This window comes from Hordeum vulgare, chromosome 7H, assembly GCF_904849725.1.
Source record: "Hordeum vulgare subsp. vulgare chromosome 7H, MorexV3_pseudomolecules_assembly, whole genome shotgun sequence".
NCBI lineage: Eukaryota > Viridiplantae > Streptophyta > Magnoliopsida > Poales > Poaceae > Hordeum > Hordeum vulgare.
The window spans coordinates 438,224,161-438,800,876 of NC_058524.1; the positions used below are offsets into that span (position 1 = coordinate 438,224,161).

The window sequence follows — 576,716 nt, forward strand, 5'->3', positions numbered from 1 at the left end:
TTGGCGCCGTTTCTGAGGCTTGGTAAGCGGTACTAACATCCCGTCAACCAAGCCTTTTCTCTGGCACCGTTGCTATCATACTACCTTGCTACTGATACTTTGCTTGCATACACTAATCTTTCAGGTGTGGTTGAATTGACAACTCAACTGCTAATACTTGAGAATATTCTTTAGCTTCCTCTTGTGAGTGAATCAATAAATTTGGGTTGAAGACTCTACCCTCGAAAACTGCTGCGATCCCATACGCTTGTGGGTCATCAAGGAACTAACATATTGTCAACCCGGCTTGTTGATATGACAAACAAACTCAAACTTTTCAGGAGCGAGTTCATTGAATAAAATTGTCATCTGAGCGAGACGGTCCCTTAAAGTACTAATTATTTTTATTTTAGAAGCTTCCCATGAATGCATGCGAAGCATGTATTCAAGCTAACCTAGGGGCTAATGTCGGGGGAGATACGAGTGGCTAAACCCGACTCTGAGGGAAAGTCAGCTCTAGAGTTAAGTCATTTCCGGAATTAAGTCATGTCTCGAGTCAAGTCAGTTATGGAGTTAAGTCGACCAGTTACAATCATGACCCGACTAAAATCATGACCCACTACAATCTTGACCCCGTCTACAATCTTGACCTTGCTACAATCTTGACCCTGTCTGCTACAAATCGCGGCCTGCTACAGGACCTGGACTTAGACAAAATTCCACCAAAAAAGTCCAAATACAAGATGGAGACCCCTAATTTGGAAGAGGGAGAGGATTTAGAGGAATGAGAGTAGGACTCTGACTTTGGATATAACCTGAAATCTCTTGTAACCCCAGGGACTCATCTATTATATGAAGCGAGTCCATGGGTCATGAGAAGGACGGGTTTTGGACACACAAGTCTCAAGATAAATGTTTTGATGACTCTCGAGACAAATGTATTGGTAGGTCTCGAGATAGATGTTTTGATAGATCTCGAGACAAAGGCCGGGAAATAGCACCCTTGTAATCGAGACAAGCACAATCAATAGCAATCAAGAAGGATGTAAGGTTTTACCTCCATCACGAGGGGCCAAACCTTGGTCAACTTACGTTTCGCATTTCCGATCAACCCATCCAAGCTTGCACCTAGCAACAATGGCCTCATAACTTAGTATTCTCACGGAAGTGGGGGCGGAGACACGTGATTCGAGGGTGGTCATTTTCGGTGTTCCAGAGGGTCCTGGCGATGGCGGAGGGTAGAAAGAAGCATGGGATGTCAAGAGGGTCTCCTGGCGGACTCGGGCACGACACGAATGGCCGGAGCGAGGTCGGCGGAGTACTTTGGCATGGTTGAGCTTTACGGGTGGTCCAACTGCTCAAAACAGAGGATAGTTGTAAGCACGATACATCTCCGTTATATCTATATTTGTTATTGTTTCATGCAAATATTCTACAACTTTCATATACTTTTCGCAACATTTTATATTATTTTTGGGACTAACATATTGATCCAGTGCCTAGTGTCAGTTCTTGTTTTCTGTGTTTTTGTCTCGCAGAAAATCCATATCAAACAAAGTCAAAATGCGATAAAAATTTACACAGATTTATATTGGTATATAGGTGATTTCTAGGAGTCAGAATCAACAAAAAACGAGACCCGAGGTGGTCCCATGCCAATAAGGTGCGACTAGGGGGTGGTCTCGCCTTCATAGCTTGGAACTACCTCGTAAGTCGGTTCGGGCCCATCTTTCTCCGCAAGAAAGATAATTTCTCGATAGAAATCCCCACAAACTTTCATCCCAATCAGAGTTAAGGATCTATGGATTTTTAAGAAACGCTGAAGGGACAAAAAACAGATGCAAAAACAGGAGAGAAACAGAGGGAGAGAGAGATATCCAATCTCGGAGGGGCTCCTGCCTTCCGGTAGTATTGGTGGACATGGACGAGAGTTGAAACTCTCCTCACATCTAGGGGGAGACCATGGAAGAAGAAGGAGGGTAGCTCTCTCCCCCTATCTATAGGTGGCGCCGGAGCGCCGTCGGGGCAACCATTATAATGACGATCTGCACCAACAACTTTGCCGCCATCGCCACCAATTCTCTCTTGCTCTATGCAGCGGTGTAAATCCTCTTTTCCCCACTATAATCTCTACTTAAAGATGGTGGTTAATGATATATATTATTACCACTAGTAGAAAAAAGGTTGTTAGTGGCGCACCTATTTTGCCTATTAATGGCACACTATATTTGCGCCACTATTATCACGCCATTAGTAATTGTTAGTAATGGTGCACATTTGGTGCGCCAATCACAGATAGTAATGGCGCACCCATAATGCGCCATTACTATGTACAACAATGCGCCATTAGTATCTGACTTAGTAATGGCGCACCACATAGAAGTGCACCATTACTAACATTTTTTTCTTCAGAAAATTACTATGTCCAACAATGCTCCATTACTATTTGACTTAGTAATGGCGCACTTTGTAAAGGTGCGTCATTACTATGACAACTTAGTAATCGCGCACCTATACAAAGTGCGCCATTACTATGTGTATGACTGGGTCAAACCTTGGTAAAACTTAGTAATGGCGCACTTTTCACCTGGTGCGCCGTTACTATTTTGGTTACTAATGGCGCACCTACACATGGTGCGCCATTACTATTTAGTAATGGCGCACCACATGTATAGTGCGCCATTAGTGTCCATATTAGCTATAGCTGTTTTTCTAGTAGTGTACCCAATTATGTGTGGCTATCCTATGATGTTTTACTAGATTTTTTTGTCCTATGGGTTGATTGATGATCATCATTGGTTTGAGTTGTATGTTTTATTCTGGTGATGTCCTTTGGTGCCCATCATATTATAGCATGCATGGATCACAGCATAGGTTTAGTTGTACGTTTGCAGGACTATGCATTGGAGGGCAAGAATGACAGAAGCTTCTTCCGAACATAGAAATTGATTCATACGAGATTGAAGGGGGGCAATATATCTTAATGCTATGGTTGGGTTTTACCTTAATGTACGTTATTAGTTGCAGATGCTTGATAATAGTTCCAATCACAAGTTCAATGAATTCCAAGTAATGGGTGGCATGCTAGCAGTGGCCTCTCACTCGTATAAAACTGCAATAATGATTACCGGTCCAGTTATCGATTGACTAGGGACAAATCTTTCTCTTGTATTACAAAAAGATTTCTACTAAAAAACTAACTTATTAATACTTACGTAAAAAAACCCTAATTTTTGTTACTTGTGCTTTATTTTCTTGCAGAACTATCTATCACACCTACTAAGTACTTCTAGTTTTATTCCCACAAATTAGTTTATTTCTTGTACTTGGTAGAGTGAACATTGTTACACGTAGGGTTGTATCGATGGTCGATAGAACTTCATAGAATATTAGTTCTACTGTCGGACCCCTGGAACCGTTGGTACCTAGGACTGTTGGCCTGCGGCCCCAGGTGCAAGTTGCTACAGAGGACTGGTTCGGCCCATCGGCAAGCCCAACAAGGAAGACCCACGCAATGGCCCTCGCCTCGCGAGGCAAGCGCTAGAGGATCATCGCCAAGGACCATGAGAGGTCACCCGTTGCAAGGACACGTCCTGAGGCCGCCCCTGAGGCCCTCACGGGGCATACTTATCACGGGCGACCAGGCAGGGTCGCGTGACTCTACATCTTGACGTGGGTGAGGCAGGCTTAGCAGGTAGTAGACGAGCGGTGCCAGCGGGCACACACGGAGAGGCTTTCCACTTTCGTGCTAAGGGAGCAGGGCCAGATGGGGGGCTCCCATAGAAACCCCCAAACGCTTCCAATTTGGTGCAAGTGGACCAAGGCTGGGGGCTCGGCACGACGGAGGTCATCCCCGAGCCCACCAGTACGTCACGACGAAGTGCTTTGGAAAGTTAAGACCACCTTTGTCATGATGGCCTACAGTCAAGTCTCCTTTCAAAATGGCCATTGTGGCAACCCTTCCCGCTGAGTGTTTTGGGGGGAAGAGGACCATGGCCTGTATAAGAGGGAGTCCCGTCCTCCGTAAAAGGCCATCGAGTCCATTAGGGCAAGAACCCACCTTGTATACGCTCTCTCTCCCACAAGCAATCCAGACAAGCAGGAGTAGGGTTTTCCACTACAAGGTGGCCTGAACCTGGGTAAAGGAGCATGTGTTCTTGTTCGTCGTCCTTTGCTCGAGCCGTCAGAGAGTCGCTGTGAAGTTGAGAGGTAGAACAGGGTAGTAGGGTCAGCTCTCCCCAGTGTTTGAACCTTTTTGGGTCTGCGGAGCCCAGACTCTGACATTTGGCTCGCCAGGCAGGGGTGCACAACCTTCCTACACCTCCAGTTTCGTCTCCAGCTTCACCGACCCCATGGCCCATGCTCGTCGCGCGCGCACTGTGCGCTCGGTACCGGACGACCTTCACCAACCAACCAGCATCGCGGCCACCACCATCATTGCCGCGAGCACCAGGACTCCCCGCAGCTGCCGGTGCGGCAATGTGGCCGCTTCGCTGCATCCCCCGCGACATCTTCCTCAGCTTGTATCCATGTGGGACACCTGAACATGCAAGACGCGCTGCTCATGGAAAGAGAACTGCTTTACCACCGCCCGACGAACGGAGGCTTTGAAGCCTTGGCGGACCACATCGCCGGGCTCGTCACCATCGCCACGAGGCCCCTGGCGCCCTACGTCCCGCTTCGGCCCCCGACGCCAGAAGCGAGGGGCTCGGCCAGTGAGCCACCTCCACCGCTGTATGACGACACGCTTGGTCCACAACCAGAGGGGGCTGAGCAGGCTCCACCTCAGGCTGTACTCTCGCTCCTCTGGGCCTCGGTGAACATCTTTGGGCCGCCACCGGGCCCCTGCAGTGGCGCACTTCAAATAGTCTGCAGGATGTTCTGTGCTCACCACAATGCACACACTAACAACACGGAGGACTGCCAGGCAATCGGATCTTCCCGCAGTGAGCGCGCCATCCGGCGCTGGAAATGCATCGCCTGTGTTGTCGGGTGAGAAGGAAACCAAGACGATAGCGAAGGCAATCTACCTTAAGAAGACGCTTGACACGGGTGGCCTCGCGGGGCACGTCCCCAGGATGGCGCCACCCTGCCGCCACGACCATGGCCCCGAAGGGAACGATGCAGTAGCAGAGGACAGTATCGTAGGGCTCATGCACCTAGCCAGCGCCCGCCTGCCTCCGGCATAGGAGGCTACGCTAGGCGCCCATCTCAATCCGGCCTCGGGGTCTCACTCCTGGAGCCACCCAGCTTGGTCAGTGTGATGAGGGGGTGCTCGAGAACCCCATGGAGGCGCGCCCCCACGAGCTGGGAGTGTGGCGCCAAGCGACAAGGGAACATGAGCTCACCATTCAAGAGATTAGCAAGTGGCAAGAGGTGTGGGCCATGCATGCCTCGCGAAGCGTCGGGACCCCACGGGCCCTTGAAGCCTCAGGAGCCAGCCGCCCCCACCAAAGGGGTAGACCCCCACGACATGTGTCGTCAAGCGGCCTGACACTCCCGCGACAGCCTGGCTGTCAGGTTAATTTCTGGGTTTTTTGAATCTAGCAATTTCTTGTATTTTGCATCGCCCCAAGCGGGTGTTTCCTGGATATGTAACGAACTTGATTAACCTTCACTTGAGATGGTGTTGTTTTTTCTAAATCTTAAGCTCTAGTGTCTTGCCGCTGTCGGGGGCTAACATGCCCCCGCAACCGCCCTGTGATGGTTCCGCAATCGCGTCTGTGTGAGGACTTGTCCTTAGAGCACCGAGAAATCAAAGGGATCGAGATCTGGCTCACGAGCTATCCACCCGTGCTAGTCATCTCACCAAGTTCCTTAGTGTCACGCCCTCCTGGAGAACCGTCGTGGGTAGATGGAGGGGATGCAGCTTGGCTCGTGCTACCACAGGGCAGGTGCCTTGTCGTGTCCCATAACGACTCTCCTAACGATGTGCACTTTTGGATACGCAGGGCATGATGGAGTGTTTGGGCCACAGGAGAGCTACACCAACATGAGCACTAACGCACCAAAACGCACGGGAGCACCTGAAGTGGGCCTAGGGTATCCGCCCAATTATCGTCTCCCGTGACACTCTCATGTAAGAATGAGTGGGCTGTATACGCCTGGAGCCTCCTAAGTGGAAGCCCACGACGAGTCGCGTCGTGGCCTCGGTGGAGGGCTCCTGTCGCCGCCAATTGGAAGTCCCTATGCTCCGCGCTGGCAGAATAACTAACGAACCTTGACTATGCCCATGCCAAAGTGGAAGTCCCTTGCATCGTTCTTGAGGAACGATCAAGAAGACGTCTCATTGGCCGCAACTAACCCTAGGCTGACACGTGCTGGACACGGCAGTCGCACTTCTTTTAGGCTGAACCATCCTGGATACGAAAGCTACATTTCTTTCTAGGTTGACAAGTGCTGGATATGGCAGCGCTTTTCTTCCCTTCTTTTTTTGACTTGTAAACAAGCTCACCAGGCTCACCCGTGTTAGACACGGCAGCCGCACTCCCCCTTTTTGGGCTTGCAAACAAGTTCGTCTTAGATTTTAATGAAGATCTTGGTCTTCTGGTTTTCGCGGAGTTTCACTGGTTTTCTCTTTTCTTACCATGCCCACGCCTAGTGGAAGCCCCATGCGTCGCGCTCGAGAGAAGACAACGAAGAGTGCCCCCGGGGGCCACGCCACCTTGGGGTGGAAAGCCCTCGGTCCGGCAGCCGCAGGTCTCCCCCCCACGGTACACATCCGCTAGCTTTACCTTGGGCCTCACTCTTGCAAGGGCTGGGCACTGTGCCTCTTCCTGGGTCTACCCCGGCGGTGCTGGGAATCCAGAGAACTAGGTTCCGGCTCGCGGGCACACCCACACGCGTGTCACTTCACCAAGGCCCTTGGATCCTACTCTTTTCGTGTAAGGCCCAAATGCAAGCAGGCAAGGGCACACCGTTCTGGGCAAGATGTTTTTGTACGAGACTTCCCTCAAGGGGCCTCGCGAAGCCGGCCTTGCAAGGAGCACCCCCTTGCGCGAGCCGCTCGTGCACTGAGGGCCATCCCCTGAGCGCCATGCCTCATCATCCCTTGTACCCACAACGGTTGCGGGACGCTCGGGGGATGGTCCATTGCAACGGGAAACATTGGGATGACCTCGAAGAGGGTACAAGCTCAATGCTACTTCTTGATCTGGCGTTGGGTTTCCCTCGAAGAGGAAAGGGTGATGAAGCAAAGTAGATAAGTATTTCCCTCAGTTTGTTGAGAACGAAGGTATCAATCCAGTAGGAATAACAAGCAAGGCCCCAATCATAGCACCTACACAAACAATCAAACACTTGCACCCAACGCTAAGAAGGGGTTGTCAATCCCTTCAGAGTTATATGCAATGATGAGATCTGATAGAGATAGATATAGAAGATTGCTAGAACTAAAACTAAAACAAAAGTAAATAAATAGCAACAATATATTTTTGGTATTTCAGGTTTATAGATCTAAAAGTATAATATGGAAAATAGACGTGGGAGCCATAGGTTTCACTAGAGGCTTCTCTCATAAAGGAAAATAATATGGTGGGTGAACAAATTATTCTCGAGCAATTGATAGAAAAGAAAATAATTATGAAGATATCCAAGGCAATGATTATGCATATAGTCTTCACGTCGGTATCAAGTATACCGAAATGATTCTGCATCTATTACTATTAGTCCACACATCGACCAACTCCTGCCTGCATCTAGAGTATTAAGTTCATGAAGCACAAATAACACATTAATTAAGATGACATGATGTAGAGGGATAAACTCAAGCAATATGACGAAAACCCCATCTTTTTATCCTCGATGGCAACAATGCAATACATGCCTCGCTACCCCTACTTTGTCACTGGGTCAGGACACCACAAGATTGAACCCAAAACTAAGAACTTCTCCCATTGCAAGAATTACCAATCTAGTTAGCCAAACCAAACTAATAACTCGAAGAGACTTGCTAAGATATAAAATCATGCATTTAAGATTCACAGAAGATTCAAATAATTTTCATAGATAATCTGAGCATAAACCCACAATTCATGAGATCTCGACAAATACACTGCAAAAGAATATTACATTGGATAGATCTCAATGAAGATCATGAAGAACAAGGAGAGAGAATAAGCCATCTAGCTAGTAGCTATGGACCCATTGATCCGTGGTGAACTACACACGCATCATCGGAGGGGCAATGGACTTGATGTAGATGCCCTCCGTGATCGATTCCCCCTCCGGCAGATTACCGGAAAAGGCTCCCAGATTGAATCTCACGGGAACAGAGGCTCCCGACGGCGGAAAAGTATTTTTTTGGTGTCCTTCTGGTATTGGGGGAATATCTGGGAATTGATAGGATGACGATTAGGGTTAGGAGGCCTGCAGGGGGCCCACAAGCTAGGGGATGCGACCCCCCTAGGGCGCGCCCTGTAGGATTGTCGTCTTCCGGCAGGTCTGCTTCCCCCTTCTCCACGTCTGGCAGGTTTCTTCTGGTCCAAGAAAAATCATTCCGAAGATTTTATTCCATTTGGACTATGTTTAATATTCCTTATCTGCAATACTCAAAAATGTGGAAAAATAGAAACTGCCACTAGGCTCTAGGTTAATAGGTTAGTCCCAAAATTAATATAAAATAGCATATTAATGCATATAAAACATCCAAAACATATAATATAATAGCATGGAACAATCAAAAATTATAGATACGTTGGAGATGTATCACCCCCTTGCATATTCGTAACTCGACCTCCTCAATTGTATGTGACACTGTATTGGTACAATCGTTGCATGGACACATGACGTAATTTTCTTCACCAATCCGGTTTTTTGTCCATTTAGTAAAAGCCATGAACTACTTCATGCCATCCACATACCTTGAGCTTGTATGATTCCCCATACATTCAGATCATTCCATCTGCACACGCATGGGTAATTCAAAAAACATTAATATGTGGGTTAATGGATGCAAAAAGATGCATGAGTAAATCAAATTTTATTTTCAAAATTTATGGAGGGCGCTGCACAATGTTATCCAGCCGTGCGATGACACTAATCAATGAAAAGTCAATTTACATGTATCATCAGTAGTACCCTTACATTAATTTAATACCAATTAGGCTACTCAACAAAAATAATGCTTTAATTAATTAGTCACAACACGACTAGAGAGCAGGATCGAGGAGTAGAGCTTAGCGGGACACCTGCGTGAAGTGTGAGCTCAACTATCCCGCCTACGACTGCAAGGGACGTGCTGCAATCACGCCGACGCCGACCACGAGGATCGCGATCCTCCTATATCTCGCATCACCAACCGATGATTGACCTCCTATCATGCCGCTATTCGCGACCGACCAAGGATCGACTTACTATAAAACTGACACCATCGGTCAATCAGGGATTAACCTCCTATTTGGTAGCCGCCTCAGTAGACGCCCACATCTCTATCAACATAAAAAAATTAGGTTTCCGGAGAGCGGTTGTTTACCGCCCCATATGTCCCGTGTAGCACATCACAAATGGTTTCTTGCATGTTTCCATCTCACACAATTTGGTTTGAGAAACTGTGTGTCGTATAGAATAGAGTGCGATAAATAGTTCGCTGACCATTATCAGATCCCCATAGTTTCCCCCATATTCCTCAAACCCCTAAATAGCCTCCGAATCCCTACCCTCCAAATTCTCTAGCGGGGTGCTGACTTTGGGGGAATGCGGATGGGTGGTGCTGATGGTTTTAGTGCGGCTGCTCAGATTCGTATAGTCGCTCTTGGCAGCACCATTGGCGGCGCCAGCACGACGGCGGTCACCGATGAGCACTTGCCAAAGTTCATGAGGAGGCTGATAACCCACAAGTATAGGGGATCACAACAGTCTTCACGAGTAGTATTTCACCGTAATTTATTGATTTGACACAACGGGAGCCAAATACTATTTATTGGCCTGGGTAGTTGAGTTTTCAATTCAACCACACTTGGGATATCTCTTTGAGGCAAGGATTTAGTAGCATCACAAATTGTAGTAGTGACAGTAACAATGACTGCAACAATTTTGGTAATTGTAGTAACAATAGCAATTGAGTAGCAAGTGTGACAGTAGCAGCAACACTAGTAAATTAGCAAGATTAAGTTTATGTAAAGCGTAGGCACTTGGATCGGTGATGGATAATGATTTAGATGACATTGATCATGTAACAGTTACACACTAGGGCGATGCAGAACTAGCTTCAATTCATCATATAATGTAGGCATTTATTCCATATATGGTCATACATGCTTGCGATAAGAACTTGAATGACATATTTTGGACTAGACTTCCGTGGTAGAGGGATCCTATTGGAAACAAAGGGATATTAAGGCCTCGTTTTAATAGAGAACCGGAACAAAGCATTTAGACAAGTGAATAGATGAACTCGTCAAACTACGGTAATCACCGGAAATAATCCCAATTGTTATCACCTTGGGGTATGCGGATCATGACACATAATAGGTAACTACAACTTGCAAGATAGGATCCAAATCACTCTTATATTCATGAAAATATAATAGGTTCTGATCCAAAATCATGGCACTCAGGCCCTAGTGACAAGCATTAAGCATAGCATGATTAAGCCCTATCAAACTTAACTCGATTACATGATCTATCTCATCCAATCCCACCATCGTGCAACAAGCCTACAATAGAATTACTCACTCCAGGTGGTGAGCATCATGGTGGTGCTGATGAAGAAGGGTTGGTTATGACGACGACGACGAATCGCCCTGTCCGAAGCTCCAAACAAACTGCGGACCAGTCCTCCGGAGGAAGAATAGGAGGTGGTGGTGGCTCCGTCTCGTAAAACATGATGAAAACTTTTCTCTCATTTGTTTTCTTCGAGGATGTGATTTTATAGGAGTAGAATTAGGGTCAGAGGAGCCACGTGGGCCCCACAAGCCATCAGGGCGCGACCTGCGGGCACACTGTGGGCTTGTGGACCCCCGGGGGTGTTTCTCTGGCAGGTCTTTGCTTCATAATTCACCATAAATCCCAAAATAATTCATAAATTTTTTTATTCAAGATAGTTCTACAAAAAAATAGTACCAAGATAGTTCCGCTAAAAACAACGTTAGTCCGGGTTAATTTCATTCAAATCATGCAAATTAGAGGTCACAAAGAGAGCAATTTTTTTGAAAAGTAGATACTTTGGAGATGTATCAACTCCCTAAGCTCAACTCATTTCTTGTCCTCAAGAAATTAAGTTGATAGACTGAAAGTGATAAATATAACTTTTACAAACTCTTTTGTTCTTGTTATAAATATGCTTAGCTAGTGTTCATGTTTTCCGCATAAAACATAAATAAACACATCCATGATAACAATTAAGCATCTTATTCAATTATGGAAATATATAACCAACTAGCAAGCAATAATAAGATATCTCACATGCCAACGACCGCAAAACATAAATGCGGAACTCCTGTGAGATTCAAGCAGTGACTAAATATTATAAATCATAGTAGAAAAAAGACCCTAGTCATACTCATATCCAACATTGACTCAATGCATAAAAATGATAATAGCGCTCTCCAGTGTGGTTTTGTAGGTAAGAAGGTGATGACTCAACATAAAAGTACATAGATAGACCCTTCGCAAAGGGAAGCATTAATCTGGAGAGGTGACGCACATCAAGTTTCAAAGCACAATTGAAAATATAGTTTTTTAGTGGTGTTCTTTACTGTCAACGTTATGGCATAGGTTTTTGGTATCTTCCAGGCTAAACTCACTATTGGTGGTTCTCAAACAGAATTGTAAAGTTTACTCATATCCACCACCCATAGACAACCATGGTGTGGGAACCCCGACTTACGTGTCAATATCGCCGAATGAACGTGCTCAATGATCCCAGAGATCAGTGTTCACCGAGAACACACAAACCGAATAACAAGAGTCTTACATCCATACATACCCTTTGATACAATAAATGACCATTGCGGTCAAGTCTTACATATATAGGGCCTTGAGGGCCAACACAGCAAAGCGGACCAATAGCGGAAATATTGGTCCTAAGAGTGAACCCATGCCATCAGTCTTAACCTATAGGTATTCGGACTCGGACGCATCCTAGCTCGCAGGAATGTCACCATGTTACTCTTCACCATATCCTGTTCTCTCATACCTGGTCAATGAAATAACAAGTGGCAAGCCAATGAGTACTTTGAATGTACTCGCAAACAGCCCATGATATGGATAATGCAATTGGTAGTTTAATAAGTAATATGCAGTATTGGTGGATAGTAGCTCAACTATAAATTAACATGATCATAGATGGAAGTGCAACATAAGCTACATGGTATTTAGAAGAACAGGTTACACATATCAACATATCTGTTGAGGGTTGAACACTTCGGGTTAACCCGATATGCCAAGTCACCAAACTTGGTCATATCAACTCTTTCATATAACTCCTTGAACATACCCACCCACATACTTGGTTTATGCGGAAATGACTGAACGTAGTTTAAGCAGGATTACCAACTGTCCTTGCCGTGGACACGGCTATTCGAATAGTTTTATACTCTGCAGAGGTTGTACGTTGTACCCACGAGATCGGGAAACTTCCGTGTCATCCACGACTCGCGGTATATAACATACCTGAGGTAAGTACCCGATCAATGCCTTTCCCCTGACGGTATTAGACAAAGAGATCCCCTCGATTGGTACCCAACCAACATGATTTACCTCTTACGAGCACCAACTCTGGATAGTATTATCCATGCGGGGACCAACGGTGTGCCCGAAACACGTAAAAACGGCATAGTCTCCCTACCTGGCACGACCCGGTCATGAGAGTGACCACACATCACTCCCGCCACTAGTAATGTGGCTCTTTGCTAGCACCGACCAGAGTAATCAACAAAGCCCCATCCCATAAAGGGGTAACATGGTCACACATGTAAGGTTGGGACGGTTGACACATCACAAATCTATTCCCATTTCCAAAACCACTCACACCCAAATACCCGGCGCACCACTTCTCCAAAAGTGGCCACCTATCTCATCATCGGCCTTGGAAATTAGTGGCACCCGACGAGGTTTACATAAACCTTTGATTTTAACCATCATCATGCTCATGCTTCTACTATGCTTAGCTCTACTTGTAAACATGATATTAGCGTGACCCTCATAGGTCGTAGGATCATGCTCAAAATGCAAGTGATCCGGAGGAGCCATCGGTAACCTCATATCGATGATTTACCGAATAGTCATGATCATATGCAACGGAAATATTTGCCCTACTAGCATGCAATATAATATTTGCTCAAACAGTGTCAAAGGGCTGCTTGCCTTGCTCACGTAAGTCCTCGGGTCTTCGAGGTCTTACGATCCAACTCTGAGTACTCCGTCTGCCCGTCACTATTGTCGAAAAAACCACGGTAAGCCACACAACAAGAAGAAACAAAAGTTCTATAAAAATGGAAGTTATATTTTTCTTGGCCCTCTTTGGTCATAAGAAAAATACGTGAAGCTTTCTAGAAGAGAGTTTGACTATCAGGGATTTTTGAATGGATGAGAGGAGGAATAGGGGATCATTTATGAAGCCTACAGAAAATATTATGATAAAAATGAGTGGAGGCACTCATTGAACAGAGAAATTTTTTAGAAAAATTTATAAAGATGTTTCACTGGATTTGGTGTTGAGGTGAATATTCTAGGGATTTTCCAATACTGGTTAAATAGCAAAAGGAAGCTATTTATTTATTGGAGAAAAAATATGTCAGATAAAAATGTTGGCTATGGCTCCAAAATACGGCATGATATTAGAAGGCTCTGGAATTTGGAATCACTCCATTTGGAGATGATTTGAGCCCTCTAGGGATTTCACAAGGTGGTGCTTGAAATAGCCAGATTTGGATTTAAATAAAAACACCATAGAAATTTGTTCTGGAAAAATGTGCCATGCACATATTTGGATTGATCTTGAATTTGGGAATCTGTAGAAATTTGAATCATCAAATTTGGAGTTGATTTGAATTGTATATGGATTTTCAAAGTTTGTGATAAAAGAAGAAAGTAAAGGAGATATACGAGAGAGGGCCTTAAGGGCGCACCGGGTGTTAGATAAGCCTTGGGTTGGCCCAGAGGCTCGATAGGCCAGGGAGGAGGCCACGCCTGGCAATGTTTCCGCCACCGGCACCCTCGGCATGAGGTGCCGCACCTGCCAGGAGCCTTAGCTCCGCCAGGGAGCCCCTGTGGGAGGAGGGACCTTCGGCTGCAGCGGATGCCGGCGACGCCGGCTACGGGGGCTGGCGCCCAGGCCACCGTTGGATAGCAGGGAGCGCGGGGAGAGTTCCTAGGCACCGGGTGCGCCGGGGAGGCTTCAAGGGAGAGGGGGAGGACCCGGCTATGTGCGGACGTGCGCGGACTCGGCCATTGTCGTGCATGCAAAAAAGAAGAGGGCGCAGGGAAGCTCCGGGGTGCTCCAGGGAGAGAGGGAGAGGTGCAGGAGGCAGCAAAGGCTTGGGGAAGTGGATAAATGGAGGGGGAGCCGAAGGGAGAGCTCGGGAGCTCTCCAAGCTCTGAGGGCACGGGGAAGACACACGTCCCTGGGGAGGCTTGGCTGCTTCTAGGCGTCGGGAAGGACCTGGACCAGTCAAATGGAATCCCGCGGTGCTCTTAGACACTTAGCAACAGCTGGATGAGGTCTGGAAGAAAGAAACAAGGTGTAGAGCACCCATATTGCTGGCCAACGTGGTGGTCACCACGGCCACCTGTGCCTATAGTGTTAATTTGACCAGTCAAATATGTGTTTAGGTCACGACATGCATGGAGGAAGGAGACTGAGGAGTTTGGAATCATCTGGGGCTGGTTAGGTGGGGTTTTGACTTTGATTAAGTTTGCAAAACGAAACTAGAGGTTGGAAAAAGTGGTTTTCCCAGAAGGGGAATTGAGGTGAAACATTGTCTACTAGTCTTATACATGGAAGGACTACAACAATGCCAAGTTTTAGAGCACACAAAGTTGTGTAGTTAGTACTTGCTGTACAAAGCTACATTTATGCCAGAAATCAACTTGTAGATGTGCTGCTCATTTTTCCTACATGAGCATGCCATCCCTTGGTTTGAAATGATGCCTTGGGATGCTAGGGACCCTCTAGAAAGAGGTGGAGGCTTGGGCTTAATCAAAAGTGGGGGCTAGAGGGGTGAAAATGGTGATCCACGGGTAAAAATGAGGAATAGTTACATAGAGTCTCTCTCCAATAATTGACCAGAGGTCATGGCAAAGCTACTGGACGTAAAATGTGACTATTTGGAGCTGTGGTAGAAATTTGAGATTAAGGGTAAAAGTGGAAGGGGCCAAAGTAGCCACTTAGGTGAGTGCACACAAGGTGTTTGATGAGTGCCAGAGCTACCAGATGGACTTCAACTGATATGAAACTTAACATGATCAAATAATAAATGAAAATAAGACTCGACACCAAATTTGGGATTTGGTGGAGAAGGTTTCCAGTGTAGAGTTGGAAAACCCATGAAATGGGCAGAAATGGCTTTCTGCTTACAAAGCAATTAAATCAATTCCCACAAATCCAAGATTTGCTGTGGGGGTATTATTTGAGCATTAAAGCATGCCCAAAAAGTTTGGGATCTATTGGAGAAACTTTATAATGTGAAGTTTGCCAATGTCAGAAATCAACAGAGAGGATTTTGAGGGGCTTGGGACAAGTTCTTCTATTCTCCTTGATGCACCACTTGGTGTGGATGCATTATTCGAGTATCAGAACATGTCTACCAAATTTGAGCACAATTGGAGACACTTGGCAATGTAGAGTTGCTCAAATTTGGATATGGCCAGATAGGGTTTTAAAATAATTAGGAGAGTCAAATCAACTTGGATTGAGATGATACTTGGTAAGATCGTCACATATATCATATGTGACATGCTAAAATTTTAGTGGAATTTATGGAGAATATTTCTTATAGAAATATTCCAAAAGCTTGAAATAGGAAAGAATGGTTGTGAAGGGGTTTGCCAAAATATTTTGAACATGACCATGTGTTGAAACTCATATATATGAAATATATATGTCTACCGAATTTCCCTAAATTTTCTCAAATAATTTGAAAGCAATAAAAATAACTTTCCTTCATAAGAGACCATTTCTGGCCTCACATGAAAACATTTTAATAAAATAGTAAAATAACCTTTAAAAATAATAATATTGTGGTTTTGGGGAGTCATTTTGATAATGGTTTTAAATAAAATAATTGGTGCAAAATAAATTCCCTAATTTGAGGACTTGTAGTACCAATCTCATCTCACAGGTTTTGAAAGCTTAATTCGAGGAAATGCTTTTTCTTGAAAATAATATTTGGTAAAAATAGTTTCTGGTCCTAAACACATGGCATGATCATTAGGCAGGAGTTTTGGGCTAAGGAGGTGAGTGTGGAGAGTAACATGAATTATTGAGAATCAAACACAAGCATACAAGCAAGCAAACAATAGTCACTCCAAGCATCACAAGGATTCACAAAAAAACTTAATTGGTCCTAATTTTTGAAATAAGTTAATTAGTTAGGAAAGCTAAACACAGGGTGTTACAAACCTTACCCCCTTAAGAAAATATCATCCCGGAGATTTCTAGGCTAGGTGCTGGAGAGATACAAAATCTTGAGTAGGAGGTAGTCTTCATGTCCCCATGTTGCTTCTATGGGTCTTGAGGTGCTTGATGATACAGTCTTCGAATTCTCTGCTCGTCTTGATTTGCCATGGGCGGGGTTCTGGAAATAAGTTAGGCTTGACTCAGGGTCAAGGGCTTGGTGTACTATGTCCGTGCAAGGTTCTGACTTGCAAGTGTATTCCAAAGTCGGAATACGTGGCAAGATAATGTGTGTGGGTTCTGGTCCTAGGCTGCTCATGCCGGTTAGTGACATCTAGATGTCTCGTGTTAGAACATATGGTCAAGGTCTTCGCATAGCTTCCTGCTGATGGGGTAGTCCTTGACTCCCTTAAGGGAGGCAAGCTATGGTCGCAGGTGGTCTTCATCCTCGAGGGTGTTGTAGTGGTCTTCGAAGGCTTCTCGTGAAGGGGTCTGGGTTGGGTCTCTCTCATGAGTCTAAGCTCGGAGTCTCACAGTCCCGAACAGGTCCTACTATCTCGGAGGGTTTGCGAGGGGTTCTGGATGAGCTAGCTACCCAAGAATATAGACCAGTCATCCACTCCCAAGGTGTCCGGCTCGGCAAGCGGGCGAATCACCTTTAGGTGTAAGTGCATCTAGTGCCCCTTAGTGATTTTGGTGGTTTGAAGACTTATATGTTAAGTATCTAATGTGTTCATGAGTGTACACATGATCTATAAGTCCCTGAGGAGTTTGAAATATTCGATGAATATTGACCCCTAAAAATGTATATCTTCGGCTGAAGAAATTGGTGTGAAGCTGAAGAATTGAATCACGAAGAAATTGCGATGAAAGTGATATTCCTCATGAAGAAATTGAAGATGAGGAATTCAGTGTGTCTTGAAGAAAATCAATCTGAAGATTTTGAAGCATGAAGATTTATTCTGTCTGTTTTATTTTCTTCACTTTTGAGTCATAGGAACACCGTACTGTTAAAGGGGGTCAAAGTAACACGTCGGAATGAATTTCTTCATGATGCTCAACCCAAGCCTAATCCTACCAAAAGCCTCAAGTGAGGAATATGAGAAAAATGAGGACTCTCACAGTTGAGGGTCCTGATCGTTACCGCAAGTCATGCCAGATCATTGATCTTATCCACACCAATGGTCATAATATTTAAGGGCATTAATGTCAAATCATGTCGGGATTCTCCCAGGCTATAAATAGCCGCCCCCCGTACACTACTCGAATTCCGAAATTTGTCGTCAGCCTGGCCTTTGTCGTGTGCTCACACATGGCAAAGAGCTTCTTTGCCGTGAGCTGGCACAAAGTAGACGGCAAAGACAACACCTAAGGCAAAAGTTTTGTTTGCCGTCGGCCTTCCCTTAGCCGTCGGCCAGTGGACGGCAAAGGAACCACACGCAGACGACAAAGGGTGTGCCACCCTAGCGGCCGGAGCGCACCCCACACCACTCACCCCTTTGCCGTCTACCACCCAGCCTTTGCAGACGGCAAAGGGGGCTCCCTCTCTAACGGCGCATAGCCCCCCACCCCTCCCCTGATGGCTCTCACACCCACCACCTGCCCGCTCTCTCTCTCTCGCCCTTCCCTCTCTCTCTCGCCTGCCCACCTCCCACCGCCGCCGTCGTCGGAGCCGCTCCGGCCCACCTCCCCGCCCCGGCCACCCCAGCACGCTCTGGCCCTCGCGGCGCCCCTGCCGCCCCTGCCGTGCGCCCCCTGCCACCCCCTGCCGCGTGCACCCTGCCGTCGTCCATCGTCGCCGCCGCCCCTGCCATCTCTTTGGGCGAGTTCTTCTTCTTTTTCTTTTTTAATAAGTTAATTACTTTAGTTAGTTTATTAGGTTAGTTTTTTATTATATATATAGGGTAATTTAGTTAGTTTATTTTCTTAGATTATTAGGCTAATTAGGTTAGTTATTTAGGTTAGAATAAAAATGAGGAAAAGAAGATGGAAAAAATGAAAAAGAAAAAATGAAAAGAAGAAAATAATTAGAAGAAGAACGAAAAGAGGAAGGAGAAGAAGAAAAAGAAGAGGAGGAGGAGAAAAGAAGAAGAAGAAGAAGAAGAAGAAGAATAAGAAGAAGAAGAAGAAGAAGAAGAGGAGGAGGAGGAGGAGGAGGAGGAGGAGAAAGAAGAAGAAGAAGAAGAAGAAGAAGAAGAAGAAGAAGAAGAAAAGAAGAAGAAGAAGAAGAAGAAGAAGAAGAAGAAGAAGAAGAAGAAAAATAAGAGGAGGAGAAAAAGAGGAGGGGAGGAGGAGGAGAAAAAAGAGGAGGAAGAAGAAGAAGAAGAAGAAGAAAAGAAGAAAAGAAGAAAAGAAGAAAAAGAAAAAAGAGGAGAGAGGAGAAGAAGAAAGAAGAGGAAAAGGGAACCACGGCACCCCGAAACTGACCCCCGACCCCTAACGCCCGACGCCACTGACCCCCGACCATCGACCCCCGACGCCAGTGACCCCCGACCCCCGACCCCCGACGCCACTGACCCCGACACCACTAACCCTCGACCCCCGACGCCACTAACCCTCGACCCAGACCCTCGGCCCACAACTCCCGACCCCCGACGTTCGACGCCACCAACCCCCGACCCCTGACGCCACTGACACCCGACCCCCGACACCCGATACCTGACTCCACTGACCCCCGATCGCCGACTCTCGACCCCCGACCCCGACTCTCGACCCTCGATGCCACAATCCCCTGACCCCCGACGCCCGATGCCACTGACCCTTGACTCCCGACGCCACTGACCCTCGACCCCCGACCCCGACCCCACTGACCCTCGACCCCCGACCCCCTACCCTCGACCCCCGACCCCCGACCCCCGACGCCCGACGCCACTGACCGTCGACCCCCGACCCCCAACACCTCTTCGGCCTCTTGTTGACCGAAAAGACCCCCGACCCCCGACGTCACTGACCCTCGACCCCCGACGCCACTGACCCCCCACAACCGATGCCACTAACCCCCCGACCCCCGATGCTACCGACACCCGACACCACCGACCCTCGACGGCACTGACTTCCAACGCCACTAAGCCCCGACCCCCGACACCTCTTCTGCCTTCTGTTGAACGAGAAGGTGCTTTTCGGCCTTCCAGAGGCCCACGAGGTCATAGTTTTGTAAATTATGAGTTAGGTCACATATTTTCCGATTATGTTAATTATAAAAACATCGTATTTGTGTTGATCGTGTGAATTTCAATGTGCAGTTTTTCGACGACCTCCACGTGCGTTGGACGAACTCCGGCCTTGCCTTTGTTGGTGAGCACAAATAACTTCTCCTCCTACCCCCTTAATTTGCTCTCTCCCGGTCTTCGTGCCGATGAAACTTGCTAGCTATAGGTTTCTTCAATCATGAGTATGCGTGACCAGTATGCGTCTCCCATTCGAAAGGGCGACATCTATAAATATGCATTTGTTTGCATATTTATAACCGCCATCCTTTCAAATTGTCCAACATTATCCATGGACAGCTCGAGTATGTGTAGATTGTGTTTGTTTTCCCGTATGCTGTGCTCCGGATCCGATGCGGAATTTCGTCAGTGCCTCCCTGTTGTTCTCCGGGTACACATCCTCTCTGCTTATTGCCGAGACGTGTATCAGGAGAACAGCGGGGAGGTGCTGCCAAAATTTTGCATCGCATCTGGAGCACAGCATGGGAAAACGAACCCAATCTACACATACTCGGGTGGGATTAGGACCTATCATTACCTATTAGAGTGTAGGTTGCATGGACGTAATAAAACTGACAAACTTGATTAGCGTATGAATATAGATGATGAATTATATATTTATTTCTTGTGCCCCCATAGGTAGGCAACATGAGTTATCGTGCTTGGATGTACACTGGTCACCCTAGGCAGAAAGACATGACCCATGAATGGTTAACAAAAACCAGGGGGTTTGTGAGAGCCGTATTTGCAAATGGCCAGCAAAAAACATGGTGCCCCTGTCCCAACTGCGACAACTGGAAAAAGCAGACAGAGTTTGAAATGGGTAAACACCTGCAGAAGTGGGGTTTTACGCCTAATTATACGGTGTGTACTTTTCATGGTGAGTCTGACCAACGTGCCAGAGCTGAGGTGATTCGTCGTCGCACCGACGAGCATGGTACCGGGATTGAAGACATGGTGCAAGACTTTGATGATGCTCGTGATTCGGACGATGAGATGGAGGAATTTGCAAAGGCCTTCTATGAAATGTTGGAGTCTTCAAAACGTCCTCTCCATGAGCAGGCTGAGCTTTGTTAGCTGGATGCCATCGCGCAAGTAATGGCTCAGAAGGCTCCATTCGACCTAGGCAGAGAATGCTACGACGCGATGACAATGATATTTGGACGCTTTCTACCCAAAGGCCATGTACTGCCTGCAAACCTGTACCAGTCAGAGAAAATCCTCCGTGTACTTAAGATGCCCTATGAGAAGATACATGCCTGTGAGAATGGATGTGCCTTATTTAGGCTTGAGTGTGCGGCCTTGAACTATTGCCCCATTTGCAATTCTTCCAGGTATATTGTGGTAGACAACGGTATTGGTGAGAAGAATCAGACCAAAATCCCCATTAGTGTTCTTCGGTATCTGCCAATCGTACCAAGACTTCAACGTCTTTTCATGGTCGAAGAGACGGCCAAACAAATGACATGGCATAAATTGGGCAAAAGAACCGAACTAGATGCAGATGGGAACAAGATGCTGGTACACACTTCAGATGGTTTTGCGTGGAGGCACTTCGATGCATTACATAATGATAAATCGGAAGATCCAAGGCAACCTAGAGTTGCCATCAGCACGGATGGGTTCAATGTGTATGGTATGACGGCAGCAGAATACAGTTGTTGGCCTGTATTTGTCATTCCACTAAATTTGCCACCCGGAGAGATAATTCCAAGGCTGACACTGATAATTCCAAGGCCCAACTATCCAGGGAAGAATATGAATGTGTACATGCAACCGCTTAAGGATGAGTTGCAAGAGGCCTGGGATAATGGGATCAAGACCTACGATGCGGCTACCAAAACAAATTTCAAAATGCATGTGTGGTACATGTACTCGATGCATGATTATCCAGCGTTTGCGTTATTCGCTGGCTGGTGTGTGCATGGAAGGTTCCCGTGCACCACATGCAAGGCAACTCTTCAGTTCCGTTGGCTGCAGGCTGGTCGCAAGTATTCTTGCTTCGACACGCATAGACAATTCTTGGATCCTGACCATAAGTTCAGAAAAGACAAGAAGAATTTCGTCAAAGGTAGAGTTGTCAAAAACACTGCACCAGCTGCGTTGACAGGCCAACAGACCCTTGATCAGTTAAATGCTCTCGAGCCTGATCCTTTGCATCCACGATACTTCAAAAGGTATAATACGGAACACGCCCGGACTCACAAGTCATGCTTATGGGATCTGCCTTACTTCAAAGACCTCCTTTGCCCACACAACATCGATGTGATGCACACTGAAAAGAATATTGCGGAGGCCATTTTCGGTACATTGTTCGACATAGAGGGGAAGTCAAAAGATAATCCTAAGGCTAGAATCGATCTGGAGGCTCTATGTGGTAGACCGTTGCAAAACTTGCGACAAAGGAAAGGAAAGGAAAGGAAAGCATAGCGAGGTCAAAGGCATGGTTCAATCTTGAAAGGCCAGCTATGAGGGAAATGCTATTGTGGGTGAAAATGCGGTTGATGTTCCCCGATGGGTATGCTGCAAATCTAAAGAGAGGAGCGAGTCTTGAGAAATTGAAAATATTTGGTGTCAAGAGTCATGATTGGCACATATGGATTGAGCGGGTAATGCCGTTGATGTTGCGTGGCTTTATCCCTAAGGATGAATGGCTAGTACTGGCAGAGCTGAGCTATTTCTTCCATTCTCTTTGTGCGAAAGAACTATCGCCTGGCGTGCTAGATGGAATGGAAGAGTTGGCGCCGGAGTTGATCTGCAAATTAGAAAAGATCTTTCCACCGGGCTTCTTTAATCCAATGCAACATTTGATTTTGCATCTCCCGACCAAGGCAAGAATGGGGGGCCCGTTCAAAATTGATGGTGCTAATCAACTGAGAGGATGCAGAAGACGCTTCGAGCTAAGTGTAAAAATAAACGTAGAATTGAAGCATCGATGGCCGAGGCATTCATTACTGAGGAGGCGACAAACTTCCTGACAGCACACTACGAAGCCAAAAATCATCATTTGCATAGCCCGAAGCCTCGGTACAATGATGGCGATACAAAAACAGTTTGATCCAACCTTAGCCTATTCAAAGGTAAGCTCGCACCATCCGGTGCTTCGAAAGGGAAATCGTTGGATGTCGAAGAATGGCAGACCATTTCATTGTATATCTTCACCAACCTAACAGAAGTGCGGCCGTACATCGAGTAAGTTCTCGGTAATTTATTGTTCTACAATTTCTAATTGCTTTGAACTACTCTTATTCCCGGATATTTGATATAGTCGATAAGTCGCCGAATTCTCGGATGGAGCGGTCATCGAAAAGGATTCTGTCGAAGAGTATGAGCTTCTCGCAAAGCATGGATGCGACTATCCCGGTTTCATCTCTTGGTTCAAACAAAGGGTAGTTAATTACCATTAAGGGTCCATTTGATTTCTTGGTCTATTTTGCGGCTAATGCATCCATTCTTTCGTATTAAACTTGTAGGCTGATGGAGAGTCTATGGACGCCGAGTTGATACAAGTCGCTTATGGTTTTGACTATAAGGTCCATTCATTTGACAAATACAACATCAACGGGTATCACTTTCGTACCTTTGGAAAAGAGCTATCTATGCCCGACCTAAAGACTACAAATTGTTCTGTCTCTGTTATTGGCGAAGGAAACACCGAGTATTATGGAAGAGTTGAAGCAATTTATGAACTTCTATTCTATATTGAAAACCCACCGACCGTCGTAGTCTTCAAATGTTATTGGTTTGAGCCAAGGGAGACTAGAAGGACTCATGAACATATAGGACTAGTCGAAATCAACCAAAACACCCACTTAGATGTTCCCGATGTCTATATTACGGCTCAACAGGCGACACAAGTTTTCTATCTACCGTGGGCCTGCCAAACTGATGCAAATTTCAAAGATTGGGATGTCGTTTATGAAGTGCCACCACATTTTAGACCACCTACCCTCAATGAAGAGGATTACGAACCTCACATTAACCCATACACATATGAAGGAGAATTCTTTCGAGAAACACGTATGTCCAAGAAACGTTTCAAGAACCGCTCTACTTCACCCCAGAACATTGAAATAGACAGCGATAGTGAATCCGTCTTAACTCCTGAGCCCGAATAGGAAGAGCTGGAAGAAGAAGAGGTTACTGCTGCGGATGACCTGTCACTTCTTGACCGATTACATAATGTTGGCCTTCCACATGTTCTTCGTGATAGTGATGATGATGGTGCATTTATTGATGATAGTGATGATCATGATTCATTTATTGACCCCGAAGCATATATAGACGAGCACGATGGTTATTAGTTCATGTCAGGTATTCAACTATTATACTATATATAAATTTTGAGTTCATGTTAGGTATTCAATTTTTATTAGTCATGTTGGTATTTATGAAGATGATACACTTAAATTATATAAATTTTATTACTCTTGTTGGTATTTATGTTGTACTAATTTCATTTACTCTTTGTCATGACAGGTGTTGAAAGATGGTGGGAAAGGGTCGAAAGCACTCCGCGGCTCCTTCTTCGACAGCGGGTGATGGGATGGGTACTTCCATTCTTGCCTCGCCTCTTCGGAGAGCGTTGCTCTCTACTCTGCAAGGAGCGACCCCCGTGAGAATAGCTCGACCCCCCCGTGAAGCCAAGAGGTACTAAAGGTACACGTTGTATTCATGTTGGTATTTATGTTGTACTCATGTTGTATGCATATTGGTATTTATATACATTTTATTACTCATGTTGGTATTTATGTTGTACTAAAGGTACACGTGGCCGCGGGAGAGGTAGGGCGGTGGCTACCATGCCTTCTGAGGTGGAGGCTACACGGTCTCCACCACCACCCCAAGCTGATTCACCTGAGCACATGACTTCTAGGGTGGATTCGTCTGAGGTGGAGGCTAGAAGGTCTCCGGTTTACGAGCCTCAGTTTGACGAGCCTTAGGTCGACGAGCCTTCGACCCACGAGACTCGTGTCCCAGAGGCTTCGTTCCAGGCGACTCCGGAGCAAAGCAGGGATGAGGGTACGTCCCAAGAGACCCAGTGGGATACCTGGGCTGAGCCAAGTGGCCATGCTGGTAGCGACGAGGAGCTGAGTGAGGGGGCTACCGTCTACCAGCGTGGTAGTTCGGGGACCCCGCTCGTGTCGGCGACCCCCGAGCAGAGGTGGTCGATTAGGCCAAATGGGGACAAGTAAGTTAATTTACTCTTATTTAACCTTTTGCATTCGCGTTTTCTCAAATATCTAATGTTTCCGCTTTAATTTGTCATACTGTAGGCGTTGGATTGTTGCCAAGGGTGTCCGCAAACCCAACAGCGTCCTTGGTGTGCTTTGCCGTAAAAACTTCCGAGGGTTTGTTACGTTGCCCGGTCGGGAGCGAGAGGTAGGAATGACCTGGAAGCACTACTTGGCTGCCCCGGCCCCGCCGGAGGTGCAGATCGACGGTGTTTTGTGCCACGCGAGGGCCGACATGGTGATCCGACAGTTCTGGGTAATTTCTCCTTCACACAATTATAAATCAACCATAGCTATTTATTGTACTAATCGGTGTTGTCTCGTTTGCATACCTACTACAGGTGTGAGGAGGGATACGAGGAGGACACGACAAAGGTTATTGAAATCGAATGTCGCCGCCTACTTCAAAACTTTCGGCACGAGGCTCGGGTTCAGGCTGTTCAAGACTACTATGCCACGCGACGTATTAGGATTGACAAGGCGAAGTGCCGTGATGGTAAGATGGAGAAGGAGCATTACATGAAGGTAATTATATATTATTGAGGCTTTGTAGTTAGTTTCCTTGATCTGGTTCTTACGCGCTCAAATTTCTCTTTATTAACATAGGTGCCCCCGAGATGGTGTGTGGATAAGATGGATTGTTGGGAGGCCTTGGTGGATTAGTGGTGCTCCGAAACGTGGGAGGCCAGCCACAACAACGCCAAGGAGAGGCGTGGCAAAATGGTTGGTGTGCCACACCACCAAGGGAGCGTCAACTTAATCCAATTTGCCGAGAACTGGGTATGTGGTTTGCTTCATGCCTCATGCAATTCATTCTTAATGCTATCTTGAGCCCTTTACTAATACAATTTTCCTCTCTCTCTCTTTTAGGCGCGTCACAATAAGACGGAGGTGCCAGAGATGTACGTCCTGTATGCGATGGCCCATACTGTACAAGAAGGTCAAGGCATTCTTTGAGTCTGACCTCGAGCATCTAGAAAACTTCACCAACATCTCCTCCCACCACAAGCTCATGAAGTACAGAGATCACGGGAAGGCGAGGAAAGGGCAGGACTTTAACCCAAGTGAGGCCCCATGGCTCGATCGCCATTGGAGACGACCTTATACGTTGTCCTAGCACTCTCCGGCAGATAAAGGCACGCCAAACGAGCTCCTATCTGGAGATAACACGTCGTCCATGGCCAGTCGAGCTCGCCATCGAGGTTAGTTTAATGGACTCAACTATCTTTCCGCATTATGTTGTGCGTTGGAACCAATATGATTACATTGCTAACAATGAGTTGTGTTGCAGGCTGCTATTCAGAAAGAGAGAGAGGCAATGCAGGCGGCTATGTCAGAGAAGGATAAGGAGATTAGGGAGCTAGAGGAGAGGACGACTGCATTGGTGGAGGCAGAGAGGGCACGGAATGATGCGTCTAACAAGGCCATATACGAGCTCTTCGTGGTAAGTTTATTCTTCATGTTATTTCAAATCTTGCATTTGAATGTCCGTTTCATTAATAAATAAAAATTTGACTTGTCGAAACCAAATGTACAGTCTATGTGCGAGAAGAGCGGCCAAGTCCCTGCGCCGATGCCAGTCATTAACGTGGCAGGGACGGTGAGTTTCATTTCAGTGCAGTGATCTTAAGAGTGTCCTCATGCTAACGACACATTGCAAACGATGTTTGGTGCAGAATATCTCCCGAAACGCATCGCACGACCCTTCTGCAGTGGAGCCTTCTCCAGGGGAGCCTTCTCCAGGTGAAACAAGCCAGAGCCACCGCGTTTCACCGCCGTGATGACGATAATGGTATGTTATTTCTAGTGTTTTAATAAAAACTAGCAGGGTGACCCGCGCATTTGCGCGGCTAGATTTCTTACTGCCCAATTGTTACAGTTTTTTTCTCTCTGCCCAAATGGTTTAAAAATGCCACTATGACATTTGATCGTGGGTATTTAATTATAGAATAAATTGTAGATCTAATACAACATGCCAAAATTTAAATTGCATATCTTGAACTTATATGTGATTCAATATGCTATGATATTGACATTTGATATAATGTTGATGGTACATAGTAAGATTTCCAAGCATGGAAGTCACATGAAAACATGCTTGGAGTTTTGGGTGAGTATCCTATTAAACTACATTTCATATTGTTATTGATTATAATTATCTAATTTTTTGAATCCGTTTTTTCTTTCTAAACCAATTTTTTTTAGTTAGTGTTTTTTTGGAAAACATATATTATTCTGAAATATAACATTTTTTTGTTGATTCAATATTCGTTGATCGAGGTTCAGCATTAACCACTGCATGTGCGCTCGTCTCTCTTTTACTCCTATCAATATATTTTCCTACATAGTTATACATCTAATGACCCATGCACATTACTGCGCCTGAGATATTTAGCGTAAAAGTTATGTTAAATGCTTGTCAGACATTAGAAGTTTATTTTCAATCTGTTCACATGATAAATTCATATAATTATTTTTCCTGGGCTACATTTTTATTTATCTCATTGTTTTAACCTCTGTCCAACTATGTCGATAATACAATTTCGATGCTCCCATTTTGTTAAGTCATGGTTGCACTTCTCATTGGGATTATTGATTATGATAATCACATCTACATACCCCATTTCTGTTTTTGTTATAAAATATTATAAAATAAGCACAACATGATATGACCGAGCATCCAAAAGCCAAGAATAGATATGACAGTCACGCTGATATTTTATATATATTCATTTTCTTGAGCTCTATCTTTCTGTTATTTTTTTACACCTCGTTGCAATTTCTTATACTGTATAAATATATTTTTTACCCACCTTGCTGCGATGTGGTTAGTTACATATGCTGATGGCATGGTGCGTTTATAATCTTCCTACTGTAGCTCTTCAACTGGTCCTGAGCTTGGCGATGAATTATTGCCTTGAATGCTCACATCTAATTTTGAAACATGTACATATTTTGTTAAAAAAAACTTCTGGAGTCCATAAAATGATTTTTTTGCATTCTTTTCCAATTGTTATACAATTTTAAACGTGCCTGGTAAAAAGAATACTTTCAGCTCCAGCGTCAAGATGTGTCTTTCCTTTCATAGAGCTTCTGCACCGTCATGAATCCTGATAGAATATGTTCGTGTCTTATTTGTATATAAGATACATGTATGGGCAGTAGGAATATCTATATATCTATGTGTATATTATGTAACAGACAGTATACGTAACAGCCATGCATGTGTCATAGATATTTACAACTAACTATTGACGTACATTCTTCTAGAAAAAAAAACCGACGTACACTTGTCCGTGTGATATAGACTCCAATGTATGTACGTTCTTTGTTTCAAGTTGAGTCTCATGTATAAAATGAATGACCTTTTTCTTCCACTAAGTCAGTTGTATTTTCAAACATCAACTCATGTCTATTTGACACATGGACTCTCTTACGTGAGTTTCTCCACCACGCCTGGCCGTCCGCATTGGATTTCCATCAGTATGAATCACACATTTGAAAACATGTACTACCAACCTATTTGATGTCAATTTCTATCAGGAAAGATTGATTATGATACGTGTGCGTGTAATTCTTTAAGGTAAATCCTCGGGCAATTCTGTAAAAGACAAATCCCGGTGTTTCAACCTTTTTTAGCGTTAATACATCAGAGACCTTTCTAAATAAGCCTGGATGGAGCGTTACTACATCCGAGACCTTTCTAAATAAGCTTGGGTGGAGAAGCATCGGGAGTGGAGACATGCATACGTGTATGTGCGTCCAATTGTTTATGGCAAATCCCTGTCTTCCAACCTCTTTTTTTCCTACATAGGCGAAAACGTATAGAAGCAAATCCCTGTCTTCCAACCTCTTTTTTCTACTACCTCAGCGGAGACATATAGAATTGGAGACATGCATACATATAGTTCTTCTATAAAACAAATCTGGACCGTTCTTTTAAGCTCTGTTACATCTTAGCTGTTCGTTTTCTATCGTTTTAAGTATATAATAGATAGATTAGCTAGACTTTCATCTAAATGACATAATTAGCTTAGTTAGCTCAAAAATGGCTAAAATGGCTAATTATCCTACAAAATGATATAATTAGCTTAGTTAGCTCCAAAATAACCTATTTAATAAAAAATAACCTATAGTTAGCTAAGTTCTCTCCTAAATGACATAATAAGGCTTACCTAGCTGCAAGATGACCTATTCCCCCTAACTTAGGTATTCAATGGCCTATAATTAGCCTAGCTAGATCCAAAATGGCTTAATAAGCATAGTTTGCTCCGGAATGACCTATTTTACCCAAGTTAGCTCCGAAACGACCTATAGTTAGCTAGGCTTCCACCTAAATGACATAATTAACTTAATTAGCTCCAAAATGACTTATTTAATAAAACAAGACCTATACTTAGGTAATTATCCTCGACACGACATAATTAGCTCCAAAAAGGCATTCTTAGCTAATTTAGCCCGAAGAAGGGGACAAGAGGAGAAGAAAGAGGAAAATTGAAAGAAAGGAAGAAGAAGAAGAAGAGAAGCAGGAGGATAAGAAGAAGGAGAAGAAGGAGGAGAAGACGGAGAAGGAGCTCCTCCTTCTCCTTCTTCCTCCTCCTTCTTCCTCCTCCTCCTTCTTCTTTTCTTCTTATTCTCCTCTTCCTTCTCCTTCTCCTTCTCCTCCTCCTCCTCCTCCTCCTTCTTCTTCTTTTACTTCTTCTTTTACTTCTTCTTCTCTTTCTCTTCTTCTACGTAGCTTAATCTCATCCAAGAAAGACTAAATTGGCTAATTATCCTACAAAATGACATAATTAGCTTAGTTAGCTCCAAAATGACCTATTTAATAAAAAATGACCTATAGTTAGCTAAGTTCTATCCTAAATAACATAATAAGGCTTACGTAGCTACAAGATGACTTATTCCCACTAACTTAGGTATTAAATGGCCTATAATTAGCCTAGCTAGATTCAAAATGGCTTAATAAGCATAGTTTGCTCCGGAATGACCTATTTTACCCAAGTTAGCTCCGAAACGACCTATAGTTAGCTAGGCTTCCACCTAAATGACATAATTAGCTTAGTTAGCTCCAAAATGATCTATTTAATAAAACATGACCTATACTTAGGTAATTATCCTCAAAATGACATTATTAGCTCCAAAAAGGCATTCTTAGCTAATTTAGCCCGAAGAAGGGGACAAGAGGAAAAGAAAGAGGAAAAATGAAAGGAAGGAAGAAGAAGAAGAAGAGAAGAAGAAGAAGAGAAGGAGGAGGATAAGAAGAAGGAGAAGAAGGAGGAGAAGAAGGCGAAGGAGCTCCTCCTTCTCCTTCTTCTTCCTCCTTCTTCCTCCTTCTCCTTCTCCTTCTTCTTTTCTTCTTCTTCTCCTCTTCCTTCTCCTTCTCCTCCTCCTCCTCCTCCTCGTCCTCCTCCTTCTTCTTTTACTTCTTCTTCTCTTTCTCTTCTTCTACGTAGCTTAGACTCATCCAAGAAAGACTAAATTGGCTAATTATCCTACAAAATGACATAATTAGCTAAGTTAGCTCCAAAATGACCTATTTAATAAAAAATTCCCAGTAGTTAGAGAAGTTCTCTCCTAAATCACATAATGAGGCTTACGTAGCTGCAAGATGACTAATTCCCCCTAACTTAGGTATTAAATGGCCTATAATTAGCCTAGCTAGATCCAAAATGGCTTAATAAGCATAGTTTACTCCGGAATGACCTATTTTACCCAAGTTAGCTCCGAAACGACCTATAGTTACCTAGGCTTCCACCTAAATGACATAATTAGCTTAGTTAGATGCAAAATAATCTATTTAATAAAACATGACCTATACTTAGGTAATTATCCTCGAAATGACATAATTAGCTCCAAAAAGGCATTCTTAGCTAATTTAGACCGAAGAAGGGGACAAGAGGAGAAGAAAGAGGAAAAATGAAAGGAAGGAAGAAGAAGAAGAAGAGAAGGAGGAGGATAAGAAGAAGGAGAAGAAGGAGGAGAAGAAGGAGAAGGAGCTCCTCCGTCTCCTTCTTCCTCCTTCTGCTTCTCCTTCTTCTTTTCTTCTTCTTCTCCTCTTCCTTCTCCTCCTCCTCCTCCTCCTTCTTCTTATTTTACTTCTTCTTCTCTTTCTCTTCTTCTACATCGCTTAGACTCATCCAAGAAAGACTAAATTGGTGAATTGTCCTACAAAATGACATAATTAGTTTAGTTAGCTCCAAAATGACCTATTTAATAAAAAATGACCTATAGTTAGCTAAGTTCTCTCCTAAATGACATAATAAGGCGTACATAGCTGCAAGATGACCTATTCCCCCTAACTTAGGTATTCAATGGCCTATAATTAGCCTAGCTAGATCCAAAATGGCTTAATAAGCATAGTTTGCTCCGGAATGACCTATTTTACCCAAGTTAGATCCGAAACGACCTAAGTTAGCTAGGCTTCCACCTAAGTGACATAATTAGCTTAGTTAGCTCCAAAATTGTCGATTTAATAAAACATGACCTATACTTAGCGAATTATCCTCGAAATGACATAATTAGCTCCAAAAAGGCTTTCTTAGCTAATTTAGCCCGAAGAAGGGGACAAGAGGAGAAGAAAGAGGAAAAATGAAAGGAAGGAAGAAGAAGAAGAAGAGAAGAAGAAGAAGAGAAGGAGGAGGATAAGAAGACGGAGAAGAAGGAGTAGAAGAAGCAGAAGGACCTCCTTCTTCTCCTTATTCTTCCTCCTTCTCCTTCGCTTTCTTCTTTTCTTCTTCTTCTCCTCTTCCTTCTCCTTCTTCTCCTCCTCCTCCTCCTTCTTCTTTTACTTATTATTCTCTTTCTCTTCTTCTACACAACTTAGACTCATCCAAGAAAGACTAAATTGGTTAATTATCCTACAAAATAACATAATTAGCTTAGTTAGCTCCAAAATGACCTATTTAATAACAAATGACCTATAGCGAGCTAAGTTCTCCCCTAAATGACGTAATAAGGCTTACGTAGGTGCAAGATGTCCTATTCCCCCTAACTTAGGTATTAAATGGCCTATAATTAGCCTAGCTAGATCCAAAATGGCATAATAAGCATAGTTTGCTCCGGAATGACCTATTTTACCCAAGTTAGCTCCGAAACGACCTATAGTTAGCTAGGCTTCCACCTAAATGACATAATTAGCTTAGTTAGCTCCAAAATGATCTATTTAATAAAACAAGACCTATACTTAGGTAATTATCCTCGAAACGACATAATTAGCTCCAAAAAGGCATTCTTAGCTAATTTAGCCCGAAGAAGGGGACAAGAGGAGAAGAAAGTGGAAAATTGAAAGAAAGGAAGAAGAAGAAGAAGAGAAGCAGGAGGATAAGAAGAAGGAGAAGAAGGAGGAGAAGACGGAGAAGGAGCTCCTCCTTCTCCTTCTTCTTCCTCCTTCTTCCTCCTTCTCCTTCTTCTTTTCTTCTTCTTCTCCTCTTCCTTCTCCTTCTCCTTCTCCTCCTCCTCCTCCTCCTCCTCCTCCTTCTTCTTTTACTTCTTCTTTTACTTCTTCTTCTCTTTCTCTTCTTCTACGTAGCTTAATCTCATCCAAGAAAGACTAAATTGGCTAATTATCCTACAAAATGACATAATTAGCTTAGTTAGCTACAAAATGACCTATTTAATAAAAAATGACCTATAGTTAGCTAAGTTCTATCCTAAATAACATAATAAGGCTTACGTAGCTGCAAGATGACCTATTGCCACTAACATAGGTATTAAATGGCCTATAATTAGCCTAGCTAGATTCAAAATGGCTTAATAAGCATAGTTTGCTCCGGAATGACCTATTTTACCCAAGTTAGCTCCGAAACGACCTATAGTTAGCTAGGCTTCCACCTAAATGATATAGTTAGCTTAGTTAGCTCCAAAATGATCTATTTAATAAAACATGACCTATACTTAGGTAATTATCCTCAAAATGACATTATTAGCTCCAAAAAGGCATTCTTAGCTAATTTAGCCCGAAGAAGGGGACAAGAGGAAAAGAAAGAGGAAAAATGAAAGGAAGGAAGAAGAAGAAGAAGAGAAGAAGAAGAAGAGAAGGAGGAGGATAAGAAGAAGGAGAAGAAGGAGGAGATGAAGGCGAAGGAGCTCCTTCTTCTCCTTCTTCTTCCTCCTTCTTCCTCCTTCTCCTTCTCCTTCTTCTTTTCTTCTTCTTCTCCTCTTCCTTCTCCTTCTCCTCCTCCACCTCCTCCTCCTCGTCCTCCTCCTTCTTCTTTTACATCTTCTTCTCTTTCTCTTCTTCTACGTAGCTTAGACTCATCCAAGAAAGACTAAATTGGCTAATTATCCTACAAAATGACATAATTAGCTAATTAGCTCCAAAATGACCTATTTAATAAAAAATTCCCTGTAGTTAGAGAAGTTCTCTCCTAAATCACATAATGAGGCTTACGTAGCTGCAAGATGACTAATTCCCCCTAACTTAGGTATTAAATGGCCTATAATTAGCCTAGCTAGATCCAAAATGGCTTAATAAGCATAGTTTACTCCGGAATGACCTATTTTACCCAAGTTAGCTCTGAAACGACCTATAGTTAGCTAGGCTTCCACCTAAATGACATAATTAGCTTAGTTAGATCCAAAATAATCTATTTAATAAAACATGACCTATACTTAGGTAATTATCCTCGAAATGACATAATTAGCTCCAAAAAGGCATTCTTAGCTAATTTAGACCGAAGAAGGGGACAAGAGGAGAAGAAAGAGGAAAAATGAAAGGAAGGAAGAAGAAGAAGAAGAGAAGGAGGAGGATAAGAAGAAGGAGAAGAAGGAGGAGAAGAAGGAGAAGGAGCTCCTCCGTCTCCTTCTTCTTCCTCCTTCTGCTTCTCCTTCTTCTTTTCTTCTTCTTCTCCTCTTCCTTCTCCTCCTCCTCCTCCTCCTTCTTCTTATTTTACTTCTTCTTCTCTTTCTCTTCTTCTACATCGCTTAGACTCATCCAAGAAAGACTAAATTGGCGAATTGTCGTACAAAATGACATAATTAGTTTAGTTAGCTCCGAAATGACCTATTTAATAAAAAATGACCTATAGTTAGCTAAGTTCTCTCCTAAATGACATAATAAGGCGTACATAGATGCAAGATGACCTATTCCCCCTAACTTAGGTATTCAATGGCCTATAATTAGCCTAGCTAGATCCAAAATGGCTTAATAAGCATAGTTTGCTCCGGAATGACCTATTTTACCCAAGTTAGATCCGAAACGACCTAAGTTAGCTAGGCTTCCACCTAAGTGACATAATTAGCTTAGTTAGCTCCAAAATTGTCGATTTAATAAAACATGACCTATACTTAGCAAATTATCCTCGAAATGACATAATTAGCTCCAAAAAGGCTTTCTTAGCTAATTTAGCCCAAAGAAGGGGACAAGAGGAGAAGAAAGAGGAAAAATGAAAGGAAGGAAGAAGAAGAAGAAGAGAAGAAGAAGAGAAGGAGGAGGATAAGAAGAAGGAGTAGAAGAAGCAGAAGGACCTCCTCCTTCTCCTTCTTCTTCCTCCTTCTCCTTCGCCTTCTTCTTTTCTTCTTCTTCTCCTCTTCCTTCTCCTTCTTCTCCTCCTCCTCCTCCTCCTCCTTCTTTTACTTATTCTTCTCTTTCTCTTCTTCTACACAACTTAGACTCATCCAAGAAAGACTAAATTGGTTAATTATCCTACAAAATAACATAATTAGCTTAGTTAGCTCCAAAATGACCTATTTAATAACAAATGACCTATAGCGAGCTAAGTTCTCCCCTAAATGACGTAATAAGGCTTACGTAGGTGCAAGATGTCCTATTCCCCCTAACTTAGGTATTAAATGGCCTATAATTAGCCTAGCTAGATCCAAAATGGCATAATAAGCATAGTTTGCTCCGGAATGACCTATTTTACCCAAGTTAGCTCCGAAACGACCTATAGTTAGCTAGGCTTCCACCTAAATGACATAATTAGCTTAGTTAGCTCCAAAATGGTCCATTTAATAAAACATGACCTATACATAGCTAATTATCCTCGAAATTATATAATTAGCTCCAAAAAGGCATTCTTAGCTAATTTAGCCCGAAGAAGGGGACAAGAGGAGAAGAAAGAGGAAAAATGAAAGGAAGGAAGAAAAAGAAGAAGAGAAGAAGAAGAGCAGAAGGAGGAGGATAAGCAGAAGGAGAAGAAGGAGTAGAAGAAGGAGAATGAGCTCCTCCTTCTCCTTCTTCTTCCTCCTTCTCCTTCTCCTTCTCCTTTTCTTCTTCTTCTCCTCTTCCTTCTACTTCTCCTCCTCCTCCTCCTCCTTCTTCTTATTTTACTTCTTCTTCTCTTTCTCTTCTTCTACATCGCTTAGACTCATCCAAGAAAGACTAAATTGGCGAATTGTCCTACAAAATGACATAATTAGTTTAGTTAGCTCCAAAATGACCTATTTAATAAAAAATGACCTATAGTTAGCTAAGTTCTCTCCTAAATGATATAATAAGGCTTACGTAACTGCAAGATGACCTATTCCCCCTAACTTAGGTATTAAATGGCCTATAATTAGCCTAGCTAGATCCAAAATGGCTTAATAAGCATAGTTTGCTCTGGAATGACCTATATTACCCAAGTTAGCTCCGAAATGACCTATAGTTAGCTAGGCTTCCACTTAAATGACATAATTAGCTTAGTTAGCTCCAAAATGGTCTATTTAATAAAACATGACCTATACTTAGCTAATTAGCCTCGAAATGACATAATTAGCTCCAAAGAGGCATTTTTAGCTAATTTAGCCCGAAGAAGGGGACAAGAGGAGAAGAAAGAGGAAAAATGAAAGGAAGGAAGAAGAGGAAGAAGAGAAGAAGAAGAAGGAGAAGGAGGAAGAAGAAAGAGAAGGAGAAGGAGGAGAGAAGCTCCTTCTCCTTCTTCTCCTCCTTCTTATCCTTCTTCTTGTCCTTCTTCTTTTCTTATTCTTCTCCTTCTCCTCTTCCTTCTCCTCCTCCTCCTTCTTCTTCTTCTTCTTTTTCTTCTCCTTCTTCTTCTCTTCTTGATTATTCTCTTTCTTCTTCTACGTAGGTTATTTTCCCCAACAAAGGGATACTTAGCTAATTATCCTCCAAAATGACATAATTAGCATAGTTAGGTAAAAACATCATAAGAACCTTGGTTAGGTCATTAAAATGACTAATTTAGCTCCAAAATGACATAATAAGGTCAAAATGGATTAATAATCATAGTTGGCTACAAAATGACATATTTTTATCCATGTTAGCTCTAGAATGACCTATACTTAGCTAAGTTCTCTCCTAAATGACATAATAAGGCTATGTAGCTACAAGATGACCTATTCCACCTAATTTATCTATTAAATGGCCTATACTTAGCTAATTTCTCTCCGAAATAACCTATATATACTTCTTCATCCAGTATTATTCTTCTAACTTTCTTGTTTGTCATTTTGTAGATTACATTCACTTCACGGGAAGCTTGGATTTTATTGATGGAATGCTTGAAGATGATTTCTTGTACCATGGCTTCACGGAAGCTTGTATTGAAACTATTGTAGTATATGGATATATATGAAACTTTGTATGCATGTGGATGAAACTGGTGTCATATATGGTATGGTACGGATGCAACTTGCATAATATGTATGTACTATGGATGAAAGTTATTTTAATATGGTTATGAGTACGGAATTTTTTTTATTTATGTCAAATATATATATATATATCCTGATTATTGTGAAAAATGCTGGATATAATAAGAAATAAATTTAAAAGGGGCTGGTTCCCCCCTTTGCCGTTTGCCCCGCCATGGCAAAGGGATGATGGCAGACGGCAAAGGGGGAGAGAGGATGGCTGGTTCCCCCCTTTGCCGTCTGCCCCCACATGGCAAAGGGGGGATGGCACACGGCAAAGAGGGGGGAGAGAGGGGGCTGGTTCCCCCTTTGCCGTCTGCCCCCACATGGCAAAGGGGGGAACCAGCCCCCTCTCTCCCTCTTTGCCGTTTGCCTCCGCATGGCAAAGGGGGGATGGCAGACGAGAAAGAGGGGAGAGAGAGGGGGATGGTTCCCCCCTTTGCAGTCTGCCCCCACATGGTAAAGGGGGGATGGCAGATGGCAAAAAGAGGAGGCCTGTCGTTAACACTTAACGGGGCCGTTGGTGTATGTGTCGTCCCATTTATTTTGTCGTCTGCCCCGTCATGGCAAAGATTCTTTGCCGTCCGCTTTAAGAAAGTAGACGGCAAAGAACCTCTTCACTGGATTTTTTTGCTGTCTACTTTGCTGTCTGCTAACCGACGGCAAAGCCTTTGCCCTCAGTGGTTCCCCCCTTTGCCGTCCGCCATGGCAGACGACAAATTTATGAATTTTAGTAGTGATAACCATTAGCTGGTTGGTTGCTCCATTGGAAACTTACACTTGTGAGAAGAGAAACCCAAATTCCTGAGAGTCTTCGAGAGTAATTCATCAGTGAGGAAATACCCCAAACACAAAACCTCAAACCGAAAACCAAGTGATTGAGCATCACTGAAGAAGTTGTTCCTGTGTGGGACTGAAGCCTCTTACCTTTGAGGACAGTGCATCCTCTAGACGGTTAGGCGTCATGGTCTAGAGCAATCCAGCAGTCAATTGTAGATCGCCAGGTGCCAAGTTTGTGAGGGTTTGGAAGTCTGCCTTGAAGACTTACCATGAGTGTTGGGCAAGGACTGTGTGTCCTTAGCCCAACGACAATACGGTAGGGACTGTTTGTCTCGGGACTGTGTGTCTTTTGGTTTCAATACCAAGCCACTCCAAACCAGATGTACAACTGTCACAACAGTTGGAACTGGGTCATCAACCACTGTCTTCAGTGTGAAACGGGTTCTATTTCTTAAACTCTTTAAATTCCTAATATTGTATGTTGAAGATTTTCATTATCACTGTTTGAAGAATTTGCCGAAGACTTCCTCTAAAATTCCTCAACCCCACATTCTTCACGCAAGTTATTCTTCACCTGTGTTCTCTGTGCGTGCATACTGTGCAAACTGCTTTTCGTATTCTTCACCTTAAAAACCGCTGTAGTAATACTTTGCACTCCTGATCCTTTGATGTTTCCGCTGCAAGTTAGTCATCAATGAGGAATTCCCACAAAAGGAATTTCCTCAGTGATGAAATTCTAAAAATCTCCTATTCACCCCCCTTTAGTCGATATAATGCACTTTCATTAGCAGGTTTTCACCATGATCCAATCAGGACTCTCGTCCTTGATTTGGACCAAGAAGAGGCCGTATGACCTCTCTCGCTGCCCAAAGGCTTCATCGCCGAGCCTTCTTGACATTGTTTATGTAGTCGGCGAGGAATCAGTGGTTGACGTCTTCTGCTTCCTTGTCATTGTCATGGTTTCGCAACCATGGCGGTTCTTCGTCTTGTCTTGGGTTGGATAGACTCTTGCTATCTTGAGTTTGCTTCAAGAAGCCCACCTTCTCGAGATAACACTGTACCCTCGGGAGGCATAGCGATCAGCGTTCCTCGGGCTCATCCAAACAGGACTAAGGTGTTCTTCCTTTTATTGGGTGAGTAAGTATGTCATCCTTGAGGATAACAACATATTTTCCCAAGCATCACATGAGCATAGTGCTCATGATATAGGTGAGGAGAGCGGGGAATTGCTATGGGTGGTCGCTGGCCGAGGGGTTTGTGGTCCAACATGATCTAGTCCTTCATGCCCATGTTCGTCGTAGACACGATGGGTGGTGGTCGGGCGGAGTACTGGCCATATTCTAATGACTTAGATTTGTTTTCTATGGTCGTAATCCGACCACCTTATGGCTTGATGAAGCTTCGGGGTTTCAAGGAACTTAGGATGTGTCTGAACATCTATCATCTTATCTCTAAGAATATTCCTTAGATGCCAATAGTCTGACCTCTTACTCTCGACAAAATCACTCTATTCCACCGAAGATACCATCTCACATAAGTGAACTCCACACCACTCATGCTATTCAACTCCGGGCTTGAGGGAAGGACTAAACCCAAACACCACAAGTATCATACAAAATACATTGCACATGAGTCCCTATGCGGGAACCTCGGGGAAGCATACAAGCTGCTAAGCTTGAACTGGGATGCTACAAATCCAGATGCCCAGCTATATCATTCAATGGACAGGGTACTGCATTTCTATATTAAGGAAACACGTAGTATTCCAATCCAAAATCTCGTTTCCTTCCTAAGAATCCGATCAAGTGGTCCATCAATCCGGTTGATCATCACTAGACTCATCACTCCTACAAATCCAATATTGATGGGGTTCTACAGGATCACTTAGAGTCCTCATAATTCACATGTTACTGCAAGGATTACGTCATAGTATATCCACCAACTTCCAATATCAAGGTCAACTAATCTCCAAGGCCATGCTTATAGAAGTTCATAAATCAATCCGACAACTCCAATTAATTCTAATTGTTATCCATCGAGAAACATGGTATCATGATCGAGATCATCGGCTAAATCCAATTTACTCTGATCCATGTGGCCTCATACATCATTAATACTCCATTGGGATTACCTATTTAAATCCAAAAACCAAGTTCAATAATAACTCTTACTCGATATTCCAAGTAATTATGGTAAAAGCATTAAGCGCGTCAACTACTTGTTAAAGTCAATTATACCAACAAGAATTATTTCTCGCAATCATAATCATCCTACTAAATTGAAGCTTACTCCAGGAATATGTAGGTTATGCTACTTATCAATTTGTTCCATCGAGTTCACCTACCTTCTTAAGGGTCTTACGATCCACCAAGATAGTCTAGCTATATCCTCAAGACAACTATCATCATCACAACAACCTTAGTCTAATACTCTTATATCTGAGAATGGCCTTCTTATGGTATGGGGGTTATGGTGCTAGCTTAAGAATGAAGGATACTCGTTCACTGTGATCACTTGTTCCTTAAAGAACCCGGTGCTAAGTGGGGGTTTATCGGGGCTCCACGGGTGTTCTGGCAATTCGTGTATCAGACACGTGACCAGAAATTTGAGCCGGAAGGGCTTGCGAAGGTTAGTCTGGGCTAGGGAGGGTTTCTGATCTTGAGGTAAAGCATAGCTCCTACGGTTGCGTGTGGTTATGCATGGTATAGTCAGTGTCTTCAGTGTCAGCTGTCCGTCGAAGTGGATCCCTAGTGCATCTTGTCTTGCTGGTCTTTAGTTGTCGAGAAGGGTGAGAGAGAGAGTAGTAGCATCACAGAGGAGGGTGCCTAATGGGTGCTATAGTGCAACTGCAATCAAACAAGTGTTGAAAAATTCAACTCAAACATCAAGATGAGGCAGGTGATATAATCGCATGCTTGTTGCCTAGAGCAAAAGTGCGACTTATATCAAATCACAACAACAAAAACAAGCAACACACAACATGGTTCCATGTTAACCATTTCGCGGACTCGACTTCGCACAAGGGATTTACAACCCATCTACCCTAGGGTTCTCAGAATCAACAGTCGTGCTTGCTCCGTGCTCTGGAGAGGAGTCCGCTAAGTGGACCTTCTCATGGTGTTGCCACCTCTCTTGTTGTTGCTCGCCGAACGTCTCTGGTTGAGCTGAAAGAATTCTTGATGACATCTCGTGTGGTGATTCGTCGACAAAGGTGGTTCCTCATGGTTGTCGTTGACAGGGTCTTCTATTGTCTTTATAATCTTCCCTTTGTATTCTTGCCTTCAAGGCGTCGATAGTTCTACGCGGACGACCTTTATGCAATGACGTCAGCAAGGCATGATAGAGTTCCGACCCATTAGTCATGTTGATCGCGATATCGATACCTAGAGCGGGGAATGAAGAGAACCGTTTTCCTGCTCACTAAGGTGAGGTAAACCAAATGGGGAGGTTCTCATCCACCGGTGGTGGGAGACACAACCTTAATGTTTAGAGGGTCGCTCTATTAGCGATGCAGATCATGGTCTTGCACTTATTATGTCCTCATCATCGTAGGTGAAGGTGGCATCACTCCTGAATAGTGTCAAGGATGTCACCATCTTCGGGGTCTCGATATCCTTGTTCCTCATGGATGTACTCTTGTTGGTGTCGTCTGATCGTAGCATTGTCATCCTTGTCCTTCAATACATGGGTGGTCCCTTGGAAAGGTTGATTCCTTCCGAGTTACCCACGATAATTTTTAGTAATCGTGTGGTCAGGCATAAGGGGTGCTAGTGGCTATTTGCAAGTTTCAAAAAAAGTAGACCAGGACTGTGAGAGAAAATAAGATTGGAGTGCTAAGGCAAAAACCTTGCTTCCTTTGAAAATTTAGGAGAGGTGAGAAAGATAAAGGTTTGTAAGTACTTTTGAAGGGTGTAGAAAGCAGTTTTATCCTAACTAACGTCCGTGCTAACTAAGGGCTTCCTACAGCCATGATGGCTGTGATACCAGCTCTGTGGGGACCCCGACTTTCGAGTCGAGATTGCCGAATGAACGTGCTAAGTGATCCCAGAGATCAATGCTCACCGAACACACAGAAAATGAATAACAAGAGTCTTACATCCATATATACCGTTTGATACAATAAATGAACACTTTGGTCAAGTCTTACATATATAGGGCCTTGAGGGCCAACACATCAAAGCTAACCAATAGCGGAAATATTGGTCCTAAGAGTGAACCAATTCCATCAGCCTTAACCTATAGGCATTTTGACTGGGAAGCGTCCTAGATCGCAGGAACGTCACCATGTTACTCTTCAGCATATGCTGTTCTCTCATACCTGGTCAATCAAATAACCAATGGTAAGCCAATGAGTACTTTCAATGTACTCGCAAACAGCCCAGGATATGGATAATGCACTTGGTAGTCTAACAAGTAATATGCAATATTGGTGGCTAGCAGCTTAAATGTAAATTAACATTCTCATAGATGGAAGTGCAACATAAGCGAGATGGTATTTAGAAGAACATGTTACAGATATCAGCATATCCATTGAGGGCTGAACACTTCGGGTTAACCCGATATGCCAAGTCACCAAACTTGGTCATATCAACTCTTTCATATAACTCCTTGAACACACTCACACACACACTTAATTTATGCGGAAACGACTGGACGCAGTTTAAGCAGGATTACCCAACTGTCCTTGACCATGGACACGGCTATTCAAATAGTTTTACACTCCGCAGAGGTTGTACGTTGTACCCACGAGATCTGGGAAACTTCCGTGTCATCCACGACTCGCGGTATATAACATACCCGAGGTAAGTACCCGATCAATGCTTTCCCCTAACGATACTAGACAAAAAGATCCACTCGATTGGTACCCAGCCCAGATGATGTACGTCTTACGAGCACCAACTCTGGACAGTATCATCCATGCGGGGACCAACCGTGTGCCCAGAACACGTTAAAACGGCATAGTCGCTCTACCTGGCACGACCCCGTCTCGAGAGTGACCACACATCACTCCCGCCACTAGTAATGTGGCTCTTTGCTAGCACCGACCAGAGTAATCAACAAAGCCCCGTCCCATAAAGGGGTAACGTGGCCGCACATGTATGGTTGGGAGGATCGACACATCATAAATCTATTCCCATTTCCGAAACCACTTGATACGTCTCCGTCGTATCTACTTTTCCAGACTCTTTTGCCTTTGTTTTGGACTGTAATTTGCATGATTTGAATGGAACTAACCCGGACTGACGCTGTTTTTAGCAGAATTGCCATGGTGTTGTTTTTGTGTAGAAATGAATGTTCTCAGAACGTCCTGAAAATTTACGGAGATTTTTTCTGGAATATAAGAAAAATACCTGCACAAAGATCCACTGGAGGGGGTGCGCCAGTGGGCCACAAGCCCACACGGCGCGGCCACCACCCTATGCCGCGCCATGCAGGCTTGTGGGGCCCATGTGGCACCACCGCCCCCCAATCTCAGTCCTATATCTTCCGTTTCGCTTGGAAAAAAAATCAGAGAAAAGGTTTCATCACGTTTTGCGATACGGAGGTGCCGCCACATCCCGTTCTTCATCTGGAGGGCAGATCTGGAGTCCCTTTTGGGCTCCGGAGAGGGGAATCGTCGCCATCATCATGATCAACCTTTCTCCATCGACAATTCCATGATGCTCTTCATCGTTCGTGAGTAATCTCATCGTAGGCTTGCTGGACGGTGATGAGTTGGATGAGATCTATCATGTAATCGAGTTAGTTCTTGACGGGGATTGATCCCTAGTATCCACTATGTTCTAGATTGATGTTGCTACTACTTGGCTATGCTTAATGCTTCTCAGTAGGGCCCGCGTGCCATGATTTCACATCTGAACCTATTATGTTGTCGCCAATATATGTGTGTTTTAGATCCTATCTTGCAAGTTGTAGTCACCTACTATGTGTTATGACCCGGCAACCCCGGAGTGACAATAGCCGGAACCACTCCCGGAGGTGACCATAGTATGAGGAGTTCATGTATTCATCGCATGTTAATGCGTTGGTCCAGTTCTTTATTAAAAGGAGAACCTTAATATCCCGTAGTTTCCATTAGGACCCCGCTGCCACCGGAGGGATGGAGAATAGATGTCATGCAAGTTCTTTTCCCTAAGTACGTATGACTACATACGGGATACATGCCTACATTAGATTGATGAACGGGAGCTAGCCACATATCTCTCCGTGTTATAGCTGTTGCATGATGAATCACATCCATCACACTGATCCATCACCGATCCACTCCCTATGAGTCTTTTACTACTGGTTCCCGCTACTTTACTTTTCCTAGGCTTGTCCCTTGCTACAAGAGGGATTGGGCCACTTTGCTGCTGCTGCTACTACTGTTCCTTACTACTCCGCTGTTACTTGTTGCAAGGCTCTTTTCTGGTGTCGTTGCCGAAGCTAGGTAAGCGGCACTGACATCGCATCAACAAGGCTTTTTCTGGCGTCGTTGATACAACTGTTAGAATAGTCTGCCTTGTCAGTAGATCGTTTCTGGCACCGTTGCTATCATACTACTTTGCTACTACTACTTTGCTTGTAGATACAAATCTTTCAGGTGTGGTTGAATCTGACATATTCAGCTGCTAATAATTGAGAGTATTCTTTCGCTTCCTGTCGTGCGAACCAACAAATTTGGGTTGCATACTCTACCCTCGAAAACTGCTACGATCCCATGCGCTGGTGGGCCATCAACAATATTTTTCTGGTGCCGTTGCCAGACTGTTGGAAATATGCCCTAGAGGCAATAATAAAATGGTTATTATCATATTTCCTTGTTCATGATAATCGTCTATCGTTCATGCTATAATTGTATTAACAGGAAACAGTAATACATGTGTGAATGAATAGATCACAATGTGTCCCTAGCAAGCCTCTAGTTGACTAGCTCGTTGGTCAATAGATGATCATGGTTTCCTGATCCTGGACATTGGATGTCATTGATAACGGGATCACATCATTGGGAGAATGATGTGGTGGACAAGACCCAATCCTAAGCCTAGCACTAGATCGTATTGTTCGTATGCTAATGCTTTTCTAATGTCAAGTATCTTTTCCTTCGACCGTGAGATTGTGCAACTCCCGGATACCGTAGGAGTGCTTTGGGTGTATCAAACGTCACAACGTAACTGGGTGACTATAAAGGTGCACTACGGGTACCTCCGAAAGTGTCTATTGGGTTGGCACGAATCGAGATCGGGATTTGTCACTCCGTGTGACGGAGAGGTATCTCTGGGCCCACTCGGTAAAACATCATCATGAGCTCAATGTGACTAAGGAGTTAGTCACACGATGACGTGCTACAGAACGAGTAAAGAGACTTACCGGTAACGAGATTGAACAAGGTATAGGTATACCGACGATCGAATCTCGGGCAAGTTCTATACCGACAGACAAAGGGAATCGTATACGGGATTGATTGAATCCTTGACATCGTGGTTCATCCGATGAGATCATCGTGGAACTAGTGGGAGCCACCATGGGTATCCAGACCCCGCTGATGGTTATTGGCCAGAGAGGTGTCTCGGTCATGTCTGCCTGTCTCCCGAACCCGTAGGGTCTACACACTTAAGGTTCGCTGACGCTAGGGTTATAGGGAATTGTTATACGAGATTACCGAAAGTTGTTCGGAGTCCCGGATGAGATCCTGGACGTCACGAGGAGCTCCGGAATGGTCCGGAGGTAAAGATTGATATATAGGACGGATGGTTTCGGACACCGGAAGTGTTTCGGGCATCACCGGTAACGTACCGGGACCACCGGGACCACCGGAGGTGGTCCCGGGGGACCACCGAAGGGGGGCTGCGACCCCAAGAGGTAAGATGGGCTAAGTGGGGGTGGGAACCAGCCCCTAGTTGGGCTGGTGCGCCTCCCCACTTAGCCCATGGCGCAGGGGAAAGAAAAAGAGGGGGGAACCCTAACTTAGGTGGGCCTTAGGCCCACCAGAGGGGTGCGCCACCCCCTCCTCCCCATCTGGCCGCCACAAACCCCATCTGGGAGGGCTGCCGCACCCCCTAGGGTGGGAACCCTAGGGGTGGCACCCCCTCTCCCCTTCCCCTATATATAGTGGGCACTTTTGGCCTTTGGAGGACACAGTTTTCCCTCTCCCTCGGCGCAGCCCTGCACTTCTTCCTCCTCCTCTCTGCCGGCGCTTGGCGAAGCCCTGCCGGGAGACCTCGTCTCTCCACCAACACCACACCGTCGTGTTGCTGGTCTTCTTCCCCAACCTCTCCCTCCTCCTTGCTGGATCAAGGTGCGGGAGACGTCACCGGGCTGCACGTGTGTTGAACGCGGAGGTGCCGTTGTTCGGCACTAGATCGGAATCGCTGCGAGTACGACTCCATCAACCGCGTTCTAGCAACGCTTCCCCTTAGCGATCTTCAAAGGTACGAAGATGCTCTTACCCCTCTCTCGTTGCTGGTCTCTCCATAGGAAGATCTGAACATGCGTAGGAAAATTTTGAATTTATGCTACGTTACCCAACAGTGGCATCCGAGCCAGGTTTTCTATGCGTAGATTCTATGCACGAGTAGAACACAAAAGTTGTGGGGGATGGTTTGTCAATTTGCTTGTCGTTACTAGTCTTATTCTGTTCCGGCGGTATTGTGGGATGAAGCGGCCCGGACCGACCTTACACGTACGCTTACGTGAGACTGGTTCCACCGACAGACATGCACATCGTGCATAAAGGTGGCTAGCGGGTGTCTGTCTCTCCTACTCTAGTCGGATTGGATTTGATGAAAAGGGTCCTTATGAAGGGTAAATAGCTTTGGCATATCATCATTGTGGCTGTCACGTAGGTAAGAAGGCGTTCTTGCTAGAAACCCAAATCAGCCACGTAAAACTTGCAACAACAATTAGAGGACGTCTAACTTGTTTTTGCACGGTTTGACATGTGATGTGATATGGCCAAAGTTGTGATGTTGCATGTATGATGTATGAGATGATCATGTTATTGTAATAGGTTTCACGACTTGCATGTCGATGAGTATGACAACCGGCAGGAGCCATAGGAGTTGTCTTAATTTATTGTATGAGATGCAACGCCATGTGCTTGCTACTTTTACTTCATTGCTAACGGTTAGCCATAGTAGTAGTGATAGTAGTAGTTGGCGTGACGACTTCATGGAGACACGATGATGGAGATCATGATGATGGAGATCATGGTGTCACGCTGGTGACGATGATGATCATGCGATGCCTGAAGATGGAGATCGAATGAGCAAAGATGATAATGGCCATATCATGTCACTATATGATTGCATTGTGATGTTTATCATGTTTTACATCTTATTGCTTAAAACGACGGTAGCATAATAAGATGATCCCTCCTAAAATTTCGAGAACGTATTCCCCTAAGTGTGCACCGTTGCGAAGGTTCGTTGTCTCGAAGCACCACGTGATGATCGGGTGTGATAGATTCTAACATTCGCATACAACGGGTGTAAGCCAGATTTACACACGCAAAACACTTAGGTTGACTCGACGAGCTTAGCATGTACAGACATGACCTCGAATACAAGAGACCGAAAGGTCGAACATGAGTCGTATGGTTGAATACGATCAGCATGAAGTTGCTCACCATGGTGACTAGTCCGTCTCACGTGATGATCGGACACGGGTTAGTCAACATGGATCATGTATCACTTAGATGACTAGAGGGATGTCGATTTAAGTGGGAGTTCATACTTAATTTGATTAAATGAACATAATTGTCATGAACTTAGTCTAAAAGTTGTCTTTATAAATATTGTACATGTCCAACGTCAAGCTCAACTTCAACGCATTCCTAGAGAAAAACAAGCTGAAAGATGATGGTAGCAACTATGCGGACAGGGTTCGCAACCTGAAGCTCATCCTTGAAGCAGCTAAAAAGGCTTATGTCCTTAATGCGCCGCTAGGTGACCCTCCCGCTCCCGCAGCAGCCCAGGACGTTCTAAACGTCTGGCAAGCGCGGAGCGATGACTACTCTCTGGTCAGGTGTGGCATGTTATACAGTTTAGAAACGGGGCTCCAAAGACGTTTTGAGCAACACGGGGCATATGAGATGTTCCAAGAGCTGAAGCTAGTTTTTCAAGCTCATGCCCGTGTCGAGAGATATGAAGTCTCCGACAAGTTCTTCAGCTGTAAGATGGAGGAGAACAGTTCTGTCAGTGAGCACATACTCAAAATGTCTGGGTTACACGGTCGTCTGACTTCACTTGGAGTCGAACTTCCGGATGATGCTATCATTGACAGAATCCTCCAGTCTCTCCCACCAAGCTACAAAGGATTTGTGCTTAACTACAACATGCAAGGGATGGAGAAAACCATTCCCGAGTTGTACTCGATGCTCAAGTCTGCAGAAGTAGAAATCAAGAAGGAGCATCAAGTGTTGATGGTCAACAAGACCACTAGTTTCAAGAAAGGCAGGGGTAAGAAGAACTTCAAGAAAGACGGCAAAGCTGTTGCCGCGCCCGGTAAGCCAGATGCTGGGAAGAAGAAAAAGAACGGACCCAAGCCTGAGACTGAGTGCTTCTACTGCAAGGGAAAAGGTCACTGGAAGCGGAACTGCCCCAAATACTTAGCGAACAAGAAGGCCGGCAACGTTAAAGGTATATATGATATACATGTTATTGATGTGTACCTTACCAGCACTCGTAGTAGCTCCTGGGTATTTGATACCGGTGTTGTTGCTCGCATTTGCAACTCAAAGCAGGAACTGCGGAATAAGCGGAGACTGGCCAAGGACGAGGTGACGATGCGCGTCGGGAATGGTTCAAAGGTCGATGTGATCGCCGTCGGCACGCTACCTCTACATCTACCGTCGGGATTAGTTTTGAACCTCAATAATTGTTATTTAGTACCAGCTTTAAGCATGAACATTGTATCAGGGTCTTGCTTAATGCGAGACGGCTACTCATTTAAGTCAGAGAATAATGGTTGTTCTATTTATATGAGTGATATGTTTTATGGTCATGCTCCGCTGGTGAATGGTTTATTCTTGATGAATCTCGATCGTGATGTTACACATATTCATAGTGTGAGTACCAAAAGATGCAAAGTTGATAATGATAGTCCCACATACTTGTGGCACTGCCGCCTTGGTCATATCGGCGTTAAGCGCATGAAGAAGCTCCATACTGATGGACTGCTAGAGTCTCTTGACTTTGAATCATTTGACACATGCGAACCGTGCCTCATGGGCAAGATGACTAAGACTCCATTCTCAGGAATAATGGAGAGAGCCACCGACTTATTGGAAATAATACATACTGATGTGTGTGGTCCAATGAACGTTGAAGCTCGCGGTGGTTATCGTTATGTTCTCACTCTCACCGATGATTTGAGTAGGTATGGGTATATCTACTTGATGAAGCACAAATCTGAGACGTTTGAAAAGTTCAAAGAATTTCAGAGTGAGGTTGAGAATCAACGTGACAGAAAAATTAAATGTCTACGATCTGATCGTGGAGGAGAATATTTGAGTCACGAGTTTGGCACACACCTAAGGAAGTATGGAATCGTTTCACAACTAACACCGCCTGGCACACCGCAGCGCAACGGAGTGTCTGAACATCGTAATCGCACCTTATTAGATATGGTACGATCTATGATGTCTCTTACCGACTTACCGCTATCATTTTGGGGATACGCATTAGAAACTGCAGCATTCACTTTAAATAGGGCACCGTCTAAATCCGTTGAGACGACACCGTATGAACTATGGTTTGGCAAGAAACCTAAGTTGTTGTTTCTTAAAGTTTGGGGCTGCGATGCTTATGTGAAGAAACTTCAACCAGAAAAGCTCGAACCCAAAGCGGAGAAATGCGTATTCATAGGATACCCTAAGGAAACTATTGGGTATACCTTCTATCTTAGATCCGAAGGTAAAACCTTTGTTGCCAAGAACGGATCCTTTCTAGAGAAAGAGTTTCTCTCGAAAGAAGTAAGTGGGAGGAAGGTAGAACTTGATGAGGTAATTACACCCCCTCTCGAACAGGAAAGTAGCGCAGCGCAAGAAGCTGTTCGTGTGGTGCCTACACCGACTGAAGAGGAAGTTAATGATGATGATCATGAAGCTTCGGATCAAGTCACTACTGAACCACGAAGGTCCACAAGGGTACGCTCCGCACCAGAGTGGTACGGCAACCCAGTGATGGAAATCATGTTGTTAGACAACGGTGAACCTTCGAACTATGAAGAAGCGATGGCGGGCCCGGATTCCAACAAATGGCTTGAGGCCATGAAATCCGAGATAGGATCCATGTATGAGAACAAAGTATGGACTTTGGTGGACTTGCCCGATGAACGGCGAGCCATAGAAAATAAATGGATCTTCAAGAAGAAAACTGATGCAAACGGTAATGTAACTGTTTACAAAGCTCGACTTGTCGCAAAGGGTTTTCGACAAATTCAAGGAGTTGACTACGAAGAGACTTTCTCTCCCGTAGCGAAGCTGAAATCAGTCCGAATCATGTTAGCAATTGCCGCCTTTTATGATTATGAAATTTGGCAAATGGACGTCAAAACAGCGTTCCTTAACGGGAATCTTAAGGAAGAGTTGTATATGATGCAACCAGAAGGTTTTGTCGATCCTAAAGGTGCTAACAAAGTATGCAAGCTCCAGCGCTCCATCTATGGGCTGGTGCAAGCATCTCGGAGTTGGAACATTCGCTTTAATGAGGTGATTAAGGCGTTTGGGTTCATACAGGTTTACGGAGAAGCCTGTCTGTACAAGAAAGTGAGTGGGAGATCTGTAGCTTTCCTCGTACTATATGTGGATGACATATTGTTGATGGGGAATGATATAGAGATGTTGGAGAGCATAAAGGCCTATTTGAACAAGAGTTTTTCAATGAAGGACCTTGGAGAAGCTGCATACATATTAGGCATCAAGATCTATAGAGATAGATCGAGACGCCTCATAGGTCTTTCGCAAAGTACATACCTTGACAAGATACTGAAGAAGTTCAATATGGAAAACTCAAAGAAAGGGTTCTTGCCAGTTTTGCAAGGTATGAGATTGAGTAAGACTCAGTCGCCGACCACGGCAGCAGATAGAGAGAAGATGAGTTATGTCCCCTACGCTTCAGCCGTGGGCTCTCTAATGTATGTCATGCTGTGTACCAGACCTGATATAAACCTTGCGATAAGCTTGGTAGGGAGGTACCAAAGTAATCCCGGTGCAGAACACTGGACAGCGGTCAAGAATATCCTTAAGTACCTGAAAAGGACTAAGGAAATGTTTCTCGTTTATGGAGGTGACGAAGAGCTCGTCGTAAAGGGTTACGTCGACGCTAGCTTCGAAACAGATCCGGATGACTCTAAGTCACAAACCGGATACGTATATGTGTTGCATGGTGGGGCAGTGAGCTGGTGCAGCAGCACGCAAGAAGTCGTGGCAGCATCTACATGTGAAGCGGAGTACATAGCTGCTTCAGAAGCGGCTCATGAAGGAATTTGGATGAAGGAGCTCATCACCGACCTTGGAGTGGTTCCAAGCGCGTCGGGTCCTATGACACTCTTCTGTGACAACACTGGAGCCATTGCCATAGCCAAGGAGCCCAGGTTTCACCGGAAGACGAAGCACATCAAGCGCCGCTACAACTCCATCCAGGACCATGTCCAAACTGGAGTGATAGATATTTGTAAAGTACACACGGATCTGAATATTGCAGACCCGTTGACTAAACCTCTTCCACGAGCAAAACATGATCAACACCATGATGCTATGGGTGTTCGATACATCACAATGTAACTAGATTATTGACTCTAGTGCAAGTGGGAGACTGTTGGAAATATGCCCTAGAGGCAATAATAAATGGTTATTATCATATTTCCTTGTTCATGATAATCGTCTATCGTTCATGCTATAATTGTATTAACAGGAAACAGTAATACATGTGTGAATGAATAGATCACAATGTGTCCCTAGCAAGCCTCTAGTTGACTAGCTCGTTGGTCAATAGATGATCATGGTTTCCTGATCATGGACATTGGATGTCATTGATAACGGGATCACATCATTGGGAGAATGATGTGGTGGACAAGACCCAATCCTAAGCCTAGCACTAGATCGTATTGTTCGTATGCTAATGCTTTTCTAATGTCAAGTATCTTTTCCTTCAACCGTGAGATTGTGCAACTCCCGGATACCGTAGGAGTGCTTTGGGTGTATCAAATGTCACAACGTAACTGGGTGACTATAAAGGTGCACTACGGGTACCTCCGAAAGTGTCTGTTGGGTTGGCACGAATCGAGATCGGGATTTGTCACTCCGTGTGACGGAGAGGTATCTCTGGGCCCACTCGGTAGAACATCATCATGAGCTCAATGTGACTAAGGAGTTAGTCACACGATGACGTGCTACGGAACGAGTAAAGAGACTTACCGGTAACGAGATTGAACAAGGTATAGGTATAACGACGATCGAATCTCGGGCAAGTTCTATACCGACAGACAAAGGGAATCGTATACGGGATTGATTGAATCCTTGACATCGTGGTTCATCCGATGAGATCATCGTGGAACTAGTGGGAGCCACCATGGGTATCCAGACCCCGCTGATGGTTATTGGCCAGAGAGGTGTCTCGGTCATGTCTGCCTGTCTCCCGAACCCGTAGGGTCTACACACTTAAGGTTCGATGACGCTAGGGTTATAGAGAATTGTTATACGAGATTACCGAAAGTTGTTCGGAGTCCCGGATGAGATCCTGGACGTCACGAGGAGCTCCGGAATGGTCCGGAGGTAAAGATTGATATATAGGACGGATGGTTTCGGACACCGGAAGTGTTTCGGGCATCACCGGTAACGTACCGGGACCACCGGAGGTGGTCCCGGGGGACCACCGAAGGGGGGCTGCGACCCCAAGAGGTAATATGGGCTAAGTGGGGGTGGGAACCAGCCCCTAGTTGGTCTGGTGTGCCTCCCCACTCAGCCCATGGCGCAGGGGAAAGAAAAAGAGGGGGGGAACCCTAACTTAGGTGGGCCTTAGGCCCACCAGAGGAGTGCGCCACCCCCTCCTCCCCATCTGGCCGCCACAAACCCCATCTGGGAGGGCTGCCGCACCCCCTAGGGTGGGAACCCTAGGGGTGGCACCCCCTCTCCCCTTCCCCTATATATAGTGAGCACTTTTGGCCTTTGGAGGACACAGTTCTCCCTCTCCCTCGGCGCAGCCCTGCACTTCTTCCTCCTCCTCTCTGCCGGCGCTTGGCGAAGCCCTGCCGGGAGACCTCGTCTCTCCACCAACACCACGCCATCGTGTTGCTGGTCTTCTTCCCCAACCTCTCCCTCCTCCTTGCTGGATCAAGGTGCGGGAGACGTCACCGGGCTGCACGTGTGTTGAACGCGGAGGTGCCGTTGTTCGGCACTAGATCGGAATCGCTGCGAGTACGACTCCATCAACCGCGTTCTAGCAACGCTTCCGCTTAGCGATCTTCAAAGGTACGAAGATGCTCTTACCCCTCTCTCGTTGCTGGTCTCTCCATAGGAAGATCTGAACATGCGTAGGAAAATTTTGAATTTATGCTACGTTACCCAACAGGAAGCACATACATCAAGCATTTTTCTGGTGTCGTTGCAAGGAAAGGTCTGCTGTTACAGAGTCAGCATTTTTCTGGCCTTGTTGCCGGGGAGGTATTGCTATATTCTCTGAGTCACTTGGGATTTATATCTGCTCATCACTATGAAGAATCTGACGGATCCAAAAACCAAAGTCTTGCCCTCAACTACGAGGGGAGGTAAGGAATTTCCATCTAGCTCTCCACTTGATTCACCTTTAGTTATGAGTAAGTTTGCGACATCACCTCCTGCTAGAAATCTTGATATGTCACCTGTGCTTGATGATGCTTATGATGCTACTACTAGAGATGCTACGCTTGATACTATTCCTAATACTGCTTCGCCTGATACTACTAGAGATGCTATGCTTGATACTACTTTGCCTGATGATGCTAGGGATGCTATTTTGCCTGATGATACTATGCTTGATACTATGCTTGATGATGCTATGCTTGATACTACTAGAGTTGCTATGCCTGATGATACTATGCTTGATACTGCTAGAGATACTAATTTGCCGGATGTTCCACTAGGGGTGTTCCTTGATGCTCATATTGCTAGAGTTACCGCCAATGCTCGTGATGCTTCTGATACTGCCGATACTATTGAGATAGAACCTGCTTTTTCTCCTGCTAGATCTAGCTCGCCTAGATATGAATTGCCTGATATACCTGAGGGTTACGTTATGGAGGGAGAGATAGCTGAGGATTTTCTTGCGTGTAAGGATGCCTCTGACGCTGAGAAATTACTTCTCAAGTGGAAGGAAAAATCTCGGGAAGCAAGGATGAAATACGACCCAAAGTTTGCCACTTCACCTATCTTTATCACCGATAAGGATTATGAATTCTCTGTCGATCCTGAGATAATCTCTCTATTCGAATCTGATCCTTTTCACGGTTATGAGTCTGATACGGTCGTAGCCCATCTTGCCAAACTACACGATATAGCCACCCTTTGCACTAATGAGGAGAAGATCCGCCACTACTACATCCTTAAGTTGTTTCCTTTCTCTCTAAAGGATGATGCTAAATCCTGGTTCACCTCTCTTGCTCCTGGATGTGTGAGTAGTCCCCAGGAGATGGTCTATTACTTCTGTGAGAAATATTTCCCTGCCCATAAGAAGCAAGCTTGGGGGAGGCTCGTCCAGCTACAAAATGTGTTGCCTCATCACCCTCTTAAGAAGAACGAGATACTTGATATCCTCTATAACGGACTTACCGATGCCTCTAGAGACCACCTAGATAGTTGTGTCAGTTGTGTTTTTAGGGAACAAGCTGAGACCCTACTGAATAACATCTTTATCAACGATAATGCTTGGACTATTCCTGAACCACCTCCTAAGCCAACTCCTAAGAAAAGAGGTATTCTATTCCTCAGTCCCGAAGATACGCAAGAAGCTAAGAAATCTATGCAAGAGAAAAGCATTAGATCTGAAGATGTCAAAAATCTACCACCTATCGAAGTGATCCATGGTCTCGATAACCCGACACAGGTAGTAGAAGTGAATTCTCTGCATAGGTTTGATGAGAGTGATATTCCTTTTGATAAACCTGCTAGCCTATGCTTTGATGAATTTAACAAGTTTGTTGCCAAACAACAGAGTTTCAATGATTATGTTAGCAGACATTTGGAACAAAGTACTCGTATGCTTAGCCATTTAAGTGCTTGTGTAGACAGAAATGTCAATGACCTGAAGCTTCTGAGTAAACACGCCTCTATGATTACTACTCAGGTAGAACAAGTACTTAAAGCTCAGAATGACTTGCTCAATGAATTAAATGACAACTCTGTCAGAATCATTACTAGAGGAGGCAAAATGACTCAGGAACCTTTGTATCTTGAAGGTCATCCTAAGAGAATTGATCAAGATTCTCAAGGAATCAATGATGATACACCCAGTCATCCTAAGGAGAAGAAGAAGGATGATAGAAACCTACGTGCCAGTTCACCAAATACTATCACACCTGAAGAACCTAATGATATTTCTATGTCTGATGCAGAAACACAATCTGGTGATGAACATGAACCCGGTGACAATATGGACAATGATGTTCATAATAATGCTCAACCTAGCAATGATGAGGATGTGGAGATTGAACCTTCGGTTAATCCTGATAACCCACAACCTAAGAGATATGATAAGAATGACTTCACTGCTAGGAAGCATGGTAAAGAAAGAGAGCCATGGGTTCAGAGATCTATGCCCTTTCCTCCTAAGCCATCCAAGAAAAAAGATGATGAGGATTTTGAGCGCTTCGTTGAGATGATAAGACCCATATTTCTACAGATGCGGTTAACTGATATGCTCAAGATGTCTCCGTATGCCAAGTACATGAAAGATATCGTGACTAATAAACGGAAGATAACAGGTCTTGAGATCTCCACCATGCTTGCCAACTACACTTTCAAGGGTGGAACTCCTAAGAAACTTGGTGATCCCGGAGTGCCCACTATACCTTGCTCTATTAAAGGAAACTATGTAAGAACTGCCTTATGTGACCTTGGAGCCGGTGTTAGTGTTATGCCGCTCTCTCTTTATCGTAGACTTGAATTGGATAAGTTGACACCCACTGAAATTTCTCTACAAATGGCCGACAAATCAACTGCTTTCCCTATCGGCATTTGCGAGGATGTGCATGTTGTGGTTGCTAACACCACTATCGTAACAGACTTTGTTATCTTGGATATTCCCGAGGACGATGCCATGGCTGTCATCCTCGGAAGACCCTTTTTAAACACTGCAGGGGCTGTTATAGATTGCAACAAAGGCAATATCACTATCCACGTCAACGGTAATGAGCACACAATGCACTTTTCGAAGAAACGATATCAAGTACATTGCATCAATGCTATCGAAAAGACTTCATCGATTCTCATTGGGAGCTTTGAATGCCCTATTCCTTGTGTCAAGATGAAGTATGATTTGCTTGTTGGGGAGATACATATCCCCATTGAGGTGACTTAGTGGCTATTAGAAATTCTCCGTTCTCTCTTGCGATTCGAGAAGGTTTTGTCATAAGGACTTGATCAATCCCATTGACGGATTTCTTTCGATGACCATGAAACGGATGAATCAAAGAGTGACATACCTCTGTTTTGAGCTTTCATTTTCTTTTGCTTAGAAGAAAAATGATAGAATTAGTTTAGTTTTTCCTGTTTTCTGTTTTAGCGTCTTGGAGAAAAATACCTCGAAAATAAAAGTTCTCCGATGGTCCTCAAAATTTAGTATGATTTTTTCTGGAATTTCTGAAAATTTCTGGGCATGAGAGCTGGCCTGGGGTCCAGACCAGTAGGCCACAAGCCCTGCCACCACCACCTACCCCCCTGGTGGCGGAGTGCAAGCTTGTGGGGCCCACAGGGACCCCCTCCACTCATTCCAGCTCCCAGCCTCTTCTTCCACCTCCAGAAAAAATAGTTTCGTAGCTCAAACCCGTGTTCTTGCTCATTTGGGTGTGATTTTCGATCTCCTTGCTCAAAGCACCATTCTCCGAACCGTTTTGGGGAAGTTACTCCTTGGTAAGTGACTCCTCCATTGGTCCAATTAGTTTTTGGTCTAATGCTTTATCCTTCGTGTATTCTTGCTACCTTGGTGACCCTGTTCTTGAGCTAGAAATGTTGATTTTAGCTGGTCCCAAGTAGTTTTAGCGCGTGATACGGTCTCTAGGCACTGGTAGGAGTAGTTGCTACAAGGTGTGGTGGGTCTTTATTCACTTTTCTCTTGAACTTCAAAAATTTCAGCAAAAGGAAATTATGTTCAGGAGGAAGTTTCATGGTGGTTCCTCAAGTAAGAAGGGTCCCCGTCTTTATTTTCGGGAGCCTAAACTTTTTCAACTAAGGGACGCACCGGTACAACCATGTGAATGGCCTTCCGATGAGTTCATGATCGATGCAGGTTTCAAGGATGAGTTTGATACACTTGACAGCAATGCCGGCTTAGAAGAATTCTTCTCAGATAAATGTGAACAGTATGCTATGCTCACTGCCTCTTTCGTGCGTATATTTAAATTTTCAGTTGGTCGTGACTCATCCATACTCTTTGATCTGTACGATAAATCATATACCGTGGATTTGGAGGATTTCAATAGCATTTGCAAGATACCCGATGGGGGTAGTATTAATGATCCTTCTAAGTCTTTGGTCAAAGGCTTTGTCTCCAGTATAACTGTTGGAGAAACCAGAGATATCACGCAAGCCACCATAGGAAGCATCCATTTCCCTGCCTTGCACTACCTTGCCCTAATCATAGGTAGGTGCATTAACGGCAAGGGTGCACATTGTCACCTATGCTCTTCCGACCTTAGTATCATTAAGGGCGTAGTAACAGGTGACAGGAGCTTCAATATGGGAGCTATAATAGCAAGGAGGCTGAATAAAAATGCCAGTGAGGGGGATTTCTTTGGTGGGGTTTATGCTACACGCTTAGCAAATTTTCTTGGAGTATCCATCCGTCCAGAAGACCCTCCTCTCCGTACAGCCTACCTTGATCGTGTCGCTCTAACACGCTACCAGTTCCTTGAGAGAGATCATGGATCCCTCCTATACCGCTTGATATTTAACCGGCAGCATGTTTTCCATATTACCCTTCCTGCTCCTGCTTTCTTTGAATTTCTGGTAAAACGAAGGTACTACATAACCATAGGAGAGGTAGAGGAGTATCAGAGGGAGGCGACTGCTGTTCGACTTCGTGAGGCAGCTATTCAGGCAGTGGCTGCAGCACTCCCGTATAACACCCATTATTATTTTGGGTTTCACGAGGACCATCCATGGGAGTAGACCAAGGTAGGCCAAAAGCCTAATCTTGGGGGAGTACGTGTTCTCACCGACTTTACATTCATGCTTATGCTTTCACTTTGTTAGCCGGTGTTTACACTTTGCCACTGTATTATCCATGCTAGTTTATTTTCGTTTAGCCCAAAAAGATTTTTCTTTCTTCTTTTGCTTGTTGGGAGCTTTTCCGTGTAACTAGTTTTCTTTTTCTTTGGGTCAAGGTAGAAGATATTGGTTACATTGCTTATTGGTTCTTACATGCTTACCTGTTTAGCTTTCAAAGAGCCATATTACTTTGTCTTCTCCTTTGTCTTTGCCTGGAAAAGCTGGTATGAACTCGACCTATTTTGTTTTTGTAAATATGACTAGCTCATCATGCCTGATTCAGAGTTGTTGTGAGGGAATCATATTTGCAATGACAACTTAGAGATCATAGTTTCTTATGCCATGCTTACTTAGCTAGGAGCTTATAATGGTTTGTCTTGGATGCCCACATGAATGTTGAGATGACTATGATGTAGTATGATAGGATGGTATCCTCCTTTGAATGTTTCAAGTGGCTTGACTTAGCACATGTTCACGCATGTAGTTGAAACAAAATCATTATGTCCTACTCATGCTTGCACTCAACGATGTTCATGTTCATGGTGATTTATGTCCTACTCATGCTTGCACTCAATGTTAGTTACTCTCAATGCATTTTGATGACTGTTGTCGCTCTCTAGTTGGTCGCTTCCCAGTCTTTTGCTAGCCTTCACTTGTACTAAGCGGGAATACTGCTTGTGCATCCACATCCATAAACCCAAAGTTGTGCCATATGAGTCCACCATACCTACCTATATGCGGTATCTACCTGTCGTTCCAAGTAAATTTGCATGTGCCACACTCTAAATCTTCAAGAAATAATCCGTTTTGCATGCCCGAACAGCTCATGTGGTGAAAGGGGGCTATTGGTATCTTCGATATGTGTTATCCTCGATATGTGTTTATTCACTATCATTCATGAGAAAGGGGCCGCTAATTGGAATTCCTAGTTCCATGCTCAAATCGAAAATATAATTGCAAACAAAACTCCCCCAGGATTGATGTTGGTTCAGACGGTACCCTAGGATTCGGCTAGCCATGGAGTGTGATTGATTGGTGGTGGGGGAGTCAAAACTTTACTTTTCTGTTTGGGAACCGCCTATAGCATGTGTAGCGTGGAAGATGTTGAGAACTCTTAGTCATTGCTTGAGCTCTGGCACCTCTGCAAATCAATGCTTCCCTCTACGAAGGGCCTGTTATGTTCCTATTGAGTCATCCTCCTTTTACAAAAGCACCAATTAGAGAGCACCTCTGTCATTTTGATGCTTTGCTTTTAATTGTGTTGGGTGTGACTATGACTGGATCTTCACTGCCTTGAATTAAAATGTTTAGTCAACCCTAGGTATTTTAAGGTGCTCTACATTTAAGTTTTGCGGTCTCAGAAAGAGCTAGCGAGATACCAACTATTCGTGCTGCTTCATGTTGTTTTGATTGAAGTGTTGACGTTTGAGGCTTATTATTATTTGCTCGCTAGTTGATTATGCCATTGATATGAGTTTACCATGAGACCAAGATGTCATTTGCTTATGTGGTTTGCTTGTGATGTTGCTGAAATTCTGGTTGTGAGTTAGACATAGTTGCAACAACAAGATCAAACAGAGTTCGTCAAAGTTTTTCTTTTGTCTCTCTCAGTTTGTCAGCTGAGTTGCTTGAGGACAAGGAAGGCTTTAAGCTTGGGGGAGTTGATACGTCTCCGTCGTATCTACTTTTCCGAACTCTTTTGCCCTTGTTTTGGACTCTAATTTGCATGATTTGAATGGAACTAACCCGGACTGACGCTGTTTTCAGCAGAATTCCCATGCTGTTGTTTTTGTGCAGAAATGAAAGTTCTCGGAATGTCGTGAAAATTTACGGATATTTTTTCTGGAATAAAAGAAAAATACCTGTGCAAAGATCCACTGGAGGGGGTGTGCCAGTGGGCCACAAGCCCACATGGCGCGGCCAACCCCTGGGCCGCGCCATGCAGGCTTGTGGGGCCCACGTGGCACCACCGCCCCCAATATCAGTCCTATATCTTCCGTTTCGCCTGAAAAAACAGAGAGAAGGTTTCATCGCGATTTGCGATACGGAGGCACCGCCACATCCTGTTCTTCATCCGGAGGGCAGATCTGGAGTCCGTTTCGGGCTCCGGAGAGGGGAATCGTCACCATCGTCATCATCAACCTTTCTCCATCGACAATTCCATGATGCTCTTCATCGTTCGTGAGTAACCTCATTGTAGGCTTGCTGGACGGTGATGAGTTGGATGAGATCTATCATGTAATCGAGTTAGTTCTTGACGGGGATTGATCCCTAGTATCCACTATGTTCTAGATTGATGTTGCTACTACTTGGCTATGCTTAATGCTTGTCACTAGGGCCCGAGTGCCATGATTTCAGATCTGAACCTATTATGTTGTCGCCAATATATGTGTGTTTTAGATTCTATCTTGCAAGTTGTAGTCACCTACTATGTGTTATGACCCGGCAACCCCGGAGTGACAATAGCCGGAACCACTCCTGGAGATGACCATAGTATGAGGAGTTCATGTATTCATCGCGTGTTAATGCGTTGGTCCGGTTCTTTATTAAAAGTAGAACCTTAATATCCCGTAGTTTCTATTAGGACCCCGCTGCCACGGGAGGGATGGACAATAGATGTCATGCAAGTTCTTTTCCCTAAGCATGTATGACAACATACGGAATACATGCCTACATTAGATTGATGAACGGGAGCTAGCCACATATCTCTCCGTGTTATAGCTGTTACATGATGAATCACATCCGTCACACTCATCCATCCCGATCCAGTGCCTACGAGTATTTTACTACTGGTTCTCGCTACGTTACTTTGCCTAGGCTTGTACCTTTCTACAAGAGGGATTGGGCCACTTTGGTGCTGCTGTTGCTACTGCTGTTACTTTGCTGCTGCTGCTACTACTGTGCCTTACTACTCCACTGTTACTTGTTGCAAGGCTCTTTTCTGGAGTCGTTGCCGAGGCTAGGTAAGCGGCACTGACATCCCGTCAACAAGGCTTTTTCTGGCGCCGTTGATACAACTGTTAGGAATAGTCTGCCTTGTCACCAGATCGTTTCTGGCACCGTTGCTATCATACTACTTTGCTACTGATACTTTGCTTGCAGACACTAATCTTTCAGGTGTGGTTGAATCTGACGCATTCAGCTGCCAATACTTGAGAATATTCTTTCGCTTCCCGTCGTGCGAACCAACAAATTTGGGTTGAATACTCTACCCTCGAAAACTGCTGCAATCCCATACGCTTGTGGGAAATCACCACTCACACCCAAAATACCCGGTGCACCACTTCTCTAAAAGTGGCCACCTATCTCATCATCACCCTCGGGCATTAGTGGCACCCGACGGGGTTTTCATAAACCTTTGATTTTAACCATACTATGCTTAGCTCTACTTTTCAACATGATATTAGCGTGACCCTCGTAGGTGGTAGGATCATGCTCAAAATGCAAGTGCTTCGGAGGAGCCGTCGGTAACCTCATATCGATGATTTATCAAATATTTATGATCATATGCAACGGAAATATTTGCTCTACTAGCATGCAATATAATATTTGCTCAAACATGGTCAAAGGGCTGCTTGCCTTGCTCACATAAGTCCTCGGGTGTTCGAGGTATCATTTAACAGAGAACAATTTTATAAACATTTAGAAAGTTGTTTCACTGGATTTGGAGTTGCGGTGAATATTTTAGGGATTTTCCAATACTGGATAAATAGCAAAAGGAAGCTATTTATTTATTGCAGTAGAAATATGTCAGATACAAATGTTGGATATGGCTCCAAAAATAGGGCATGATATTAGAAGGCTCTGCAATTTGGAATCACTCCATTTGGAGATGATTTGAGCCCTCTAGGGATTTCACAAGGTGGTGCTTGAAATATCCAGATTTGGATTTAAATAAAAACACCACAGAAAGTTGTTCTGGAAAAAATTTCCATGCACATATTTGGATAGGTTTTGAATTTAGGAACATATAGAATTTTGAATCATCAAATTTGGAGTTGATTTGAATTGTATATGGATTTTCAAAGTCTCTGATAAAGGAAGAAGGTAAAAGAGATATACCAGGGAGGGCCGTCACGGCGCATCGGTTGTTAGATAAGCCTTCGGCCGGCCCAGAGGCTCGGTCCGGCCAGGGAGGAGGCCATGTCGAAGGCGTACTATGCCCATTACGCCTCCTACGCGAGGAAGCGACCAGAAGGGAACCCGCCTCCACTTACCTCACGCGGGCCTGACCGTTGGGGGGCTAACAGGGCGCCCTGCCTGTCAAGCCCTTCTTCTTCCTCCCATTCGGCCAGGGAAGAGCAGAGGAGACCGACCCGGCTGGCTTCTTGTGTCTCCTCTGGTGGCTCCACCCACGCCTGGCGGTTCTCCGGCCACTAGCGCCCTTGGCGTGAGGTGACGCACCTGCCAGGGGCCTTAGCTCCGTCGGGGAGCCCGTGTGGGAGGAGGGAGCTTCGGCCACAGCGCATGCCGGTGATCCGGCTGCGGGGGCTGGCACCCAGGACATCGTTGGACACCACAGAGCGTGGGGAGAGTTCCTAGGCACTGGGGCGCGCTAGGGATGCTTCAAGGGAGAGGGGGGGGACCCGGCTAGGTGCAGACGTGCGCGGAGATCGGAAACATGGATTCGGCCATTGCCATGCATGCAAAGAAGAAGACGGCGCAAGGGGGTTCCAGGGTGCTCCAGGGAGAGAGGGAGAGGTGCATGAGGCAACAAAGGCTTGGGGAAGAGGATAAATGGAGGGGGAGCCAAAGGGAGAGCTCGGGAGCACTCGGAGCTCTGAGGGCACGGGGAAGACACGCATCCCTAGGGAGGCTTGGCTGCTTCTAGGCGTTGGGAAGGACTTGGACTAGTCAAATAGAATCCCCTGGTGCTCTTAGACACTTAGCAACAGCCGAACGAGGTTTGGAAGAAAGAAACAAGGTGTAGAGCACCCACATTGCAGGCCAGGGTGGCGGTCACCACGGCCACCTGTGCCTAGAGTGTTAATTTGACCAGTCAAATATGTCTTTAGCTCAGGGCATGCATGTAGTAAGGAGACCGAGGAGTTTGGAATCATGTGGGGCTTGTTAGGTGGGGTTTTGACTACGATTAAGTTTGCAAAGGGAAACTAGGGGCTGGCAAAAGTGGTTTTCCCAGAAGGGGAATTGAGGTGAAACCTTGTCTACCAGTCTTATACATGGAAGGACTACAACAATGCCAACTTTGAGATCAGGCAAAGGTGTGTAGCTAGTACTTGCTGTACAAAGCTACATTTTTGCCAGAAATCAAATTGTAGATGTGCTGCTCATTTTTCCTACATGAGCATGCCATTTATTGTTTTAAAATGATGCCTTGGGATGCTAGGGACCCTCTGGAAAGTGGTGGGGGCTTTAGCTTAAGCAGGAGTGGGGCAAGAGGGGTGAGAATGGTGATCCAAGGGTAAAAATGAGGAATAGTTACATGGAGTCTCTCTCCAATAATTGACCAGAGGTCATGGCAAAGCTACTGGAGGTAAAATGTAACTATTTAGACATGTGGTAGAAATTTGAGATCAAGGGTAAAAGTGGAAGGGGCCAATGTAGCCACTTAGGTGAGTGCACACAAGGTGTTTGATGAGTGCCAGAGGTACTAGATGGACTTCAACTGATATGAAACTTAACAGGATCAAATAATAGATGCAAGTAACTTGGACACCAAATTTGGGATTTGGTGGAGAAGGTTTCCAATGTAGACTTGGAAAACCCATGAAAATGGCTGAAATAACTTTCGGCTTACAAAGCTATTTAAATCAGTTCCCACAAATCCAATATTTGGTGTGGGGGCATTATTTGAGCATTATAGCATGCCCAAAAAGTTTGAGGTCTATTGGTGAAACTTTATAATGTGAAGTTTCCCAAAGTTAGAAATCAACACAGAGGGTTTTGAGGGGCTTGGGACAAGTTCTTCTATGCTCCATGATGCACCACTTGGTGTGGATGCATCATTGGAGTATCTAAACATGTCTATCAAATTTGAGCACAATTGGAGACACTTGGTAATGTAGAGTTGCTCAAATTTGGATCTGGCCAGATAGGGTTTTAGAGTAATTAGGAGAGTCAAATCAACTTGGTTTAATATCAGACTTAATAAGATCGTCACATATATCATTTGTGACATGCTAAAATTTTAGTGGAATTTATGGGGAATATTTCTTATATAAATATTCCAAAAGCTTGAAATAGGCACGAATGGTTTTGAAGGGGTTTGCCCAATATTTGGACCATGACCATGTGTTGAAACTCATATATATGTCCACTGAGTTTCCCTAAATTTTCCCAAGTAATTTGAAAGCAATAAAATAACTTTCCTTCGTTAGAGACCATTTCTGGCCTCACAGGAAGGCATTTAAATAAAATAGTAAAATAACCTTTGAAATAATAATATTGTGGTTTTGGGAAGTCATTTTGATAATGGTTTTAAATAAAATAATTGGTGCAAAATAAATTCCCTAATTTGAGGACATGTAGTACGAATCTCATCTTAGGGGTTTTGAAAGCTTAATTTGAGGACTTGTAGTACCAAAATAAATTCCCTAATTTGAGGACTTGTAGTACCAAAATAAATTCCCTAATTTGAGGACTTGTAGTACCAAAATAAATTCCCTAATTTAAATAAAATGATTTTTGGTGAAAATAATATTTGGTAAAAATAGTTTCTGGTCCTAAACACATGGCATGATCATTAGGGAGGAGTTTTGGGCTAAGGAGGTCAGTCTCGAGAGTAATAGGTATTATTGAGAATCAAACAAAAGCATACAAGCAAGTAAGCAAACAATAGTCACTCCAAGCATCACAAGTATTCACAAATTTTTTAATTGGTCCTAATTTTTGAAATAAGTTAATTAGTCAGGAAAGCTAAACACAGGGTGTTACACATGGCTAGCTGAATTTACAAGTGCCCCCAACATATCAACTTTCCCAAGGAGTTTTGTTTTAATTTAATTTTGATTAAGAGGGACTGGTCATCCTTGTTACCAACCTCTCTCGTGCAATGACGGCAAATAAATGCCCGTAGCGAGAGTAACTTACTTATGATGGGAGATACCAATTGCCGCGTCGCTCCATGAGCAATATGAGTGCACAAAATAGAGGTTTTTTGAATATGTGATAATAATAAAAGTGCAAGGCTGTCGTGGACTAAGGTAGAATCTGTAGGGTAGTTTTAAACAAAGGAGAAGACTTGGTAATATTGGCGCTTCGTTAGATTAACAACAAAGCATATGAGAGGCACTCATAAATTTCATCGTGGTCTTCTCCTTTCATGACTTACCAAAAAGGAAAAGAAATTCAGAGAAACACAAAGAAATATTTTTGGAGTTTTTATTTTTCTTAAGAAACAAATAAAGCTAAGGGAAACAAGAGAGATAGAAACTATTTACAAGGGAAAGCTACCAACAAGAAAGAGGAAATCTTTTTGGGTTTTAATTTAATAGTACAAGTAATTAATCCGGAAAGAAAAACCAAACAGAAGGGACACATATTTTTTGGATTTTCTAAGTTTTTTCAAAGACTCAAGAAGTAAGTGAAAAAATAAAGCTAACATGGATACAAAATGCAAGAGGATGAGCACCGACAATCTATATGAAGTGTGTGAACATGAATGTAATGTCAGTGAGAAATATGTACTCCCCCAAGTTTGTAATCCCGCAAGCTTTGTAATCACCACTGGTAGTCTGGGAAGTGGTTGAGATGGTAGCTTGTTGCGGCATTCCTGGCTGCCTCTTCTGCCAAGCGAGCAACCTCTACTTCGAGATTGTAATACCGCACTTCATTCACAAGAATGTAGTATCTCTGTTGAGACTACATTCTTCGTGAAATCATCGCTTAGCCATCGGCCATGACTATCTGATTGGCCCGAGGCTCAATGTAAGCTTGTCGTACGGAGCCCTTACTCGATGATTCACCCAAATATGCTTTCTCGAGGAGCTCCTCCGAAAGAAACTCATCAGCCTAGCACAAAGTTATGAAATTCGTAGACACAAATTTATGTCATTAAATTTTTTTATAATGATAGCAACTACTTATAAGGACACTTAGATTCGATATCAAGCATTCATACTACTTGGAACTCAACGAATTTAACATGCAAGCTCATTTCCTGTGGCACCAAGTGCATCAATTTATGCAAAATAGGAAACACTAAGGAAAAAACTAATTGGAGGAATGGAGGAGTCACATACCAAGGAATAATTTCCTAAAAATAGTTTATGAGGAGTCACATAGCAAAGAGATCGAAAATTTCAGTTTCAAGAGGAAGAACGCGGGAGAGAGAGAGAGCTAGGGAATTTTTTCTGGAGGTAGAGTATGATGTGCGATGAAGGAATAAGGCTGGCGGCCTCTGTGTCCGACAAGCCATCAGGGCGCGGCCTCGGGGTTGACCTATTCGCTTGTGGCTACAGGTGCATCTCCCTGCTATTATTATTATGCCATAAATTATAGTTTATTCAAGAAAAAATCATGTTAAAATTTTGTGGCACTCTGAGACTTTTTAATTTTTAGTGATTTTTCTACGGTACGGAAAACTCGGAAAATAGGGTAATCATGGCATTTCATTTTTCTTTAGCTAAGAGAACAGAGAATAAACTTGCAGTACAAAGAGTTGTGAACACTCAATTCATCAATCACATCTGTTTCGAAAAAGATCCATTAATAAGGTTGATCAAGTCTTATTAATAACCGTTTCCAATTAACATGAAACCAAATAATTTTTGTATATCACTAGGTTACCTCAATGGGGATCTGCACCTCCCCAACGTTAAGATTATAGTATTTCTTTATCTTGGCAGTGAGTAGAGGGATTGTAAAATCTCCAATGATGTCTATGGGAATAGGCTCAATGACATTAATATTTTTAACCAAAGATTTCTTCTTTGGAAAATGCAAAGTATGTTGCTTGCTATTAACATGAAAAGTAACCTTGCTTTTGTTGCAATCAATAACACCCCTTGCAGTTTTTAGAAAGGATCTACCATGGATGATCAACATATTGTTATCCTCGAGCATATCAAGAATAACAAAGTCTGTTAAGATAGTAGCGTTTGCAACCAAAATAGGTACGTCCTCGCAAATTCCAATATGTAAAGTAGTGAATTTATCAACCATTTGCAAAGATATCTCAGTGGGTGTAATCTTATCCAATTCAAGTATTTTATAAAGGGAGAAAGGCATAACACTAACAATTCAAGTATTTTATAAAGGGAAAAATGATATCACGTAAAGTAGTTTTAACATAATTTCTTTTAATAGAGCAAGGTCTTGTGGGTATACCAAGATCTCCCAACTTCTTATATATTCCACCATCAAATGAGTAATTAGTAAGCATAGTAGCAATTTCAGTTTTGGGTATCTTTATTTTGTTGGTAATAATATACTTCATGGACTTATCATACAGTGGCATTTTCAATATATCAGTCAAGCTTGTGCGCAAAAAGACAAGTCTAATCATTTCAACAAACCATTCAAAATTTCATCATCCCTACTTTTAGGAGGATTTTGAGGGAATGGCATGGGTTTTTGAACCCATGGTTCTCTTTCCCTTCCATGTTTTCTAGCAAGAAAGTCTCTTTTATCATAACATTTATTTTTAGGAGGTGGGTTATCAAGACCCTCAGCAGGTTCTATCTCACCATCATTATAAAATTCCTTATTACTACCTAGTGGATGTTCTACATGAACATCATTATTATTTTTATCAGTATCGTTAAGTTCATGTTCACTACCAGATTCTGTCTTTGCATCGGAAATAGAAACATCATTATGATTCTCGACAGGTTTCACGATATCACGTTCACTAGGGGCATGCAAAGTCATATCATTTTTCTTTTTCTTTTTCTTCTTAGTGGGACTAGGTGTATTATCATTAATTCTGTGAGAATCCTGTTCTACTCTTTTAGGGTGACTTGGAGGGTAAAGAGGTTCTTGATTCATTCTACCTCCTCTAGTATTTCCTCTAACATCACTCTCATTAATATTATTCATTTCAGGAATCAAATCATTTTCTGAGCTACTTGATCTAGATGGACATGAACCATAGGAGCATGTTTCCCTAGACCTTTCACATCATTAGAAATTCAAAACATCAAGTCACTTAAGCGATCTATCATCACAACATTATTTTTCCATTGATTCTTAACATAGTTATTGAAGTGCTCTTTCTTAACAATGTAATTATCAAATTCATCCATGCATTCATCCGGAGTCTTAGCATAAGGTATATCATTTTCAGTAAAAAAACAGACATATTTTACCTCTAGTACCTGTGTCAGGGCTTCAAGTCCATGTATTTCTTATATGTGTGGTAATTTCTTGACATTCTCAATTTTAATACCTTTTTATTTCATAGATCTGTTTTTCTTCTTGCATATTTTCAGGGCTGAGGAATAGAATACCTCTCTTCTTTTGAATAGGTTCCGTGGTGGTTCACGGAGTATCCAATCATCGACATTTTGGAATATATTATTTAATAACTCTTCTACTTGTACAATGGCTCTTTCCCTAAAAACACAAGGAGCACAACTATCTTGGAAATCCCTAGAAGCATCTGATAGTCCATTATAAAAGATATCAAGAATTTCATTCTTCTCAAGAGGACTATCAGACAAAGCTCTAAGTAGCTGGAGAAGCATCCCCCAAGCTTGAGGGAGGTTCTCTTCTTTAGTTTGCACAAAGTTAAATGTTTCTTGTAAGGCAGGTTGTTTTTGTGAGAAGGAAAATATTTTTCAGAAAAGTAATAAAGCATATCTCGGGGATTACGCATACAACTAGGAGCAAGATAAAGGTACCATTCCTTAGCCTTGCCCTTGAGCGGGAAAGGAAAAAAGCCTAAGGATATAATAGTAGCATATCTTTTCATCATTGGTAAACAAGGCAACTATATCATTCACTTTCATAAGGTGTTCAACCACAACTTCATTTTCATAGCCATGGAAAGGATTACACTCTACCTTAGGAATTAGTTCAGGCTCTATAGCAAATTCATAGTCCTTATTCGTGAGAAATATAGGAGAAGTTGCAAATTGAGGATCATGTTTCAGTTTTCCATCATAGATTTTTATTTTAGTTTGCATAGTAATTTATTCACATCACCTCTATTTTCACAAGCAAGAAAATCCCTAGCTACATCGCCATCCATAACATAACCTTTAGGTACATAAGACAATTCATATCTATCACGAGGACAAGGTGTAACAGGTGATTCAAAGTTTTCATTAATTTCAGCATTTTCAAGTTCGCTAGCTCTACCAATGTAAGCATGAAGTAATTCACCCAGTGGCATAGTTTCAGTTTCAACATGTGTAGCAATAGTATCATGATTAATTTCAGAAGTAGCATTGATTTCTACTACATAACTTTATTCTTGTAGACTATGCTGGGCCTCCAAGCGCAGAGTTTTGTAGGACAGTAGAAATTTCCCCTCAAGTTGATGAACTAAGGTTTATCTATCCGTGGGGGTGTACGATGAAGATGATCTCTCTCAAACAACCATGCAAGAAAAAAAATTATCTTCTTTCCCCAACACACCCAATACAATGTCAAATTGTATATGTGCACCAGTTCGGTGAAGATATGGTGATACAAGTGTAGTATGGATAAAGATATAGGTTTTTGTAATCTGAAAATATAAAAATAGAAAGGTAGCAAGTGTAAAATAGCAAGCAAAACATTGTATAAATTCTTGGTAATAAGGCCTAGGGTTCATAGTTTCACTAGTGCAAACTGTCAACAATGCTAACATAGTAGAATCATATGATTATCCCTCAACGTGCAATAAAGAATCACTCCAAAGTTCCTATCTAGTGGTGAACAAGAAGATGAAATTGGTGTAGGTAGTAGAACCACCTCAAAGTTATTCTTTCTCATCCATCTTTTGAGCTAATAAGTGTCACAAATAGCCCTAGTGTTCGTAATAGAATAACACCCATGATACATATCAATCAAACCTAATGTCACCTAGATACTCCAATGCCACATCAAGTATCCGTGGGTAAATTATGTGACATGCATTAAACAATTTAAGATCTATCATATTCAATCGAACACAAATAACTTTAAGGAGCGCCCCAAGATTTCTATTACAGAACATAGTATGAAAACATGCAATCAATCGCTATTGATAGATCCCCAAGGTCACCGGAATCCGCAAGTTGATGCCATAAGATATGACGTGAATCAATAGAATACCCCAGTGTCACAATGGGTATCTACATGCAAGACATACATCAAGAGTTCTTGAATCAATATTCAATCCATCATATTAAGATATCAAAGGTAAAGATTCAATTCATCACAATAAGGTAGAAAGGAATAACATCATATGATCCAACTAGATTAACAAGGGCCGTGATAGATGAAAATGGTGCCATCTCAAAAACACGAGAGAGAGAGAGAGAAAGAGAGAGAGAGAGAGAGATTGAACACATAGCTACTGGTACATACACTCAGCCCTGAGGGTGAACTACCCCCTCCTCGTCATGGCCTCTGCCAAGATCATGAAGATGGCCACCAGAGATGATTTATCCTCCTCGACATGGTACTAGAAAGGCTCCAGATTGGTTTTTTGTTGATACACAGAGTTGCGGCAGCGGAGCGGAATATTTCTCTTTATGTCTGGGGTTTCTGGTATATATATATAGGAATTTTCAGTGTTGGAATCACGCCAAACGGAGCCACGTGGTCCCCAAGCCATTAGGGAGTGGCCTGGTGGGGCGCCCTGTTAGCTTGTTGCCCATAGGTGGCGCCCCTCTATTTGTTCTTGCTTCCAGTATTGCTTATTTCCTCGAGAAAAAAAGTAAATAAGTTTCGCGTGATTCCGAGAACTTTAATTTTGTGCACAAAAAGAACACCATGGTAATTCTGTCAAAAACAACGCCAATCGAGGTTAGATCTAAGTAAATCATATAAAGTGCATCAAAACCATATGAACATATTGTAAACATAGGTGAATATGGCATGAATACTTCACAAATTGTCGATACATTGGAGACGTATCAGCATCCCCAAGCTTAATCCCTACTCGTCCTCGAGTATGTAAATAATAAAATAAATAATTTATGAAGTGTGAATGCTTGCATAGTGTACAAGTTTGATCAATGATAATTCCGATCAGTTTTTCTAGCATCATAACCAGCATCTTTAACATAAAAATCATCATGGTTGCGTAGAAATTAATTCACATATCCTGGTTCAAACAATGCATTCTCTTGAAACTCAACATCATATGTTCTTAGTCATCAAACAATTTCAATGCATCATCAAGTCTAAGTAAGAGCTCCACATACTCAATTATCATATAGTCTTCTATGATTGCTAATACTCGAAGCATATGTTTAGAAAAAATAATATCCATCGAACACAAAAAAATATAGGGGCTTAATGTTTCGCCTCCCAACATATTTATCATAAAGATAATTGTCAACAATAATGAATGATGATCAAATATATTTTAGTGGATATATATGTTTGGATATTTCCCAACCACATGGTGCTTGCCAACTAATAGACCGAAGTTGGAACAAGAAGTTTACTCAACATGAAAAGTGAGTAACATGAATGTAAATAGATTGTCCCTTCCAAGAGGGAAGGAGGGATTTGCAGAGGTACTAGAGCTCATTGTTTTAAAATAGAGATGTATATGTAATTTTTGTGATGTGCCTTTCCTGTCAACATCACAAGAGAGCTTTCAATGTCTTCCATGCTAGTCACATTATTGCGGTTCCCAAATAGAATTGAAATTTTACCCCCCCCCCTCCACCATTCAAACACATTCCATGGCTAGCCGTATCCACGGGTGCCTTCCAAAAAATCAAATTTCTAGGGGGAGTTCTTGTTTATTTATTTTCATACTATGCGGGGCTGGGCATACTTTTTATCATCCTGTATCATGCAATGATAGATGAATAAACACTCATCTTGAGAATAACTCACTTAGCATGGCAGATAATGACCGCCCCTTTGCTCCATGAGTGGTACGGGCACACAAAACATATGTTTATTTGAATGTTTAGAGGTGGCACATGCAAATTTAGTTGGAATGGCAATGAAATACAATATATAGGTAGGTATGGTGGACTCTCATGGAAGAAACTTGGATCAAGGGTTTGCAAGCACAAGTAGTATCTCTACTTAGTATGAAGTTTAGGCTAGCAAAAGGTTCGAAACAAGCACCACATGTTGGAGGATCCATAACAATATAACTTCTATGCAAATATACCCAAACATAACCATTAAGTTATCTTCCTTTTCCAACTTAAACTAGGTTATCAAGTTTTAAAATAATTAATGTGTATTGACAATCATAAAATATGTCCAAGATAATATTTTTGTTTGTGAAACTTCTTTTTTTTATACTAGTCATTCATGATTTGCTTGTATGACCAATATTAAATTGTCAAACTTCAATATATTTTAATTTCTAGAACAAAATTTTATACTATTGCTAAGAATATAGAGCATTGATAATTTCATATTTATGATATTTCATTCATACACAATTTACTCTTAGGATCTAAGTGAAGCACAAGAGTAAATATCAAACTACTCTCAAAAGATATAAAAGTGAAGATCAATGAGTAGTCAAACAATCAAGTAGTTATGTGAGGACTCTCTCTCAGTAAAGATTTTTGCATCTGAGTATTTTATTAAAAAATTAAATTAAATAAAAATTAACTCCAAGAATAGCACATATCATGTGGACAAATAAAAATTTAGGCTCAACATAGGCTAAGCGATATTTGTTGACGAAGAGAAGTGGGATGCGTAGCATCCCCAAGCTTAGATGATTTTGACTTCTAGAAATATCTACTTGGGCTACCTTCGGCTTCCTAAATATTGAGCATTTGTATCTCGTTCTATCCTCTCATATCCCGGTTTCACCTAACTCTCAAAAACTTCAACCAGACAAAACATGAAAATAATTCATGAGATAGGTTAGTAGACGTAAGAATAAATTAACACTTCATGTAATGCCAAGACAAGTTTAATAATATTTTTCAAACATTAGGTAATGTATACTATCATTTTCACAATTTATATCTACAAATATAATCCATGAAAACTCTAGGATAAGTAGATAACAAAACTATGACATCAAACTGTCCAAACAGAAGAGTCTATAGCAATGTATTAAACAGTGTACATATGTATCTCCAAAAATTATGAAAAGTTTGGACATGATAAATTATTTGTATGTAATTAGTGTGTAAAATAATTCAGAAACTTTCCACGTGCCAGTAAAATATGATAATTAAAATACTATAGCATCAGTTTCTGTTTTTGTGCAAGACACGTCACACATGCAATTCAAGTATTCTAAAGGCAATTCTTGCAAAGAAATTTATTGAAAAACAAGATTATATATAAAATATAACATATAAAAACAAAATAAAATTACTCTCCATGCAAAACACATATTAGGTAACGAATAACAATATAGCTCGAAGGAAGATATACCGATAGTGTTGGAGACGAAAGAGGGGATGCCTTCCATGGCATCCCCAAGCTTAGAGGCTTGAGTCTTCCTTGGATATTAACTTGGGGTTTTCTTGGTAATACACAAGCTTAGGTTCTTACTGCTACTTATTGTCCTTATATCGATATCTTACCCAAAACTTGAAAACATCAATCACACAAAACTTATCGGAACTTCGTGAGATTGGTTAGTGTAATAAAGATAGATCATTCACTTAGGCACTATCATGAAAAGATTCATAATTGTTCTCACATGATACCTAATGTATTCTATAATTCCCATAATTCACCAAATATAAGCTATGGAAACATTAAAATAAGCAAAGTATGCGTGCAGAACAGAATCTATCCAAAACAGAACAGTTTGTGAAGATCTGAATGGACACCATACTTCCGTGAGTGTCAAAATGATAAACCATAGGAAGACACGTAGAATTTGCATGGAAATTTTGTGTACATATTTCATAATTTTGACTCTCCTGTAAAATAACATAATTCATATACTCGACACAAAAGTTTCTTTTTTTGCACAGAACCAAACAAACATGTATCCACACTATCAAACATGATTACAACAGCTATAAAACATGATAGCTATAAAACATGTATCCAAGGCTTTACTTGGCACTTTATTGGAACAAAAGCTATAAAACATGATTACAACAGTATCTCAATCATGTTAACACACAAAAACATGGAAAGAGCAAATGCTGAAGTACTACGGGGGCTCAAGACAAGAACTTTTGACAAGCTGCGAATACATGGAAAGCACTGGATTGATGAACTGCCGGTCGTTCTTTGGTCGATCAGAACGACGCCAAATCGAGCCACCGGTCAGACACCCTTCTCCCTGGTCTACGGGCCGGAGGCAGTTTTCCCACGGAACTCACTCATGGATCACCTTGGGTGCTCGCTTATGATGAGCTTGAGCAAGAGCAATTGCGGTAAGACGATGCAGTGCTCCTTGAGGAGAACCGGATTCAGGCAGCTGTGCGAGCTACTCGCTATCAGCAAGCCTGGCGTCGCTCTCATAACCGCAAGGTACGAGCCAGAAGTATTGAGGAAGGCGACCATGTTCTTCGTCACGTTCAGTCGGCGAAGAATTAAAACAAGTTGACACCAAAGTGGGAAGGCCCATATCGGGTAGTACAAGTCACCTGGCCCGGCGCTGTCCGCCTGGAGACAGAAGATGGCACACGGGTGAGCAATTCGTGGAACATTAAACATCTTCAAGAGTTCTACCCGTAGGGAGAGGTTGCCGGGTCTACCTTCGACCACCTTTTGTACAAGTCTTGCCGAAGTTGCATGTAATCCTTTGTACAAAGCCAGTCGAAGACCCTGTGCGCAGTTGAATAAAGCATAGCGTTCCGCCTCATCATTTAGATTCCCATGTTAGATCATATGCATGCATAATCTAAGATTTTGTGAAACGCCTAAATTAATAAACCGCCAAGGTCCCAACATCTATCTTATATTCTTTCTTTTTTTCTCAAAAAATAGATACAACCCCGTGCACAAGTTTGCCGGGGGGGTAGTGGGGATGCCCACAGCAACAGCAAGAACAAGCATGATCAGCTCAAGACAGAAAGACGTACCACAGCCTAGAGATAAGTTGCAAAGACAATGAGTAAGTTATTGAGTAGATACATCATTCGCCTTCACATGCCTTTAGTTCTTTTGTATGGAAAATCTGTGTGCGGGAAAACTCGGTCGCAAGGCTCCTAAGAGTTGTCTTGAAGCGTCCTCGGTAACTTAAGAAGCCTATCTCATATGCCCTTTCTGTTTATGAAAGAGCGTGCTCGACAACCTATGGAATGTCCCAGAGGAAAGTAAGGCAGCTTGCCAACAGTGATGAAACCGGCAAGAGCCACTCCTCGAGACACTCGCGGCAAGGCTAGATGGGCCGGCAAATCCCTAGCAAAACAGAAGGACAAGCCATACAAAAAGAGCGACCGAAAGAGGGGTGATACTTATCAAGAATATCAAATACATTACAATACTAACTATTATAATCAAGATACAACATCTCTTAGCTGGAAGTTGCAGCAAGAGGAAAGCACGGGGAATTAATCCCGGTGCGGGCCTTGCACCTTCTTGATCGGGTCCACCTTATCAACGATGGGCATGACCAGCTTCTCGAGCTCCTTGAGGTCCGCCTCCTTCGAAAAATGCCGCATCAATGTCGGGATTCCTATGCACAAATTTGGTGAGGACCTTGACCAGGGCACCCATGCACAACCTGCGGGACTCGTTTGCTAGGCACATCGCCTTGCCAGCTTGGAACTTCTTGAGGGCATTGACCACGCTCTCGAAAAACAGATCAACTTAGCGCTTGGAGATACCTTTGGGCCCAAAGAGTAGTCGAAGCTCTGAAGATCCATAGAAGACAGCTGCGCGGTGATCCCCTCTACGATGTTGACGAGGCGCTCTGCCCACAACTCCAAGCCATGTGTATAATTGTCATGGGCAGTGGAGGCGGTCTCGAGCAGCTTTGTCGCGTGGAGAAGCTTCTGGGTCAAGACCCCTTCATGAGCCTTGCTCTCTTCAAGGGCCTGCTCTAGGGGAGCCAGTTTATCCTCCAGGGCGGCAAGGGAGCAGTTGACGGAGCGAAGTTGAGCACTCTTATCGAAAACGGCACCTTGGATCTCCGTCAAGTTGGAGAGAGTTTTCTCTCTCTCAGCTGTGAGGGTTGAGATCTCCTTGCCAAGGCCTTAAAGGTTCTCTTCCAGCTTCTTCACACTGCCGGCGAACTCGCCCCTTGCAGCCTCGGCGACAGCAGCCTTGTCGGGGACCTCCGGCATCTTGCCGGCATGCTCAAAGGCCTGGGCGGCGAGGGCACCCTTGTGCTGATCCATCAGCTCTTGGGTACGCTGTGTCACGAGCCTCTCGACTGCCTCGTCTTTGGCTTGCAGCTTTTCACTGAGCGCCTCCTCACGATTGGCGAGTTCCTCTCCATGGGAATCGAGGCTAATCCGAACCACGTTGAGACGGACGTCCTCGTCGGAGATACTGCGTCGGGCCTCTTCTTCCTCCTTTCGGACATCATACGACTTCAGACGGAGTGCGTCCCGCTTGGCCCTCAGCTTTTCTCACTCATCCTTCACCGCCCGGTGAGCCTCGGCGAAATGAATTCGCATGTCCTCGAAGCTCTTCTTGAAGGCTTCCTCCGCTGCCTTGACAACCGCTGCCCGGGAGTTTAGTTTCTCTCTCTGGGCCCGGTAGAGAGCTTGGAGCTGGCTGACGTTGTTCTTCATGGACTAGAAGACCTGCCCTTCGTTGAGTTGCCCGCCGCTGGTCCTAGATCCATCCACGATCTCGAGCCCAGCGCGGGCGGAGATTTCAGCGTCGAGGCTCTCCCCCTCCATGACCGTCCCTGTGCGATCCACCCCCAGCGGGTTGATGAATAGACTCTCGCCGGTGCGAATATCCTCGTTGGCTGGCAGGGGCTCAGACGCGGAAGGTTGATCACCGCCGACATCCTCGCCGGCAAGAGCGGGCTCCTCATCCAATACGACCTCATCAACCCCGGAAGCAGAGGAGTCGTCGGTGTGTTCCTCGGGTCCCTCGATGGACTCCTTCATCGGTTCCTGAGTGGCCCGTTCCCGCGCCTCCTCGGTGGCCTCGCTCACGGCGACCTTTTTGGCCTCAGCAGCCGCGTTTCGAGTGGTCTCCTCAATGACGGAGTCGACGTTCATCTCCTGCGCAGGAGAAGGATCTGAAGCACACACTACTAGAAAAAAGGCTATTAGTGGCGCACCTATTTTGTCTATTAATGGCGCACTATAGGTGCGCCACTATTATCATGCCACTACTAATAAATAATAATGGCGCACGCCTGGTGCGCCAATGTTAATGTACATAACAGTGGCGCACCACCTGGTGCGCCATTACTAGGCCCAGAAGTGCGCCACTACTGTGGGTTACTAATGACACACTTTTAGATGGTGCGCCACTACTATGAATATTAGGAATTTGTTTTGATTTTTTGATATTTGCATAGGTTACAAAATACATTACATCACAGAATATAAGTGATGTCTAAGTAAGTGATACATATTCTATACAATAGTTTCATAAAATATCATCACATCATCTCGAAAATAGCGATACATAGTGATGTAGAAGTAATCATCAAAGTCAATGAGACATCATATAACAAAAGTTGGTTACTATTCATAATCACAAATCCTCCTCATCATCATCATCAACTCTAACACATTGTAGCACATCATCACATCATCTCGGAAGTAGGTAATAATCATCATAGTCATTACCACCAATACTATTTAATACATTGTAGCACATCATCACATTAACACATTGTAGCACATTGTCACATTGTAGCACATAATAAGACATTGTACCTAGGACCTACTCCTCTGCTTAGGTAGAATATCATAAAACAAGATAGGCCCTGACTCTCCATTATGGAGAATGGAGATCATCTTATCTCTAATTCTTGGCCTACGCACAATGTTGCTTCCAAGTAGCTCTCTAGGATAGACCATACATTTTTTCCAATCTTTGATTGTCATGACTTCATCGGTTTTAGAAATCCGGTATGGACAGGAGTAAATTAGATACCTAGGCTGACTTGGCCGTGCGGGTCGTATCATCATAACATCAACGCGACCTCTTGGTAACATCAGATGAGGCACACAATCTTCCGGGATTTTCTATTGAAAAACATAGTATTAACTTTGTAGCTAGCAATATAGTTAAGTTTTACAAGAATTTATGCAAAAGATGCATGGATGTCGTAATAGTAGAAAATCTTACCATGCAATCTCCATCCAGGTTACCGTAGTTCACCACGTGCACTAGCGGCACATATTGACCATAATGTTGGGGAGTTTGCTGATAGGTATTGTAATTCTCAAGATCATTGATAAATTGGACAAGATGATGTTTCTCCTTACAAGTTAATTCTGCTTCATCATTGTAGTAATAGGTCATGTCTACCATTTTCCGTACATTTTTTGAAGAATGAAAATTAGCTGTCAATGGAAATAAGTTGTCAACTATTTTTAAATAAACAATATAAATTACTTGATAAATGTGGTTGAGAAACTCACATAATGGTAGAACTGGAGGCGTCTGCACATCGACCCAGATGTCGATATTACCTTCAATTTCATCTTCCAAACGAATATCAAAGGTGATAAGCATATTAGACTCAAATGCATAAGCCTTGCATAGTGCTACCCAAGTTTTGCATTCAAAAAAGGAGTAGGTGTCTCCATTGTACAATTTTACGGCAAAAGTATAACCATGCTCAGTCCTCAAGTGAACTATCTTTACCTCCATATTTATTTCAGTACTGAAACCATTCTTATCCAACACATAATGTCTTGCATGGCACGGGATACGCTAGTAGAATAGTAAAAAATAAAAATTATAAGTTGAAGCAAAAGAAGTCATGCTTAATTACGAAAAAAGACTTGTCTTTGTGACTTACTGTATCCACTTCGAAGTCCTCATCCAGCATGATGCTGAAGTTCCTATCATCAACTAGGAAAGGAGTGTCGCAAAGGCCACGCTTGTCTTGGCAGTATTCGCACATAACGAATTCGTTGTCACATGACATTTCCTAAAACAGAGAAAATTTGGGCATGACATTTACTAAAAAGTGGACATATGGAGCGCCTGAAATTTTCCGGAACGGAAATGAATCAACATTCCGGCAAAACATTAAGTTGACCAAACCTCAGTAATACAAACAAATCTACCAAACATGAAGAGAACTCTTCCGTTGCAAGGGAAGTATCAAAAAGGAAAAGCATGAATGAACAAGAATAAAGAACATCAGCATTCTACTTTCATCTTTGTCAGATAATAATTGGTTCGGATTTTCTTTCAGCACGGCAAGCACCATAGGCAGATAATAATTGTAGTCTGCTGGTAGCTAGCTACTCCAATCAACCACTGAATGTTTATGGAGCTTGGTGTTTCATGCTAGTGACAATGGTTCTATGAATACATCCTAGCGAACGACAATGGTATTACTAACAAGCTAGTGTTGCTAACACGTTCAAAGTAAATGAACACACCGGGGCTGTAATTATGTATTACTAAGCACGCCTTCTAATACAGAATTACCGCCCCAGTGTATTCATTCACGTCAATCAATGTGCATCCATCCCCTAGTGACAATGGTTCTATGAATGTTTTTGTGAAGGGGAACAAAGGAGGCGTGAAGGGAGGGAGGGGGCGAGAGGGGAGAACCTTGCGGCCGAAGGAGGAGAGCACGGCGGAGGCGGAGCGGGAGGCGGCGGCCTTGTCGTTGCCCATCATCGGGTGTCGGTCCGCGCTCGGTGGCCGGCGCGGGTCGGAGGGAGGAGGAGGCCCTCGCTCGTCGGAGGGAGGAGGCGAGGACTAGGCGGCGGGGAGGAACCCTAGCGGCGGCGGCGGGGGGGGAGGAACCCTAACGATGGCGCTCGGTCAATCGGCAGGGGAGGACCGGGCGGCGGCGGGAGGTGGTTGGGGCCGGCCTTCGGGAGAGGAGACAGGGGAGGGAAGAGTCCGTATAGTGGTGGGAGGGTTACCAATGGCGCACCTCCTAAGAATGCGCCATTGGTAACCAGGGTTACTAATGGCGCACCTGGTGTGTCGTGCGGCATTACTAGTTTTGAAAAAAAATGAAAAATAATTGTTAGTAGTGGCGCACCGTGGGTGTGGCGCGCCATTAGTAGTTAAAAATAGTAATGGCGCGCTTTCCCCTGGTGCGCCACTACTATGTCTGGGAAGGGTGTAGGGCCAGGACAAAAACTATTAATGGCGCACCGCACACGAGGTGCGCCATTAGTAATATGGCCAATAATGGCGCACCTGTATCTGGTGCGCCACTCCTATATAGCAGTGGTGCACCACATACATGGTGCACCATTAATGTCCATATTAGCTATAGCCTTTTTTCCAGTAGTGACAAGATAAGGAAAAAATGATCAGAACAAGATGAATATTCAAGGAAACAAAATAAAAGCTCACAAATATTCTTTGCCAGGACACTCACCCTCGTCAAGTTGACGAGGGGTAGCTGTCCCCTTTCCGGTGACATCGGTTGCCGGTGGCTCATCTTCGAGCGTCGCGGGCATCGGCAACTCACTCCGGGGGCTTTGCCGGGGGCTGGGCACTGGAGTGACCGAAGCCGCCAACGGCACCTCTGAGGCACTCGTCGAGGACCCGTCGCATGTCGACGCCTTGTCCCTTTTCTCCATCCTCTAGGCCAGCATTTCCGTGTCTTTGTGGAGAAAATATGGCACCGGATGAGCAAGAGTATGAAGCAAGAGGTTTGAAGGAGGTAAAGGGTCAGGTGCGTACTCTTCCTCCTCCCCTGAGCTGAATGCCGAAAGATCAAAGTCCACATCCGCTTTGGCGTTTGCCGAAGCGGATCCTGCCCTAGGACGCTTGACGGGCGCGACGGACGAAGCTTGCCAGACGGGAAGATTGGAGCCGGCATGTCGAAGCACTCGCTTAGACTTCCGGCGGGCTAGAGTCTCTTCCTCTTCCTCCTCCTCCTCCTCCTCGTCGGGCGTCCGTTCCTCCGAAGGGCCCCCGGCAAGCCCTCCCCCCAGCGACGTCCCTTCCTCAGCCGCTTCCTCGTCGTAATAGCCAACACTTCCGGCCGCTTTAGCAAGGGCTCGTTCCTCGGCCCGGCTGGCGATGTACGTCACCTCTTTGGGGGTGGTGTCGCGAATAAGGCCGGTTCCTTCCCTGATGTGCTTATCCGACAAGTGTCAAAGAAACATAAAACATCCTCCTCCTTGGGCTCGATCCAGGTTGCGACGACGCCATGAGCATTGCACTCCGGCATCATTGTCGTGAGTATGGTTAGGGCCGAGTTCTTGCACAAGGGTTTGACGCCCAGCAGAGGCCGGGCCCTCGAATCGGATTTCACAACTTCTGTCAAACGAGTGCATGCTCCATCGTCATGAGGTTATTGTTCAAACCCGTCCGCAGTCACATGATATCTGCGGCATTCACAAAGTCCGAGGATGGCCTCGGTCCCCTGTTCTAGAGGGGGGCGATGCGCCTGGGGACGAAATCAGCATCCACCACGGATCTACTCACGGCGATGGTCAGCTTCTTATCGTCAGGGGCGAAATCACTTGAATGCTTGTCGTGGGAATCGATCTTGGCAGTCCTCGGCTTGCATAAGGGCAGATACCCCTCCTCACGGATCTAGCACCATTTCCCCTGCCATTCTTCACACTTCTCACGAAGGCCCCATCCGGGTATATCTCCTTACATCCGGGCCTTGGGATCCAGGTAATGGAGGCCAAAAGGGCGTCCCCTCCCTGGATGCGAGGAGTGAAGTAATGGCGGAAGAGGGCCGTGTTGGGAGTGATGTCCACAAAGTTCTCGTAGATATGCGTGTATATGGACATGCATGTCACCGCATTCGGCGTGAAGTCCCGAAGATGGATGCCGTAGGTGTACATGATGTCGACAAAAAATTCAGATAAAGGCAGGGAGAGCCTGCAATAGAAATAGTCGGCGAAGATAGGATACTTGTGTGGGCCACCGCCGGCCTCTCTCGGGGTCACGCGGGAGGCCAGATGCGCCGTCTTCCGAGCCGCCCACATGAACTGGTAGCGCCGCTTCAGAGTGAGCGCATCGGCCCCCGGGAAGAAATAGACGAACTCCTTCCGCTTCTTCGACAGCTCCTTCTCCGCGACAACAGCCTTCCCCTTCTTGCCTTTGGCTCCCTTCGGCGCCATAGCGACGAGGAAGTTGCGGCGGTCCGAAGCACAACTTTGAAGGTGAGGGGGAGGGGGGAACTCTAGCTGAAGGAAGGCGATGGTGACGGATTCGAGATTGAAGGGAGCTAGGGGCAATGGGCTCGTGCACCCTCTTATGGGTGCACAGGCTGACCCTTGCGTGCCCAGCCAACGACTCTGCGCGCACGTGGCCATCTCGGCCACTGTGTGCACGCCTCCCCACTTCATGCGTTCATGCGCGACATGGGGAAAGACAACTACCAACAACTCCAAAAGGCAATATACCCTGTCAGGGAGGCCCGTGCAACACTTTGGGCCTGGCCAAACCATGCCTCGCACGCGTGTATGGACCAGGACCGGGGGCTCCTGTCGGTGCACTGAAGACTGGGGTCTCTTGTGCCCCAGACTTTTGCACGAGCGTCGGCAACCCCTTTGATGGCAAGGCAGGACGGAGGCTGGCAGGAATACTGACCCCAAATTCACCAAGGCCGCACCCCTCCGGGGGTGTGAGGAATAAGTCCAAACTCCAAGGCCCCGACAAGCCACTCTTACCAGGAAGACGTCCAAGGCCCCGGCAAGCCCTTCTTGTCGGGAAGACGTCCAACGCCCCAACAAGCCTTCCTTGCTAGGAAAGCATTTGAGGCCCCGACAAGTACTCCTTGTTGGGAAGATAGACAAGGCCCCGGCAAGCTTTTCTTGCCGGGAAGGTAGACTAGGCCAGTAGAAAGGGCACCAACCCGGCAAGCCCCATTCGCCGCCAGGTGTTCCCTCCTGCCACAGTGCCACCGACTACTATAGCTCGAGCGCATCCCTCGTGCGCCAGCACAACACCCAGGTGTCAAAACACCTGGGTACGTTTCGATGCCATCCTAATGCGAGATAGGAGACTGGTGAAGCATTTACTGCCTCTGACACCACGGTTGATAGATAGCGGTGAACCCTCTTCACTATACAGCTCGTGAACCCACTATTGAGCATTGTTGGTGACCCCTTTGCCTATAAAACAAGGCCCAAAGCTCAGTTCTAAGGGGTTAGACACTTTGGGCATTGGCCGACAGGCAATCACTTTAGCAAGTAATCCTACAGTTAGCACCTAATACAACAAACAAAGCAGGAGTAGGGTAAAAATGTTCCTGGTTCTGATCGCTAGCTCTGCTCTTGGCGCCACCCCTCTCCCCGTGGAACAATCAAGGGATCCTTGGAGGTTCCCACAGGTGTCATTCCCAGACACAAGTTGATCAACACACAAAGCGTGTAGGATGTACCAAGAGGGGTCAAGTGATCCCATGGTATGGTAAGGATTGTCCATTACAATTTGTGTACTAACACATGTATGGGATTTCAGGCTTCGCAAAACCCTAAAGATTCAAACTCACGGGCATGTACGAAGATCTCTCGCGGGCTCGCCTCACCTAACTCGCTACTCGTTGGGGATGGCACAGAACTCACTCAATGGTGAGGAAGACACAGAACATGGCAGTTTACCCAGGTTCAGGCCACTGAGAAGCATAATACCCTACTCCTACTCTGGTGGATTGCCTCTCGTGGAGGTTGGTGGATGAACTGGTATAGTGTTTGATGGCCTTCGCAGGGTGGGTGGCCTTTGTGCGGTGCTAGTCGGCGAATGAAGGAATCGGACCCCCCCCTATGAAGTAACCTACTCCCTCAATATATAGTGGCGGCCCCAGACCTCTTCCCTTATTGTTTCGCGGGAAGGGATCCCACAATGACAAATTTTAAGGGGGACAGGGGAACGTGCTTCCCCTGTCCAAAAGTAGTCTTCGCCTGCAAAGTGGCTGTCAATGCAGCAGGGACGGGTCCATGGATGACGTCCGTCCTGCTGGCGGGCGGTGGTGGCCTTGTTGCACCGGAATGGAAACCTTTGGGAGATGCCTTGGATACTTGCATGCATCCTCGCCCACTTTGCACTAAAGGGGTAACTGCACCGTCCTGCTGTCTGCTGCTTGCCTATCCTTCCCCCGCGAAATCCTAGACACCTGAGTCCGGGTCTCGCCTCGGAATGTGCGCCGCTCCAAAGGGGTCCTGAGGAGGCCCCCTGCGGGTCTTGTTGTTGCTCCTCCTTGCGAGGCTTGGCCCCTCGCGAGGGCCTTGCCTTGAGTGATGCCGGGCCTGTTGGTTTTTGGTCGATGAAGTGGGCCAACCCTGGGCCGCACGCAGGAAGGTGTGTGTACCCCCATTATAAGAACACCGATAGTAGCCCCTGGGCCCAAGGCGTGCCTGGGCTGGCTTCTTGGCGAAGCCTTGAGAGCTGTCTGAAACGTATTGGGCCCTAAAAGTCCGGGGACCAGGCTTCACGTGCGCCGTGCAACCAAGTGGCAACACTCCTAGTTCTCGAGGTGCTCGGAGATGCGGCTGGTCAAAATGACGCGACGCCCGGGAGTTGCGCCAGTCATCATCGCTCCTTGGGGACGTCACCTCTACGCACGCTACGCGGGAGCGCTTCCTCATGAACCGCGTGGGCCCAAGAACACGGAGGGACGCCAGTGTGCCCTCGATCATGTATTTGACCTGACGAGGGCGATAAGGTCCACATTGCCTATGTCTTCGTCATCTTCCACCTCGAGCCCTCCACCCCCTCAGCATTGCATCGGTGAGGAAGTATTCCGCTGCCGAGAATGGGAAAGCTTTCGGGGAAAGTTTCGTCGCCCCGCCACCAAGAGGGGCTGCAACCGCCCTCAGAAGTACGCGGCGGTGTCGACAGCGGTCTCCGGCGAACGCGACCATGGTTCCGCCCGCTCTGGAATCACCATCAGCTGTGTCGGTGGGGCGTCGATTGGTGCGAGCGTCTGTAGTGGCCGAGGTGGGAGGTCAGCCATGCCCACCCGGCCTCCATGCCCACGGCTTCATTCAACTGACACGGCGATGGAGTTTGTGATGTGGGTAGATAGGCCAGAAATTACATGGTTCCAGCTCCCAAACTTCTTCATGGCGGTGCTACCGACCGACAGGCTCTCATGCCTCTGGTTGCAGGCCGACGGCTGCTGTGGTGGGGTGTCCTGGGTGAAGGTCGAGGTCTCCCCCACGGCTACGTGTGCCTGAACAGCAGGTGGCAGACGTTTGCCCGCACTCGAGGCCTGAAGGGGAGGCGCTACCGGCACTTCAAGTATGACGGGGAGGCGAGGCTCTTCGTCAAGATGTTTGGGGTCGAGGGCGAGCGTCTAGGTTGCTGCCCGGAGGACGCCGGCCGTAGTGATCTTGTAGATGAGCCCTCCTCCGGCGGTGGGCGCCTTGCCTCCGGTAGCAGCGACACCCCCTCTGGAGGGAGCCCGAGCGACACCTGCGACAACAGCCACGACGAGCCGCCTTGTCGCCGCGCCCGGACCATGGGGGGAGGCCCCCACGCGCGGTGTTGCTCGTCTGCTTGTGTGGCGCCCATGGAGGAGGAGGGCGCGGACTAAGTGCCGGTGTGCGGGTGTCAGACACCTGCGGAGGCAGTCCCCTTGGGACCTCTGTCGCTAGCTGTCTCCTCCTTACTTCTGACCTTGCGTCCATGGAAACAAGGAAGGGCCATTCGGGCATGTAATGGATTTGGGCGACCACCCCTTTTGTTAGTACTGTTGCGTTTGGTCGGTTTGCATACTTAGCTCGGTGTGCTTGCAATGAACCTCTTTGGTTGTGAGGCATAGTTATGGTGTTCGAGGGGCTTTTTCCTCAGTTGGCTTCTCCTCGTTGTGGGTGAAGTGGGTCGATGCTCTATGTCAGCAGGCCCTAGTCCCGCACATTTCCCTGCCGCCGTGGGGCGCGACCCATTACCAAGGCTATTCCTCACTAGGGTGGGCCCTGACACCCCTGGTACCGACCGACTGTTCCTGGACAGCACCAAGGTGGCCAAGTGGCTTTGCGATCGGTAAGGCTCCTGAGGCACGATGCTCAGGAGCCCCCTTAGACATTCAAGCGGCTCTACGTCGACAGGTCCTAGTCCTGCACATTTCACTGCCGTCGTGAGGGCGACCCATTACCAAGGTCGTTCCTCACGGGGAAAGGCCCTGACCCCCCAGATATCGACCGAATGTGCGTGGATGGCACCAAGGTGGCCAAGTGGCTTTGTGACCGGCAAGGCTCCTGAGGCGCGATGCTCCGGAGCCTCCTTAGACATCCAAAAGGCCCTCGGGGATTCTGCTTTCTGCTTTTGAAGGGTCTAGTTTCTGGAGATCCCTAGTCTGCATTCAGGATGCTCTACATCGGTAGGTCACGGTCCCGCACATCTCCCTGTCGTCGTGAGGCGCGACCTGTTACCAAGGTCGTTCCTCATGGGGCAAGGCCCTGACACCCCCAATGCCAATCAGATGTGCCTGGATGGCACCAGGGTGGCCAAGTGGCTTTGTGACCGGTGAGGCTCTAGAGGCGCTATGCTCAGGAGCCCCCTTAGGCACTCAAGCTCTCCCAAGAGAAACAACTATTGTAAGAAAATACCAAAATTTTCTCCCTCTCTAGGATGGCGCGCCGAGCAGTAAATGGGACTCTTGAGCGAGTATCAGATGGCATGAGTCTGCCGACTCATCTGTGAGTGCCACGCGAGGGTCTGGGCGCCAAGGCCTTGGTGAGGTGTCGGCACCATTTCCCCAGCCCCCACTCACGAGGTATGAGCGAGGGGGGCAGGCGAATGCTCGACTGAGAGGAAGAGAGTGCGCTATGAAGAAAGGCCAAGAAAACAAGTTTTCGTAAAGACTTCATTTGGAAAAGCCCCGAGTTTGATTTTGTAAATATCAGCAAATACAAGCCAGAGAAAAGCAAATGAAAGCCGCCTCCGGTGCCTAATCTATTCTCCGCCTCCGTCTCCCCCCAGCGTGGAGCATAGGGCTTCCATTAGGCGTGGGAGGGACCCTGCCGCGTCCTCGGGGGGGGGGGGGGTTGGGGGTGGGGCACGCGTTTACAGCTGCAGCTCGTTATTATGTGACAGTGTCACGGTGGGGATGTATCTGGGAGGTCGCGAGGATGCTTTGCCCTCACAAGTGTCCCTACTCCCGAGGCATAGGCGCCTGATTCCTTTTGGGTCGAGCATAGTCATTGGTGGACTTCTTGATTTCCTTGCCAGCTGCGGGCATAATCATTGGCGTACTGAGTTGATTACCTATGTCTTCTCCCCAGCATGGATCTAGGGTTGCCACTAGGCGTGGGAGGGACCCCTCCACGTCATTGGGGGGAGGCGTATATAGCTGCAGCTCGTAATTACGTGAGAGTGTCACGGGTGAAGTAGGTTCCGAAAGGATTGAAGAACGATGCAGAGGCGGTACGGGTAGAACTTCCAGAGATGTTGGATATTCCAAGCGTTCTGGATGGGAACTCCGTCTTGAGTCTCCAGGCGCACGACGCTAGGCCTGGAGACATGGATGACCCGGATTGAACCCGCCTCAGGACGAGGTCGCCGACTTCAAGGTCTTGGAGCGGATGTTGTGGCAGTGATAGCGTCGTAAGGTCTGCTGGTACCTCGCAGCTCGGAGTGAGGACCGGCGGCACGCCTCCTCTCCAAGCACGAGGTCCATCCCCCGTGCAGCCTCCTGACGCTCCTCATCGAATGTCATGACACGCAAGGACCGGTGCTTGATCTCGTGGGGAAGGACCGCCTCGGCTCCGTAGACAAGGAAGAACGGGGTTTCACCGGTAGGCTTAGTCGTGGTGGTGCGGATGGACCATAGCACCGATGGGAGCTCATCGACCCAACCTCGGACACAAGCTTCGAGTTTCTTCTTGAAGCTCCTCACCTTGAGTCCCCACAGGACCTCTGTGTTGGCACGCTCCGCCAGACCATTGTTCCACGGGTGGCCACCGATGCGTAGCATACATGCGTTCCTAGGTTAGCACAGTAAGTCTTGACGAGCTGGCTGGTGAACTGCGAACCATTGTTGGTGATGATGCGGTTGGGGACGCCAAAGTGGCTCACGAGGCCCTTGATGAATTTGATGGCTGACCCAGCAGGGATGGTGCGCACGGGCTCCACCTCCGCCCACTTGGTGAATTTGTCGATGGCAACATAGAGGTAGCAAAGCAGCAGGAAAACGGGATGGTCGAGAGGCCCTGCGCGGGCTGGTGGATCTACTTGGCGTGGAATAGGCAGGCCTCGCAAGACCGGACCAACTCGGTGGCGTCGTCCAACATTGTAGGCCAGTAGAAACCTGACCGGAAGGCCTTACCTGCGAGCGTGCGCGAGGAGGAGTGATACTTCTCCAACGTATCTATAATTTTTGATGGTTTCATGCTATTATCTTGTCAAACATTGGATGTTTTGTACGCCTTTTACATCTTTTTTGGGACTAACTGATTAACTCAGTGCCAAGTGCCAGTTCCTGTTTTTCCGTGTTTTTGACCCTTTTCAGAGGAAGATTTGAAATGCAGTGCAAATGGAATAAAATCCCCGAAAAGATTTTTTCCGAAACAGAAGAAGATTGGGAGACTTGAGAACCAAGGTAGGGGGTCCCCAGGGACCCCACAAGCCCTCTAGCCCCGACCAGGGGGGGAGGCTGGGCCTCCCAGGCTTGTGGGCCCCCTGGACCTCCTCTACCCTAGGTTTTGCGCCTATATATTCCCAAACATCCGAGAAAAAATCAAGAGATCATCGAAAATACTTTTCCGCCACCGCAAGCTTCTGTCTCCGCAAGATCCCATCTGGGGCACGTTCTATTTCCCTATCGGAGGTGGTATTCGGATATGGAGGGCTTCTTCATCAACACCATGACCTCTCCGATGATGCGTGAGTAGTTCACCATAGACCTACGGGTCCATAGCTAGTAGCTAGATGGCTTCTTCTCTCTCTTGGATCTTCAATACAAAGTTCTCCATGATCTTCATGGACATCTATACGATGTAATCTTCTTTTGCGGTGTGTTTGTCGAGATCCGACGAATTGTGGATTTATGATCAGATTATCTTTGAATCTTATTTGAGTTTCTTCTGATCTCTTTTATGCATGATTTCATATCCTTGTAATTCTCTACGAGTTGTGGGTTTTGTTTGGCCAACTAGATCTATGATTCTTGCAATGGGAGAAGTGCTTGGTTTTGGGTTCATACCGTGCGGTGACCTCACCCAGTGACAGAAGGGGTAGCGAGGCACGCATCATGTTGTTGCCATCAAGGGTAAAAAGATGGGGTTTTCATCATTGGTTTGAGATTATCCCTCTACATCATGTCATCTTGCTTAAGGCGTTACTCTGTTCGTCATGAACTCAATACACTAGATGCATGCTAGATAGCGGTCGATGTGTGGAGTAATAGTAGTAGATGCAGAAAGTATCGGTCTACTTGCCTCGGACGTGATGCCTATATGTCTGATCATTGCCTTAGATATCGTCATGACTTTGCGCGGTTCTATCAATTGCTCGACAGTAATTTTTTCACCCACCGTAATACTTGCTATTTTGGGAGAAGCCTCTAGTGAACACTATGGCCCCCGGGTCTACTCCACACCATATTTTCAGCCTTACACTTTTACTTCGTTGCACTTTCCGCCTTTAGATCTCACTTTGCAATCAATCTTGAAGGGATTGACAACCCCTTTATAGCGTTGGGTGCAAGCTCTTTTGTGTTTGCGCAGGTTCTCTAGACTTGATGCGATTCTCCTACTGGATTGATACCTTGGTTCTCAAACTGAGGAAAATACTTACTGCTCCTGTGCTGCATCACCCTTTCCTCTTCAAGGGAAAACCAACGCAATCTCAAGAGACGACAGAAGGTTTTATGGGGTCATTGCCAGGGAAGGACTTTTGTTGCCGTAGCAAGGAGTGATGCCCGCAGTCCCCTCTGTGGATGGCGGCCAGTAGTTCACCCCCCAGCTCCCTGGAAATCCGCCACAACGCGATGTCGTTCGTGCGCCTGCGGTACAAGTTGTCGTACCGTAAGCAGTAGGTCGAGGCTTGTCATTCTACACGCTCCGCGTCTTCCTCCCTCTCTGGCAATGTGTCGTGGAGCAAGTACGCCTTGAGTTCCTGCATCCAATCATCAGCATGCGCCACCAGGGCCAGGAGCAGTCGAGCCCCAGAGGCCTGGCTGCAATCCGGAGCCCTCGATGGCGGTGCTCGGGGGAGCTCCTCTCCACGTGGCGTCGAGCCCTCGGGTGACGGCGTCGCGGAAGGCTTGAAGAGTCGCTCCTTGAAGATGCCTGGCTCTTGACCCTCGTGACGCGAAGCTCTTTTAGTGATGTCGTCCGCCTCCTTGTTCTCGCCATGCGGGACGTGATGCAGCTCTCGGCCGTGAAAACGTTTCTCAATCTTACGTACCTCTTGCAGATACACTTCCATGTGCTGATCCTTGGGTGTGTACTCTTTGTTGGAGAAGTTCACGAGAAGCTAGGAGTCGCCCCTCAAGGGAAGGTGCCGGACACCCAGGCCGCCGACGATGAGGCCCTCGTACTCCGCTATGTTGTTGGAGACCTTCTCCCCACGCTGGAAGCAGAGCTGTACGGCGTAGCGGAGCTTGTCTCCCGTCGGGGAAGTGAGCACGACTCCAGCCCCTGCTCCTCTCTGTGTGAAGGCTCCATCGAAGTGCATGGTCCATCCCTTAGGTTCCCCCACACCGGGAGGATGGGATTGGCTCCCTTCCAGCCCCCGGTCTGGTGCGTCCGTTCACTCCGCCACAAAGTCAGTCAAGGTCGCTCCCTTGATGACCCTAGTCATTCTAAATTCGATGTTGAAGGCCGGAAGCTCGATGTTCCATTCGACAACCCTTCCCGCCGCGTTTGGGTTATGCAGGATCTTTTCTAAGGGGTTGGCGGAGATGACCTTGATTGGGTGCCCCTAAAAGTAGTGGCGTAGCTTGCGAGAAGCAACGAGGAGCGCTAGAAGGAGTTTCTGCTACATGGGATAGTGCGAGCGCGCATCCCGCAGCACCGTGCTGACGAAGTACACCGGGTGCTCTATGAGGATATGCCCCCTCGGGCATCATGCTCCTCGATGAGCTCAGGAGGTTCGGGTGTCTCGTGATCCGGAGGAGGGGCCGGGGCCTCAGGAGGGCTGATCGTCTCATGGCCCGACCCTATGGTCTAAGCCTTAGGTCCCTCTGCCTGCGGGGGAATCGGAGCTCGCGACTCATGCGAGCCCCCAGACTCCGCAGGTGAGGGCCCGCCAGGGTTCCCTGAAGTGGCACCCTTCTTGGTTCGCTCCTCCCTTACTGCCACCAATGTGGCGCTCGCGGAGCGGGGGGTGGAAGCAAGGTACAGAAGCAAAGGCTCCCGTAGGCGAGGTGCCACCATGACCGGCGGGCTCATGAGGTATCTCTTGAGTTCATCGAAGGCTGCCTCAGCCTGCGGGGGTCCATTCAAAGGGCCCCTTTCTTTCCATGATCTTGACGAAAGGCAGGCCCCGCTCACCGAGCTTGGAGATGAAATTACCCAAGGAGGTAACATACCATGCCAACTTCTGTATCTCCTTGAGGGTTGTGGGCACGCTCATATTTTTTATGGCATTGACCTTCACCGGGTTTGCCTCATCCCCCGGTGCGACACTAGGAAACCGACCAGTTTGCCTGATGGGACCCTGAAGACGCACTTCTCGGGTTGAGCTTTAGGTTCAGCTCTCTTAGGCTGGCGAAGGTCTCCTCCAGGTCCTCCACCAGGGTTTTTGCTTGCCTTGACTTGACCATGATGTCTTCGACGCAGGCTTCAGCGTTCCTCCCGAGCTGCGGTCCCACAGCGATATGCATCAATCGCTGGAAAGTTGCCCCGACGTTCCGCTGCCCGAAGGGCATGCACTCGTAGCAGTATACCCCACACGGAGAGAGGAAGGCTGTCTTCTCGATGTCCTCCATCGCCATCTTGATTTGGTGGTAGCCCAAGAATGCATCCAGGAATCATAGGAGATCGCACTCCGCGGTGGAATCCACGATCTGGTGGATGCGTGGTAGCGGGAATGGTTCCTGAGAGCAAGCCTTGGTGAGGCTCGTGAAGTCGACGCACATGCGCTCCTTCCCGCACATCTTCGGGACGCTCACCGGGTTGGCCACCCATTCCGGGTAGCGCACCTCTCGAATGACCCTTGCCTCCTTCAGTTTGCGCACCTCCTGAGCGATGAACGCCTGCTTCTCCCGGGCTTGCCTCCTCGCCTTCTGCTTCACCAGGCGCGCGTATGGGCACACCACGAGGTGGTGCTCAATTTCGTCCCTCAGGACCCCCACCAATTCGGAGGCGCTCCAGGTGAACGCGTCCTTGTTTGCCCTGAGGAAACCCACCAATGCCTTCTCCTGGTCTTGGGGGAAGTTTGCGCTGATGGTGAAGGTGGGAGCCGAGCTTCCTTCATCCACCGGTACTTGCTTTGTTTACGCCCGGTCCTGGGAGAACAACTGCTTTTTCTTCGCGGGTGCGACGTCCCCCTGAGGTTGGCTTGTGCCACGGCCGCGGCCTTGTGGGAGAGCACGAGTACCTGAGATGCGTCCCCCACGACGGTGAGCACAACGCCGCTCCCGGGCATCTTAACGACGTTGTAGCCTGGGTGCGTTGCCGCCATGAACTGCGCGAGGGCTGGGTAGCCGAGTATTGCGTTGTACAGAAGGTGGATGAGGGCGACTTCAAAGTCGATCTACTCGGTACGGAAGTTGGAGCGGGTGCCGAAGGTGACGGGGAGGCGAATCCGTCCACCAGGGGTGACTGATCCTTCCACCACCCAGGAGAAGGGCTTTGAAGGCTCAAACCGCTCTCGGTTCAACCACAACGCGTCAAAGGCCTCTACTTAGATTACGTTGAGGCCCGCGCCGCCATCGATGAAAGCTCTTGGGGATGGCCACACTGCACATGGTCGGCGTGCACAACATAGGAAGTGTCCCGGTGGCCCTCGTGGCCTTGGGGTGATCGTCGGGGACGAAGGTGATGTTGACCTCTGGCCATATGCTCTGTTCCGCGGGCTCGGGCCTAGGGTGAACCGCCCCCTCGCGCTGTAGGAAACGCTTGACGTGACGGCAGGAAGGTGGCGCCTCTGATCCGCCGAGAATGCACGGGACTGTAGGGGCGGGCCTTGCTCGCCCTGAATCCATCCACCGCCGGGGACCGGCGATTGTCGGTGGTCGCGCTTGCCATGGAGTCCTGACTCGAGGTCTGGCTCTTGTTGTTGGCGTGGAGGAACCTTGTTGTTCTTGAGTGTCGGGGCCAGTGGCGGCGTTCACCATGGGCAATGGTGACCGGCGCGCGCCGATGGGGCCCACGGGCACCGTCTGAGCAACGCGGGTGGCGCGGCGCTCGGGGCGAACCCGCCGGGCGTTAGCCATTGGAGCGGCAAAGCTTGGTGAAGTCAAAGCTTGGAGGAAACCTTGACACGCCCCCTACTGAGCGCGCGAAATGTCGGATTTCAGGCTCCACAAAACCCTAAAGATTCGAACTCAGGGGCATGTACGAAGATCTCTCGTGGGCTCGCCTCACCTCACTCGCTACTCATTGGGGAGGGCAGAGAACTAACTCGATGGTGAGGAAGACACTAAACACGACAGTTTACCAAGGTTAGGGCCACTGAGAAGCGTAATACCCTACTCATGCTTTGATGGATTGCCTCTCATGGAGGTTGGTGGATGAACTAGTACATTGTTTGAGCGCCTCCGGAGGCTGGGTGGCCTTTGTGTGGTGCTAGTGGGTGAATGAATGAATCGGATCCCCATATGAAGTAACCTACTCTCTCTATATATAGTAGCGACCCCGGTCCTCTTCCCTTATCGTTTTGGTGGGAAGGGATCCCACAATGGCCAATTTTAAAGGGGGACAGGGGAACGTGCTTCCCCTGTCCAAAAGTAGTCTTCGCCTGCAAAGTGGCTGCCAACGCAGCAGGCACGTGTCCATGGATGACGTCCGTCCCGCTGGCGGGCGGTGGTGGCCTTGTTACACCAGAATGGAAACCTTTCGGAGATGCCTTGGAGACTTGTGTGCGTCCTTGCCCCCTTTGCACTAAAGGGGGAACTGCACCGTCCCGCTGTCTGTTTCTCGCATGTCCTTCCCCCGCGTCATCCAAGACTCCTGAGGCCGGGTCTCGCCTCGGAATGTCCGCCGCTCCGGACAGGTTCTGAAGAGGCCCCCTGCGGGTCTTGATGCTCCTCATCCTCGCGAAGCTTGGCCCCTCGCGAGGACCTTGCCTTGAGTGGTGCCGGGCCTGTTGGTTTTTGGTCGATGGAGTGGGCCAACCCTGGGCTGCAGGCAGGCAGGTCTAGGTACCCCCATTCCCAGAACGCCGACAACATGGTCTTCGTGAGAGTTCTATGTGGGGTTAGGTATGTTTCCATGGGCTTGCGTCAAGATGAAGATCTCATAGAACCCATGGAGGTTGACATCAAGTGGTGATCGTCATAAAGATTGAAGTTTGCAATTCAAGTTAAGCATCATGAATAGATCACGCTTGAAGCTTGCCGTCCATTGTGGTGTCAATGGACATGTGACGATGTGCTGAAGAGTGGCTCACCCATGGTGGAGTATGGGGAGAAATCTACTAGTCTTGATCGAGCTAGTGCAATCAAGAAATCTGATCCACCTTGAGGAGGACAACATCATCTTAATTTAGCTAAAGTGGACTATGCACATGCTAAATGTTTGTACTTTATAGGTTTTCTATCTTACCTGTCTCGGTGTGTTAGTTGGGAGACTGGGTTATAGGATATATTGTCGTACTATCAAGGTGGGCTCTCAAGTGAGTAGCTTGGTCGTATCATTCGTTGAGAGCTCAAACCATTGCATTCTTGGCATCATCATCTTTCTTGTTTCTTGGTTGGCTTTTATCTATTTGGGTTATTGATCTTCTGGTCATGTTCATGACAAGCTCGAGTTCATCGAAAACGGAATTCATATGCACCTTCTATGATGCTTTTGATGTTGGAAATATTTGTTGGTTCTTCATTTATAGAGATTTCTCATCTCTATATCATTGGCATTTTAATGCTCCTCTTCTTAAGATAACCACCTCCATTCGGAGCTCATTTGCAGAAGTTATGGTAGTTGTTGAATGGCTCTTGTCGTCCTGCATCCAACAAGCTTGAGTTTGCTCAGTTCAGAGCTCATTTACAGAAGTTATGGAAGTTCTATCTTGAAATGACCCAAGCGGTAGTACCGCTCCCAGGAGCGGTAGTACCTCTTATCCAAGGTAGTACCGCCCTGGTCAGCGGTTCTACCGCTCTCCTCGAGGGTTCAACACTTTTCGTGTCAGACTGAGCGGTTTCTAGAGCGGAAGTTCTCAGTGGTAGTACCACTCAGAGAGCGGTAACACCACTTATTACTATTGGGCGAATTCCACCCATGTTTCTTGGGCTATACTCGTAACGGATCTTGAGCGGATGTAGGAGGCGGTACTACCCATTATGGGTGGTAGTAGTGCTCCTCGCAGCGGTAGTACTGCCCCGATAGTTCTCCCTCCCTGTGTCTCCCTCCCGATCTGCTTGTCCGCAGCCACAGTGAAAGTACCGCTCCCAAGGGGTGATACTACCTCTTATCGGCGGTAGTACCGTATCTAGAGGGTAGTACCGCTGGTTTTTGGGCTGAGAAGGTAACGGTTGGATTTTCCCCTTCCTATAAAAGGGGTTGGTCTTCCCCGTTGAACCCAATCCTTTGAGCTTGTATTTTTCCACCATTGTTGAACCTCTTCGAGCTTCCTAACTCTCAGTCCCTCCAATGATTCTTGATAGTTCTTGAGGGAAAAGAGAGAGGAGATCTAGATCCAAATTTCCACCAATCACTTTCTCCTCTTTGTGAAGGGAACACTTTGGATCTAGATCTTGGAGTTCTTCTTGTTCTTCTTCATTCTTCGTGTCATTTTCCTCCATTACATTAGTTGTTGTGGTGGGATTTCGGAGAGAAGGACTTGGGTACTCCGTGTGCCCTTGCCATGGCATTTGGTTCATAGGTTTGAGTTCTCCATGGTGATACGTGGAAGTGAAGTTTGAGAATTGTTTTACTCTTAGGGTGTTTGGGTATCCTAGAGATTGTGCCTCTTGGGTGCTTTGGCACTCTAGACGGTTGGTGGTGCCTCAGAGCTCAATCATTGTGGTGTAAAGCTCGGGCAAGCGTTGGGGTCTCCAATTAAGTTGTGGAGATTGCCCCGAGCATTTGAGGTCTCCTCGGAGCAACAATCCATTGTGGTGAAGCTTCATGGTGTTCGTGGGAGACTCCAATTAAGTGGTGGAGATTGGCCCAACCTTGTTTCTATGGGTTTTGTGACCTCCCTCAAGGGTCCCTTAGTGTAATCCCGACATCTTGCATTGTGCGAGGGCATGAGGAGATTATAGTGGCCTTAGTGGCTTCTTGGGGAGCATTGTGCCTTCACACCGCTCCAAACAGAGAATAGCATTCACAAGGGTGTGAACTTCGGGATACATCATCATCTCCGCGTGCCTCGGTTATCTCTTACTCGATCCCTTTCTTATGGACTCTACTTTGTGATAGTCATATTGTTTCTTGTTATATATCTTTCTATCACTTAGTTGTTTACCTTGCTTAGCATAAGTTGTTGGTGCACATAGGTGAGCCTAGTTGTTTTAGGTTTTGTGCTTGACTAATTAAAGTTAGGTTAATTCCGCATTTGTTCAAGGCTAAACCAAAATTATTTTAAAGCGACTATTCACCCCCTCTAGGCAACATCATGTACTTTCAACAACTTTATTCCTATAGACTATGTTGGGCTTCCAAGTGAAGAGTTTTGTAGGACAGTAGCAATTTTCCCTCAAGTGGATGACCTAAGATTTATCAATCCATTGGATGTGTAGGATGAACATGGTCTCTTTGAAACAACCCTGCAATCAAATACAAAAAAATTATTGTGTCAATAACACACCCGATACAATGGCAAATTGTATAGGTGCACTAGTTTGGTGAAGAGATGGTGATACAAGTGTAGTATGGATAGTAGATATAGGTTTTTGTAATATGAAAATATAAAAGCAGCAAGGTATCAAGTTTAAAATACAAGTAAATGTTGTATAAATGATTGGTAATAAGGCCTAGGGTTCATACTTTCTCTAGTCCGATATCTCAACAATGCTAACATAGTACAATCATATGATGATCCCTCAAAGTTCAACAAAGAATCAATCCAAAGTTCCTATCTAGTGGATAACAATAAGATGAAATTGGTGTAGGTAGTAGAACCACCTCAAAGTTATTATTTCTAAGCAATCTTTTGAGCAATACCTAGAGTTCGTACTAGAATAACACCCTACATATCAATCAACCCTGATGTCACCTCAATAGTCCAATGTCACCTCAAGTATCCATGGGTACATTATGCGACATGCATCAAACAATTTCAGATCTATCATATTGAATCCAACACAAAGAACTTCAAGGAGAACCTAAAGATTTCTATCAGAGTAGTAGTATGAAAAGGTGCAATCAACCCCTATGCATAGATCCCCAAGGTCAGTGTAATCCGCAAGTTGATGCCATAACATATATCAAGTGAATCAATATAATACCCCATTGTCATTATGGGTATCCGCATGCCGGACATACATAAAGTGTTCTCAAATCAATATTCTATCTAACATAATGAGATCACAAAGGTAAAGATTCAATTCATCACAACAAGGTAGCAAGGGAATAACATCATATGATCCAAGTAGATTAACAAGGCCCATGGTATATCAAGATTGTGCCATTTCAAGAACACGAGAGAGAGAGATATTGAACACATAGCTACTGGTACATACCCTCAGCCCCGAGAGTGAACTACTCCCTCCTCGTGATGGCCTCCATCGGGATGATGAAGATGGCCATCGGAGAAAATTTCTCCTCTCCAACAGGGTACTCGAAAGGCTCCAGATGGTTTTTTCCCAATAAGGATAGTTGCAGCAGCGAAGCGGAAGTTATCTCTTTATTTATGGGGTTTCTAATATATATATAGGATTTTTCAGTGTTGGCATGACGCCAAAAGGAGCCACGTGCACCCAGAAGCTATCAGGTAGCACCCAAGTGCGTGATAGAACACGGATTTCCATGTCGTTGGGTTTAATCTTGATTTCTTCATAGACCGGCGGTTGGTCGCTGGACATTCCCATGGACTGAATTCGGCCGACCAACTCCCTTAGTTCCATGACGTCTATGACGTCCATGTTTTCAGAGTTCAGGGGGTTGACCCGTATCGCCGCTGTTGTCGGGTTATTTGGACCCGCATGAGGGTGGCGTTCATCCGATGATGATCCAAATATGTCATCTCATTCGAGCTTTGGGGCTGCAGCCAGGACGGGAGCTCTCCAGGGCGAGATCCACCCCTCTCGACGTCAAGGCATTAGGAGCCAAAAGCTTCGTCAAAATTATATCCCCCAGGGAGTCGGCAAAAACTATAAGTTCCCGAACCTGATCTCCTTATGAGGGGTAAGGTTTCTCATCCTGTCTAGGCGACCTGTCACATCAGCATGCAGCACGACGCTACCGAACACGAAGATCTATTCGAGAACGAAAACATCCTCATTACATATGTCGTCGTTGATGATTAAGCGGGCCACAGATCCTCCAGTGATCCAACAGTGGAACTCTCAATTAAAGCACCAATTTCGGTGTCAAAACTCCCAGTTCTTACGTAGGGGGTCCCGAACTATGGCACTTGGATCAATGGTAACATGAGACAATGGAGACGATGTTTACCCAGGTTTGGGCCCTCTTGATGGAGATAAAACCCTACGTCCTGCTCTTTTTTATATTGATGGTGGAATATCAAGTACAGAGTTGATCTACCTCCAAATCATATTTTGTGGTCTAAATCTGAGGAATAATGATGTTAACTTGTCCTACAAACTAAATCCATCTTGTTTATATAGATACCAGGGGTACTAGGGTAATACAATGTCGTTCGCACCAAGGAGAAACCTCGCCAATTACCACGTGGCTGTGGGATGCACACTAAGTTTTTGGAAGAGTCCGTCTTGGATACAACATCGGTTGATCTCCCCGGATCCCAATAATATGAAGATGACGGCCCAGGACTCCGACCCATAGAAATAGGGAAGCGGCCCGAGTACCCCTTTAGCCCCGGAGTCCCTTAGTGTCCACTTCAATGATTATAAATGGCGCTTCATAGAAGTGATTTCGTCAAGGTTAACCCACACATGGAAGCCACCGTAACGGATCGATGTTAAGATAACGGGTGTCATTTTGGATCCGATACGTGTTAACAGCCCTCACCAATGTTGATTTTCCATAGGTCATTTTCCAATTCTCCTACTTAACCATGTTGTCTGCTACATGTTGCTACAAATGTCATCCATCCAATGGGCGAGAGGCACCTACCAAAACATCAACATGTGGCACGTGCCAACAAAGACACAATTAGGTTAAAAATGTCGGCCGAGTCAAAGGCCCACAATATTTTCATAGATAGTACTAGGTTGGCCGTTAACAACCTACCATGTGTGAGGTTGTATTATGACTGATATTAGAGTTAGACCATTAACAATCTAGTCAGGTTTTGGCCCCTGCGCGGGTTGTTGGTTGCGATCTTACTCGCATAATTTCAACAAGGACTATCGAGGATCTTGTCCAACTTGGATGGGCCATATCTGTTCCCTTCAAAGTCTTTCTTCTTTGGGCCGCTCCGTTGATTGCGGAATCCATGTTCTATGGTTTCCTCGATGGCGTCATTATCGTTGCCTCTATTGCAACGTTGTTTATTTTTATTGCGTCAAGCTTTCCCGTTAACGTCATGTACTTCCGAGGTACCAGGGTCACTATTGTGGGGTGTTCTATGGGCCAACCAACTATCATCTCCTACACAGAATGGAGTCATGAGGGCGGTGAGAGCGGACATGGTCCATGGTTTGCCATGTCCAAGCTGTGGCGCCAACCATTAATCACGAATGTTGTGCCAAAAGGAGGCAATCACTTCTGCATCAGGACAGTCAATAATTTAGCAAACTCAGCAAGCTATTAAACAATGTAACTGAGCTCGTCGGCATCCGGGGGTCGAACATAGTTGCCTTCAAAGTTAGCTTAGCTTCTTCAAGCTCTTCCCAGCATCCAATGGAGTTATCTGGCAAGCTATTGAGCCAATCCCCGAGATTTAATGGGAAGTACTTGATGGCATGATGGTCATCTCCTTGGGCCATATGTATGTGGAAGAAGAAAGTCCGCGGTCCACACTGTCGAGTCCATCGCTTCATCATAATTTTTTATATTAATGGGTTTAAACCTTTTCGGAAGTTGATGTTGCATGACCTCTTCTATAAAACACATCAGGTGTGCGGCTCCTTGGAACCGAGATACCACTTGCCAGACATCGGTTGTGGTCTAAGCATGATTATCGTCCAAAGATCGGTCATGCGTGTCCACTCAGGCTTGCTTTTCAACTGTCCACCAGGGGCACGGTGTTGAGATTCGTATATTGTTCACGATGGAACTGGTTGTTCTATCAATATTTCCACAAGTCATATGGTGGAACTAACGGGATCAGATCATTGCATTTATGGCGAGGAATTGTGGGAAAATTTTGAGGTCCTCTCCTTGAACTACAAGAAATATGTTAATTTATGACCCTTAGTATTGGTCCCCAAAAGTTCGTTGTGTTTAATTTTTGACCTTTTTGTGACCAAAAATAGTTGGTGAAAAGCTAGTGGTCTTCGATGAAACTTAACAAGCTTGTTTGTGAAATGGTCATAGAAGGTTAGGAACAAAATGAAAGGTCGTAGAGTTTATGACCAATTGTTTTGGTCACTAGCAGCTTGTCCACGCCATGTCGGATCCAATGTGGCAAACTAACGTGGCAAAATTGCGACGAATTGAATTGGTCGTTGATAAAAATAAGCCAGGTCAAGTTTGGCCATTTGTATGGGCCGAGCCCATTAATTCAGCCCATTTATACATATTGTATTTCAGGTAATTCTAGTTAGCTACATGGGAGTGGCCCATGAATTCGGTCTTTTTGTGTCAAATGATGTTTTACTCATCGAGTGAAGCCCAATATTTTCCAAGATTATTCATTCCTAGGCCTTGGCCTTTTCACATTAATTTCTTTCTGTTTTATTTTTTACCTAAAATATATTTCTCCAATATAATTTGGGTCTTGGCCTATTTACGGTCCAACTCCATCCCATTTGGCAAACGTTTTCCAACCACTTTGAATGAAAATATGAATCAACTTACGACCAGGTCACACATTCTACAAATTTCCATCACATCCATATTTTAGTCAGGTCCAAGATACCTATAACAATTTGTATTCAAGCATATAGCTCCTGAAATACTCCAGGATAGTAAAAATTAGAACTAGCCTATCTAGTACTTCCCAGCGACAAAACATGTAATCTGCTTAATGAAAAAGTTGCTTCTCCAAGTACTACTTCTTCCATAGCAATGACAGGCTGATGCAAAACATGTTAGCATTCAAAAGAGAACAAAAAATATGTCACTGATAGAAGAAATGTTACACGAGTACTTTTAAAATAAAAACTAAATATACATTAGTATATTATCATTCTATTTATTATTATTAACAATATGATTCTACTTATCTAGAATTGGGATGGTCATCAAAATTGGGAATTTAATTGGCACATATGATAAACTTAGCAGCAAATAAGCATGAAATGTTTCACATACACGACAAGGTTTAAAACTGAAATTGAAAGTTACAACAGATCAAAGTTCCATTTGAGTTTATGGAATAACATTCATATTTAATCAATAGTGTCACATGATACATGCATCAAGCATAAGTACATGAAGCATTAGGACCTTATCTATTCAGCAAGATGAGTACATACCTAACTTTTTGTCGACGCGATGGATGGGGCTCTAGTTGAAAATCGGGTCCGCATAATTGTTGCCGCTGGGCATCGCAAGTACTTGTCCATTTTGAAGTATGCCATGTGTCATGGGAATGACCCTGACAGTAGTACCTAAGGGTAACAACCCTACGTCTCGAGCCCTGAGGATACACTTGGATGTACAAGTTCAGCCCAATCGGCGTCGGGGATACACTCGGATCTAACTCTAACTGGGCGCCGCGGATACACTCGGATGTACGAGTTCAGGCCCACTCGAAAGTGGTAACATCCCTATGTCTCGAGTCCTCAGGCTGATGTTTTCTTTTGGGGTATGAAAGATTACAAGGTAAAAAACCCTTGAGTTGGAGCCCGGGAATGGCTTATATAGTGTACTCTATGACCGGCCGAGCTTCATTACAAGGTGAGTTAATTCTAATAAATAGGGAAGTTACTAGAAACGGAAGCTATAACTCTTCACGTTACCGGTAACATGGGTCTTCACTACACTTCATGTGTTGGATTAAGTCCTTAGCCATTATAGCCTCTTCGTTGTTCTCGCCTTGATGTAGACCGAGTGTGGGAGGGCGTCCGACTAGCGTAAGGCGATCCGAGTGACCTCATGTAACCGAGTGAGGACATAGTTACCGAGTGAGGTCGAGATTACATCGGTGACTTGTAGGACAATGATGCCTGTCCAGGGCCTTAGGTGGGCCTATGGAAACAGGTTCGTAGGCCTACCCCTAATGTACAACCCCATAAGTAGCCCGCGAATCAGTAGAAGCTTTTCTGGCCGAGTGAAGGACTCCCTTTGGTAACCTTGGCATCTCGGGGACACAGAGGCTGTGGCCAGAGGCTATGTCATTCGGACTCTTAGATAACTACTAAGGATTCAAGAGCATGGAATTCCGAATGCCCGGACATGCCAGTTTGTTTGCATTCGGTAGAGACCGAATATCTTTCTGGAAGATAGATCCGGTGATTCGGATGATTGTGGGACGAGAGCTCCAAATGTCGAATCGGCGAGGTGGGACGGATCTCACTCGTACCGAAGCAGGGGCGATCTGATCGTCCTGGGGGAAACAAGTACCACTCCATCCCCCGAGCCATGGAGCATTTTGAATCCATCGAAGAACATTGTGCAATGCTCGGGGACGTCTGGAGCCGGCTGCTCTTGCCCTACCCACTCAGCAAGGAAGTTTGCGAGGGCGTGAGATTGATTTCAGTCTTGGCTTCAAACTTGATCTCCATCATAGAAGCTTAATCGCCAAATTGGCCACTCAGCCAATTGCATCCCTATTATGCAGGATTTCCATCAGGGGAGCATCACTAATGAGATTGACTGAGTGATCTTGAAAATAGTGGACCACCTTCCCTACTAGGGAAAACACTAGTAGTAGCGCGGGTTAATGACCTATTACTAGCATGGGGGCCTGCTCTACTGCTACAACGCTACAACTAATTTTTAGTAGTAGCGGCAGTCCTACCCGCGCTACTACTACTTCTTCTAGTAGTAGCGTGGTTGCCACCCACGCTACTACTACTTAGCTGTAGCGCGGTTAAGGGTCTCGCGCTACTACTAACTAATTAGGGATTAAAATAAATAAATTCATCCAAGGTTGCTACTGTTGCTGGGTGTCAACATCCTCTCCATCCAGGGCTGATGATGGTCCTGGAGGGGATGAAGTCGTCCATTATGATGGTGCTTCCCCACCCAAGTCATCCTCACAACACTCCTATTCTACTACTACAAAATAAAAGAAAACGATTAGAAGATGAAGAGAAAGAGAGATTGAGAGCAGAAGTAAGAGCAACTAACCGGTGGTTGTGTCCATGGCAGATCTCGCCGCCGCCATGGATAGCGCTCTACTAGATCTCCCTCTCCTCCAACACCGGAGAAGGAGGAGGGAGGAGGGGGAGGGGATGCAGTAGCAGTGGAGGTCACCGGATTTGGGGGAGGCGATGAGTGTGAGGCCAGTAGTGGTAGTGGGTGGGGAAGGGAATCATGGGTTGGAGGGAGACGCGGTGGTAGTGTGGGTTTCGATTTGGGACTCGTTGGGCGCCAAGGAGGAGGAGGAGGTGTTCTTGCGCACGAGCACCATGGGAGAGCCTATGGAGAGAGGGGGAGACTGAGGGAGAGAGGAGGGATTCGGCCGAGCATATGTGGACTTCACCTACCTTCAACTTAGTAGTAGCAAGGGGTATAAACCTGCTCTACTACTATTGCATGTCCTAGGGGGCACGGTAGATACCACTTAGTAGTACCGGGGAGGGCGGTAAAACCCGCGCTACTACTATCAACTTAGTAGTAGCGAGGGGTAAAAACCCGCGCTACTTGTAAGTTCCAGTAGCAAGGGCTAAAAACCCGCGCTACTAGTAAGCATCTGTCTAAAATCTTTTCCCTAGTTGTGTTCTTCACTGTCGGGTAGATCCCATAGACAAGCTTCTGGTAGTTTGGCTACCTTTGTTTTTAAGGGGTCAACACTTTGGAAATCAAGTAGATGGGCCTTTGTACCTTGCGCGCTTTACCCGCTTCCTCACGCTCGACGGTGAGTACAATGCTAACCACTTGGCTAGAGGCAGCGATGTACAAGAGCAAGGGCTCCAGGCTGCTCGGAGTAGCTAACATCGGTTGGGGGGAAAGAAGAGCTTTAAGTTGGTCGAATGCAACCTGCGCCTCGTCGGTCCAATCGAATATGTCGAATTTCTTCAATCGGTAAGGCAGAGCCATCTCACCGAGTCTTGAGATGAAACGTTTCAGGGCTGCAAGGCAGCTCGTAAGCCTCTGCACATCATGGATGTGCTCCGGCCATCTCATATGGACGATGGCTCCGATATTATTGGGACTGGCGTCGATAACTTGTTCGGAAACAAGGAAACCGAGTAGGTTTCCACCTGGTACACCAAAGGTGCATTTGGCCGGATTGAGCTTAATCCCGAAGAATCGAAGGTTTGTGAAGGTTTCAGCGAGGTTGGCCATGAGGTCGGTACCTTTCCTGGACTTCACCATGATGTCGTCCATGTATGCTTCAACATTCCGACTGATCTACTTCTGTAGGCACTTTTGAATGATGCACTCTAAGGTAGATCCAACATTTTTTAGGCCGAAAGGCATCGTGATGTGACAAAAACACCCAAATGGGGTGATGCATGCTGATTTTATTTCGTCAGGTCCATACATTCGGATCTGGTAGTACCCGGAGTACGCATCCAGTAACGACATGCATTCACATCCAGAGTCGAATCCACGATTTAATCTATGCGGGGCCGAGGGAAGTGGTCCTTCGAGCATGCCTGATTGAGGAGCTTGAAGTCCATACACATTCAGAGTGAATTGTTCTTATTTGGCACCATGACCACGCTTGCCAACCACTTGGAGTGGTAGACCTCAGGGATGAACTTGGAAGCTAGGAACCGAGCGACCTCCTTGTCGATTGCCTTACGCTTCTCCACGGAGGAGCAGCACAGGTGTTCCTTCATGGGCTTGATCTTTGGATCCACTCGGAGGAGATGCTCAGCCAGCTCCCTGGGAACGGCCGACATGCCAGAAGGCTTCCATGCGAAGATCCCAGTTCTCACGGAGGAACTGTATGAGCTCGGCTTCCTATTTCTCTCTGAGTCAAGTGGAGATGTTCGTCCCAGAAGCACTCAGATCGGTGGGATGGACACGGACCTTCTTCGTCTCACCGGCCTACTAAAAGGCAAACTCAGTCGCTGACCATTTTGACTTGAGCAGATCTGCGGTGTCCACTGCCTTCTTGTACCCATAAAGCTCGGCTATGAGGGCCTACTCGTTGGCGATCCTAGAGCCTTGCTGGAGGCACTCCTCGGCAACCTTCCGTTTGCCATTCATCGTGATCATGCCTTTCATCCCTAGCATCTTAAGCTTAAGATGCACATAACATGGGCGGGCCATGAAACGTGTGTAGGCGAGCCTACCCAGGATGGCATGATAGGCGTTGCGAAAGTCAACCACTTCAAGGGTCAACCTCTCCTTGCGGAAATTCTCCTCGCTGCCGAATACGACGATCAAAGCGATCTGACCGAGTGATTCGTCCTTTTTCCCGGGGATGACCCTTGGAACTGCATATTACTCTTACTCAATGGAGACAATGGAATGTCCATGGCTTTGAGAGTGTTGCCGTAAATTATGTTGAGGCCGCTGCCACCGTCCATGAGGACTTTGCGTAGTTTGAACCCACTGACAGCTGGATCGACCACCAGTGCGTGCCTCCCGGGGTTGGCTATGTTGGCCGGGTGATGTAACTGGTCGAATGTGATGGGCGTCTTCCCCAGCAAGGTATTTTGTGATAGTCGGGGCTGCCATGTTCACCTCCCGACTGATAACATTCAGTCGGCTCTTGCTCTCAACATCAGCAAAGATCATGTCAGTCCCCTTGATCTTCGGATACCGGGAGGCATCCGTTGGGTCGTCCTCATCCTCCTTGTCCCCGGAGGGCTCTCCGCTCATCTCCTTCTGGAGCAGATAGTAGTCGCAAGCTGTGTGCTTGGGGGGATGGTCTCCCCTTCATCATCCTTGCGAGCATGAATCGGACATGGGTGGTCCAAAAGGCAGCTCTTGGACTCGACCTTATTTTTTCCTACCCAATCCTTCTTCTTTTTCTTTGGCTTATTCTGGCTCTGCCTTGGGACAGCAGGTACTTTGCCTTTGCCCGATGGGTCGCCTTTTCTATTTTGTATCATCCCGACATTGCCGGACTGTGGGGTTTCGCCGACTTGACCTTTGCTACTGCGGAGGCGGTCTTCCTCTTCGCCATTCGCGTATAGATTGTTGATTTCCATGGCCAGACTAAGGGACCGGTCCCCCGATCGACCAAACTTGAGAATCAGCTCCCAATACCGAGTGCCCACTTTGAAAGCGCACAGGGCCTGGTGTTCAGTGAGATTGTCCATAGTGTTGTGCAATGTGGTCCACCACTGGATGTATTCCCTAAGAGTGTCGTTGCTCTTCTGGACACAATACTGCAGCTCAGTTAGGCCACCTACACGCTTGTATGTTCCGTCGGAGGTTTTGACGAACACTCGGGCGAGATCGCCCCAGCTGTGGATGCTGGTGAACTGCAGCCGAATGACCACGCCTCCGCAGACCCCTCTAACATGAGGGGGAGATGCTTCATAATTACCTAATCCCCGTGGCCAATCGGTAGTTGGAGTGGATCCCTGCCTCACGGATATGTCTGCCGAAGCACTCGAGGCAGGATACTCCCCGTCCAACTTGCAATCGATCAACCACGTGTTGCGTGATTATAGACTGACCATTGAACTGGGGGTGGTAGTCGTCGTCCCCATTAGCCTGACGTCGATTGGGGCTTGTCCTGCGGTCATGGGGTCTGCAACCGAGTGAGTCACTCCTCGGGGGAGTTGACCTGCTTTGGTCTCAGTGACCTTACCTGCAGTCCCCGTGCGAGCCTCTCAGAAGAGTAGGAGACCATTGGGGTCTTCCTTGTGCGTGGGGGCTATGAGACGACTGCATGGTGTCCGCCTAGACGGAATTGCTGTAAATGCGATGCTGCGACTGCAACACAGCGGAATTCTGCTGCATGGCAGTTTTCAACAGATCCTGGAATTGTCGAATGCCTTTCCTGGTCGCACTGTTACTCGGCGGAACTGCATCAGCTATCCCAGTGGCCGCGACCAGGTTCAACAAAGGTGTCCGCGTCACCTTGATGTGACGTTGGTGTTGTTCAGGAACTACTGCCAATGACTGTGGCTGGAGCTCGGCTGGTCCCTCGTGGCCCGAGCATCGAGCGACCGCTGGAGTCGCTCACGCTCGGCCAGATTGGCCGGATGCGTGTTCTTCAGCGTGATCTCCTCTAGGGTATTCCCGTTGATGGGGGTGTGGAGATCTGGATCGCTCTTGCGCCGAAGTTCCTCCCGTTGCTGCTCAGTGAGCGGCCTCGAACGTGGTGGCTTCCCTCGCCGTGGCGACACTCTTCGCCATCACGTACGGGGGAGTTTTCTACGGTGAAACATGTGTTGCCTCCCCTGTTCGTGTCGGCCATCAAGACCTTGGTGGCACCCCCACTGCTTTCACAGTCGGAGTCATCGAGTGAGTCCTCGCTTGATGACGGGAAGAGGGTGACGGTGGGCTTATTTGAGCTGAGCATAGCCACCTGCCTGGAAATGGCCTCATTGGCAAAGGATGCTTGATCCACCACTGCACCCGCAAGCGTCCCGAGCGCTTGCGACGAACAGTGGCGGACACTGGGGCGCCGAGTGATACGACACCGACGGCTGCCGGATCAGGACTGATTGCGTGACTGCGCTGAAATGTGATGTACCTTGACCAGGGAGGGCATCGGTGTCCAGTGGCGCATCCTGCAGCCACGTCGAGTCGTCGATGACGAAGCTGGGAGAACCGAAGAGGATCTCTCTACCGAGTGTCATCATGTTGACGAAAAATGCAATAAATATCTAACCACGTTGGACTTGCTAGACGCGGAGCCCCAAGGTGGGCGCCATTTGTCGTGGGAATGACCCTGATAATAGTACCTAGGGGTACGAACGAAGGAGCGAAGTCTAACTAGGCGTAGTGGATACACTCGGATATACGAGTTCAGGCCCCACTCGGAAGTGGTAACAGCCCTACGTCTCGAGCCCTGAGGCTGATGTATTCTTATGGGGTATGAAAGATTACAAGGTGCTGAACCCTTGAGCTGGAGCCCGAGAATGGGTTATATAGTGTACGCTACGACCGGTCGAGCTTCATTACAAAGTGAGTTAATGCTAATAAATGGGGATGTTACTAGAAACGGCAACTACAACTCTTAGCGTTAATCGTAACATGGGTCTTCACTACACTTCATGTGATGGGTTAAGTCCATAGACGTTGCAGCCTCTTCATTGTCCTCGCCTTGCTGTAGACCGAGTGTGGGAGGGTGTCCGACTGGCGTTAGGCGATCCGAGTGACCTCATGTAACCGAGAGAGGACACGGTTACCAAGTGAGGTTGAGACTCCATCGGTGACTTGTAGGACAATGATGTCGCTACTAGGCCTTAGGCGGGCCTATGGAAACAGGTTCGTAGGCCTACCCCTAATGTACAACCCCGTGACCATGAAAAACACACATGCGTGTATTAGCATAAAGTAGAGCTTCTAAATTACATGCAAACTTTCAATATGATGGACCAAGCAAACTATTATGGAAAAGATCTAAAGTTACACAAAAAGCATGTATTAGTCAATTACAGAGCAGGCTTAAGCACGGACACATAGACCTACTACATATGCTCGACGTAAACTATACAACATTGTTGTTTATTGCAGGATGGTGGAGTATCCAGCCAGCAAACTGTGCAAAATATTGAATGCCAAATATATGATAATATGCCAAATTTCAAAGTCTTGAATTCATATTTAAACAAGCAAAGTACATGCTCAGATAGTTCACTGACCTGCCAGGGTTATCCAACCTACTCTTGTTATTTAAATAGGAGTTGCAAGTTGCAGAATAAAGTTAGCACAAAGTAAAAGACTTGCAATTCAATCATCATCCAATTTATTGATAGAATGAAAAGGTACTTACATTGAACACCGGTTGAGTTGTAGCTAATGATATAGTATTGTAGTGTGACCATCAAACTCTTCAACAGAACTCCCATGCTGGAAGCTACATTCCCACCTACTTTTGAGTATCAACATACATATATATCAACATATGGTAAAACGGAAAATAATAGAATACACACGTACTCATATCTTGTTACATCCATAATTATTATCATCCCAAAAATGGATTCACAAGTGCCTTTCACGACACCAACATATCTCATTGATCGGCCACAACTTCTTTCTTGCACATGACATTTGTTTTGTAAATATATCCTCTAGTTAGCAATTAGCTCGGGATTCAGCTCCGCTCCAACATTAAATCTGTTTGAAAGAAAGTACATACAATGTATTTAACCTCCAAAAGTTCTTGAAAGATGTGCAACCCTGCCAATGATAAGAACAAGATACTAAATTTAATTCCATATGAAATAGATATGGTTTCTTACGGATGTTATGGATCTGTGTAAGGAACTAAAAAACTTTCCATTTTGGCATCTAAGAAGCCACTGGTTCTTTCTAGAATTAGATTGGTTGGTGTTGTTCTGATTCGACAGACCAATATTAGGCTCATTGGTCCAGTCTTTTACAGAATCAGGAAAGCATGGAAGAAGAAATGTCATATTTAGAAGTAAAAAATCATTAATATGAAATAATAGATTTTTGCAGAAAATGTGTAACCAAACTTCCTATCCTTCCCTATAGTTGTCCTACGAAGCAGCAAGGGTCGGGGATGTTCGCCTATTTTAGTCCAACATAAATTGGCATTGATTTGTTCTAGGTAATTATCCCGAATTTGCCTTAATACATATTTGTTGGTGCATTGCATACTCCAAAAATTTACCAGTTGACAGTGTTTTGTGGAATCTTAGAAGGAAGAACAATGGAGTGCATTTACAATCTAGCTAACTAAATGGTAGTCACTTGCACACAATGACTAAACAAGTAAATAATAATAATAACGCCCATGATCTCTGATTCTATAATGTTTATACAACAATTTACATATGAAGTTGCAGTTTTTCAGACCTACTACACCTGCTTACCTGATCGATAAGGAGCTCTTTCTTCTTTTTCCACACTAGGGCCTCCTCGATATTACGTGCACCCGTCTTCTTGAAGAATGATAGCAACATGAATGATGTACAGTAATAGAAAAAAGTTGACTATATAGTTATGAGAAAAAAATACTGTACTAAGAAAATTGCCAAAAAAGGAAACCCCCCATGTCAAAATTGTCAAACTTCAGCACATAAAGTGCATAAAATTCACTTCATTACCAAGCATAAGTAATACTTATGCATAACATTCGCTTCATTAGCAAGCAGAAGTAATACTAAGTCCCATTTTGAAATGCTAGAACAAAGGATACACTATTTAATATATAAGCAGGCCCATGTGATGAGGATATTATTTCCTTTGGAGGCTAAAAGAATTATATCATTTCATTTGCATCTACATGATACTCAAGAAAATGGTGCTACTAGAGTGCCTTGCTATTTGAATATTGAGTAAATGTGTAGATGACAGTGCAACATTGGAATTGTGACGCCCGAGATGCGGTCCTATCCTTATTTTTGGCGCGAGGGCATTGACAGGGATGAAACCCATCTCGTCGTTTCGCAAGAATGGATATCGTTACAAGTAAATGTACTGAAAAGATGAGTATAAGGAGTTGGCTTACACTCGCCACAAGCTACATTAGAGTCACATCAATACATCAATATACAATCGACACTACTGGAATCTGCTGGTTTGCCGACAGCCAGAGCTGGCGGCAAAGGACAGCTTAACTGATGGCAAAGGCTTTGCCGTCATTGTGCTGTCGGTAAAGGTACCGACCAAGACTTTATCGGCAATCACCTTCTTTGCCGTCAGCTGAAGGTCGACTAACGGCAAAGACTTTGCCATCAGCTTTGTGGCACGGGCTGACGGCAAAGAGCAGTGGCGGCAATGGCGTAGGCTGAGCTCCATTAGAAGGTTAACGGCAGGCTTTCCCCACAGCCGTAGCAAAGCTGACGGCAAAGCCGAAACCCCTAGGTCCCCTCTTTGCCCACAACCGTAGCAAAGCTGACGGCAAAGTCGAAACCCCTGGGTCCCCTTGGTCGCCTCTTTGCCGACAGCTGGAGCACAACTGACGGCAAAGCCGAAAATCTGGGAAAATTTGGTATTCCCAGAGTTGCCAGGATACACAGGCTGCCGCCACGTGTCTTCTTTGTCGTCAGTCCACCGATGGCAAAGCCTTTGCCTTCAGTAAGTTGTAGGCAAAGACCCTCTCTACTTTTTTTTCATATTTGTTTTCTGTTAATTCCCTGCATTTGCAAAACATAGATACAAACAACAACATATATATATTTGCCCAGCCCCTAAAGAGCACCACAAGTGCATCACAAAGTGCAAACAGCACAACACAAGTGCAAACAGCACAAATATATGTAATTAAAGTGCAAACAAGATCACAAAGTATTACAAAGCATCACAAGTGCATCCACAAATACAATTGCATTACAAAGTTCATCTAAGACTACACAAGTGCATTACAAAGTCCCTCGAGCATCCATCCATATGCCATGTTGTTTTATCAAAATCTGCATAATGAGAAAGAAGTTAGAAGAAGAATACAATAAGAAAGAAGTTATCTAAATTAAGCTAAGCAATTAGAAGAAGAAGTGGAAGAAGAAGAAGAAGAAGAACAAGAAGAAGAAGTGGAAGAAGTGGAAGAATAAGAAGAAGAAGATAGAGAAAAAGAAAGAAGAGAAGTTATCTTTTTCTCCTCTTTCTTCTTCTCTTATTTCTTCATCTCTTGTTTGTTCTTCTCTTCTGGTTTCTTTTAGAACATTCTAAACTAATTATGTCATTTTTGAGCTCTAATATCAACTAGAATTTACTAAGCTAACTAAACCATGGCTAATATCAACTAGAATTTACTAAGCTAACTAAAGCCTGGCATAATCTAAGTTGATCTAAACAATAAGAAGAATAAGAAGGAGAGGAATAACTTACCGAATGCCAAGAAACGGAGGAGAAGCTACATCTCCGTTGGTCGCTGGGTTGCTAGGGCTCTCACCAGGAGAAGTGAAGGGATCGTGGGATTCAACTCTGGAATGATGCTGCAACAAGGCAAGAGTTAAAATATGTGGTTAGCACGGCGACAGACAATGGTATAAGACCGTGAAAGGTTGGTCATTGAAAGGGAACTCACCGTTCCCACCGGAGAAGACATCGGCGGAGGGGGCGGAAAATCTGCTTCTCACACATAGCCTGCAAATTAGTTTTCGAGGAGTCAAAGAAATAGCCTTGTTGCGTCTCACACATAGCCTTGCTTCTCACACAACTGACTTACCGCAACGAAGTCGTGCATGGCCTTCGCATGGGCATTATTGCGTGCCCTCTCCTCGTCAAGCAACCTCTACGTATTCCTGTCCCTCTCCTCCAACAAGAGCCTAGTGGCCTCCCTCTCCTTCATAAGTGCGGCCTGTAACCACTCCTCAAAAGGAATTTTCATCATCCATCCAGGGACAAAAGAACGAAAGAAATAATGAAGAAAACTAACCTCGATGGCAAGATCAACTGGCCTCGCGCGTTGCCGTATTACAGGAGCGGAGCTCGTTTGCCTCGACTTGATCTGAGATAGAGTCTCACTGATAGGGACGAAGCCATCACACATGGCCAGTGTGCCATGACTCTTACCGCCACTAGAGATCATTAACGCCTCTGGATCGATAGGATTCTGGCTCGGATCAAAGTCAGGCCCGCGCAGCTGTTTGACCACCTCAGAATAAGACGTCATCTTGTTGTAGGCGGACAGGCTTGTGTACACTGACATTCAGGATTTGTCTTCGGCTCCCCTTGCTTGGCGTACCAATCTCGAACAGCCTGAACACGCAGCTCGTGCCTCGTGTTATTCAATAAACTCTTGCACTCTTTCACGAGGTTCTTCTTGGCCGCCTCCTCCGTCCCCTCCTCGACCCTAAAGTAACTCTGCAATTATGCCAAATAGATGCACAGATGAATAGTGAAATGATTTGGAAGGAAATAACAATATATAACATTGTATACTTTTTATTGGGTAAAATAATAGTTACCCAAAAATCAGCCAACACCTTGTCGGCCATGCTCACGCAAACAACACCATTGACATGTGTGTTTTCCGGGAGCAGGGTGGCTTGGTAGTGCTCCCACTTGAGTCCTGGCTCGGGAACCATACCCTCACGGGCAACTGCACTATCCCGGGGAAGTGCTCCCTATGTAAAGCACCAAGGAGGAAGTTTGGATTCCGGGTATTCTGCGGGTAATCCCACCCCCTACATAATGATAAGGCAAAGACATTAGCTACTTGGTGAAATATAATGATATAAGGTACAAAATATATATCAACTTACTTCTCGCTATCTGGCTTAATGAACGCCCTGTGCTGCAACTCCAATCGGTCTGGAACTCGTGTCATACCACGTTGGTAGACCGACTTGCTGGCAGCCCCCTCAGCCTCTGCCTCAGCACCCTCCGCCTCAGCCTCCGCCTCAGCACCCTCCGCCTCAGCCCGCTCCGCCTCAGCCTCCGCCTCAGCATGCTCCGCCTCAGCCTCCGCCTCAGCCCCCTGCATCGGTGTCTACTCCTGGACGGGAGGATCCCGCACCAGTGACACCCTCATCTGCAAGGGTGAAGTGGCTGAGATAGAAGTAGCCGAGGGTGGTGGTGACTGGCTCCTATCATGCAGCCTCCGCCTCCCACGACCACGTCCTCTGCCTCTCTTCTTTCCTACGCCTCTCCCACGGGGCTCCTCGGCAAAGCTCTTCAACAAAGTTCTCCGTAGCTGCCCAGGTGCTATCCTCAACTTATCCCCGCCTGCCATGTCTCACCACCTATAACGACAAATAGTTAAATAATTAGTACAAATTCAAGGACAATAATTAAATGAAAAATAATAAATACATGAATAATTCAACTAATAATTGAATAATTAAACAACAATGTTTGGATGCATATAAAGTACTAATAGTCTGGATCATCTGTCTCTTCTCCATGGTCAATTGAAGCAAAATCATCATCAGTATCACACGTGTCATCATGACTGATATCGTCATCAGGATTTTGTCTGACTCATATAGGTTTGAAGGTATAATATGACCTTCTGGTAGAAAGCGCCCAAATAGGGTCATCACTGAGTCAAACAGGTCTCTTCCAATGTTGAACTGGGCTTTGAGAGTCATTACTTGTGCGATGGCATCTAGCTGAGAAATCTTAGTGTGCTCGTGGAGACTCCAACATGGCATAGAAGGCTTTCGCGGATTCCTCCATCTCTTCGTCCTTGTTCCGAGCATCATCAAAGTCATGCACCATGTCTTCAATCCCTGTACCATAATCATCGGTGCGCCGACGCAACACCTCGTCTCTGTTACGTTGGGCCGAGTCACCATGAAATGTTCACAAGGTATAGCCGGGAGTAAAACCACGCATCTGCAGGTGTTTACCCATTACATCCTTTGTCTGTCGCGAATAATTCTTGCACTTAGTGCAGGGGCACCATGTTTTTGGCTGGCCTTTAGAAAACGCCGTTTCCACGAATTCATAGGTTTTCCTCAACCATTCATCGGTCATATCTCTCTGACTATGGTGACCGGTGTACATCCATTCACGATCAGTCATTCTGGCAAGCTAGCTACATAGTATCCACATATAAAACAATATAAATTATCAATTCATCAAGTATGTTAAATTAATTATGGCCATTTTTAATCATGGTTAATACATTGGGATGCACGGCATGCACACCTACCAGCTACTAGGTAAAGATGGGTCCTAATCCCACCCGAGTATGTGTAGATTGTGTCATTTCCCCATGCTCTGCTCCCGACCCAACGCAAAATTTCGACAGCACCTCCCCGTTGTTCTCCTGATACACGTCTCGGCAACTAACCGAGAGGATGTGTACCCGGAGAACAACAAGGAGGAGCTGTCGAAACTCTGCATGGGATCCGGAGCAAGGCGTGGGAAACGACCCAATCTACACATACCCGGGCTGTCCATGGATAACGTTGGACAATTCGAAAGAATCACCGTTATAAATATGCAAATGCATGCATATTTATGACAGGAACCCTTTCGAACGGGAGACGCATATTGGTTACGCAGCACCTTTGCATTTTAATACTAAAAATACCTAGCTAGATAGTGTCATCAGCACGAAGGCCGGAACAGAGAAAAATAAAGGGTGTGGAGGAGGAGTTAACAAATGTTCTCACTTTCGAATGCAGGGGAGGTCGTCGAAAACTAATCCCTGCGGAGAAGCTACTGCACATTTAGATGCACTCAATCAACACAAATATGCACTCGCAGTAATTAAGCTAACTAATACTAACATCTATTATTAATAATTTATTATTCAAGTTTTGTTACTCTTCTCTTCTTCTATTTCTTTTCTTCTAATTATTTTCTTTCTATTGGTAACAACTAGCTAACTAATACTAACAGCTAGCTGACTAATACTAACAGCTAGCTAACTAATACTTACATGAACTAACATCTATTGCTAACTAAATCTAACTAAAAATCTACCACTAAGTAATTGCTAACTAAATTTAACTAAAAATCCACTACTAACAGATCTAACTAAGGCCTCCTTTGATTTGAAGGATTTTTCATAGGAAAAACGCAGGAATGCAAATTCCATAGGATGTAACTAAGGCCTCCATTTCAAGCATTTCATTTGTTTCATATTCATGTACTTTTCCTCTGTTTTTCAATCCTTAGTTTTACATATGCATCTTCTATTCTTAAATAGTTGCAACCCACAAAGTATTTTTCCTAAGCATGCAATGCTTCCACACCAATAAACCATGCATGTATGCCACATAATTAATCTACAATCCCACTAAATATATTTTCTATGCATGCAACCGTTTTATATTCTTAAGTAGTTGCAACCCATAAAGTATTTTCCTAAGCATGCAACGACTTCCACACCAACAAAACATGTATTTTCCTAAGCATGCAACGACTGCCAAATCACTAGTTCCGATAGTTTTCCTACATTTTTCCTATTCCCATGTTTTTGTGATCCTGTAAATCTAAGAGGCCCTAACATAGAAAAAATAAACTAAAAAAAGAAAAAAAAAGGGGGGAGGAGGAGCTCACCGGCGAGTCGGGGCGGCGGCGGGGCGGGGCTGGCGCGAGGCAGAGGCGAGTAGGGGCAACGCGGGGCAGAGGCGGGTAGGGGCGGGCGCGGGGGCAGAGGCGACTAGGGGCGGCGCGGGGCGGCGCCGGCGAGTATGGGCGGGCGCAAGGCGGCGTGGGGGCCGATGCCTCAGGGCGGGGCGATGGCGGGGTTGGCGCGGGGCGGCGCCGACGAGTAGGGGCGGCGTGTGGCAGCGCAGGGCGGGGCGGCGCAGGGCGAGTAGGGTCGACGACGGCGGCGGGTCGGGAGAGCAGGGTGGGAGAGGTACGTGAGAGAGAACAGGGGTTAGGTCGTGGCATGGGGGGGATAAGGCACGTGGCTTTGCCCTCAGCCAGTTGTCGGCAAAGACATGCGTTAGTCTTTGCCCTCAGCCAGCTGTCGGCAAAGACAGCCGTTAGTCTTTGCCCTCAGCTGGCTGTCGGCAAAGACGGCCCCCGTTAAGCACTGGTCGAACGTGCGACCGGGTTAGCCCCCTATGCCGTCAGCCTCCCTATGACGACATTGTTTTTGTCCTTTGCCGTCAGCTGGCTAACGGCTTAGATAAAGCGGACGGCATAGATTTTCTATGCCGTCAGCCTCTCCTATGTCGTCAGCATTTATTTTGGCTGAGGGCAAAGTCTCTTTGCCGTCAGCCCCGTGAAATTGCCGACGGCAAAGCTGAAGGCTGTCGGCAAATTATGTTTTCCAGTAGTGCAACATGAAGAAGAGCAGGGTCCAACTACGGACGAAAATTAATGATAAAAGAACGACGTTCATCCTTGCTATCCCACGCTCCCAGCCTCGAACCGATCCTAGATCGATGAAGAAGAGGAAGAAGAAACTCCAAATAGCACAATGAGCACGCTCACGTGAAAGTAACTCTTTACATGTACCTCCAACTAGTTGTAGTAATCTGTGAGCCACATGGACTCAACAATCTTATTTCGAAAGGTAACAAGACTAGCAAAGCTTAATGGGTGAGGTATGGTTAGGCGGTGAGGGTGCGGCAAGTGACTAAACATTTATTTGAGGTAGCTAACTTACGAGTACAAGACTAAAAGAGGGGGGTTATCTACGCATAGCGAACGTGAACAATTTATGATCAAATGAATGATCCTGAACACCTACTTATGAGAGACATAACCCCACTGTGTCGTTGATCGGAGAATGAGCTCACGAAAGATACGGTCACGATTAGGCACTCAGTTGGCAAGATTTAATTAAGCTTACTTTGAGTTATATAGATCCGGATGTTAAACAAAATTTCCAAGTTGCAACTTAACCGTGGGCATAGCTTTCCGAAAGATTTAACCCTACAGGGGTGCTCCAACTAGTCCATCACAAACTACTACACGCTGCGTCTGAATGATCTCGATCAGGGAAACCCGTGATATCCCCGGGTTCCTATTGGAAAACCTCAACCTCGAGATAACCCAAAGTATCCTCGGAATGCCTCCCACAAGATGCTCGAGAAAGGTAAACCAAGTCCAGCAAGACCACCCGGCGTGTCGACGATCCCGATCAGAGCTGCGTATCTCGTTCTCAGGACACGAGGATGAGCGATGCATACAATGGCCTGATAGGAATCTCCCGAGTTGCCCCGGGTTGGCCCCACACAGTGCCTTGTTTTGAACCAGCACCATCGGCACTAGCCCTCCATGTATAATGTTGAATTACTCCCCGGTTTCATGTCGCCCTATGTTTTTAGTATTAGCAGAATTATTATGTTGTGCAAATATATTACCAATGTTCGGGCTTGCCAGACAAGCTTTATCCCAAAAATAGAATCTAGGGGGTCCGCATAACAACCCCAAGCATGTCAGGAGCGCTCATTTATGGAACATAACACCGGTAGCCGAAACTAAGGCGGAAAAGGTGGAATAAAACACCAGGCTAGAAGGCCAAGCCTTCCACCTTTTACCAAGTATATAGGTGCATTAAATTAATTAGCAATAATATGGTGATCTAACAAGGAACTCATGTTTTCACATGGAAGCAACTACACCTGAAACTAGCAACGCTAACAAAAGGCTGAGCAAGCAGTAACATAGCCAAACAGTGGTTTGCTAGGTTGTTGAAAGGTTAAAGGTTTTCATGGCAATGTTTGGAGCTGACATTTAAAAGGCGGTTGGCAACGAGACATAACAAAAGAAACGAGACAACTAGCATGGCATTGATAGTAATGGTATCTAGGAAAATCATCATCTTGCTTGTAATCCCGCTTGGAAGAAAAACGACTCCGTGAAGTAGACGAATCGACGTACTCGAATGGATCCTCACATTCCGACACGCTTGCGGAACTCTAACTAGACGAAGCAAACTGTAAACAAGTATCAACACACAATATTCACCACAGCACATGCACAACATGATGCAAGCACATATGATGCATGATCAGTTTCAAATATGCAAGGCATTTCATGGAAATTCACACAATCAAACACTACACATTAAGTGAAGTTCAACATGCGACGAGTTGCAGGTTAACGAAACTCCACATTCAAATATTTAGTTCACTCTCGTTTGGTAGACGACCATATTAATTGTTGTTAAACATGCCAAGGGGTGAAGCACAAATTAAACTACCTATCTGGGCATTTTAAATGAGGCCGGAAACGACATATATTATTTCCGAAATAACCCCACGCGTTAACTTTGGAATCTATCCAGTTTTGTCCTAAGCACATTTTATGTTTGTTAAACGGAAAAAACAGGGTGGTTCACGTGATTCTACTCATCATTCTAGCCCATTTACGTATATGGCTCATCTCCAACGGAGCTACGGTTAAATAACTATGCCCTAAATCATTTTAACCCGTTGTCACGCAAACCAATGCAAACAACACGGCTAAAAGTTTTAAATATGCATGAGAGATGGAAAATATTATTCTATGCAAAATTCTAATCACTATACATATATAATTTTTCACGATCCGACGCATTGTTTAAAAACTATGGACGTTTGAAAATATGCATTTTTCCTGAAAAATAAACTAAATTGCAGAACCTAAAAAAATACTAAACGGGCCGAATCTGCTATAGTTGGGCTACAAAGCACGTGCGCAACTAGATTAAACACCGCTCGGGGCGAGGGATAGGCGAGCGGAGGGCTGGAGCTCACCACGGGCCTAGCCCATCTTGGTAGAGAGGCTGAGGAGTCCGACATCGTCTCAGCTCGGCCTGGAGCGCTGATTATGCTCGCTGGCCTAGCATGCGAGTCGGGCCTCTTGCGGGGAACGGGCGGCCCACGCGATGGCGCAGCCTCGCAAGGCGCCGGTCAACGAAGCCGATCGATATCCTCGCGTCGCTCGCTGAGGTTGAGCCCTGGCCTATTGCTCGCGACGAGGAGGCCGGCGAGGGCGAAGCGGAGGTGCGGGGAGGTTTGGGATGGAGCCTGGGGCGGATCCATGGCGGGGAAGCACGAATTCGGCACAAATCTAGGCAAAGGTCTAGCATGGGTTCGGCGGCGAGCTTCGGCCGTAGAGGAGGCGCTCTGGGTTGGCGTGAACTGGCGCCAGCCGGCGGCGGCGGGAGGCGATCGGGGCTGGAGGCGACTGTGGCCGACGGCGACGGCTGAAGGCGGCCGGGCGTGGCGACCTGCGGGATCCGGCACTGCAACAGCTCGGAAGGACCTCGGGCATGGGGGATCTCATGGCTGCTGCACCCAGATGGGCCTGGGGAGGGCCTGGCTCGGGCCGGCTGGCTTGGAGGAGAGAGGAGGAGGTGGGAGAGGAGCAGGGTGGCGGCTAGTGGCTAGTTCAACACGGATTTCCAGGAGGAGAGAGAGGTGGGCCATATTAGGCAGGGGAGGTTTGTTTAAATAGGCATGGGGCCAGGGTTAGTTGTTTTTAGCTCCGGTTTCGACCACGCGATCGCGATCGGACGGCTCCAGTCGCGAGCGGAGGCTAGGTTTGGGCTTAGTGGGATGTGTATAGGGGTTGTGGCCTAAGATGAGAGGGAGGTTTGCGTCTTGGCACAATATTGTAAAACCCGAAAACCGTCCGACGATAAACCGATGACGGTGCCGCTATGATCGACCGTTCGGGTATCAAACAGAGTCTGATTGCGACGAAATTTGGCAGGATGCCTACCAAAATTATATTAAGACCGCGCGCCAGCTTTCAACCCAATCCGAGAAATTTTTATACACACTTCTAAAAACAAATTTTAACGATGTCGCGGGCGCGTGCTTGTGTGGTTGGACTCGAAACGGTCAACGACGATAACAAAAAGAACCAGCAACTACTAACGGACGCGAGTTTTTAAAGCTGGCGGCGACGGAGTGCCGATGCAATGCACATGATGCGATGATGAATGCGACAAGCAATCTAATCACATGGCGACAACGGAATAAGAGGGGAACCTTATGGAGCGTCGCGCTGTCATAACTCTCCTAAACTAAAAAGAGATCTCGCCCGGAGATCTAAGAACGAAAAGGGGAAGAGTAAGAGATGGAGAAAATAACAAATCTTAGTTGCTTCTTGAGAAATGATTGAAACCAACGATCCTTGAAGATTGGAAAGAGATGAAGAATTATACGAGGAACAAGATAGAATTCACAAGAAATTTCGGCACCACTTCGGTAGGACATTGAGGCAATATTTTGATAAGATGAAAAGATCTTGAGAAGATTCACAACAAACTAACTAAATAGATAAGCAAGAAAAGAACATGAACTTGAAAGAACGAAATGATAGATTGAAGAGAGCAACATCACCACAACTCATGAACAAGAGAATAGAAACTAGATCATTGGGAAGAAAGAATGGAGATGAAAATGACAACTTCTACCACAATTGAATTTGAGAAGGATCCACAAGAAGAATTGAATGGAGTTGTTGGAAAACCAACAACGAAAAGAACAAGCTTGCAGTGGACTTATGAAAACCATCCCAAAATAATGAGGTGACAACCAGCCACTAATAGAAACAGAGGTAGATTTGGAGCAACAAGAGAGGCAAACTTCTTACACCAAGAGGAAACATTGAAAACTTGGATTAATGGAAACACCATAATAGCAACAATCCTTAGAAAAAGTTTTAGGTGAAATATTAACCAAGATAGCTCAATGAAAAAACCATCGGTTGGAAAAAAATGTCATGATCCAAGGATTGGTGGGTTTAATTATCTAATTCTTGAAAAAAATTCTCTTCTGGACTCCTCCACTAACAAGAATGCTATAACACCACCACAAAGGATAAAGGAGGAAGAATTGCACTTTGAAATGCAAGAGAAAGAACACTTGAGGTTCTCCAACAACAATTTTGAAGAACACTAGAGAAAGAATAGATCATGATCCACCCGGAAGAAAATTGAACACGACACTGGAATAATTGAGAGACGAACGAAGAGACAACAATTTGAGATTGAAAGGTGAAAGCTGAGAATGAAGAAATCTTCTAAAATGAAGGCCTTCGGAGGATCGAGAAATGAAAACAACAAGGAAACGCATCAGATAGATATAGAGGGAATTTCACATGATTGGGAACAATTGAGACGAAAGAACGAAGCTGAGATGACAATCTTCACAGGAATGGACAAAAATTCAAGAGAAACTCTCCTTCGGTCTTCCAAGCTGAGAATGACGAGAAGGAACACCACCAAACAAAGAACGAAAGGTCGAGCCAATGATGAAATAATTCAGATTGACCTTGAGGACGGAATATGACTGAAGGAATTCCTTCTTACGTCATATTTAAAAAGAATTATAGATCTCCAGAAAATATTACAAGAGTCACATAAGATCCTGGGTAAGAACCTGTGGGTTATGGGGCACTCAAAAGAAACCATCCTTGAAACAATTGCTTAGGAAAAGAGATATTGCACCGGTATAACTGAAAACTTGATGAGGTGAGAGCCTTGAAATAATTGAAAGGATTGAGAACAAAGAACTCTGATATACCTTGAACACTCCGAATAGAATGGAGAGAGATGAAAAAAACAAATAAGACTTGAGTAAGAATGTTCGACATGGGAAAGAATTTAAAAGGTCAAAAGGATATGATGAACACCTATAAATTGAATAGAATCCGCCGGAGAGACAACAAGAATGAAGAAAGATGAACATGAAACTTGTGAGAATCTTCACAATGAATCACCGGATATGACGCGGAAGAGAAGATAGAAGAAGCAACAATGAAATGGAATGCACTTGGATGATAATTGAATCACTGAAGAAAAAGGGTGGGAGGGCGGGAAAAACAAGACAACTTGGAACATATAAGACAAACTCCGGAAAGAAATGAGAGATTGATCTTGCAAAATTGGAGAGGATTGAATTCACGTGAAGAGAAGCACACCGGTTGAAAAAGAATTGACATGACGACTTCGGTTGACAAGAATTGAAAAGACAACTTGATTGAGCAAAAGAATTTGCATTCCCATAAAAATATGACAACACCTCTTGGAAAAGATATGAAATCACCATTTGACATTGAAGCAACTCGAATTACCATATTGTAACAAAACAAAGGATGAGGCTTACAACACAAGCCGGAACAAATTCATGACGGAGATTTCATCTCATATTTTGATGGATAGGATCGCGCGGGCTCTCTCCTACAGTAGCCATCATGTACAAGGCAGTGCACACGACATACGAAGTGTCCCCTTATCGTAGCAAGATACAAGGACTCTTTAAGACACAACGAAAACCGTTGTAAGATGATTGTGAACAAACGAATCCACTAGATGTCGAACCCCAACCTCACATCATGCATGCGTTGGAAGATTGTCCTATAAGTGACTACTTGAATTCCCACCTAAGAACTCTCGAAATTTCTGGTCATGCAATCGGGTCCACGAATACAAGGAGAAATTCACCACTCAACTCCTAGCATCTAACACGTCCAATGTATCACATCCGTTAACACATAACCAGAATCTCGGAAACTCATCTATCCCAGATCCTCGAAAACACAACGATAATAAGTATGGCGGTACCCCCAAACTCTCCGCACCAGTACTGGGGATGCCGGGCTTATCTCGTTGGTACTAGTATTGAAGCAATTTTCGAACATCCTCCGTCCTGAGATACTAAGAAATTTGAATGATAACGATGTGCTCAAGAATTTCCTAGAGCTCAGCTCCCCGGAATAAAATCAACACAGCACGAGGCACCAAGTCTGAACTTCGTCATATCCACATCATATACATTCCAAAATAGCCGCGTGATCCTAATTTTTTTAGTGATAAGAGGAGTCGAATTAAAATTATTATGTCAAGATTCCTCAACATAGAATAGAAGAGGAGAAAAAAGAATCCTACTCTCCGATATATAACTAGACTCAAAGCAATTTTCACTAGACTCGACTCGGCCAAGTTCGATCAATCAAGGGTGCTCCTAGGTCGGTACTGCTCGGATACCAACTTGTGATGCCCAAGATGCGGTCCTATCCTTATCTTTGGCTTGAGGGCCTTGACAGGGATAGAAATGCAACTCGTCATTTCCCAAGAATGGATATCGTTACAAGTACATTTACTAAAAAGATGACTGTAAGGAGTTTGCTTACACTCGCCACAAGCTACATCAGAGTCACATCAATACTTTAACATGCAATCATGATGAGGAAGAGCAAGGTCCAACTACGGACGAAAACAAACAATAAAAGAACGACATCCATCCTTGCTATCCCAGGCTACCGGCCTAGAACCCATTCCTAGATCGATGAACATGAGGAAGAATAAATTCCAAATAGCAAAATCAGTGCGCTCACGTCAATGTAACTGTTTACCTATACCTACACCTGGTGATCTAGTAATATGTGAGATACATGGACTCGGATATCTTATTTCCAAAGGTATCAAGACTGGCAAAGCTTAATGGGTGAGGTATGGTTAAGTGGTGAGCCTGCAGCAAGAGACTAAGCATTTATTTGAGGTGGCTAACTTACGAGTACAAGAATAAAAGAGGGGGGTGATCTACGCATAGAGGACGTGAACTAGTGATGATCAAATGAATGATCCTGAACACCAACATATCACACACATAACCCCACCATGTCCTTGATCAGAGAAGGAGCTCAAGAAAGAGACGGTGGTGGTTACACACTCAGTTGGCAAGTTTTAATTAAGCTTACTTCAAGTTATCTAGAACCGTATGTTAAACAAAGTTTCCAAGTTGCCACATAATTGCGGCACGGCTAAAAGATTTAACCCTGCATGGGTGCTCCAGCTAGTCCATCACAAACTACCACACGCTGCGTCGGAATGACCTCGACACTACTAGAAAAACGGCTATTAGTGGCGCACCTACTTTACCTATCAATGGCGCACTATAGGTGCGCCATTATTATCACGCCACTACTAATAAATAGTAATGGCAGACCCCTGGTGCGCCACTTTTAATATACATAACAGTGGCACACCACCTGGTACGCCATTACTATCCAAGACAATAATGGCGCACCACCGGGTGGGCCATTACTATCCCAGATACTAATGGCGCACCTCCTGGAGGTGCGCCACTACTATGAATATTAGGATTTTTTTTCTTTTCTGATATTTATACAGGCTAAAATGTACATAATAGCACAGAATATAAATAGCACAACATATATATAAACAACAGATTTATCGAATACAATAGAAGATTAGTCTCTGATTACAATTCATCATATTAGTCTCCGAATTCAAAATACCGAACAATGTTAGAACATTACAAGTATAGAGACCGCGAGTAGCGAGTTTGTCTTCACATTACAAGTCGATATCTAAACTACCATCACATAGAAGAGGGTTGCGGTCACGATGAGCATCATCGCGATGAAACTGATCTTCATCCGGTTCCTCCTCCGCTCCCTCCTCTCTCCCGCTAGATAGCGCGCGTATCTAGCTTCGGCCTCAGCCCTAGTGGTGTACCCTTTGTAACTGTTATCGCTGAAACGGTGAACCTGTCTCCGACACTCCTCCCAGTCGTCGTAGACTCCGGGAGCCTCACCCTTGTACACGACATACGACGGCATCTCTATGCACTAGACAAACAAAAGCAATTCACAGATAATATATAAGCAATATATAAGTATGCAACAAAAGGATCGGAAGAGAAAAGCAACACATTAATAGCACGATTCATGGTCCTACTAATAAATAGCATCGACTACACATATAAGTTCAATGACTGCCCAAACTAAAGAGACATACAAGTTCATTAAAGTTTAATTACAACATAGCATCAGTACTTTCGACTAGACTCAGGGACCAGAGCATGGATGAAGCCGTCGTCTTTCGTGATGGTCATGAATGTGCTGACGTTGTCAGCCTGGATTTGTAGCATTGTGTCAATATTACTGTTGGACGGTGGACAGTTTAGGTAGAACTACCCCGATCTAGCAAGGACATCTTGATAGATGATTTCCACCAACTCCGACTGGATGGGAAAGATGATGTCCTCGTCCTGGATTGCCGACAAGCGTGCTGCCCAATCTTTGAGCTCATTTGGTAGCATACGGTGATGCTGGTCACGTACGATCGCCCGCATGTGATGGAGGACGTAGTAGGCATCCTTCTGACTGCCAGGCAGCATCTTGACGCAGGGGAACGTCATTACGTGGGTGAAGACGTGCTTGCCATACCTAAGAATTGGCCTCCTGAAGGTGCCTCCAAATTTGGCATAGACGGGGAGGACATCATCAAGAACTTTCTTGATATTTGTGTAGTCTTTCTTCGACTGATGGTCCGAGTCGAAATACGTGGCCATGGAATATTTTGGGCTTAAGAGGATGATGTGCAATGTGTGTCACTGCACAAAACACAGAATGTTAGAAAAAAAAGAACGATCGAAATCTAAGAAATCATATGTTACGGGGCGATGAGGGGATGACTTACTCAGAAAAGTAAGGCACGAGGAAGTTATCCTTATCTGCGTTCGCCAGAATGACGTCTTCGAGGTATGAAATCACGACTTGCCGGTCCCCAGCGCCGTTCAAGAGCTTGGCACGCATGTAGAAGGGGTCGACTATCATGATGTCCGGGGTCTTGTCTCTAATGATCCGCATCTCCATACTGAGCGAAAATAGCCGAATGAAGGTGTAGTGCGGCGGATAAAGGTTAAGCATAGCGAAGATGTCATGAAACCGCAGGACGATCATACGCCCGATGTTGCTATCGACAAAGCCCTTGCCCTCTGGCACCTTTGCCATGAAAATCTGGTATGCCCCATCATTCTCGGAGAGACGCCGCTTCTCCATATAAAGAACATCGTCATGCAGACTCCACATAGCACTCGTTGTAGCATTCAGCATATTAGTCGGTAGCATCGGCCTACCCGCCACATGCTCCCTCCTCTCAATATCCTTAGATATTGGTGGCCCGTCCTGAGCACAGATCGTACTCGGTGTCGGCTGGCTCGCACCCTTGTTAGTTTTTATTTTTCGTCCCTTCTACTTCTTCTGCTGTAATGGGATCGAGTTCTGCTCAGAGACCACCTTCTTGAATGTGTTGGGGCTGATAATATTTCGCACCTCGGCTATTTGAGTCTCGGTGAAGGCAGAAGCTGGAGGCGTCTCCTGAGAACTGAACAGCCGACGCCTGTTGAAATTGGCTTTCTCCGAGGTACCAGCTAGATCGCCATCCTCTTTTGCAGGGTTGGGTTCTTGAGAAGGAGGCCCGAACAAGTCGTCATCGTCACCGTACCCATGTTCGTTGATGTACTTATCGATGTTGGAAATTGTATCATCGTCGTCATCTGGACCCTGTGCCATATGCATGTCCGGATCAGCTGAGGGCGGTAGCGTTGCGGCGGTCTTGCCATGGCTTGGCGCCGGCACGACTGGCGGTGTTGTCTGTGGGTTGGTGTCCCCCGCCCCCAAACGAATTTGGCTCTTCGGCCAAAGCATGGACTAGTTTAAGCACGCGCTGAGGGTTATCACATCATCTTCGTCGGCCCCAACGGGTCGATACGGAGGTAACAAGTGGTCGCAGCCCCGTAGCACCTAAACCAGTTGAACCTTATACACGATGGGTGGCATCGGATTACGGTGGAACACGCGGTTGCCCGGTTCAACTATTTTGGCCTTGGCGACATCGATCAACTCACCATCCACGAAGTGCAGGAGAGTGCATGGAACGTTGGTGGCGCCCTGTGAAAACATGTAGGGTGTCAGGGATGCCCAGTCAAAAAGGCAAGGAGATGAAGTCATCGGCCGAGGCTTATTGTTACCGTGATGGCGTCGAGCTCGGCTAATGTTGAGGCACCGCCAACAGCGGGCGTGTAAGTGACGGAGGGGCCGCTTGATGCTGAGGTGCCAGCCAGCGTATTCTTCCCACACACAGGTGCATTAACCTCCAGTACCAGCACCGACGCCGGAGGCACCTGCAATGCCGCCTCCGTCGGAGACACCGATGCCGGCGCGTTGTGCGAGTTGCTGCCCATGAACCTGGGAATCGGGGGCGGCCCCTGTTGGCAGCTCGTAATCCACCCCCGCAGCCCCTCAAGCAAGAAAGGCATCATGGCGGTGATTGTCACTCCAAGTAGGTCTCGCACTTGCTCTTGGACTATATGTGGAATCCGCGCCACTTGTGCCTTGAGTTCTTTAACCTCGCGCTCCTGGTTTTCGGAGCTGGTCTTTCTGTCCTTTCGCCCAGCCTTATAGTATTACGACCATTTCGTGGACAAGCCTTCGCCAGCCACACGACGAGATGACGATGGCTTATTGAGCTTATCCTTGTGTTTCATTATGTTCAACGCCCTATTTAAAGTGTTGTCCCAAGTGGCAGACGGGGAGCTCGGAGACCCCGTGCTACTACTTTCAGTTTCCTGCGAAAGGAACGTGAACCATTTAGAAATTTGGCTTCATTAATTAGAATGCAACCATATGGAGCAAATTACGCGGGGGTGTATTCCTTACCAGAACATGCTCAAGCTCCTTCACCTTCGGATCCGCGGTAAGCTCCTTTGTTACCGGGTCCACCTTGTACCTGGCCCTGACATAGTTCTTGGTCTGCTTTTCAGGGTATTTATCGAAGAGGAGCGGTAGGCCTTGCTCGGCACGCTCCGCGTCCTCCTTGTCCCATTTAGGTTACACCAATCTGTAACCGTCGGGACCGAGTTTGTGGACCCCTAAGTTCAAGTCCCGCATATCTTTCCCCCGCTGACTTGATTCTGCGGATGCGTTGCTCTCGCACTTGATCTTGAACTCCTGGTAGTCAGCTTCGCTGATCGAAGGATTTGTCTCCTTGATCTTCTCATAACTATCACCTCCTAGAATCCTTCTCTTCACCGAGGCTCTCCAAGTAGCCAGGGCCATGCTCATCTTCGTGAGGGCGGCACTGTTCACTTTATTCCCTGCGAGGCGTCTATTTGCGACGTCACCGGGGAACTTGTATCATTCGTGCAGCTTCGTGAAGAGGAGGTTGCGCAAATTCCCTCGGCCTTGATGCCTTAGGTTCTCGGTGTTGATCGAGACGGTGCTCCGGAAAATGCACCCGAGTTGTCCCGCGTACCCACCGACTAATTCTTTGGGCGCCGTTGGATGCCCACTGGAGGACACTTCAGTAAATTCCTCCCTGACGGTGCCGAGCACATTCGCGCCCCGGTCCTTCCATTGCTTCTTCGGTTGCCTGCCATGTGTGCGTCCGCTGCCATCATCAGTGGTGGCATCCCCGACGGCACCATCAGTGGTGTCATCCCTAACGCCACTAGGGGTTGTGTAGTCGTAATCGGTGTCTTCCGTGGCGTCCTCATAGCGGTGAGGTTCTTCCTCCAGCTCCTGGGACAGCGCCCAGAATGGCTTGCCCGAACCGCCGGCCTCATCGTTGTTGGCCATGTACGCTCTAAATTGGAAAAAAAGGCTACTATATTTATTGCACGGGGTTGAATCGGGCACCTTCTAGGTCAAGAAAATTGGGCATGACCTTTGCTAATTTTCTTGACCTAGGATTGCCCAATTCTCAACCGAAACAGAAATTAATCTACTTTTCAGGAGAAAGGGGTAACAAATATGAGTCATTACAACCTTACTGCACAAGCAGGATGCCAAAAAATAGTAAGATGGAAGATTTAAATACTTCAGAAATAAATTTAACATAACCACTACAATCAAAAGGCATAAATCAGGGATCAACATAAAAAATTCATTGTCCAAGTAATAAAATTCATTCTCTGTCGTAAGTAAGTAAGTAAGTAAATGACAAATTAGCAGATTTCCAATATATTAGGTCGCAAATATGTTATAAACAAACATAGCATAAAAGCTATAGGCAATCCAAATCCTAATCACACCCAGGCCTCCCAAGTGCATACAAATTTAGCAACCCAATATTTAATCAGTGAGTACAAAACTTGGTTGATTTAATAAATCCTTTTCATCTATTAGTAATCTTTGAACAATCATTTGTTTCTTAGCAACTCATATATCACAATACCGAGTTCATACCACAAAATTTAACAGGACAAAGAATAATTTTCCAGACACACTAAAAGGGGATTAACAAATGTTAGCACATGAGAGTTGGGCTAGTCAATTGGTGGTTGCAGCGATGGCGGGTGGAGGTCATTATGCATGTAAATGTAAACCTCCCTCGTGGTCTCTAACAAGATCATCATCTATGGTGAAAAAAATTAGATAAATTCTCTTTAACTACAATTATTTAAGAACGAAGGAAGTATACATTATGCATGTAAATGTAAACCTCCCTCGTGGTGTCTAACAAGATCACATATATGGTGAAAAAGAAAGGAAAGCTCTAATCAATTGTTGCTGGTGACTCGTGAGCTACAGATCCAACATGTGTTGGAAAGCGACGCGGCTTTGGCTAGCTGCTCTCTCCCTCATGCATCATTGTCACCCGCACCAAACCACCAACGTTCTGCTTTGCTTGTTTATCATACTCCTCCTGTTTCCTAAACATAATTTTATTTAAGGATTTAGTAAAGAACTACATATGGATGTATATAGACATACTGTAGAGCGTGGATAGTCTTCTGTCATAGCACGGTAGCAGTATATGAAAAAAAGCATTTCCTTGTCCTTGTGGAAGCAACAATATAGCAAAGCTTGGAACAGATACTTTGGCACGGTTCATTCATGGAATCGATCCCCTCACTTCAGGGTCAAAGGCACAACCTACAATTTTTTCAAGACATTCATGCATGTCCCTGAATCCCTGAATCATTCATTTATATTTACATTATTCGTTCTCACCTAGTCTGTCAAGGGGTGTTGTGCAAGCTCAACATCCTCAACAAATACAACGTCTCAAAATTCAAATATGGTCTCAACAAACCCTAGATTTCAGACAAACCTGAAGCCCACCTCACAAACAGATAAGCACACTAAAAGGGGAGGACGGTGGGGAGATGGGGAAGAGGGAGTGGCGGGGGTGCTCACCTCCGTAGCGGTGATGGCCGCCTGACCCGTCTGGCGGCGGCGACGTGTGCGGGGGCGTGATCCGGTGGCGGGGACCTGTGGAGCGGCAAATGGGGCTCACGGCAGTGGTCGGGGCCTGGGGGCAGTGACGAGGAGGGCGGCGGTGGCTGACGAGGAGGGCGGCGGCGGCTGACGAGGAGAGCGGCGGTGACTGATGAGGAGGGCGGCGGCGGTGGCTGACGAGGGGAGATGGGAGGGAGGGAGGAAGGGAGGGGTGCGGTTGGCCGGAGTAGAGATGCGGGGGAGAGGCCAGTGAGGGGCGGGAAAGAAGGGGATAGTACGGGGGAGGGTTAGCAATAGCGCACCATTTAGGGGTGCACCATAAGTGGCATATCAGTGACACACCTTTTAGTGGTGCGCCATAAGTGGGGAGGGATAGCAATGGCGCACCTTCTAGTGGTGCGCCATAAGTGGGGAGGGATTGCAATGGCGCACCTTCCCCTGGTGCGCCATTACTAACTCTTTTTTTTATTTTTAGTTGCATGCATGTAATAGTTTCGCCACCTATCTAGTATACTTTGTCTTTAATTCATCTATTTTCTTACTAAGAACTATGAAAAGAGCCAATCACTCATTTTTCCACTTGTTTAGCCAAACGAGCTAATGTGTTTTACGAGTAGCCCGAGAAAAAGCATGTTTTACACCTAACCCATCCATAAAGCTCACGGAGAGAGACACTTACAGAAAATCATGTTATGAGGTGATATCACATTGTGCAAAGATTTAGAATTACATGACATGGTTGAAATCAACTGACGTGAAATAATAGTCATCAAAGATTGAGCTTGCCACTAACACACACACGCGGCCGACACGTCGTGATTCGATCTTAATTAGCTATCTTTTAACAATGATCTTCTTGCCCTTCTTTCTCGCGGTTGAATAATTTAGCCCCGGGACCCCTTTAATTCTTCTCTTGAACGGACGCCCTTTAGGTAGGGTGGTCCTGCTTCTTCTTGTGTTGTGGGCTACTTCATCGTCGTCGTGATCTTCCATCTTCAGGTCGCCGTACTTGCCGAAGTCTTGCTCATTGGCGACTCCATCCATTCCGATGATGTTCCTTTTGCCTCTCCTCACGACAACACGACTGGGCTTTGACGGGTCGGTAATGAAGAAGCATTGGTCCACTTGGCAAGCCAGTACCCATGGCTCATTTTAGTGGTGACGTTTGCGCCCACGGTCTTCGATTTGGCTTCGTGTATAACCATGGTGGTGAAATACCGGTCTTCTTTTAGGACGCTCTTGGCCCATCTGACACGGAACATCGGAACCTTCTCTCCAGCGTAGCTCAGCTCCCAAATCTCCTCGATCCTTCCGTAGTATCTGTCCTTGTCGTTACCGGTGTAGGATTCCATCGTTACCCCGGAGTTCTGATAATCGCTCTTCATGTCCTTTTCCTTGGTGTAGAATGTGTACCCGTTGATATCGTATGCCTCATAGGTCATCAGGTTGTGCTCGGCGCCCTGTGACAAGGCGAATATTAGTTTTTCTTCCGTGGAAGAATCCTCGTGTAAAGGGTACGACAGAAGCTTGTCCTTGAACCAACGCATGAAATATGAGTTGTGCTCTTTGATTATATCTCCGTCCGTCCTCTGTTGGCCTTGGTCATTGTACGTCTTCTCAATAAAGGTTTCGTGCTCTACCACCCAAGGATCGACCACGTCTATGTGTTGTAGCGCGACTAGGTTTGGTCTTCCAAAGTCGGCAAGTCGACCCTTGAAGTCAACATGCATTTCGCGGCAACCCACGCGGTGACCCCACCCAGCGAGCCTGCTGAGGTGCCTGTTGACGGGCAGACCGATGGGGTTCTCAATTCCTAGATAAATCGTGCAAAAGGAGATGCACTCTTCGGTCAGAAAGCCCTGAGCTATGCTTCCATCTAGACATGCCGTGTTGCGAACGTATCCTTTGATGACACCATTCATCCTTTCGAATGGCATCATGCTGTGCAGGAATGTCGGCCCGAGTTGGATGATATCCTCCACGATATGGACCAGCACAAGCACCTTAACATCGAAGAATGCGGGCAGGAAGTACATCTCAAGCTCGCATAGTATCACCATAACATCGAAGAATGCGGGCGGGAAGAATGCACCATAACTGACTTCCGAGAGATGACGTCGAAAAAGTTGTGTCATCCATGCACCTGACGCATGCACAAAATCCGTGGACCACCTGCCCCGCGACATATCCGTAACCGAGATAGTCGTGCACCATCGTGAGCAGTGCGTCTCTCATAGGGAAATATTGTTTCGCTGCGGCGTCCCACGTATTGGCTCGCGTTTTCCATAGCGTGTCTAGCTCCTCTTTCTGCAGCCCCAGGTATAGATTGATGTCGTTCCCTGGTTGTTTCGGCCCTTCAATTAGCATACTCATGTGAATGTACTTCCTCTTCATACACATCCAGGGGGGAAGGTTGTACATCCACACAAACACAGGCTAGGTGCTATGTGTGCTTCTCTGGCTGCCAAACAGGCAGACTCCATCGGTGCTTGCTCCCAACATGATGTTCCTTGGATCGTCCCCAAATTTTGGGTGTTCGAAGTTCAATGCTTGCCACTGGCTCACATACTTAAGGTGACTCAGCATCTTGTCCTTTTTATTTATCTCTGGATCATTTCCGTCATCTTCTCGCTTCTTCTCCTCCCTATCCGCGTGCCAACGCAGGAGCTCTGCTTTCTTAGGGTCCGCAAAATACTGCTGCAGACGAGGAGTGATCGGAAAGTACCACACCACTTTTCGAGGAGCTTTCTTTCTCTTCTTGTATCGAGTAACGCCGCACATCGGACATATGGTAGACTCCGCGTGCTCGTCCCGATAAATGATGCAATCGTTCATGCACACATGGTATTTCACGTGCGGTAAATCCAGAGGACACACGATTTTCTTCACCTCCTCGAAACTGTTCGGGCACTTGTTCCCCATGGGAAGACGTTCGTGCCAGAATGACATGTTCTCGTCGAAGCATGTGTCGGTCATTTTGTGTTTTACCTTCATCTCTAGAGCCATGAGCGTTACTTTCCGGCGGGTATCCTCAGGCCTGCATCCTTCATACAATGGAGTAAGCGCGTCTATCTCTAGTTGATCCATCTTGGCTTTCTCTCGGGCGGCAGCTCTTGTGTTACCTGTCTGCTTGAGAAGCAGCTCTTGAATATGAGGGTCCTGCAGCCATCCCATCGATGGTCCATCGTCGTCTGCTCCGGCATCTTCATCTTCATGATCATGCCCTTTGTCTTGATCTTCCTCATCATCATGTCCGGCATCTTCTACATGATGACTGTGTCCTGCATCTACTTCGTAATGATGTCCTGGAGATTCTTCATCTTCTCGCCCGCTCTCGCCGCTATTGTCTTGCAACCCTTCCTTTTTTCTTGCCCGGCCCTCATGGACGACTTCATAATCATCTTCATCACCTTGCCACCGATAGCCATCCATGAAACCACGCACGAGTAGGTGGTCCCGCATCTGTCTGGAATCCGGGTCCATAAGGCTCTTCAACTTGCATCTTCGACACGGACATCTTATTTCCGTCTCGTTCTTTTGAAGCATCTCGGCCTTCGCGGAGCTCAAAAACCTATTCACGATGCCTTCGGTCATCGTGCGGACAATGGTCGCCTGTGGGGTAGAGCAAAACGATATGTTAGAACCAAAAAAAATTGGCATGACTTTGCCTAAAAATAAGACCAAAAAGAATGCATAGTGCCAAATTCCCGCCGAAACAGAAATGAATCAACATTCTGGCAAAATATTGGTAACTATCGCATTTCAAATACCGGTACCTGCAAACACAAACATATGCAACACCACAAACATACGTAGATCTAGGCCATAAAAAGTGTGTACACGTGTTGGAGGGAGAAAAAAGTAGATCTAGAACATAAAGAAAGGTTTCCCCTTACTTACCTATCAAAAAAGCAAATTTAACCACCTAATTTGGGTGAATATATGGTTCAAATGAGGTGAGGAGGAGGAGGCAACTGAGACTAGTGAGTGTGAAGTGGTGAATAGAATGAAGTGGGGGGAAAGTGATTGTGAAGTGTGCAGTCAAAAATATCTACTCCTCCCAGGTTACCAATGGCGCACCCAGGAAGAATGCGTCATTAGTAACCAGGGTTACTAATGGCGCACCTGGTAAGAATGCGCCATTAGTGGTTTTAAAAAAAACTGAAAAAAATATTAGTAGTGGCGCACCGTGGACGTGGTGCGCCATTACTAGTTAAAACTACTAATGGCGCACTCCCCATGGTGCGCCACTGCTAAGTGTAGGGAAGGGTGTGGGGCGAGGACAAAGATAGTAATGGCGCACCAGACACCTGGTGCGCCATTAGTAATATGGACACTAATGGCGCACCAGTATGTGGTGCGCCACTGCCATATAGCAGTGGCGCACCACATGCATGGTGCGCCATTAATGTCCATATTAGCTATAGGCTTTTTTCTAGTAGTGCGATGAGGGAAACTCGTGATGTCCTCGGGTTCCTATTGGAAAACCTCAACCTAGAAATGGCGCAAAGTATCCTCGGAATCCCTCGCACAAGATGCTCGATAAAGGTAAAACAAGTCCAGCATGATCGCCTGGGGTATCGACGATCCCGATAGGGGCCACATATCTCGTTCTTAGGACACGACGGATGAGCGACGCGTATAGTGTCCTGATAGAAATCTCCCGGGTTGCCCGGGGTTGGACCTGCACAGTGCTCTGTTTTGGACCAGCACCATCAGCACTGGCCCTCCCTGTGATATGTTGAATTACTCCTCGGGTTCATGACGCCCTATGTTTTCAGTATTAGCAGAATTACTATGTTGGGCAATACCGATGTTGGGCCTTGCCAGACGATCTTTATCCCAAAACGGGAATCTAGGGGGTCCCCATAACAACCCCAAGCATGTTAGGACAGCTCATTTATGGAACATAGCACCAGTAGCCGAAACTAAGGCAGAAAAGGTGGAACAAAACACGAGTCTAGAAGGCCAAGCCTTCCACCTTTTACCAAGTATATAGGTGCATTAAATTAATTGACAATAATATGGTGGCATAACAAGGAACCCATGTTTTCACATGGAAGCAACTGCACCTACAACTAGCAACGCTAACAAAAGGCTGAGCAAGCAGTAACATAGCCAAACAGTGGTTTGCTAGGTTGTTGAAATGTTACACGTTTTCATGGCACTCTTGGGAGGTTGACATTTAACAGGTGGTAGGCAACGAGACATAACGAAAGAAACGAGATAACTAGCATGGCATTGATATTCATGGTATCTAGGGAAATGATCATCTTGCGTGTAATCCCTCTTGGAAGAAGAACGACTCCGTGAAGCAGACGAACCTACATAGTCGAACGAATCCTAACATTCTGACATGCTTGCGGAACTCTAATGAGACGAAGCAAATCGAAAACAAGTATCAACACACGGTATTCACCACAACACATGCACGACATGATGCAAGCACATAAGATGCATGGTCAGTTTCAAATATGGAAGGCATGGCATGGCAATTCACACAATCAAACACTACACATTAAGTGAAGCTCAATATGCAATGAGTTGCATACTGAAGAAACTCCACATTCATATATTTAGTTTACTCTCGTTTAGGTACACGACAATATTAAATGTTGTTAAACATGGCAAGGGGTGAAGCACAAATTAAACTACCTATCTAGGCATTTGAAATGTGGCCAAAATGACATATAGCATTTCCGAAACGACCCCATGCGTTAACTTTTTAATCTATCCAGATTTGTCCTAACCACATTTTATGTTTGTTGAACGGCAAAACAAAGTTGTTCACGTGATTCTACTCATCATTCTAGTCCATTTACATATATGGCTCATCTCCAACAGAGCTACGATTAAATAACTATGAACTAAATCATTTTAACCCATTGTCACATAAACCAATGCAAACAGCACGGCTAGTAGTTTAAATCTGCATGAGAATTGGAAAATATTATTCTACGCAATATTCTAATCACTATACATATATAACTTGTCGCGATCTGACGCGCTGTTTAAAAACTACGGGCGTTTGAAAATATGCATTTTTCGTGAAAAATAAATTAAATCGCAGAACCTAAAAAAACTAAACGGACCGAATGTGCTACAGTTGGGCTACAAAGCACGGGCGCAACTAGATGAAACACCGCTCTGGGCGATGGATAGGCGAGGGGAGTGCTGGAGCTCACCACGGGCCTAGCCTGGCTCGGTGAAGAGGCTAAGGAGGCCAACTTTGGCTTGGCTAGGCCAGGAGCATTGAGGATGCTGGCTGGCCCAGCAGGCGAGCTAGGCCTCTTGCGGGAATGGGCGGCTCATGCGATTGGGCGGCCTAGCAGGGCGCGGGTCAATGGCGCCGATTGATCTCCTCGCATCGCTCGCTGAGGACGGGCCCTGACCTAGTGCTCACGACGAGGAGACCAGCCAGGGGCACTGCGGAGGCATGGGGAGGCTCGCGATGGAGCATGGGGCGGATCCATGGGTGGAAGCACCAATCCGGCATAGATCTGGGTAGATCTAGAGCATGGGGCGGCGGGGAGCTTCGACCGCGGAGGAGGTGCTCTGGGCTGGCGGGGACAGGCGGCAGCAGGATGCGCCCGGGGACAGAGGTGACGGTGGCCTATGGCGGCGGCTGAAGGCGGTCGGGCGCATGGGGGAGATCAAGGCTGCTGCGCCTAGATCGGCCTGTGGAGGGTCTGGCTCGAGCCGGCAGGCCTAGAGGAGAGAGTATGAGGTGGGAGAGGAGCTGGGTGGCTGCTAGTGGCTGGTTTGGCATGGATTTTTACCAGGAGAGAGGGGGTAGATTAGGTATGGGGGGTTTGGTTAAATAGGCATGAGGCTAGGGTTAGTGGTTTTTAGCTCCGGTTTCAACCACACGATCGCGAAGGGACGGCTCCGGTCACGAGCGGAGGCTAGGTTAGGGCTCAGTGGGATCTTTAGAGGGGTTGTGGCCTAATACGAGAGGGAGGTTTGCGGCCCGACACCATATTTTCAAACACGAAAAAACGTCCGATGATAATCCGATGACAATGCCGCTATAGTCGACCGTTCGGGTATCAAACAGACTCCGATTGCGACAAAATTTGGCTGGCGGCCTACCTACATTATATTAAGACCGCATGCCAAGTTTCAACCCAATCCGATAAAGTTCTATACACACTTTTTTTTTTTAAATTAACGATGTCATGGGCACGTGCGTGTGTGGTTGGACTCGAAACAGCCAACGGCGAAAACAAAAAGAACCAGCAACTACTAACGGATGCGAGTTTTTAAAACTGGTGGCAACAGAGTGCCGATGCAATGCGGATGATGTGCATGATGCAATGATGAATGCTTCAAACAATTTAATCACATGGCGGCAACGGAATAAGAGGGGAACCTTCTGGGCGTCGGTCTCGGGTTGTCACAGGAATACACATCAAAATTCATGCATATGGTGTAATATGCACATATAGATATTAACCTCACAACAATGTGTGATAATTTGTCTAAGTTGATTGACTCTGCCAAAATAGACACAATATATTACCATTTTAAAATTTTACTGGCACCTTCGTTATCAATCTACATCTATAGAAGATGCAAAATTTCCACCAAATTACGATCTAAGGCCTCCAATGGACACGAAATCCATCGCAATAGCACGCTAAGTTCAAACATCATATCATTTATCCAACTCAAGTTCAAGCAGTCCCCGACAAGATCCCGATTATTAAGTCTGAATGCCCAGTACAAAAGTAAATTGTGACATATCAATCTTAAATGAAAACCATTTGGGTCCTACTTTATAGCTAAATTTCTTTGATAATCACTAAGAGCAAGTCCACACACCATTGTTATGCATATCTCTACTGATCCATGATACACATACCTTAACAGAATGAATAGTTGCATACCAAGACTGTTGTTGTTGTCCCTAATGTTGCTGGTGGTGGATGTCAGTATCTCACACATGCTTACGCTCCTGCTCATGGAAGGAAATTGCAAAGCATCATTCAATGGGTGGGGGAAGTGAAGAAGAAATCGAAGAGGATAGGAGAGGAGAGGGGGCTGGATGGCATCGGCGTAGTGGTGAAGTTGTGTCCTCCATGGGATGACATCGGTGCAGGGGAAGAAGCAGCCTTCCCGTGCATGGAGTCTTCGTGCTCGTGCTTGCTGGATCGGAGAGGGAGAAGGGTCATGCAAACTTTCCTATGCAAACCCCAAAGAATAGGCAAAGATTAGTAGAGCCTAGCTCCACAAGGCCATGAATGATGGTGGCACACTAATACACTTGATCTGTTTTGGGTTTTCCATGGAGAGAAACGGGCTATCGGGGCGCAAAGTTGGTAAGTATTTCCCCCAGTTATGAAACCAAGGTTTATCGAACTAATAGGAATATTAACCACAACCGTTTTCAGCGGAAGCGCACAAAAGAACAAATAACTTGGCGGGCAAGAGGGTTGTCAAACCTCTTGTTTTTTTATTTTCAAGCAAGTGAGATGTGTAGATAATTGTAGATAGCAAGATAAAGTAAAAAACAAGTAAATGGCAGCAAGATAATGAAGTTTTTATCAATATGTTGTGAATAGACAGGGGGCCATGGCTTTCCCTAATGCCATCTCTCGTGGGAATGATCTTGACAATAGTACCACGGGTACGAATGTGGCGTGGAACCTAGCTTGGGTGTAGAGGATACACTCGGATGTACAATTTCGGGCCGCACTCAGGAGTGCTAATGACCCTACGTCTCGAGCCTTGGAGGGTGGTGTTGGATTATAGAATATGAGATAGTACAGAATGGTGAAACCTTTCTTAGGAGCCCGAGGGTGGCTTATATAGAGTGCGCCATGACTGGCCGGCATTCATTGCAAGGGCGTGTAAATGCTAATAACTGTGGAAGTTACTAGAATGGCAACTCTAACTACGGCGTTACTGGTAACACATGTCTTCACTCCACTTCATGTAATAGTTTAAGTCCCTGGTCGTTGTAGTGTTTTCGTTGCCCATGTCCTGCTACAGACCGAGTGTTGTGGGTCATCCGACTCATAAGAAATAGACCAAGTGAAGTCATGTGTGCCGAGTGACACTATGACTGCATAGGTGTCTTTTGGGACGTTGATGTCCATGTAGGGTCTTGGGCAGGCCTAGGGACTCAGGTCTGTAGGATTACCCCCGATGTACAAGCCCATCAGTAGCCCCCGGATTAGTTGATGTTTTACTCCCCGAGTGGAAGGCACTCGATTGTGCCTTCGGCGACTCAGGGGCGCCCGGGGCTACATCCCTTGGGATCTCAATAAACCTCTATGGATTCACGAGTGAAATATTCCGAGTGCAGAAGCATGTCGGTTTGCTTCCAATAGGTAATAAATGAATACCTTTCGGGAAGGGATGCTCAATGATTCGGATGATCGCGAGCTTGGGGCTTTGATCATCCAATCGGTGGAGTCAGACGGGTCCTACTCGCGCAATCGCGAGGGCAATCTGATCACCTTCGTATGCGGTTTGAATGTTTGCGGTCCTGTGGAAGGATGAGCGGCACAATATTCGGCTCCCCTCCTTATGTGCTTAGGATAAGGAATTCATTCGGTCAATGAAGGGGATGTGGATTTTCTACGATATTTTGAATCGATGGAGCACGTTGGGAAAAAGAATGAGCGGCAACATGAGTAATGGAAGTAGTGGAGGGGCGCCTCGGTTTTCATGCCTGAAATGTCGCTTTCGTGCTACAGGAACGTTGTCACCGGGATCGTGTAGATCTTCCTCGTGCTGGTGGAATACTCGATGGGGCATCTTCACTTAGCATATAAATAAGCCGAGGTAGTGGAGGAAAGGAATCATGCCAGCATATCTGTGTCCCCCTTGCCTCCTTCCTTCAGCCTCGCGGTTTCCTCCTCTTGAGTTCTTCCATCTTGTCCTGTGTGGCATGCAGCATGGTGAAAGGTGAGATTGCGAAAGCCGAGCGGGTCAGAAAAGTCTCGCATGACTCCTCTTCGAGTGTCGGGTCGCAACCACCAGAATGGATCCAAGGTGACTCGATGTTGTTCCAGGTCTCCAAGGATCGAATGCTAGACCTAGAGAGCGAGGGCTAGGTGATTCTGGGCAGCTGCCGGCTACCGGATGAAGGCGAGCTGGAACCTTGGCCAAGGGGCGACGAGCGGGTGCTCCTAGTTACCCACATTGAAATAGGTTTCTCCTTGCCCCCGCATCCGTTCTTCCTAGCTTTCCTCCACTTCTTTGGCGTGGAGCTTCACCATCTTCCCCCAATGATGTCTCGTACTTAGCTTCCTTCGTATCTCTATGTGAGAATTTCCTCGGGTGTTACGCGGACTAGGGATTATTGAACCATCTGTCCACGTGTCGAGTGATTACACAGAAAAAATCATCTGAGTCTAGGAGAAAAACGCATGTAGTGCAGCTTTGCGGTGGCTTAGGAATTCAACTGAGGGTAAAAGTATTTTTTCTTAGATGTCCTTCCCCGATTCTCTCAAGGGTGGGCAAGACTCCTGGTTCTACTTCCAGGACGTCCCAATTGGTGAGGGTCACTCGGGCCTCCCGGCTTGTTCGCCCGAGCGAATTCGGTCGGCTCCCTCATTGTTCGTATTGAAGGAAGAGAGAACAGACATAGATATCTTGGTGATAGCACTAGTTGCTTTGTTGCAAAAGATCATCAATGGGGTGGACCTCCTGGAAGCCTTTTTACAGTGAAGGATCCAGCCTGTGCAGGCAAGGGCTCGTCCCATGTGGATGTATAGCGGCCCGGATGATCCGACCCGCGTTCACCCGGAGGAGATTAGTGCAGAGCAGCTGGAGGAAAAGCTCAAGGCCATAACACTTGTGCAAGAGAATCCCAACGGCACCAGGTTGGTGCCACCCTTCTCAGGACAACTGCCTCCGAATGAGGTAAAGCTTCACAAGCTTGAACCGAATGCATTTCTTTGTTGTTTGTTGTTTCCATTTGTTCTGACTTTTCACTCGGCAAGCTTTTACAGGACTGGTGAGCTCTATCCCGACGGTTGATCGCGCACCCATCAACGTGGCCAATGACACCGAGCATCAGGGGACTCGGAAGACGAAGAGGACAACGTGGAGACGGAGGAGAGTGACGACGAACACGGGGATGAGGTGGAGTTCTCCCCGTCTGATTAAGTTCCACTTGAGACTCGCTCGAAAGCGTGCCAGGACCACGGGTCCCGTATTGGGGGCGGTAAGACTCCGAAGGTGGTGAAGTGGACTTTGACGTTTATGCTGACCCGCGGTTCCAAACATGGTCGGAGCGAGCTAGAGGTGTCACCGGAGAAGGTTGCCAAACACCTAAACACCACGAGCTCGAAATCCCGAAGGTTGTCCTACCGAGCATCAAGGTCGACTTGCTAGTTGCTTCAGCGTAAGTACCTCTATCGAATGATTATTTCTTTGCTTGTCAAGGTATTCCGAGTGATGACTGGTCTTCTTGTTGTCTTTGCGGCACGGCTGATACGTCAACCGCTTCTTTGGAGACGAAGACCTCCAATAAAGGGCAAACAGATGCCAACGCCGCTTCTTCTAATGGTTCCCCTTGGGATTATTTATGTGCCATTTGGGCCTTTAGGATCTAGCCACGTGATGACGCATTGAATGTTTGTGGATGTGTGCAGAGCCACGAGTTGTGATTGATCTTGATCCTGTCAGTCCTTTAGCGATTAGAGGAGGATCCAAGCAAGCTGTGAGCCCCAACCTAGTGGTTGAGTCCTCGACTGCTCGGATTCGGGTTACTGAGGCTCGAGAGGTTGCTTTGGCTGGAGTGTCACTCAGACCTGGTCCGTCCGCCACATCGTCGCTTCCTTCTATGGACCACAACCACTTCCAGCTGCACCATATCCTGAAGGATTAGGAGGGAGCACACAAGGCGGCCCTGGCTCAACTTGAAGTAATCTTCAGCGGCTGAAAGAAGCATACGGTGCTAGTGAAACCGTGGAGAAGAACATTCAGGTGAGTCGTTTTCGTGCACACTTGTTTTTGTTTTTGCACTTGATCCGGAGTGGTTTTTCTCTGAGGCACACCCACCGGGTATTGTTTTCCAGTGGGAGCGCCTTGAGCGTACCCACTGGTTGTAGTCCCCGAGGCTACCGTCTACTTAAGTAGTCGGTGGTAGTCGTAGTTCCTGTTTTGATTTGAGGTAGGTAGATAGGGTAGTCTTGGAGTTACTATATTGTTGTGGGGACCCCGACTTACGAGTCGATATCCCGAATGATCGTGCTCAGTGATCCCAGAGATCAATGCTCACCGAACACACAGAAACTTAATAACAAGGGTCTTACATCCGTACATACCATTTGTACAATAAATGACCATTGCTGTCAAGTCTTACATATATAAGACCTTGAGGGCCAACACACCATACTTGACCAATAGAGGAAATATTGGTCGAAAGCGTGAACCCATGCCATGAGCCTTAACCTACACGCATTTTGACTAGGAAGCGTCCTAGCTCGCAGGAAGGTCACCAAGTTACTCTTCACCATAACCTGATCTCTCATACCTGGTCAATGAAATAACCAGTGGCAAGCCAATGAGTACTTTGAATGTACTCGCAAACAGCCCGTGATATGGATAGTGCAGTTGGTACGATAGTAAAGTGATATGTAGCATTTGCGGAAAGCAAGTTTGCTTGTAAATAAACATGATCATATACGGGTATGGACATGCATCATAAGCCAAATGGTATTCATAAATACAGGTTACAGATATCAACATATCAGTTGAGGGCTGAACACTCCTGGTTCATCCGATATGCCAAGTTACCAAACTTGGTCATATCAACTCTTTTAGATAACACCTTGAACACTGATACGTCCCAAACGTATCTATAATTTCTTCTTGTTCCATGATCTTTTGGGTGACATTCTTATATGTTTTTCTACACTTTTATATATATTTTCACATATTTGGAATAACCTACTAACTCAGTGCACCAAGTGCCAGTTTCTGTCAGCTAATGACTTTTTTGTAGGGGCTTTTACCCAATTTTCTGGAGCCCAAAAATCTCGCGAAACATATATAATAATCAGCGTAACAGAAGCTTCCAAATCACCGAAGATGGGCCAGCGGGGCAGGGGCTGCCCAGGCGACCTCCCGATGCGGTCTGGCCCTTGGTCCCGCCCACACGCCGCCTCGGTGGGCCCCACATCTTCTGACGCCCTCCTTTGGCCTATATTTACTCCTCCGAGAGGAAACCCTTACATCACATCCATAATCGCGAATTTCTCCATCGTTGCGTCGCCGCAACGCTTCCGAGATCGGGAGCGTCAGGAGACCTCTTCTCGGCACCCTGTAGGAGGGAGGATTGACCTCCGGGAGCTTCTCCACCGCCATGGACGCTTCCCGGATGTGCTGTGAGTAGTCCTCCTTGGACCATGAGTCCATGACCAGTAGCTATGTTATATCTTCTCTCCAATCTTGTGCTTCAGTTATTAGCCCTTGTGAGATGCCCTACATGATCAAGGCATCTATGTAATTTTCCTTCTATTTCTATGCTCGGTTTGTTGGGATCCGATGGATTATGAGATTATGTCCACATTGTTATGAGTTATATATTTGATTATACTTTTATATTATGTTCCTTAGTGATTCATGCATGTTCTCCATTGCTTTGTATTGCTTTGGCCAAGTAGTAGATTGTAACTCCAAGAGGGAGCGTTATGCATGATTGTGGGTTCATGCCCCCTGATGTCTAGCATGAGTGATAGAAACATGAGACTAGGGGATGTGCTGTTGCCACCAGGGAGAAAACAAAGGTGCTTGTGACCAAGGTTGCAAGGATTATTTACCTTACGCATAGTTCGTTAACGCAGTTGTTCGTTGATTTGAGTTTACACCTTGGGTGAGGCTCGCAGCTTAATACCTGCGAGATGTTCTGGATAGATATCTCAAGGTGGATGATTAGTAAGTAGATGTTGATGAATAAACGGTTCACTTGTCTTGGCGTACTGCCCATTACTATTGAGCCTCTAACTTTGAAGTAGCATAATTAGCATTGTGGTGCGTTCATAATTCTGTCAATTGCCGAGCTGTAATTTGTTTAATTTTTAGTTTGTTTTAGTTTTTCTTTATGTTCATAACAAGTCGGAACCTAGCCTACCTTGTTTTGCAGAGAAACACGCTCCATTCCACTCTGGAACACAAAATAGGTTTTCATGCTTATTATTATTTTTGTGTTCACTATTTTTCATAGCTGTTGTCATGCTTAGCTCTTAGTTTTCATGCTATATCTTTTTAAGAGCTTTTATTTAGGTTGCTTTTGGAACCCTCTTGATTTCTCATGCTTATCTTGTTTAGAGAGTTGGCCAGTTGCACTGAGTTGTGCGTCTTGCATGAGTATGTAATTGAGGTTGCTATTTAAGTATAGTAGTAACTTGTAATAGTTTTGAGGTATTGATTTGAGTAATGTTTGGACTATTGGTGCCAAGAGCTTGAGCCTATTAGTGATATGTGTCGTATTTTGGGAAATCCATGTGTTTTTCAAAAATTAAAAATTAGTTGGGAACTCTAGCTACTAAATTGATCGCTAACCTCTGGAGGGGTTGGAATGTATAGAGTATCCTCACATTACCATGGGTCGAGGATGCGCAAGGATAACCAAACCCCAAACACTCCTCCTCGGGATACTTGTCACTTTTTGAATTTCCTAACTAGATAGAGAGTTACCGGTAATAAGTGTATGAGTTCTTCAGACTAATGTGAGTATTCGTTTGTTGGCACTTCCACCATCCATATTTTTCTAGTTTCTTCGGTACCGTGCATTGCCCTTTCTCATCTTGAGAGTTGCTCCAAAGTTCACCGGTCCATCCAAACCCTTGGCATGATACGCTCTGTCATCATAAGCCTCATTATATCTTTCCTCAAAACAGCCACCATACCTACCTATTAAGGCATTTCCATAGCCTTTCTGAGATACATTTCCATGCTACATCCACCATCTCATGACTTTATCTTCATGTCATACATGCTTTTGATTGACCGAGGAGCCGCATGCTAGTTGGGCATTGCCCATATTATTGCTGCATCACGCGCTAGTATCATTGCATATCCTGCTACATTGGTAGAGGCATACATTTGCATACATCATGATAGTTTTCACTTGTCTTTATATGAGTAGTTCTTATAAAGTGTGATGATCTTCTTTTTATTCTTGTAAAACATAGAGTGTTGCCCCTAAGTGAGGAAAAGATCCTAAAGAGGACAAATTAAAAGATCACAAAGAGGACAAATGAGAGATAAATAGAAAGATCCAAAGAGGCCACAAAAAATAAGAAGAAAAAGAAAAAGAAAAAGGAAAAAAATAAAAAGAGAGGAGGGGGCAACATTACTATTCCTTTTGGAAGATCCACACTCGTACTCCATTGTTATATTTGTAATACATAGAGATTATCATTCATGCATAACTATGTGGGGACCCTTACACTATAGAACTTGGCTTGCATATTCCAATGATGAGCCTCCTCAAATGAGGTCTAGGTCTTCATGAGGAAGCAAGTTGGAAACACCCCCACTAGTTCCATTGGAGAGCTTACCTTAGCTCATATGTGCATCCGTTGCATGGCAATCCCTACTCCTCACATCATATCTACCTGAGCTCATTGATGTGAGCCTTTCACACCCTTTTTGTTTTTCCTTCCCCATCATTATTATATTTGACATCCATTGCATATCTTGCTTGCGCTCATCCATTGCATGAGTGCTCGAAGTCGAAAGGGAGAGGATCATTTTGACTTGTGCCTGACTAGTGGTCTGGGGATGAGTCAAAATATGATTTTGAAGGAGACCAAGTGTGAGGTTTAGTAGATTGAGTTCTCAACTAAAAAAAAAATATTATTCTCTAAACTCATCTCCCACTTCTTGCATGCAAACACCATTTGGAGACATTCGAGTCACGGACAGCGAGATCTCTTGCACCTTTATGTTCTTACTTTGCCAAATTCAATACTAAATATAGAATCTTGCTTGTTATTGTCTTGACTTTAGTTGCATATATTACTTGCTTTACTTTGAACTTCTTATATGTGTATTAGCATGTTACCACAGAAATTATTTGTGTTATCATTTACCTACTCGAGGACGAGCAGGAATTAAGCTTGGGGATGTTTATACGTCCCAAACATATCTATAACTTCTGATTGTTCCATGATATTTTAGGTGACATTGTTATATGTTTTGTTATACTTTTATATTGTTTTACACATATTTAGACTAACCTACTAACTCAGTGCACCAAGTGCCAACTGCTGATGTCTTTTTTGCACGGGATTTTACCCAATTTTCCGGAGCCCCAAAAATCCCGAGAAAAATATATAAAAATCAGTGTAACGAAGCTTCCACATCACCGAAGATCGGCCAATGGAGGGCCAATTGCTGCCCACGCGACCTCCTAGCACGGCCTGGCCCCTGGCCGTGCCCACAGGCCACCTGGGTGGGCCCCACCTCTTGTGACGCCCTCCTTTGGCCTATATTTACTCCTCCGAGAGGAAACCCTTACATCACATCCAGAATCGCGAATTTGTCCATCATTCCGCCATCGCACCACTTCCGAGATCGGGAGCGTCAGGAGACCTCTTCCCGGCACCCTACCGGAGGGAGGATTGACCTCCGGGAGCTTCTCCACTGCCATGGACGCTTCCCGGACGTGCCGTGACTAGTTCTCCTTGGACCATGAGTCCATGACCAGTAGCTATGTGATGTCTTATCTCCAATCTTGTGCTTTAATGATTAGCCCTTATGAGCTGCCCTACATGATTAAGGCATCTATGTAATTTTCCTACTATAGCTATCATCGCTTTGTTGGGATCCGATGTATTATGAGATTATGTTCAGATTGTTATGAGTTATATATTTGATTATCCTTTTATATTATGTTCCTTAGTGATTCATGCATGTTCTCCGTTGCTTTGTATTGCTTTGGCCGAGTAGTAGATTGTAACTACAAGAGGGGAGTTATGCTTGATTATGGGTTCATGCCCCCTGATGTCTAGCTTGAATGACAGAAACATGAGACTAGGGGATGTGTTGTTGCCACTAGGGAGAAAATAATGGTGCTTGTGACCACGGTTGCAAGGATTGTTTACCTTACGCATAGTTCGTTAATGCGGTTGTCCGTTGCTTTGAGTTTACACTTTGGGCGGGGCTCGCAACTTAATACTAGCCAGATGTTCTAGATATATATCTCAAGGTGGATGACTAGTAAGTAGATGTTGATGAATAAACGGTTTACTTGTCTTGGCGTACTGCCCATTACTATTGGGCCTCTACCTTTCAAGTAGCATAATTAGCATTGCGGTGCGTTCATAATTCTGTCAATTGCCCAGCTGTAATTTGTTTACCCAAGCATAGTTGTTTATCGTCTTTTGGGAGAGAGACATCACTAGTGACCATCATGTGACTCAGGTCCATATCACCACCATTGCTTACACCTCCATCATTTACTGCTTTCATTTACCTTTCCGTTTCAATCACTATCACTATTCCCACTTGTGTTTTGATCCTTTGAAAACTACAAGGTCAGAGAGATTGACAACCTATCTGTACTTGTTGGGAGCAAAGTTATTTCTGTGTGTGCAGGTCCACGTCTTCTGCTTGCGCCAAGGCAGGGGACACCTACTTGTTGATCCTGGGAGTCCACCTGGTTCGATAAACCTTATTGTCTCTGTGTAAGGGAAAACTTGTGGCTGACTACATCTCTACCTTCCACTTGGGGTAACCAACGAGGGGCGAGAACTATATTCATCAACTCGTCATCAAACACACACACACTTGGTTTATGCGGAAACGACTGGACATAGTTTAAGAAGCACCACCCAACTATCCCTGACTGTGGACATGGCTATTCGAATATTTTTACACTCTGTAGAGGTTGTACGCTGTACCCACGAGATCCGGGAAACTTCCGTGTCATCCACGACTCGTGGTATATAACATACCCGAGGAAAGTACTCGATGAATGCCTTCCCCCTGACGATACTAGACAAAGAGTTCCACTTGATTGGCACCCAACCCACATGATATACGTCTTACGAGCATCGACTCTGGATAGCATCATGCATGCGGGGACCAACGGTGTGCCCGGAACACGTAAAAACGACATAGTCGACCTACCTAGTATGACCCCGTCACAGGAGTGACCACATATCACTCTCGCCACTAGTAATGTGGCTCTTTGCTAGCACCGACCAGAGTAATCAACAAAGCCCCATCCCATAAAGCGGTAACGTGGTCTCACATGTAAGGTTGGCACGGTCAACACATCATAAATCTAATCCCATTTCCGAAACCACTCACACCAAAATATACCCGGTGCACCACTTCTTCACAAGTGGCCACCTAACTCATCATCACCCTCGGGCATTAGTGGCACCCGACGGGGTTTTCATAAACCTTTGATATTTACCGTCATCATGCTCATGCTTCTACTATGCTTAACTCTACTCATCAACATGATATTACCGTGATCCTCATAAGGGGTAGGATCATGCTCAAATAAAAATGCACCGGAGCAGCCATCGGAAACATCGTATCGATGATTTACCGAATACTCATGATCATATGCAACGGGAATAATTGATCTACTTAGCATGCAAATAATATTTTGCTCAAACATGGTCAAAGGGCTACTTGCCTTTGCTCAAATAAGTCCTCGTGGACTTTGAGGACTTCCATTCCAACTCCGAGTATTCCATCTACTCCATCAACTATCGTTGGAAACAAACCAGTAAGCCAACAGCAGGCAGAAACAAAAGTGCTAAATAAAATGGAAGTTATATATTTCTTGGACCACTCTGGTCATAAGAAAAATACCTAAAGCTTGCTATAGGTGGTTTGGACCATCATGGATTTTTGAATGGATGAAAGGAGGAATAGGTGATCCTTAAATAAGCCTATGGGAAATATTATGATAAAAATGAGTGGAGGCACTCATTTGACAGAGCATAATGTTAGAAATATTTAGGAAGTTGTTTCACTCGATTTGGAGTTGAGGTGAATATTCTAGAGATTTCCTAGTATTGGATAAATAGAAATATGAAGCTATTTCTGTAATGCAACCAAAATATGTCATATAAATGTGTTGACCAAGATTTCAAAAATAGGACATGATATTAGAAGTCTCTGGAATTTGGAATCACTCCATTTGGAGTGGATTTGAATCCTCTAGGATTTTTGGAAGGGGGTTAGAAGGATTCAAATCTGCATTTAAATATAAATACCATATAAAAGTTGTTTGGAAAAATGTGCAAAGCACACCACTGGATATATTTTGATTTTAGGGACCTACAGAATTTTGAATCACCAGATTTGGAGCTCAGATGAATTTATAAAGGATTTTTAAAGTTTCTGCCAAAAGGAAAAATAAAAGGGAAGGGCTACCAGAGGGTTAAACGGTGCCCAAGGCGCTAATTAGGCTTTGGGTCGGCCCCGCTGCTCAGCCACGCGGGCAGGCCAACCACGTCGAAGGCGCATTCAATAGAATGTGTCTTCACGCGGGGGAGGTGGCTCTAGGAGGGGCAGCGAGCCGCGTCGTCCGGGGGGCATTCATGCAGGGGAACCATGGGGCGAGCAGGGTCGTGGCCGCGGCGGAGCTAGCTTCAACTAATGAGGAGGAGGGAGCCCCGGCCACTTGGAGGGAACAGGAAGGAGGGGGAAGGAGTTGCGGGGGTCTGAGGTGCCGTTGGGGTAGCTAGAAGGGGAGGAGAGAGCCGCGTGAGCCGGACGCGAGCATGGGCGAACCTTCCATGGCGGATATGAAAGGAGAGGAGAGGCTCAGGGCAGCCTCGGGCTGGTTGGGGAGGTTTGGGAGGTGCACAGGGGAAGGAGAGAGCTAGCCAGAGTGAGAGAGAGCTCGGGGAAGGGGATAAAATGGAGTGGCAGCCGAAGGAAACTCACGAGCTCTCGGTGCTCTAAGGGCATAGGGAAGACACGCGTCCCTCGGGCACTTTGGAGGCTAGCCAGCGCCAACAAGGGCTTGGACCAGTCAAGGGGGAAGCCATGGTGCTCTGAGACACGCAACAACACCCGGAATCGAACTGCAGCAAGAGCACAAGGAGTAGAGTACCGATATTGCATGCTGCTAGCATGGTCACCATGGCCACTCATGTCTACAGGGCACTCATGAATAGTCAAACATGTCCAACACGTATGAAACGCGTGCAGGAAGGAGACTCTGCAGCTTGGTAGCTAGTGGAGCTGGTTTGAATGGGTTTTGACTGAGTACAAGTTTCCAATAACAAACTTGGAGCTAGGAAAAATGATTTTCATATGGGGAGTCTTGGGGGAAAATATGTGTGGTACTATTCTCTATGCAAGGACTACAACACTGCCAAGTTTGAGCTCAAGCAAAGGAGGGTAGCTAGTACTTGTTGTACAAAGCTACATTTCAGCCACAATTCAACTTGTAGATGTGATGCTCATTTTGTCTACATGAGCATGCCATATGTTGGTTTGAAATGATGCCTTGGGATGCTAGGGACTCTATGGAAAGAGGTGGGGGCTTTGGCTTAAGAAGAAGTGGGACAAGAGGGGTAAAAATGGTGATCCAAGGGTAAAAATGAGAGGTAGCTACATGGAGCCTCTCTCCAATAATTGAATAGTGGCCATGGCAAAGCTACTGGAGTAAAAAGGTAACTAGGGATGGTTGTGGTAAAGATTTAAGATCAAGGGTAAAAGTGGAAGGGGTCAAAGTAGCCAATTTGGTGAGTGCACACAAGGTGTTTGATGAGTGCTAGGGATACCAGATGGACTTCAATTGATACGAAACTTAATAGAATCAAATAATAGATGAAAATAAGCTTGGACACCAAATCTGAGATTTGGTGGAGAAGGTTTCCAATGTAGACTTGGAAAACCCATGAAATGGGCAGAAATGGCCTTCTGCTCACAAAGCTATTCAAATCAATTCCCACAAAACCAATATTTAGTGTGGAGGCATCATTTGAGCATTAGGGCATGCCCAAAAAAGTTTGGGGTCAACTAGAGAAACTTTATATTGTAAAGTTTCCCAAAGTCAGAAATCAACAAAGAGGGTTTTGAGGGGCTTGGGACAAGTTCTTCTATTCTCCTTGATGCGCCACTTGGTGTGGATGCATTATTGATGTATCAGAACATGTGTACCAAATTTGAGCACAATTGGAGAAACTTGACAATGTAGAGTTACTCAAGTTGGACGTGGACAGATAGGGTTCTAGAATAATTAGGCGAATCAAATCAACCTGGATTGAGATGAAACTTGGCAAGATCATGACATATATCATATGTGGCATTCTAGAATTTTACATAAATTTATTGAGAACATTTCTTATGGAAATATTCCAAAAGCTTGAAATGCGTAGGAAGGGTTTTGAAGGGGTTTGCCCAATATTTTGAACATGACCATGAGTTGAAACTCATATATATGGAATATATATGTCCACTAGTTTCCCTAATTTTTCTTACATATATTGAAAGAAATAAAAATAACTTTCCTAGTTTAAGAGAACATTTTTGGCATCACAGGAAGGCATTTAAATAAAATAGTAAAATAAACTTTAAAATAATAATATTGTAGTTTTGGGAAGTAATTTTGATAATGGGTTCTAAATAAAATATTTGGTGCAAAATAACTTCCCTAGTTTGCGGACTTGTAGTACAAATCCCAACTCACGGGGTTTTGAAAGCTTAAATCAAGGAAATGTTTTTGGTGAAAATGATATTTGGTAAAACATAGTTTCTCGTCCTAAACACATGGCATGATCATTACGCAAGGATTCGGGCCAAGGAGCTGAGTTTGGAGAATAGAAGGAGCATTGGATTCAAACACAAGCAATAGGGAACCAAGCAAACATCACATCAAGCATCACAAGCATTCACAAAAAAATTGATTGGTCCTAATTTTTGAGAAAAGTCAAATTAGTCGGGAGAGTTAAGAATAGGGTGTTAACATTATATTCTGCTTGACTTGTGAATGTTGATGACAGACTGCCTGCAGGCCCGAATACAAAGCCTTGATGCTGAAAAGGCCAAGAATAAGCTACTCAAACATGTGAAATGCATAGCTGAATGTAAGCTTTTGCTTTCCCACTAGCTCTTGATTTAATTGTCTTTCATATCCGACTGAGGTTGTCTTGTCAGATGGCCTATCTAAGAGGGTGATGAATTCCATTTCTCTAGTTACCATGAAGGATTCCCTCGAAAAGAGGGATGAAGAACTCGCATCGTCCTAGAAAGAGTGCAAGCACAAAATCCACGCAGCCGAAACCAAGCTCAAGTCGGTCGGGACACTTGAAGAAGAGAATTGGCTTGTGAAAGCTGGTGTGGAGAAATCTCATGCAGAGCTCGCTGGGATGAAGAAGCACTATGCCGAGTGGGAAATCAAATTTGAGAAGGTCGCCGCCAAGAGAGCTGAACTGGATCAGTTCATAGAGGACTTCAACGAGGAACATTCTGAGAAGCTTAAAGGTATGTTATGCATTTGAATGATCTCTCGTTGTCTCCATGCAATTTCGGAGTAATTTTTTCTCATCTTTTTGTTTTCCTACTAAATCCAGCCTTCTCCATTGGCGAGGAAGAGATGGCGCGAATAGAGAAAGAACTTAATCTGAAGGCAGAGCTCCTAAAGGACAGTGTTGCATTAGCTCTTCTCAGGCTGGAAGCCCGCGTCGACTATGTGTTGGGTTGATTTAAGTGGCTTTAGTCGGCCGTCAGCGAGATATATCAAGAGAAGACCCCCTGACAATGCACTCCCAAAGGATGCCTAGACCATCGTGAACCGAGTGAAGCCCATCCCCATAGAACTCTAATCTTGGAAGAAGTCATCAGTGAGGGCCGGATCCGACATCGCCCTCTCACTCGTCCGCATCCATTGTAAAGGAGTGGATGAAGAATCGTTGGCTCGTTAACAGGAAAAGCGCCAAGGTCGAGGACTTCATGGATATGTTCATGGCGGCCGCTACCCGGATTGCGGATGGGATCGACCTCAACACCTTCGTGGAAGAAGTGGAATCTTCGGCCTCTGAGTGACACTCGGAGGAAAAAACATTTCAGTTTCAATTTGCCTCGGGATGCCAAGTGGTTTTATGAAACACCAAACAATGAGCGAGCCTTGAGCTCTCTCTTATGCGCACCTTTTGCTGAACTTGGTTCTGTTTATCCATATTCGAGTTTGGATCTTAGTTGCTTGGCGGTCTATTTTTGGGGCCACTTTTACTCGGTCGAAAGCTGGTTCACATCTGAGTCCCTGAGTGTGGAAGTTGCTCTCACTCGGGATAGTTTTTGACTTAGGAGAAAGGTGGTTTGCAGCTAAGCCCCCAAATGTGGAACTTGTTCTCACCCGGGATGGTTTTTGACTTAGGCGAAAGCTAGTTCGTAGCTAAGCCACCGAATGTGGAAGTTGTTCTCACTCACGATGGTTTTTTGACTTAGGCGAAAGCTAGTCCGTAGCTAAGCCACGGAATGTGGAAGTTGTTCTCACTCGGGATGGTTTTTGACTTAGGCGAAAGCTAGTTTGCAGCTAAGCCCCTGAGTTTGGGAGTTGTCCTCACTCGGGATGGTTTTTGACTCAGGAAAAATCTGGTTCACAACTAAGTCCCTGAGTGTGGAAGTTGTCCTCACTCGGGATAGTTTTGTTCATCTTGGCGGCCGAATGAAGAGCTTGCTACATGTAGAACCGTTTTAAGTTAGGCGAAAGCTGGTTCGCAGCTAACTCACCGAGCATGGAGGTTGTCCTCACTCGTGGACGGTTTTTGTTCCTTATGCCAAAATAGGTTCGCTACCAAGAAATAATTGTTTTGTTCATATTGGTGACCGAATGAAGATCTTGCTACATTCAGAAGCATTTTAACTTAGGGGAAAGCTGATTTGATGCTAAGTCCCCGAGCACGGAGGTTGTCCTCTCTCGGGGACAGTTTTTGTTCCTTAGGCGAAAACAAGTTCGCTACCAACAAATGATTGTCATGTTCATCTTGGCGACCAAACGAATAGCTTGCTACATTAGGAACCATTTTTACTTAGGCGAAAGCTAGTTCGCAGCTAAGTCCCTGAGCGTGGAGGTTGTCCTCACTCGGGGCCGGTTTTAGTTCCTTAGGCGAAAACAGGTTCGCTACCTAGAAATGATTGTCATGTTCATCTTGGTGCCCGAATGAAGAGCTTGCTACATTCGGAACCGTTTAACTTAGGCAAAAGTTGGTTCGCAGCTAAGTCCCCAAGCGTGGAGGTTGTCCTCACTCGGGGGCGGTTTTGTTTCTTAGGCGAAAACATGTTCCCTACCAAGAAATGATTCTGCTATTCATTTTCGTGACCAAATGAAGAGCTTGCTACATTAGGAACTGATTTAACTTAGGCGAATGCTGGTTTGGAGCTAAGTCCCCAAACTTGGAGGTTGTCCTCACTTGGGGCCAGTTTTTGTTCCTTTGGAGACAACAGGTTCGCTACCAAGAAATGATTTACACCCAATGGGGGTGTGTTTCACCGGAGTGAGAGGTTTCACCATAGTTCAAGAAAGGAAATATTTCATTCGTCTAACCATTGGAGTTCATTACATGAATGAAATGATACGTTCTAAGTATAGAACTTGCGGAGCAGGTCTGCGTTCCAGGTTCTCGGCTCTTCCACCCCGTCCTCGAGGTTGTATAATCGATAAGCTCCATTGTGCAGTACTTTGGAGATGGCGTATGGACCTTGCCACATAGGTGCCAACTTCTCGAAACGCCCGACCCCTGACTTGCCACGTAGGTTTTTTTGGTCCAATCGAAGGACCAAGTCCCCTTCTTGAAATTCTCGGCCCCTGACTTGCTTGTCATGCTAGTGTTGCGGGTCTTACTGGTACAGTGTGGACCGAATGAGGGCTAGCTCTCTTTCTTGTTCCAAGAGATCCAAACTATCTTGCCATGGTGCTTCGGCTTCATCTTTGTTGTATTGGTCCAATCGGGGGGAGTTGTGATGTAAGTCACTCGGCAGAACAACTTCTGGCCCATACACCATGAAGAAAGGAGTACACTTGTTTGAACGATTCAGATTGGTTTGCATACCCCACAAGACGGAAGTTGTCGTGGTTTTGTCACGGCAGATGTCCTCGTGAAAGGACTTACTCGTGAAGCCATCACAACTATGTGGTGACTTAAATGGGTTGATCGGGAACAAGAGACGAGTTTACCAAGGTTCCGCCCCTCCGATAGAGATAAAAGCCTACATCCTGCTTTGTGTGTATTGATGAGGAAATCAATTAGAAGGGTGCAGTTTCGCCTGACATAGCTCTCGATTGATTGTCACTTGACCCTACCAGCCCTAGAGACTCGGCATTATATACAAGTCAAGGCGCTTGGTTTACAAAGAGTTCGGGTCACATTATGATTTGTGACCTGATATGTCTCTAAGTCGCCTTGCTACTTAAGCAAGGAAGCTCCTAGCGACCCTTCTCCCACGTGGGCCATGAGTCGCCATTTTCGTGTCTTGGGCCACAACCTACTCTCATTGGTAGCCGCCTTGTGCCTTCTGCTTCATAGGTCAGGGCCCATCTTGAATATGAACATTGATCCGCCATCATCTTGACCTCGCGTCTTGGGGTGGGTCACACGGAGAGAAAATATCCCCAACATTAGGCCTCAAAATGACTTGAATTTGTTCATGTCAATAGACCTTACTTGTAATCTTGGCGGCTCATACGCAACCCAAGTTTTGTCTTCCGATGGCAGAAACGCCGGGTTCAAATGTCCACTTAAGCTCCTGCTATGTTTATCAATGACATCACCCGCCCCAGGATTTTAGGGATCTTAATGACTTCATTCCAACATCTCTTTTGGCTTATCCATTATGCCCAAAAATCAAGGCGCAATCAACTCCGAAATTTATTGCGCCTCCTAGATTCTCGCGCCTGCAGTTTCCATTTTAGCTCCGGCCTTTAAATAACGATGAGGGTACCCTTTTTAATGTTACCTTGTTCCCATCTTCTTCTTCCTAGTCGAACCCAGACCTTCATCGTGTCGCTGCAGTCCGACCCTCATCATCAAGCGTTCAGATCCAAGAGCTCCACGATGTGCGACTTTGCTTCCGAATCGTGGGTCTTCTCCACCACCATCAACACCGCCAGGTAAGTTCCCTTCTTCCCCAGATCTTCTTGTTAGTCCACTGTAGCTTAGTAGGGTTCGTCGGGGTTCACCCTGCGTTCGTCGCCACTGCAGACTTGCTTAGTTTTTCAATAAAGCTTTTCCCATTGTTAGGTTGCAGTTGATATTGGGATTCAGTTTCTTCTAACTCTTCCTAGGCGATTTACGGAATCTTATTCAATAATGAACTTCTACTGCTCTACATTGTACTGTCTTCTAGGCGCCATTGAATTTTTCTTTTTCTTGAACCATTGGTAGATCCATATTTGTATGCCCTTTGGTAGAAATCTGTTTGTCCCACACTTAGCAGAAATTACACTCACCATCCTTCTTTAAGTCGCCCTTATATTCATACTGGCTTGTTTGATAGGATTATAACTCGCCATCTTTAGTAAACCACCTTTACCTTAGGGTGACTTGAACATTGTAGGCTACCTTTTTCCTCAAGCCCCTTTACTATTTCGAGACAAATCTTGTTCATGGAGATAACCCGCCAATATGTTCCTCCGGCTTTTTTCCTTCTCAACCCAGCAATATGTCAAAGCCCTCCAGATGTGACTGGCTGCCGTCAGAAATTTCCAACATCTCCCTTCAGCAATGCATAACTGTAGGGGTTTTGTCTCCTAAGGAAGTAATCGGATGGAGATCCGTCGTTGGAGAAATACGTCCACGACCCGCCCCAGGAGAAGTTGTTGTTATCACCGATCATATTGAACGAGGGTTTTATCGCCCTGAATCAAAATTCTTTTGAGACGCCCTGCACTTCTACAATCTTCACCCTCAATACCTGGGACCCAACTCAATCAACAATTTATGCCAATTTCAAGTTTTCTGCGAAGCATACTTGGAAATAGAACCCACAGTTCCTTTGTTTAGGGAATTCTTTTACTTGAACCGCCATACAGAATGTGTTGATGGTCCTAGCTTAGAACTTGGTGGAGTCACAATCCAAAGGCGGTGAGAATGTGGCTTTCCCGGTGTTACCTTGCCCAGTCATCCCAAAGGCTGGGGGGAAAGTTGGTCTTATTGTCCAAATACTACACCTGCCAGAGAAAATCCCCTGCCAGGATTCAGAGAGGAACGCCTTCCGATGGATTTTAAGCTTCTCGGCTCACCGACTATGCAAGAACAGGCAGCTCTTTATTTTGTGTGGCCAAGACTTAGTGCTTTAAACGCCAATGGTTTAACTAGAATTTACTTAATCCAATGATGGGTGGAGTGGCGGATTTTGCCCCAAAAGCCGCCGGGATGGATTGATGTGCAAATATAATGGCGATTTAAACCATGCACAATGGTTCACCAATGTTATTCTTGACTTCGAGGAAATCACTTGCACTGTGAAGAAGGTGTGTGGTGAGTCTAAAGAAAATTGTGCCAAAACTGGACTCAGGCCATTCTATATCCACAACCCGGCTCCTGAGGTAGACATCTTTAGTCATTACTCGCCTTGCTTATACTTCCCTTTATACCTTTGAGAACTTGATTTTTTATCAATATTGATGTAGAAAAACTCGGCCTTCTGGAAGCAGAGACCAGTGAAACCGACTATCAAAAAGGTCAAAGTCGCCCCGATGAAGAAAAGGAAGAAGAAAGCAGTTGTTTTCAAGTCATAGGTTCTGGGCGAGTCTGAAACTGTGGAAGACCAATCTAAGGTAAATGTTTCATTTATCCCTTTATTTTGATGTGTGCTATACTAAACATTTTGTTCAATCCCAGGAGGATGGAGCTGACAGCGACGCTGAGGATGTCGAGGTAATTTCAATCTCTTCTGACTTGGATATTTCTTTCGCAAGGCTTCCAAGGCGGGTTTGTAGGAAAGTTCCTATGACTCTTTCGGATGCTTATTTGGATCCTCACTTCCTTCTGAAGAAGGCTATTTATACTCCAAAGCACCACACACATAGTTCCTCAGGCGATCTCATGGCGGGTTTACCCGAGAAAACACCTAGTCGTAAACGCCGAAATGCGGTGCCTTCATCCTAACTCTCCTTTCTTATCTACTAATTCTACATGTTGATTGCTCAAATTTTCCGGGTTTCACTTTAATAGGCATCACCAACTTCATCGGGCGACTCAACATCTTCAAAATTTCCACCTCTTGTTCATCTCCCAGGGTAAACCTTTATTTGTATGTCAAATACTTGCTTCACTACTTAAACTTCATTATGTATGTCTCAACTTTTCGTCTTTCAAGGCCCAAGCCAAGAAAAGGAAAACCTACGGGTCAGTGCACAATCGTGACGCACCTGGATGTTACTCTCCCTGGAGCTCCAATTCAACCAGTTGGCACTCATACCGAGCTTCCTGAATCAAATGTTATGGACGATCTTCCTGATATCCAAGTTAACCGGGCGGAGGTTGACAATACATCCATGGAGGTGAGTCAAAAAATGATCTTAATCCGCCAAGACCTTCAAAGATAACAAAAGATGGTGTATCTGATGAGGCAGTTATCATTACTCGGACGGGTCACAACATGCCCGTCTACACCGTGCTGCCTAAGCATACTACCAAAGGTACGACAACCAAAGTGGAGAAAGGGAAATCTAAACTTGAGCTTCCCAATATTGAAAAACTTGATTTTGAAGAACTGCACGTTGGATATCTTAGCCGCCTCTCCATGAGCCGAGATATGGAAGACAGTCTGGTGAATATGATGAAGAAGAGATATGAGGTATGGTGCTCTTCAATAACTCATTCCATATATACTTGTATAGCCCCCTAGGGCCGGGTCATCTTTACTAAGATGAGCCAGGTCTTGTAAGTATTAATATGGAATACTTCAACCTGTAGCCCCCAAGGATCGGGTCATATTCTTGAAGGTGAGTCGGGTATTGTAAGTATTAATATGAAAAACTTCAACCTGTAGCCCCAAAGGGCCGCGTCATCTTCTTGAAGGTGAGCGGGGTCTTGTAAGTATTAATATAAAAAAACTTCAACCTATAGCCCCCAAGGGACGGGTCATGTTATTGAAGGTGAGCCGGGTCTTGTAAGTATTAATATGAAAAACTTCAACATGTATCCTCCAAGGACCGGGTCATTGTCTTGAAGGTGAGTCGGGTCTTGTAAGTATTAATATGAAAATCTTCAACATGTAGCCCCCAAGGGTCGGGTCATCTTCTTGAAGGTGAGCTGAGTCTTATTAGTTTTAATATTTAGGACTTCAACTTGCATTAGCCTCCAAGTGTCAAGTATATGGCCTGTAATCTGGTTGAAACTTGATGCCAATCTTCCATGGAAGTAGAAAAGTCTTTTATAATCTATATTGGCGGCTCACCTTTGAATTAATTACCCATCCTATCTTGATTGTATAGGAATCTGTAGGTCAAGCTGACTCATACGTGAATAGTATGAAGAAAAACCTGTGACAACAACATGACGCCAGAGCTGAAGCTGAGGAAAAACTTTGGATTTCCTTGGCAGAAATTGAAAAAATAAAGTCTGGGCACACATTGTATAAAGCGACGACCGAAGCTGACAAAGCGTCCCCGTTACAACGTGTTGAAGCCGTCGAGGGTCAGCTGAAACTGGCTACTGAATAATTAACTAGTCTAAAACTCCATATCTCCAGGATGACCTGTGATGTGTTTGGTAAGCACTTTTGTATGTAAGATTGTCCATTGCTACCATTGTAAAGAAATAGTTTAACTACGAGGCGACTTATATTCCATATGTTTTGTTGTAGGCCCTCGATCAACCAATCTTCAAGATGACTATGTGCTTAAGCTGAAAGCATTATATACCCTGACATAGCAACTTTATGTTGGCAGCTTATTCACCATCAAAGTTGTGTGGGGTGATAGAGAGCCGGTGAAGTTTATGAGTGACATGCTGAAGAGGCTCTTTACCATGCCCAAGCATATAGAAGAAATGAAGAAATCAGCTGCACGGAAAGGGCTAATAGCTGCTCTCAGCCAGTCTTTGGCTTGTGCACGGGAACTCAAGCCGTAGGAAGTAGCAGGCAGGTTTCCTAAACATAAGGATGATGGCTCAGAATTTACGTAGGAAGACTACGCCCAGTACGAGAGGGCGGTTCGTCCAGCAGCGAGTCAGCTTGCTGAGGGTCTTAACTTGACCAAATATCACGCGGCCTATGATGAAAACCACAAGCATGTGCCACATCCCACTTTGCACCAATGGACCTTACTCCTCAACACCGTAAGCACCTTTTTGCCTCTGATGCTGATCCGTCGACCATCTTGACCGAAGAATCTAAATTCCATGCTTTAATCAATTGCAATTGGGATATGGGCAACTTCCAGATACAAGACCCCGAAGGCTCGCCACTGGGTAGCTCGGAGGCGGCTTAGCCAAGACTTCTTACCAAGAGTAACCCGGAGGATACTAACCTGAAGGAATTGGCCACCAGGTTAATGTAGGAAAAAAAACTTTGGCCCTTGTGAGCCATGTAATAGTTTTTGGGTGTAAAACATGCGATGAGTGCACAAAACCTTTATGGATGAGGAAACTTTTGGCATTGCCTTTTAATATGAGCCGCCTCTTTGAGTTTTTGCTGATTTGCAAATTTGATTTCCCCTGTATGAGAAAAAGGACTTCATAGTCACCATGCTTTTCATGAGCCGGTAAGAATATGGAATTTCTGCGTGAAAAAGATAACACCATAAGGGTATTGAACTGTTATACATAGGCCATCTCAGTGAGTCATGGCAGGTAGATGGGTTTGCATGGCTCTAATAGTACCCTAAGAGGTTTTTGCAAAAACCTTTATGATTTAGACAGGCAGATCAGGCTCAAGTCTAGCTTCAGTGAAGAAGGTTCGATGAACCCATGGTTTGTATGTTTTCCATATGTTGGCTCTCCACAACACCTCAATGTTTTGACATTAGTAAGTTTGGGGTCCAGGATGGATTGACTCGCCAAGAGTACACGGGGCCAATAAGGGGAGTCACTCGAACATACAGTCCAATATAACCATTGTAATGCGTTAATTTTGGGCAAGTCAAGAGGGTATTAAGGATGAACTCAATGATTTGGAAGGCCCCAAGTGACCTATGATCAAGGAAAAGCCAAGCATAGGATTGCAGAAGACGATGCTATTACTGATAAACAACCCGGGGACTAATAGCCCCCAAGTAAGCCGGCTTTATTCTTCAAGATCATAAATTGGTGCCTATGTTTGAACCCTGCATCATGGCAACTGGTCCTCTTTGGCTTATCAGTATCCATGTTTGAACGACCGCAACTGGGCGACTCATCCTCTTTGGTACTAATAGCATCCATGTTTGAATGGCCTCCTTGGCGGCGGCTCATCCTATTGGGTGGATTATGTAAATAATAAAGCCTCATGCTCAATATATAGGCTGAAACGGCAGAGACCCGAATTTCATGGGCGTCCGCTTTATTGTTTTTGATAAAAATAGTACAATATTGCAAACTATGTACAGATATAAGGAGCCAATAGCTCTAAGTGTGGTAAGGCCCAAGTTGGGCAATGTTCCACGGGCGAGTCATCTCTTCCTCCGAGGTTGGCTTATCTGGACGAAGGTCGATCAAATAGTAGGAGCCATTATGAAGACTTTTGCTGATGATGAAATGTCCTTCCCATGGAGGTGATAGCTTGTGCATGCCTATGTGATCTTGAATCAGTCGAAGCACTAAGTCACCTTCCTGGAAAATCCGGCTCTTAACACGTCGACTGTGATAGCGACGCGGGTCTTGCTGATAGATAGTTGATCATGCTGCAGCCAAATCACGCTCTTCATCTAAAGCATCCAAGGAATCTTGATGCGCCTGTTCATTATCTTCTTCCACGTAAGCAGCGGCTCTGGGAGAATCATGCCTTATATCGCTTGGAAGAACTGCATCGGCCCCCATAGATGAGGAAAAATGGAATGTAACTAGTGGATCTATTAGGTGTAGTGTTGATACTCCAAAGTACAGAGGGGACTGCTTCGACCCAACAACCCGGAGTGCACTCCAAAGGAACCATGAGCCGGGGCTTGATCCCACACAAGATCTCCTGGTTAGCTCGCTCAGCTTGACCATTGAACTATGGATGAGCCATCGCAGATAAGTCAAGTCGGATGTGCTCCCGCTGACAAAACTCCTTCATGACGCCTTTAGAAAGATTGGTACCATTATCAATAATGATGTTGCGGGGATAACCAAAACTATAAATCAGCTTCTTGAGGAATTTGACTGTTGTCTCTGCCCCACAATTGCTGACCGGCTCTGCTTCAACCCACTTGGTAAACTTGTCAACCGCCACCAATAAATGAGTCTTTTTTGTCGGAAGACATCTTGAACGGGCCGACCATGTCAAGCACCAAACCACAAAAGGCCATGTGATTAGGATCATGCACAATTCCTAAGCCGGCACGTGGACTTGGCGGCCAAACTTCTGACACCCATCACACCGACGCACTATATCCTCTGCATCGGCATGAGCCGTCGACCAATAGAAACCATGGCAAAAACCCTTTGACACTAAGGATCGTGATCGGGCGTGATGCCGACAGTCGCCAGAATGTATCTCATTGAGAATATCTCGTCCTTCCTCTGGGGAAACACAATGTTGAAAGACCCCAAACGCGCTCCGTTTGTGTAACTCGTCCTTATGGATAACCATGGACTAGCACCGTCGTACGATCTGTCGAGGAAAGATTTCATCAGTTGGCAACTCGCCTCGGGCCAGATAATCCACGTAAGGAACTGTCCAGTCAGGAGTCGCCCGGAGAGCCGCCACCAGTTGTGATTCCGGGTCAGGAACTGCTGTGTCCTCTTCAGAAAGCAACTTCATAGAAGGGTTCACTACTAGAAAAACGGCTATAGCTAATATGGACATTAATGGCGCACCATGTATGTGGTGCGCCACTGCTATATAGCAGTGGCGCGCCAGATATAGGTGCGCCATTAATGGCCATATTACTAATGGCACACCTAGTGTGTGGTGCGCCATTACTAGTTTTGTCCTGGCCCCACACCCTTCCCAGACTTTAGCAGTGGCGCACCAGGGGAAAGTGCACCATTACTAGTTTTAACTAGTAATGGTGCACCACACCCACGGTGCGCCACTACTAACAATTCTTTTCAAAAAAAATTCAAAACTAGTAATGGCGCACCACACACCAGGTGCGCCATTAGTAAACCTGGTTACCAATGGCGCATTCTTAAGAGGTGCACCATTGGTAACCTGAGAGCAGTGCTACTGCGACAACAGACCTTCCCTAACAACGGCGCCAAGAATCCTGCTGCTGCGGGCTACGCCTATAGGGACTTCCTTGGCAAATATGCAAAGGATTTCCTCGCGGCCTTGGAGCCTTGTGTTGGTGTTCCCTTGAAGAGGAAAGGGTGATGTAGCACAGCGGCGGTAAGTATTTCCCTCAGTTTGGGAACCAAGGTATCGATCCAGTGGGAGAATCGCGTCAAGTCACAAGTACCTGCACAAACACAAAGAGCTTGCACCCAACGCTATGAAGGGGTTGTCAATCCCTTATAGATTGTTTGCAAAGTGAGAACTGAAAGCAAAAAGGTAAACAAAGCAAAGTAAAAGTGAAAGTGGAGATGATAGTTGTGAATAGACCCGGGGGTCGTAGTGTTCACTAGTGGCTTCTCTCATGAAAGCAAGTAGACGGTGGGTGAACGAATTACTGTCGAGCAATTGATAGAACCGCGCAAAGTCGTGACGTTATCTATGGCAATGATTATATCTATAGGCATCACGTCCAAAACAAGTAGACTGATACTTTCTGCATCTACTACTATTACTCCACACGTCGACCACTATCCAGCATGCATCTAGTGTATTAAGTTCATAAGAACAGAGTAACGCCTTAAGCAATATGACATGATGTAGATGGACAATCTCATATCTATAATGAAAGCCCATCTTGTTACCCTTGATGGCAACAACACGATGCGTGCCTTGCTGCCCCTTCTGTCACTGGGAAAGGTCACCGCATGGTATGAACCCAAAACCAAGCACTTCTCCCATTGCAAGAATCATAGATCTAGTTGGCCAAACAAAACCCAAGACTCTGAGAGACTTACAAGGATATCAAATCATGCATAAAAGAAATCAGCAAAGACTCAAATATAAATCATAGATAATCTGATCACAAATCCACAATTCATCGGATCTCGACAAACACACCGCCAAAGAAGATTACATCGGATAGATCTCCATGAAGATCATGGAAAACTTTGTATTAAAGATCCAAGAGAGAGAAGAAGCTATCTAGCTACTAACTACGAACCCGTAGGTCTGAAGTGGACTAGTCACGAGTCATTGGAGAGGTGATGATGTTGATGTAGAAGCCCTCCAACTCCAAAGTCCCCTCCAGCAGGGCACCAGGAAGGGTCTCCAGATGAGATCTTGCATAAACGGAAGCTTGCGGCGGTGGAAAAGTGTTTTTGTGGATGCCCTCGTTTTTTCTGGGATTTTAGGGAATTTATAGGCCAAAGAGCTAGGGCAGGGGAGCCCCAGGGAAGGCACAAGCCTGGTAGCCGTCGGCCCCCCTGGTGGTGGCTACAGGGCTTGTGGGGCCCCTGTGGCTCTCCTGGCTTGGCCCTCAAGTCCCCCGATCTTCTTCTGTTCTAGAAAAGTTTATTTCGGGGATTTTATTCCGTTTGGACTCCGTTCCAAAATCTGATCTAAAAAGAGTCAAAAACACAGATAAAACAGGAACTAACACTTGGCACTGAATTAATAAGTTAGTCCCAAAATAAGATATAAAAGGTACATAAAACATCCAAAGTTGACAATATAACAACGTGAAACCATCAAAAATTATAGATACGTTTGAGACGTATCAAGCATCCCCAAGCTTAACTCTTTCTCGTCCTCTAGTAGGAAAGTAATAAAGAATGAATTTTTGATGCTTTCATGCTACCTAGCATAGATGTCCTTTGTAACTCCTCTTATGTGACGTGAATGTTCAGATCCATTAGATTCAAAACAATAGTTTGGTATTGACGTGGAGACAATAATACTTCAAGCAAACTAGCAAGGTAATCATGAACTTTCAAAATAACGAGGCCAAAAGAAAGTTATCCCTACAAAATCATATAGTCTGACTATGCTCTATCATCCTTGCACAACGAATTTAAATCATGCACAACCTCGGTATTGGTCAAGTAATTGTTTTCACACCTTTACTTTCTCAAACTTTTTCAAATCTCACGCAATACATGAGCGTGAGCCATGATTTTAGCACTATAAGTGGAATGGAGTGTGGTGGTGGTTGCAAGACAAACAAGGAGAAGATGGTCACATTAACTAGGCATATCAATGAACTATGGAGATGCTCATCAATAGATATCAATGTGAATGAGTAGGGATTGCCATACAAATGATGCACTAGAGCTAGAGTATGTGAAAGCTCTTAAAGGAAACTAGTGGGTGTGCATCCAACTTGCTTGCTCACGAAGAACCAAGGCAAATTTGAGGAAGCCTATCATTGGAATATACAAGCCAAGTTATAAAATGAAAATTTCCCACTAGCTATATGGTGGTGATAAAACGAGAGACTCTCAATCATGAAGATCATGGTGCTTAATAAGCACAAGTGTGGAAGGATAGTAGCATTGTCCCTTCTCTCCTTTTCTCTCATTTTTTTGGTGGGCTCTTTGGCCTCTTTTTTATTTATTTTTTTAATATTTTTTATTTTTTTATTTTGGTGGGCATCTTTGGCCTCTTTTTGTAAATGGGCTTCGCTGGCCTCTTTTATTTCCTCACATGGGACAATGCTCCATCAATGATGGTCATCACACTTACAACTCAAAAATTAGAGCAATGATGACTCTATATGGAATGCCTTCGGTAGTGTACCGTGACAATGATCTAGCATGGCATAGACATTAATGGAAACATCATGCTAGCTATCTTACGATCATGCAATGGCAATGTAGAAGCTGTGGCACATGTCATGGTGGTAGTTGCATGGCAATATATCTCGGAATAGCTTTGAAGAAACCATAGTAACTAGGTATGGTGGCTGTTTTGAGGGAGGCTATAAGGTGGGTTTTGGGCACCGGCGAAAGTTGCACGACACTAGAGAAGATAGTGATGGTGGAAGGTGAAAGTGCATATAAACCATGGACTCAAAATTAGTCATTGAGAACTCATATACTTGTTGCAAAAGTTTTAGTAGTAATCTAAACAAAGCATTCAACGCATACTCCTAGGGGAAGGGTTGGTAGGTATAAACCATCGCGCGATCCCGACCGCCACACAAAGGATGACAATCAATAGACTAATCATGCTCAGACTTCATGACATAGCGGTTCACCATACGTGCATGCTACGGGAATCACTAACTTCAACACAAGTATTTCTAGATCCACAACACCTTACTAACATAACTTAAATATTACCACAACCAAATCTCAAAACTAATTGAGAGGAATCAAACTTCTCTTACTATTCAATGCACATGAAGGTGGAAGTTTTCATATCCCTTTGGATAACTACCTCTTTTGAGACTACTTTCATAGCATAGATCAACTACCAAGCCACGTGCTTCCGTGCTCTAAAATATATAAGTGAAGCACAAAGAGCAAAATCAACTAGCTCAAAAGATATAAGTGAAGCACATGTGAGCTGAATTGTTTAACCAAAGGATATAAGTGAAGCTCGACAAAATCACGATGAGTGCATGTCTCTCTCTCTCTAGGTGTGCAGCAAGGAAGATTGTGACACAACAAAAATAAAAGACTCCTAGGATACAAGACGCTCCAAGCAAAACACATAACATGTGGTGAATAAAATTATAGCCCCAAGTAACGTTACCGATGGATTGAAGACGAAAGAGGGGATGCCTTCCCGGGGCATCCCCAAGCTTAGGCTTTTACGGCATCCTTCAATCAACTTGGGGTGTTTTGGGCATACCCAAGCTTGAGCTCTTGCCACTCTTCATCTCTTTGTCCATAAGAACTTCACCCAAAACTTGAAAACTTCACAACACGAAACTTAAACAGAAACTCGTGATATCATTAGTATAAGAAAGCAAACCACCACTTCCTTAGGTACTGTAGCAAACTTAAATTCTACTTATGTTGATGTTGGGTTACTGTATTTTCAATCTTCCATGGCTAATACCCCCCGATACTATCCATAGTTTCATCAAAATAAGCAACCAACTCAACAAAAACAGAATTTGTTAACAACAGACCAGTCTGTAGCAATCTGTATACTTCGTATACTACTGGTACTTCAAAAATTCTGACAAATTACGACAGTCTGAAGAATTTGCGTAGCAATCAGCAGAAAAAAACAACTCAAACTCCCTTACAGAAAAAAAATGAAAATTCTTTTCGTGAGCAGAAAGTTTCTGTCTTTTCCAGCATGACCAAACGATCATCCCCAAGACTAGTCACAACGGTTTTACTTTGCACAAACGCAAAAGAAACACAGAAAACACAATCATAACAGAATTATGAAAGTGTGGAAAACACAAAACAGAAAGAAAAAGGATAGATTCGTTGGGTTGCCTCCCAACAAGGGTTGTTGTTTAACGCCCTTAGCTTGGCATTCAATGGTGCTCTCACAAAAGACAAGAATTGAAGCACAACGAGAGCATCATAAAGCATGTGAAAATCACATCTAAGTCTAACATACTTCCTATGCATAGGCATTTTATAGGAAAACAGATTGTCAAGACAACCAATAGTTTCCATATGCAAGGAAGAAGAAAGATACAATAGCAATCTCAACATAACGAGAGGTGATTTAGTGATATGAAAGTTTCTACCACCATATTTTCCTCTCTCATAGCAATTACATGTGGGATCATATTCGAATTCAACAATGTAACTATCACATAGGATATTCTTTTCATGATCCACATGCATGCAAAGTTGACGCTCTTCAAAAGTAGTGGGATTATCATCAACTAAAGTCATGAGTTCTCCAATCCGACTTTCAATATTGTTGCAAATATCATAATCATCATGAGGCTTGAACAAATTTTCAAGATCATATGAAAGATCATCACCCAAATCATGATTATTGCAACAAGTAGGGGACATAGAAAAACCATCATCCCCAAGCTTAGGGTTTTGCATATTTTTAGCATGATTGTCACTAATAGGATTTATAGTGAAACCATTGCAATCATGCTTTTCATTCAAGGAGCCCTCGTGAATCACTTCATAAGTTTCTTCATCACGATTTTCAGATTCACGCATCTCAAGAAAAACTCCATAAATATAGTCAAGTGCACTCAATTCACTAGCAATTGGTTCCACATAAGTGGATCTCTTAAAGAGATTAGCAAGTGGATGAGGATCCATATCACTAGATTTTCAGCAAGCGAAGATGCAAGCATATTGAAGGCACATGGCACACAAGCGAACAGAAAGCAAGCGAGAGAAAAGGGCTAAAGAGAACAACAAAAAGGCAAATGAAAACGGCAAAGGAGAAAGACAAATGAAAACGGAAAATGTGAAGTGGGGGAGAGGAAAACGAGAGGCAACTAGCAAAAAAGGTAATTGCAAGTGATGAGTTTGTGACACCTACTTGGATAGATCTTGACTTGATCTCTCCTCCCCACGCCAGATATAGGCGTGTTGACGGGAGATTATTCTTGTCCTGATCTTCCTCGGCAAGTGATTCTCCTCCCCGGCAATGGCGCCAGAAATCCTTCTGCTACTGCAACAACAGACCTTCCCTGACAACGGCGCCAGGAATCATGCTGTTGCGGGTACGCCTATAGGGACTTCCTTGGCAAATATGCAAAGGATTTCCCCGCGGCCTTGGAGCCTTGCTTTGGTGTTCCCTTGAAGAGGAAAGGGTGATGTAGCACAGCGGCGGTAAGTATTTCCCTCAGTTTGAGAACCAAGGTATCGATCCAGTGGGAGAATCACGTCAAGTCACAAGTACCTGCACAAACACAAAGAGCTTGCACCCAACGCTATGAAGGGGTTGTCAATCCCTTATAGATTGTTTGCAAAGTGAGAGCTGAAAGCAAAAAGTTAAACAAAGCAAAGTAAAAGTGAAAGTGGAGACGATAGTTGTGAATAGACCCGTGGGCCGTAGTGTTCACTAGTGGCTTCTCTCATGAAAGTAAGTAGACGGTGGGTGAACGAATTACCGTCGAGCAATTTATAGAACCGCACAAAGTCGTGACGTTATCTATGGCAATGATTATATCTATAGGCATCACGTCCAAAACAAGTAGACCGATACTTTCTGCATCTACTACTATTACTCCACACGTCGACTGCTATCCAACATGCATCTAGTGTATTGAGTTCATAAAAACAGAGTAACGCCTTAAGCAAGATGACATGATGTAGATGGACAATCTCATATCTATGATGAAATCCCATCTTGTTACCCTTGATGGAAAGAACACGATGCGTGCCTTGCTACCCCTTCTGTCACTGGGAAAGGCCACCGCACGGTATGAACCCAAAACCAAGCACTTCTCCCATTGCAAGAATCATAGATCTAGTTGGCCAAACAAAACCCAAGACTCGGAGAGACTTACAAGGATATCAAATCATGCATAAAAGAAATCAGCAAAGACTCAAATATAAATCATAGATAATCTGATCACAAATCCACAATTCATTGGATCTCGACAAACACACCGCCAAAGAAGATTACCTCGGATAGATCTCCATGAAGATCATGGAGAACTTTGTATTAAGATCCAAGAGAGAGATGAAGCCATCTAGCTACTAACTACGGACCTGTAGGTCTGAAGTGGACTACTCACGAGTCATTGGAGAGGCGATCATGTTGATGTAGAAGCCCTCCAACTCCAAAGTCCCCTCTGGTAGGGCACCGGGAAGGGTCTCCAGATGAGATCTCGCGCAAACGGAAGCTTGCGGCGGCGGAAAAGAGTTTTCTTGGATGCCCTCATTTTTCTGGGATTTTAGGGAATTTATTGGCCAAAGAGCTAGGGCAGGGGAGTGCCAGGGAGGCCACAAGCCTGGTAGCCGCAGGCTCCCCCCTGGTGGCGGCTACAGGGCTTGTGGGCCCCCTGTGGCTCTCCTGCCTTGGCCCTCAAGTCCCCCGATCTTCTTCTGTTGTGGAAAAATTTATTTCGGGGATTTTATTCCGTTTAGACTCCGTTCCAAAATCAGATCTGAAAAGAGTCAAAAACACAGAAAAAACAGGAACTGGCACTTGGCACTGAATTAATAAGTTAGTCCCAAAAAAAGATATAAAATGTACATAAAACTGTTGGGGAACGTCGCATGGGAAACAAAAAATTTCCTACGCGCACGAAGACCTATCATGGTGATGTCCATCTACGAGAGGGGATTCCCGATCTACATACCCTTGTAGATCGCACAGCAGAAGTGTTAAGAAACGCGGTTGATGTAGTGGAACGTCCTCACGTCCCTCGATCCGCCCCGCGAACCGTCCCACGAACCGTCCCGCGATCCGTCCCACGATCCGCCCCGAACTAGTGCCGAACGGACGGCACCTCCGCGTTCAGCACACGTACAGCTCGACGATGATCTCGGCCTTCTTGATCCAGCAAGAGAGACAAAGAGGTAGATGAGTTCTCCGGCAGCGTGGCGGCGCTCCGGAGGTTGGTGGTGATCTAATCTCAGCAGGGCTCCGCCCGAGCTCCGCAGAAACGCGGTCTAGAGGTAAAACCGTGGAGGTATGTGGTCGGCTGCCGTGGCAAAAGTTGTCTCAAATCAGCCCTAAAACCCCACTATATATAGGAGGGAGGGAGGGGAGGAGGCAGCCTCAAACTCTCAAGGTTTGGCCGAAATTTGAGGTGGAGGAGTCCTACTCCAATCCTACTGGGAGTAGGATTCCACCTTCCCACTTGGAAACTCTTTCCACCTTGTGTATTTCCCTTCTCAAACCTTATGGGCCTTAGTGGGAACTTATTCCAGCCCACTAGGGGCCGGTTTATCTCTTCCCATAGCCCATGAGACCCCTTGGGCCGTGACACCCCTCTCGATGGTCCCCATCACCCCTCCCGGCACTCCCGGTACACTACCGATGAGCCCGAAACTTTTCCGGTAATGCCCGAAAACTTTCCGGTAACCGAATGAGGTCACCTATATATCAATCTTCGTCTCCAGACCATTTTGGAAACCCTCGTGACATCCGTGATCCCATCCGGGACTCCGAACAACATTCGGTAACCAACCATATAACTCAAATACGCATAAAACAACGTCGAACCTTAAGTGTGCAGACCCTGCGGGCTCGAGAACTATGTAGACATGACCCGAGTGACTCCTCGGTCAATATCCAATAGCGGGACCTGGATGCCCATATTGGATCCTACATATTCTACGAAGATCTTATCGTTTGAACCTCAGTGCCAAGGATTCATATAATCCCGTATGCCATTCCCTTTGTCCTTCGGTATGTTACTTGCCCGAGATTCGATCGTCAGTATCCGCATACCTATTTCAATCTCGTTTACCGGCAAGTCTCTTTACTCGTTCCGTAATACAAGATCCCGCAACTTACACTCAGTCACATTGCTTGCAAGGCTTGTTTGTGATGTTGTATTACCGAGTGGGCCCCGAGATACCTCTCCGTCATACGGAGTGACAAATCCCAGTCTTGATCCATACTAACTCAACGAACACCTTTGGAGATACCTGTAGAGCATCTTTATAGTCACCCAGTTACGTTGCAACGTTTGATACACACAAAGCATTCCTCCGGTGTCAGTGAGTTATATGATCTCATGGTCATAGGAACAAATACTTGACACGCAGAAAACAGTAGTAACAAAATGACACGATCAACATGCTACGTCTATTAATTTGGGTCTAGTCCTTCACATGATTCTCCTAATGATGTGATCCCGTTATCAAGTGACAACACTTGCCTATGGTCGGAAACCTTGACCTTCTTTGATCAACGAGCTAGTTAACTAGAGGCTTACTAGGAACAGTGTTTTGTCTATGTATCCACACATGCACTGTGTTTCCAATCAATACAATTATAGCATGGATAATAAACGATTATCATGAACAAAGAAATATAATAATAACTAATTTATTATTGCCTCTAGGGCATATTTCCAACAGTCTCCCACTTGCACTAGAGTCAATAATCTAGTTCACATCACCATGTGATTCCAACGAATCCAACACCCATATAGTTATGGGGTCTGATCACGTCTTGCTCGTGAGAGAGGTTTATTCAACGGTTCTGAAACTTTCAGATCCGTGTGTTCTTTACAAATCTTTATGTCATCTTATAGATGTTGCTACTATGTGCTATTCGGAAATACCCCAAATATCTACTCTACTATACGAATCCGTTTCACTACTCATAGTTATTCGGATTAGTGTCAAAGCTTGCATCGACGTAACCATTTACGACGAACTCTTTAACCACCTCCATAATCGAGAAAAATTCCTTAGTCCATCAGTTACTAAGGATAAATTTTGACCGTTGCTAGTGATTCAATCATGGATCACTCTCTGTACCTCTCAACAGACTTTGAGTCAAGGCACACATCAGGTGCGGTACCTAGCATGGCATAATTCAGATTCTACGACCAAGGCATAGAAGACGACCTTCGTCTATTCTCTTTATTCTGCCGTGGTCGGGTTTTCAGTCTTACTCAAATCCACACCTTACAGCACAACCAAGAACTCCTTCTTTGCTGATCTATTTTGAACTCCTTCAAAAACTTGTCAAGGCATGCATCTTGTTGAAACTTCCATTAAGCGCTTTCGATCTATCTCCATAGATCTTTGATGCTCAACGTTCAAGTAGCGCAATCCAGGTACTCCTTTGAAAACTCCTTTCAAACAACCTTGTATGCTTTACAGAAATTCTACATTACTTCTGATCCACAATATGTCAACCACATATACTCATCAGAAATTCTATAGTGCTCCCACTCACTTCTTTGGAAATACAAGTTTCTCATAAACCTTGTACAAACCCAAAATCTTTGATCATCTCATCAAAGTGTATATTCCAACTCCGAGATGCTTGCACCAGTCCATTGAAGGATCGCTGGAGCTTGCATACTTGCTAGTATCCTTAGGATCGACAAAACCTCCTAGTTGTATCACATACAATGTTTGCTCAAGGAAACCTTCGAGGAAACAATGTTTTGACATCCTATGTGCAATATTTCATAAATAATGCAGCAACTACTAACATAATTCTAACAGACTTTTAGCATCGCTACGAGTGAGAAATTCTCATCATAGTCAACTGTTTGATCTTGTCGGAAACATCTTTGCGACAAGTCGAGCTTTTCTTAATAGTGACTTATCACCATCTTTACTCAATAGTCTTATGACCATCAAGTAGTTCTTCCAAAGTCTACACTTTGTTTTCATACATGGATCCTCTCTCGGATTTCATGGCTTCCAGCCATTTGTCGGAATCCGGGCCCACCATTGCTTTCTCCATAACTCGTAGGTTCACTGTTGCTCAACAACATGACCTCCAAGACAGGTTACCGTACCACTCTGCAGTAGTACGCGACCTTGTCAACCTACGAGGCTTATAGTAACTTGATCCGATGCTCGATGATCACCATCATCAGCTTTCTCATCAATTGGTGTAGGCACCACAGGAACAACTTCCTGCGCCCTGCTACACACTGGTTGAAGTGATGGTTCAAATAACCTCATCAAGTTCTACCACCCTCCCACTCAATTCTTTCGAGAGAAACCTTTCCTCGAGAAAGGTTCCGTTTCTAGAAACAAACACTTTTCTTTCAGATCTGAGATAGGAGATGTACCCAACTGTTTTGCATATCCTATGAAGATGCATTTATCCGCTTTTGGTTCGAGCTTATCAGACTGAAACTTTTTCACATAAGTGTCGAAGCCCCAAACTTTTAAGAAACGACAGTTTAGATTTCTCTAAACCTCAGTCTATACTGTGTCATCTCAATGGAAATACGCAGTGCCCTATTTAAAGTGAATGCGGTTGTCTCTAATGCATAACCCATAAACGATAGTGGTAATTCGATAAGAGACATCATAGCATGCACCATACCAAATAGTGCATGGCTATGACGTTCAGACACATCGTCACACTATGATGTTCCAGGTGGCATGAACTGCGAAACAATTTCCACATTGTCTTAACTGCGTACCAAAACTCGTAACTCAGATATTCATTTATATGATCATATCGTAGATTGTTTATCCTCTTGTTACGACGAACTTCACTCTGAAACAGAATTGAACTTTTCAATATTTCAGACTTGTGATTCATTAAGTAAATACTCTTGTATCTACTCAAATCGTCATTGAAGTAAGAACATAATGATATCCACTCCGTGCCTCAGCACCCATTGGACTGCATACATCAAAATGTATCACTTCCAACAAGTTACTATCTTGTTTCATCTCAATGAAAACAAGGCTTTGCTCATGTGGTATGATTTGCATGTCACTAGTGATTCAAAATCAAGTGAGTATAAAGATCCATCAGCATGGAGCCTCTTCATGCAATTTATACCAACATGCCTCAAGCGGCAGTGCCACAAGTAAGTGGTACTACCATCATTACCTCGTATCTTTTGGCACCAATATCATGAACATGTGTAACACTACAATCGAGATTCAGTAAACCATTGAAGGTGATTATTCAAGCAAATAGAGTAACCATTATTCTCTTTAAATGAATAATCGTATTGCAATAAACACGATCCAATCATGTTCATGCTTAACGCAAGCACCAAATAACAATTATTTAGGTTTAACACCAATCCCGATGGTAGAGGGAGCGTGCGACGTTTGATCATATCAACCTTGGAAACACTTCCAACACGTATCGTCACCTCGCTTTTAGCTAGTCTCCGTTTATGCCGTAGCTTTCATTTCGTGTTACTAATCACTTAGCAACCGAACCGGTATCCAATACCCTCGTGCTACTAGGAGTACTAGTAAAGTACACATCAACATCATGTATATCAGATATACTTCTTTCGACTTTTGCCAGCCTTCTTATCTACCAAGTATCTAGAGTTGCTCCGCCTTAGTGACTGTTCCCCTCATTACAGAAGCACTTAGTCTCGGGTTTGGGTTTAATCTTGGGTCTCTTCATTAGTGCAGCAATTGTTTTTCCATTTCACGAAGTATCCCTTCAAGCCCTTTCCCTTCTTGAAACTTAGTGGTTTTACTAACCATCAACTATTGATGCTCCTTCTTGATTTCTAGTTTCGCAGTGTCAAACATCGCGAATTGCTCAAGGATCATTGTATCTATCCTTGATATGTTATAGTTCATCACGAAGCTCTCACAGCTTGGTGGCAGTGACTTTGGAGAACCATCACTATCTCATCTGGAAGATTAACTCCCACTTGATTCAAGCGATTGTCGTACTCAGATAATCTGAGCACAAGCTCAACGATTGAGCTTTTCTCCCTTACTTTGTGGACAAAGAATCTTGTCACAGGTCTCGTACCTCTTAACAAGGGCACAAGCATGAAATCACAATTTCATCTCTTTAGAACATCTCTTATGTTCCGTGACGTTTGAAAACGTCTTCGGCGCCTTGCTTCTAAGCCATTAAGTATTTTGTACTGAACTATCGTGTAGTCATCAGAAACGGGTATGTCGGATGTTCACAGCATCCACAGATGACGCTCGAGGTGCAGCACACCGAGTGGTGCATTAAGGACATAAGCCTTCTGCGCAGCAACGAGGACAATCCTTTGCAAAGTTTGCTACTATCAACATTCAACTAAATTTTCTCTAGGAACATATAAAATTAGTAGAGCTATAGCGCAAGCTACATCGTAATTCAAAAAGACCATTAGACTATGTTCATGACAATTAGTTCAATTAATCATATTACTTAAGAACTCCCACTCAAAAAGTACATCTCTCTAGTCATTTGAGTGGTACATGATCCAAATCCATTATCTCAAGTCCGATCATCACGTGACTCAAGAATAGTTTCAGTGGTAAGCATCTCTATGCTAATCATATCAACTATGTGATTCATGCTCGACCTTTCGGTCTCATGTGTTCCGAGGCCATGTCTGCACATGCTAGGCTCGTCAAGCTTAACCCGAGTGTTCCGCGTGTGCAACTGTTTTGCACCCGTTGTATGTGAACGTTGAGTCTATCACACCCGATCATCACGTGGTGTCTCGAAACGAAGAACTGTCGCAACGGTGCACAGTCGGGGAGAACACAATTTTGTCTTGAAATTTTAGTGAGAGATCACCTCATAATGCTACCATCATTCTAAGCAAGATAAGGTGCATAAAGGATTAACATCACATGCAATTCATAAGTGACATGATATGGCCATCATCATGTGCTTCTTGATCTCCATCACCAAAGCACCGGCACGATCTTCTTGTCACCGGCGTCACACCATGATCTCCATCATCATGATCTCCATCAACGTGTCGCCATCGGGGTTGTCGTGCTACTCATGCTATTACTACTAAAGCTACGTCCTAGCAATATAGTAAACGCATCTGCAAGCACAAATGTTAGTTTAAAGACAACCCTATGGCTCCTGCCGGTCGCCGTACCATCGACGTCCAAGTCGATATTAACTATTACAACATGATCATCTCATACATCCAATATATCACACCACATCGTTGGCCATATCACATCACAAGCATACCCTGCAAAAACAAGTTAGACGTCCTCTAATTGTTGTTGCATGTTTTACGTGGTGACCATGGGTATCTAGTAGGATCGCATCATACTTACGCAAACACCACAACGGAGATGTATGAATTGCTATTTAACCTCATCCAAGGACCTCCTCGGCCAAATCCGATTCAACTAAAGTTGGAGAAACCGACACTCGCCGGTCATCTTTGAGCAACGGAGTTACTCGTAGCGATGAAACCAGTATCTCGTAGGTGTACGAGTAATGTCGGTCCGAGCCGCTTCGATCCAACAATATCGCGGAATCAAGAAAAGACTAAGGAGGGCAGCAAAACGCACATCACCGCCCACAAAAACTTTTGTGTTCTACTCAAGATTACATCTACGCATGAACCTAGCTCATGATGCCACTGTTGGGGAACGTCGCATGGGAAACAAAAAATTTCCTACGCGCACGAAGACCTATCATGGTGATGTCCATCTACGAGAGGGGATTTCCGATCTACATACCCTTGTATATCGCACAGCAGAAGCGTTAAGAAACGCGGTTGATGTAGTGGAACGTCCTCACGTCCCTCGATCCGCCCAGCGAACCGTCCCACGAACCGTCCCGCGATCCGTCCCACGATCCGCTCCGATCTAGTGCCGAACGGACGGCACCTCCGCGTTCAGCACACGTACAGCTCGACGATGATCTCGGCCTTCTTGATCCAGCAAGAGAGACGGAGAGGTAGATGAGTTCTCCGGCAGCGTGACGGTGCTCCGGAGGTTGGTGGTGATCTAATCTCAGCAGGGCTCCGCCCGAGCTCCGCAGAAACGCGATCTAGAGGTAAAACCGTGGAGGTATGTGGTCGGGCTGCCGTGGCAAAAGTTGTCTCAAATCAGCCCTAAAACCCCACTATATATACGAGGGAGGGAGGGGAGGAGGCAGCCTCAAACCCTCAAGGTTTGGCCGAAATTTGAGGTGGAGGAGTCCTACTCCAATTCTACTTGGAGTAGGATTCCACCTTCCCACTTGGAAACTCTTTCCACCTTGTGTTTTTCCCTTCTCAAACCTTATGGGCCTTAGTGGGAACTTATTCCAGCCCACTAGGGGCTGGTTTATCTCTTCCCAAATCCCATGAGACCCCTTGAGCCGTGACACCCCTCTCGATGGTCCCCGTCACCCCTCCCGGCACTCCCGGTACACTACCGATGAGCCCGAAACTTTTCCGGTAATGCCCGAAAACTTTCCGGTAACCAAATGAGGTCATCCTACATATCAATCTTCATCTTCGGACCATTCCGGAAACCCTCGTGACGTCCGTGATCCCATCTGGGACTCCGAACAACATTCGGTAACTAACCATATAACTCAAATACACATAAAACAACGTCGAACCTTAAGTGTGCAGACCCTGCGGGCTTGAGAACTATGTAGACATGACCCGACTGACTCCTTGGTCAATATCCAATAGCGGGACTTGGATGCCCATATTGGATCCTACATATTCTACGAAGATCTTATCGTTTGAACCTCAGTGCCAAGGATTCATATAATCCCGTATGTCATTCCCTTTGTCCTTCGGTATGTTACTTGCCCGAGATTCGATCGTCAGTATCCGCATAACTATTTCAATCTCGTTTACCAGCAAGTCTCTTTACTCGTTCCGTAATACAAGATCCCGCAACTTGCACTAAGTCACATTGCTTGCAAGGCTTGTCTGTGATGTTGTATTACCGAGTGGGCCCCGAGATACCTCTCCGTCATACGGAGTGACAAATCCCAGTCTTGATCCATACTAACTCAACGAACACCTTCGGAGATACCTGTAGAGCATCTTTATAGTCACCCAGTTACGTTGCAACGTTTGATACACACAAAGCATTCCTCCGGCATCAGTGAGTTATATGATCTCATGGTCATAGGAACAAATACTTGACACGTAGAAAACAATAGCAACAAAATGACACGATCAACATGCTACGTCTATTAATTTGGGTCTAGTCCATCACATGATTCTCCTAATGATGTGATCCTGTTATCAAGTGACAACACTTGCCTATGGTCAGGAAACCTTGACCATCTTTGATCAACGAGCTAGTCAACTAGAGGCTTACTAGGGACAGTGTTTTGTCTATGTATCCACACATGCACTATGTTTCCAATCAATACAATTATAGCATGGATAATAAACGATTATCATGAACAAAGAAATATAATAATAACTAATTTATTATTGCCTCTAGGGCATATTTCCAACAAAAACATCCAAAGTTGACAAGATAACAGCGGGAAACCATCAAAAATTGTAGATATGTTTGGGACGTATCAAGCAGCTAGATATTTTTGACAGCCATCTACCACACTCACTTCCCCACTTCATTCTCTCCACCTCTACAAAGCTTGGTCTCGGCTTCCTCCTCCTCCTCACCTCAGTTGCACCATAAATTCACCCAAATTAAGTGGTTAAATTTCCTTTTTTTGATAGGTAAGTAAGGGGAAAGCTTTCGTTATGTTCTAGATCTACTTTTTTCTCCATCCAACGTACACACTTTTATGGCCTAGATCTATGAATGTTTGTGGTGTTGCCTATGTTTGTGTTTGCAGGTACCGGTATTTGAAATATGATAGTTGCCAATATTTTGCCGGAATGTTGATTCATTTCCGTTTCGGCGAGAATTTGGCACTATGCATTCTTTTTGGTCCTATTTTTCGGCAAAGGCATGCCAAATTATTTGTTGGTTCTAAAATATCGTTTTGCTCTACCCCGCAGGCGACCATGGTTCGCACAATGACCGAAGGCATCGTGAATAGGTTTTTGAGCTCCGCGCTGCCGAGATGCTTCAAAAGAACGAGAAGGAGATAAGATGTCCGTGTCAAAGATGCAAGCTGAAGAGCCTTATGGACCCGGATTCCAGACAGGTGCGGGACCACCTGCTCGTGCGTGGTTTCATGGATAGCTAACGGTGGCAAAGTGATGAAGATGATTATGAAGTCGTCCATGGGGGCTGGGCAATAAATAAGGAAGGGCAGCAAGATAATAGCGGCGAGGGCGGGCGAGAAGACGAAGAATCTCCAGGACATGATCACGAAGTAGATGAAGGACACAATCATCATGTAGAAGATGTCGGACATGATGATGAGGAAGATCAAGACGAAGGGCATGATCATGAATATGAAGATGCCGGAGCAGACGACGATGGGCCATCGATGGGCTGGGTGCAGGACCCTCATATTCAAGAGCTGCTTCTCAAGCACACAGGTAATGCAAGAGCTGCCGCCCGAGAGAAAGCCAAGCTGGATCAACTGGAGATAGACGCGGTTAATCCATTGTATGAAGGATGTAGGCCCGAGGATGCCCGCCTGAAAGTAATGCTCATGGCTCTGGAGATGAAGGTAAAACACAAAATGACTGACGCATGCTTCGACGAGAACATGTCATTCTGCCACGAACGTCTTCCCAAGGGGAACAAGTGCCCGACCAGTTTTGAGGAGGCGAAGAAAATCGTGTGTCCTCTAGATTTACCGCACGTGAAATACCATGTGTGCATGAATGATTGCATCATTTATCAGGACGAGCATGCGGAGTCTACCATATGTCCGGTGTGCGGCGTCACTCGATACAAGAAGAGGAAGAAAGCCCCTCAAAAACTGGTGTTGTACTTTCCGATCACTCCTCGTCTGCAGCGGTATTTCACGGACCCTAAGCAAGCAGAGCTCCTGCGTTGGGACACGGATAGGGAGGAGAAGAAGCGAGAAGATGACGGAAATGATCCGGAGATAAATAAAAAAGACAAGATGCCGAGTCACCCTAAGGATGCGAGCCAATGGCCAGCGTTGAACTTTGAACACCCAGAATTTGGGGACGATCCAAGGAACATCATGTTGGGCGCAAGCACCGATGGAGTCAATTCGTTTGGCAGCCAGAGAAGCATACATAGCACCTGGCATGTGTTTGTGTGGATGTACAACATTCCCCCCTGGATGTGCATGAAGAGGAAGTACATTCACATGAGTATGCTAATTGAAGGGCCGAAACAACCAGAGAAGGACATCAATCTGTATCTAGGGCTGCTGAAAGAGGAGCTAGACACGATGTGGAAAACGCCAGCCAATACATGGGACGCCGCAGCGAAACAATATTTCCCTATGAGAGCCGCACTGCTCACGACGGTGCACGACTATCTCGGTTACGGATATGTCGCGGGGCAGGTGGTCCACGGATTTTGTGTATGCGTCAAGTGCATGGATGACACAACGTATCGCTAGCTAGACAGAGATCCCGGGTCTTCAAAAACCGTGTTCATGGGACATCGAAGGTGGCTTCGCGACGATGACGCACGGAGAAAATGCAAGGATTTGTTCGATGGTGAAACCAAACCCCGAAGACCCCCACGTACGAGGAGCGGCGAGGAAATAGATGAGCTGTTGAAAAATTGGAAAGAGCGCCCACCATCGGGAAAGAAGCGAAAGGCGCCAGAGTCGCTGCTGAAGGTATGGAAAACGAGGTCTGTTTTCTAGGACTTGTCGTACTGGAAGATCCTCCGTGTGCCTCACAGCCTTGATGTCATGCATATCATGAAGAACGTTTGCGAGAGTCTGCTTAGTACCCTGCTCAACATGCCAGAAAGACCAAAGATGGGCCGAAAGCAAGGGCAGACTTCCAATCAATGGGCATCAGGGAGGAGCTTCACACAAAACAACCTAATGATGATGATGATGATGATGATGAGGCGAAGGACACGGAAATTCGCTGCAAAGGCAAAAAGGCCAAGAAGATCGAATATGACTACCCTCCCGCATGCTTCACTCTAAGTGACAAGGAGATCGAGTAGTTTTTCACCTGCCTCGTAGGAGTAAAACTTCCTTACGGTTACGCGGGGAAGTAAGCAGATACATAGAGTCAGCGAAGCAGAAGTTCAGCACAATGAAGTCTCACGACTGTCATGTGCTGATTACGCAGATACTTCGAGTTGCAATCCATGGGATCATGGACACGCGCGTCCGTGAAACGCTATTTGGCCTATGCAACTTTTTAGACGTCATCTCTCGAAAGTCGGTTGGCGTGAGGCAACTCACAAGGCTACAGGAAGAGACCGTAGTGATATTATGCGAGCTTGAGATGTACTTCCCGCCCGCATTCTTCGACGTTATGGTGCATCTGTTGGTCCATATCATGGAGGATATCATCCAACTCGGGTCGATGTTCCTGCAAAGCATGATGTCGCTCGAAAGGATGAATGGTGTCATCAAAGGATACGTTCACAACAGGGCACGTCCAGATGGAAGCATAGCCAAGGGATTTCTGACCGAAGACTGCATCTCCTTCTGCATGAATTATCTAGGTATCGAGAACCTCGTTGGTCTGCCCGTCAACAGGCACCTCAACAAGCTCGCTGGATGGGGTCACCACGATGGTCGCTGCGAAATGCATGTCGACTTCAAGGTTTGACTCGCCACTTTGAAAGAGCAAACCTAGTCGCGCTACAACACATAGACGTGGTCGATCCATAGGTGGTAGAGCACAAAACCTTTATTGAGAAGACGTCCAATGACCGAGGCCAACAGAGGACGGACGGAGATATAATCAAAGAGCACAACTCATGTTTCACGCGTTGGTTCAAGGACAAGCTTTTGTCGTACCCTTTACATGAGGATTCTTCCGCGGGAGAACTCATATTCGCCTTGTCACAGGGCGCCGAGCACAACCTGATGACCTATGAGGCATACGATATCAACGGCTACACTTTCTACACCGAGGAGAAGGACATGAAGAGCGATTATCAGAACTCCGGGGTAACGATGGAATCCTACACCGGTAACGACAAGGACAGATACTACGGAAGGATCGAGGAGATCTGGGAGCCGAGCTACGCTGGAGAGAAGGTCCTGATGTTCCGTGTCAGATGGGCCAAGAGCGTCCTATAAGAAGACCGGTATTTCACCACCATGGTTATACCCGAAGCCAAATCCAAGACCACGGGCGCAAACGTCACCGTGAAAAATGAGCCATGGGTACTGGCTTGCCAAGTGGACCAATGCTTCTTCATTACCGACCCGTCAAAGCCCAGTCATGTTGTCGTGAGGAGAGGCAAAAGGAACATCATCAGAATGGATGGATTCCCCAATGAGCAAGACTTTGATAAGTACGGCGACCCGAAGATGGAAGATGACCACGATGATGAAGTACCATACACCACAAGAAGAAGCAGGACCACCCTACCTAAAGGACGTCCGTTCAAGAGAAGAATTCAAGGGGTTCCGGGGCTAAATTATGCAACCGCGAGAAAGAAGGGCAAGAAGATTGTGAAAAGATAGCTAAGATCGAATCACGACTTGTCGGTCGCGTGTGTGTGTCAGTGGCAAGCTCAATCTTTGATGACTATTATTTCATGTCACTTGATTTCAACCATGTCATCTAATTCTAAATCTTTGCACAATGGTTCTATCACTCCATTTGCATTTTCCTTTTCTTTTATCTCAAATCATAAATTATTACATGCAACTAAAAACCCCAAAAAATAAATAAAAAGTTAGGAATTGCGCACCAGGAGAAGGTGCGCCATTGCTATCACGGTGTTTATGGCGCACGCCTAAAAGGTGCGCCATTGATATACCAATTTTTATGGCGCACCCCTAAAAGGTGCGCCATTGCTAACCCTCCCCCACTACGGCATTATCCTACTCCTTCCCCTTCTTTCATTCCCTCCCCTCACTTGTCTCTCCTTTGCCAGTCACCGCTGCCACCCGGCTCGTCCCGCATCGCCGCCACCCACCTCGCCGCCTCCACCTCAACGCCACCCAGATCGAACTCCGCTGACGAGCCCAACCACCTCCGCCTCCGTGTCCGCCTCCAGATTGACTCTGTTGTCCCCATCAGCGCCTTCATCGTGCAGCGAGGCTCACCAACGACCCCGTCATCCTCCGCCTCCAGCGCGTCCCGCCACCCCTGCTCCTCCGGTGGCGTCGGTGGCGCGCCTGGGATCCTGCATCACCCGAGGTAAACCTGCGCATGGCCTCCTTGATACGTCCATTTTGCATCATGTTTTCATGTTGATATTTATCGCTTCTTGGGCTGTTATTTCACTTCACGGTACAATTCTTGTGCCTTTTCTCTCTTATTTTGCAAGGTTTACATGAAGAGGGAGAATGCCGGCAGCTGGAATTCTGGCCTGAAAGTGGAGCAAAGTTGAGATACCTATTCTGCGCAACTCCAAATGCCGTAAAAATCAACGAGGATTTTTTTTTTCTGGATTTATAAAAAATACTGGGCTGAAGAAGCGCCAGAGGGGCGCGTGCAGGTGGCCACAAGCCTGCACGATGCGGCCAGCCCCCTATGTCGCGCCATGAGGGATTGTGGGCAGCCTCGTGGCCCACTTGCCCCCCTCTTTTGCTATATGAAGGGTTTTTTCCAGGAAAAAATCAAGGAGGAGCTTTTTCGTGGTTTCGCCACCGCCACGAGGCGGAACTTGAGCAGAACCAATCTAGAGCTCCGGCAGGACGATCCTGCCGGGGAAACTTCCCTCCCGGAGGGGGAAATCGTCGCCATCGTCATCACCAACACTCCTCTCATCGGAGGGGACTCGTCACCATCAACATCTTCATCAGCACCATCTCATCTCCAAACCCTAGTTCATCACTTGTAACCAATCTCCGTCTTGTGACTCTGAATGGTACTTGTAAGGTTGCTAGTAGTGTTGATTACTCTTAGTAGTTGATGCTAGTTGGATTATTTGGTGGAAGAGTCTATGTTCAGATCCTTGATTCTACTCATTACCTCTCTGGTCATGAATATGATTATGCTCTGTGAGTAGTTACTTTTGTTCCTTAGGACATGGGATAAGTCCTGCTAATACTAGTCATGTGAATTTGGTATTCGTTCGGTAACTTGATATGTTGTATGTTGTTTTTCCTCTAGTGGTGTTATGTGAACGTAGACTACATAACACTTCACCATTATTTGGGCCTATAAGAAGGCATTGGGAAGTGGTAAGTAGATGATGGGTTGCTAGAGTGACAGAAGCTTAAACCCTAGTTTATGCGTTGCTTCTTAAGGGGTTGATTTGGATCCACTAGTTTAATGATATGGTTAGACTTTGTCTTAATTCTTCTTTCGTAGTTGCGGATGCTTGCAAGAGGGGTTAACCCTAAGTGGGATTCTTCTCCAAGTAAGGGAAGTACCCAAACGCCGGTCCACCCACATATCAAACTATCAAAGTAACGTGAATCATATGAACATGATGGAAACTAGCATGGCAGAAATTCCCATGTGTCCTCGGGAGTGTTTTTCCTCCTATAAGACTTTGTCCAGGCTTGTCCCTTGCTACAAAAGGGATTGGGCCACTTTGCTGCACAATTTCTACTTTTGTTACTTGTTGCTTGCTACGAATCATCTCACCACACAATCACTTGTTACCGACAATTTCAGTGCGTGCAGATTTTACCTTGCTGAAAACCACTTGTCAGATCCTTCTGCTCCTCGTTGGGTTCGACACTCTTACTTATCGAAAGGACTACGATTGATCCCCTATACTTTTGGGTCATCACTCCCCCCTCCCGTTCCGCTGGTTGTTTGCTACCATTAGATTGTTTCTTGGCTCTCTGTGTCAACGGATGTGCAGAGTAAAGTTGGCGTGATTGATCTTGCTCTATGAGGCTTCGAGGGACAGTTAGTATGGTATACGAACTGTATCTATCTCTAATGTATTCTCAAATTGATTTCCCTGGCACTACACACTGGATATATGTAGTCCTTTTTGTGCAGGGACAAATAGTTACCCCTTTCTCCTGAAATGTTGATTAATTTCCGTTTCGGTTGAGGCACTCCTAGGTCAAGAAAATTATCAACGGTCATGCCCAATTTTCTTGACCTAGAAGGTGCCCAATTCTCAACCGAAACAAAAATTAATCAACATTTAGAGACAATTTATTTCTACAAAGCAAATATTTCTAAGTGGCTTTCATAGTTTTCCCTTAAGTTGAAATGCAAACTATTTTTTCTTCCATACATATGCCATGCTAACGAAAGCTCAACCATCAGGCTCTAGCAATAACTCATTTTTATTTGTTTATTTGTTTGATATATATATTGGTTGCCTTGGTTGTTTATCATGAAAAATGTTTTGTTTGTATGCTTGGTAATCAGAATGTAGGGATAGCAAGTTTTTCTAAGGACTTGTATGAATCACATGCAAAGTAAAATAATCCAAGAAAAGGAGATCTTACCTATGGGTGTGCATCAATTTGCATGTTTTATTCTCAGTTTTCCTCTAAATCTGAGAAGAATAGATACTACCCTAATCTCATCCAATAACTCTAGTGGCCTTTTTTCTTATTTAGAGCGAACATGGCCAACAACGATCAGGCGGCGGTTCGGGCAAGCCATTCTGGGAGCTGTCCCCTGAGATAGAGGAAGAACCTCACCGCTATGAGGACACCGCGGAAGACACCAATCCTGACTACACAATCCCTGGTGGCGTCGGGGATGACACCACTAATGGTGCCGCCGGGGATGCATGGCCACGTATCCTCATCCTCTTAATCCCAAAATATTCCATGGCCACGTATTTTGACTCGGACCGTCAGTCGAAGAAAGACTACACAAATATCAAGAAAGTTCTTGATGATGCTCTCCCCGGCTACGCCAAATCTGGAGGCACCTTCAGGAGGCCAATTTGCAGGTACGGCAAGCACGTGTTCACCCACGTAACAATGTTCCCCTGCATCAAGCAGCTGCCTGGCAGTCAAAAGGATGCCTACTACGCCCTCCATCACATGCGGGCGATCGTACGGAACCATCATCACATTATGCTACCAAATAATCTCAAAGAATGGGCCGCACGCTTGTCGGCAATCCAGGACGAGGACATCAGACAAGAATCCTTTCGCATCCAGTTGGAGTTTGCGGAAATCATCTATCAAGATATCCTTCATACCTCGGGGCAGTTCTACCTCAACTATAAACCGTCCAAAAGTGAAATAGAAACAATGCTACAAATGCAGGCTGATAATGACCGCACATTCATGACCATCATGAAAGACGACGGCTTCATCCACGCTCCGGTCCCTTAGTCAAGTCAAAAGTATTGATGCTATGTAGTTCTGAAATATCGATTAGCTCATGTTGTAGTTAAACTTTAATGAACTTGTATGTCTCTTTAGTTTGGACAGTCGTTCAACTTATATGTAATCGATGCTATTTATTAGTAGGACCATGAATCGTGCTATTAATGTGTTGCTTTTCTCTTCCGATCCTTTTGTTGCATACTTATATATTGCTTATATATTATCTCTGAATTGCTACTAACGTTTTGTTTGTATAGTGCATAGAGATGTCGTCGTATGTCGTGTACAAGGGTGAGGTTCCCGGAGTCTACGACGACTGGGAGGAGTGTCGGAGACAGGTTCACCGTTTCAGCGGTAACAATTACAAAGGGTAAACCACTAGGTCGGAGGCCGAGGCTAGATACGCGCGCTATCAAGCGCGAGAGAGGAGGGAGCAGAGGAGGAACCGGATGAAGTTCAGTTTCATCGCGATCATGCTCATCGTCACCGCAACCCTCTTCTATGTGATGGTAGTTTAGATATCGACTTGTAATGTGAAGACAAACTCGCTACTCGCGGTCTCGAGAGTTGTAATGTTCTAACTTTGTTCGGTATTTTGAATTCGGAGACTAATATGATGAATTGTATTCGGAGACTAATCTTCCATTGTATTCGATAAATCTGTTGTTTATATGTTGTGATGTTTATATTCTGTGCTGTAATGTATTTTGTAACCTGTGCAAATATCAGAAAATAAAAAAAATAATTCCTAATATTCATAGTAGTGGCGCACATAAATAAACACCCCAGTGGCGCATTATCTAAAAGTGCGCCATTAGTAACCCCGAGCACAAGGTACACATGGCCCCTTGGAGTAACAACAGTGGCGCACTTCTGGGCCTAGTAATGGCGCACTTTAGTTGCGCCATTAGTGTCTGGGAGAGTAATGGCGCACCAGGTGGTGCGCCACTGTTATGTAGATTAACAGTGGCACACCACGCGTGCGACATTACTATTTATTAGTAGTGGCGTGATAATAGTGGCGCACCTATAGTGCGCCATTAATAGCCAAAATAGGTGCGCCACTAACAGCCTTTTTTCTAGTAGTGGTTATGCAAGACATCCAGGAACACATTATGGGGAATAGGCTTGCGTTGGTATAGAAGTCGTGATAAAGCATCAACCACCTCGTTCTATCGAGGATCAATACGACCAACCTGGTAGCCGTTGAAATGACATGTCACCTCGGTTACTGCACGCCTACAAGCCGCCATCAATGGATCTTTGGAGTACCAAGTTCGAGATACTTGTTGAGCCACCAAATCTGAATCGCCCTAAGCATCTGACCCTGCTGAGGTTCATCTCCTTAGAAATCCTTAGCCCATGGTGCAATTCCTCATACTCAGCCGCATTCTTGGTGCAAGGAAACATGAGACGCAAAACATAGCAGAATTTGTCGCCTCGTGGGGAAGAGAACACCACTCCAGCTCCTGAGCCTTCTAACTGCCTAGATCCATCAAAGTGAATAGTCTAGTATGTGATAGCAGGCATGTCTTCCGAAATCTGCAACTCAGTCCAATCATTGATGAAATCCAACTGACCAACAGAGTTGGAGGCTTGATGGCCTTGTGAGGCATATACTTCACATGGTGAGGACCAAGCTCGATTGCCCATTTAGCAATCCGCCTAGTGGCTTCACGGTTCTGTATAATGTCCCCAATTGGCGTCGAACTGACCACAGTGATTGCACGCTCCTGGAAGTAATGCTTCAGCTTCCGGCTTGCCATAAAAATCCCAAACACCAACTTCTGCTAATATGGGTATCACTGTTTAGACAAAGTCAGTACCTCACTAACAAAATACACTGGTCGTTGAACCGGATATTCTTTGCCTTCTTCCTGGTGTTCAACAACCACGGCCACACTTAGTGCTTCAGAGTTAGCAACAATTAAAGGGGCATTGGTTCATATTCAGTCGGGGCGGCTAACATAGGCGGCTCAACAAGTTGCTTCTTGAGGGCTTCAAAAGCTACGTTAGATGCATCAGTCCAAACAAAATGATCCATTTTCTTCAGCAACTCATAAAGGGGGATGGCCTCCTCGCCCAGGTGACTTATGAAATGACTCAACACCGCAATGCGACCGGCCATGGTGACCGAGAAAGCAAAGTAACAAGCAAGACAAGAAAACTCAAGAGCTAATATGCAATCTAGCGACAAGCTAAGCAAGCAAAGGTAAATATTTTTTTATTTTTAATTTTTTTATGAGACAAACAAAATATACCATAAAATAAAAAGAGGAACAAGTTAATGAAATTTGGGGTGGAGTTACTTGGTAGTTGGTCATGATATTCCTCGGCAACGGCGCCAGAAATATTTCGTGATTCTCGTGATGTGCGTTGGGTTTTCCGCGAAGAGGAATGGGTTATCACAACACCAAGTGGGTAAATATTTCTCTCAGTTTTGAGACCAACGTTTATTGAACCAATATGAATATCAACCACATGCGTCTTCAGCGGTTGCACACAAAGGAACAAACAACTTGTAACCAACGCGGGAAAGAGGGTTGGCAATCCTCTTGTCTTGTTATTTGCAAGCAAGTGAGGTATGCAGATAATTGTAGATAGCAAGATAAAATAAAAACAAGTAAATGGAGCAAGGTAATGAAGGTTTTATAAATACGTTGGGAATAGATCCGGGGGTATACTTTTCCTTAATGGCATCTCTCATGTAAAATAACATACGGTGGGTACACAAATTACTGTTGGGCAATTGATAGAAAAGCGGATAGTTATGCGATATTCACGGCAATGATCATGTGTATATTGGAATCACATCCATAAAAAAATAGGCCGACTCCTGCGTGCACCTATTACTATTACTCCACTCATCGACCGCTATCTAACATGCATTTAGAGTACTAAGTAAAGCAGAGTAATTCATGGAGAACAATTACATGATGTAGACAAACTAAACTCAAGCAATATAGAAAAAAACCATCGTTTTATCCTTGGTAGTAGCAACACAAAGACGCATCTTGTCCCCTTTTGTCACTATGACATATAAATTCGCCAGGTTGAACCTACCACAACGCACCTCTCTCACCAAAGAAATATCGATCTAGTTGGCCAAACTATTTCAATAGATCGGAGAGAATTACGAAGCTATCATAATTGTGCACGGAAAAATCACATAAGTATTCAAAGGTGAGTCAAATATTTATCATGAGTAATTTGAACAAAAACCATCAATTCATCGGATCCCAACAAACGCATCGCCTAGAAGGAATTACATCATAAGGATGAAAGCGAAGATACGACGATCATTGTATTGAAGATCAAAGAGAGAGAGAGAGATTGCCATCTAGGTAATAATTATGGACCCGTAGGTGTGTGTTTAACTACGCATACATCATTGTGTGGGTATCAAGGTTGATGAAGAGACCCTCCATAAACAATCTCCCCTCCGGCAGGGTGCCGGAACGGAGCTCCAGATGGCCTTCGATTGGAACACAGACTTGCGGCGGTGTAAAAAGTGTTTCGGGACTCTCTCTGGTGTTTTTAGGGTAGATTAGAATTTATAAGCCAAAGAACGGAGTCGGGACTTCCACGAATGAGGCACAAGCTATCAGGGTGCCCCTAGGTCGCGCCATGTTAGCTTGTGGTCCCTCGTGAGCTCTCGAGCTTTCTTTTGATGCTTGTTGGTATTCTTTCGTTCAAAAAAAACCAGGAAAAAGTTTTAGGGAAATTGGATATCGTTTGCACTACAGGAATCAGACTCTTTGCCGTCTTCTATAACGGACGGCAAAGAGGTGTTCCACGGACGGCAATGTCCTTTGCCGTCTATCTCCTATCGGCAATGTTTCTGCATCAGCTTTTGACGACACAGTACCTTCTTTACCGTCTGCCTCTAGGAAGCGGATAGCAATGTCCTTTGCCGTCAGCCATATGCCCAAGGTCACGGCAAATTAACTTTAGACTACAGCCGAAGGCAACTACTCCTTTAGGTGACTAACGGAGCACTTTGCCATCAGCCTTCTTTCGCAACCTTTGCTATCTGCCTTACATGCCCTTTGTCATCTGCCTCCTGGCTTCTTTGCTGCCTGCCTCACAAGCCCTTTGTCGTCTGCCTCCTGCATCTTTGCCGTCTGCTGGCTTTGGTGGAAGACGGCAAAATGACTAAATGGGCTAGCTGCTGATGCCCCAGGTTGTACAGGTGGTTGCCACCTGGCCTCTTTGTCGTCTGCTCCCTGATGGCAAAGGCCTTTGCCATCAGGTGGCAGACGGCAAAGAGCCCATATAGTCCCTGTTTTATTTGTTTTATTTTAATTCACAACACATATATATATTTGACAGCACATATATGATATATTTTTCACAACACATATATATAGTTCACAACACATATTTGATATACATATAAAGTTCATCAATGTACATCCCATATATCGAACGAACCAACATACAAAGTCTTACACTGTTCATCCGTAGATACAGATACATATAGTTCGACATTGTTCATCAACTCAAATGAAAACTAGAACTAAAGCACTCCATGAATGCCAGCTTCCATGCATGTAGTATATCCAATCTGCAAAAATGTGAATAACAAAGTCAGAAGAAGAAGAACAACAACATATGATGTTTTTGATCTAATCAACAACAAAAACAAAAATGTGAATATGAAAGAGGAGAAGAAAGAGGAGGAGGAGGAGGAGAAGAAGAAATCAACAAGAAGGATAAGGAGAAGGAGAAGAAGGAGGAGGAGGAGAAGGAGGAGAAGCAGGAGAAGGTCTTCTCCTCCTTCTCCTTCTCCTCCTCCTCCTCTCCTCCTCCTTCTCCTTCTCTTCTTCTTCTCTTCTTCTTCCTTCTTTTCATTTTTCCTATTTATTCTACTCTTCTCCTCTTCTTGGAGCTAAATTATCTAATTATGTCTTTTTGGGGCTAAATGGGCTAATTGTGTCATTTTAGAAGAAAACAAGCTAAGTATATAATATTCATGAGCTAACCAAGGTTCTTATGCCATTTTGAGCTTATTATGTCATTTTGGAGCTAAATGGGCTAATTATGTCATTGTTGGGGAAAATAAAGTAAGGAGAATATGAAAGAGGAGAAAAAAGAGGAGAAGGAGAAGAAGAAGAAGAGGAAATCAAGAAGAAGGATAAGGAGAAGGAGAAGGAGGAGGAGGAGGAGAAGGAGGAGAAGAAGGAGAAGGTCTTCTCCTCCTTCTCCTTCTTCTCTTCCTCCTTCTTCTCCTCCTCCTCCTTCTCCTTCTCTTCTTCTTATTCTTCCTTCTTTTCATTTTTCCTATTTATTCTCCTTTTCTCCTCTTCTTGGAGCTAAATTATTTAATTATGTCTTTTTGGAGCCAAATGGGCTAATTATGTCATTTTGGAGCTAAATGGGCTAATTATGTCATTGTTGGGGAAAATAAGGTAAGGAGAATATGAAAGAGGAGAATAAAGAGGAGGAGGAGGAGAAGAAGAAGAAATCAAGAAGAAAGAGAAGAACAAGGAGAAGGAGCACAAGAAGGAAAAGGTCTTCTCCTCCTTCTCCTTCTTGTCCTCCTCCTCTCCTCCTCCTTCTTCTCCTCCTCCTCCTTCTCCTTCTCTTCTTCTTCTCTTCTTCTTCTTCTTCTTCCTTATTTTCATTTTCCTATTTCTTCTCCTCTTCTCCTATTCTTGGAGCCAAATTTTCTAGTTATGTCTTTTTGGAGCTAAATGGGCTAATTATGTCATTTTGGAGCTAAATTAGCTAAGTATATAATATTCATGAGCTAACCAAGGTTTGAATGCCATTTTGAGATTATTTTGTCATTTTGGAGCTAAATGGGCTAATTATGTCATTATTGGGGAAAATAAGGTAAGGAGAATATGAAAGAGGAGAAGAAATAGAAGGAGGAGGAGGAGAATAAGAAGAAATCAAGACGAAGGATAAGAAGAAGGAGAAGGAGGAGGAGGAGGAGAAGGAGAAGGTCTTCTTCTCCTTCTCCTTCTTCTCCTCCTCCTCTCCTCCTCCTTCTCCTTCTTCTCCTCCTCCTCATTCTCCTTCTCATTCTCTTCTTCTTCCTTATTTTCATTTTTCCTATTTCTTCTCCTCTTCTCCTCTTCTCTAATGGCCTGCGGCTGATACGTCCATTTTGCATCATGCTTTCATGTTGATATTTATTGCTTTATGGGCTGTTATATTACTTTGTGGTACCATATTTATGCCTTCTCTCTCTTATTTTGCAAGGTTTATTTGAAGAGGGAGAATTCAGGCAGCTGGAATTCTGGACTAGAAAAGGAGAAAATCTTAGTCCACTATTCTACACATCTCCAAATGCCGTGAAAATTTACGTGGAATTTTTTGTGATTATATAAAAAATACTAGGGCTAAAGAAGTACCAGAGGGGAGCTACCAGGGTGCCACAAGCCCTGCCACCGCCACCCCCTGGTGGCGGTTGGCAAGCTTGTGGGCTCCCAGACGGCCCACTAGCCCCCCTCTTTTGCTATATGAAGGGTTTCGTTCCAGAAAAAAATCAATCGGGAGCTTTTTCGTGGTTTCGCTGCCGCCACGAGGCGAAACTTGAGCAGATCCAATCTAGAGCTCCGGCAGGACGATCCTGCCGGGGAAACTTCCCTTCCGGAGGGGGAAATCATCGCCATCGTCATCACCAACACTCCTCTCGTCGGAGGGGAGGAATCTGCATCAACATCTTCATCAGCACCATCTCCTCTCCAATCCCTAGTTCATTTCTTGTAACCAATGTCCGTCTCACGACTCCGATTGGTACTTGTAAGGTTACTAGTAGTGTTGATTACTCTTTGTAGTTGATGCTAGTTGGATTACTTGGTCGAAGAGTTTATGTTCCGATCCTTGATGCTATTCATTACACCTCTGATCATGATTATTATTATGCTTTGTGAGTAGTTACTTTTGTTCCTGAGGACATGGGATAAGTCATGCTGATAATAGTCATGTGAATTTGATATTCGTTCGATATTTTGATATGGTGTATGTTGTTTTTCCTCTAGTGGTGTTATGTGAACGTCGACTACATAACACTTCACCATACTTGGGCCTAGAGGAAGGCATCAGGGAGTAGTAAGTAGATGATGGGTTGCTGGAGTGACAAAAGCTTAAACCCCAGTCTATGCGTTGCTTCGTGAGGGGCTGATTTGGATTCGCTAGTTTAATGCTATGGTTAGACGTTGTCTTAATTCTTCTTTCGTAGTTGCAGATGCTTGTGAGAGGGGTTAATCATAAGTGGTATGCTTGTCCAAGTAAGGGCAGTACCCAAGCGCCGGTCCACCCACATATCAAACTATCAAAGTAACGAACGCGAATCATATGAACATCATGAAACTGGCATGACAAAAATTCCCATATGTCCTCGGGAGCGTTTTTCCTCCTATAAGAGTTTGTTCAGGCTTGTCCCTTGCTACAAAAGGGATTGGGCCACTTGCTACACCATTGCTACTACTTGTTACTTGTTACTTTTCGCTTGCTACGTTTCACCTCACTACACCATCACTTGTTACCGCTACTTTCAGTGCTTGCAGTTATTACCTTGCTAAAAACCGTTTATCAGAGCTTTCTGCTCCTCGTTGGGTTCGACACTCTTACTTATTGAAAGGACTACGATTGATCCCCTATACTTGTGGGTCATCAAGACTCTTTTCTGGCGCCATTGCCGGGGAGTGGAGTGCCTTTGGTAAGTGGAATTTGGTAAGGAAACATTTATATACTGTGCTGAAATTTATTGTCACTTGTCACTATGGAAACTATTCCTTTGAGGAGTTTGTTAGGGGTATCTTCACCGTGAACTGAAGCACGAGGAGTTGTTCCTCAACCTGAGGTATGTACTGAAAATATCTTTTATAAAATTCCTTCGGGTATGCTTGAGAAACTGCTGGCTAATCCTTTTACAAGAGATGGATCTTCACATCCAGACTTGCATCTGATCTATGTAGATGAAGTTTGTGGTCTATTTAAGCTTGCAGGTTTGCCCGAGGATGAGGTAAAGAAGAAAGTATTTCCTTTATCTTTGAAGGATAAGGCGTTGCCATGGTATAGGCTATGTGATGATACTGGATCATGGGACTACAATCGGTTGAAATTGGAATTTCATCAAAAGTTTTATCCTATGCATTTAGTACATCGTGATCGAAACTTTATTTATAACTTTTGGCCTCGTGGCAGGGAAAGCATAGCTCAAGCTTGGGGGAGGCTTAAATCAATGCTATATTCATGCCCCAATCATGAGCTCTCGAGAGAAATTATCACTCAAAACTTTTATGCTCGGCTTTCTCATGAAGATCGTACCATGCTTGACGCTTCTTGTACCGGTTTTTTTATGAAGAAGGATATCGACCACAAATGGAATTTATTGGAAAGACTCAAACGTAACTATGAAGATTGGGAGTTGGAGGAAGGTAAGGAGTCAGGTATGAATTTCCAGTTTGATTGCGTTAAATCTTTTCTTGAGACAAACACTTCTAGACATTTTAGCGCTAAGTATGGACTTGACTCTGAGATAGTAGCTTCTCTATGTGAATCTTTTGCTGCTCATGTTGATCTTCCCAAAGAGAAGTGGTTTAAGTATCATGCTCCTGTAGAAAGAAACATAGTCAAAACCAATCTAGTTGAGGAGAAAGTCATTGCTTTTAGTGATCCTGTTCTTCCTTGTGCCTACACTGAGAAAACATCATACCCTGCTAGGATAAAGGATTATTCTAAAGCTCCAACTGTGATACGTAGGGGTTACATTAGACCACTTGCACCCCCTGAGGAGATTAGAGTTGAACCTAGTGTTGCTATTATCAAAGATCTCTTAGCCGAAGACGTAGACGGGCATGTTATCAAATTCTGTGAGGACTCCGATAGAATTGCTAAACCTCACGCGAAAGACAAATACGGACCTGTAGTTGGCCTGCCCGTTGTTACTGTCAAGATAGGAGAACACTGTTACCATGGCTTATGTGATATGGGTGCTAGTGTTAGTGCAATACCCCGTTCCTTATATGATGAAATCAAAGATGAGATTGCACCTGCTGAGCTAGAACCCATTGATGTCACTATTACGCTAGCTAATAGAGACACCATCTGCCCTCTGGGAATTGTGAGAGACGAAGAAGTCCTGTGTGGTAAGACGAAGTATCCTACTGATTTCCTCGTCCTTGGTACTGCACAAGATAGCTTTTGTCCCATCATATTTGGTAGACCCTTTCTGAACACTGTCAATGCTCACATTGATTGCATTAAGCAGACCGTCACTGTTAGTTTCGAGGGTGTGTCTCATGAATTTAACTTCTCCAAGTTTGGAAGACAACCCCATGAAAAAGAGTCGTCTGGTAGAGATGAAATCGTTGTTCTTGCCTCTATTGCCGTACCTCCTACGGATCCTTTAGAGCAATATATGCTTGAGCATGAAAATGATATGCATATGGAGGAAAGAGATGAGATAGATAAAATTGTCTTAGAACTATTCTCAAGAATAATCTGCCTGTTGAACTGCTTGGGGATCCTCCCCGACCAAAGGGTGATCCTGTGTTCGAGCTTAAACAGTTGCCTGATACTCTTAAGTATGCCTATCTTGATGAGAAGGAGATATATCATGTTATTATTAGTGCTCTCCTCTTAGAGCACGAAGAGAAGAAGTTACTAAAAACTCTGAGGAAGCACCGTGCTGCTATTTGATATACTCTTGATGATCTTAAGGGTATTAGTCCCACTCTATGTGAGTACAAGATTAAAACCGATCCTGATTCTAAACCAGTTGCTGATCATCAAAGGAGATTAAATCCTAAGATGAAAGAGGTCGTTAGAAAAGAAATATTAAAGCTTCTGGAAGCAGGAATCATTTATCCTGTTGCTCATAGTGATTGGGTAAGTCCAGTACATTGTGTACCTAAGAAGGGAGGTATCACCGTCGTTCCTAATGATAAGGATGAACTAATCCCACAAAGGATTATTACTGGCTATAGGATGGTGATAGACTTCCGGAAACTGAACAAGGCAACCACGAAAGATCGTTATCCTTTGCCGTTTATCGACCAAATGCTAGAAAGGCTATCCAAACACACACACCTCTGTTTTCTAGACGGTTAATCAGGTTTCTCGCAAATACCCGTTGCACAATCTGATCAGGACAAAACCACTTTCACCTGCCCTTCGGTACCTTTGCTTATAGATGTATGCCTTTTGGCTTATGCAATGCACCTGTCACCTTTCAAAGATGTATGATGACTATATTCTATGACTTTTGTGAAAAGATTGTAGAGGTTTTCATGCATGACTTCTCGGTTTACGGATCTTCCTTTGATGATTGCCTCAGCATCCTTGATCGAGTCTTCCAGAGATGCAAAGATAACAACCTCGTCTTGAATTGGGAGAAGTGCCACTTTATGGTTAATGAAGGCGTCGTCTTAGGACACAAAATCTCTGAAAGAGGCATTGAAGTTGATAAGGCTAAGGTTGATGCAATTGAGAAAATGCCTTGCCCCACAAATATCACAGGTATACGAAGTTTCCTACGTCATGCTGGTTTCTATAGACGGTTCATTAAAGACTTCTCTAAGATTTCTAGGCCTCTTACCAACCTCTTGCAGAAGGATGTTCCTTTTGTTTTTGATGAGGATTGTGAGGAAGCTTTCGAAATACTTAAGAAGGCTTTGATAACCGCCCCTATTGTTCAACCACCTGACTGGAACTTGCCCTTTGAAATCATGTGCGACGCTAGTGATTATGGTGTTGGTGCTATTCTAGGACAAAGAGTCGACAAGAAGCTGAATGTTATTCACTACGCTAGTAAAACTCTAGACACTGCCCAAAGAAACTATGCCACTACGGAAAAGGAGTTTTTAGCAGTTGTGTTTGCATGTGAAAAGTTCAGATCTTATATAGTTGATTCCAAAGTCACTATTCACTCTGATCATCCTGCTATTAAGTACCTTATGGAGAAGAAGGACGCTAAGCCTAGGCTGATCAGATGGGTTCTCCTGCTAGAGGAATTTGATTTGCACGTCGTTGATCGAAAGGGTGCTGATAACCGTTTAGCAGATAACTTGTCTAGGCTGGAGAATGTCCTTGATGACCCACGACCTATTGATGACAGCTTTCCTGATGAGCAACTAAATGTCATCCGCACTTCACATAGTGCATCGTGGTACGCTGATTACGCAAATTATATTGTAGCCAAATACATACCACCCAGTTTCACCTATCAGCAAAAGAAGAAATTCTTCTTTGATTTGAGACACTACTTTTGGGATGATCCTCACCTTTATAAGGAAGGAGTAGATGGTGTTATTAGACGTTGTGTGCCTGAACATGAACAGGGACAGATCTTGCAGAAGTGTCATTCCGAAGCCTACGGAGGACACCACGCTGGAGATAGAACTGCCCATAAGATATTGCAATCAGGTTTCTATTGGCCCACTCTCTTCAAGGATGCCCGTAAGTTTGTCTTGTCTTGTGACGAATGCCAAAGAATAGGGAACATAAGTAAGCATCAGGAAATGCCTATGAACTATTCACTTGTCATTGAACCATTCGATGTCTGGGGCTTTGATTATATAGGACCCTTCCCGAGTTCCAATGGGTACACTCACATCTTATTTGTTGTGGATTACGTCACTAAGTGGGTAGAAGCTATCCCCACTAAAAATGCTGATCACCACAACTCTATTAAGATGCTTAAAGAAGTCATTTTCCCAAGATTTGGAGTCCCTAGATATTTGATGACTGATGGTGGTTCACGCTTCATTCATGGTGTTTTCCGCAAGATGCTCGCTAAGTATGATGTCAACCATAGAGTTGCATCTCCTTATCATCCTCAGTCTAGTGGTCAAGTGGAGTTGAGTAATAGGGAGATCAAATTGATCCTACAAAAGACCGTCAATAGATCTCGAAAGAATTGGTCTAGCAAACTTGACGATGCACTATGGGCTTATAGGACTGCTTATAAGAATCCCATGGGCATGCCGTCGTATAAAATGGTTTACGGTAAGACCTGTCATTTACCTCTTGAGCTGGAACACAAAGCTTATTGGGCAATCAAAGAGCTCAACTTTGATTTCAAACTTTCCGGTGAGAAGCGGTTGTTCGATATCAGCTCGTTAGATGAATGAAGGGCCCAGGCATATGAGAATGCCAAGTTGTTCAAGGAAAAGGTTAAGAGATGGCACAATAAACGAATACAGAAATGAGAGTTCAATGTAGGTGATTATGTCCTGCTATACAATTCTCGTTTAAGATTCTTTGCAGGAAAGCTTCTCTCTAAATGGGAAGGTCCTTATGTTATCGAGGAAGTATATCGTTCCGGTGCCATCAAAATCAATAACACGGAAGGAAATTTTCCTAGAGTGGTAAATGGGCAAAGAATCAAGCATTACATATCTGGTACTCCCATAAATGTTGAGACCAATATCATCAATGTCATAACTCCACAGGAGCACATAAGGGATGTTTATCAGCCTCTTTCAGACCCTGAAAACGAAGAGGTATCTGTTTCGGTAAGAAATTGGACTTCGATGCTTTTCCAATAGGAAATTTCCTCCGTTTTGGAATTTTTGGAAAATTAGAAAAATAAAAAGCAGTCCGGAGAGCGCACGAGGCGGCCACAAGCTTGGAAGCCGCCACCTACCCCCCTGGTGGCGGATGGAGGGCTTGTGGGTACCTCGTGTGCCTCCCGGACTCCGTTTTCTTGTGGAGCACTCCTTCTAGTCTAGAAAAAATCAATATATATTCGCCCGAAGGTTTTGATCTCCGTATCGCGCAATCTTCCTCTGTTTTCGTTTCGAGCCTGTTTCTGTGGCAGATCTAGATCATCATGACTTCCCTAAACGCTCCTAAGGACAAGATCTTCGAGAAGGTCATCAATCCCTACCTCACTGAAGTGCTGAAACACCCTCAATCTATCAAGATGAGCGAGGGGATGTTGCACATCCGTGATGTTGAGGGGCCTAAGAAGATCGGAAGCGTGGAGACGAGGCTCGAAGCAATGGAGCAACAAGTCTTCAAGTGTCAAGGGATGTTGGAGCGTGGACTCAACGCCAACCACATGATGATCACGGAGTTCACTAGCAATCACAAGATGGATGCCATTGACATTGGAAAACACCTCTCCAGGCTCTATGACAGGGTTGATCAACTTCAGGGCCAGATCTATGACCTGCAGAACCAAAACTGTGAGTATGAGTACAGATTTAAATCAATAAGGTTGGCTGCAGATTTGAGGATTCCGGCGACTCGTTCATCCTGCCATGATGGAACACCTATGCCTTGGAACACGGAGGATCAGACTACTTCAACAACTCCACCACCATCACCACCAAAGGAAGACAACTAAGTATTGGTATGGGCAATCCCCTTGGCTTCTGCCAAGCTTGGGGGAGTTGCCCTGGTATCGTATCACCTTTATATCTTTTGCTTTTACCTTTGTTTTAGTTCTTTCCTTTTCAGTTTTTATTTCTTCTCTTAGAGGAATAAATCTTTAGTATTTAGTTTTGAATCTTTTGTCTTGTGTCTCCCCCGATGTATTCGAGCTTACGAGCTATATAATAAAGAGTATCTTAGTCAAGGGCTTTGCTTTGTGCCATGATAAAAAGTATGAAAAGAACGATAGCATGAAAGATCATGAGACGATCTTATGCAAAGTGATAACTTCACATATGACACGTATGATGATTGAAACTTGTTGAGAATAAATCAACATAGACCTCAGTCATTGTTGCAATTAATAAGAAGTAATAAGGAAAGAGAGGTTCACATATAAATTTATCATCTTAGACACTTTTTACAATTGTGAGCACTCACCAAACTATTACATGCTTAGGAGTAGATGTTGGACAAGGAAGACAACATAATGAATTGTGTTCGCTTGGTTCCAAACAATGTTATATGATTAGAGATCCCTTAGCATGTGACGATTGCTTCCACCTCAGATTAGCCAAAACTCCCGCACCAAGTAGAGATACTACTTGTGCATCCATAAACCTTCAACCCAGTTTTTCCATGAGAGTCCACCATACCTGCCTATGGATTGAATAAGATCCTTCAAGTAAGTTGTCATCGGTGCAAGCAATAAAAATAGCTCTCTAATATGTATGATCTATTAGTGTGTGGAAAATAAGCTTTGTACGAACCTGTGATGAGGAAGACATAAAAGCGACAGACTGCATAATAAAGTTATTTATCACAGGAGGCAATATAAAGTGACGTTCCTCCGCACTAAGAGGACACACATTCAAACCTCAAAAGCGCATGACAACCTCTGCTTCCCTCTGCGAAGGGCCTATCTTGTACCTTTACTTTTTCCCTTGTAAGAGTCATGGTGATCTTCACCAATTCCCTATTTTTGCCTTTGTCTTGGCTACCGTCACATGCTTGGGAAAGATCTATATTCATTTATCAACTTGGAGTTGAGTACTTATGCTTTATTGTTGTTGACTTTACCCTTGAGGTAAATAGTTAGGAGGCAAAACTATAAGCCCCTATCTTACTCTGTGTCCAGCTGAAACTTTGACACAATGAGTACCACGTGAGTTGTAACAATTGTGGAAAACAAAAGAGATGATTGAGTATGTAGGTTTGCCTTACAATTGAGGGAGAATTCAACCAGCTGGAATTCTGGACTAGAAAAGGAGCAATTCTTAGTCCACTATTCTACACATCTCCAAATGCCCTGAAAATTTACGTGGAATTCTTTGGATTATGTAAAAAATACTCGGCTAAAGAAGTACCAGAGAGGAGCTACCAGGGCGCCACAAGCCCTGCCACCGCCACCCCCTGGTGGCGGTTGCCAAGCTTGTGGGCTCCCTAATGGCCCACTAGCCCCCCTCTTTTTCTATATGAAGGGTTTCATTCTAGAAAAAATCAATCGGGAGCTTTTTCGTGGTTTCGCCGCCGCCACAAGGCGGAACTTGAGCAGATCCAATCTAGAGCTCTGGCAGGACGATGCTGCCGGGAAAACTTACCTCCCGCAGGGGGAAATCATCGCCATCGTCATCACCAACACTCCTCTTGTCGGAGGGGAGGCATCTTCATCAACATCTTCATCAGCACCATCTCCTCTCCAATCCCTAGTTCATCTGTTGTATCCAATCTCCGTCTCACGACTCCGATTGGTACTTGTAAGGTTACTAGTAGTGTTGATTACTCTTTGTAGTTGATGCTAGTTGGATTACTTGGTGGAAGAGTTTATGTTCAGATCCTTGATGCTATTCATTACACCTCTGATCATGATTATGATTATGCTGTGTGAGTAGTTACTTTTGTTCCTGAGGACATGGGATAAGTCATGCTGATAATAGTCATGTGAATTTGATATTCGTTCGGTATTTTGATATGTTGTATGTTGTTTTTCCTCTAGTGGTGTTATGTGAACGTCGACTACATAACACTTCACCATACTTGGGCCTAGAGGAAGGCATTGGGGAGTAGTAAGTAGATGATAGGTTGCTAGAGTGACAGAAGCTTAAACCCTAGTCTATGCGTTGCTTCGTAAGGGGCTGATTTGGATCCACTAGTTTAATGATATGGTTAGACATTGTCTTAATTCTTCTTTCGTAGTTGTGGATGCTTGCAAGAGGGGTTAATCATAAGTGGGATGCTTGTCCAAGTAAGGGCAGTACCCAAGCGCCGGTCCACCCACATATCAAACTATCAAAGTAACGAACGCGAATCATATGAACATGATGAAACTGGCATGATAGAAATTCCCGTGTGTCCTCGGGAGCATTTTTCCTCCTATAAGACTTTGTTCAGGCTTGTCCCTTGCTACAAAAGGGATTGGGCCACTTGTTGCACCATTGCTACTACTTGTTACTTGTTACTTTTCGCTTGCTACGTCTCACCTCACTACACCATCACTTGTTACCGCTACTTTCAGTGCTTGCAGTTATTACCTTGCTGAAAACCGTTTATCAGAGCCTTCTGCTCCTCGTTGGGTTTGACACTCTTACTTATCGAAAGGACTACGATTGATCCCCTATACTTGTGGGTCATCAGCGGCCGAGCCTCATGGCGTAAGTTCTGTAATAACCGCCTACACTCGGCCTCGATAACCTTGGCCGCCTCCTCCTCATATCCCTCCTCACACCTAGAGAAGGTCTGCAATCAAACGAGACAACCGATTAGTACAATAATTATCTACATTGTTAATTTTAGATTGTGTAAAAGGATAATTTACCCAAAAGCTGTTCATCACCATCTCAGCCCTTGTGTGGCAGAAGACACCATCTATAATCTCCTCCGGCGGGGCCTGCGCAGCTTGGTAGTTCTCCCAGGTAAATCCTAGTGTAGGAACCTGACCCTCACCAAGCAACGTGACAAACCCCGGGAAATTTGTCAGGCAAAGCACACAAAGGACGATGTTCGCGTTGCAGACTCCACCAGGGTGTTTCCATCCCCTGCAGTATGATAAGGTCAACACATTAGATATTTGAAGAAACTTGAAGGTAGAAGCTAAAAAAGAGTAAATGTACTTACCTATCCCCTTCAGGCTTAATCACCAGTCTCTACTCGCGGGTAGCCGGCGCGACCGGGAGACGTGTACTACCACGCTTGTACACGGTGGACCCGTCCACGTGCACATCGCCCTCACTATCCGTAGACTCATCCCCGCCGTCAACAAAACAGCCACCCGGACCCTCAGTCCAATCCGGCACCTCGGTCCGATCGGGCCAGGCACCCCATCCGGACCTCTCCACGTCGGCCTAAGCGTGTGTGCCAGGAGTCTCCTGGGACGTAGCCTCAGGAACCGGAGTCTCGTGGGCCGAAGGCACCTCGCCCGAGGCTAATCCTGGACTGGAGTATCATGGGCCGAATGCTTGTCCACCCGAGGCTCCTGGACCAGAGTCCCCATAGCCTCCTCCTCAAACGGCTCCACCGTAGTAGTACTATGCTGGGGTGAATGAACTGGTGGTGGTGGCGAGGACGGCGCAACAGTCCGCCTACCTCTTCCGCGGCCACCACCTCTCCCTGTACCCTTCCCCTTCTTCCCTACCCGACCAGCACCTCTCCTAGTGGGCAATGCCGCCGACGAAGAAGCACCCGTAGGTGGTGACGTCAGACTGTCTTCCAAGGCTCTACGGAGAGATAGGGGTGGAATGGAAGTACCACCCCTCATGCGGGCCGCCGAAGAAGAACCCGTTGAGCGATCTGGATCTGCGCCCACCATCTTTCAACACCTGCTGACCTGCCATGATAAAGATTAAAATAAATTAGTACAACATAAAAAATTAAATAACTGACATGAATAATAATATGTGCATATATAATTTAAGGTGGGAATCTTACAAACTAATCATCATCATCAATAAATGCATCATCATCATCAGTATCACGCATGTCTTCATGAATGACGTGCTCATCGGGTTCAGCGGCATGAAGTTGTGGAAGGCCTTTCCGTAATCGGTCAAGCATTGACAGGTCATCCGCATGAGTAACCTCTTCTAGTTCCAGCTCTGCTGGTTCCGGCTCAGGGGTGAAGTCGGATTCATTATCGCTGTCTACTTCCATGTTCAGGGGTGAAGCACGGTGGTTCTTGAAACGTTTCTTGGAAAGACGTGTTTCTTGGAAATATTCTCCATCATATGTGTCTGGGTTAATGTGAGGTTCATAATCCTGTTCATTTGGGAGAGGTGGTCTAACACGTGGCGGCACTTCATAAACAACATACCAACCTTCGAGACTCTTATCAGTTTTGCATGCCCACGGTAGATAGAAAACTTGGGTCGCCTGTTGAGCCGTAATATAGACATCGGGAACATCTAAATGGGTGTTTGGATTGATTTCCACTAGTCCTATATGTTCATGAGTCCTTCTAGTCTCCTTCGGCTGGAACCAATAACATTAGAAGACTACGACGTTCGGTGGGTTTTCACCATAGAATTGACGTTCATAAATTGCTTCAACTATTCCATAATACTTGATAACACCTTCGTCAATAGCAGAGACACCACAATTTGTAGATTTCCGGTCGGGCATAGATAGCTCTTTTCCAAAGGTACGAAAGAGATACCCGTTGATGTTGTATTTCTCAAATGAACGGACCTTATTGTCAAAACCATTAGCGGCTTGTCTCAATTCGGCGTCCATAGACTCTGAATTAGCCTTCAAGTTTAATACAAAATGAATGTTGCATTAGCTGCAAGTTAGACCAAGAAATGAAATGGTCCATTATTGATAATTACGTTTGTTTGAACCAAGAGATGAAACCGGGATAGCCGCCTCCTGTTTTGGCCAGAAGCTCATACTCTTCGACGGAATCATTTTGGATCACCGCTCCATCCGAGAATTTGGCGACGTATCGGTTGTATGAAATATCCGGGAATAAGAGCAGTTCAAAGGAATTAGAAGTTACGGGAAAATGTGCCGAGAATTACTCGATGTACGGCCGCACTTCTGTTAGCTTGTTGAAGTATACAACGAAATGCTCCGCCATTCTTCGACATCCAACGTTATTGGTTTCGAAGCACCGGCTGGTGCGAGCTTCCATTTGAATAGGCTGAGGTAGGACCCACCTTTTTTAGGGTCTACATCATTTAGCTCGAAGGGTCTTCTGCATCCTCTTAGTTGCATAGCACGAACGATTTTGCACGGGCCCACCCAATCTTGCCTCGGTCGGTAGATGTAAAATCAAATGCTGCATTGGATTAAAGAAGCCCGGCGGAAAGATCTTCTCTAACTTGCACAACAACTCTGGTGCAAACTCCTCCATGTCATCTAGCACGCGAGGTGACAATTCTTTGGCACAAAGAACATGAAAGAAATAGCCCAGCTCCGCCAGTACTAGCCATTCATCCTCAGGAATAAAGCCACGTAACATCACCGGCATTACCTGCTCTAGCCATATGTGCCAATCATGACTCTTGAGACCAAAGATTTTTAATTTTTCAAGACTCGCTCCCCTCTTTAGATTCGCAGCATACCCATCGGGAAACATCAAGTGCATTTTGACCCACAAGATAATTTCCCTCATAGTTGGCCTTCCAAGATTGAACCAGGCCTTTGGCTTCGACCACTTCTGCTTTCCTTTGCCTTCTCACATGTTTTGTAACGGTCTGTGACATAGTGTCTCTTGATCGACTCTAGCCTTAGTATTATCCTTTGTCTTCCCATCTATGTCTAACAATGTACCAAAAATAGCCTCTCTGATATTCTTTTCAGTGTGCATCATGTCGATATTGTGTGGAAGAAGGAGGTCTTTGAAGTAAGGCCGATCCCAGAAGCATGGCTTGTGAGTCCAGGTGTATTTTGAATTATACCCCTTGAAATACCCTCGACGCTCTAGATCAGGCTCGAGGGTGTTTAACTAATCTAGGGTCTGTTGGCCTGTCAACGCAGGTGGTGCCAAGTTTTTGACAACTTTACCTTTGGTAAAGTTCTTCTTGTCTTTTCTGAACTCATGGTCAGGATCCAGGAACTGTCTATGCAAGTCAAAGCAAGAATACTTCCGACCCTCCTGCAACCAATGAAACTGAAGAGATGCCTTGCATTGGGGGCACGGGAACCTTCCATGTACACACCATCCAGAGAATAGCGCATACGCCGACATGTCAGGCATAGAGTACATGTACCACACATGCATTTTGAAGTTTTGTTTTCTAGCGGCATCGTATGTCTTGACCCCATTATCCCAAGCTTCTTCCAATTCATTTTTAAGCGGCTGCAAGTACACATTTATATTCTTCCCCGGATAATTGGGCCCTGGAATTATCAACGTCAGAAATATGTTCTTTCTTTGCATAATCTTCCCGGGGGGGAGATTGAGCGGAATGACAAATACAGGCAAACAACTGTATTGGGTTGCCGTCATGCCGAAGGGATTAAAACCATTCGTGGCGGCGCAGACTCGAGGATTCCTTGGATCTACCACTTTATCCTGATGCAATCCATCGAAATGTTTCCACGCTTCCCCATCCGATGTGTGTACCGCCATCTTATTCCCATCCGCGTCTAGTTTGGTTCTTTTGCCCAATTTGTGCAATGTCATCTGTCTGGCTGTCTCTTCGACAATGAAAAGACGTTGAAGCCTTGGTACGATTGGCATATACCGAAGAACACTAACTACGATTTTGGTCTGTCTATTCTCACCCATACCATTATCTAGCACAAGATACCTGCAAGACTCGCAATTGGGACAATAGTCCAAGTGTGCATACTCCTTCCTAAATAGGACACATCCTTTCTCACATGCATCTATCTTCTCATAGGGCATCTTAAGTACACAAAGTATTTTGTCCGACTGGTACAGGTTTGCAGGCATGACATGGCCTTTGGGTAGGAAGCGTCCAAATAGTGTCATCATCGCGTCGTAGCATTCTCTTCCCAAGTTGAACTCAGCCTTCAGAGCCATTACTTGGGCAATTGCATCCACCTGACAAAGCTCAGTCTACTCATGGAGAGGACGGTTTGAAGACTCCAACATTTCATAAAAGGCCTTTGCAGATTCCTCCATCTCATCTTCCAAATCCCGAGCGTCATCAAAGTCTTGCACCATGTCTTCGATCCCGGTGCCATGCTCATTGGTGCGACGATGGCCCACCTCAGCTCTGGTGCTTTGTATAGACTCACCATGAAATGTCCACACCGTATAATTAGGCTTAAAACCACTCCTCTGCAGGTGTTTAATCATTACATCCTGTGTCGTCTTTTTATAATTGTCGCATCCAGGACATGGGCAATAGTTTCTTTCCTGGCCATTTCCAAATGCGGCTTTCACAAATTCCTTGGTTTAGAAACCATTATTTCGTCATCTCTTTCTGACTAGGGTGACCGATGTACATCCACGCACAATCATTCATCTTGCCTAGCTACTAAACGCACAAGAAATATATTTATATATAATTTAGCATATATATTCATCAGTTAATCAAGTTCGTCATTTTTATTACGTCCATGCAACCTACCCGCTAATAGGTAAAGATAGGTCCTACTCTCACCCGAGTATGTGTAGATTGGGTTCGTTTTCCCATGCTCTGCTCCGGATCCAATGCAAAATTTCGACAACACCTCCCCGCTATTCTCCTGATACACATCTCCGCAATAAACATAGAGGATGTGTATCCGGAGAACAACAGGGAGGCACTGACGAAATTATGCTCGGATCCGAAACAAAGCATAGGGGAAAACGAACCCAATCTACACATACTCGGGCTGTCCATGGATAACGTTGGACAATTCGAAAGAATCACGGTTATAAATATACGCAAATGCATGCATATTTATAACTGGAACCCTTTCGAACGGGAGACGCATACTGGTCATGCATACTGATAAATTAATTTAATTACCAACATCTAGCAAGTTTCATCCGAAAACCGACCCACAGTAAATGAAGGGGCGAGGAGGAGATGACATTAGTACTAACCCACGAATGCAGGGGCGGAGCTCCTAGAATGCACGGGGAGGTCTTCGCACAGCAGACCTCACAGCGACGAGACAACTGTCACATGTAAATCCACCCGATCAACACAAATATTTTGTGTTCATTAATAAAATAGAAAAATATACGACCTAACACAAATAGACGGCGTATTAACAGTTGCGCGGAGTTTCGTGCTGGGGTGTTAGGATTTTGTGTCGGGGCGTCATGTCGGGGTGTCGGGGGATCGTGTCAGGGTGTCAGGGTGTGATTTTCTACTTCGGTCGATTCTTTTTTCCTCTTCTTCATTTTCTTCTTTTGCCATTTCTTCCTTTTCTTCTTCTTCTTCTTCTTCTTCTTCTTCTTCTTCTCTTCTTCTTCTGCCGGCAGGAGGAGAGAAGAAGGAGAAGAAGAAGGAGGGCTCCTTCTCCATCTTCTTCTCTTCTTCTTCTTCTTCCTTCTTTTCATTTTTCCTATTTCTTCTCCTCTTCTCCTCTTCTTCTTCTTCTTCTTCTCCTCCTCCTCCTCCTCCTCCTCTTCTCCTCTTCTTCGTCCTCTTCTTCTTCTTCTTCCTCTTATTTCTATTTCATTTTTTCTTTATCCTCTTCGTCTACTTATTCTTCTTTTCTTCTTTTTTCTCTTCTTCTCCTTCTTATTTTTTTTTCTTCTTCTCTTTTTCTTTTCTTCTTCTTCTCTTCTTCTTATCTTCTTCTTTTCTTCTTCTTTTCTTCTTTTCTTCTTCTCCTTCTTATTTTTTTCTTCTCCTCCTCTTCTTCTTCTTCTTCTCCTCCTCCTCCTCCCCCTCTTCTCCTCTTCTTCTTCTTCTTCCTCTTCTTTCTACTTAAGCTAACTAACAAACCTAACTAACCAAGCTAACTAACTAACCTAACTAATTTAACAAGCTAACTAACTAACCCAAACCTAATAAACTAAAAAACTAACCTAACTAATTTAACATAAATAAAAATAAAGAAAAACTAACCAAACCATAAGAAAGGGGGGCTCACTGACGGGGGCGGCTGGGGCGTCGTAGGCGCATCGGGGCGTTGGGGGCTGTCGGGCGCCGGGGCGGCGCTGGGGGCGGTGGGGCACCGGGGCCGTGCGGGGGGCGGGGGGTCGGCGGCATGACAGGGCCAGTGGGGCGGCGACGGTGGTGGCGGCGATGGGCGTCGGGGAGAGGAGTGGAAGAGAGGGGCCGGTGGAGCGTGTGTGAGTGAGTGAGAGAGAGGGGTCGGGATGGGGGCAAATAGTCGTTACAGACGTTAGCTCTTTGTCGTCCGTTGGCGGCTCTTTGCCATGCACTGGCGGCTCTTTGCCGTCCGCGGCTGACGGCAAAGAAGAGATCCCAGTTCGACCTAACGTCCCCGCAGTCAGGTGGGCCCCATCGGTAGCTTTGCCATTTATTGTGCGGCTCTTTGTCGTCTGTGGCTGACGGCAAAGAAGTGATTCCAGTTTGACCTACCGTCCCCGCAGTCAGGTGGACCCCACTTGTAGCTTTGTCGTCTGCTGTGCGGCTCTTTGCCATCTGCGGCTGACGGCAAAGAAGTGACTGATGGCAAAGAAGTTCTATGCCATCAGCCAGTTCTTTGTCGTCCTCTTTGTGGAAGTTGACGGCAAAGACACTCTTTGCCATCAGCCAGCAGACGGCAAATAACTGAATTCCAGTAGTGTTGATATGGAAAACCTTGAAAGTGAAAAACACGTAGAAAACATCAACTGGCACTTGGCACTTTTTCAATAGGTTAGTGCTCAAAAATAATTTAAAATCGTAATTAAATACCCCAAAAGTATTCTAGAATGATAATATATCAGCATGGAACAATAAAAAAATATAGATACGTTGGAGATGTATCACGCGCTGACCGGATTGATGGGTCGACCATGACGTGGGGACTCCATGATCCACGCCCATGCGCTCCCACCGATGTCATTGCGGTAGCGGGTGTCACGACATTAAGACACGGTAGTGGTCAAGAGGTACACGAAGATGCGGATAGCGGCCGCGCTGTCGCAGTCGTAGGACTACCCGACAGTGTGTTGCGAGTTGGTTAAGCTCCTGCATCACACGTACACGGACTCCTCACGGCCGCACAGGACCTCGCGGCTGCCGACGTGTTCATCACATTCCGTCGCCCACCCGAGTAAGCCCTCCTCCCACGCCGCGCCACCTGATGTGCACAGACTCATCCCCGTGCCCTCGCCCCGTGGATCCGTGTTGTAGGGGTTCGACCTGAGCGGCTGGTGGCTTGGATCTGGCGGGCGCGGGCGGTGGGGTAGCAAGTTGTTGGCGGGACAGGAGATGGTGGTGGAAGGTATTATGTCTGAGGATGGAGGTAGGAGCGGCGGCAAAGAGACGTCACGACGAGATGGGAGAGAGATAGAGAGAGTGAGAGAGAGGCGGTGCGAGGAATAGGGTCAAGCGAGAAGACTGTGCCGTGGGCTTCTAGGGTTTGGGTTGGCTTCCTAAGAGATGAGTGAGATACGGTGGATCTGGCTAGTGTGGACGGCTCACATTGGCTACAGTCGGGTGATCCATGAGAAAAGTTCTTTTTGGTTGGGAACATCTTTAGTTTAAAATACTAGTTTCTAAATGGTAGAAATAAGGTGATTCTGTAAATGAGCTATCTAAAATATTGTGCAAAAGTGCATCACTAAAATTTTACTCAAGTTAGACCGCATTTTATGGATGATCACGGAGTTGTATGCATTTTCGAATTTTCTAGCTAAAGCCAAACGATCAATTTTATGGCCACATTCATGGCATAGTTTTCTCAAATGATCTAACATTGTGCACAAGGGTGCATCTGGAATTACAAACAATGTTGCCTAATGAGTTTTCATTTTCTTTGCACGAAAAATTCATTTTCCACTTTCCGAGTGCTCAGAATGAGATTTTGTGTGAAGGACCTAACATATATTTGTTGCAAAACTGAACCAAATCAATTTTCTAAAATACTAGGTCAAATTTTATGTCCAATTTACCAAATGGTTGGGTTTCAAAAGTTTGATCCACCTCTTGTGAAAAAGACAAATTTCCACCGACTTAGGAGGAAGCGGGTCAAATTTGAACTGCAACTGCCTTATAGTTTGCTCTTTATTTTCTCCAAAAACCATTTTTAGGTACACAAGTATTTATTTCATCATAAAAACAGCAAAAGTTTCACAAGATTCCACCCCTAGATAAGAACGGTCATACCGGCAAACTTGACTGCATTTTGAAACTAACATAACAAATTAAAAAAATTGAGAAATTTCTATTTGTGTCATTATATGTGACCTAGTATCGAGGAAAAATAACAATATTGTACTACATCAAATGTTTTTAAAAAGTGTCCTTAGAAATGAGCTATCATGTATGAAGATCCATGGCTTTCAACCCAAATGACCAGTGTTGTGGCAATATTCATGGCATAGTTTGTTCAAATGGTGTAATATTGTGAACAAGGGTGCATCTTGGAATGTGAAACAATGTTTCCTAAGGAAGTTTACATTTTCTTTGGATGGAAATTTCATTTTCTATTTTTAGAGTGCCCAAAATGAGTTTTTTGTGAAGGACCTACCATATATTTGTTACAAAATTTAACCAAATAAATTTCTAAAATATTAGGACATATTTAATGTACAATTGACCAAATGGTTGGGTGTCAAAATCTTTGATCCACCTCTCCTGAAAAAGATAAATATATATCGATTCAGTAGGAAGAGGGTCAAATTTGAACTGAAGTTGCCTTGTAGTTTGCTCTTTATTTTCTCCAGAAATCATTTTTAGGTAAAGTATCTATTTAATAATAGATACATTGTGTGGTGGAGAGATGTCGAGGTTTTAACGGTGACCGACGGCCCCAACTCTAGAGCGTGTAAACTAGCATGACAACCGCGTGATCACCTCGTGACCGTGGCGTTGCCACGCATTCTGGGCGGCCTGGGCCTGTCAGGTGGGTTTGTCACTCCCCCGGTAGTTGATAGGAAAAAGAATACAACAGAAGAATCCCACAAGAAGACTGAGATAATCTCACATGAATTAGCAACAAAGTATTTGATTGGCGATGGGAAAATGCATATGGCCAATGGTCCTGAGTTTTGGCTGAGGATGATCATCCACTAAGGAGACTGTCGTGCAAATTTACAGCTCAAATGGAGGATCCTAGGTGGCACTTGGTTTACCAAATACCACACTTGACAGAAATATGGATGTTGAAGATGGGCTCAAATGATTTAATGGATTGAGCTGAAATTTGGCGGAGCATGATCATTTGGGCATAGGAAAGAACTATAAGAATTAGATACCATTTCGACATGTCAAAGTGATGCTTTCTTCACAATGCTCTTCTCTAGACAGAAACTTGGGAATATTATTGAGAGAAATTTACTAAATGAAATGAGCTCAAATTTGGTGGAGGGAAGTTATATAGGTAGAAACATGCCCTGTTAAATTTTCAAAAATATTTAAGCAATATAAAATATAGTTTCTTCACAAACTAAAAATATGACGAGAATAAAAGATTGTATGATGATCTCACATGGATTGCTGGCTAAAGCTCAAATTTTGTGTAGAGTGATTATTTGAGCATATGAAAGATTTAGAAAAATCTGAGATCATTTCGACAATCCTATGTAGTACTTCCTTCACAAAGCTTCTCTGTGGGTACAAATTTGGAATTTGTTGAGGAATATTTACTAGGCAAATGGAGCTGAATATTGGCATATGGTAATTATTTGAGTAGGGAAGAGTGCCCAAAAACTTTTAGGGCAATAGGAGGGGGTCTTGATACCACTTGCTTTGCAATGTGCTAATCTGGTCAGAAAATAGAAACTGAAGCTCGTCTCACCTAGATTATTAGACTGATCTATAATTTTGGGGAGGAGGATAATTTGGGCATATGAAAGCACTGTGAAAGTTTCATACCATTTCGATACATAAAAGTGGTACTTCCTTCACAATGCTCTACACAGAACAAAAAACTGGGAAAATATTGAGGGAAATTGGCTAAATTAAATGGGCTAAAATTTGATGGACAGAGGTTTTATAAGCATGTTCATGTCCTCGAAATTGTTCAGAAATTATAAAGCAATATAAAATATAGTTGCTTCATAAACTAAAAATATTACGAGAAACAAAGATTGGACGGTGAGCTCACAAGCATATTTAGATGGGGCTCAAATTTTATGGAGAGTTATGATTTTGACATATAGAATATGTGGAAAAAATTCAACTCATTAGGATATTCCTAGCTAGTACTTCCTTCACAAAGCTTGTAGCTAAACAGAAACTTTGGAAATTTGCTAAGGAAGATTTACTAGGAAAATGGAGCAAAATTTTGTCATGAGGCAATGATCTGGATAGGAAAGAGTGCCCAAATTTTTTGAGGTCAATCAAGAAAATACAAATAGCACATCCTTCACAAAGTGTTGTTCTGAATAGAATAGGAAAATGAATAATCATGAGTTATTTTTTAACTAGGCAAGGAAGGTTTTTGACATATGTGAGGAAGATATGATCCAAAAAAGTTATGAGAATTTTTTGAGAATTTTTCGAATGACAGCAATGCAGGAGGCTTCACAGCCTAGGAATAATTTGACATGTGGACATGACACATAGGGAAAGCTGATGAAGTGGCGCCTAGTCATAGCAATGCACCACAATCTACAAGTCTATGACAAACTATATTGGTTGTGATCAGCTAGAAATAAGGCAGCACACCAGTGTTACCTGCTTTACAACCATTTCGTGTAAGGAAATTATGACCTTTCTGACCAAAGTGGTTGTTATATGGTTTGGGGCTTGGAGCACTCCGAACAGCTTATGACCAATTGGTCTCCAATGGTCGTAGATGTACGACCATTTCTTCGGGGGTCAATGAAACAAGGTCACAAGTTAACATCTTTCTTCTAGTGTTGGTCCGTCTCGTCCCCGAGGTTGGCGGTCAGGTTTGTCATTATTATAGAGCAAATTCTCATTTTGACTCATCCTCAAACGATGGGAGCAAACAATGTCGTGGGTAGGAAATGGTATTTTCCATCAGGTTTAGCTCAAGGCCGTGTTTGGCTGTGAGGACCTCTACCCACCTGTCGTTGAACGCGTTTTGATCAGCCTTAAGATTTTCACGCCTTTTTTTCATACTACGGGCGGAACTAATGAGGCATCGTCGAAAGGTTTCCAGATCAAGGAAGTCCTCGAGGACGTAAACTCATAGGGTCCAAGCTTTACATCTTTTTCTGATTCTAACATGTAGTTGCCATCGTTGGGATCGTCGCTGTCCTTCATACCTGTGATGCCATCGAGTGGAGGAGATACGGTGTTGCCGCCATTATCTTCATCCTTGGTGTCGTCTCGAGTGGCTTTGTTGCTGGAGGTGACGTTTTTGGTCTTATTGTTGGGAGTGCCCTTATCGGCGTTGTTGTTGTTGGCGTTCCCCTTGAAGTTTGTTTGTTGTGATTCCCGCTTCGTCAGTTCTTAGAAGGATCCTTTTTCTCGTCCTTGTCTTGTCTTCGGGGGTATCCACCATGTAGACATCATAGATTGAGGTTGCCGATGAGTTTCCGGTCTTTGATGTGGCAATGGGTAGTAGTGCACTATGTGTACTACCAACATCTTCCTCCAAATCAGTCGCCTCCTTGGATGCTTAGTCAAGTGTGTCAGTTAAATCCTCGAATGTAGCCTCTAAGTGGATGGTGGTGGGATGTAAATTTCCCTATCGTTGGCTTTACATCTGATTTGGTCATGGATCGAAGACTAACCATCCAACATCCCAAGACTCTAAACTTGGTCTAGCATCTCGTTCAAGAGTGAGAGGTCTGCCGGGACCATCTCTTGATGGTAGATGGGACTAACCTACAGTATGTTAAACAAAATGCATGACACGACTTTGGAGTGCGGATCAGCCAGCAGAAGAGGCTGATTAGGTGCTCAAGTGATCAGATCCGACCCGAGGTTAATTCTGATGTGAGATCTGATCCAATTTGTGGACCTGAGGTAGGATGCGAGGTGGAGACCATGGTGCCCGCGGGGTTCTCCAACCGATCAGGTGTCCAGCCAGAGAGGGCGAGATCGCCATGGGAATTAGTTCTATTCCAAGCTCCCAAACTTAATGACTTGGTTTGGAGCGAGACTATCGACACGGTCGAGGCGGTTGGCTTGGTCAGCATGAAGTACAATGCTACCGAACGAGAAAAGTTTATCTGGAGACGAGCCATTGATTCTTTTTACCACATAGCAGGACCTGTATGGGACAATAATTCGGTGCTAAAACCGATGGATCTCGTGTTGGTGGTCCCGAGTTGTAGGTCTAGAAACAATGGTCACAGGGAACCAAGGTAGAGGATGTTTACCCAGGTTTAGGCCCTCTCGAAGAGGTAAAACCTACTTACCAACTTTGTGCTTTGATTGTACTGATATGATGGGGTTACAGAGTACAAGATGATCTACGTCGAGATTGTATGAATGTTTTCTAGGCCCTAAGGCTCATCTTGTCCTAAATACTAGAACATTTTGTCTTATATATGCACCAGGGGTATCTAGGTTACATATATGGTCGGTTGACAATGTGTCGGCTATAGAGCAATCCTTGAAGTGCACGCCTATCTTCAGAGATTTCCATCTTGGTTACGTCGGAGTTCACAGCCTCGACAGCCTTCCTTTTAGTGAATGCCGAACTATAAGCCTAACCCATGGACCGCGGGTCATACATGCTATTAGCCCCTAGTCCAGGATACCATCAAACGCCCCTCGGTCATTCCATGCACTGAGTTTCCCCATCATGAACATCTCCACCCGCCGAGCATTAGAAGATGTGCCTAGGCGTCCATTTGGGCCGAAGGCGTCCTGATGGACCAATGATGGGCCGAAACCGGCCAAGGTACGCCCACAAATAGAAAAATATATATATTCTTTTTCTACTTAACTAGCTCAATTTCTATGCAGAAAAGTCCTCGAGCCCGTGTGATTTTCGGAAGAGAACCCTCCACCTACAAAATAATTGTAGGGGAGCTCTTTGGAGCCGCAAAACTTTACCAAAAGACCACTCGCACTTCTAAAATTTTTAGAAGTACCCTTAATTTAATCGGCATTTTTTCATGATGCTAAAAAATCCTCGAAAAATTCCAAATAAATTAATCCAAGTTCTCTAAAATTCATTGGAATTCACTCGGAACTCCCGTGAAATATTTGGGTGCCAGAAAATTACCACATGATTAGGAAAGGTGTTCAGGAGCTGAATAAAGTGCAAGAAAAATGTGAGACGGCTAGGTGACATAAAGCACCATATCTGAGCGAAATACTTCATGTTCATGTTATATATCTCCCCGGGTAAAATTAAATTTTGCGGTGGTCAATCAAATACTTGCAAGGTATTTTTGGATCATGGAAATTTGTGGAGGTGGCCCAGATTCTTGCAAATTGTTCGCGGATCCTCAAAATTTATGCCAATGCCCCAAATACCCACAAGGTACTCACAGATCCTCGGAATTTACGGAGGAGCGTCAAATTACCGCAAGGTATTCTCGGTTCCTCAAAATTGCGCTGGTGCCCCGGCTTCTCGCAAGGTGTTCTCGGCTCCTACAAATTACAGAGGTTTCCCAAATTTCCACAAGGTATTCTCGGATCCTCTAAATTTGGGGAGGTGCCGCAAATTCCCGAAATGTGTTCTTGGAACCTCAAAATTTTCGGAGGTGCCCCAAATTCTCGCAAGTTATTCTCGGACCCTCAAAAATTCATGGAGGTGCCCTAGGTTTCTGCAAGGTATTCTTGGGTCCTCAAAAATTGCGGTGGTGCCCCAAAATGCCCACAATGTATTCTCGAAGCAAGTCATGGCTCTAGGAAAAACATGGAAGGACCCGAATTCCCGTTGGATATTCCTAGAGATTCAAACTGGATTCGCAAGGACCATAAGAACATAGCCAGGAATGTGGAAATGGACGCGTCCGACATCGTCGCCATCGTAAATCGAGAGGCCGAAGCCGCGAAGACTTGCTTCTGTGACTGCCACTGTGGTCGTGGCCAACACGGGCTTCATCGCTGCCACTTTGGCCGCACATGTCCATCATGCCGCAGGCGCACGGCTTCCACCGACACAACCCGCAAACCTCTTGTTTGTCCAACTCTACTAGATTTGGTTCATCGGAGGTGAGCATGGTCACGTCTGCCACGCCAGCGCCCATGGGCATCGATCTCAACGCGATGCCTGTGGGTGGTGGATCGTCCTCCGGGGCTGCATGTAAATGGCCTCGCGAGCTCTCAGCCGACGCCATAGGGAACACCCCCAACCTGTTCAATAGAATGTCGGCTGCGAAAGACGAGTCCAACCACGTGTTCATTGAGAGCCTCATCTACGAAGGTGCTGGCGGTGGCATCCCCTTCGGTCCCAACGAGACGCAAAACCAAGATGGTCGCACCCCCTTCATGGACGGGCACGATGGTATGGGGTACTTGTTTGGTGAAGACATGGTCGTCCCCATGATGGAGGACCAACTTGGCTTGGGCATCTCTTTCTTGCTAGATCATGAGCTTTCAGAAGACTATGGCCTAGACAAAGAGGATGATGAAGTGGACATCAATGGATAGCCATTGTTCCATGAGCTCCCTGCTAGCCAATGTAAAGAAGAAGCGGAAAAGAAAGCGGACCAAAGCATACACACAAAATGAGGACAAACTCCTTTGTGAATGTTGGAGAGACATTGGCCAAGATCCCAAGATAGGCTCCGAGCAAAAGGCATCGGCATTTTAGCAAAGAGTGCAACAAGTTTTGTTCCACCCTTGAGAGCATCGAGGCTCGTCCTGTGAGTGGCATCGGCATGACAGACATGGTATAGCTGACATGGTTGCTTATTTGATTGTCCCGTAGCTTGCTCATCCATAAATGTTGCTTGTCCATTTGTCCATTTGTAGGTCTTCCAAGCCTTGGAAGCATTCAAGATTTATTATGAGGGCAAGTCTTTCAACCTCACTCATTGTTGGATGGTTATCAAAGGCAAAAAGAAGTTCAAAGCGAAATACGCCGCCATCAACGTGGGGGAGGGACGCATCCGTTGAAGAGCATGGTGAGGGGGAGTGGCCGCGGACGCGGGGGAAGACCAACTCTAAAAAAGAGGACAAGCGTGAGGCGGCGTCCCTTGCCTTGCCAGCTACTTTGCAAGGCATGATCACCAACAAGGATTCAAGAGAGGAGAAGCGCCGGTAAGACAAGGAGGAGCAAATTAAGGCCTTCATGTACATACAAAATAAGAACCTCGTGTTGGAGGCGGAGAAGCAAGCAAAGATACTAGAGATCGAGCCCATTAAAGCAACCACCAGAGCAAGAGAATTCCATCTCTCTTCCATGACGAAGAGAGTCAAGATAATGAAGTGGACTTAGCATGGTCTCACCAAGAAAGCGTTCTTGGTTTGAGAAGATGCAAGCCGACATGTTCAACGTCGATGATGAGTTATCGATGTCGTGGTGTGCGGGCATGACCACGAACGAGATGACGTGGTGAAACTACGGCCTCATTTTGTGTGTTGGCATGTGTGATGACTGTTGCCAAGTGCGCCCAGCGTAGAAACTGTGTATTTTTTATAAGTTGGCAGATGTATGCCGTCCGCTGGCATATCGCCGGCTTGAACCCTTGACGCTGCATGGCCGCTGACATGATCTGTAGCCACATGCCTTTTTTATCTTAAAAAATATTGTGCGCAGACGAAAAATAGGTAGCTTCACTGAATGCACGACCGATCCATTTACAACAGAGGATGAACATGATGATTCAAACGAATAAAAGACGAACAAAAATTACCTTCGTTTGGGTGTGGTGGTTGGAATTGCTCTTAGATGTGAGGGGATACAAGGGAAAGAGAAGGAGGCCGTCTAGGGATGTGTGAAAGCCTGCGGGTGTTCACGAGGGGTGGCACGGCTCTACATCACTCTTGCATATGCATGCGTTCTACTGCTCCTCTTTCTTCCTCCTCCTGCTATCTATCTATAGCTACCTCATCATCATTATTCTAGTGTTCTCATCGATCACCATTGCCAGATTTAGTAACCCTTGTATATCCATCATGAGGTTGACCCCACCTCCCTAGTTACTCCTACAAGTTACTCCTTCACATAGTACCATGATTCCATCAGCCATAAATTCTTCTCCCCTTCCTTCGGACAAGCCGTACAGGGCACAGTCATCATCTTTTTTTTTACCTCGGCAGCGAGCTGCTTAGCTCATACCACCATCATCTTCTTCTACCAGCCTCTAGCTACATTTAATCGGTCGAGGTAGGCTAGGCTAGCCTTCTCCTCCATTCTCCTATAAAGCCGTCCCTTATGTGACCACTCATGAGCTCTCTCCTCTCTCTCTCTCTCTCTCTCTCGCTCTCGCTCTCTCATGTAGGTAGCTCATAGGGACACACTTTGCAGATTGGAGGCCCGAGGGAAGAGCTCGGCTCAGCTCAGCTCGTCTCATCGTCGATCTCCGTCTAGCTACCTCTACTTACTCCATCTAGCTCGATTGCTTCTTGGTTGCTGGGCATGGACAATATGACCCACAACTCGAGCAGCAGCAGCTCCTGGGACTTGGACATGAGCCTCGGCAGCCACCACCACCCTCTCCTCTTCGACCACCCCACCCCAACTCCGCCGGCGCCACCGCCACCGCCACCGCCATTATCCTTCCACCTCCACCATCCTCCTCCACCCCCGCATCAACACCCTCACCACCACCAGCAGCACCTAGCCATAGATCCCTCTCCTTCCTCCTCCCTATTCCCTCCTCCACCTCACCACCACCACCACCATCTCCACCACCTCGACTTGGCCGTCGACCCCCACCGACATCAGCATGACTACCAACGTGACCAGCACCCGGAAGAGATGCAGCAGCGGCCGCCGCCCGCGATGGAAGACAGTTCACACCAGCTTCATCACCAGGACGCGGTTGACGAGGCGGAGGAGGAGCTGGGTGCGATGAAGGAAATGATGTACCGGATCGCCGCCATGCAGCCGGTGGACATCGACCCGGCCACCATCAAAAAGCCGCGCCGCCGCAACGTCCGCATCAGCGAGGACCCGCAGAGCGTCGCTGCCCGTCACCGCCGCGAGCGGATCAGCGAGCGCATCCGCATCCTCCAGCGCCTTGTGCCTGGTGGCACCAAGATGGACACGGCATCGATGCTCGACGAGGCCATCAGATATATCAAGTTCCTCAAGCGCCAGGTCCAAGACCTCCAGCACCAGCCTGCGCCGCATCAACAGCAGCACTATCCCGGTGGAGGCGGCAGCGGCGGCGCTGGTCCGAGCAGTACCGCCGCTGTGGCCGGGCGGCCGGCTTTCTTGCCGCTGGGCGCCGGATCCCTGATCGACTGGGCAGGGCTGACGAGGCAGGTGGATGTCCACGGGCCAACGTCCTCGTCCTCCTCCTCGTCGATGGGCGGCGCGCTAGGTTTCGGATTCAGCACGGGCGGTCAAAGCAGCCACGGAATGCATTGAGAATCTAAAGAAGAACGAGCGAGCTGTCCCCATATAGGGGATGGATGGATTAACTAGGGATGGATGCATCGATAAGATGACTAGAGCGAGGTAATTTTGATTTAATTTCTTCCTAACGTTTCTTCGTCTTCTTCTTCTTCTTCTTCTTCTTGCGAATTTGTGTACTGGATGTTTCCTATGATGAAATTAAGTACAATTTATCAATAAGATTAGCTAGGGCTTGCTCTAATTAGCTAGTTTGCCATGTGATCGATCTACCATTCTATCTTCATGGTTAATTTTGTACCGCTTCAACGTATCTCATTTGCCAAGAATTTCTTGCTGGGAGCGTACAGAATTTGGTTTTGTTTTGCTTTGAAACTCAGACTGCTACACATACACAGTACTAGTTCTGTGCATGTATTTTAAAATAAAAATTTCTGCATGATGCTCCGTAGCTTGGTGGAAGCAAAGCTTGCATGTTGACCACTACTCCAGTAGCTAGGCACTGGTTCATGAGAGAGAGAGAGGGGGGAGAGAGATGCTACTACAACTCACATGCATTTATTGGTTTGTTACATGCCTTCAGTTTGTCATGCTGAGATCATAGTACCAGTTAACAAACACACACACGCCCTTTCTCTGTCTGTTATTTGTATGCTGAAGAGTGAATAAAAGAGAGAGACAGACAGAGAGAAAAATTTGGTTTGTCCTTTTTCTTCCCTGGCTGACTTTGATGAGATAATACCTAATCCATAGGGGTGTAGATGGAATTATTGGTGCAAGGTATTCAGTGCCATTGTCAGTCATGAGTGAGTGGTGAGGTGCTGAATTCTATGCACCAGGAAAACCAGTAAAGAAAGGAGGCTGGCTTTCGTTGGAGAGTTCCCAGAGATGCAAACCAACAACCATAGAAAAGCTAGCGGTACCTTCTTTCTCTGACGACGACGACGATCACCTCTATCCATCACAGCTTAGCTAGTCTATGATGTTATCTTACGTCCTCTCCGGTATACTCAGACTTTAGCTTCACAAAATAAATGTGAAAAGCTACTAGCGAGCGCGCACACACACATCGAGTTCATGCATGTGTACCTTCTATATATCTTATGGCCGGCAGCTTGTTTTTTCAGAATTATGAACTTCACCTTGTGTTGTATACTTGCACAGCTGATATTTTATGTCAATTGACAATCATTACTGTCAATTAATCGTTCATCAGCCCGAATCGTGAGAAGAAAAAAACATAATCTAGCATATGCTATATTTACAAAGAAGAATGTTGTACCGACTACTTCTATATTTGTAAGATTTGTGCTACCGGAGGATACAAATGTGTGTACGTAGCTACTACTCTTCATCAATTCAGTCAATCATAAATTTATGTAACCGTGCATAGAGTATATTGCACTCTGCTAGAGTGTAATATTAATTTGGCATTCCCTCGGATGGTTCAATTACCAAAGTCTAGTTACATTAGTTCCGTCTTTAGTTATTACCATATCCTTTTATTTATATAAAAGATTAGACGTGTCCATTCTTCATTATACATACGCAGGTCCATGTTATAATCATTTGTTTGGAGTAGCAAACGATGACGTAATTACATAAACTATTCAGGCTATGTCGCTTGCTTAATCTGGTAAAAAATGGTTAGTTAATTTGTCATCTAAGTTATACGATTGTATTTAAGTTTTGAAGCATTTTCCAGGCTCTTTTTATTTCTCCGAATGAGAATGTATGTATAATTGAATACCATGGCTGCTGGAATGATTTGTTGAGTATGGTAAAACTCACTGCGGTTGGGCTTAATGTTCGGTAACTAAGATATTGCAAATACTTTAATGCACATCAGTTGCAACAAAATAAATTGTTTACATGGAGGCTGGTGCTGAGATAAGCAACTTCAGTGCCAAACTGGTTGGTGCTGACCAAAATGGTTAGATTTAGTTAAACTTCCTAGATATGGTCATTTTTAGCTGAAGTTTCTCACAACCATCAAGGGTCTGATTTGTCAATTTTGATGAGGCTTTACATAGCTGACACATCAATTACTCATGCTAAAGATGTAACAATAGTGCTCACATGAGATATACATCAATCGCATACTTTGATCTTCCAACATAAGTGGCATCTTTCATAATCAAATGAAACAAAACATATGAATATAATATGTCTAACTTCATGACATGAATAATTTTATTATGTGCGACTATAAGTTTACTTTTAATTAAGCACATGGATGTTACACCATGAGGGTAAACAGGCAGAAAAATGTATGGTTCCTACGAAGAACATTGCATGTCATTTTTAAACCCGTTCCAGCAGAATTTTTTCCTGAGGAATTTCTTTCCAGTAGAAAGTTTTTGTGTGATGACAATATAGCACAAAAAAGGCTTTCCAATATATTGGTTGTCTGCTGTAAAACCACACACTTGCGATATCGTTTGACTCCTGCAGATTACATGATCCTTGGAGGCTGTACATAATCTTTAAAATCTGACATCCCTGCAAATGTAAAAAATACATGATTCTTGGAGGCTGTACATAATCTTTCCTACTTCGCACAAGTCCTATAGAAAACTATAATAAACACATACATACATGTCAACTAAGGTCCAGATACAAATGCAAAATTTCGTTTATTGTCTCTCCTATCACTACCTCACTATCTTACCTTGCAACACCGGCGTTCTCGCCTGATGCTTTTGATGGCAATGTGTTCAAGACGTCATACTGCCCTCCATAGACTATATGTTCCCACCCCACCCCTCTAAAAAATTGTGGAAGTATCTCATTGTCCTCAATGAAGAAAAAGACTCCATTTCAGTTTGTTTATTTTATTCTCTCAGTTGTCAGAAATAAGTTTCACCCCAGCAAGTCTAGCAATGATTCGTTCAAAAAAATAGTAAGTCTAGCAATTATGTAACTCGTGGATGATAGACATGACTTACTCAATCTCAACAATACAAAGTTCCAACTTCCAACTAGACGGAAGAGAACCAATGTTTGAATGTCCTAGATGGTTTACTTGTCATGTCCTTCCTTGTAAATTAGTAGTCTTGGTCCCGAATGTAATTTTCAGGGGTTCCAAACTAACTCACCACATGGCGAGGTTACAATATGTACATGCATATTAATTCATAGGGAAAGGATTATCTTCCACCGGCCGATCGCACGCGGCTGTCCGCCAGCTCTGTAGCTGTTTGATTTGATCAAACAGTCGCACAACATCCTGCGTCTGCCAAAGCCGCTTTCGTTTCGTGCAACTGGCCTGTTGTTTCAAGATACGTATTCTTGATACTGGATAACAATAGGGATGTTTCAGGGGCTCGTCTGGCTCCAATCTATTCTCGCTCAGTCAATTTGCTTTCCTCCACCGCTTGATTCTCTGCTCCTCTTTCTGCAACATGATCTCTGCTGCAAAAAAATAAATTGTAACATTATCTGTGTTGCAAAATTTCTTTACCAAGATCTATGTTACAAAATGTTTCTGCAACATGATCTTTGTTGCAAAAATAAAGGACCACAGGCGACCGTTAGATTGCGAGATTAGGACGGCGATCCACTGACTATTTGTTTCAAGAGTTATTTCTGCAACGCGGTTGTTGTTTATGCAACGCAACTATTGTTTCAGGAATTGTTTCTACAACATGGCCATTATTTCCGCGACAGAGATGATGTTTCAGAAATTAACCCAGGCTTCTCGATGCCATCTGCTCGAAGACGGTAGTTTAGCTCCTGCACGTCGGCGGCGGACTGATTTTACGGCAGGCTGGCGACGGCTTCGCGCGGGGCACAACTCTGTAGGGGTCGAGGAAGAGTGTCTAGTTTCCGCAACAAATCGGTTGTTGCGGGAAATAAGGACTGATCATACGGCGGAATGCGGGCGTTAGATCAAACGGCTGTTAGCTCGGGCATCCAACGGCTGGCTAGATGACGGATAATTTTTATAAATCATCCGACGGACGCGTAGCGTTTTCCTAATTCATATATGACCAAGTAAGGTCTTTTGTCGTAAGTGTGTCTAATTGAGTATCCAGATACCACTTAAGACCAGAGCCTTTATGTTATTTTCTTTTAATAAAAGTACTTCAAATACAGTTGTACTTCGATAAGGTGTTGATGGAAGGACATATCACCATTAGTTGCCAACCAAGTACACTTCTTTAGTTCTACTAGATAATTTCTCGTGCGCTGCCACAAATTGTAACTATTATATCATATTACTCTGTGATTTAGCTGTCCGTATTAATGTGATTGTGTAAATAAACGTTACCAAATCCTGCCCATGATTTAACTGCCTAAATATATTTTTGGTTTGGTAATACCCTAGGAATAAAACATAAGTGGGATAATTAAGGTGTCTATCAAGGAATGATGCTCGGAACAAATATGGAAGGTTGGACGAATGTCTCTTTCGGCACGAAAAGGAACGGTACTTATATCTTTTTAAGTAGTATAAGAGAAGCTTGCCAAATATACTTGAAATGTGTTTAATTTATACACTATAGGTCAATTCTCGTGAGGGGCTTGAGAATTCAGATTAAGATGCATATTTCACAAAATATACGAAAGCAAGCTATCACAGTGGTCATTGGAGGAGGATACTTTGGTTGATTTGAAAAATTCAAAAATGGAGATGTTTCTATTGGAATAGAACATATTCTTGGTGTTGCTCTATTGTTAATTTTGGTTGACTATGTTCTTGGGCTTTATTGTGAGGTAAAAGAGGCACGCCAATGAATGTCACATTAGGGTTGGGAGGGAAAAGGATAGGGTGGTAGAGGGCTAATATTCGATCGTGTTTCGAAACGAGGGCTTCACACAATAATAGTACATGGAGGCGAATAATTTGGTGAAGATCTTTGGATGATGATTATGAAGCTATATTATACTACCATGTTGTATATTTGCAATGATTAAAACAATGCTTTATGACATTATATGATTTGTTGTTTGTTAGCGTCAATCAGCACCTTAATTTGTTTGGGCATCATGTCATTCAACATATTCGATGTTCTCATTTTAAGTTCATATAGAAACCTAATTGTGATTTCGATAAGGGAAATCAGAAACTTCATCACTTGCTAACAAAATGTTTTGGCCATGTAGAGTAGAACACAAAATAACACATGCATGCATTTTTTTAATTGCACATGCATGCATATGAATCTGCCAATCTCGGTCCCTAATTTTAGGACATGGCACTAATAGAAAATAGGACTTTAGTCCCGATTGGTAAGGGTCTTTAGTCCCGGTTCACCAACCGGGACTAATAACTTAGGACTAAAGCCCCCCCCCCTTTAGTCCCGGTTTGCCATGACTCGGGACTAATTCCCTTCCACGTGGGTGGCAGGGCAATGCCAGGGGGCAGGGACACCAACCAGGACTAAAGGATTCGGGGATTTGGGGTTTTGGGTTTATTGTTTATTTTTGCTTTTCATTTTCTATTTTCCATTTAATTCTTTTTCATTTCAAACATATCTAATGCGACTACATATCATATACGTTATGCATATATCATAGAATTTCTCGTAGGACGTATATTATAGAATTTCTCGTACGACCATATATATATATGCATACACACATATATACAATTTGGTATATACAATTTCTCCTACAACTTGCATATCATTACATGCATGCATTAATTGGTGAAGTGGTATTCTCCGTCACGAGCTATGAGCTGCTCAAGGAAAAATCCCACAATTTCCTCTTGAAGTGCTCGTATGTGGTCCTTTGGTAGGAGCTGATCCCGCATCTCTGACATCTTTAAAGAAGGAGATCAATATGAATATATTAGTTGTATGTACATATATTAGACCATGATAAAAAAAATTGTGAATAGTGTTTAAGTACCCAACGAGTTCTTGCTTCTTTGCGTCGTTCGGTCATAAAGCGAATGTTCTCGCAAACATAGTATGCACATAGATTAGTCCCACGTGCCTGTCGCATGCACCACTTTACAAGAATAGAATTCAATCATATAATAATCAAGCATGATAATGGTATTGAAACTAGAACTAAAGAGATGCGCGAACGTATAGCTAGTACTACTTAATTACCTTGGGCCGTGTCCATCTCAACTTTGGTTTCCGTTCACTAGGAATCTCCTGGATGAACCTTTTCAAAAACCTGCCCGGCAAAGAAAAATAATAAATGAGGCATTGATTACTTCATATCACGAAATGAACTAAAGAGGCCGACATAGTGCGATAATGATTAAAATTACTTGTCGAGCATCAACTTCAGGTCCATGTACTCTTTGCTGTCTTTTTTAGTGAGTCGAGTAGTTCAACTTTTCCCTCGTCAACACTAATGATTAGTAGGATCCAGTGGAAACTGTGTTGTATAAGCGGGCATGCATAACTCATCAAGTAACTACGTACACTTAACATCGAGTAAGAAAAATAGAATTTATAATACAAGAAAGTAACACTCACCTAAAGTTGTAAGGAAATAATATTTCTGGTTGGGTATTTAGTACCTCCGAAAACCTATACAAGTTCTCCTCTGTTTCATCTTTGTGCTTTAATAACGTCTCATCAAAAATGGTATTTGGGTCAATGAAGCTAATGCTAAAGACTCCATCTCTTTTAATTTCAAACATCTTCATTCTACATAACACAACATAAAAGAATATAGTGATGATAACTAGAGGAAAATGAATGAACTGATCAGCAAGAGACTTAAACTTCACAAAGAAATCTCTTACGGACAATAGCAACTGACGAGAGATTTATCGAGTGCGTCTTGATTGTATAACTAAAATAATTCTTCATTTTCAATCCACAAATCTTTTGCATTGAAGTAATTCTCTGGCTTGACTTTCACCATGAGACTCTCTGGCCCGAGTTTTACTTCCCTCATGTACCAGGTATGCAATTTGTAAATTTGCATTGGTAGCTGCCGGACCTCCTCAGGCTTGACCAAAGGTTGCTCGGGGACAAATTTCCATGCTAGTTGATCCTCTTTCACCCTGGGCATTTGCTCGTCGCCCATCATGCCCACGATTTGTTCAACAGTGATACCGAACTCTCTAGCCATCTTTTTAATAGCAGCAGTGTTGATTCCCTCGGTACTCACCTTGAGCGGCAAGATCGATTGCATTGCCTATTCTCCCGGCTGAGGAAAGGTTTTCCTGCTTTTCTCACTACCGCTCGAGTCCTTGTTTCACTGTTTATGATATGACTTGCTAATAGAGCGTTCATAGTCTGATCGACTTCTCTCTAGAGGCGGATTAGCAAGATTGTCCAAAACACGTCGTACGGTTTCCACATGTACTATCTCCCTTGCCGGCGGGGGCGATTTCGGTCCAAAATGGGCCTTCGATTCGGAAGCCACTTGGGAATCTCTTTCCTCCATGCTCTTCTCGTAAGCCAACTTCTTTTTGGCAGGAGGGGAGGGTTTCTTCCTAGGTGATCTCTTTCGCTTTGGATTTTGGTTCCTCATCAGAAAAAGAAATGACCGTGTACTCGCCCTCGGCTCCGTCTCGGTGTGGCGGGGTGGAGTCGGCTGACGAGGTGGTGGACTCGCGCTAGGCTCCATGTCGGGGTGGGATGGAGTCGGCTGACACGATGGTGGACTAGCGTTGCGCTCCGTGTCGGGGTGGGGGTGGAGTCGGGTGACGTGGCAGAGTTGGAGGAGGAGTCCGTGGCCTTAGAAATACGATGCAATCCTTTCTCCATAATCACAGAACACGTAAGACTTCTTGTAGTGTATGCCGCCCTTCACCTCCAGGAATGTCAAGCTCTAGTGAATGATATCCCGGCATCACTTCATCAACCCCAACACGAGCATAGCAAGCTGGAATCAGATTGGATGCAAGTTTTCATCAAGGGGATTTGCTAAAGCATAGCCATCCGCTACCTTCATGGATATGTTCTTGAGTTTCATGTGTAGCTCACAACTTTTCGCCTCTGTGATTTCATCCACGGGGTAACGAGCCAGCAGTGCATCGTCGGCAAGGACGCCCGTGGTACCCATGCTGCTTTTCGGCATCGATGGGATGGTGATATCCAATGTTGGATCTGATTACTCCAGCCGCTAAGACGCCCTTTGCTGGTTAAGTGTATCGATCTGCTCCCGCTGCCACAAGTAATTGTGTTCCAACTCCTCAAGCCGGTCAGCATCATGCTTCTTCTTGGCTGCCTCCTGATTATTTTTTCTCGAATGACTTTTGCAAGAGTCGTTCCAGTCCTTAAACCCCTCAAACCACGAAACAACGCCTTTGCCTCGTGTTCATCCTGGGTGTTCAGGATTCTTGAGGGTGCGTGTAAGCTTGTCGTCCTCTTAGTTGGGGTGGAACACCCCAGTTCGAGAATCTTCTATTGCAACAAGTATAGCGTGACAGGCATTTTTAAGACTTGCCTGCTCCAGAATCTCCCATGTCTTCGGGTCTAACTTTCCACCATGCCCATAAAACCAATTCGTGGACCTTTCAGCCCAAGTCAATGTTTTTTGAGTGACCCCTGCAACAATCATCCTTTGCTCATATTCATCCCACTTAGGCATGCCACTCTTGTATCCACCTGGCCCAAGATAATGGTGCCACTTTTTTTCTGAGCATTTTTCCAGTTTACCCTTGCCCGATCCTGAGATGCTTTTGATTGCTTGAACTTCACAAATAAGTCCTAGTGATCTTTTAACTTCTCGTATTGTCTAGTGAATTCTGGAGTCTTGTCTTGTTTACTGAAGTCGTACCATAACCTCACATAGCGACGTACCTCCTCCTCGGGGGCCGGCTGCCTCCACATCGATAGTGGCCCACGCGACCACCACCAATGAAGCTCCGGGTTCGACGAGGGAGCCCAGTTCGTCAGCAAGATGCGCGCCCCACAAGGTGGCACCTCCCATCGTGAGCCCAGTGGAGCCCATTCCCGGACATGGTGCCTCTCAAGCAGGTTGTCACCACCAAGTCGACGAAGAGGATGCTGGTCGGGCATCATCGACGTCGAGAACATATTCTAAAACTATTTAAGTTCCTACTATTTAATAAACTTTATCATCGGATGGATTAAGCTTAGGGTGAAAATCCAAAAATATCATGAAAAGGGTACGAACAAATATAGAAATAATCACATTGCCAAATTCCTATATGAAATGAGCAAGTGCATAATGATCATCGTAGCAAAGCAACCATTCTTTGGAGATCTAGTTTATCAATCAAGATGTCTTGGGATAATTCAGAGCCAACTAAGATGTTTTAGGTTCTAGGGCACATGTCATATATGTTTTTTACATATAACATTTACACAAAATGTAGTACAAATTGAATTGCATTCTATTACCCAATCTCTCGGTTATGACATAAAGAATTTGTGTGATGCCTCACTCATTACATGTATTGAGAATAACCATAACACACATGTCCTATTATAATGCGAATCCATACTAATCATCTAGTTTCAATTAGGGATGAAAATGGAATGGAGAGGAAAAATGGAAACGGAGAGCAAATATGAAAATGGAAATGGAAATTTGCATAATGGAAGTGGAAGCGGAATTTTTTATGCGGAAACAAAAACGAAAACAAAACTATATTTTTTGGTGGAACGGGCGTGAAAACGGAACTTTCCATTTTTTTTTAATATGGTATTTTCGTTTCTACTATAGACCTATTGTCCCTTTCTAGTCCAACCACGAAACAACACACAATGACAGAGTTAGTAGAATGGATCATTTGAGGCCCAACTTCTACTATCACATATGTATTCAACTTGACCCTATACGGAGCGGTCGAGTACTACTACAATACTACGCTAAGTTGCTAACATAATGATATTATTTTATAGCCATGTTAACAATTCAATAATTTTTTTGTTTTCTGTGGAGACTCACCATGGGAGGAGGACCTGCAGCACGGGATCATCGTCGGCGGCGCTGGAGGAAGATGACACGGGAGAAGACGACGACGTGGCGGGAGGAAGACGACGATGACGCGATCGGACGGCGGCGCTGGAGGAAAACAACGTCGGCTCGGTCAAACGGCGAGCAGCCTGGCTGCGGGGTGGCGTCGGGGCTTCTGGAAGAAGCGCGGGAAGCCGTCACCGGGGGCGACAACGACGACGTCGGATTCGGGGACGACATCAGCGGGGCAGGGCATCGGCGTGGGGGAAATGGGATAGATTTCGGATGAAATCGACGGGAGGTATATGTATACATACCTTTAGTCCTGGTTGGTAGCTACAACCAGGGTTTAAAGACCCCCTTTAGTCCTGGTTGGAGCCACAACCGGGAATAAAGGTGAATTTCACCAGGTGGGAAGCCCACCCCTTTAGTCACGGTTGGTGCCACGCACCGGGACTGAAGGTGGCCCTTAGTCCCGGTTGGTGCCATAGACCGGGACTAAAGGTCTTTTTTCAGTTATTTTGTTTTGTTTTTTCTTTATTTATATTCTTTTGTTTCTACTTAAAGCCAAATACATAGAGTTTTTGAGTGAATCTTTTTGCTTTAGGTCACAAAAATTATAAACTTTCTGTTAGTGCGAGTAGTTTTCATATTTGAATAGTTTAAATTGGAATTCTTTGAAATATTAGTGAATCACTAGTTTCTGAATAACTTTACTTTAAAAATAGATTTTTTAGCCATTCATTTTCCTGATGTTTAATATTAGTGTGTTTTATCATTATATTACATTTGTTAATTTTTAGGTTATTTAAAAATGAAATGTCTTTGTAAGAGATGAGTATTCGTGTGAAACCCTCCTACTTCAAAAGAGATTGTCTAGTTTGTACACGAAGTGCATCCAGTTTTTTCCATAACACTTTCAACTTTTTAGCACATGCTATGTGGGTGGAAAGATGATACCATGCCAGGTTTCCACCTTTTCATAATTTATTTATAGTGCCTTTCAATTTTAAGGTCATTTAGTTCAAAAAAATAATTAAATGCATGTAAAAAAGCAAAGGAAGTAAGAAAGGGTTGAAAATTGATGATGTGGCTTTGGATGGTGCATATTGAACGCACAAAGAGTCCGGAGTTGAAATAAGTTTTAAAAAATGAAAAGCCTTTGTAAGAGATGAGTATTCGTTTGAAACCCAGAAACTTCGCAAGAGATTGTCCAGTTTGTACACGAAGTGCATCCAATTTTTGTCGTAACCCTCCCAACTTTTTAGCACATGCTATGTGGGTGAAATGATGATACCATGCCAAGTTTTAGCCTTTTGAGAGTCCATTTGTAGTGCTTTCCAATTTCAGGGTCATTTAGCTCAAAAAAATCATTAAATACATGAAAATAGCAAATGATGTGAGAGAGTGTTGAAAATTGACGATGTGGCTTTGAATGGTGCATATTGAGCGTACAAAAACTGTGGAGTTGAAATAAGTTTTAAAAAATGAAATTCCTTTGTAAGAGATGAGTATTCATGCGAAACCGTGATACTTCGAAAGAGATTATCCAGTTTATACACGAAGTGCATCCAGGTTTTGTCGTAACCCACCCAACTTTTTAGCACATGCTATGTGGGTGAAATGATGATACAATGCCAAGTTTCAGCCTTTTTCGAGTTCATTTGTAGTGTTTTTCAATTTCAGGGTCATTTAGCTCAAAAAATCATTAAGTACATGAAAAATAGCAAATGAAGTGAGAAAGGGTTGAAAATTGATGGTGTGGCTTTGAATGGTGCATATTGAGCGCACAAAAAGTGTGGAGTTGAAATAAGTTTTAAAAAATGAAATACGTAAGAGATGAGTATTCATTCGAAACCCTAATTCTTCGAAAGAGATAGTCGATTTGTACATGAAGTGCATCCAGTTTTTTCCTTAACCCTCCCAACTTTTGAGCACATGCTATGTGGGTTAAATGATGATACCATGCCAAGTTTCAACCTTTTCAGAGTTCATTTGTAGTGCTTTTCAATTTCAAGGTCATTTAGCTCAAAAATATCATGAAATGCATGAAAAATTGTGTTTGCTCATAATTGCACTGATTAACCCCTAGCTATAAAATGTTTCTTTGTGTTTCAAATGCCAAAATACACACACATATATATATATACACTAAGTCTTACACAAAGATTCCCTCCGGTTTGTCCAAAGTGGGACTTTCTAGATATTCTCGGGAACTCACTAGAGAAGAAAGTGATGAAGGTGAAGTCGGTCACATCCGAGATTGGGATCTTGGGGTATAAAAGTTTTTCTTCGCGTGTGTCCCTTTGAGACGTAACCATGGACAATCTTCATCATTTAACAGGATGCTTGGGTCTGTCTTCACTCTGAAGGGAGGAATTTCGTGAAAATTTTCATAATCTTTTAACATGTCTATCATGTGGCACTTTGGCTCATCGTATGATGTATGCGCTTCGTTATCTTTTCTTTTTATCAGCTTGGTAGACATGTCCTTCACATAGAAAACTTGTGCCACATCATTGGCTAGGACGAATGGTTCATCTATGTACCCAAGATTGTTGAGATCCACTATTGTTATTCCGTACCGCGGGTCTTCCTTTACCCCGCCTCCTTTCAGATTGACCCATGTGCACCGAAACAAAGGGACCTTCAATTTTTTTCCATAGTCAAGTTCCCATATCTCCTCCATGTGACCATAATATGTGTCCTTTGGCCTATTGGTGTTTGTTGCATCAAAGCAGACACCATTGTTTTGATTAGTGCTCTTTTTATTTTGGGCGATCATATAAAATCTATTCCCATTTATCTCGTACCCTTTGAAAGTCAATATAATCAAAGATGGTGACTTGGCCAGCAAGTACAGGTCATCTCCAACTTTATCGTCATGCATGAGACGTGTTTGCAACCAACCGCCGAATGACGCCGTGTGTGTACCTTTGATCCAGGGATGCGACTGCTTCGGGTTCTTGGAGCATACAATATCTAGGTGTTCCTCGATATACACAGCCACGATGGTGGAATTTTGTAGAACTGTGTAGTGTGCTTGAGCCCAAGAATTCTCGTCGCTACAAATTATTGAATCCTTTCCTAGCGTGCCTTTTCCACTCAGTCTGCCCTCATGCCGCCATTCACGAACACTAATTGGCTTAAGATCAGGAATAAAGTCAACACAAAACTCAGTGACCTCCTATGTTTCATGGCCCTTGGAGATGCTTCCTTCTGGCCTAGCACGGTTATGAACATATTTCTTTAAGACTCCCATGAACCTCTCAAAGGGGAACATAATGTATAGAAATACACGGCCCAGAATGGAAATCTCTTCGACTAGTTGAACTAGGACGTGTGTCATGATATTGAAGTAGCATGGTGGGAACACCAACTCGAAACTGACAAGACATTGCACCAAATCATTATGTAACCTTGGTAGGATTTCTGGATTGATTACCTTGTGAGAGATTGAATTGAGAAATGCACATAGCTTCATAATGGCTGATCGGACATTTTCCGGTAGAAGGCCCCTCAATGCAACCGGAAGCAATTGCATCATAATCACGTGGAAATCATGAGAGTTTAGCTTATGGAATTTTTTTTCTCTGCCATATTTATTATTCCCTTTATATTCGACGAGTAGCCAGACGGGACCTTCATACCGAGGAGGCATTCAAAGAAGATTTCCTTCTCTTCTTTGGTACGAGCGTAGCTGGGAGGACCTTCATATTGCTTTGGATGCATGCCATCTTTTTCGTGCATACGTTGTTGTTCCTCCCGTTCCTCCGGTGTATGTTTTGTCTTCTCATACATGCCCAAGAAGCCTAGCAGGTTCACGCAAACATTCTTTGTCATGTGCATCACGTCTACTGCAGGGCGGACCTCTAGGGCTTTCCGATAAGGTAGGTTCCAAAATATAGATTTCTTCTTCCACATGGGTGCGTGTCCGTCAGCATCATTCGAAACAGATTGTCCGCCAGGACCCTTTCTAAAAATTATTTCAAATTCTTGACCTTATGAAGTATATGATCACCAGTACGGTGGTCAGGCTTCTTCCGGTGACTTGCCTCACCTTTAAAATACTTGCCTTCTTTACTTAAGAGATGCTTGATCGGAAGAAATCGACGATGTCATAGGTACACATTCTTATTACATTTATCCAAATATATACTTTCGGTATCATCTAAACCGTGCGTGCATGCGTGGTATCCCTTGTTTGTCTGTCCTGGAAGGTTACTAAGAGCAGACCAATCACTGATGGTCACAAATAGCAACGCTCGTAGGTGAAATTCCTTCTGTTTGTGCTCATCCCACACATGTACACCTTTGATATCCCACAGCTATAAAAGTTTTTCAACTAATGGCATTAGGTACACATAAATGGCGTTGCCGGGTTGCTTGGGGCCTTGGATGAGCATTGGCATCATAATGAACTTCCGCTTCATGCACAACCAAGGAGGAAGGTTATAGTCACGGGCCAGGTCCTATGTTTGCTGCTCTGCTCACCAAAAGGATTAATGCGAGCTGCACTTAAACTAAAGCAACAGTTCCTTGCATCATCTGCAAAGTCTATCCACTCTCTCTCGATTTTCCTCCACTGCGATCCATTAGCGTGTACTCTAAACTTCTCGTCTGTCTTACACTCGTCTTTGTGCCATCGCATCAACTTGGCATGCTCTTTATTTTGGAACAAGCGTTTCAATTGTGGTATTATAGGAGCATAGCACATCACCTTGGCAGGAATCCTCTTCCTGGGGCGCTGGCCCTCAACATCGTCACCAGGGTCATCATGGCCGATCTTATAGCGCAACGCACCACATACCGGGCATGCATTCAAATTCTCATATTCCTCACCGCAGTAGAGAATGTAGTCATTAGGGCATGCATGTATCTTCTGCACCTCTAATCCTAGAGGGCAGATAGCATTCTTTGCTTCGTACGTACTGTCGGGAAATTCGTTGTCCTTTGGAACCATCTTCTTCAACATTTTCAGCAACTTTGCAAAACCCTTGTGAGATACACCATTCTGTGCCTTCCATTGTAGCAATTCCAGTGTGGTACCCGGCTTCTTCTTGTCATCTTTGCAATTTGGATACAAAAATTTCTTGTGATCCTATAACATGAGATGCAACTTCAACTTCTCCTTTTCACTTGCGCAGTTTCTCTTTGCATCAGCAAAGGCCGGACCAAGATCATCAGGGGGCTCATCTGGTGCCTCTACTTCAGCTTCTTCCCCATTATAGTACCATCGTATTCATGGAACAAAGGATAGCCATCATCATCCTCTTCTTCTTCATTCTCTTCCATTAGAACCCCTTTTTCTCCGTGCTTGGTCCAACAGTTATAGCCTAGCCGGACATGAAACCGGACGTAAACAGGTGGACGTGAATGAATCTTGACTTAGAGTAAATTTTATCATTCTTACAGACAACACATGGACAAGACAAAAACCATCCAGCTGGTTTGCCTCAACCGCACGAAGAAAACTCTACACGCCATCAATGAGCGTCGGTCATCGTACATCCATTGCCAGTTCATCTTAATTACACAAGACCGAAAAGACCAAATTAATACAAGTTCATACACACTTATTCTCATAAAACAACATACAAGAGTATCTCGATAAAACATTTAAAGTCAACAACAAATGCGATCAAGATCGCAACTAAGGTAACCATTGATCCGACAGCATAGTGATACCAAGCCTTTTTATTAACGACATATTTTCTAATCTTTCTAATCTTCAAGCGCATTGCATCCATCTTGATCTTGTGATCATCGACGACATCGCAACGTACCACTCCAATTTCATCTTCTCTTCTTCAATTATTTTCAATTTTTCTTTCAAATACTTGTTTTCTTTTTCAATTAAATTTAACTTCTCGACAAGAGGGTCGGTTACAATTTTTAGTTCACATACCTCCTAGATATAAATATCTCTGTCAACTTGATGTACATAATTGTCATAAATGAGAAATGCAACAAATACTTATAGAAGAGAATATACCACATCCGAATCATAAACTGGACGAGGGGCGACTGGGACGGATATCAAGACCATGGCACTATGTATAACAAATAATCATACACGTAAGAAAACTATCTAGCTAAATCATACAAATAAGATTTTTCTTGTATAAAAAGGATAAGAACAAGAGGATCACCAAGGTGGTGCCAGCAGAGGGATGGTGTGGGTGATCGATGATGGTTAGGACGAGGACGGGAAGGCACTATGTAAACCACATCTACACATATGCCAATAAGAAGTTAATTTGAGCTCAAATTGCATATAAATCAAATAAACTCCGACAAAATTACTCCTCAAACTAAAACCCACAAATCACTATACTTATAGAGCATTGCACGAGCTAATCTACCAATGAGAGATGAAAGGACAAAGTTGCTAACCTTTGTGAACACTTTGAGAGATGAAGTGCCTCAAATCTTGACAAATCTTAGCAAAAAATGGAGGACGAGCTCGAGCTAACGGGAAGAACAGAGAGGGAAATGGAGAAAACAAAGAAATGGGCTCGGTCTGGATGAAGGGCTTACATAGGGAGATCATTAGTCTCGGTTTGTATAACCAACACTAGTAGAAAAAGGGCATTTAGCCCCGATTCGGTTGGGCCATTAGTCACGGTTCTTGAACCGGGACTAATCAACCGGGACTAATGCTAACCCCGGTTCGGCCCCGAACCGGGGCTAATGGCCTTCCACGTGGCAGGGCTGGGAGCGAGGGGGGAGGGCTATTAGTCCCGGTTCGTATTACGAACCGGGGCTATTTTATCGCGGTTTTTTTGAGCAATTTTTGGGTTTAGGGTTTTGCACTAAATTGGATGGGCTATTTTTCTGGCCCCTATTTTCCCATTTATTTGTTACATATATATTGCACATCGTCACGAATATATTACACCATCTCATCCGTCGTGCTTTGTCGAACATATTTACAAAATGTAGACACGAGTTACATGCACATATATGCATCTTTTTTACACTATATCATTTCATATCGTTTCCGTCGAATGGCAATAGTATTCTAATCGATCATCTAACAACTCATCATCATCTTAATCATATACCAAGTTATCATATGATACACATAAAATAAAACAGAGAAACATCATAATATATAGTCATCATATGCATGCATCCTAATCGATCATGTCAAGTAATAATATAAATCAGAATAACTTGTCTCTCATAAGACCTAGTCCTCGCTCTTAGGTATAATGTCATAAAACATAATAACACCTATGTATCCATGATGAAGCACAGAGATCCAACGGTCTCCAACTTGTGGCTCCCGAACCTTGTTTATTTCTCTTCATGATTCAATTTGGAGCCTTTTTATCTTGATTTAAGGTTACTCGTGTATGGAGCATTGAACTCAGCCCTCAGCGGGCTTATAATTTTCATTTGAACTTCTCGGAGCATCATCAGAGGCACTACATCATGTGGCAGTTGCTTTTGAAGAACATAATAATAACCTAGTTAGCAATGTAATCAACACCATTTATGCAATACTAGAGCGTACTTAATTAGGAAACTCTTACCAAGATATTTCGGCGAATGTCATTCGGCCTCAACTTATGCACTAGTGGCATGTAAAATGTATAATTTTGACCAATTCCAAAATTATACGGGAAGGTATCCCTAGAAACCACAACACCAGCAACAGGAAAGTGGAGAAGAACATCCTTCTCCTCCCAAGTTAGATGTGATCCATACGTGTAGTGTGTCCTGTCAATTAATTTCCGTAATTCAGTCGAAGAAACGAAATAATCTGTAAATTATAATTTAACAAATTTAGTATATGGACGAACACCAACTATTTCTAAATATAAATGCAAATTACTTGACAAATATGGTTGAGAAACTCACATGGAGGTAAAACAGGAAGCATATCATCGACAACCACCCAAATGTCGATGTTGCCTCGCATATTATCTTCAGGACGAAGATCGAAGGTTATTTCCATACCCTCCTGAAATCCATATGCCTTGCAAAGATCTTCCCACTTTGGGCACGCAAATTCTGTTTGAAAAACTGAATTAAATACTTTGATATCAAATGTGTGACCATGTATAGTCCTCAGGTTAGCGCTCTTCGTCTAAATTCTCTCGTGGTCTTTGAAACCGAGCCTCTCCAACACATATCTTCTTGCATGGCAAGGGAGAAACATATATCCATTCTCGTCAAGCTTCATGCTGAAGAACCTATCGTCTCGCAGGTGAGGCGTGTCACACATACCCCGATAGTCGCCGCAATATTCACACTCCCAATATTCATCGTCAGAAATTTCTTGTTTTATTGTGGTAAATGTGTGTAAACAACAATCGTGACACTATATATATCGATTGAACGTCTATATATATATATATATATAAAAACATAGCTAGCTAGGCCACTCTGACATTCCGACAAAACTTAGCACAATTTAGCAAGAAAAAGTGAGAAACTCACAACTGTTTTATGCATTATATTAACACCAACAAAAGGATGATATTTGTAGGTTGGTGAAATATGTATGTGCCCTTTTTCCTCTCCGAAGTTTAAATAAGTTGTTTGAAACCATTGGTTGTCTAATTCAAACCTAATGTGCCTACTTACATGAAATTTATGAACAGGATTTTATCCTTCTTTCTAGTTAGCCCATCAAAAGATCTTCAGCAAACATATATATCTTGATTTTCTTATTAACATATGCATCTCAATTTACATTATTTAAATTTTTTCTAGCTTGAACCAATGGCCCTAAAATCTAAATGGCAGCAACCTTGGGGTGCCTAGAGCGGGAGGGGAGGGGGCGGCGGCGCATGGAGGGGGTGGGCTTACCGGAGCGGGATGGCGAGGGGGCCGACCGGCTTACCGGAGCGAAAGAGGGGAAGGGGGATTACCGCGGGAGGGGAGGGGGCGGCAGCGATGACGAGGGAGGCGGCGGTGACGACGACGACGACGGTGATGGGGAGGAGCGCGGAGACGGCGACGACGGCAGGGAAGAGTCGGCTCGAGGGTTCGTCTGCGTCGCGCGCGAGAGAAGGAAGAAGCTGGAAACCGCGATTTGGACATCACAAATTTCCAACTGCTGCCTATATAGGTGGAGCTTTGGTCCTGGGTCGTGGCTCGAACCGGGACTAAAGTGTTGGGTAACGTAGCATAAATTCAAAATTTTCCCTACGCATATTCAGATCTTCCTATGGAGAGACCAGCAACGAGAGAGGGGTGAGTGCATCTTCGTACCTTTGAAGATCTCTAAGCGGAAGCGTTGCTAGAACGCGGTTGATGGAGTCGTGCTCACGGCGATTCAGATCGCGGTGTGATTCCGATCTTGTGCCGAACCACGGCACATCCGCGCCCAACACACATGCAGCCCGGTGACGTATCTCGCACCTTGATCCAGCAAGGAGGAGGGAGAGGTTGGGGAAGATCTCCGGCAGCACGACGGCGTGGTGTCGATGGAGAGACGAGGTCTCCCGGTAGGGCTTCGCCAAGCACCGTGGGAGAGGAGGAAGAAGGGGGGCAGGGCTGCGCCGAGGGAGATGGAAAACTGTGTGCAAAACAGCACCAAAACCCCCACTATATATAGGAGGAGGGGAGGGGGGTTCCACCCCTAGGGTTCCCACCCTAGGTGGTGCGGCAGCCCCCCAGATGGGAGGTGCGGCGGCCAGGGCAGGGGGAGGGGGTGGCACACCCCTAGGTGGGCCTTAGGCCCACCAGCGCATAGTGTTTCCCCCCCTCTCCACCTCCTGCGCCTTGCGCCTCCTTGTGGGAGGCGCACCAACCCACTTTGGGCTGGTTGCCCTCCCTCTTTTGGCCCGTGCTAACTCTTTGGGCTGGTGGCCCCTCGGGACCATTTCCGGTGGTCCCGATGGTCCCGGTACATTACCGGTGACGCCCGAAACATTTCCGGTGTCCAAAACCATCCATCCTATATATCAATCTTTACATCCGGACCATTTAGGAGATCCTCGTGACGTCCGGGATCTCATCCGGGAGTCCGAACAACTTTCGGTAACCTCATATAACAATTCCCTATAACCCTAGCGTCATCGAACCTTAAGTGTGTTGACCCTACGGGTTAGGGAGACAAGCAGACATGACCGAGACACCTCTCCGGCCAATAAACATCAACGGGGCCTGGATACCCATGGTGGCTCCCACTTGATCCACGATGATCTCATCCGATGAACCACGATGTCAAGGATTCAATCAATCCCATATACAATTCCCTTTGTCTGTCGGTATAGAACTTGCCCGAGATTCGATCGTCGGTATACCTATACCTTATTCAATCTCGTTACCGTTAAGTCTCTTTACTCGTTCCGTAGCACATCATCGTGCGACTAACTCCTTAGTCACATTGAGCTCATGATGATGTTCTACCGAGTGGGCCCAGAGATACCTCTCCATCACGTGGAGTGACAAATCCCGATCTCGATTCGTACCAACCCAACAGACACTTCCAGAGGTACCCGCAGTACACCTTTATAGTCACCCAGCTACGTTGTGACGTTTGATACACCCAAAGAAGTCCTACAGTATCCGGGAGTTGCACAATCTCACGGTCAAAGGAAAATACACTTGACATTAGAAAAGCTTTAGCATACGAACAATACAATCTAGTGCTATGCTTAGGATTGTGTCTTGTCCATCACATCATTCTCCCAATGATGTGATCCCGTTATCAATGACATCTAATTCCCATGATCAGGAAACCATGATCATCTATTTATCAACGAGCTAGCCAACTAGAGGCTTGCTAGGGACACATTGTGATCTATTTATTCACACATGTATTACTGTTTCCTGTTAATACAATTATAGCATGAACAATAGACGATTATCATGAACAAGGAAATATGATAATAACCATTTTATTATTGCCTCTAGGGCATATTTCCAACAGTCTCCCACTTGCACTAGAGTCAATAATCTAGTTACATTGTGATGTATCGAACACCCATAGCATTATGGTGTTGATCATGTTTTTCTCGAGGAAGAGGTTTAGTCAACGGGTCTGCGACATTCAGATCCGTATGTACTTTACAAATCTCTATTACTCCACTCTGGACATGGTCCTGGATGGAGTTGTAGCGGCATTTGATATGCTTGGTCTTTCGGTGAAACCTGGGCTCCTTGGCTATGGCAATGGCCCCAGTGATATCACAGAAGAGCGTCATTGGACCCGACGCGCTTGGAACCACTCCAAGGTCGGTGATGAGCTCCTTCATCCAAATTCCTTCATGAGTCGCTTCGAAGCAGCTATGTACTCCGCTTCGCATGTAGATGCTGCCACGACTTCTTGCTTGCTGCTGCACCAGCTCACTGCCCCACCATTGAAAACATATACGTATCCGGTCTGTGACTTAGAGTCATCCGGATCTGTGTCGAAGCTAGCGTCGACGTAACCCTTTACGACGAGCTCTTCGTCACCTCCATAAACGAGAAACATTTCCTTAGTCCTCTTCAGGTACTTAAGGATATTCTTGACCGTTGTCCAGTGTTCCATACCGGGGTCACTTTGGTACCTCCCTACCAAACTTATGGCAAGGTTTATATCAGGTCTGGTACAAAACATGGCATACATAAGAGAGCCTACGGCTGAAGCGTAGGGGACAGTACTCATCTTCTCTCTATCTGCTGCCGTGGTCGGCGACTAAGTCTTACTCAATCTCATACCCTGCAAAACTGGCAAGAACCCTTTCTTTGAGTTTTCCATATTGAACTTCTTCAATATCTTGTCAAGGTATGTACTTTGCGAAAGACCTATGAGGCGTCTCGATCTATCTCTATAGATCTTGATACCTAATATGTATGCAGCTTCTCCAAGGTCCTTCATTCAAAAAATCTTGTTCAAATAGGCCTTTATACTCTCCAACATCTCTATATTATTCCCCATCAATAATATGTCATCCACATACAGTATGAGGAAAGCTATAGAGCTCCCACTCACTTTCTTGTACAGACAAGCTTCTCCATAAACATGTATGAACCCAAACGATTTAATTACCTCATTAAAGCGAATGTTCCAACTCCGAGATGCCTGCACCAGCCCATAGATGGAGTGCTGGAGCTTGCACACTTTGTTAGCACCCTTAGGGTCGACAAAACCTTTTGGTTGCATCATATACAACTCTTCCTTAAGATTCCCGTTAAGGAACGCTGTTTTGACGTCCATTTGCCAAATTTCATAATCATAAAAGGCGGCAATCGCTAACATTATTCGGACTGATTTCAACTTCGCTACGGGAGAGAAAGTCTCTTTGTAGTCAATTCCTTGAATTTGTCGAAAACCCTTTGCGACAAGTCGAGCTTTATAAACGGTTACATTACCGTTTGCATCAGTCTTCTTCTTGAAGATCCATTTATTTTCTATGGCTCGCCGGTCATCGGGCAAGTCCACCAAAGTCCATACTTTGTTCTCATACATGGATCCTATCTCGGATTTCATAGCTTCAAGCCATTTGTTGGAATCCGGGCCCGCCATCGCTTCTTCATAGTTTGAAGGTTCACCGTTGTCTAACAACATGATTTCCATCACAGGGTTGCCGTACCACTCTGGTGCGGAGCGTGCCCTTGTGGACCTTCGTGGTTCAGTAGTAACTTGAGCCGAAGCTTCATGATCATTATCATTAACTTCCTCTTCAGTTGGTGCACGCGCCACAGGAACAATTTCCCGTGCTGCGCTACTTTCCTGTTCGAGAGGGGGTGTAATTACCTCATCAAGTTCTACCTTCCTCCCACTTACTTCTTTCGAGAGAAACTCTTTCTCTAGAAAGGATCTGTTCTTGGCAACAAAGGTTTTACCTTCGGATGTAAGATAGAAGGTATACCCAATAGTTTCCTTAGGGTATCCTATGAATACGCATTTCTCCGCTTTGGGTTCGAGCTTTTCTGGTTGAAGTTTCTTCACATAAGCATCGCAACCCCAAACTTTAAGAAACGACAACTTAGGTTTCTTACCAAACCATAGTTCATACGGTGTCGTCTCAACGGATTTAGACGGTGCCCTATTTAAAGTGAATTCTGCAGTTTCTAATGCGTATCCCCAAAACGATAGCGGTAAGTCGGTAAGAGACATCATAGATCGTACCATATCTAATAAAGTGCGATTACGACGTTCAGACACTCCGTTGCATTGCGGTGTGCCAGGCGGCGTTTGTTGTGAAACGATTCCACACTTCCTTAGGTGTGTGCCAAACTCGTGACTCAAATATTCTCCTCCACGATCAGATCGTAGACACTTAATTTTTCTGTCACGTTGTTTCTCGACCTCACTCTAAAATTCCTTGAACTTTTCAAACGTCTCAGATTTGTGCTTCATCAAGTAGATATACCCATACCTACTCAAATCATCGGTGAGAGTGAGAACATAACGATAGCCACCGCGAGCTTCAACGTTCATTGGACCACACACATCAGTATGTATTATTTCCAATAAGTCAGTTGCTCTCTCAATTATTCCTGAGAATGGAGTCTTAGTCATCTTGCCCATGAGGCACGGTTCGCATGTGTCAAATGATTCAAAGTCAAGAGACTCTAATAGTCCATCAGTATGGAGCTTCTTCATGTGCTTAACACCGATATGACCAAGGCGGCAGTGCCACAAGTATGTGGGACTATCATTATCAACTTTACATCTTTTGGTACTCTCACTATGAATATGTGTAACATCACGATTGAGATTCATCAAGAATAAACCATTCACCAGCGGAGCATGACCATAAAACATATCACTCATATAAATAGAACAACCATTATTCTCTGACTTAAATGAGTAGCCGTCTCGCATTAAGCAAGACCCTGATAGAATATTCATGCTCAGACTGGTACTAAATAACAATTATTAAGGTTTAAAACTAATCACGACGGTAGATGTAGAGGTAGCGTGTCGACGGCGATCACATCGACCTTGGAGCCATTCCCGACGCGCATCGTCACCTCGTCCTTGGCTAGTCTCCGCTTATTCCGCAGTTCCTGCTTTGAGGTGCAAATGTGAGCAACAGCACCGGTATCAAATACCCAGGAGCTGAGCGCTGGTAAGGTCACATCAATAACATGTATATCACATATACCTTTAACGTTGTCGGCCTTCTTGTCCGCTAAGTATTTGGGGCAGTTCCGCTTCGAGTGACCTTTTCCCTTGCAATAGAAGGACTCAGTCTCAGGCTTGGGTCCATTCTTTTTCTTCTTCCCGGCATCTGGCTTACCGGGCGCGGAAACGGCTTTGCCTTATTTCTTGAAGTTCTTCTTACCCTTTCCCTTCTTGAAACTAGTGGTCTTGTTGACCATCAACACTTGATGCTCTTTCTTGATTTCTACCTCTGCAGACTTGAGCATCGAGTACAACTCGGGAATGGTCTTCTCCATCCCTTGCATGTTGTAGTTCAGCACAAAACCTTTGTATCTTGGTGGGAGAGACTGGAGGATTCTGTCAATTATAGCATCATCCGGAAGTTCGACTCCAAGTGAAGTCAGACGATCGTCTAACCCAGACATTTTGAGTATGTGCTCACTCACAAAACTGTTCTCCTCCATCTTACAGCTAAAGAACTTGTCGGAGACTTCATATCTCTCGACACGGGCATGAGCTTGAAAAACTAGTTTCAGCTCTTGGAACATCTCGTCTGCACCGTGTTGCTCAAAACGCCTTTGGAGCCCTGTTTCCAAACTGTATAACATGCCGCACCTAACCAGAGAGTAGTCATCACTCCGCGTTTGCCACACGTTCAGAATGTCCCGGGCTGCTGCGGGAGCGGGAGGGTCACCTAGTGACGCATCAAGGACATAAGCCTTTTTAGCTGCTTCAAGGCTGAGCTTCAAGTTGCGAACCCAGTCCGCATAGTTGCTACCATCATCTTTCAGCTTGTTTTTCTCTAGGAATGCGTTGAAATTGAGGTTGACGTTGGCCATCTACAATATTTATAAAGACAACTTTTAGACTAAGTTCATGACAAATAAGTTCATTTAATCAAAAAAAGTATAAACTCCCACTTAAATCGACATCCCTCTAGTCATCTAAGTGATACATGATCCATGTTGACTAACCCGTGTCCGATCATCACGTGAGACGGACTAGTCACCATGGTGAGCAACTTCATGCTGATCGTATTCAACCATACGACTCATGTTCAACCTTTCGGTCTCTTGTATTCGAGGTCATGTCTGTACATGCTAAGCTCGTCGAGTCAACCTAGGTGTTTCGCGTGTGTAAATCTGGCTTACACCCGTTGTATGCGAACGTTAGAATCTATCACACCCGATCATCACGTCGTGCTTCGAGACAACGATCCTTCGCAACGGTGCACACTTAGGGGAATACGTTCTCGAAATTTTAAGAGGGATCATCTTATTATGCTACCGCCGTTCTAAGCAATAAGATGAAAAACATCACAATGCAATCATATAGTGACATGATATGGCCATTATCATCTTTGCTCTTTCGATCTCCATCTTCAGGCATCGCATGATCATCATTGTCACTGCCGTGACACCATGATCTCCATCATCATAATATCCGTGATCGTGTCTCTGTGAAGTCGTCACACCAACTACTACTATCACTACTACTATAGCTAACCGTTAGCAATGAAGTAAAAGTAGTAAGCACATGGCGTTGCATCTCATACAATAAATTAAGACAACTCCTATGGCTCCTGCCGGTTGTCATACTCATCGACATGCAAGTCGTGAAAGCTATTACAATAACATGATCATCTCATACATCATACATGCAACATCACAACTTTGGCCATATCACATCATATGTCAAACCCTGCAAAAATAAGTTAGACGTCCTCTAATTGTTGTTGCAAGTTTTACGTGGCTGATTTGGGTTTCTAGCAAGAACGGTTTCTTACCTACGTGAAAGCCACAACGATGATATGCCAAAGCTATTTACCCTTCATAAGGACCCTTTTCATCAAATCCAATCCGACTAGAGTAGGAGAGACAGACACTCGCTAGCCACATTTATGCACGGTGTGCATGTCTGTCGGTGAAAACAGTCTCACGTAAGCATACGTGTAATGTAGGTCCGGGCCGCTTCATCCCACAATACCGCTGGAAAATAATAAGACTAGTAGCGGCAAGCAATTGACAAATCATCGCCCACAAATTTTTGTGTTCTACTCGTGCATAGAATCTACGCTTAGAAAACCTGGCTCGGATGCCACTGTTGGGTAACGTAGCATAAATTCAAAATTTTCCCTACGCATATTCAGACCTTCCTATGGAGAGACCAGCAACGAGAGAGGGGTGAGTGCATCTTCATACCTTTGAAGATCGCTAAGCAGAAGCGTTGCTAGAACGCGGTTGATGGAGTCGTGCTCGCGGCGATTAGAATCGCGGTCTGATTCCGATCTAGTGCCGAACCACGGCACCTCCGCGTTCAACACACGTGCAGCCCGGTGACGTCTCCCGCACCTTGAGCCAGCAAGGAGGAGCGAGAGGTTGGGTAAGATCTCCGGCAGCACGACGGCGTGGTGTCGATGGACAGACGAGGTCTCCCGGCAGGGCTTCGCCAAGCACCGTGGGAGAGGAGGAAGAAGGGGGGCAGGGCTGCGCCGAGGGAGATGGAAAACTGTGTGCAAAACAGCCCCAAAACCCCCACTATATATAGGAAGAGGGGAGGGGGGTGCCACCCCTAGGGTTCCCACCCTAGGTGGTGCGGCAGCCCCCCTAGATGGGAGGTGCGGCGGCCAGGGCAGGGGAGGGGGTGGCGCACCCCTAGGTGGGCCTTAGGCCCACCAGCGCCTAGGGTTTCCCCCCCTCTCCACCTCCTGCGCCTTGGGCCTCCTTGTGGGAGGCGCGCCAGCCCACTTTGGGCTGGTTGCCCTCCCTCTTTTGGCCCATGCTACCTCTTGGGGCTGGTTGCCTCTCCCGGTGGACCCCCGGGACCATTTTCGGTGGTCTCCGTGGTCCCGGTACCGGTGACGCCCGAAACATTTCCGGTGTCCAAAACCATCCATCCTATATATCAATATTTACCTCCGGACCATTCCGGAGCTCCTCGTGACGTCCGGGATCTCATCCGGGACTCCGAACAACTTTCGGTAACCTAGTATAACAATTCCCTATAACCCTAGCGTCATTGAACCTTAAGTGTGTTGACCCTACGGGTTCGGGAGACAGGCAGACATGGCCGAGACACCTCTCCGGCCAATAACCATCAGCGGGGTCTGGATACCCATGGTGGCTCCCACTTGCTCCATGATGATCTCATCGGATGAACCACGATGTCAAGGATTCAATCAATCTCGTATACAATTCCCTTTGTCTGTCGGTATAGAACTTGCCCGAGATTCGATCGTCGGTATACCTATACCTTGTTCAATCTCGTTACCGGTAAGTCTCTTTACTCGTTCGGTAGCACGTCATCGTGCGACTAACTCCTTAGTCACATTGAGCTCATGATGATGTTCTACCGAGTGGGTCCAGAGATACCTCTCCGTGAAGCGGAGTGACAAATCCCGATCTCGATTCGTACCAAACAAACAGACACTTTCAGAGATACCCGCAGTGCACCTTTATAGTCACCCAGTTACGTTGTGACATTTGATACACCCAAAGCACTCCTACGGTATCCGGGAGTTGCACAATCTCACGGTCGAAGGAAAAGACACTTGACATTAGAAAAGCTTTAGCATACGAACAATACGATCTAGTGCTATGCTTAGTATTGGGTCTTGTCCATCACATCGTTCTCCCAATGATGTGATCCCGTTATCAATGACATCTAATGCCCATGATCAGGAAACCATGATCATCTATTGATCAACGAGCTAGCCAACTAGAGGCTTGCTAGGGACACATTGTGATCCATTTATTCACACTTGTATTACTGTTTCCTGTTAATACAATTATAGCATGAACAATAGACGATTATCATGAACAAGGAAATATGATAATAACCATTTTATTATTGCCTCTAGGGCATATTTCCAACATAAATACCACCATTAGTACCGGGCCGAGCCACGACCGGGGACTAAAGACCCCTTTTCGGCAGGCGGAGTGACGGGAAATGAGGGTTTTTAGTCCCGGGTCGTGGCTCGACCCTCGGACTAAAGGTGGTCTTTAGTCCCGGTTCGAGCCATGACCGAGGACTAAAGACCTTGGGATGGCGGCATTTCAAAGTTTAGTCCCACCTCGCTTGTCGAGAGGAGCCACGACTCGTTTATAAGCCCCGCTGCCCCAACCGTGTCGAGGTCCTCTCTAAAGAAGGCTTACGGGCCTAAACGCACTGTAATTGAAAAATTGAAAATATATGTGAAATTAAAGACATAATTCAACCTAAATTCAAAGTGAGGTCACTTTGACTTTAGGTTGAATTTTCTCTATAAATTCTCATATAGTTTCAATTTTTTCCATTATTTTTGTTTTGTTCTTTGCTTTATTTATTTGGTTTTTTCTACTTATAGCTAAATATTTAGTTTTTGAATAACTTAACTCTAATTTTTTTCTATTAAATATTTTTTCTCTTCTATTTTAGTTTTCTATTAATGATTTTAACCAAAAAACTTTATGAAAATTCTTTTGAGTTGAATTTTTTTTTCTTTTCAGTTAATGTTTTACTTGATTCTTTTTAACAAATAAGCACTTTGATAATTTTAGTTGATTATTTTTATTTCATTCATTTTAGTTAATGTTTTAATTGATTATTTTTAGCTAACTCTTTTTTTGTTTTCTATTAAATATTTTCACAAAATGGACAATCTCTCTCGAAACAAAAATGCATCATAATTTTTGTGTGTTGAAAATGCACCATTCAAAGGCACATCACAAATTTTTTTCGTTTACAAAACGGACAATTGTTTCGTGTATAAAAGGGACAATCTCTCTCGAAGTATCAAGGTTTCGAACGAGAACTCATCTGTTACAAAGGCATTTCATTTTTTTAAACTTATTTGAACTCCATACTTTTTGTGTGTTGAAAATGCACCATTCAAATGCACATCACAAACTTTCAACAATTTCTGACTTCATTTGCTATTTTTCATGCATTTACTTTCTTTTTTTTGAGCTAGTTAACCCTAAAATTGAAAATCACTACAAATGAACTCTGAAAATGTTAAAAGTTGGCATGGTATCATCATTTCACCCACATAGCATGTTTTAAAAAGTTGAGAGGGTTACGACAAAAACTGGATGCACTTCGTGTACAAAACGGACAATCTCTTTCGAAGTATCACGGTTTCGAACGAGAACTCATCTATTACAAAGGGATTTCATTTTTGTGAAATTATTTAAACTCCATACTTTTTGTGTGTTGAAAATGCACTATTCAAAGGCATATCACAAATTTTCAACAATTTCTGACTTCATTTGGTATTTTTCGTGCATTTACTTATTTTTTTGAGCTAGTTGACCCTCAAATTGAAAAGCACTACAAATGAACTCTGAGAATGTTGAAAGTTGGCATGCTATCATAATTTCACCCACATAGCATGTGCGAAAAAGGGAGAGGGTTATGACAAAAACTGGATGCACTTCGTGTACAAAACGGACAATCTCTCTCGAAGTATGAGGGTTTTCAACGAGAACTCATCTGTTACAAAGGAATTTCATATTTTTGAACTTATTTGAACTCCATACTTTTTGTGTGTTGAAAATGCACCATTCAAAGGCACATCACAAATTTTAAACAATTTCTAACTTCATTTTGTATTTTTCGTGCATTTACTTTTTTTTGAGCTAGTTCACCCTGAAATTAAAAAGCACTACAAATGAACTGTGAAAATGTTGAAAGTTGGCATGGTATCATCATTTCACCCATAGCATGTGCTAAAAAGTTGAGAGCGTTACGACAAAAACTGGATGCACTTCTTGTACAAAACGGACAATCTCTCTCGAAGTATTAGTGTTTCGAACGAGAACTTATCTGTTACAAAGGTATTTCATTTTTTAACTTATTTGAACTCCATACTTTTGTGTGTGTTGAAAATGCACCATTCAAAGACACATCACAAATTTTCAACAATTTCTAACTTCATTAGGTATTTTTCGTGCATTTACATTTTTGGAGCTAGTTGACCCTGAAATTAAAAAACACTACAAATGAACTCTGAAAATGTTGAAAATTGGCATGGTATCATCATTTCACCCACATATCATGTGCTAAAAAGTTGAGAGGGTTACGACAAAAACTGGATGCATTTTATGTACAAAACGGACAATCTCTCTCAAAGTATCAACGTTTTGAACGAGAACTCATCTGTTACAAAGGGATTTCATCTTTTTGAACTTATTTGAACTCCATACCTTTTGTGTATTGAAAATGCACCATTCAAAGGCACATCATAAATTTTCAACAATTTCTGACTTCATTTGGTATTTTCGTGCATTTACTTTTTTGAGCTAGTTAACCCTGAAATTGAAAAGCACTACAAATGAACTCTGAAAATGTTAAAAGTTGGCATGGTATCATCATTTCACCCACATAGCATGTGCTAAAAAGTTGAGAATTTTACGAAAAAAAGTGGATGCACTTCATGTACAAAATGAACAATCTCTCTCGAAGTATCAGGGTTTTGAACGAGAACTCATCTGTTACAAAGGGATTTCATTTTTTGAACATATTTGAACTCCATACTTTTTGTGTGTTGAAAATTCTCCATTCAAAGGCACATCACAACTTTTCAACTATTCCTGACTTCATTTGGTATTTTTCGTGCATTTACTTTTTTTTGAGCTAGTTGATCCTGGAATTGAAAAGCACTACAAATGAACTCTGGAAATATTGAAAGTTGCCATGGTATCATCATTTCACCCACATAGCATGTGCTAAAAAGTTGAGAGGGTTACGAGAAAACTGGATGCACTTCGTGTACAAAATGGACAATCTCTCTCGAAGTATGAGGGTTTCGAATGAGAACTCATCTGTTACAAAGGGATTTTATTTTTTTGAACTTATTTGAACTCCATACTTTTTGCGTGTTGAAAATGCACCATTCAAAGGCACATCACAAATTTTCAACTATTTCTGACTTCATTTGGTATTTTTCGTGCATTTACTTTTTTTTGAGCTAGTTGACCCTGAAATTGAAAAGCACTACAAATGAACTGTGAAAATATTGAAAGTTGGCATGGTATCATCATTTCAACCACCTCATTTTTCGACCGTCGATGATGGTCGCTACTCCTTCTTCCCCTAGTGCATAAAAATATCTAGCACAAGGAGAAGAAGGAGAAGCGACCCCCACAACAACAGTCGGCATTCTTCTTCTCTCATGTATGGAGGACACTCCCTCACCTGATTTTTCGACCGTCCATGATGGTCCCTATTCCTTCTTCCCCTAATGCATAATAAATATCTACCACAAGGAGAAGAAGGAAAAGTAACCCCCACAACAACAGTAGGCATTCTTCTTCTCTCATATATGGTGGACACTCCCTCACCTGATTTTTCGACCATCGATGATGGTCGCTACTCCTTCTTCCCCTAATGCATAAAAATATCTAGCACAAGGAGAAGAAGGAGAAGCGACCCCCACAACAACAGTCTGCATTCTTATTCTCTCATATATGGTGGTGACACCCTCACCTGATTTTTCGACCGTCGATGATGGTCGCTATTCCTTCTTCCCCTAGTGCATATGAATATCTAGCACAAGGTGAAGAAGGAAAAGCGACCCTCACAACAATAGTCGGCATTCTTCTTCTCTTATGTATGTTGGACACTCCCTCACCTGATTTTTTGACCATCGATGATGGTCGCTACTCCTTCTTCCCCTAGTATATAACAAATATCTAGCACAAGGAGAAGAAGGAGAAGTGACCGCCACAACAACAGTCGGCATTCTTCTTCTCTCATATATGGTGGACACTCCCTCACCTGATTTTTCGACTGTCGATGATGGTCGCTACTCCTTCTTCCCCTAGTGCATAACAAATATCTAGCACAAGGAGAAGAAGGAGATGCGTCCCCCACAACAACAGTCGGCATTCTTCTTCTCTCATATATGGTGGACACTCCCTCGCCTGATCTTTCGACCGTCGATGATGGTCGCTACTCCTTCTTCCGCTAGTGCATAACAAATATCTAGCACAAGGAGAAGAAGGAGAAGCGACCCCACAACAACAGTCGGCATTCTTCTTATCTCATATATGGTGGACACTCCCTCACCTGATTTTTCGACCGTCGATGACCGTAGCTTTTCCTTCTTCCCCTAATGCATAACAAATATCTAACACAAGGAGAAGAAGGAAAAGCGACCCCCACAACAACAATCGGCATTCTTATTCTCTCATATATGGTGGACACTCCCTCATCTGATTTTTCGACTGTCGATGATGGTCGCTACTCCTTCTTCCCCTAGTGCATAAAAAATATCTAGCACAAGGAGAAGTAGGAGAAGCGACCCCCACAACAACAGTCCGCATTCTTCTTCTCTCATATATGGTGGACACTCCCTCACCTAATTTTTCGACCGTCGATGATGGTCGCTATTCCTTCTTCCCCTAGTGCATAACAAATATCTAGCACAAGGAGAAGAAGGAAAAGCGACCCCCACAACAATAGTCGGCATTCTTCTTCTCTCATATATGGTGGACACTCCCTCACCTGAATTTTTGACCGTCGATGATGGCCGCTACTCCTTCTTCCCCTAGTGCATAACAAATATCTAGCACAAGGAGAAGAAGGAGAAGCGACCGCCACAACAACAGTCGGCATTCTTCTTCTCTCATATATGGTGGACACTCCCTCACCTGATTTTTCGACCGTCGATGATGATCGCTACTCCTTCTTCCCCTAGTGCATAACAAATATCTAGCACAAGGAGAAGAAGGAGAAGTGTCCCCCACAACAACAGTCGGCATTCTTCTTCTCTCATATATGGTGGACACTCCCTCACATGATTTTTCGCTACTCCTTCTTCCCCTAGTGCATAACAAATATCTAGCACAAGGAGAAGAAGGAGAAACGACCCCACAACAACAGTCGGCATTCTTCTTCTCTCGTATATGGTGGACACTCCCTCACCTGATTTTTCGACCGTCGATGATGATAGCTATTCCTTCTTCCCCTAATGCATAACAAATATCTAGCACAAGGAGAAGAAGGAAAAGCGACCCCAGAACAACAATCGGCATTCTTATTCTCTCATATATGGTGGACACTCCCTCATTTGATTTTTCGACCGTCGATGATGGTCGCTACTCCTTCTTCCCCTAGTGCATAACAAATATCTAACACAAGGAGAAGAAGGAGAAGCGACCCCCACAACAACAGTCGGCATTCTTCTTCTCTCATATATGGTGGCTCGGGCATTTGGTCGAACACCTCATGTGCATGAACTAGAGTGGGAAGAGCATGGCATGCATGCTCACACCTCAACGCCCAAAAACAGAGGAGAGTGTGGGCAGGGGCGAGGGTTTATATAGGCAGAACTTTAATCCCGGTTTTTGTGTAATATCGGGACTAATAGCCTACCCTTTAGTCCCGGTTCGTGCCACAAACCGGGACTAATGATCCGCGGCACGCCACATGGCAGTCGCTGGATCTTTAGTCCCGGATTTTGCCCCGAACCGGGACTAATGAGGTGAACCGAACCGGGACCAATTCTCCGGCAAACCGAACCGGGACCAATGCGTGGCATTGATCCCGGTACAGGCATTGGTCCCGGTTTTGATTTGAACCGGGACTAATGGTCTTTGGGTCCTCGGCCGATTGACCCTTTTTCTACTAGTGTAACAAGGACTAAATGTCCCCCTCTAGTCTCGATTGGTGTTACAAACCAGGACTAAAGGGGTTCACAGATGCCCCAGCCTAACACCAGCCTGCCACCACCCATTTAGTTTCGATTGGTTCCGGTTGGTAACACCAACCAGGACTAAAGGTCAAAAATGAACATGGACTAGAGATCAAAAATGAACCGGGACTAAAGACCGTCTCATGAACCTGGACTAGTGGAAGCTTTAGTCCCGGCCCAAAAGCCAACCGGACTAATGTTTTGACAAAAAGGCCTGTTTTCTACTACTGTGGTGCATATTGTCTTTTTTGAGAGTAATAAAAATCTGAGGTACAAGTTGCAGAATTAAAAAATCCGTACATGTAGAGATTGGATAAGGACTTTTCCTTACGCGTTCTACTAACACGGTCATTTATTTGTGACCTGTGCAGTAAAATCACAAAATGAATTACTACAAGGTACTGCAATATTATATAATTGAATACACATTCGTCTTGTGATTTTGGCACAAATCACAAATTGATGCTCATATATTTGTACCGAATTCCACATGGACATGGTATATCATTTCTCTAAGTTTAGCGTGCATTATTCTTGATGAGCTTTAAGAGATAGGATAATATGTCCAGATCAGCACTTCTCCCAGGATCTGCATCGGTACGAAAAGATACCGCCGTGCAGACAACATTTTAATATAGTATGCATATCTACAACGGTTCAGTTAAAATTTATGTTTCTGATGCCTGCAGTAGCAGTAGACCAGTAGACACTGTTCCAGTCTCCACATCCACATACCCATACGATCGAAATAAAGTACGAGACTGTCTCGCATGCCTGCCTCCACATCGTGGCATGCATGGCCTGTATAAGGTTGTAAAGTCAGCTATTTGGAGAATTTGTTCTGACGTTTCTTGGTACTCCCTCTCTAAAGTAAAATAAAAATATTAAGATTATTAAACTAGTGATCTAAACGATCGTATATTCTCTCTACATATCATAGTTTTAAATATCATTCTATGAAAAACTTTAGTTGTGTTATAGCAGTGCTAAGCCCCATCTATTGTTTTTACTTAAGTCATGAAAATTTTTGAAAAAAGAAGTATAAAATTAGGAATCATATATGATATCACATACAATTGAGATAGACATATTCAGCCATAAAAAACAAGATACTATCCACGTCCTAATTGAATAACCAAGGTTTGCAACAGTGCATCATATTTATATAAAACAAGAAGGAACAATATGGTAGAAATTTGGACGAGTGCGATCTTATTTCAAGAATCCGATAATTTTTTGCTCCAGATGAGCTTAGTGGTCATAAATGACTCTAAATTTAGCACTACAGACGGAAATATCAAACTAGTAGTGTCATTTCAAATTTAGTGTTAAAACTGCATAGCTTAGTGGAAGGGTTATCCAAAAGCTTTAGCAGGCTATTTAAAACTTTGCTAGATATCCCCTCGTTTCCTAAATAGGTTATAGTTTGGCAAATTTTATATTAGTACGAACATCAATAACACTCCTCGTTCAGTAGGTCAAATTTATATAACAAGGTACTAATACTACCGAAAAGAAGCATTTCCAAAAGTATCTTTTCTCGAATACTTGAAAAAAAGAAGCATTTGCCTAGTACCACCGAAAAGCACTGGGCAAAATGGAGACAAATGGGAAAGCCGAACATTTGTCTTGTCTGGACGAGAAAAACTCTGTAATGAGATTACACTAGTTAAAAATTGTGGCTTACACTTGGTGAAACCCTAAAAAATTTGCAAAATGGTGGCACGTGTCCATCGCAGTTGGAGATGGCAAGGTGACGACCCTATCCCCTTTATCGAGTGCACAACATAGGGCATTAGACAACCTTTATTTATATTTCTTTATTGTTTTGTTTCTTTTTTATCTACAGAAGTAGAAAACAGAGCTTTAGTCCCGGTTGGTAATTGTCTTTAGTCCCGAGTCACCAACCGAGACTAATAACTTGAAACTAAAGGCCCCCCTTTAGTCTCGGTTGACTATGACCCGGGACTAAGAGCAACTCTAGCACACCCCGCATCCCGCCCCGACCCGCAAAATAATCGCCAAAGTGCGGGTCGGGACGGAAAAACCTGCCCGATCAGACCCCGCATCCCGCCCTGGTCCACAAATATATTTACGGGGCGCGGCAAAAATTCCCCCCCCCAACCTCTAGTTTTACGGGTCGGGAGGCCGACCCGAGCTCAGCCTCTATCCACAACAAGATTTGGCGGGAGGGACATTTCCGCGCGGCCTTTCCCGCTTCCCTCACCCGCCGCCACCATTGCCTCGCCACCGCACGCTCCGGTGCATCCTCCGCGGCCGTCCCTTGCCGTCATGGACGCCTCCTTCCTGCCCCCCGTCACCGTCGAGGTCGCGCACGCTCCTTCCTCGGATCTCGTCGCCGGCAAAGTTGGCCCCGCCGTCGCCAGCCATGTTGGCCCCGCCGTCGCTCATGCTAGCGTCGCGCCTTCCCCGGCTCTCGTCGTCGGCCATGTTGGCCCCGCCTGCGCCGTGTCGGGCGGAAATCCGACAGCCCCCGCCGCGAAGGCTCGCGCTCTGGGCGCTAAGGCTGTTGTGCGATCTCGGCTGGCGGCGGAGAAGGTCACCAATGCCGCGGGCGTCAAGAGGAAGAGGATTCAGGCTCCTCCTTCATCCTCTCACTCCATCCCGGAAAGAAATGCCCGGCGATGCCGTTCAACGGTGTCGCTCACCCCGCAAGCGGGGTGTTCGACGAAATGGCCGGAAGGTATGCGTCTTCGGTCATGGTCATTTCCTTTCGTTTGCGCCATTTGTTGCGATAGCTCGTGACTTGTCAATCGTTCAATATAGCCAAAGATCGAAGAACTACACGATCTTGGAAGATCAAGCTTTGATCCAAGCATGGAGTGCGGTGTCTCTTGATGTATGCACGGGTACATTTCAAACCACCAAGAGATATTGGCAAAGGATCGACAATCAATACTTCCGCATTATGGCAAATTATCCCAATACGACTCCACGCACATTTAGGTCGCTTGAAGGTCGTTGGGAGAATATCAAGCCTATGTGCAGCCGTTGGGCAGCTTGCTTGGAGCAAGTACGCAATGCATTTTCAAGTGGCACCGTGGAGTCCGACTATGTGAGTTTGTTTTGCCTTTGTTCAAGTTGTGTGTAATCATATTTGCATCATGAGAATTGATTATATCATTTTGTTCACATTGTGTAGGATAAGATTGCCCAACATAGATACAAAGACATGGAAGCTTCGGAAGGCAAATTATTCAAACTAGAGCATTGTTGGGAGTTGCTCCAAACGTGCGAGAAGTGGAAGTTGATCGACAAAGAATCTTTCTTGCTCGCCGAAGAGAACAAGATCATGTCAATGAACCGCGATGACATGGACGACCTCACCAAAACATGGCATGATATGGCAAGGAGAGCGATCTTGAAGTGGAGGATGGAAGACTCTGCTCCATATGGTGGCATGATATGGCAAGGAGATAGATCTTGAACATGGCATGATATGGCAAGGAGTGAACATCGACCAAGATGATGCAAGACCCTCTTTTGTGTTTGTCCTACAGAACTTGGCTTTTATTTCCGCGTAAAACTATGCTATGTTTGTTTGAATTTGAACTTATTTGTGTGAACTTATGTGAAATGTGAGAATTGAGTGTTTTCTGTTTGCGGGTCGTCGCGGCCGTGTCCGAACAGACCCCGCAGAAGCCGACCCGTAAAAAGCATATTCGGTGAATATACTTTCATACGGGTCTGTTTGGGGGGTCTGCATCTGTGCCACCCCCGTGCCGGCCCGCAAAAGTGGTTTTGCGCGAACTGCAAATGCGTTTTGCGGGCCGGCATTATGCGGGGTCTCCTAGAGTTGCTCTAATGCCCTTCCACGTGGCTGGCACCTCGCGCCGGCGGTAACACCAACCGGGACTAAAGGATTTGGTGATTTGGTGTTTTGGGTTTATTGTTTATTATTTATTTATTTATTTTCTTTTTTCCATTTAATTCTTTTTCATTTCATATATATATATATATATATATATATATATATATATATATATATATATATATATATATATATATTCTGTTAATATTAGTAGAATAGTTATTCTGCACACACTTCTCAACTGTATGCTCAACGTTAGTGCACTGCATCCCTATCAAACGAAACACTGCAATGTCATTAGAAAAAAATTGCACGCGATTTTTCGATACCGTTTTGGTTGTAGTTTTTAAACCGTTTATCGGAAGGAGGCATATAATATACAGTTTGATTTCTATGGAAAATCCCCAACTTTGTCATGTTGAATATTTTTTCCGATTCCTCGCGGTTTGAGAGCAGTTTCAAAAATGGTGGACGCATGTATTTTTGCGATTTGTTCTAAACCGCTTGTCGGAATTAAGCCAAGATATGGATTTGGAAGTATATCGTCAAGCCGGATCTTTTTCATGTGGATTTCTATCTCTAGTTCCTTACGTTTGAGAGTAATTTCAAATTTACTAAAAAACGGAATTCTGTATTTTGAAATTTTTCGTTTTTTCGGATTGTTGTCACTGTAGTTTTAAGGCCTTTCCTCAGAACGAGGCATATGATATGACGTTGAAAAGCTGTAGAATAGACACAACTTTCATATGTTGGCCATTTGTTGAGATTTCTCGCGGTTTTAAACGAATTTTAAAAACGGTGCCACTGCCTAGGAGTTGCATCAAGCGTATTTTCGTATTTTTTCCAAATTGCTTGTCCGAACGATGCAAATCATATGGCGTTGGAAAGATATCAACGAGGCACATATTTTTCATGTACAACACTCTTTGTAATTCCTTACGCTTTAAGAGCAGTTTTGAAATTACCGAAATGCGGACAATGTTTTTCCCGACACCCAAATCGACGCGTGAACTGCATCGGATGGAGGAGCGCACTGCTTTTTGACGGAAAACCGCACTGCATCCGACGAACAAATGCACTGCATGATTTTTCTTCCGTTGGACGTGAATTTTTTAAGACGAGGGAGTGGACCGCACTTCACGTTGGGCGTAAGTAAACATCAACACTACCGAGAAGCGAGCTGTATTTTTTTGTCGTTTTCACAACAATTTATTATGCGAGATGAAAAACATTAGATGGACGATCACACTACTTCAAATAAAAAATCACACTGCATTAAACGGTCAAGAGAGCTTCATGATTTCTTAAGATTATTTTAACAATACAACAACAAACTCAACACAGAAACACCAAACAATAAACTACAGTAAGAAAACACTCTCAAAATAAACAAGGTTCAAATATTTTGTCTTTGTATTTTTAAAATTTCAAAGCTACCAATACAAGCCGCGAGGATGCCGGAGTTGAAAGGTATGAACACCAAAACATACAACAAGATAAATAGGCCTATGCAAAAGACACACATAAAACACCGACATGTTGCACCCATCTTCTCGGACTGCACGCACATGGGAGCCACACTTCACGTCCACGCTTAACGGACCGTGACCTTCCATGTCATGGACTGCATGAGTGATGATGAGATGATGTATATACTTCTCGCACCTCGTTGGTTACCCCCAAGTGGAAGGTTGAGATGTAGTCAGCAGCAAGTTTTCCCTCACACGAGAACTTTAAGGTTTATCGAACCAGGAGGACTCCTAGATCAACAAGTAGGTGTCTTCCACCCTGGCGCTAGCAGAAGACGTGGACCTCCACACACAACAAATAACTTTTCTCCCAATGAGTTCGGAGAGGTTGTCAATATCTCTGGCCTTGTAGTTTGCAAATGATCAAAACACAAGCGGGAAGGTAATAGTGATTGCAACGGGAAAGTAAATGAAAACGATAAATGATGGAGGTGTAAACAATGATGGTGATATGGACCGAAGTCACATGATGTTCACTAGTGACGTCTCTCTCCCAAAAGACTATAAACAACTATGCTTGGGTAAACAAATCACAATTGGGTAATTGACAGAATTATGAACGCACAACAATGCTAATTGTACTACTTGATAGTTAGAGGTTCAATAGTAATGGGCAGTACGCCAAGACAAGTAGACCATTTATTCATCAGCATCTACTTACTAATCATCCACCTTGAGATATTTATCCAAAACATCTCTCCTGTATTAAGTTCCGAGCCCCACCCAAAGTGTAAACTCAAAGCAACGGACAACTGCATTAATGAACTATGCGTAAGGTAAACAATCCTTGCAACCGTGGTCACAAGCATCGTTGTTTTCTCCCTGGTGGCAACAGCACATCCCCTAGTCTCATGTTTCTGTCAGTCAAGCTAGACATCGAGGGGCATGAACCCACAATCATGCATCATGCTCCCTCTTGGAGTTACAATCTACTACTCGGCCAGAGCAATAAATAGCAACGGAGAACATGCATGAATCACTAAGCAACATAATATAAAAGGATAATCAAATATATAACTCATAACAATCTGAACATAATCTCATAATCCATCGGATCCCAACAAACCGAGCATAGCAATAGCAAGAGAATTACATAGATGCCTTGATCATGTAGGGCAGCTCACAAGGACTAACCATTGAAGCACAAAATTGGAGAGAAGACATCACATAGCTTCTGGTCATGGACCCATGGTCCAAGGAGGACTATTCACGGGAGGTCCGGGAAGCATCCATGACGGTGGCGAAGCTCCCGGAGGTCAACCTCCCTCCGGCAGGGTGCCGAGAATTGGTCTCTGACGCTCGCGATCTCGAAAGCGCTGCGGCGGCGGAACGATGGAGAAATTCGCGATTCTGGAAGTTGTGTAAGGGTTTCCTCTTGGGACTCTAAATATAGGCCAAAGGAGGGCACTCGAGGAGGTGGGGCCCACCCAGGCACTGCAAAATAGACATCAGCAAACAGAAACTGTTACTGGGTGTACTGAGTTAGCAGGTTAGTCCAAATATGTGTAAAATGATATAAAAGTATAGCAAAACATATAACATTGTCACCCAAAAGATCATGGAACAAGCAGAAATTATAGATACGTTTGGGACGTATCAACATCCCCAAGCTTAATTTCTGCTCGTCCTCGAGTACATAAATGATAACACAATAATTTATGTGATGACATGCTAACATATATGTAAGAACTTCAAAGTAAAGCAAGTAAGATATGCAATTCAAGTCAAGATAATAACAAGCAAGAGTCTATATCTAGTATTGAGTTTAGCAAAGTAAGAACATAAAGGTGCAAGAGCTCTCACTGTCCGTGACTCGAATGTCTCCAAATAGTGTTTGCGTGCAAGAAGTGGGAGATGGGTTGAGATCATAAAATATATTTTTTAATTGAGAACTCAAGCTACTAAAATTTCACACTTAGTATCCTTCGGAATCTTATTTGACTCATCCCGAGATCACTAGTCAGGCACAAATCAAAATGATCCTCTCCCTTTCGACTTTGAGCACTCATGCAATGGATGAGCATAAGAAAGATATGTTGGCACTTAAGATGGCATATAGAATAATGATGGGAAAGGAAGATAAAAAGGGTGTGAAAGGCTCACATCAATGAGGACAACCATAGGCGAGAGAAAGCCAAATGATAAATATGATGTGAGGAGTAGGGATTGCCATGTAACGGATGCACATATGAGCTAAGGTAGGCTCTCCAATGGAACTAGTGGGGTGCATTTAACTTGTTTGCTCATGAAGACCTAGAGCTCATTTGAGGAGGCTCATCATTGGAATATCCAAACCAAATTCTATAGTGTAAGGGTCCCCACATAGTTATGCATGAATGATAATCTCTATATAGTACCAATATAGCAATGGAGTACGAGTGTGGATCTTCAAAAGGAATAGTAGTGTTTTCCCCTTCTCTCTTTTTATTTCTTTTCCTTTTTATTTTTGTCTCTTTTTTGTAGCCTGTTTCGCTCTTTCTTTTTATCTCTCATTTCTCCTCTTTGGGATCTTTTGTTTGTCCTATTTGGGATCTTTTCATCACTTAAGGGCGACACTCTATGTTTTACATGAACAAAAAGAAGATCATCACACTTTATAAGAAGTACTCAACATAAAGACAAGTGAAAACTATCATGATGTATGCAAATATATGCCTCTGCCAGTGTAGCAGGATATGCAATGATACTAGCGCATCATGTAGCAATAATTAGAGCAAGGCCCAACTACCATGCGGCTCTACGATCAAGCAAAAGCATGTATGACATGAAGATCAAGTCATGAGATGGTGGATGTTGCATGGCAATGTATCTCGGAAAGGCTATGGAAATGCCTTAATAGGTAGATATGGTGGATGTTTTGAGGAAAGATATAATGAGGCTTATGTATGAGAGAGCGTATCATGTCATGGGTTTGGATGCAACGGCAGAGTTTACACCAACTCTCAATGTGAGAAAGGGCAATGCACGGTACCGAAGAGTCTAGCAAAATATGGATGGTGAAAGTGACAACAATCGAATACTCACATTAGTCTGAAGAACTCATACACTTATTATTGGTAACACTCTATCTAGTTAGGAAATTCACAAATAGACAAGTACCCTGAGGAGGAGTGTTTGGTGGTTTGGTTATCCTTGCGCATCCTCGATTCATGGTAACATGAGGGTACTCTATATATTCCAACTCCTCGAGAGGTTAGCGATCAATTTAGTAGCTAGAGTTCTCAACCAATTTTAGTTTTTGAAAAACACATGGATTTCCCAAAATACGACACCTATCACTAATAGGCTCAAGCTTTGGGCACCAATAGTCCAAACATTACTCAAATCAATACCTCAAAACTATTGCAAGTTACTACTATACATAAATAGCAATCTCAATTACCTACTCATGCAAGACACACAACTCAGTGCAACGAGCCAACTCTCTAAACAAGATAAGCATTTTAACTCAAGAGAGTTCCAAAAGCAACCTAAATAAAAGCTCTGAAAAAGATAAGCGTGAAAACTAAGAGCTAAGCATGACAGTAGCTATGGAAAGATGAAGAACACACAAAAAAGATAAGCATGAAAACCTATGTTGTGTTCTAGAGTGGAATGGAGCGTGTCTCTCTCCCTAAAAAGGTAGGCTAGGTTCCGACTTGTTATGAAAAGCAAGCAAAACTAAAACAAACTAAAAAGCAAATAGCGGGACGCTCCAAGCATAGCACATAACATATGAAGTGATAAACATATAGCATGGAGATGGACGAACTGATGATTGTTGATAGAGAAGGGGATGCACGGGGGCATCCCCAAGCATAGACGCTTGAGTCTCCTTGAATATTTCTTGGGGTGCATGTGGCATCCCCAAACTTGAGCGGTTGACACTCATGTATCTTCTTTCATCATCTCCCATCTCATACTTGAAAACTCCCTTCATACCAAACTCATCATAAGCTGATTAGAGTGGTTAGTACCCTTAATAAAATAATTCATTAACTGCTGGGAATAAAGATTTTCATGAAAAGATACTGCTTCTCATGATTGCAAAAGTTTTTTGCAAATAAAAAGTAAGCTTAGGATTTGCAAAACAATGGAAACGCAAAATATGGCAGAATCTGTGAAAAACAGAACAACGGGTAGTAAATAATTTATTCGGGGCACTTCTGCAACTCAAATCAAAAAAAACTCAGAACATATGCCAGAAAAGCAATTATATAGATCATGATGTCAAAAACATTCAAATCAAAAAGATGATTTGGTGATTTTTGGCGAATTTTCCGTCAAGAAGACATAATCTGTTTCTGGACAACATGTCACAATTTTTGAACTTTCTTGCAATCGAAGGCTATAACTTGGCACAAAGCTTAAAAATAAAGATACAATGATGTTTCTATAGTAGTAACAAGCATCAAAACCACTAAAACTGAAAGTAAAAATTAATTGGGTTGCCTCCCAACAAGCTCTTTCTTTTATGCCTTTGACCTAAGCATAATGCAAGAAGATCAAGTATTATCAACTCCAAGGGAATAACTTGCCCGAGTAACGGACTCATAAGGTAACTTAATCTTCTTCCCAGGGAAGTGTTCCATTCCATTTTTAAGAGGAAATTGGAATTTAGTAATTCCCTCTTTCATGTCAATGATAGCACCAACGGTGCGGAGAAATGGACGTCCCAAAATAATTGGACATGAAGGATCACATTCAATGTCCATAATAAGAAAGTCAACGGGCACACAATTATCATTGACAACAATAAGCACATCATCAATTCTCCCTACAGGTTTCTTTATGGAAGAATCAACAAGACGAACACCAAAAGAACATGGATCCTAAGGTTTCCAATCAAGCATATCATACATTCTTTTGGGCATAACAGAGGCACTAGCTCCAACAACACAAAATGCAAAGCAAGAGATATTATTCAATATAATTTTGACCATAGGATCCCAAGCATCTTCTAGTTTCCTAGGAACAGAAGTCTCTAGCTTGAGCTTCTCCTCCCTAGCTTTGATAAGAGAATTGGTAATATGCTCGGTGAAGGCAATATTGAGTGTACTAGTGTGGGGGTCTTTAGCCATTCTTTGCAAAAATGTGATCACTTCGGAAAGACTACAATTGTCAAAATCAATACCATTGCTATTAAGTAAAATTGTAGTGTCATCCTCTATGTTTGATTTGCTATATATTATAAGAGTTTGGATGTCTTCCCAAGTTTGGGGACGTTTAGGAGCAACTTCAAACCAAAGATCCTGTGGCTTCCCGGTGCAACCATGCCAAGGGCATAATTCTCCATAATGACTAGTATAGTCACAAGGTTTACTTGTAAAAAGAGTCTTAGTGGTAACTAGAGCAATAGAAGAGAAGGTATAATCATTGTTGCTGTGACTAGTGAAGTCACCCAACATGGTGTTCTCAGTGGAACCCATAGCAGCGGCAACAAGCAAGAACAAAGCAATTAATTTTTTTGTGGTTTTTGGTATAAGACTCTAAAGCAAAAACTAAAAAGAAAACTAACAAGCCTAGAAAGCAAAGGTAAAGGATAGCGTGCAACTCCCCTATCTTGCAGACTAGAGTCCCTGGCGAAGGCGCCAGTAAACTTTGCTTGATGACGAGATGATTTATATACTTCTCACACCTCGTTAGTTACCCCAAGTGGAAGGTTGAGATGTAGTCAACACCTAGTTTTCCCTCTCACGGGAACTGTTAGGTTTATTGAACCACGCGGACTCCTAGGATCAACAATTGGGTGTATTCTACCCTAGCGCTAGCAGAAGACATGGACCTACACACACAACAAATAACTTCGCTCCCAACGAGTAAAGAGAGGTTGTCAATCTCTATGGCCTTGTAGTTTGCAAAGGATCAAAACACAAGTGGGAAGGTAATAGTGATTGCAACGGGAAAGTAAATGAAAGCGGTAAATGATGGAGGTGTAAACAATGATGGTGATATGGACCGGAGTCACATGATGTTCACTAGTGATGTCTCTCTCCCAAAATACGATAAACAACTATGCTTGGGTAAACAAATCACAGTTGGGCAATTGACAGAATTATGAACGCACCGCAATGCTAATTATGCTACTTGATAGTTAGAGGTTCAATAGTAATGGGCAGTACGCCAAGACAAGTAGACTGTTTATTCATCTGCAACTACTTACTAATCATCCACCTTGAGATATCTATCCAGAACAACTCTCCTGTATTAAGTTGCGATCCCCACCCAAAGTGTAAACTCAAAGCAATGAACAACTACATTAATGAACTATGCGTAAGGTAAACAATCCTTGCAACCGTGGTCATAAGCACCGTTGTTTTCTCCCGGGTGGCAACAACACATTCCCTAGTCTCATGTTTTTGTCACTCAAGCTAGACATCGAGGGGCATGAACCCATAATCATGCATAACACCCCCTCTTGGAGTTACAATCTACTACTCACCCAAAGCAATGAATAGCAACGGAGAACATGCATGAATTACTAAGGAACATAATATAAAATGATAATCAAATATATAACTCATAACAATCTGAACATAATTTCATAATCCATCGGATCCCAACAAACCGAGCATAGAAATAGAAAGAGAATTACATAGATGCCTTGACCATGTAGGGTAGCTCACAAGGACTAACCATTGAAGCACAAGATTGGAGAGAAGACATCACATAGCTACTGGTAATGGACCCATGGTCCAAGGAGGACTACTCACGGCAGGTCCGGGAAGCGTCCATGGCGGTGGATAAGCTCTCGGAGGTCAACCCTCCCTCCAACAGGGTGCCGGGAAGAGGTCTCCTGACGCTCCCGATCTCAGAAGCGCTGCGGCGGCAGAACGATGGATAAATTGCGATTCTGGAAGTTGTGTAAGGGTTTCCTCTTGGGACTCTAAATATAAACCAAAGGACGACACCGGAGGAGGTGGGCCCCACCCAGGCAGCCTCCTGGCGCGGCCTAGGGCCTGGCCGCGCCAGCAGGTCGCCTGGGCAGCCCCTGGCCCCCTCTGGCCCATCTTCGGTGATCTGGAAGTTTCTGTTTCGCTGATTTTTTATATATTTTTCCTAGATTTTTTCGGGCTTTGGAAAATTGGGTAAAATCCCCTGCAAAATAGACATCAGCAAACAGAAACTGGCACTGGGTGCACTGAGTTAGTAGGTTAGTCCAAATATGTGTAAAATGATATAAAAGTGTAGCAAAACATATAACAATGTCACCCAAAAGATCATGGAACACGCCCATCCTCGCTGTCATTCACATTTGGGGTGGGCTGCCTTCCTTCTGTCGTCGCCAATGTGGCCACGAACTGCACCCACATGAGCATTGAATCTGCTTCTAATGTTGACGCGCCCACGAACTGCATCAACATACAACCCAACTAGAGAACCTCCTTCCATGTGCATCCATACAACAACGTCACATGGCTTAAACTGAAATGTGTGCCAATTAGTCGTCTCACGTGTTTGCGTACTGCACGACGAACCAAGTTACCTGCAAAGATGGCAAGATGCACTGCTCACCGTCAATGGAGACCAACACTGAAAAATGAACAACCTTAAGAAGAAAAGGGGAGTTGTGCTCATGAGACAATTATCTGGACCTAACACACTGCATGAACGGGGGGCGGACTTGGTGTTCAGCAAGGCATGTTGTTTACCGTTTCGACATAAAGTTGATCTCCCCATGTCCTCCATCCGCCTATTGGGCTTGGATTAATCGACGGGGGCTTCTTACACCCACATAGTGGATTGCAGGGTAATATCGACATGCAGCCGTTGACCACCACATCTTTCCCAGAGGCCATCCACCATTCCTAGAGGTGGGAGGAGGCTGGGATGAAATGGGGCCATCGGGTCGTCAGGGTAGGGGATCTATGGCCTAGCCGCCAGGGAGATTAAGGGGGACGGCAGAGTGGTGAAGGAGCCCCGGGGCCCCGATGAGGAGCGGCGCCGGGATAGCCCTTTGGTCGCCGGAGGAGTCCCGTGGTCACTACAAACCGCATGAGGGTGGATCTCGTCGAAGGTGGATCCGGCCTTGAGGTGGATCTCGTTGGATCTGGCGGCGAGAGGGTTGTGGTGGTGGTAGTGCATGGACGCCCGGATCCGGTGGCAGCCTGGGGATGGGCGGGCGATGGGCGCGCTAGGGACGGGCGGGCCGGTACAACAGCATGGGGATGGGCAGGCGGCACGACGGCATGGGGAGGGGCTCGCGACACGACGGTGTTGGGAGGGCGGGGTGGGGCGGCACGCCGTATTGCGGAGGGGCGGGTGGCACGGACACGTGGGGAGGGATGAGGCGGGGCGGCACGCTGACGTGGGAGGGGCGGGGCGGCATGCGTTGTGGGAAAGGTGGCTCCATGACGTGCGGGGTGGAGCACTCGGAGATAGAGAGGAACGGTGAGTGAGAGAGGATAAGTTGGATGGGTGTTTTTTTACTTTGCCGCGTAGTTTATTCGGTTCCTTTTGAGGTTAGTTCGTAGCTACATAGTGGGTCAGAGGTGTTATGAGAATAAGTTGTTTTGTTATTAGAATAAGATCTTAAGGGTTGTTATTAGAATAGACCCATGTATTCTTCTAATATTAGCAAAATAGCTATTCTGCACACACTTCCCAACTGCACGCTCAACGTTAGTGCACTGCATCCCTATCAAACGAAACACTACAATGTCACTAGAAAATATTACACGCGCTTTTTCGACACTGTTTTGGATCTAGTTTTTCAACCGTTTATCATAATGAGGCATTTAATATTACCTTGTATTTCTACAGAAAATCCCCAACTCCGTCATGTTGAACATTTTTCACGATTCCTCGCGATTTGAGAGCAGTTTCAAAAATGGTGGGCGCATGACGGGCTGCAGCTAGCGTATTTTCATGATTTTTTCTAAACCGCTCGTCGAAATGCAACAAACGATATGGAGCTGGAAAGATATCGTCAATCCCCATCTCTCTCATGTAGATTTCTCTCTCTAATTTTTTACGGTTTGGAAGTAATTTCAAGTTTACTAGAACAACGAATTCTATTTTTTGGGATTGTTTTCGCTGCAGTTTTTAAACCTTTCCTCGGAACGAGGCGCATGATATAGCATTCAAAAGTTGTAGAATAGACGCAACTTTCGTATTATGGCCTTTGTTGAGATTCCTCGCGGTTTTAAACGAATTTCAAAAACTGATGGTGCTGCCTATGAGTTGCAGCAAGCATTTTCATAATTTTTCCTAACCGCTTACTGGAACGATACAAATGAATACGTCATTGTAAAGATATCGATGATTCCCATATTTTTCATGTACAAAAGTCTTTCTAATTCCTTACGGTTTAAGAGCAGTTTTAAAATTACCCTAATGCGGACACTCTAATTTTCTCGACACCCAAATCGATGCGTGAACTGTGTTGATAAAAGAGCGTACTCCTTTTTGACGGAAAATCGCACTGCATCCGACGGACATGTGCATTGCATAATTTTTATTCTGTTGGACATGAATTTTTCAAGACGAGGGAGTGGACCGCATTTCATGTTGGGCGTAAGTGAACTCAACACTACCGAGAAGTCATCTGCAATTCTTTTTTCATTTTTGCAACAATTTATTATGCGAGATGAACAATCTTAATCGGCCAACCGCACTACTTGAGATAAAAAACCCGCACTGCATGAAAGAGCCAATAGAGCTGCATGATTTTTGAAGATTTTTCAGTGAAGTCCATTTAAGTTTGTGTTTTTTGTTGCTTGTCTTCTTCAGCAATACACTAACAAGGTGAAAACAGAAATAACGAACAATGAACTGCAGTAAGAAAATGCTACCAAAATAAACAATGTCAAAATAAACACTACACTGCACGCTCCCACCGCTAGACCCGGCGAACAACGCAAAACAAACAGCCATTGTGAACGGAACTTCATCGTCAGGGTTACCGAACTACAACTCTCGCGAGGCTAAATGGCACACATCGCTTGTGCGCCCTGCAAATGTAGGGGAACGTCGCATGGGAAACAAAAATTCTCCTACGCGCACGAAGACCTATCATGGTGATGTCCATCTACGAGAGGGGATGTGTGATCTACGTACCCTTGTAGACCGTACAGCAGAAGCGTTAGTGAACGCGGTTGATGTAGTGGAACGTCCTCACGTCCCTCGATCCGCCCCGCGAACCGTCCCGTGATCAGTCCCACGATCTAGTGCTGAACGGACGGCACCTCCGCGTTCAGCACACGTACAACTTGACGATGATCTCGGCCTTCTTGATCCAGCAAGAGAGATGGAGAGGTAGAAGAGTTCTCCGGCAGCGTGACGGTACTCCGGAGGTTGGTGATGATCTTGTCTCGGCACGGCTCCGCCCGAGCTCCGCAGAAACGCGATCTAGAGGTGAAACCGTGGAGATATGAGGTCGGGCTGCCGTGGCAAAGTTGTCTCAAATCAGCCCTAAAACATCCGTATATATAGGGGGAAGAGGGGGAGCCTTGCCTTGGGGTCCAAGGACCCTCAAGGGCTTCGGCCGAGCCAAGGGGGGCAACCCTCCCCTTCCAAACCGAGTCCAACTAGGTTTGGAAGGAGGAGTCCTTGCCCCTTTTCCCACCTCCTCTTTTTTTTCTTTTCTCTTTGATTTTCTTCCTATGACGCATAGGGCCTTCTTGGGCTGTCCCACCCCCAAGGCCTATGGGCTTCCCCGGGGTGGGTTGCCCCCCCCCCCCGGTGAACACCCGGAACCAATTCGTCATTCCCGGTAAATTCCCGGTAACTCCGAAGACCTTCCGGTAATAAAATGAGGTCATCATATATATCAATCTTCGTTTCCGGACCATTCCGGAAACCCTCGTGACGTTCGTGATCTCATCCGGGACTCTGAACAACATTCGGTAACCAACCATATAACTCAAATACGCATAAAACAACGTCGAACCTTAAGTGTGCAGACCCTGCGGGTTCGAGAACTATGTAGACATGACCCGAGAGACTCCTCGGTCAATATCCAACAGGACCTGGATGCCCATATTGGATCCTACATATTCTACGAAGATCTTATCGTTTGAACCTCAGTGCCAAGGATTCATATAATCCCGTATGTCATTCCCTTTGTCCTTCGGTGTGTTACTTGCCCGAGATTCGATCGTCAGTATCCGCATACCTATTTCAATCTCGTTTACCGGCAAGTCTCTTTACTCGTTCCGTAATACAAGATCCCGCAACTTGCACTAAGTCACATTGCTTGCAAGGCTTGTGTGTGATGTTGTATTACCGAGTGGGCCCCGAGATACCTCTCCGTCACACGGAGTGACAAATCCCAGTCTCGATCCATACTAACTCAACGAACACCTTCAGAGATACCTGTAGAGCATCTTTATAGTCACCCAGTTACGTTGCGACGTTTGATACACACAAAGTATTCCTCCGGTGTCAGTGAGTTATATGATCTCATGGTCATAGGAACAAATACTTGACACGTAGAAAACAGTAGCAACAAAATGACACGATCAACATGCTACGTCTATTAGTTTGGGTCTAGTCCATCACGTGATTCTCCTAATGACGTGATCCAGTTATCCAGCAACAATACCTTGTTCATAATCAGAAGACACTGACTATCTTTGATCAACTGGCTAGCCAACTAGAGGCTTGCTAGGGACAGTGTTTTGTCTATGTAACCACACATGTATATAAGTCTTCATTCAATACAATTATAGCATGGATAATAAACGATTATCTTGATACAGGACTTATAATAATAACTATATTTATTATTGCCTCTAGGGAATAATTCCAACAGCAAATCCATACACGGTCAACATTGACCAAAATCATGGCAATGGAAAATGAGCAACGCCGATTGCACACACACACACGAGGTGCACCGTTAGAGGTGTACAATGCCACGCCATCGAGCTGCACCAAAGTAACGAAAATAGAAACTTGCATTCATGCGTTGCCGCCTTGTCGGAGGTGCATGTGCCAATCCGGCAAATCCTCGTTGCTGATACTCCATATTGGCAGGCCGCGAGCTACTTGGCGTTGTTTATACAAACCTTTTTTATAGAGGGAAGAACTCTGAATTTCTTAGAGTGAAGCTGGAGGATCGAGCTAGCAGGGGATGGGGCAGCGGAGGATGGAGTGTACATCCTGCAACAGACAACAGAAGAAGATTAGGCCAGGTGGGAGAAGGGAAAATGGAGAATATGGGCAATGCTCACCTGAGGATCCCTCCAGCGAACTGCAAGGAGTGGATCAGAGAGCTGCAGGTGAGGGTCGTTACCTGCATGCTGCAATCCCTCGCACTTCACACCATGCTCGAGTGCACTGCACGCCAAGCTCACCTGCACTACACGCCGTGCAACACTGTTTGCAAGCGGGGCACCCGCATGATGGCGAGCAGGGTGGGTTGGTGCGGGGCGGGGTATCAGAGAAGAGGCCGTAGGGTCAGGGAGGAGGACGTGGAGTCATGGATGATGTGGCGGAGGACAAGGCGAGGGCGCTGCCGCCGTCGGCAGCCATATTAAACGCCCTCCACTGTGTGGGTAGGCTGTGTTGTGGCGGGGAGGACATGCCTTGTTCCAGCAATGATGGAGGCGTGGCGGTGCATATCTAGGCCAGTAGCGGTGTGGAGGCACAGATCCACGCCAGTGGAAGTGTGGCAGCGCGGATCGAGGGCATCCGGTGGTGGCAGGGGGTGCCACCATCGGCAGAGCAGTAGTGGGAGGACGGGGCAAGGGGAGGTGGGAAGGGGGATGCTCGGGGCTGGGCGGCGTGTCGGGTGGGTTATGGGTGTGGTTGCCGGCAACGTTATCGCTCGGGAATGGGGCAGTAGGTAGTGGGAGGGGCGGTGTGGGGTGGGGGGCGGGGGTGCTGGGGAACGTCGCATGGGAAACAAAAATTTTCCTACGCGCACGAAGACCTATCATGGTGATGTCCATCTATGAGAGGGGATGAGTGACCTACGTACCCTTGTAGACCGTACAGCAGAAGCGTTAGTGAACACGGTTGATGTAGTGGAACGTCCTCACGTCCCTCGATCCGCCTCGCGAACTATCCCGCGATCAGTCCCACGATCTAGTGCCGAACGGACGGCACCTCCGCGTTCAGCACACGTACAGCTCGACGATGATCTTGTCCTTCTTGATCCAGCAAGAGAGACAGAGAGGTAGAAGAGTTCTCCGGCAGCGTGACGGCGCTCCAGAGGTTGGTGATTTTGGTGTCAGCAGGGCTCCGCCCGAGCTCCGCAGAAACGCGATCTAGAGGAAAAACCGTGGAGGTATGTGGTCGGGCTGTCGTGGAAAAGTCGTCTCAAATCAGCCCTAAAACCTCCGTATATATAGGTGGGAGAGGGGGGGCCTTGCATTGGGGCTCAAGGAGCCCCAAGGGGGTCGGCCGAGCCAAGGGGGGAAGGTCTCCCCCCCCCAAACCGAGTCCTACTTGGTTTGGTGGGTGGAGTCCTTCTTTCCTTTCCCACCTCCTCCTTTTTTTTCTTTTCTCTTTGATTTTTCTTCCAATGCGCATAGGGTCCTTTTGGGCTGTCCCACCAGCCCACTAAGGGCTGGTGCGCCACCCTCAAGGCCTATGGGCTTCCCGGGGGTGGGTTGCCCCCCCCGGTGAACTCCCAGAACCCATTCGTGATTCCCGATACATTCCCGGTAACTCCGAAAACCTTCCGGTAATCAAATGAGGTCATCCTATATATCAATCTTCGTTTCCGGACCATTCCGGAAACCCTCGTGACGTTCGTGATCTTATCCGGGACTCCGAGCAACATTCGGTAACCAACCATATAACTCAAATACGCATAAAACAACGTCGAACCTGAAGTGTGCAGACCCTGCGGGTTCGAGAACTATGCAGACATGACCCGAGAGACTCCTCGGTCAATATCCAATAGCGGGACCTGGATGCCCATATTGGATCCTACATATTCTACGAAGATCTTATCGTTTGAACCTGAGTGCCAAGGATTCATATAATCCCGTATGTCATTCCCTTTGTCCTTCGGTATGTTACTTGCCCGAGATTCGATCGTCAGTATCCGCATACCTATTTCAATCTTGTTTACCGGCAAGTCTCTTCACTCGTTCCGTAATACAAGATCCCGCAACTTACACTAAGTCACATTGCTTGCAAGGCTTGTGTGTGATGTTGTATTACCGAGTGGGCCCCGAGATACCTCTCCGTCACACGGAGTATCAAATCCCAGTCTTGATCCATACTAACTCAACGAACACCTTCAGAGATACCTGTAGAGCATCTTTATAGTCACCCAGTTACGTTGCGACGTTTGATACACACAAAGTATTACTCCGGTGTTAGTGAGTTATATGATCTCATGGTCATAGGAACAAATACTTGAAACGCAGAAAACAGTAGCAACAAAATGACACGATCAACATGCTTCGTCTATTAGTTTGGGTCTAGTCCATCACGTGATTCTCCTAATGACGTGATCCAGTTATCAAGCAACACCACCCATTTCATAATCAGAAGACACTGACTATCTTTGATCAACTGGCTAGCCAACTAGAGGCTTGCTAGGGAAAGTGTTTTGTCTATGTATCCACACATGTAAATGTGTCTTCATTCAATACAATTATAGCATGAATAATAAACGATTATCTTGATACAAGAATTATAATAATAACTATATTTATTATTGCCTCTAGGGCATAATTCCAACAGTCTCCCACTTGCACTAGAGTCAATAATCTAGCCCTCACATCATCATGCGAATTTACATTGTAATAAATCTAACACCCATACAGTTCTGGTGTTGATCATGCTTTGCCCGTGGAAGAGGTTTAGTCAGCGGGTCTGCTACATTCAGATCCGTGTGCACTTTGCATATATTTACGTCCTCCCCTTCGACGTAGTCGCGGATGAGGTTGGAGCGTCGTTTGATGTGTCTGGACTTCTTGTGAAACCGTGGTTCCTTTGCTAAGGCAATGGCACCCGTGTTGTCACAGAACAAGGTTATTGGATTCAGTGCGCTTGGCACCACTCCAAGATCCGTCATGAATTGCTTCATCCACACACCCTCCTTAGCCGCCTCCGAGGCAGCCATGTACTCCGCTTCACATGTAGAATCTGCTACGACGCTTTGCTTGGAACTGCACCAGCTTACCGCACCCCCATTAAGAATAAATACGTATCCGGTTTGCGACTTAGAGTCGTCTGGATCTGTGTCAAAGCTTGCATCGACGTAACCTTTTACGGCGAGCTCTTCGTCACCTCCATACACGAGAAACATTTCCTTAGTCCTTTTCAGGTACTTCAGGATATTCTTGACCGCCGTCCAGTGATCCACTCCTGGATTACTGTGGAACCTACCTGCCATACTTATGGCCAGGCTAACGTCCGGTCTAGTGCACAACATTGCATACATGATAGAACCTATGGCTGAAGCATAGGGGACGGAGCGCATATGCTCTCTATCCTCATCAGTTGCTGGGCACTGAGTCTTACTCAATCTCGTACCTTGTAAAACTGGCAAGAACCCTTTCTTGGACTGTTCCATTTTGAACCTCTTCAAAACTTTATCAAGGTATGTGCTTTGTGAAAGTCCTATCAGGCGTTTTGATCTATCCCTATAGATCTTAATGCCTAGAATGTAAGCAGCTTCTCCTAGGTCCTTCATAGAGAAACTTTTATTCAAGTAATCCTTTATGCTCTCCAAAAACTCTACGTTGTTTCCAATCAGCAATATGTCATCCACATATAATATTAGAAACGCCACAGAGCTCCCACTCACTTTCTTGTAAATACAAGATTCTCCAACCACTTGTATAAACCCAAAAGCTTTGATCACCTCATCAAAGCGTTTGTTCCAACTCCGAGATGCTTGCACCAGTCCATAAATGGATCGCTGGAGCTTATCTCGGACTTCATGGCTTCTAGCCATTTGTTGGAATCTGGGCCCACCATTGCTTCTTCATAATTTGCAGGTTCATTGTTGTCCAACAACATGATTGATAAGACGGGATTACCGTACCACTCTGGAGCAGCACGTGGTCTCGTCGACCTGCGTGGTTTGACAGAAACTTGAACCGGAGTTTCATGATCATTATCATTAACTTCCTCCTCAACCGGCGTCGCAATGACAGAGGTTTCCCCTTGCCCTGCGCCACCATCCAGAGGGATGAGAGGTTCGACAACCTCGTCAAGTTCTATCTTCCTCCCACTCAATTCTCCCGAGAGAAACTCCTTCTCGAGAAAAGCTCCGTTTTTAGCAACAAACACTTTGCCCTCGGATTTGAGATAGAAGGTGTACCCAACTGTCTCTTTTGGGTAACCTATGAAGATGCACCTTTCCGCTTTGGGTTCCAGTTTTTTAGGCTGAAGCTTTTTGACATAAGCATCACATCCCCAAACTTTAAGAAACGACAACTTTCGCCTTTTGCCATACCACAGTTCGTATGGTGTCGTCTCAACGGATTTTGATGGTGCCCTATTTAAAGTGAATGCAGCTGTTTCTAATGCATAACCCCAAAACGATAACGGCAAATCAGTAAGAGACATCATAGATCGCACCATCTCTAATAAAGTACAATTACGACGTTCGGACACACCATTACGCTGTGGTGTTCCAGGCGGTGTCAACTGTGAAACAATTCCACATTGTCTTAAGTGAGCACCAAACTCGAAACTCAGATATTCACCCCCACGATCAGACCGTTGGAACTTGATCTTCTTGTTACGATGATTTTCAACTTCACTCTGAAATTGTTTGAACTTTCCAAATGTTTCAGACTTGTGCTTCATTAAGTAGACATAACCATATCTACTCAAATCGTCAGTGAAGGTGAGAAAATAACGATATCCGCCGCGTGCCTCTACGCTCATCGGACCACACACATCGGTATGTATGATTTCCAACAAGTCACTTGCACGCTCCATTGTTCCGGAGAACGGAGTTTTAGTCATCTTGCCCATGAGGCATGGTTCGCACGTGTCAAGTGAATCAAAGTCAAGTGACTCCAAAAGTCCATCGGCATGGAGTTTCTTCATGCGCTTTACACCAATATGACATAAGCGGTAGTGCCACAAAAATATGGCGCTATCATTGTTAACTCTAACTCTTTTGGTCTCAATGTTATGTATGTGTGTATTGCTATCAAGATTCAATATGAACAATCCTCTCACATTGGGTGCATGACCATAAAAGATGTTACTCATAGAAATAGAACAACCATTATTCTCTGACTTAAAAGAGTAACCGTCTCGCAATAAACAAGATCCAGATATAATGTGCATGCTCAACGCAGGCACTAAATAACAATGATTCAAGTTCATAACTAATCCTGATGGTAACTGAAGTGAAACTGTGCCGACGGCGATTGCATCAACCTTGGAACCATTTCCTACGCGCATCGTCACTTCATCTTTCGCCATCCTTCGTCTATTCCGCAGTTCCTGTTTCGAGTTGCAAATATGAGCAACAGAACCGGTATCGAATACCCAGGCACTACTACGAGAGCCGGTTAAGTACACATCAATAACATGTATATCAAATATACCTGATTTTTCTTTGGCCGCCTTCTTATCTGCCAGATACTTGGGGCAATTGCGCTTCGAGTGACCCATACCCTTGCAATAGTAACACTCTGTTTCAGGCTTAGTTCCAGCTTTGGGTTTCTTCATCGGATTGGCAACAGGCTTGCCGCTCTTCTTTGAATTACCCTTCTTGCCTTTGCCGTTTCTCTTGAAACTAGTGGTCTTATTCACCATCAACACTTGATGCTCTTTACGGAGTTCATACTCTGCGACTTTTAGCATCGCAAACAACTCGTCGGGTGACTTGTTCATCCCTTGCATGTTGTAGTTCAACACAAAGCCTTTATAGCTTGCCGACAGTGATTGAAGGATTCTGTCAATGATAGCCTCTTGCGGGAGTTCAATCCCCAGCTCAGCTAGACGGTTTGAGTACCCAGACATTTTGAGCACATGTTCACTGATAGACGAGTTCTCCTCCATCTTGCAAGCATAGAATTTATCGGAGGTCTCATACCTCTTGATCCGGGCGTTCTTTTGAAAGATAAACTTCAACTCCTGGAACATCTCAAATGCTCCATGACGCTCAAAGCAACGTTGAAGTCCCGGTTCTAAGCCATACAAGACTGCACATTGAACTACTGAATAGTCCTCCTTACGTGCTAACCAAGCGTTCTTAACATCCTGATCAGCCGGAGCGGGTGGTTCATCTCCTAGCGCAACATTAAGGACATAATCCTTCTTCCCAGCTTGTAAGATTAGCTTAAGATTACGAGCCCAGTCTACAAAGTTGCTTCCATCATGTTTCAACTTAGCTTTCTCTAGGAACGTATTAAAATTTAGGGTGACTGTCGCGTGAGCCATGATCTACAACACAAATATATTCAAAGTGGACTTAGACTATGTTCAAGATAATTAGAGTTTAACTTAATCAAATTATTCACTAAACTCCCACTCAAAAATTACATCTCTCTAGTCATTTGAGTGGTTCATGATCCACTTACACTAGCTCAAGTCCGATCATCACGTGAGTTGAGTATAGTCTCAGTGGTAAGCATCCCTATGCTAATCATATCATCTATATGATTCATGATCGACCTTTCGGTCTCATGTGTTCCAAGGCCATGTCTGCACATGCTAGGCTCGTCAAGCTTAACCCGAGTGTTCCGCGTGCGCAACTGTTTTCACCCGTTGTATGTGAACGTTGAGTCTATCACACCCGATCATCACGTGGTGTCTCGAAACGACGAACTATAGCAATGGTGCACAGTCGGGGAGAACACAATTTCGTCTTGAAATTTTAGTGAGAGATCACCTCATAATGCTACCGTCGTTCTAAGAAAAATAAGATGCAGAAAAGGATTAACATCACATGCAATTCATAAGTGACATGATATGGCCATCATCACGTGCTCCTTGATCTCCATCAACAAAGCACCGGCACGATCTTCTTTGTCACCGGCGCCACACCATGATCTCCATCAACGTGTCGCCATCGGGGTTGTCGTGCTACTCATGCTATTACTACTAAAGCTACATCCTAGCAAAATAGTAAACGCATCTGCAAGCACAAACGTTAGTATAAAGACAACCCTATGGCTCCTGCCGGTTGCCGTACCATCGACGTGCAAGTCGATATTATCTATTACAACATGATCATCTCATACATCCAATATATCACATCACATCGTTGGCCATATCACATCACAAGCATACCCTCCAAAAACAAGTTAGACGTCCTCTAATTTGTTGTTGCATGTTTTACGTGGTGACCATGGGTATCTAGTAGGATCGCATCTTACTTATGCAAACACCACAACGGAGATATATGAGTTGCTATTTAACCTCATCCAAGGACCTCCTCGGTCAAATCCGATTCAACTAAAGTTGGAGAAACTGACACTTGCCAGTCATCTTTGAGCAACGGGGTTACTCGTAGCGATGAAACCAGTCTCTCGTAAGCGTACGAGTAATGTCGGTCCAAGCCGCTTCAATCCAACAATACCGCGGAATCAAGAAAAGACTAAGGAGGGCAGCAAAAAGCACATCACCGCCCACAAAAACTTTTTTGTTCTACTCGAGAAGACATCTACGCATGAACCTAGCTCATGATGCCAGTGTTGGGGAACGTCGCATGGGAAACAAAAAATTTCCTACGCGCACGAAGACCTATCATGGTGATGTCCATCTACGAGAGGGGATGAGTGATCTACGTACCCTTGTAGACCGTACAGCAGAAGCTTTAGTGAATGCGGTTGATGTAGTGGAACGTCCTCACATCCCTCGATCCGCCTCGCGAACTATCCCGCGATCAGTCCCACGATCTAGTGCCAAACGGACGGCACCTCCGCGTTCAGCACACGTATAGCTCGACGATGATCTCGGCCTTCTTGATCCAGCAAGAGAGACGGAGAGTTAGAAGAGTTCTCCGGCAGCATGACGGCGCTCCGGAGGTTCGTGATGATCTTGTCTCAGCAGGGCTCCGCCCGAGCTCCGCAGAAACGCGATCTAGAGGAAAAACCGTGGAGGCATGTGGTCGGGCTGCCGTGGAAAAGTCGTCTCAAATCAGCCCTAAAACCTCCGTATATATAGGTGGGAGAGGGGGGCCTTGCCTTGGGGCTCAAGGAGCCCCAAGGGGGTTGGCCGAGCCAAGGGGGGAAGGTCTCCCCCCCCCCAAACCGAGTCCTACTTGGTTTGGTGGGTGGAGTCCTTCTTTCCTTTCCCACCTCCTCCTTTTTTTTTCTTTTCTCTTTGATTTTTCTTCCAATGCGCATAGGGTCCTTTTGGGCTGTCCCACCAGCCCACTAAGGGCTGGTGCGCCACCCTCAAGGCCTATGGGCTTCCCCGGGGTGGGTTCCCCCCCCACTGGTGAACTCCCGGAACCCATTCGTGATTCCCGGTACATTCCCGGTAACTCCGAAAACCTTCTGGTAATCAAATGAGGTCATCCTATATATCAATCTTCGTTTCCGGACCATTCCGGAAACCCTCGTGATGTCCGTGATCTCATCCGGGACTCCGAGCAACATTCGGTAACCAACCATATAACTCAAATACGCATAAAACAACGTCGAACCTTAAGTGTGCAGACCCTGCGGGTTCGAGAATTTGTAGACATGACCCGAGAGACTCCTCGGTCAATATCCAATAGCGGGACCTGGATGCCCATATTGGATCCTACATATTCTACGAAGATCTTATCGTTTGAACCTCAGTGCCAAGGATTCATATAATCCCGTATGTCATTCCCTTTGTCCTTCGGTATGTTACTTGCCCGAGATTCGATCGTCAGTATCCGCATACCTATTTCAATCTCGTTTACCGGCAAGTCTCTTTACTCGTTCCGTAATACAAGATCCCGCAACTTACACTAAGTCACATTGTTTGCAAGGCTTGTGTGTGATGTTGTATTACCGAGTGGGCCCCGAGATACCTCTCCGTCACACGGAGTGACAAATCCCAGTCTTGATCCATACTAACTCAACGAACACCTTTGGAGATACCTGTAGAGCATCTTTATAGTCACCCAGTTACGTTGCGACGTTTGATACACACAAAGTATTCCTCCGGTGTTAGTGAGTTATATGATCTCATGGTCATAGGAACAAATACTTGACACGCAGAAAACAGTAGCAACAAAATGACACGATCAACATGCTACGTCTATTAGTTTGGGTCTAGTCCATCACATGATTCTCCTAATGACGTGATCCAGTTATCAAGCAACAACTCCTTTTTCATAATCATAAGACACTGACTATCTTTGATCAACTGGCTAGCCAACTAGAGGCTTGCTAGGGACAGTGTTTTATCTATGTATCCACACATGTAAATGAGTCTTCATTCAATACAATTATAGCATGGATAATAAACGATTATCTTGATACAGGAATTATAATAATAACTATATTTATTATTGCCTCTAGGGCATAATTCCAACAGGGGGCACCATGGACGAGGTTGAAGAAGAGGGGATCGGGAGGATACAAAGACAGGAGGGGAGTGAGTTGGTTCATGGGGGCATGGGCGCACGGCGGCAGAGATAAGGTGAGATGGGGCTGGTCGGGTCGCTGTAGATCGTGGGGGCACTCTGGTTCGTTTCAGGATGATAGGAGAATAAGCCCACCTGTTAGGAGAATATGGTCTTAGGGGGTAATTGTAGAATAGACCCATCGTATATATGTGTATATATATACACACACAATTTTGTATATACAATTTCTCCTATAACTTGTAGATCATTACATGCAGGCATTAGGTGTAGTGGTATTCTCCGTCGGGAGCTATGACCTCCTCAAGCAAAAAATCCCGCAATTTCTCTTGAAGTGCTCGTATACGGTCCTTTGGTAGGAGCTGATCCCGCATGTCCGACATATTTAAAGAAGGAGACAAATATGAATATATTAGTTGTGTGTATATATATTACACCATAATAAAAAAAATGTGAATAGTGTTTACATACCCAACGAGTTCTTGCATCTTTGCGCCGTTTCGTTATAAAGCGAATGTTCATGCAAACATAGTATGCACATAGATTAGTCCCCTATGCCCGCTGCATGCACAACTTTACAAAAATGGAATTCAGTCACATAATAATCAAGCATCATAATGATATTGAAACTAGAACTAAAGAGATGCGCGAATGTAGCTAGTACTACTTAATTACCTCGGGTCGTGTCCATGTCAGCTTTGGTTTCCATTCCCCACGACTTTCCAAGATGAACCTTTTCCAAACCCTGCCGGTAAAGAAAAAGAATAAAAGAGTCATTGATTACTTGATATCGGGAAATGAACTAAAGTGGCTGACATAGTGCGATAATGATTGAAATTACGTGTCGAGCAACAACTTCAGGTCAATGTACTATTTAGCGTCTTTTTTTAGTGAGTCCGATACTTCAACTTTTCCCTCGTCAACACTAATGATTAGTAGGATCCAGTGGAAACTGCTTTGTAAATGCGGGCATGCATAACTCATCAAGTAACTACGTACACTTAACATCGAGTAAAAAAATAGAATTTATAATACATGACACTAACACTCACTGAAGTTGTAAGGAAATACTATTTATGGTTGGGTGTTTATTACCTTCAAAAACATATACAAGTTTTCATCTTTTTCATATTTGTGCATTATTAACTTCTGATCACAAATGGTAATTGGGTCAATGAAGCCAATGCCAAAGACTCCATCTCTTTTCATTTCAAACATCTTCATTCTGTATAACACCACACAAAAGAATATAGTGGGGATAATTAGAAGCAAATGAACGAGCTGATGAGCTAGAGACTTAAGTTACAGAAAGAAATCACTTCCAGACAATAGCAAGTGACGAGAGATTTGTCGAGTGCGTCTTGATTGTATAACTGAAGCAATTCTGGAATTTCAATCCACAAATCTTTTGTATTGAAGAAATGTTGTGGCTTGACTTTCACCATGGGGATCTCTCGCCCGACTTTTACTTCCCTCATGTACGAGCATGCAATTTGTACATTACCGCTCGTAGCTACCGGACCTTCTTAGGCCTGACCAGAGGTTGCGCGGGGACATACTGCCATGCTAGTTTATCCTCTTCCACCCTGGGCATTTCCTCGTCGCCCATAATGCCACGACTTGTTCAACAATGACAACGGCCTATCTAGCCATCTCTTTAATAACAGTAGCGTCGATTCTCTCGGTACTCACCTTGAGTGGCAGGATCGATTGCACTGCCTGTTCTCCCAGCTGGGGAACGGTTTTCTCGCTTTTATTACTACCGCTCGAGTCCTTCTTTCGTTGTTCATGATATGACTTGCTAATAGAGCATTCATAGTCTGATCAACTTTTCTCTGGAGGCGGTTTAGCAAGATTGGCTAGAACGCATTGTACAGTTTCCAGAGGTACTATCTCCTTTGGCGGCGGGGGCGGCTTCAGTCCAATATGGGCCTTCAATTCGGAAGCCGTTTGGTCCTTGATTTCCTCCATGCTCATCCCGTAAGACAACTTATTTTTGGCAGGAGGGGAGCATTTCTTCCTTGGTGCTCTCTTCCGCTTTGGAGTCTGGTTTCTCATCAGAAAATGAAATGACCGCGGAATTGCGCTGGGCTCCATCTCGGGGTGTCTGGGTGGAGTCGGCTGGCGCGGTGGCGGACTAGCACTGCGCTCCATGTTAAGGTGGTGGGGTGGAGTCTGCTGACGTGGTTGCGGACTAGCGTTGCACTCCGTGTCGGGGTGGGGTGGAGTCAGCTGACACGGTGGACTTGGAGGAGGAGACGGTGGCCTTGGAAAGACCATGCAGTCCTTTCTCCATAAGTAGAGCACACATAAGACTTCTTGCAGTGTGTGCTACCCTTCACCTCCGGGAATGTCGAGCTCTAGTGACTCATATCCCGGCATCACTTCATCCACCCCGACACGAGCATAGCCAGCTGGAATCGGATTGCAATGGAAGGTTGCATCAGGGGTATTCGTTAAAGCATAGCCGACCGCTACCTTCATGGATATGTTCTTGAGTTTCATGTGTAGCTCACAATGTTTCGCCTCTGTGATTTCATCCACGGGGTAGCGAGCCACTAGTGCATCGTCGGCAAGGACCCCCGTGGAACCCACGATGCATTTTGATATCGATGGGATGGTACTATCCAATGTTGGATCTGGTTGCTCCAGCCGTTGAGACGTCCTTTGCTGGCTAAGTGTGTTGATCTGCTCCTGCTGCCGCAAGTATTTGTGTTCCAATTCCTCAAGACGGTCATTATCCTGCTTCTTCTTGGCTACCTCCTGATTCTTATTTCTTGAATGACTTTTGCAAGATTTGTTCCAGTCCCTAAACCCCTCAAACCATGGAACAACGCATTTGCCTCGTGTTCGTCCCGGGTGTTCAGGATTCTTGAGGACGCGTATAAGTTCGTCGTTCTCTCTATCGGGCTGGAACACGCCCGTTCGGGCATCTTCTATTGCAGTAAGTATAGCGTGATAAGCATTTTTAAGACTTGCCTGCTCCAGAATCTCCCGTCTTTGGGTCCAACATTCCCCATGCTCATAAAACCAATTCCTCCACCTTTCGGGCCAAGTCAATGTTTTTGGAGTGACCCGTGCATCAATCATCTTTTGCTCATATTCATCCCACTTAGGCATGCCACTCATGTAGCCACCTGGCCCAGAGAATGGTGCCACTCTTTTTTCTGAGCATTTTCTTGTTTATCCTCGCGCGATCCGTAGCTACTTCTAATTGCTTGAACTCCACAAATAAGTCTGAGTGATCTTTTAACCTCTCGTATTGTCCACTGGGTTCTCGAGTCTTGTCTTGTTTGCCGAAGACGGACCATAACCTTTCCTTCCAGTTGCAGAATTGCATGGCCATCTTATTAAGAGAAAACTTCTTGACTTTCTCCCATTGTGCATCTGACAAATGCTTTGGTAGGGTGAAATGTGTCATGAGTGTATCCTAAAGCATATTTTTTGCTCTTTCGTCCACAAAACTAACTTCTCGATCTTTCTTTGGCCTATGGCATTCTCGAATAGAGATTGGGATTTGTTCCCAAATAATAACTCCGCATTGACGTACAAGGTTGTCCATATTCTTTTTCGGAGCACTTGGTTCATCACGTAATGTTATCTCGTCGACATTGTACCTTGTGCCCTCGGCTAACTTTTCGGCTGGGCCTTGTACTGTCGTGCTTGTAGATGATTTCCTCGATCCGGAGGGCTAAAATAAGAGATTAGTTAATTAATACATCTAATGATCACAAGAGGCCAAATATATACCTCGCCGGACTTTATTAATTCAAGAAAAATTTCTTCGTCGTCATTGTGTGGTTCCCCTTTGTTTCTATGTTGTTCTTCCTCAAATCCCTCACCGGATGGGTTAATAAATTGTGAGCCATCATCTAGTTCTTCATTCTCTTCGTTTCCGGGGCGTATCATGTCGAACAAGACATACTCAAAATCTTGGTCTTTGTCTCTACCGTCCATAGCTTAACTAATCGAGAAGAAAAATAAAACTATTTTATACTCCATCCGTCCCAAAATTCTTGTCTTAGGTTTATCTAGAAATGAATGTATCTAAATACTAAAACATGACTAGATACATTCATATTTAGACAAACCTAAGAAATGAATTCTGGGACGGAGGGAGTATTCACTTTAGCTAGCAAGATCATCATATATATAATATCACTAATACATCGAAAAATCCACTTAATTAGTGCATCACTGAATTAATATTATCGAATATAATCTCGAATACATCTCTTGAATATTATCACTAATACATATCTCTAATATTATCAAACCGATCACCAAAAAGTTGCCGATGTATCGAGGCGTGGGAGGCCAACACCCAAAGAGAAGGAACCATCACAGGATCATAGCTCTGGGTGAGATCCGTGAAGAACCTGCCAGGTGTTGTAGAACCTCACGTCCAATGCCTTCATGTATTGACGGACGTGCTTGTCCTCCTTCCTGACACGACGACTACTACGGCAACAGACAACAGCGCCAGAAGTTGGCACGTTGATGGAGACTGGGCTTGCGTTGGTTTTTCCCTTGAAGAGGAAAGGGTGATGCATCACATGAGCAGTAAGTATTTCCCTCAGTTTGAGAACCAAGGTATCAATCCAGTAGGAGAATCTCGTCAAGTCCAGAGTACCTACGCAAACACAAAAGAGCTTGCACCCAATGCTTTAAAGGTATTGTCGATCCCTTCAAGATTGACTGCAAAGTGAGATCTGAAGGCGGAAAGTGCAACGAAGTAAAAAGTGTAAGGCTGAAAATATGGTGTGGAGTAGACCCGGGGGCCATAGTGTTCACTAGAGGCTTCTCTCAAAATAGCAAATATCACGGTGGGTGAACAAATTACTGTCGAGCAATTGATAGAACCGCACAATGTCATGATGATATCTAAGGCAATGATCATACATATAGGCATCACGTCCGAGACAAGTAGACCGATACTTTCTGCATCTACTACTATTACTCCACACATCGACCGCTATCCAGCATGCATCTAGTGTACTGAGTTCATGACGAACATAGTAGCGCCTTAAGCAAGATGACATGATGTAGAGGGATAAACTAAAACCAATAATGAAAACCCCATCTTTTTACCCTTGATGGCAACAACATGATGCGTGCCTCGCTACCCCTTCTGTCACTGGGTGAGGTCACCGCATGGTATGAACCCAAAACCAAGCACTTCTCCCATTGCAAGAATCATAGATCTAGTTGGCCAAACAAAACCCACAACTCGAAGAGAATTACAAGGATATGAAATCATGTATAAGAGAGATCAGAAGAAATTCAAATAAGATTCATAGATAATCTGATCATAAATCCACAATTCAATGGATCTCGACAAACACACCGCAAAAGAAGATTACATCGGATAGATCTCCATGAAGATCATGGAGAACTTTGTATTGAAGATCCAAGAAAGAGAAGAAGCCATCTAGCTACTAGCTATGGACCCGTAGGTCTATGGTGAACTACTCACGCATCAGCAGAGAGGTCATGGTGTTGATGAAGAAGCCCTCCGTATCCGAATCCCCCTTCGGTAGGGCACCAGAACGTGCCCCAGATGGGATCTTGCGGAGAGAGAAGCTTGCAGCGGCGGAAAAGTACTTTCGATGATCTCCTGATTTTTTCTGGGATTTTGGGGAATATATAGGCGCTAAACCTAGGGCAGAGGTGGCCCAGGGAGCCCACAAGCAAGGGAGGCGTGGCCCCCCTGGCCGCGCCATGAGGGCTTGTGGGGTCCCTGCATGCCCCCTGTCCTGATTCTCCGGCTTCCCGTTTTTTTTGTTTCGGAAAAAAATCTTTTTGGCAGTTTCATTCCGTTTGGACTCCGTTCAAAATCCTCCTCTGAAAGGGGTCAAAAAGCTGGAAAAAACAGGAACTGGCACTTGGCACTGAGTTAATAAGTTAGTCCCAAACGATATATAAAAGGCATACAAAACATCCAAAGTTTGACAAGATAATAGCATGAAACCATCAAAAATTATAGATACGTTGGAGACGTATCAGCGACGTACCTCCTCCTCGGGGGATGGCTGCCTCCGCACCGAGACTGCCCCCGCGACCGCCACAAAAGAAACTCGGGGTCGACGACGAGCCCGGTTTCTGAGCAAGAAGCGTGCCCCGGAAGGTAGCACCTCCCAGTGCCAGCCCGGCGGAGCCTAGTACCGGACATGGCGCCTCTCAAGCAGGTTGTCGCAAGCGAGTCGAGGATGAGGATCTGGGCTGGGCATCGTCGACGTCGAGAACAAATTCTACAACTATTTAAATTCCTACTATTTGATAAACTTTCTCATCCAATCCAAACATAACAAAATGTGAACAGTACTATTCGAAATGGGTGAAGAATTAACATTGAAAATTAATCCCCTTGATAAATGAAAATATAGAAAATATGTATGCACACTCGACGTTGCTTGATAATATTGAACAAATGAAGTATAAAATAAGAGCCGATGACTCCGCCTAAAGATAGACTAAAAAAAGAAAAGGAGTGGGTGATTCAAATAACATAAAGCATGTCAATTACGAGACCACTTTTAGTACCTCATCCATTTCAATAACATAAACCAAAATATGAATGACAAATTTTAGTACCAGATATGCATTTCGACACCAAATACATTCCAAGACTAGATCACATTGTTACCTAATGTATTCAATTAACATATGCTTCACTATCTTATCACTTTGTTAGTATATGAATTTAATATTAGTTGCATCTATTTTCATACCAGTTTACTGCATCCATTTCATTAACATGTAAATATTCCAAAATCAATACATCTTTGAAAATATTTTCAAAACATTTACTTTAATTATTTTTAAATGTGTATTCTAATTAATATGAGGCTGAAATATGAAATTGAAATTTCACATCGCAACTATCAATGTTGAATTTCACAAAGCATGGAGCTGCATCTTTTTATTTATTTTTGGTTCGCACTTGTGGTATGGATAAATTATGATAAATATGAATGAAATTCGGATAAAAGCACAATTCAGCTAATCATCTCATCTCTCATAGTGCATGTTTATAGAGAAAGGGTTGAAAATCGATGGTGTGGCTTTGAATGATGCATATTGAGCGCACAATAACTCTGGAGTTGAAATAACTTTTAAACAATGAAATGACTTTGTAAGAGATGAGTATTCATTTGAAACCCTGATACTTCAAAAGATATTGTTCAGTTTGTACACGAAGTTCTTCCAGTTTTTGCCGTAACCCTCCCAACTTTTTAGCACATGCTATGTGGGTGAAATTATAATACCATGCCAAGTTTCAGCCTTTTCAGAGTTCATTTGTAGTGCTTTTTAATTTCAGGGTCATTTAGCTCAAAAAATCATTAAATGCATGAAAAATAGCAAAAAAAGTGACAAAGGGTTGAAAATTGATGACGTTGCTTTGAATGGTGCATATTGAGCGCACAAAAATTCTGGAGTTGAAATAAGCGTTAAAAATGAAATGCATTTGTAAGAGATGAGCATTCGTTCGAAACCTTGATACTTCGAAAGAGATTGTCCAGTTTGTACACGAAGTGCATCTAGTTTTTGCCGTAACCCTCCCAACTTTTTAGCACATGCTATGTAGGTGAAATGATGATACCATGCCAAGTTTCAGCCTTTTCAGAATTCATTTGTAGTGCTTTTCAATTTCAGGGTCATTATCTCAAAGAAATAATTAAATGCATGAAAAATAGCAAACGAAGTGAGAAAGGGTTAACAATTGATGATGTAGCTTTTAATGGTGCATATTGAAAGCACAAAAGTCTAGAGTTGAAATCAGTTTTAAAAATGAAATGCCTTTGTAAGAGATGATTATTCTTCCGAAACGCTGATGCTTTGGAAGAGAATGTCTAGTTTGCACACGGAGTGCATCCAGCTTTTTCTTTAACCCTCCCAACTTTTTAGCACATCCTATGTGGGTTAAATGATGATACCGTGCCAAGTTTTAGCCTTTTCACAGTTCATTTGTAGTGGTTTTCAATTTCAGGGTCATTTTAGCTCAAAAAAATCATTAAATGCATAAAAATAGCAAATGAAGTGATAAAGAGTTGAGAAATGATGACATGGTTTTGAATTGTTCGCACAAAAATTCTGGAGTTGAAATAAGTTTAAAACAATCAAATGCCTTTGTAAGAGATGATTATTCGTCCGAAACCCTAATACTTTGAAAGAGATTGTCCAGTTTGTACACGAAGTGCATCCAGTTTTTGTCGTAACCCTCCCAACTTTTTAGCACATGCTATGTGGGTGAAATGATGGTACCATGCCAAGTTTCAGCCTTTTGAGAGTTCATTTGTAGTGCTATTTCTTTTCACGGTCATTTAGCGAGAAAAAAAAATCAGTAAGTGCATAAAAAATAGCAAATGAAGTGAGAAAGGGTTCAAAATTGATGACTTGGCTTTAAATGGTGCATATTGAGTACATAAAAAGTGTGGAGTTGAAATAAGTTTTAAAAAATGAAATATCTTTGGAACATATGATTATTCGTGTGAAACCCTAATACTTCGAAAGAGATTGTCCAGTTTGTACACGATGTGCATCCAGCTTTTGTCGTAACCCTCTCAACTTTTTAACATATGCTATGTGTGGGAAATGATGGTACCATGCCAAGTTTCAGCCTTTTGAGAGTTCATTTGTAGTGCTTTTCAATTTCAGGGTCATTTAGCCCAAAAATCATTAAATGCATAAAAATAGCAAATAAAGTGATAAAGGGTTGAAAAATGATGACGTTGCTTTGAATGGTGCATATCGAGTACACAAAAAGTCTGGAGTTGAAATAAGTTTTAAAAATGAAATATCTTTCTAAGAGATGAGTATCCGTCCGAAAGCTTGATACTTCGAAAAAGATTATCCCATTTGTACACAAAGCGCATCGAGTTTTTTCCGTAACCCTCCCAGCTTTTTAGCACATGCTATGTTTGTGAAATGATGATACCATGCCAAGTTTCAGCCTTGTTAGAGTTCATTTGTAGTGCTTTTCAATTTTAGGGTTATTCAGCTCAAAAAATCATTAAATACAGAAAAATAGCAAATGAAGTGAGAAAGGGTTGAAAATTGATGACGTGGATTTAAATGGTGCATATTGAGTGCACAAAAAATGTGGAGTTGAAATAAATTTAAAAAGATGAAATGCCTTTGTAGGGGATGAGTACTCGTTCGAAACCGTGATACTTCGAAAGATATTGTCCAGCTTGTACACGAAGTGCATCCATTTTTTGTCGTAACCCTCTCAACTTTTTACCACATTCTATGTGGGTGAATATATGATACCATGCCAAGTTTCAGCCTTTTCAGAGTTCATTTGAAGTGCTTTTCAATTTCAAGGTCATTTAGCTCAAAAAATCATTAAATGCATAAAACAAATTGTGTTTGCACATAATTGCATTCATTAACTCCTAGGTACATAATGTTTCTTCGCATTTCAAATGACAAAAAACACACACATATATATACCCTAACTTTTACACAAAGATTCCCTCTGGTTTGTTCGAAGTGGGACTTTCCAGATAAGCCATGAAACTCACTATAGAAGAAACTGATGACGATGAAGTCGGTCTCATCCAAGATTGGGATCTTGGGGAATAAAACTTTTTCTTCGCGTGTGTCCCTTTGCACCGTAACCATGGACAATCTTCATTATTTAACAGGATGCTTGGATCAGTCTTCACTTTGAAGGGAGGAATTTCGTGAAACTTTTCATAATCTTGTGACATGTGTGTCTTGTCCTCCACTCCCACCATGTTTCTTTTCCCTGAAAGAACTATGTGGTGCTTTGGCTCACCGTGTGATGTATTTTCTTCCTAATCTTTTATTTTTTTAGGCTTGGTAGACATGTCTTTCACATGGAAAACCTGCACCACATCCTTGGCTAGGACGAATAGTTCATCTGTGTACCCAAGATTGTTCAGACTGACTGTCGTCATTTCGTACCGCAGGTCTTCCTTTACCCCGCCTCCTTTAAGATTCACCCATTTGCACCGAAATAAAGGGACCTTCAAAAAAATTTCATAGTCAAGTTCACATATCTCCTCTATTTAACCATAATATGTGTCCTTTGGCCTATTGGTGTCTGCTGCATCGAAGCGGACACCATTGTTTTGGTTGGTGCTCTTTTTATCTTGGGTGATCGTGTAAAATGTATTTCCATTTATCTCGTACCCTTTGAAAGTCAAGATAATCGAAGATGGTGACTTGGCCAGCAAGTATAGGTTATCTCCAACTTCGTCGTCATGCCTTAGACGTGTTTGCCACCAACCGCCAAATGACGCCATATGTGTATGTTTGATCCAGGGATCATACTGCTCCGGGTTCTTGGAGTGGACAATATCCACGTGTTCCTCGATATACGGAGCCACCAAGGTGGAATTTTGTAGAACTGTATAGTGTGCTTGCGCCCAAGAATGCACGTCCCTACATATTACTAAATCCTTTCCTAGCGTGCCTTTTTCACAAGTCTGCCCTCATGTCGCGATTCAGGAACAAGAATCGGCTTAAGACTAGAAATAAAGTCAACACAAAACTCAATGACCTCCTCTATTTCATGGCCCTTGGAGATGCTTTCTTCTGGCCTAGCACGATTATGATCATACTTCTTTAAGACTCCCATGAACCACTCAAAGGGGAACATATTGTGTAGAAATACAGGGCCCAAAATGGCAATCTCTTCAACTAGGTGAAATAGGACATGCGTCATGATATTTAAGAAGGATGGTGGGAACACCGACTCAAAACTGACAAGACATTGCACCAAATCATTCTGTAACCTTGGTAGGATTTCTGGATCGATTACTTTCTGAGAGATTGCATTGAGGAATTCACATAGCTTCACAATGGCTAATCGGACATTTTTCGGTAGAATCCCCTCAATGCAACCTGAAGCAATTGCATCATAATCACGTTGCAGTCATGAGACTTTAGGTTCTAGATTTTTTTTTTCTCTGTCATATTTATAATTCCTTTATAATCGATGAGTAGCCAGACGGGACCTTCATACTGAGCAATCATTCAAAGAAGATTACCTTCTCTTCTTTGGTAAGAGCGTAGCTGACAGGACCTTCATACTGCTTTGGATGCATGTCGTCTTTTTCGTGCATACGTTGCTAATCCTCCCATGCCTCTGGTGTATCTTTTGTCTTCCCATACACGCCCAAGAAGCCTAGCAGGTTCACGCAAACATTCTTCATCACGTGCATCATGTCTATTGCAGAGAGGACCTCTAGGACTTTCCAATAAGGTAGTTCCCTAAATATAGATTTGTTCTTCGCCATGGGTGTGTGTCCGTCAGCGTCATTCGGAACAGATTGTCTGCGAGGACCCTTTCCAAAAATTACATTTAAATCCTTGACCATATGAAGTATATGATCACCAATACGGTGGTCATGCTTCTTCTGGTGATCTGTCTCACCTTTGAAATGCTTGCCTTCTTTTCTTAAGAGATGCTTGATCGGAAGAAATCGACGATGTTCTAGGTACACATTCCTCTTACATTTATCCAAATATATACTTCTGGTATCATCTAAATAGTGCGTGCATGCGTGGTATCCCTTGTTTGTCTGTCTTGAAAGGTTACTAAGAGTAGGTCAATCATTGATTGTTATAAACAACAATGCTCATAGGTCAAATTCCAGCTGTTTGTGCTCATCCGACACACGTACACCTTTGATATCCCACAGGTGTAAAAGTTCTTCAACTAATGGCCATAGGTACACATAAATGTCGTTTTCGTGTTTCTTGGGGCCTTGGATGAGCACTGGCATCATAATGAACTTCCACTTCATGCACAACCAAGGAGGAAGGTTATAGATACATAGAGTCACGCGTCAGGTGTTATGATTGTTGCTCTGCTCCCCAAAAGGATTAATGCCATTGTCACTTAAACCAAACCAACAATTCCTTGCTTCATCTGCAAAGTAGTACCACTCTCTCTCAATTTTCCTCCACTTCGACCCATGAGCCGGAACTCTCAACTTCCCGTCTTTCTTACGCTCGTCTTTGTGCCATAGCATCAACTTGGCATGCTCTTTGTTTTGGAACAAACGTTTCAACCGTGGTATTATAGGAGCATATACCACATCACCTTGGCAGTAATCCTCTTCCAGGGGCGCTGGCCCTCAACATCGTCACTAGGGTCGTCGTGGCCGATCTTATAGCACAACACACCGCATACCGGGCATGCATTCAAATTCTCATACTCCTCACCGCAGTAGAGGATGTAGTCATTAGGGCATGCATGTATCTTCTACACCTCTAATCCAAGAGGGCAGATAGCCTTCTTTGCTTCGTACGTACCGTCGGGCAATTCGTTGTCCTTTCGAAGCATCTTCTTTAACATTTTCAGCAACTTTTCAAAACCCTTGTGAGATACACCATTCTCTGTCTTCCATTGCAGCAATTCCAGTGTGGTACCCAGCTTCTTCTTGTCATCTTCGTAATTTGGATACAACAATTTCTTGTGATCCTCTAACATGCGATGCAACTTAAACTTCTCCTTTTCACTTGCGCAGTTTTTCTTTGCATCAACAATGGCCGAACCAAGATCATCAGGGGGGCTCATCTGGTTCTTCATTCTCTTCCATTAGAACCCCTCTTTCTCCGTGCTTGGTCCAATAGTTATAGCCGGACATGAAACCAGACGTCAACATGTGGACGTGAACGACTCTTGACTTAGAGTAATTTTTATCATTCTTAGAGACAACACATGGACAGGACATAAAACCATCCCGCTGGTTTGCGTGAACCGCACACATAAAACTCTGCAAGCCATCGATGAACTGGGTAGATCGTCTGTCATCGTACATCCATTGCCGGTTCATCTTCATTACACAAGACAAAAAAGACCAAATTAATACAAGTTCATACATAAAGTTCATACACACTTATGCTCATGAAACAACATACACGAGTATCAAGCTAAAGCATTTAAATGCAACAAAAAATGCGATCAAGATCGCAACTAAGGTAACAATTGATCCAACACCATAGTGATACCAATCCTCTTTATTAACGACATATTTTCTAATCTTTCTAATCTTCAAGCGCATTGCATCCATTTTGATCTTGTGATCATCGACGACATCGGCAACATACAACTCCAATTTCATCTTCTCTTCTTCAATTCTTTTCAATTTTTCTTTCAAATACTCGTTTTCTTTTTCACCTAAATTAAACTTCTCGACAAGAGGGTCGGTTGCAATTTCCGGTTTATTCACATACCAGCTCCTAGATACAAATATCTATGTCAACTTCATGGGTATAATTGTCTTAAATGATAAATGCAACAAATACTTATAAAAGAGAATATACCACATCCGAATCATAAACCGGACGAGGGCCGACGGGGACGGATATCAAGACCATGGCACTATGTATAACAAACAATCATACAGGTAAGAAAACTATCTAAATCATAAATTAATAAGATTTTTTTTATAAAAAGGATAAGAACAAGAGGATCACCAAGGTGGTGCCCACGACGAGACGGTGCGGGCGATCGACGGTGGTTAGGACGGGGACGGGAAGGCACTAAGTAAACCACACCTACATAGATGCGAACTAAGAAGTTAATTTGAGCTCAAATTACATGGAAATCAAATAAACTCCCACATAATTACTCCCAAACTAGAACCCACAAATCACTATACTTATAGAGCATTGAACGAGCTAATATAGCAATGAGAGATGAAAGGACAAAGTTGCTAACCTTTGTGAACACTTGAATAGATGGGGTGCCTGAAATCTTGACAAATTTTGGCAAAAATGAAGGGATGAGATCGAGAAGGGGAAGTGAAAATAGAGAATGGAGAGGATGAGTTCGGGCTGGAAGAAGCATCTATATATAGGGATATATTTAGTACTGGTTGTTGCTATAAATCGGGACTAGAGATTCATCTCTAGTCCCGGTTGGAGTTGCAAACTGGGACTACACGGGCTCGCAAGGCCCCAGCCTGACACCAGCCTGCCACCACACGTTTAGTCTCGGTTGGTAACACGAACCGGGACTAGAGGTTCCTTATAAACAAGAGTAAATTCTGGACTCATGAACGGGACTAGTGGCAACATTAGTCCAGGTCCAAAAGCCAACCGGGACTAATGCTTCGGTCCAAAAGCCTGTTTTCTACTAGTGCTACATTGTTTTCTTTCTTTCTTTTTTCTCTTTTCTACGTTTATCTTTGTTTTGTTCACTTTTCTTTGATTTTCATTATTCTTTCTTCCTTTCTTCCTGAATCAAGTTTGCATGCGAAGCGATTGTTGCTTCATCCATTATCTTTTCCACACTCAAAACACATCATTGCATGTATTATGTCAAATTTTGGCATTCTTTGGGGACATGTTTCCTATATTTAAGCCATTAAGTGCATTTATGGGCATTTAGTGAATACTAGGAAAAAGGCCCGTGCGTTGCAACGAGAGGAAAAAAACCCTCTCATGCCTCTAGCTTAGTTTATTGATTTTTTAAAAATGACCTAATATTGAATAATACATATAAATACTTTGGGATCTAAAACATGGTTGCATGCTTATGCCTATGAGCATCGGACATGGGCCTATATGCCGCTGCATGTCGAATACCAATGAATTGGGACAATAATTATGTTGATTAAGATTTGACATGGGCCTATATGAGCAACAGGTAGTAAAGATTTCTAATATATTGATTCACATTGTATCCTATATAGTATTTTAAAAATATAAAATAACAACATATTCAAACTCTACACATTTTTCTAATCTAATTCGATATATAACATGTTTAAATTGGATTTACGGTTTAAAAAAATATTGTTATTTGAAATTACATATTTATTCTGAATAGACTCCGAGGTTATTAAAATTATTTAACATGTAAAATAACAATATATTCAAACTCTACACATTTTTCTAATCAAATTTCATATATAACATGTTTAAATTAGATTTATGGTTTAAATGATATTGTTATTTGAAAATACATATTTATTCTGAATAAACTCCGGGGTTATTAACACATATGTGAGGGGTTTACGCAAAAGTATATAAAACGATGCGATGTGATTAAAAGATGGATTGTGGGTTATTTAGCGTTAATGTCAGGGGGTTTTGTGTAAAATACGGAAATAACGGTTCGGCCTCACTTAAAGTAGGACTGCGGGTTGATTAACGAAAACGACACGGTATTTTTTGTAAAATGACTACGACGGACAACAGAAGCACTCCGTGCTTTATTATTAGGGAAAGATAATTCTAACTAGATATCCATATATACCTAAAATGATGGCTAGAGGTGGGTTGAAATTTCTTATTGGTGGTCTTATTCTATGTTTAGGCCTTATATAATCAACGAAAAGGTGTGCCAAACACAAGGGTGCGAGAATCAGGCACCAACAATGGATCTTAGTGGTTATTTAGTTCTAAAAAAATAAAACAGAGCCAAAAAACCAAAAAACTTGGCATGGAGTAATTATATGACTTCTAGAGGCCGTGGTAAAAATATAAGAATGTTCATCAGAATTTGTAAGGTAGGCTCCTTACAAATGAGACCATCGCTAATGAAAAAGGCTAGATTTCGAGAGGCAAATTAAGGCTCGGGTTTGTAGGCTAAGCGACCATTGTCTCATCTGTTGGCCTTGAAACATTTTGCAAATTCGGTATACACCACTAGAAGTAGCATGTAAAAGAATTGCATTTTTCCTGGTGAGTTTGATATATTATAGTAATTGAATTCTTTTCTAGAAATTTAATGGATATGATTCAAATTTGAATTGCAAGTACCTGAAATTATGGCCAGAGGTGATGATCTTTGGTCTATTTTAAGCGTTATATAAGGAAATAAAAGGTGTGCCAAGTACCTTGGGGCAGAGACTCGGGCACCAATATGGAGCTTAGTGGTTATTTAATTCTAAAATATTCAAACAAAACCAAAAACACAAAACTTGGGAGACTATCTCCAATGAAGAATCCAGGTTTAGAGAAGTGTGAGGTTTGCATGCACAGCGACCACTGCTATGTCGCTTGACATAGGAACTTGTTCTACACTCAACATACACTCTCCGTTCCATCCCCTCTTCTCCTCTAAAACCTTCCATCGACCTCTCTCTCTTCTCCCCGTATACTTCCCCCTATCAGCCAGCTGCCACTGTGAGCCCTTACCTTCTCATATTTGTTCGCCAGATCACTGACCTGCCATCGTCACACCATTTTCTCCCTCCGTTGTCGGCTCAATCGGAATCAAGCCAGAGCGTGACGAGTTGGATCTTGCCTGAGGCCCAACAAGCTTGAGAGGTGAGCGGAGGTGGCGAGCCGAGGAGGATTGGAGCATCCCCATGCAGCTCATGCTCCTTCATGTCCCTTGCTGCAACACATGTGCCCCTACTGAGTTTAGGCACCAAGGTTGATGTCGCTCCCAAGCTCGTGCTCTATGGTGGACATCGCCACCCCATGACACGAGATGTCGCAACAGTGAAGCAAGTAATAAGAGCATCATGACACCATCATGAGAGAGCATGACTTGACGTCATGCCATTCACCACTGCCATGGAGACTGTCAACGAGAGAGAGGTGAGAAATAAAGGGCTCGACCCCATCGAAGAGCTCCAGAGTCATGTCGATGTGGACATGGATGCCATGATGTCACCGGGAAGACGGGAGTGCGTGGCGGTGGAGCAGGAGGTGCTTAACTAGCGAGGTCCTCGCACGGTGACTACCAAAACTGACGCCCCCGCGTCTTATTTTATAATGCTAAAATACTCTGTCGGGTACCTCGTCCACGTCACTCAGAAAAACCAATGGACATGTGACGAGCATCATTTCCGGCTACTAGCCACCAGACACTTTATTATACCGAATACCCCCTTTTAACACACTTGGCAAAAGCTTTGTCAAGTGTGTGACAAAAGGAAGTTGGTAAAGCCTGGTTGGCCACAAGGGTGTATGCCGAGTAGGCTTTGTCAAGTGGAACACTCTTAACTCCGCAAACTCTTTGCCGAGCAAATATGGCCTTGTGTTCCTTGTAACCAGTTTCCAGTAGTGTGAATACTACATATTCAGAAGATTGCCATCATGAACTTGGTCAAAGTTTCTAAAGATGAACTAAGGGAAAAACAAGATGCCTTACATTTAGGAAGGGGGGAGTAGCTGGCAGCGGCTAAATTTCGTGTTTTGACCTTTTTGCTGAAGTAAATCGAGATGTAACACTACTGGAAACCGGTTACAAGGAACACAAGGCCATATTGTCCTCTCCCTCTCTCTCTCCATGTCTCTCCTCGTTTGGGAAAAAAATCGGGATTTGACTGTTTTCCTACCGTCAGGTCCCATGGTGGTAGAGTATAACAACCTACTGTCAAGGCCCCTGATAGTAAGGTTGCACGCCTACCGCAAAAATTCTTAAGTCTACGCGGACGCACCTTACCGCTAGGCGCCTTGGCAGTAGGGTTGCATACGCTATCGCTAGCCCCTGTGGCTGTAGGGGTGCACTGCGCTGACGTGACCCCTTTTTCTATCGCCAGATACCTTGACGGTAGGTTGTTATACCCTAGCTTCATGGGCCCCGACAGTAGGAAAATGTCAGATCCCGAAATTTTTGTAAACGAGGGTCAGATCCTAATTTACTTCACTAAAATGGTCAAAACACGAAATTTTGCTGCCGGCAGCATTCCCTGATGACAGTTATAGTTTGTTAACCAAATATGCACACAGAGAGACATGGAGAGAGAGAGAGGGAGAGGACAATATGACGCATGTGTTACACATGTGTGCATGCATGTTAACTAATTAATTTAGAGATTATTTGCTTGTCGCACAGGGACACCGAAGTGATGCATTACATGACCAGCAAAAAAGGTTCGATTTGTAGGCCCTTGTTCTAGTTAGCAAGCGTAGGGCATCGATACACTTGCCATTTGCAAAAGGAAAATATTAGTTCTAATTTCTGAAAGGGACATCCAATTGAGGAGGCAATACACAAACATGAGTGTGGCCCAATCATTAGAACCTGGTTCTTCGGTTGGAACATTCCTGTGATAAATGGAAAACTGTGTCTCCACAGAATACATGCATGTGTTGAAATCAGTTTTGCATGCAGTGCACATATGCAAGAGATGTGGCCTGTGCGTACATATATGCACATATTTGGTGTGCGTGCGTTCGTGCGTGCGTGTGTGTGTGTGTATGTGTGTGTGTGTGTGTGTGTGTGTGTGTGTGTGTGTGTGTGAGAGAGAGAGAGAGAGAGAGAGAGAGGGAGAGGGAGAGGGAGAGGGAGAGAGAGAGAGAGATGCCGGTTAGCTTCATGGATCTCCCTTTTCCTTTTCCTTTTTGGTACTTGGAATTGTGAGGTAGCCTCTGCATGCAATCTGCGATGATCATATGATGCGTGACAGACCAAAGAAGCAGGAAGGCATCTATTAATAAATGTACATGTATGTGAAGCTGGCTCCCGGCTGGGCCCTTTCTTCTTTTGTCATTAAACTTCTTTTGACGATAAAAAAGAAAGAAGGCAAAGGAGAAGCAGGAAGAGGCATCTATCTATCTAGCTTCTCTCTATAGACTACAGCTGCATATATAAAAGGTTATCTGTCGATGGTGGCCGGAGGGGGGCACCAATTTCAGAGCTGACACGAGCCAATCATCCAAAAGAGACGGATCATCCATGAATACATGAATGCATTCATTCTTACGCATGCATATGTCCTGAGCTAGCTAGCTACCTGTGCATTTCATTTGATGACAAATTCACCACTGCATGCTTCTGCTGCAGCTCCTTGGATCTGACCTAGCTCGATCGATCCATGCACCCATCGCCAATGCCAAACCGGAACCATACAAAAAAGAGTTACATGAAATCTAGCTAGCTAGCTAGATACCTTTTCCTATACACCAACAATCCATCCATCGATCCTTATTATATACAGTACTATGCGAAAAGAAAATGTGAATACATACACGATGACAATTGACAACCTAAGCACGGACAGTACATGCATGCATCTACTGCTGGTCACATGTCAACGTACGTACCTAGCTTTATAATCGATCCAACTGACGGCGATCTGGGAACAGTGTAATGTACGGCGGTGCCTAGCTGCTCGATCCATGGCTTCAATAATTCTCTGTGTGTTCCAAAATGCAAATGCAGCAACTTTACGCCCAGATCGATAACGATCATTATTGTGGAGGCATGTCACATATGAATAATATATATTCATATATATATATATATATATATATGTATGTGAGCGGCGTTGAGCAGTCGCCATCAGTGACAATGCCGGCCGGGTGTACGTATGCGCAACAGGAGATAAGCTAGATTGATTGTTCTAGGTAGCTAGGTAGATATGACACCATGCATACAGCTAGCTGCTTTTGCAGGTCATGCACATAGATCTTGCTCAACCATACACATAATGGTATGAACAACTAAAAGAGGCACGCTTTAAAAGAAAACTAAAAGAGACACGGCATGCTACTTCTTGATTTTGTAAACTCCCAATCTTTGGTTATTTGTAAGTAGAAGAGACGTCCGGCCATGTAAAATTTTGGATGATAAACATCTCTTCACCAGAAACGAAATTATGGGAAAATTTAATGAAGAGATGTATGGTAGGACGACATGCATTTCAGGCGCACTATGGCCAAGTACTTTTTAAATAATCCTAGGTAGTTAGGGTCTAAGTATCCATGATTGTCAAACAAAATTTGAATTTAAGTTTTTCGGAGAATATAGGGGAGGTCCGATTCTCAAGATTGCGAGCAATACACATGGTGAGAGGCCACAAACAGTTAAAACCCTACTATGCTCCTAGGGTATTATTTGCTCCCAATATGTGGAGTTCACTTTGATCCGCGTTTTCGGTACTGGTCAAGACATTGCAGCAGGGCTTCTTCTCTTGCAAGTTGGTGGCGACAACATAGTGGACTTCGCCTATGATGAAGCTCTTTGAGTACAGGGGTGAATGCCCTAGATTTGAACTTCTGGTGTTGTACCTGGGAGTGGTGGTTTACCTTGCTTGTTGACGACACTGTTTGAATCATATTCGTTTTTTCTCTTTTGGGTGAAAACCTATGATCTGACCTCTTTAGTTGGATCCTGTGGTGACAACATTCTTGAACCGTCTCGTTGCTAAAGGTGTCGCTGAACCTCGTTGTCCGGGTGTTGCCAATTCTTGTCGTAGTAGTCGATGTTCTGTTGCAGTATGTAGTTTGGCCCACCTAGAACAGTATATATTCCTTTTTTCCTTGTTGGTTGTGTGTTTATTTTAAATCGTGCAAAAATCAGATGTGTACATGTTATGTTTCATATTCTCTTGATGCAACATCATGAGTCAATAAAGCGTGTTCTTTATCAAAAAAGAAAACCACGCCGAACCATCCCTTCTTTATCGTAACTGACAAAGATGATCGCCAGCATGGTGTGGATACTTTGAAAGACCATGACGTTTTTGCTATTGTGCACTCCCTCCGTCCCAAGATAAATGTCTTAAGCTTAGTACAATTTTATATTAGAGCTAGTATAAAGTTGAGACGATTATTTTAGGACGGAGGGAGTATTTCCTATCATACAAACATGACTGGCAAGGTGATTACCACTCCTTTACCTTCGCTACTACTTTTGTCCAAAGAGTTGGACTGGTATGAATCGTGGCGAGCCGCCAATCCCTTACCATTTCGAAATCGTGAAACGACGTCCGAAGGAAGATCGAGAAGGTGTGCCGCTGTCTCTGACTCCTTCCATATATGGCCGGGAAACTTGTGTGGTTGCGTGTGGTCTGACCCGGTCACCTTGTCTCGAACTTTGGTTTCATTTTGATATAGATGAAACAACCGCTCCTTCTTTTACAAAATAATCTGGTATTCAGTTATCTAGTAATTTGGTGGTTAGTTACGTACCATGTTACTTAATGTACTGCTGTGGGTGTGTTATACGGAGTATATACATATGGAGAAAATGGAGCGCATGGGACCCAAACATCGGGCAGAAAGAAGAGCAGCATATCACAATTTGAGGGGGTCGAGCTAGCAGCTAGGGCCCACGCTGTGGGCGCTGCGAGTGTGGGACCCAGTGTAACTAGGATGTTTGTATCTTTCTAATGGACTCGATCGTCGTTTATCGTCGCGTGCCAAGCATGTTGGCTGCCATCATCTTCTCTATTGAGAGGAAGAAAGAGACCCACTCCATTCTCCCATGCATGGCATGCATGGCGTCCTCAACGGCCGCCTGTTAACTGCTGCCCGCGCATGCATGCCGGCCAGCCAGATCTCTCTCTCTCTCCCTCCCTCCCTCACGCGCCGCGGCGCAGCGCAGCCCATGCTAGCAATCTGCCGCCTCTTCACCTTTCCGTTGTTGGTTCCCTTCTCCATGCATGCCGGCAAACATACGTATATGTGCAGCCTAGGCAGGAAAACAAATGGAGCATATTTTCCATTACATGTATACGTACGCAGTACGTCTCTGCGTGCAAAAGATTTGGAGAAAGCGGATGAACATGAATATATGTACGTATATGTGCAGCCCAGGCAGGAAAGCAAATGGATAGTTGTACATATGTGGAAGGGCGATTTGTAGCACGTGGTTGCGGGGGCACACGGATCATGTTCCGCCAATTTGCGCCAAGATTCCAGCAATGTTATATGTATAGAAATGAAAGGGGAACTAACCAGAGCTCTGGCAACCACAGCGGCTAACGGGAGTAAAGTTAGGGGCGAATAGCTCCCATGCAACGTCGTTGAGTTGAATTATCTCTCATGCGATGTCGTTGGTTGTAACGGCTCTCATGCGACATCTTCCAGCGCAGAAATAGCTACCGTGCGACACTGCTGCCTAATCCAAAGACACATGTTTAAAACTCGAATTAGGTGAGCCCCTACGTAACAAAGCGGGACCCACTAACTTATCCAACTCAGCATTGGTACAAGAGAGGACACCGAGCCGTGCAACACCCGAGCCCTACCGCGACCTTCCCATCCTCGTCCCGCTCCCCGACCGTTGTTGTTCTTCTTCTCTGGCGACGACGAGCAGCAACGTCGTTCCGGGCCGCGACCTAGCAATGTCGAGCTCCGCTTGAGCCACCCGCCGCTCATGGCCGCGCTATGGCATAGTGCCCATGACAAGGTGCCCCGCATGCCCACGTACCGCACCCCTGAAGCGGCTAGTCACAACGACTGACAAGAATGGCAACCTTGGGCGGGAATTCGTGAAATGCGAGAGCAAACAAGAGCAGGGAAAGGTGAGATTTTACTTCTCAGTATGCCAATTTTGGTTTTTGTCCCCCAATTTCATATTTTTCATCGGATTTGGGATTTAGGGTTCATCTTTCCGATTTCAGAAATTGAAGCAATTCGCCCATTTTGAGTGGCTAGATGAGTACATAGAGCGGATTCAACTGGAGGGTGCATCACGGGAGCTCGATTTACCGTTGGAGGCGGAGAAGTTTGGATCGGGCCCGTCTGGATCTAGGGCCCTTGCATCTGGCAATTCCATTGGTGCTCGTCGAATTGAATAAGCAGGGCAATTTGAAGGCCGGAATTTTATATGTTTGTGTAATTTCTCTCGCATTTGTCTATGTGATGATAATTAGTCGTTAGTGAATAGATTGTGCATCATCTGTAATCGTAATGATATGGATGCTTGAATAAAACTGTTGCACTGTACGAATTCAGCATGTCTTCTCGTCTTCTCCACTCTGTTTCGGCCCCGTTTTTACAGTTCTGCAGTTCGTCATCAGTTTCAGTTTCGGTGGTAGAGGGAGAAAAGGAAAAAAAGGTTCGTATAGAAGGTAGGCAGGGCCGAATAGAACATATCCAGACCCATTGATAAAAAAGGTGTAGCTAGTGCAAAAAAAGTGCACATGGTCATTGACATCAATATATCTTTTTTTGGCTTAGGTTATTTCACAATTTTAAGCTTCATGCAGTCATCTTTTTGATAAAAAAAGGTGTTGGGAAGTGTAAGTCGTACTATGCATTAACTGTCGCTTGTTTCCTTCGGTGATTAATTATGGAAATATCCAATGCATGCATAGGAAACTCCTTTCACGTACGAATTTGACGGTGTAACTTGCATGTCATATATTATTTGGTCTACTAACATGTGGTCAAAGTTAGCCTCGAAAGTTGCTCTATGGATAGAGGGAGTAGGTTGTTATGGTGTTTTCAAAGTTTGTGCTATGGTATCTTGTTCCGAGTTTGTGAGCCAGGTCGGATGATTTCATAGTTTGTGAGCCACGTCGAACATCGTCTCAAACACACTCCTCAAATACACGTTGAGCAGTTATGTGTCATTTCTATAGTGCATAATGCATAGAACATAAAACATATAATGCAGAAAACATAAAACATAAAACATATAGACCTTACAACATATATTACGATACAGGGGCATCGGGTACCCTAGTAGCATACAACATATACTGCATAAAAGTAGATAGAAATATTAAAAAGACACGGGCACACATGCCCCAACTACTAGATAAAAAGATAAAAAGACTTCTCGGCCAACAGACTCTTTGGCCCCTCCTTCGCCGGCGCCCCTCACTCGTCGTTCTTCGGCCCCTCCGGCATCTGGTAGGGGAGGGTGTGCATGCCGTTGTGCTCGGGGAAGATGTGGTGGAAGTTGGTGAAGATGTTGTAGGTGGTGAACGCGATGAACTCGCATCCACACCAAAACACCTGGACAAGGAGGTGGTAAGCGTCGTAGCGGTTGGTGAAGGTGACGTAGAGGCCGATGACGAAGCCGTTCTGGCCGCCATCGACCTGCTCGTGGAGGTGGAACATGGGCGGAGTGCCTGGAGGGAGGTGGCGGTAGCCGGCTTGGAGGAAGAAGCGAGCCAAATCTCTAGGGCCCCTCCACCTTGAGATGGCCCACACCCTCAGGCTATCGTCGACAATGACTCCGGGCGGGAACTGCATCTCCGGTACGGTGCGAGGGCGACGGTAGGTAGGACTGTTGAACTGCATGGTGGCTCGAGTGGTGGATTTCGCTCGGAAAGAAAAAGCGGAGGAGGCTCGAGTGGTGCGATGGCGACGGTAGGTAGGGTCGTTGAACTGCATTGGTGCCCTTTTATAGCCGCATTGCAACCGTAGTCAATGTACGGGCGCCCGTCAATGTGCACGATCGATCGTTTTCTCTCCTCCGTGTGGTGGCATAATTAATGGGCGTGCACAAAAACGACAGAGCATCCAAAGAGGCACGGGCGGCACAGGCGAGATGCTTCGTTTTTAATCGGCGTGAGAAACTTTGTCAACGAAAAAGGAGCTGCACCACCGATGCGTCCGTCCCGTGTCTAAGGTTCGTGCATGCAATTGTTAAAAATATCTTAGATGCGACGTACGTGTAAGCTGCGCCCCTGCCGCTGCTTTACTGCGTCGTTGCGTGCATGCAAAGGGTGGCTAGGCTGTGTCGATGCGTTCACAAGAAGAATAGCTAGGCTGCGACGCCGTTGCATGGCATGCATGTTGGCCCATCCCTCTCGCTGCGACGTGGCTGTGCGCACGCACGCGAGGCTCTGCCGGGCCCGATTTGCTCGGCCCAACGGTCACTGAGATGCTCCCCCGCTCAATGTTATCCGCTCGGCCACCCGGTCACTAATATGCTCCCCCACACCCGCTGAATCCTTCTAGAAGGCCTATCCGACGGTTGCAGTTTGGCGTTATGGTTAGATCGACGGTGGACGTTTGGCGTTAGGGTTAGATGGGCTTTGGAGGCAGTGAACGGGGTTTTGAAAGGTTTGACCGAACATTCAAATGTGTGTAACTAATTCAAAAAAATCTAAAAAATGGAAAACCAGCGCATATAGTCTTGTTATGTTACATAGTTATGATATAAAATGATAAACTTGATGTAATGATCTTTGCATGAAGAAACCTTCACAAATTGGACTATCTCGACTAAGGTTGCACACAGTTCAAAAGAGTGAGAAGAGGGTTTGAGGTTTTGAAAATTCAAAAAATCAGAAAACCTCACCTTAGCTTCATTTTGGAGTGACTAAGCAGGATCTGAAGTTATTTTTTGCATTTTTAATTTTTAAACTTGTTTTGTTGCTGACTTTTATGAAAGTGTGTTTTTTCAAAAATAAATTAATAATATGAATACTTATTCAAAAAAAGGTGAGACTTCGTATTGATCCTATATAGGTATAATATAAGCTAAGAAAATCTTTTTGAGTGATTTTGAGAAGGCGTTAGGGTTAGATGGGTTTTGGAGGTAGTCAACGGGGTTTTCAAAGGTTTGACCGAACATTCAAATGTGTGTAACTAATTCAAAAAAAATCTAAAAAATGAAAAACCAGCGCATATAGTCTTGTTATGTTACATAGTTATGATATAAAATGATAAACTTGATGTAATGATCTTTGCATGAAAAAACCTTCATAAATTGGACTATCTCGACCGAGGTTGCATAGAGTTCAAAAAAGTGAGAAGAGGGTTTCAGGTTTTGAAAATTCAAAAAATCAGAAAACCTCACCTTTTAGCTTCATTTTGGAGTGACTAAGGAGGATCTGAAGTTATTTTTGCATTTTAAATTTTTAAACTTGTTTTGTTGGTGACTTTGTATTAAAGGGTGTTTTTTCAAAAATAAATTAATAATATGAATACTTATTCTAAGGAAGGTGAGACTTCGTATTGATCCTATATAGGTATAATATAAGCTAAGAAATCTTTTTGGGTGATTTTGAGAAGGTTGAAAAAAAACTTCCTTAGAAATGACTTTGGAAAACGACCCCATTTCTAAGCAAGTTTTACATCAAAGAACATAAGTTTTCACATCAAATGCGAAAAATGTGTGGTTTAGATGAATTTTGTGTAGGCTGAATTATATTTCATTGCCAATTGATTTAACAAAATTACCAAAAAAATGGGAGGCCTCAGGCTCGAACCCAGGACCTCAGGTAGAAATGCTGCGAGCAATGCCAATGGGATAGTAATAGGAACTTGTCATGTTACTACTATTAATATACCATTTCTCTGTTTAGTGGTAGTGTGCGTGCGTGCGACTGTGCCGTTTGCAAGCGGTGGCCCTTTCGGTTTCCGAGGCTGCTGTAAATGATGACATGACCACACACTGCCCTGTGTAACTTTGCAGTACTCACCACCCACCGCCCATCTCCTCCTACACAAAAACCGCCGTCCTCCGTCTCTTCGCACTCCCAATCTCCTCCCACACAACGCAACCGCCGGCGCCATGGACGCTAGCATTGGCTGGCAGAAGGCCGTGCAAGATCTCACCGCCGACAACGAGGAGATCCGCGAGCAGCTTCGGGAAATCACGGGCTGGTTCCCAAGCATCGAGATGATGCGCAACCACGCGCATGGCCTGATCAAGGTCATGCGAGAGGACGAGAAGGTCCGTGCCTCCCCTCGGCTACTGCGTCCCACCTTCCGCCGTCATCCTTTGGGCAACGAGGGAGGTGCAGCGTTCCATCGATCCGAAGCAGCACGCAAGGTGGTGGATGTACCGCTCCTCGAGGATGACAGCACCGCAGCCGGATCCTACACGTCTTGCCTCGAGGACGGAGAGGGTCACCGACGCTGTCCTCGTGCTACCGGCGGCCGTCCACGAGCCTGATGTGCATATCATTCCGCCAGTATTCACTGCCAAAAAGAAGAAGAGGGAGCCAAAGAAGATGGTGCTGGGTGTGGTGCGCCGCTCAGAGCGCCTCAAGAAGCTACAGAACAACTGAAGTACTGCAGATCCCGTTAGGTATGCTGATATAATACAACATATAAGTTATAATTAATGGAATTTGTAATCTGGTTAGGTATGCTGCTATATTTCAGCATATAAGTTAGAAGTACTTTTACTTTTGGTATGAACTCATGTGAACTGGATGGGAAGTACTCTATTATGTTAGAAGTACTAGTAACTGATGGGAACTGGATATTATGTTGCTATATTTCTCTCTGTTGCAGTGTGCATGTTGTATGATGGTAACTGAATTTTAGGTAAACTGTCCAAAATTCGGTTAAGTTACTGAATTTTAGATAAACTGTCCAAAATTCAGTTAAGTTACTGAACCTTAACATAAAAGTCATTACATGTCCCAGATAGCATAGGTTCTGAAACCACATGACACTTCCCCAAAATATACACCTACCATGCAGGACATTTCAAGGCCAACTATATATATAGGCCTAATACTTAACACACACATAAAGAACTTCACTCATCCACTATTGCCTTGATCCTCTCGAGCTTATCTTTGGTGCAATGCCCAGCTTTTAGCAGATCAACAATCAGATACGCCAGCTTCTTCTTCTCTTCCTTAAGTAGGTCCCTGTCCACCTGCACTTCCCCTGTTATGTCAGAACCAGAACCTCCCCTGTTTTGTCAATGGCGGGCAGCGGTAGTGTAAGCTACAATCACTACCAAATCGAGTTCGATAACAGCTAAAAGAGAAAAGAAAGCGGCATTACCGATTTGAAGCACTGTCTCCTGGCTCCATCTCATTCAGGCCCCGCGCTCCTAACCAATCGAGATTCTAAATCGCCAAGAAATGGGAGAAACAGAGCATGGGGCCACAGATCTATCCAAAATTATGGGAAATGGGACTAGGGTTTCGAAAATACTCACTTGCAATAGCTCTGCCGCTGCCGAGAAAGGCGCTCGACCACCGCGGAGAAGAAACTGCTGCCTCTGCCGGAGAAGATGCTCATGGTGGCGCTGCTCGCCCAGTCCAGCACGGTCACACAGTCACTGGTTGAGTAATGGACGGTTGACTCTTGACGACGTGGCCCTAGGTGGACCCCACTAGTCAGAGCACATAACCCCCAGTGTCCTAACCAAATCTCAGCCTAACTAACAGCCAGCTAGCCTCGTAAATGGGTTGTCTTGCTTGAGCTATTTCGGGTTGGGAGATGTCGCATGAGAGCCACTAGAACCAACGACGTCGCATGAGAGGCAATTCAACTCAACGACGTTGCATGGGAGCGATTCGCCCGTAAAGTTAGTCTGTGGGACGCTATGAAGAACGGCAAAAGCGATAATGCCTATTAGTAGTAGTCAACGTATTTGGGATCCAGTTCACATCAAAGACGTCATGTTTACAGGTAAATGTTGGGATTAACTCGACGTAGCCGTGTACGTATCCTCATAGAACTCCAAGTAGAAACCGACTAGGCTTAGCACTTGGGCTGTTTAGCTCCTTTGGAGCAACTCCAACCGACTGATCCAAACAGACGACAATTTTGTGCGCTTTTCATCCGTTTGGGTTGTCCGCCGGCTCTGTGTCCGTCCTGTTTATAATTTGGATCGGCAACGCGTCCAACACACCGACCCATATTTGTCTGCGTGGTCGGCTAGCCGTTGGTTTTCAACAAATACAAACATTTTGCATATTTTTCAAAAGCAAATGACATAGCATTGTTTCACAACCAAAAATAAAATACAGCAAAGTTTTATAAGCCCAATAAAAATTAAATTGTTTACAAGATACACCTATCGATTCCAACATGATCCCACATATGCTCAACCAAATCATCTTGCAACTGAATATGAGTTTCAAAATCACGCATTTCATGATGAAATTGGATGAACTGTGCAAACGATGCCGCTTCTCTGCCATGCTAAGGCACCACATTGTCACCCTAAAACTCAAACTCTTTATCGTGAAGACATTCCGGGCGCTCATCCTCTATGATCATATTGTGCATGATCACACAAGCAATTATCACTTCCCACAACTTCTTGGTGTTCCAAGTTCTAGAAGGATACCGAACTATGCCCCATCGAGATTGCAGAACACCAAAGACACGATCGACATCCTTCCTAGCACTCTCTTGCTCTTGGGCAAATCTTTTCCTCTTATCTCCGACATGGTTGGAGATTGTCTTCATAATAGTGATTCACTGTGGATTGATTCCGTAAGCTAGATAGTATCCTTTGTTGTAGTTGTGACCGTTGATGTTAACATTGACTGGCGGGCTGTTGCCTTCGGCAAGCCTTGCAAACACTCGCGATCCTTGAAGCACATTGATATCATTGTGCGATCTGGCCATGCCAAAGAAAGAATGCTAGATCCAGAGATCCTGGGAGGCCACGACCCCAAGTTTGACAGTGCATGCCTTGACATGGCCCTTGTACTTGCCTTGCCAAACAGAAGGGCAGTTCTTCCACACCTAGTGCATGCAGTCTATGCTGCCAAGCATCCCTGAGAAGCCTTGGCTAGCATTGGTTGCCAACAAGCGGGATGTGTCTCCAGCAGTCGGCTCTCTCAAGTACTCAGGGCCAAACACCGCAACCACAGCCTTGCAGAATTTGTACAACGACTCTAGGCACGTAGACTCACTCATATAGATGTACTCATCGATAAGATCACCGGGTACTCTGTAAGCAAGCATTCGTATGGCTGCACTACATTTCTGATAAGATGAGAAGCCAATCTTTCCAATGGTATCCTGTTTGCACTCGAAGTAGTCATCATATCGGACCACCCCTCTCGAATCGAGTTGACAACATGCATAGCCATATGGAAATAACGCCGGAATTTCTAATGTTTGAATAGAGGATTTCTTGTGTCAAAGTAGTCCTTCCATAGAAGGAAATGGCCACTCTCTTGGTTGCGATTCAATGCCGAAACATGCCCTGGAATCGAGCCTCAAAACAATGGTCGCTACCTATTAATGTGGTCATGGACCAACATGGCAAGCAGTATCTCCTCATCGTCAAATGAGGAATCGTCGGAGTTGCACAGAACATTATGGAAAAAGAACTCATTGGCGCAGTCCATTTGTTCCTTGAGGCAAACTGTCGAACAACTTGTTGGCGTGGACGACGAAGCTGACCGGCATTGATAGATTGGGGTCTAGGAAGCTGCGGTGCCCCGATGGTGATGCGGTCGGCGGCATGGCTAGGTGCTGTGGAGGTACGAGAGGAGGCGCCAGAACAGGGCGGCGGCGGCGGCGACTCGGCTGTGGGCGAGGCGAGGGCTAGCTTTTGGCGCTGTCGGTAGGGGTGGAGAACGATTAATGTGCCACCGACTGGCGGGCCAAGGGATGGAGAAAGTGTGCGTCGTCCGCGTCCGCTTTGTGTCCGCGCCAACCCAAATCAGGCTGAAAATTGGGTCGTAAATGGGTCGGCAAATGGACAAAAAGCGGACGCGCGTCCGTTTGGGTCGGCCCGTTGGGTCGTCTTTTCTGTCCGCGCAAACCCAAACGGACGTCGATGGACTAAATGGGTCTCCCTGATGGAGTTGCTCTTATATACCCATGTAACCCTATGATGTAAACACAACCAGAAGAAGATCAGAAAAAAAAAGAAATAAAGCAAGGCTCGATACTCCGTCCACGTTCAAGTTATGCAAGTCGCTTCCGTCGAAGTAAATCGATTGGTTTGATCGCAAGCTAGCTCAAGCTACATACGGTGCTACGTGTGCATGTGTTAAGACAATGTCAATCAATCAACCAGCCAACCTGCTTTGCTAGCTTGCACGTACTATTGTTGTTACTTTGGTAAAGTGATCAGGGATCAAAACCAACAATTGGTATATAGAGCCTCGACGATCTACGATCTACGATTACGGACGGTGATGTTGAGTTGGTCAAGTCTGTCATTGGCGTTTCCAAGACGAACAAGAACGGCGACAAGGTGAAAAAGGGCGGCAAGTTAGCAACCAGTGGTGGAGGAACGAGCGGCGCAAATGTCCACGCACATCGCAACATCCCCATACAGTACCCGATGCTCACCGACACCAACTATGGCATGTGGGCGATGAAGATGAAGATTATTCTCCGAACTTTCCGAGTGTGGCAGGCAATCACGGATGACGACGTCAACGAGGAGTGCGAAAAAGGTGCCCAGTCCATGTCGGATTCCGTGTTGATGGCTTTGGAGGATTTTGAGATGGCAAGAGAGGCGTGGACCGCACTCAAGGAGATGAGGATGGGATAAGATCGCATCACCAAGGCTCGGGCACAAGTGTTGAAGCACCAATTTCACAAGTTGCACACATGGAGGAAACTGAATCGGTAAACGACTACGCCATGCATGTTACTACTTTGGTCGGAGAGATCCACGTGCTTGGTGCAAAGCTCGAGGAGACCGAGATTGTGGAGATATTTTTTAGTTTGGTGACTGATAAGTTCACGTACATCATCGGCACACTTGAGCAGCTTTATGATTGATGACATGACCATAGCAGAGGACATCGGATGCGTGCGGACATGGGAAGAGAATATTAGTGCTGTCGGAAAGGCAACGGAGGAGGTCGTGACCGACTCATGTACTCATGCGCAGATTGGGAGTCCCCAAGTAAAAAAGGAAGGCATGATGGCAACAAAGGATCAAGCAACGCAACGCGATGCGGACAAACCGGAGAAGGCAACAGAAAAGGCAAGACACAAGGTCGTGGTTAGGCGGACCGATATAAAGAGCAAAAGCAACGGAACTGGGATATGTCCATGGTCAAGTGCTATAACTGCAACGAGATGAGTCACTTTGCGAAGGATTGCCTGGAGCCTGACAACCGGGAGATCAAGGCAAATTTGGCAAAGCAGGAAGAAAAATGTCCAAGTCTTCTAATGGCTGAAGTTTGTGATCTCTCTGAAACGGTGATTGTAAACCTAAACCACAAGGTGTTAGTTCATGGGAAGAAAGTGATATCGGAGCTACCCGCAAGGTGCTAGTAACCATATGACGGGGTGCAAGGAGAAATTCCTCGAGCTGGAATATGATGTTGAAGGCTCGGTCAAGTTTGGTGATGGTTCATATGTGGAGATTTGTGGCCAAGAATTCGTCCTCTTCGCGGGTCTCATTGGCGAATATCGCATACTCACCTGAGTGTACTATATCCCACAACTTTGCAATAACATCATCTCTATCAAGAAGCTTGACTAGAATGGATGCAAGGTGGATATCTAAAGCGGAGTGATGACGATCTTCAACAACCTTCGAAACGTGCTAGCTCGTGTTACTCGAACATGGAACATGATCTATATCCTCAACCAGAGTGTTGGCTCGCCAAGAGTTATGATGATCACTGGTTATGGCATGCTAGATTTGGGCAAGTTAACCTCTATGCCTTGAAGAAGATGTCGAAGATGGAGATGGTATCTCGAATACCATTTATTGACCATGTTGATCGAGTATGTGACGGGTGCATGGTTGTAAAACAACACCGTAGGTCATTTCCTGCTCAGTCCACCTATCATGCAAGTGATCCACTCGAGCTGCTCAATGGTGATATATGTGGCCCTATCACCCCGGCATCTCACGGAGGAAAGAAGTACTTCTTCCTTGTGGTAGATGACTACTCGAGATATATGTGGGTCCTTCTCCTACGATGTAAAGATGAGGCCTTTGAAGCATTCAAGAAGCTGAAGGATGCAACGGAGAGGGAATACAAGGTGAAGGTTCATGCTCTATGGACAGATCACAGCGGAGAGTTTACGTTGAGCGATTTCAATGACTACTGGGAAAAGATTTGCATAAGAAGGTTCCTCACGGCACCTTACACGCCGCAGTTGGACGGGGTCGTTGAAAGGTGCAACCGAATCGTCGTTGACATGGCAATGAGTTTACTCAAGAGCAAGAACTTGCCGAGGACTTGTAACACCCAGGTTTTCGCTCCTGTTTTTTTTCCTTTGCGGGATTTGACTCCTGTCTTTTTTACGGTGTTATTGGATTTTTTTAGCTCTTGGGTATTTGAAGATGGTCATCTAGACTTGCCTTCCTATCTAATCAAGGATTCTCCTCAGTGTAAGCTTGCCACCCAAGATCTATCTCTGGGTTTTGCTGTGAAAACCCTACCTTCCGAGTTGCCGGAAGGGAAACCCTAATCCTTCGAGTTGCAAAGGAACCCCAATTTACTTTGCCTTGTTGCCTCACAAATCTTTTCCGAGTGATCATCCTTCATCTTTAAACCCTAGATATGCAAAAATATTGCCATGTCATTTGCAATATTTTTCATTTATAATTAATTACTTTTTCTGTCAGTTAAAGGAATTAAATCCAGGAAAATATCTATCCATCTCCAGAGTTCATGAAAACTTGTGGAGATATTATTTGTGATCATATTGATCTCCCATAAAAAGATTGGCCATAATTAAATAGGAGAAGCTGCATTTCCCATTTAATGTCAATATTGCATTTTGGGCACTTTCTATTGGAACTACCATTTTGGTAGCGAGGAAAAATCCCAAATATTTTGTGGAGCTTCTCATATCCATATCTTCCCCATTTCAACCAAGATCCCAAGTTCCATAGTTGAAAGTTTGAGCACAACATTAATTTGCAAATTTTGTCCAATTGGGAAATTTTCAAAGGAAGTCCTCTATTCCTTGATCTATTTGAGCTGAAACTTTTCATGGTGGTTAACATTGCTAAATCACTAATGAATACAAAAGACCACCTCAATCCCTCTATCCTTTCATCCTCAGCATTTTTCTCAAGTTTTTGTCCATTTGGAAGTGCTATGAAGGAAGTACCTTGTAGACATTCCCAAATGAGCTGAAACTTTCCAGTAGCTCCATATGCTCAAATCATTGCTCTCCACCAAATTTAAGCCAAATCCATTTAGTCATTATTCCCCAGCATCCTCATTTCCATTTCTGGACCTGTTGCTGCATTTCAAAGGAAGTGCTAGGTGCACTTATTGGATTGCAGTGAAAATCAGTGTTTTGACTCTCCTACCATCTTACTATCCCATGGCAAAGCATAGCCCATTTCCTCTAGCCAATTTCCCTCACACCACTTGAAACAGTCTGCTGCCAGAATCTATTTTGGTACGTTTCTTCCACCTCAGAGCCACCTGGTCGGTTCCAGCCACCTTTCTTATCTATTTGAGAAGTGAAGGACCTGTTGGACAAGGTGTGACAAGCGGACGCGGGCCAGAGCACGATGTGTTCGTGGTGACCAAGCAACGACCATGCAGAAATGGCGCTCTGCGCCTCTGAGCTCCGTGCGGTCGCTTCCGGCCAGTCCTACCTCGTCCGGGCATGTCTAGTGGCCTAATGTAGTCCACGTGCCCATCTCCCGATCCTTCCCCCTCTTCCGTCGTCCTCCTCATGCCTCGGCGAGCCGCGCCACCTATCTATGCAGCCCGTGAGCATCGTTGTCTTTCCCTCCCTTGGCCTCTTCTTATCCGAGCCGTCGCGTCGCGTTCAATGCTCGTCAGGTCGACAACGCTCGCGTCCACTTACAGCTCACTGCGAGCTCCAGTGTGGGGATAGGGCCGCCACGGCGGTCATGCTTATCACCTCACATCAGACGACTATACATAGCCATGGTCGAGCCCTCCCCGAGGACCTACGCCTCTGCCAAACCCCTTCCCTCTCCCTCTCGATTACTCCCACATCGTCTCCTGGTCGAATCCATCTCCGGAGCCCTCGAATTGACCGGAGAATCTGCCCGCCGCCTCGGCTCGCCACCGCATCTCCTGCCACCCCGATGCACGCGTTGCTCACCTCTAGAAGCGGCGGTTACCGGTGATCCCATCGACGATCTCGCCCCTGTCCTTGGACCACCGGAGCGCCGGAGGGCTGCCGGAGCCGAGCGTCTGCTGCGGCATCGGGAGGAGGAGGAGGGAGGAGGAAGAAGAGGAGGGGAGGAGGAGAGAGAGGGACCCGACAGGTGGACCCTGACCCCACCTATCGGCGAGAGGAGGCCCATCAGCTCGGATAAGTGGACGCGCCCCGCCGTGGAATACGTTTCCCCTGCTAGGAAACATATTCTTATCTAGTGTGCGACCGGTTGTGCTGACAGGGACCCCGCTATAATTATTATTCTTACTCATAAGTCCCCATTGTCAAAACCATCATATCGTTTCGCTCATGACTCCGATTCAGGTGAAACCAATGCCCACGTCTTCAGTTCGTCGAGCCCATTCCGATGGTGTCGTTTCCATAATGGTTTCACATTCTGAAAATGACCATTTTTTCCTTTGCCTCCAATCCGCCCCTTCGAGACAGAACAGTTCCCGACGATCCTTTCCGCGGACTGTCCGCACTTCTTCCCGGAGTATTCTTCGACCCCAGGCAAGCCGACCATCTGATATATCCCTAAAGCATTGCTCCATGTTATTCTTGTGTGTTTAATTAATGATATGCTTATGCTAGAAATTATTGAACTCCTGCCATTTTGATATTATCATTTACATTACCTGCTACTGCTTATCTTATCATTGCACTAATGACTTGTCGTGATATTATATAGAGATAGGTGGTTATCATGCTTAGCTACTCCCATCTCAAGTTATTGTGATAAACAACCATACTTGTGAAATACTGGCTAAGACTAAATCTAGTCGGTTGATCTAGAGTCACCTGTCCGGGCTTATCCGTGCAACCACATTTGCTGGTGTGGGACGGACTTGACTTGGTCTGATTGCATGCTCTTTCACCAGTACCTCCAAAGAGGGAGGGTTATGCACGTGCGCTACCCTCATCAGGTAGGCGGTGATAACCCTGTGAGCCAGTTGAGTATTGTGTCGGCGTCCCCGTTCGGGACAATTTATTTTGGCCACGACGGTGGCAGGTGTCGAGAGGACACATGGCCACCTAGGGCAGGACTCCGGGGGAGGATGAATGCCGGTGGTATGATGGAAGAGTCATGGGTCAGGTAGGTTTCGTTGAAGCAATGCTGGTTCACCCGAATGGGATCACGAGGCCAGGTTCTTCATGGTGTGGGTAAAGTGTGCAACCTCTATAGAGTGTCAAATCTATTCGAATAGCCGCGTCCAAGGTATTGGACAACCCGTCCAGACCTCAATAGGTAGTCAACCGTAATAATGATAATAATGATAGAAGAACTCGTCTTGTGCAAACACAAGTTGATGTGAGGAATATGATTTGTTAGCCATGGGATGGCTACGAGATGAGTGGTCTGACGACCACATGATTCGGATTGGATTTGGATCAGATTCAAATTGGATTATGAGAACATTCAGAGTATAATTTATTTACTTAATATGCTTTACCTTATCATATCTACTTTAGTAGTTATCTTGTTGGTTAATCCTGTTATAACATGATAATTAATATTGGTAGATAGGATTGCTAGATCATGATGATTAATATTGCTCTAATAATAAATGCATGCTTGAATGCCATGGATTGCTTTGCTTAGTGTATATGTTAGTTTGGTTTGCTTGTGAGTACACTCAAAAGTACTCAGCGGCCTTTAACATGGCCAGGTTCACATAAGGATACGTCGTTTGTCGTCAAGGAGCTGGAGTGTTCGCGGGTTAGAGGAGTAACCTAGTCAGATCCGTGTGGATTGGAGCCGTACCAAGACCGTGCTGCCTTAGATAGAGCTTTTTCGTTGCCTTCACCCTTGTAATATCCCATGTAAGACCCTTGTATCTATTAATAGAAATGCCTCTGTTCATGATACTTGTTGTAAACGCGCATACCTGAGTGATTTCGTGGCTTGTATGTGTGGTGACCTTCTGGCTACAGTGGTAATCAGGCGGGACACCACATGACTTTTTTGGGATAAGCTGTCTTGAGGCGGTCTATCTTCTCAACCGGGCTCCAACAAAGGCGGTGATCGGCAAGAGTCCATATGAAGCAATTTACGGACTTAAGCCGAATGTGTCTCATCTATGGATGTTCGGGTGCATGGCACATCTGAAGACAGCGGAGCCGCATCCCTCAAAGCTTGCCGATCGTAGCACCAAGATGTTGTTCATCGGATACGAGAGGACTTATGGCACCAAGGCAAACCGCTTCTATGATCTACGAACCAAGCTTGTACGAATTTCATGTGGCGTTGTGTTTGAAAAAAACCAGGCATGGAATTGGAGCTCCGCGGCCAACGGTGCTCCAAATAGTAACATATTCACACTTGAATTTCGAACTGAAGATGATGCAGGAGGGGACGTCTGAGTGGTTGGTAAGACGCCGAACCAAGGTGACAACAATGGTAGCTATCATCATGGTGCCGACACCAACGACGACGCTCATAGGTTTCAAGGAGATAGCGACAACGACGCGCACGACATGGGTGGAGATCTTGATGACAACATCGACAACAAGGCGCATAGTCATGATGACAATCATGATGATGGTCGTGGTCACGACGACTACGCCGACGACATGGATGGTGATGAAACGCCCGTGACTCCTCCGGACCTCGTCGCTACAAGACCCTCAAGAAAGTCTACAAGTATACTTACGCTCAAGTAATCTGGACTATGTCTTCTCGGAGTTGAGGAGCCGACGGACTTTGTAGAGGCAAGCAAAAGTCCTAGTTGGACGCATGCTATGGATGAGGAGACGAAGGCGATTGAGAGCAATGGCTCGTGGACTTTGGTAACCCGACCTTCCAACCAAAGGGCCACCGGTTTGAAGTGGGTTTACAAGTTAAATAAGGACACGAAGGGTTACATTGTAAAGTACATGGCAAAAGACTCATTGCAAAGGGCTATGTACAACGTCAAGAAGTTCACTATGATGAGGTGTATGCACCAGTTGCTCGCTTGAGACGGTGAGATTGCTCCTAGCTTTGGCAGCACAAGAGGATTGGACAGTTCATTATATGGATGTTAAATCCGCTTTCCTCAAAGGTGATCTCACAAAGGAATTGTACGTGGAATAATCATACGGCTACAAGAAGAAAGATGAACAAGCGAAAGTTAACGATCTCAAGAAGACACTTTACAGGCTGAAGCAAGCCCCAAGAACTTGGAACTCAAAGTTAGAACAAAGTTCGGTCCTGCTTGGGTTCAAAAGATGTCTACTCAAGCATCCTAAAGATAGTTTAACAAGTACCTAAGAACAACTGAAAGTTGAAGACGCAACCAAAGAGGAGTGTTGCCATCAAGCTATGGATGAGCTACCTATAGAAAAGTCAGTCTCTGGGACACTATGAAGAACGACAAAAGAAATAATGCCTATGAGTCGTAGTCGATGTATTTGGGATCTAGGTCGCATCAAGGACGTCATGTTTAGGTGGTAAATACTGGGATTAAACCCGACGTCCACGTACATAGTCGTGTACGTATCTGAGTAGAACTCCAAGTAGAAACCGACTAGGGTAAGCACTTGGGTTGTTTAGCTCCTTCATATACCCATCTAACCCCATGACGTAAACATAACGACAAGAAGATCAGAAGAAAGAGAAATAAAGCAAGGCTCGATACGAGCCTTTGGCATTCCATCGACTAGTATTTTTCCGTCCACGTTCAAATTACGCAAGTTGCTTCCATCGAAATAAATCGTTCGATTGGATCACAAGTTAGCTCAAGCTACGTATGGTGGCTGGGAGTGCATGTGTTAAGACACTGTTCATCAATCAACTAGACAGCCTGCTTTCCTAGCTTGCACGTACAACTGTTGTTACTTTGGTAAATTGATCAGGGATCAAAACCAACAATTGGTATCTAGAGCCTTGACGATCTATGATCTACGATGACAGACAACGATGCTGAGTTGGTCAAGTCTGGCATCGGCGGTTCCAAGATGAACAAGAATGGTGACAAGGTGAAGAAGGGCGGCAAGTCAGCAACCAGTGGTAGAGGAACAACGGCGCCAACGTCCAGGCGCATCGCAACATCCCCACCCAGTATCCGATGCTCACCGACGCCAACTATGGCGTATGTGCGATGAAGATGAAGATGATGTTGATGAGGATTGTGACATAGGTGCCATGGACTCCATAGCCTAGTCCATGGTGGGTTCCATGTTGATGACATTGGCGGAGTTCGAGACGGCAAGAGAGGCATGGAAGGCACTCAAGGAGATGAGGATCAGATAATATCGCATCACCAAGGCTCGGGCACAAGTGCTGAAGCGCCAATTTGATAAGTTACAGATGGAGGAAACTGATTGGATGAACGACTATACCATGCATCTTACTACTTTGGTGGGAGAGATCCGCGCTCTTGGTGCAAAGATCGAGGAGACCGAGCTTGTGGAGATTTTTTTCAGTTCGGTGACTGATAAATTCACGTACATCATCAACACACTTGAGAACCTTTATGACATCGACGACATGACCATAACAGAGGCGATCGGATGTGTGCGGACATGGGAACAAAATGCTCGTGGTTGCTGGAAAGGCAATGGAGGAGGTCGTGACCAACTCATGTACTCGTGTGCAGATTGGGAGTCCCCAAGTAGCAAAGGAAGGCATGATGGCAACAAAGGCTCAGGCAACACAACGCAAGGCGGACAAACCATAGAAGGTAAAGGAAAAGGCAAGCCACAAGGTCATGGTAAGGCAGACTGATCTAAAGAGCAAAAGCAACAAAACTTGGATATATCCGAGGTCAAGTGTTATAACTGCAACGAGATGGGTCACTTTGCAAAGGATTCGCCCGAGCCCGACAAGTGGAGATCAAGTCAAATTTGGCAAAGCAGGAAGACGAACGTCTAGGTCTTCTGATGGCTGAAGTTTGTGATCTCTCTGAAATGATGGTTGTAAAACCAAACCAGAAGGTGTTACTTCATGAGAACAAAGTGATACCGAATCTATCCAGGGATCACAACGGGTCGTGGTATCTCGACACGGGTGCCAGTAGTCACATGGTGGGGTGCAAGGAGAAATTCCTCAAGCTGGAATATGATGTTGAAGGCTCCGTCAAGTTTGGTGATTGTCGTGGTTTTGTCACAGCAGGTGTCCTCCGGAGAGGACTTAGTGATGGGGGCATCACAACGATGTGGCGACTCAAAGGGGTTAATGGGGAGCAAGAGACAATTTTACCTAGGTTCGGCCCTGATACGTCTCAAACGTATCTATAATTTTTGATGGTTTCACGCTGTTATCTTGTCACCTTTAGATGTTTTATGTACCTTTTATATCTTTTTTGGGACTAACTTATTAATTCAGTGCCAAGTGCCAGTTCCTGTTTTTTCTGTGTTTTTGGCTCTTTTCAGATCTGATTTATCAACTCTTTGTCCTAGAACAACACCAACAGCATAATCACTAGCATCACACATAATCTCAAAAGGCAAGTTCCAATCAGGTGGTTGAACGAGAGGTACGGTAATTAAGGATTTCATTAGTGTTTCCAAGGATTCCAAACAATCATCATCAAACACATAAGGAATATCCATTTGCAAAAGATTTGCAAGAGGCCTAGAAATTTTCGAAAAGTCTTTGATAAACCTCCTATAGAAACCAGCATGACCAAGGAAACTATGAATGGCTTTGATATCTTTAGGACATGGCATTTTCTCAGTTGCATTAACCTTGGCTTTGTCCACCTCAATGCCTCTTTCAGAAATTTGATGGCCCAAAACAATACCTTCGTTAACCATAAAGTGGCACTTCTCCCAATTCAAGATAAGATTTGTTTGTTCACATCTCTGCAAAAGTCGATGAAGATTTCTTAAACAATCATCAAAAGACTTCCCATAAACAGAAAAGTCATCCATGAAAACCTCAACAATCTTTTCACACAAATCAAAGAATATAGCAGTCATACATCTTTGAAAGGTAGTAGGTGCATTACATAAACCAAAATACATAGTCTATAAGCATAAGTTCCAAAAGGACAAGTAAAAGTGGTCTTTTCTTGAGAAGGTTGTGAAACAGGTATTTGTGAAAAACCAGAATATCCATCAAGAAAGCAAAAATGTGTGTGCTTAGATAGTCTTTCTAACATTTGAAAAATAAAAGGCAGAGTGTAATGATCTTTTCTAGTTGCTTTGTTTAATTTTCTAAAATCATTTACCATTCTATAGCCCGTGACAATTCTTTGTGGAATAAATTTCATTCTTATCATTAGGAACAACAGTAATACCTCCCTTCTTAGGGACACAATGAACATGACTTACCCATCTACTATCAGCTATAGGATAGATTATACCTGCTTCCACAAGTTTCAATATTTCCGTTCTTACCACTTCTTTCATCTTTGGATTTAACCGACATTGGTGATCAAAAACGAGTTTCGCATCAGGTTCCATATTAATCTTGTGTTGGCATAGAGTGGGACTAATGCCCTTAAGATCATCAAGAGTATATCCAATAGAAGATCGGTGCTTCCTTAGAACTTTCAATAATCTTTCTTTTTCATGTTTTGAAAGGTTAGCACTAATAATAACAGGATATATCTTTTTCTCATCAAGACAAGCATATTTCAAAGTGTTTGACAATTGTTTTAATTCAAACACAGGAGCACCTTTAGGTGGAGGGGGGCCTCCTAGAGTTTCAATAGGCAAATTGTGTTTAAGTAGAGGTTGTTGTTCGAAAAAGATTCTATCTATTTCATTTCTTTCACGCATATGCAAATTATTTTCATGGTCTAGCAAATATTGTTCTAAAGGATCAGTAGGAGGTATAGCAATAGAAGCAAGACCAATAATTTCATCCTTACTAGGAAAATCTTTCTTATGCGGTTGTCTACTGAACTTGGAAAAGTTTAATTCATGAGATTCATCACCAAAGCTAACACCAACATTTTGTTTCTTACAATCTATTTTGGCATTAACGGTGTTCAAGAAAGGTCTACCAAAGATAATGGGACAAAAGTCATCTTGTGGGGAGCCAAGAACAAGAAAATCAGTTGGGTATTTTATCTTCCCACACAAGACGTCAACATATCTGAGAATCCCAATTGGTGATATAGTATCTCTATTGGCAAGTTTAATAGTAACATATATGTCTTCTATTTCAGCAGGTGCTATTTCATTCTTAATTTTTTTCATATAAGAAAAAAGGAATAGAACTCACACTATCACCTAGGTCACATAACCCATGATAACAGTGATCCCCTATCTTAACTTAGACAACAGGCATGCCAACAACTGGTCTCTGTTTATATTTTTTTTTCCGGTTTGGCAATTCTAGAAGCTTCATCATAGAAGTAAATTACATGCCCATTGATATTATCTGTAGCGACCCGACTCATGACGAGTCAAGCCTCTGGTGTTTCCGTACCATCCCAAGATCATGCTGGTACACACACAGTACATAATGTATATATTCAAGAGTTCAATCACACAGCTTTATTAATCGAAATCTCATAAAGAGTACTTTATTACAGTAAAGGATTACAATAAAGTGGCTGAAGGCCAACTCATGAGATATCTAACGAAGACTAGCGGAAGCATCAGGTAGACGAGTCCATCCGACTCCAAGGGCATGTCGCTGAGCGTAGATCGTAGCCTCACTCCTGGTCGGAAAAGTACTCTGCAACATGATACGTTGCAGCCGTGTAGGTCAGCATATTGAATACGCCGGCAAGTCATCAAAGAGAGGAGTAAAATAATAATCAACTATCTCTACATGCATATTTGGCCGGTGGGGCTAAGTTTTGCATAAAGCCAGTTTTATCCTACAACAAGAGGGGTTGGAAGCAAAGTATTACTACAATGTTTGTTGTTAACGAGATGGTTCCGCCAACCAATTCTCGTACCCGAATAGTTGTTAACACCCACATCATTATTAAGTTGTGTCGAGAGTTCAGGGGAAATTCAATGCCTTCGGCTCAAGTTGTCCATGACCGTGGAGACGGCTAATCGATTAGGTTGGGCACTCTGCAGAGTTTTGCACATGTTCCCCACAAGATTTGATCGCCTCCGGGTTTGTCCTCGCACTCCAGGGTGTTTGAAGACCGGATGATCAAAACATGGTCTTTCAACGGGTCCCTCTGAATCCCTGTCGGTGCCCATCCAGTCCTACCGTTCTTCTACATCTGCTAGCACCGCCTGTCCAGAGTCGCCGCGTTGTCCAACCAAGCCAGAGACCATAATGACTTGTGGCTGTGCAGGTAAGCCTTGAGTCTTGAAGTCTCCGTCCGTCTCTTCGAGCCTGGGTGAAGCTTTCCGCAAGATGACATGGCATCTCCAGCATCCCGGGAATCCACTGGGTTCTCCAGGGAGCCGATCAACCGTCCTTCACCCAGAGTTGCATTGCATCCGAGGTCTTGAAAATCTTGCCTTAACTGGTCTTGATTATTTAATCAATCTCGCATCACTCGTGATATACACTCAACCGAGAACCCGTCTACTCAAGCATAGCATTAAGAAATTGTCGTCCCGGGGCCAAGTATCGGGGTTGTTGTGTGCCTACCACATGATACTACAACTTATACTAAAGTTTCCAAGTACCTAGGCAGCATGCAATTGGGCAAAGAAAGGTGATCTACCATGCATCGAAAACGTAGGTAAAATAACATGATCAAAATGACTTGCCTTGATGATAGTTGTCTTGCTCTTGTGCTTCTAAGTAACACGCTTCGCACTCCGGATGATCTACCGATACAAACACAAAGCACACCATAAGCACTTCAATCATGCAACAAGTAAAAATAACATCACAAGTAAGGATTTGCTAAAGCCTAAGTAAAAGAATTCATCACGCGCCGGTATGGCAGAAACTTGTTTCTGTTGAAAACACCAGTAAACATACTTTAAAATTTTTTAAACTTCTACCACAGTAAGATTTTATCACTAGGAAGCAGTAGCAAAAAGAATCAACTCAAAATCATTTTTTAAACTCCTGGAATAGGCAGAACAAGGTTTAAACTAAATCTGCTCTAACTTATATTTCCAAATTTCAAACATAGACAAATTATATGTTTTTAAAAGATACAGAAAAATTAGAGTCTACTGGAACAAGAATCAATGTCATTGGACTTCGGTATCAAAAGTTGTGGCCAAAACAAAACAGAAACTTTCTGTTTTTGCGGTTTAGACAGAAAAACTGAAGCTAACTAGTAACTAGCATGGGGTACACGTGGCACGCTACGATAGGCTGTGGAGGCGTTTGTTGCAAGGATAGGAGCAAACGGCCGAGGCTAAACAAAACTTGCTGGCTAAAACATAAGTGAATTAAAAACCGCTGGTTTTCTACTCTAAACCGAAGGGGTACTATAGGATCTAATCTATACCCTACATCTAAGATCTAAGGGCTATAAAAAAAAAGAACAGAGAGTAGAGGAGTCTACCGTGGCTGGGGAGGCAGCTCCAGCGAGGTGGCGTCGCCGGCGAGGGTGAGGGGGCTCCGGGGGGCGGTGGAGAGGACGGGGCGGCGGCGGCGGTGGTCCTCCTCTGAGGGAAGGGGCTCCGGGGGCGTCGGGCGGCTCGGGTGGCGCTCCAGGAGGGGGGGCCGAAGGTGGCAGCAGCTCGGGCTCCGGCGGGGCTGCTGCAGAGGGCCTCGGGCGGCGGCTCGTCGGGGTAGGGGTGGGAACGGGGGCGGCTCGGGGGCGGGGTAGATATAGGCCAGGGGGGGCTTGAGGAGAAGGAAAGAGAGAGGTGGAAATCGGGGAGGAATCTAAAGAAAAAAAATACTTTCCTAATTTCCTAACTTTTTCCGAAACAGAAAACAAAAGCGATTAAAAGGAAATAAATATAAATATTTAATATAGGGTATTATATACCAAAAAAATCAGAAAAATATCCTCTACCCGAATAACATTTTTCCAAAGAAAAAATAAAAACTTTTTAAAAAATGTTTTTTTCTTGAGAAATTCCCAAATCTGCTTTATTTTCTTTTTGCAAATATTTTTGCAAATATTCTTTGGGTTCTCTTGGCTCCAATATTTCAAAAAAAATTCCCCGCACTTTGGAGGGTCATTTTCCTCCGCTCTCTCTCTTGCGTGCAAGAGAGTATTTTCTCCGGGCTTTTCGTGCGAGGAAAAAAATGGAAATGCAAATCAAAAGGTGAAAGAATTCCTGTGCTAAATTTATTTCAATCACTTATGCATAGATGCTTAGCTACAATGTAAAACATTCCCAATTAGGAAAATTGGGATGTTACAAACCTACCCACCTTAAGATGAATCTCGCCCTCGAGATTTGGGTTGGCTAGAAAACAGGTGCGGGTGGTCTCGACGAAGATCCTCTTCTCGTTCCCAGGTGGCTTCTTCCTCGGTGTGGTGGCTCCACAACACCTTGCAGAACTTGATGATCTTGCTGCGGGTAACTCTGTTGGCAGTCTCGAGAATCCTGACGGGTTTCTCCTCATACGTCAGATCACTGTCAAGCTGTATGGCCTCTAGGGGCACTGTATCTCTCAACACAACATCGGCCATCTCAGCATGGCATTTCTTCAACTTGGAAACATGGAAAACATCATGAACTCCGGACAATCCTTCCGGCAGTTCCAGTTTGTATGCAACTTCGCCTCTACGTTCAAGAATTTTGTAGGGGCCAATGAAACGAGGTGCTAATTTTCCTTTCACACCGAATCTCTTGATTCCTCGAAGTGGAGACACCCGAAGATATGCTCGGTTTCCCATTTCGTACGTTACTTCCTTGCGTTTGCTGTCAGCATAACTCTTCTGCCTGGACTGAGCTATCTTGAGTCGGTCACGAATTAGCTTGACCTTCTCTTCAGAATCTCGGATAAGGTCGGGACCAAAAAGTTGTCGGTCTCCAACTCCATCCCACATCAACAGTGTTCTGCACCTCCTTCCGTATAGAGCTTCGAAAGGGGCCATCTTCAGACTGGTCTGGTAGCTGTTGTTGTATGAGAACTCGGCATAAGGTAAATTGTCATCCCAACTAGACCCATAGTCTAGTGCGCAAGATCTCAACATGTCCTCCAGAATCTGATTAACTCTCTCGGTCTGTCCATCTGTCTACGGGTGAAAAGCTGTACTGAACTCCAATCTCGTTCCCAAGGTTTCATGCAGTTGGTGCCAAAATTTTGATGTGAACTGAGTCCCTCTATCAGACACAATGCTCTTCGGTACTCCGTGCAGACATACGATCCTCGTCATATATATCTTGGCCAGCTTGGCACTCGTGTAAGTAGTCTTCACCGGAATGAAGTGAGCTACCTTGGTCAAACGATCGACCACAACCCAAATAGAATCATAGCCAGAACGGGTCCGAGGTAATCCTGTGATGAAGTCCATACCAAGCTTTTCCCATTTCCACTCGGGTATCGGCAGAGGTTGGAGCAAACCTGCTGGCTTCTGATGCTCGGCTTTTACTCGCTGACAAACATCGCATAATGCTACGAACTCGGCAATGTCTTTCTTCAATCCTGTCCACCAGAAACTTTCTTTCAGATCCAGATACATCTTGCTGTTGCCGGGGTGTATCGAGTACGGGGAATCATGGGCCTCCTGAAGTATCAACTTCCTGAGTTCGGGATCATTGGGCACATAGATGCGATCCTCAAACCATAAAGTTCCGTGTTCATCCTCACTAAAACCTTTAGCCTTCCCGTCTTCCATTTTCTGCTTAATCTCAGCTATCTCCTTGTCTGATTTCTGTGCTTCGCGGATCTTTTCTGTCAAAGTAGACTGAATTTCCAGAGTGGCAACAAATCCTCTTGGAACTATTTCCAATTTGAGCTCTCGGAGGTCATCGACTAATTCCTCGGGTAATCCTCCCGCTGTGAGCGTGTTCACATAACTCTTGCGGCTCAACGCATCGGCTACAACATTTGCCTTACCTGGGTGATAATGCAATCTTATGTCATAGTCCTTGATCAACTCTAGCCATCGCCTCTGTCTGAGGTGCAACTCCTTCTGTGTGAACATATATTTCAGGCTCTTGTGATCAGTGTAAACATCACAACTATTTCCGATCAGGAAATGTCTCCAGGTCTTGAGAGCGTGCACTACAGCTGCTAGTTCCAAGTCATGTGTGGCATAATTCAACTCATGAGGTCTGAGCTGTCTGGATGCATAGGCTACAACTTTGCCTTCTTGCATGAGCACTCCTCCATGTCCTTGACGAGAAGCATCATAGTAAACCTAGAAATCCTTTCGAATGTTCGGCAATATCAGCACTGGGGATGTAACAAGACGTTTCTTCAGCTCTTGGAAACTGGTTTCACATTCCTCAGTCCAAATATACTTGGATTCCTTCTTCAACAACTCTGTCATGGGCTTGGCAATCTTTGAGAAATTCTCAATGAACCTCCGGTAATATCCGGCAAGTCCGAGGAAACTGCGGATCTCCTTGACTGAAGTGGGTGCTACCCATTCGGTGACTGCTGCCACCTTGGCAGGGTCCATTGCTATTCTTTCTCTGGAGATGACGTGTCCGAGGAATCCGACTTCCTTTAACCAAAACTCATATTTGCTGAACTTTGCATATAGCTTATGCTCTCGAAGTTTCTCCAGAACTAGACGCAGATGTTCCTTGTGTTCCTCTTCGTTCTTGGAGAATATCAGTATGTCATCAATGAACACCACGACAAACTTGTCCAAGTATTCCATAAATACCTTGTTCATCAGATTCATAAAATATGCCGGAGCATTAGTCAATCCAAATGACATGACCGTGTACTCATAAAAGCCGTACCGAGTGGTGAAGGCTGTCTTGGGTATATCCTATTCACGAATCTTCGACTGATGGTACCCGGATCGAAGATCGATCTTTGAGAATACGCGAGCTCCAACTAACTGATCGAACAGATCATTGATCATCGGCAAGGGGTACTTGTTCGTGATGGTCACATCGTTCAATGCACGATAGTCAACAACCATTCTCAAGGACTTGTCCTTCTTTTCAACCAAGAGCACTGGCTCCCCAAGGTGAAGAACTTGGGCGAATATACCCTTTGTCCAATAACTCCTTAATTTGCTTCTTGATTTCTATCAAGTCATTTGCGGGCATCCGATAGGGTCTCTTGGATATCGGGGCTGTTCCGGGTAATAGCTCAATCAAGAACTCAATCTCTCTATCGGGTGGCATGCCCGGCAATTCCTCCGGAAATACATCTGGGTACTCCTGTACAATCGGTACTTCCTCCTGGACTACTCCCGTGAGAGAGTTTACTCGCTTACTCCGTGTCGGGCGCTGAGACACGTACTTAATCCGTTTCTGCTCGGGGGTGGTGAGCAAAATAGACTTAAGGGCACAATCGATATTCCCTTCATACTTGGCCAGCCAATCCATGCCTAGGATTACATCCGATCCCTCGGACTCTAATACGATGAGGTCGGTGGGAAAATTATGGTTCCCGATGTTGAGACTCAAAGCATGGCATCCTATCCCGGCTGTCATCATGCCTCCTGGGGAACTGACCTTAATAGGCTGGCTGAGGGTTCTAGTTGGCAAACTATACTTTTCCACAACTACCCTTGATATGAATGAATGTGTTGCACCAGAATAGAAAAGTACCAATACTGGACGTGAATTTAGCAAAAACATACCAACCACAGTATCGGGGTGATCATAGACCTCTTCAACATCAATGTGGTTCACCTGAGATCGAGGAAAAGGATTGGGCTTCTTTGCTGTAGAGTTGCCGTTGCCGTTTCCATTTCCCTGCTTGTTCTGGGGACATTCAGTGGCATAGTGTCCCGTCTTCTGACACTTGAAGCAAGTGATGTGAGTAAGATCCTTCTGAGCTGGAGCTGAATGCTGCCGAGTGCCAGTACCGCCATTCTTGAAGTTGCTGTTGTTGCGGTGGTTCCCATTTCCTCCATGGTTGTGGCCTCCATGGTTGTGCACCGGGTGGTTATGCTGAACGTGTCCTCCAAATTACCAGATCCAGTCCCGGTATTCCCTGAATAGGGGGTGTAGCGAGGCTTCTGCTGAGTGCCGGAGTTGAACTTTCCAACCCCATACTTCCGCTTGCGGTTCTCCATCTACTGGTGTTTCCCCTCCAAGATGAGGGCCTTATCAACCAGCTCCTGGTAGTTGTTGAAGGTGGCTACAGTCAAATGAATGCTTAGCTCATCATTCAGTCCTTCCAAGAACTTTTCCTGCTTGGCCGCATCATCGGCCACATCTCGAGGTGCATAACGGGCGAGCATGCTGAATTCATAGACGTACTGAGCCACAGAGTGATTTCCCTGGCGTAAGTTGCGAAACTCACGCTTCTTCAGGCTCATTGCACCAGCTGAGACATGTGCGGTACGGAAGGCTTGCTTGAATTGCTCCCAAGTGACTCCAGTAATGTGGTAAGTGGTGGTGTAGTTCTCCCACCAAGTAGCTGCAGGGCCTTCAAGTTGATGCGCGGCAAAGCGCACCTTCTCAGCTTCAGTACAACCAGCAGTGATAAGTTCACGCTCCATCTTGCGGAGCCAATCATCTGCCACAATGGGCTCAATGCTTCTCGAGAAAGTTGGAGGGTTCAACCTCAAGAAACGGGTGAGATTGTCGGCTTGGGGTGGGTGACGGTTGTTGTTATTCTTCTGGTTCTGGATGATCAGCTCCATCAGGGTGTTTTGTTGCTGGATCAACCGGGTGAGTTCCGGCGGAAAGTTGGACTCAGGGGCGCGTCTCGGAGGCATCTGATGTTTGTAGAGGGGTGAGATTAGCATAGAACAATGGTCTAAGAGGAAGTACACTACCCATATGAATGAAACACACAAGTATCACACCACACATTTTATTCAATACTATCACAAAGGTTCACACGGGGATACAAAATTCGATAATCCTAAACATCGGCCTAAAACGTATAATGATAAAGTAAATTTGGTGGTCTAGTCTAAGTGTCCTCGTCAGAAAAGCATGGTGATGGGTCCTTCGGTGGAGCTTTCTTCATAGTCCTCGTCTCTTGCTGATCAAGGGGGCTACGTCTTCTCCGGGATGAAGGTTCTCGCCCATGTCCAGTTCCTCCTCCAGGTATGCAACTCGAGTCTTCAGCTTCTCGATCCTCTCCAGAAAGTCCTTCGCCTCCAGTTCGTGCTTATAGTGGGCTTCCCGGGCTGCTTCTTCTAGTTCAAGCTCGCGGAGTGACAGTTGCTTGATCTTCCTGGCGTCCTTGATCACACGATGCTCCAGATTCCCGCTGTGCTTCTCCAAGGTCTGGGCATAAGACAAGAGAGCGTCCTTGGTCTTGCTTGAGATGATTTCTCCGTCTTCATTTCTCCGGGATACAGTGAATAGGTCTGGGGAAATAGGGAAGCCTTTGTATTCTTCCTTGATACCTCCGAGTGCACAATGAATCGCCATGTCCCTTCCGAGAATCCAGTTGGGTGCGATGAACTTGAAATCCATCGGCTCAGTGCGCGGCTGGAATGTCCTTCCGGGAATATGCACCTCGATCCTGTAGCGTGAATCCTCCGGGTAAGACGAAGTTGGCTTCCCTGTGATAGTCGGCAGAGCAATCCTCAAATCCTTGGTGATCTGCACCAGCTCCTTTCCGAACGGCATAGTGGCGTCGGGCTGGCAAAACTCCGTGAACTTAACAGGGATGAAGGTGGCCATCTAAACATTGGAAAATCGGAGAGATGTCAGAAATGATCAGAAGAGGAAATAGAAGATTTATAGACATAAGAGAAAATAGTTTTCTTCCTAGGGCTTTTCCATTCCTAGAGGTTACGTCCTAAGGTCAGCGTGTGCTCTGAATACCATTTCTGTAGCGACCCGACTCGAGACGAGTCAAGCCTCTGGTGTTTCCGTACCATCCCAAGATCATGCTCGTACACACACAGTACATAATGTATATATTCAAGAGTTCAATCACACAGCTTTATTAATCGAAATCTCATAAAGAGTACTTTATTACAATAAAGGATTACAATAAAGTGGCTGAATGCCAACTCATGAGATATCTAACGAGGACTAGCGGAAGCATCAGGTAGACGAGTCCATCCGACTCCAAGGGCATGTCGCTGAGCGTAGATCGTAGCCTCACTCCTGGTCGGAAAAGTACTCTGCAACATGATACGTTGCAGCCGTGTAGGTCAGCATATTGAATATGCCGGCAAGTCATCAAAGATAGGAGTAAAATAATAATCAACTATCTCTACATGCATAAAGCTAGTTTTATCCTCCAACAAGAGGGGTTGGAAGCAAAGTATTACTACAATGTCTATTCTTAACGAGATGGTTCCGCCAACCAATTCTCGTACCCGAATAGTTGTTAACACCCACATCATTATTAAGTTGTGTCGAGAGTTCAGGGGAAATTCAATGCCTTCGGCTCAAGTTGTCCATGACCGTGGAGACGGCTAATCGATTAGGTTGGGCACTCTGCAGAGTTTTGCACACGTTCCCCACAAGATTTGATCGCCTCCGGGTTTGTCCTCGCACTCCAGGGTGTTGGAAGACCGGATGATCAAAACATGGTCTTTCAACGGGTCCCTCTGAATCCCTGTCGGTGCCCATCCATTCCTACCGTTCTTCTACATCTGCTAGCACCGCCTGTCCAGAGTCGCCTCGTTGTCCAACCAAGCCAGAGCACATAATGACTTGTGGCTGTGCAGGTAAGCCTTGAGTCTTGAAGTCTCCGTCCGTCTCTTCGAGCCTGGGTGAAGCTTTCCGCAGGATGACATGGCCTCTCCAGCATCCCGGGCATCCACTGGGTTCTCCAGGGAGCCGATCAACCGTCCTTCACCCAGAGTTGCATTGCGTCCGAGGTCTTGAAAATCTTGCCTTAACCGGTCCTGATTATTTAATCAATCTCGCATCACTCGTGATATACACTCAACCGAGAACCCGTCTACTCAAGCATAGCATTAAGAAATTGTCGTCCCGGGGCCAAGTATCGGGGTTGTTGTGTGCCTACCACATGATACTACAACTTATACTAAAGTTTCCAAGTACCTAGGCAGCATGCAATTGGGCAAAGAAAGGTGATCTACCATGCATCGAAAACATAGGTAAAATAACATGATCAAAATGACTTGCCTTGATGATAGTTGTCTTGCTCGAGCGCTTCTAACTAACACGCTTCGCACTCCGGATGATCTACCGATACAAACACAAAGCACACCATAAGCACTTCAATCATGCAACAAGTAAAAATAACATCACAAGTAGGGATTTGCTAAAGCCTAAGTAATAGAATTCATCACGCGCCGGTATGGCAGAAACTTGTTTCTGTTGAAAACACCAGTAAACATACTTTAAAAATTTTGAAACTTCTACCACAGTTAGATTTCATCACTATGAAGCAGTAGCAAAAAGAATCAACTCAAAATCATTTTTAAACTCCTGGAATAGGCAGAACAAGGTTTAAACTAAATCTGCTGTAACTTATATTTGAAACTTTCAAACATAGACAAATTATATGTTTTTAAAAGCTACATAAAAATTAGAGTCTATTGGAACAAGAATCAATGTCATTGGACTTCGGTATCAAAAGTTGTGGCCAAAACAAAACAGAAACTTTCTGTTTTTGCGGTTTAGACAGAAAAACTGAAGCTAACTAGTAACTAGCAGGGGGTACACGTGGCACGCTACGATAGGCTGTGGAGGCGTTTGTTGCAAGGATAGGAGCAAACGGCCGAGGCTAAACAAAACTTGCTGGCTAAAACATAAGTGAATTAAAAACCGTTGGTTTTCTACTCTAAACCGAAGGGGTACTATAGGATCTAATCTATACCCTACATCTAAGATCTAAGGGCTATAAAGAAAAACAAAAGAAAGAAAAGAGAGTAGAGGAGTCTACCATGGCTGGGGAGGCAGCTCCGGCAAGGTGGCGTCGCCGACGAGGGTGAGGGGGCTCCGGGGGCGGTGGAGAGGACGGGGCGGCGGCGGCGGTGGTCCTCCTCCGAGGGAAGGGGCTCCAGGGGCGTCGGGTGGCTCGGGTGGTGCTCCAGGAGGGGGGCCGAAGGTGGCAGCAGCTCGGGCTCCGGCGGGGCTGCTGCAGAGGGCCTCAGGCGGCGGCTCGTCGGGGTAGGGGTGGGAACGGGGGCGGCTCGGGGGCGGGGTAGATATAGGCCAGGGGGGCTTGGGGAGAAGGAAAGAGAGAGGTGGAGATCGGGGAGGAATCCCGAGTCCTGGGGGCTCGGTTTCGGTCTCGGGTGCAACTTTGGAAGGAGGAGGAAGAAGGTGGCCGCGGGGAAGGAGGCTCGGCCAGTGGGGGCCACTAGCAGAGAGAGAGAGAGAGAAGGGAAAGGCAGGGTCGGTCGGCCTGAGTTTAAGGGATTCAATCCCTGGGGCTGGGGATTCGGCCCAATGGCCTAAAAAGCGCTCGACAGCGGTTTCTAAAGAAAAAAAATAATTTCCTAATTTCTAACTTTTTCCGAAACAGAAAACAAAAGAGAATAAAAGGAAATAAATAAAAATATTTAATATAGGGTATTATATACCAAAAAAATCAGAAAAATATCCTCTACCCGAATAACATTTTTCCAAAGCAAAAATAAAAACTTTTTAAAAAATGTTTTTTCTTCAGAAATTCCCAAATCTGCTTTATTTTCTTTTTGCAAATATTTTTGCAAATATTCTTTGGGTTCTCTTGGCTCCAATATTTCAAAAAAAATTGCCCGCACTTTGGAGGGTCATTTTCCTCCGCTCTCTCTCTTGCGTGCAAGAGAGTATTTTCTCCGGGCTTTTCGTGCGAGGAAAAAAATGGAAATGCAAATCAAAAGGTGAAAGAATTCCCGTGCTAAATTTATTTCAATCACTTATGCATAGATGCTTAGCTACAATGTAAAACATTCCCAATTAGGAAAATTGGGATGTTACAAACCTACCCACCTTAAGATGAATCTCGCCCTCGAGATTTGGGTTGGCTAGAAAACAGGTGCGGGTGGTCTCGACGAAGATCCTCTTCTCGTTCCCAGGTGGCTTCTTCCTCGGTGTGGTGGCTCCACAACACCTTGCAGAACTTGATGATCTTGCTGCGGGTAACTCTGTTGGCAGTCTCGATAATCCTGACGGGTTTCTCCTCATACGTCAGATCACTGTCAAGCTGTATGGCCTCTAGGGGCACTGTATCTCTCAACGGAACATCGACCATCTCAGCATGGCATTTCATCAACTGGGAAACATGGAAAACATCATGAACTCCGGACAATCCTTCCGGCAGTTCCAATTTGTATGCAACTTCGCCTCTACGTTCAAGAATTTTGTAGGGGCCAATGAAACGAGGTGCTAATTTTCCTTTCACACCGATTCTCTTGATTCAACGAAGTGGAGACACCCGAAGATATGATCGGTCTCCCACTTCGTACGTTACTTCCTTGCGTTTGCTGTCAGCATAACTCTTCTGCCTGGACTGAGCTATCTTGAGTCGGTCACGAATTAGCTTGACCTTCTCTTTAGAATCTCGGATAAGGTCGGGACCAAAAAGCTGTCGGTCTCCAACTCCATCCCACATCAACGGTGTTCTGCACCTCCTTCCGTATAGAGCTTCGAAAGGGGCCATCTTCAGACTGGTCTGGTAGCTGTTGTTGTATGAGAACTCGGCATAAGGTAAATTGTCATCCCAACTAGACCCATAGTCTAGTGCGCAAGCTCTCAACATGTCCTCTAGAATCTGATTAACTCTCTCGGTCTGTCCATCTGTCTGCGGGTGAAAAGGTGTACTAAACTCCAATCTCGTTCCCAAGGTTTCATGCAGTTGGTGCCAAAATTTTGATGTGAACTGAGTCCCTCTATCAGACACAATGCTCTTCGGTACTCCGTGCAGACATATGATCCTCGTCATATATATCTTGGCCAGCTTGGCACTCGTGTAAGTAGTCTTCACCGGAATGAAGTGAGCTACCTTGGTCAAACGATCGACCACAACCCAAATAGAATCATAGCCAGAACGGGTCCGAGGTAATCCTATGATGAAGTCCATACCAAGCTTTTCCCATTTCCACTCGGGTATCGGCAGAGGTTGGAGCAAACCTGCTGGCTTCTGATGCTCGGCTTTTACTCGCTGACAAACATCGCATAATGCTACGAACTCGGCAATGTCTTTCTTCAATCCTGTCCACTAGAAACTTTCTTTCAGATCCAGATACATCTTGGTGTTGCCGGGGTGTATCGAGTATGGGGAATCATGGGCCTCCTGAAGTATCAACTTCCTGAGTTCGGGATCATTGGGCACATAGATGCGATCCTCAAACCATAAAGTTCCGTGTTCATCCTCACTAAAACCTTTAGCCTTCCCGTCTTCCATTTTCTCCTTAATCTCAGCTATCTCCTTGTCTGATTTCTATGCTTCGCGGATCTTTTCTGTCAAGGTAGACTGAATTTCCAGAGTGGCAACAAATCATCTTGGAACTATTTCCAATTTGAGCTCTCGGAGGTCATCGACTAATTCCTGGGGTAATCCTCCCGCTGTGAGCGTGTTCACATAACTCTTGCGGCTCAACGCATCGGCTACAACATTTGCCTTGCCTGGGTGATAATGCAGTCTTATGTCATAGTCCTTGATCAACTCTTGCCATCGCCTCTGTCTGAGGTTCAACTCCTTCTGTGTGAAGATATATTTCGAGCTCTTGTGATCAGTGTAAACATCACAACTATTTCCGATCAGGAAATGTCTCCAGGTCTTGAGAGCGTGCAGTACGGCTGCTAGTTCCAAGTCATGTGTGGCATAATTCAACTCATGAGGTCTGAGCTGTCTGGATGCATAGGCTACAAATTTGCCTTCTTGCATGAGCACTCCTCCAAGTCCTTGACGAGAAGCGTCATAGTAAACCTAGAAATCCTTTCGAATGTTCGGCAATATCAGCTCTGGGGATGTAACAAGACGTTTCTTCAGCTCTTGGAAACTGGTTTCACATTCCTCAGTCCAAATAAACTTGGATTCCTTCTTCAACAACTCTGTCATGGGCTTGGCAATCTTTGAGAAATTCTCAATGAACCTCCGGTAATATCCGGCAAGTCCGAGGAAACTGCGGATCTCCTTGACTGAAGTGGGTGCTACCCATTCGGTGACTGCTGCGACCTTGGCAGGGTCCACTGCTATTCCTTCTCCGGAGATGACGTGTCCGAGGAATCCGACTTCCTTTAACCAAAACTCACATTTGCTGAACTTTGCATATAGCTTATGCTCTCGAAGTTTCTCCAGAACTAGACGCAAATGTTCCTTGTGTTCCTCTTCGTTCTTGGAGAATATCAGTATGTCATCGATGAACACCACGACAAACTTGTCCAAGTAGTCCATAAATACCTTGTTCATCAGATTCATAAAATATGCCGGAGCATTAGTCAGTCCAAATGACATGACCGTGTACTCATACAAGCCGTACCGAGTGGTGAAGGCTGTCTTGGGTATATCCTGTTCACGAATCTTCGACTGATGGTACCCGGATCGAAGATCGATCTTTGAGAATACGCGAGCTCCAACTAACTGATCGAACAGATCATTGATCATCGGCAAGGGGTACTTGTTCTTGATGGTCACATCGTTCAATGCACGATAGTCGACAACCATTCTCAAGGACTTGTCCTTCTTTTCAACCAAGAGCACTGGGCTCCCCGAGGTGAAGAACTTGGGCGAATATACCGTTTGTCCAATAACTCCTTAATTTGCTTCTTGATTTGTATCAAGTCATTTGCGGGCATCCGATAGGGTCTCTTGGATATCGGGGCTGTTCCGGGTAATAGCTCAATCAAGAACTCAATCTCTCTATCGGGTGGCATGCCCGGCAATTCCTCCGGAAATACATCTGGGTACTCCTGTACAATCGGTACTTCCTCCTGGACTAATCCCGTGAGAGAGTTTACTTGCTTACTCCGTGTCGGGCGCTGAGACACGTACTTAATCCGTTTCTGCTCGGGGGTGGTGAGGAAAATAGACTTAAGGACACAATCAATATTCCCTTCATACTTGGCCAGCCAATCCATGCCTACGATTACATCCAATCCCTGGGACTCTAATACGATGAGGTTGGTGGGAAAATTATGGTTCCCGATGTTGAGACTCAAAGCATGGCATCCTATCCCGGCTGTCATCATGCCTCCTGGGGAACTGACCTTAATAGGCTGGCTGAGGGTTCTAGTTGGCAAACTATACTTTTCCACAACTACCCTTGATATGAATGAATGTGTTGCACCAGAATAAAAAAGTACCAGTACTGGACGTGAATTTAGCAAAAACTTACCAACCACAGTATCGGGGTGATCATAGACCTCTTCAACATCAATGTGGTTCACCTGAGCTCGAGGAAAAGGATTGGGCTTCTTTGCTGCAGAGTTGCCGTTGCCGTTTCCATTTCCCTGCTTGTTCTGGGGACATTCAGTGGCATAGTGTCCCATCTTCTCACACTTGAAGCAAGTGATGTGAGTCAGATCCTTCTGAGCTGGAGCTGAATGCTGCCGAGTGCCAGTACCGCCATTCTTGAAGTTGCTGTTGTTGCGATTGTTCCCATTTCCTCCATGGTTGTGGCCTCCATGGTTGTGCACCGGGTGGTTATGTTGAACGTGTCCTCCAAACTTACCAGATCCAGTCCCGGTATTCCCTGAATAGGGGGTGTAGCGAGGCTTCTGCTGAGTGCCGGAGTTGAACTTTCCAACCCCATACTTTCGCTTGCGGTTCTCCATCTGCTGGTGTTTCCCCTCCAAGATGAGGGCCTTATCAACCAGCTCCTGGTAGTTGTTGAAGGTGGCTACAGTCAACTGAATGCTCAGCTCATCATTCAGTCCTTCCAAGAACTTTTCCTGCTTGGCCGCATCATCGGCCACATCTCCAGGTGCATAACGGGCGAGCATGCTGAATTCATCGACGTACTGAGCCACAGAGCGATTTCCCTGGCGTAAGTTGCGAAACTCACGCTTCTTCAGGCTCATTGCACCAGCTGAGACATGTGCGGTACGGAAGGCTTGCTTGAATTGCTCCCAAGTGACTCCAGTAATGTGGTAAGTGGTGGTGTAGTTCTCCCACCAAGCAGCTGCAGGGCCTTCAAGTTGATGCGCGACAAAGGCACCTTCTCACCTTCAGTACAACCAGCAGTGATAAGTTCACGCTCCATCTTGCGGAGCCAATCATCTGCCACAATGGGCTCAATGCTGCTCGAGAAAGTTGGAGGGTTCAACCTCAAGAAACAGGTGAGATTGTCGGCCTGGGGTGGGTGACGGTTGTTGTTATTGTTCGGGTTCTGGATGATCAGCTGCATCAGGGTGTTTTGTTGCTGGATCAACTGGGTGAGTTCCGACGGAAAGTTGGACTCAGGGGCGCGTCTCAGAGGCATCTGATGTTTGTAGAGGGGTGAGATTAGCATAGAACAATGGTCTAAGAGGAAGTACACTACCCATATGAATGCAACACACAAGTATCACACCACACATTTTATTCAATACCATCACAAAGGTTCACACGGGGATACAAAATTCGATAATCCTAAACATCGGCCTAAAACGTATAACGACAAAGTAAATTTGGTGGTCTAGTCTAAGTGTCCTCCTCAGAAAAGCATGGTGATGGGTCCTTCGGTGGAGCTTTCTTTATAGTCCTCGTCGTTGCTGATCAAGGGGGCTACGTCTCCTTCGGGATGAAGGTTCTCGCCCATGTCCAGTTCCTCCTCCAGGTATGCAACTCGAGTCTTCAGCTTCTCGATCCGCTCCAGAAAGTCCTTCGCCTCCAGTTCGTGCTCATAGTGGGCTTCCCGGGCTGCTTCTTCTAGTTCAAGCTCGCGGAGTGACAGTTGCTTGATCTTCCTGGCGTCCTTGATTACACGATGCTCCAGAGTCCCGCTGTGCTTCTCCAAGGTGTGGGCATAAGACAAGAGAGCGTCCTTGGTCTTGCTTGAGATGATTTCTCCGTCTTCGTTTCTCCGGGATACGGTGAATAGGTCTGGGGAAATAAGGCAGCCTTTGTATTCTTCCTTGATACATCCGAGTGCACAATGAATCGCCATGTCCCTTCCGAGAATCCAGTTGGGTGCGATGAACTTGAAATCCACCGGCTCAGTGCGCGGCTGGAATGTCCTTCCGGGAATATGCACCTCAATCCTGTAGCGTGAATCCTCCGGGTAATACGAAGTTGGCTTCCCTGTGATAGTCGGCAGAGCAATCCTCAAATCCTTGGTGATCTACACCAGCTCCTTTCCGAACGGCATAGTGGCGTCGGGCTGGCAAAACTCCGTGAACTTAACAGGGATGAAGGTGGCCATCTAAACATTGGAAAATCAGAGAGAAGTCAGAAATGATCAGAAGAGGAAATAGAAGATTTATAGACATAAGAGAAAATAGTTTTCTTCCTAGGGCTTTTCCATTCCTAGAGGTTACGTCCTAAGGTCAGCGTGTGCTCTGAATACCATTTCTGTAGCGACCCGACTCAAGACGAGTCAAGCCTCTCGTGTTTCCGTACCATCCCAAGATCATGCTGGTACACACATAGTACATAATGTATATATTCAAGAGTTCAATCACACAGCTTTATTAATCAAAATCTCATAAAGAGTACTTTATTACAATAAAGGATTACAATAAAGTGGCTGAAGGCCAACTCATGAGATATCTAACGAAGACTAGCGGAAGCATCAGGTAGACGAGTCCATCCGACTCCAAGGGCATGTCGCTGAGCGTAGATCGTAGCCTCACTCCTGGTCGGAAAAGTACTCTGCAACATGATACGTTGCAGACGTGTAGGTCAACATATTGAATATGCCGGCAAGTCATCAAAGAGAGGAGTAAAATAATAATCAACTACCTCTACATGCATATTTGGTCGGTGGGGCTAAGTTTTGCATAAAGCCAGTTTTATCCTACAACAAGAGGGGTTGGAAGCAAAGTATTACTACAATGTTTGTTGTTAACGAGATGGTTCCACCAACCAATTCTCGTACCCGAATAGTTGTTAACACCCACATCATTATTAAGTTGTGTCGAGAGTTCAGGGGAAATTCAATGCCTTCGGCTCAAGTTGTCCATGACCGTGGAGACGGCTAATCGATTAGGTTGGGCACTGTGCAGAGTTTTGCACACGTTCCCCACAAGATTTGATCGCCTCCGGGTTTGTCCTCACACTCCAGGGTGTTTGAAGACCGGATGATCAAAGACCGGGTCCCTCTGAATCCCTGTCGGTGCCCATCCATTCCTACCGTTCTTCAACATCTGCTAGCACCACCTGTCCAGAGTCGCCGCGTTGTCCAACCAAGCCAGATCCCATAATGACTTGTGGCTGTGCAGGTAAGCCTTGAGTCTTGAAGTCTCCGTCCGTCTCTTCGAGCCTGGGTGAAGCTTTCCGCAGGATGACATGGCCTCTCCAGCATCCCGGGCATCCACTGGTTTTCCAGGGAACCGATCAACCGTCCTTCACCCAGAGTTGCATTGCGTCCGAGGTCTTGAAAATCTTGCCTTAACCGGTCCTGATTATTTAATCAATCTCGCATCACTCGTGATATACACTCAACCGAGAACCCGTCTACTCAAGCATAGCATTAAGAAATTGTCGTCCCGGGGCCAAGTATCGGGGTTGGTGTGTGCCTACCACATGATACTACAACTTATACTAAAGTTTCCAAGTACCTAGGCAGCATGCAATTGGGCAAAGAAAGGTGATCTGCCATGCATCGAAAACATAGGTAAAATAACATGATCAAAATGACTTGCCTTGATGATAGTTGTCTTGCTCGAGCGCTTCTAACTAACACGCTTCGCACTCCGGATGATCTACCGATACAAACACAAAGCACACCATAAGCACTTCAATCATGCAACAAGTAAAAATAACATCACAAGTAGGAATTTGCTAAAGCCTAAGTAAAAGAATTCATCACGCGCCGGTATGGCAGAAACTCGTTTCTGTTGAAAACACCAGTAAACATACTTTAAATTTTTTTAAACTTCTACCACAGTAAGATTTTATCACTAGGAAGCAGTAGCAAAAAGAATCAACTCAAAGTCATTTTTTAAACTCCTGGAATAGGCAGAACAAGGTTTAAACTAAATATGCTCTAACTTATATTTGAAACTTTCAAACATAGACAAATTATATGTTTTTAAAAGCTACAGAAAAATTAGAGTCTACTCGAACAAGAAACAATGTCATTGGACTTCGGTATCAAAAGTTTTGGCCAAAACAAAACAGAAACTTTCTGTTTTTGCGGTTTAGACAGAAAAACTGAAGCTAACTAGTAACTAGCAGGGGGTACACGTGGCACGCTACGATAGGCTGTGGAGGCGTTTGTTGCAAGGATAGGAGCAAACGGCCGAGGCTAAACAAAACTTGCTGGCTAAAACATAAGTGAATTAAAAACTGCTGGTTTTCTACTCTAAACCGAAGGGGTACTATAGGATCTAATCTATACCCTACATCTAAGATCTAAGGGCTATAAAGAAAAACAAAAGAAAGAACAGAGAGTAGAGAAGTCTACCGTGGCTGGGGAGGCAGCTCCGCGCGAGGTGGCGTCGCCGGCGAGGGTGAGGGGGCTCCGGGGGGCGGTGGAGAGGACGGGGCGGCGGCGGCGGTGGTCCTCCTCCGAGGGAAGGGGCTCCAGGGGCGTCGGGCGGCTCGGGTGGCGCTCCAGGAGGGGGCCGAAGGTGGCAGCAGCTCGGGCTCCGACGGGTCTGCTGCAGAGGGCCTCGGGCGGCGGCTCGTCGGGGTAGGGGAGGGAACGGGGGCGGCTCGGGGGCGGGGTAGATATAGGCCAGGGGGGGCTTGGGGAGAAGGAAAGAGAGAGGTGGAAATCGGGGAGGAATCCCGAGTCCTGGGGGCTCGGTTTCGGTCTCGGGTGCAGCTTTGGAAGGAGGAGGAAGAAGGTGGCCACGGGGAAGGGAGGCTCGGCCAGTGGGGGCCACTCGCAGAGAGAGAGAGAGAGAAGGGAAAGCAAGGGTCGGTCGGCCTGAGTTTAAGGAATTCAATCCCTGGGGCCGGGGATTCGGCCCAATGGCCTAAAAAGCGTACGGCAGCGGTTTCTAAAGAAAGAAAAAATACTTTCCTAATTTCTAACTTTTTCCGAAACAGAAAACAAAAGCGAATAAAAGGAAATAAATAAAAATATTTAATATAGGGTATTATATACCAAAAAAATCAGAAAAATATCCTCTACCCGAATAACATTTTTCCAAAGCAAAAATAAAAACTTTTTAAAAAATGTTTTTTTCTTCAGAAATTCCCAAATCTGCTTTATTTTCTTTTTGCAAATATTTTTGCAAATATTCTTTGGGTTCTCTTGGCTCCAATATTTAAAAAAAAATTGCCCGCACTCTGGAGGGTCATTTTCCTCCGCTCTCTCTCTTGCGTGCAAGAGAGTATTTTCTCCGGGCTTTTCGTGCAAGGAAAAAAATGGAAATGCAAATCAAAAGGTGAAAGAATTCCCGTGCTAAATTTATTTCAATCACTTATGCATAGATGCTTAGCTACAATGTAAAACATTCCCAATTAGGAAAATTGGGATGTTACAAACCTACCCACCTTAAGATGAATCTCGCCCTCGAGATTCGGGTTCGCTAGAAAACAGGTGCGGGTGGTCTCGACGAAGATCCTCTTCTCGTTCCCAGGTGGCTTCTTCCTCGGTGTGGTGGCTCTACAACACCTTGCAGAACTTGATGATCTTGCTGCGGGTAACTCTGCTGGCAGTCTAGAGAATTCTGACGGGTTTCTCCTCATACGTGAGATCACTGTCAAGCTGTATGGCCTCTAGGGGCACTGTATCTCTCAACGGAACATCGGCCATCTCAGTGTGGCATTTCTTCAACTGGGAAACATGGAAAACATCATGATCTCTGGACAATCCTTCCGGCAGTTCCAGTTTGTATGCAACTTCGCCTCTACGTTCAAGAATTTTGTAGGGGCCAATGAAACGAGGTGCTAATTTTCCTTTCACACCGAATCTCTTGATTCCTCGAAGTGGAGACACCCGAAGATATGCTCGATCTCCCACTTCGTACGTTACTTCCTTGCGTTTGCTGTCAGCATAACTCTTCTGCCTGGACTGAGCTATCTTGAGTCGGTCACGAATTAGCTTGACCTTCTCTTCAGAATCTCGGATAAGGTCGGGACCAAAAAGCTGTCGGTCTCCAACTCCATCCCACATCAATGGTGTTCTGCACCTCCTTCCGTATAGAGCTTCAAAAGGGGCCATCTTTAGACTGGTCTGGTAGTTGTTGTTGTATGAGAACTCGGCATAAGGTAAATTGTCATCCCAACTAGACCCATAGTCTAGTGCGCAAGCTCTCAACATGTCCTCCAGAATCTGATTAACTCTCTCGGTCTGTCCATCTCTCTGCGGGTGAAAAGCTGTACTAAACTCCAATCTCGTTCCCAAGGTTTCATGCAGTTGGTGCCAAAATTTTGATGTGAACTGAGTCCCTCTATCAGACACAATGCTCTTCGGTACTCCGTGCAGACATACGATCCTCGTCATATATATCTTGGCCAGCTTGGCACTCGTGTAAGTAGTCTTCACCGGAATGAAGTGAGCTACCTTGGTCAAACGATCGACCACAACCCAAATAGAATCATAGCCAGAACGGGTCCGAGGTAATCCTGTGATGAAGTCCATACCAAGCTTTTCCCATTTCCACTCGGGTATCGGCAGAGGTTGGAGCAAACCTGCTGGCTTCTGATGCTCGGCTTTTACTCGCTGACAAACATCGCATAATGCTACGAACTCGGCAATGTCTTTCTTCAATCCTGTCCAGCAGAAACTTTCTTTCAGATCCAGATACATCTTGGTGTTGCCGGGGTGTATCGAGTACGGGGAATCATGGGCCTCCTGAAGTATCAACTTCCTGAGTTCGGGATCATTGGGCACATATATGCGATCCTCAAACCATAAAGTTCCGTGTTCATCCTCACGAAAACCTGTAGCCTTCCCGTCCTCCATTTTCTGCTTAATCTCAGCTATCTCCTTGTCTGATTTCTATGCTTCACGGATCTTTTCTGTCAAAGTAGACTGAATTTCCAGAGTGGCAACAAATCCTCTTGGAACTATTTCCAATTTGAGCTCTCGGAGGTCATCGACTAATTCCTGGGGTAATCCTCCCGCTGTGAGCGTGTTCACATAACTCTTGCGGCTCAACGCATCGGCTACAACATTTGCCTTGCCTGGGTGATAATGCAATCTTATGTCATAGTCCTTGATCAACTCTAGCCATCACCTCTGTCTGAGGTTCAACTCCTTCTGTGTGAAGATATATTTCAGGCTCTTGTGATCAGTGTAAACATCACAACTATTTCCGATCAGGAAATGTCTCCAGGTCTTGAGAGCGTGCACTATGGCTGCTAGTTCCAAGTCATGTGTGGCATAATTCAACTCATGAGGTCTGAGCTGTGTGGATGCATAGGCTACAACTTTGCCTTCTTGCATGAGCACTCCTCCAAGTCCTTGACGCGAAGCGTCATAGTAAACCTGGAAATCCTTCCGAATGTTCGGCAATATCAGCACTGGGGCTGTAACAAGACGTTTCTTCAGCTCTTGGAAACTGGTTTCACATTCCTCAGTCCAAATATACTTGGATTCCTTCTTCAACAACTCTGTCATGGGCTTGGAATCTTTGAGAAATTCTCAATGAACCTCTGGTAATATCCGGCAAGTCCGAGGAAACTGCGGATCTCCTTGACTGAAGTGGGTGCTACCCATTCGGTGACTGCTGCGACCTTGGCAGGGTCCACTGCTATTCCTTCTCCGGAGATGACGTGTCCGAGGAATCCGACTTCCTTTAACCAAAACTCACATTTGCTGAACTTTGCATATAGCTTATGCTCTCGAAGTTTCTCCAGAACAAGACGCAGATGTTCCTTGTGTTCCTCTTCGTTCTTGGAGAATATCAGTATGTCATCGATGAACACCACGACAAACTTGTCCAAGTATTCCATAAATACCTTGTTCATCAGATTCATAAAATATGCCGGAGCATTAGTCAGTCCAAATGACATGACCGAGTACTCATACAAGCCGTACCGAGTGGTGAAGGCTGTCTTGGGTATATCCTGTTCACGAATCTTCAACTGATGGTACCCGGATCGAAGATCGATCTTTGAGAATACACGAGCTCCAACTAACTGATCGAACAGATCATTGATCATCGGCAAGGGGTACTTGTTCTTGATGGTCACATCGCTCAATGCACGATAGTCGACAACCATTCTCAAGGACTTGTCCTTCTTTTCAACCAAGAGCACTGGGCTCCCCAAGGTGAAGAACTTGGGCGAATATACCCTTTGTCCAATAACTCCTTAATTTGCTTCTTGATTTCTATCAAGTCATTTGCGGGCATCCGATAGGGTCTCTTGGATATCGGGGCTGTTCCGGGTAATAGCTCAATCAAGAACTCAATCTCTCTATCGGGTGGCATGCCCAGCAATTCCACCGGAAATACATCTGGGTACTCCTGTACAATCGGTACTTCCTCCTGGACTACTCCCGTGAGAGAGTTTACTCGCTTACTCCGTGTCGGGCGCTGAGACACGTACTTAATCCGTTTCTGCTCGGGGGTGGTGAGAAAAATAGACTTAAGGGCACAATCGATATTCCCTTCATACTTGGCCAGCCAATCCATGCCTAGGATTACATCCAATCCCTGGGACTCTAATACGATGAGGTCGGTGGGAAAATTATGGTTCCCGATGTTGAGACTCAAAGCATGGAATCCTATCCCGGCTGTCATCATGCCTCCTGGGGAACTGACCTTAATAGGCTGGCTGAGAGTTCTAGTTGCCAAACTATACTTTTCCACAACTACCCTTGATATGAATGAATGTGTTGCACCAGAATCAAAAAGTACCAATACTGGACGTGAAATTAGCAAAAACATACCAACCACAGTATCGGGGTGATCATAGACCTCTTCAACATCAATGTGTTTCACCTGAGCTCGAGGAAAAGGATTGGGCTTCTTTGCTGCAGAGTTGCCGTTGCCGTTTCCATGTCCCTACTTGTTCTGGGGACATTCAGTGGCATAGTGTCCCGTCTTCTGACACTTGAAGCAAGTGATGTGAGTCAGATCCTACTGAGCTGGAGCTGAATGCTGCTGAGTGCCAGTACCGCCATTCTTGAAGTTGCTGTTGTTGCGGTGGTTCCCATTTCCTCCATGGTTGTGGCCTCCATGGTTGTGCACCGGGTGGTTATGCTGAACGTGACCTCCAAACTTACCAGATCCAGTCCCGGTATTCCCTGAATAGGGGGTGTAGCGAGGCTTCTGCTGAGTGCTGGAGTTGAACTTTCCAACCCCATACTTTCGCTTGCGGTTCTCCATCTGCTGGTGTTTCCCCTCCAAGATGAGGGCCTTATCAACCAGCTCCTGGTAGTTGTTGAAGGTGGCTACAGTCAACTGAATGCTCAGCTCATCATTCAGTCCTTCCAAGAACTTTTCCTGCTTGGCCGCATCATCGGCCACATCTCGAGGTGCATAACGGGCGAGCATGCTGAATTCATCGACGTACTGAGCCACAGAGCGATTTCCCTGGCGTAAGTTGCGAAACTCACGCTTCTTCAGGCCCATTGCACCAGCTGAGACACGTGCGGTACAGAAGGCTTGCTTGAATTGCTCCCAAGTGACTCCAGTAATGGGGTAAGTGGTGGTGTAGGTCTCCCACCAAGCAGCTGCGGGGCCTTCAAGTTGATGCGCGGCAAAGCGCACCTTCTCAGCTTCAGTACAACCAGCAGTGATAAGTTCACGCTCCATCTTGCGGAGCCAATCATCTGCCACAATGGGCTCAATGCTGCTCGAGAAAGTTGGAGGGTTCAACCTCAAGAAACGGGTGAGATTGTCGGCTGGGGTGGGTGACGGTTGTTGTTATTGTTCTAGTTCTGGATGATCAGCTGCATCAGGGTGTTTTGTTGCTGGATCAACTGGGTGAGTTCCGGCGGAAAGTTGGACTCAGGGGCGCGTCTCGGAGGCATCTGATGTTTGTAGAGGGGTGAGATTAGCATAGAACAATGGTCTAAGAGGAAGTACACTACCCATATGAATGCAACACACAAGTATCACACCACACATTTTATTCAATACCATCACAAAGGTTCACACGGGGATACAAAATTCGATAATCCTAAACATCGGCCTAAAACGTATAACGATAAAGTAAATTTGGTGGTCTAGTCTCAGTGTCCTCCTCAGAATAGCATGGTGATGGGTCCTTCGGTGGAGCTTTCTTCATAGTCCTCGTCGTTGCTAATCAAGGGGGCTACATCTCCTTCGGGATGAAGGTTCTCGCCCATGTCCAGTTCCTCCTCCAGGTATGCAAGTCGAGTCTTCAGCTTCTCGATCCGCTCCAGAAAGTCCTTCGCCTCCAGTTCGTGCTCATAGTGGGCTTCCCGGGCTGCTTCTTCTAGTTCAAGCTCGCGGAGTGACAGTTGCTTGATCTTCCTGGCGTCCTTGATCACACGATGCTCCAGAGTCCCGCTGTGCTTCTCCAAGGTCTGGGCATAAGACAAGATAGCGTCCTTGGTCTTGCTTGAGATGATTTCTCCGTCTTCGTTTCTCCGGGATACGGTGAACAGGTCTGGGGAAATAGGGCAGCCTTTGTATTCTTCCTTGATACGTCCGAGTGCACAATGAATCGCCATGTCCCTTCCGAGAATCCAGTTGGGTGCGATGAACTTGAAATCCATCGGCTCAGTGCGCGGCTGGAATGTCCTTCCGGGAATATGCACCTCGATCCTGTAGCATGAATCCTCCGGGTAAGACGAAGTTGGCTTCCCTGTGATAGTCGGCAGAGCAATCCTCAAATCCTTGGTGATCTGCACCAGCTCCTTTCCGAACGGCATAGTGGCGTCGGGCTGGCAAAACTCCGTGAACTTAACAGGGATGAAGGTGGCCATCTAAACATTGGAAAATCGGAGAGAAGTCAGAAATGTTCAGAAGAGGAAATAGAAGATTTATAGACATAAGAGAAAATAGATTTCTTCCTAGGGCTTTTCCATTCCTAGAGGTTACGTCCTAAGGTCAGCGTGTGCTCTGAATACCATTTCTGTAGCGACCCGACTCAAGACGAGTCAAGCCTCTGGTGTTTCCATACCATCCCAAGATCATGCTGGTACACACACAGTACATAATGTATATATTCAAGAGTTCAATCACACAACTTTATTAATCGAAATCTCATAAAGAGTACTTTATTACAATAAAGGATTACAATAAAGTGGTTGAAGGCCAACTCATGAGATATCTAACGAAGACTAGCGGAAGCATCAGGTAGACGAGTCCATCCGACTCCAAGGGCATGTCGCTGAGGGTAGATCCTAGCCTCACTCCTGGTCGGAAAAGTACTCTGCAACATGATACGTTGCAGCCGTGTAGGTCAGCATATTGAATATGCCGGCAAGTCATCAAAGAGAGGAGTAAAATAATAATCAACTATCTCTACATGCATATTTGGCCGGTGGGGCTAAGTTTTGCATAAAGCCAGTTTTATCCTACAACAAGAGGGGTTGGAAGCAAAGTATTACTACAATGTTTGTTGTTAACGAGATGGTTCCGCCAACCAATTCTCGTACCCGAATAGTTGTTAACACCCACATCATTATTAAGTTGTGTCGAGAGTTTAGGGGAAATTCAATGCCTTCGGCTCAAGTTGTCCATGACCGTCGAGACGGCTAATCGATTAGGTTGAGCACTCTGCAGAGTTTTGCACACGTTCCCCACAAGATTTGATCGCCTCCGGGTTTGTCCTCGCACTCCAGGGTGTTTGAAGACCGGATGATCAAAACATGGTCTTTCAACGGGTCCCTCTGAATCCCTGTCGGTGCCCATCCATTCCTACCGTTCTTCTACGTCTGCTAACACGGCCTATCCAGAGTCGCCGCGTTGTCCAACCAAGCCAGAGCCCATAATGACTTGTGGCTATGCAGGTAAGCCTTGAGTCTTGAAGTCTCCGTCCGTCTCTTCGAGCCTGGGTGAAGCTTTCCGCAGGATGACATGGCCTCTCCAGCATCCCGGGCATCCACTGGGTTCTCCAGGGAGCCGATCAACCGTCCTTCACCCAGAGTTGCATTGCGTCCGAGGTCTTGAAAATCTTGTCTTAACCGGTCTTGATTATTTAATCAATCTCGCATCACTCGTGATATACACTCAACCGAGAACCCGTCTACTGAAGCATAGCATTAAGAAATTGTCGTCCCGGGGCCAAGTATCGGGGTTGTTGTGTGCCTACCACATGATACTACAACTTATACTAAAGTTTCCAAGTACCTAGGCAGCATGCAATTGGGCAAAGAAAGGTGATCTACCATGCATCGAAAACATAGGTAAAATAACATGATCAAAATGACTTGCCTTGATGATAGTTGTCTTGCTCGAGCGCTTCTAAGTAACACGCTTCGCATTCCGGATGATCTACCGATACAAACACAAAGCACACCATAAGCACTTCAATCATGCAACAAGTAAAAATAACATCACAAGTAGGGATTTGCTAAAGCCTAACTAAAAGAATTCATCACGCGCCGGTATGGCAGAAACTTGTTTCTGTTGAAAACACCAGTAAAAGTACTTTAAAATTTTTGAAACTTCTACCACAGTAAGATTTTATCACTAGGAAGCAGTAGCAAAAAGAATAAACTCAAAATAATTTTTTAAACTCCTGGAATAGGCAGAACAAGATTTACACTAAATCTGCTCTAACTTATATTTTAAAATTTCAAACATAGACAAATTATATGTTTTTAAAAACTACAGAAAAATTGGAGTCTACTGGAACAAGAATCAATGTCATTTCACTTCGGGATCAAATGTTGTGGCCAAAACAAAACAGAAACTTTCTGTTTTTGCCGTTTAGACAGAAAAACTGAAGCTGACTAGTAACTAGCAGGGGGTACACGTGGCACGCTACGATAGGCTGTGGAGGCGTTTGTTGCAAGGATAGGAGCAAACGGCCGAGGCTAAACAAAACTTGTTGGCTAAAACATAAGTGAATTAAAAACCGTTGGTTTTCTACTCTAAACCGAAGGGGTACTATAGGATCTAATCTATACCCTACATCTAAGATCTAAGGGCTATAAAGAAAAACAAAAGAAAGAAAAGAGAGTAGAGGAGTCTACCATGGCTGGGGAGGCAGCTCCGGCGAGGTGGCGTCGCCGGCGAGGGTGAGGAGGCTCCGGGGGGCGGTGGAGAGGACGGGGTGGCGGCGGCGGTGGTTCTCCTCCGAGGGAAGGGGCTCCGGGGGCGTCGGGCGGCTCGGGTGGCGCTCCAGGAGGGGGGCCGAAGGTGGCAGCAGCTCGGGCTCCGGCGGGGCTGCTGCAGAGGGCCTCGGGCGGCGGCTCGTCGGGGTAGGGGTGGGAACGGGGGCGGCTCGGGGGCGGGGTAGATATAGGCGAGGGGGCTTGGGGAGAAGGAAAGAGAGAGGTGGAAATCGGGGAGGAATCCCGAGTCCTGGGGGCTCGGTTTCGGTCTGGGGTGCAACTTTGGAAGGAGGAGGAAGAAGGTGGTCGCGGGGAAGGGAGGCTCGGCCAGTGGGGCCACTGGCAGAGAGAGAGAGAGAGGGGAAAGGCAGGGTCGGTCGGCCTGAGTTTAAGGGATTCAATCCCTCGGGCTCGGGATTCGGCCCAATGGCCTAAAAAGCGCTCGGCAGTGGTTTCTAAAGAAAAAAAATACTCTCCTAATTTCTAACTTTTTCCGAAACGGAAAACAAAAGAGAATAAAAGGAAATAAATAAAAATATTTAATATAGGGTATTATATACCAAAAAAATCAGAAAAATATCCTCTACCCGAATAACATTTTTCCAAAGCAAAAATAAAAACTTTTTAAAAAATGTTTTTTTTTCAGAAATTCCCAAATCTGCTTTATTTTCTTTTTGCAAATATTTTTGCAAATATTCTTTGGGTTCTCTTGGCTCCAATATTTCAAAAAAAATTGCCAGCACTTTGGAGGGTCATTTTCCTCCGCTCTCTCTCTTGCGTGCAAGAGAGTATTTTCTCCGGGCTTTCGTGCGAGGAAAAAAATGGAAATGCAAATGAAAAGGTGAAAGAATTCCCGTGCTAAATTTATTTCAATCACTTATGCATAGATGCTTAGCTACAATGTAAAACATTCCCAATTAGGAAAATTGGGATGTTACATTATCGACCAACATATATTTAATCATAGCAACACTAGGTTCAACTTTCATTTGTTTAGTTGGTTTGGGTGTTCAATCATAACTTTTGTTAATCACAGTTGAAGCTTTAGTATGTTCCTTCATCCTAACACGGAAAGCTGGTTTTTCAATATGATAAGTGGGAACAACTTGATCAACATTGTAAATGGTAGTTTCTTCTTTAGCTTTTACCGGTTCTTTAATTTCTTCTTTAATAGGTGGGTGATATTTAACCACTTTTCCTTAGGGAGTTCAACATGAGTAGCAAAAGATTCACAAAAGGAAGCTACTATGTGAGAGTCAAGTCCATATTTAGTGCTAAACTTTTGAAAAGTGTCTTTATTCATAAAAGATTTAACACAATCCAACTTAGGTTCAATACCTGACTCTTTACCTTTGTTAAGTTCCCAATATTTAGAGTTGCGTTTAATTCTTTCTAAAAGATCCCATCGGAATTCAATAGTCTTCTTCATAAAAGAACGAGTACAAGAAGTATCGAGCATGGATTGATCATTACGAGAAAGCCGAGCATAAATTTTTTGAATAATAATTTCTCTTGAGAGCTCATGATTGGGGCATGAATATAACATTGACTTAAGCCTCACCCAAGCTAGCGTGATACTTTCTCCTTCATGAGGCAAAAAATTAAATATATAATTCCGATCACGATGAACTAGATGCATATGATAATTTTTTTGATGGAATTCCAATTTCATCCGATTCGAGTTCCAAGATAAAGGGAAAAACTTCTTCTTAGCTTCATCTCCGAGTAAACCTGCAAGCTTAAACAATACACAAATTTCATCCACATATATCAAGTGCATATCAGGATGTTCGGTTCCATCTCCTGCATAAGGATTAGCTAGCAGTTGTTCTACCATACCCGAAGGAATTTCACATTCAATATTTCAGTAGGTGCAGTAGGTTGAGGGGCAACTAATTCTGGTTCCGGTCGAGGTAAAGATACCACGAGCAAACCCCTCAAAGGATTGTTTTGCATAGTAGCAAGTGACAATAAATTTCAGCATGTAGTAATAATGTTTCCTTACAAATTTCCACTTACCAAGAGCGCTTAACTAACCGACAACTGTGCCAGAAAATAGCCTTGATGACCAACAAGTATATGGTGTGCATTGTAACCTTTTTGATAAGTAAGAGTGTCGAACCAAACGAGGAGCAGAAGGAAATGACAAGTGGTTTTCAGCAAGGTAATGTCTGCAAGTGCTAAAATTGTAAGTAGCGGAGTAGTTTGATAGCAAGATAATTTGTAATGAGCAAGTAACGATAGTAGTAACAAAAGTGCATACAGGTAGCCCAATCCTTTTGAGGCAAATGACATGCCAAAATGGTCTCTTATGATAAGCAAAGTGTTCTTGAGGGTACACGGGAATTTCATCTAGTCACTTTCATAATGTTGGCTTAATTTGGGTTCGCTACTTTGATAATTTGGTATATGGGTGGACCCGTGCTTAGGTGCTATTCTTACTTGAACAAACCTCCTACTTATGATTAACCCTCTCGCAAGCATCCCCAACTACGAGAAAATTATTAAGAATAAATTCTAACCATAGCATTAAACTTTTGGATCCAATCGGTCCCTTACGGAATAACGCATAAACTAGGGTTCAAGCTTTTTTCACTCTCGCAACCCATCATCCAATAAATACTCCACAAAGCATTCCCTTAGGCCCAAATATGGTGAAGTGTCATGTAGTCGAAGTTCACATGACACCACTAACTGAATCACAGCATACATATCATCAAAGTATCGAACACATATCAAGTTCACATAATTACTTGCAACATGATTTCTTCCATGACCTCAAGAACCAAAGTAACTACTCACAAATGATAATAATGCTCAAGATTAGAGGGGTATGAAATAGCATAATGGATCTGAACATAAAATCTTCCCCCAAATAAACCATATAGTAATCAGCTACAAGATGTAATCAACACTACTAGTCACTGGGTTTGAGATTGAACATAAGAGATGAACTAGGGTTTGAGATGAGTTGGTGCTGTTGAAGATGTTGATGAAAATAGCCCTCCCCAAGATGGGAGAGTTGTTGGTGATGATGATGACAATGATTTCCCCCTCTGGGAGGAAAGTTCCCCCGGCGGAATCGCTCCGCCGAAGGGCAAAAGTGCTCGTGCCCAAGTTCCGCCTCGAGACGGCGGAGTTTCGTCCCGAAAGTCCTCTCCTCCTTTTTTCTTTGTCAAAATGACCTATATACGAGAAGAGGGGCACCGGAGGTGGGCCTGGGTGAGCATAACCCACTGGGTCACGCATGGGCTCCCTGGCTCGCCCAGGTGGTTTGTGCCCACCTCATGGCCCCCCTCTGGTACTTATTTGCTCCAATATTCCTCAAATATTCCATAAACATTCCTCGTAAATTTTCTGCTCATTTGGAGTTGTGCAGAATAGGTAGCCTGACGTAGCTTTTTCAGGTCCAGATTTCCAGCTGCCAGAATTCTCCCCCTTTTGTGTATATCTTGCATATTATGAGAGAAAAGGCATTAGAATTACGCAAAAAAGCATTATTATTCAATAAAATAACATAAATAAAAGTACATAAACATGATGCAAAATGGACGTATGAGTCCACATTGGCCTTATGGAACTTCAGCTCTTCAGCAACGCACACCGACTCAGCATATGTGGCGTCTCCTTCTTCGCATTTATGTGCTATCTTTCGGTCTCTATTGATTTTGATGGTAACTTTAAGACCATGCATCTTAATATTAAGGTATACATAGCAAGGCCGGGCCATGAAGCGGGCATAAGCCGACTGCTCGAACAGAGCATGATAAGGGCTCTTAATTTTGACTACCTCAAACATCAATGCCTCACTCGTGTAATTGGATTCATCACCAAAAGCCAAATTCAACTTGATCCGCCCAATTGCATATGCCGACTTACTCGGTAAAATGCCATGAAAACCCGTGGTTGAAGGCATCAAGTCTTTCTCAGTAAAGTTCATCCGCCGGAAGGTGTCATTGTATAGGATGTTGATACTGCTACCTCCATCCATAAGGACCTTAGAGAATGTGTACCCCCCAACCTGAGGCGCCACAACCAATGCCATGTCGCTAGGGTTATCAATCTAGGGCGGTTGATCAACTCTACTCCGCGTGATAGGAAGTTCAGACCAGTTGAGGTACCGGGGAACCACCAGCTCAGCCATGTTGATTGCCCTCTTCTTTATTTTATTATCCCTTTTACACGTGCTAGTGGTGAAAACATGGTATTGACTACCATTCAACTTCTTAGGATTGCTCTAAAACTGTCGTCGTTGTTTGGATTACTGCCTTGGTCATTATACTGCTGATAACCTTGGCCAGACGACTGTCCATCGTTGTTATGTGAGCCGCCTCGCCCGTGAGGACCCGAGTTAGGAAAATCACCGAATGAGCCACCTCGTGACCTGCCCGGGCCAAACTTACCCAGATGGGCACCTTCGTTACCTCCTTGGTAATCTCTGGATGCTTGAAGACAGAATTACTGCATTACAAAATAGTTTTCCCAAGAGTGTGTGGACGGGGCACCCGGGGTACTATGCTTAGGGCAAGTTGCTTAAGCACCTCTTCGTAATTGCGCGGTTTTGTCCCACTAAATCCCCGATCCCGACCGATGTTTCGGCGCTGGTTTCTGGGCCCGACGCTCGCGTTAGCAAGAAAATGAGATGCTCGATCTTGCTGCCTCCTCTTTCCTTGACCTCCCTAGTTACTATTGTGCCCATGAGTCTGGAAGTGACTCTTAGCTCCATCCCCCCTTTTAACTTCACTCGCCTTATCATCATCGGAGCCTGCATCCTTCGTGTCGTCTGACTCGGTGTACCTGGTGAGGGTGTTGATATGTCTCAAACGTATCAATAATTTTTGATGGTTTCACGCTGTTATCTTGTCTTCTTTGGTTGTTTTATGTACCTTTTATATCTTTTTTGGGACTAACTTATTGATTCAGTGCCAAGTGCTAGTTCCTGTTTTTCCGTGTTTTTGACTCTTTTCAGATCTGATTTTCGAACGGAGTCCAAACAGAATAAAAACCCCGAAATGGTTTTTTCCCGAACGGAAGAAGACCAGGGGCCTTTGGTCCAAGCCAGGTGGGCTCCAGGGAGCCCACAAGCTCCCACCACGCCACCACGGGGGAGGGGGCGGTGGGCAAGCTTGTGGCCTCCCTGGCCGCCCCCTGACCTAGGTCTTTGGCCAATAAATTCCCAAATATTCCGCAAAAAATCAGGGGAGCCTAGAAAATACTTTTCCGCCGCCGCAAGCTTCCGTTTCCGCGAGATCTCATCTGGAGACCCTTCCCGGCGCCCTGCCGGAGGGGACTTTGGAGTTGGAGGGCTTCTTCATCATCATCATCGCCCCTCCAATGACTCGTGAGTAGTTCACCTCAGACCTGTGGGTCCGTAGTTAGTAGCTAGATGGCTTCTTCTCTCTCTTGGATCTTCAATACAAAGTTCTCAATGATCTTCATGGAGATCTATCCGATGTAATCTTCTTTGGCGGTGTGTTTGTCGAGATCCGATGAATTGTGGATTTGTGATCAGATTATCTATGATATATATTTGAGTCTTTGCTGATTTCTTATATGCATGATTTGATATCCTTGTAAGTCTCTCCGTGTGTTGGGTTTTGTTTGGCCAACTAGATCTATGATTCTTGCAATGGGAGAAGTGCTTGGTTTTGGGTTCTACCATGTGGTGACCTTTCCCAGTGACAGTAGGGGCAGGAAGGCACACATCAAGTAGTTGCCATCAAGGGTAAAAAGATGGGGTTTTTATCATTGGTTTGAGATTATCCCTCTACATCATGTCATCTTGCTTAAGGCGTTACTCTATTCTTATGGACTTAATACACTAGATGCATGCTGGATAGCGGTCGACCTGTGGAGTAATAGTAGTAGATGCAGAAAGTATCGGTCTACTTGTTTCGGACGTGATGCCTATAGATATAATCATTGCATAGATACCGTCACGACTTTGCGCGGTTCTATCAATTGCTCGACAGTAATTTGTTCACCCACCGTCTACTTGCTTTCATGAGAGAAGCCACTAGTAAACACTACGGCCCCCGGGTCTATTCACATCCATTGTTTACACCTCCGCTTTTACTTTTCTTTGTTACTTTGTTGCTTTCAGTTCTCACTTGGCAAACAATCTATAAGGGATTGACAACCCCTTCATAGCGTTGGGTGCAAGCTTTTGTGTTTGTGCAGGATCTTGAGATACTCTTCCGCCGGATTGATACCTTGGTTCTCAAACTGAGGGAAATACTTACCGTCGCTGTGCTACATCACCCTTTCCGCTTCGAGGGAACACCAACGCAAGGCTCCAAGGCCATGGGGCAAATCCTTTGCATACTTGCCTAGGAAGTCCCTTAAGGCGTAGCCGCAGCTGAAGGATTCCTGGTGCCGTCGACACAACTATTTCTGGCGCCGTTGCAAGGGATACACAATAAACATCAGGTGTCCATCAACTCGCCCATATCCTTCACTTTTTGTTTATGACGGCCGAGCTTCAACACCAGAGGCTGAAAATGACATTTCTTCTCCAAGATCAGTACGGCCTGAGCCGCCATGATGTCATCCAAAGAATGGATACTCTCCGCGACCCACCTTGTCCAATGGAAGGCTGATTCATCCGCCCGCTGAACACAATGTTGAAGATCTACAATCGTTATTGGACGCTTGCAAGTCCCTGAGAAGTTTTTAATGAAACGATCCATGAGTTCTGACCAAGTGTTGCTGGAATTGGGTGGTAAATTTTTCAACCACGTGTGAGCCGGCCCTTCTAACATCATGGTGGAATACTTGGTGCAGACCGCATCACTGGCATCAAGCATGTGAATAGCTAACTCGTAGCTCTCAACTAATGCCCCCGGCTCAAGATCGGGTGTATAATTGGGCACCTTACGATGGCCCTTGAAGTCTCTGAGCAGGCGCTCGTTGTGCAGAGCAAATGATAGGCAGGGAACACCTACGTTCCTTCCTCCTGATCCACTATACACGGGAGTCGGCTGGGCATAAGGTGGAACTACCTGACCTGCCAGCGTCGCTGCCTCGTCTGCTTCTGCCCGTCGAGCGGCTCGTGCAGCGTTGACAAGCGCCTGAGCATTTAATGTTGACGGCTCGGACGTGTTGACTTGAGTTGGTGTCGGTGGCCATAGCTGGAAACCGTCGGAGGATCATCTGGGCGACTCTTCATGTGACTTGCCTATGGTGTGGAGTGTAGTCGATCACGACTATATGAAAACTGCGCCTGCTGGACCACTGTCATCTTCAGCATCTCAATGGCGTTCCTTGCTTCCACCTCAAGCACGGTGTTTCCACGAATAGGAAGAGACTCCAAGTGGTGGGTCGCAGCCAGCACGTTATCCACCGGGTTGGAGAAGTCACCTTGGAGTGTTTGGAAGTGTTGAGCCGCCTGCTAGATTAGTGGGGCTTGCATCGGCTGCTGAACAATCTCGACCTGCAGATTAGTCTGGCGAGGCGGGTTATGCTCCACGCCAGGCGTATGTGGGTTGCTAAATAAACGAGCAGGGTTAAGATTGGCCGGGATACGACTCTGATGCCTCCTCTGATGGACGGCATGAGACGCGACTCCCTGACACTCAAGCTGCCACGCCACCATCTTCAAGAGCTCTACCTCTTCGTTAGTTCGAGCCTGCTGATCCGCCATCCGGGTCTTCTCAGCATCGATCTCACATTGTATCTGAGCCATCTCCTCCCGAAGTTTCGCCAGTTCCTCATTGACTTCCTCCTGGTTATCAGCCGTCACAGGGACTGCCATGAGTTTTCACATCTCGACCATCAGATCTATCATGGCCTGTGCCGACGTTTTTCCACACCCGTTGGCTCCGTTAGCGGTCGCCTCGTTTGGCTGATTTTGAGCCGCCGTTGCCCCCACCATGTAGATGGCAACTTGGCATGGTGGTTCCTATGGCCCTTCGGAGATTTCCGCCTCAGGAAGGCCCCACGCCTTTCCTCGTAGAGAGGACAAATTGAATCAGTATCTTCGATGGATGACTCACCGTCTGAGTTGACGGGGGTATCTCCACCAGCTTTCGGTTCGTCCGGGAGGCTAACCCTCTAGGTAAAGTCGACGAAGACGTGACGCCTCCCGATCCGAGGCTTGGCGGGTTAGGCGAACCAAGCCGGCTCGACGATGTCGGTGCACATGTCCGGCTCAGGGACCGATGTTCCGATCTTGCCGATGAAGACGTGAATCTTGCCAAAGGGGACCCAGTAACCTGATTTGATTGAACTATCCTCGGGGCCCCAGCTTGAATTGTAGATGTAGTATCTTCCGCGACAACTTTTTGTCATGAGACCGACCGCGCAGCTCTCGAACCCTGCAAGGCCTCCCTTTGAGAACTCAACGCCACCGTGCGCAAGCCCCAAGGTGGGTGCGACCTCTCGTGGTTTTGTAACGGTAGATGTCCTCCTCAGAGGACTTAGTGATGGGGGCATCATGACCATGTGGTTACTCAAAGTGGTTAATGGGGAGCGAGAGATGATTTTACCCAGGTTTGGCCCCTCTGATCGAGGTAAAATCCTACGTAGTTCTCTGTGTATATTGATGTGGAAACTGATTACAAGGGTGCGGATTCGCCTGGCCTAGCTCTCGATTGGTGATAACTTAAGTCTATCAGCCCTAGAGACTTGCCTTTATATACAGGTGAGGCCCTAAGGTTACAAGAGTTCGGGTCATGTATGATCCATGACCTGACATACCTCTAACTCGCCTTACTTCTATCGCAAGGAAACTTCTCGAGACCCTTCTTCTATATGGGCCATAAGTCACCATCTTCGTGTATTGGGCTACAGCCGGCTCTTCTGGCTCCGCCTTGTGTCTTCTACTTGTTAAGTCATGGCCCATCTTGAACATGAATGTTCAGCCGCCATCATATTGACCCGGACTCTTGGGGCAGGTCTCGTGGCAGGATAATATCCCCAACTGTGATGGTTGAAATGTGGAGATTTCTGGGCCAGGATCTATCCTATTCGAGGATCTCACACGAGAACATCGCATACTCACCGAAGTGTACTACATCCCACGACTTCGCAAGAACATCACCTCTATCGGGAAGCTTGAAGAGAATGGATGCAAGGTGGATATCGAGAACGGAGTGATGAGGATCTTCGACAACCTGAGAAACGTGCTAGCTCGTGTTCCTCGCACACCGAACAGGCTATATATCCTTGCTACTGCAACAAAAGACCTTCCAACGGCGCCAGAAATAGGAGTGTTGCTTGGTACTCCCCAGCAACGGAACCAGGAATCCTTCAGCTGCGGCTACGCCTTAAGGGACTTCCTAGGCAAGTATGCAAAGGAGTTCCCCCGTGGCCTTGGACCCTTGCGTTGGTGTTCCCTCGAAGCGGAAAGGGTGATGTAGCGTAGCGGTGGGAAGTACTTCCCTCAGTTTGAGAACCAAGGTATCAATCCAGTGGAGGAGTATCTCAAGATCCTGCACAAACACAAAAACTTGCTCCCAACGCTATGAAGGGGTTGTCAATCCCTTATAGATTGTTTGCCAAGTGAGAACTGAAAGCAACATAGTAACAAAGCAAAGTAAAAGCGGAGGTGTAAACGATAGATGTGAATAGACCCGGGGGGCATAGTGTTTACTAGTGACTTCTCTCATGAAAGCAAGTAGACGGTGGGTGAACAAATTACTGTCGAGCAATTGATAGAACCGCGCAAAGTCGTGACGATATCTATGCAATGATTGTTTCTATAGGCATCACTTCCGAAACAAGTGGATCGATACTTTCTGCATCTACTACTATTACTCCACACGTCGACCGCAATCCAGCATGCATCTAGTGTATTAAGTCCATAAGAACAGTGTAAAGCCTTAAGCAAGATGACATGATGTAGAGGGATAATCTCAAACCAATGATAAAAACCCCATCTTTTTACCCTTGATGGCAACTACTTGATATGTGCCTGGCTGCCCCTACTGTCACTGGGAAAGGTCACCACATGGTAGAACCCAAAACCAAGCACTTCTCCCATTGCAAGAATCATAGATCTAGTTGGCCAAACAAAACCCAAGACTCGGAGAGACTTACGAGGATATCAAATCATGCATATAAGAAATCAGCAAAGACTCAAATATATATCATAGATAATCTGATCACAAATCCACAATTCATCAGATCTCGACAAGCACACCGCCAAAGAAGATTACATCGGATATATCTCCATGAAGATCATGGAGAACTTTGTATTGAAGATCCAAGAGTGAGAAGAAGCCATCTAGCTACTAACTACGGACCCGTAGGTTTGAAGTGAACTACTCATGAGTCATTGGAGGGGCGATGATGATGATGAAGAAGCCCTCCAACTCCAAAGTCCCCTCCGGCAGGGTGCCGGGAACGGTGTCCAGATGAGATCTCGCGGAAACGGAAGCTTGCGGCGGTGAAAAAGTATTTTCGAGGCTCCCTTGATTTTTTGTGGAATATTTGGGAATTTATAGGCCAAAGACCTAGGTCAGGGGGCGGCCAGGGAGGCCACAAGCCTGCCCACCATCGCCTCCCCCTGATGGCGGAGTGGGGCCTTGTGGGCTCCCTGGAGCCCACCGGGCTTGGCCCAAAAGCCCCTTGGTCTTCTTCCATTCGGGAAAAAATCATTTCGGGGTTTTTATTCCTTTTGGACTCCGTTCCAAAATCATATCTGGAAAGAGTCAAAAACACGGAAAAAATAGTAACTGGCACTTGGCACTGAATTAATAAGTCAGTCCCAAAAAGATATAAACGGTACATAAAACAACCAAAGAAGACAAGATAACAGCGTGAAACCATAAAAAATTATAGATACGTTTGATACGTATCAAGTATCCCCAAGCTTAACTCCTGCTAGTCCTCGAGTAGGGAAGTGATAAGAACGAATTTTTGATGCTTTCATGCTAACTAACATAGGTGTCCTTTGTAATTCCTCTTATGTGACGTGAATGTTCAGATCCATTAGATTCAAAACAATAGTTTGCTATTGACGTGGAAACAATAATAATTCAAGAAAACTAGCAAGGTAATCATGAACTTTCAAAATAACAAGGCCAAAAGAAAGTTATCCCTACAAAAGCATATAGTCTGGCTATGCTCTATCATTATTGCACAACGAATTTAAATCATGCACAACCCCGGTATTGGCCTAGTAATTGTTTCACACCTTTAATTTCTCAAACCTTTTCAACTCTCACGCAATACATGAGCGTGAGCCATGGTTATAGCACTATAGATGGTGTGGAATGTAGTGGAGGTTGCAAGACAAAAAGGAGAAGATAGTCACATTATCTAGGCATATCAATGAGCTGTGGAGGTGCTCATCAATAGATATCAATGTGAATGAGTAGGGATTTCCATACAAATGATGCACTAGAGCTACGAGTATGTGAAGCTCTTAAAGAAAACTAGTGGGTGTGCATCCAACTTGCTTGCTCACGAAGACCTAAGGCAATTTTAAAGAAGCCTATCATTGGAATATACAAGCCGAGTATATAATGAAAATTTCCCACTAGCTATATGGTGGTGACAAAACAAGAGACTCTCAATCATGAAGATCATGGTGCTTAATATGCACAAGTGTGGAAAAAGTGGTAGCATTGTCCCTTCTCTCTTTTTCTCTCATATTTTTTTATATATTTTTGGTTGGCTCTTTGGCCTGTTTTTTTATTTTGGTGGGCTTCTTTGGCCTCTTTTATTTCCTCACATGGGACAATGCTCCATTAATGATGATCATCACACTTTCAACTCAAAACTTAGAGCAACAATGACTCTATATGGAATGCCTTAGGTAGTGTACCATGACAATGATCTAGCATGGCATAGACATTAATGGAAACATCATGCTAGCTATCTTACGATCATGCAATGGCAATGTAGATGTGGTGGCACATGTCATGGTGGTAGTTGCATGGCAATATATCTCGGAATGACTTTGAAAAAGCCATAGTAGGTAGGTATGGTGGCTGTTTTGAGGGAGGCTAATGGTGGGTTTTGTGCACCGGCGAAAGTTGCACGGCACTAAGAAGATAGTGATGGTGGAAGGTGAAAGTGCATCTAAACCATGGACTCAATATTAGTCATGAAGAACTCATATACTTGTTGCAAAAGTTTTATTAGTAATCGAAACAAAGCATTCAACGCATACTCCTAGGGGAAGGGTTGGTAGGTATAAACCATCGCGCGATCCCGACCGCCACGCAAAGGATGACAATCAATAGACTAATCATGCTCAGATTTCATCACATAGCAGTTCACCATACGTGCATGCTACGGGAATCACTAACTTCAACACAAGTATTTCTAGATCCACAACACCTTACTAGCATGACTTCAATATTACCATAACCACAACTCAAAACTAATTGAGATGAATCAAACTTCTCTAACTATTCAATGCACATGAAGGTGGAAGTTTTCGTATCCCTTTGGATAACTACCCCTTTTGAGACTACTTTAAAAGCATAGATCAACTACCTAGCCACGCACCTCTGCGCTCTAAAATATATAAGTGAAGCACATATAGCGAAAGTATCTAGCTCAAATGATATAAGTGAAGCACATGTGAGCTGAATTGTTTACCAAAAGATATAAGTGAAGCTCGACAAAATCACGGTGTGTGCATCTCTCTCTCTAGGTGTGCAACAAGGATGATTGTGACACAACAAAAATAAAAGACTCCTACGATACAAGACACTCCAAGAAAAAACACATAACATGTGGTGAATAAAAATATAGCCCCAAGTAACGTTACCGATGGATTGAAGACGAGAGAGGGGATGCCTTCCCGGGGCATCCCCAAGCTTAGGATTTTACGGCATCCTTGAATCTCTTGGGGTGCCTTGTGAATCCCCAAGCTTGAGCTCTTGCCACTCTTTATCTCTTTGTCCATAAGAACTTCACCCAAAACTTGAAAATTTCACAACACGAAACTGAAACAGAAACTCGTGATAACATTAGTACAAGAAGACAAACCACCACTTCCTTAGGTACTGTAGCAAACTTAAATTCTACTTGTGCTGATGTTGGGTTACTGTACTTTCAATCTTCCATGGCTAATACCCCCCGATACTACCCATAGTTTCATCAAAATAAGCAACGAACACAAAAAAAACAGAATCTGTTAACAGCAGACCAGTCTTAGAAATCTGTATATTTCGTATAACTCTGGTACTTCAAAAATTCTGAAACATTACGACAGTATGAAGAATTTGCGTAGCAATCAGCAGCCAAAAGAATGAACTCAAATTCTCTTACAGAAAAAAATGAAAATTCTTTTCGTGAGCATAAAGTTTCTGCCTTTTCCAGCATGACCAAACTATCATCCCCAAGACTAATCATAACGGTTTTGCTTGGCACAAATGCAAAAAGAAACACAAAAAACACAATCATAACAGAATTGTGAAAGTGTGGAAAACACAAAACAGAAACAAAAATGATATATTCATTTGGTTGCCTCCCAACAAGCGCTTTTGTTTAACGCCCTTAGCTAGGCGAAAGTGATGGAATCACGTATAGTCATCTTTGGTGCTCAAACCATAAGTAGCCCTCATCATAGATTCATAAGGTAATCTTATTTTCTTTCTAGGAAAGTGCTCCATGCCCTTCTTTAAAGGAAACTGAAATCTAATATTCCCTTGATTCATATCGATGATAGCACCAATAGTCCTTAGGAAAGGTCTACCAAGAATAACGGGACATGAAGGATCGCAATCTATGTCAAGTACAATGAAATCCACGGGTACATAGTTCTTATTTGCAACAATAAGAACATCATCGATCCTTCCCATGGGTTTCTTGACAGTAGAATCCGCAAGATGCAAATTAAGAGAACACTCTTCAATCTCATGAAAACCAAGAATATCAAATAAAGACTTTGGAATCGTGGAAACACTAGCACCCAAAAAACACCAAGCATTGCACTCATAGTTTTTCATCTTGATTTTGATAGTAGGTTCCCACTCATCAAGAAGTTTTCTAGGTATAGAGACTTCCAGTTCAAGCTTCTCTTCAAGATATTTCATCATAGCATCTACGATATGCGCGGTAAAGGCTTTGCTTTGGCTATAAGCACGTGGAGAGTTTGCAATGGATTGCATCAAAGAAATGCATTCAAACAAGGAGAAATTATCATAATTGAATTCCATGAAATCCAAATTGGGAGTTTCATTACTACCCAAAATTTTGACTTCTTCTACTCCACTCTCCACACCTTTATCATCAAGATAGGTGGACTCGGAATCATTGGGGCATTTTTCAACCAAAGTGGATTCATACCCAGCCCCTCCATAATTAGGTTTGACACGCGAAAACAAAGATTCAAGAGGAGACACACCAAGCACTTTAAGATCTTCGTGATTTCATCACTATAACGCACCCTTTTAAACCATTCATGTCTAGCGCGAATTTGGGCGGTTCTTTCTTTGCTCTCATTCATGGAGATACTCATAGCTTTCAAAGTTTCATCCAAGTTGATCTTGGGAGGAGCGCATCTGACTTTCAAAGCATCAATATCACAAGACATGCTATGAACGCTCTTAGCCAAATCGTCTATTTTGAGTAGTTTTTCCTCTATGGACGCATTGAAAATCTTTTGAGAGTTGATGAACTCTTTGATATTACTCTCTAGATCATAGGGTAATTTGTTGTGATTTCCATAAGTGTTGCCGTAGGAATTGCCATAATTATTAGAGGAGTTACTAGGAAAAGGCCTAGGAACATATTTTCCTCTAAAAGCATTGTTGTTGCCAAAATTGTTCCTACCAACAAAATTCACGTCCAAACTAGCGTTGCTACTCACAATCAAAGAAGATAGTGGCATGTCATTAGGATCTACGGTAGCGTTTCTACTAGCAACCAAATTCATCAACTCGTCCATCTTAGCACTGAGCGAGTTAATCTCTTCTATAACGTGCACCTTTTTGCTAGCAGGCGACCTTTCAGTGTGCCACTGAGAGTAGTTGGTAATGATATTGTCTAGGAGTTTTGTAGCGTCTCCTAACGTGATTTCCATGAACGTTCCACCTGAGGCGGAGTCCAAGATATTGCGAGAAGCGAAATTCAAGCCAGCATAAAAGATTTGTATAATCATCCACAAAATCAAGCCATGAGCAGGACAATTTCTAATCATAAGCTTCATCCTCTCCCAAGATTGTGCAACGTGTTCATGATCAAGTTTCTTGAAATTCATGATATCGTTACGTAAGGAGATGATCTTAGCCGGCGGAAAATACTTGGATATGTAAGCATCTTTGCACCTATCCCAAGAATCGATACTATTTTTAGGCAAGGAAGAAAACCAAGTTTTTGCACGATCTCGCAACGAGAAAGGAAAAACTTTCAACTTAATCACGTCATTATACAGATGTCTTTTCTTTTGCATATCGCAAAGCTCAATGAAGGTATTGAGATGGGATGCGGCATCTTCACTTGGAAGGCCAGAGAATTGCTCTTTCATAACAAGATTCAGCAAAGCTGCGTTGATTTCATACGATTCCACACTAGTGGCGGGAGCAATCGGAGTACTAATAAAATCATTATTATTAGTGCTCGAGAAGTCGCAAAGTTTGGTGTTTTCAGACATGATGTCTTCAACAAACAGACAAGCACACAAGCAAGCAAGAAACCGGCAAAGGAAAATGGCAAGGGCAAAAGAAAACGGCGAAGGAGAAAGGCGAATGAAAACGGCAAATGTGAAGTGGGGGAGAGGAAAACGAGAGGCAACTGGCAACAAAAGTAAATGCAAGAGAAAAGTTTGTGAGACCTACTTGGATAGATCTTGATTTCTCCTCCCCGACAACGGCGCCAGAAATAGGCGTGTTGACGGGAGATTACTCTTGTCTTGATCTCCTCGGCAAGCGATCCTCCTCCCCGGCAACGGCGCCAGAAATGCTTATGCTACTGCAACAAAAGACCTTCCAACGGCGCCAGAAATAGGAGTGTTGCTTGATACTCCTCAACAACGGCATCAGGAATCCTTCAGCTGCGGATACGCCTTAAGGGACTTCCTAGGCAAGTATGCAAAGGATTTCCCCCATGGCCTTGGAGCCTTGCGTTGGTGTTCCCTCGAAGCGGAAAGGCTGATGTAGCGTAGCGGTGGGAAGTACTTCCCTCAGTTTGAGAACCAAGGTATCAATCCAGTGGAGGAGTATCTCAAGATCCCGCACAAACACAAAAACTTGCTCCCAACGCTATGAAGGGGTTGTCAATCCCTTATAGATTGTTTGCCAAGTGAGAACTGAAAGCAACAAAGTAACAAAGCAAAGTAACAGCGGAGGTGTAAACAATGGATGTGAATAGACCCGGGGGCCGTAGTGTTTACTAGTGGCTTCTCTCATGAAAGCAAGTAGACGGTGGGTGAACAAATTACTGTCGAGCAATTGATAGAACCGCGCAAAGTCGTGACGATATCTATGCAATGATTGTTTCTATAGGTATCACGTCCGAAACAAGTAGACCGATACTTTCTGCATCTACTACTATTACTCCACACGTCGACCGCTATCCAGCATGCATCTAGTGTATTAAGTCCATAAGAATAGAGTAACGCCTTAAGCAAGATGACATGATGTAGAGGGATAATCAAAAACCAATGATAAAAACCCCATCTTTTTACCCTTGATGGCAACTACTTGATGTGTGCCTTGCTGCCCCTACTGTCACTCGGAAAGATCACCACATGGTAGAACCCAAAACCAAGCACTTCTCCCATTGCAAGAATCATAGATCTAGTTGGCCAAACAAAACCCAAGACTCAGAGAGACTAACGATGCTATCAAATCATGCATATAAGAAATCAACAAAGACTCAAATATATATCATAGATAATCTGATCACAAATTCACAATTCATAGGATCTCGACAAACACACCGCCAAAGAAGATTACATCCGATAGATCTCCATCAAGATCATGGAGAACTTTGTATTGAAGATCCAAGAGAGAGAAGAAGCCATCTAGCTACTAACTACGAACCCGTAGGTCTGAAGTGAACTACTCACGAGTCATTCGAGGGGCGATGATGATGCTTGAATAAGCCATCCAACTCCAAAGTCCCCTCCGGCAAGGTGCCGGGAAGGGTCTCCAGATGAGATCTCGCGGAAACGGAAGCTTGCGGCGGCGGAAAAGTATTTTCGAGGCTCCCCTGATTTTTTGCGGAACATTTGGGAATTTATAGGCCAAAGACCTAGGTCAGGGGGCGGCCAGGGAGGCCACAAGCCTGCTCACTGCCGCCTCCCCCTGGTAGCGGAGTGGGGGCTTGTGGGCTCCCTGGAGCCCACCTGGCTTGGCCCAAAAGCCCCGCGGTCTTCTTTCGTTTGGGAAAAAAATCATTTCTGGGTTTTTATTCCGTTTGGACTCCATTCCAAAATCAGATCTGAGAAGAGTCAAAAACACGGAAAAAACAGGAACTGGCACTTGGCACTGAATTAATAAGTTAGTCCCAAAAAAGATATAAAAGGTACATAAAACAACCAAACAAGACAAGATAATAACGTGAAACCATCAATCCTCAACCCTGATCAATCTCAACTGGAGTGTTGGCTCACCAAGAATGATGATGATCCATGGTATTATGGCGTGCTAGATTTGGGATCGTTAACTTCTACGCCTTGAAGAAGATGTTGAAGAAGGAGATGGTATCTGGAATGCCATTTATTGACCATGTTGATCGATTATGTGACGGGTGTTTGGTTGTAAAACAGCACAGCAGGTCGTTTCCTGCTTAGTCTACTTATCGTGCAAGTGATGCACTCTAGTTGCTCCATGTTGATATATGTGGACCTTTCACCCCAGCAACTCATGGAGGAAAGAAGTACTTCTTCCTTGTGGTAGATGACTACTCGAGATATCTCTGGGTCGTTCTCCTACGGTCTAAAGATGAGGCGTTTGAAGCGTTCAAGGAGCTGTAGGTTGCAACGGAGATGGAACACAAGGTGAAGGTTCGCGCTCTACGGACACATCATGGCGGAGAGTTTAAGTCGAACAAGTTCAACGACTACTCGGAGAATATTGGCATAAAAATGTTCCTCATGGAACCTTACACGCAGCAGCAGAACAGGATTGTTGTAAGGCGCAATCGAACCTTCGTTGACATGGCATGGAGTTTACTCAAGAGTAAGAACCTGTACGGGAATTTTTGGGGAGAAGCTGTCCCGATAGCGGTCTATCTTCTCAACCAGGATCTAACAAAGGCGGTGATTGGAAAGACTATGTATGAAGCAGTTTATTGACGTAAGCAGAATGTGTCTCATCTACGGACGTTTGGGTGCATGGCACATGTGAAGACGGCGGAGCCGCATCCCTCAAAGCTTGCCGATCATAGCACCAAGATGCTGTTCATCAAATACGGGAGGAGTTCTGGCACCAATGTGTTGGAAATATGCCCTAGAGGCAATAATAAATTAGTTATTATTATATTTCTTTGTTCATGATAATCGTTTCTTATCCATGCTATAATTGTATTGATTGGAAACACAGTGCATGTGTGGATACATAGACAAAACACTGTCCCTAGTAAGCCTCTAGTTAACTAGCTCGTTGATCAAAGATGGTCAAGGTTTCCTGACCATAGGCAAGTGTTGTCACATGATAACGGGATCACATCATTAGGAGAATCATGTGACGGACTAGACCCAAACTAATAGATGTAGCATGTTGATCGTGTCATTTTGTTGCTACTGTTTTCTGCGTGTCAAGTATTTGTTCCTATGACCATGAGATCATATAACTCACTGACACCAGAGGAATGCTTTGTGTGTATCAAACGTCGCAACGTAACTGGGTGACTATAAAGATGCTCTACAGGTATCTCTGAAGGTGTTCGTTGAGTTAGTATGGATCAAGACTGGGATTTGTCACTCCGTATGACGGAGAGGTATCTCGGGGCCCACTCGGTAATACAACATCACACACAAGCCTTGCAAGCAATGTGACTTAGTGTAAGTTGTGGGATCTTGTATTACGGAACGAGTAAAGAGACTTGCCGGTAAACGAGATTGAAATAGGTATGCGGATACTGACGATCCAATCTCAGGCAAGTAACATACCGAAGGACAAAGGGAATGACATACGGGATTATATGAATCCTTGGCACTGAGGTTCAAAGGATAAGATCTTCGTAGAATATGTAGGATCGAATATGGGCATCCAGGTCCCGCTATTGGATATTGACCGAGGAGTCTCTCGTGTCATGTCTACATAGTTCTCGAACCCGCAGGGTCTGCACACTTAAGGTTCGACGTTGCTTTATGCGTATTTGAGTTATATGGTTGGTTAACGAATGTTGTCTGGAGTCCCGGATGAGATCACGGACGTCACGAGGGTTTCCGGAATGGTCCGGAAACGAAGATTGATATATATGATGACCTCATTTGGTTACCAGAAGGTTTTCGTGCATTACTGAAAAAGTTTCGGGCTCATCGGTAGTGTACTGGGAGTGCCGGGAGGGGTGCCGGGGACCATCAGGAGGGGTGTCACGCCCCAAGGGGTCTCATGGGCTATGGGAAGAGATAAACCAGCCCCTAGTGGGCTGGAATAAGTTCCCACTAAGGCCCATAAGGTTTGAGAAGGAAAAAACACAAGGTGGAAAGAGTTTCCAAGTGGGAAGGTGGAATCCTACTCCAAGTAGGATTGGAGTAGGACTCCTCCACCTCCAATTTCGGCCAAACCTTTAGGTTTTGAGGCTGCCTCGTCCCGTCCCTCCCTCCATCACGCTGCCGAAGAAATCATCTACCTCTCCGTCTCTCTTGCTGGATCAAGAAGGCCGAGATCATCGTCGAGCTGTACGTGTGCTGAACACGGAGGTGCCGTCCGTTCGGCACTAGATCGGAGCGGATCGCGGGACGGTTCGTGGGACGGTTCGCGGGGCGGATCGAGGGACGTGAGGATGTTCCACTACATCAACCGCGTTTGTTAACGCTTCTGCTGTGCGATCTACAAGGGTACGTAGATCGGAAATCCCCTCTCGTAGATGGACATCACCATGATAGGTCTTCGTGCGCGTAGGAAATTTTTTGTATCCCATGCGACATTCCCCAACAGTGGCATCATGAGCTAGGTTCATGCGTAGATGTCTTATCGAGTAGAACACAAAAGTTTTTTTTGGCGGTGATGTGCGTTTTGCTGCCCTCCTTAGTCTTTTCTTGATTCCGCGGTATTGTTGGATCGAAGCGGCTCGGACCAACATTACTCGTACGCTTACGAGAGACTGGTTTCATCGCTACGAGTAACTCCGTTGCTCAAAGATGACCGGCGAGTGTCGGTTTCTCCAACTTTAGTTGAATAGGATTTGACCGAGGAGGTCCTTGGATGAGGTTAAATAGCAATTCATATATCTCCGTTGTGGTCCTACTAGATACCCATGGTCACCACGTAAAACATGCAACAACAATTAGAGGACGTCTAACTTGTTTTTGCAGGGTATGCTTGTGATGTGATATGGCCAACGATGTGATGTGATATATTGGATGTATGAGATGATCATGTTGTAATAGTTAATATCGACTTGCACGTCGATGGTACGGCAACCGGCAGGAGCCATAGGGTTGTCTTTAAACTAACGTTTGTGCTTGCAGATGCGTTTACTATATTGCTAGGACGTAGCTTTAGTAGTAATAGCATGAGTAGCACGACAACCCCGATGGCGACACGTTGATGGAGATCATGACGATGGAGATCATGGTGTGACGCCGGTGACAAGAAGTTCGTGCTGGTGCTTTGGTGATGGAGATCAAGAAGCACATGATGATGGCCATATCATGTCACTTATGAATTGCATGTGATGTTAATCCTTTATGCACCTTATCTTGCTTAGAACGACAGTAGCATTATGAGGTGATCTCTCACTAAAATTTCAAGACGAAATTGTCTTCTCCCCGACTGTGCACCGTTGCGACAGTTCTTCGTTTCGAGACACCACGTGATGATCGGGTGTGATAGACTCAGCGTTCACATACAACGGGTGCAAAAAAGTTGCACACGCGGAACACTCGGGTTAAGCTTGACGAGCCTAGCATGTGCAGACATGGCCTCGGAACACATGAGACCGAAAGGTCGAGCATGAATCGTATAGTTGATATGATTAGCATAGAGATGCTTACCACTGAAACTATTCTCGACTCACGTGATGATCGGACTTGAGATAGTGGATTTGGATCATGTACCACTCAAAAGACTAGAGAGATGTACTTTTTGAGTGGGAGTTCTTAAGTAATATGATTAATTGAACTAATTGTCATAAACATAGTCTAATGGTCTTTGCGAATTACGATGTAGCTTGCGCTATAGCTCTACTATTTTTATATGTTCCTAGAGAAACTTTAGTCGAAAGTTGATAGTAGCAAACTTTGCAGACTGAGTCTGTAAAACCGAGGATTGTCCTCGTTGCTGCGCAGAAGGCTTATGTCCTTAATGCACCACTCGGTGTGCTGCACCTCGAGCATCGTCTGTAGATGTTGTGAACATCCGACATACACGTTTCTGATGACTACACGATAGTTCAGTGCGAAATACTTAATGGCTTAGAAGCAAGGCGCCGAAGACGTTTTGAAACGTCACAAAACATAAGAGATGTTCTAAAGAGATGAAATTGTGATTTCATGCTTGTGCCCTTGTTAAGAGGTATGAGACCTCCGACAAGATTCTTTGTCCACGAAGTAAAGGAGAAAATCTCAATCATTGAGCGTGTGCTCAGATTATCTGAGTACGACAATCGCTTGAATCAAGTGGGAGTTGATCTTCCAGATAAGATAGTGATGGTTCTCCAAAGTCACTGCCACCAAGCTGTGAGAGCTTCGTGATGAACTATAACATATCAAGGATAGATACAATGATCCTTGAGCGATTCGTGATGCTTGACACTGCGAAAGTAGAAATCAAGAAGGAGCATCAATAGTTGATGGTTAGTAAAACCACTAAGTTTCGATAAAGGCAAGGGCTAGAAGGGATACTTCGTGAAACGGCAAAGCAGTTGCTGCACTAATGAAGAGACCCCAGATTAAACCCAAGCCCGGGACTAAGTGCTTCTGTTATGAGGGGAACGGTCACTGAGGCGGAGCAACTCTAGATACTTGGTAGATAAGAAGGCTGGCAAAATTCGAAAGAAGTATATTTGATATACATGATGTTGATGTGTACTTTACTAGTACTCCTAGTAGCACGAGGGTATTGGATACCGGTTCGGTTGCTAAGTGATTAGTAACACGAAATGAAAGCTACGGCATAAACGGAGACTAGCTAAAGGCGAGGTGACGATACGTGTTGGAAGTGTTTCCAAGGTTGATATGATCAAACATCGCACACTCCCTCTACCATCGGGATTGGTGTTAAACCTAAATAATTGTTATTTGGTGCTTGCGTTAAGCATGAACATGATTGGATCATGTTTATTGCAATACGATTATTCATTTAAAGAGAATAATGGTTACTCTATTTGCTTGAATAATCACCTTCAATGGTTTATTGAATCTCGATCGTAGTGTTACACATGTTCATGATATTGGTGCCAAAAGATACGAGGTAATGATGATAGTACCACTTACTTGTGGCACTGCCGCTTGAGTCATGTTGGAATAAATTGCATGAAGAGGCTCCATGCTGATGGATCTTTATACTCACTTGATTTTGAATCACTAGTGACATGCAAATCATACCACATGAGCAAGGCCTTTTTTTCATTGAGATGAAACAAGATAGTAACTTGTTGGAAGTGATACATTTTGATGTATGCAGTCCAATGGGTGCTGAGGCACGCAGTGGATATCATTATGTTCTTACTTCAATGACGATTTGAGGAGATACAAGAGTATTTACTTAATGAATCACAAGTCTGAAATATTGAAAGGTTCAATTCTGTTTCAGGAGTGAAGTTCGTCGTAACAAGAGGATAAACTGTCTACGATATGATCATAGAAATGAATATCTAAGTTACGAGCTTTGGTACGCAGTTAAGACAATGTGGAAATTGTTTTGCAGTTCATGCCACCTGGAACATCATAGTGTGATGATGTGTCTGAACGTCATAGCCACGCACAATTTGGTATGGTGCATGCTATGATGTCTCTTATCGAATTACCACTATCGTTTATGGGTTATGCATTAGAGACAACCACATTCACTTTAAATAGGGCACCGCGTATTTCTGTTGAGATGACACAGTATAGACTGAGGTTTAGAGAAATCTGAACTGTCGTTTCTTGAAAGTTTGGGGCTTCGACACTTATGTGAAAAAGTTTCAGTCTGATAAGCTCGAACCCAAAGCGGATAAATGCATCTTCATAGGATATCCAAAACAGTTGGGTACATCTCCTATCTCAGATCCGAAAGCAAAGTGTTTGTTTCTAAAAACGGATCCTTTATCGAGGAAAGGTTTCTCTCGAAAGAATTGAGTGGGAGGGTGGTAGAACTTGATGAGGTTATTGAACCATCACTTCAACCAGTGTGTAGCAGGGCGCAGGAAATTGTTCGTGTGGCGCCTACACCAATTGAGGTGAAAGCTGATGATGGTGATCATCGAGTATCGGATCAAGTTACTACAAGCCTCGTAGGTTGACAAGGTCGCGTACTACTGCAGAGTGGTACGGTAACCCTGTCTTGGAGGTCATGTTGTTGAGCAAAAGTGCACCTACGAGTTATGGAGAAAGCAATGGTGGGCCCGGATTCCGACAAATGGATGGAAGCCATGAAATCCGAGAGAGGATCCATGTATGAAAACAAAGTGTAGACTTTGGAAGAACTACTTGATGGTCATAGGACTATTGAGTAAAGATGGATCTTTAAAAGGAAGACAAACGATGATGTTGGTAAGTCACTATTAAGAAAAGTTCGACTTGTCGCAAAGATGTTTCTGACAAGATCAAACAGTTGACTATGATGAGACTTTCTCACTCGTAGCGATGCTAAAAGTCTGTTAGAATTATCTTAGTAGTTGATGCATTATTTATGAAATATTGCACATAGGATGTCAAAACATTGTTTCCTCGACGGTTTCCTTGAGCAAACATTGTATGTGATACAACCAGGAGGTTTTGTCGATCCTAAAGATACTAGCAAGTATGCAAGCTCCAGCGATCCTTCAATGGACTGGTGCAAGCATCTCGGAGTTGGAATATACACTTTGATGAGATGATCAAAGATTTTGGGTTTGTACAAGGTTTATGAGAAACTTGTATTTCCAAAGAAGTGAGTGGGAGCACTATAGAATTTCTGGTAAGTATATGTGGTTGACATATTGTGGATCAGAAGTAATGTAGAATTTCTGTAAAGCATACAAGGTTGTTTGAAAGGAGTTTTCAAAGGAATACCTGGATTGCGCTACTTGAACGTTGAGCATCAAAGATCTATGGAGATAGATCGAAAGCGCTTGATAGAAGTTTCAACAAGATGCATGCCTTGACAAGTTTTTGAAGGAGTTCAAAATAGATCAGCAAAGAAGGAGTTCTTGGTTGCGTTGTAAGGTGTGCATTTGAGTAAGACTCAACACCTGACCCCGACAGAATAAAGAGAATACACGAAGGTCGTCTTCTATGCCTTGGCCGTAGAATCTGAAGTATGCCATGCTCGGTACCGCACCTGATGTTTGCCTTGACTCAAAGTCTGTTGATAGGTACAAAGAGTGATCCATGATTGAATCACTAGCAGCGGTCAAAATTTATCCTTAGAAACTAATGGACTAAGGAATTTTTCTCAATTATGGAGGTGGTTAAAGAGTTCATCGTAAAGTGTTACATCGATGCAAGCTTTGACACTAATCCGAATAACTATGAGTAGTGAAACAGATTCGTATAGTAGAGTAGATATTTGGGGTATTTCCGAATAGCACATAGTAGCAGCATCTATAAGATGACATAAAGATTTGTAAAGAACACACAGATCTGAAAGTTTCAGAACCGTTGACTAAAACCTCTCTCACGAGCAAGACGTGATCAGACCCCATAACTATATGGGTGTTGGATTCGTTGGAATCACATGGTGATGTGAACTAGATTATTGACTCTAGTGCAAGTGGGAGACTGTTGGAAATATGCCCTAGAGGCAATAATAAATTAGTTATTATTATATTTCTTTGTTCATGATAATTGTTTATTATCCATGCTATAATTGTATTGATTGGCAACAAAGTGCATGTGTGGATACATAGACAAAACATTGTCCCTAGTAAGCCTCTAGTTGACTAGCTCGTTGATCAAAGGTGGTCAAGGTTTCCTGACCATAGGCAAGTGTTGTCACTTGATAACGGGATCACATCATTAGGAGAATCATGTGACGGACTAGACCCGGACTAATAGACGTAGCATGTTGATCGTGTCATTTTGTTGCTCCTATTTTGTGCGTGTCAAGTATTTGTTCCTATGACCATGAGATCATATAACTCACTGACACCGGAGGAATTGTTTGTGTGTATCAAACGTCGCAACGTAACTGGGTGACTATAAAGATGCTCTACAGGTATCTCTGAAGGTGTTCGTTGAGTTAGTATGGATCAAGACTGGGATTTGTCACTCCGTATGACAGAGAGGTATCTCGGGGCCCACTCGGTAATACAACATCACACACAAGCCTTGCAAGCAATGTGACTTAGTGTAAGTTGCGGGATCTTGTATTACGGAACGAGTAAAGAGACTTGCTGGTAAACGAGATTGAAATAGGTATGCGGATACTGACGATCGAATCTCAGGCAAGTAACATACCGAAGGCAAAGGGAATGACATACGGGATTATATGAATCCTTGGCACTGAGGTTCAAAGGATAAGATCTTCGCAGAATATGTAGGATCCAATATGGGCATCCACGTCCTGCTATTGGATATTGACCGAGGAGTCTCTTGGGTCATGTCTACATAGTTCTCGAACCCGGAGGGTCTGCACACTTAAGGTTCGACGTTGTTTTATGCGTATTTGAGTTATATGGTTGGTTACCGACTGTTGTTCGGAGTCCCGGATGAGATCACGGATGTCACGAGGGTTTCCGGAATGGTCCGAAAACGAAGATTGATATATAGGATGACCTCATTTGTTTACCGGAAGGCTTTCGTGCATTACCGGAAAAGTTTCGGGCTCATCGGTAGTGTACTGGGAGTGCCGGGAGGGGTGCCGGGGGCCATCAGGAGGGGTGTCACGCCCCAAGGGGTCTCATGGGCTATGGGAAGAGATAAACCAGCCCCTAGTGGGCTGGAATAAGTTCCCACTAAGGCCCATAAGGTTTGAGAAGGAAAAAACACAAGGTGGAAAGAGTTTCCAAGTGGGAAGGTGGAATCCTACTCCAAGTAGGATTGGAGTAGGACTCCTCCACCTCCAATTTCGGCAAAACCTTTAGGTTTCGAGGCTGCCTCCTCCCCTCCCTCCCTCCTATATATAGTGGGGTTTTAGGGCTGATTTGAGACAACTTTTGCCACGGCAGCCCGACCACGTACCTCCACGGTTTTACCTCTAGATCGCGTTTCTGCGGAGCTCGGGCGGAGCCCTGCTGAGATTAGATCACCACCAACCTCCGGAGCGCCATCACGCTGCTGAGGAACTCATTACCTCTCCGTCTCTCTTGCTGGATCAAGAAGGCCGAGATCATCGTCGAGCTGTACGTGTGCTGAACGCGGAGGTGCCGTCCGTTCGGCACTAGATCGGAGCGGATCGTGGGACGGATCGCGGGACGGTTCGTGGGACGGTTCGCGGGGCGGATCGAGGGACGTGAGCATGTTCCACTACATCAACTGCGTGTCTTAACTCTTCTGCTGTGCGATCTACAAGGGTACGTAGATCGGAAATCCCCTCTCGTAGATGGACATCACCATGATAGGTCTTCGTGAGCGTAGGAATTTTTTTTGTTTCCCATGCGACGTTCCCCAACACAAGGCATACCGCTTCTACGATCTACGAACCAAGCTTCTACGAATTTCACGCGGCATTGTGTTTGAAGAAAACCAAGCGTGGAATTGGAGCGCTGCAGTCGACGATGCTCCAAACAATAACATATTCATTCTTGAATTTCGAACTGATGACGGTGCAGGAGAGGACGTATGTGTGGTTGGTAAGACACCGACAACGACGCACATAGGTCGCAAGGAGATAGCGACAATGTTGTGCACGACATGAGCGGAGATCTTGATGACATCATCGACAAAGAGGCGCATAGTAACGATGAAAATCAAGATGGTGGTCATGGTCATGATGACTACACCGACGATACAGATGGCGACGAAACGCCCGGGACTCAGCCGTCTCCCTCAAGTGCATTAACACCGACACAATTTGTGTCGGCTCCTTCGCAAGCCACAATGGACTCATCCAGACTCATCTCTACAAGACCCTCAAGAAAGTCTACAAGTACACAACGCCAGTTATGCTCGAGTACTCCGGACTATGTCTACTTGGAGTTGAGGAACCGATGAACTTCGTAGAGGTGAGCAAAAGTCCTAGTTGGACGCATGCCATGGATGAGGAGATGAAGGCGATTGAGAGCAATGGCTCATGTACTTTGGTAACCCGACCTCCGAACCAAAATGCCATCGGTTTGAAGTAGGTTTACAAGTTAAAGAAGGACACGAAGGGTGACATTATGAAGTACAAGGCAAGACTCGTTGCAACGGGCTACGCACAACGTCAAGGACTTGACTATGATGAGGTGTTTACACTGGTTGCTCGACTCGAGACGGTGAGAGTGCTCCTAGCTTTGGTAGCATAAGAGGATTTGAAGGTTCATCATATGGATGTTAAATCGCTTTCCTCAATGGTGATCTCACAAAGAAAGTGTATGTGGAACAATCCCTCGGCTACGAGAAGAAAGACGAACAAGTGAAAGTTAACAAGCTCAAGAAGACACTTTACATGCTGAAGCAAGCGGCAAGATCTTGGAACTCAAAGTTAGACCGAAGTTCGGTCCTGCTGGGGTTCAAAAGATGTATACTCAAGTATCCGAAAGACCGTTTACCAAGTACCGAAGAATAGGTGAAAGTTGAAGACGCAACCAAAGAGGAGTGTTGCCATCAAGATATGGATGTGCTAAGAGTAGTAAAGTGAGTTAGTGGGATGCTATGAAGAACGACAAAATCAATAATGCCTGTGAGTAGTACTCGATGCATTTGGTATCTAGGTCGCATCAAGGATGTCATGGTTAGGGGGTAAATATTGATATTAAACCCAATGTCGACATACACAGCAGTGTACGTATCTGTGTAGAACTCGAAGTAGAAACCGACTAGGGTTAGCACTTGGGCTGTTGAGATCATTCATATACCCATGTAACACCAAGATGTAAACACAACTAGAAGAAGATCAGAAAAAATAGAAATAAAGCAAGGTTTGATACGAGCCTTTGGCAATCCATCGACAAGTATTTTTTCCGTCCACGTTCAACTTACACAAGTTGCTTTTGTCGAAGTAAATCGATCGACTGGATCGCAAGCTAGCTCACGCTACGTACAATGGCTGAGTGTGCATGTGTTAATACACTATTCATCAATCAACTAGTTGGCCTTCTTTGCTAGCTTGCATGTACTGCTGCTACTACTTTGGTAAATCGATCATGGATCAAAACCAACAATTGGTATCTATAGCTTCGACGATCTATGATCTACACGACGACAGATAGCGACACTGAGTTGGTCAAGTCCGGCATCGGCGGTTCCAAGACGTACAAGAACGGCGACAAGGCAAAGAAGGGTGGCAAGTCAGCAACCAATGGTGGAGGAACGAGCTGCACCAACGTCCAGGTGCATCGTAACATCCCCATCCAGTACCCGATGCTCACCGACGCCAACTATGGTGTGTGGGTGATGAAGATGAAGATTATTCTCCGAAACCTCCGAATGTGGCAGGAAATCAGAGCCGACGACATCGACGAGGAGTACGACAAAGGTGCCATGCCCGCCATAGCCAAGTGCATGCCGAATTCCGTGCTGATGACATTGGCAGAGTTCGAGATGGAAAGAGAGGCATGGAACACACTCAAGGAGATGAGGATCGGAGAAGGTCAGGTCGCCAAGGTTCACGCACAAGAGCTGAAGCACCAATTTCACAAGTTGCAAGTGGAGGAAACTGAATCGGTGAACAACTACGCCATGCGTCTTACTACTTTTGTGGGAGAGATCCGCGTGCTTGGTGCAAAGCTCGAGGAGACAAAGATTGTGGAGAAATTTTTATGTTTGATGACTCATAAATTCACGTACATCATCGGCGCAGTTGAGCAGCTTTACGGCATTAAAGACATGACCATAATGGAGGTGATAGGACGCGTGCGTACGTGGGAAGAGAATGCTCGTGGCGATCGGAAAGGAAACGGAGGAGGTCATGACAAACTCATGTACTCGTGCGTAGATTGGGAGTCCCCAAGTAGCAAAGGAAGGCGTAATGGCAACGATGGCTCAAGCAACGCAACGCGCGGTGGACAAACTGGAGAAGGCAAAGGAAAAGGCAAGCTACAAGGTCGTGGTAAGGCGGACCGATCTAAAGAGCAGAAGCAACGAAACTTGGATATGTCTAAGGTCAAGTGCTATAACTGCATCGAGATCGTAACTTTGAAAAGGATTGTCTGGAGCCTGACAAGCGCGAGATCAAGGAAATTTTGGCAAAGCAGGAAGACAAACGTCCAGGTCTTCTGATGGCTGAAGTTTGTGATCTCTCTAAAAAGGTGGTTGTGAAACCAAACCGGAAGGTGTTACTTCATGAGAAGAAAGTGATATCGAAGCTATCCGGGGATCACAACGTGTCGTGGTATCTTGCCACGGGTGCGAGTAACCACATGACGGGGTGCAAACAAAATTCCTCGAGTTTGAATATGATGTTGAAGGCTTGGTCAAATTTGGTGATGGTTCAAATGTGGAGATTTGTGGTCAAGGATTCGTCCTCTTCGCAGGTCTCATAGACAAACATCGCATACTCACCAGAGTGTACTACATCCCACGACTGTGCAACAACATCATCTCTATCAAGAAGCTTGACGAGAATGGATGCAAGGTGGATATCAAGAACGTAATGATGACGAACTTCGACAACCTCTAAAACGTGCTAGCTCGTGTTACTCGCCCACGAAACAGGTGAGGGAGTCCGAAATTGAGGGGTCCTCGGGGAGTCGGCTTACCACGAAGATGTCGGCCTGATGGGCTGACTCTATGATGGGTCGAGCTGTGCGATTGTATCATGTTCACGAAGGAGAACCCCGAAGATTGGCGTGGCAGCCAAGTAAAGGTAGATTAGGCCGGGTATATGTAACCCTAGGCCCCCCAGTAACTATATAAACCGGGGTGCCTCGTTCATGGGAAGGGGAATTCCACCTAGGGTTTAGTACATACGATCTCGAGGTAGGCAGTGTAATTAGCATCCACACCAATATAATCAAGCAGGACGTAGGGTGTTACCTCTTAAAGAGGGCCCGAACCTAGGTAAACATTGTCTCCCTTCTCTCCTGTAACACATCGATCAAAGGTCCACAGTTCGGGACCCCTTACCCGAGATCCGCCGGTTTTGACGCTGACATTAATGCTTTCATTGACAGTTCCATTGGTTGGATTGCCGAAGGATTGATGGCATGCCTAGTCATCAGCACAGGGATTATTAACTGGGACATCTTCGTCTCTGGACAAATCTTGGCCTTCACAAGCGTGGTTCTACATGCCAATCTAGCCGGCCACGTCAGCATGGTTGAGAACTTCACCCTCGGTCAGGAAGTCAGGTTCGGGAACTTAGAGTTCACCGCTAACCCCCAGGGAGATCTTGTGTTAACAATACTTTTAACCCCCCTTGAGGAACTTGCAGCCCCCAACACTTTGGCGTCGGGAACCGCAGACCTCACCACCGGAACGATCTCCGTCCCCACCTCGTTCCTAGAGCTCGGCACGATGATCACACCAGAGCGTGGCTTGACCGAGAATAATCTGGAGGCGATATCGAGCACCACCAGAGGCTTGGCGACACGGGTTGAGCCCGAAAAATCAAGCGGTATGAACCACGCTGAAATCCTTATGTTAGACAAGCTACTCGATCAAATGCAAGTCATGGGGATGATGAACGACCAAGTCACGGTCTATGACGAGCTCGGTCTTAGACCCGACGACAGGGAAATTTATATCCCACCCATTACGCACCTAACAAAGATCGTCGAGTGCCCAGGCACGGGCTCCCCGCATCAATCACCTAATTTGAGTATGTTTATGTCCCAGTCAGCATTCTTTTGGACTCACCCAACATACCGGAAAATCTATCTCGCCCTAACAATGCGCCAGGTCCAACAGTAGGTCTAGAACGCGACCTAGTTGGGAGCACGTGTACCAAGAATTCCTGCGTGCAAATCACAGGAATCCAAATTCTTTCCCCACCCAACACTCATACAGAGAATAAGACGGAGGATCGCGGATCTCCGAGCATGGACGAAGTCACGCACAAGCTAGGAGAATCAGTACAACACTTTTGGGGAAGATTCCTCCTCGGCAACAAGAGTATAGGCCGTGACGAGTGGGAGCTTATCCACGCTTTCCAGCAGTATTGCCACGATAAGGGCATCCTCAATGCCCTCTCTCATCATCAGATTCTATCTTTCTCCAATCTATCAAGCATAGTGCTCAAATACTGCGCCAGGGAATCTACTTTGCAAATTCAGCAAATGTGCAACAACCCTAGCGTTTCCAAACCTGTCCGGACAAGACGCACACCCTGGGTCACGAGGTCGGTCCCAATCGGAAACTCAGCAAAAAGATCTCGTACACACGCTAAATCGGTCCTCCACGTACTATTAGATGAACCATGCCACATACATTCCGCCCGCCTGAATCAAGCTCCACCTATTGCCTTAGAATATGTTGGGTCCTTAGGCAGGTCACAAAAAGCGGAGAGACTATCCTCATCGTGCCACGCACGAAGCGCTGTCCAATGGCACCATGATACGTCTCCGTCGTATCTACTTTTCCAAACTCTTTTGCCCTTGTTTTGGACTCTAATTTGCATGATTTGAATGGAACTAACCCAATTCAGCAGAATTGCCATGGTGTTGTTTTTGTGCAGATATAAAAGTTCTCGGAATGTCTTGAAAATTTATGGAGATTTTTTCTGGAATAAAAGAAAAATACTTGCGCAAAGATCCACCAGAGGGGGCGTGCCAGTGGGCCACAAGCCCACAGGTCGCGACCACCCCCTAGGCCGCGCCGTGCAGGCTTGTGGGGCCCACGTGGAACCACCGCCCCCAAACTCAGCTCTATATCTTCCGTCTCGCCCGGAAAAAAAATCAGAGAGAAGGTTTCATCGCGTTTTGCGATATGGAGGCGCTGCCACATCCTGTTCTTCATCTCGAGGGCAGATCTGGAGTCCGTTTCGGGCTCCGGAGAGGGGAAATCGTTGCCATCGTCATCATCAACCTTTCTCCATCAACTATTCCATGATGCTCTTCATCGTTCATGAGTAGTCTCATCGTAGGCTTCCTGGACGGTGATGAGTTGGATGAGGTCTATCATGTAATCAAGTTAGTTTTTGACGGGGATTGATCCCTAGTATCCACTATGTTCTAGATTGATGTTGCTACTACTTGGCTATGCTTAATGCTTGTCAGTAGGGCCCGAGTGCCATGATTTCAGATCTGAACCTATTATGTTGGCGCCAATATATGTGTGTTTTAGATCCTATCTTGCAAGTTGTAGTCACCTACTATGTGTTATGACCCGGCAACCCCGGAGTGACAATAGACGGAACCACTCCCGGAGATGACCATAGTATGAGGAGTTCATGTATTCACCGCGTGTTAATGCGTTCGTCCGGTTCTTTATTAAAGGGAGAACCTTAATATCCCGTAGTTTCCATTAGGACCCCGCTGCCACGGGAGGGATGGACAATAGATGTCATGCAAGTTCTTTTCCTAAGCACGTATGACTACATACGGAATACATGCCTACATTAGATTGAAGAACGGGAGCTAGTTACTTATCTCTCCGTGTTATAGCTATTACATGATGAATCACATCCGTCATACTCATCCATCACTGATCCACTGCCTACGAGTCTTTTACTACTGGTCCTTGCTACGTTACTTTGTCTTGGCTTGTCCCTTGCCTCAAAAGTGATTGGGCCACTTTGGTGCTACTGTTGCTACTGCTGTCACTTTGCTCCTACTGTTGCTACTGCTGACACTTTCTACTGCTGCTACTGATGTTCCTTGCTACTTCTCTGTTACTTGTTGCAAGAATTTTCTGGAGCCATAGCCGGGGAAGCATTCTTCTCAAGAATAATCCCCCGTCCACGTGCTCTTTACTGGCGCCATTGATACAACAGTTAGGAATAGTCTTCCTTGTCAACAAATCGTTTCTGGCACCATTGTTATCATATTACTTTGCTACTGATACTTTCCTTGCAGACACTAATCTTTCAGGTGTGGTTGAATCTGACACACTCAGCTGCTAATACGTGAGAATATTCTTTCGCTTCCCTTGTGTGAACCAACAAATTTGGGTTGAATACTCTACCCTCGAAAACTGATGCGATCCCATACGCTTGTGGGACATCACACCACCGGATACAACCAAAGAGATCTTAACAATCTATGAGACACTCACATCTAATGGTCAGAGAAAGAGAGCCTTTAGGGAGCTCCATAAAATCCATCATGTAGCAGTGGCAAAACCATGGTCGAATACACCTAGCACGTTCGACCAGGAGGACGAGTCGATGACTAGCACAGGACGGGCACCTACAGCCCTAGTCCTAAACACCATAGTCGACAGTTTCAGACTCAACAAGGTACTAATGGACGGGGGCAGCGGCCTCAACCTCATTTACTAGGGTATGCTTGATAAAATGTAGTTCGACCAATCTAGAGTCGAGCCGAGCACAACCACATTCCAGGGTATTGTCCCCGGATGAGAGGCCTACTGCACCGGACGAGTACCGCTCGACGTGGTGTTCGGCACACCCGATAACTATAAATCCCAGGAGCTAATCTTTCATATCGTCCTTTTCACACTGGTTACCATGCACTATTGGGTCGTGAAGCCTTCACAGGGTTTCAGGCCATACCCCACTTTGGTACATGAAACTCAAAATGCCAGGGCCGAATGGAGTGATCACGGTAAACAGTGACCCCAAAAGATCTCTCCAGGCCAAAAACAAAAAGGCATCCCTCGCCTTGTAAGTACCCATAGAGACCCTCACCGCAGAAGAACTCACGACACTACGGACCATGGTGGACAAAAATGACGTGATCCATGGTAAGCGACCCAAGTCGACATCCTTCAAACAGGCCAACGAAATCGTCAAATTCCAAGTACACCTAACAGACTGATGACCCACAAGTATAGGGGATCAATCGTAGTCCTTTCGGTAAGTAAGAGTGTCTAACCCAACGAGGAGCAGAAGGATCTGACAAGTGGTTTTCAGCAAGGTAAAATCTGCAGGAACTGAAATTGTCGGTAACAAGTGATTGTGTGGTGAGATGATTCGTAGCAAGAAACAAGTAACAAAAGTAGCAACGGTGCAGCAAAATGGCCCAATCCCTTTTGTAGCAAGGGACAAGCCTGGACAAAGTCTTATAGGAGGAAAAAAGCTCCCGAGGACACACTGGAATTTCTGTCATGCTAGTTTTCATCATGTTCATATGATTCGCGTTCGTTACTTTGATAGTTTGATATGTGGGTGGACCAGCGCTTGGGTACTGCCCTTACTTAGACAAGCATCCCACTTATGATTAACCCCTCTCGCAAGCATCCGCAACTACGAAATAAGAATTAAGACAAAGTCTAACCATAGCATTAAACTAGTGGATCCAAATCAGCCCCTTACGAAGCAACGCATAAACTAGGGTTTAAGCTTCTGTCACGCTAGCAACCCATCTTCTACTTACTACTTCCCAATGCCTTCCTCTAGGACCAAATAATGGTGAAGTGTTATGTAGTCGACGTTCACATAACACCACTAGAGGAAAAACAACATACAACACATCAAAATATCGAACGAATACCAAATTCACATAAATACTATTAGCATGACTTATCTCATGTCCTCAGGAACAAAAGTAAATACTCACAAAGCATAATAATATTCATGACCAGAGAGGTAATGAGTAGCATCAAGGATCTGAACATAAACTCTTGCACCAAACAATCCAACTAGCATCAACTACAAAGAGTAATCAACACTACTAGCAACCTTACAAGTACCAATCGGAGTCGCGAGACGGAGATTGGTGACAAGTGATGAACTAAGGTTTGGAGATGAGATGGTGCTGATGAAGATGTTGATGGTGACGAGTCCCCTCCGATGAGAGGAGTGTTGGTGATGACGATGGCGACGATTTCCCCCTCCGGGAGGGAAGTTTCCCCGGCAGGATCGTCCTGCCGAAGGTCTAGATTGGTTCTACTCAAGTTCCGCCTCGTTGCAGCGGCGAATCCACGAAGAAGCTCCTCCTTGATTTTTTCCTCCACGAAACCATTCATATAGCAGAAGAGGGGGGCTAGTGGGCCAGCAGGCTGCCAACAAGCCCACATGGCGCGGCCTCGGGGGGGTGGCCGTGCTGTGCAGGCTTGTGGCCACCTGCACACGCCCCTCTGGCACTTCTTCGGCCCAGTATTTTTTATAAATCCGGAAAAAAAATCCTCGTTGATTTTTACGGCGTTTGGAGTTGCGCAGAATAGGTATCTCAACTTAGCTCCACTTTTAGGCCAGAATTCCAGCTGCCGGCATTCTCCCTCTTCATGTAAACCTTGGAAAATAAGAGAGAAATAACAGCCCAAGAAGCGATAAATATCAACATGAAAACATGATGCAAAATGGACGTATCAACTCCCCCAAGCTTAGACCTCGCTTGTCCTAAAGCGAAAGCCTAGCTCAATAAATATGTCCACATGTTTAGGGAGAGAGGTGTTGACAATACAAGATACGAGCATGCATGCATCATGATCATGATCAGAATAGCAATACCAACATATAATCTCTCATGCTAAAGTAATAATTCCTTCACAAAGTAAAGCATGGATCAAGAACCTTACCGAGAAGTAACAACCGATAGCCTTTAGTCATTGAAGCAATTGCAATTTATCACAACATCAGAAAGAGTCAAATAAGAGCTTGTAAAGAAAATCCACATACTCAATCATTCTTTCGTTCTCTACAATTGCTACAACTCACGTGGTACTCATGAGATCAAAGTTTCAGCTGGACACACAGAGATAGGGGCTTACAGTTTTGCCTCCCAACTGCTTACCTCAAGGGTAATGTCGACAATAATAATTCATGAATACTTACTTCCAAGTTGACATATGAATATAGATCTTTCCCAAGCATATGATGTTAGCCAAGACAAAGGCAAAATAGAGAATTGGTGAAGATCACCATGACTCTTTCAAGGGTAAAAAGTAAAGGTACAAGATAGGCCCTTCGCAGAGGGATGAAGAGGTTGTCATGCGCTTTTGAGGATTGGATGCATGTGCTCTTAGTGCGGAGGAACGTCACTTTATATTGCCTCGTGTGATAAAGAACTTTATTATGCAGTATGTCGCTTTTATGTCTTCCTCATCAAAGGTTCATACAAAGCTTATTTTCCACACACTAATAGATCATACATATTAGAGAGCAATTTTTATTGCTTGCACCGATGACAACTTACATGAGGGATCTTATTCAATCCATAGGTAGGTATGGTGGACTCACATGGCAAAACTGGGTTGATGGTTTATGGATGCACAAGTAGTATCTCTACTTAGTGCGGGAGGTTTGGCTAAAGTGAGGTGGAAGCAATTGTCACATGTTAAGGGCTCTCTAATCATATAACATTGTTCGGAGCCAAGCAAACACAATTCATTATGTTGTCTTCCTTGTCCAACATCTACTTCTAGGCATGCAATAGTTTAGTGAGTGTTCACAACCATAGATTATGTGAGAGATGATATATTTATATGTGAACCTCTCCTTCTTTATCACTTCCTATTAATTACAACCATGACCAAGGTCTACGTTTGCCTACCCTCAACAAGTTTCAATCCTCTTTTTTTTATATGTGAAGCCATCACTTCCCATAAGATCATTACTGTCGGGACCCCGATCCTAAGCCATAGGAATCCAGCCTATAACACATCGCATCCCTTTGCGGTCTCACGCATGGTTAATCCCACGGCTGCAGCCTTACCTTAGCCGGGACCGTTTGTGCCTTTTGACTCACGTATGCAATTGTGTCGCTAGCAGTCCAATGTAGCGACCCGACTCAACGAGTCAAGCCTCTGGTGTTTCTGTACCATCCCAAGATCATGCTGGTACACACACAGTACATAATGTATATATTCAAGAGTGCAATCACACAGCTTTATTAATCGAAATCTCATAAAGAGTACTTTATTACAATAACGGAGTACAATAAAGTGGCTGAAGGCCAAACTCATGAGATTATCTAACGAAGACTAAGCGGAAGCATCAGGTAGACGAGTCCATCCGACTCCAAGGGCATGTCGCTGAGCGTAGAACGGTAGCATCACTCCTGGTCGGAAAAGTACTCAGCAACATGATACGTTGCAGCCGTGTAGGTCAGCATATTGAACACTGTCAGCAACATGATACGTTATGCTGGCAAATCATCAAGAAAGGGGGGGGGGGTAAAATAATAATCAACTATCTCTACATGCATATTTGGCCGGTGGAGCTAAGTTTTGCATAAAGCCAGTTTTCTCCTACAACAGAAGGGGTTGAAAGCAAAAATATTACTACAATGTTTGTTGTTAACGAGATGGTTCCGCCAACCAGTTCTCGTACCCGAATAGTTGTTAACACCCACATCATTATTAAGTTGTGTCGAGAGTTCGGGGGAAATTCAATGCCTTCGGCTCAAGTTGTCCATGACCGTGGACACGACTAATCGATTAGGTTGAGTACTCTGCAGAGTTTTGCATACATTCCCCACAAGATTTGATCGCCTCCGGATTTGTCCTCACACTTCAGGGTGTTTGAAGACCGGATGATCAAAACATGGTCTTTCAACGGGTCCCTCTGAATCCCTGTCGGTGCCCATCCATTCCTACCGTTCGTCTACATCTGCTAGCACCGCCTGTCCAGAGTCGCCGCTTTGTCCAACCAAGCCAGAGCCCATAATGACTTGTGGCTGTGCAGGTAAGCCTTGAGTCTTGAAGTCTCCGTCCTTCCCTTTGAGCCTGGGTGAAGCTTTCCGCAGGATGACATGGCCTCTCCAGCATCCCGGGTATCCACTGGGTTCTCCAGGGAGCCGATCAACCATCCTTCACCCCGTGTTGCATTGCGTCCGAGGTCTTGAAAATCTTGTCTTAGTGCGGTCTTGGTTATTATATCAACCTCGCATCACTCGTGGAATACACTCAACCGATAACCCGTCTACTAGAACATAGCATGTATAACTTTGTCGTCCCGGGGCCAAGTATCGGGGTGTTGGTGTTCCTCCCACATGATACTACACCTATGAGTAAAGTTTCCAAGTACCTAGGCAGCATGCAAATAGGGCAAAGAAGGTGATCTACTATGCATTGAAAACGTAGGTAAAAATAACATGATCAAAGATGACTTGCCTTGATGATAGTTGTCCTGCTCGAGCGTCTCTAAGTAACACGCTTCGCACTCCGAATGATCTACCGATACAAACACAAAGCACACCATAAGCAATTCAATCATGCCACGAGTAAAAATAACATCACATGAAAAGATTTGCAAACGACTACGCAAAAGAATTTATCGCGCGTCGGTAGGACAGAAACTTGTTTCTGTTGTAAACACCAGTAAAAATACTTGGAAAATTCTGAAAATTCTACCACAGTACGATTTTATCACTAGAAAACAGTAGCAAAAAGAATCAACTCAATATAAGTTTTCAAACTCCTGGAATAGGCAAAACAGTGTTTAAACTAAATCTCCTCTAACTTATATTTGAAAATTCCCAACACAGAAAAATTATACATATTTAAAAACTACAGGAAATTTGTGAGCTACTGGAAAAAGAATCCATGTCATTGGACGCAGGGATAAAAAGTTGTGATCAAAACAAGACTGAAAGTTTCTGTTTTCGAAATCTGGACAGAAAATTACAAAACTGCTAGTGCTAATGAGAGGCACACGTGGCAAGCTTCTAATGGCTGTAGTGGCTGTGTGTTTCTTGGTTTGGAGCAAACGTCCTATGGCTAGCAAAACCACTGGCTAAATCTTAAGTGAACAAGAGAAACGTTGGTTTTCCGGAATAAACCGAAGGGGTATAGGTGATCTAATCCTAGCCATTGCATGGGATTGCATGGGATCTAAGGGCTGAGATGGAGTGCATGAAATATATAGAGAGAGAGGTTGCTACCTGCTGCTGGAGGTGTTGCACCGGCAAGAAAGAGATGGCCGGCGAGGAAGGAGGGAGTAGCTCCGGGCGGTGGGGCGTCGGGCGGCGGCGGTGAGGTTCCTCCTCCGCGGGGAAGAGGCGGCGGTGGAGAGAGAGTTCGGGGAGGGCTCCTCCTCCGCGGCGAGGCCGAGGTGCAGCAGCTTTTGGGCTGCTGCCGCTGCTCGCGGCGGCGGCTAGGGTGGCGGTGGGGTGAGGCACCGGCGGCGGCTTGTGGAGGCGGCGGTGGAGACGGCGGCTAGGGTTGGGGAGAGGTGACGGTGGGGGGGGGGGGGTTTATATAGGCTTAGGGGAGGAGAGTAGTAAGGAAGGAGAGGGAGAACTTTGGGAAGGAGATCACGGGAGAGAAAATAGGAAAGAGAGGGAGAGGTGGCGGTGGAGACAAAAGGAAAAGGAGGGAGGAGAAATAGGAAAGAGAGAATAAGGAAAGGGGAGGAAGGAGAACGTGGGGAGGGAGAGGGATTGGGGAACGTGGGGGAGGGGGTTGCATGCATGGAAGGTGCATGCGTGCATGCATGGGGGCGACTGGGCTGAGCCCTTCTGGCTCGGCCTGGCAGTGTTCTATATTTTTTTTTTGAAAAAAAAACAAACAAACAAACAGAAGTAAAAAGAAAATAAAAAAAATAAAATATGGCCTCACTAAGAAATACTAGAAAGAGTACTAATAAATAATACATATAGGAACCCTAGTTCCACCTAATGCAATTTAAAAAAAAAGTTTTATGCACTAGGATCACACAATGCGATCGAAAAAAAAACTCGACTAAAAATAATTCGGAGTTTTGGAAATTTTTTTGCAAAAACCAAAAATGGTGACTTTAGCTCACAGGGGAGAAGTCATATTATCTCCACTCCGATAAATTGCCCGCAGCCACATAACGATAATTTTTTTTTCAGAAGAACGCAATGATGCATAAAATATGAGATGCAAATGAATGATCTATTAACATCCGAATTTGAGAAAATTGGGATGTTACAAACCTACCCACCTTAAGATGAATCTCGCCCTCGAGATTCGGGTTGGCTAGAAAATAGGTGCGGGTGGTCTCGATGAAGATCCTCTTCTCGTTCCCAGGTGGCTTCTTCCTCGGTGTGGTGGCTCCACAACACCTTGCAGAAGTTGATGATCTTGCTGCGGGTAACTCTGTTGGTGGTCTCGAGAATCCGGACGGGTTTCTCCTCATATGTCAGATCGCTGTCAAGCTGTATGGCCTCTAGGGGCACTGTATCTCTCAACGGAACATCGACCATCTCAGCGTGGCATTTCTTCAACTGGGAAACATGGAAGACATCATGAACTCCCGACAATCCTTCCGGCAGTTCCAGTTTGTATGCAACTTCGCCTCTACGTTCAAGAATTTTGTAGGGGCCAATGAAACGTGGTGCTAGTTTTCCTTTCACACCGAATCTCTTGATTCCGCGAAGTGGAGACACCCGAAGATATGCTCGGTCTCCCACTTCGTACGTTACTTCCTTGCGTTTGCTGTCGGCATAACTCTTCTGCCTGGACTGAGCTATCTTGAGTCGGTCACGAATAAGCTTGACCTTCTCTTCAGAATCTCGGATGAGGTCGGGACCAAAAAGTTGTCGATCTCCAACTCCATCCCACATCAACGGTGTTCTGCACCTCCTTCCGTATAGAGCTTCGAAAGGGGCCATCTTCAGACTGGTCTGGTAGCTGTTGTTGTATGAGAACTCGGCATACGGTAAGTTGTCATCCCAACTAGACCCATAGTCTAGTGCGCAAGCTCTCAACATGTCCTCCAGAATCTGATTAACTCTCTCGGTCTGTCCATCTGTCTGCGGGTGAAATGCTGTGCTGAACTCCAATCTCGTTCCCAAGGTTTCATGCAGTTGGTGCCAAAATTTTGATGTGAACTGAGTCCCTCTATCAGACACAATGCTCTTTGGTACTCCGTGCAGACATACGATCCTCGTCATATAAATCTTGGCCAGCTTGGCACTCGTGTAGGTAGTCTTCACCGGAATGAAGTGAGCTACCTTGGTCAAATGATCGACCACAACCCAAATAGAATCATAGCCAGAACGGGTCCGAGGTAATCCTGTGATGAAGTCCATACCAAGCTTTTCCCATTTCCATTCGGGTATCGGCAGAGGTTGGAGCAAACCTGCTGGCTTCTGATGCTCGGCTTTTACTCGCTGACAAACATCGCATATAGCTACGAACTCGGCAATGTCTTTCTTCAATCCTGTCCACCAGAAACTTTCTTTCAGATCCAGATACATCTTGGTGTTACCGGGGTGTATCGAGTACGGGGAATCATGAGCTTCCTGAAGTATCAACTTCCTGAGTTCGGGATCATTGGGCACATAGATGCGATCCTCAAACCATAAAGTTCCGTGTTCATTCTCACGAAAACCTTTAGCTTTGCCGTCTTCCATTTTCTGCTTAATCTCAGCTATCTCTTTGTCAGCTTTCTTTGCTTAACGGATCTTTTCCGTCAAAGTAGACTGAATTTCCAGAGTGGCAACAAATCCTCTTGGAACTATCTCCAATTTGAGCGCTCGGAGATCATCGGCTAACTCCTGGGGTAATCCTCCCGCCGTGAGCGTGTTCACATAACTCTTGCGGCTCAATGCATTGGCTACAACATTTGCCTTGCCTGGGTGATAATGCAATCTCATGTCGTAGTCCTTGATCAACTCTAGCCATCGCCTCTGTCTGAGGTTCAACTCCTTCTGCGTGAAGATATATTTCAGGCTCTTGTGATCAGTGTAAACATCACAACTATTTCCGATCAGGAAATGTCTCCAGGTCTTGAGAGCGTGCACTACGGCTGCTAGTTCCAATTCATGTGTCGCATAATTCAACTCATGAGGTTTGAGCTGTCTGGATGCATAGGCTACAACTTTGCCTTCTTGCATGAGCACTCCTCCAAGTCCTTGATGAGAAGCGTCACAATAAACCTGGAAATCCTTCTGAATGTTCGGCAATATCAGCACTGGGCTGTCACAAGACGTTTCTTCAGCTCTTGAAAACTGGTTTCACAATCCTCAGTCCAAACATACTTGGATTCCTTCTTCAACAACTGTGTCATGGGCTTGGCAATCTTTGAGAAATTCTCAATGAACCTCCGGTAATATCCGGCAAGTCCGAGGAAACTGCGGATCTCCTTGACTGAAGTGGGTGCTACCCATTCGGTGACTGCTGCGACCTTGGCAGGGTCCCCTGCTATTCCTTCTCCTGACATGACGTGTCCGAGAAATCCGACTTCCTTCAACCAAAACTCACATTTGCTGAACTTTGCATATAGCTTATGCTCTCAAAGCTTCTGTAGAACTAGACGCAGATGTTCCTTTTGTTCCTCTTCGTTCTTGGAGAATATCATTATGTCATCGATGAACACCATGACAAACTTGTCCAAGTACTCCATAAATACCTTGTTCATCAGATTCATAAAATATGCCGGAGCATTAGTCAGTCCAAATGACATGACCGTGTACTCATACAAGCCGTACCGAGTGGTAAAGGCTGTCTTGGGTATATCCTGTTCACGAATTTTCAACTGATGATACCCGGATCGAAGATCGATCTTTGAAAATATGCGAGCTCCAACTAACTGATCAAACAGATCATTGATCATCGGCAAGGGTACTTGTTCTTGATGGTCACATCGTTCAATGCACGATAATCGACAACCATTCTTAAGGACTTGTCCTTCTTTTTAACTAAGAGCACTGGGGCTCCCCAAGGTGAAGAACTTGGGCGAATATACCCTTTGTCCAATAACTCCTTAATTTGCTTCTTGATTTCTATCAAGTCATTTGCGGGCATCCGATAAGGTCTCTTGGATATCGGGGCTGTTCCGGGTAATAGCTCAATCAAGAACTCAATCTCTCTATCGGGTGGCATGCCCGGCAATTCCTCCGGAAATACATCTGGGTACTCCTGTACAATCGGTACTTCCTCCTGGACTACTCCCGTGAGAGAGTTTACTCGCTTACTCCGTGTCGGGCGCTGAGACACGTACTTAATACGCTTCTGCTCGGGGGTGGTGAGCAAAATAGACTTAAGGGCACAATCGATATTCCCTTCATACTTGGCCAACCAATCCATGCCTAGAATTACATCCAATCCCTGGGACTCTAATACGATGAGGTCGGTGGGAAAATTATGGTTCCCGATGTTGAGACTCAAAGCATGGCATCCTATCCCGGCTCTCATCATGCCTCCTAGGGAACTGACCTTAATGGGTTGGCTGAGGGTTCTAGTTGGCAAACTATACTTTTCCACAACTACCCTTGATATGAATGGATGCGTTGCACCAGAATCAAAAAGTACCAATACTGGATGTGAATTTAGCAAAAACTTACCAACCACAGTATCGGGATGATCATAAACTTCGTCCACATCAATGTGGTTCACCTGAGCTCGAGGAAAAGGATTGGGCTTCTTTGCTGCAGAGTTGCCGTTGCCGTTGCCGTTTCCATTCCCTTGCTTGTTCTGGGGACAATCAGTGGCATAGTGTCCCTTCTTCTGACACTTGAAGCAGGTGATGTGGGTCAGATCCTTCTGAGCTGGAGCTAAATTCTGCTGAGTGCCAGTACCGCCATTCTTGAAGTTGCTGTTGTTGCGCTGGTTCCCATTTCCTCCATGGTTGTGGCCTCCATGGTTGTGCACAGGGTGGTTATGCTGAACATGTCCACCAAACTTACCGGATCCAGTCCCGGTATTCCCTGAGTAGGGGGTGTAGCGAGGCTTCTGCTGAGTGCCGGAGTTGAACTTTCAAACCCCATATTTTCGCTTGCGGTTCTCCATCTGCTGATGTTTCCCCTCCAAGATGAGGGCCTTATCAACCAGCTCCTGGTAGTTGTTGAAGGTGGCTACCGTCAACTGGATGCTCAGCTCATCATTCAGTCCTTCCAAGAACTTCTCCTGCTTGGCCGCATCATCAGCCACATCTCCAGGTGCATAATGGGCAAGCATGCTGAAATCATCAACGTACTGGGCCACAGGGCGATTCCCCTGGCGTAAGTTGCGAAACTCACGCTTCTTCAGACTCATTGCACCAGCTGAGACATGTGCGGTGCGGAACGCTTGCTTGAATTGCTCCCAAGTGACTCCAGCAATGGGATAAGTGGTGGTGTAGTTCTCCCACCAAGCAGCTGCAGGGCCTTCAAGTTGATGCGCGGCAAAACGCACCTTCTCAGCTTCAGAACAACCAGCGGTGATAAGTTCACGCTCCATCTTGCGAAGCCAATCATCTGCCACAGTGGGCTCAATGCTGCTGGAGAAAGTTGGAGGGTTCAACCTCAGAAAACGGGTAAGGTTGTCAGCCTGGGTTGGGGGACGGTTGTTGTTGTTCTGGTTCTGGATGATCAGCTGCATCAGGGTGTTTTGTTGCTGGATCAACTGGGTGAGTTCCGGCGGAAAGTTGGAGGTAGGGGCGCATCTCGGAGGCATCTGATGTTTGTAGAGGGGTGAGATTAGCATAGAACAATGGTCTAGAGGCATTACACTACCCATATGAATGCAACACACAAGTATCACACCACACATTCCATTCAATCATCACAAAGTTTCACACGGGGATACAAAATTCGATAATCCTAAACATCGGCCTAACACGTATAACGATAAAGTAAATTTGGTGGTCTAGTCTAAGTGTCCTCCTCAGAATAGCATGGTGTCGGGTCCTTCGGTGGAGCTTTCTTCATAGTCCTCGTCGTTGCTGATCACGGGGGCTACGTCTCCTTCGGGATGAAGGTTCTCGCCCATGTCCAGTTCCTCCTCCAGGTATGCAACTCGAGTCTTCAGCTTCTCGATCCGCTCCAGAAAGTCCTTCACTTCCAACTCATGCTCATAGTGGGCTTCCTGGGCTGCATCTTCAAGCTCAAGCTCGCGGAGTGACAGTTGATTGATCTTCCGGGCGTCCTTGATCGCGTGATACTCCAGAGTTCCGCTGTGCTTCTCCAACGTCTGGGCATAAGACAAGAGAGCGTCATTGGTCTTGCCTGAGATGATGTCTCCGTCTTCATTTCTCCGGGATACAGCGAACGGGTCTGGAGAAATAGGGCAGCCTTTGTATTCATCCTTGATACGTTCGAGTGCACAATGAATCGCCATGTCCCTTCCGAGAATCCAGTTGGGTGCGATGAACTTGAAATCCATCGGCTCAGTGCGCGGCTCGAATGTCCTTCCGGGAATATGCACCTCGATCCTGTAGCGTGAATCCTCCGGGTAAGACGAAGTTGGCTTCCCTGTAATAGTCGGCAGAGCAATCCTCAAATCCTTGGTGATCTGCACCAGCTCTTTTCCGAACGGCATAGTGGTGTCGGGCTGGCAAAACTCCGTGAACTTAACAAGGACGAAGGTGTCCATCTAAACATTGGAAAATCGGAGAGAAGTCAGAAATGATCAGAGGGGGAAATAGAAGATATAAGAGAAAATAGTTTTCTTCCTAAGGCTTTTCCATTCCTAGAGGTTACGTCCTAAGGTCAGCGTGTGCTCTGAATACCATTTCTGTAGCGACCCGACTCAACGAGTCAAGCCTCTGGTGTTTCTGTACCATCCCAAGATCATGCTGGTACACACACAGTACATAATGTATATATTCAAGAGTGCAATCACACAGCTTTATAAATCGAAATCTCATAAAGAGTACTTTATTACAATAACGGAGTACAATAAAGTGGCTGAAGGCCAAACTCATGAGATTATCTAACGAAGACTAAGCGGAAGCATCAGGTAGACGAGTCCATCCGACTCCAAGGGCATGTCGCTGAGCGTAGAACGGTAGCCTCACTCCTGGTCGGAAAAGTACTCTGCAACATGATACGTTGCATCCGTGTAGGTCAGCATATTGAATATGCTGGCAAATCATCAAGAAAGGGGGGGGTAAAATAATAATCAACTATCTCTACTTGCATATTTGGCCGGTGGAGCTAAGTTTTGCATAAAGCCAGTTTTCTCCTACAACAAAAGGGGTTGAAAGCAAAAATATTACTACAATGTTTGTTGTTAACGAGATGGTTCCGCCGACCAGTTCTCGTACCCGAATAGTTGTTAACACCCACATCATTATTAAGTTGTGTCGAGAGTTCGGGGGAAATTCAATGCCTTCGGCTCAAGTTGTCCATGACCGTGGACACGGCTAATCGATTAGGTTGAGTACTCTGCAGAGTTTTGCATACGTTCCCCACAAGATTTGATCGCCTCCGGATTTGTCCTCGCACTTCAGGGTGTTTGAAGACCGGATGATCAAAACATGGTCTTTCAACGGGTCCCTCTGAATCCCTGTCGGTGCCCATCCATTCCTACCGTTCATCTACATCTGCTAGCACCGCCTGTCCAGATTCGCCGCGTTGTCCAACCAAGCCAGAGCCCATAATGACTTGTGGCTGTGCAGGTAAGCCTTGAGTCTTGAAGTCTCCGTCCTTCCCTTTGAGCCTGGGTGAAGCTTTCCGCAGGATGACATGGCCTCTCCAGCATCCCGGGCATCCACTGGGTTCTCCAGGGAGCCGATCAACCGTCCTTCACCCAGTGTTGCATTGCATCCAAGGTCTTGAAAATCTTGTCTTAGTGCGGTCTTGGTTATTATATCAACCTCGCATCACTCGTGGAATACACTCAACCGATAACCCGTCTACTAGAGCATAGCATGTGTAACTTTGTCGTCCCGGGGCCAAGTATCGGGGTGTTGGTGTTCCTCCCACATGATACTACACCTATGACTAAAGTTTCCAAGTACCTAGGCAGCATGCAAATAGGGCAAAGAAGGTGATCTACTATGCATTGAAAACGTAGGTAAAAATAACATGATCAAAGATGACTTGCCTGGATGATAGTTGTCCTGCTCGAGCGTCTCTAAGTAACACGCTTCGCACTCCGAATGATCTACCGATACAAACACAAAGCACACCATAAGCAATTCAATCATGCCACGAGTAAAAATAACATCACATGAAAAGATTTGCAAACGACTACGCAAAAGAATTTATCGCGCGTCGGTAGGACAGAAACTTGTTTCTGTTGAAAACACCAGTAAAAATACTTGGAAAATTCTGAAAATTCGACCACAGTAAGCTTTTATCACTAGAAAACAGTATCAAAAAGAATCAACTCAATATAATTTTTCAAACTCCTGGAATAGGCAAAACAGTGTTTAAACTAAATCTCCTCTAACTTATATTTGAAAATTCCCAACACAGAAAAATTATATATTTTTAAAAACTACAGGAAATTTGTGAGCTACTGGAAAAAGAATCCATGTCATTGGAGGTAGGGGTAAAAGGTTGTGATCGAAACAAGACTGAAAGTTTCTGTTTTCGAAATCTGGACAGAAAATTACAAAACTGCTAGTGCTAATGAGAGGCACACGTGGCAAGCTTCTAATGGCTGTAGTGGCTGTGTGTTTCTTGGTTTGGAGAAAACGTCCTATGGCTAGCAAAACCACTGGCTAAATCTTAAGTGAACAAGAGAACCGTTGGTTTTTCGGAATAAACCGAAGGGGTATAGGTGATCTAATCCTAGCCATTGCATGGGATTGCATGGGATCTAAGGGCTGAGATGGAGTGCATGAAATAAAGAGAGAGAGAGGTTGCTACCTGCTGCTGGAGGTGTTGCACCGGCAAGAAAGAGATGGCCGGCGAGGAAGGAGGGAGTAGCTCCGGGCGGTGGGGCGTCGGGCGGTGGCGGTGAGGTTCCTCCTCCGCGGGGAAGAGGCGGCGGTGGAGAGAGAGTTCGGGGAGGGCTCCTCCTCCGCGGCGAGGCCGAGGTGCAGCAGCTTTTGGGCTGCTGCCGCTGCTCGCGGCGGCGGCTAGGGCGGCGGTGGGGTGAGGCGCTGGCGGCGGCTTGTGGAGGCGGCGGTGGAGACGGCGGCTAGGGTTGGGGAGAGGTGACGGTGGGGGGGGTTATATAGGCTTAGGGGAGGAGAGTAGAAAGGAAGGAGAGGGAGAACGTTGGGAAGGAGATCACGGGAGAGAAAATAGGAAAGAGAGGGAGAGGTGGCGGTGGAGACAAAAGGAAAAGGAGGGAGGAGAAATAGGAAAGAGAGAATAAGGAAAGGGGAGGGAGGAGAACGTGGGGAGGGAGAGGGATTGGGGAACGTGGGGGAGGGGGTTTTATGCATGGAAGGTGCATGCATGCATGCATGGGGGCGGCTGGGCTGAGCCCTTGTGGCTCGGCCTGGCAGTGTTCTATTTTTTTTTTGAAAAAAAAAACAAACAGCAGTAAAAAGAAAATAAAATAAAATAAAATATGGCCTCACTAACAAATACTAGAAAGAGTACTAATAAATAATACATATAGGAACCCTAGTTCCACCTAATGCAATTCTTTTTTTAAAAGTTTTATGCACTAGGATCACACAATGCGATCGAAAAAAAACTCGACTAAAAATAATTCGGAGTTTTGGAAAAAAATTTGCAAAAACCAAAAATGGTGACTTTAACTCACAGGGGAGAAGTCATATTATCTCCACTCCGATAAATTGCCCGCAGCCACATAACGATAAATTTTTTTCAGAAGAACGCAATGATGCATAAAATATGAGATGCAAATGAATGATCTATTAACATCCGAATTTGAGAAAATTGGGATGTTACATCCAATGAAAAAGAACCCGGATCGTCATGTCTAGTCATAAACCAAAGTGGCAATTCCGCACAGGGACATGCATACATGACCCAGCAAGGCAGGTGTCGGTCACCGGCGAATGTAGACGAGTCATAGCCAGCTACAAGGACTCCATTACATCACGTGACATTTCCCCAAAGGGGACAGACACAGCAGCTATGAAGGACACACTCCGGTCAACCAATGTGTCCGGAGCAGTAGCGAGCTACCATGGCTCGTTGGATCACAAAGGGGCATTTCCCTGTAAGGAGTGCTACTAAAGTTTGCGGCTAAGTAATCGAACCCCATACATATCAGGTACGACACACGTAAGCATGGCATACCGATATGTATAGATACATCGATGGTATCACAACATAACCATAAACATACAAGCTTTATTTAAGTGGCTCGGAAGAGCCACACACATAATATTACACAGTAAGGGTCTCATGACCCATAATAGCAGTCATTCAGTTACAAGCCAGCGGAAGTGTTTAAAACTGTCTGAGTACAGACAGGTGCAACTAGAAGGCACATGGCCTGACTATACTACAGACCCAACCTAGGGCCAGATCGTAGGTGGGACACCAGCTACTCGTCGTCGTCGATGTCTATGAAGAACCCTCCATTAGGGTCATTAGCAACCTCTGCAACATTTATTTAGCAAACATGAGTACGGAGGTACTCAGCAAGACTTTAGGATAACTATCTACTCATGCAATGTATCAATAAGGTATTGTGGGGTTTCATGCGGAAAGCCAGCATTTGACTCGTGGCTAGACAACTTGCATTTTCAAATAATTTTGACAACTTGATTCTCGCACACGAGTCCACTAACACCACAACAATACACCATTGTGGAATCATTCCGTCTCCATACGGAAATGCCGTCCACAACACTCACGCTTATCTTGACAATTTTATGAGTAGCCATTTAAGTTATCTATGAACAACATATGTCTCCAAGTAGTCCATATCCGCGGACGCGGCTATTCGAGTAGATCATAACCCTGCAGGGGTGTACTTCATCACACACGCTCTCGCCACTTATCGCCATGTGCACGTCATGCACCTAGGCAACCTTCAAGCAGAAGCCCAGCGAGGGAGTCGGCCACGACCGTTAACCACATTAGTACCTAGTCCAGGTTTATCGCCTATCTGAGAGTAACCCGTACGGAAGTCCGGCCGAGGTTTCCGCCACGGCCTCAAACGATGTGCGCAGGGTTCCCAAGCCCACCATCCGGGTGCCACTTGGTACACCGTGCCACTGCCTACCGCATCACAGCCCACCTCTCAGGTCAGCACCATGCACGGCGTCCAGCATGACTATAAACACCAGAAACTACTTGCAACTCCTGGACCGAGTACGAAGCGATTAATAAGTCGAGCGGGGTCATATTTCAGGGCCCAGCATGTGGTAGTATCTCGTCTTGGATTACATACATGGAACTCAGTTCCTAAGGATGGTTCCAATGAAACAACCCGCCATGTACTCCTACACAGCCTTTCACCGGTACCTTTACCAAATCAGGTTCAACACACAACCTTTGCTTACCGAACACATTCTCACAATTCTGTTCATCTCCTAGATGACAGACCATACACAACTCTAAGCATAGCATGCATAGAAGGATAAGGCACATCATGGCTCAAGCAACTACTAGGTATGCTAGCTTGCAAGGTTCATCTATTTACTGTGACAAGGATAGGTCATGCAAAGGAAGTGGGTTCAACTAACGTGGCAAAAGCATTTGAAGCATTTGATCGTAATGCAATAAGTAAGTGCAGGAGCAAGAACATGGGATTTATCGAGATGATCAAAAATGGTTGCTTGCCTTGTTGCTGAGAGGAGTGACAATATCCGTCAGACGGATATTCGGTGGAATCCAGGGGAGCGGAGCCTACCGAAAGGAATGACAACAACCAATATCAAACATATGCAATCAAGATGATGCATGAGCATGGCATGAGAATACAAGATGGTAAATTATTATAGCTAACATGTATTAGGTTTGAAGTTGATTTGAATCAAGTTCAAATACCACTTCGAACGAGGTATTCTCGGATACCATTTTAATTGATTCGACCTAATGCTCAGATCAACTTGATGTTAACATGCATGGGATGACATGTTAGGTTGCTGGTTTGGAATTAGGACAGTGTTTGATCATGTCATTCATAGTGAAATTTAAATATTTTCCAAATTCCATCTACAAAGTATTTATAAGAATTAACTTATTCATTAATCTACATGTTTGGGTTCTCTAACATTGTTTGAAAATGACATATTCAGATTCCTTGAATTTTTCTGATACTTTTTCATATATAAATTATTTTCATTGGAGTTACAGATTAATTTCTATGAATTTTAGAAGTTTTAAACATTTCTGGAATAATTTTCACACTAGAAAACCCCTTTATTGCGTCAGCCTGACATCAGCAGGTCAACTGACCTGTTGAAAGTCAAACCTTACCAGTGGGACCCACTGGTTAGTGTCTCTGGTCAGTTTTAGATTAGAATTTCTTAATTAGCTAATTAATCTCTCAGGACCCACATGTCAGTGACTTATCAAATTAATTAAATTTATTTCTGTTAATCCTAAACTCCTAGAGGCTGGCCCCACGCGTCAGTGGCTCAGGCCAGCTGAGATCCATCGGCGGCGAGGTCGTCCTCTCCGGCGGGGAGCCTCCGGCGACCACCAGAACGGCGGAGGGGCTCGGAAACGGCGCACAGGGGGCCAAACTCTGTGCGGAGAACACCAGAGGAACAACACTTCTCCCGCGGGTTCATTTTTGCACTTAGCCGAGGCTGATCTGGCCGGAGATGACGCCGGCGACGAGCTTGGCGGCGGCCAAAGTTCGGGCGTCATCGGGGTCATCGGAACAGAGGGAGCTACGCACGGGACTCAGCTCCTATGGCATCTACGCGATGGCCTGAAGCTGCTGGTGGCCTCAGAAGGACGAGCTGATCACCGGAGGGCTACCGGCGACAAGATCCCGCGGTGGATCTCGTCGGGCTCCAGTGAAATCATGGCTAGAGGAAGGGATCGAAGGAGGAAACTTGGGGGAAAGCTGCGCAACCTCACGGGGAGTGCAGTGGTGGCGCTAGCTTGCTCGGGGACGGCCTGGAGAGGAAGAACGCTGGCGACGAACATCGGTGACCCGAGGAAGAAGACGACTGCGTCTCGTCGTTTCACTGCGTCTCGACGTCGGGCTCGTGGCTAGAAAGCTTCACGAAGTTGCGGCGGACCTATTGCACGGCTCAGGAGGGATAAAGGTAGGCTAGAATGACGGCGAGCTCGAGCTCTGCTCGGGCTCCAATGGCGGCAGAAAGAAATGAGGCAGAGGGGGAGAATGATGAGAGGATGAGCTCGCGCACGCCTCGGGAGGGTTATCCCCTCGCGTGCCAGTGCAGAGCGGCGGCCAGTCAGGCGCACAGGTGCGTGGCCGCGCCGGAGTACGCGGCGGCCACCTCCTGCTGCCCACTGGCGGGGCAGGAAGACGACAGGAAGAAGCTGAGCCGGGCCAGGTGAGCGACATGTAGGGTTTCCTCTTTTCTTTCTCTTTTGTTATTTTTCTGATTTGTTTCTGTTTTGCTATTTCATTGAATTACTATTTATTTCAGCTCCCAAATAGTTTGTAAAAACTATGTTGAATACCCCAGAATATTTGTTGGAATATTTCCAACCATTCCTAAAGTTTTCAACATTTTTGAAAGCTTAAAGTTTCTGATTTCAAATTTAAAACTTGAAACCAGTAGCTTTTGCATTTATTTAAAATGCAAAGAGTATAAAATAAATGGTTTCCTTTATTGCTTATTAGTTTTCTAGAATTATCAGAAAAGTTGAACCTTTCTTGAGGCCATTTTGGGTTCATTGATTTTAACTAGTTTAAATTTTGTTTTATTTTGAAAAGTGGCTAGGGTTTTAGAATTTTCCTTCACCACTTGCTTTGTTCTTGTTGAAAATTTCCTAGATGCAATGCAAAGAAAACATGAGCACAAAGCTAACTTGATTAAGGTGTCATGGATGTGACAACTCACCCCCACTCAAAAGAATCTCGTCCCGAGATTTAGAAGTCGTCGGGAATAACGCAGGATACTCAAGTCGGAGACGATCCTCTCTTTCCCAAGTTGCCTCCTTTTCAGAATGATTTGACCATTGAACTTTAAGAAACTTAACGTTTCGACGTTGAGTGGTATGCTCAGCTTGATCAAGAATACGCACGGGGTATCCTCAGTATGAAAGGTTATCTTGGAGATCAAGCATTTCGTGGTCCACTTCACGGATCGGATCCGAAAAGAAACGCCTGAGTTGCGAGACGTGGAAGATATGATGAACCTTCGAAAGATGTGGAGGAAGTTCCAACCGGTAGGCAACTTCTCCTCGTTTGGCAAGAATGCGAAAAGGACCAATGTAACAAGGAGCCAACTTGCCCTTGATACCAAATCGATGGGTACCCTTCAAAGGTGTAACCCGAAGGTAAGCCTTCTCATCAACAGCAAAGGTCACAACCTTATGATGACGATCATATTGGCTCTTTTGACGAGACTGGGCTATTAGCAACTTTTCATGAATAATGCGAACCTGCTCTTCTGCATCCTGGATCATATCCTGGACAAAGGGTTGCCTCTCTCCGGTTTCTGACCAATTAAGAGGTGTTCGACATCTTCGTCCATAGAGAACTTCAAAAGGAGCTTTGCCCAAGCTTGATTGATAGCTATTGTTATAAGCGAATTCGGCGAATGGAAGGCACTTCTCCCAATTCATACCGAATGATATAACACAAGCTCGGAGCATATCTTCTAGGATTTGATTCACTCTTTCTACTTGACCACTTGATTGAGGATGGAAAGCAGTGCTAAAACATAGGTGAGTCCCCATGGCATTCTGAAAACTTTCCCAGAAGCGGGAAGTAAAGATACTCCCACGGTCCGAGTTAATCTCGAAGGGAACACCATGAAGAGACACTATTCGAGAGATATATAATTCTGCTAGCTGGCTAGCTGTTATACTCTCACGAACGGGAAGAAAATGAGCCACTTTGGAAAGACGGTCAAAGACCACAAAGATAGCATTATTTCCTTTCTTGGTCTTGGGAAATCCGGTAATGAAATTCATGCTAACTTTATCCCATTTCCATTCAGGAATAGCTAGAGGTTGAAGGGTGCTAGCAGGCCTTTGATGTTCTGCCTTAACTCGACGACAAACGTCGCAGTTAGCAACGAACTCAGCAATTTCTCTCTTCATCCTAGTCCACCAGAACCTCTGGCGTAGGTCCTGATACATCTTAGTACTACCGGGATGAATGGTGAGAGGAGAGTCATGAGCCTCCTTAAGGATTATCTGCCTTAGATGTGGGTTCTTAGGAACCACTAGAAGATTCTGGAAGAACACCACACCTTGATCGTTCATGGAAAATTCTTTAGCGTTTCCGCTAAGAATATTCTCCTTGATCCTTGATATACCCTTGTCATGCTTTTGGCCAGCTATAATTTGATTCTTAAGGGTAGGCTTCGCCACCAGGATAGAAAGGAATCCTTGAGGAACAATATGAAGATTCAACTTCCGAAAGTCCTCATAGAGATGTGGTTGACCTTATTGTAGCATCAAATTGTTACAATAAGATTTACGACTTAGTGCATCAGCCATAACATTGGCCTTTCCCAGGGTGTAAGTTATCCCTAACTCGTAATCCGAGATCAACTCAACCCACCGTCTTTGCCTGAGATTCAAATCCGGCTGGGTGAAGATATATTTCAGAGTTTGGTGATCAGTGAATATTTCGCAACGATTACCCAGAAGGTAATGTCGCCAGGTTTTTAGTGCATGGACCACAGCTGCAAGCTCAAGGTCATGTGTGGGATAATTATCCTCATGTGGACACAACTGTCGAGATGCGTATGCGATCACATGACGATCTTGCATGAGAATGCAACCTAATACTTGTGGCGAGGCGTCGCAATAGATAACAAAGTCCTTAGAGAAATCTGGTGGTAGCAACACAGGTGCGGATGTCAGGCATCTTTTCAGTTCCTGAAAACTATGCTCACACTGTGGTGTCCACTCGAACTTTTTATCCTTCTTGAGGAGTTCAGTTAGAGGCTTTGCAACCTTGGGGAAATTCTCGACAAAGCGGCATAGCTCGCTAGTCCAAGAAAACTCCTAACTTGCTTAACCGATTCAGGTTGAGTCCAATCAAGGACAGCTTGAAATCTCTCGGGATTGACAACAATATCCTTACCAGAGATTACGTGACCTAGATAGGTCACTTCTGGTAACCAAAATTCACATTTTGAAAACTTGGCATAAAGGCGATGCTCTCGAAGTATCATGAATACCAGCCTTAGATGCTCGTCATGTTCTTGTTCGTTCTTCGAGTAAATGAGAATATCATCGAGGTATACCACGACGAATTTATCCAAATACTCCATGAAGATTGAATTCATCAGACGAGAGAAAGTGGCTGGGGCATTGGTTAAACCGAAGGACATGACGGTGTACTCGTATTGGCCATATCGAGTAACAAAAGCCGTTTTTGGAATGTCCCCGTTCTTGATCTTGATTTGATGGTATCCCAACCTCAAATCCATTCTAGAGAAGACTGAGGATCCAGCGAGCTGATCATACAGGTCGTTGATCCTAGGGAGCGGATACTTGTTCTTTATGGTGACCAGATTAACCGGTCGGTAATCTACAACCATCCGATCCGTTCCATCTTTCTTCTTGACGAAGAGGACGGCGCAAGTCCAAGGAGAAGAGCTAGGACGAATGAAACCTTTATTCAAGGCTTCATCTAGTTGCTTCTTAAGTTCGGCTAGCTCCAGGGGTGCCATCTTATATGGTCTTCTGGCTATTGGGACAGTTCCTGGAACAAGATCTATCACAAACTCTACATCTCTGTCAGGTGGAATTCCTGGCAGTTCCTCTGGAAAAACATCCGGGAAGTCACGGACTACCGGAATGGCTTCAAGTTCCGGAAGAGGGTTGGCATTTAAGGAATAGAGTTGGCATTTGGCAACTCGAGTAGAGACATTGACTATCTCACCCGAGGTATGCGTAAGCTGGACATTTCTAGAATGAGTCTCAATCTTGGCATAGTGAGCTGACATTCAGTCCATACCCAAGATGATATTAATATCCGAAGATTTCAAGGCTATCAACGAGGCTAGAAAAACTAGCCTGTCTACTAGAATTTCATTGTCATAGGTTATCCTAGAGGTTTGCCATTTACTACCAGGAGTTTGGACAACCAATGGAATTGGCATATCACAAAAATACATGTTATGCAACTGTGCATAACTTTCTGAAATGAAGGAATGAGAAGACCCAGTGTCAAAGAGAACAGACGCTGGGTGATGATTGACAAGAAGCGTACCCAGTATGACGTCGGGATCCTCTGCAGCTTCTTCTGCTGAGACATAGTTCACATGGCCACGTGCAGGAGTTGGCTTCACATAGTAAGCTTTGCCCGACTTGCCTTGCCCGACGGACTTTCCGGGTTGCTTGGCACCCACATTTTGAGGACACTCACGGGAATAGTGCCCTGGTTCTCCACACTTGTAGCATATCACTTGGTTGGCACGTGGTGCAGCATTGCTAGCTGGACCACCATAAGTTTTTGCTGGAGGGTTGGTCTGATTCGTCTGAGGCGTCACGTAGGATGGCCTCGGAGTGTATCTTGGCGGCAGAGAACTGTTCGGAACCCACAGCCTGCATTTTGGAAACGCGGAAGCAGAAGACGAGCCGAAGTCACGGGGATGCTTCCTTGTGGCTTCAAAGTCAGTATGACCAGTCTCGGCACTGATCGCCTTGTTGACGAGGGCTTGAAAGCTTGCACACTCGTGGAGGCACAGATCACGACGAAGCCCAGGGCTCAGACCCTTACGAAATATTTCTTGCTTCTTGGCGTCAGTAGACACCTCCTCTGTTGCATAGCGGGCGAGGTTACCGAACTCGCGACTATAGGAATCCACGGACAACTTGCCCTGGGTGAAAGCACAGAACTCCTCTCTCTTTCTGTCCATCAGGCCCTCTGGAATATGGTGCAGGCGAAAGGCTGCACTGAAGTCTACCCATGTGGCTGCTGGGTCAGCAGGACGCATAGCTTCAAAGTTCTCCCACCACAGATTGGCGGGTCCTTCCAGGAAATACGCTACAAAGGTCACCTTGTCGGCCTCAGAAACATTCGCAGAGCGAATCTTGCGTGAGATGTTGCACAGCCAGTCATCAGCGTCGAGGGGATCGACGGAATGATGATACTTTGGAGGATTCAGCTTCACAAAGTTGTTGAGGGACACTGCAGCATTCCTAGGCTGACGAGCCGTATTCTGCTCAATACGCTCTAATAGTCGGTTGGTCTCCCTTTTGTTCCTCTCTGCCTCAAGCATAACTTCCGCCAAAGAGGGTGGGTGAGGCAGGTCTTCCTGCGACGCTTGACTACCCTTGCCTTGATCATGAGCAGGGGTACGGTTCAACCTGGTGAACACCATCCTGACAAACAAACTCACACCTTAGACCAATATCATATCAATACTAGCTATGGATTAAGAATGTACTGAACACTTGGAATGCGGAAATGTATATCCGAACAACATGGTAACAAGCAACTGCTATATATACACCATGGTTCATACACACCCTTACATAGTTCAGTACAACCTTAACCGAAGAGCAAACTACTGAAATTATGAAACTACTCATCAGAGGCTTACAAGCTTCCTATACATTATTTATCTAGGCCTCCGGAATTCATTTCACATCACAGGCATACTTCACAAGTCACGCAGGACTGTGAACGTACGGCTACTACCATACTATCCTTCCGCTCATAGCTCAGGCATCCGCATAGAACATCTCATAGAGATTACCTCCATGACCTAGAAGCTCAACCTGCGGATCAGGAAACACTCTGGCCTGAGATCCCTGGGATCCATAAGGACACGGATGTGGCCTTGGTCCACTGACTGGTGGTAAGAGGGGTCCCCGGAGAGGGGTGACTCCTATAGCTGGCCAATCAACGTGGGCCGGAAGATGGGTCCTAACAGGGTTCAGCATCTCCATATCTCCGTACCCTGTCTGGACTACCGGTGCCAGCTGCGTCAAAGTCGTCTACAGACAGGCACAGGTAGCATAAAGCTCCATGCGGAGAGCACGAGCATCCCTGTCTCTGTTCTCTAGCATCTCAACAGTGGACTGCACTAGTGGATCCTCCATAGAGAATCAAAATAGACTGTAGTGAGGTATCCCTCTTCACGAGGCTGAGAGGCCGGAACATAACAGAACTCTGAGTTCTGCAGCAGTGCATGTCTCGCCCTCATAATGGTGAGCATTGAATAGGCAGCATCTTGTACTGCCATGTCAACAGTGACTCCCAACCCATAGGACCAATGGATTGGCTCCTCAGCTCCAGGGTAGTCTGGAAATACCCTAACAGTGCAGATATACTGGCTCTGGTTGAAGTCTCGGTACTGGTCCTCCACTGTGTACTCGGGGTACCAGCGGTAACCGCACACCGACATCACCCTGACCAGCATGGCCGTATGACCCAGTACATCAATGCACCTGGTTAGACGTACCACCTGACGAGAAGGACGGCCAGCATCTGTAAATAGAGAGTAATGCAAAAGCATTAGAGCTCTGAATGCAAAATTGGGCAGCATAACAACGGTAAATGCTCAAAAATAAATTTTGAGACAACCCAAAATGGAATAGCGTAACCACTCAACTATCAAGTTAATTCTCTGATCATCAACTTACTTCCTTTTCCCTAGGGATAAAAGAAACCCAATATAACTCTTGACCCATAGTCTTATAATCTACCGATCAGAAACACGAGCCTAGAAGAAGATCAGTGACCTAGTCCTTAATTCCCGCAGAAAAGACGAGGATGACCAGAATAGAATAACTTGAGAAAAGAACAAGAGTCTTACGTTCCCTTCCACAAACAATTCCCTTATATATAAGTAAAGCAATTCTAGACTCAACTTTGACCAGTTTGGCTTAGTAATCCTACAGTCAGTCAGGCTCTGATACCAACGATGTCGGGACCCCGATCCTAAGCCATAGGAATCGAGCCTGTAACACATCGCATCCCTTTGCGGTCTCACGCACGGTTAATCCCACGGCTGCAGCCTTACCTTAGCCTGGACCGTTTGCGCCTTTTGACTCACGTATGCAATTGTGTTGCTAGCAGTCCAATGACAAAGAACCCGGATCGACATGTCTAGTCATAAACGAAAGTGGCAATTCCGCACAGGGACAGGCATACATGACCCAACAAGGCAGGTGTCGGTCACCGGCGAATGTAGATGAGTCGTAGCCAGCTACAAGGACTCCATTACATCGCATGACATTTCCCCTAAGGGGACAGACACATCAGCTATGAAGGACACACGCCGGTCAACCAATGTGTCCGGAGCAGTAGCGAGCTACCATGGCTCGTTGGATCACAAACGGGCATTTCCCTGTAAGGAGTGCTACTAAAGTTTACTGCTAGGTAATCGAACCCCATACATATCAGGTACGACACACGTACGCATGGCATACCGATATGTATAGATACATCGATGGCATCACAACATAACCAGAAACATACAAGCTTTATTTAAGTGGCTCGGAAGAGCCACACACATAATATTACACAGTAAGGGTCTCACGACCTATAATAGCAGTCATTCAGTTACAAACCAGCGGAAGTGTTTAAAATTGTCTGAGTACAGACAGGTGCAACTAGAAGGCACATGGCTTGACTATACTACAGACCCAACCTAGGGCCAGATCGTAGTTGGGACACCAGCTACTCGTCGTCGTCGATGTCTATGAAGAACCCTCCATTAGGGTAATTAGCAACCTTTGCAACATTTATTTAGCAAACATGAGTACGGAGGTACTCAGCAAGACTTTAGGATAACTATCTACTCATGCAATGTATCAATAAGGTATTGTGGGGTTTCATGCGGGAAGCCAGCATTTGACTGGTGGCTAGACAACTTGCATTTTTAAATAATTTTGACAACTTGATTTCTCGCACATGAGTCCACTAACACCACAACAATACACCATCGTGGAATCATTCCGTCTCCATACGGAAATGCCGTCCACGACACTCACACTTATTGTCGTGGTTTTGTCACGGCAGATGTCCTCGTGAAAGGACTTAGTATTTGGCGGTATTTGGCGGGTCACAACTGTCGTGGTTTTGTCACGGCAGATGTCCTCGTGAAAGGACTTAGTACTGGAGCCATCGCACCTTGGTGGCGACTCAAAGGGGTTAAGCGGGAGAGACACGACGATTTACCCAGGTTCGGCCCCTCGAGAAGAGGTAATAGCCTACGTCCTGCTTTGTGTGTATTGATGTGGATTCGATTACAAGGAAGGCGTAACTCGCCCTAACCTAGCACTCGATGATTTCTAACCTATCTCTCCTGCTCCAAACTCGCCTTTATATATAGGTCGAAGCCTTAGGGTTTACAAGAGTCCCTTCCTTTTTACAAATCGTGACCCGGCCCATATTAGGCAGATGACCAAATGCCTTAAAGGATGAATCGCCTTAACAGTAACCCGACCCATATTTGGCGGGTCACAACTGCAGGCAATATCCCCAACATTAGGCCCCAAATTGACTTGAATCTTCATGCCAATGCCTCCATTTTAGTCGAAGGCGATTCACTCTTCTGTGTTCCTCCTTGCACCAGAAATCTTAACTCGCCAATTGGTGCCGGAAAAAGTCTTTGAGCCGCCAACGCATTTCCCATCAGTACTCTCCTTAGCCCTCGATTTTCGGGAACTCCAACACAATCTCAACGGATCTTTTGGGCGTATCATTATGCCAAAATTTTCGGATGTCATCATGGCGAATCTTTTCTTTCTCAACGGTTCCCGCTCACGGCGCCTCGATCTCCGCGCCCATCCTGATAAATAGGCGGAAGGGACAGGGCTGACACCGTCCACCTACCAGTCCCGTCGATTTCTCCACCATCATCACAGCGAGAAAAGACGCTCCGCATCCCGAAGGCTCCGCCGCCGGCCGCAATCTCTGCCTCCATCCGAAGAACTCCGGTGCTGCCCGCAGGCCGTTGCCGTCCGAGAAGCTCCGGCGCTGCCCGCAAACCGTCGCCGTTCGAGGAGCTCCGGCGCCACCCGCAAGCCGCTGCCGTTTCGAAGAGCTCCGGCGCCGTTCGAGCGACTCCAGCGCCGCCCGCACGTCGTCGCCGTCGCCAGGCTCCATCGTCACCAACCTTCTTCGACCAAGATCTTCAGGTTAGGCCACTGCTTCCTTCTTTAAGGGTAGATTTAGTTCTTGTTCTTGCCGCCGCCATTGCCATAGCTTCGAAGCTCTATGTACGCCACCATCTTAATGTTGAACTGATTAGTCCGAGCGCCATTAGGGCACCTAGTGTTTCGGACAATGCTATCCATCTGTGCCCTTGCGAATTTTCGCAACAGACTAGTCTTTTTGAACATGAGGCACCATCCTGATCACACACCGCTCATGTTTTAGCCACGTCCGTAAGCTTTTATATCTGTTGGATAGATCCATTCCTCTTTCACTGTTTGCAAAAAACCGTTTGGAAACCTCGTTCTTCCCTTAGTGTTTCGGAAAGAATAAATGTTACCACCCATAGTAGCATCGCTTCTCAAAATAGCCCTGCTCCGATAGGTCGCCACATCAGTCCAAACCCGGCCTCCCAATCCGGCGGGTTAAGCAGAAGCTAGTCCCGACTCACATAATAAATGCTCGAGACACGTAATATCATTTTCTTGCCTATTTGTAGCATGGGTGCCGTTTTCAAGAGCGATTGGCTCCCCACCAAAGTTGACGACGCTGTTTTGGCGAATTACGTGAAAGCGGGCTGCTTGGATCCTCAAGACGTCATTGGATGGCGCACCGGGTTAGGAGAAGACCTACCCAACCCTAAGGAAGGAGAGATAGTAGTTTTTGTGGAACACTTAGAACGGGGTTTTAAACCGCCCGGATCTAAATTCCTTAGAGACGCCCTGAATTTTATGAACGTCCCACTCCAGGATCTGGGACCCAATTCCATAAGCAACCTGAGTCAATTCCAAGTCCTTTGCGAAGCTTATTTACGGATCGAGCCTTCCGTCCCTCTGTTTTGGTACTTCTTCCACTTGAATCGCCAGACGGAATTCCACAATGGCCCCAGTTTGGAACTCGGCGGGGTCAACGTCCAGCGTCGCAGGGACAGTCCGTTCCCTGCTCTCACTATGCCTAGCCATCCCAAAGGCTGGGGTGAATCTTGGTTCTACTGCAAGGAAACATCCCCTGCCGGCGAAAACAAACTTCAGGGTTACAGGCCAAGCCGCCTCCGAGTCAACTTCAAGCTCCCTGACAAGCTCACCGAGGACGAAGAGTCGGAATTCGTCCCAATTCTGTCCGAATTGAGATCCTTGACGAACAACGGTCTCACCGGGGTTGACTTGATTCGCTGCTGGGTCGAATGGCGGATACTTCCTCTGAGCCGCCGAGACGGCCTGATGTGCGACTTTGACGGTACTCTGGATCATCCCCAATGCTACTTCCACACAGCATTAACGGAAAAAGACATAGTCATCATCATCAGGAAGCTGACCGGCGAACCTGCAGCGAAATGCGGCCAAATCGGCCTTAAACCCTTCTGCAAGATTAACCCGGCACCCAAGGTAACCAAAGCTAACTCGCCAACAACTTTTAGTTCATCTGGTTTACTGTCATCATGACTTCATGCCATATCCCTTTCCAGAAAGGCGACAAGTTCTGGTCTAGGAGACCTAAGAAACAAGCCATGAAAAGTGCTAAGCCGCCTTCCAAGAAAAACAAAGGCAAAGGCAAATCTGCTGCGGCCGAGCCATCTGAAGTCGACGAATCTCAAGCTGGCGACGCACTCTCAGAGGTACCAATCCATCCTCATTTTCACTCGCCACTCATCACCTTTTTAACTTTACTTATCTCTTGCTCCTTTTATAACAGAATGAAGATAACGAGAGTCAGGAAGACTCTGTCGAGGTAATTTCCGTCTCTTCCGATTCATCTCCTTCTCCACCTAAGCCGGCCCGGCGAATATGTGGGAAAGTACCTCTCTCACATCCAAATGCCCATTTGGACCCAAATTTCTTACTGAAGAAAGCGCAGCACGCCTCAAAACGGAAATCGCGAAGTCATTCTGGCGACCTGACACCTGGCTTGCCAACAAGGAACAAAAGAAAACCAAGCGAGGTACCTCCTTTTCTTATTTGAGCAACCATTGTTCGTGCTGCTTTGGATCAGAGTCGTAACCCACCAGTATTATCGATGTGCCAATTCTGCAGGATTCTCCCCCCACTTCTGGCGACTCAGTGATGTCGACCCTTCCACCAATGATCCGAGTCCCGGGGTAAGTTCCTTGTCCTGATCCTTGAGAATAATACTCTTTTTAATATATATTTTTTAATACGCCTGTCTGTGACTTATTAGGGCGCAAGCCAAAAAGAGGAAGACCAGTGGATTAAACCCTGACGCCACTCCTGAACCTCCAAGGAAAGCTACTCCGACTCAAGAGGATCCGAGTCAAAACGAGCCGACAACTCAAGCAAACCCTCCTGAGTCGCCCAAAGGATCAACGGATGTCCCTAGATCACCAGTCGTAATGGCGACAACTGATGACCCAGATGCTGTGGTCATTACTGGTTTTGGTTTCTCCAAGCCGGCAGATACAATCCTTTCCAAGCATACATCATCCCCTTCTCCATCAATTCTCGAGTCTGGGCCTTCCAAGGCGAAACTTTCTGACTATGCAGGTCTGGAGTTTAAAGAACTCTGTTCTGGCTTCGCAAGTCGCCTGGAAGCGAGTTACGAGATGGAAAAGAATCTGCTGAAGATGTTAAATAACAAACATGAGGTAAAATTTCATACTCTATATTATTCTCAGCAGCCCCCAAGGGCCGGGTCATCAGTTGAATGATGAGCCGGGTCTTTTAAAAGCTTTGCGACCAGTAACCCCCAAGGGCCGGGTCATCAGTAAAATGATGAGCCGGGTCTTGATTTCTGTATAATTTCCCTTGAGAAATTATACATTAGCCCCCAAGTGTCAGGGGTATTGCCTTGCAATAATTCTGAGACTTGTCTCTGTTTTTAAATTTTTAACAGGAAAGCCTTACCCAGACCGAACTGGTCCTGGGCGACTTAAGGAAAAACTTGGCTGACCAACAAGATGCCCGAGCTCAGTCGGAAGACAAATATAAGCTGGCTCTGGCTGAACTGGAAAAGCTCAAAGTCGAGTTAGAAAGAACTCAGGCTGACCGCAGCGCGGTTTTGACGAGAGCCGAAAAAGCAGAAGCAAAGCTGGCAACTGTGCAGCAGGAGCTATCCGGCTTAAAGCGCCATATTTCCAACATGACACAAGCCATCTTTGGTAAGTTTTACCTAACTCGCCAATCCTATCCTCTTCCTTGGAGGAATTCCTTAATGTTTAACTTACCGGTTATTTCATCACAGGCTCGAGAGTCGCCAATCTGCAAGACGACAGCGTGTTGATGCTGAAGGCGATCTATACATTGACGGAACAACTGTACACAGGCAGTGTGCTGACCGTCAAAGCTGTGATCGGTGCAAAGGAGCCCATAACTTCTATCAAAAAGGTGCTTGGATATCTATCCCACTGCCTCCCCAGATCGGCGAGTTAACCCGATCAGCCGCCCGGAAGGGTGTCCTGACGGCTCTGAGTCGCTGCCTGGCGTATGCTCCAGAAATTAATTTGGAAGAAGTAGCTGCCGGCTTCCCTCAGCTTAAAGATGACGGCTCAGAGTTCGTGGAAGAAGACTACTAGAAGGTTGTCAAGGATTCTCGACTGGCCGCGACTCAACTCGCCGCCAGCCTTGACTTGACAAAATGTCAGGCGGCTTATGATGAAAAGAACAAGAAAATCAGCCCGCCAACCTTCGTGGTGACCAACCTTATCCCTCAGCGACCCAAGAATCCCTTTGACTGGGAAACAGACCTGGCATCAATCTTGACCGATGAAGACGATTTCGCCTCTTTGTCCAGATGCAATTGGGTCTTGGGCGATTTACAAATCGAAGCTGGTCAGAGCTCACGCTAGAACTTAGCGGAATAGGTTTTCCTTGAATTTGGCCCAAGAGCCATGTAATAGTCAGTACTATCTTTTGATGACATCTTCTGCAAAAAACCCTTATACCGTTTTTGTGGCGGTTTAAAATATTTGGTTAACCTTTATCAGAATCACCTGAATTGCTCAACTCGCCAAGGATGAAAACCTTGAGCACATTATCTGTGAAAATAAAAGAATCAAAAACAGTTTCAACGAGTAAGCAGTGAGGAAAATTTTTCCAAAGTCAAATCATAACACGAGCAATTTTGTTGGCTCATATGATCGCGACAGGGAGGGGGGGCGAGTCAAAAAGCTCGCGCACCCACCCTTAATGCAGGTTTCATCGGCTCATAAGGTCGCGACAGGGGGAGGCGAGTCAGAAAGCTCGTGCACCCACCCTTAATGCAGGTTTCGTCGGCTCATAAGGTCGCAACAGGGGGAGGCGAGTCAGAAAGCTCGTGCACCCACCCTTAATGCAGGTTTCGTCGGCTCATAAGGTCGCGATAGGGGGAGGCGAGTCAGAAAGCTCGTGCACCCACCCTTAATGCAGGTTTCATCGGCTCATAAGGTCGCGACAGGGGGAGGCGACTCAGAAAGCTCGTGCACCCACCCTTAATGCAGGTTTCGTCGGCTCATAAGGTCGCGACAGGGGGAGGCGAGTCAGAAAGCTCGTGCACCCACCCTTAATGCAGGGTTCGTCGGCTCATAAGGTCGCGACAGGGGGAGGCGAGTCAGAAAGCTCGTGCACCCACCCTTAATGCAGGTTTCGTCGGCTCATAAGGTCGCGACAGGGGGAGGCGAGTCAGAAAGCTCGTGCACCCACCCTTAATGCAGGTTTCGTCGGCTCATAAGGTCGCGACAGGGGGAGACGAGTCAGAAAGCTCGTGCACCCACCCTTAATGCAGGTTTCGTCGGCTCGTAAGGTCGCGACAGGGGGAGGCGAGTTAGAAAGCTTGTGCACCCACCCTTAATGCATGTTCTGTCGGCTCATAAGGTCGCAACAGGATGTCATGAAATTGCTCTTTCTCTTAAAGAAGAAGCCCCCCGAGTCAGGGAAACATTATATTATTTCATAATGAAAAACTGAAAAACTTACAAAGTATGGAGTTTTAAGAACTCAAGTGTAATAAGGCCGCAAATGGGCAATATTCCAAGGGCGAGTTGACTCAGCCCCCGTAGTCGGTCGATTAGACCGAAGATCCATCAAGTAGTAAGAACCATTGCGGAGGTTCTTGCTGACAACGAAAGGTCCCTCCCAAGGGGGCGAAAGCTTGTGCATGCCTGCCCGATCTTGTATCAGTCGAAGCACCAAATCGCCTTCCTGGAAGGTCCGACTCTTCACCCGGCGACTATGATAACGCCGCAGATCTTGCTGATAGATCGCCGAACGAGCCGCTGCTAAGTCACGTGCCTCTTCCAAGGCGTCCAAAGAGTCCTGACGCGCCAGCTCGTTGTCCTGCTCCAGATATGCGGCGACTCTAAGAGAGTCATGCCTTATGTCAGTAGGGAGGACGGCCTCTGCACCATAGACCAAGAAGAAAGGGGTGAACCCCGTGGAGCAATTCGGGGTGGTTCGGATGCTCCATAATACCGAAGGTAACTCCTCCACCCAACATCTGGAGTTCTTTCCAGGGGAATTATGAGCCGAGGTTTGATCCCTCGCAAAACTTCCTGATTCGCCCGCTCGGCCTGTCCGTTTGACTGCGGGTGAGCAACCGCAGAGATATCAAGCCGGATATGTTCACGGCGACAGAAATCCAGCATCGCTCCTTGGGACAAGTTAGTACCATTGTCTGTGATGATACTGTGCGGATATCCAAAACGGAAAATCAGCTTCTTCAGAAATTTTACCGCAGTTTCCGCGTCGCAAGCCCCAACTGGCTCCGCCTCAATCCACTTAGTGAATTTATCAACCGCCACCAATAAGTGAGTTTTCTTGTTGGAGGACATCTTAAAAGGGCCGACCATGTCCAGCCCCCAGACCGCGAAAGGCCAAGTAATGGGGATCATCCTCAATTCTTGAGCCGGCACATGAGCCTGTCTCCCGTATCGTTGGCACCCCTCGCATCGCCGTACTATATCTTCTGCATCTGCGTGAGCCGTCAACCAGAAGAAACCGTGTCGAAAGGCTTTTGATACCAAAGAACGTGACCCGGCGTGATGTCCGCAGTCTCCAGAATGGATGTCATTAAGGATCGTGCATCCTTCCTTGGAGGAGACGCACCGCTGAAAGACCCCTGAAGCACTTCGTTTATATAGCTCGCCATTAATGATGACCATGGACTTGCTACGCCGAACAATCTGGCGAGCCAAAACTTTGTCAGTGGGTAACTCGCCACGGGCAAGGTAAGCTATATAAGGAAGAGCCCAATCTGGCGCGATATGGAGAGCCGCCACAAGCTGAGACTCGGGATCTGTTATCGCCAATTCCTCCTCCGTGGGTACAGTCACGGACGGTTTGTACAAGATATCCAAGAAGACATTAGGGGGGACCGGTTTTCTCTGTGAGCCGAGTCGCGAGAGGGCATCAGCTGCTTCGTTGAGTCGCCGATCAACGTGATCAACCTGGTATCCATGAAAATAGCCCACCACGTCAGATACGGCTCGCCTGTAAGCCGCCATCATAGGATCTCGAGAGTCCAAGGTGCCCGAAACCTGTTGCGCCACCAGATCTGAGTCCCCAAAACATCTGACTCGGGTTAGGTTCATCTCTTTTGCTAGTCGCAAACCGTGGAGCAGAGCTTCATACTCTGCCGCGTTATTTGTACAAGGGAACATGAGCCGGAGGACGTAGCAGAACTTATCTCCTTGAGGGGATATCAACACCACACCAGCCCCCGAGCCCTCCAACTGCCTGGATCCATCAAAATAAATAGTCCAATAGGTAAGGTCAGGGCGATCTTCTGGAGCCTGAAGCTCCGTCCAATCATTGACGAAATCAACTAGTGCCTGGGACTTGATGGGCGTGCGGGGGGTATACTGAATGTGATGTGACCCAAGTTCTATCGCCCATTTGGCGATTCGCCCTGTTGCCTCGCGGTTTTGGATGACGTCTCCGAGGGGCGCGGAACTGACCACGGTGATAGGGTGTTCTTGGAAATAATGTTTAAGCTTCCGACTCGCCATGAACACCCCATAGACCAGTTTTTGCCAATGGGGGTATCGTTGTTTGGAGAGGGTTAACACCTCACTAATAAAGTACACCGGGCGTTGTACCGGGTATTCCTTTCCTTCCTCCTTTCTTTTGACGACCACAGCCACGCTGACCGCTTTGGAATTCGCGGCGATATACAGGAGCATAGGCTCCTTTTCAGTCGGGGCCGCCAGGACCGGCGGGTTAACCAGTTGGCGTTTCAAGGCCTGAAGTGCCTCGTCGGCTTCCTCTGTCCACACGAATCGGTCAGACTTCCTCAACAATTGATAGAGCGGAATCTCCTTTTCTCCGAGGCGGCTTACAAAACGACTGAGAGCCGCAATATGACCCGCCAATCGCTGAATTTGGTTAACATTCGTCGGCCTGCCGAGGGAGGCAACCGCTTCAATTTTGGCCGGGTTAGCCTCGATGCCGCGCTCCGATACCAAGAAACCCAGTAGTTTTCCCGCGGGTACGCCGAAAACGCACTTGGTAGGATTTAGCTTCATCTGATATACCCGTAAATTATCAAAGGTTTCCTTAAGGTCTTCCAGAAGTGTCTCCTCCCGGCGGGTCTTGATTACAATGTCGTCCACATAAGCATGGACGTTGCGGCCAATTTGGCTGTGAAGACAATTCTGCATGCAACGTTGGTAAGTCGCCCCTGCGCTCTTGAGCCCGAACGGCATGGACACATAGCAAAAGGCCTCGAAGGGGGTTATGAAAGCAGTCTTTTCTTGATCTTCCACAGCCATTTTGATCTGATGATAACCTGAGTAAGCGTCCAGAAAGCACAATCGTTCGCATCCCGCCACCGAGTCAATGATTTGGTCGATGCGGGGAAGAGCGAAAGGATCCTTGGGGCAAGCTCTGTTGAGGTCCGTATAGTCAATACACATACGGAAAGTGCCATTCTTCTTGAGTACTAACACCGGGTTAGCTAGCCATTTGGGGTGAAAGATTTCCACGATGAACCCGGCGGCTAAAAGACGGGCGACTTCCTCTCCAATCGCCTTTCGTCGCTCCTCGTTAAACCTGCGGAGGTATTGTTGGACAGGTTTGCATTTTGGGTCAATATTAAGATGGTGCTCAGCGAATTCTCTCGGTACACCCGGCATGTCAGAGGGTTTCCATGCGAAGATCTCCCGATTCTCACGGATGAATTCGATGAGCGCTCTTTCCTATTTGGGGTCCAGACCCATCCCAATGGTAAACTGCTTGGATGAATCGCCAGGGACGAAGTCGACTGTCTTCGTGTCATCCGTTGGTTTGAACTTGAGGGGCGACTCGGAATCTGTAGTCGGTTTCTTGAGTGGTTGCATGTCCGCCGGGTGAACATTGGCCCGGTGGTTTTTGAGCTCTTCCGCTGCGCAGGCGACTTCCGCGTAGGCCGCGTCTCCTTCCTCACACTCCCTTGCAATCCTTCTATCTCCGTCGACTGTGATGGGCCCTTTAGGACCAGGCATTTTGAGCTTGAGGTAGACGTAGCACGGGCGGGCCATGAAGCGAGCGTAAGCCGGTCGTCCGAACAGCGCATGGTACGGGCTTTTTAATTTGACCACCTCGAACACCAGAGACTCCGACCTGTAGTACTGTGCAGTTCCAAATGCTACTGAGAGCCTGACCCGGCCAATCGGATAAGCGGATTTGCCCGGGACGATGCCGTGGAAAACCGTGGTTGAAGGCATCAAGTCTTTCTCTAATAGATTCATCCTCCGGAAGGTGTCGAAGTATAGGATATTAATGCTGCTGCCGCCATCCATTAGTACTTTCGATAGAGTGTAGCCCGCCACTTGGGGAGCCACGACCAAGGCCAGGTCGCCCGGGTTATCTATTCTCGGCGGGTGATCCTCTCTGCTCCATGTTATGGTCTGTTCGGATCAGTGGAGATATCTGGGAACTGCCGGCTCAGTTACGCTGTACGCCCGGTGATTTACCTTTTTATCACGTCTGCAGGCATTAGTGGTGAAAACATGGTATTGCCCATTACTTAGTTGTTTAGGATTGTTGCGGAAGCCCCCATGGTCATCCTGGTCCTGCGGAGCCCCCTGTGGGGGCAGCTGCTGGAAGAATCCTGGCGGGTTGTACCGCCGGTGGTGGTGCACCGGGTATTGGCCGCCGCCTGGCTGCGACCCCCCCTGAGCCTCTTGTTCGGGAAAACCGCCGAAGGGGTTGTGCCTTTGGTTGGGCATGGCGAGTTGGTCTTGGCGACGGTTCGGGTCTTCGCTCTGGCTCTTCTTGATTGCCTCGGCCCGAAATTCCCGCATCACGAAGCAGTTCTCCGAGGAATGGCCCGCCGGGCCGTCGGCCATGGCGTGGTGCGGGCAAGGGCCTTTGAGCAGCTCTTCGTAGTTACGCGGTCTTTTCCCGCTGAAGCCTCGATTCTTCTTTTTGCCGTCATTGGCTTTGGTGTTGGCAACCAGATCCGAGGGCTCCTCATGTGGCCTACGCTTGCCGTTGGTCCCCTGGTTATGACGGTTGCGGCCTTGGAGGCGGGTATGCTTATTCGTTGAATCGCCCTTCTTGGGCGAGTTACCCTTACCATCCTCGCCGGGATCCTTGGTATCATCGGCTTCGGCGTACCTAGTGAGGGTGTCCATCAGCTCGCCCATATCCTGAACTTTCCGTTTGAGTCGCCCCAGCTTTTGGACCAGAGGTTCGTAGTGGCAGTTGTGCTCGAGGATAAGCACAGCTTGCGCTGCCGTGATGCCATCCGATGAATGGATAATTTCTGCGACTCGCCTCGACCAATGGTGCGCCGACTCGTCCGGGCGTTGCACTCAGTGTTGTAAGTCGACGATTGTCATCGGTCGTTTACAGGTTCCCCGGAAGTTTTTGATGAAACGTTCCTTTAACTCGGCCCAGGACTGGATAGAAGTGGGGGGTAAATTCTTCAACCAAGTGCGTGCCGATCCCTCGAGCATCATGGTGAAGTATCTGGCGCAAACCGCCTCGTTTACGTCGAGCATGTCCATGGCGATCTCATAGCCCTCGATCCAAGATGTTGGTTCTAGGTCTGGTGTGTAATTAGGCACCTTTCTTGGTCCTTTGAAGTCCTTGGGCATTCTTTCGTTTCGAAGGGCCAGGGACAAGCAGGGCACCCCAACTCGCCCTCCGGTCCCCGCGGGAGGAGTCTGAGCCTCTTGAGTGTTGGGTGGACCTCCGCCCGGCGGGTCCTGCTCGGGCGGGTTATCCTGCGGGAGATGTCGCGGGGCGCTGTTTACGGCTGGCTGATCCTCCGGCCAACCCCTGGTATAGCTCGCCTGGGGGGTGGAGTGTAGCCGTTCGGGACTGTGCGAGAACTGCGCGTTTTGGACCACCGCCGTTTTCAACATCTCAATGGCGTTCCTTGCTTCGATCTCAACTGGGGTGTTGCCGTGGATCGGGAGGGACTCCAGATGGCGAGTTGCGGCAAGCACGTTATCCACCGGGTTAGAGAAGTGGCCTCGGGGGGTACGGAAACGAGGGATTTGACCCTCAGTCGGCTGAATCGGCGGGTTAGGAGGGCGGCCCATCCCTCCTGCTGGGGCGGGTCCCATCCCAGGCGTTTGGGGAGTGTCGAACAGGCGAGTCGGATTGAGATCATGGGGCAGGCGTCCCTGGTGCCTCCGCTGATGGACGGCATCGGATGCGCGCTGCTGTCTTTCGAGCCGCCAATTGTCGGTGTTCAACCGCATCCTTTCGGTCGTAATCTGGGCCTGTCGAGTTTCCATCCTGGCGGACTCCGTCTCAGCATCCTGATGGGCCTTTGCCACCGCCTCCCTTAGCTTTGCTATCTCCGCATTTATCTCTCCTTGGTCCTCTGGTGTGAGGGGGTTGACATTAGTCTTGTGATTTCCGCCGCTAAATCCACTAGGACTGCTGACGCACTTCTGGACGTCCCGCCGGCTCCATCGCCCCCGGCGGGGTTCGGTGCGGGTTGAGTCGCCCCGGCCATGTAGATGGCGATCTGGCGGCGGGTTCGATCGAGGATTTCCGGATCCATGGCTAATGACAAGCCCCCAAGACTGTCTCCGTGGAGGGACTGGATGGAATTGGAATCGCCCATGGATGACTCGTCGTCAGAGTTGACGGGGGTGACCTCCTGAGCCGCCGCGCGCTCTGGTTCCTCCGATCCCTGTGTGAAACCCACAAAGACCGGGCGGGTCAGATTCCGGGTTATGACTGGATGAACGTACCTAGCCGGCTCGACGATGTCGGAGGAGGTGTCCGGCTCAGGAACGGGTGACCCAATCATGCCGATGAAGACGTTGATCTTGCCGAAGGGGACCCTGTAGCCTGATTTGAGAGAATTTGCTTCAGGTCCCCATCGCCTGTTGTCGATGTAGGCTATGCCGCGTCGGCTCCAAGTCATGAGAGCCGCCGCATAACTCCCAGACCCTGGTAGGGCTCCCTTTGAGAACTCAACTCCACTGTGCGCAGGCCCCACGATGGGTGCGAACTGTCGTGGTTTTGTCACGGCAGATGTCCTCGTGAAAGGACTTAGTACTGGAGCCATCGCACCTTGGTGGTGACTCAAAGGGGTTAAGCGGGAGAGACACGGCGATTTACCCAGGTTCAGCCCCTCGAGAAGAGGTAATAGCCTACGTCCTGCTTTGTGTGTATTGATGTGGATTCAATTACAAGGAAGGCGTAACTCGCCCTAACCTAGCACTCGATGATTTCTAACCTATCTCTCCCGCTCCAGACTCGCCTTTATATATAGGTCGAAGCCTTAGGGTTTACAAGAGTCCCTTCCTTTTTACAAATCGTGACCACCGCGGTCTCTAAGTCGCCGTCTTTTCGAACCCAGAGTCCTTCCATAAATCATAACCATCCTGCGACTTCGAACCGCCCGGACAGAGGCCCAACTAGCCTTAAAGGATGAATCGCCTTAACAGTAACCCGGCCCATATTTGGCGGGTCACAACTGCAGGCAATATCCCCAACACTTATCTTGACAATTTTATGAGTAGCCATTTAAGTTATCTATGAACAACATATGTCACCAAGTAGTCCATATCCGCGGACGCGGCTATTAGAATAGATCATAACCCTGCAGGGGTGTACTTCGTCACACACGCCCTCGCCACTTATCGCCATGTGCACGTCATGCACCTCGGCAACCTTCAAGCGGAAGCCCATCGAGGGAGTCGGCCACGACCGTTAACCACATTAGTACCTAGTCCAGGTTTATCGCCTATCTGAGATTAACCCGTACAGAAGTCCGGCCGAGGTTTCCGCCACGGCCTCAAACGATGTGCGCAGGGTTCCCAAGCCCACCATCGGGGTGCCACTTGGTACACCGTGCCACTGCCTACCGCATCACAGCCCACCTCTCAGGTCAGCACCATGCACGGCCTCCAGCATGACTATAAACACCAGAAACTACTTGCAACTCCTGGACCGAGTACTAAGCGATTAATAAGTCGAGCGGGGTCATATTTCAGGGCCCAGCATGTGGTAGTATCTCGTCTTGGATTACATACATGGAACTCAGTTCCTAAGGACGGTTCCAATGAAACAACCCACCATGTACTCCTACACAGCCTTTCACCGGTACCTTTACCAAATCAGGTTCAACACACAACCTTTGCTTACCGAACACATTCTCACAATTCTCTTCATCTCCTAGATGACAGACCATACACAACTCTAAGCATAGCATGCATAGCAGGATAAGGCACATCATGGCTCAAGCAACTACCAGGTATGCTAGGTTGCAAGGTTCAACTATTTACTGTGACAAGGATAGGTCTTGCAAAGGAAGTGGGTTCAACTAACGTGGCAAAAGCATTTGAAGCATTTGATCCTAATGCAATAAGTAAGTGCAGGAGCAAGAACATGGGATTTATCGGGATGATAAAAAATGGTTGGTTGCCTTGTTGCTGAGAGGAGTGACAATATCCGTCAAACGGATATTCGGTGGAATCCGGGGGAGCGGAGCCTACCGAAAGGAATGACAACAACCAATATCAAACATATGCAATCAAGATGATGCATGAGCATGGCATGAGAATACAAGATGGTAAATTATTATAGCTAACATGTATTAGGTTTGAAGTTGATTTGAATCAAGTTCAAATACCACTTCGAACGAGGTATTCTCGGATACCATTTTAATTGATTCGACCTAATGCTCAGATCAACTTGATGTTAACATGCATGGGATGACATGTTAGGTTGCTGGTTTGTAATTAGGACAGTGTTTGGTCATGTCATTTATAGTGAAATTTAAATATTTTCCAAATTCCATCTACAAAGTATTTATAAGAATTAACTTATTCATTAATCTACATGTTTGGGTTTTGTAACATTTTCAAACATGTTTTGAAAATGACATATTCAGATTCCTTGAATTTTTCTGATACTTTTTCATATATAAATTATTTTCATTGGAGTTACAGATTAATTTCTATGAATTTTAGAAGTTTTAAACATTTCTGGAATTATTTTCATACTGGAAAACCCCTTTATTGCGTCAGCCTGACATCAGCAGGTCAACTGACCTGTTGAAAGTCAAACCTGACAAGGGGGACCCACTGGTCAGTGTCTCTGGTCAGTTTTAGATTAGAATTAATATTAATTAGCTAATTAGTCTCTCTGGACCCACATGTCAGTGACTTATCAAATTAATTAAATTTATTTCTGTTAATCCTAAACTCCCAGAGGCTGGCCCCACGCGTCAGTGGCTCAGGCCAGCTGAGATCCATCGGCGGCGAGGTCGTCCTCTCCGGCGGGGAGCCTCCGGCGACCACCAGAACGGCGGAGGGGCTCGGAAACGGCGCACAGGGGGCCAAACTCTGCGCGGAGAGCACCAGAGGAACGACACTTCTCCCGCGGGTTCATGTTTGCACTTAGCCGGGGCTGATCTGGCCGGAGATGATGCCAACGACGAGCTTGGCGGCGGCCAAAGTTCGGGCGTCATCGGGGTCATCGAAACTGAGGGAGCTACGCACGAGACTCAGCTCCTACGGCATCTATGCGACGGCCTGAAGCTCCTGGTGGCCTCAGAAGGACGAGCTGATCACCGGAGGGCTACCGGCGACGAGCTCCCGCGGCGGATCTCGTCGGGCTCTAGTGAAATCATGGCTAGAGGAAGGGATCGAAGGGGGAAACTTGGGGGAAAGCAGCGAAAGCTCACGGGGAGTGCAGTGGTGGCGCTAGCTTGCTCGGGGACGGCCTGGAGAGGAAGAACGCCGGCGACGAACTTCGCTGACCCGAGGAAGAAGACGACTGCGTCTCGTCGTTTCACTGCGTCTCGGCGTCGGGCTCCTGGCTAGAAAGTTCAGGGAGTTGCGCCGGACCTATTGCGCGACTCAGGAGGGGAATGACGGTGAGCTCGAGCTCTGCTCGGGCTCCAATGGCGGCAGAAAGAAACGAGGCAGAGGGGGAGAATGAGGAGAGGATGAGCTCGGGCACGCCTCGGGAGGGTTATCCCCTCGCGTGCCAGCGCAGAGCGGCGGCCACAAAGGCGCACAGGTGCGTGGCCGCGCTGGAGTACGCGGCGGCCACCTCCTGCTGCCCACTGGCGGGGGAGGAAGACGACAGGAAGAAGCTGGGCCGGGACAGGTGAGCGACACGTAGGGTTTCCTCTTTTCTTTCTCTTTTGTTTTTTTTTCCAATTTGTTTCTGTTTTGCTATTTCATTGACTTACTATTTAATTCAGCTCCCAAATAGTTTGTAAAAACTATGTTGAATACCCCAGAATATTTGTTGGAATATTTCCAACCATTCCTAAAGTTTTCAACATTTTTGAAAGCTTAAAGTTTCTGATTTCAAATTTAAAACTTGAAACAAGTAGCTTTTGCATTTATTTAAAATGCCAAGAGTATAAAATAAATGGTTTCCTTTATTCTTATTTGTTTTCAAGAATTATCAGAAAAGTTGAACTTTTCTTGAGGCCATTTTGGGTTCATTGATTTTAACTAGTTTGAATTTTCCTTTATTTTGAAAAGTGGCTAGGGTTTTAGAATTTTCCTTCACCACTTGCTTTGTTCTTGTTGAAAATTTCTTAGATGCAATGCAAAGAAAACATGAGCACAAAGCTAACTTGATTAAGGTGTTAGGGATGTGACAACTACATGATCTTTCATGCTTTTGTTCTATTCTCACTCTTTTTGATCATGTCAAGAGACAAAGCCCTTCAACTAAGACACTCTTTATTATATGGCTCACAAGCTCGAATACAGCAGGGGTGACACAAAGCAAAACTCAAGATTTAAACACTAAGACTTTAAATCTACTAGAGAAAGAGAAAACTGAAAAGGAAAACAAAAAAAGGTAAAGGCAAAAGATGTGATGGTGATACGATACCGGGGAAACTCCCCCAAGCTTGGCACAAGCCAAGGGGATTGCCCATACCCATGTTTAGTGGTCTTCCTTTGGTGGTGATGGTGGAGCCGTTGTTGCAATCTTTGACTCCAAGAGGGCCATTAATCTTTGATTTATACCTTGGAGATCTGCGATATGTTTTTCCAACAAAACAACTTCACGAGTGAGACAAGTATTGCGAGCACGACTTGTTTCACAAAACCTCAAGAATTCAATCAAGGATGGAGACAGTAGGTGGAGGTAGGGTTGGAGGAAATCCACTTCCTCAACTTCTTCCCTGTTGAGCACAGATTGCACTTCATCCCATGCCTGATTCTTCTCCTTAGCTTTGCCCTTTGTTTCCTTAGGTAGCCTTTCCTTAGCCTCCATGACCTCCATCCTTTTCATATCAGCATGTACTTCTCCATAGATTTGAGGGAGATTGTTCTCCCCCAAAGATTCTTGAGATGACATCTTGCTCTAAATCTGCGACAGAAAATAGGCTCGAAACAGAAAACAAAGGAAACCTGCGTGATGCAGGGGTCAGACCAAACGGGAGTATATATAATGATTTTTTCAGACCAGAAGGAGTACCGTGCACGAAAACGGAGTCCAGGAGGCGCACGAGGTGGCCACAAGCCTTCACGGCGCGGCCAGGGGGTGGGCCCCCGCCGTGCAGGCTTGTCGCCAACTCGCACACTTTCTGGACTACTTCCAATTTTTGTATTTTTTTCAAATATTCCAAAACGGAGAAAATTTCCTACTGGAAAAGTTTTGGACTCTGTTTTCTTACCGAATCAGATACCTCTTCGTTTTCGGAGTCTGAAACAGGCTGATAAATATCCCTTAGGTATTCTTCCGGAGTTATGGTATTGATGATATTGCTTTCAACATTTATGGGAGTACGTGAGATATAATGCTTGATTCTCTGACCATTTACAACTCTCGGACAATTACCTTCCGCGTTGTTGATCTTCATAGCACCGGAACGATATACTTCCTCAACAACATAGGGACCTTCCCATTTAGAGAGAAGCTTGCCTGCAAAGAATCTTAAACGAGAGTTATATAGCAAGACATAATCACCTACATTGAACTCACGCTTTTGTATCCTCTTATCATGCCATCTCTTGACCTTTTCTTTGAACAACTTGGCATTCTCATATGCCTCAGTTATCCACTGATCAACCGAGCTAATGTCAAATAACCTCTTCTCACCGGCAACTTTGAAATCAAAGTTGAGCTCTTTGACTGCCCAATAAGCTTTATGCTCTAGCTCAAGAGGTAAATGACATGCTTTACCGTACACCATTTTGTATGGAGGCATGCCCATGGGATTCTTATAGGCAGTTCTGTAAGCCCACAGTGCATCATCGAGCTTCTTAGACCAATTCTTTCTAGACCTGTTGACAACCTTTTGCAGAATCAGTTTAATCTCTCTATTACTTAGCTCTACTTGACCACAGGAATGAGGGTGATAGGGAGACGCAATTCTATGGTTGACATCGTACTTAGCAAGCGTTTTACGGAAACACCATGAATGAAGTGTGAACCACCGTCGGTCATCAGATTTCTAGGGACACCAAATCTAGGTAAGATAACTTCTTTCAGCATCCTGATAGAGGTGTTGTGATCAGCACTACTAGTGGGGATAGCGTCTACCCTCTTAGTGACGTAATCAACAACAACTAGGATATGAGTATACCCGTTGGATTTTGGAAAACGTCCTATATAATCAAAGCCCCAAACATCAAATGGTTCAATGAAAAGTGAATAGTTCATAGGCATTTCCTGACGTTTGCTAATATTACCTATTCTTTGACATTCGTCACAAGAAAAGACGAACTTACGGGCATCCTTGAAGAGAGTGGGCCAATAGAAACCTGATTGCAATACCTTGTGCGCATTTCTATCTCCCGCATGGTGTCCTCCGTAGGCCTCGGAGTGACACTTCTGTAGGATCTGTCCCTGTTCATGTTTAGGTACACAACGTATAATAACACCATCTACTCCTTCCTTATAAAGGTTAGGATCATCCCAAAAGTAGTGTCTCAAGTCAAAGAAGAATTTCTTCTTTTGCTGGTACGTGAAACTAGGTGGTATGTATTTGGCAACGATATAGTTTGCATAATCAGCATACCACGATGCACTTCGTGAAGCATTGATGATATTCAATTTCTCATCGGGAAAGTTATCATCAATAGGTTGAGGGTCATCAAGAACGTTCTCCAACCTAGACAAGTTATCTGCTACTCATTTATCAGCACCCTTTATGTCGACAACGTGCAAATCAAATTCTTGTAGCAAGAGAACCCATCTGATAAGTCTAGGTTTAGTGTCCTTCTTCTCCATAAGGTACTTAATAGCAGCAAGGTCAGTGTGAATAGTGACTTTGGAATCAACTATGTAAGACTTGAACTTTTCACATGCAAACACGATTGCTAAAAATTCCTTCTCCGTAGTGGCATAGTTTCTCTGGGCACTGTCTAGAGTTTTACTAGCTTAGTGGATAAGATTCAACTTCTTATCGACTCTTTGCCCTAGAACAGCACCAACAGCATAATCACTAGCGTCACACATGATCTCAAAAGGTAAGTTCCAATCAGGTGGTTGAACAATAGGTGCAGTTATCAAACCCTCTTAAGTATTTCGAAGGCTTCCTCACGATCATCGTCAAAAACAAAAGGAATATCCTTTTGTAAGAGATTGGTAAGAGGCCTAGAAATCATAGAGAAGTCTTTGATGAACCTTGTATAGAAACTAACATGACCAAGGAAACTTATTATAAATTTGATATCTGTGGGGTATGGCATTTTATCGATTGCATCAACCTTAGCCTTATCGACATCAATACCTCTTTCATAAATTGTATGTCCTAAGACGATGCCTTCATTAACCATAAAGTGTCATTTCTCCCAATTCAAGACAAGATTGGTGTCTTTACATCTCTGTAAGACTCGATCAAGGTTGCTGAGGAAATTATCGAAAGAAGACCCATAAACGGAAAAGTCATCCATGAAAACCTCGACAATATTTTCACAAAATTCAGAGAATATAGCCATCATACATCTTTGAAAGGTGGTAGGTGCATTACATAAGCCAAAAGGCATACGTCTATAAGCAAAGGTACCGAAAGGGTAGGTGAAAGTGGTTTTCTCGTGATCAGATTGTGCAACTGGTATTTGGGAGAAACTAGAATAACCGTCTAGAAAGCAGAAGTGTGTGTGTTTAGACAGCCTTTCTAGAATTTGGTCGGTAAAAGGCAGAGGGTAATGATCTTTCCTAGTGGCTTTATTAAATTTCCTAAAATCGATCACCATCCTATAGCCAGTAATAATCCTCTGTGGGATCCATTCATCCTTATCATTGGGGACATTGGTAATGCCTCCCTTCTTAGGGATGCAATGCACCGGACTCACCCAATCGCTATGAGAAACATGATAGATGATACCCGCTGCCAGGAGCATTAGTATTTCTTTTCTTACAACTTCTTTAATCTTAGGATTCAATCTCCTTTGATGATCAAAACTGGTTTGAAACCAGGATCGGTTTTAATCTTGTGTTGGCACAAAGTGGGATTAATGCCCTTAAGATCATCAAGAATATATCCAATAGCAGCATGGTGCTTCCTCAGAGTTTTTAGCAACTTCTTTTCTTCATGTTCTCAGAGGCTAGCACTAATAATGACAGGATATATCTCCTTTTCATCAAGATAGGCATACTTAAGAATATCAGGCAACTATTTAAGCTCGAACACAGGATCACCCTTTGGTGGGGGTGGATCCCCAAGCAGTTCAACAGGCAAGTTATTCTTAAGGATAGGATATTGTTCTTAGACGACTCTATCTATCTCATGCCTTTCATCCATATGCATATCATTTTCATGCTCAAGCAAGTATTGCTCTAAGGGATCAGTAGGAGGCACGGCAATAGAAGCTAAGGCAATAGTTTCATCCTTACTAGGCAACTCCTTTTCATGAGGTTGTCTACCGAACTTGGAGAAATTGAACTCATGTGACACACATTCAAAGCCAACAGTGACAATTTGCTTCTCACAGTCAATATGAGCATTGACAGTATTGAGAAAAGGTCTACCAAATATGATGGGACAAAAGCTATCTTGTGCGGTAGCAAGAACGAGGAAATCAGCAGGATACTTCGTTTTACCACACAATACTTCAACATCCCTAACAATTCCCACACGGCAGATAGTATCTCTATTGGCAAGCTGAATAGTGACATCAATAGGCTCTATCTCAACAGGTGAAATCTCATCTTTGATTTTATTGTATAAGGATTGAGGTATTGCACTAACACTAGCACCCACGTCACATAAACCATGATAACAATGATCTCCTATCTTAACAGAAACCACAAGCATGCTAACAACATGCCTATGTTTGTCTCTAACGTGAGGTTTAGGAATTCTAGCACCATCTTCACAGAAGCGAATATTATTTCCCTCAACATCGTCGGACAGAATATCTTTGATTATAGCGATGCTAGGTTCACCTCTAATTTGCTAAGGGGGTGTAGTTGTTCTAATGTAGCCTCTACGTATCACAGTTGAAGCTTTAGAATGATCCTTTATCCTAACAGGGAAAGGTGGTTTCTCAATGTAAGCACTGGGAACCACAGGATCATTATAGGCAATGACTTTCTCTTCAACTGGATTGGGTTTAACTACATTGACTTCTAAAGGAGGATGATATTTAAACCACTTCTCTTTGGGTAGATCAATATGAGAAGCAAAGGATTCACACAATGAAGCTACTATCTCAGAGTCAAGTCCATACTTAGCGCTAAAGTCACAAAAAGTATTTGTCTCAACAAAGGATTTAATGCAATCAAACGTGAAATTCATACCTGACTCCTTACCTTCTTCAAGCTCCCAATCTTCAGAGTTGCATTTAATTCTCTCCAATAAATTCCATTTGAAGTCAATATCTCTCTTCATAAAAGAACTGGTACAAGAAGTATCAAGGATGGTGCGATCATCATGAGAAAGCCGAGCATAGAAGTTCTGAATGATAATTTCTCTCGAGAGCTCATGATTGGGGCATGAATATAGCATTGATTTAAGCCTCCCCCAAGCTTGAGCGATGCTTTCTCTGTCACGAGGCCAAAAATTATAAATATAATTCCGATCACGATGTACTAAATGCATAGGATAAAACTTTTGATGAAATTCCAATTTCAACCGATTGTAGTCCCATGATCCAGTATCATCACATAGCCTATACCATGTCAACGCCTTATCCTTCAAAGATAAAGGAAAGACCTTCTTCTTGACCTCATCCTCGGGAAAACCTGCAAGCTTAAATAAACCACAAACTTCATCTATATAGATTAGATGCAAGTCTGGATTTGATGTTCCATCTCTTGTAAAAGGATTAGCCAGCAGTTTCTCAAGCATACCCGAAGGAAATTAAAAGAAAATATTTTCCGTAGGAGCAGCAGGTTGAGGAGCAACTATTTGTTCTTCCGTTCGAGGTGAAGATACCCCGAACAAGCCCCTCAAAGGATTAGTATCCATAGTGACAAGTGACAATAAATTTCAGCACACTATATGAATGTTTCCTTACCAAGTTCCACTTACCAAAGGCGCTTCACTCCCCGGCAATGGTGCCAGAAAAGAGTCTTGATGACCCACAAGTATCGGGAATCAATCATAGTCCTCTCGATAAGTAAGAGTGTCGAACCCAACGAGGAGCAGATGGATCTGACAAGTGGTTTTCAGCAAGGTAAAATCTGCAGGCACTGAAATTGTCGGTAACAAGTGATTGTGTGGTGAGATGATTCGTAGCAAGCAACAAGTAACAAAAGTAGCAACGGTGCAGCAAAGTGGACCAATCCCTTTTGTAGCAAGGGACAAGCCTGGAGAAAGTCTTATAGGAGGAAAACGCTCCCGAGGACACACGGGAATTTCTGTCATGCTAGTTTTCATCATGTTCATATGATTCGCGTTTGTTACTTTGATAGTTTGATATGTGGGTGGACCAGCGCTTGGGTACTGCTCTTACTTGGACAAGCATCCCGCTTATGATTAACCCCTCTTGCAAGCATCCACAACTACGAAAGAAGAATTAAGACAAAGTCAAACCATAGCATTAAACTAGTGGATCCAAATCAGCCCCTTACGGAGCAACGCATAAACTAGGGTTTAAGCTTGTGTCACTCTAGCAACCCATCATCTACTTACTACTTCCCAATGCCTTCCTATAGTCCCAAATAATGGTGAAGTGTTATGTAGTCGATGTTCACATAACACCACTAGAGAAAAAACAGCATACAACACATCAAAATATCGAACGAATACCAAATTCACATGACTACTATTAGCATGACTTATCCCATGTCCTCAGGAACAAAAGTAACTACTCACAAAGCATAATCATATGCATGACCAGAGAGGTAATGAGTAGCATCGAGGATCTGAACATAAACTCTTCCACCAAACAATCCAACTAGCATCAACTACAAAGAGTAATCAACACTACTAGCAACCTTACAAGTACCAATCGGAGTCGCGAGACGGAGGTTGGTTACAAGTGATGTACTAGGGTTTGGAGATGAGATGGTGCTGATGAAGATGTTGATAGTGACGTGTCCCCTCCGATGAGAGGAGTGTTGGTGATGACGATGGCGATGATTTTCCCCTCCGGGAGGGAAGTTTCCCCGGCAGGATCGTCCTGCTGGCGCTCTAGATTGGTTCTGCTCAAGTTCCGCCTCGTGGCGGCGGCAAATCCATGAAAAAGCTCCTCCTTGATTTTTTTCCTGGACGAAACCCTTCATATAGCAGAAGAGGGGGGCTAGTGGGCCAGCAGGCTGCCCACAAGCCCTCATGGCGCGACCTGGGGGTGGCCGCACCGTGCAGGCTTGTGGAGCCTGCACGCGCCCCTCTGGCACTTCTTCGGCCCAGTATTTTTTATAAATCCGGAAAAAAATCCTCGTTCATTTTTACGGCGTTTGGAGTTGCGCAGAATATGTATCTCAACTTTTCTCAACTTTTAGGCTAGAATTCCAGCTGCCAGCATTCTCCCTCTTCATGTAAACCTTGCAAAATAAGAGAGAAAAGGCATAAGAATTGTACCGTGGAGTGAAATAACAGCCCAAGAAACGATAAATATCAACATGAAAACATGATGCAAAATGGACTTATCACAGACCCCAATAAAACTGTGTCAATCGGGCACAATTGGAGCCCGAAATCGACGAGGCACGACGTGCTTTTCTGCGTGAAAATTGGGAGGTATTCGCGTGGCACCCATCTGACATTCTAGGAATCCCTCGCGGGTTGGCAAAGCACAGCCTGAACATAGTATCCGGCTTCAAACCCGTCAAACAAGCCTTGAACCGATTTTTCAAACATAAACGCCAAGTGCCAGTTCCTGTTTTTTCTGTGTTTTTGACTCTTTCCAGATCTGATTTTGGAACGGAGTCCAAATAGAATAAAAACCCCGAAATGATTTTTTCCCGAACGAAAAAAGATCAGGGGGCCTTTGGGCCAAGCCAGGTGGGCTCCAGGGAGCCCACAAGCCCCCACTCCGCCACCAGGCGGGAGGCGGCGGTGTCAGGGCTTGTGGCCTCCCTGGCCGCCCCCTGGCCTAGATCCTTGGCCTATATATTCCCAAATATTCAGCAAAAAATCAGGAGAGCCTCGAAAATACTTTGACGCCGCCGCAAGCTTCCGTTTCTGCGAGATCTCATCTGGAGACCCTTCCCGGTGCCCTGCCGGAGGGGACTTTGGAGTTGGAGGGCTTCTTCATCATCATCATCGCCCCTCCAGTGACTCGTGAGTAGTTCACTTCAGACCTACGGGTCCGTAGTTAGTAGCTAGATGGCTTCTTCTCTCTCTTGGATCTTCAATACAAAGTTCTCCATGATCTTCATGGAGATCTATCCGATGTAATCTTCTTTGGCGGTGTGTTTGTCGAGATCCGACGAATTGTGAATTTGTGATCAGATTATCTATGATATATATTTGAGTCTTTGCTGATTTCTTATATGCATGATTTGATATCCTTGTAAGTCTCTGCGAGTCTTGGTTTTTTTTGGCCAACTAGATCTATGATTCTTGCAATGGGAGAAGTGCTTGGTTTTGGGTTCTACCATGTGGTGACCTTTCCAAGTGACAGTAGGGGCAGCAAGGCACACATCCAGTAGTTGCCATCAAGGGTAAAAAGATGGGGTTTTTATCATTGGTTTGAGATTATCCCTCTACATCATGACATCTTGCTTAAGGCGTTACTCTGTTGTTATGGACTTAATACACTAGATGCATGCTAGATAGCGGTCGACGTGTGGAGTAATAGTAGTAGATGCAGAAAGTATCGGTCTACTTGTCTTGGACATGATGCCTATAGATATAATCATTGCATAGATATCATCACGACTTTGCGCGGTTCTATAAATTGCTCGACAGTAATTTATTCACCCACCGTCTACTTGCTTTCAAGAGACAAGCCACTAGTAAACACTACGGCCCCGGGGTCTATTCACATCCATCGTTTGCATCTCCGCTTTTACTTTGCTTTGTTACTTTGTTGCTTTCAGTTCTCACTTGGCAAACAATCTATAAGGGATTGACAACCCCTTCATAGCGTTGGGAGCAAGCTTTTGTGTTTGTGCAGGATCTTGTGATACTCCTCCACCGGATTGATACCTTGGTTCTCAAACTAAGGGAAATACTTACCACCACTGTGCTACATCACCCTTTCCGCTTTGAGGGAACACCAACGCAAGGCTCCAAGGCCACGGGGGAAATCCTTTGCATACTTGCCTAGGAAGTCCCTTAAGGCGTAGGCGCAGCTGAAGGATTCCTGGTGCCGTCGACACGACTATTTTTGGCGCCGTTGCAAGGGAAGCACAGCTGACATCATAAGTATTTCTGGCGATGTCGCCGGGGATCTTTTTGAGGTAGCAGTCACCGTACCAAAGAAGGATAAATCCTGGCGGCTATGTGTCGATTTTAAAGACATGAACAAAGCGCGCCCCAAGGATCCTTTTCCACTGCCCTGGATAGATCAGATTACTAACGCCACAGCTAGTCATGATTCCGTATGCTTCCTTGACAACTACTCCGGATACCGTCAGATCAAAATGAAGGAATCCGATCACGCAGCAACCGCATTCATAAGACCCTACGGGCCATTCTTTTTTGACACAATGTCGTTCGGACTAAAAAACGCGGGTGCCACTTATCAGCACATGATTCAACCTTTCTTCGGGAAATAGATCGGAAAAATAGTAGAGGCATATGGCAACGATGTGGTCGTCAAAACCAGACACGTCAACCTGATGGTGGAAGACCTCAGGGAGACCTTAGCCAATTTATGGGAGTACGATATTCGTCTTAACCCGAAAAATGCGTCTTCGGGGTCCCCACCGGCAAATTCCTTGGATTTGTTGTATCGCAAAGAGGAATCAAAGCCAACTCGACCAAAATACGAGCTCTGTCACTGGTCGCAACACAAATAGAGCTACAACACGTCCAAAAACTTGCAGGTTGCATGGCGCCTCTAAGCAGATTTATTTCTCGTCTAGGCAAGAAGGCCCTGCCACTGTATCGATTTCTTAAGAAAACCAAAGATTTCAAGTGGATCGATGAGGCCGCAACGGCTTTGGAAGACATCAAGGAGATACTAGCCAGCAACCCTATTCTAGGAGCACCCTTCATAGGGGAGCCGATGTTCATATACATCTTGGCCACCAATCAAGTCGTCAGCACGTTACTCGTCCTAGAACGAGAAGTCGAGGGCTAGCAGCTAAGGATTCAAAGGAACCCCATGTAAGACAAGGTACCCACACTACCAAAAGATCGCCTATACAGTGTTCATGGCATCACGAAAGCTTTCGACACTACTTTCAGGAGTGTGGGGTCATTGTGACTCCGGAAGTTCCGCTGAACGACATCGTAAACAATAAAGATGCCACTGGCCCAATAGCAAAATGGGTCATTGAGCTCCTACCTTTCGAGATCACCTACAAACATTCACGGGCCATGAAATCTCATGTCCTAGCCGACTTCGTGGTGGAATGGACCGAGGCCGAACTCCCCAGAGATTATAGCACTTATGCTCACTTGACCATGTACTTCGACGGGTCCAAAACCTTCGCCGGACTAGGGGCTAGAGTAATTCTCACACCCCCAACGATGGACAATGTTCGGTACGTGCTTCAAATCATATACACCGATTCAGATAATGTTGCTGAATATGAAGCCCTGCTGCACGGTCTTCGGATGGCAGCCTCAATGGGTATTCAGCGCTTCTAAGTGCAAGGAGACTCTAACGTTGCCATTTCACAAATCAAAGGCTAATTCGATGCAAAGAATCCGAAAATGGCGGCTTATAGAAACTCCGTACTCAAAATATCATCACGATTTGAAGTATTAGAGTTCCACCATGTCTCAAGAGACAACTAACCAGCAACGAGCGTTCTCACCCACTTAGGCACGAAGTGTGACCCCGTCCCTAGCAACATCTTCCTTGAGTGGCTATTCAAGCCATTGATACGTCTCCAACGTATCTATAATTTTTGATGGTTTCATGCTATAATCTTGTCAAACTTTGGATGTTTTGCATGCCTTTTATTTATTTTTTGGGACTAACTTATTAATCCAGTGCCAAGTGCCAGTTCCTGTTTTTTCCATGTTTTTGACCCCTTTCAATTAGTTTTGAGTTGTGGTTATGGTAATATTGAAGTCATGCTAGTAAGGTGTTGTGGATCTAGAAATACTTGTGTTAAAGTTAGTGATTCCCGTAGCATGCACGTATGGTGAACCGCTATGTGATGAAATCTGAGCATGATTAGTCTATTGATTGTCATCCTTTGCGTGGCGGTCGGGATCGCGCGATGGTTTATACCTACCAACCCTTCCCCTAGGAGTATGCATTGAATGCTTTGTTTCGATTACTAATAAAACTTTTGCAACAAGTATATGAGTTCTTAATGACTAATGTTGAGTCCATGGTTTAGATGCACTTTCACCTTCCACCATCACTATCTTCTTAGTGCCGTTCAACTTTCGCCGGTGCATAAAACCCACCATTAGCCTCCCTCAAAATAGCCACCATACCTACCTACTACGGCTTTTTCAAAGTCATTCCGAGATATATTGCCATGTAACTACCACCATGACATGTGCCACCACATCTACATTGCCATTGCATGATCGTAAGATAGCTAGCATGATGTTTCCATTAATGTCTATGCCATGCTAGATCATTGTCATGGTACACTACCTAAGGCATTCCATATAGAGTCATTGTTGCTCTAAGTTTTGAGTTGAAAGTGTGATGATCATCATTAATGGAGCATTGTCCCATGTGAGGAAATAAAAGAGGCCAAAGAAGCCCACCAAAATAAGAAAGAGGCCAAAGAGCCCACCAAAAAAATATAAAAAAAATATGAGAGAAAAAGAGAGAAGGGACAATGCTACCACTTTTTCCACACTTGTGCATATTAAGCACCATGATCCTCATGATTGAGAGTCTCTCGTTTTGTCACCACCATATAGCTAGTGGGAAATTTTCATTATATAACTTGGCTTGTATATTCCAATGATAGGCTTCTTTAAAATTGCCTTAGGTCTTCGTGAGCAAGCAAGTTGGATGCACACCCACTAGTTTTTTTAAGAGCTTTCACATACTCGTAGCTCTAGTGCATCATTTGTATGGCAATCCCTACTCATTCACATTGATATCTATTGATGAGGATCTCCATAGCTCATTGATATGCCTAGTTAATGTGACTATCTTCTCCCTTTTTGTCTTGAAACCTCCACCACACTCTACACCACTTATAGTGCTAAAACCATGGCTCACGCTCATGTATTGCGTGAGAGTTGAAAAGGTTTGAGAAAGTAAAGGTGTGAAACAATTACTTGTCCAATACCGGGGATGTGCATGATTTAAATTCGTTGTGCAATGATGATAGAGCATAGCCAGACTATATGCTTTTGTAGGGATAACTTTCTTTTGGCCTTGTTATTTTGAAATTTCATGATTACCTTGCTAGTTTGCTTGAATTATTATTGTTTCCACATCAATAGAAAACTATTGTTTTGAATCTAATGGATCTGAACATTCACGTCACATAAGAGGAGTTACAAAGGACATCTATGCTAGGTAGCATGAAAGCATCAAAAATTCATTCTTTATCACTTCCATACTCGAGGACGAGCAGGAGTTAAGCTTGGGAATGCTTGATACGTCTCAAACGTATCTATAATTTTTGATGGTTTCACGATGTTATCTTGTCATCTTTGGATGTTTTATGTACCTTTTATATCTTTTTTGGGACTAACTTATTAATTCAGTGCCAAGTGCCAGCTCCTGTTTTTTCTATGTTTTTGGCTCTTTTCAGATCTGATTTTTGAACGGAGTCCAAACAGAATAAAATCCCCGAAATGATTTTTTCCCTAATGGAAGAAGATCAGGGGGGCTGTGGGCCAAGTCAGGAGGGCTCCTGGGAGCCCACAAGCCCCCACTCCGCCAGCAGGGGGAGGCGGCGGTGTCAGGGCTTGTGGCCACGCTGAGTGCCCCCTAACCTAGATCTTTGGCCTATATATTCCCTAAAATACAAAAAAAATTAGGGGAGCCACGAAAATACTTTTCCGCCGCCGCAAGCTTCCGTTTCCGCGAGATCTCATTTGGAGACCCTTCCCGGCGCCCTACCGGAGGAAACTTTGGAGTTGGAGGGCTTCTTCATCATCATCATCGCCCCTCCAATGACTCGTGAGTAGTTCACTTCAGACCTACGGGTCCGTAGTTAGTAGCTAGATGGCTTCTTCTCTCTCTTGGATCTTCAATACAAAGTTCTCCATGATCTTCATGGAGATCTATCCGATGTAATCTTCTTTGGCGGTGTGTTTGTCGAGATCTGATGAATTGTGGATTTTTGATCAGATTATCTATGATATATATTTGAGTCTTTGCTGATTTCTTATATGCATGATTTGATATCCTTGTAAGTCTCTCCGAGTCTTGGGTTTTGTTTGGCCAACTAGATATATGATTCTTGCAATGGGAGAAGTGCTTGGTTTTGGGTTCTTACCATGTGGTGACCTTTCCCATTGACAGTAGGGGCAGCAAGGCACACATTAAGTAGTTGCCATCAAGGGTAACAAGATGGGCTCTGTCGTTGATATGAGATTGTCCAGCTACATCATGTCATCTTGCTTAAGGCGTTACTTTGTTCTTTTCGACTTAATACACTAGATGCGTGCTGGATAGCGGTCGACGTGTGGAGTAATAGTAGTAGATGCAGACAGTATCGGTCTACTTGTTTTGGACGTGATGCCTATAGATATAATCATTTCCATAGATATCGTCATGACTTTGCGCGGTTCTATCAATTGCTCGACAGTAATTTGTTCACCCACCGTCTACTTGCTTTCATGAGAGAAGCCACTAGTAAACACTATGCCCCCCGGGTCTATTCACATCTATCGTTTACACCTCTGCTTTTACTTTGCTTTGTTACTTTGTTTCTTTCAGTTCTCACTTGGCGAACAATCTATAAGGGATTGACAACCCCTTCATAGCGTTGGGAGCAGGTTGTTTGTGTTTGTGCAGGCTCTTGTGATACTCCTCCACTCGATCGATACCTTGGTTCTCAAACTGAGGGAAATACTTACCATCGCTGCGCTACATCACCCTTTCCGCTTCAAGGGAACACCAACGCAAGGCTCCAAGGCCACGAGGGAAATCATTTGCATATTTTCCTAGGAAGTCCCTTAAGGCTTAGCCGTAGCAGAAGGATTCCTGGTGCCGTCGACACACCTATTTCTGGCGCCATTGGAAGGTCTTTTGTTGCAGTGGCACAACTGACATCAACCGTCTACTTGCTTTCATGAGAGAAGCCACTAGTGAACACTACGGCCCCTGGGTCTATTCACAACTATCATTTCCACTTTCACTTTTACTTTGCTTGTTTACTTTGTTGCTTTGAGTTCTCACTTTGGAAACAATCTATAAGGGATTGACAACCCTTCATGGCGTTGGGTGCAAGCTCTTTGTGTTTGTGCAGGTACTTGTGACTTGATGAGATCTTCCATTGGTTGGATATCTTGGTTCTCAAAACTGAGGGAAATGCTTACCTCCGCTGTGCTACATCACCCTTTCCTCTTTAAGGGAACACCAACGCAAGGTTCCAAGGCCGCGGGGAAATCCTTTGCATATTTCCCAAGGAAGTCCCTAAAGGCGCAGCCGTAGCAGCAGGATTCCTGGTGCTGTACTAGGTAAGGTCTGTTGTCGCAGTAGCAGAAGGATTTCTTGTGCCGTTTCCAGGGAAGGTCTGTTGTCGCAGTAGCAGGCGGTATGCTTTCATTGTCAACATAACAAATAAGAGGTTTGAATATCTTCCATGCTATATATATTATAGGCGGTTCCCAAACATAATAGTAAAGTTTTTACTCCCCCTCCACCAATCGATCACACTCCACGGTCGGCCGAATCCATGGGTACCGTCCATACAAACGACAATCCTAGGGGATTTTTGTTTTATAATACTTTCATTTGACTTTTGAGCATGGAACTGGGCATCCCGAATACTAGCCAATTTCCCGTGCATGAGAGTGAATCAACACATATCGTGAGAATAACCCACCTAACATGGAATATACTTACAGCCCCTAGTCACTACATGAGCAATTCGGGCATACAAGATAGAATATTGTTTTGAAGGTTTAGAGTATGGCACATGCAAATTTACATGCGATGGCAGGTAAATATCGCATATAGGTAGGTATGGTGGACTCATATGAAACAACTTTGGGTTTATGGAAATGGATGCACAAGTAGTATTCCCGCTAAGTACAAGTGGAGGCTAGAAAGATACTGGGAAGCGACCAACTAGAGAGCGACAACAGTCATAAACATGCTTTGATATTAACCAATATTGAATGCAAGCATGAGTAGGATATATATCACCATGAACATGAACATCGTGGAAGCTATGTTGGTTTTGTTTCAACTACATGCGTGAACATATGCCAAGTAAGGCCACTCGAATCATTCGGAGGAGGGTACCATTCTATCATACTACATCACAACCATTTTAATATGCATGTTGGCAATCAAGACAAACCATTATTCACACCTACCTAATTAAGCATGGCATAAGTAACTATAATCTATAATTGTCATTGCAAACATGTTCAACCATAATGAGCTGAATCCAGAAGATGAGCTAATCATATTTACAAAGAAACAAAATAGGTCGAGTTCATACCAACTTTTCTTCATCTCTGTCACCTCATCATATATCGTCATTGTTGCCTTTCACTTGGATGACCGAACGGTGTGAATAATAATAATATTAAGAGTTCATGTGCATTGAACTAAGCTGAATCTGCAAGCAATAACTCAAAGGAGAAGACAAGGTAATATGGGCTCTCTCATAGATAAACGATAATGCATATGAGATCCACTCAGCATGTCATCGTGGTCTTCTCCTTACGACCCAAAGAAGAAAGAAAAACTATTTACACGGGAAATCCCCCAACAAGCAAAGGAAGAACGAACAATCTATTTGGGTTTTCTTTTAACACTACAACTAAACAAACTAGAAGGTAAAGCTAGAACTATTTTTTTGGATATTCTCAAGGTTAATGAAACACACAAGAAGAAAACAAAAAGAAGAAATAAACTACCATGGATGGTAAAATAAAAAAGTATGAACACCAACAACTGGAATGAGTGTGTGAACATGTATGTAATGTCGGTGAGAAATACGTACTCCCCCAAGCTTAGGCTTTTGGCCTAAGTTGGTCTAGGGACATGGGTGGAAATAACCCTCTCCTAGATACTCTGGAGGATACCAAGGGTTCCACTAGTTTGCGAGCTCGTGCGGCTCCCAGTAAAAAACCGGAGCCTCATACGGATCGAGGGCTGGTGCAGGCTCACGTGCTGGGGGTTGCGACATGCCCCAATATTTGTAAATGTCCTCGGGCATAATAGTGTACCTGCCTGAATGCTTTGGTACAGTTCTCTATTATAAGGAGGCCTTAATATCCCTTAGTTTCCATTAGAAACCCGCGGCCACGGGAGTGTAGGACAAAACATGTCATGCAAGTTCTTTTCCATAAGCACGTATGACTATATATGGAATACATGCCTACATTACATCGATGAATTGGAGCTAGTTCTGTATCACCCTATGTTATGACTTTTGCATGATGAATGTCATTCGACATAATTATCCATCGCTAATCCATTGCCTACGAGCTTTTCACATATTGCTCTTTGCTAAGTTACTTTTCCGTTGCTATTGTTACAATCACTACAAAATTGCTACTACCACGTTTGCCACCATTACTGTTAGTTCCATACTACTTTGCTACTATATACTTTGCTGCAGATATTAAGTTTTTCAGGTGTGATTGAATTGACAACTCAGCAGCTAACAATCGACAATATTATTTACCTCCCCTTGAGTCAAATCAATAAATTTGGGTTGAATACTCTACCCTTGAAACTGTTATCATCCCCTATACTTGTGTGTTATCTAGTCCTTTTTTGCTCGCGCCATTGCTGGGGAGCATAACTTTATTCTCTGAGTCACTTAGAATTTATATCTGCTGATCACTATGAAGAATCTGAAAGACGCTAAGACCAATATATACCCCTCAACTACGAGGGCAGTTAAGGAATTGCCATCTAGCTCCGCACTTGATTCACCGTATGTTATGAGTAAATTTGCAACACCAACACCTACTACTGAATCTAATATGTCGCAAGTAATTGATGATGCTACTTGTGCTATGCATGATGCTTATGATGATACTTTGCTTGATATTATTGTGCCACTTGGTGACTTTCTTGATGAACAAATTGATAGAGTGAATGCTGGAACTGATGATATTTCTGAATCTGATGAAATTATTGAAACTGAACACTATGGTGCACCTACTAGACCTAGCTCTCCTATATATGAATTTCCTAATATACCTAAGGGTTATGTTATGGAAGTACAAGTAGCTAGGGACTTTCTTGCTTGTAAGGATAGAGATGATCTTAAGAAATTGCTATGCAAGTGGAAGGAAAAAATCTTTGAATGCAAGAATGCAATATGATCCCAAGTTTGCTACTTCACCTATCAGTGTCACTCATAAGGATTATGAATTCTTTGTCGATCCTGAGTTAATTACTTTGGTAGAATCTGGTCCTTTCCATGGTTATGAATCTGAAATTGTTGTGGCACACCTTACTAAATTGAATGAGATAGCCACCCTATTTACTCATGAGAAAAAAATCGTTATTACTATATTATTAAGCTGTTTCTGTTCTCATTAAAGGGTGATGCTAAGATATGGTTTAATTCTCTTGCTCTTGGTTGTGTGCGTAGTCCCTAGGATATGATTTTCTACTTGTGTGAAAAATATTTTCCTGCCCATAATAAACAAGCTGCCTTACAGAAAATATTTAACTTTGTGCAGATTGAAGAAGAGAGTCTACCACAAGCTTGGAGGAGGCTTCTCCAGTTACTTAATGCTTTGCCTAATCACCCTCTCAAGAAAAATGAAATACTTGATATCATTTATGATGGACTAACCGATGCTTCTAGGGACCACCTAGATAGTTGTGCTTGTTGTGTTTTCAGGGAACAAACTGCTGAACAAGCTGAACTACTATTGAAGAATATACTGAGCAATGATAATGATTGGACTGTTCCCGTATCACATTCAAAACCAACTCCGAAGAAAAGAGGTATTCTATTCCTCAGTCCTAAAGATATGCAAGAGGGAAAGAAATATATGAAAGGAAAAGGTATTAAAGTTGGAGATGTTAAGAATCTACCACCTATTGACGAAATACATGGTCTTGATAACCCGACACAGGTAGTAGAGGTAAATTCTCTTCGTTGATTTGATGAAGGTGATATTCCCTATAATAAGTCTGCTAGCCAGTGCTCGGATGAATTTATAACTTTGTTGTGAAACAAGAAAACAATATAATGCTTACATGCTTGATTGCTTGGGTGGTTATATGAGTAGAACTATTAATGACCATAAGCTTATTAGTAAACATCATTCCATGGTAACTACTCAAGTAGAACAGGTAATTAAGGCACAAAATGGTTTGCTCAATGAGATGATTGGTAAGAACAATGATCATTCCGTTAGAGTTGTGAATAGAGGTGGTAGAATGACTCAGGAACCTTTGTATCCTAAGGGCCATCCTAAGATAACTGAGAACAATTCTCAAAGAGTTAATATTGATGCACGTGGCTCTTCTAATAAAAGGAAAAAAGAATGACTATACGACTTTGCATGCTGCTAGTGAAATTGTTGTAGAGTCACATGAAAACCCAAATGAAATCTCTATTTCGCATGCCGAGACACAATCTGGTAGTGAACTTGGACCTAGTCATAATATTAATGATGATGTTCATGTCGATGCTCAACCTAATAATGACAATGATGTGGAGATTGAACCTGTTGTTGATCTTGATAACCCACAACCTAGGAATAAGATAAATGATAAAAGAGATTTTATTGCTAGGAAGCATGGTAGGGAAACAGAACCATGGGTTCAGAAACCCATGCCCTTTCCTCATAAATCATGCAAGAAGAAGGACGATGAGGATTTTGAGTGCTTTGCTGAAAAGCTAAGACCTGTCTTTTTTACGTATGCGCTTAACTAATATCCTGAAAATGTCTCCTTATGGTAAGTACATGAAAGATATTGTTACAAATAAAAGAAAGATACCGGAAGCTGAGATTTCCACCATGCTTGCTAATTACACTTCTAATGGTGGAATACGAAAGAAATTAGGAGATCCCGGAGTACCTACTATAACATGCTTTATTAAAGGAAATTACGTTAAAACTGCTTTATGTGACCTCGGAGCTTGTGTTAGTGTTATGCCGTTCTCTTTATATCGTAGACATGACTTGAGTAAGTTGACATGTACTGAAATCTCTCTGCAAATGGCTGATAAATCAAATGCTTTACCCATCGGTATTTGTGAGGATGTTCCTGTTGTGGTTGTAAACGTTACTATCCTAACGGACTTTGTTATTCTTGATATTCCCGAGGACGACAGTTTGTCGGTCATCCTTGGTAGACCCTTTCTGAATACTGCAGGGCCTGTTATTGACTGCAACAAGGGCAATGTGACTTTTCATGTTAATGGTAATGAGCATACGGTACACTTTCTGAAAAAACAATCTCAAGTTCATAGTATCAACTCCATTGAAAACATTCCAACATTCACTATTTCAGACTTTGAATTCCCTCTTCCTATAGTCAAGAAGAAATATGATATACTTATTGTTGGGGACATGCATATACCCATTGCGGTAACCTAGTGTTATTTGAAAGTTCTTTGGTTCCATGTCATTAAAAAAAGTTTGGCTATAAGACTTGATCAACCTTATTGATGGATTCTTTTTGACGGGCATGAGATGGATGAATTTAGAAAGCACTTCCTTCTATACCCAACTTTTATTTTCTGTTCCTTAGTTTCAATTTAGTAAAAATGATATTATTTATCTGTTTTCCGTTTTATCCATGCATTAGAAAAATGACCTGAAAAATAAATGTTCTTAGAACTCTATGAAAATTTAGTATGTTTTTTTTGGATTATTTAAGAATTTTTGGTGCTAAGAACACATTAGGGGGCTGCACTAGTGGGCCACAAGCCTGCAGGGCATGGACACCCCCTGGGTGTGCCCCCTGGCTTGTGGCTCCCAAGTGGGGCCCCTTTACTTATTCCAGTACCCATCGAGTCGTTCTTCCTCCAGAAAAAATCCCACCATCGCTCAAACCCGTGTTTTAGCTCATCTTGCTGCCATTATTGATCTCCTTGCTCAAAGCCCCATTAGCAAAACTATTTTAGGGGATTGATCATCAGTATGTAACTCCTCCAATGGTCCAATTAGTTTATGTTCTAGTGATTTATATGTTGTAAATTTTTGCTGCTTTGGTGACCCTGTTCTTGAGCTTGCATGTCAAATTTGTAGGGTCCTAAGTAGTTTTGATGCATGATATAGATTCTAGGCACTTGTGGGAGTAGTTTCTTTGAGTTTTATTGAGTTTTGTTCATTTTTATGTGGATTCACTTAAAATTTCAGATTTATTTTTGAGAGAAAGAAAAATTGAAGGAAAATATACCAAGGTGGTTCCTCGGGCAAGAAGACCCCGAGACTCACGAGACGCGAGCCCGACTTTGAGAACCCAAGGGAAGCTCAAGTACGGCCTTGTGAGTGGCCGTCAGAATCATTCATGGTCCAGGCCGGATGCAAGGAAGAATTATAAGCCTACGTACAAAATGCTAGCCTGGAAGATTTTGTTTCACACCCATGCAAGCAATATCGTCAACTCAGTAATTCCTTCACGCGGAGGTTTGAATTTTCATCCAGGCGTAATACGCATTCCGTTCTATTTAATCTTTACGATGAATCTTATACTATGGACCAAGAATATTTTAACCATGCATGCAGAATTCCTCAATGGGGTAGCCATAGTGATCCTCACAAAGCCGAATATAATGATTTTCTTGCTATCGTCACCGTGGGAGAAACTAGAAATATCAGGGTACCTTTGGGAGCATTCACTTTCCTGCCATACATTATTTGATCTCTTCATAGGTAGATGTATTGACGGTAAACATGATCATTGGCACCTTTGTGTACCTGACCATAGTATTCTTAAGAGTGCGGTCATGGGTGATAGACGATATAACATAGGAGCTATTATTGCTAGGAGGCTACATAAAAATGCTAAGGACGGAGATTTCTTTGGTGGAATTTATGTCACCTATGTAGCTAATTATCTTGGGATACCCATAAGGGAGAATGATACTCAGTAACCACTTGCTTTTCTCAATTATGAGGCTATGGTGCGCTACCAGTTCCTTAAGAGAAAGGAACAACACCTCCTATACCGACTAATTTTTGATAGACATCATGTTGTCCATATTACCCTTTCTGCTCTAGCCCTCTTTAACTTTCAGGAAAAATGGAGGTACTTTATAACGAGAGAGGAGGCAGACGAGTACGAGAGAGAGGCGAAGGCCGCTCGCCTCCATGCTAAAGTCGTTCAGGCGGCAGCTGCTGCAGCCTAGTTCAACCCCAACTATGAATTTAGATACTATCCAGGCCAGCCATGGCCATAGACCAACTTAGGCCAAAAGCCTAAGCTTGGGGAAGTACGTATTTCTCACCGACATTACATTCATGTTCACACACTCATTCCAGTTATCGGTGTTCATACTTCCTCATTGTACCATCCATAGTAGTTTATTTCTTCTTTTTTGTTTTCTTCTTGTGTATTTCATTAACCTTGAGAAAATAAAAAAAATAGTTCTAGCTTTACCTTCTAGTTTGTTTAGTTGTAGTGTTAAAAGAAAACCCAAAAAGATTTTTCGTTCTTATTTTGCTTGTTTGGAGGTTTACCGTGTAAATAGTTTTTCTTTCTTCTTTGGGTCATAAGAAGAAAACCAGGATGACATGTAGAGTGGCTCTCATATTCATTATCGGTTATCTATCACAGAGCCCATATTACCTTCTCTTCTACTTTGAGTTATTGCTTGCAGATTCTAGCTTAGTCCAATGCATCCGCACTCTTATTGTTATTATTCACACTGTTCGGTCGTGCCAGTGAAAGGCAATAATGACGATATATGATGAAGTGGCGGAGGTCGAGAAAAGTTTGTATGAACTCGACCTACATTGTTTTTGTAAATATGATTATCTCATCGTTTTGGATTCAACTCGTTATGAATTGAACATGTTGGCAATGCCAATTAGAGATTATAGTTACTTATGCCATGCTTAATTATCTAGGGGTGAATAATGGTTTGTCTTGAGTGCCAACATGCACATTAAAATGGTTGTGATGTAGTATGATAGAATGGTATCCTCGTGTGAATGATTCGAGTGGCTTGACTTGGCACATGTTCATGCATGTAGTTGAAACAAAACAAAAATAGCCTCGACTTGAGATTTATATTCATGGTGTTTATATCCTAATCATGCTTGCATTCAATGTTGGTTAATCTCAAAGCATGTTTATGACTGTTGTCACTCTCTATCTGGTCGCTTCCCAGTCCCTTGCTAGCCTCTACTTGTACTAAGCAGGAATACTCCATGTGCATCCACTTCCATTAACCCAAAGTTGTTCCACATGAGTCCACCATACCTACCTATATGCGGTATTTACTTGCCGTCGCAAGTAAATTTGCATGTGCCATACTCTAAACCTTCAAATAAATATTCTGTTTTGTATGCCCAAATGGCTCATGTGGTGACCAGGGGCTATTAGTATCTTCCATGCTAGGTGGATTATTCTCAAGATATGTGTTGATTCACTATCATCCATGAGAAATTGGATGGTAATCGGGATGCCTGGTTCCATACTCAAAAGGCAAATCAACGTATAATAATACAAAACTCCCCCAAGACTGTTGTTTGTATGGACGGCCCCCTGGATTCGGCCTTCCGTGGAGTGTGATCGATTGCTGGAGGGGGAGTAAAAACTTTACTATTCTGTTTGGGAACCGCCTATAATGTATTTAGCTTGGAATATATTGAGATCTCTTAGTTGTTACGTTGACAATGAAAGCATACCGCCCAAAAATTTGATTCATTCCTATTTTAAAAAGCTCGAGTTTTGGCACCTCTGTAAATCAATGCTTCCCTCTGCGAAGGGCTTATCTATTTTACTTTAATGTTGATTCATCCTCTTCTTATAAAAAGGCACCAGTTAGAGACACCTCCATAATTTGTATGTTTTGTTATTAATTGATATTGAGTATGAGTATGACTGGATCTCTTTTACCATGAATTACAATGTCTAGTTAGTCCTTGTTCTTCGGAGGTGCTCTGCATTTATGTTTTGCAGTCTCAGAAAGACCTAGCGAGATACCAGTTTATCATATTGTATTATGAATTGTTTTGATAAAACTGGTGTCATCCGAGACTTATTATTATTGCTTGCTAGTTGATTATGTCATTGATATAAGTAAATATGAAACCTAAATATTATTGTGAATGTGGTTAGTCTATAATCTGAGCTAGACATCTGAACATCAGTTAGGCATATTCACAACAACAATATCAAACAGAGTTTGTAAATTTTTTTCTTCATCACTTTTAGTTTATCAGCTAAATTGCTTGAGGAAAAGCAAACCTTTAAGCTTGGGTGAGTTGATACGTCTCCAACGTATCTACTTTTCCAAACTCTTTTGCCCTTTTTTGGACTCTAATTTGCAGATTTGAATGAAACTAACCCGGACTAACGTTGTTTTGAGCAGAATTGTCTTGGTGTTATTTTCGTGCGAATAAAAGTTCTCATATTGACCTGAAAATTTACACAAAATATTTTTGGAATTAATAAAAAATATTGGTGAAAGAATCAACCGGAGAGGGGCCACCACCAGGCCACAAGCCTGTAGGGCGCACCCTGGCTTGTGGGGACCCTGTGCCTCCATCAACTTCGTTTCCACTCCTATATATTCCTATTCGGCGAGAAAAAAAATCAGAGAGAAGACTTCATCGCGTTTTGCGATACGGAGCAGCCGCCACCTCCTGTTCTTCCTCGAAAGGGCAAATCTCGAGTCTGATTTGTGCTCCGGAGAGGGGAAATCAACGTCGTCGTCATCATCAACCATGCTTCATCACCAATTTCATGATGCTCTCCGTCGTTCATGAGTAATTCATCATAGGCTTGCTGGACGATGATGGTTTGGATGAGATCTATCATGTAATCGAGTTAGTTTTGTTAGGATTTGATCCCTAGTATCAAGTATGTTCTGAGATTGATGTTGCTATGACTTTGTTATGCTTAATGCTTGTCACTAGGGCCAGAGTGCCATGATTTCAGATCTAAACCTATTATGTTTTCATGAATACATAAGTTTTCTTTATCATATCTTGCAATTTGTATACACATATTACAAGTTATGATCTGCATCCCCCAGGGTAACAATAACTAGGATTCTTTCCGGTGATTACCATAGTTTGAGGAGTTAATGTATTCACTAAGTGCTTATGCTTTGGTTCGGTTCTCTATTAATAGGAGTCCTTAATATTCCTTAGTTTCCATTAGGACCCCGCTGTCATGGGAGGGTAGGACAAAAGATGTCATGCAAGTGCTTTTCCATAAGCACATATGACTATATATGGAATAAATTCCTACATTACATTGATGAATTGGGGCTAGTTCTGTATCACCTTATGTTATGACTGTTGCATGATGAATGACATCCGACATAATTATCCATCACTAATCCATTGCCTATGAGCTTTTCACATATTGATCTTTACTAAGTTACTTTTTCGTTGCAATTGTTACAATCACTACAAGATTGTTACTGCCGTGTTTGCCACCTTTACTGTTACTTCCATACTACTTTGCTACTAACTACTTTGCTACAGATATTAAGTTTTCTAGGTGTGGTTGAATTAACAACTCAGCTGCTAATACTCGAGAATATTCTTTGTCTACCTTGAGTCGAATCAATAAATTTGGGTTGAATACTCTACCCTCGAGAACTGTTGCGATCCCCTATACTTGTGGGTTATCAGGCCCTTCGAACGGTTTAAGTTCAACCGTTGGGCCACTATAGCGCCTAGACTAAAAGTTCTATCAGCAAGTAAAGCGTGGCATAGAATAGTGAGGTCGGGAGCACAGAGGCTTCCACTCTCGTTGCGACAAACTAAACATCGGCCTGCAAATAATGAATAATAACGTAGAACAGGAAAATGTATGCTGGCAGCTCTTGCCTTTGACACCCCTCTCTCTTCCCCTACAATGATTGCGGAAATAAAATCCTTCATGTCTCTAGGACGTGGTTCACTGATGCTGCCCTCAAAAGGTATTTTTCAAATATTGCAAAAATCGTAAAGTGATATTTCCTTAGGCACATCATATAAATGAAATTCTACCATGGGAGGATTCTTCCTAGAATAAAAGTGAAAATTTTGCACAAAAGTATTAGTAAGTAGGAGATACTGGTCACACTTATCATTGAGGAAGTCGGTGATGCCTGCATTTTCTGATAGATAGTAGAAATCTTCATAAATTCCGACCGCCGTCAAGAATGCCTCACTTGGCCATTCACATGGTCGAACTTCTGCGGTGCAAGGAATATTGTATCTAGGCTTCTCATTTTCAATTTCTTTAAAAACCCCAGCTTGAAGAGCCTTTCAACAATCTCCTCATCTCTTCTTTATCGGAAAAATAAATCTGAAATTTTTAGTGACTCCACATAAAAATGAACAAAACTCAATCAAAAATTATAGCAACTACTCCCACAAGTGCCTAGAAGCTATATCATGCATCGAAAACTACTTGGGACCCTACAAGTTTTACATGCAAGCTCAAGAACAAGGTCACGACAGCATCAAAAATTTGCAACATATAAAGGACTAGAAAAAAACTAATTGGACCATTGGAGGAGTCACATACCGATGAACAATCCCCTAAAATAATTTTGCAAATGGAGATTTGAGCAAGGAGATTGAAAATGGCAACAAGATGAGATAAAACACTGGTTTGAGCAATGGCGGGATTTTTTCTGGAGGAAGACGAAGTGGATGGGTACTGGAAAAAGTGAAAGGGCCCCACGTGGGACGCACAAGCCAGGGGGCGCGCCCACGGGGGTGGCCGCGCCCTGCAGGCTTGTGGTCCACTAGTGCAGCCCCCTGATGTGTTCTGAGGGCCAAAAATTCTTAAATATTCCAAAAAAAATCATACTAAATATTTAGGGCGTTCTGAGAACTTTTTTTTTCAGGTCATTTTTCTATTGCACACATAAAACGAAAAACAGAGAAATAATAGCATGTTTTCTAAATAGAAACTAAGGAACAGAAAATAAAAGTTGGGTACACAAGGTTGTGCTTTTAAAATTCATCCATCTCATGCTCGTCAAAAAGAATCCATCAATAAGGTTGATCAAGTCTTATTGACAAACTTTTTTCGAATGACATGGAACCAGAAAACTTTTGAATAACACTAGGTAACCTGAGTGGGATATGCATGTCCCCAACAATAAGTATATCATATTTCTTTTTGGTAGTAGGGACAGGGAATTCAAAGTCTCCAATAGTAAACGTTTTATTTTTTTAATGAAGTTGATACTATGAACTTGAGGTTGTTCCTTCAGAAAGTGTATTGTATGTTCATTACCATTAACATGAAAAGTGGCATTTCCTTTCTTGCAGTCAATAACGACCCGTGCAGTATTCAGAAAGGGTCTACCAAGGATGATCGACAAACTGTCGTCCTCGGGAATATTAAGAATAACAAAGTCCGTTAGGATAGTAACGTTTGCAACCACAAGAGGCACATCCTCACAAATACCGATGGGTTAAGAAGTTGATTTATCGGCCATTTGTAGAGTGATTTCAGTAGGTGTCAACTTATTCAAATCAAGTCTGTGATATAAAGAGAATGGCATAACACTAACACCGGCTCCAAGGTCACATAAAGCAGTTTTAACATAACTTACTTTAATAGAGCATGATATAGTAGGTACTCCGGGACCTCCTAGTTTCTTTGGTATTCCACCCTTAAAAGTATAATTAGCAAGCATGGTGGAAGTCTCAGCTTTTGGTATCTTTCTTTTATTTGTAACAATATATTTCATATACTTAGCATAAGGAGACATTTCCAGAATATCAGTTAAGCGCATACGTAAAAAGACAGGTCTCAGCATTTCAACAAAGCGCTCAAAATCCTCATCATCCTTCTTCTTGGATGATTTAGGAGGAAAGGGCATGGGTTTCTGAACCCATCGTTCTCTTTCTCTACCATGATTCCTAGCAATAAAATCTCTTTTATCATATCTCTTATTCCAAGGTTGTTGGTTATCAAGATCAATAACAGGTTCAATCTCCACATCATTGTCATTACTAGGTTGAGCATCGATATGAACATCATCATTAGTATTATCACTAGGTTCATGTTCATTACCAAATTGTGTCTCAGCATCCGAAATAGAAATATCTTTTGGGTTTTCATGTGACTCTACAACAGGTTCACTAGAAGCATGCAAATTGCTATCGTCATTCTTTTTCCTTTTATTATAAGGACCAACTTCATCAATATTAACTCTTTGAGAATCTCGCTCAATTCTCTTAGGATGGCCCTCAGGATACAAAGGTTCACGAGTCATTCTACCACCACTAGTCACAACTCTAACAGAATGATCATTATTCTTACTAATCATCTCATTGAGAAAATCATTTTGTGCCTTAAGTACTTGTTCTACTTGAGTAGTTACCATGGAAGCATCTATACTTATAGTAATTAGATACTCCCAAGAAATTACCAAGTTAATTAGAAAATAATGACCGTTCATCCGGTGGGACCGAATTATTACGGTGTAGGTTAACTCATATAATCTTCCAAAAAAACACAGGGCCCAAAATACTTTAAAGGTTGTAGAGATAAAAACCACGCTCAAAAAATCCTTTTACATGGGGCATTCATGCAGCAACACATAACAGAAACAGAGAACCAAAACAATGCTAGGTTAATTAACTTCGCTAAGAAGAGCTACGTTGATGAACTATGGGCGTAGTACACCCGAGCCCTATTCAAAAGAAGAAGAAAACTACCATCACCCTAACCCTACGAAAATAAACAACTTCTTAACCTCACCATCTCTGTATAATCCTCTCCATCTAAACGCTCAATCCTAGCCATGCCGCCGATGGTCCTCCTGATGTTATCGCCGATGAGTTCCGAGCGACAGATACCAGCACCTGATTGATCTTTTCTCAAGATGTAAAAGCTGATCCCATCACATTGTATCCCCTCTTCCTCTCCATGTTCATCTTCAAACTTCCAAACTACATCAATGGTTCTGATCGATCTAAACCGTGCAGCACTAAACGGCAAGGAGGAGTCCAGAGGCGAGCTATGATGGGTGGGCAGACGGGAGGAAGAATCTGGTACGATCTCTCATGTACTGATCAGGTCCTCATCTATCTTAGCTCCCTGGTTAGGGATCACCTTCACACACACCTCTCATTTTAAAAACATATATATCTGATAAGATTAGTTCCTCTGTACATTCAAGTAAGAAGTGGGGTGATTGTATTTTTCCTCTACTTGGATAATCACATAAATAATGATTCTGGTGGCATTGTCGTTCCAAGGAAAAGCTAACAACTTGAGTTGTTTCTTTCATATATGACATGATTTATTCGGCCAGTGGTGATTTTATGGTGCAACTATAAGCATAAAGCGGTTGAAACTCCTTTCTATTCCGAAGTAATGTTGCCTCAGTTCTGAAGAATTGGATCTAATTTCATGTATTTTAGCATCTCGGATTATTCTTCTTCCCATGTTCAAAGGTTATTCCTATCTTTGGATCCTTCTAGAATTATTATATGCATATTACTTATTGTTACTAACCTCTATGATCGCTAAACCATAATGAGTCCATGACCATGTTTAGACTTACCTTGCACATGAAGTGGACTGAGAAAAAGTTGTACAGTGAGACACCCACTTGGCACTTGTTTGACCAGTACTTAGTAACACACAAACATGTCCATTTGTGTCTTGACTTGCACCTTCACTGTACGCAAGGCGCAACGCGAAGCTCCATGGTGTAGTGATAAAAGGGTTAGATATGATGTCACCTAGCTTTTGACCTGTGATCATTACCAAAGTTTTCATTGCCTACAACAGGTTCAGTAAGTTACCTATTAGCCTCATCTCTACAAGATCCTCTAACTATACCCATCATGTACTTGGACGCAAGAACGATACAGAACACCTAAACCGACATATTATGTGACCAGCCTATTGATGTGCATTTTTTCCTCCCATATTATTATTATATCTTGATTTCCTTAAAAACATTAGCCATTCCTTACTCAACTATCTATATTAGGTACCTTGGTATTCTATTATACCGTATCTATTTGAACTAATTTTGTGTTCTTTCGTTTATATAGGAATTGTCTACTTCTAGTTAGTTCTCTCAAATAATATTACCGGTGTATTAAATTTGTCTAAGAAAATAAAACACTTTTAAAATATTCCTAATGTCTGATCAGTCCGGTCTTTCTGAACTACAGAAACAATTTTTAGTGCAGTCTTCATCCAACTGTCATACTATACTATTGCACCTTTTTCCGTCAACTTTCAGATTTTAGCATGCTAATTATTGCTCCATTCATGTATTGGAGTTGTCTTAGCACTGTAGTAATTACACTTTACTACCAGTTTCCATTTAGATTCACTATGACTTAGATTTGTATGTGATAAAATTATTTTTCCAATCTCTTTTACTAAACTGATTGTTGTCTTTCATTCAATTATTTAAGGTAAAAGGATTTGCACATATGTCTCCATTTACTTTGTCGTTGTAACATCCCCAATTTTCAATTTGGAATGTTTTACATATATAGCTAAGCATCTATGCATTTTATTTGAAATGAATGTGGCATTTGAATTTTCTTTCAGTATTTGATTTGAATTTATTTTGGCATAAATTTCACTCACAAAATTCATCACAAATATCTCGCCAAGCAAGTATGAGAGGAGGTAACATCACACCCCAAAAAGTCAGAAGAAAATAGTGCCAATATTTTTAAAGACTAAATTTGGATTTTGAAAAAATAATTTTTTTATAAAGTTTTTATTTAGAGTCTAAAAAAAGTTCACATTGCGGGAAATATTTTTCTGGTCATTTTGATATATATATTCGGAGTATAATGTATTTCCTTCCTCTAGTTTTAATTCATGTTTTTAAAGAAAAGGAAAAATTCGCTTTTCTTCTGAAACTCACCACATGCCCGTTTGGAAATATCTCGGCCCACAGATCCTTCGTCACATCCAAAGTTGATTCGGATCGGCCTACCACGAGCCACCGCGCCCCTCTTCTCTCTCTGGCAATGGGCCCCACGTCCGACTGCGCATCGGCCCCAATCTTCTTCTTCCTTCCTCCCCCAACCGGCTCTTTCCTTCGCTAGAGCACCTCGGATTGGAGGGGATCTCGCCGCTCTCCTTACTCTTTGCCGCCCCGAGACCCCAATAAAACCCTGCCCCTCCCCGCACCCCGTTCCACCCGAAAGCTCCCCCTCCCCACGTCCCACGCAGCCGCACGATGTCGCCGGAACTTTGGCCGGAGCCGACGCTTCCCAGGGCTCCTGCGGCTCCTCTCTGCCGCCCCGAGCCCCGCAACCGCTACCAACATTCGCCGGAGCACCGTCTCCATCCCCTGGACTCTTCCGCCGCCGCCTTCGACCATCGGAAGCCCCCCAGCCGTTGATAACCCACAAGTATAAGGGATCGCAACAGTTTTCGAGGGTAGAGTATTCAACCGAAATTTGTTGATTCGACACAAGGGGAAGCAAAAGAATATTCTCGAGTATTAGCAGTTGAGTTGTCAATGTAACCACACCTGAAAGACATAGTATCTGCAACAAAGTATCAGTAGCAAAGTAGTGTGATAGCAAAAGTAGCAATGGTAACAGTAGCAATAGTGACAGCAGTAGCGGTAATAGTAGCAATAGTGACAGCAGTAGCGATAGAGTAACAGTAGCAGCAGTGACATCAGTAGTGACAGAGTAACAATAGCAAGGACCTGTAGGAAAAACTCATAGGCATTGGATCGGTGATGGATAATTATGCCGGATGACATTCATCATGCAACAGTTATAACATGGGGAGATATGTAACTAGCTCCAGTTCGTCAATGTAATGTAGGCATGCATTCCGTATATAGTTATACGTGCTTAGGGAAAAGAACTTGCATGACATCTATTGTCCATCCGTACCTTGGCAGCGGGGTCCTAATGGAAACTACGGGATATTAAGGTTCTCCTTTTAATAGAGAACCGGAACAAAGCATTATCACTTAGTGAATACATGAACTCCTCATACTATGGTCATCTCCGGGAGTGGTTCCGGCTATTGTCACTCCGGGGTTGCCGGGTCATAACACATAGTAGGTGACTACAACTTGCAAGATAGGATCAAGAACACACATATATTGACGAGAACGTAATAGGTTCAGATCTGAAATCATGGCACTCGGGCCCTAGTGACAAGCATTAAGCATTGAGAAGTAGTAGCAACATCAATCTCAGAACATAGTGGATACTAGGGATCAATCCTCATCAAAACTAACTCGATTACATGATAGATCTCGTCCAACCCATCACCGTCCAGCGAGCCTACGATGAGATTACTCATGAACGGTGAAGAGCATGATGGAATTGGCAATGAAGGAAGGTTAGTGATGACGATGGCGACGATCTCCCCTCTCCGGAGCCCAGAACAGATTCCAAATCTGCCCTCCAGAGGAAGAACAGGTGGTGGCGGCGCCTCCGTATCGTAAAACATGATGAACTATTCTCCTTGATTTTTTTCCGGACGAAAGGGACTAAATAGAGCTGGAGTTGGAGGCGGCGGAGCCCTGAGGGCCCCACAAGCCTCCTAGGCGCGGCCAGGGGAGGCCCACGCCTCGTAGGCTTGTGGGCTCCTCGCTCCACTCCTCCAGTTGATTCTTGCGCCATTATTTTTTATATATTCCACAAAAAATCCTCGTAAATCTCGAGGTCATTCCAAGAACTTTTATTTCTGCTCAAAAGCCACACCATGGCAATTCTGCTGAAAACAACGTTAGTCCGGGTTAGTTCCATTCAAATCATGCAAATTAGAGTCCAAAACAAGGGCAAAAGAGTTTGGAAAAGTAGATACGACGGAGAAGTATCAACTCCCCCAAGCTTAAAGCCTTGCTTGTCCTCAAGCAATTCAGTTGACAAACTGAAAGAGACAAAAAGAAAAACTTTTACGAACTCTATTTGATCTTGTTGCTGTAATTATGTCTAACTCATAATCAGATTTCCAGCAAGATCATAAACTAACAACATAAGAAATGATATTTAGGTCTCAAGGGGAACTCATATAAATTGCATAATCAACTAGCGAGCAATAATAATAAGTTTCAAATGTCAACACTTCAATCAAGACAATCATGAAGCAATATGAACAGATGGTATCTCACTAGCTCTTTCTGAGACCAAAAAACATAAATGCAGTGCACCTTCAAAGACCAAGGGCTGACTGAACATTGTAACTCATGGCAAAGAAGAGCCAGTCACAGTCATACTCAATATCAATTAAAAGCAAAGCATAGAAATGACGGAGGTGCTCTCTAATTGGTGCTTTTATAAGAAGAGGATGAGTCAACGGAAACATGAATAGATAGGCCCTTCGTAGAGGGAAGCATTGATTTGCAGAGGTGCCACAGCTCAAGCTTTCAAAACAGGGATAAATAATTTTGGGTGGCATGCTTTCATTTTCAACGCAATGACCAAGAGTTTTCACCATGTTCCATGCTACACATACTATAGGCGGTTCCCAAAAAGAAACGTAAAGTTTTGACTCCCCCACCACCGATCAATCACACTCCACGGCTAGCCGAATACTTAGGTGCCGTCCATACCAACAACAATCCAGGGGGAGTTTTGTTTGCAATTATCTTTTCGATTAGAGCATGGAACTGGGCATTCCAATTACCGGCCCCTTTCTCGTGAATGATAGTGAATAAACACATATCAAGGATAACACGCCTAGCATGGAAGATATTGATCGCCCCTTGTCACCACATGAGCGATTCGGGCATGCAAAACAGATTATTACTTGAAGGTTTAGAGAGTGGCAAATGCAAATTTACTTGGAACGGCAGGTAGATGGAAGTGGATGGTATGGTGGACTCATATGGAACAACTTTGGGTTTATGGAAGTGGATGCACAAGCAGTATTCTCGCTTAGTATAAGTGATGGCTAGGAAAAGACTGGGAAGCGACCAACTAGAGAGCGACAACAGTCATCAATATGCATATAATTAACCAACATTGAGTGCAAGCATGAGTAGGACATAAATTACCATAAACATGAATATCATAGAGGCTATGCTGATTTGTTTCAACTACATGCGTGAACATGTGCCAAGTCAAGCCACTTGAATCATTCAAAGGAGGATACCATCCTATCATACTACATCGTAATCATCTCAAAATTAATGTTGGCATCCAAGACAAACCATTATAAGCTCCTAGCTAATTAAGCATGGCATCAGAAACTATGATCTCTAAGTTGTCATTGCAAACATGTTTCTCTCACAACAAAGCTGAATTAGGAACGATGAGCTAGTCATATTTAGAAAAACAAAATAGGTCTAGTTCATACCAGCTTTTCCAAGCTCAGTCACTTCATCATATATCGTCATTATTGCCTTTCACTTGCACGACCGAATGATGTGAACAATAATAAGAGTGTTCGTGCATTGGACTAAGCCGGAATCTGCAAGCAAACACAAAGAAGAAGACAAAGTAATATGGCTCTTTGACAGATAAATAGATATGCATGCGAGAGCCACTAAACATTGTAACCATGGTCTTCTACCTTGACCCAAAGAAAAAGAAAACTATTTACACAGGAAAGCCCCCAACAAGCAAAAATAAGAAAAGGAAATCTTTTTGGGTTTTCTCAATCTAAACAAACACACGAGAAGAAAGCGAGAAAAAGAAATAAACTAGCATGGATGATACAGTGGCAAGGAGTGAACACCGACTATCAAAGTGAAAGCGTAAGCAAGAATATAAAGTCAGTGAGAAACACGTACTCCCCCAAGCTTAGGCTTTTGGCCTAAGTTGGTCTACTTCCATGGCTGGTTCGGGCGATATCCAAAATCATAATGGGGGTTGTACGAGAGCGCGGCAGCTACCGCCTGAATAGCTGCCTCACGGAGGCGAGCAGCCTTTGCCTCCCTCTCATACTCCTCTGCCTCTCCTCTGGTTATGTAATATCTCCGTTTTACCTGAAAGTCAAAGAAGGCAGGAGCAGGAAGGGCAATATGGAAAACACACTATCGGTTAAATATTAACCGACATAGGAGTGATTCATTAGCCATCTCAAGGAACTGATAGCGTGTCATAGCGGCGCGATCAAGGAAAGTTGTATGGAGAGGGGGATCTCCTTCGCGGATGGGTACTCCAAGAAAATTTTCTATGCGAGTGGCATAGATCCCACCAAAGAAATCCCCTTCATTAGCATTATTATTTAGCCTCCTCGCGATTATAGCTCCCATGTTGAAACTTTTATCACCCGTTACTGTGCTCTTAAGAATACTAAGGTCAGTTGCGCAAAGGTGACAATGCTCAATCTTGTCGTTAATGGATCTACCTACAAAGAGGGCAAAGTAGTGCAAGGCAGGAAAATGAATACTCCCCATGGTAGCATCCGTAATATCTCTAGTTTCTCCGACAATTATACTAGAGATAAAATCTTTAACCAAAGACTTAGGAGGATCATGGAGACTACCCCAATCAGGTATCTTGCAAATTCTATTGAAATCCTCTAAATCCATGGTATATGATTTGTCATACAGATCAAAAGTATGGATGTGTCACGGCCAGCTGAAAATTTGAATCTACGAACAAAAGAGGCAGTGAGAGTAGTATACTGTTCACATTTATCGGAGATGAATTCTTCGAGCCCGACGTTGTGAACAAATGTATCAAACCCGTCTTTGAAACCTGCATCAATCATGATTTCATCAGAAGGCCATTCACATGGTTGTACTTGTGCGTTCCTCGGTTGGTAAGGATCGGGCTCCCGAATCGCGGGGACCCTTCTTGCTTGAGTAACCACCATGATAGTTTCTCCTGAACATCTTCCTTTTCTGAAATTTTTAGTGACTCAAAGGAAAAGTGAACAAGGCTCAACGAAACTCATAGCAACTACTCCTACAAGTGCCTAGAGGCCATATCATGCATCAAAACTACTTGGGACTAGCTAAAATTAGCATGCAAAGCTCTAGAACAGGGTCACCAAGGCAACAAAAATACACAACGAATAAGGCACTAGAGCAAAAACTAATTGGACCAATGGAGGAGTGACATACCAAGGAACAATTTCCCCCAAAATAGTGTGGTGAATGGGGCTTTGCACAAGGAGATCGAAAATCGCAGCAAGAAGAGCAAGAACACGGGTTTGAGTTGTAGAATGATTTTTTATGGAGGTAAGAGAAGGAGATGGGAACTGGAATAAGTGGAGGGGGGGCACGTGGGCCCCACAAGCCTGGTAGGCACGACCAGGGGGTGCCCGCGCCTCCTGGGCTTGTGGCCCACTCGTGCATCCCCCTGACTAGCTCTTCGTCTCAGAATTTCTCAAAAATTCCAGAAAAATCATACTTGATTTTCAGGGCATTTGAAGAACTTTTATTTTCGGGACACTTTTCTACGGGACACAAAAAGCAGAAAACAGGAGATACTAAAGCTAAATGTACAAGTTTTCTTCTAAGCAACCGAAGGTAAAGGTTTGGAACAAAGGGCTGTGACTCTCAGATTCATCCATCTCATGGTCATCAAACGAAATCTGCCAATGAGGTTGATCAAGTCTCCTTGACAAACTTTTTTCGAATCGCATAAAATCGGAGATATTTCGAATAGTCACTAGGTTACCTCAACGGGGATGTGCATATCCCCAACAAGCAAATCATACTTCATCTTAATTGTAGGTATAGGGCATTCGAAGCTCCCAATAAGAATCGATGAAGTTTTTTCGATAGCATTGATGCAATGTACTCGATATTGTTTCTTTGAAAAGTGCAACGTATGCTCATTACCATTGACATGGAAAGTGACATTGCCTTTGTTGCAATCAATAACAACCCCTGCAGTGTTTAAAAAGGGTCTTCCAAGGATGACTGCCATGGCATCATCCCCGGGAATATCCAGAATAACAAAGTCTGTTAATATAGTAACGTTAGCAACCACAAGAGGCACATCCTCGCAAATGCCGATAGGGAAAGCAGTTGATTTGTCGGCCATTTGCAGAGAGATTTCAGTGGGTGTCAATTTGTCCAATTCAAGTCTACGATAGAGAGAGAGAGGCATAACACTAACACCAGCTCCAAGATCGCATAAAGCAGTTCTAACGTAATTGCCTTTAATGGAGCAAGATATAGTGGGCACTCCGGGATCACCTAGTTTCTTAGGAGTTCCACCCTTGAAGGTGTAATTGGAAAGCATGCTGGAAATCTCAACCTCAGGTATCCTCCTCTTATTCGTCACAATATCCTTCATGTACTTGTCATATGGAGACATTTTGAGCATATCTGTCAAACGCATTTGCAGAAAGACAGGTCTAATCATTTCAACAAAGTGCTCAAAATCCTCATCATCCTTTTTCTTGGATGCTTTGGGAGGAAATGACATGGGTTTCTGAACCCATGGTTCCCTTTCTTTACCATGCTTCCTAGGAGTGAAGTCATTCTTATCGTATCTCCTATTCTTAGGTTGTGGGTTATCAAGATCAACTGATTCAATCTCCACATGCTTATCATTGCTAGGTTGAGCATCATCATGAAAACCACTATTGATATTATCATTAGGCTCATGTTCATCACCAAATTGTGTTTCGACATCAGAAACAGAGACATCGTTAGGACTCTCAGGTGTAACAACAACGGGGTTGCTAGCATGCAAGTTCCTATCATATTTCTTTTTCTTCCTAGGATGACTAGGTGCATCCGTGCTAACTCCTTGAGAATCTTGTTCAATTCTCTTAGGATGACCCTCAGGATACAAAGGTTCCTGGGTCATTCTACCACCACTAGTGACGACTCTAACAGCATTGTCATTCAACTCATTGAGCAAGTCATTTTGAGCCTTAAGTACTTGTTCTACTTGAGTAGTAACCATAGAGGCATGTTTACTGAAAAGCTTAAGATCATTGACGTTTCTGTCCACACAAGCACTTAAATGACTAAGCATATGAGCATTCTGTTCCAATTGTCTGCTAACATAATCATTGAAAGTTTGTTGTTTGGCAAAAAAGTTATCAAATTCATGAAGCAGAAGCTAGCAGGTTTATCAAAAGGAATATCACTCTCATTGAATCTGTGAAGATAATTTACCTCTACTTCTTGTGTCGGGTTATCAAGACCATGGATCTCTTCGATAGGTGGTAGATTTTTGACATCTTCAGATTTAATGCCTTTCTCTTTCATAGATTTCTTAGCTTCTTGCATATCTTCAGGATTGAGGAATAGAATACCTCTTTTCTTCGGAGTTGGCTTCGGAGGTGGTTCGGGAATAGTCCAAGTATTCTCATTGCACAAGATATTATTCAATAGGATCTTAGCTTGTTCCACAGTTTTTCCTGAAAACACAACCAGCAAAACTGTCTAGGTGGTCCCTAGAAGCATATGTTAGTCCATTATAGAAGATATCAAGTATTTCATTCTCCTCAAGAGGCTGATCAGGCAAAGCATTCAGCAGCTGGACAAGCCTCCCCCAAGGTTGTGGGAGACTCTCTTCTCCAACTTGCACAAAGTTATATATTTCCTGCAAGGCGGCTTGCTTCTTATGGGCAGGAAAATATTTCTCAGAGAAGTAGTAGATCATATCCTGGGGACTACACACACAACCAGGAGCAAGAGAAGTGAACCAAGTCTTAGCATCATCCTTTAGCGAGAAAGGAAACAGCTTAAGGATATAGTAGTGGCGGATCTTTTCCTCACTCATGAATAGGGTGGCTATATCGTGCAGCTTAGTGAGATGTGCTACAACTGTTTCAGACTCATAACATGAAAAGGATTGGATTCAACCAAAGTGATTAACTCAGGGTCGACAGAGAATTAGCAAACTTCGGGTCTTATTTCATCCTAGCGTTCAAAGATTTTTCTTTCCACTTGCGCAGTAATTTCTCAAGATCATAGCTATCCTTACAAGAAAGAAAGTCCACATCTATCTCTCCTTCCATAACATATCTCTCAGGTATATTAGGCAATTCATATCTAGGAGAGCTAGTTCTAACAGGTGAAATAGCAGGTTCTACTTCAAGAATCTCAGCAGTTTCAGAAGTATCATCACATTCAGCAGCAACTCTAGCAATTTGTGCATCAAGGAATGCACCTAGTGGCAAAGCAGTATGAAGCAAAGCATCATCACAAGCATCATGGATAGCAGAAGTAGCATCATCATGCACATGCGACACATCAAAATTTCTAGCAAGAGGTGGTGTCGCAAACTTACTCATAACTGAAGGTGAATCAAGTGTAGAGCCATATGGCAGTTCCTTACCTGTCCTCGTAGTTGAGGGCAAGACTTTAGTTTTTGGATCTCTCGGATTCCTCATAGTGATCAACAGGCGTAAATCCCAAGTGACTCATAGAATAGTGCTAGGCCTCCCCGCCAACGGCGCCAGAAAATAGTCTTGATAACCCAAAAGTATAGGGGATCGCAATAGTTTTCGAGGGTAGAGTATTCAACCCAAATTTGTTGATTTGACACAAGGGGACGCAAAAGAATATGCTCGAGTATTAGCAGTTGAGTTGTCAATTCAACCACACCAGAAAGACTTAGTATCTACAGCAAAGTATCAGTCGCAAAGTAGTGTGATAGCAACAGTAGCAACGGTAACAATAGTAATAGTGACAGCAGTAGCGGTAACAATAGTAATAGTGACAGCAGTAGCGACAGAGTAATAGTAGCAGATGTGACAGCAGTAGCGACAGAGTAACAGTACCAAGGAACAGTAGGAAAAACTCGTAGGCATTGGATCGGTGATGGATAATTATGTCGAATGTCATTCATCATGCAACAGTTATAACATGGGGATATATGTAACTAGCTCCAGTTCGTCAATGTAATGTAGGCACGCATTCCGTATATGGTCTTACGTGCTTAGGGAAAAGGACTTGCATGACATCTATTGTCCATCCCTCTCGTGGAAGCAGGGTCCTAATGGAAACTACGGGATATTAAGGTTCTCCTTTTAATAGAGAACCGGAACAAAGCATTAGCACTTAATGAATACATGAACTCGTCATAGTATGGTCATCTCCGGGACTGGTTCCGGCTATTGTCACTCCGGGGTTGCCGGGTCATAAGACATAGTAGGTGAATACAACTTGCAAGATAGGATCAAGAACACACAAATAGTGACGAGAACATAATAGGTTCAGATCTGAAATCATGGCACTCGGGCCCTAGTGACAAGCATTAAGCATGGCAAAGTAGTAGAACATCCATCACAGAACATAATGGATACTAGGGATCAATCCCCATCAAAACTAACTCGATTACATGATAGATCCCATCCAACCCATCATCGTCCAACAAGCCTACGATGAGATTACTCACGAACGGTGAAGAGCATCATGGAATTGGCGATGACGGAAGGTTGGTGATGACGAAGGCGACGATCTCCCCTCTCCAGAACCCAGAACGGACTCCAGATCTGCCCTCCAAAGGAAGAACAGGTGTTGGCGGCGCCTCCGTATTGTAAAATGCGATGAACTCTTCTCCTTGATTTTTTCCGGACGAAAGGGACTATATAGAGCTGGAGTTGGAGGCGGTGGAGCCTTGAGGGCCCCACAAGCCTGCTAGGCGTGACGAGGAGGGGTCGCGCCTCAAGGGCTTGTGGGCTCCTCGCTCCACTCCTCCGGTTGCTTCTTGCGCCAGTTTTTTTATATATTCCACAAAAAATCCTCGTAAATTTCCAGGTCATTCCGAGAACTTTTATTTCTGCGCAAAAACAACACCATGGCAATTCTGCTAAAAACAGCGTTAGTCCGGGTTAGTTCGAGACGTATCAGCCGCCACCACACCTTCGACCGCCGTCGAGCACTCGCCGGAGTTCATCCTACCACGGTGAGCCTCAAGTTTTCTTCCCACCGTTAGATCTGCAGCAACGACTTAGATTATATCAACTTACCCCTTCGGTTTGTTTAAGAAAATCACTAGGTTTTCTATTAGTTAGATTTACCCGAAGAGTTTTTTTTAAGTTGCGACCGTTGATTTGTTAACACCCTCAGCGCACACCTCTAAGCCAGTAGAAAACCGCCACGTAGCACCCCGTTCACTAGTTAGAAAATATTAGGTTTTCTTTCTGTTATATAAAAAAATAGAAAGTTTCTGTTTTGTTTATGCTTCAACTTTTAGGTTGTAACTCCAAATTAGATGATTCTTTTTGCATTGGGTCACAAATTTTATGTAGTTTCTATAGATATAAAGTTTGAACATGTTTGAATATTTAATTTTTGAATTCAAACTTTGTTTTGTGAATATCTCGCTACTTTTTGATTTTTATTTATATTATTTACTTGTTGTTGTGATGCTTATTGTGTGAAATTATTAGTTCATTAGTTCATCCGGAGTGCGAAGCTTGTTATCTAGAGGCGCTCAAGTTCGAAAGTCGTAAACAAGGCAAGTCACGTTGATCATGTTTCACCTAAGGTTTATATGCATTTAGTTCAACGTTCTGCACCCATTGCATGCAAATTAGGTACTTGGAAATTTGGTTCTTGATGTAGTATCATGTGGTACGCACCCATCACCCCTTGTTACTTGGCCCGGGACATTAATTTCATTTTGATATGCTTTCAGTAGACGGGGATTTGGTTGAGTGTTTATAAGGACTGTTGTGAGAACTTAATAATCAAGACATGAAGACCTCAAGATTTCCAAGACCTCGTGATGCAATACACCTCTGGGTGAAGGATGGTTTAGATGGGCACCCTGGAGTAACCAGTGGATGACCCGGGATGGATGGGGAAGTGGCATGACATATTGCGGAAAGCTTCACCCAGGCTCTAAGAGATGACTGGATACTTCAAGACTCGAGGCTTACCTGCACAGCCACAAGTAATTATGGGCTCTAGCTTGGTTGCACATCGTGGTGACTCTGGATGGGCGGTGCTACGAGATGTAGAAGAATAGTAGGATTGGATGGGCACCGACAGTGGCTCAGAGGAACCCTTTGGAAGATCATGTTTTGATCATCCGGTTCTCAAACACCCTGAAGTGCGAGGTCTCCAACGGAGGCGATCAAATCTTGTGGGGAATGTGTGCAAAACTCTGTAGAGTACTCAACCTAATCGATTAGCCGTGTCCACGGTCATGGACAACTTGAGTCAAAGGAACTGAAACTATCTGAATTCTCAACAAAAATAATGATAATGATGTGGGTATTATTAATAACTTGGGTATGAGGTATGGTTGTTGGAACCATCTCATTAACAACCAACAATGTAGTAAATCTTTGCTTTCAACCCCTCTCTTGTTGTAGGAAAAAAATTTATTTTCGCTAAAAACTTACAGCCCCACCTGCTATATATGCATATAGTATAGATGATACTTTTTCACCTCTCTCTTTTGTGACTTGCCGGCATATTCAATATGCTGACCTACATGACTGCAACGTGTCATGTTGCACATTATTTTTCTGACCAGGAGTGAGGACACGATCTATGCTCGGTGATATGCCCTGGAGTCAGATGGACTCAACTACCTTTGAAGCTTCCTCTAGTTTTCGTTTAGTTTTACCTCGTGAGTTGGCCTTCAGCCCCTTTATTGTAAGCTTTATTGTAATAAAGTAATTGATATGAGATCCAATTAATAAAGGTGTGTGATTGAACTCTCGATATATACATTGATGTACGGTGTGTGTACCAGCATGATCTTGGGATGGTATAGAAACACAAGAGACTTGGCTATTTCAGGTCCGGACGCTACAGATATGGTATTAGAGCACATGCTGACCGTAGGACGTAACCTCTAGGATTGGAAAAGCCATAGGACGAAAACATTTTTTCTTACATCTTTAAACCGTCTATATTTCCTCTTCTGCTCAATTCTGACTTCTCTCTGATTTTCCAATATTTTCTGGATGGCCACCTTCATCCCAATTAAGGTCACGGAGTTTTGCCAGCCCGACGCAACAATGACCTTCGGAAAGGAGCTGGTGCAGATCGCCCAGGACCTAAGGATTGCTCTGCCAACCATCACCGGAAACCTACCATGTCTTACCCGACAGACGCACGCTACAGGATTGATGTGCACATCCCCGGAAGGACCTTCGAGCATCGCACAAAACCTATGGACTTCAAGTTCATCGCACCCATCTGGATTCTCGGAAGGGACATGGCGATTCAATGTGCACTCAGACGTATCAAGGAGGTGTACAGAGGCTATCCGATTTCACCGGACTTATTCACGGTCTCCCGGAGAGGAGCAGATGGAGAAATCATCAAGACCAAGACTGAGGACGCTCTCCTGTCCTATGCCCAGACCTTGGAGACACTCATCAAGACTCTAGAGCTTCATGTAAGCAAGGCCACAAAGAAGATCAAGCAACTGATGCTCCACGAAATTGACCTCGAAGCAGAAGCCTGAGAAGCCCACTACAAGCACGAACAAGAAGTGAAAGACTCCCTGGAGAGGATCGAGAAGATGAAGGCTCAGGTTGCATATCTGGAGGAATAATTGGACATGGGCGAAAATCTTCACCCTAAAGGAGACGTAGCCCCCTTGATCAGGAATGAGGAGGACTATCAAGCAAGCTCTACCGACGGACCCCCCACCATGCATTTCTGAGGAGCACACATAGACAAGTCCACCAATTTATCTTATCCTTAAACCTTTAGGATGATTATTAGGTTATCGCAAACTTGTATCCCTGTGTTTGAACCTTTTGAGATGATTAATGAATAAATGTGTGGTGTGATGATTGTTTGTTGCATTTCATATGGGCAGTGTATTTTCTCTTTAGACCCTTGTTCTATGCTAATTCCCATCCCTCTAAAAACACCAGATGCCTCCGAGACGTGATCCTGCCTCCAACTTCCCGTCGGAACTTACTCAGTTGATACAAAAGCAGAATACCCTGATGCAGTTAATCATTCAGAACCATACCAACAATAACAACAACCATCATCCACCCCAGGCTGACAATCTCACCCGTTTTTTTAGGATCAATCCTTTGACTTTCTCCAGCAGCGTTCAGTCCACTGTGGCAGACGATTGGCTCCGCAAGTTGGAGAGAGAACTAATCAATTCTGGATGTACTAAATCTGAGAAGGTGCGCTTTGCCGCACATCTACTTGAAGGACACGCGGCTGCATGGTGGGAGAACTACACCACCACATATCACATCGCTGGTGTGACTTGGGAGCAGTTCAAGCAAGCCTTCCGCACCGCTCATGTCTCAGAGCCATGAGTCCAAAGAAGCGTGAGTTTCACAACTTACGCTAGGGAAATCGCTCTGTGGCTCAGTATGTTGATGAATTCGACATGATTGCCCGATATGCACCTGGAGATGTGGTCGATGATGCGGCCAAGCAGGAGAAGTTCATGGAAGGACTCAACGATGAGTTGAGCATTCAGCTGACCGTGGCCAACTTCAACAACTACCAGGAGCTGGTAAACAAGGCCCTCATCTTGGAGGGAAAACAACAGTAGATTGAGAACTGCAAAAGGAAGTACGGACATGGGAAGTTCAACTCTGGAGCTCAGCAGAAGCCTCGTTACTCCCCTATTCAGGAATACCGAAACAACATCCGGTAAGTTTGGAGGACACACCCACCATAACCACCCAGTGCATAACCATGGAGGCCACAACCATGGAGGAAATGGGAACAACTGCAACAACAACAACTTCAAGAATGGCAATGGAGGTAATGGCACTCAACACCACCCCGCTCCATTTCAAAAGGATTTGAATCATATCACCTGCTTCAAGTTCCAGAAGACGGGACGCCATGCCACTGAATGTCCCCAAAACAAGCTGGGAAATGGAAACGACAATGGAAACTCATCAACAAAGAAGCCCAATCCTTTCCCCGAGCTCAGGTGAACCACATTGATGTTGAAGAGGTCTATGATCACCCCGATACGGTGGTTGGTAAGTTTTTGCTAAATTCACGTCCAGTACTGGTACTTTTTGATTCTGGTGCAACACATTCATTCATATCAAGGGTAGTTTTGGATAAGTATAGTTTACCGACTAGAACCCTCAGTCAGCCCATTAAGGTCAGTTCCCTAGGGGGCATGACGATAGCAGGGTAGGATGCCATGCATTGAACCTCAACATCGGAAACCATAAATTTCCCACCGACATCATTGTATTAGAGTCACAGGGATTGGATGTAATCCTAGGCATGTATTGGTTGACAAAGTATGAAGGAAACATTGATTGTGCCCTTAAGTCTATTTTGCTCACCACCCCAGAGCGAAAGCGGATTAAGTATGTTTCCGAACGCCCACCATAGAGTAAACGGGTGAATTCTCTCACGAGAGTTGTTTAGGAGAAAGTGACGATTGTACAAGACTTTCCAGATGTATTCCCAGAGGAATTGCCAGGCATGCCACCGGATAGAGATATTGAGTTTCTGAGTTAATTATTACCAGGGACATCCCCAATATCTAAGAGACCCCATCGGATGTCCGCAAATGATTTAGAAGAAATCAAGAAGCGGAAGAAGGAGTTACCGGACAAAGGGTATATTTGCCCAAGTTCGTCACCTTGGGGAGCCCCAGTTCTCTTGGTAGAGAAGAAGGGTAAATTCTTGAGAATGGTAGTCGATTATCGTGCATTGAACGAGGCGACCATCAAGAACAAGTATCCCTTGCTGGTGATCAACGATTTGTTTGACCACTTAGTTGGATCCCGAGTGTTCTCCAATATCGATCTTCGATCAGGCTCATCAGTTGAAAATTCGTGAACAGGATATACCCAAGACATCCTTCACTACAAGGTATGCTCTATATGAGTACACGGTCATGTCATTTGGTTTGACTAATGCTCCTGCATATTTTATGAGTATCATGAACAAGGTATTTATGGAATATCTAGACAAGTTTGTCGTGGTGTTCATCGATGACATACTAGTATTCTCCAAGAACGAGGAAGAACACAACGAACACTTGTGTTTAGTTTTGGAGAAACTTCGAGAGCATTAGTTATATGCGAAGTTCAGCAAATGTGAATTTTGGTTGAAGGAAGTCAGATTCCTCGGACACGTTATTTCTAGAGACGGAATAGCAGTGGATCTTGCCAAGGTTGTAGCAGTCACCGAATGGAAGGCAGCCACCTCAGTTAAGGAGATCTGCAGTTTTCTCGAACTTGCCGGATATTACCAGAGGTTTATCGTGAACTTCTGAAGATTGCCAAGCCCATGACAGAGTTATTGAAGAAGGAGTCCAAGTATAATTGGACCAAGGAACGTGCAGCCAGTTTCCAAGAATTGAAGAAACATTTGGTGACAGCCCCCGTGCTGATATTGCCGAACATTCGGAAGGATTTTTAGGTGTATTGTGACGCATCACGTCAAGGACTTGGAGGAGTGCTCATGCAAGAGGGATAAGTTGTAGCCTATGCATCCAGATAGCTCTGAACTCAGGAGTTGAACTATGCCACACATGATTTGGAGTTAGCAGCCGTAGTGCACGCACTCAAGACCTAGAGACATTTCCTTATCAGAAATAGTTGTGATATTTACACTGATCACAAGAGCCTAAAATATATCTTCACGCATAAGGAGTTAAACCTCAGACAGAGGAGATGGCTATACTTGATCAAGGACTATGACAGGAGATTGCATTATCACCCAGGGAAGGCAAATGTTGTAGCAGATTCCTTGAGCCGTAAGAGTTATGTGAACACACTCATAGCGGGAGGATTACCCCAAGAGTTAGCCGACGATCTTAGAGAGCTCAAATTGGAGATAATCCCAAGAGGATCTGTAGCCACGCTGAAGATTCAGTCCACCTTGATCGGAAGAATCCGTGATGCCCTGAAGTCAGACAAGCAAATAGCTGAGATAAAGCAAAAATGAATGACGGGAAGGCTGATGGTTTTCGTGAGGATGAACACGAAACTATATGGTTTGAGGACCGTATCTATGTGCCCAATGATCCTGAACTCGGGAAGTTGATACTTCAGGAGGCCCATGATTCACCGTACTCTATACACCCGGGCAACACCAAGATGTATCCGGACTTAAAGGAAAGTTTCTGGTGGACAGCAATGAAGAAGGATATTGCCAAGTATGTAGCAATATGCGATGTTTGTCAGCGAGTAAAGGCCGAACATCAAAAGCCAGCTAGATTACTTCAACCTTTGCCGATACCCGAGTGGAAATGGGAGAAACTTGGTATGGACTTCACCACAGGATTACCCACGACCCGTTCAGGTTATGATTCTATTTGGGTAGTGGTCGATCGGTTGACCAAGGTAGCTCATTTCATTCCCGTGAAGACTACATACACGAGTGCTAATTTGGCCAAGATATATATGACCAGGGTCGTATGTCTGCATGGAGTTCCGAAGAGTATCGTGTCAGATAGAGGAACCCAATTCACGTCACAGTTTTGGCATCAACTACACGAAACCTTGGGAACAAGATTGAAGTTCACTACAACTTTTCACCCACAGACCGACGGACAGACCGAGAGAGTCAACCAAATTCTGGAGGACATGTTGAGAGCCTGTGCACTAGACTATGGGTGTAGATGGGGCGACAACTTGCCTTACATAGAGTTCTCATATAACAACAGCTATTAGACCAGTCTGAAGATGGCCCCTTTAAAATATTTATACGAAAGGAGGTGCAGAACGCTATTGATGTGGGATGGTGTTGGAGACCGGAAACTTTTTGGTCCCGACCTTATCCGAGATTCTGAAGAGAAGGTCAAACTGATTCATGACTGACTCAAGATAGCTCAGTCCAGACAAAATATTTATGCTGATAGAAAATGCAAGGAAGTATGGGAGACCGAGCATAACTTCGTGTGTCCCCACTTCGAGGAATCAAGAGGTTTGGTGTCAAAGTAAAGTTAGCACCCCAATTCATTGGCCCCTACAAAATTCTTGTCACATCCCTGACACCTTAAGCAAGTTAGTCTTGTGCCCATGTCTTCTTTGCATTGCATCTAAGAAATTCTCAACAAGAACCAAGAAAGTGGTGAAGGAAAAACTCAAACCCTAGCCACTTCTTTAAATAAAGGAATTCTCAAACTAGTTAAAACCAATGAACCCAAAATGGCCTCAAGAAAAGTTCAAACTTTCTGATAAATCATGAAAGTAAATGAGCAATGAAGAAAACCATTTTCTTAACATCTTAAGCATTTTTAAAAAATTCAAGAAGCTACTGGTTTCAAGTTTTAAATTTGAAATCAGAAACTTTAAATTTTCAAAAATGTTGAAAACTTTAGAAATGGTTGGAAATATTCCAACAAATATTCTAGGGTGCTCAACATAGTTTTTCAATTTATTTGGGAGCTGAAATAAATAGAAAATCAGTGCAATAGAAAAACAGAAACAAAAAAAAGAAAGAAAATGAAAAATCCTTACCTGTCGCCTAACCTGGCCCGGCCGAGCAATTCTTGCCGTCTTCCTCCCCCGCCAGTGGACAGCAGGAGGTGGCCGCCGCGTACTCCAGCGCGGCCACGCACCTGTGCGCCTGCCTGGCCGCCTTCTCGTGCTGGAAAGCCCGGGGATAAGCTCCCCGAGCCCGTGGCTATCCATTCCCAGCGCCAGCTCTCCCCCTCCTCTCGGATCTCTCCTCCCCCCTTCTGCCGCCATTGGAGCCCGAGTAGAGCTCGAGCTCGTCGTCGTTCTAGCCGACCTTCCTTCCTTCTGAGCCGCGCATTAGCTCCGCCGCAACCCCCTAAAGCTTTCTAGCCACAAGCCCGAGGCCCAGATGCAGTGAATCGACGAGCAGCTGTCGTCTTCTTCCTCGGGTCACCGAAGATCGCCGCCGACGTTCTCCCTCTCCAGGCCGTCCCCGAGCAAACTAGCGCCGCCACTGCACTCCCCGTGAGCATGCGGTCATTTCCCCTAAGATCTCCCCGTCGATCCCCTCCTCTAGGCCTAGTTCCAACGGAGCCCAACAAGATCCGTCGCTGCAGCTCGTCACCGGTAACCCTTCGGTGATCAGCTCGTCCTTCTGAGGGCACCAGCAGCTTCAGGCCGTCGCGTAGATGCCGTAGGAGCCAAGTCCCGTGCGCACCTCCCTCTGTATCGATGACCTCGATGACGCCCGAACCTTGGCCGCCGCCAAGCTCATCGCCGGCGTCATCTCAAGCCAGATCAGCCCCGGCTAAGTGCAGAAATGGAACCGCGGGAGAAGTGTCGTTCTTCTGGTGCTCTCCGCGCAGCGTTTGGCCCCCTGTGCGCCGTTTCTGATGCCCCCCAACGTTCTGGTGCTCGCCGGAGGCTCCCCGCCGGCGAGGACGACCTCGCCGCCGGTGGATCTCAGCTGGCCTGAGCCACTGACGGGTGGGTCCAGCCTCTGGATAATTTAGAGATAATAAAAATAAATCAGATAAACTAATAAGACACTGACATGTGGGTCCAGTGAGTTTAATTAACTAAATAAGATTAATCCTAATCTAAAAATTGACCAGAGACACTAACCAGTGGGTCCCACTGGTCAGGTTTGACTTTCAACGGCGAGATGGACCTGCTGATGTCATGCTGATGCAGTAAAAGTATTTTCCAGTATAAGAATAATTCCAAAAATGTTTAAAACTTCAAAAATTCATAGAAATTAATCTGTAACTCCAATGAAAATAATTTATATATGAAAAAGTATCAGAAAAATTCATAGAAATTAATCTGTAACTCCAATGAAAATAATTTATATATGGAAAAGTATCAGAAAAATTCAAGTATCAGAAAATATGAAAATAATGGTATTTTCGTTCATGTTTGAAAAAGTTACAGAACCCAAACATGTAGATTAATGAATAAGTCAATTCTTATAAATACTTTGTAAATGGAATATGGAAAGTATTTAAATTTCTTTTTGTTTGACATGATCAAACATTGTTCTAATAACAAACCAGCAACTTAACATGACATCCCATGCATGTTAACATCAAGTTGATCTGAGCATGAGGTCGAATCAATTAAATCGGTATCCGAGAATACCTCATTTGAGGTGATATTTGAATTTAATTCAAATCAACTTCAAACCTAATACATGTTGATTATATTAGTATATCACCTTGCATTCTCATGCCATGCTCATGCATCATCTTGATTGCATATGCTTTATATTGATTGTTGTCTTTTCCTTCGGTAGGCTCCGCTCCCCCGGATTCCACCGAATATCCGTCTGACGGATATTGTCCCTCCTCTGAGCAACAAGGCAAGCAACCATTTTGATCATCCCGATAAATCCCATGTTCTTGCTCCTGCACTTGTTTATTGCATTAGGATCAAATGCTTCAACTGCTTTTGCCACATTAGTTGAACCCACTTTCTTTGCATGACCTATCCTTGTCACAGTAAATAGCCGAACCTTGCAACCTAGCTTACCTGGTAGTTGCTTGAGCCATGATGTGCCTTATCCTGCGATGCATGCTATGCTTAGAGTTGTGTATGGTCTGTCATCTGGGACATGAACAGAATTGTGAGAATGCGTTCAGTAAGCAAAGGTTGTGTGTTGAATCTGATTTGGTAAAGGTACCGGTGAAAGGCTGTGTAGGAGTACATGGCGGGTTGTTTCATTGGAACCGTCCGTAGGAACTAAGTTCCATGTATGTAATCCAATACTAGATACTACCACATGTTGGGCCCTGAAATATGACCTCGCTCGGCCTATTAATCGCTTAGTACTCGGTCTAGGAGTTGCAAGTAGTTTCTCGTGTTTATAGTAATGCTGGAGGCCGTGCATGGTGCTGACCTGAGAGGTGGGCCGTGATGCGGAAGGCAGTGGCACGGTGTACCAAGTGGCACCCGGATGGTGGGCTTGGGAACCCTGCGCACATCGTTTGAGGCCGTGGCAGAAACCTCGGCCGGACTTCCGTACGGGTTACTCTCAGATAGGCGATAAACCTGGACTAGGTACTAGTGTGGTTAACGGTCGTGGCCGACTCCCTCGCTGGGCTTCCGCTTGAAGGTTGCCGAGGTGCATGACGTGCACATGGCGATAAGTGGCGAGAGCGTGTGTGACGAAGTACACCCCTGGAGGGTTATGATCTATTCGAATAGCCGCGTCCGCGGATATGGACTACTTGGAGACATATGTTGTTCATAGATAACTTCAATGGCTTCTCATAAAATTGTCAAGATAAGCGTGAGTGTCGTGGACGGCATTTCCGTATGGAGACGGAATGATTCCACGATGGGTATTGTTGTGGTGTTAGTGGACTCGTGTGCGAGAAATCAAGTTGTCAAAAATATTTAAAAATGCAAGTTGTCTGGCCACAAGTCAAATGCTGGCTTTCCGCATGAAACCCCACAATACCTTATTGATACCTTGCATGAGTAGATAGTTGTCCTAAAGTCTTGCTGAGTACCTTCGTACTCATGTTTGCTCAATAATTGTTGCAGAGGTTGCTAATGACCCTAATGGAGGGTTCTTCGTAGACATCGACGACGACGAGTAGCTGGTGTCCCAGCTACGATCTGGCCCTACGTTGGATCTGTAGTATAGTCAGGCCATGTGCCTTCTAGTTGCACCTGTGTGTACTCAGACATTTTTAAACTCTTCCGCTGGCTTGTAACTGAATGACTGCTATTATGGGTCGTGAGACCCTTAATGTGTAATATTATGTGTGTGGCTCTTCCGAGCCTCTTAAATAAAGCTTGTATGTTTATGGTTATGTTGTGATGCCATCGATGTATCTATACATATCAGTATGTCATGCGTACGTGTGTCGTACTTGATATGTATGGGGTTCGATTACCTAGTCGTGAACCTTAGTAGCACTCCTTACAAGGAAATGCCCCTTTGTGATCCAACGAGCCTTGGTAGTTCGCTACTGCTCCGGACACATTAATTGACCGGCATGTGTCCTTCTTAGCTGTTGTGTCTGTCCCCTTTGGGGAAATGTCACGCGATGTAATGGAGTCCTTGTAGCTTGCTACGACTCGTCTACACTCGCTGGTGACCGACACCTGCTTTGTTGGGTCATGTACGCCTGTCCTTGTTCGGTACTGCCACTATGGTTTATGACTAGACTTGTTGATCCGGGTTCTTTGACATTGGAATGCTAGCAACACTATTGCATACGTGAGTCAAAAGACGCAAACGGTCCTGGCTAAGGTAAGGCTGCAGCCGTGGAGTTAACCGTGCGTGAGACCGCAAAGAGATGCGATGTGTTACAGGCTGGATTCCTATGACTTAGGATCGGGGTCCCGACAGCGTTAGTATCAGAGCCTGACTGACTGTGGGATTACTAAGCCAAACTGGTCGAAGTTGAGTATAGAATTGCTTTAGTTATATATAAGGGAATTGTTTGTGGAAGGGAATGTAAGACTATTGTTTGTGGAAGGGAATGTAAGGACTAGGTTACTCATCTTCTTCTAGGCTCGTGTTTCTGAGCGGTAGATTATAGGACTACGGGTCAAGAGATATTTGGGTTTCTTTCATTCCTAGGAAAAAGGAAGTAAGTTTGATGATTAGAGAGTGGAACTTGATAGTTGAGTGGTTACGCTATTCCATTTTGGGTTGTCTCAAAATTTGTTTTTGAGCATTTACAGCCGTTATGCTGCCCAATTTTGCATTTCGGAGCTCTAATGCTTTTGCATTACTCTCTGTTTACAGATGCCTGGCCGTCCTTCTTGTGAGGTGGTACGTCTGACCAGGTGCATTGATGTGCCGGGTCATACGGCCATGCTGGTCAGGGTGATGTCAGTGTGCGGTTACAGTACCGAGACTTCAACCAGAGCCGGTACATCTGCACTGTTAGGGTATTTCCAGACTACCCTGGAGCTGAGAAGCCAATCCATTGGTCCTATGGGTTGGGAGTCACTGTTGACATGGCAGCACAAGATGCTGCCTATTCAATGCTGACCATTATGAGAGCGAGACATGCACTGCTGCGGAATTCAGAGTTCTGCTATGTTCCGGCCTCTCAGCCTGGTGAAGAGGGATACCTCAGTGGAGTCTATTTTGATTCTTCTATGGAGGATCCATTACTGCAGTCCACTGTTGAGATGCTAGAGAACAGAGACAGGGATGCTCGTGCTCTCCGCATGGAGCTTTATGCTACCCGTGCCCGTCTGTGGACGGCTTTGACGCAGCTGGCACCGATAGTCCAGATAGGGTACGGAGATATGGAGATGTTGAACCCTGTTAGGACCCATCTTTGGGCTCACGTTGACTGGCCAGCTATAGGAGGAGTCACACCTCTTCGGGGACCCCTCTTACCACCAGTCAGGGGACCAAGGCCACATCCGTGTCCTTACGGATCCCAGGGATCTCAGGCTAGAGTGTTTCCTGATCCACAGGTTGAGCTTCCAGGTCATGGAGGTAATCTCTATGAGATGTTCTATGCGGATGCCTGAGCTGTGAGCGGAAGGATAGTATGGTAGTAGCCGTACGTTCACAGTCCTGCGTGACTTGTGAAGTATGCCTATGATGTGAAATGAATTCCGGAGGCCTAGATAAATAATGTATAGGAAGCTTGTAAGCCTCTGATGAGTAGTTTCATAATTTCAGTAGTTTGCTCTTTGGTTAAGGTTGTACTGAACTATGTAAGGGTGTGTATGAACCATGGTGTATATATAGAAGTTGCTTGTTACCATGCTGTTCGGATATTCATTTCCGCATTCCGTGTGTTCAATACATTCTTAATCCATAGCTAGTATTGATATGATATTGGTCTAAGCTGTGAGTTTGATTGTCAGGATGGTGTTCACCAGGTTGAACCGTGCCCCTGGTCATGAGCAAGGCGAGGGTAGTCAAGCGTCGTAGGAAGACCTGCCTCACCCTCCCTCTTTGGCGGAAGTGATGCTTGAGGCAGAGAGAAATAAAAGGGAGACCAACTGACTGTTAGAGCGTATTGAGCAGAATACGGCTCGTCAGCCTAGGAATGCTGCAGTGTCCCTCAACGACTTTGTGAAGTTGAATCCTCCAAAGTTTCATCATTCCGTCGATCCCGTCGACGCTGATGACTGGATGTGCAGCATCTCACTCAAGATTCGCTCTGTGAATGTGTCTGAGGCCGACAAGGTAACCTTTGCGGCGTATTTCCTGGAAGGACCCGCCAATCTGTGGTGGGAGAACTTTGAAGCTATGCGTCCCGCTGAACTAGTAGCCACATGGGCAGATTTCAGTGCAGCTTTTCGTCTGCACCATATTCCAGAGGGCCTGATGGACAGAAAGAGAGAGGAGTTCTGTGTCTTGACCCAGGGCAAGTTGTCTGTGGATGCCTATAGCCGCGAGTTCGGTAACCTCGCCTGCTATGCAACAGAGGAGGTGTCTACTGACGCCAAGAAGCCAGCAAGGTTCCGTAAGGGTCTGAGCCCTGAGCTTCGTCGTGATCTGCGCCTCCACGAGTGTGCAAGCTTTCAAGCTCTCGTCAACAAGGCGATCAGTGCCGAGACTGGTCATACTGACTACGAAGCCACAAGGAAGCACTCCCGTGACTTTGGCTCTTCTTCTGGTTCCGCGTTTCCCAAACGCAGGTTGTGGGTTCCGAACAGTTCTCTGTCGCCAAGATACACTCCGAGGCCATCCTACGTGGCGCCTCAGACGAATCAGGCCAACCCTCCAGCAAAAGCTTATGGTGGTCCAGCTAGCAATGCTGCACCACGTGCCAACCAAGTGATATGCTACAAGTGTGGAGAACCAGGGCACTATTCCCGTGAATGTCCTTAGAATGTTGGTGCCAAGCAACCCGGAAAGTCCGTCGGGCAAGCCAAGTCGGGCAAAGCTTACTATGTGAAGCCAACTCCTGCACGTGGCCGTGTGAACTATGTGTCAGCAGAAGAAGTTGCAGAGGATCCCGACGTCATGTTGGGTACGCTTCTTGTTAATCATCACCCAGCGTCCGTTCTCTTTGACACTGGGTCTTCTCATTCTTTCATTTCAGAAAGTTACGCACAGTTGCATAACATGTCTTTTTGTGATATGCCAATCCCATTGGTTGTCCAAACTCCTGGTAGTAAATGGCAAACCTCTAGGATAACCTATGACAATGAAATTCTAGTAGACAGGCTAGTTTTTCTAGCCTCATTGATAGCATTGAAATCTTCGGATATTAATATCATCTTGGGCATGGACTGGATGTCAGCTCACTATGCCAAGGTTGATACCCATTCTAGAAATGTCCAGCTTACCCATCCCTCGGGTGAGATAGTAAATGTCTCTACTCGAGTTGCCAAATGCCAACTCTATTCTTTAAATGCAAACCCTCTTCCGGAACTTGAAGACATCCCGGTAGTCTGTGACTTTCCGGATGTCTTTCCAGAGGAACTGCCAGGAATTCCACCTGACACAGATGTGGAGTTTGTGATAGATCTTGTTCTGGGAACTGTCCCAATAGCCAGAAGACCATATAAGATGGCACCCCTGGAGCTAGCCGAACTTAAGAAGCAATTAGATGAGGCCTTGAACAAAGGTTTCATTCGTCCTAGCTCTTCTCCTTGGGCTTGCCCCGTCCTCTTCGTCAAGAAGAAAGACGGAACGGATCGGATGGTTGTAGATTACCGACCAGTTAATCTGGTCACCATAAAGAACAAGTATCCTCTCCCCAGGATCAACGATCTGTACGATCAGCTCGCTGGATCCTCAGTCTTCTCCAAAATGGATTTGAGGTTGGGATACCATCAAATCAAGATTAAGAACGGGGACATTCCAAAAACGGCTTTTGTTACTCGTTATGGCCAATACGAGTACACCGTCATGTCCTTCGGTTTAACCAATGCCCCAGCCACCTTCTCTCGTCTGATGAATTCAATGTTCATGGAGTATTTGGATAAATTCGTCGTTGTATACCTCGATGATATTCTCATCTACTCGAAGAACGAGCAAGAACATGTCGAGCATCTAAGGCTGGTATTGATGAAACTTCGAGAGTATCGCCTTTATGCCAAGTTTTCAAAATGTGAATTTTGGTTACGAGAAGTGACCTATCTAGGACACGTAATCTCTGGTAAGGGTATTGCTGTCAATACCGAGAGAGTTCAAGCTTTCCTTGATTGGACTCAACCTGAATCGGTTAAGCAAGTTAGGAGTTTTCTTGGTCTAGCGAGCTATTGTCGCCGCTTTGTCGAGAATTTCTCCAAGGTTGCAAAGCCTCTAACTGAACTCCTCAAGAAGGATAAAAAGTTCGAGTGGACACCACAATGTGAGCATAGTTTTCAGGAACTGAAAAGACGCCTGACTTCCGCACCTGTGTTGCTACCACCAGATTTTTCTAAGGACTTTGTTATCTATTGCGACGCCTCGCGACAAGGATTAGGTTGCATTCTCATGCAAGATCGTCATGTGATCGCATACGCATCTCGACAGTTGTGTCCACATGAGGATAATTATCCCACACATGACCTTGAGCTTGCAGCTGTGGTCCATGCACTAAAAACCTGGCGACATTACCTTCTGGGTAATCGTTGCGAAATATTCACTGATCACCAAAGCCTGAAATATATCTTCACCCAGCCGGATTTGAATCTCAGGCAAAGACGGTGGGTTGAGTTGATCTCGGATTACGACTTAGGGATAACTTACACCCCGGGGAAGGCCAATGTTATGGCCGATGCACTAAGTCGTAAATCTTATTGTAACAATTTGATACTACAACAAGGTCAACCACATCTCCATGAGGACTTTCGGAAGTTGAATCTTCATATTGTTCCTCAAGGATTCCTTTCTACCCTGTTGGCGAAGCCTACGCTGAAGGATCAAATTATAGCTGGCCAAAAGCGTGACAAGGGTATATCAGGGATCAAGGAGAATATTTTTAGCGGAAACGCTAAAGAATTTTCCATGAACAATCAAGGTGTTGTGTTCTTCCAGAATCGTCTAGTGGTTCCTAAGAACCCACATCTAAGGCAGTTAATCCTTAAGGAGGCTCATGATTCTCCTCTCACCATTCATCCCGATAGTACTAAGATGTATCAGGACCTACGCCAGAGGTTCTGGTGGACTAGGATGAAGAGAGAAATTGCTGAGTTCGTTGATAACTGCGACGTTTGTCGTCGACTTAAGGCAGAACATCAAAGGCCTACTGGCGCCCTTCAACCTCTAGCTATTCCTGAATGGAAATGGGATAAAGTTAGTATGGATTTCATTACCGGATTTCCCAAGACCAAGAAAGTAAATAATGCTATCTTTGTGGTCATTGACCGTCTTTCCAAAGTGGCTCATTTTCTTCCCGTTCGTGAGAGTATAACAGCTAGCCAGCTAGCAGAGTTATATATCTCCCGAATAGTGTCTCTTCATGGTGTTCCTCTGGAGATTAACTCGGACCGTGGGAGTATCTTTACTTCTCGCTTCTGGGAAAGTTTTCAGAATGCCATTGGGACTCACTTATCTTTTAGCACTGCTTTCCATCCTCAATCAAGTGGTCAAGTAGAAAGAGTGAATATATGCTCCGAGCTTGTGTTATATCGTTCGGTATGAATTGGGAGAAGTGCCTTCCATTCGCTGAATTCGCTTATAACAATAGTTATCAATCAAGCTTGGGCAAAGCTCCTTTTGAAGTTCTCTATGGACGAAGATGTCGAACACCTCTTAATTGGTCAGAAACCGGAGAGAGGCAACTCTTTGGCCCGGACATGATCCAGGATGCAGAAGAGCAGGTTCGCATTATTCGTGAAAAGTTGAAAACAGCCCAGTCTCATCAAAAGAGCCAATATGATCGTCATCATAAGGCTGTGACCTTTGAAGTTGACAAGAAGGCTTACCTTCCGGTTACACCTTTGAAGGGTACCCATCGATTCGGTATGAAGGGCAAGTTGGCTCCTCGTTACATTGGTCCTTTTCGCATTCTTGCCAAACGAGGAGAAGTTGCCTACCAGTTGGAACTTCCTCCGCATCTTTCCAAGGTTCATGATGTTTTCCACGTCTCGCAACTCGGGCATTGCTTTTCGGATCCTATCCGTGAAGTGGACCACGAAACGCTTGATCTCCAAGATAACCTTTCATACCGAGAATACCCCGTGCGTATTCTTGATCAAGCTGAGCGTACCACTCGACGTCGAAACCTCAAGTTTCTTAAAGTTCAATGGTGAGATCATTCTGAAAAGGAGGCAACTTGGGAAAGAGAGGATCGTCTCCGACTTGAGTGTCCTGCATTGTTCTCGACGACTTCTAAATCTCGGCACGAGATTCATTTGAGTGGGGGTGAGTTGTCACATCCCTGACACCTTAAGCAAGTTAGTCTTGTGCTCATGTCTTCCTTGCATTGCATCTAAGAAATTTTCAACAAGAACAAAGAAAGAGGTGAAGGAAAAACTCAAACCCTAGCCACTTCTTCAACTAAAGGAAATCTCAAAACTAGTTAAAATCAATGAACCCAAAATGGCCTCAAGAAAAGTTCAAACTTTCTGATAAATCATGAAAGTAAATGAGCAATGAAGAAAACCATTTTCTTGACACTTTAAGCATTTTAAATAAATACAAAAAGCTACTAGTTTCAAGATTTAAATTTGAAATCAGAATCTTTAAATTTTCAAAAATGTTCAAAACTTTGGAAATGGTTGGAAATATTCCAACAAATATTCTAGGGTGCTTAACATAGCTTTTACAATTTTTTTGGGAGCTGAAATAATTAGTAAATCAATTTCAGTATTTAAAACAGAAACAAAAAAGAAAAAAATGGAAAACCCTTACCTGTCGCCTAGCCGGCCCAGCCCATCTCCTCCGGTCGTCTCCCACCTCGCCAGTAGGAGCAGGATGTGGCCGCCGCGTACTCCGGCGCGGCCAAGCACCTGTGCGCCTGCCTGGCCGCCGCTTCGCGCTAGCAAGCTTGGGGATAAGCTCCCCGAGCCCGTGGCTATCCATTCCCAGCGCCAGTTCCCCCCTCCTCTCGGATCTCTTCTCCCTCCTTCTGCCGCCATTGGAGCCCGAACAGAGCTCGAGCTCGCCGTCGTTCTAGCCTCCCCTCTTTCCTTCTGAGCCGCGCATTAGCTCCGCCGCAACCCCCTGAAGCTCCCTAGCCACGAGCCCGATGCCCAGATGCAGTGAAACAACGAGAAGCTGTTGTCTTCTTCCTCGGGTCACCGAAGATCGCCGCCAACGTTCTCCCTCTCCAAGCCGTCCCCGAGCAAACTAGCGCCGCCACTGCACTCCCCGTGAGCATGCGGTCATTTCCCCTAAGATCTCCCCGTCGATCCCCTCCTCTAGGCCTAGTTCCACTGGAGCCTGACAAGATCCGCCGCTGCAGCTCGTCGCCGGTAACCCTCCGGTGATCAGTTCGTCCTTCTCAGGGCACCAACAGCTTCAGGCCGTCCCGTAGATGCCGTAGGAGCTAAGTCCCGTGCGCAACTCCCTCGATGACGCCCGAACCTTGGCCGCCGCCAAGCTCGTCGCCGGCGTCATCTTCGGCCAGATCAGCCCCGGCTAAGTGCAGAAATGGAACCGCGGGAGAAGTGTCGTTCTTCTGGTGCTCTCCGCGCAGCGTTTGGCCCTCTGTGCGCCATTTCCGATGCCCCCGACGTTGTGGTGCTCGCCGGAGGCTCCCCGTCGGCGAGGACGGCCTCACTGCCGGTGGATCTCAGCTGGCCTGAGCCACTGACGGGTGGGTCCAGCCTCTGGATAATTTAGAGATAATAAAAATAAATCAGATAAATTAATAAGACACTCACATGTGGGTCTAGTGAGTTTAATTAACTAAATAAGATTAATCCTAATCTAAAAATTGACCAGAGACACTGACCAGTGGGTCCCACTGGTCAGGTTTGACTTTCAACGGCCAGATGGACCTGCTAATGTCATGCTGATGCAGTAAAAGTATTTTCCAGTATAAGAATAATTCCAGAAATGTTTAAAACTTAAAAAATTCATAGAAATTAATCTGTAACTCCAATGAAAATAATGTATATATGAAAAAGTATCAGAAAACTTCAAGGAATGTGAATATGCTATTTTCATTCATGTTTGAAAAAGTTACAGAACCCAAACATGTAGATTAATGAATAAGTCAATTCTTATAAATACTTTATAAATGGAATATGGAAAGTATTTTAATTTCTTTTTGTTTGATATGATCAAACATTGTTCTAATAACAAACCAGCAACTTAACATGACATCCCATGCATGTTAATATCAAGTTGATCTGACCATCAGGTCGAATCAATTAAATTGGTATCCGAAATATACCTCATTTGAGGTCATATTTGAATTTAATTCAAATCAACTTCAAACCTAATACATGTTGATTATATTAGTATATCACCTTGCATTCTCATGCCATGCTCATGCATCATCTTGATTGCATATGCTTGATATTGATTGTTGTCTTTTCCTTCGGTAGGCTCCGCTCCCCCGGATTCCACAGAATATCCGTCTGACGGATATTGTCCCTCCTCTGAGCAACAAGGCAAGCAACCATTTTGATCATCCCGATAAATCCCATGTTCTTGCTCCTGCACTTGTTTATTGCATTAGGATCAAATGCTTCAACTGCTTTTGCCACGTTAGTTGAACCCACTTCCTTTGCATGACCTATCCTTGTCACAGTAAATAGCCGAACCTTGCAACCTAGCATACCTGGTAGTTGCTTGATCCATGATGTGCCTTATCCTGCTATGCATGCTATGCTTAGAGTTGTGTATGGTCTGTCATCTGGGAGATGAACAGAATTGTGAGAATGCGTTCGGTAAGCAAAGGTTGTGTGTTGAATCTGATTTGGTAAAGGTACCGGTGAAAGGCTGTGTAGGAGTACATGGCGGGTTGTTTCATTGGAACCGTCCTTAGGAACTGAGTTCCGTGTATGTAATCCAAGACTAGATACTACCACATGCTGGGCCCTGAAATATGACCCCGCTCGGCCTATTAATCGCTTAGTACTCGGTCCAGGAGTTGCAAGTAGTTTCTGGTGTTTATAGTAATGCTGGAGGCCGTGCATGGTGCTGACCAAGTGGCACCCGGATGGTGGGCTTGGGAACCCTGCGCACATCGTTTGAGGCCGTGGTGGAAACCTCGGCCAGACTTCCGTACGGGTTACTCTTAGATAGGCGATAAACCTGGACTAGGTACTAGTGTGGTTAACGGTCGTGGCCGACTCCCTCGCTGGGCTTCCGCTTGAAGGTTGCCGAGGTGCATGACGTGCACATGGCGATAAGTGGCGAGAGCGTGTGTGGCGAAGTACACCCCTGCAGGGTTACGATCTATTCGAATAGCCGCATCCGTGGATATGGACTACTTGGAGACATATGTTGTTCATAGATAACTTCAATGGCTACTCATAAAATTGTCAAGATAAGCGTGAGTGTCGTGGACGGCATTTCCATATGGAGACGGAATGATTCCACGATGGTGTACTGTTGTGGTGTTAGTGGACTCGTGTGCGAGAAATCAAGTTGTCAAAAATATTTAAAAATGCGAGTTGTCTAGCCACGAGTCAAATGCTGGCTTTCCGCATGAAACCCCACAATACCTTGTTGATACCTTGCATGAGTAGATAGTTGTCCCAAAGTCTTGCTGAGTACCTTCGTACTCATGTTTGCTTAATAATTGTTGCAGAGGTTGCTAATGACTCTAATGGAGGGTTCTTCGTAGATATCGACGATGACGAGTAGCTGGTGTCCCAGCTACGATCTGGCCCTACGTTGGATCTGTAGTATAGTCAGGCCATGTGCCTTCTAGTTGCACCTGTCTGTACTTAGACAGTTTTAAACTCTTCCGCTGGCTTGTAACTGAATGACTGCTATTATGGGTCGTGAGACCCTTAATGTGTAATATTATGTGTGTGGCTCTTCCGAGCCTCTTAAATAAAGCTTGTATGTTTTGGTTATGTTGTGATTCCATCGATGTATCTATACATATCGGTATGTCATGCGTATGTGTGTCGTACTTGATATGTATGGGGTTCGATTACCTAGTCGTGAACTTTAGTAGCACTCCTTACAAGGAAATGCCCCTTTGTGACCCAACGAGCCTTGGTAGTTCGCTACTGCTCCGGACACATTGGTTGACCGGCATGTGTCCTTCTTAGCTGTTGTGTCTGTCCCCTTTGGGGAAATGTCACGCGATGTAATGGAGTCCTTGTAGCTTGCTACGACTCGTCTACACTCGCTGGTGACCGACACCTGCTTTGTTGGGTCATGTATGTCTGTCCTTGTGCGGTACTGCCACTATGGTTTGTGACTAGACTTGTCGATCCGGGTTCTTTGACATTGTAATGCTAGCGACACTATTGCATATGTGAGTCAAAAGACGCAAATGGTCCCGGCTAAGGTAAGGCTGCAGCCGTGGAGTTAACCGTGCGTGAGACCGCAAAGAGATGCGATGTGTTACAGGCTAGATTCCTATGACTTAGGATCGGGGTCCCGACATTCATGTCATGGGCTGTTTGCGAGTACATTCAAAGTACTCATTGGCTTGCCACTGGTTATTTCATCGACCAGGTGTGAAAGAATAGGATACAGTGGAGAGTAACTCGGTGACGCTCTTGCGAGCTAGGACGCTTCCCAGTCAGAATGCATGTAGGTTAAGGCTGATGGCATGCGTTCTAGCTTTCAACCAATAATTCCGCTATTGGTCCAGTTTGGAGTGTAGGCCTTTAAGGCCCTATATATGTAAGACTCGACCGAAGTGGTCATTTATTGTATAACACGGTATGTATGGATGTAAGACTCTTTTATTCGGTATCTGTGTTCGGTGAGCATTGATCTCGGGGATCACTAAGCACGGCAATCTCGACTCGTAAGTCGGGGTACCCACATATTGCTGTTACTTTGCTGCTACTGGTTACTGTTGCTACTGCTTCTATCACCCTACTTTGCTACTGATACTTTGCTGCAGATACTAAATTTTCCGGTGTGGTTGAATTGACAACTCAACTGCTAATACTTGAGAATATTATTTCGCTTCCCCTTGAGTCGAGTCAATAAATTTGGGTTGAATACTCTACCCTCGAAAACTGTTGCGATCCCCTATACTTGTAGGTTATCAGGACTATTTTCTGGCACCGTTGCCGGGGAGGCATAGCTATATTCTCTGAGTCACTTGGCATTTACGTCTGCTGGTCACTATGAGGAATCCGATAGATCCAAGAACTAAAGTCTTGCCCTCAACTACGAGGACAGGTAAGGAACTCCCATCTAGCTCTGCACTTGATTCACCTTCAGTTATGAGTAAGTTTGCGACACCACCTCCTTCTAGAAATCTTGATATGTCGCCTGTGCTTGATGATGCTACTTCTGCTGCCCATGATGCTTATGATGATGCTATGCTTGATACTACTTTGCCTGATGATGCTATGCTTGATACTGCTTTGCCTGATGATGTTATGCTTGATACTTCTTTGCCTGATGATGCTATGCTTGATACTGCTTTGCCACTAGGTGCATTCCTTGATGCACAAATTTCTAGAGTTGCTGCTAGATGTGATGATACTTCTGAAACTGCTGATACTATTGAAGTAGAACCTGCTATTATGCCTGAATTGCCTGATATACCTGAGCGTTATGTTATGGAGGGATAGATAGATGAGGATTTTCTTGCGTGTAAGGATAGCTATGATGCTAAGAAACTACTGCTCAAGTGGAAAGAAAAATCTATGAACGCTAGGATGAAATATGACCCGAAGTTTGCTACTTCGCCTATATTTGTGACTAATAAGGATTATGAATTTTCTGTCGACCCTGAGTTAATCACTCTGGTCGAATCTGATCCTTTTCATGGTCATGAGTATGAAATGGTTGTAGCCCATCTTACCAAACTGCACGATATAGCCATCCTATTCACTAGTGAGGAAAAGTTCCGCCACTACTATATCCTCAAGTTGTTTCCTTTCTCGCTAAAGGATGATGCTAAGACCTGGTTCACTTCTCTTGCTCCTGGTTGTGTGTGTAGCCCCTAGGATATGGTCTACTACTTCTCTGAAAAATACTTCCCTGCCCATAAGAAGCAAGCTGCCTTGTAGGAAATATACAACTTTGCTCAAGCTGAAGAAGAGAGTCTCCCACAAGCTTGGGGGAGGCTCGTCCAGCTACTAAATGCTTTGCGTGATTACCCTCTTGAGAAGAATGAAATACTTGATATCTTCTATAATGGACTTACCGATGCTTCTATAGACCACCTAGATAGTTGTGCCGGTTGTGTTTTTAGGGAACGAACCATAGAACAAGCTGAGATTCTATTGAATAACATCTTGTGCAATAAGAATGCTTGGACTATTCCCGAACCACCTCCTAAGCCAACTCCAAAGAAAAGAGGTATTTTATTGCTCAGTCCTGAAGATATGCAAGAAGCTAAGAAATCTATGCGAGAGAAAGGCATTAAATCTGAAGATGTCAAAAATCTACCACCTATCAAAGAGATCCATGGTCTTGATAACTCGATACAGGTAGTAGAAGTAAATTCTCTTCGTAGATTCAATGAGAGTGATAATCCTTTTGATAAACCTGCTAGCTTATGCCTGGCTGAATTTGATAACTTTGTTGCCAAACAATAGAGGTTCAACGATTATGTTAGCAGACAATTGGAACAAAATGCTTGTATGCTTAGTCATTTAAGTGCTTGTGTGGACAAAATGTCAATGATCTTAAGCTCCCGAGTAAACATGCCTCTATGGTTACTACTCAGGTAGAACAAGTACTTAAGGCTCAGAATGACTTGCTCAATGAGTTGAATGACAATTTTGTCAGAGTCGTTACTAGAGGCGGTAGAATGACCCAGGAACCTTTGTATCCTGAATGTCATCCTAAGAGAATTGAACAAGATTCTCAAGGAGTTAGCACTGATGCACCTAGTCATCCTAGGAAGAAGAAGAAAGATGATAGGATTTGCACGCTAGCAACCCTGTTGATGCTACCCCTGAGAGTCAGAACGATGTCTCTGTCTCTAATGCCGAAACACAATCTGGTGATGAACATGAACTTAATGATAATATCAATAGTGATGTTCATGAAGATGCTCAACCTAGCAACAATAAGGATGTGGAGATTGAACCTGTTGATCTTGATAACCCACAGCCTATGAATAGAAGATATGATAAGAATGACTTCGCTGCTAGGAAGCATGGTAAAGAAAGGGAACCATGGGTTCAGAAACCCATGACCTTTCCTCCCAAACCATCCAAGAAAAAGGATGATGAGGATTTTGAGCGCTTTGTTGAAATGATTAGATCTGTCTTTCTGCAAATGTGTTTGACGGATATGCTCAAAATGTCTCCGTATGCTAAGTACATGAAGGATATTGTGACTAATAAGAGGAGGATACCTGATGTTGAGATTTCCACCATGCTCACTAACTATACCTTCAAGGGTGGAACCCCTAAGAAACTAGGGGATCCCGGTGTGCCCACTATACCTTGCTCCATTAAAGGCAACTACGTTAGAACTGCTTTATGCGACCTTGGAGCCGGTGTTAGTGTTATGACTCTCTCTCTTTATCGTAGACTTGAACTGGATAAGTTGACACCCACTGAAATCTCTCTGCAAATGGCCGACAAATCAACTGCTTTCCCTATCGGCATTTGCGAGGATGTGCCTGTTGTGGTTGCTAACGTCACTATCTTAACAGACTTTGTTATTCTGGATATTCCCGAGGATGATGCCATGGTGGTCATCCTCGGAAGACCCTTTTTAAACACTGCAAGGGTTGTTATAGATTGCAACAAAGACAATGTCACTTTCCATGTCAACGGTAATGAGCATACGGTGCACTTTCCGAAGAAACAATATTGAGTACATTGCATCAATGCTATCGAAAAAACTTCATCGATTCTTATTGGGAGCTTTGAATGCCCTATTCCTCCTGTTAAGATGAAGTATGATTTGCTTGTTGGGGAAATACACATCCTCATTGAGCTGACCTAGTGACTATTGTAAAATTCTCCGTTCTCTTTTGCGATTCGAAAAGGTTTGTCGAGGAGACTTGATCAACCTCATTGACGGATTTCTTTCGATGACCATGAGATGGATGAATCGAGGAGTCACAAACCTGTGTTCCAAACTTTCACCTTCGGTTTCTTAGAAGAAAAATGATAGATTTAGTTTAGTTTTCCCTGTTTTCTGTTTTAGCGTCCCGTAGAAAAGTACCCCAAGAATAAAAGTTCTCCGAACGTCCTGAAAATCAAGTATGATTTTTTCTGGAATTTTTGAAAAATACTAAGACGAAGAGCTAGTCTGGGGGCTGCACCAGTGGGCCACAAGCCCTGGAGGCGCGGGCACCCCCCTGGCCGCGCCTACCTGGCTTGTGGGGCCCACGTGCACCCCCTTCACTCATTCTAGCTCCCGTCTGCTTCTCCTACCTCCAGAAAAAATCGTTTCGCAGCTCAAACCTGTATTCTTGCTCCTCTTGCTGGGATTTTCGATCTCTTTGCTGAAAGCACCATTCTCCGAACTATTCTGGGGAAATTACTCCTTAGTAAGTGACTCCTCCATTGGTCCTATTAGTTTTTGCTCTAGTGCCTTATACTTCGCGTATTTTTGCTGCCTTGGTGACCATGTTCTTGAGCTTTGCATGCTAATTTTAGTTGGTCCCATGTAGTTTTGATGCGTAATATGGCCTTTAGGCACTTGTTGGAGTAGTTGCTACGAGTTTAGTTGAGCCCTGTTCACTTTTCCTTTGGGTCACTAAAAATTTCAGAAAAGGAAGATGTTAAAGAGAAACTATCATGGTGGTTCCTGAAGCAAGATAGGTCCCCGTCTTGCGATTCGGGAACCCGATCCTTACCAACCAAGGGACGCAGAGGTACAACCATGTGAATGGCCTTCTGATGAATTCATGATTGAGGCAGGTTTCAAAGATGAGTTTGATGCACTTGTTCACAATGTCGGAGTCGAAGAATTCATCTCCGATAAATGTGAATAGTATGTTGCTCTCACTGCCTCTTTTGTTTATAGATTCAAATTTTCAGTTGGCCGTGATACATCTGTACTGTTTGATCTCTATGACAAATCGTGTACCATGGATTTAGAGGATTTCAATAGAATTTGCAAGATACCTATTTGGGGAAGTCTCAATGATCCTCCTAAATCCTGGGTTAGAGATTTTTTCTCTGGTATAACTGTTAGAGAAACTAGAGATATTACGTAGGCTACCATGGGGAGCATACATTTTCCTACCTTGCATTACTTTGCCCTCTTCATAGGCAGATGCATTAAAGGCAAGATTGAGCATTGTCACCTCTGCGCACCCGACCTTAGTATTCTTAAGAGCGCAGTAACGGGTGATAGAAGTTTCAACATGGGAGCTATAATAGCAAGGAGGCTGAATAATAATGCTAATGAAGGGGATTTCTTTGGTGGGATCTATGCCACCCGCATAGCAAAAAAATTTGGACTACCCATCCGCGAAGGAGATCCCCCGCTACATACAGCTTTCCTTGACCGCGTCGCTTTGACACGCTACTAGTTCCTTGAGAGGGATGGTGAATCCCTCCTATGTCGCTTGATATTTAACCGGCAGCGTGTTTTCCATATTACTGTTCCTGCTCCTACCTTCTTTGACTTTCGGGTAAAACGGAGATATTACATAACCAGAGGAGAGGCAGAGGAGTATGAGAGGGAGGCAAAGGATGCTCGTCTCCGTGAGGTAGCTATTCAGACACTGGCTACAGCGCTCCTGTATAACCCCCATTATGATTTTGGGTGTCGCCCGGACCATCCTTGGGAGTAGACCAACTTAGGCCAAAAGCCTAAGCTTGGGGGAGTACGTGTTTCACACCGACTTTACATTCTTGCTTATGCTTTCGCTTTGTTCCTCGGTGTTCACACTTTACCACTGTATCATCCATGCTAGTTATTTTTCTCGTTTTCTTTTCGTGTGTATGTCTGGTTTGAGATAAACCAAAAAGATTTTCTTGTTCTTCTTTTGCTTGTTGGGAGCTTTCCCGTGTAAATAGTTTTCTTTTTCTTTGGGTCAAGGTAGAGGACCATGGTTACAATGTTTAGTGGCTCTCGCATGCATATCTGTTTGTCTGTTAAAGAGCCATATTATTTTGTCTTCTCCTTTGTGTTTGCCTGCAGATTCCAGCGTAGTCCAATGCACGAGCACTCTTATTATTGTTCAAATCATTCGGTCGTGCAAGTGAAAGGTAATAATGATGATATATGATGAAGTGACTGAGGCTGGAAAAGATGGTATGGACTCAATCCATTTTGTTTTTGTAAATATGACTAGCACATCGTTCCTGATTTAGCTTTGTTGTGAGAGAAACATGTTTGCAATGACAACTTAGAGATCATAGTTGCTGATGCCATCCTTACCTAGCTAGGAGCTTATAATGGTTTGTCTTGGATGCCTACATGAATGTTGAGATGACTATGATGTAGTATGATAGGATGGTATCCTCCTTTGAATGATTCAAGTGGCTTGACTTGGCGCATGTTCATGCATGTAGTTGAAACAAAATCAACATAGCCTCTATGATATTCATGTTCATGGTGATTTATGTCCTGCTCATGCTTGCACTCAATGTTAGTTGATCTCAATGCATTTTGATGACTGTTGTCGCTCTCTAGTTTGTTGCTTCCCAGTCTTTTGCTAGCCTTTACTTGTACTAAGCGTGAATACTGCTTGTGCATCCACTTCCATAAACCCAAGTTGTTCCATATGAGTCCACCATACCTACCTATATGCGGTATCTACCTGCCGTTCCAAGTAAATTTGCATGTGCCACTCTCTAAATTTTCAAGAAATAATCTGTTTTGCATGCCCGAACCGCTCATGTGGTGACAGGGGGTTATCAGTATCTTCCATGCTAGGCGTGTTATCCTCGATATGTGTTTATTCACTATCATTCACGAGAAAGGGGCCGGTAATTGGAATGTCCAGTTCCATGCTCAAATCGAAAAGATAATTACAAACAAAACTCCCCCTGGATTGATGTTGGTATGGACGGCACCCGAGTATTCGGCTAGTCGTGGAGTGTGATTGATTGGTGGTGGAGGAGTCAAAACTTTACTTTTCTGTTTGGGAACCGCCTATAGCATGTGTAGCATGGAAGATGATGAGAACTCTTAGTCATTGCGTTGACAATGAAAGCATGCAACCCAAAATTATTATCTCTGTTTTCAAAGCTTGAGCTCTGCCACCTCTGCAAATCAATGCTTCCCTCTGCGAAGGGCCGGTCTATTTATGTTCCTGTTGAGTCATCCTCCTCTTATAAAAGCACCAATTAGAGAGCACCTCTATCATTTTTACGCTTTGCTTTTAACTGTGTTGAGTATGACTGTGACTGGATCTTCTTTGCCATGAATTACAATGTTTAGTCAGCCCTTGGTCTTTGAAGGTGCTCTGCATTTATGTTTTGCGGTCTCAGAAAGGGCTAGCGGGATACCATCTGTTCGTACTGCTTCATGTTGTTTTGATTGAAGTGTTGACGTTTGAGACTTATTATTATTGGCTCGCTAGTTCATTATGCCATTGATATGACTTTACCGTGAGACCTAGATGTCATTTGCTTATGTGGTTTGCTTGTGATCTTGTTGAAATTTTGGCTATGAGCTAGACATAGTTGCAACAACAAGATCAAACATAATTCGTCAAAGTTTTTCTTTAGTCTCTTTCAGTTTGTCAACTGAATTGCTTGAGGACAAGCAAGGCTTTAAGCTTGGGGGAGTTGATACGTCTCCGTCGTATCTACATTTCCGAACTCTTTTGCCCGTGTTTTCGACTCTAATTTGCATGATTTTAATGGAACTAACTCGGACTAATGTTGTTTTCAGCAGAATTGCCATGGTGTTGTTTTTGTGCAGAAATAGAAGTTCTCGGAATGACCTGAAAATTTACGCAGAATTTTTCTGGAATTTATGAAAAATACTGGCGCAAGAATTAGCGGAGGAAGTGGAGCCGTGAGCCCACAAGCCCACCAGGCGCGCCCCCTGGCCGCGCCTGGCAGGCTTGTGGGGCCCACAAAGCTCCACTGCCTCTCAATCCAGCTCTATATAGTCCGTTTCGTCCGGAAACAAATCAAGGAGAAGAGTTCATTGCATTTTATGATACGGAGGCGCCGCCACCTCCTGTTCTTCATCTGGAGGGCAGATCTGGAGTCCGTTCTGGGCTTCGGAGAGGGGAAATCGTCGCCATCGTCATCATCAACCTTCCTTCATCGCCAATTTGATGATGCTCTTCACCGTTCGTGAGTAATCTCATCATAGGCTTGCTGGACGGTGATGGGTTGGATGAGATCTATCATGTAATCGATTTAGTTTTGACGGGGATTGATCCCTAGTATCCACTATGTTCTGAGATTGATGTTGCTACTACTTTTCCATGCTTAATGCTTGTCACTAGGGCCCGAGTGCCATGATTTCAGATCTGAACCTATTATGTTGTCGCCAATATATGTGTGTTTTAGATACTATCTTGCAAGTTGTAGTCACCTACTATGTGTTATGACCCGGCAACCCCATAGTGACAATAGCCGGAACCACTCCCGGAGATGACCATAGTATGAGGAGTTCATGTATTCACCAAGTGTTAATGCGTTCGTCCGGTTCTTTATTAAAAGGAGAACCTTAATATCCCGTAGTTTCCATTAGGACCCCGCTTCCACGGGAGGGATGGACAATAGATGTCATGCAAGTTCTTTTCCCTAAGCACGTATGACTACATACGGAATACATGCCTACATTAGATTGACGAACGGGAGCTAGTTACATATCTCTCCGTGTTGTAACTGTTACATGATGAATCACATCCGACATAATCATCCATCACCGATCCAATGCCTACGAGCTTTTTCCTACTCGTGCTTGCTATGTTACTTTGCCGCTACTATTGTTGTTGCTGCTACTATTACTCTATTGCTACTGCTGTTACTTTGCTGCTACTGCTTACTGTTGCTACTCCTACTATCACCCTACTTTGCTACTGATACTTTCCTCCAGATACTAAATCTTTCAGGTGTGGTTGAATTGACAACTCAACTGCTAATACTTGAGAATATTCTTTTGCTTCCCCTTGAGTCGAATCAATAAATTTTGGTTGAATGCTCTACCCTCAAAAATTGTTGTGATCCCCTATACTTGTGGATTATCAGTTATTTTCCCTAGATTTGGAGTCCCTACATATCTAATGACCGATAGTGGATCACCGTTCATTCATGGTGCTTTCCGTAAAACGCTTGCTAAGTACAATGTCAACCATAGAATTTTGTCTCCCTATCCCCCTCAGTCCAGTGGTCAAGTAGAGCTAAGCAATAGAGAGATTAAATTGATTCTGCAAAAGACTGTCAACAGGTCTAGAAAGAATTGGTCTAAAAAGCTCGATGATGCACTGTGGGCTTATAGAACTGCTTATAGGAATCCCATGGGCATGTCTCCATACAAAATGGTGTACGGTAAAGCATGTCATTTACCTCTTGAGCTAGAGCATAAAGCTTATTGGGCAATCAAAGAGCTCAACTTTGATTTCAAACTTGCTGGTGAGAAGAGGTTATTTGATATTAGCTCGCTTGATGAATGGGGAACTCAGGCATATGAGAATGCCAAGTTGTTCAAAGAAAAGGTTAAGAGGTGGCATGATAAGAGGATACAAAAGAGTGAGTTCAATGTAGGTGATTATGTCTTGCTATATAATTCTCGCTTAAGATTTTTTGCACGCAAGCTTGTCTCTAAATGGGAAGGTCCCTATATTGTTGAGGAAGTATATTGTTCTGGCGCTATCAAGATCAACAACACGAAAGGTAATTGTCCGAGAGTTGTAAATGGGTAGAGAATCAAGCATTATATCTCAGGTACTCCCATAAATGTTGAAAGCAATATTATCAATACCATAACTCCGGAAGAATACCTAAGGGATATTTATCAGCCTGTTTCAGACTCCGAAAACGGAGAGGTATGTGATTCGGTAAGAAAACAGACTCGAAACTTTTCCAGTAGGAATTTTTCTCCATTTTGGAATATTTGAAAAAAATAGAAAAATTAGAAGTAGTCCGGAAAGCGCGCGTGGAGGCGACAAGCCTGCCAAGCGCGGGCCCACCCCCTGGCCGCGCCTGGGGGGCTTGTGGCCACCTCGTGTGCCTCCCAGACTCCGTTTTCGTGCGGAGTACTCCTTCTGGTCTGGAAAAATCATTATATATTCTCCCGTAAGGTCTGACCCTTGTATCTCGCAGATTTCCTCTGTTTTCGTTTCGAGCCTATTTCTGTTGTAGATCTAGACCGCTATGACGTCCCCAAAAGCTCCAAAGGACAAGATCTTCGAGAAGGTCATCAATCCCTACCTCTCGGGAGTGCTGCAGCACCCTCAATCTATCGATATGTGTGAGGGGATGTTGCACATCTGTGATGTTGAGGGGCCCAAGAAGACCGGAAGCATGGAGGCAAGGCTCGAAGCAATGGAGCACCAAGTCTTCAAGTGCCAAGGGATGGTGGAGCGAGGACTCAACGCCAACCACATGATGATCACGGAGTTCACCAGCAAGCACAGGATTGATGCCAATGACATTGGGACGCACCTCTACAGGCTCTATGACAGGATTGATCACCTTCTGGCCCAAATCTAGGACCTGCAGAACCAAAACTGTGAGTATGAGTACACATTTAAATCAATACGGCTGGCTGCAGATTTGAGGATTCCGGAGACTCATTCATCTTTCCATGATGGAGCACCTATGCCTTGGAAGATGGAGGATCAACCCCATGTTGCAACAGCTCCACCACCATCACCACCAAAGGAAGACAACTAAACATGGGTATCGGCAATCCCCTTGGCTTGTGCCAAGCTTGGGGGAGTTGCCCCGGTATCGTATCACCATCACATCTTTTGCCTTTACCTTTGTTTTAGTTTTCGTTTTCAATTTTCTCTTTCTCTAGTAGATTAAAAGTCTTAGTGTTTTAGTCTTGATTTTTGCTTTGTGTCACCCCCGATGTATTCGAGCTCGTGAGCCATATAATAAAGAGTGTCTTTGTTCAAGGGCTTTGCCTCTTGCCATGATCAAAAGAGTGAGAAAAGTACAAAAGCATGAAAGATCATGTAATGATCTTATGGGAAGTGATGGCTTCACATATAAAAAGAATGATGATTGAGACTTGTTGAGGGTAGAGAAACGTAGACCTTGGTCATTGTTGAAATTAGTATGAAGTGATAAAGAAGGAGAGGTTCACATATAAATATATCATCTTTGTCACCATCTATGATTGTGAATACTCACTAAACTATTGCATGCCTAGAAGTAGATGTTGGACAAGGAAGACAACATAATGAATTTTGTTTGCTTGGTTCCGAACAATGTTATATGATTAGAGATCCCTTAGCATGTGAAGATTGCTTCCACCTCATATTAGCCAAAACTCCCGCAGCAAGTAGAGATACTACTTGTGCATCCATAAACCTTCAACCCAGTTTTGCCATGAGAGTCCGGCATACCTACCTATGGATTGAATAAGATCCCTCAAGTAAGTTGTCATCGGTGCAAGCAATAAAAATTGCTCCCTAATATGTATGATCTATTAGTGTGTGGAAAATAAGCATTGTACGAACCTGTGATGAGGAAGACATAAAAGCGACTGACTGCATAATAAAGTTCTTTATCACAGGAGGAAATATAAAGTGACGTTTCTCCGCACTAAGAGGACACGCATCCAAACCTCAAAAGCGCATGACAACCTCTGCTCCCCTCTGCGAAGGTCCTATCTTGTACCTTTACTTTTTTCCATTGAAAGAGTCATGGTGATCTTCACCAATTCCTTGTTTCGCCTTTATCTTGGCCAATGTCATATGCTAGGGAAAGATATATATTCATATGTCAACTTGGAAGTAAGTATTCATGAATTATTATTGTTGACATTACCCTTGAGGTAAGTAGTTGGGAGGCGAAACTATAAGCCCCTATCTTTCTGTGTGTCCAGCTGAAACTTTGATCTCATGACTACCACGTGAGTTGTAGCAATTGTAGAGAACGAAAGGATGATTGAGTATGTGGATTTGCTGTACAACCTCTTATTTGACTCTTTGTGATGTTGTGATAAATTGCAATTGCTTCAATGACCAAAGGCTATCGGTTGTTACTTCTTGGTAAGGTTCTTCATACATGCTTTATTTTGTGAAGGAATTATCACTTTAGCATGAGAGATTATATGTTGGTATTGCTGTTCTGATCATGATCATGATGCCTGCTTGTTCGTATCTTGTTTTGTCGACACCTCTCTCCCTGAACATGTGGACATATTTATTGAGCTAGGCTTTCGCTTGAGGACAAGCGAGGTCTAAGCTTGGGGGAGTTGATACGTCCATTTTGCATCATGTTTTCATGTTGATATTTATCGCTTCTTGGGCTGTTAATTCACTTCACGGTACAATACTTATGCCTTTTCTCTCTTATTTTGCAAGGTTTACATGAAGAGGGAGAATGCCGGCAGCTGGAATTCTGGCCCGAAAAAGGAGCGAGTTTGAGATACCTATTCTGCGCAACTCCCAACATCGTAAAAATCAACGAGGATTTTTTTCGGGAATTATAAAAAATACTGGGCAGAAGAAGTGCCGCACGGACGCCAACAAGTGGCCACAAGCCTGCTAGGCGCGGCCACCCCCCTGGTCGCGCCTAGGGGGCTTGTGGCACCCAGCTGGCCCTCTGGCCCCCCTCTTCTGCTATATGAAGGGTTTCGTCCGGAAAAAATCAAGAGGAGGCTTTTCGGAGGATTCGGCGCTGCCACAAGGCGGAACTTGAGCAGAACCAATCTAGAGCTCCGGCAGGACGATCCTGCCGGGGAAACTTGTCGTTAGATTAAAGCTTCTGGAAGCTTGTTGAGCAGAACCAATCTTTTGTCGTTAGATTAAAGCTTCTAGAAGCAGGAATCATGTATCCTGTTGCTCATAGTGATTGGGTAAGTCCAGTACATTGCGTACCTAAGAAGGGAGGTATCACCATCGTTCCTAATGATAAGGATGAACTAATCCCACAAAGGATTATTACCGGCTATAGGATGGTGATAGACTTCCGGAAACTGAACAAGGCAACCAGGAAAGATCATTATCCTTTGCCGTTTATCGACCAAATGCTAGAAAGGCTATCAAAACGCACACACTTCTGCTTTCTAGACGGTTATTCAGGTTTCTCGCAAATACCTGTTGCACAATCTGATCAAGAGAAAACCACTTTTACCTGCCCTTTCGGTACCTTTGCCTATAGACATATGCCTTTTGGCTTGTGCAATGCACCTGCCACCTTCCAAAGATGTATGATGGCTATATGCTCTGACTTTTGTGAAAAGATTGTCGAGGTTTTCATGGATGACTTCTCCGTTTACGGGTCTTCCTTCGATGATTGCCTCAGCAACCTTGGTCGAGTCTTATAGAGATGCGAAGAAACCAACCTCGCCTTGAGTTGGGAGAAGTGCCACTTTATGGTTAATGAAGGTATCGTCTTAGGACACAAGATCTCTGAAAGAGGCATTGAAGTTGATAAGGCTAAGGTTGATGCAATTGAGAAAATGCCTTGCCCCACAGATAACAGAGGTATACGAAGTTTCCTAGGTCATGCTGGTTTCTATAGAAGGTTCATTAAAGACTTCTCTAAGATTTCTAGGCCTCTTACCAACCTCTTGCAGAAGGATGTTCCTTTTATTTTTGATGAGGATTGTGAGGAAGCCTTCGAAATACTTAAGAAGGCTTTGATAACCGCACCTATTGTTCAACCACCTGACTGGAACTTGCCCTTCGAAATCATGTGCGACGCTAGTGATTATGCTGTTGGTGTTGTTCTAGGACAAAGAGTTGACAAGAAGTTGAATGTCATTCACTACGCTAGTAAAACTCTAAACAGTGCCCAAAGAAACTATGCCAATACGGAGAAGGAATTTTTAGCAGTCGTGTTTGCATGTGAAAAGTTCAGATCTTATATAGTTGACTCCAAAGTCACTATTCACTCTGATCATGCTGCTATTAAGTACCTTATGGAGAAGAAGGACGCTAAGCCTAGACTGATCAGATGGGTTCTCCTGCTGCAGGAATTTGATTTGCACGTCGTTGACCGAAAGGGTGCGGATAACCCTGTAGCAGATAACTTGTCTAGGCTAGAGAATGTCCTTGATGACCCACTACCTATTGATGACAGCTTTCCTGATGAGCAACTATACTTCATCCGCACTTCACATAGTGCATCGTGGTATGCCGATTATGCAAACTATATCGTAGACAAATACATACCACCCAGTTTCACCTATCAGCAAAAGAATAAATTCTTCTTTGATTTGAGACACTACTTTTGGGATGATCCTCACCTTTATAAGGAAGGAGTAGATGGTGTTATTAGACGTTGTGTGCCTGAACATGAACACGGACAGATCCTGCAGAAGTGTCATTCCGAAGCCTACGGAGGACACCACGCTGGAGATAGAACTGCCCATAAGGTATTGCAATCAGGTTTCTATTGGCCCACTCTCTTCAAGGATGCCCGTAAGTTTGTCTTGTCTTGTGATGAATGCCAAAGAATAGGGAATATTACTAAGCGTCAAGAAATGCCTATGAACTATTCACTTGTCATTGAACCATTTGATGTCTGGGGCTTTGATTATATGGGACCCTTCCCGAGTTCCAATGGTACACTCACATCTTAGTTGTTGTGGATTACGTTACTAAGTGGGTAGTAGCTATCCCCACTAAAAATGTTGATCACCACACCTCTATTAAGATGCTTAAAGAAGTCATATTCCCAAGATTTGGAGTCCCTAGATATCTGATGACTGATGGCGGTTCACACTTCATTCATGGTGTTTTCCGCAAGATGCTCGCTAAGTATGATGTCAACCATAGAGTTGCATCTCCTTATCATCCTCAGTCTAGTGGTCAAGTGGAGTTGAGTAATAGGGAGGTCAAATTGATCCTACAAAAGACCGTCAATAGATCTCAAAATAATTGGTCTAGCAAACTTGACGATGCACTATGGGCTTATAGGACTGCTTATAAGAATCCCATGGGCATGTCACCGTATAAAATGGTTTACGGTAAAGCCTGTCATTTACCTCTTGAGCTGGAACACAAAGCTTATTGGGCAATCAAAGAGCTCAACTTTGATTTCAAACTTGCCGGTGAGAAGCGGTTGTTTGATATCAGCTCGTTAGATGAATGGAGGGCCCAGGCATATGAGAATGCCAAGTTGTTCAACAGGTTGAGAGATGGCACGACAAATGAATACAGAAACGAGAGTTCAATGTAGGTGATTATGTCCTGCTATACAATTCTCATTTGAGATTCTTTGGAGGCAAGCTCCTCTCTAAATGGGAAGGTCCTTATGTTATCGAGGAAGTATATCGTTCCGGTGCCATCAAAATCAATAACACGGAAGGAAATTTTCCTAGAGTGGTAAATGGGCAAAGAATCAAGCATTACATCTCTAGTACTCCCATAAATGTTGAGACCAATATCATCAATGTCATAACTCCACAGGAGTACATAAGGGATGTTTATCAGCCTGTCCCAGACCCTGAAAACGAAGAGGTATCTGTTTCGGTAAGAAATTGGACTCCGATGCTTTTCCAATAGGAAATTTCCTCCGTTTTGGAATTTTTGGAAAATTAGAAAAATAAAAAGCAGTCCGGAGAGCGCATGAGGCGGCCACAAAGCCCTGCCACCGCCCCCTACCCCCTGGTGGCGCAGGGCAAGCTTGTGGGCACCTCGTGTGCCTCCCGGACTCCGTTTTCTTGCGAGGCACTCCTTCTGGTCCAGAATAAATCAATACATACTTGCCCGAAGGTTATGATCTCTGTATCGCGCAGTTTTCCTCTGTTTTCGTTTCGAGCTTGTTGTCTGCCGCAGATTAAGAGCAAAGATGTCTCAGGAATCTGTTGGGGAGAATGATATTCACCAAGTTCATGAGGAAGTAGATGCTGATCTGAAAAGAGTAGAAGTCACGGAAGCCAGGGACCAAGCTATGGAGAAAACCCAAGCTAGGGAGGAAGTTCAACCCATGTTCAACATTGAAGACGTTGAAGGAGTAGATTTTCTCCAACCCTTCCTCCACGTGTTGTCTCCATCCTTGATTGAACTCTTGAGGTTTGGCGAAACAACTCGTGCGCGCAATATTTCCCTTTCTCGAGAAGTTGTTTAGCTGGAAAACCATGTCACAGATCGCAAAGGTATAAATCAAAGATTGATAGCTCTCTCGGAATCAAAGGCGACAACTCCACCACCATCACCACCGAAGGAAGACAACTAAGCATTGGTATGGGCAATCCCCTTGGCTTCTGCCAAGCTTGGGGGAGTTGCCCTGGTATCGTATCACCTTTATATCTTTTTCTTTTACCTTTGTTTTAGTTCTTTCCTTTTCAGTTTGTATTTCGTCTCTTAGAGGAATAAGTCTTTAGTGTTTAGTTTGAGTCTTTTGCTTTTGTCTCTCCCCCGATGTATTCGAGCTTACGAGCTATATAATAAAGAGTATCTTAGTCAAGGGCTTTGCTTTGTGCCATGATCAATAGTATGAAAAGAATGATAACATGAAAGATCATGAGACGATCTTATGGAAAGTGATAGCTTCACTTATAACACGTATGATGATTGAAACTTATTGAGAATAAATCAACATAGACCTCAGTCATTGTTGCAATTAATAAGAAGTAATAAGGAAAGTGAGGCTCACATATGAATATATCATCTTAGACACTTTTTACAGTTGTGAGCATTCACCAAACTATTACATGCTTAGGAGTAGATGTTGGACAAGGAAGACAACATAACGAATTGTGTTTGCTTGGTTCCAAACAATGTTATATGATTAGAGATCCCTTAGCATGTGACGATTGCTTCCACCTCATATTAGCCAAAACTCCCGCACCAACTGGAGATACTACTTGTGCAACCATAAACCTCCAACCCAGTTTTGCCATGAGAGTCCACCATACCTACCTATGGATTGAATAAGATCCTTCAAGTAAGTTGTCATCGGTGGAAGCAATAAAAATTGCTCTCTAATATGTATGATCTATTAGTGTGTGGAAATTAAGCTTTGTACGAACCTGTGATGAGGAAGATATAAAAGCGACAGACTGCATAATAAAGTTCTTTACCACATGAGGCAATATAAAGTGAAGTTCCTCCGCATTAAGAGGACACACATTCAAACCTCAAAAGCGCATGACAACCTCTACTTCCCTCTGCGAAGGGCCCATCTTGTACCTTTAATTTTTGCCCTTGTAAGAGTCATGGTGATCTTCACCAATTCCCTATTTTGCCTTTGTCTTGGCTACCGTCACATGCTTGGGAAAGATCTATATTCATATATCAACTTGGAGTTGAGTACTTATGCTTTATTATTGTTGAGGTAAATCATTGGGAGGCAAAACTATAAGCCCCTATCTTCCTCTGTGTCCAGCTGGAACTTTGACACCATGAGTACCACATGAGTTGTAACAATTGTGGAAAACAAAGAGATGATTGAGTATGTGGGTTTGCCTTACAAGCTCTTATTTGACTCTTTCTGATGTTGTGATAAATTGCAATTGCTTCAATGACTATGGACTGTTGTTGGTTACTTCTCGGTAAGGTTTTTGCTTCATGCTTTGCTTTGTGAAGGAATTGTTACTTTCCCATAAGAATGTTTATGATGTATTGTTGTTCTATGTGTGATCATGATGCCCTCTTGTCCGTATTATGTTTTATCAACACCTTCGTCCCTCAACATGTGGACATGTTTATGGAACTTGGTTTTCGCTTGAGGACAAGCGAGGTCTAAGCTTGGGGGACTTGATACGTCCATTTTGCATCATGCTTTCATGTTGATATTTATTGCTTTATGGGCTGTCATATTACTTTGTGGTACCATATTTATGCCTTTTCTCTCTTATTTTGCAAGATTTCTTTGAAGAAGGAGAATTCAGGCAGCTGGAATTCTGGATTGGAAAAGGAGCAAATCTTAGTCCACTATTCTGGACATCTACAAATGCCCTGAAAAGTTAAGTGGATTTTTATGGGATTATATAAAAATATTGGGCGAAAAAAGTACCAGAGGGGGGCTGCCAGGGCGCCACAAGCCCTGCCACCGCCACCCCCCTGGTGGCGGAGTGGGGTCTTGTGGGCTCCCTGACGGCCCACTAGCCCCCTCTTTTGCTATATGAAGGGCTTTGGTCCAGAAAAAATCATTCACGAGCTTTTTCGTGGTTTCGCCGCCGCCACAAGGCGGAACTTGAGCAGATCCAATCTAGAGCTCCGGCATGACGATCCTGCCGGGGAAACTTCCCTCCCTGAGGGGGAAATCATCGCCATCGTCATCACCAACACTCCTCTCGTCGGAGGGGGGCATCTTCATCAGCATCTTCATCAGCACCATCTCCTCTCCAATCCCTAGTTCATCTCTTGTAACCAATCTTCGTCTCACGACTCCAATTGGTACTTGTAAGGTTACTATTAGTGTTGATTACTCTTTGTAGTTGATGCTAGTTGGATTACTTGGTGGAAGAGTTTATGTTCATATCCTTGATGCTATTCATTACACCTCTGATCATGATTATGATTATGCTTTGTGAGTAGTTACTTTTGTTCCTGAGGACATGGGATAAGTCATGCTAATAATAGTCATGTGAATTTGATATTCGTTCGGTATTTTGATATGTTGTATGTTGTCTTTTCCTCTAGTGGTGTTATGTGAACGTCGACTACATAACACTTCACCATATTTGGGCCTAGAGGAAGGCATTGGGGAGTAGTAAGTAGATGATGGGTTGCTGGAGTGACAGAAGCATAAACCCCAGTCTATGCGTTGCTTCGTGAGGGGCTGATTTGGATGCACTAGTTTAATTCTATGGTTAGACTTTGTCTTAATTCTTCTTTTGTAGTTGCAGATGCTTACGAGAGAGGTTAGTAATAAGTGGGATGCTTGTCCAAGTAAGGGCAGTACCCAAGCGCCGGTCCACCCACATATCAAACTATCAAAGTAACGAACGCGAATCATATGAACATGATGAAACTAGCATGACAGAAATTCCCGTGTGTCCTCGGGAGCGTTTTTCCTCCTATAAGACTTTGTTCAGGCTTGTCCCTTGCTACAAAAGGGACTGGGCCACTTGCTGCACCATTGCTACTACTTGTTACTTGTTACTTTTTTCTTGCTACGTTTCACATCGCTACACCATCACTTGTTACCGCTACTTTCAGTGCTTGCAGTTATTACCTTGCTGAAATCCGTTTATCAGAGCCTTCTGCTCCTCGTTGGGTTCGACACTCCTACTTATCGAAAGGACTACGATTGATCCCCTATACTTGTGGGTCATCAGCCACCAGCCCCAAAAGGTGACATGGGCCAAAAGGTGGAAGGGAACCAGCCCAGAGTGGGCTGGTGCGCCTCCCACCAGGGGCCCAAGGCGCAGGGGAGAGGGAAGGGGAGCAAACCCTAAGCCAGGTGGGCCCAAGGCCCACCACGGGTGCGCCACACCCTTCCTCCCCTCTTGGCTGCAACCTCCTGGCGCAGATGGGGGCTGTCGCACCCCTTGGGGTAGGAATCCTAAGGTCTGCGCCCCCTCGCACGGTATGGTTCTTGCAATGGGAGAAGTGCTTGGTTTTCGGTTCATACCGTGCGGTGAACTCACCCAGCGACAGAAGGGGTCGCGAGGCACGCATCATGTTGTTGCCATCAAGGGTAAAAATATGGGGTTTTCATCATTGGTTTGAGATTATCCCTCTACATCATGTCATCTTGCTTAAGGCGTTACTCTGTTCGTCATGAACTCAATACACTAGATGTATGCTGGATAGCGGTCGATTTGTGGAGTAATAGTAGTAGATGCAGAAAGTATCGGTCTACTTGTCTCGGACGTGATGCCTATATGTAGGATCATTGACTTAGATATCATCATGACTTTGCGCGTTCTATCAATTGCTCGACAGTAATTTGTTCACCCACCGTGATATTTGCTATTTTGAGAGAAGCCTCTAGTGAACACTATGCCCCCCAGGTCTACTCCACACCGTATTTTAAGCCTTTTTCTTTTTCTTCGTTGCACTTTCTGCCTTCAGATCTCACTTTGCAATCAATCTTGAAGGGATTGGCAACCCCTTTAAAGCGTTGGGTGCAAGCTCTTTTGTGTATTGCGCGGGTACTCTGGACTTGACGAGATTCTCCTACTGGATTGATACCTTGGTTCTCAAACTGAGGGAAATACTTACTGCTCCTGTGTTGCATCACCATTTCCTCTTCAAGGGAAAACCAACGCAAGCTCAAGAGACGACACAAGGATTTCTGGCACCATTGCCGGGAAAGGACTTTTGTTGTCGTAGCAGAAGAATTTCTGGCGCCGTGCCGGGGAGGATCAAGTCAAGAACTCATCCAAGTAAGTGTCGCAAACTCATCTCTTGCATTTTCTTTGTTTGCCAGTTACCTCTCGTTTTCCTCTCCCCCACTTCACAAATTTTCCTTCTTCATTTGCCTTTTCCATTTGCCTTTTCGTTTGCCCTTTTTCTCGCTTGCTCTTTGTTCGCTTGTGTGCTTGCTTGGTTGCCGAAGTGACCATGACTGAAAACACCAAACTTTGTGAATTCTCGAATACTAATAATAATGATTTTATTAGTACTCCGATTGCTCCCGCCACTAGTGCGGAGTCATACAAAATCAATGCTGCTTTGCTGAATCTTGTTATCAAAGAGCAATTTTCCAGCCTTTCTAGCGAAGATGCCGCATCCCATCTTAACACCTTCATTGAGATTTGCAATATGCAAAAGAAGAAAGATGTGGATAATGGTGTGATTAAATTGAACCTTTTTTCCTTTCTCGTTGCAAGATCGAGCAAAAACTTGGTTTTCGTCTTTGCCGAAAAATATTATCGAATCTTGGGATAAGTGCAAAGATGCTTATATATCCAAGTATTTTCCGCCGGCTAAGATTAATTCTCTCCGTAATGATATCATGAACTTTAAGCAACTTGATCATGAACATGTTGCACAATCTTGGGGGAGAATGAAATTGATGATTAGAAATTGTCCCGCTCATGGCTTGAGTCTTTGGATGATTATACAAATCTTCTACGCTGGCTTGAATTTCGCTTCTAGAAATATCTTGGACTCCGCCTCAGGTGGAAGGTTCATGGAAATAATGTTAGGATAATCCACAAAACTCCTAGATAATATCATGATGAATAACTCTAAGTGGCACACTGAAAGGTCACCTACTAGTAAGAAGGTACACACTATAGAAGAAATCAACTTGTTGAGTGCGAAGATGGATGAGTTAATGAATTTGGTTGCTAGTAGAAGTGCTCCTTTAGATCCTAATGATATGCCCTTGTCAGCTTTGATTGAGAGTAGCAACGCTAGCTTGGACGTTAATTTTGTTGGTAGGAATAATTTTGGCAACAACAATGCTTTCATAGGAAACTATGTTCCTAGGCCCTTTCCTAGTAACTCCTCTAATAAATTTGGCAACTCCTACAACAATACTCATGGAAATTACAATAGATTACCCTCTTATCTAGAGAGTAATATCAAATATTTTATCAACTCGCAAAAGATTTTTAATGCGTTCATAGAGGAAAAACTACTCAAAATTGACGATTTGGCTAAGAGCGTTGATAGAATGTCTAGTTATGTTGATGCTTTGAAAGTTAGATGTGCTCCTCCCAAGATCATTATGGATGAAACTTTGAAAGCTATGTGTGTTTCCATGATTGAGAGCAAAGAAAGAACCGCCCAAATTCGTGCTAGACATGAATGGCTTAAAAAGGTGTGTTCTCGTGATAAGAATCACGAAGATCTTAAAGTGCTTGGTGTGACTCCCATTGAATATTTTTTTTCTTGTGTCAAACCCAAAGATGATGGGGCTGGATATGAATCCACTTTGGTTGAAAAGTGGCTCAATGATTCGGAGTCCATCTATCTTGATGCTAAAAGCATTAAAACTGGAGTAGAAGATGTTAAAGCTTTGAGTAGTAATGAAATTACTACCATATTTCAAGGAATTCAATTATGATAGTTGCTCTTTGATTGAATGCATTTCCTTGATGCAATCCGTGTTAAACTCTCCACACGCTTATAGCCAAAAGAAGGCCTTTACCGATCATATCGCCGAAGCTATGATAAAATCTCTTGAAGATAAACTTGAATTGGAAGTCTCTATCCCTAGAAAGCTTCATGATGAGTGGGAACCTAATATCAAAATCAAAATCAAAAACTATGAATGCAATGCTTTGTGTGATTTGGGTGCTAGTGTTTCCGCGATTCCAAAGTATTTATGTGATGTTCTGGGTTTTAATGAGATTGAAGAGTGTTCTTTTAATTTTCATCTTGCGGATTCTACTGTCAAGAAACCCATGCGAAGGATCAATGATGTTCTTATTATTGCAAATAGGAACTATGTACCCGTGGATTTCATTGTGCTTGACATTGATTGCAATCCTACATGCCCTATTATTCTTGGTAGACCTTTCCTAAGGACTATCGGTGCTATCATAGATATGAAGGAAGGGAATATTAGATTTCAATTTCCCTTAAAGAAGGGCATGGAAAACTTTCCTAGAAAGAAAATAAGATTGCCTTATGAATCCATGATGAGGGCTACTTATGGTTTGAGCACCAAAGACGACGATGCGTGATTCTATCGCTTTTATGCCTAGCTAAGGGCGTTAAACAATAGCGCTTGTTGGGAGGCAACCCAATGAATTTATCTTTTTATTTCTGTTTTGTTGCGTTCACACCATCATAATTCTGTTGTGATTGTGTTTGTTGTGTTTCTTTTTGTGTTTGAGCCAAGAAAAACCTTTATGACTAGTCTTGGTAATGGTTGTTTGATCCTGCTGGAAAAAGACAGAAACTTTTCGCTCACGACATGATTTTTAATTTTTATTCAGAAAGAGCTTTTGAGTTCATTCTTTTTACTGCTGGTTGATATGCCTTTTACCCAGGCAGTCGTAATGTTTCACAATTTTTGAGGTACCAGAAGTATACGAAGTATACAAATTGCTACAGACTGGTCTGTTTTTGACATATTATGTTTTTGTTGAGTTGGTTTCTTGTTTTGATGAAACTATGGATAGTATCGGGGGTACTAGCCATGGAAAAGTGAGAATAGAGTATCCCAACACCAATATAAATAGAAATCAAGATTGCTACACTACCTAAAGTGGTGGTAGTTTGTTTTATTGTGCTAATGTTATCACGAGTTACTGTTTATGTTTTCTGTTGTGAAGTTTTCATGTTTTGGGTGATGTTCTCATGGACAAAGAGATAAGGACTGGAAAGAGCTCAAGCTTGGGGATGCCCAAGTCATACCAAGCCAAATTCAAGGACACCAAAAAGCCTAAGCTTGGGGATGCCCCGGGAAGGCATCCCCTCTTTCGTCTTCAATCCGTCGGTAACATTACTTGGAGCTATATTTTTATTCACCACATGATATGTGTTTTGCTTGGAGCGTCTTGTATCTTAGGAGTCTTTTCTTTTTGTTGTGTCACAATCATATTTGCTGCACACCTTTTCGAGAGAGATAAACATGCACTCATCGTGATTTTGCTAGAATGCTCATAGTGCTTCACTTATATCTTTTGAGCTAGATAATTTTGCTCTATGTGCTTCACTTATATCTTTTAGAGCACGACGGTGCGTGACTTGGTAGTTGGCTTATGCTATGAAAGTAGTTCTAAAGGTGATAGGTACCCAAAGAAGATACAAAAACCTCCATCTTCATGTGCATTGAGTAGAAAGAGAAGTCTTGATTCCTCTCAATTGTTTTGAGGCGTGGATTTGGTAATATTAAGAGTTATGTTAGTAGGGTGTTGTGAATCTAGAAATACTTGTGTTTAAGTTAGTGATTCCCGTAGCATGCACGTATGGTGAACCACTATGTTAGGAAGTCGGAGCATAATTGATCTATTGATTGTCATCCTTTGTGTTGAGGTCGGGATCGCGCGATGGTTAACACCTACCAACCCTTCCCCTAGGAGTATGCGTTTAGAACTTTGTTTCGATTACTAATAAAAACTTTTGCAACAAGTATGTGAGTTCTTCATGACTAATGTGAGTCCATGGTATAGATGCACTTTCACCTTCCACCATTTCTAGCCTCTCTAGTGCCGCGCAACTTTCACCGGTACACAAACCCACCATATGCCTTCCTCAAAACAGCCACCATACCTACCTACTATGGCATTTTCATAGCCATTCCGTGAAATATTGCCATGCAACTCCCACCGTTCCGTCTCATCACTTGTGTCGTCACTCTCATATTGCCATTGCATGATCGTAAGATAGCTAGCGAGATGTTTCAACGTCATACGCCAAGCTAGATCATTGCACATCCCGGTACACTACCGGAGGCATTTCCTATAGAGTCATCATCGTTCTAAGCTTTGAGCTGTGAGTAAATAAAAGTGTGATGATCATCATTATTAGAGCATTGTCCCATGTGAGGAAATTAAAAAAAGAGGCCAAAGAGCCCAAATAAAAAAAGGAAAAAAAAGAGGGGCCAAAGAGCCCAAATAAAAAAAGAGAAAAAAAGAGAGGCCCAAGAGTCCAAATAAAAAAAGAGAGAAAAAGAGAGAAGGCACAATGCTACTATCTTTTTCAACACTTGTGCTTCATAATAGCACCATGTTCTTCATGATTGCGAGCTTCTTTCTTTGTCACTACCATATGCTAGTGGGAATCTTCATTATATAACTTGGCTTGTATATTCCAATGATGGGCTTCCTCAAAATTGCCCTAGGTCTTCGTGAGCAATCATGTTGGATGCACACCCACTAGTTCTCCTTTTGAGCTTTCACATACTTATAGCTCTAGTGCATCCCTTGTATGTCAATCCCTACTCATTCACATTGATATATATTAATGGGCATCTCCATAGCCCTTTGATACACTGAGTCAAAGTGACCATCTCCTCCTTTTTGTCTCACAACCACCACCACACTTTATTCCACCTATACTGCTATATCCATGGCTCACGCTCATGTATTGCGTGATAGTTATAAAAAGTTGTCATGAATGTTGTCCTTTTCAACTTATTTCACGTGGCATGAATGTTCAGATCCGTGCGATTCAAAACAATAGTTTGCTATTGACATGAAAATAGTAATACTTCAAGCAAACTATCAAAGTAATCATGAACTTCCAAAATAACAAGGCCAAAGAAAGGTATCCCTACAAAATCATATAGTCTGGCTATGCTCCATCATCCTCACACAACTAATGGAAATCATGCACAACCCCGGAATTGGCCAAGTAATTGTTTTCGCACTCTTACTTTCTCAAACTTTTTATAACTATCACGCAATACATGAGCGCGAGCCATGGGTATAACACTATAGGTGGAATAGAGTGTGGTGGTGGTTGTGAGACAAAAAGGAGGAGATGGTCACATTGACTCGGTGTATCAATAGGCTATGGAGATGCCCATTAATATATATCAATGTCAATGAGTAGGGATTGCCATACAAGAGATGCACTAGAGCTATAAGTATGTGAAAGCTCAAGGGAAAACTAGTGGGTGTGCATCCAACATGCTTGCTCACGAAAACCTAGGGCAATTTTGAGGAAGCCCATCATTGGAATATACAAGCAAAGTTATAAAACAAAGATTCCCAAAGGTAGTGACAAAGCAAGAAGCTCTCAATCATGAAGAACATGGTGCTATTATGAAGCACAAGTGTGGAAAAAGATAGTAGCATTGTCCCTTCTCTCTTTTTCTCTCATTTTTTTTGTTTGGCCTCTTAGGCCTCTTTTTTTCTTTTCTCTGTTTTTTTGTTTTTGGGCTCTTTGGCCTCTTTTTTTTTATTTGCTCACATGGGACAATGCTCTAATAATGATGATCATCACACTTTTTAGTTACTCAAAGCTCAAAGATCACAATGATGATGACTCCATAGGAAATGCCTCCGGCTGTGTACCGGGATGTGCAACGATCTAGTATGATCATGCAATGGCAATATGGAAGTGACAACACAAGTAATTAGACGGAACAGTGGTAGTTGCATGGCAATATATCTCGCAATGGCTATGAAAATGCCATAGTAGGTAGGTATGGTGGATGTTTTGAGGAAGGAATTTGGTGGGTTTGTGCACCGGCGAGAATTGCGCGGCGCTAGAGAGCCTAGCAATGGTGGAAGGTGAAAGTGCATCTATACCATGCACTCAACATTAGTCATAAAGAACTCACATACTTGTTGCAAAAGTTTTTATTAGTAATCGAAACAAAGTGCTAAACGCATACTCCGAGGGGAATGGTTGGTAGGTGTAAACCATCGCGCGATCCCGACCTCAACACAAAGGATGACAATCAGTAGATCAATTATGCTCCGACTTCCTAACATAGCGGTTCACCATACGTGCATGCTATGGGAATCACTAACTTAAACACAAGTATTTCTAGATTCAGAACACCCTACTAACATAACTGTCAATAGTACCGAATCCGTGTCTCGAAACTAATTAAGAGGAATCGAGACTTCTCTTTCTACTCAATGCACATGAAGATGGAGGTTTTTGCATCCTCTTTGGGTACCTAGCACATAGGACTACTTTCATAGCATAAGCCATCTACCAAATCACGCACCGTCATGCTCTAAATATATAAGTGAAGCACAAGAGCAAAAGTATCTAGCTCAAAAGATATAAGTGAAGCACTAGAGCAAAAGTATCTAGCTCAAAAGATATAAGTGAAGCACTATGAGCATTCTAGCAAAATCACGATGAGTGCATGTCTCTCTCTTTCAAAAAGGTGTGCAGCAAGGATGATTGTGACACAACAAAAAGAAAAGATGCCTATGATACAAGATGCTCCAAGCGAAACACATATCATGTGGTGAATAATAATATAGCTCCAAGTAATGTTACCGATGGACTGAAGACGAAAGACGGGATGCCTTCCCGGGGCATCCCCAAGCTTAGGCTTTTTGATGTCCTTGAATTTGGCTTGGGGTGCCTTGGGCATCCCCAAGCTTGAGCTCTTTCCACTCCTTATCTCTTTGTCCATGAGAACGTCACCCAAAACTTGAAAACTTCACAACACAAAACTTAAACAGAAACTTGTGATAACATTAGTACAAGAAAACAAACTACCACTTCTTTTGGTACTGTAGCAAACTTGAATTCCATCTATATTGATGATGGGCTACTGTATTATCACTTTTCCATGGCTAGTACCCCCCGATACTAACCATTGTTTCATCAAAACAAGCAACCAACTCAACAAAAACAGAATCTGTCAAAAACAGACCAGTCTGTAGCAATCTGTATACTCCGTATACTTCTGGTACCTCAAAAAATCTGAAACATTACGATGGTCTAGGGAAAAAGCATATCAATGAGAAGCAAAAAGAATCAACTCAAAATCTATTTCTGAATAAAAACGAAAAATCATCTCGTGAGCGAAAAGTTTCTGTCTTTTTCCAGCAAGATCAAACAACCATTACCAAGACTAGTCATAAAGGCTTAGCTTGGCTCAAACACAAAAAACACAATCACAACAGAATTGTGAAAGTGTGGACGCAACAAAACAGAAAGAAAAAAGATAAATTCATTGGGTTGCCTCCCAACAAGCGCTATTGTTTAACGCCCTTAGCTAGGCATAGTAGCGATAGAATCACGTATCGTCGTCTTTGGTGCTCAAACCATAAGTAGCCCTCATCATAGATTCATAAAGCAATCTTATTTTCTTTCCCGAAAAGTGTTCCATGCCCTTCCTTAAAGGAAATTGAAATCTAATATTCCCTTCCTTCATATCGATGATAGCACCGATAGTCCTTAGGAAAGGTCAACCAAGAATAATAGGGCATGTAGTATTGCAATCAATGTCAAGCACAATGAAATCCACGGGTACATAGTTCCTATTAGAAATAATAAGAACATCATTGATCCTTCCCATGGGTTTCTTGACAGTAGAATCAGCAAGATGCAAATTAAGAGAACACTCTCCAATCTCATTAAAACCCAGAACATCACATAAAGACTTTGGAATCGCGGAAACACTAGCACCCAAATCACACAAAGCATTGCACTCATAGTTTTTGATTTTGATTTTGATATTAGGTTCCCACTCATCATGAAGCTTTCTAGGGATAGAGACTTCCAATTCAAGTTTCTCTTCAAGGGCTTTTATCATAGCTTCGACGATATGATTGGTAAAGGCTTTGTTTTGGCTATAAGCGTGCGAAGAGTTTAACATGGATTGCATCAAAGAAATGCATTCAATCAAGGATCAACTATCATAATTGAATTCCTTGAAATCCACGGTAGTAACTTCATTACTACTCAAGGTTTTAACGTCTTCTACTCCAATTTTAACGCTTTTAGCATCAAGATAGATGGACTCCGAATCATTGGAGCACTTTTCAACCAAAGTAGATTCACATCCAGCCCCATAATTATTAGGTTTGATACAAGAAAACAAAGATTCAATGGGAGTCACACGAAACACTTTAAGATCTTCGTGATTCTCATCACGAGAACACGCCTTTTTAAGCCATTCATGTCTTGCACGAATTTGGGCGGTTCTTTCTTGGCTCTCAATCATGGAAACACGCATAGCTTTCAAAGTTTCATCCATGTTGATTTTGGGAGGAGGACATCTAACTTTCAAAGCATCAACATCACAAGAAATCATATCAACGCTCTTAGCCAAATAGTCAATTTTGAGTAGTTTTTCCTCTATGGACGCATTGAAAATCTTTTTAGAGTTGATGAACTCTTTGATATTACTCTCTATATCAGAGGGTAATCTGTTGTAATTTCCATGGGTATTGTTGTAGGAGTTGCCAAAGTTATTAGAGGAGTTACTAGGAAAAGGCCTAGGAACATAGTTTCCTCTAAAAGCGTTGTTGTTGCCAAAGTTATTCCTACCAACAAAGTTTACGTCCAAGCTAGCGTTGCTACTCTCAATCAAAGAAGACAGAGGCAAATAATTAGGATCCAAAGGAGCACTTCTACTAGAAACCAAATTCATTAACTCATCCATCTTAGCACTCAACGAGTTAATTTCTTCTATAGCGTGTACCTTCTTACTAGTAGGTGACCTTTCAGTGTGCCAATGAGAGTAGTTCGTCATGATGTTGTCTAAGAGCTTCGTGGCTTCTCCTAACGTGATTTCCATGAACGTTCCACCTGAGGCGGAGTCCAAGATATTTCTAGAAGAGAAATTCAAGCCAGCATAAAAGATTTGAATAATCATCCAAAGGCTCAAGCCATGAGCGGGACAATTTCTTATCATTAATTTCATTCTCTCCCAAGCTTGCGCAACATGCTTATGATCAAGTTGCTGGAAATTCATGATATCATTACGGAGAGAGATGATCTTAGCCGGCGGAAAATACTTGGATATATAAGCATCTTTGCACTTATCCCAAGAATCGATACTATTTTTGGGCAAAGAAGAAAACCAAGTTTTTGCAAGATCTCGCAACGAGAAAGGAAAAAGCTTCAATTTAATCACGTCATTATGCACATCTTTTTTATTTTGCATATCACAAAGCTCAATGAAGGTATTGAGATGGGATGCGGCATCTTCACTAGGAAGTCCAGAGAATTGCTCTTTCATAACAAGATTCGGCAAAGCGGCATCGATTTCGTATGACTCCGCACTAGTGGCGGGAGCAATGAGAGTACTAATAAATCATTATTATTAGTATTCGAGAAGTCACAAAGCTTGGTGTTTTCGTTCATGGTGACTTCAGCAAGCAAGCAAGCACACGAGCAAACAAAAAGCGGGTGAGAAAAAGGGAGAACGAAAAAGGCGAACGAAAGAGGAAAATTGGTGAAGTGGGGGAGAGGAAAACGAGAGGCAACTGGCAAACAAAGTAAATGCAAGAGATGAGTTTGCGACACTTACTTGGATGAGTTCTTGACTTGATCTTCCTGCCAGCAACGGCGCCAGAAATCCTTCTGCTACGTTTCAAACAACAGCGTCAGAAATTGACACGTTGACGGAGATTGGGCTTGCGTTGGTTTTTCCCTTGAAGAGGAAAGGTTGATGCAGCACAGGAGCAGTAAGAATTTCCCTCAGTTTGAGAACCAAGGTATCGATCCAGAAGGAGGGTCTCGTCAAGTCCAGAGTACCTGCACAAACAGAAACAAACTTGCACCCAACGCTTCAAAGGGGTTGTCAATCCCTTCAAGATTGTTTGCAAAAGTGAGATCTGAAGGCGGAAAGTGCAACGAAGTAAAAAGTGTAAGGCTGAAAATATGGTGTGGAGTAGAACCTGGGGCCATAGTGTTCACTAGAGGCTTCTCTCAAAATAGCAAGTATTACGGTGGGTGAACAAATTACTGTCGAGCAATTGATAGAACCGCGCAAAGTCATGACGATATCTAAGGTAATGATCTAGCATATAGGCATCATGTCCGAGACAAGTAGACCGACACTTCCTGCATCTACTACTATTACTCCACACATCGACCACTATCTAGCATGCATCTAGTGTATTGAGTTCATGACGAACAGAGTAACGCCTTAAGCAAGATGACATGATGTAGAGGGATAATATCAAACCAATGATGAAAACCCCATCTTTTTACCCTTGATGGCAAAAACACGATGCGTGCCTCGCTACACCTTTTGTCACTCGGTGAGGTCACTGCACGGTATGAACCCAAAACCAAGCACTTCTACCATTGCAAGAATCATAGATCTAGTTGGCCAAACAAAACCCACAACTCAAAGAGAATTACAAGGATATGAAATCATGCATAAGAGAGATCAGAAGAAACTCAAATAAAATTCATAGATAATCTGATCATAAATCTAGAATTCATCGGATCTCGACAAACACACCGCAAAAGAAGATTACATCGGATAGATCTCCATGAAGATCATGGAGAACTTTGTATTGAAGATCCAAGAGAGAGAAGAATCCATCTAGTTACTAGCTATGGACCCGTAGGTCTATGGTGAACTACTCACGCATCATCGGAGAGGTCATGGTGTTGATGGAGAAGCCTTTCGTGTCCGAATCCCCCCTCCGGTAGGGCACCAGGACGTGCCCCAGATGCGATCTTGCGGAGACAGAAGCTTGCGGCGGCGGAAAAGTGATTACGATGCTCCCCTGATTTTTTTGGGAATATTTGGCAATTTATAGGCGCAAGATCTAGGTCCGGAGACCTCCAGGGGGCCCACAAGCCTACATGGCGCGGCCCCCCTGGCCGCGGGGTGGGGGCTTGTGGGGCCCCTCGGGCTCTTCTGGCTTGGCCCCCAAGCTCTCCGATCTTCTTCCGTTCCAGAAAAAATCTTTTCAGGGATTTTCTTCCGTTTGGACTCCGTTTCAAAATCTCCTCTGAAAGGGGTCAAAAACATGGAAAAAACAGTAACTGGCACTTGGCACCGAGTTAATAGGTTAGTCCCAGAAAATAAATAAATGGCATGCAAAACATCGAAAGTTTGACAAGATAATAGCATGAAACCATCAAAAATTATAGATACGTTGGAGACGTATCAGGTAGCATTCCACATCAAAAATTCAGTCTTTATCACTTCCCTACTCCAGGACGAGCAGGAGCTAAACTTGGGGATGCTTGATACGTCTCCAACGTATCTATAATTTTTGATGGTTTCATGCTATTATCTTGTCAAACTTTGGATGTTTTGCATGCCTTTTATTTATTGATTGGGACTAACTTATTAACTCAGTGCCCAGTGCCAGTTCCTGTTTTTTCCATGTTTTTGACCCCTTTCAGAGGAGGATTTTGAACAGAGTCCAAACGGAATGAAACTGCCAAAAAGATTTTTTCTGGCACAGAAAAAGATCGGAGAGCAGGAGAATCAGGGTAGGGGGCCACCAGGGACCCCACAAGCCCTCACGGCGCGGCCAGGGGGTCCCGCGGCCACCAGGCTTGTGGGATCCCTGAGGCCCCTTTGCCCTAGGTTTTGCGACCATATATCCCCAAAAATTCCACAAAAAATCAGGAGATCATTGAAAGTAGTTTTCCGCCGCCGCAAGCTTCTGTCTTCGCAAGATCCCATCTGGGGCATGTTCTGGTGCCCTGCCGGAGGGGGGATTCGGATACGAGGGGCTTCTTCATCAATACCATGACCTCTCCGATGATGCGTGCGTAGTTCACCATAGACCTACGGGTCCATAGCTAGTAACTAGATGGCTTCTTCTATCTCTTGGATCTTCAATACAAAGTTCTCCATGATCTTCATGGAGATCTATCCGATGTAATCTTCTTTTGCGGTGTGTTTGTCGAGATCCGATGAATTGTGGATTTATGATCAGATTATCTATGAATCTTATTTGAGTTTCTTCTAATCTCTCTTATGCATGATTTCATATCCTTGTAATTCTCTTCGAGTTGTGGGTTTTGTTTGGCCAACTAGATCTATGATTCTTGCAACGGTAGAAGTGCTTGGTTTTGGGTTCATACCGTGCAGTGACCTCATCGAGTGACAAAAGGTGTAGCGAGGCACACATCGTGTTTTTGCCATCAAGGGTAAAAAAGATGGGGTTTTCATCATTGGTTTGATATTATCCCTCTACATCATGTCATCTTGCTTAAGGCGTTACTCTGTTCGTCATGAACTCAATACACTAGATGCATGCTGGATAGCGGTCGATGTGTGGAGTAATAGTAGTAGATGCAGAAAGTATCGGTCTACTTGTCTCGGACGTGATACCTATATGTATGATCATTGCCTTAGATATCGTCATGACTTTGCGCGGTTCTATCAATTGCTCGACAGTAATTTGTTCACTCACCGTAATACTTGCTATTTTGAGAGAAGCCTCTAGTGGACACTATGGCCCCCGGGTCTACTCCACACCATATTTTTAGCCTTACTCTTTTTCTTCATAGCACTTTCCGCCTTCAGATGTCACTTTGCAATCAATCTTGAAGGGATTCACAACCCCTTTATAGCGTTGGGTTTAAGCTCTTTGTGTTTGTGGAGGTACTCTGGAGTTGAACAGATTCTCCTACTGGATTGATACCTTGGTTCTCAAAGTGAGGGAAATACTTACTGCTCCTGTGCTGCATCACCCTTTCCTCTTCAAGGGAAAAACCAACGCAAGCTCAAGAGACGACAGAAGGATTTCTAGCACCATTGCCGGGAAAGGACTTTTGTTGCCATAGCATCGAGCGGGAGCTTATCCACGCTTTCTAGCAGCATTGACACAATAAGGGCATCCTCAACACACTCTCTCATCGTCGGATTCAATCCTTCTCCGAGCTATCAAGCATAGTGCTCAAATACTGCGCCAAGGAAAGTACTTTGCAAAATAAACAAGTGTGCAATGACCCTATCCTCCCGATTCCTGTCCAGACAAAATGCACGTCGGTCACAACCGAAAACTCGGCAAAAAGAACTCGGACGCATGCTAAATCGGTCCTCGACGTACTACTAGATGAACCATGCCACATACATTTCGCCCCCGCCTGAATCAAGCTCCACCCATAGCCTTAGAGCATGTTGGGTCCTTAGTCAAGTCGCAAAAAGCAGAGAGACTATCTTCGTCGTGCCACCGACGGAAGGCCGTCCATTGGCACCACCGGATACAGCCAAAGAGATCTTAATGATCTATGAGACGTTCACATCTAATGGTCAAAGAAAGAGAGCCTTTAGGGAGCTCCATCAAATCCATCATGTAACAGCGGCAAACCCATGGTCGAATACACCTATCACGTTCGACCAGGACGATGAGCCGATCACCAGCACAGGACGGGCGCCTGTCGCCCTAGTCCTAAACCCCATAGTCGACAGCTTCAGACTCAACAAGGTACTGATGGATGGGGGCAGTGGCCTCAACCTTATTTACGAGGATACAGTTAAAAAATACAGTTCGACCGATCTAGAATCGAGCCGAGCACAACCACTGAAGGGATCGATATGGTTGAGTAGAGGGGGGTGAATAGGCAACTACCAATTTTTAGCTCTTCTTAACAAGTTATAGAAAGCAACACAAAGGTTCTCTAAATTAACTACTAGGTGAGCAACCTATATGATTCTAACTACCATGACAACTAGTGCAAGCAAGAAATACACAACAACAATAATATACACAAAGTAAAGGGAAGAGATAACCGCAAGTGGAACCGATGAAGACGAGGATGTGTTACCGAAGTTCCTTCCCTTTGACAGGAAGTACATCTCCGTTGGAGCAGTTTGGAGGCCAAATGCTCCCCAACAAGCCACTAGGGCCACCGTATTCTCCTCATGCCCTCATACAATGCAAGGTATCGTGATTGCACTATTGGTGCCCTTGAAGGCGGTGACCGGACCTTTACAAAAAGGTTGGGGCTATCTCCACACAATGCTTGGAGGCTCCCAACAAGACCACGGAGCTTCACCACAATGGATATGGCTCCGAGGTGACCTCAAACCGTCTAGGGTGCTCAAACACCCAAGAGTAATAAGATCTACAAGGGATTAATGGGGGGAATCAAATATCTCTTGGTAGAAGTGTAGATCTTGGCCTTCTCAACCAATCCCTAGGAAATCAACAAGTTTGATTGGCTAGGGAGAGAGACCGGGCATAAATGAGCTTAGGAGCAACAATGGAGTCTTGGAAGGTCAAAGGTAGGGTTCTTGGAGTGGAAGAACCCTTTATATAGTGAGGGAACAAATCCAACCATTACCCCCACTTATAGCACACTCAACACGGTACTACTGCTTGGAGGAAGCGGTACTACTGCTACCCCTAGCGGTACTACCGCTTGGCGGGGAGCAGTACTACCGCTAGCCCAAGTGGTACTACCGCTTGGTACGCATATAGCCAGAGTAGTAAAAATACTACTACCGGGCCTACCACCACTGGAAAAGTACTCGCAAAAAGTCTGACGCAGTACAACCGCTCACAGAGTGAGGTACTACCACCCCGAAGCGGTACTACCGCCCATCCAGAGCGGTACTACCGCTGGACTTTTTTGCAGGGACAGGGAGAGAACATGCAGGAGCTCTATTGCTACAAAGAAAAGGTGGTTGAAAGAAAAGTGTGTGTGTGTGTGTGTTGATTCCACCCAAACCTTTCCGACACAGACCCCCTCTTAATAGTATAGATTTACTATGACTCAAAACCACCAAATAGAACCGTAGAATCCACCGTGCTTTAATACCATCGAGGGGCGACGAATCGTCTTGTGCCTTGCCATGTATTATCTGAAATGTTGAATGCACATGATTAGTCCGCAGAGGTATTGTCATCAATCACCAAAATCACTTAGGACAATATATGCCCTAACAACCACCTTCCGGGGTATCGTCCCCAGAAGAGAGGCCCACTGCGCCGGTCGAGTAGCGCTCGACGTGGTGTTCGGCACACCCGATAACTGTAGATCTAAGGAGCTACACTTTCATATCGTTCCTTTACAAAGTGGTTACCATGCACTATTGGGTCGCGAAGCCTTCACATAGTTTCAGGCCTTACCCCACTACGGGTACATGAATCTCAAAATGCCAGGGCCACTTGGAGTGATCATGGTAAATAGTGACACCCAAAGAGCCCTCCGGGCCGAAAACAAAAAGGCATCTCTTGCCTTGTAAGTATTGGCAAAGACCCTCGCCGCAGAAGAACTCACGGCACTATGGACCGTGGTGGACAAAAATGACATGATCCTTGACAAGCGGCCCAAGTCCACATCCTTCAAACCGGCTGACGAAATCGTCAAATTCCCAGCACACTTGACATACCCCAACAAAATAGGTTCAACCGGGGTACAATTGGAGCCCAAAATCGACGAGGCACTACGCGCTTTTCTGCATGAAAATTGGGACATATTCGCCTGGCACCCATCTCACATGCCAGGAATCCCTTGGGGGCTTGCAGAGCACAGCCTGATCATAATATTCAGTGTCAAACCCGTCAAACAGGCCTTGCACCGATTTTCCTAACCTAAACGCCAAGCTATGGGTGAAGAGCTCGCCAAACTACTGGAAGCCGGTTTCATCAGGGACATCAAACACCTTGATTGGTTGGCAAATCTGGTCATGATACCAAAGAAGGATAAATTTTGGCGGCTATGTGTCGATTTTAAAGACCTGAACAAAGCCTGCCCCAAGGATCCTTTTCCGGTGCCCCAAATAGATCAGATAATTGACACCGCAGCCGGTCAGGATTCCCTATGCTTCCTTGATGCCTACTCCGAATACAATCAGATCAAAATGAAGGAATCTGATCACGCAACAACCGCATTCATAACACCCTATGGGCCATTCTGTCTTAACATAATGTCGTTCGGACTAAAAACGCGGGTGCCACTTATCAGCGCATGATTCAAACTTGCTTGCGGAAACAGATCGGAAAAATATTAGAGGCATATGTCAACGATGTGGTTATCAAGAGCACACACGTCAACTAGATGGTAGAAGACCTCAAGGCAACCTTAGCCAATTTATGGGAGTACGATATTCGTCTTAACCCGGATAAATGCATGTTCGGCGTCCCTGCCGGCAAACTCCCTGGATTTATTGTATCGCAAAGTGAAATCAAAGCCAATCCGACCAAAATACGAGCTTTGTCACAGCTCGCGACACCAATAGAGCTACAACACATCAAAAAACTGGAACGTTGCGTTGCGGCTCTAAGCTGATTTATATCTCGTCTAGGCAACAAGGTCGTGCAACTGTATCGGTTGCTTAAGAAAACCAAAGATTTCAAGTGGACCGATGAGGCCACAATGGCTTTGGAAGACATGAAGGCGGTACTAGCCAGCAACGCTATTCTAGCAGCACCCTTCATAGGGGAGCCGATGTTGCTATACATCTCGGCCACCAATCAAGTCGTCAGGGCGGTACTCGTCGTAGAACGAGAAGTCGAGGCCAACATCTACAGATTCAAAGGCCGGTCTACTACGTATCCGAAGTCCTCACCCCATGTAAAACAAGGTACCCACACTACCAAAAGATAGCCTATACAGTGTTCATGGCGTCACGGAAGCTTGCACTACTTTCACGAGTGTGCGGTCATTGTGACTTCGGAAGTTCCGCGGAACGACATCATAAACAATAAAGATGCCACTAACTAAATAGCAAAATGGGCCATTGAGCTCCCACCCTTCGAGATCACCTACAAACCTCAATGGGCCATTAAATCTCAGGTCCTGGCCGACTTCGTGGTAGAATGGACCGAGGCCGAACTCTCCAAAGATTATAGCATTTATGCTCACTGGACCATGTACTTCGACGGGTCCAAAACCCTCGCCAGACTGGGGGGCTGGAGTAATTCTCACATCCCCCATCGAGGACAATGCTCTGTACGTGCTACAAATCATGTACACCAATTCAAACAACACCGTTGAATACGAAGCACTGCTTCACGGTCTTCGGATGACAACCTCAATGGTTATTCAACGGCTCGAAGTGCAAGGAGAATCTAACCTTGACAATTCACAAATCAACAGAGAAAATGGCGGCTTATAGAAATGTCGTCCTCAAAATATCGTCATGATTTGAAGGATTAGAGTTCCACCATATCTCAAGAGAGAAGAACCAAGCAGCGGACGTTCTTGCCCGCTTAGGCACGAAGCGTGACCCCGTCCCTAGCAACATCTTCATGGAGCGGCTATTCAAGCCATCCGTCGTATGGCAGGATGAGACGGTCCGCACAGAGGCTGATGGCGAAGAACTGGTGGTACTCCTAGCGACCGAACATGACGATCACGTCATCGGCGGGTCTTCAATTGAATAGGCGCCCTCAGCCCATGAAGTCATGGCCATAATTGCGCCATGGATCGAACCTTTTCTTGATTATCTATTACAAAAAGAGCTGCCAGACAACCAAACCGAGGCGCTATGTATCATCCGCCGATCAAAAACTTATAAGGTCAATGAGGGAGAGCTATATAAAAAGAACACCATGTGAGTACTCCAGCGGTGCATATCCGAGGAATAAGGAAGGCACATTTTGGCCGAGGTACACGCCGGCATGGGTGGTCACCACGCAGCAGCATGGGCCCTAGTCAGAAAGGCTTTTCAAGATGGATTCTACTGGCCAACTGTCCAAGAAGTTGCACACGCACTTGATCAGCATTGTATGGGGTGCCAGCTATTTGCAAACCAAAGTCACATGCCCCCAACATCTCTTCGAACTATTCGGATCACTAGGCCTTTTGTGGTTTGGGGTCTGGACATGGTCAAACCCACTTAAAGGGGGGGACCAAGAAAAAGAAATACGTGCTAGTTATGGTGGACAAATTTACCAAATGGATCGAGGCAAAACCGGTCACCTCGGCCAAGGCTAAGCTAGTATTCGAATTTATTTTCAGTGTCGTACACCGTTATGGTATTCCACCCAGGATAATAACACACAACTCATCCAATTTCACCGCCTAGGAGGTAAAATATTGGTGGGCAAACCTGGGCATAAAGCTCGATTACGCCTCTGCATACCACCCGCAGACCAACGCACAAGTCGAAAGAACCAATGGGCTCATTATGAGCAATATTAAATCTAGGTTAGTCCGCTCCCTTCAAGACTCTGATTATCAATGGGTGGAGGAGCTCAACTCCATACTATGGGGCTTAGGCACCACCCCGAATCGATCCACAGGGTACACCCCCTTCTTCATGGTGTACGGGGCTGAGGCAGTCCTCCCATATGATATTATACACGATGCACCCCGGGTGCGCATGTACGAGGAAAAAGAGGCCAAACTAGATCTGCAAGACGACTTAGATGCATTGGAAGGTGAGCGCAACATAGCTCTGGCTCGATCAACTTTCTATCAGTAGCAAGCTCGGCGTTATCAGAGCAGGGAGGCCCGGGCAAAGGCATATAACATGGGAGAGCTCGTCATGTGCCTCCCCGAGAAGCAGAAGCATAAACTTCATCCCCAAGTGGTAGGGCCCTTTAATAATTGATGAAATCTTAACAAGAGGAGCTTATTGCTTGCACAGATCTGAAGACAACTGCCTCGAGCCGAACCCATGGAATGTAGCTCGCCTTTGGCGTTTTTACGGCTAGACCATTATCATTCTCCCATTTTCGTTGCTTTCTTTTTTTAGTATCACCATATTTTTTTCCTATAGGGATAATTAGTTGTTCCTACGACATTTTCGGCTTAACCGAACACCCCCGGACATGTATCAAATCATACGTGTTAAACGGAATGACCAAGTAGCACGTAGGGGCTTCATTCAGAAGTTGTTCCATATATCTGTCATACCTACTTGTTCACATATACATCTTAAAATAAAAACATCGATCCTTGCCATTTTATGCATCAATTCTACTTAGTATTTTAGCAATTCCAGGTTGCCTCGCTCTTGTGTTTGCTCTCTATGTTCCTGATGTATTCGGCTAGATGGTAAAGAGAGCACCACTGTGATTGTTATGACCGGTTCACCCGGACATGTACCTCGGACGGGTAAAGCCAAAAGCTAGCACTTCTTGAGATACAAATTGATTTTCTGGGATGATGCCCACGTATTCGGCAAATATCACATCGTACTACCGTACTACCTATGTAGCGGCCCCAGAAAAAGGAACCGAGTAAGGAACTAATTTTTCGGGAAGATGTTTCTTACGCCTAGTTATAATATGACATAATACACACGTATAACTTGTGTCTGATAGTACCACATGGCCGGGTTGCCTGGTTATCACACAAAAATTCCTACTTTTGTAGGATACAAAGTACGATAACACATCCTAGTTTACAAACAGGGGAGGTAGAAGCCGAAGGCCGGTTAATGATAGAATTTTCAAAGTGTGATGGGAAGTGCATTAACACACATATATCATTACAAGCAGTTACACGTTTGGCGATTGGTTAGATTGATCTATTATAACATCTAACATGCAGTCTTCTTGCGACAATCGTGCGGTGGGCATCACTTGATCCTACACGAGACGTGGAGGAATCTCCTTCCATCTGGTCCCACTGGTCCAACTTTGTCCATACGCTCGGGATCTAGGCGGGTAAAGCGCGTATTCACCATTGCCCACGCCTCCTGATATCCTTCCCGGCACACCGAAGTCTTCCGCAGCTCAAAGCAATCACGGGCTCTTGTAAACTGCTCGGCAAGATCGGACATCCCTTCCACGCACGCTCATGCTCATTAGAAAGTTCCTTCAACAGGTCTCCCCCAAAGGAAGTGTCCTCCTCCCCAAGACGCCCAGTCAAAAGAACTAATTCAAAGAAGAAACAAATTTTCATGATCAACATAGTAAAAGTTGAATCAATTCCACGTCAGAGCTTCACTTACATTACATGTCGCCTTTCAATCTCTGGTTCTCCTCTTGAGTTTCTACCAATTGAGTTTCCAAACTCTCAAATTCTTGAGATTGTTTTTTGTTATTTTCATTGAGATCGTTGTTTTCTTCATGACATCTCCTCGGTACATGTTGATCGGCATCAAGCTGTGATTCGGCATATCGCTGAGCTTCTTGAGAGGCATCCAGATCTTTCAGCATTTGGCCTATTGATTCACATGTTAAAACAATTTTTTTGGCTATTAATAAATATATTACAATAAAATTTATAATAATACAAATCAACTTCCTTACTATGGGCTTCTGTGGTAAATTTCCGTACATTTTCTAGCTCGGCCCTACTGGCGTGTAAATCAGCCTGGTTTTGATGGAGATCTTTTAATCAACTATCGTTTTCCTGCTTCAAAGCCTGCAGATTGAACGCATACTTATTCCGCGACCCTTAATTCAGCCGTCCCGACCAAATTAAGGCTCGAGGTCTATTGGGTCCGAACTTCTGTTTGGCTATTGTAAAATCAATAACTTACGTGTAGGTGTGCAGACACTTGCCCGGCAACTATTTTAAGGCCGGCTCGCACGGCTCCGAGGTACACATCAGTCGAATTAAGAGCATTAAACTCTTGTTCGGAAAATAAAGGATGATGTAGAGCCTCCTTCTGTTGCTGATGATTCATGGCTCTCTCGTATTTGGAGTTTGTTACAGACAGTCCATCCGAATTCTCGGGGATCGGACCCGTGTTTGGAACTCCGGTGCCCATCAACGGGTCAGGGTTTGGTTGGCTACCTAGTACCTTGCCACCGTACCTAGGCGGGGAAGGTTGCGCACATCTCCTACAATGGTCGGGAAAGGGTCATGAAAGTATGAAAGGACACGTATCTGCATAAGAAGTTAAGTCGGTTTGTATACCTTTTTTGCTGAGGGAGCAGCCGAGGGGTTTTCTCCCGCCACCCTTTGTTCGATAGAATGCCGGTCGATCTTGTACGAGGAATAGTATGGCGAGCGCTCCGACGACCACTAGGCGTATCCCCTCATTGGCTCATAGTTTTTCTCTTACTCCCTGAAAAGGGAAGGGGACTAGGGTTGTCGGCCACAAGAGCTATCCTCTGCCCGTCAACTCCATCCCGATAAAATAACATGTCCTCGAAAGTGATTGAAAGCTTCGTGTCTTTGTGAAACTAAGTATCATCGTCGCGGGCATAGTCCTCGGGCTGAGGCGCGGGACATTTAACCTTCTTGATCCAGCACTTCCAAGACTGTAAGGAAGGGGTAGAAGTTATAAATTAAGCAATCAAGGGCATGAATGCTTGAGAAACATTGAGCATTAACAAACTGACGTATTCAACGGGGTTGTATGACGAATAGCCTTCCTTAGTGAAGGGGCACTAGAAACCTTTTTTCCCCTTTGAAGGGGTCGGCTAGGATGGCGGCTAAGGCTTTCTGGTCTTTTGGTCCTAACTTTCTGGACCGAGTGGAATCGTTTGTCCCGTTGTAGCACCACAGGTAATGTGTGCTTTGTTGGAGCGGCTGGAGACATTGGGTAATTACTACAGCCATCACGTGAACAATGGTCAGTCCGTAGTGACTAAGCACTTTGATCTTAGTGGACAATTGTTGTACTCCGGAACTCTCCTCTTAGGGGAGACTCTTCGGCCTCTAGCTATATTGTTTCTTCAAAGGCTTTTTAGAGTATTCGGGAAGGCCCCTCCAAATTGGATCGAATAGGGGAATGTCCTCGATGTAGAACCACTCCGAAGACCACTCGTCTAGTTCCCTCTTCGGTGTCCCAATTGGGTATCATGTGGCGGCTAAACACCACACTTCGGCTCTGCCGACTTCCTGGATTGTTGTTCCTCTGGTTCGAGGGACGAAGCAAAAGTGTCTTCTCCAGAGATCAAAGTGGAGTTCGCAACCCAAAAACATCTCGCATACGACTACGGAGCCTGATATATGGAGGATCGAACGAGGAGTGAAGTTGTGGAGTTGCAACCTATAGAACTCCAATAAGCCCCTTAAGAAGGGCTGAATAGGGAATCCCACCCCACGCAGCAGGAAAGGAACAAGGTAACCCTGCTCTCCCCCATGTGGGGAAGGAAAGGTCTCTCCATAGGCCTTCCCATCGATGGAGGTCAGACCAGCGTGGGTCGGTACGAGATCTGACGGAGGGAGATATTCTTGCGTTTCAAGCTCGTGCAGGTCGACAAGGGAGACAGAATAACTGTCCCAGACCCCTGGAAGGGGACCGAGGGGGAGCGAAGAAGAACCAGCCATGATTCCAGGAGTGTTGGAGCGCTCTAGGGTTTCTTGGCGAGGTTGAGATGCGATGGACCCTTGAGGCTAATTTTGATCTTTTTATAAAGGGAGTTACCCCCTCTTTCTGTAAAGAAGTGGTACCGTCAAGAATTGCTAAGGGTGTTTTGTTCCACAAAAAGCATGCAAGAATCAAGAAACATTGTTAATCTTTGTGTAGGATTAAAAACCATGGGCCCTGCGATGCTTCGGTAGTTGTGAGCTCTCCGAAGACCAAGACCATCATTTCTTGTTTGGAAGAGACGAAGGAACTCGCCTTGCGAGGCGAACACTTTGGGCGTGAGCATCCGGAGACATCTATATATCAGCATTGAAGGCTTGTTCGAGGGCAACTGAGGGAGTCTCGAATTAAGGGGTCCTGAGGGAGTCAGCTTACCATGAAGAGGTTAGCCTAATATGCTGACTCTATGATGGGTCGGGATGTGCGATTGTCTCGTGTTCACGGAGGAGAACCCTGAAGACTAGCGTGGCAACCAAGGAAAGGTAGATTAGGTCGGTTTATGTAACCCTAGGCCCTCCCGGTAACTATACAAACGGAGGGTCCTCGTTCATGGGAGAGGGAATTCCACCTAGGGTTTAGTACATACGATCTCGGGGTAGACTCTGTAATTATCATCCACATCGATATAATGAAGCAGGACGTAGGGTGTTACCTCTTCAAGAGGGCCTGAACCTCGGTAAATGTTATCTCCCCCCTCTATCATGTAACCCATCGATCCAAGGTCCATAGTTAGGGACCCCCTACCCGAGATCCGCTAGTTTTGAGGCCGACAAGAGGCTCTATATCCTCAACCTTGATCAGTCCCAACCGGAGTATTGGCTCGCCAAGAGTAATGATGATGAGTGCTTATGGCATGCTAGATTTGGGAACGTTAACTTCTACGCGTTGAAGAAAATGTCGAAGATGGAGATGGTATCTGGGATGCCATTTATCGACCATGTTGATCGAGTATATGACGGGTGCTTGGTTGTAAAACAAAACCGCAGGTCATTCCTTTCTGAGTCTACCTATCGTGCAAGTGATGCACTCGAGCTGCTCCATGGTGATATATGTGTCCCTATCACCCCCGCAACTCACGGGGGAAAGAAGTACTTCTTCCTTGTGGTAGATAACTACTCGAGATATATGTGGGTTGTTCTCCTACGATCTAAAGATGAGGCGTTCGAAGCGTTCAAGAAGCTGAAGGCTGCAACGGAGATGGAACACAAGGTGAAGGTTCACGCTCTACGGACAGATCGCGGTGGAGAGTTTACGTCAAACGAGTTCAACAACTACTGGGAGAATGTTGGCATAAAAAGGTTCCTCACGGCACGTTACATGACGCAGCAGAACAGGGTCATTGAAAGGCGGAATCGAACCGTCATTGATATGGCAAGGAGTTTAATCAAGAGCAAGAACCCACCGGGAACTTTTTGGGGAGAAGCTGTCTCGACGGCGGTCTATCTTATCAACTGGGATCCAATGAAGGCAGTGATCAGCAAGACTCTGAATGAAGCAATTTCCGACCATAAGCCGAATGTGTCTCATGTACGAACGTTTGGGTGTGTGGCACATGTCAAGCTTGCCGATCGTAGCACCAAGATGGTGTTCATCGGATACAAGAGGAGTTTTGGGACCAAGGCATACCACTTCTATGATCCACAAACCAAGCGTCTACGAATTTCACGCGATGTTGTGTTTGAGGAAAACCAAGTGTGGAATTGCAGTGCCGCAGCTGATGATGCTCCAAACAGTAACATATTCACACTTGAATTTTCAATTGACGATGATGTAGGAGAGGACGTCCGGGTGGTTGCTAAGACGCCCAACCAAGTTAACATCAATGGTAGTGGTCACCATGGTGCTGACGCCGATTACAACACGCATAGGTCGCAAGGAGATAGCTACAATGACGAGCATGACATGGGCAGAGATCTTGACGACAACATCGACAAGGAGGCGCATAGTAACGATGACAATCAAGATGATGGTCATAGTCACGACGATTATACCGTCGACACGGATGGCAATGAAATGCCCAGGACTCAGCCGTCTTCCTCAAATACATCAACACCAACACAATTTGTGTCGCCTCCTTCGCAAGCCACAACGGATTCCTCCGAACCTCGTCACTATAAGACCCTCAAGAAAGTCTACAAATACACAATGCCAGTTACACTCGAGTACTTTGGACTATGTCTGCTCAGAGTTAAAGTGTCGACAAACTTCATAGGGGCAAGTAAAAGTCCTAGTTGGATGCATGCCATGGATGAGGATATGAAGGCGATAGAGAGCAATGGCACGTGGGCTTTGGTAACCAGACCTCCAAACAAAAAGGTCGTCGGTTTGAAGTGGGTTTACAAGTGAAAGAAGGACATGAAGGGTTCCGGTGTGCAGTACAAGGCAAGACTCATTGCAAAGGGCTCCGTACAACGTCAAGGAGTTGACTATGATGAGGTGTTTGCACCGGTTGCTCGACTCGAGACGGTGAGAGTGCTCCTAGCTTTGGCAGCACAAGAAGATTGGAAGGTTCATAATATGGATGTTAAATCCGCTTTCCTCAACGGATATCTCATAAGGGAAGTGTACGTGGAACAATCCCTCGGCTACGAGAAGAAAGATGACCAAGCGAAAGTTAACAAGCTCAAGAAGATAATTTACGAGCTGAAGCAAGCGCCAAGGGCTTGGAACTCAAAGTTAGACCAAAGTTCGGTCATGTTCGAGTTCAAAAGATGTCTACTCAAGCATCCGAACGATAGTTTACCAATTACCGAAGAACAGTTGAAAGTTGAAGATACGGCCAAAGAGGAGTGTTTCCATCAAGCTATAGATGAGCTAACGACAGTAAAGTCAGTCTCTGGGTCGCTACAAAGAACGGCAAAAGCAATAATACCTATGAGTAGTAGTCGTCGTATTTAGGATCCAGGTCGCATCAAGGAAGTCATGTTTAGGGGGTAAATATTGGGATTAAACCCGATGTCCACGTACACAGTCGTGTACATTTCCGAGTAGAACTCCAAGTAGAAATTGACTAGGGTTAGCACTTGGGCTCTTTAGATCCTTTATATACCCATGTAACCCCATGGTGTAAACACAATCAGAAGAATATCAGAAAAAAGAGAAATAAAGCAAGGCTCGACACGAGCCTTTGGCAATCCATCGACTAGTTTTTTTTCGTCCATGTTCAAGTTATGCAAGTCGCTTCCGTCGAAGTAATTCGATCGATTGGATCGCAAGCTAGCTCAAGCTGCGTACGGTGGTTAGTTGTGCATGTGTTAAGACACTGTTCATCAATCAACCAGCCAGCCTGCTTTGCTAGCTTGCACGTACCGCAGCTGTTACTTTGGTAAATTGATCATAGATCAAAACCAACATGGTATACGTATATAAATGTAAGGGGAACTAACCAGCGCTTTGGCGACCACCGCCGCATCCACCCACCACCCAATCCCTTATAACAGTGCCACCACCCCTGCTACAGCCATCGCCGTCGCTCATCCCCTCCGACGCTCCCACCTGCTTCCTCCATCACCAAGCGCCTCCTCTCCCATGCCTCGCACCACGAGATCCACATGCTCCCCACCTCCACCAGGTTCGAGGGTGCATTGGATGCCTCTTCCGTTCATGTATCAGTCGTTCCCGGAGATGCTGGAGTTGTTGGATTCAATGGCGCTGGAGAGGCGCAGGGAGATGAGAGTGCGGCGATGGAGAGAGAGGACAACTCGGATCCATGACAATGCCCTCTCATGGATCCACTATGTGTAGGAGTGGAAGGAGGCGGAACAGGTGGTGAAAGAAAGTGCGACGACGGAGAGAGAGGGTGACACGGATCCGCGATGACGCCCTCTTGTGGATCCACTGCGAGGAGGAGTGTAAGGGGCAGAAGAGGTGGCGGGGGTAAGAGCGGAAATGGAGGTGAGATCCTATTAGTTGAGGTATGTCAAGACCTCCAAGAATCAAACGGGTCTGGAGATGCTAAATCTAGCGAGGTGCATCTATTTCGAGGGCACCAGAAGGGTGAAATCTAGAATGTCGCATCTGACAGCGATGCAAGCAGCGTTCGTCAACTAGGCAAAGCAGGAAGCCAATTGCGGAGACCCGCTGCACTCGAGAAGGTGGATTTGCATCAATGGGAGTATGCGAGCCAGAGTGCCTCCGGAACCAAAGGAGGTCGAACCTATCCCGTTACTTTAACCAGCTCTGGCGACATATTGAAAGGCCCTTCACCTAGTTTATCGCTTGTTGGGCATTTCTGTGGAGGTCAATAGTTCAGCAAACATACAAACAATGGGGCGGCCGATGTGATGACAAATTTCATGCATGTGAGTCATGATTTTGGTTCCATCTACTGGTCTATGGATAACATCTTCTCAGTGCAGTTGGACTGGGAGCATGTCAGTTCAATGAAGAACCCTTCTCGTTACCCCCAACCATACCACAATCACCATAGATGTAGGCATGGGGAGGGATGTGAGTAGAGAAGAGAGACTGATTCAGGGGCACATTCAGCAATTGGTTGGGAGCATGAGGCTGCCGAGAGGAGGGGTAGACTCGATGCAGAAGGTGATGACAAGGATCATGGTGGAATCATAAGATGTGGAGATTTTGCTCATGGCTCCCAATAGTGTCACGCACCTAGTTGAGATCATATTCTCGGAACCAGTAGTGGATGACTCACACATAGAAGACATGCGAACCAAATGGAAAGCGTTCTAGAGACTGCAACACCCAGAAAGCTGCGAGCTCACGAGGAACTTCAGAAATTGATTCATTTGATTCAAACGGGACCTGTCGGCATTGATTAAGTAGTTGGAGCAGAGGTTGAAGACACTCTGCTGGTCATGGAGCTATCTGATGGTTTCAGATTCCAGAGAAGAGAGAGGACTGCCAAGATTCAAAGAGCTAAAGTTGCTGATGCGGGTGCCTTGTGGTCCACCTTTATGCCAGGTGATCAAGGTGACGAGCAAGAGGAGTGGTATAGCCAGTTGTGTCCTGTTATAAAAGGAGGCGAGGAGGGAGGAGCTGCTAGGGTTTCCTCTCTCCACTCCTCCTGATCCCCTGTTGTCGCCGATGATAACTTAGGAGAGATGGTTGATGGAGGGCCATGGTGGGGCCGAGGAAGAAACAAGGGAGGGAGAACTGATCACTCAAACACTTGGGCTCAAGATCAATAGCAGATGAACAAAGGTATGGGTCCAACTCCTCAACGGTCGTTCTTTTGTTGTGCGTTTTATGGGCCCCCTCCCCCTTGGGCTTTTTCCAGTCAGTTTGCAGGTCCCTTCCCGCAGCAGCAATGGGGGGGGGGTCGCAGCAACAATGGTATACACCCCAACAAATGCAAGTGCGGTCTGGTGGAATGCAAGGAGATCAGGGAGAAGGTTCATCTGGAGCTCAATAACAGTACAAAAACCAGTCCAAAGGGTGGCACAAAAAGAAGCAAGATGACGGACAGAATAATCCCTTGCCTTGCCCAGGCTTGATGTCCTATCCAGCTGTTACATGCTACAATTATGGAGATCCGTGTCACCATAAGGACAAGTTTGGTAAGCCTAAGTGTTGTTTCATTTGTAAGATGGTCACTCACAAGGTGGAGGATTGTCCTGTGAAGAAGAAACCCCACACCACTGCAAGGTTTCTAGGCAGTGCTCTACCATGGCTTGGTTTTTATCATCTTGACCAACCAAATGTGAAATCCCAGCACCTTGGATGGCTAAAAAATGTTGTAGTTGTATTTGTTGAATATGGACACATTACCATCTAAAACATCATGTTCATCTCTAAAAGGTTCTGCAATGCTAGTAGCCTCATCAGAGAAGTAAATAACATGTCCACCAATATTATCAACCAAGATATCCTTAACCATAACAAAATTAGGTTCTAGATTTATTTGTTTAGATGGCTTAGGCATTCTAATCTTACTTTTATTAACCACAGTTATAGTCTTAGCATGTTCCTTAATCCTATCAAGAAAAGGTGGTTTTTCAATGTAAGCAGTAGGCACAACCCGATCAATATAATAGATAATTGTTTCATCTTTAACTATAATAGGTTTTGTCGTTGTTTTTTCATCACACATGTCCTTGTGAAAGGACTAAGTATAGGATCCATCGCACTAGGGTGGCGACTTGAAGGGGTTAGTCGGGAGGCAAGAGACACGAGTTTACCTAGGTATGGCCCCTCCGATGGATGTAAAATCCTACGTCTTGTTTTAGTATCTTATAAATAATGATGAACTAGATTACAAGGGTCCGGAATTGCTAACCTAGCTCTCGAGACTTTCTTACTCCTCCTATCTATCCTAAGGGCTCCCCTTTATATATGCAGGTGGAGGCCCCAAGGTTACAATAGAGTCTGGGTCGAATAGCAACTTGTGTCCTCTTCTACTTCTTACTATTTTGGATAAGTACAATCTTCATGTTTCCCCTTAATTAGCCGGCCTCCAGTGGATGGGCTGGAGCCGGCATCGCGGTGAATCAGCCTTTGGGCCTCTGCATCCTGGGCCTCCTACCCAAAGTGTATGCCTAGTGGGTTAACCCGTGGGGCATATCCCCAACATTAGCCCCAAGTTTAACTTGAATTTATTCATGTTAAACATCGTTCGAGAAAAGAGAAACTCTCAAAGGCGAGGATTAGCACAAGTCGCCTTTTAAGTTGGCAGCCTTCTTCTGTAGGTCACATTTTCTCGGGTCAGCACTTTCTCGGGTCATCTATTTTATTCGGGACTTGGCATTTTCTCCAATCATGATGGTCTCAACATCATCCTAGAAATTGTTGATGTCATCTGGTCAGCATGGCAAATCTTCCCCAACAGTTCTTCAAATCCCTGACAGGCGAAAAATCGAGGCATCCACTTCACCTTCAATTACTCCATTTTCACCGCTTCGCTTCAGGTTTTATTATTATAAATAGACCGGTCAGTCCGCCTTTCACTTCTTCTCCTTCCTCTCGCGTGCAACAACTTCTCTCACACACCGCGAGCGTTGTCTACCCTCTGACGACTTCGTCCCTTCGCTGCTGCCGTCGGAGTTCATCTCAGTCGTCATTGGAGATCTTCCGCACACCGTCGTCCAAAGCTTCATCTACTATGAAACCTGGTACGTTCCTCGTTATCTATTTTTAGTTCATCGTCCTCCGTTCGTAGTTTCATCCAAAGTTCATCGCAAGCAAGCTAAATCGCATATGTAGATCTCTCACTTCATTGTGTGTGCATTGGATGCGGTTTTACCTCCGCCATCATGTGGCAACCTTTGTAGATCCATAGTTGATTTATCTTGCCTCCTTGTAGATGCTTCCTCTTGGTAGCTCGACTATTTAGAACACATTTTTATTTATTTTTATGTATCCAATAGATCCACTTCTTTAGACATTTGGGTACGAAATCGGTTCGTAGCTTTGTAAATCTTCACTAAGTCTTGGTAGTCTCTGAACTCCTCCTAAATCGGCTTAAGTATAAATGAAACACTTACCTGATCCATTTAGCCGGCTTGCCTGAAGGTGGACTATTGTCTAACCATGCATTGCATGAGCTGCCAAATCATGGCTTCTAGTCTTTGTATATCTGAGACCAGCTTACCACATGAGCCTTTTACCGGCTTATATTTCATTCCAACTTTTCTTCCATTGCAGTGTTTGTCGTTATTCAACTGTAATGGCCCCAAAGACGAGTAAAGAGGTTGGTTGGGTCAGGTCCAAGGTTACCATGCTTTCTTTAAATGAGCTGCTAACCCAAGGATTTTTTATCCCAAAAGTTGAGATTAAATGGAGGGTGCCCAAGGAAGAGACCACTCCTCAATCCGCCCATGAAGAAGTAGTGATATTCGCCAATCACCTCCTTTGAGGTTTTCGTCCCCCTGGTCAAAATTCTTTAGGGACTTGCTTCATTTTTATGGTCTTAGACCTCAAGACCTTGGTCCCAATTTAATGACTAATATTTTTCAGTTTCCTATCCTCTATGAAGTCTATCTTCAGATGGAGCCCACACTTGCTTTGTTCAGATACTTTTTCTATCTTAATCACCAAACTTGGGTGAAAAATGGCCCAAGCGTAGAACTTGGTGGAATCACAATTCAAAAAAGGAAAAATAGTCTCTTCCCTGAATACAAGCTGGCAAGTCATCCCAAAGGTTGGGTTGCCACTTGTTTTTATTGCAAGGATACATCTCCACAAGGCCAACATCCTTTGCGAGGTTATGGGGCAAACCGGCTCAATGCCACAACTCAATTTCCGGGTTGGCCAAGTGAGGAAGAACAAGCACGATTGGCACCTATAATCTCAAGGTTGAAGTCCCTAACCGCTCATGGTCTTACCAGAATTGATCTAGTCCGTTGCTAGATAACTTGGAGGATTCAACCCCTTAGCTTGAGGGGAAACCTGATGTGCAATTATACTGGTGAAACAAAGACATGCAACGATTTAGAAAGGAGGATTTGGATCAAAAAGAGATCAATAAACCTACCAAGCACATGTTTTCCAACTTAAAAGAGTTGTGTAGCTTTACTAGCTTCGCTCCATTCTATATGGATAACCCGGTTCCACTAGTAAGTTCTCTGTCATTTTACTTCTGTTATTGTTTTCAGTATTCGCACTTATTTAAGACGGCTCACACTTTTTCCATTCGAGGCAACTTCTAACTTCTGGAATACATGGGCCAATACTCATGTTCCCCCTCCTTCTAGTCAAGTGGATGACCGGCTGATGAAGCCGCCTCAAACAAGGAACCTAAGGTAGAACCCAACTCCTTAGGCCGCCTCTTTATCGAGCTTGCTGACTCCTCTTTCCCTCAGGATAATGTTGGAAACAGTCACACTAGTGATGTCGAGGTAATTTATATCTCCTCCAGTTCTTCAGAAACATATATTCTGAAGAAGACAAGAGAAATCATTCGAAAAGTGAAGTTTTCACATCCAGCTGCTTATTTAGATCCCAAATTTCTTTTGAACTTCTTCATTTCGTGATTCTACCGCGTCTCAACTCCCGGCTTTCACCATCAATCATGGGTAAGTGTATGTTTACCCCATATTTTATTCGACCACGTCATCGCTATATTTATTCATCTTGATAAAACCATTTTGATGAATTGAAGAGGCAATGCTTTTGTTAGGGAGAAAGCGTGTGAATCTTATTCTGTTGATGGGGAAGATAACCGCCAAAATCCTACTTCTACTGAAGTGGCGGCTCATATTGAGCCGTCTACTCAAGGTGAACCGACTTTGGATGCTAAGACGGCTAGAGATACAGAGATGGCTCCTATCAATGAACCATCCACTCTAGAGGCCACTGGTGATAAGCAAAGTGCCTCTCATAAACTAGTTGTACAACCGTCCATTCCAGATGCTCCTCCAAGTCCGGCTCCTTCTCCATCGATCGTCTTGGAAAATGCAGAGGTAGTTGTTATTGGCCAGTCTTTTGATGCTCTTGGTCCGTCAACTGCTATAGCCAAGATTGTGCCCAAGAACAACTAAACACATGAAGACAAAGGGAAAGCAAAGCTTGAGCTTCCCAAAATCGAAGACTTTGCCCTTGAAGGTTTATATCAGCAATATATGACCCGACTTTTTGGGAGCCGGGATTATGAAGCAAGCTTGGTCAGTATCATGAAGACCAAGTATGAGGTTTAAAAATTGTTCCTTACTTATTGTACATACCTGCTTAGACCCCAAGAGCTAATTTACTACAAATAAGTAGTAAGTTGGGTCTTTGGAAATTTGTGTGAAAATTCATTAGTAACCCCCAAGGACCGGGTCATTATTATAATGAGTTGTACTTTTTGGTAGAGCAATCGTTGTTTGTGGTAGCCCCTAAGGGTCGACTTGTCTCCATGAGACAGTCGGGTCTTTAATTTAGACCCTTTTAATTTGTAAATCCAGCTGAATGTCGTAGCCCCCAAGTGTATGGTTGCATGCTTGCAGCATCCTAGGACTTTGTAGAAATAATTTAAACTAAGATGTGTAACCCCCAAGTGCCGGGTTATTTGTCTTGCGGTGACTTGGGACTTTATATGTAGTTCTTCTCTTTGATAATAAATTCGTGTGATGTAGCCCCTAAGAGCTGACTGTTATCTTTGAGATGGTCGGGTCTTTCAATTGTAGAAAAGAGAAAATGGTGCATTAGCCCCCAAGGGCCATGTGGATTGCTTGCAACTGCATGGGACTTAAATTATTATGATCCTAGTTTTCACAATCTTGTAGCCCCCAAGTGTTGAGGCACCTTTCTTCAAGGGGATTCTAAAATTTGCATTTTTTTTCCTTTATGGTTTTGCAGGATCATTGCAATACTCTGAATCCATTGCACTCAACCTTCAAAGGTGACCTATGGATGAGAACAAGCTAAACCCTGCAGCACAGGAGGCAATAACCCGTCTTGAGGCGGAAAAGAAATAGGAGATAGATCTCTTTGAGCAACACAAGGTTGATTTTGAGAAGGAAAGACCTGCCTTGCTGCAACATGTCGTGGATGCTGAAAGCCGGCTTGAACATGTTTCGCAATATTTGAGGAATTGGACGAAGCAGCTGAATGACATGATCACTAAAAACTTTGATATGATGCATGAACTATTCTATTAAACTATGGATTTGAAAAATTGCCATCCGATCTCCTTGTTCATTGTTTTGCAACACAAAGTAATGTAAACCAGGTCCAGCCAACTATCGTGAAGTTGAAGGCTACCTTCAATTATATTGAGCAGTTGTTCATCGGGTCTCTTGATGCCATCAAGGCGGCCAAAACATTTGCATGAGCCAGCCTTGAACATAAGGGATATGGTGAAGCAATTGTCAATAGTTCCTCAATGGATCGATTAATATAAAAGGTTGGCGGCTCGGAGAGGAGCCAACTTGGCACTTGCTCGTGCCAAGGCTTTTGTCCCCGAGTTTGATGTTGAAGCAACCGTCAATGGTCCTACCAACTGTCCTTACGAAGGAGATGAACATCAAGAAATATCATCCCGGTTATGATGTAGATAATCGTTGCATCAGTGCACTGATACATCTCTGTCGTATCCATAATTTTTTATTGTTGGATGGCAATATTATAAAACTTTCATATATTTCTCGCAACATTTTATATGATTTATTAGGCTAACATATTGATCCAGTGCCAAGTGTCAGTTCTTGTTTGTTGCATGTTTTTTGTTTCACAAAATATCCATATCAAACGAAGTCCAAACGCGATAAAAAGTTTCTGAGAATTACTTTAGAATATATGTGATTTTTGGGAGGTGGAATCAACATAAACGGAGGCCATGACCTCCACTAGACACCAGGGCGCGCCTGGGCCCCCTCACACGGGGTGGTCTCTAGTGTGCAACCCTTAAGTCGGTTGTGGTTGTTCTTTGGGCACAAGAAAGCTAATTTATGAATAAAAATCCCCTCAAAATTTTAGCCTGATTGGAGTTATGGATCTCCAAGAATTTAAGAAATGGTGAAGGGCTAGAAAACAGGAACGCGAAACAAAGGAGAACGGAGAGGGAGATCCAATCTCGGAGCAGCTCCTGCCCCCTACCGCCGCCATGGAGGCTATGGACCAAAGGGGGAACTCTCCTCCCATCTAGGGGGAGGCCAATGAAGAAGAAGAAGGAGGGGGCTTTCTCCCCCTCTCTCCCGGTGGCGCGGAGTGCCGCCGGGGCAAGGAGAGTGATGGTGATATACATCAATAATCTTGCCGCCGTCAACGCCAACTCTCTCCCCCACTATACGGTGGTGTAACACCTCTTTTCCCACTGCAACTCTCTACTTCAACATGGTGCTCAACACTACATACTATTTATCAATGATATGTGGCTATATTATGATGTTTGAGTAGATCTGTTTTGTCCTATTGGTTGATTGTGATATGATGGTATTGGTATGAGTTGTGTGTTTTTATGGTGTTGTCCTAAGGTGCCTTCCGTGAGGCACACACATGAAGAATACATGCTGGACGGTTTGCAATATGTTCATGATTTTCAAATAGTGGGTGGAGAGAGAGACAGAAACTTACACCCGAGTAAGGGAGTTGTGCGCGTATGGTAGTAGACAGGACTTGATATTTAATGATATGGTTGGGTTTACCTTAACGATTTCTAGCAGTTGCGGAAGCTTGCTAGAGGTCCAGTCATAAGTGCATATGATCCAACTACGGAATTGTTTTATCGTATGCCTCTCCCTCATTGCACATAATAAGTATCTATCATGTTATATTCAATTGCCTATGGACAATATTTTTTCTTACATTACACAAAAAGATTTCCACTAAAAATCCCCAAACATTTAATTACTTGCTCTTTTTTTCTTGCAAAGTACTTCTAGTTTCATTCTTTTTTTAGGTAAAGCAAACGGTAAGTGTGCTTAGAGTTGTTTCGATGGTCGATAGAACTTTAGGGAATATTTGTTCCACCTTTATCTCCTTGTTGTGTTCGACACTCTTACTTATCGAAAAAGGCTAAAACCACCCCCTACACTTGTGGGTAATCAAGACATTTTTGTGGCGATGTTGCTGGAGATGTGCTTGTTTGATTTATCACTAAGTAATTTTTATTTTTTGTTATTAGGTGTTTTATATCTTTAGTTATGGATATGGAACATGTAACACAAAAAAATAGTGGTACTTGCTACTCATGGAGATGGGGAACCTCCTAGAACACTTGATGCTCGTTATGTGGAAAATATTAAACACTAATTTGATAATCCTGAGAAAACCCCTTTAAACTTGATAATGGTAGTAACGTTGGATCAACGTGAATACTTTAGGGATTGTCTCTTATCTCAACAAGGGAAACACTTATGGGATCAAATTAGAGTTTTGCATTGGTTTGCTTGGGATGCATGTTTCCGATGTGATTATACTTGTTGATCCAAGATTAAGGGTCTACACCTTCCCTTTCAATGTGAATTTAATTATAATAAAATCTTGGCTTCTTATGCTAACGGTATATATGATTACTATGATGTGGAACGGATAGAAGAATTTGTTTCTTTTAAAGCACCTTATGAAATTGCTTCTTTGCTTGAAAAGTATGATGATGCTCCTTACAAATCTGGAAAAAAAAATCATACTTAAATATTGTTATGATAATTGTGAATACAATGCTAATATTAATGCATTTATTGAAAGTATGATGGCTACCTTGGAAGAGATTAATATTTCGTAGGAATCTATGGAAGAAGAAATTTCTGAAGCTATGAGCTCATTAGATGAAAAAGATGAGGAGGAGAGTGAAGAACTAAAGGAGGAATAGAGGATTAGCTACTAGTGCCCACATTCTAATGAGAGTAAATCTTCAACTCATACATTGTTTAATTTCCCTTCGCACATACCGAAGGAGGAATGCTATGATGATTGCTATGATCCCTTGGATTCGTTTGAAATATCCCTTTTTGATGAACTTGATACATGTTATGCTTGTGGCCACGATGCCAATATGATTATGCTTATGAAGATGAACGTGTTGTAGTTCCTTATGTTAGGCATGAAATTGTTGCTATTGCACCCACACATGATGGTCCTATTATCTTTTTCAATTATCCCAACTACACTATTTCGGTGAAGTTTGCTCTTATTAAGGATTATATTGATGGGTTGTGTTTTACCATTACACATGATAATTTGGATAGATATAATATGCATTTGCTTGCTTCTCTTACTTGCAATTATTATGACATAGGAACTACATATCCACCTCTTTATGTTTCCAACATGATAGAATTGCAAGAAACTGCTTATGCTATGTATTGGCCTTTACTTGTTGTGCATGAATTGTTCCTTTATGATATGCCGATGCATAGAAAGAGATTTGGACTTTTTTGTCACATGATATATATCACTTTGTGCTCACTACTTAATTACAAATCATTGTTAACTAAAGTTGGCTTTGATATACCTTGGGATCCGGGTGGATCCATTACTTGAGCACTTTATGCCTAGCTTAATGGATTTAAAGAAAGCGCTACCAGGTAGACAACCCCAAAGTTTTAGGGAGTCGTTTATTTCTGTTGTGTTCTTTTACAAAGTTTAAAAACATCAAAATAAAGTGGGGAACTTAAAACTTTTTCAAAAAGGAAAGTTAAAGTGGGAAGGACAAGCACCGTTGAAGTGGGGGCTAGCCTTGAACTTTGTTCATGGCCATGCAAACAATATGAATCTTGATTACACAAACTTTTTGAAAAAACAATTATCCCCTTGTATAAATACTATTGTATTACAAAAATAATGTGCCAACATTCGCCTTTAGGATGATTAGACTGCTCTTTGCTATGTGCAGTGCAAAAACAGAAACTTTGGTTGTATTGTGTGAATTTACATTGTCTACTCGAACGTCGGAAGTTTTTGAAATATTTACATAGTAATGCTATGCAAATTGTTTATTTCTTCCTAATGTGTAAGAATTGTTTAAGTTACAGAAGTATGGTCAATGTTCACATTACTACAGACTGCCGTGTTTTTGACAGATTCTGATTTTTATGCATTGTTTTTCTCGTTTGATGAAACTATTGATTTTATCGATAGTATAAGCCATAGAGAAGTTATATTACAGTACGTTTGCAACAGTACTTAAGGTAGTAATTTTCATTATTATACTAACGGATCAAATGAGTTTTCTGTTAAGTTTTGTGTGAATGAAGTGTTCAAAGTTCAAGGAGGTCTCGATATGATGAGATCGAGGAGAGGCAAGAGTTCAAGCTTGGGGATGCCCAAGGCACCCCAACTAAATATCCAAGGAGACTCAACCGTATAAGATTGGTTATGACCAGGAAGGCATCCCATCTTTCTTCAACAAGTATCGGTATGTTTTTGTCTTAGTTTTATTCGCATGATATGTGTAAATGTTGGAGCGTATTTTGTATTTAGTTTTCACTTTAATTTTGTGCACCATGCTGGTATGAGATAGTCCATGTTTAACTTATAGAATTATCATTGTATTTCACTCATATATTTTGAGTATAGCTTTATACAATGCTTCATATGCTTCACTTATATACTTTGAAATTTGGATTGCGTGTTTCCCTACATATAGAAAATCGTTATTTGTAGAATGCTCTTTTTATTCACTTATATTTATTAGAGCATGGTATTTTGTAGAAAGAATTAAACTATCATGCTTCATTTATATCTATTTAGAGAGTCACAAGGAATTGGTCATTTACATGGTCAGTCATAAAATCCTACATAAAACTTGTAGATCACTGAGTATGATATGTTTGATTCCTTGCAATAGTTTGGAACATTAAGATAGTAATATGTGGGTGCACTAGTTGATAATTGTGGATTAGTAAGAATATTTATGTTAAGGTTTGTGATTCCCGAAGCATGCAGGTGTAGTCTCTAGTTATGCAATGAAGTTGGAGCATAATTTATCCTTGAATGAAATCCTTTGTGTTGTTATAATCGGAGTCGCGCGATGGTTAGCTCCTCCCAACATTCTCACTCGGGGCATGCGAGTAGTGCTTTTATTCAAGAGATCTAATAAAATCTTGCAATAAGTATGCGAGTCCTTTGTGACTAATGTGAATCCATGGATATACGCACTCTTACCTTACCACAATTTGCTAGCCTCTATGGTACCGTGCATTGTTCTTTCTCACCTCGAGAGTCAGTGCTAATTTGCAGGTGCATCAAAACACTGTGATATGATATGCTCTATCACACATAATAATTATTATATATTCCTCAAAATAGCCACCATACCACCTATTATGGCATTTCCATAGCCATTCCGAGATATATTGCCATGCAACTTCCACCACTTTCGTTTTGATGACTTGAGCATTCATTGTAATATTGATTTGCATGATCTTAAGATATATAGTTATCGTGTTATTTAAATGGCTTGTCCAATTTTTGATGTTCGTTTTATACTTCGTTCTAGGTATCAAGTTATAATATTGAGTTGTATGTAAGTAGAAGTGTGATGATCATCATTATTAGAGTATTGTTGCGGTGAGGAAAGGATGATGGAGACTATGATTCCCCCACAAGTCGGGATGAGACTCGAGACGAAAAATGAAACAAATGGGGAGGCCAAATGAGCCCACCACAAAAGGAAAAAAAATGAAGGAGAAAAAAAAGAAAAAAAGAGAAAAAAATGAGAGAAAAGAGAGAAGGGGCATGCTAATTCCACACTTGTGCTTGAAAGTAGCACCATGTTTTTCATATAGAGAGTCTCCTATGTTGTCAATTTCATATACTAATGGTAATTTTTCATTATAGAGTTTGATGCACACCCACTTAGTTTTCATATTGAGCTTTCATACACTTATAGCTTTTAGTGCATTGTTGCATGGCAATCCCTACTCCTCGTATTGATATCTATTGATGGGCATATCCATAGCCCATTGATACACCGAGTTGATACCACAGGGGAACTCTCCTTCCATCTAGGGGGCAAGGACGAAGGAAAAGGAGGGGGCTCTCTCCCCCACTCTCCCGGTGGCGCTGAAGTGCCGCCGGGGCAAGGAGCGCGACGCCGGTCTACATCAACAATCTTGTTGCCTTCAACACCAAATCTCACCCTATCTATGCAACGGTGTAACACCTCTTTTCCCACTATAACTCTCTACTTAAACATGGTGCTCAACACTACATACTATTTCCCAATGATCGGTGGCTATCCTATGATGTTTGAGTAGATCCATTTTGTCCTATAGGTTGATTGTGATATGATGTTATTGATATAAGTTGTGTGTTGATATGGTGTTGTCCTAAGGTGCCTTCTATGAGGTGCTCACGTGAAGGACACATGCTGGAGGGTCTTTAGTATGTTCATGATTCGCTTATAGTGGGTGGCGAGAGTGACAGAAACTTACACCCAAGTAAGAGAGTTGTGTGCGTATGGGAGTAGAGAGGACTTGATGTTTAATGATATGGTTGTGTTTACCTTAATGATTTCTAGTTGTTGCGGATGCTTGCTAGAGGTCCAATCATAAGTGCATATGATCTAAGTACGGAAAGTGTGTTAGCGTATGCCTCTCCCTCATTGCACATAATAAGTATCTATCATGTTATATTCAATTGCCTATGGACAATCTTTTTCTTGCCTTACACAAAAAAGCTTTCTACTAAATAGCCCCATCTTTTATTTACTTGCCTTTTATTTTCTTGCAAAGTACTTCTAGTTCCATTCTTGTTTTAGGTAAAGCAAACGCTAAGTGTGTGTAGAGTTGCATCGGTGGTTGATATAACTTGAGGGAATATTTGTTCTACCTTTAGCTGCTCGTTGGGTTGGACACTCTTACTTATCCAAAAAGGCTAAAACAACCCCCTACACTTGTGGGTTATCATGCACCACAAGACCAGTCTTTTAAAATTGTTCCTCCTCATCATAAGCGCCACCTTTTCCTTGATCTTGATCCGTTTGTAATTGTTCATGGTGCTTCAGAATTCACAGCGTTGTCCTCAATTGGGTGTATTTAAGAACAAAAGATGAAAGGAGACAAGCCGGCTGCTGCAGACCCACGCACAAAGCATCAGGACCAAGTCGGCTGAAGGAGAAGCCGCACAAGCTGCCGACCAGGAGTATTCTTTTATTACCATTGGTGTAAAAAAATTGATATATTTTTGTGCCTCCTGAGAGCATGTAATAGGGGGTAGTCACTTTGACCCATCTGGTGTGCCATCGTGCATGAAAAAATTCCAAATTTTTGAATCTATTGTATGATATTTGGCAATTCCGCCTTCGCTTTGTTTGACTTTATGATAAACCGCCCCTTTTTCTGCATGTAAGGGACAAGCTACCACAATCAGTATTCCTCTAACATCTTGATCAGGAAAACAAATGGTCGTTTTTGGACCCAGTAGAATAACCCGGTAATCTATGAATAACCCGATAATAATTTCGTCCAAGAAAACGACTGATCATCTTTGTGATAGTGTAAAAGCTTGGTAGTCCAAAAGATGAAATTCTTGTAAAGAAATTGAAATAATACATGAGCCAGCTTCATAAGCTCGACGACGTAAGTCGGGTTGTGAGGCTGAAGTGTTTTAATTCTCTGAAACTAGCATGATAGCCACTTGTTTATCCTTGATTTGTGTAAGTCGTCCGTGAGAAGACCCAATTGAAGTTTTAGCCTAATAAGTTCAGACATGACTTATCGAGAGTACACAAGGTCGGAGTAGCATGTTGCGAATAGGTAGGTTTAGCCAAGTTTCAAAGAAGGTGGCTCATGAGGCCATGGAGTATCCTTGCTTTCCGATTTTCCGTCTCCCACGAAAACAAGTGTGTTTTAACCTTGATAAGTTCATGGTCCTGGAGGATTGACTTATTGATAGTACATGGGGTCACCTTGTTCAGTGAAGCATCTTGGAAACACGCAGGTTTAACCAAAAAAAATTGTTTGTATTTGGCTTATAGCCTGGTCAAGAGGGAAATTATTACTCGCTAACTCATTGAGTCACAAGCCCCCAAGTGACATGTGTTTCAAAGAATAAAGAGTCAAACAACTATTGTAGCTGAAACGTCAGAGATCCCGACTTTCAAGGGATGTCAGCTTTATTATATTGAACACAAAGATTGATACATGGATATGTACAGTGTTGAGGAGCTAGTGTCTCTAAGTGTAATAAGTCCAAAGATGAGCAATGTTCCAGGGTCTATTTGTTTCTTCCTCTGAGATACGTGACTTCTTGTGCTCACGTATGTCAATCAGATTATATGACCCATTGTTGAGGTTCTTGCTGATGACAAAAGGCCCCTCCCATGATGGTGATAGTTTGTGCTTGTGTGTTTGATCTTGAACCAAGTGGAGCATTAAGTCGTATTCGTGGAAAGTTTGGCTCTGGACTGTACGGGTGTGATAACGACCTAGACCTTCTGATATATGGCTGATCGTGAAGCGGTGAGGTCACGCTCTTCATCCAATGCATCAAGGGTGTCTTGGTGAGCTTGTTCATTATCTGCTTCAACATAGGCTGCAACTCTAGGAGAGTCATGTCTAATATCACTTGGTAACACAACTTCTGTTATATAAACCAGAAAAACGGTGTATAGCATGTTGATCCATTGGGAGTAGATCATATCATCCAAATCATTAAGGGAAGTTCTTCAACCCAACAATTCGGTGTTCGCTCCAGAGTGAAAATGAACCAGGGTTTGATTCCTCCCAAGATTTCTTGGTTGGCTCACTCATCTGGTCCGTTTGATTGTGGATGTGCTACTGATGCAAGATCGAGCCAGATATGTTCTCGCTGGCAAAACTCCTCCATGGCTCCTTTAGACGGGTTTGTTCCGTTATTTCTTATTTTGCTATGTGAGTAACCGTAGCGATAAATCAGCTTTTTCGTGAATTGCACTGCAATCTCTGCATCACATTTATTGACCGACTCTGCCTCAAACCACTTGGTGAATTTGTCCAGTGCAACTAAACGATGTGTATTTTTATCTGACGATATTTTTAAAGGTCCCACCATATCAAGCCCGAGACTGCAAATGGCCAAGTTATTGGAATCATTCGTAATTCTTAAGCTGGAACATGAGCCTGTCTTGCAAACTTCTCACAACCATCACACTTTCGTACGATGTCCTCTGGATCAGCATGAGAGGTAAGCCAGTAAAAACATGATGATAAGCCTTTGCCACAAATGATCTTAAGGCGGCATGATGACCACAATATCCAGCATTGATTTAATTAAGGATTTCTTAGCCTTCAACAGGAGAAACACAATGTTGAAATACGCTAGTGAAGCTTCAATAGTGTAACTTGCCATTGACTATAGTTATGTACTTGCAATCTCTCACAATTTGTCGCACTATGATTTCCTCATCACGGAGCTCACCTCGTGTCAAATATGCCAAATAAGGCATAGTCCAATCCGGAATTGCATGAAGAGCCGCCACGAGCTGTGCCTCGGGATCTGGGATAGAAATATCCTCCTCTGATGGCAATTTGACTAAAGGATTGTAGAGAACATCACGGAAACTATTGGGGCGAACCGCCTTACGATGAGAGACAAGTATGGACAAGGCATCTGCAGCTTCATTGAGCCGGCGGTTAATGTGATCAACTTGATAACCTTGAAAATGACCTGCAATACCTGTGAGTGCTCGTTGGTCAGCCGCCATGAGAGGGTCCTTGGAATACCATGTCCCTGATACTTGTTGAGCCACTAAATCCTAATCACCCAAACATCTAACCCGGTTGAGGTTCATCTCCTTGGCCACACGTAGCCCATGAAGGAGAGATTCATACTCAGCTCGCCTGATGTGGTCCAAGCTCGATTTCCCATTTAGCAATCTGGCATGTGGCCTCTCTATTCTGGATGATATATCTGAGAGGAGCTGAACTAACCGCTATGATTGGATGTTCCTTGAAATAATGCTTGAGCTTACGACTAGCCATGAACACACCAAAAGCCAGCTTCCGCCAATGTGTATATCTGTGCTTTGATAAGGTCAAGAATTCACTGACATAATAGATAGGCCTTTGCAGTGGGTATTCCTTCCCTGCTTCCTAGCGCTCAACGACAACTTCAACACTTACTGCTTTATTATTTACAGCAATATATAGGATCATAGGCTCTTTGTCAATGGGACGGCTTAAATAGGTGGCTCAACCAATTGCTTCTTTAAAGCTTCAAATGTGTCGTTGGCGGAATCGGTCCAGACAAAGTTATCAGTCTTGTTGAGCAACTGATAGAGAGGGATCGCCTTCTCACCATGGCGGCTTATGAACCGGCTCAAGGCTGCTATACGACCTACCATGCACAAGACATCATTGATGTTTCCTGGCTTAGATAAAGAATTCACTGCCTTGCTTTTCTCTGGGTTGGCTTCCATGCCACACTCCGAAACCAAGAATCCTAGTAACTTGCCTGTAGGTACGCCAAAGACACATTTGGTCGGGTTAAGCTTCATCTTGTATATACGAAGGTTCTCAAACATTTCCTTGAGGTCATCTAGCAGAGTCTCTTTCTTCTTTGATTTGACCACAATATCATCGACACAAGCATGAACATTACGTCCAATTTTACTGTGTAAACAATTCTGGACACAATGTTGATAAGTAGCCGTGTGCTCTTAAGCACAAAAGTCATAGAAACATAGCAGAAAGCGCCAAAGGGGTGATGAAGTTGTCTTCTCTTGATCTTCAATAGCCATCTTGATCTCATGATAACCAGAATAAGCATCTAGAAAACACAGGCACTCACATCTGCCCGTTGAGTCGATGATCTGATCAATGCGACGAAGAGCAAATGGATATTTGGGGCATGCTTTGTTGTGATCTCTGTAATCAACACACATACGCCAAGTGCCATTCTTTCTCAAAACAAGAATTGGATTTGCCAACCAATGTGGGTGGAAAACTTCAACGATGAATCCAGCGGCTAGGATCCAAGATACTTGTTCACCAATAGCTTTCCGCCTCTCCTCGTTAAAGCAACGAAGAAATTGTTGGACATGTTTCATCTTAGGATCAACACTAAGGTGGTGCTGAGTGAGTTCCTTTGGTACACCTGGCATGTCAAAAAGTTTTCATGCAAAGATTTCTTGATTCTCACGGATGAACTCGATGAGAGCATTTTCCTATTTGGGACCCAGCCCTGTCCCAATAGTGAACTATTGAGAAGAATCTCTAGGAGTAAAATCCACCTGCTTGGTATCTTCAGCCGGCTTGAATTTCAGGCCGGATTCAGATTCTGTGGTGGTCTTCTTAAGAGAAGTCATGTCGGTCGGGTCAACATTGGCTTTCTAGTATTTTAATTCCTCCGCCACACAAGTTGTCTTCGTGTAAGCTGCATCTCCTTCCTTGCACTCCTGGGCAAGTTTTCCACATCCATTAACTTTGATGGTACCATGTTTCCCTGACATTTTAAGCTTGAGATAGATATAACAAGGCTAAGCCATGAACTGGGCATAAGCCGGTCATCCAAAAAGAGCATGATATGGACTCTTGATTTTGACCAACTCAAACGACAGAGATTCACATATGCAGTTCAACTCCAAGTCGAACGCAATATCCATTTTGATCCGGCCAATTGGATAGGCACATTTCCCAGGGAGGATTCCATGAAAAACTGTAGAAGATGGGTGCAACTTGTCATCGGAAAGGTTCATGCATTAGAAGGTATCATAACATAAGATGTTGATGCTACTTCCCCCGTCCATGTGAACTTTGTTGAGAACATAACCTCCTACTTGAGGTGCCACCACAAGAGCCAAACCACCCGGATTATCAACCCGGGCTGGATGAACTTTTCTACTCCATGTGATTGGGTATTCACACCAATTCAAATATCTGGGGGTTGACGGCTCGACCATAATTGTGGTCCTCTTTTTGACCTTAGTCTGCCGCCTGCGGGTACTAGTGTTGAACACATGATATTGTCCGCTACTCAACTACTTGGAATTACTCTGAAAACCGGCTTGATTATCATGCTGCTGATTTCCCTATCCTGAGTGTTGCTGGCCATTGTTGTTATTGCCAGAGTGCAGCTAACCTGCACCTGAGCTGCCCGGCTCATGAGAGCTTGGACCTGCAAAGCCCCACACAAGCTGTCACTAAACCCGCCGGAATGACCATTATTGCCGCCTCCATTACCTCCTTGGAAACACCAGAAATCTTGATCACGATACGCCCGCATAAAGTGGCAATGCTCTCACGAGTGAGTGGACGGCTTATCGGGGAACTATGTTTCGTACAAGGGGCCTTGAGAGCTTCTTCAAAATTGCATGGCTTCCCTGTATATTCCCTACAAGAGTAGTTGTTTCATCGTTGGTTCTTAAAACTAGTGTTGGTGTTGGCAACAAAAATATGACCCGCTGTCTGAGTTCTTGCGTTTTCCACCATTACCCTGGTTATTATGATTTCCCTAATGCCCCGAATTGTGTTGCTGATGACCTACTTCATTTTCATTCTTCTTCCCTTTTCGAGATTTATCATCATCTGAACTGGGATCCTTGGTGCTATCACACTCAGCATACCTGGTAACGACAACTATCAAGTCTCCCATATCATGGACCTTCTGCTTGAGGCGCCCAAGCTTCTGGACAAAAGGTTGGAAGTGGCATTTTTACTCCAAAATCAAGACACCTTAGGCAGCTATGATACTGTCAGACGAGTGGATGATCTCCGCGACCCGGTGAGTCGAATGGCGAGCCAACTCATCTGTATGCTATGCATAGTGCTGTAAGTCGACAATCCGTCATGAGCCTCTTGCACGTACCTTGAAAATTCTTGATGAACCGTTCCTTCAACTCTGACTAGGTATTAATGGAATTGGGAGGTAAGTTCTTCAACCATGTACGAGTCGTTCCTTCCAACACCATGGTTATGTACTTAGCACACACATCATCGCTAACATCGAGCATGTCCATAGCTAGCTCATAACTCTCGATCCACGTCATCGGCTCGAGGTCAGCCGTGTAGTTGGGAACCTTGCGAGGGCCTTTGAAGTCTTTCCGCATACGCTCGTTGCATAGAGTTGGAGATAGACACGGGACTCCAATCATCCTACTATTTAGACCCGCCATTGAAGAATCGGGTCGGGTCACACGGGGTGGTATTTAACCCAGGGTTACTGCGGGGGCTTTTGCTTCTCGTAGGGCTCGAGCTGCATCCACTATCGCTTGGGCATTCAAAACCGCATTCTGGTTTGGGGAAATCTGGGGCAGCTGCTTGTGTCCACTGCTAGATACTACTAGCGAATCACTGCGAGTCTTGTTGTGGCTGGTATAAGGTGTATAGTGAGCCCGGTCTCGACTGTAGGAGTATTGTGCCTATTGGGTCACAGTTGTTTTCAACATGTCAATGGCGTTCCTAGCTTCAACCTCAATTGGGGAGTTCCCGGTAATCAGAAGATCCTCAAGGTGGCGGGTCATAGCAAGCATGTTATCCACTTGGTTAGAAAAGTGTCCTACCGTCGTGTGGAAGCGATGTAGTGACGGCTAAGCCGGCGGTGTCTGTGCTGCTAGAGGTTGATGGGACGGCTGATGGGGCTATTGTGCCTAAGGTTTCCTAGTTCCCGGTGTGCGTTGAGGGGTATCAAACAATCGAGTCAGCTCAATGTTGAGAGTCCAGTGGATCTCATGTCTCCTCCGGTGAACAGCTTCCGAAGAGATCTAACGGAGTCCCAGTTGCCCTGTTTCTACCTTTAAGCACTCAGTTTTGCTATGAATGTGATCACGTAGCTCCGCCATGCGAATGTTCTCAGCATCGATCTCTCCCTGGACCTGGGTTACCTCAACTTGGTTCCTAGTCAACTCGATGTTACGCTCCTCCTAAATTTTTGATGTAACTGGTGATGCCACAAGAATTCGTATCTCCAACATCAGGTCTACCAAATCTTGAGTCGGTGTCTTATCTGCTCCAGCGGGTCCCAAAGCTGACTCCCATGCGTTGGTTGTTGTTCCCATGACAGTGGAATTATGAGCGGTAGTGGTCCCTACCATGTAGACAGCAGCTTGGCGTGGCAGCTCGATGAACTCCAGATCATCTGGGCAGCCCCAGGTCGACCATCAAAAAGTGGGCAGATCAACTCGGTATCACCGGTCGTTGACTCGCCGTCTTCAGAGTTGACAAAGGTATCCCCATTGGTCACGGAGTTGTCCGAAAGTTCAACCCCTAAGTAATACCAACGAAGACATGCTTCCGACCGGCTTGGACATGGCCGGGTTGCTTGCGCTGAGCCGGCTCGATGATGTTGGGGCAGATGTCTGGCTTGGGTCCTGACATTTCGATTTTGCCAATGAAGACGTGGATCTTGCCAAAGGGGACCCGATACCTGACTCAATTGATCCGGACTCAAGACCCAACCTGAGTCGTCGATGTAGAGCTTGCCATGTGTCACATCCCTGACACCTTAATCAAGTTAGCTTTGTGCTCATGTTTTCTTTGCATTGCACCTAGGAAATTTTCAACAAGAACAAAGCAAGTGGTGAAGGAAAATTCTAAAACCCTAGCCACTTTTCAAAATAAAGGAAAAATTCAAACTAGTTAAAATCAATGAACCCAAAATGGCCTCAAGAAAAGTTCAACTTTTTTGATAATTCTTGGAAACAAATAAGCAATAAAGGAAACCATTTATTTTATACTCTTGGCATTTTAAATAAATGCAAAAGCTACTGGTTTCAAGTTTTAAACTTGAAATCAGAAACTTTAAGCTTTCAAAAATGTTGAAAACTTTAGGAATGGTTGGAAATATTCCAACAAATATTCTGGGGTATTCAACATAGTTTTTACAAACTATTTGGGAGCTGAAATAAATAGTAAGTCAATGAAATAGCAAAATAGAAAAAAATCAGAAAAAAAAACAAAAGAGAAAGAAAAGAGGAAACCCTACCTGTCGCTCACCTGGCCCGGCCCAGCTTCTTCCTGTCGTCTTCCTCCCTCGCCAGTGGGCAGCAGGAGGTGGCCGTCGCGTACTCCGGCGCGGCCACGCACCTGTGCGCCTGCCTGGACGCCGCTCTGCGCTGGCACGCGAGGGGATAACCCTCTCGAGGCGTGCCCGAGCTCATCCTCTCCTCATTCTGCCCCTCTCCCTCGTTTCTTTCTGCCGCCATTGGAGCCCGAGCAGAGCTCGAGCTCGCCGTCATTCTAGCCTACCTTTCTCCCTCCTGAGCCGCGCAATAGGTCCGCAGCAACTCCCTGAAGCTTTCTAGCCACGAGCCCGACGCCGAGACGCAGTGAAACGACGAGACGCAGTCCTCTTGTTCCTCGGGTCACCGAAGTTCGTCGCCGGCATTCTTCCTCTCCAGGCCGTCCACGAGCAAGCTAGCGCCACCACTGCACTCCCCGTGAGCTTGCGCAGCTTTCCCCCAAGTTTCCCCCTTCGATCCCTTCCTCTAGCCATGATTTCACTGGAGCCCGACGAGATCCGCCGCGGGAGCTCGTCACCGGTAGCCCTCCGGTGATCAGCTCGTCCTTCTGAGGCCACCAGCAGCTTCAGGCCGTCGCGTAGATGCCGTAGGAGCTGAGTCCCATGCGTAGCTCCCTCTGTTTTGATGACCCCGATGACTCCCGAACTTTGGCCGCCGCGAAGCTCGTCGCCAGCGTCATCTCCGGCCAAATCAGCCCCGGCTAAGTGCAAAAATGAACCCGCAGGAGAAGTGTCGTTCCTTTGGTGCCCTCCGCTCAGAGTTTGGCCCCATGTGCGCCGTTTCCAAGCCCCTCCGTCGTTCTGGTGGTCGCCGGAGGCTCCCCGCCGGCAAGGACGACCTCGCCGCCGGTGGATCTCAGCTGGCCTGAGCCATTGACGCGTGGGGCCAGCCTCTGGGAGTTTAGGATTAACAGAAATAAATTTAATTAATTTGATAAGTCACTCACATGTGGGTCCAGAGAGATTAATTAGCTAATTAAGATTAATTCTAATCTAAAACTGACCAGAGACACTGACCAGTGGGTCCCACTGGTCAGGTTTGACTTTCAACAGGTGAGTTCACCTGCTGATGTCACGCTAACGCAATAAAGGGGTTTTCCATTATAAAAATAATTCCAGAAATGTTTAAAACTTCTAAAATTCGTAGAAATTAATCTGTAACTCCAATGAAAATAATTTATATATGAAAAAGTATCAGAAAAATTCAAGGAATCTAAATATGTCATTTTAAAACATGTTTGAGAATGTTACAGAACCCAAACATGTAGATTAATTAATAAGTTAATTCTTATAAATACTTTGTAGATGGAATTTGGAAAATATTTAAATTTCACTATAAATGACATGATCAAACACTGTCCTAATTACAAACCAGCAACCTAACATGTCATCGCATGCATGTTAACATCAAGTTGATCTGAGCATCAGGTCGAATCAATTAAAATGGTATCCGAGAATACCTCGTTTGAAGTGGTATTTGAACTTGATTCAAATCAACTTCAAACCTAATACATGTTAGCTATAATAATTACCATCTTGTATTCTCATGCCATGCTCATGCATCATCTTGATTGCATATGTTTGATATTGGTTGTTGTCATTCCTTTCGGTAGGCTCCGCTCCCCCGGATTCCACCGAATATCCGTCTGACGGATATTGTCACTCCTCTGAGCAACAAGGCAAGAAACCATTTTTTATCATCCCGATAAATCCCATGTTCTTGCTCCTGCACCTACTTATTGCATTAGGATCAAATGCTTCAAATGCTTTTGCCATGTTAGTTGAACCCACTTCCTTTGCATGACCTATCCTTGTCACAATAACTAGCTGAACCTTACAACCTAGCATACCTGGTAGTTGCTTCAGCCATGATGTGCCTTATCCTGCTATGCATGCTATGCTTAGAGTTGGGTATGGTCTGTCATCTAGGAGATGAACAGAATTGTAAGAATGTGTTCGGTAAGCAAAGGTTGTGTGTTGAACTTGATTTGGTAAAGGTACCGGTGAAAGGCTGTATAGGAGTACATGGCGGGTTGTTTCATTGGAACCGTCCTTAGGAACTGAGTTCCGTGTATGTAATCCAAGACGAGATACTACCACATGCTGGGCCCTGAAATATGACCCCGCTCGACTTATTAATCGCTTAGTACTCGGTCCAGAAGTTGCAAGTAGTTTCTGGTGTTTATAGTCATGCTGGAGGTCGTGCATGGTGCTGACCTAAGAGGTGGGCTGTGATGCGGTAGGCAGTGGCAGGGTGTACCAAGTGGCACCCGGATGGTGGGCTTGGGAACCCTGCGCACATCATTTGGGGCCGTGACGGAAACCTCGGCCGGACTTCCGTACGGGTTACTCTCAGATAGGCGATAAACCTGGACTAGGTACTAGTGTGGTTAACGGTCGTGGCCGACTCCCTCGCTGGGCTTCCGCTTGAAGGTTGCCGAGGTGCATGACGTGCACATGGCGATAAGTGGCGAGAGCGTGTGTGACGAAGTACACCCCTGCAGGGTTATGATCTATTCGAATAGCCGCGTCCGCGGATATGGACTACTTGGAGACATATGTTGTTCATAGATAACTTTAATGGCTACTCATAAAATTGTCAAGATAAGCGTGAGTGTTGTGGACGGCATTTCTGTATGGAGATGGAATGATTCCACGATGGTGTATTGTTGTGGTGTTAGTGGACTCGTGTGCGAGAAATCAAGTTGTCAAAATTATTTAAAAATGCAAGTTGTCTAGCCACGAGTCAAATGCTGGCTTTCCGCATGAAACCCCACCATACCTTATTGATACATTGCATGAGTAGTTAGTTATCCTAAAGTCTTGCTGAGTACCTCCGTACTCATGTTTGCTTAATAAATGTTGCAGAGGTTGCTAATGACCCTAATGGAGGGTTCTTCATAGACATCGACGACGACGAGTAGTTGGTGTCCCAGCTACGATCTGGCCCTAGGTTGGGTCTATAGTATAGTCAGGCCATGTGCCTTCTAGTTGCACCTGTCTGTACTCACACAGTTTTAAACACTTCCGCTGGCTTGTAACTGAATGACTGCTATTATGGGTCGTGAGACCCTTACTTTGTAATATTATGTGTGTGGCTCTTCCGAGCCACTTAAATAAAGCTTGTATGTTTATGGTTATGTTGTGATGCCATCGATGTATGTATACATATCGGTATGCCATGCGTACGTGTGTCGTACCTGATATGTATGGGGTTCGATTACCTAGCCGTAAACTTTAGTAGCACTCCTTACAGGGAAATGCCCCTTTGTGATCCAACAAGCCATGGTAGCTCGCTACTCCTCCGGACACATTGGTTGACCGGCGTGTGTCCTTCATAGCTGATGTGTCTGTCCCCTTTGGAGAAATGTCACGCGATGTAATGGAGTCCTTGTAGCTGGCTACGACTCGTCTACATTCGCCGGTGACCGACACCTGCCTTGCTGGGTCATGTATGCCTGTCCCTGTGCGGAATTGCCACTTTGGTTTATGACTAGACATGTCGATCCGGGTTCTTTGTCATTGGACTGCTAGCGACACAATTGCATACGTGAGTCAAAAGGCGCATACGGTCCCAGCTAAGGTAAGGCTTCAGCCGTGGGGTTAACCGTGCGTGAGACCGCAAAGGGATGCAATGTGTTACAGGCTGGATTCCTATGGCTTAGGATCGGGGTCCCGACAGCGTTGGTATCAGAGCCTGACTGACTGTAGGATTACTAAGCTAAACTGGTCGAAGACTCTTGTTCTCTTCTCAAGTTATTCTATTCTGGTCATCCTCATCTTTTCTGCGGGAATTAAGGACTAGGTCACTCATCTTCTTCTAGGCTCGTCTTTCTGATCGGTAGATTATAAGACTACGGGTCAAGAGTTATATTGGGTTTCTATTATCCCTAGGGAAAACGAAGTAAGTTGATGATCAGAGAATTAACTTGATAGTTGAGTGGTTACGCCATTCATTTTGGGTTGTCTCAAAATTTATTTTTGAGCATTTACAGCTGTTATGCTGCCCAATTTTTGCATTCAGAGCTCTAATGCTTTTGCATTACTCTCTATTTACAGATGCCTGGCCGTCCTTCTCGTCAGGTGGTACGTCTGAATAGGTGCATTGATGTACCGGGTCGTACGGCCATGCTGGTCAGGGTGATGTCAGTGTGCGGTTACCGCTGGTACCCCGAGTACACAGTGGAGGAACAGTACCGAGACTTCAACCAGAGCCAGTATATCTGCACTGTTAGGGTATTTCCAGACTAGCCTGGAGCTGAGGAGCCAATCCATTGGTCCTATGGGTTGGGAGTCACTGTTGACATGGCAGTACAAGATGCTGCCTATTCAATGCTGACCATTATGAGGGCGAGACATGCACTGCTACAGAACTCAGAGTTCTGCTATGTTCTGGCCTCTCAGCCTGGTGAAGAGGGATACCTCAGTGGAGTCTATTTTGATTCTTCAATGAAGGATCCACTACTGCAGTCCACTGTTGAGATGCTAGAGAACAGAGACAGGGATGCTCGTGCTATCCGCATGGAGATTTATGCTACCCGTGCCCGTCTGTGGACGGCTTTGACGCAGCTGGCACCGGTAGTCCACACAGGGTACGGAGATATGGAGATGCTGAGCCCTGTTAGGACCCATCTTCCGGCCCACGTTGACTAGCCAGCTATAGGAGGAGTCACCCCTCTTCGGGGACCCCTCTTACCACCAGTCAGGGGACCAAGGCCACATCCGTGTCTTTATGGATCCCAGGGATCTCAGGCTAGAGTGTTTCCTGATCCGCAGGTTGAGCTTCCAGGTCATGGAGGTAATCTCTATGAGATGTTCTATGCGGATGCCTGAGCTGTGAGCGGAAGGATAGTATGGTAGTAGCCGTATGTTCACAGTCCTGCGTGACTTGTGAAGTATGCCTGTGATGTGAAATGAATTCCGGAGGCCTAGATAAATAATGTATAGGAAGCTTGTAAGCCTCTGATGAGTAGTTTCATAATTTTAGTAGTTTGCTCTTCGGTTAAGGTTGTACTGAACTATGTAAGGGTGTGTATGAACCATGGTGTATATATAGCAGTTGCTTGTTACCATGTTGTTCGGATATTCATTTCCACATTCCGTGTGTTCAGTACATTCTTAATCCATAGCTAGTATTGATATGATATTTGTCTAAGCTGTGAGTTTGTTTGTCAGGATGGTGTTCACCAGGTTGAACCGTGCCCCTGCTCATGAGCAAGGCAAGGGTAGTCAAGCGTCGCAGGAAGACCTGCCTCACCCGCCCTCTCTGGCGGAAGTTATGCTTGAGGCAGAGAGGAACAAAAGGGAGACCAACCGACTGTTAGAGCGTATTGAGCAGAATACGGCTCGTCAGCCTAGGAATGCTGCACTGTCCCTCAACGACTTTGTGAAGCTGAATCCTCCAAAGTTTCATCATTCCGTCGATCCCCTCGACGCTGATGACTGGCTGTGCAGCATCTCACGCAAGATTCGCTCTGCGAATGTTTCTGAGGCCGACAACGTGACCTTTGCGGCGTATTTCCTGGAAGGACCCGCCAATCTGTGGTGGGAGAACTTTGAAGCTATGCGTCCTGCTGAACCAGCAGCCACATGGGCAGACTTCGGTGCAGCCTTTCGCCTGCACCATATTCCAGAGGGCCTGATGGATAGAAAGAGAGAGGAGTTCTGTGCTTTCACCCAGGGCAAGTTGACCGTGGATGCCTATAGCCGCGAGTTCGGTAACCTCACCCGCTATGCAACAGAGGAGCTGTCTACTGAAGCCAAGAAGCAAGCAAGATTCCGTAAGGGTCTGAGCCCTGAGCTTCGTCGTGATCTGCGCCTCCACGATTGTGCAAGCTTTCAAGCCCTAGTCAACAAGGCGATCAGTGCCGAGAGTGGTCATACTGACTTTGAAGTCACAAGGAAGCACCCCCGTGACTTTGGCTCGTCTTCTGGTTCCGCGTTCCCAAAACGCAGGTTGTGGGTTCCGAACAGTTCTCTGCCGCCAATATACACTCCGAGGCCATCCTACGTGGCGCCTCGGACGAATCAGACCAACCCTCCAGCAAAAACTTATGGTGGTCCAGCTAGCAATGCTGCACCGCGTGCCAACCAAGTGATATGCTACAAGTGTGGAGAACCAGGGCACTATTCCCGTGAGTGTCCTCAAAATGTGGGTGCCAAGCAACCCGGAAAGTACGTCGGGCAAGGCAAGTCGGGCAAAGCTTACTATGTGAAGCCAACTCCTGCACGTGGCCGTGCGAACTATGTCTCAGCAGAAGAAGCTGCACAGGATCCCGATGTCATACTGGGTACGCTTCTTGTCAATCATCACCCAGCGTCTGTTCTCTTTGACACTGGGTCTTCTCATTCCTTCATTTCAGAAAGTTATGCACAGTTGCATAACATGTCTTTTTGTGATATGCCAATTCTATTGGTTGTCCAAACTCCTGGTAGTAAATGGCAAACCTCTAGGATAACCTATGACAATGAAATTCTAGTAGACAGGCTAGTTTTTCTAGCCTCATTGATAGCCTTGAAATCTTCGGATATTAATATCATCTTGGGTATGGACTGGATGTTAGCTCACTATGCCAAGATTGATACTCATTCTAGAAATGTCCAGCTTACCCATCCCTCGGGTGAGATAGTAAATGTCTCTACTCGAGTTGCCAAATGCCAACTCTATTCCTTAAATGCCAACCCTCTTCCGGAACTTGAAGACATTCTGGTAGTCCGTGACTTTCCGGATGTCTTTCCAGAGGAACTGCCAGGAATTCCACTTGACAGAGATGTAGAGTTTGTGATAGATCTTGTTTCGGGAACTGTCCCAATAGCCAGAAGACCATATAAGATGGCACCCCTGGATCTAGCCGAACTTAAGAAGCAACTACATGAGGCCCTGAATAAAGGTTTCATTCGTCCTAGCTCTTCTCCTTGGGCTTGCCCCGTCCTCTTCGTCAAGAAGAAAGACGGAACGGATCGGATGGTTGTAGATTACCGACCAGTTAATCTGGTCACCATAAAGAACAAGTATCCGCTTCCCAGGATCAACGACCTGTACGATCAGCTCGCTGGCTCCTCAGTCTTCTCCAAAATGGATTTGAGGTTGGGATACCATCAAATCAAGATCAAGAACGGGGACATTCCAAAAACGGCTTTTGTTACTCATTATGGCCAATATGAGTACATCGTCATGTTCTTCGGTTTAACCAATGCCCCAGCCACCTTCTCTCGTTTGATGAATTCAATCTTCATGGAGTATTTGGATAAATTCGTCGTGGTATACCTCGATGATATTCTCATCTACTCGAAGAACGAACTAGAACATGTCGAGCATCTAAGGCTGGTATTGATGAAACTTCGAGAGCATCGCCTTTATGCCAAGTTTTCAAAATGTGAATTTTGGTTACCAGAAGTGACCTATCTAGGTCACGTAATCTCTGGTAAGGGTATTGCTGTCAATCCCGAGACAGTTCAAGCTGTCCTTGATTGGACTCAACCTGAATCGGTTAAGCAAGTTAGGAGTTTTCTTGGACTAGCGAGCTATTGTAGCCGCTTTGTCGAGAATTTCTCCAAGGTTGCAAAGCCTCTAACTGAACTCCTCAAGAAGGATAAAAAGTTCGAGTGGACACCACAGTGTGAGCATAGTTTTCAGGAACTGAAAAGACGGCTGACTTCCGCACCTGTGTTGCTACCACCAGATTTTTCTAAGGACTTTGTTATCTATTGCGATGCCTCGCGACAAGGATTAGGTTGCATTCTCATGCAAGATCGTCATGTGATCGCATACGCATCTCGACAGTTGCGTCCACATGAGGATAATTATCCCACACATGACCTTGAGCTTGCAGCTGTGGTCCATGCACTAAAAACCTGGCGACATTACCTTCTGGGTAATCGTTGCGAAATATTCACTCATCACCAAATCTGAAATATATCTTCACCCAGCCGGATTTGAATCTCAGGCAAAGATGGTGGGTTGAGTTGATCTCGGATTACGACTTAGGGATAACTTACACCCCGGGGAAGGCCAATGTTATGGCTGATGCACTAAGTCGTAAATCTTATTGTAACAATTTGATGCTACAACAAGGTCAACCACATCTCTATGAGGACTTTCGGAAGTTGAATCTTCATATTGTTCCTCAAGGATTCCTTTCTACCCTGGTGGCGAAGCCTACCCTTAAGGATCAAATTATAGCTGGCCAAAAGCGTGACAAGGGTATATCACGGATCAAGGAGAATATTCTTAGCGGAAACGCTAAAGAATTTTCCATGAACGATCAAGGTGTGGTGTTCTTCCAGAATCGTCTATTCGTTCCTAAGAACCCACATCTAAGGCGGTTAATCCTTAAGGAGGCTCATGACTCTCCTCTCACCATTCATCCTGGTAGTACTAAGATGTATCAGGACCTACGCCAGAGGTTCTGGTGGACTAGGATGAAGAGAGAAATTGCTGAGTTCGTTGCTAACTGCGACGTTTGTTGTCGAGTTAAGGCAGAACATCAAAGGTCTGCTGGCACCCTTCAACCTCTAGCTATTCCTGAATGGAAATGGGATAAAGTTAGTATGGATTTCATTACCGGATTTCCCAAGACCAAGAAAGGAAATAATGCTATCTTTGTGGTCATTGACCGTCTTTCCAAAGTGGCTCATTTTCTTCCCGTTCGTGAGAGTATAACAGCTAGCCAGCTAGCAGAGTTATATATCTCTCGAATAGTGTCCCTTCATGGTGTTCCCTTGGAGATTAAGTCGGACCGTGGGAGTATCTTTACTTCCCGCTTCTGGGAAAGTTTTCAGAATGCCATGGGGACTCACCTATCTTTTAGCACTCCTTTCCATCCTCAATCAAGTGGTCAAGTAGAAAGAGTGAATCAAATCCTAGAAGATATGCTCCGAGCTTGTGTTATATCGTTCGGTATGAATTGGGAGAAGTGCCTTCCATTCGCCGAATTTGCTTATAACAATAGTTATCAATCAAGCTTGGGCAAAGCTCCTTTTGAAGTTTTCTATGGACGAAGATGTCGAACACCTCTTAATTGGTCAGAAACCGGAGAGAGGCAACTCCTTGGCCCGGATATGATCCAGGATGCAGAAGAGCAGGTTCGCATTATTCATGAAAAGTTGAAAACAGCCCAGTCTCGTCAAAAGAGCCAATATGATCGTCATCATAAGGCTGTGACCTTTGCAGTTGACGAGAAGGCTTACCTTCGGGTTACACCTTTGAAGGGTACCCATCGATTCGGTATCAAGGGCAAGTTGGCTCCTCGTTACATTAGTCCTTTTCGCATTCTTGCCAAACGAGGAGAAGTTGCCTACCAGTTGGAACTTCCTCCGCATCTTTCCAAGGTTCATGATGTCTTCCACGTCTCGCAACTCAAGCGTTGCTTTTCGGATCCTATCCGTGAAGTGGACCATGAAACGCTTGATCTCTAAGATAACCTTTCATACTGAGAATACCCCGTGCCTATTCTTGATCAAGCTGAACGTACCACTCGACGTCGAAACCTTAAGTTTCTTAAAGTTCGATGGTCAAATCATTCTGAAAAGGAGGCAACTTGGGAAAGAGAGGATCGCCTCCGACTTGAGTATCCTGCGTTATTCCCGACGACTTCTAAATCTCGGGACGAGATTCTTTTGAGTGGGGGTGAGTTGTCACATCCCTGATACCTTAATCAAGTTAGCTTTGTGCTCATGTTTTCTTTGCATTGCAACTAGGAAATTTTCAACAAGAACAAAGCAAGTGGTGAAGGAAAATTCTAAACCCCTAGCCACTTTTCAAAATAAAGGAAAAATTCAAACTAGTTAAAATCAATGAACCCAAAATGGCCTCAAGAAAAGTTCAACTTTTCTGATAATTCTTGGAAACAAATAAGCAATAAAGGAAATCACTTATTTTATACTCTTGGCATTTTAAATAAATGCAAAAGCTGCTGGTTTCAAGTTTTAAATTTGAAATCAGAAACTTTAAGCTTTCGAAAATGTTGAAAACTTTAGGAATGGTTGGAAATATTTCAACAAATATTCTGGGGTATTCAACATAGTTTTTACAAACTATTTGGGAGCTGAAATAAATAGTAAGTCAATGAAATAGCAACACAGAAACAAATCAGAAAAAAAACAAAAGAGAAAGAAAAGAGGAAACCCTACCTGTCGCTCACCTGGCCCGGCCCAGCTTCTTCCTGTCGTCTTCCTCCCCCGCTAGTGGGCAGCAGGAGGTGGCCGCCGCGTAATCCGGCGCTGCCACGCACCTGTGCGCGTGCCTGGCCGCCGCTCTGCGCTGGCACACGAGGGGATAACCCTCCCGAGGCGTGCCCGAGCTCATCCTCTCCTCATTCTCCCCCTCTGCCTCGTTTCTTTCTGCCGCTATTGGAGCCCGAGCAGAGCTCGAGCTCGCCGTTATTCTAGCCTACCTTTCTCCCTCCTGAGCCGCGCAGTAGGTCCGCCGCAACTCCCTGAAGCTTTCTAGCCACGAGCCCGACGCCGAGACACAGTGAAACGACGAGATGCAGTCGTCTTCTTCCTCAGGTCACCGAAGTTCGTCGCCCGCGTTCTTCCTCTCCAGGCCGTCCCCGACCAAGCTAGCGCCACCACTGCACTCCCCGTGAGCTTGCGCAGCTTTCCCCCAAGTTTCCCCCTTCGATCCCTTCCTCTAGCCATGATTTCACTGGAGCCCGACGAGATCCACCGCGGGAGCTCGTCGCCGGTACCCCTCCGGTGATCAGCTCGTCCTTCTGAGGCCACCAGCAGCTTCAGGCCGTCGCGTAGATGCCGTAGGAGCTGAGTCCCATGCATAGCTCCCTCTGTTTCGATGACCCCGATGACGCCCGAACTTTGGCCGCCGCCAAGCTCTTCGTCGGCGTCATCTCCGGCCAGATCAGCCCCGGCTAAGTGCAAAAATGAACCCGCGGGAGAAGTGGCGTTCCTCTGGTGCTCTCCGCGCAGAGTTTGGCCCCCTGTGCGCAGTTTCCGAGCCCCTCCGTCGTTCTGGTGGTCGCTGGAGGCTCCCCGCCGGCGAGGACGACCTCGCCGCCGGTGGATCTCAGTTGGGCTGAGCCACTGACGCGTGGGGCCAGCCTCTGGGAGTTTAGGATTAACAGAAATAAATTTAATTAATTTGATAAGTCACTGACATGTGGGTCCAGAGAGATTAATTAGCTAATTAAGATTAATTCTAATCTAGAACTAACCAGAGACACTGACGAGTGGGTCCCACTGGTCAGGTTTGACTTTCAACAGGTCAGTTGACCTGCTGATGTCACGCTGACGCAATAAAGGGGTTTTCCATTATAAAAATAATTCGAGAAATGTTTAAAACTTCTAAAATTCATAGAAATTAATCTGTAACTCCAATGAAAATAATTTATATATGAAAAAGTATCAGAAAAATTCAAGGAATCTGAATATGTCATTTTCAAACATGTTTGAGAATGTTACAGAACCCACACATGTAGATTAATGAATATGATAATTCTTATAAATACTTTGTAGATAGAATTTGGAAAATATTTAAATTTCACTATAAATGACATGATCAAACACTGTCCTAATTACAAACCAGCAACCTAACATGTCATCTCATGCATGTTAACATCAAGTTGATCTGAGCATCAGGTCAAATCAATTAAAATGGTATCCGAGAATACCTCGTTTGTAGTGGTATTTGAACTTGATTCACATCAACTTAAAACCTAATACATGTTAGCTATAGTAATTACCATCTTGTATTCTCATGCCATGCTCATGCATCATATTGATTGCATATGTTTGATATTGGTTGTTGTCATTCCTTTCGGTAGGCTCCGCTCCCCCGGATTCCACCGAATATCCGTCTGACGGATATTGTCACTCCTCTGAGAAACAAGGCAAGCAACCATTTTTGATCATCCCGATAAATCCCATGTTCTTGCTCCTGCACCTACTTATTGCATGAGGATCAAATGCTTCAAATGCTTTTGCCATGTTAGTTGAACCCACTTCCTTTGCATGACATATCCTTGTCACAGTAAATAGCTGAACCTTGCAACCTAGCATACCTGGTAGTTGCTTGAGCCATGATGTGCCTTATCCTGCTATGCATGCTATGCTTAGAGTTGTGTATGGTCTGTCATCTGGGAGATGAACAGAATCGTGAGAATGTGTTCGGTAAGCAAAGGTTGTGTGTTGAACCTGATTTGGTAAAGGTACCGGTGAAAGGCTGTGTAGGAGTACATGGCGGGTTGTTTCATTGGAACCGTCCTTAGGAACTGAGTTCCGTGTATGTAATCCAAGACGAGATACTACCACATGCTGGGCCCTGAAATATGACGCCGCTCGACTTATTAATCGCTAGTACTCGGTCCAGGAGTTGCAAGTAGTTTCTGGTGTTTATAGTCATGCTGGAGGCCGTGCATGGTGCTGACCTGAGAGGTGGGCTGTGATGCGGTAGGCAGTGGCACGGTGTACCAAGTGGCACCCGGATGGTGGGCTTGGGAACCCTGCGCACATCGTTTGGGGCCGTGACGGAAACCTCGGCCGGACTTCCGTACGGGTTACTCTCAGATAGGCGATAAACCTGGACTAGGTACTAGTGTGGTTAACGGTCGTGGCCGACTCCCTCGCTGGGCTTCCACTTGAAGGTTGCCGAGGTGCATGACATGCACATGGCGATAAGTGGCGAGAGCGAGTGTGACGAAGTACACCCCTGCAGGGTTATGATCTATTCGAATAGCCGCGTCCGCGGATATGGACTACTTGGAGACATATGTTGTTCATACATAACTTTAATGGCTACTCATAAAATTGTCAAGATAAGCGTGAGTGTCGTGGACGGCATTTCCATATGGAGACGGAATGATTCCACGATGGTGTATTGTTGTGGTGTTAGTGGACTCGTGTGCGAGAAATCAAGTTGTCAAAATTATTTAAAAATGCAAGTTGTCTAGCCACGAGTCAAATGCTGGCTTTCCGCATGAAACCCCACCATACCTTATTGATACATTGCATGAGTAGTTAGTTATCCTAAAGTCTTGCTGAGTACCTCCGTACTCATGTTTGCTTAATAAATGTTGCAGAGGTTGCTAATGACCCTAATGGAGGGTTCTTCATAGACATCAACGACGACGAGTAGCTGGTGTCCCAGCTACGATCTGGCCCTAGGTTGGGTCTGTAGTATAGTCAGACCATGTGCCTTCTAGTTTCACGTGTCTATACTCAGACAGTTTTAAACACTTCCGCTGGCTTGTAACTGAATGACTGCTATTATGGGTCGTGAGACCCTTACTGTGTAATATTATGTGTGTGGCTCTTCCGAGCCACTTAAATAAAGCTTGTATGTTTATGGTTATGTTGTGATGCCATCGATGTATCTATACATATCGGTATGCCATGCGTACGTGTGTCGTACCTGATATGTATGGGGTTCGATTACCTAGCCGTAAACTTTAGTAGCACTCCTTACAGGGAAATGCCCCTTTGTGATCCAACGAGCCATGGTAGCTCGCTACTGCTCCGGACACATTGGTTGACCGGCGTGTGTCCTTCATAGCTGTTGTGTCTGTCCCCTTTGGGGAAATGTCACGCGATGTAATGGAGTCCTTGTAGCTGGCTACGACTCGTCTACATTCGCCGGTGACCGACACCTGACTGCTGGGTCATGTATGCATGTCCCTGTGCGGAATTGCCACTTTGGTTTATGACTAGACATGTCGATCCGGGTTCTTTGTCATTGAACTGCTAGCGACACAATTGCATACGTGAGTCAAAAGGCGCAAACGGTCCCGGCTAAGGTAAGGCTGCAGCCGTGGGGTTAACCGTGCGTGAGACCGCAAAGGGATGCGATGTGTTACAGGCTAGATTCCTATGGCTTAGGATCGGGGTCCCGACACCATGGCGATTCTTGGTCATCTCTCTGATCGTGTATCCCTCGATCCCTAGAAGAGTTCCCTTCAAGAACTCAACTCCACCGTATGTTGGCCCCATAATGGGCGCCAAATGTCATGGTTTTGTCACGACAGATGTCCTTGTGACATAACTATGTATAGCAGCCATCGCACTAGGGTGGAGCCTCGAAGGGGTTAGTCGTAACACAAGAGACGCGAGTTTACCTAGGTTCGACCCCTCTGATGGAGGTAAAATCCTACGTCCTGCTTTTGTGTCTTATTGATAATGATGAACTCGATTACAAGGGTGCTAAATCGCTCACCTAGCTCTCGAGTCTTTCTTACGTCTCCTCTCTACCACAAGGGCTCCCCTTTATATATCCAGGTGGAGGCCCCAAGGTTACAATAGAGTCCGTGTCGAATAGCAACTCGTGTCCTCTTCTACTTCTTAATATTTTGGATAAGGTGAATCTTCATGTTTCCCCTTAACGAGACGGCCTCCAGTGGATGGGCTTGATCCGGCCTCATGGTGATTCGCCCTTTCGGCCTTTACGTCTCGGGCCTCCTATCCAAAGTGTAGGCTTACCGGGTTATCCCCATGCTGGGTTAACCCGTGGGCTATATCCCCAACAGTTTCCTCTAATAGTTCTTAATAGCTAGAGTAAATTTAAACCACATATCCTTAGGGAGATCAACATGAGTAGCAAACGATTCACAAAAGGATGCTACTATCTTAGAGTCAAGTCCATATTTAGTACTAAACTTATCAAAAGCATTGATTTTCATGAAAGATTTAACACAATCAATATCAAGCTTTATACCTGACTCTTTACCTTCCTCGAGTTCCCGATCTTCAGAGTTGCCTTTTTTTCTTTCTATAAAATCTCATTTGAATTCAATAGTTTTATTCATAAAGGAACTAGTAGAATAAGAATGCATCATTGATTTATTACCATACAAAAGCCAAGCATAAAAGTTTAATATAATTATTTGTCTTGAGAGCTCAAGATTGTGGCGTGCATGCATCATAAAATTAAGCCTCTCCCAAGTTTGGGCGATAGTTTCTCCTTCACGAGACAAAAAATGATATATATAATTCCGATCACGATGAACCATATACATAGGATAAAATTTCTGGTGAAATTCTAACTTCAATCGATTCCAATCCAATGTGCTAATATCATCCAATAGTACGTACCAAATCAATGTCTCTCCCTCCAAAGATAAAAAAGAATACCGTCTTCTTAACTCCATCTTCGGATAAACCTGCAAGCATAAATAATCCAAAATTTTCATCTCTATATATCAAGTGCAAATTAGGATGAGTTGTTCCATCTCTTGCGTAAGGATTAGCTAGAAGTTTTTCCAGCATACCCAAAGTAATTTCATAATAAATATTTTCTGTAGGTTGAAGAGTGACGTTTTCCACTTCTGGTTGAGGTGAAGATACCCCAAATAGGCCCCTCAAAGCATTATCCTCCATAGTAACAAGAACCAGTATCTTCCAACGTTACGACAAAGGTTTTCAGTATCTTCCATGCTAAACTAATTATCAGTGGTTCCCAAATAGAATTGTAAAGTTTTACTACTATCCACCATCCATACACAACCATGGATAACCGAATTCATGGGTGCCCTCAAACATATAAACTTTCCCAAGGAGTTTTGTCGTATTTTAATTTTGATTAAGCAAGACTGGGCATCCTTTGTATTAACCTCTCTCGTGCAATGATGGCGAATAAACGCCCATCGTGAGAGTAACTTACTTAGCATGGAAGATATCGGTTACCTCGTCACTCCATAAGCGTTATGAGTGCACAAAATAGATGTTTGTTTGAATATTTAGAGGTGGCACATGCCAATTTACTTCAAACGGCGGGGTAGTACCCTTTATAGGTAGGTACGGTGGACTCATGTGGAATAACTTGGTTTTAAGGATATTGGATGCACAAGTAGCATTCCCTCTTAGTACAGGTGGAGGCTAGCAAAAGATTGGAAAGCGACCAGCTAGAGCAACAACGGTCAGGAACATGCATTGAAAATAATCAATGTTTGACAAAGCATGAGTAGGATATAAACACTCTCAATTTAAATATCATGAAGGCTACATTGGTTTTGAATCAACTACATGTTTGCACATGGGCCAAATCAAACCACTCGAATTACTCGGAGGAAAATACCAGACTACCATATCACATCATAACCATTTTAATGCATGTTGACTCACAAGGTAAATCGTTATCAACTCCTAGCTATTTAAGAATGGCATGAAAAGCTATGATCTCCATATGTCATCACAAACATGTTCACTCATGATATACAGAATCAAGACCGAATCATTTAACATAATTACAGAAATGGAAAACAAGAAGAGTTCATACATGTTTCGTTTGCCATGATCACTTCATCAAATATTGTCATTATTGCCTTTCACTTGCACGACCAAATGATGTGATAATAATAAAAGTGAAAGAGTGTCGTGGAAAGCTGGAATCTACAGGAAAGATTTAAACAAAGGAGAATATATGGTATATATTTGCTCTTCGTTAGATAAACAACAAAGCATATGAGAGCCACTCATCATTTTCATTGTGGTCTTCTCCTTTCATAACTCAACAAAAAGGATAAGAAATTCAAAGAAGCACACTAAAATAGTTATGAAGTTTTTTTCCTTAAGAAAGCAAAATAAACTAAGAGGAAACAATAATGAGAAAAAACTATTTACACGAGAAAGATCTTGACAAGCAAGAGCAAATGTTTTGGGGTTTTCTTTCAATAGTACAGCTAATTAAACGGGAAAGAAAAACCGAAGAGAAGCTAGAAATATTTTTGGATTTTGTAAAGTTTTTCAAACACACAAGAAGAAAGTGGAAAAATAAAGCTAACATGGATATACAATGAAAGAGGATGAACACCGACAATTTATATAAAGTGTGTGAACATGAATGTAATGTCAGTGAGAAATACGTACTCCCCCAAGCTTAGGCTTTTTCCTAGCTTGGTAGTCATCATTGCATGTTTGGGAAGTGGTTGAAATGGTAGCTTGTTGGGGCATTCGTGGATACATCTTCTGCCAAGTGAGCAGCCTCTACTACAGAATTGTACTCTCGCACTTCGTTCTCAAGAACGTAGTATCTCTAGCGCGCGTGACAATTAAAGAGGGTAGGTCCACGCAAAGTAAGAAGCATAGGCGTATATTTCTCAAATATTAAGTTATACTCATATCCTTTAGCATGATTTACAATAAACTTATGAGAACACATAGCTTCATAATTTAAATATATATTGAGCAAAATAGAATCATTGGGTTGAGGTGACACTCCCAATTGTGCAGCTATGCGGGAGGCATAAATTCCTCTATAAAGTTATCCATTGCTAGAGTTGGAATGCATCCTTCGGGCAACAATTGTACGAGGTTATAGCGTTGTTCACGAGTAACGGCAGTGTGAATAAGGCTCAAATCAGGGGTACATAACGCAATGTAATCTCATTTCCCTACTACACATTTCCCATTAAATACTGCAAAGTAACGAATAGAGGGAAAATGAATGCTTTTAATTCTAGCCTGCGTCACTCTATTTTCTCCAACACAGAGCCTCTCGAGGAACAAATTATAATCAGTTTTTGATGGTTTCTCAAGTGAACCCCAAAGTGGGAGCTTGCATGTGACAGAAAAATCGTCTACGCTCATGTTAAAGGCTTTGTCATAGAGATTAAATAAAACTCTAGAAGTACTAGAGAGATAACGGAATCCATGCATGAATGTACGGGTAAGGTTATAATTTTGAACACAATTATCTGCAAGGGAGTCGGTAAGGCTGGTGTTTTGAATGTAATTATCAAATTCCTCCTTGATACTTGCATTCCTCATAAACTCATCGCTTGGCCATCGGCAGGATTTGGCATCGGCCATGTGGGGACCCCGACTTACGAGTCGATATCGCCGAATGAACGTGCTCACTGATCCCAGATATCAATGCTCACCGAACACACACAAACTGAATAACAAGAGTCTTACATCCATACATACTGTTTGATACAATAAATGACCATTGCGGTCAAGTCTAACATATACAGGGCCTTGAAGGCCAGCACACCAAACTTGACCAATAGCAGAGATATTGGTCAAAAGCATGAACCCATGCCATCAGCATTAACCTACAGGCATTCTGACTGGGAAGCGTCCTAGCTCGCAGGAACATCACCAAGTTACTCTTCACCATTTCCTGCTCTCTCATACCTGGTCAATGAAATAACAAGTGGCAAGCCAATGAGTACTTTGAATGTACTCGCAAACAGCCCATGATGTGGAACAAGGTAATAAAGCAACATGAACTAGCATAAGAATGCAGCCTTTGCGGAAAGCAGATTTTTCTTTAATTGGAGTAACATGGTCAAGTATAGATATAATCATGCATCATAAGGTAGATGGTAATCATAAGAATAGGTTACAGATATCAAGATATCTGCTGAGGGCTAAACACCTCAGGTTCACCCTATATGCCAAGTCACCGGACTTGACAATATCATCTTTCTCAACCGCGCGCGCACACACACACACACTTGGTTTATGCGGAAACGACTGGACGTAGTTTAAGTAGCACCACCCAACTGTCCTTGACCGTGGACACGACTATTCGAATAGTTTGACACTCTGCAGAGGTTGTACGTTGTACCCACGAGATCCGGGAAACTTCCATGTCATTCACGACTCGCGGTATATAACATACCCGAGGTAAGTACCCGATCATTGCCTTTCCCCTGATGACACTAGACAGAGAGTCCACTCGATTGGTACCCAGCCGACATGATGTACGTTTTACGAGCACCAACTCTAGACCGTATCATCCACGCGGGGACCAACGGTGTGCCCGGAACACGTAAAAATGGCATGGTCGTCTGAAAGCACAATTGCTCCCTAGGGTGGTTTTGATAATTGATCACAACATATGCATCATTGGACTAATGTGTTTTCCAAGTATATTTATGAAAAGTTCAAAAGATGCTATGGCTTAAGGTTTATGTGGAGATGCCCCTGGATGCAAGAAAGGAATCATATTGGCTCAAGCTTCAAGCTAGAAGACTCCTCATTTTCTATTTGTGAGAAGTCACTTTTGAGTCCATAGGAAAGCTAATAGTATTAAAAGGGGGTGAGGTAGTAAAATGAACTAATTTCTCAAATGCTCAAAGTTGGCCACCAAAACACTCAGTCATTTTTCCCACATATCCACTCTATCAAGTTCCACATTCAAAAATTCGGTGTCACCAACATTGCCATATCGGACACACTGAGTTTGAACCTAAGACAGAACCCTAGCCATTCCCACCAGATTGGTGCAACCGAAACTGCATCGGTGCTACCGAGTTTAGTGTGACCAACATTCTGTTGCCAAGATACACAAAATCGGAATTCCGAGTTTGGGTATCGGTGCCACCGAGTTTGTCCATCTGACTGTTAGTTACCATTTTGGTGCCATTGAGTTCTATATATCAGTCTCACCAAGATTCAAAAGTTCACACCTTTGAGCTAACCAATACCACCGATTTGTCCACTTCGGTGTCACCGAGTTTGCACTTTTGTGTGTAACAGTTGGATTTTGGTTGATGCCTATATATACCCCTTCACCCACCTCTCATTCTTGAGAGAAGCACTCAGAACACACACTTCATTTCCAAATCCATTTGCTGAGAGAGAACCACCTACTCATGTGTTGAGACCAAGATATTCCAATCCTATCATTTGAAACTTGATCTCTAGCCTCCTCAAACTGCTTTCCACCAAATCAACCTCTCCTACCCATGGATATTCTGTGAGAGAGAGATTTGTGTTGAGGAGACTATCTTTAGAAGCACAAGAGCAAGGAGTTCATTGATCTACCCCATCTATTACCTTTTGGAGGGTGGTGCCTCCTAGATTGGTTAGGTGTCGCTTGGGAGCCTCCTACTTCGTGTTGTGGAGTTGAACCAAGATGTTTGTAAGGGCAAGGAGATCGCATACTTTGTGAAGATCTACCGTGAGTAAGGCTAGTCCTCCGTGGATGGAAGCCGTGGTGGGATAGACAAGGCCGCTTCTTTGTGGACCCTCCATGGGTGGAGCCCTCCATGGACTCTCGCAGCCATTACCCTCCATGGGTTGAAGTCTCCACTAACATGGGCGTATGATTAGAACTGCATGTGTAGGGTGTACTTGACTTGTGATAACTGTCGTAGCTGCCTCTCAAGTAAAATTGGGAAAAGGCACAGAAAATTGTCAAGTAGTCTAATAACCCCCCCCCCCTCTAGACATACTTTCGATCCTACAAGTGGTATCAGAGCTTTGGTCTCCATTTCATTGGTTTAGCAACCTAGGAGAGTACGACATCTATTGAGGGAAATTATCATCGTAGAGGTCCTTACTTCGATGGCACTAATTTTGCTAGTTCGAACCATAAAATGACGATGCACATTCTTGGCTTTAATCCTCATGTTTGGGTTGTTACTAGTGTTGGTGTGCAAGGTAACTTCTTTGGAGAAGGGCATGAACCAGATCGTGATGCGACAGCTGGTGAACTGAAGATGTTGCAAATTAATGCTCAAGCCTATGATATCATCTTCAACTGCCTTTGCCCTGAATAATTCAACAAAATCAGTCGTCTTGATAAAGCAAAAGAGATTTGGGATATCTTGGTTGATATGCACGAAGGTACTGATTCTGTCAGAGAATCTAAGTTGGATGTGCTTCAAAGTCAACTTGACAAGTTCAAGATGAAGGATGGTTAAGGAGTCGTTGAAATGTACTCTAGGCTAGCTCTCATCACTAATGAGATTGTCGGCTTAGGAAGCGAATAGATGACCGACAAATTCATCATCAAGAAGAAACTTAGAGCTCTTGATGGCAAATATGACATAGTGTGCATATTGTTCTAAATGATGCCAAACTACAGAGATGTCAAGCCAACTGAAGTCATTGGTACGATTGTTGCTCATGAGATGTCACTCAAAGACAAAGATGAGCTGCACAACAAGTCAATCGGTTCTTATAAAGCTTCATGCGATGCTCCCACTACTTCAAAAGACAATCTTGTCACTGATGAAGAGATAAGCCTCATGGTCATAAAATTCAACAAGTTCTACAAGAGTAGAGGCAAAGATAGAAGCTCAAGTTCAAGACATGATGAGAAGCGTTTGTCCAGTCGTGACGAAACTGCTATAATTGTGGGAAACCTGGACACTACTCAAATGAGTGCTGGGCTCCCAAAAAAATAAGAGAAGAGTCACCTTGAAGATGAGGCTCAAGAGATGAGTCACCTCGCAGAGAGAGATGGAGTAGAGAAGATCACTATGAACGAAGACACTCACGGAGAGGCAAAGAATCGAAGA

The 576,716-nt window shown here is 44.7% G+C and overlaps 1 protein-coding gene across 1 annotated transcript; it reads left to right on the top strand.

Moving 5' to 3' along the window:
- The first annotated feature begins 219,993 nt into the window (after positions 1 to 219,993).
- On the top strand, positions 219,994 to 221,358 carry LOC123409706 (transcription factor bHLH87-like). Its single transcript, XM_045102568.1, has one exon. The coding sequence runs from the start codon at positions 220,173 to 220,175 to the stop codon at positions 221,127 to 221,129; it is 957 nt and encodes a 318-aa protein (XP_044958503.1). The 5' UTR covers positions 219,994 to 220,172; the 3' UTR covers positions 221,130 to 221,358.
- Positions 221,359 to 576,716: the final 355,358 nt, after the last annotated feature.

Bases quoted from the DNA above. Each gene is read 5' to 3' on its own strand.
- LOC123409706 (XM_045102568.1), top strand. From the start codon at position 220,173: ATGGACAATATGACCCACAACTCGAGCAGCAGCAGCTCCTGGGACTTG.